The 576716-nt window shown below is 42.1% G+C and overlaps 7 protein-coding genes, 2 non-coding genes and 1 pseudogene across 14 annotated transcripts; 4 read left to right on the top strand and 6 right to left on the bottom strand.

The window, feature by feature from the left end:
• Positions 1–35593: 35593 nt before the first annotated feature.
• fzd8a (frizzled class receptor 8a) lies at positions 35594–37754 on the top strand. Its single transcript, XM_085286322.1, has one exon. The coding sequence runs from the start codon at positions 36007–36009 to the stop codon at positions 37750–37752; it is 1746 nt and encodes a 581-aa protein (XP_085142448.1). The 5' UTR covers positions 35594–36006; the 3' UTR covers positions 37753–37754.
• A 10382-nt stretch (positions 37755–48136) lies between these two features.
• On the bottom strand, positions 48137–49696 carry gjd4 (gap junction protein delta 4). Its single transcript, XM_085285899.1, has 2 exons — positions 49472–49696; positions 48137–49329 (listed from the first exon to the last, which is right to left on the bottom strand). Exons 1-2 carry the CDS (start codon positions 49533–49535, stop codon positions 48137–48139), a joined length of 1257 nt encoding a protein of 418 aa, XP_085142025.1. The 5' UTR covers positions 49536–49696.
• A 3693-nt stretch (positions 49697–53389) lies between these two features.
• Positions 53390–99335, bottom strand: ccny (cyclin Y). 4 transcript variants are annotated; one of them, XM_085286317.1, is made up of 12 exons: positions 98349–99335; positions 69814–69888; positions 68801–68821; positions 67348–67382; positions 67230–67253; positions 66548–66648; positions 66411–66446; positions 65826–65883; positions 65347–65466; positions 62113–62279; positions 57977–58139; positions 53390–57109 (listed from the first exon to the last, which is right to left on the bottom strand). In XM_085286317.1, exons 1-12 carry the CDS (start codon positions 98500–98502, stop codon positions 56993–56995), a joined length of 1071 nt encoding a protein of 356 aa, XP_085142443.1. In that variant the 5' UTR covers positions 98503–99335; the 3' UTR covers positions 53390–56992. The 4 variants fall into 4 exon arrangements, with proteins under 4 accessions (XP_085142443.1, XP_085142445.1, XP_085142444.1 ...); XM_085286319.1 differs by lacking the exon at positions 67230–67253 and having other exon boundaries at positions 98349–99334; XM_085286318.1 differs by lacking the exon at positions 68801–68821 and having other exon boundaries at positions 98349–99334.
• Positions 99336–101005: 1670 nt separating this feature from the next.
• LOC146566725 (cAMP-responsive element modulator-like) lies at positions 101006–109339 on the bottom strand. Its single transcript, XM_085286316.1, has 6 exons — positions 109196–109339; positions 107601–107717; positions 107274–107447; positions 106979–107068; positions 102768–102912; positions 101006–102016 (listed from the first exon to the last, which is right to left on the bottom strand). Exons 2-6 carry the CDS (start codon positions 107668–107670, stop codon positions 101872–101874), a joined length of 624 nt encoding a protein of 207 aa, XP_085142442.1. The 5' UTR covers positions 107671–107717; positions 109196–109339; the 3' UTR covers positions 101006–101871.
• A 43-nt stretch (positions 109340–109382) lies between these two features.
• cul2 (cullin 2) lies at positions 109383–124055 on the top strand. Of its 2 annotated transcripts, none has more exons than XM_085286315.1 (21): positions 109383–109576; positions 110946–111084; positions 111439–111541; positions 111626–111720; positions 114160–114265; positions 114494–114576; positions 116255–116351; positions 116607–116717; positions 117581–117743; positions 117891–118015; positions 119526–119633; positions 119744–119803; positions 119899–120027; positions 120192–120278; positions 120388–120540; positions 120631–120708; positions 120797–120863; positions 122487–122689; positions 122793–122894; positions 123010–123126; positions 123358–124055. In XM_085286315.1, the coding sequence occupies exons 2-21, from the start codon at positions 110966–110968 to the stop codon at positions 123487–123489; spliced, it is 2238 nt and encodes a 745-aa protein (XP_085142441.1). In that variant the 5' UTR covers positions 109383–109576; positions 110946–110965; the 3' UTR covers positions 123490–124055. The 2 variants fall into 2 exon arrangements, with proteins under 2 accessions (XP_085142441.1, XP_085142440.1); XM_085286314.1 differs by lacking the exon at positions 109383–109576 and adding an exon at positions 109834–109989.
• A 2653-nt stretch (positions 124056–126708) lies between these two features.
• trnaw-cca (transfer RNA tryptophan (anticodon CCA)) lies at positions 126709–126780 on the top strand. Its single transcript has one exon. It is a non-coding gene; the product is annotated as a tRNA-Trp (tRNA).
• A 10355-nt stretch (positions 126781–137135) lies between these two features.
• On the top strand, positions 137136–495018 carry LOC146566719 (partitioning defective 3 homolog). 2 transcript variants are annotated; one of them, XM_085286313.1, is made up of 24 exons: positions 137136–137559; positions 171809–171910; positions 242641–242815; positions 268508–268692; positions 272300–272437; positions 292807–292916; positions 293560–293643; positions 298182–298307; positions 300710–300940; positions 301526–301713; positions 306363–306502; positions 306965–307093; positions 319817–320002; positions 320594–320764; positions 335654–335801; positions 351437–351623; positions 366009–366157; positions 375512–375745; positions 379840–380047; positions 403148–403276; positions 413805–414110; positions 467936–468053; positions 479122–479249; positions 491284–495018. In XM_085286313.1, the coding sequence occupies exons 1-24, from the start codon at positions 137440–137442 to the stop codon at positions 491711–491713; spliced, it is 4122 nt and encodes a 1373-aa protein (XP_085142439.1). In that variant the 5' UTR covers positions 137136–137439; the 3' UTR covers positions 491714–495018. The 2 variants fall into 2 exon arrangements, with proteins under 2 accessions (XP_085142439.1, XP_085142438.1); XM_085286312.1 differs by having other exon boundaries at positions 467933–468053.
• Positions 144709–144780, bottom strand: trnaw-cca (transfer RNA tryptophan (anticodon CCA)). The gene has a single exon. It is a non-coding gene; the product is annotated as a tRNA-Trp (tRNA).
• On the bottom strand, positions 360834–362009 carry LOC146566721 (general transcription factor II-I repeat domain-containing protein 2A-like). The gene has a single exon (XM_085287818.1). The coding sequence runs from the start codon at positions 362007–362009 to the stop codon at positions 360834–360836; it is 1176 nt and encodes a 391-aa protein (XP_085143944.1).
• On the bottom strand, positions 404051–405500 carry LOC146566720 (general transcription factor II-I repeat domain-containing protein 2-like; annotated as a pseudogene).
• Positions 495019–576716: the final 81698 nt, after the last annotated feature.

The following is a 576716-nucleotide window of genomic DNA, read 5'->3' as shown; positions in this document are numbered from 1 at the left end:
GAAAAAAAAGCTAACCTCCCGGGGAACAGAAGGAGTGACATGTTCGTGCATGTCAACTTAAAAGCAGGTATAAGAAGCCCCTCAGCACATCCTGGCTCTCCAGTTCCTGCTGTTTGTTCCCCTGGAGTAAGAAAGAAACTGAGCTGAAACCACAGGATGCTGGAGGAAAACAGCTCACCTTGTTTTGGAGACTTTTGCAATTGCTGGGGGAACCTATGAAGTTATCTTGTCTTCTTCCCAATCCTCTGTTTCCTGTGTTTCACTGACTTTACCTTTCTCAGAGCTTACTGTATTTCCTCGTGATTACACTTGTTGAGAAAAGGGAGCGTGTCCATGTGAGACTCCCACCCTAACTGCGGCCTCTTCTTCTCTTTCTCTCACTTTGCCGCAGATCATCATTTGGAAAGGTACCCCACAATTAAGTCATTTTTCAGGAATTTGGCTCCCCAGTGGTGAAACACTATACGGAGCCGGTCTGATTGGGCCGCTCAAAGCCATAGCTGGAGTGTATTAACTCTCCTCTTTCTCCAAAAGTGTCATTTGTCATGTTCTTGGCAGAAAAATAGAGCTCTAGAGGAGACAAGTGAAGGTGTCCTCAATACAAAACAGCTATCATCGTCATCGGGGGCAGCAGCGGTGTGAAGAAATCTCACCTGTTCCATTAAACTGCAATAATCCCCCCACTCGAAGCAAGCAGCGGCGATTGGTTTACCAATAGCATCAGCCCGCACTCATCATTCTGCCTGACATTTGTAATGATAGCCGAGTTAATGCTAAAGCCTCCCCGCCTCATATCCCTCGCTCTCTTTACGCACAGATTAATTTCAGCTTCGGGCTTGACAGACAGACACATCATCAAAACCTGCCCTGCAATACGGGGTTACTGAGCCAAAGCTGGCATCAGGAATGTGTATGCACCTGCATGTGTGTTTACATGTATGTGCGCTTCTCACTGCCCGCCTTCTGCACGCTGCCTGCCAAAGCCACTTCCTTAAACATGCCAGACTTAATCCTGACATTACTGAAGGGGAAACAGTGCAAGCAAGCTGCCGAGTGAGTAGACGGAAAGATGATAAATAGTCCAGGTTATGTGCCCAGGTGTGGCTGTTTACGCCACACACCTGTACCAAAGCTGTATTTAGAAATAAGCTCAATTATCCTCTGCAATCTCTGTGTCTGCAACCATTTTTGGCACACATACAGCAGTATTTTTGAGAACACAAAGCCACAGTAGCAGAGGGTAGTGGCTGTGGGTTTGAGGTGTTCTTAGCTTCTTTTTTTCCTTTTTTTGGCAGCATTTTGCTTTAAGAGAAGAAAAAAGCCCACAAATGTCAACACGTCCTCTTTGGAAACCTACACCCTGCTCTGTTTCCTCAGCCACGTTGGTAACAACTTCAGGGCCAGGCTCAGCCATATATGCATCACAGCTGTTTATGCCATTGCAAAGCACAATGAGTCTTTACAATACTTTGCAATTACGGTGAACGTGTGACTAAAACAGGTCATGCATGAACACTAATTGCAACATATTGTGAAGACTCGTGAAGCTTTATGCTTTTTCTCCACTTTCCTGTTTTCTTTGGGGGCACATGACCTAAGAAATCAGAGTAAATGGATTGTCCTAATCTCAAACTATGGTTAGCTACAGTAGATTAACATAACATCTTATGTGAAGTATGACTAGGTCTTTTTAAATTGTGAAAATCTAAACTTCTGTTGTTTTCCAAATAAACAATTGGAAAACACATCAGATCTCAATGGGAAAAAACCCATCCAGGATATCTATACTGATGTTGACAGGATGATGTGTTAGGAACAAAAGAATCCCACCTTGTTTAATGGAAATGAAAATGATAAACCTACAGAAGACTGAATTTAAAGACATCCCGAAAATCAAAGTCACAAAAATACTGCGGTGTGCTAGTCCAGCAACTCAAAATGCTACTCAGCATTTTGTATGGCCCTTATGTGCTTAAATGCACGCCTGATAATGTTAAAGCATGCTCCTAACCTGATGGATGAACAGAAACATAATGTCCCAAAGATGTTTAGGTGGGGCGAGTGTGGGGCTAGTCAATGGTATTACCGTATTTTCCTCACTATAAGGTGCACTTAAAATCCTTAAATCTTCACAAAAATCGACAGTGCACCTTATAATCCGGTGCGCCTTATGTATGAATTCTGGTTGTGCTTACTGACCTTGAACTGATTTTATGTGGTACACGGCGCTCAGCAATCTGTCAGAAAATGTTTTAGTACGACTTTGGTAAGCTATGAAGCCGCACCGCTTGATGGATTGTCAGAGCATTATGGCTACCATAGTCAGGAGCCTCGCGGAGTAATCTGGGTCCAAAACTCCGTCCGCTTCAGGTCCCAAAGTCAAACAAACACTGAGAGTTAAAAACTGCCTAAATTCTTTAATCTTTAATAAAATAATCAGCGTTGCTGCTTTACCAGGTGTAACAATTAAGTTTAACATCCAGGCATCCATGACAACAGAATTTATTAAATATAATGGAGTTAGAAGTTAGCAGGAAGTTAGCTCGCTAGTTTCCACCTAAACATGATATAGCAGAGACCTTCCCAAAATGTGGGGCCCGCCCTTTGCAGGGGGGGGGGGGAAACCCCCCCAAAAAAACAACGCTTGGACACTGCTAGCACGGGGCGCCCACAGAAACGTGAAGCAGGAGATGAAGCATCACTGAATATGTTTCCAAACCAACTTTATTCTAAGCTAAAGACTAGAAAATATGGTGAAGCAAATCTGCTCTTTGGTTTCACCTGCACAAGTGCCAAGGTAGGACTCCCCTGCAGAATTGGGTTTCCCTTCATCAGGAGCAGCGCTGGGCTCTTCAAATCACAGACAAACAGTATCCCACATTCTTAAGTTTTAGTTCACAAACACTTGTTTTAATGACTAACTACTCCTGACATTTTGGAGATGTTAGCTCTTTATACAGTAAAGTTACAGTGGGATACAAATAATATCAGGCTGATCCTGCCATGCTTTATTCCCCCGGTTCAAATCACGGACAAACAGTGTCCCACAGCTGTTTATTATTATTATATTATTACACAGGAAAAAAACAACTACATGTAAAATTATTACACCGTGATGCCTCTGCCTTTCTAAATAGAGGGACAGTAACTGCGTGTGTGTATGTAAGCGTGTAAAACCTGCAGATAGTCAGATTAACAGTATTTCTGCAATTCATCTCATGTAAACAATAACGTGGAGCACAGCGTTACGTGAAAAAGGAACTCTGTATTTCTCGTCCACACGTAAACGCAAAGAAGGAGTTTTAAAAAATCTCAGTTTTCGGTGATTCGAAACGCCGTTTGCATGTGGACGAAACAGCTGCGTTTTCATAAATACCCGTGTAGGTGTGGACGCAGCGTAAAAGAGTCAGTAGTTTATTTTATTACTACCTGTAATTTATTGCAGATTACTTGTATTTGCTTAATTGTTTACTAAATGTTTGAGGTGTGAAAGAAATCGCAATGGAGCAAAATATGGGTGTGTGTGGTTGGAGGATGTGTTTGTGTGTGTGCGCTGACAGATTTCTGAAAAAATTAAAACGTACAGCTCTGCTATCACTTCCAACATAAATGAGGACAGAAAACTAAACAGCAGTGACGTTTGTAGGGTTACTGAAGGTGGGCTAGCTGGAATATAATGATGTGCTACGTGACCGCTAGCGACACAGCCATGTTAGTATAACATAAACACAGTGAAGCTGGAGGATGAACGCTAACTATTTTCCACTCAATAAAAGTTCACAAGAAGGTTCCTGATGGTTAGGGACAAATACAGTCGCATGGCAGGATTCTGTAAACGGACCAAACTTCAGTCAGGAGAACAACTGAGATAATCCATCCACAATACGAGGTTAGTCATTAATATACTGCAACAACATGGGAATAGAGCAGCTGCGAGAGGATTCAACATTAATGAATCGATGGTACGGAAGTGGAGGAAGCAAGAAGAATGAGTTGAGTAAAGTTTGACTTATCTGTTTTGTTTCGCTTAGTGTGCCGTATAATCCGGTGCGCCTTATGGTCCAAAAAATACGGTAATACTTTCATCCTCCAGGAACTGGCTGCATGCTCTCGCCACTTGAGGCTGGGTGTGGAACCCAAGGATTTCATCCTGATACTTAATGGCAGTCAGGGTCCTGTTGCCTTTCAGTGTGTCCCTGTATGGACATGCCTCCCCAGACCATCACTGACCCGCCACCAAACCCGTCATGCTGAACGATGTTACAGGCAGCTTAACATCCTCCACAGCTTCTTCAGACCCTTTCACGTCTATCACATGTGCTCAGGGTGAACTTACTGCCATCTGTGAAAATCACAGGGCACCAGTGGTGGAGCTGCTAATTCTGGTGTTCTATCTACGGGCAGACACTCAAGTGTCAATCGAGCTCCACGGTGCCGGGCAGTGAGCACAGGGCCCACTAGAAAACACCCGGTACTCAGGCCACACTCATGAAGCCTGTTTCTGTGTTTGGACTGACACATTCACACCAGTGTCCTGTTGGAGGTCATTTTGTAACTCTGGCAGAGATCATCCTGTTCCTCCTTGTACAAAGGAGCAGATACCAGTCCTGCTGATGGGTTAAGAAATTTTTCTGTAGCCCTGTCCAGCTCTCCTAGAGTAACAGTCTCCTGGAATCTGCTACATGTTTTTAGAGACTGTGCTGGGAGACAGAGCAAACCATCCTGGAGGAGCTGGACTACCTGTGCAACCTCTGTAGGATCCTGGTATCGACTCATGCTGCCAGTCGTGACACTGACCCTAGACAAATGTAAAACTAGTGCAAAAAACAGTTAAAAAAAGATGAGGAGGGAAAAATATCAGTGGTCTGCACCTGTGAAACCATTCCCATTTTCCTGAAAGAATCAGTTGGAACTGATTTTTATAAAAAAACCCTCTGACACTGACAGAGTTTTAATTGACCTGGTCATCTCTGTATCAGAGTCTGACCTTTCTCTTTCCCTACCTTTAATCCATCTGTCCATGTCACCTGCCCACTGGGACCAATCACAGAGAGGATTGATGTGCAATGTGGATTTTAGAAAACTGACAAAACAGACCTGCCACCTCTTGCAAAAAAGTATACATGATGAAGATAGATATAACAAACTGAGCGTACCACAATGACAGTTGTGTTGAACGCATGTTTACAGTTGGCACTGGATTTACTGGTAGCATTTAGCATAGATTAGTGTTTATTCAATGGTAGCACTGGCACCTCCAGCATTATTTTACATGTAACAACAGGCATCTCTGTTTCCTGGCAGCATCAGCATCAGTTCAAAGGTAGCATTACAATTTTATTAGCAGTTGACAGTTTTTGTCCTCAGTTAGCATATCTGTGGTACTCATTTCTCCACCTTTTCCTACATTATAGACTCTTGCTGTTTTAAAACTGTTTTTATGTTGCTACTGTTCATTTTTCATGTGCTTCTGCTTCGTGCATTAAAATAAGTTTGTCCAATATATGAACATTAGCATGAACTTAAGAAGGGTTTATGTCAAAGAACGTTCTCTAAAAACTCTAATGGATATACCCACCATCGTCTCCGGTATCTCCAAAACCGCTATGAGCCTGCAAACCTGTGCCTTGGATAGTTATTGAGCACATGGAACGCGAACATAATCCACTGGTTTTGTCTATCAGTGCCTTGCTTTCAATATGTGCACAGTAAACATATATCACTCTTCCTAGCAGTGGCACAAAGAGCCACTGAGAGAAGAGGGAAGTGGAAGAGGAAGAGATAGAAGATACTGTCCTTAAAATACAGAAGTCAGGCCTCTCCATTCCATCTGTCACCGACTCCAACCTGCCGTCTCCTCAGCCTCAGATTGTCTTGGCAGCCTTTTCCTTCCTCTGTTCATGTGAGTGAGGATTTTTTGTTTTTTTGTTGGTTTTTTTTGGGCTGACATGCATTAGCTGAATTTAAACTAAGGAGCACATAAAGTAATTCAGAGTATTCTGGGTTGTTTTTGTAGTGAGAGGCGGTACACAGGAAACTCTGAGGTGCTGTTTTACAAAGAGGGGGAAAATACAAAGCGACGCGAGACATGCAGGTTGAGCTTCTGGCATCAGTTTTACATGTTTACATGCAGGATTGTGCTCATTTACAATGATTACGCCTGAATGTCAACATCAACATGAGCCCATCATAAATCAAGGGTTTTCAAATTGTTAGGTGTGCCTCTCCCGCAGTGAGACGAGAGCGAAGCAAAGATGCTGCTTAAGGAGAAAGGGACAGATGTATGGAGGATCAAAGGTGGGAAATTATATGCCAATAAATAAATAATCCTTTAAATACAACTAATATAGGTAGTAACGTTTGATAAAAGGTAAAAAAGGATATTTATTTTTCACGTTATTTATTTACTACTTTATTACATATATGTCCTAACATTTCTATTTACTTCATAAATTGTAATTTTTGTCGTAATAAAAATAGGGGAATGGAATGAAATACATTGAAAAATAAATATCAGTTAATTAAAAACCATCTAAAAGAAATATAAAACTTACAAAATATGTCATAAATATATAAAATATAAAACAGTATAGTTTTTGTTCTCCTGCTTGACGAAGTGGAGGAAAGCCTTCCGCCTCTTCTTGCCATGCAGCTGTAGTCCAACATTAACAAAACCTAGCATATATCACCCTGCCGTGTAATTCAATCTTTCCCAGAGGTTCAAAAAGCAAACCGTATTCCTCCAACCGAGGCTTGAAGTAGCATCTGTCAATAAAGTAGAAATGAAGGGCTTGATTATACAGGTGGCTGGCCGGGAGCCATCTCCCCCAAGACAGGAGAGGAGGAAGAGTGAAAGAAAAGAGGACGAAATGTAAGAATTTGGTTGTTTTACTTCGGCCCGGGCCCTTCCTCGCCCGTCCCATGCAACAGCTGCAAATGCACCAGTCAAAACAAATCTGGGATGCCAAGGGCTGTTTTGCTTTCTGCACACACGCCTCAGACTCACCTGTACACACAAACACAAACCTGCGCTGCGCTTCTTCGCTGATTTCGTCGCTCCTGTGCGCCGGCTCGGTGAGTTCTCGCTCAATAAGCCTCTCTCTGCGTTCTTTAACGTCAAAAATAAAAATCGCTGTCTTCCCTGTGTATGAAAGTCACTTTGGGCTAACAGCACACTGTACGCCTCCTCAGTCAATAAGTTTTTGAACAAAATGGCAACAAGACATGACGCGTAAAGAAGAGCTCGCTGGGAAAAATGTGTAAAAATTCAGAAATATACACAAAGAGCTTAAGAAGGAGACGAGACAGGTATGGCTTTGTGCTGAAACGCCTCTTTTTGTCTTCTCGTGGGTGCGACTAGAGGACAGGCCAAAAGAGAAGGGCTGTGCATAAGCGCATATATGTGTGTGTGTGTGTGTGTGTGTGTGTGTGTGTGTGTGTGTGTGTGTGTGTGTGTGTGTGTGTGTGAAATATCCACAGCTCCTCGCCCAGTAGAGCCAACTGTTCAAGCTGCATGAAGAGCTCCAATATCGCACCTAGCCAAATAAACCAGACGATTGAAAAACAACACGCAGGCCCAGCTCCACTCACAGTATACACCTAAACTTTTCCAGTGCTGCTCAACCCTTTTCAACCCGTCCACCGCCTCCCAACCAAAGCCCCTTTCCTCCCTCCTCCTATCCGACTCCTTTCTTCTTTTTTCACATGCTTTTACAGTGAGGTACACTGAAAGCTCTCTTTGTTGCCACGGTCTGTGGCGTTTGAATGGTACCAAACAAGCGCCCAAGTGCACCGAGCCCCCAAGACGGCCACTGAAAAGAATTCTTCTCCTGACTTCTCTCTGGCCGAGCGACAATGAGTGGGACCACTCCTTTCTAGTCAAGCCCGCACTAATGGCTAAGACAATATTTGCAGGAATGAGGGGGATTTAATTTGCATTCAGGCTGTCTCCATTCCTTTTCAGAGGACTTGGGCCTGCTCAGTTCAACTGTGCCGCGGCCTCTGAAAGTACGCATTCTGCCGATTTTGCTTTGATTTTTTTTTCTTACCTCCCTCCACCACCGCTAAAACCCCCCAACTCTGTCTTTTTTTTTTCAAGGGAAGGGGTAGGGGGGTCTTTCAAACACCATTTGCTGTCTTGTGCTTGGATTCCCTAATTCAGAACTAGGGGGAGAAAAAAGTGGGATAAGGGGAGCTAGGGAAAGAACAGGTGTTGTCAGAAAAGGAGAGAACAGTGAGGTTTCAAGGATGTTTACTGGGATATTGTGGCTAACGTGTTTTTTTTCTTGCATATCATACTCATCCTCGCTTTGTGCTCAGTCACGCTAATTGCATTGGTTTTCAGATTATCCTCAGGTGCAATACAAATACATCAGAGCGCTCGCGATCTTGAAGGGTCCACATGAAAGTGCAACTCAAAATGTGTAGATAGAACAGCCTCCAGGATTAGCTATAAAAGCTTTTTATCTTAAACTGATATTCCAAAAGCTATTGTTACAGGTTCAAAATTAGCTCCTGGCTACGAAAATAATTCCTCGGCCGGCACCCGATTAAATAAAGTAATTAGCAGAGTCGTTTTTAAAAAGGAGGGTGCTTTAGATTACAAAAGAAAAATACAACAGGCAAAAAACAGTCCCTAATGCTGACTGACAGCAGAGAGAGTGGTGAGATGTCGTATAACACCAAACTGTGTTTTTTCCTTTAGGCTTTTTTGAAGTCCTTTAAAGCAGGTTCCACACTCATACACACACAAATTAAGCAGCTCACACAGCGCTAATTATCACGGCTACGTGGTTTTTTTTTTTGTTGGCTTTTTTTTCCCCATTTGATGCTGGAAATGAAAATGTTCCTGAGGATTGTTACCATAGAAATCGCCTCGCTAAATGCCTGTCGCATCAATTGCCGCCGTATAACTGACTTTTTTGTTTTTCTTGGCTGACGAGAGGCTCGGTGCAATGCAGTAACAAAAGGAGTGAGGCGTCAATTTGAGTATTAAAATGAGAGAACCTGGAAAGCAGCCATGAGCCGTCCATCTACGGGCAGACACTCAGTTCGTTTGCATACTTATAGATGACAGTGAAATCTATATTTGGGATGTTTTGCTCTGAAGCAGTGATCTGCTGTGTATTTACTCTGCTTACTGAGAGCAGAAGCAACACATGAGCTGGCATCTGAGCCAGGAATATTCTCACACAGTCACCTGAAAAATCATCACTTCCTGTGTAATTTGAGCTTAAATGAATACAATGCAGATTTGAGACATATATTATTATATATTTGCTTTTTCCAGCGATAGATAAGAAGATATACACCACATCTGACAGCCTCAAAAGTGATTACTTAGGCTTCAGTCACACAGGCCTAGAGACCAGTCGATGACCTCCTAACAACCTACAGTCGCTAGCAAGAAATTTGAGTGATTGGCAGCAGTTGCTTCAGGTCACCAGGTGAAATCAGTTGCAAAAACAGGTACTACACGAACTGTCTTTGTGATTCCTTTGGTGTGAAGCAGACATTCTTTTCTATTAATATTTTTAAACTTTTTCAAGATGAAAAAGAACATCGCAAACATTCACCTTCAAAATAAAAGCCGATGGCAACCTGCTAGCTGCTAAAGCAATTGCAAGGAGGTTTTTGATTTAGCACCGTGAAGCTCTCACTGACCAGTTTCACGTTAGCAGCCAGCTGGTCTCTAGTACCTCATCGGGACCTGACCTTAACATACAAATAAAGCTGATGTGGTTCTTTTGTGTCCAAATATATTTGAAGTTTCAACGTTACATACTAAACTGTATTTTTACTCAATTTGCATTGTTTTGTTTCTTGTTGGTCTTGTTTTTTCTGTCTTTTCCTGCTCTGATTTATGCCTCTAAGGTGTACTTTAGTCAACCTTTGATGTTTTAAAATGTACTTATGAATAAATTGGCTTGACTAGACAATACCTATATCAACAGTAACTTTGGCAGGAAAGCAACTAAGTTTAAAATGTCTACTTTTTCTTGTACTCTGACCTTTTTGGAGCAGCTGAATGTAGAGAGACAGATGTAGCCATTATGACCCACGATCACTCACACAGGACCCGGTGAGTAACGGCCCTTTGCATAAAATCCAGTCAATGCATAATTACTCAGGATGAATTTGAGTCATTTAGTTTTTCAAACCAAGCTTGATGTTTCTGATGTTTCAGCTCAGAATAAACAAATCTGAACAATCAGATTATTGCATATGGCAACAATTGCACTCATAGCTCAAATCAGGCACTTGTCCTGAATATGCAATGACATGAAAATCATAAAATAAATACAGTTTTACCTCAGACACACAGCTGAACACTAATCCGTCTCTGTGAAATGATTTCCTTACCTCCTCACGTGTGGTTCCAACTCTGCTAACAAGAGTTCAAAGTGCCCCACTGACATCCTGAAACATGTACAAGAGCGGCTGTGATACAGCTTCCACTCCTAGATCACACCATGAAATTCTCCCTGCTGCTGCCTTCTCGTGAGAACTGGATGATCTGTGTTTCTTTCTCGTTTGTCCGTATGTATGTAGGTTACACGGCAAGTTGGGATCCGTAAAATTCACAAATTTGTGTTGTTTTTATGCAGGGCGTCCAGTCATAAGTGGCCTACAAAACACTAGAATTTCCCTGTAGCAGAGACATCTTTTACAGGGTTTTAGCATTCAGAGACTTGTATTAAAAATGCAATTAACAGCAGTTCAATAAGGGGAGATCATTAGAAGAACTGAACATGATTTATTGATGTACAGAATTCAATATGAGGTATTTGGCGGTTAGACTCCGATGGCCATTCACAGCAGAACGTAATCCCAGCGGTGACAGGGATTAGGCAGGACCCCCCCGGAGTCTAGACGCTGGTGGTGGAGATGGAGGCGTGAGTGATGATGGGGAGGAGGTAGGTTGCACAAAGGCGTCTGCAAGGAAGAATGAGAGATGATCAGTGAGATTTGAAGGCTGATTGGCCTGAAGAAGGCCAGCAGAAAGATGATTGGGCTTGACCAGTGATGTCACAGTCAGCTTGACATCTTTGGGAAATGGAAGTGATGTAACGCCGATTAGGCACCGGTACCTTGGAAGCAGACAGATGTGTGGCTACACATCTGTATTGTTAGTATCCACTTGCAGAGATCAAACATCAGGAGGTAGACTGGGTCTTCCTCTAATCTGATGTCTGTATGTCAAAGTGGGGGAAATACTAACCCCATGTGTATCATTGTTTTCAGTGATACATGTGGGTAGGATAGGAAAAGCATATATAGTATAAAAAGTCCTAAATAAGTATGTCTTCAAGAGTAATGGGCTATTATTCAATAAGCCTCAAGAACTTAACAAATGCAGTCCATTTACAAAATGTTACAAAATCTTCAGCCATTAAACATTTAAACCCAGCTCTGCAGCTGTTTTCTACAATTTTGTTTTGAAGCACACACAGACACACACGTGCGTGCTTTATCTCACACAGCGCATGCTACGCTGACTGTAATTTGTCCTCTGAGGTTGTAACACTGACATAATACCCATCTTTAAAGCAACAGCACAGCGCTGTTGTTTTAAAGACATCTTTCAGCAGGAAAAATAGATGTAGCCTGTGTCGAGAGGTTTGTGGCTCTGGGAACACAAGATGGTAAACAGACGTTTGACAGAGCTGTTCACGCACACAAACACACACACTGCAATAAAGCGGTCTGTGTTCGCGTATTCTCTTTGAGATGTGTTTGGCGGGGATCAACGTGGGGAGCTTCGGCACCGCTTTGCTTGAAATGTGTGTTTTTAGTCATAAATATTCAGCTGACAAAATGAATAATAATAATAGTGGCAGGCACACAAAACAGGATTCTGGGATTCTGTGTGACTCAGAGGGTGACCCTTTCAAAATAAAGCCTGATGCTTTTTAATAATTGAGGAGCGCTCACCGGTAGTGAAAGGAATAAAATCACTTCTTTTGTTTCGGCCTGTTTAATTCTACGTTTTAGTGTCATTTAGCTTCGCCGATGTCACTTCAGACTCACTTGCTCCGTGTAATTTTTCGTGGAGGAGGGGTGGAGAGGGTCGGGATGGAGGGAACAGAGAGGCACATAACAACCACCAAACTCCAGTCGATAAAAGGAAACTTTCCACCAGAATCCACCTCTTTTCCAACCTTTTCCATACACTGGTCTGCAAGGTCAGCAGAGAAGGGAAACAGAGGGTGCATCTGCTGTCAAATCAAATCTGGTTGTCAAAATGTTGTGCCCCCCCCCCCCCCCCCCCCCCACACACACACACACACACACACGCGCGCACCTTCACTGCTCAATTTCACAAGAAAAATAAATAAATAAAAAAATTATGTACAACTTGCAACAAAAACAAGGAGATGTTGAGCATGAGCCAGAGAGTGGAGTTGGTGGAGAGGAAGGGAAGAGCTGAACGAAAGTAGCGGGGGCGGTGGAAGGGGGGGTGACAGGGGGCTGACTGCAAGCAAGTTTTGAAGCGTGCATTCGGTTTGTGTGAGGGCAAGAGGGGGGAGTGGGGAAGCACACTCATATTGAATGAGCACCCGTGCCAGGTCTCAGTTTGAGGGGGACCAGCTCTAACCACCCTTTTTCGCCCGCGGTCATATTGACTCCAGCCAGGCTGTTGGGTGTGATATGACCGCAGGCTATGTGTGGGCCCTGGCTGCCAAGCTGGTTTCTCCGTGTACTGGGGAAGGTGGGAGGGGGTGGGTGAGAGAAACCCTGCGAGTGTGTTTAGTTTTCCACAGGGCAAATACCCGCGCTCCCATCTACCAAATTAACGAGATGAAGTCCCGACGATAACGATTCTGACAGCTTGTCTGTCTGCTGTGTGCCTTTGCCGGAGCGAGGCGGAGGCGCTCCTCTCTATATGGCGTGGAATTCCAATGAGCCCAGTCGGCGGACTGTTTGCATTGGTAATTGCATTCCCAGAAGCAATTTTAATGAATCTAAATAGCTAAAATCTCTATTCCTGTTCCACAAATCATGACAAGCTGAAATACTAGCTGGGCACTGCTCCATTATACTCAAGCATCATAGAAGGAGAAGTTTAAAAAACGTAATAATAACTTTACCCAAAACACTGAAAAGTAAAAACAGTCGTCAGAATAGATTAGAAAAAGAAAGTCTTCACATTCCTTTTCCTTCCTATATTATTATGGAGAGCTTGTCACAGGTAAAGCCTTGCTCATGAATGACAGGTGTCCACCCTCTATGTTGTAAAATTCTGCAAGATCTCATTGCAACATGATTCATGGTTCTGCTCCAGGAATGTGCTCAACTGCTTTGCTGCTTCCTGTCAGCTAAAATTCGGAGATGAATTATGGTGACAGATCTTTAAAAAGCAAAGGCCCTGCGCCTGCTGTTCTCATCTCACACAACCGTGTTTTGTTTTGTTTTGGGGGGGGGGGGGTTCTCTTTTAAAAGAGAACGTGATTTATTTTTAAGGGCTTTTACTGTACGGGAAATACTCACATACACACTTTATCCAGGTTTCAGTGAGCAAATGTTAACTGGATGTTTAGAAATGCAAATGGTGCTTTAGGTATTTCAAAGGAAGTCTGTGATTGCTTGCATCATGTTCCAAAGCGAGCAAGTGGCCAATCAGATACGGACCAACCGCCCCCCCAGAAAATGAAGGAAGTATTAGTAATATAATTCCCTGGGTACCAGAGGCTGGCCTCATGCCTGCAGACAAACAGCTTTTATCTGTTTTTGTCCCTTCTACTGTACATATGAATCAGTTTAGGAGCCCCCTGTGTCCTCACGATCGATGACGAGTCAACGTGTCACCTCTGCTGGGGCAAAACAGACCACTTAGATATTTTTGACAATAGTTTCTTCAAATTATTTATTCTTTTTTTTCTTTGAATTTGCTTCCACTTGAAATAATATTCAATCGGCTTAGCCTGTAAGTTAATTCTTGGTGACAGTAGTTGCAAAAATAATCTTATCTCAGGGCCTATTTAGTAGCTACTCTGCTTTTGATCTTATCTCCTCCCTCGACAAACAGATTATATCTAGCTGCCATGAAATTTGGAAAATTTCAATTTTTTCGAGCAGATTAAAAGTTCTCATCATGGTTGGATTAATATTAAATGGCGGAACAAATATTTAAAGAGGACCAATTCCATTTTTCTATTCTTGGACTCTACTAAAGTAGCTCTCCGTTATTCACAGTTCAAACGGATCTTGTTTTATTCTAAGTCCTCAGACGAGCTGTTTTAGCGCCCCTCATTTATCGAAGCCAGCAGTTTTCTGATTGGCTGCTCCTTTCAAACAGACAGAGCATTTGCTGACCTCATCATTTTAATTTGGACACATTTAAATGTGCACATCCAGCACTGTAAGCACTTTACATCCACCCTAAATTAAATTATTGCTCATTATATAAAATGTAAGCTCTTTAACCAAAATGTTTTTGATGCTAAAAAATTATTATTGTCATTTTCTATTAGTATTAAAAAAATAGTGAAACACATCATTATGTTTTGATTAAGATGCCAAATTACAGAACTATTACTTGCACTCCTGAACAGGCTTTGGTTGGATTTTATGCTTGATTAAGTCCACTAAAATTTGGATATGAAAATGTGAGTTTGTTTTTTCATTTTAGTTTTAAGCAACAAAGTATTTTGACACATTTCCAAAGTATTTGTGTTTCCTTGTTTTTATGACAGGTGATCTAATAAATTTGTCATGAACTGTACATGACAGAAAAATAAGGCAACGCTTAACAGGTTTCCCTTTCAGTATGTGTAACGGTCATAAACAAACACACAAACGGTAAAAATAGCTGTAGATCTGAATGCTGTCTAATTCAACAGCAGTAAGTCATATGTGATGTTTATGTCTTTGGCATGGAACTGTGACAGACAGGACTCGATGTCATTTAGCTGCATTCACTTTAAAGGCTTTTTTTATACTACGGTTGTGTTAGACATACAGTGCAGGAAATGAGACGCTAGGGAGACACTGAAGTGTATTTTTTCTTTTTTCTGTCTTTCTTTCTTTTTGAAAAACAGCCCCAGAGCATAACTGTTACACCTTCTGTGTCTGATTGTGTGGATGTTGTTCTCTGGGTCATACTCAGCGTTTCTTTTCTTCCAAACATACCGGGTCGGGTTGATGCCAAAGAGTTTGATTTTGATTTCCTCTGATCACGGCACTTTCTCCCAAACCTTCTCTGAATCATTTCAGTGTTCACTGGCAAACCTAAGACGGGCCTGTACATGTGCCTCCTTGAGCAGGGGGACCTTGCGGGCGCTGCAGGATTTCAGGCCATTACACTGTAGTGTGTTGTTATTAATGGTGTTCTTGCTGACTGTGGTCCCAACTGGCCTTCAGATCATTAACAAGCTCCACCTGTAGCTCTCTGTAGTTTTGGGCTGAGCCACCACCTTTCTCACAATCATCCTGACTGCATGAGACAAGATCTTGCACATAGCTCCAGAGTGAGAGTGATCGATGGGCATTTTATTGTTCTTCCATTTCTGAATGAACAACACCAGCAGTTGTCACCTTCTCACCAAACGTCTTACTGATGGTCTTGCAGCTCAGTCCAACCTGTGCCCATCTACAGTCTTCTCCCTGACGTCCATTGACAGCTCTTTGCTCCCGTCCATGGTGGTGGAGAGGCTGAAATGGAAGAAAGCGATTCTGTGCATAGATGTGCTTTAGACAAATAATGAGCTGAAATCAGGAGGATCTCTAATTGATATATTGATTGTAATCTGTGCGCCACATGGACACACAGCTAACTCTGGCTTAATTGTGAGGGATCGAATCCTTATTTCAGTCAGTGACATGCAAATCATGCTTTTATGTACGGTAATATGTGGGGTTTTCCTGGCTTCTTGGTTGATATTCTGTGTCTCTCCATTAAAATGAAACCACCATAAAAATAATTTCTTTGTAAGTGAGCAAACTTAGAACGTCAGCAGGGGATCACTGTAATTATGCTGTATTTTAACAGTTGTGGCTTGTTTGGTTAGTCTTGTTTTTAATGGTGAACACATTAAGGAAGACTAAAGTTTCCAATGATGAGGTCAGAGTAGCAACAAGGTAGTTAGCGACAGCAGTACCCCTGATATACACTAGACATCTCAGGCAAACGGACCCTGTGAGCACATAAGTCCTACTACTAAATTTGTGTATATGAGACACACATATACACAAACGACACACACACCAACAGAGAATCTGAACTTGGAATCATGTAAAGCCACTCTAGTAGATTCACCCAGAGCAACAATAAAATACTAAAAGCAAAGCACACATCATTAAGATTCAGGAAGTGTGTTTATGGTAGTGGTGTTGGTGAAGTTGTTATGGTAATAGGCCAGCCTTTATAATTAACAGAATAGTGACTTTATGTTGTGCGTTTTTTGTGATGTTTTTTGTGCTATTTTAAGCCATGTGATTAACAATATTATAAATCATGTTTTTACATTTTGTAGTCTTGTAATGTGTTGACCGAGAGGTTACCAGTGTGTGAGAGTAAGTGGAGTCTTTGCTCAGGGTGGGCTAAGCCCCGAGATAACGCCTCAATAACCCTGACATTGTTAGCAGTTTTCTAAGAAGGCTTCTTTTGTAAGAATTACCCTCTCACGCAGCCCCTTCCACACCGTCAAACCACCATGAATACATCTCCATTGTTGCACCGTGTAATGCAACAATCTCATTATTACTTGATTGCAGGAGTTTGTCTCACTAACTAAATCTTGGCGAGGAGGCTGCGATGTTCACGCAGGGAGGAGAAAGACATCCAGGGGCGTGAGGATGCAGCGGTGGCCGGAGTCAGCGCAGGTTACCTCTGAAGGCTGTTCTATCAGCCTCCAATTAGATCTAATTGGATTGCCAGTCACCCCTTAAATTAGCTTGCCTAATAAGGTTTCCCGCTGTCGGATAACTGTGTGCAAAATAATGAATAAACGCTGCATTTGAGGTGTGACGCTCTGTTGTTTCACACTCGGAAAAGCTCAACAGAAATACCAATTAAGAGGAAGCCCGGGCATCAGAGTCAACAGGGGAGGAAAAAGAAGGAGGAGGAAAGAAAGGGAGGGAGGGAGGGAGGAAGCAAGAAGACAAAGTTACGACTAAAGGTAAAGGAATGTTACATTTGTTTTCCGGAGACTGAATATTTAACAGTGTGGTTAAAAAGTAACACAATACCCAGGCACTGGTATTCCTATTAATTTTTAACCAGCTGAGCAGAGAATTTAGAGGTGTGCTCTCTGTAATCCCCTTTGCATGTAGAATCAGGATCCGACATGAAAGAAAGGAATTTAGAAACTAATCATTCATACAAGTAGAAATCAACCAACATGCAACATGCATGTGTGTGTGTGTGTGTGTGTGTGTGTGTGTGTGTGGGTGGGTGGGTGGGGGTGTGTGTGTGTGTGTGTGTGTGTGCGTGCGTGTGTGTGTAACCCCAAGAGGCCAAAGAACGAGATGTTATCCTGCTGACCTCCAGTCCTCTCCAGTTGGACAGTTTGTTTTCACGTTTCGTTACGCGTACGAGTAAAATGTCGCAATAAGCTACAAAGGGACCAGCCTGCCATCGAAAAAGCAACGAAGCTTCACCTTTTTTTTCTCATTTCAAAAATTCAATCTATGTTTAATTTTGTTGGGCTTTTTCAGGGCACTTCTGCAGCCATTGTGCGAAAGTTTCTCACAATTCTATGCAGCAATAATTCAGAGAAAGAGGAAAAAATAGTCATGCATTTAACAACTATTGTGCACGGACACAGAGGCTTAATGTACGAGCTGCAGAAGCCCCCCCGGAGCCTGCCAGGACGTGCCATGCAAGCACAGCCTTTTCAATCAAATCAAATCTCCACGCGCCATAGCTGGAAACTTTGGCCTTCACCATGGAGGGAAAATGTCTTATCCTGATAATTACACTGGGATATAGAGATTGCATTGCCACAGGGTATGAAATACTCCCATTGCTAAAGCTTCTTAGCGCTGCTGCACTAGACTGGATGAGCCTAGCAATGCAGCTACGGTCCGACCGTGTTTGATCCTTGTAAAATGGGAGAAAATCAAGCACAGGCATGAAGTGCTGAAGTCCTACAAGATTTCATTGCTTAGGAGCAGGGGTGAACGTGTGTACATAGTAGTGCATTAGTGGGAGCAGCTTTGATTTTATTAAAAGAAAAGTGTAAAAACCACTCAAACTAAGGGGGAGGGGGTCCAATTGTTTTTTGCTAGAAAAATTAGAAATATGTTCAGGAATTAATTGGAAAATGTGTAAACATACATTGCAATACAGTATATAAGGTAGAAAGAGAGTTTTAGTTTGAAAATCAACATTTTAGTATGATCACCTTCATTCCTCAACACAACCTGAACTCTCGTACTTTGCCTCTCGTTTTGAGTTCTTCTCGTCAGATACCAGTGCTGATTTAGTCTCGTCTGAGTTGCAAAAACTAATGTTTTAACTATGATAATACTGGAGTAGCTACCAGCACCTTAACAGCAAGCTTTGGCAAGATTTAGCTTTGTAATGGTGTTACTGGCAGGGCGCAAAGTGACCAATGCAGTGGTATAAAGGGCCTTTAAACCTCTTCTTTGGATGTTTGTTGCCCATTGTCCTGTTCTCTGTTAAGACGATCTCACATTACATTGGTAAAGTATTGGTCCAGGCTCCGGGAGGCCAGTCCATTACTGATAGTGTTTCACTGTATTTTTTTCTATCAGGGAATGTTTTTACTGAACAGTGTGTTTACAATGATCATCATGGTGAAAATCAAGCCATTTCCTATCACACACTATCGATGGTATTGCTTGGTGGGTCCCGAACACCACTGCCTGCAATGGAGCTCCAAACCATGACAGCGCTTCCACAGTGTTTTACATTTCTGTCGTACCTCTTCTTTATATATTGAAGGTTTATTTGATCAAAAAGAAATCCACTCAGACCATTTTCAGAACAAGATTTCAGATACTGTTCATCTGCTGTAGATAGGTTTTTTCAGTCCTGTCACTTTGGTTTTCTGTCCTCTGCTTGTCCAGTTTCCTCAGATTTTGTAAGGACACACTGCACACCGTGCCAATATGTAAAGGTTTCAGCTAAATATCCCTTTAGGAGTCATCTTGTTGGTGTAAAAATACTATTTATATGCCAAGCTGTGTTATTTAAAGAAACTTAAATTAAAGCACACAGGATTTTAAATGATTAAATTCTGCATGCGGTCTTTTCTAACATAAAAATATCTGAATAGACTGGTGTAGGAGGGGTTGTGGCTCCCACTGTGAGACAACAACTTTTCACACGTTTTTAAGAATCAAGAATATTTTCCACAGACACCCTTACATGTAGCACACACCAGGATATAAGCTGCATTCACTCTAATGGACATATGGTTTAAGTAAGGGTGCAGTGGAAGCTGCAGGGAGGACCTGCTAGCTGCAAATTCACCGGAACTGGTTTTGTTTTGTTGTATTTATCTGCGACACCTTAGAGGCTGGTCCATGAAAATACTTTCGGACATAAACCAGTCCGTGGCGCAAAAAAGGTTGGGAACCGCTCCATTAAAACAAGCTTTGGATTGTTTTCTGTGGAGGGGCTAAATTCTTCATGTAGCCACTTTGTACTGGGCAGTGACATTAGCAAGTCCTCTTAATCACTTGTTTGCACAAGCATTCAAAGAGGGAGGGGTGACAAGGTGAGGGTGTGACTCTTTCCGTCTTAAATCTTAAAATCAGCTTACTTTGATCTTATTTGTTTTTGTTCTCCTACATTCACTCCCACTAGACAGTGTAATTTCAATTTCACAGTGTATAAATAGCATCTGATTTTAGTATTAAAAACTGGGAACTTAATTCCCACTTTTTTTGTTTTTATGTGTTTTTTGTGGTTTTGATCACCTGTACGTCTATCCGTGTAATGTAGCCATACATACTCATTCAGATGAGGCTGTAATATTCAATTTAAAAAAATAAAAACACTTTTCAACATGCTCTAGTTTGCTCCAGACAAAGTGATTAAGGGGTCTCCTTTCCTCATGCTGTCCACTTTCAAGGCCACCAAACCTTTTTCGCTGCCAATTATTGCTTTTGCAGGGGAAAAAAATATTATTCACTGTTTGACACAGCTGGAAAACTTAAAGTGAGACCTCACGACTTGCGGTCTGGTTTTTCATTAGGACACAGTGTAAAGGCAGCGCCTGTCTGCCACCCAGGGAAGTGTTCATGTGGGATGAGGCTGCCTAATGAGGCGTGGAGGCCACAGGTTATGGGAACCGGGGCTGCGATCACACCCTGGAACTACAGACAAACAGGAAGACAAATACAACAGGTGAGATCTGATAGTCGCTGCATGCTTCGTGTGAAAGGCCAGGAGAGAAAAAGCTGCAGAGGCATAGAAACCTGACCAAGTTTGACCCTGATGTCACTTCCTCCCTGCTTAAAAGTTCAAATTACCCTTACTTCCTATGTAAACCTTAAGTAGCCTCTGCTCTAGAATGATCAGACCCAAACCATTACAGCCTACTGTGTATCTTTTGGTTTCCTGAGAGTGGGGCTTACCCTTCCTGCCATGCCTCGCTTTCCCAAAATAAACACCCAAGAAGGAGGGAAAGAAAATATCGCAGCTTAGAAGGCGGCTAATATCGCCATTCACTTAAGCAAAAACCACATCTTCTGTCAGTTTACTCTCCGTCTGCCGCTCTGCCTGCTCCGGATCCCTGCCTCGGTGTGTCAGATTAGTCGAGAGTTGTTCATGAATATACAGCTGGTTACCCTCATTTCATAACATTAGTCCCCGTTTGGCTTAGAGCCATTACAGTAGGGGTAAATAGAGCAAATACAGACAGGCCTTGCAGATGCTAATGTACTTAGCGTTAGCGGTAAACAAAATGAGATTACCGAGGAAGGGAAGGCAAACTGTGAATTTGATTTACCCAGGCTTAGCGTAAACAGCTTGTCAAACTCCTGCTCTGCTGCTATGAAAAGGCGGCAGAATGTGTATTTGACTAACAAGCACAGTAAGTGTTTCTTGCCAATGGCGTGTCCAGCGGGGTGGCCTGGGGGGGCACAGGCCACCCCCCCAACCAGACTGGCCACCCCAGGTGCCACCCCAAAGGCAAAACAATAAAATTCAATCAAATATCAAATGTACGATTATGTTTTCACGGTGAAGCTCAGATATCCGAGTGTAAGTGAATGCAGCATCGGCTTCTGCGCTATGTGCATCACGTTAGCAAAGGTAGGAGAGCCAAGCAGAAAGACGGCACTGCAGGAAACAATTTTTCGGTGAAAGAAAATGAGGACAGAATAAATGTCCCGGTAAGTAATATTAAGTTTGTTGAGTTTAGTAAACTTCGGTGAAATTAGAATCCCAAGGAAAAAATAACACTTAAAGAATTATTGCAGCCCTCGAATATTTCTGACAGTATGCTACTGAGGGGAGCTAACATAAGAGTTATGAGTTATAAGATATAATCTAAGTCGTAACATTGCTGTATGGAGCTGCAGATTTGGTTGCAGGTTAACATAGCTGGACTGGCCATCAGGCATACCGGGCATGTGCCCGGTGACTTATTTTTTATTTTTTTTTGTAATGGCATGAACAATGAGAGGTGGTGGATTGGCCAGATGCAGGTCGATGTGTAAAAATGACTCAGTTGTTTGGTGGTGGCTATGGCGGGGCTTCCACAGAGGCCAGCAGGTGGATGAGGGAAGGGGAGGCAGGAGGAGAGCCCCGAGGCAGCCGCCAGTCCGAGTGTCAGGTGAACTGAACTTCAGGTAAGAAGTTATGAGCTGCAGTCTATCTGGGTCAGATATGAACCAAGTTTAGGTGGAGTTTATTTTCGTTGTGCTGACTTTTTACCCTCAGTTGCAATAACTCGTACTGCGTTCTAGCCAGCTTGATGGAGTTTTTAGGTGGGTGGGTGCTATGATGTTACTGATAGTGAACTTTATTTTATTCATAAGGTTAGTTAGTAGAGTTGCCAACGGCTCCTTAAAAAAATGGAATGGTCCCTCATTCAGAGAAAATATTACACGTTTCGTATTGAGCTGAGAAGAGACGCAGTTTGTCCCGAACTTTAGCTAGAATGGAAAAAGACACAAAGCTGGATTTATTCTGTGTTTACGCTGCACAGCTGCCTCTTCTTCTCTCATTCTCCCCCCTCCCTCTCCTGTTGCTACTTGAATCATGAAACTGATCAATGATCAGCTGATCGTCTCTCTTGTTTATTTATCGCCCACTTTGTGCCAGAAAGAGGAAACCAGCAGATGTCGCGCTAAACAACAGCAGCACGTTTAAGCTTGATCAGCTGTTGTTAGAATTTATTTAATATTAATTTCTAGTATCAGCTGATGTTTGCTGGAGCCACAGCTGTAAAGCTGCTGGTCATGATGTCGGTTTGGATATGTGGTGAGAGGGAAACATGAAGATGAAACCAGGAGATGTCCTTACTGAACCATCAGAGCTGTGATGGAGAAACAGGTTTACCTTTTAGGTGACATGAATGAGTTGAAGGGAAGTTATGAACTGTTTCTGAGAGACAAATAACACCAGCATCCTTTTCTAAGCAGCTGACAGCTGGTAACTGTGCAGGGGCGGATCTAGCAAAGTGTTGCCAGGGGGCAGGTAGGGCATTAACAGGGAAAGGTGGGGCACAAAGAAATACTTTTCTTTCTTATTCTCAATTTAAATATCTAGCTTTTATTAAATAATTATCTAAATCTTACAACCAAAGTTTTTATCTGACGTAAAATGTATAGAAATCATACATATACCAACAAGACTGTACATCACTGTCACAACAGCATTTGTTTTCAGTCAAAGGCTTTATGGCTTTAATACCTGGGGGGCCGGTCTGTAGTCAAAATGCCCGATTTTCTGTCCCAGTCCAGCCCTGCAGGTTAATACTGGCAGTGTCACCATGCCAGCTGACTGGATTTCATCATCAGCCAGTGTTGTTCTTTATCAATATTACCAAAGTTTACCATAAGGCAGCATAGAAAGTATTTACTTGCTTTCAGGTTTTATTCAAATGTTAGTCTTTTCAGTTGTTTCCCCACTTTTTTCCTGTTTCACAATCAAACACCAGTTTGTGAGAAGATTATCTTCTTTTTTTAACAGGCAGATAAAGTTTTGCTTTGGCTAATTTGTCAATTGTTTGTTACAAATGTTCATATTTTAATATTAAAAAATGTTTTTGCCCAAAACATATGTGTACTATATGTCAGTAAAAATACTATGCAAATATTGCTGTCCTTGAATGCTGAGTAAACACTGACAAAACACTGATTGTATCTCTTGTCCTTTAGCAACGCAGTATCTAAAAACTTTGCACCGTAGTGGTTAAAATCTCATTCTAATAAGAGTTAAAAGCGCATTCGGTTATTAGGTTTACAGGGTTATTGAATTATGGTTAATAGAATTGTTTTTAACATTATCTGCCAATTACATCTGCCACCCTTCTCCAAATCTGTGCCCCTACCTGGCCCCCCCAACAAAAATTTTCTAGACACGCCACTGTTTCTTGCTATTCATGAAATTACGAAGGCAATTGTCACTGTAATTGGAAGCGAGTGCCAAAGGAGAGCTAGTAGGCGCATCGCCCCCAAAATATTGTTTACTTTTTTTTTCTTTCTTTAACTGGTTGTGTTTTGAGTGATGGGGGATTACAGTGAAGAGGGACCAAACTGGTTGGTTAATATAAACGTGATTTACTCAACGCTAAAGGAGCAAGAGCGCCACACGGGAATGTACAGCTGCGAGAGATCACCTAACGTTAGCGCGTCCGTGTGCCTCCCCGACATTAACATAATCCACATAATCCAGAGGTGGCGGCGGCACAGGCCCCCTCGATAACGAGGCACCGCTCCTTATGGGAATAAAACTCAGCTAAATGAGATGGAAACACACTTTGCGCTCTTATTATGTGATAAATGGGATTTTCACGTGTTATATCTTTTTCTACAAAAAATATTTTTAATTGTATTTTTTTTTTTTTTTAGTTCTGATGATTACAGCAGTCATATAATTTCTCCCCTTTTGCTGGGGGGGAAAGTTTTCAGTCTCTCCTGACAAAAAAAAAAGGCAGGCTAATTGCATGTCAATAATTCAATGCTTAATTTTAATGACCAGGATAGTTCATTTATTCTCCGTCTAGCCCGCCTGACGATGTGATTAATAGGGATGAAAGATAAAGCTCGCAGAGGGGGGAGAGAGGAGAAGGAGAAAGGCGAGCAGGGAGATAATGTTGGGGATCTGCTATTCTCTTCCTTCCTCGACCCTTCCCGGATGGCAGGAAGGTCTTGCAGACTCCTGAGTCGACAGTTTGGGGGAACGCTGCTGGGCCACATACTGAAGAGGAAGAGGAGAGCAGTGAGAGCGGTCAAATTGACATATTCTCAATAAAAAAAATTTGAGCCCTTTATGTGGATCCTACGGAGCAGTTGGCCCAATGAAATTTTGAGGAAATATCGACAAGTTTTGTTTTGTTACATCCAGCAAATCCACTGTTGATCCCAAATAATCCAAAGCAGGATGCAAGTTTTTCTTATGCTCAAAAGTAGTATACTTTTTTTATGAACTGACCAGCAGAGGTTTAGAAGTGGAAGAACCCCACTGAGGATTCTTCCCCACCCGCACTGGAGGGAGATGAAGGCATCACAGACCACTCCTCACAATGAAAACACTTCCTCCAGGCCTAATGGCCTCTGAGCCACAGCTTTTGTCCCCTGATTAGCCAACCTATTCAGGGCTCAGCCCCCTAATTGCGTAGCCTGTTTAGCTACCCAGTATTACAGTAAGAATTAATGAGACACAATTACCGCACCCAGGAAATCTCCCGTCCCAGCGACCACTCCGATTTGCAGAGGAACCTCGCTGAATAAAACCTCCTTGAGCTGAGAATTCAACCTACTGTCAAAAAAGAGGGGAAAAAAAAGAAAAATGTGGAGCACAAGGATTTTTCACCCTCGCAGGAGAAGAGATACATGTATTTATTCGAAGCTATCTCATAATTAGGCCCTAGAGTGAATGAGTGAGTGAGGGAGAGCAGGGGAGGAGATGGGAGAAGGAGAGCAGAGAGGGTGTGGGGGTGGGAGAGAAAGCAGCGTTCAATAGCAAAAAGGCCCACAGATACAAAAGGCAGAAGAATGACAGGCACAAGAGTGAAACCTGCTCAGAGAAACGAGGAGGAGGAAGAGGAGGAGGGAGATGGAAAAGATGGACGAGAGGGTGAGGGGGTGGGGGGAGTCAAACGCAGATTCAAACCTACAGTTTAGCTGCAGATAGCGTTTCATCACTGTGGCTTTGTGGGAAGAAGCCCTGGGTGAGCAGCTCAGTCAAGGCTAATGGTCCATGGTGACACTTTAAAGAACCTTTGAGATGGGATGGGACAGTGGGCTCCCTTTCAGTCGGGAGCCGAATATTATTGCTCAGAGCCAGCACACGATCTGTGGGCACAAACAAACAGACAACTTTCTGCAGTCCTCTCCTTTTTTTTTTGGGAAGTTTGGGTTAAGGTTAGTGAAAATAATCAGCATACAGTAGAATCAGCATTTGCAGTGTCCTCAGTGGATGGTTTATGCCATCCATGTTTCTACTACCTGAGCTCGAGAGAATTTGACTTTCTTTGCATAAGGAGAACACGGATGAAGCGTGACTCCAAGCAGGCAGCAGTATGAAATAAAAACAAAACTTTTTGAGGTTAGAGTAAATATGAGAAATGTATGTTAAGCTAACGATAGCTACAAAGTGTTCAAACTTCAAACCAGTTGCTTTAGTTTTGTAAAAGGAATAGTTTAACATGCTGGGAAATTCTTTAGTTGCTCAAGATTGATAAATGAAGTCAACAACGAAGTGCCAAAAAAATCCATCATGTGTATTTTGACTTAAGCTAAGTTATCGTCCCTTTCAACAGAACTAGCATACACGACTAGCATATGCGACTAGCATACATGCATATCACCAAAACCTGACATTTGTGTCTATTAGGATGGAAAGAAACCAGAACAAATTCAGGGCGAGCACACTAAGTGAAGACACAAAGGCTTCTTTTTTCCATGATTGCTTTGTAACCCAAGAGCTTTTCTTGTTGTAAGACAGCATTGCTAAGTGTCTCCGCTTTTAGAGTCATCTGCTGTATCAGTGTAACTATCAGCTGTGTCTGCTGTAGCCATGAGTCCTCGAACATGAGCGGGCTAGTCAGGTAGATAAGGGTTGAAATATTCCTGCTGCAATGAACATGTACATCAGAGCCACTAATCAGCTTTCTGTCTAGAGCACTTTGCTGAAGAACTAATCAAACACAAAGCGTATTGATTCGGTGAAACGGTGCTGTTAGGGAGTGAGCGAATGTAAGGAGGGCTTTCCAAGTCCTCTTATGTGGTTTGTAAGTTCTGAATTTGCCCAAGATTAGCTTCCATGAAGAGGATTAGTACTTTTCTATGGAATATTTTCAGCACCAGCATAGTAATTTCAGGAATGTTCAGTGGGGCTTTCACAGTATTGTGTTTACTCACCTGTCAGTCTGTTTTACCCTTTCAACACACACACACACACACACACACACACACAAACACACTTAAAACAACCCTTCCTAAGTGCTCACTGAGGCTGAGAGTTCATCCACTCTAATACCCACCTTGGTAGAAAATCTGTAACTTTTAAGAGATTTTTGGAAACACTGCTCGTGCATTTCTATATATTAACACTGAACAGACAGTGCTGTGTCATTGCTTTAGGAAACAATGACACAGACACCGCCTCCGCTGGGTTATTCATATGCGTGTTTTAGACAATGAGAAGAAATTACATACATTGTCATTTAGTTGGGACTTGCTAGCTAAATGTAGTCAGAGTTGCATGCTCTAAAATGACAACACATCAGGTTGGATGTGCTCTCAGTGTTATCTGGACTGGGAGCCTGGCTGTCTCAGGCCAGCTCAGAGTAGATTACCTGAATGGCCTTTGTCTCCCCGTGACCCCCCCTCCCCTTAGAGCAGGTCGCAGCCTGAAGCCATTTCAGCCTGGCCCTCCTCAGGTTACCCCTCTCTCAGATGATAGAGGGGAAAAAAGAGAAAGGAGAAGAGCCACGGAGAAGTGTAAAGAGAGAGGTCAGAGGCTCAGGTGAGCTTAGCGTGTAGGCTGTCAATCAGACATCACACGGTATATCTCGAGGGAGGTTCTCCCTTCCACTCCGCTGCTCTCCCCTCTCCTCAACCTTTGGTGCTCGCTTCACCTTCGTGTCTCTCACGATACGTTCGAATGATTCAGATTCATCCAGAGTTTTGCTTGTTAACATTTCTATTGGGGTTGGCAGATGTTACAGCTGTTATTGTCTAGCCAGGTGGGCTACGCGGTCCAGAAGTATGCTGAGTATGACTCAAGTCGTATATCAGACATTCTCTGTGACAATTAACTTTGGCGATATCTGCATGTCAAATATACCACAATAACTGACAGTGTAGTATCTTTCCAAATGTGTTTAAAAAAATCACCACTAATTAGTTTGAATAGCTAGCAGGTTACACAAAATAAGCCACACTGTAATATGCACTAAAAGCCTGGTAAGAATGTGGTCTCAGCCCTCATGTTTATCCTGCCTGATAGCGTAATTAGTTAAACACCCCAGTAAGCACACTCACGTCGTCTGAAGATGCCAATCTCAATGGTGTCACAGGCTGATAAATACGTCCTCAGCCAGCACAAGGTGAGATAACATCAACCGACTGGAGTCGAAGCAATTATTACGCTGCGCCTTACCTGTCTGATGCAATCTGTGCAAATAAAACAAAAGTGCCCTTAACCAGGAACTCGATTCACTCCAGTAACCTAATTTCAGCAACACCATCATTTCAGTTGATCCAATTACTCGTTGCTGGAGCGGCGGCCCTCGTAACGTTAGAGGTGAAAGAGAGTGTCAGGAGGGCGCTTTAATCTGTTGCTGCTGTTGCATGTTGCACAGTGGAGATGAGCGCGACCCTTAGAGCAGTGTGGATGCTCTTCCCTGGATGAAATGTAGTCAGTCAGCGTTCCTGCTGGTGTACTTTACACCCACTGTGAAACAAAGCCAGTGACTGTGACTGTTTGAGCACAAAACTGTTTTCATTATTAATTCATATTAATTATTTAGCCAGAAATTATATGCCTGTCAGTGCTTATATCATGGGGGTGGGTAAAGCTTGTCGGGATGAGGGGGCGATCCTCTCCACAGAGAGATGGAGAGGCGGGGAGCTTGTAGCAGATAAGGTCATCAGTGTCCTACTGTCTGGCCTTGGGGAGTCTGAGTTTTCTCTCACCGACACACATTTGCACAAACACCACCCACCCGAGAGTCGGTCGTGCCCCCAGCTTGTCGCGGATGTTTATCAGAGAGCTTCAAATAGTAATATTCGTTCTGCCAGGAGCTGTCTCCCAAATAAAATCTGTCTCGCAGTATCCAATGTAAGCCCAGCACAAAGGTTAGATTACTACTGTAAATAAAGCCCACGTCTACATAAATAAACACGTCTTAATCAGACTGCTAATGAGCAGGATGGGATGCCCAGGATAGCTCGCTAAGGGGCACCGTTCGGCCTCTGATGTGCACAGCGAGAGAGATCAGGGGGGTTTGATCGGAGCTCGCCAGGACCGAGTCGCAAAACTCTGCAAGGTCATTTGTGTTTTACACATCTGCTACCTCACTGCTTCTCCGTCTCTCACCTTCTGGATACGGTTTCCCGCTTCCCTACCTTGTCGTTTTTCTGCCTCTCACTCTCTCCCTCCTTCTGTCTGGCGGTCATCCTTGCCCTCGCCATCTGTTTCTTGGTATGCCACACATGGAGACGGAGGGAGGTGGGGACGTGGTGCTACAGAGACGAAAAGTGAGGAAGGAAAATGCCGTGTGAGCATCCACGGATATTTGAAGAGCCTTTGGAGCTATGCTCTGGGACTGCTTTCACAGAAAACTGCATATTGAAGTCTAAGCTGGAAATATTAAATTATTCCAAACTAACATGTAAGTATGACAGTTTGCTCATACCAGCCACTTCAGCTGATAGCTATCTAGGCAAAAGCTTATCTGCACACGCTAAAGAGATAAATATATAATATATAAATATGCTAAGTTGTGTGTGGGCATGCCATTACCAGCAAATAAAGATTTACTTTATTTCTAAGTTTAAAGATTATTACTTTTGTCCAGGCTGGATGTTCTCTGATGGATTTTCAAGAACCCATGCACACTTTCTGCCCTAATGGGACACCAGCAGCTCTTCAGGAGGTAACAAGGAACACAAATCAGTCCTGTGCATTTTACTTTCAACTGTGCACATGTTAAAAATCCTTCAATTGATCCAAAATGCTGCAATAAGAGTACTGACAGGGACTAGAAAGAGAGAGCATATTTCTCCCACATTGGCCTCTCCTTACTGGCTCCCAGAATCTAATCTAAAATCCTTCTTTTCACATACAAGGGCCCATCTTATCTGAAAGATCTCATAGTACCATGTCACCTTAACAAAGCACTTCACTCTCAGACTGCAGGCTTATTTGTGGATGCTAGGGTATTATAAAGTAGAATGGGAGGCAGAGCCTTCAGCTTTCGGGCCCGTCTTCTGTGGAACCAGCTCCCAATTTGGATTCAAACTCTACTTTTAAAATTAGGCTTAAAATTGTCCTTTTTGATAAAGCTTTTAGTTAGGGCTGGATCAGGTAACCCTGAATCCTCCCTTAGTTTTGCTGCAATAGGCTTAGCCTGCTGGGTACTTCCCATAATGCACAGATGAGTCACGTGTTTCTTCTTCATTCAGCTCTTTTCTCTCCTTGTGTGTTTATACCCCACTACTGAATTGAATCATTACTAATTATTAAACACTGGCTCTCTTCCACAGCATGTGTTTTTTTCCTGTCTCCCTCCCCTCACCCCAAACCGGTCACAGCACATGGCTGCCTGGTTCTGCTGCAGGTTTCTTCCTGTTAAAAAGGAGTTTTTCCTTCCCACTGTTGCCAAATGCTTGCTCATAGGGGGACATCTGATTGTTGGGGTATTCTCTGTATTACTGTAGGGTCTTTACATTACAAAGCAAATACCTTGAGGTTTCTGCTGTTGTGATTTAGTGCTATACAAATAAAACTGAATTGAATTTGCTAAATTCACCTCCGATATTTGAAGTACGGCATCGTGCGCTTGTGCAAGAATCAGGCAAAATTAGCTCTGTTCAGTAATGTCAGGCTTCTGTGCCTGGTGATAGAGCTCAACATGACATCCTGAGATTGTCCACAGACAATGCTTTATTAGCTTATAGCAGCTGACATGAAGACGCACTCAAACTTTGAGCTGAGGTTAAAGGGCCGCAGGTAGAGGTATACCAGGACGTACTCAAAGACTGCATGAATATTAATGAGACAAGTTAACTAGCAGGAAGCGCTTCGTCTTCCCTCCCCGTAGAATTGAAGGCAGACACACTGTGACCCCTGCGACCCCCCCTGCAGCGCGGTCAGAATCGGCCCCGAAGCAACCGGGCCGCTGGTCTGCTGCGTGTTACTACTAGAACAACAACAGCGACAGGACACAGACCACAGAAAAATTAAATTATCACCTCCAGGAACCACATACAAGTGTTCCACCCCGCGTGCTGGAACCAGATGGCAAGTCTACCTGCTTAAGTGTCACCCATGTGTCGTCCCCGGCGCGCAGGCCTCATCTCTGGTTACACCCAGGGTTTAAAAAAAACATCCCCTCCCACTATTATATAGGCGTGTGTGTGTGTGTGTGTGTGTGTGTGTGTGTGTGTGTGTGTGTGTGTGTGTTGCCAGAGTAGGCGAATTCTCTGTGGGCTCACTTACCTTTCTGGATGGAAAGAGCAAGTCACAGGCTGTTTTACAAGAGGGGAGATAAATCTAACAGGAGTGTCAAGTATCAGGTGTGACAGCAGCCAGCAGCAGACCTCTGCTGGCTGGCCAGACTCTCGTTGCATGGGATGGCTTAGAACAGCAAACAATAACTAACACACACTCACTTGGCTGAGGGACAGAAGCCTAACAAGTTCTTTGGCTGCAGGGGAATGGTACAGAGCCATCTCACAGAGACAACGCTGGACTTTTAATTAGCTGAGGAAGGGGAGAAATCTGTTTTACCTCCGAATTTTACAGTTTTACCGATCTACGCAACAAGATTTACAACCTTGTACTCAATTTCACTTTCTGGGTCAAAGAATAGCAACTGTGTTGGATCAGACTATAGTTTAGGATGGTTACAGATGCCCCAAGCACATAACCATTTACCCATCACTGACATTTATACTACAGCAGGTTTGTGTACCATTTTTAAATATTATAGAAGGTGCAATAAATTCAACTGTTATTAGGTACTAAACTACTTTCCACTTTTTTAAAATCATAGAGATATTTTAGCCAAATAGTATTTACTAATTTTAATCTTCCGAGATGAGAAAAATCCCTTAGGTTGCTGTGTGTGATTATAATGTCGCTGTCCTGTGAGAGATATGTCACACATCAAAGACATCAAAGACTTTCTCGTGAAGGATGGAGGTAGGGGAATGCTAATGCAAGTTTTAAGATGTGGTTTGCTTTGGACATCAACCAAATGTGGTTAGGCTAAAAATAAACGCTAATGTTTTCTAATAGGCCATCGTGTCTGCAGATGTAAATGTTAATGTCTTTAATCATTTCAAAAAAAAAAAAGAGGGGGGGTTTATTTGTCCAGTCTGCTGTTTTACATGTTAAAAATGTTACTACACAATCTGGCAACCCAAAAAGCTGTAGTTATGTATTATAAAACATTTATAATGCAGTGTGTGTGCGTGTGTGTGTGTGTGTGTGTGTGTGTGTGTGTGTGTGTGTGTGTGTGTGTGTGTGTGTGTGTGTGTGTGTGTGTGTGTGTGTGTCATCATTCTGTCTGTAAACACAACAGCTCAAAAGGTTTTGTATAAATTCTGATAAAACATTTTTTTTTTTAGGGGTGTAGAGGGGGATCCATTCAAATTTGACTCACATTCAAAAAGGTCTTGAAGTCTGCAAGTGTGCTGTGTGTTGTCAACATATAGAAAGTACTGTATAAAGATTTAAATATGTCTCATTTGACCTCTATAATAACATGGGTTTCTACATAACAAAAGCCTGCACTTGTTTTTACTGCAGTACAAACCTGAAGTATGCTGCACAAACTGCACAAGCTGTCAGACTGTACAATCAAAACTGCTCCCAGCAAACATAGAGGTTTACATCAGCGCTGTAACTTGCACTATTTTATCAACCGATTCACACTATAACCAGGGTTTGCCTCTTAACTTCATTTAATATTATTTAATTTAATAACGGTACACTACTCTGTTTTTGGTAACCATTGATTATTCTATTCCAATATAAACTGAGCTGCCTTGGTGGAGATTTCCTCTCTCTGAATGCTTCTTGTTAGGAAATGAGTTTTGTTTATGGGGTTAAAAGCTTTAAACGTGCATATATACAGCAGGATCTCTTTCCACTCTACCAAAAGCTTTCACTGGAACTATTTGTCCCTGCAGAGTGCGACTCCTGCCTTTAAAGTGCGGACATCCTTTGGCTCTTTTGCGTCGTTACCTCTTGTCTTTCACCAAAATCACATCGCAGGCTGTCGGGGCGTATAAATATAATTGAACTATAGCAGGAAATGAAGTTTCAAAGTTTCCTTGTGGTGTCTTGTTAATACAAGTTGTGATTCTCTCACTTATTTGATAGTTTTCACCCTTCAGGGGCCATAGGGAAGGATTTACAGGGGCCTTCTGTCCTCCCAGCAGTAGGTTGATTAGAGGGGCCGGCTGTGTTTGTTAAGATAATGGGCCCTAGGTGAGTTAATTCACAGGGTACACGTTGCACACTCTGTCACCTCAGGAGTGCCCCGGTGGAAACTGGGGGGGGGGGGGGGTTCAGTGGCAGGGGCTAGGAGCATGGTGTCCAGCTCTCTCCAAAATCCTCCAGCTCCACCTGAAAGTGATTACCAGGCCAGCCATGAGCAAACAAGCCCCATATGGAGGGGCTAGAGTGGGGCCGGAGCTGGAGCCTGGGGAGCCCTCCTCCACCTCTTTGGAAAGAAGAGGCCTGAGCAAACACAGCTAATGAAGTCTTAACAAGCAGCCCGGGGTTAGCGCGAGCCCGCTAAATGCCACCGAGGCTCTTGGAATTGTGTCCAGCAGATTGGCTAAATCTGCTCGAAGCTTTCCTTTACAAGATAAAGTTGCATTAGCATATCTCCGTCTCACCATCTCTGAGGTAAGTCCAGGATTTGGCAAGCAGTCGCACTCGATGGGCTCCCTTTCTTCAGCGGCAGCACTTGACACTGACGGACAGAGCGAGGCTTTAAACTGCACGCATTAACTCTGGATCTTGACATGATTGTGGATTTTATTCATTGGTCACAGAGTGTTTTTTCAAGGCTTCGGTGTGGCGGCGGGGAGATTTTCTCACAGCATGCATTGCAAACAGGACACAAGTGCACTTCCTTCAGAGTAAATCATTATCTCTGTCCACAACGCCCTCTCTCACCCTCATCTATCCTCCCTCTGCTCCCTCCATCATTCTCCCACACTGTGACCAGCACCTTACCCTCACTCCCTTTTTTTTATTACGTGCCCATTTTCTTTTTTTCTTTCTCCAAAGTTTATTATTGGGAAAATATCACACCGTCCATCGTGTGCACAAACGTACACTTGCATACCTCTGCAGAGCTGCCAGCTCAACTCTTGTTTCCTAATCAAAAGCAAACAGCCATTAACAGAGCTCCTTCCTTCTTATCTCACACCGGCGACTCACTTAATCAGTCTGTGTTCTGATGCTCAGCTCACCCAGGCTTGTGTTATCCTTTCAGTGAGTCGAGTCCATGTGTGTGCATGTATATTTTTTTAAAAGTTGCCTCAAATGATAAAGACCTGGCTCCACTCCAAACACAATAAACTCCAACACCATGACCACCACACACCAGTCCCAGCACACACACACAATGCTGCATTATACTGGGATGGGAAACTGGGAAGATGATGCTTTAAGAAAAAAAAAAAAGAGTGAGACCACACATTCACTTTTTAACACTCAAACTCTTGCTGGAAGTGTGTGTGTGACAAAAATGCCAACTCAAAAGCACATCTCCCTTGTTTGTGAGATGGAGATCAAGTTTCGAGCAGATGTGCCGATCACATGTCTAGCCTTGCCTGCCTCTTTGGGGGTTTTTTCTTTTTTAACAGAAGCTGTGCGGTTTTCCATCTTCTAGACAGTCGGTTAGAATGATGCCACGGTTAAATTAAACTGCACATCAGCGGAAGTCACAGGAATGTAAAAAACAGCTTCCTAAATGTTACAGAGGTCTTTGCCTTGTGGTGCATTTGAGAGTAAAGTCATCAGATGGGGGATTCCAACATTTATCTCCTGCAAGAACATCCGGAACCTGCCCTAGCTAGCTTTAAATCCAACATATCTAACATTTAATCTTGATGCTGTCATGTTAAATGTCGATTTTTGTTCATATTTTGCAAATATATTTGGTATTTATTTGGACACAATTTCAGCGCTTGCAGGAGGTTGTGCTCTGACATGAAGGAGCTTCTTCCATTCATGCACTGATGTGTGAGGGAGCATTAAGTTTGCCTACCTTGTATACAGTTGAGCACTCTCCTCTGTGCAGTGCATTTGATTTGATGTGGAGCAAGTCTTTAGAGAAGTAACAGAAACTGTGTGCGGAGAGAGAGAAAAAAGAAAAAAAAGATTCACTACAATGAGATTAGCGTCACATTACTACAGAGACACCCCCCCCCTCCCCCCCTTCTCCAGACAGGCTCGACAATCATGTTAACACTGATATGAGGGCTCTGCCACTGTCTCAGCGTGCTCATGCCGCCCGGTCTTTGCCTCGCGCAATTACGCCTCCCGCGGAGCTCTGTGCGAGCCGTTAAACGAAACATTAGCACCTCATTTAAAAAATAAAACAGCTTTTCACAAGGACAGACAGCTCCCTGGGTAGTCTTATCATGCGCAAATTAGCCAATTTACCGAACCGGCCCCTCTCTGGCAGACACAATCATCTGCAGCCAGAGGCATCCTCCCCGCGCCTGGTGTGCGTGTTAACTGTTGTTGTGACGCTATCAAAGCTGGTGTGTTGAAAGAAAGTTACACGACAGTGAACGCTGGAGTGATTTTTGAAATGTGTGTTAACGCTCTTGTTTTGTGCTTGTTGTGGAATTCTTTTGACTTTACTGCGTAGACAGAGTTTGTTTGGAGAGCACTAGCAGCTCTGGGAAGTTCATAAAAATGATAAATACAGGACACAAGGTGCACAACTGTGTCACGCAGGTGGCTTCATTCATTTTTAAAATATGTCTGTTTGGTCTCAGTGTCCGAGGATCCGCGGCTCTCGGTAACTTCGAGCATCACTGTCCTGAACCCGGAGTCACAAAACAACTGGCGACACTTCTCTGATTATGAGCTATATAAGACTTTAGGTAAGGAAGCTTGAGTGATAGCTGGGAAGCCCCGCCCCTGTCTCTCTGTGATAGGAGCAGGGGCTCCGGGGGTGTGTTCAGCCGGGCTCTCGTATATATCGGCACCGCTTCGCCCACAAGCTGATGTTTTGTATGGGAACCAGGAGAGAGGTGGGACAAGCCGACTGAATGTGGTCGCTGTGTTTTGGAGAAAGAAAGGAGGCCCACGTTCCCCCCGCGTGCAACGATCGGACATTACTTGGGGTTTTTCTTTTCTTTTTTCCTCTTTGGATACTGACAGCAGCTTCCAGAAGAAGAAGCTGGATTCTCCTCTCAGCCATCTTGAGCTCCGCTCTCCGCCCTGTAGGCTCCTTTCTCTCCTCCTCCTGCTCCTCCTCAGCCTAAAGTAAACAAGGCTTGCACATTGCTCGCAACTCCGTGCAAGATCCCGAGAGAAGCGAGATGGGATCGCCGCGCAGCATCTAACCGGGCTGGAGGCGAAAGCAGACGCCTGAGAGGATTTATCGCCGTTTGCGCCAGAGCAGAAAGAGAAGGACGCGACGCGCCGGAGAGATGGACCTGTTTGGGATTTATCTGCTCCTCTCGCTCGTTCTCTTTCCGCGATCCAGCTGCACCACAGCCAAGGAAATCACCTGCCAGGAGATAGCCGTGCCTCTGTGCAAGGGAATCGGCTACAACTACACGTACATGCCCAACCAGTTTAACCACGACACGCAGGACGAGGCGGGACTGGAGGTGCACCAGTTCTGGCCTCTGGTTGAGATCCAGTGCTCGCCGGACCTGAAGTTCTTCCTCTGCAGCATGTACACGCCGATCTGCCTGGAGGACTACAAAAAACCTCTCCCCCCGTGCCGGAGCGTGTGTGAGAGAGCTCGGGCCGGCTGTGCGCCTCTCATGAGGCAGTACGGATTTCCCTGGCCGGACAGGATGAGGTGCGACCTGCTGCCGGTGCAGGGCAACCCAGACACGCTGTGCATGGACTACAACAGAACCGATTCAACTACAGCGTCCCCGGTACTCTCCAAACCCACCAACCACCCAGGTAAGGGTTACAATCCGCCGAAAAATAAGCCCGGCAGACCCGGCACGCCGGGGAAATACAAGCCGCCCGCCGCTCCGTGCGAGCCGGGATGCACATGTTTGGAGCCCATGGTGCCGGTGAACACGGAACGCCACCCGCTGTACAACCGGGTCAAGACGGGGCAGATCACCAACTGCGCCATGCCGTGCCACAATCCCTATTTTACGCACGACGAAAGAGCGTTCACCGCTTTTTGGATCGGACTTTGGTCAGTGCTGTGCTTTGTGTCCACCTTCGCCACCGTGGCTACTTTCCTCATCGACATGGAGCGCTTCAAGTACCCAGAGAGACCCATCATCTTCCTCTCGGCGTGTTACATGTTCGTGTCGGTCGGCTACATTGTCAGGCTAATCGCCGGGCACGAAAAAGTGGCGTGCAACCGGGAGTTCGACGTGGAGCACATCCACTACGAGACGACCGGCCCCGCGCTCTGCACCGTGGTCTTCCTCCTTATTTACTTTTTCGGCATGGCCAGCTCCATTTGGTGGGTCATCCTCTCCCTGACCTGGTTCCTGGCGGCGGGGATGAAGTGGGGCAACGAGGCGATCGCCAGCTACTCTCAGTACTTCCACCTGGCCGCTTGGCTTATCCCCAGCATGAAGTCCATCGCGGTCCTGGCGCTGAGCTCCGTGGATGGAGACTCGGTGGCTGGCATCTGTTACGTGGGGAACCAGAACCTGGACAACCTGCGGGGCTTCGTCCTCGCGCCTTTGGTGATTTATTTATTCATAGGGACGATGTTCCTGCTGGCTGGATTTGTGTCGCTGTTCAGGATCCGCAGCGTCATCAAGCAGGGCGGCACCAAAACTGACAAACTCGAGAAGCTGATGATCAGAATAGGCATCTTCACGGTGCTCTACACGGTGCCCGCCACTATCATAGTGGCCTGTTACTTTTATGAGCAGCACAACAGACAGAGCTGGGAGGTCACGCACAACTGCTTTAACTGTTTATTAGAGCGGGACCGCAGGACTCCGGACTATGCTGTTTTTATGCTGAAATACTTTATGTGCCTTCTAGTGGGCATCACGTCCGGGGTGTGGATCTGGTCTGGGAAAACTTTGGACTCTTGGAGAACTTTTTGCACCAGGTGCTGCTGGGGCAGCAAAGGCACCAGCGGCTCCATGTACAGCGACGTGAGCACCGGACTGACGTGGAGGTCGGGCACAGCCAGCTCTGTGTCTTGCCCCAAGCAGATGCCACTGTCCCAGGTTTGAATTGGAGTGGGTGGGTGGGTGGGTTCACTAAAAGCAGCTTATGGGAACTGCTAATTGTTTTGGGAGATAACCCATCACTCCAGGTGTCGAGCAATTTGCATCGTAATGAACTGAGAATTGGTTGAAACAATGTACCTGGCATTCACACAGGTTAAGCCCCACACACGCCCCCTTTCCTGTTTATATGTATTAGAGGTACAGAATGAGGCTTTTTACACAATGTGGCCATTACCTGCTGGGGGCAGAGGTTTTAGTTTCTAACCAGCTTCACACAAAGAGCATTTTTGGGGGGATTTTTATTGCTATTTTCTCTACACAGTGCTAGATAACGTTGTATAATCTCCAATCTCGTCAAAGATGGTTTAAATTAAGCCTTAACAGTGCCCAATAGTTTTGTTGTTGTTTTTTTTTAAATGGGTCGTTGATTTTGTAATTACAAATGTATTTATATAAAAGTTCTGTAAAAACAACAACGGAGAGAAAGCGTGTACATATGTGTATAAAAGAAAAGTTTATAAGATATTGTAAATTTGTATAAAGTGTAGATGTTTCTTTTGTGAAGAAAGCAAATATGACCTTTATTTTGACAATAAAACCATTTGACAAATCTCAATATCTGTGCAGTGCTTTTGAGGATTTCTGTGTGCCAGTCTGGGCAGCCTCATATCTTTTTTTATTTTATTTTTTTTGTTTTTCGTGGTTCCTTATGGTCACCATGTTGATGATGGCAGCTTTTGAGAGTCCCGGGTAAAAAGGAAGCCCTTTTAACCATCAGAGACCGGTAATTAGAGGCAGGGGTTGAGTTGGAGCATCTCCATAATTGTTAAAAGTCCTCTTCACATGCCTGCCGAAGCCTGCTTTCTTAATTTGGTAAAAGAGGGAGTGGGTGAATGGGGGGGTATAAATGCAGGGAACGGACCCTTTTCATCTGGAGAAACTTTGATCTTTCTTTCTTTTTTTTAACAGCCTAGAATAAAGGTGGTGTGTATTACGAGTGTCTGTCTGATGTGCCAAGGTTCCCCCTAAACGTCCCCATTTGGATGCTTTGATGGACGGCCTACAATTGAAAGAGCATTTTGGGACCCCCTTGCTTTTTTGGGAGGGGTTGTCAGAGCTGAAACCTGCCAGAGCCCCTGCGTCTTGTGTTTGGCTTTTTTTTTTTTTTTTTTTTTTTTGCAGAGGTTTCAATTGAAGCATCTTCTCCCTCAGCTCAAGCTGTGTCAGTGAGTGCAGGGGCCTTGACATGAATGATATTGAAATCTCAATGAAAGCCCCACAGGTGGTCTGTTCACATGATCTCACATCTTAAAGCCCCTTAATCGAGGCTTTTTTTTCTTCTTCTTCTTCTTTTTTTGCTACAAATGTATCTATCTGGTTTGGTCCCAATTAACCCAGTGCGCTGGCATAAGATGATACACTGTAACCCAGCATAGACATGCCTTTGATTTGCTGGTCAATGGTGACAGTAGGCTTTGTAGTGACTGCTTTGTTCCTGCTTTATTCCTCTACACTCACACTGTAAATGCAGCATGGACATGCATCTGCTGGCAGTGTAAGTCAGCTTTATAAATCCTGCATCACTGCCAGCCTAATGATCCCTGCTCTCAGCGAAGAACAAGATAATAAAGTTTGAAGTTGAAAGTAACTTTTTTCAAGATGGGCAGTGGTCTCTTTACATTGTGGTCATTTTCTACAAAACTGGCATAGCTCTGAGTAGTGTTGATGTTTGTGTGGAGGCATTAACTGTCACATTTGGTGGTATAGTTAAGTTTGAAAATGTTTATTTCACATGTAAACACAGCGTCCCTCCATCTCACATTTCAGTTTAATGCTCCAAATCGTTTGTTGTTTTATTTTCATGAATAATCACGGTTGCTTTCAGTCTTTCAGTCTGGTTCTCTGGTGTTTATCTTATCCAAACAGTGTTGAGCTGCAGCTCTCTCAGCCTGCCAGCATCACAGCAATGGACCGGCTCTGCAGCCCCATCTAGTGGTTAAAACAGCACGGCGCAGTTCTACATACAGCATCTGTATTTGTGGTGTCATCGTTTGCTACTCATTTTGGAATAAAGATGAGATGTTTCAACAATTAGTGCTCACAGTCAGATGAAAGAGGTTCATCTTCATCACCAGTGACAAATTTGAACATAGATCTGGGTTCCATAAATATCATTATTTCTCAGTTAAATTAATAGCTTATTCCATTTCACAGCTTTTCATGTCATTATGTCATCCAATTTCACATGTTGATCTGTTTTGTCTGGCTAACATCTTCATTTTTACTTGTAGTTCATCATTTTCAACGGTTCCAGTTATTCAAACATTATCTTGCTATTTCAGCTGTTAGCCGGTAATGTTACTTAACAGTTTGACTGCTAGGCTAGCCATACTTTTAGCATTATTTACAACCATTTAATGTAAAGTTTTTATTCTTAATTTTAGCAAATTATGGTATTTCAGCTGTCGATACATCATGTTTAGCTAACAGTTGAATTTGTCCCCACTGTAAGCTAATCATGTCAACTGTTAGCCACATTTAGCGAGTTATAACTTCTTCTTTTACTATCTTTTTGCGACTTTTTTCGCTAGTGGTCTATTTTTCATTTACTTTAATTAGCTTAGGGTTAGGGTCTGCTAAGTCTTTTTGATATTTGATAACTAATAGTTGTGTTAATCTTTCCACATACCCCTGATAGCTGGTTGTGAGTCACTGCTTAAATGTTTTCAGAGCTAATCAACATTATTAATCCGAGAACCAGACAAGGCTTATCCTAATACTCATGTAAATTACGCACTGCCAAATTATTATCTATTTATAGGGGAGACCGGGGATAGTTGTAACATTTTTGACATTTCTGTCTGTAAATTGAAGCTCTTTTAAGGTAGTGGATTCAAAATGTAATGCAAAGTATTTACATGTCTCGGCTATTAAATAGTGCAGCTATTTTCTCTGCAGCACAATTACCCATTGCATGGTGTGGTCTCAAACACAAAGAGTGAAATGTTACAATTAACCCCATAGTCTGGGTTAGTTGTAACATATCCTGGGGTGAAATGTAACACAATGAAATAAGGGTACTAACAAAACATTAACATGTAATCTTTGTTTATTCAACACATGAATGCACTTAGAGCCATTTATGTAGCTGTGTGTGTGTGTGTGACAGAATGCAGAAATCTAGCTTTTGAACATATTCCAACCCCCCAAAAAAGACAAATTATGGAATTTTCTGCAACTGAATATTTCATTAATTTTGGTTGGTCTTCCTTGAGTTTGGCCTCATTGGCTCAGTGGCCATTATAACCTACAACTCTTGCACCAATTTTGAACATAACAATGAAGCTGGAAAAATGTAGTTGTTCACCAGCATCGCAATTCCATTACTTTTTATCATGGCTTACCTTGGTGTGGTTTGCAAAGTGCTTCAGAAAGATGAGGAAATCTGTTTCTTGCACCCATCCTGATTTATTTCCACTACCAGTACTTCCTACTGGTCCATCTCTGACACAGAGGTCTGCATAATGTATGTGTGGGAACACAAACAGTGGAGGAATTGTGTTGCCAATGGCATTAACCGCATATACAAAAGTGACCAGTGAACCTCTCTCTGCTGATGTCGTTGCCCCAACTTGTTTAATATAAGTTAAAGTAATAGTGTGGTAAGTTGCAACATCTGCATTATTGTTACAACTAACCCAGACTGTTGCTGTTACAACTGACCCAGACTCCTATAGCCATGAACTAGCTAACATTACAGCCAACGGCTAAAACATTAGCACTAAAGACCTACACAGAATATATCCCCATAGACATACAAATAACACAATTTAAGTTTGATGAGTTTAACTGCAAAGTAGATAATGCTATTAGAAATTGAAATAAAGTAGAAAAACTTACTTTTTGGCATACAAATTACTTTTTTTCATGTTAAATTGTCTGTGTGTGACAAAATGTGCTGATTTTTCGCATGTGATAGCAGAGCTGAACTGGGCATGCACAAGATGAGTCACATCATTTGAAACTTAGCCCTGATTGGAGAAATTGGAAGTGTTACAACTGACCCACGTTACAACTATCCCCGGTCTCCCCTACATAGTTTTTGCAAGCCACTGCATTTTAACTGTTTATTCATCATAAGTTATAACTTAGCAGCTTTAACTGGACTTTTACCAAACAATCTAAGAATTTGGCTTCATTCAGAATGTTAGCTTATCCATTTCAACGGTTAATAATTTCAAACTTCAGCAATTTTAACTACTAGCCATACATTTTGCAAACTGGTCACAATTTGTTATTCATAATTTTAGCAAACTATAGTATTTCAGCAGTTGATACATCATGTTTAGCTAAGTTTAATTTGTCCAGCTTAGGATTTCAAACATATTTTGCAAGTTATGACAATTTAATTATTTTCATGTTTCAATTTTTTTCCACAAGTGGCGTACTTACTTTACTTTACTTTTAATGAACCTTTCTCTTGAGTTTTCATCAGGACCACATAGTTTTAACTTTAATAACTGTAATAGCTGTGCATATTTTTCCACATACACCTCAGCTTCTGTAGTCCTAATCACTCACTAGCACTTACCTGAAACGTCTAATATACAAGTTAATGTTAGACCATTTTTATTTATACCTCTCCTCTCAAACCTGGTACCATACACCATTAAACAACATCCCCACATATTTGCCTTCACAATCCAGCCATCCAGGTGCTTAAGGAAGCAGGTTTTGGCTTGGCTGTTATATACACATTGTTATTATCATGTTGTAGCCTGTTTCCTGCACAGAATGTCTTTTAGGTGCATTCATCGTATGGTAAGGTATGGAGGAGGATACAGTGCAGGTCGTGTCTGAGTTAAATGTGTATTTTCAGCTGTTCGAGGCTACCTATTTGTTCTTTTCGGGGCTCTTTATTCTCAGTGCATCCCTGAGCTCCACTGGAGCAGAATGGTAGCAAACTTAAATCTGATAAGAATCAAATCCCTCAAACGGTGAGGAAATCCAATCATTCACTCTCGCTCCCCCTGATTGAATTGTCTTGTTTCCTGATCACTCTCTGCAGCCAGGAGGAACATTCTGACTTGCTGCTTATCAAATATTAATGGCAGCATTTGATGAAAGGCAGACAGAGGAGAGCGGAGGGGTGCTGGGCAGGTCATGCTTTTTAATACCATCGATCCTGCCGGTACACTTGGGTAAAGATTTTATGTTTAATCTCAGCGCAGTGAGAGGACACGCCGCAGCTGTGGACAGCATCTTGTGATCTGTATTGGCTGTTTTCGACAGACAAATCAGCCCAGTATTATCTATTGTTAGATTTACATTAAAAATGTCTTTTCTTAAGCACTAACACATGTGATCCCACTTGGATTTTGTAAATATAAGCCCAGCAACTATTGTTTTTCCTTAAAAAAAATCCTGGTTATATTTGCCAGTGAATGTTGAACAATAGCAATTAAACTCCAGAGTTTCCTTGGGTGTATCCTTCTATGCATAAAGAATAACAGTGACCTCAGGTTTCTGGGACCCGTTAAGATTAATGTTAAAGCTGCTGACCCTCCACCCTGTCCTTCTCTCTCAAACACACTGCAGGAGCAGAACTCTGTGTTCCCCTCAGCGCTTCACATCTTTCATCCCAAGGACCGACGGTTTTTCCAGATACATTCTGGGTACGGGCACAGCAGGGGCGAACCTTCAGCCCAGCCAAAGGCACTCAGCACCAGTGATAACTGTAACAAAGATTTAGGGGACACAGTATCTGTCAGTATATATGCTGTGATCAGCAGAAATTCTAGTCATTATGTTCCATATGCTTCAATTTTGTTACTTTTTAATGTAATACCCATCTGTGTACACTTGAGGGAGCCATCAGCTAGGAGTACTCTTTTGTCCTCTTTTGTAAGTACATTTAAATAGTTTGTAAGTAATCTTAAATACTGCATAAACTTCATGTATTGTACAGGAAATAAATAAATACATTGTATGTATATTTAATCAGTGCATAAGTCATTTGAAGTGGTGCCTAAATTCTGCTATTCTGCTGTACTTTTCAAGGCACAGGCCATATTATCTTACTGCCAGGTGACTTTACAGAAAATGTGAAACTCTGTGCACTCTTTTCGAAAGTTGTGTTGAACAGTGATTGTTAAAGTTAGACTTGGCCGCATCATTTATGATGTAAGATGAGGAAATATTGCTCATGTTCACTGCAAAACTACCACAAAACTGCACACTACTTGAAATTACTTCACAGTATTTAAATTTACTTAAAGTATAAATATTTCTTATTACGCATTATTACACTTTATTATTCAAGTGTGCCCATCTTTAAGTATTTGTAGGTAAATTAATTATATTGTAATTTCAAATGAAATATGTTAAAATTCCATTTAATTACAGTTTAATTATGCTCTTGATCAGTGGCTGTATTATAAAGTGTTACCTTAATTTATCCCAAAAAACATGAATAAGTTGCCTCTTAAATTTTTAGCAATAAATTGAACATGTAGCATCCTTTGCTACAAATGTAGCAAAGGATGTAGCAAAAAAACAAATGCTACAAATTGAACAAACTGTTATTTAATTAATTTTTTTTTTTTTTTGTCCAAAGGTTCAATAAACACTCCAGCTTTAAACAAATAGTTGGGTTTTATGCGTCATCATGGTAGGGGAAATGAGAGAACATACACATTTGTTTTTCATCAATTTTTTTTCCAGTTTCTGTTTACTACAGTGCATGTAAGCCATGCTCTTTTCTGTCTTGATCCCTCTTTTCCAACAGCTGAATGTGCGTCAGACAGTTAGCGGGACAGTGAAGCTGCTTTTACTTTGTGTTTGTGTCTCACAGGGAACAGGAGAGCAGTGAGTAAGGTGTTGGGTGTAGTCTCAGCGCACAAAGTGAAGATGAGCTGACCTCCCAAAAACAGGAGCCATCATTGTCTCGCTGGAGACAGAGGGGCATATTGTTCTGATTGTGTAAAATCTCACGGCTGCCTGGGGACTGGTCTCTTTGTGCTCTGTACTCACAACAGGCGTAAGGCTTTTGTAAGTCAGAGATGCTTTATAATAACAAATATTTGGAAGTGCTACAGTGGACACGCCCAATCAAATGTTCTTAAAGACCTAAACGAAGAACAGTGGGAGGTTTCCAAGCTAAGTTTTTCTCAAGTTCAGAGTTCAGATTACCAGTGGAAAAGGAAAAGGGTCCATTTGCAGTCCTAAAGTTTTCTTTTAAACTCCAAATAACCACATTGACGAAATGATTAATAGAGTCATCATGAATACCAAATGAAACCCATCGAAGGCTTCACTGTGAAACAAAACCCACAGACTCACGGCTGTACCTGCGGCAGATTTAACACCAGCATATTTGACTCACTGCTGTGGAACAGAACATTTCATAATAAACAGTCTGCTAGCAGCGCCTACTGTAAGGAGGAGCTGCAGTACATGCACCCACAGATAGCATGCCATTGCACTTTCCCAGTGTTTCCATTGTGCACTTTATTTCTCCCAGAATCCTCTGCAGGGACTGCTTCCCCCAACCTAAAATTCCTCATCAGACAGTCTTTCCAGCCAGCACCAGTATCTGCCACTTTACATGGCTAAAGGCTTATTATTTACACGCTGGTGAAATGTTTGAAATCAAGAAATCTTTTTAGGTGATTCCTTTGATTAGCTTTTTATTTTTCGAGACAACAGCAGTAGCAAACGAAAAGAAGAAAAAGCCACTTTCACATTTCAATGTTTCATTGCAGCAGATGTTACTAAATGCTCACAGTAGCACAAAAAGGCACAAAAGGGGACATCATGATAATACACACGTTTCACAGCAAGTCTAATGGTCCAGTGTGGTGTACGGTATTTTCAGGTAGGGAGTAGTTTTAGTAGCTATTAGTTTTTTGTCTTTCAAAATAAATATATCTGTAAAACAAGCTATTTTGGGATAATCAGTGAAAACAGAAGTAATTAATTTTTTCCTTTTCTTTCAGTACAATAACGTGGTTTTATAACTGAAAATGAACAGCATGCCTACAGCTCTGGGAATTCGGGGGAAAAACATGCACATTTCACGTTTCCAGAGAGCAGCTGATTCAGTTGAAGGCAGCACTTTACATTCGGCGTCACTGGAGGGCAGCAAGACTTCAGAGTACAGTGCTGGTGCAGAGAATACAGCACAGCGGGAAGGAGGAACAATACAGTGCTGAGAAAAGTTTGCTTTCAGCGTCATCACCATTTTAATAGAAAATCAGAACTGCTAATGAACGAGTGCATAAAAATCTAAGAAAAGCTTAAAGCACAAACATGAATTTTCACTTGAAAAAAAAATCCACACTGACTGGATATTAATTCATTTGATATTATAAAGGTAAAAAAAAAAAGGCAGTAATTGCAATCAATTTTTATGTTACCGTGCATCCGGAAAGTGTTCACAGAGCTTCACTTCTTCCACATTTTGTCATGTCACCTAAAAAGTCTACACACAATTCCCCATAATGACAAAGTAAAAGAAACGTTTGCTTGAAATTCTTAAATATTTATTAAAACTAAAAGACAAAAACATGACATGTATATAAGGATTGGCAGCCTTTGCTCGATACTTTGTTGAAGCATCTTTGGAAGCAATCACAGCTCCCTTAGGTTGGAGCGGTGCACAGCTGTTCTCATAACTCTCCAGAGATGAGAGTTTGGGCTCTGTCCCGAAGCCACTCCTGTGTTGTCTTGGCTGTGTGCTTGCAGTTGCTGTCCTGTTTGAAGATTAACCTTCGCCCCAGTCTGAGGTCCAGAGCGCTCAGGAGCAGGTTATCGTCAAGGCAGCATTCATCTTTACCTGATTAGTCTCCCAGTTCCTGCTGTCAAAAAACATCCTCACAGCATGAAGCTGCCGCCACCTTGCTTCACTGTGGGGTGGCATTGATCGACTGATGTCCAGCTCTTGGTTCAGTCTTTGTTTCATCGCACCATCCTTCAGGTGCCTTTTGGCAAACTGCAGGCAGGCTGTCATGTGCCACACAAGCCTGACTGGTGGAGTGCCGCAGAAATGCTTGTCCAGAGCAATGCTCGAGTGACCATCTGGTTTTTGGACACCTCCCTGACTAAGGCCCTTTTATCCCAATCGCTCAGATGTTGGAACAAATACGGAAAAAGTGAAGCACTGTGAATACTTTCCAGACACACTATGTAAACACAACATTGTAATGTGAATTATTTGAACTGTAGGATTCAGAATGCATCATTTTACATTAAGAGTTAAGAATCCCTTTGATGTTGGTCTGATGAACCCTCCCCTCCCCGTGGTCGCAGTCAGGGTGCGGTACTCTGTAGCTAGGTGAGATATGAGGCTCGGAGCTCTTGTTGTCATCATCAAAAAAACCACAAGAGGACGAAGATCAAGAGCTATCCATTTCCACAAAGGCTGGCCCCTCAGCGACAGCGACACATAATCAAGAGCAACGCAGCTGATTTACTGTAGGAGACTCTTGACCTCCACGTGAATTCACCTGGGGAGTTGAAAAAAAAAGGGTCACATTTCATGTTATCATAATTTCTGTGATTGATATGTGTCGGAGCAGTTTGCTAGTTTCTGGCACACGTTAACCTGAGCTTTGATCAAAGGGAAACCAAAGCTGAGCGCAGATAACCTGAAGGGCAGCACACAGTCCTCCTTTGCAGGGCTCCGCTGTGCTCTATTTCTAGTGTCAGCCCATGTTAAGGTTTATATTCCTTCTAAGCTCTGCGAGGCCCTGAAATAGAATGACAAGCTGTCTCCATAAATACAGAGCCCCTATGGGAGAACATAATTGCTTTGTGATCTTATATCGGCCTTCACGGTGTCCTTCACTGCTGTGGAGGAATCCTTTTCTGTCGTCTACGTGTGGTAACAGCGACTTAGTGAGATTACTGCCTTTCATTTAGGCCCGACTCTCTTGTTCAAAAAGGTCGCCCAGAGGCTGCTCGTGTCTGCTTTGACCCCGGGGACCCTGACACAGTAAATAAAGTCAGTCAGGTGGGGTGGGGCCTGCCTTTGTTTATAAAAGGGGTAAAAGCATCATGGGGAGAAAGAAAAAAACAAACAACAGGTGGGCTGCCCTCTTTTAGATTGTTTCAGGGATTGGATTTGCTCAAAGACAGTTAGGGCTTGAGTTCACTGTCATTCCTGACTTGCTAAATTCAGAGATTTGCTGAATTCTTGTCAGTTTGCATCACCGGACCAGTGCTGCAAAGGAGATGCGGCTTGATGGTATGATTAAAAAAATCATGGCAAATAAGAGTCTAAGGTGTCCGGTGAATGTAATGCCATTATAGATTCTTCTCAGGGTGACAGGGCAGTCACGTGGTAAAATATCAACCCAAGCAGTTGTTGCTTCTAACAGTATTAAAGTCAGACCCACTCGGATCTTTTCTCCTGCCCATCGTCGCCCGTCTGCAGCTCTGTGCTGCAGCCAACCTCAACAAGTGTATACTGGCCCACCTTTCTGGTACAGATTGCTGTTGCTGTGGAAATATCTCCCACTGGGGCACATGGCCCCACAGAGGGAAAACCAAGGTCACGTCTGGGTGGGGGTGGAGGTTTGAGTCGGCCCCGTTTGCTAACACGAATAGATCTGGGCGTCCCCATGGGCTCCAAGGGACAGAGAGCCACCTCGCTGCCGGCCCTTTCTGGAGCCTCCTCCTGGGAGACCGAGTCGGCATTGTTACCGTTGGTGGTGCAGCCCATCGGGCCGAGAGAACGAGGAAGAGAGTAGCGCTCCATGGAGGGAGGTTCTTGAGCTAAATCACGTTTCCCTACTCCACAAGACCCCTTGCTGCCTCTCCTCTTCAGGAAACCCCCCTTTTGCCCGTCTTGTGCTTCCTGCTCTTGGTCGTTGCCCCTGGACGCTCCTCCCGCTGAAAGGAAGCATTGCTCCTCTTCTAGTATTTTCTCAACCATCATCTTCCTCTTGCTCTTCTGTCTCACCAAGCGCTTGACGGTGCAGATAAAATCCAGCACATTCAGGAAAAAGGACAGAGCGGCCACGCCGAGCATAAAGTTGAGCATCACAGTCTTCTCAGTGGGCCTGGAGATGTAGCAGTCCACCTGAGTAGTGCACGGAGCATGCTGGCAAAGAAACCTCCTGGGGATGTAGAAACCAAACAGATAGTAGTGAGCTGCTCCAAAGCCTGCTTCCAGCAGAGTCCTGAAAATCAGATGGAGGATGTAGGCTCCACTGAAGGACCGGGCCCACCCTCGCTGCTCTACCGCGAGAGGCAACTTGTTGGACGGCTCCTGTCGGATTCTGAACAGCTGAAAGGCTTTGGTTTGTTTCTGGGAGTTCAGCTCCACCGTGAGGGCGTTGGACACCTTATGGACCACGTAGATGACAAAGAGGATGTAAGGGATGCACACGGTGACAAGCTGCACCAGCCAGAAGCGGAAGAGTGAAACAGGAGAAAACAGATCGTAGCACACGTTGGCGCAGCCAGGCTGGATGGTGTTGCACACAAATCTCTCCTGCTCATCCTGGTAGAGAGGATAACCGGCGAAGAGGAGGATCAGGACACGGAGGAAGATCATCACGACGAGCCACACCTTTCCTGTGGGGAAGAAAAGGAAAACAAATTAATGTGATTATTCAATCAGCCTAAAAAAACTGAGATTACCCCTCATGATCTTTAGTTTAACTGCAATATCTAAAGCCATAAATAACAATTTAAAACAAAACTAGAGGCAACTCACCCATTAAAGTGATGCTGTGATTGACAGAGATAAAAAGCACCTCTGAGGCACTTGATCCCGCCATGTCTGTTATGCTCAAGGGCCTCCAAAATCGTCAGGTCCTCCAGTTTCGGACCAAAGGCTAAAATCATTAAGCCAGCACTCCACTTCCTATCCACTTCTTGTCTCTCCTCTAGCCTTTCCACAAAGGATCACGTAGGCTCCCAGGTGGGCAGCATGACACTCCAATTCTCTCACCCAGTCCCTGCGGGTAAAACTGTATCAGATTCATCTGAATCACCCAAGCTTCTGAAAGGCTGAGTGAAGTTAGCACACCACCTTACCTCTTCCTCCGTCCCCTGCAGACAACCGTCTGTCCTCAGACAACAGAAGACAGGCGTGAGCCCCATTGTCGATCTATTCTTAACCCACTCGCAAAAGCTCACCGCTGTCCTGGCATTGCAAAGATATTTTGGTGCTGTTGGTTGTCTTTACAGGAGAGGAACAAGCCTCCCGGCTTACTCATGCTAAACTACTGTATTAGGTTCTTCACCACAATGGTAGGCATGCTCGAACAGGCCGCTCCATAAAAATATAAGAAGCTACTGAGGCATTTTACAATGACAAATAAAGATAACGTGCAGATATGCAGACAGTGGATTTGCTCTCGTGAAACATAAGGAGGTTGTAAACTGCATTTTCCCACAGCTGATAGCAGTTTATGGCTGTTAAGGATTTACTGGAAGCTCGCATAATACGGCTAGGAAATACAGCCATGTTTAATCATTTGTCTTAAAGACAGCACAGGTGTATGTATGCTATATATGTATATACACACATGTATATAGACCATGAGAGAGAGAGACTGACTCTCTCCTGTACAGAGCACAGATTCCCCATGACGTTAGTTTGCTGAGGGCACACATGGGTAAAGACAGTTGGCTTGGCTCATAATTACTACAGATCAGTGATCATTAGCACGTCCACGCTTGCCCACACACACAAAAAATCCCACTCAGAAGTCTGTTATGACTGATTTTATTTTGCCCGTGATGACCTTTTCAAGACAGCATAAGAAATTTGTGCAGCTGCTCCGGTTGAGTTCAAAGCAACAGCTAACGGCACAGTTTTAGCAGTAAAAGAGCCTCAACTGCTACCCTCTCTCTCCCTCCCAGAGGAGTGGCGTGGACCACAATCTGTATTTGATTTAAAGTAGAATGTGGCATCCACTCTGATTGGTTTCTATAAAAGGGGTAACCCAGGGGTAGGCAACTCCAGGCCTCGAGTGCCGGCATCCTCACTCACGTGATATCTAAAACCTGCAGGACACCGGCACTCGAGGCCTGGAGTTGCCTACCCCTGCTTTAGAAGAAAGAATGACAGGCAAAACATTTTTAAAGTCATTTCATAGTTTGATTTAAAACAAACAAACAAAAAAAAGCTAACGCTTTTCACATCAAACTCTCAAACTCACTACATTAAAATATGAGGCCATAATGGCATAATATCCCCAGGAAAGCTTTCCATCCTCCCCATTAGACTGTGGCTTTGGTAGATGCATTTTCCATTCAAGCCAACAATCGTTTTCGTTTCAAACTTGGCTGCTCCTCACTTATCTAATTACTTGGAAAAGTTCCCACCTAAATAATTACCTGAACATCCACCTGATCCACAGCCGTCTCCCATCTCCTAGGAAATGATGCATGAGACGTTTGTGTTTCCTTCCAATGAACACGAGTGACAAACTTTCCAAAAGATTATAAAAAGGCTTGGGATATAGCATTGAATATGAACATACAGGGTGAGAAATTTCTAATTTGATAAAACACGTAATGCTTGTCCTGTGGGATCAGTGTCTTCATCTTAAAGCTGTTTTTATATTGACAAAAGATCAAATGTCACTGTGAAACGTTTAACCCTTGTATGGTGTTCGGGTCTGTGAGACCCGTGTTCAGTTTTTTTCAAAAGAAAAATTAAACAATTAATTATTTTTTCACGTGTAAATGTGTTGTGTCTTTCCACTCACTCCACTTGATTATAACTGATTTATTTATAACATTTTATATAAAAGAAAAACGAGAAGCACATTAATTCATAAATGTGATCTAACAAAGGTAAAGGGAAAAAATTAACCATGTTTGCTGTTCATATGTCTTGTAATTGGGATGAAGTAAACATCTGTTGAGTAATTTAACATAAAATTGTTTGATAGTGTTAATTTGGAAAGCCAAAACTCTAGCGGGTCCACCAGACCCATGAACACTGGCTGAGTAACAAAAATACGAACACCACACAAGGGTTAAGTAGCGATGAACCCTACTGAGAATTCTTTCAGCACCTTTAATGATATTGTCTAATGATGTCACTCCTCATTGCAGATCAGAGCAAATTTTACATCTCCATTCCGGACAAAGTTTAGCTTTTCTGACTCTTCATTCAAAGTATTTGACCAAACTTTAATCCAAATGATCTGAAATGTTTGAGCAGTTTGCAAAAAGGCAGCAGAGACACCAGGAAGAACACTGCAAGCTCCAGAAACACCCCTGCTAGGTTTGAGGTGGATCAGATGAACAGGAGTCGAGATAGCAGAGGAAAAGGCAAACAGATGGACCTACAGAGATTTCTCTAATTATTAGCAAGATCTAACTGGCTTGGGGAACATTAAAACTATTGGTAACACTGTAACAGGACTAATCTATCCTGTTGTACCAAATTTTACAGTTGCTTCAGTTCATCAACGTTTTCCGGCATTAATTTATCCCCCGCTCTCTTGTGTGTGATTCCTGTTTCAGTCAGGCTGACGACTTTGAATCTTTTCTTTTTCAGCTATTCTGTCTCGATTTAGTGCTGTGCATGGGATCGTTGTCCTGTTCCAGGAGCCAATTTGGGCCAAGCTTTACCTGTCAGATAAATGGCTCACATTTGACTCTAGAATACTTTGGTACACAGAGGAGTTTGTGGTCGACTCAATGAAGTACCCAGGTCCAAAATCATCACATCACCACGGTGTTTGACCGTTATTAGGCATTTGTCTTGATATGCCATGCTTAGTTTTCACCAAAAGTTGAGCTCTCTATTAGGAGAAAAACATCTCCAGTTCTAGGTTTGTTCAGATGTAACTTTGCAACTCAAACCTGTGTTGCCACGGTCTTTTCAGGGAGACGTTTTCTCCTTCCATACAAAATGTACTTTTTCTTTCTCTAGTTGTACAAGTGCACTAGAGTTCAACATGTTTCTCTGTGCATCACATGGTCTGGCCTTGGGGTGATTTTGTTGGAACGCCTCTCATGGGAAGGTTGAGGCATTGTGTAGATGTTTCAGACCAGCAAACTGCCAAAACTTCTGCTTGTGTACTTGAGTTTTTCACAGACTCCTGTTTTTTATAGAACTTTCTCAACTTGTAAAGTGATGTTGTTCCTATTCACTTATTACTTCAGCTTGATGGTGTTCACAACAGCGGTTCGAACAGTGCTTTTAATAAAAGCTAACAGCACTTCTTCATTGAAATGACCTGGATAGTTACCACAGCAGCAATTAAAACACAAATCTTTTGACTTTTGTTGCCATGATGCCAGGTCTCTCTTGGAAATGAGATTTTTAATCTCAATGAGATTTTTACCTGGATAAATAAAGGACTAATAAAATAATAAAATAAAAACAAATCGAGGCCAGTATGAAGGACTGAATGTGTCCCTCAGTGACTGAATGGCAGAATGTAATCTTTGTATTAGCACTTGCTGTGAGCCATTTAAATGGTACACTGTGTGAGTGCAACACACATCACTTGTACATTATAGTACATATCAAAATATTGTCTTATTGTGAAAAACACTTGAGTTAACAAGGTGAAAGAGAAGGAGGTCTAAGATCTTGGAGTGTGTTTCTTTCACTGATTATTAAATCGATTATGATGAAGCGAGACAAAGAAAAAACACACCATGAACTGCAAGGTTGGAAATTTTAATTCTTGCAAAGTTTTTTTCCTAAAATGGGAGCAGGTTTGTTTTTTTTGTTTTTAAATCATAGTTGAAAACATACAGAGAAAAGTTTGGCAACTCAGAACAGGAACAAATGAGTGACTCAATGAAGAGGAAATAATACACTGACATTTACAACAGAATACAGTACAAGTTGTTGAAATTATCCATCAACAAGAAGAACAAAAGTGTCACAGCTGCAGCAGTTTACTGCCATCATGATCAAAGCTGTATTTGTCAAATTTGAAAAATGTCATATTGGAGAGGAAGAAAAAACATTAGAGAAAAAAGTAAAACTCTATGCAGAGGTAGAGCTCAGTGCACAAGGCTATGACACACACACACACACGCACACGCACACAAACACACAAAACCGGTCTTTGCTATCAGAGGGAGGGGGTACGTTCTCCACATCAGGATTCACCACTGTCAGCCACGCGGCTTCTTTCTGCGTGCAGAGAAAACCACACTGGGCGGTATGTACACACACATACAATAAATAGGATATACAATCTTTCAATATCTCACAACAGCTACTCCAGCATCGTAACTTCCCCCAAAGATGCATTTTGCACTTTTTATTTACCAATCATTCAAAGCGCCACATGCACACACAAAAAAAGCACTTCTCTAAGATCAGACACCACATCAGAGCTTCCTTCATTTTTTCCTCCATGACTTTGGTACAGTTCTGCCGCTCTGCACGCCTGCAGGCCAGACTGATTTTCTGGTAGCTTAGAAAAGCAAAGTAACATAAATCACACTCCTGGAGGCTACCGATGAAATGCACAAGAACAAACCGATGTCACATTTGAAATCAGAACGCGTTTTCCCCCTGATCTTTTTATTTCATTAAAAAGAAATAAAAGTAAGTCCTTAGATTTTTTTTAGATTACATCAAGATTGTGTCTATTCACCGATTTAGATTTAGAGTCTGGTTGATTGTAAGGCAAACAGCCGGTCACATGAAGTTCATTTTTATCCTATCCTCATACACCCAGAACAGCAACTGAACTCAAATCTGTAGACTGGCCTTTTTTCTGTTTTTAAAGGAAAAAACTCAAGGGGAAAAAAAAGGAGGAGGAATCAGGAAGGGAGCCGTTTATGAAAATACTGTTTATGACAGTTTTACTAATGTTTCTGTGAGGCTGGCAAAATGCTGCAAAAGGTTATCAGATGACTGTTGATGTAAGCGAATAATATTGTATAAAAAAGACATTTTGAACGCCAGTGCTTAACACCACCAATCAGTCGTAAAAGAAAAACGTGCTTCCATTTATTCGTTAGATGGACAGCGTGCCCAATCAGGACCCAAAATAAACTTTTTAACTCACCAGCTACGAGTGAGAAGTGGAAAAGTCGTCAAGAGGGAATTTTCTCACAGAATCGCCAATTAGTTGGTGTAGACATGAAAAGTGTTACAACTTGGAGCTGAGCATTTGGACTGACACCAACTTCCTTTTCCCCATACACTTCTGTGCAACTGGACTCCTTTTTGCTACAAGACGAAATGCCCCCTGCTGGCTATGAGATAAAATGCAGGTTTAAGGCACAAAGTCCATCTTTTAAATACAGTCTGAATAAATCTTTTTTTGTGGGTTTAACTTTTTTAAATCTTTAAGTCCAATTTAAAAAAAACAAATTCATGTGGAAATTGATACAAATTAAATTTGAGCCAAAGACAACAGGAGGGTTAGTGATGCGTGTTAACAGAATAAGTCTGCCAAATATGAATTCTCAGTTCAGACATTATTATTATTTAACGACATACTGAGTGATATTTTTGACTCACCTGATGACCTTTTACAACATCTTGCCAATTTTACAGCATCAGAGGAAACAAACATCCTTATTTTATCAAAAACACATGAGTAGGGTAACGTTTCACAGAGAAGACTTACAAACACAAAAAAATCATAATAATAATAATAAAATGAAATTGAATTGTCATGTGTTATCTCCATACCACACACATTATGTCACATTAAAAAAATGGCATTTTCAGCATTGTGAAATTGTTGACAAGAGACCAAAAAATCTTAAGTGGTGTTTCCTATTTAAATCGTAAAACTTGACTCTCTTCTTTGCTTGATTTGTCATAGAAACACATATTTAGACATATTTGCCCCTCCCCATTTACAGTATAAACTGACCCATATAAATATTCTAACCTTATTCTTTTTGTATTTTTTTTAACATTATGACCTCAGTTTACAGATTTTTGCACACGACGGTGCTGTATTTACACTGTACAAAGACAATTTAGCAAAATGTATACAATCTATCATTTTGTAAGCAGTGTTTCAATCATCGCTCGAAGCTTTTTCATTCGTTTCAGTCTGTGACGACCCTGAAGGTTCATGCTTTTAGTTGGCATTTTAATGTCAATGTTTTCGCTTGTGCTGTTACTTTGTAAGTTGGAAGAACCGTACAAAACGCTAGAGGAAAAAAAATACTTCAGACTTATTTGTTCTTTTTTTTTCTCCAGCAGAGAGGGGAGAAGTGTTTAACTAGCTTATTACAGGCACCACAGGTCAGGGCAATGGCAGTGAATAAAGTACAACAGAAGCTCTACAGTATGTCTCGTTTCTGTCTTCCAGTAAATCTCCTCCCATGTGTGCGTGCTTTGTTATATTTAATCACAACAACAAAGCGATGCATGAATATTGCTTTATCTGAATGGTTGCTGGGTGGCCGTACTGTCAGAGATACTATTCTGCAACTGGATGCCTACAAGGTGAATAAGTGCCCTTGAGCTAAAAACGGACTTGTCTCGTTGAATGTCAGTTATCCTGATGAAAACTTCAGTCAAATGGTCCCCATCTGAGACAATGCTCAGCGGATTCTGTTTGTCAAGGAGGGCTGAGGATATGTAGTCCACGTATCAACTGTACTGCTAAGCTAACTGTGAAATGTCTTTCTTTTGTATGCGCTTGTCTCTGCGAACAGAGGGAGCTGCTGTGTGGGAATGGAAAAGAACAAAAACACCCAACAAAACACAAACTAACTGAGAAATTGAAGTAAAGTCTGAAATGTGTCTATAAGCTGTCAAACGATCATCTCATGCTTCAGCTAACGTACTGACTGAACCAGAAGATTAAAATCAAAGGAATGTACACGGCGTCCCCTCCAGCAGCTGTACAAGCACTTGAGCATTGGAGGGAATTATGAAGCGCCGCTGCCGCTGTTACGTCCTGTATTCTGCTTTTTAAGCGTGTTCCTATTTTCATTTCTGGACTTCACACAAGTCTCTCCACTTCTGTATTTCCACCTGGCTGCTTATCTTCTGAAGTTAGGTGGTCTTCATTCCAACAGCGTTCAGTTTGGTTCAGCTTAGCTCCGTTTGGTTCGGTGCAGGCAGGAAACAGGACTTCTTTTATGTACAACAACCAGTCTGGATGCAATAACATTTGTAATAGTGCCAGATTGTTGAAGGGGCGTGTGTATGTGTGAGGAGATTCCAGACTGACACTGATCCACACGACTGCTGCCCACCTGGTCTGCCTGCATACTAGGCAGAAATACAGTACAGGTCTATGATGCATTCCTCTGCAGACAGCCAGTGTTAGGAAATGATGGCCGGACACCACCGCACCACTGTTAGGTTGTCTGCGCTCACCGAGCGCTTCTTGGCTAGTTTCCTCAAGTCTTTGTACTTGTCATCACACAGCCGTGAGATGGCCTGCAAGTCAAACAAAAGAGCAAGTGAGATGGAGCCGGGGGTGCCTTCCTATGTTTTAGTTGGAGTGACTACAGAACATCTTTGCCTGTGTGTGTGTACCAAACACATAGTGTGTTATGTGTAAGTAGTGGTTACGACACCACAAGTCTGAGATGGGCTCACACACCAAACGCGCTTAGAAGCATTTCATTTAAACTGTGCTTTGTGCAGTTCAGGTGAGAAAGTGACAATAATGACCTCTCGATCACACCAGAGTTTCTCTCTTATTGTCCTGCTCAACTCAGGTGGGAATGGGAATTTTTTCAAAATCACAAAGACACGTGGGTTCACTTTTAGCAGTCTTTTAAGTAAACTGCTTTTTCTTTTGGGGGTTATTTTTGGACATTAAATAACTAGATTAATGTTGAGGAATGGTCTCATCTCCAAATAAATTAATCAACCAATTCCACTCGTCACATGGAGACGTCTCACCTTCAGCCAGCTTGATGTTTAAAACTCTAAAACTAAATGGAATGCAGCCGTTATTAACACTGGTATACCTGCTGTAAAAAGTTTGTTTTGCTCCAACAGATCAAGCAATGGCATCAATGAATGAAACACTAACAGCAGTAAGGCTGCAGGACAGGAAGGAAGAGAGCGAAGCTACCTGCACAGCAGCACGTCCCTGCATCCTGTCCTTCACCCGGCAGGAGATCAACATTTATGTTTTTGTAATGATCAGAAGCTCGTCAAAATACCAACTACCCAAATTACCTTGGTTTTTCTATTCCAGGCTGAAATAAATTGATATTTTTCCTCTTTTTTTTCTTGTTTTACCTGAGCTCCAAAAACATAAACCTATCTCTAGTACTTCAGCGCGCTTCTCACCTCTAGTTTTTGCGCCTTGTCCCTGCTGAGAGGCTCCAGGGGGAAGCTGAGGTTATTGGCCTCAGCAAGCGAGCGCAGGTCAAAGTAATACTTGGCGTAGACGCTGGACGGCACGTTGATGTTGAACTGCAGCAATTCCAGGAACTGACGCTCCAGCTCATTCCTTTTTCCATAAAAAAGAAAGAGAAAACGTGTGAGTTAGTTAATTAGTCTTATGCTATTTAAATAAAGGTTAGTTTGATTGGTAAAGCCAACATCTCACAGAGTGGCGTAGGCTGCACTGAGCCTACGCCACCAAACATAAGCCTCTTCTTTATGATAAAAGGGAATGCTATCTAAGCAAGGAACACTGAGCGTTATGTGTAAGAAAGAATTAATCCCACATGAAAGTGCTATTGTCATGCAGTGCCTGTGCTCAGCAGCTCTGTGATCCTCGGTGCAGCGTGATGACAGACGCTTTCATCTGTTACTATTCAGTTGTGACCAAATCCTTCTGCACTGTAACCACTAGCCATCTCTTCTTCCTACCCTTTGTTGCTCACACACATATTTTCACAGCCACGCAGCAACAGACGGGCTAAATTTAGGCTCTGCTGTAGCCAAACTCTGCCTAATAGTGCTGCTTTTTCCTCATCTTTCCTCATTCAGCCTGTTTTCATCTGTTTCTTTTTGTGTTGCTCTGCTCCTCAGTGTTCTCCCAAGACGTTTCTACTGTTCAGTCAGTGGGTGGAACGTGAAATTTAGCAGGCTAGGTTCCAGAACATGGCTTTGAACGGACTCAAATTGACCTTCTGAGGAAATCTCTGGTCAAATCAAGAGCCACAGTCCGGTAAATTGCCATATGGGAGCACAGCAGATGTGCATACTGTGCTGCACTCACTGGAGAGAATCCTGAACAGGTGGATTACGCTCATTGCCCTGTGAATCTGAGCTCAAGGACAAGAATAGACATCCACTGATGCAGAAAAGTGTGAAAGCAGGAGGGGTGAGAGGTGGCGTCTACAGCACCGAGTCCCTCCTCAGAATAATCCACACAAGTGGATTTGAGGTTGACGTGGTAAATAAGACTGAGTTTTCTGACCTCATGCTTCAGAGGCATCTTCCCCGTTTTGCTCCAAATGCACCACAATCTAAGATTAAGCATTAAAATGAAGCTGACATTTTTGTCCTGCAAACCCAGAAAACTGTGAATCTCTCACTGTCAACTAGTTAGAAACTAACAAACCATAATGTTTTTAAGGCTTAATGACGTGATACCATTACAGGGAGTGCAGAATTATTAGGCAAGTTGTATTTTTGAGGAATAATTTTATTATTGAACAACAACCATGTTCTCAATGAACCCAAAAAACTCATTAATATCAAAGCTGAATGTTTTTGGAAGTAGTTTTTAGTTTGATTTTAGTTTTAGCTATTTTAGGGGGATATCTGTGTGTGCAGGTGACTATTACTGTGCATAATTATTAGGCAACTTAACAAAAACAAATATATACCCATTTCAATTATTTATTTTTACCAGTGAAACCAATATAACATCTCCACATTCACAAATAAACATTTCTGACATTCAAAAACAAAACAAAAACAAATCAGCGACCAATATAGCCACCTTTCTTTGCAAGGACACTCAAAAGCCTGCCATCCATGGATTCTGTCAGTGTTTTGATCTGTTCACCATCAACATTGCGTGCAGCAGCAACCACAGCCTCCCAGACCCTGTTCAGAGAGGTGTACTGTTTTCCCTCCTTGTAAATCTCACATTTGATGATGGACCACAGGTTCTCAATGGGGTTCAGATCAGGTGAACAAGGTGGCCATGTCATTAGTTTGTCTTCTTTTATACCCTTTCTTGCCAGCCATGCTGTGGAGTACTTGGACGCGTGTGATGGAGCATTGTCCTGCATGAAAATCATGTTTTTCTTGAAGGATGCAGACTTCTTCCTGTACCACTGCTTGAAGAAGGTGGCTTCCAGAAACTGGCAGTAGGACTGGGAGTTGAGCTTGACTCCATCCTCAACCCGAAAAGGCCCCACAAGCTCATCTTTGATGATACCAGCCCAAACCAGTACTGCACCTCCACCTTGCTGGCGTCTGAGTCGGACTGGAGCTCTCTGCCCTTTACCAATCCAGCCACGGGCCCATCCATCTGGCCCATCAAGACTCACTCTCATTTCATCAGTCCATAAAACTTTAGAAAAACCAGTCTTGAGATATTTCTTGGCCCAGTCTTGACGTTTCAGCTTGTGTGTCTTGTTCAGTGGTGGTCGTCTTTCAGCCTTTCTTACCTTGGCCATGTCTCTGAGTATTGCACACCTTGTGCTTTTAGGCACTCCAGTGATGTTGCAGCTCTGAAATATGGCCAAACTGGTGGCAAGTGGCATCTTGGCAGCTGCACGCTTGACTTTTCTCAGTTCATGGGCAGTTATTTTGCGCCTTGGTTTTTCCACACGCTTCTTGCGACCCTGTTGACTATTTTGAATGAAACGCTTGATTGTTCGATGATCACGCTTCAGAAGCTTTGCAATTTTGAGACTGCTGCATCCCTCTGCAAGATATCTCACTATTTTTGACTTTTCTGAGCCTGTCAAGTCCTTCTTTTGACCCATTTTGCCAAAGGAAAGGACGTTGCCTAATAATTATGCACACCTGATATAGGGTGTTGATGTCATTAGACCACACCCCTTCTCATTACAGAGATGCACATCACCTAATATGCTTAATTGGTAGTAGGCTTTCGAGCCTATACAGCTTGGAGTAAGACAACATGCATGAAGAGGATGATGTGGACAAAATACTCATTTGCCTAATAATTCTGCACTCCCTGTATTACCATTTTATGGGGAAAGAGACAAGAGGAACTAATGTAATCTGAAGTCCCTCAGACACTCTAAGCTCAAGAACAAAATAAAATAATAATAATAATAATGTATACTTCATCGTCACAAGAAATTCTTCTCTGCATTTAACCCATTCACTCAGTGAAGCAGTGGGCAGCCACCAATCTAGCGCCTGGGGAGCAGTGTGTGGGGACGGTATCTTGCTCAGGGGTACCTCAGGGTAGCCGTTAAGTGGATTCCAACCCCTGACCTTCCAATCATGGGGCGACCACTCTACCTACTGAGCTATCCCTGCTCAGATCAAAGGCATTAGACGAAATGGTCAGAGACTCTCCCGTCAAAGACTCTTAGCAGCTCTTGAAAACAGGCTGACCACACAAAGCCCGACTATTCTCAGGACAGAAAGACAAGTGCTGCTGTATCTGCCATCACCCCACTCAGCAACCATGAGTCAAAGAGGAAGCATTTATTTACATGGCTGACACTCTGCCAGGGTCATGGCTGTGTGGCATTTTAGGAGCCAGCAAACAGCTGATGGCACCAACCTTTGAGAATTGTGGCTCTGAGGAAGAAAGATTGGGGGGAGTGCTGCGATAATAAATTTTTAGCTGCTACTTTAGTAAATTCTTGACAAATTCTGGATGATTTTTTCTGCTGATTGCTGCATTGATTAATCAGTAAAACAATCTGCAGCATTATCGGTGATAAAAATAACTGGTAGTCCTCGTTTCAGGGCCATTGTGCTCCAAAGATGTGACCTAAACCTAAACATGCGCCTGACGTACAGACTCCTGCTGGAAATGTTTCACACTGAACATTCGGAGGAATATGCTACAGTATGTTCTGAAATGCTAATGTTATTGAAATCATCATATGGTATAGTCAGTCATGTGATTCTGCACCTCCCACACAAGGACACTGGTTTCTCTTTGAGAGAAGCTGTTGTCATGGAAATAGTCCAGACATTTCCCAGTCATAAGATCACAGAGAAGAACAGCGTCCGGGGAAAACAAAAAGGACTAAATAGCTTTGATTTCAGCTGCTGCCATCAGTTAATAATGTTTTATTTCTCTTAGTAACAAATCAAGTGTTTTAGCTGATTTATTCCATGCAAATGGTTAAACAATAAACTGTTTCTATGTTCTTAAACAACCATGTAATGAAAATAAAATGCCAGGCTTTAGCTTCTATCGCCAACTCAGCTGTTTTAGTGCAGAAATAACAGCAGACGTCTTCTGCAACTGACCTGAGTCTATAGGGATATAGCTCTACGCTGCTGATGTCAATAAACTGACTCACATGTCCTCCACAGTGATATCCTTGAGAATTTGGCAGTAGTCGACGTTCCAAACCGCCTGGTCGTCCCAGACTTTGGAAGCCAGGAGGATGGCTCCCAACACGATCCGCTTCCAATTGGCCGGGCAAATGTCGATCTCTGCGTAGGTCAGGAGCCTCTCCAAATACACCTTAGACAAAGGGATTTGTCACAAGTAAGCATCTTGAAATAAAACAGTTATTTTAGCACAAAAACAAAACTGAAAAACTCTCAATTTTGCCTTTTGTTTAACAGCTGGCATCGACTAGCATTAACAGCATCAAGTCAGTTTCACACGACTAAAACATCCTACACGCAGGGTCAAAAGAGTCAGATTGCTAAACTGCTATCGCTCTGTGTTTTCCTTCACCCACGGTGTAACGCTAACATAAGGTACAAAACATAAGCAAGTAAACACCACGTTAATAATCATATCGAGCCTTTGTGTCCTCGGGGTTTCCTGTGTTTAATTACCCTCTGTTCTCCCTGCCTCTGTTTATCTGAAGGGTTAGTTTGCTGCTTTACAGTTTTGCAGTCTCCTGCCTACTCCACCTCCATGATGTCAGAGGCTGATGAAATCCAGCTTCCCCGGAGCTCCCTCGTGAAATATTCATGCCAATCGAACCCCTGCACCGTCTCCTTCTCTCTCCTTCGAAATAATTCCCACAGTCTACACGGCAGAAAGCGCACAGAACACACAGACACCTGATCCTCACAAGCCAAAGCATTTGTGCAGATGTTAAATCTTCTGATCCACTCATCATCATTTTGTTACAGTACAAGAGAGAAGGTCTTCTGTTAGATTCATGGACTGAACTGTGAAAGCTCGAACAGTTAGTGCACAAAGCCCACATTCAGCTCCCTTTTAAAAATGATGTAAAGTGAAAGATTTAAAAGTACACAAGCTTAGATTTGTCACTTCTTACTTACTTTCTTTGCATTTTAATAGCCATACCATTTTCAGGATGTATACCCTGAGGTCCATCGTAATAAATATTTCAGTTTTCAGACTAACAAGGATGGCAGGTTGTGAAATGGAAATTAATAAGTTCTTTTATGCCACTTTGCAGCCCAGTTTGTCACAGCTCAGGTGGTTAATTAGACAAGTCGTGCTCAGTGGGGCGTCCTTCCTGAAGACAATACCAGCCTGTTTCTGCTGTGGCCCAAAACTGGCAGCAGGTGACAAACATCGAGAAATGAAAGAAGACTACATCCTGGCATAGCTGCTTCAATTTCAGGAGGCTTGTCTGATAATAAAACACAGTAACTTCATCTACTACAATAAGTTTGTCTGGTTTTTCTGTCCCTCAACAGGAAATCTGATTCGTCTTCCCAGAGGATGACATGCTCACTCTCTGGGTCTCTTTCTTTTCCATCCTCTCTCTCCTCACCTGTGATGTAATAACTTGGGGAAAGCAAGACGCCCAGCTTTCATCTCAACTCCCCTGTCTAAATTTAGCTGTGTCAGCTAAGCTACACCAATAACCACCAGCCAACAGCCCCATTCAATTACTGACAGCATGGCAGAGTTTACACTGGAGAGCTGCAGGAGGCACGCCGTGTGCCAGGCTCTGTATGCAACTATCGCTCTCGTCCACCTGAACATGGACAAAGACGTAGACGCAGCACGTCACAGTGACTGCTTTCCAGTTACTCTCTGGAAAAGCAGAAACACCCACACAGTTAACACATTTGTCCATCTGTCAGGAAGCAGAGAAACCTAATACCAGGCCCCTGGGCTAGCCACATTAACAATGCACTTTGCTGGCCTCTAGAGACCCACGTGTTAGCCAGAGTGACAAAGTGTAGAAAGAAATGTTTCTGGGCAGATGAGCGGAGCAGGGAGATGGCACTAACTGTGCCATCAAATCAAACATAAGGATAAACTATTGAACTGCTTAAGGCTTTAGTACAGAGAGAGAAAAAGAGATGATGTGATATGATATGTGAGGACAGAGAAGAAACGAAAAGCACAGGTGAGCACACAGGATGTCATAAGTCACGGGGAGAGAGCCCACTGTATGCCAAAGCACCAATTATATTCTAATTATACACTTGCTACAGGCGCAGGCAGACCTCATACTGAAGTAATTCTGAGTGGAGACTAAACGGATTAAACCGCCACAAATCTGTTACTGAACTTTCAGCTCTGTCTCGTGGCTTCGTTTGTGCAACATTCTCCAGAAGGACAAACAGGCTGTTTCATATCACACAAAGAAGAAGAGTAAAAAATAAAGAGAGCCAACAATCTAAGGACAGCAGAAAACAAGACAAGCAGAAGCAATACTCCCTCCTAGTGTCAGCACTGAATTACTAGGACTCACAGTCCTAATTCTCCTAATTCCTATCTGTCTCCCACGCTCTCGCGCTCCTTGATGATGTTAACTCTGTGTGGAGTCATGCTTCGAGTTGCTGAAGGGTCTCTTAATTAGGTTGTAACCGCGAGCTCTGGACACCCTTGTCTTCCTCCAATACAAACAGGAACTTCTAATCACTTGAAAGTATATTTTTTTCCTTCCTTGCTGTTGTTTTTTTCTTTAAAGAAAACAAAAAGTTTGCATTTCATTTTGTTTATAACTGCATCAATGCAGAAATAATCACATTCACAGTGTGGCTGTACTCAGTGGTGGGAAGGCTTTTATAATCCACTTCCACTCAGGGCCAGCTGGATTGGAAAAGCTCTTAATGTGATCGTCCCTCCAAGCAAACATGTAAATGGAGTCAAAAAGCCCTTTTCCATTAGTACCTGCTCAGGTTGGCTCGGCACAGCTCAATGCAACTTTTAGCGTTTTCCCGTAGTACCTGATACCAGGTGCTCTTTTATTACCTACTCGGCCACAGTTCCAAGCGATCCAAAAATGTGACATGCATGCCACCAACTGGCTACTCAGTCTCCTTTACAAAATCAAAACCGCCATTCTTGAAACCTGGCAACAAGGGAAATGACTGCACAAAAACAACACCACGGTCCCCGAGTCTGACCGAGCAGCAGGTGTAACATCGCCCCGACGTCCTCCTTTATTGTGGCGTTTGTGTCACATCCAAATGATGTCACGGGACGTTCTGTCGCGTTGCTGTAATGACCCAACCCACATTAGGTGCTTGTAATGGAAAACGAGTCGAAGCGAGTCGTGCGTCCAGCCGATCTGAGTAAGTGCGAATAGAAAAGGGCTAAAAGTGTGCAGGGACTGCGTTTCACGGCTGAACTGTTTACTCACCAAAGTGACGATGGCACACTCGGCAGTGAGCTGCGCGGCACTGAACAGCGTCCTGACGAAGCGGTAGATCTGCTTCTGCTCAGGGTCGTGTTTGTCATAATCAGCAGGAACCTCGGACTTCTGCGACAAACACCAGAAAAGATAAGAATGAAATGAAATCAGATCGTTTCCCAAAGTGGAATCACAAACTGCTGCTCGATACATCAGCTTATTTCTGAATGCAGAGGTTTAGTGGTGTTGGACATGGGGCGTAAAACAAAGGGGTTATGTAAAATCTGAGACTGAAATTGTTGAGCAAATATTCATTTTAAAACACGTCTGAATGATCCAGATGGCTCCTGAGATTACACATCTCGCCACTGTGTGATCCATGTGTGCTTATGCGCCGTTTATCAGCTCATGCAATTAGTCTTCCTGATGAATCCTGACAGCTCTATAGTTTGTGTGTAATGGAAATTCATCTTCGGCTGCGGCCTTACTGAGAGTGGGTGAAGCTTCTCATCGAAAATATCTAACAACATTCTTCCGTCGATGTCTCTGGAATTAAAAAGAGGAAAAGAAATCAAAAATAGATGCATCATTTCATTGATAAGTCATTTATATGAATGAATCTGCACTTCAACCAGCTGCCCTATATGGGATTCTTACCACTTTCAGTTTATAGAAACACGTTTTATCCTAAAGCTTCCGTGTTTTTTTAAAAATATGAGATCTGTCAAGTCATGTCAATCCAACAAATTCTATTAACAACACAAAAATGTGTTCCAGGCTGCATCTTTGCGAGCAGAAATGTGAGTCACTTAAGCTGCTACATAAAACAGCCTGTTCTTCTCTGCTTTGTGGTTTATTTAAAAATGTCTCCATGCAAGCGTTATTTAGTGTCTCCACAGCCTTTAGTAAGAACACATCCCTTTGCAAAAGGATGTCAAGCTTAGCTGGATATCAAAGTATCTAAAGAGTAAAGAATTTAATCTAATCTTTCTGGGTCAGAATGAAGCAGGATGTTGCAGGGCTTTTGTATTTTGTGGAATTTTGATGCAAAAGAAATAAAAGGTTAATCTTACCTGTTCTTTATATGATAATATATTGCAAGGGCTACGCTGCAAGCACAAAAAGGTAAATAAAAATGAGTGTAAGAGGACAATAAGGGAAAAATCTTTCAATATTAGATAAAGCTGTGAATCGCTCAGATGGGGGTTACCATTTGATGGTGTATTTCAGGTTGGGTTGACTGACAGTGCTGTCATCGAGGAATATGGTGGAACAGGAGCTGTATTTCCGTCTCACTGGGCCTGGATAATGCTGGAGTTCAAACACGCCCGTACCAAAAAACAGAGACACACACGTCAATCTCTATTTCTGTCATACTTGGACGCGCCAAAGGCCTGGTATGAGGATGGAAAGTAGGGCACCTGTGAGCCCACAAGCTAATCTGTGGGTCTGTCAGCGTCTCACTTTGTTGCATGCAGGAATGGTATTTATGGTGGAGTGCATCTTTAGAGAAACATCAAAAACTTGATGAATAGCAAGTTCATCACCTTGAGTAATGACCTTTCTATTCATCGTCCATTCATTTCATTCAAAATTATTTTTAACTGGTGCACACTAAACAGGTTTATGACTTAAACAAGACGATGTTTTCTCATTTGGCCCTGCAGGAACTGATTAATGCAAATTTTGTTCAAACAAAAAAGCACATTTGCACATTTAGCTAGTCCTGTCTTTCAGGTCTCAGGGAGTGTGGACAAAGATGACCTGCACCATAACACCACGCTTCTTCTACATTTGTACTACATCTAAAGCTTTTTTTAAAAAAAACAAAAAACGGGAGGAACAATGGAAACGGGTTTGGGTTACTTTGAGGGTCATTCGGAGGACTTTACCTTGTTCTCCGAAATGTGTGTTAACTTGCAAAAAATACAAGACATTAAAATTACTAACTGCACAGCAATCATAACAGCAAACGTATTACACACAGTGGCTAATGATTCAGTTACTTACGTGGTTGATGTAAAGGCTCTTCCGTTTTTCTCGAACTGAAAAAAAAGACGAGAGAGCGCTTCAAGAATCTTTGTGTGAGTGTAGTACACAACCCTCACAGACAGGGAGCAGCATATAACCAGGCTTCTGAGCTGCCCTATTAATATAGACTTTCCCCCTGTGTATAATTATTATAAACCACATACAACAAAGCAAAGCAGCTTCAGCAAAAAACAGTTTTTACATTAAAAAACTGAGAAATTTCAAAGCCTGTGAGTATTTTCTCCCCTGCGATTGCACTGGCAAATGTGTGTTAATATGTGGGAATGAGTGTGACCTTATCAATTAATCCGTTCATCATTTAGACATACATGTCTTAATTCATGCTCAGTCATCCAGGTAAGGAAATCTTCAGACACTGAAGAATTCACTTGGATGAGTGATGAAACGTTTCTCCCACACTACGTCTACATGAACAGAATTAACTTCCTGTGATTGGACGTACATGAGTCCAAATTAAATCAGGCATAGTGACTGGTTTATTCAAGTGCAGCCAATCATCTGAGCTCATCTCTTTTCTTTTTCTTTCTGTTCATACAAATCTGGTATTTTGCTACCTTACTTCTGTTTAACGGATGTGATGATTTGTTGGTTCTATAAAGCAGAGCTTTATCGCAGTTACGGCACACGCAACAGTGCAGCAGCGCTGCGTGCGTGTCTGTGTGCATCAGTATATGTGCTCACTGTTGTAACAGAGCACACAAAGGGAAAAGGGCTGCTAGCAAAGCAAACTGGAGCAGATGGAGAGCGCAGAGCACACAGAGACACCTTGTACGTCTCATCCCATACTGTCTGTGTCTTACCTCTCTGGCACAAAGGTGCACACACTCACACTGCAAAGCACGCTGAGCTTTTTCCACTGAGCAAATGTGTGTGTGTGTGTGTGTGTGTGTGTGTGTGTGTGTGTGTGTGTGTGTGTGTGTGTGTATTTAGCAAAGAACAGCAGTCTTTGACACCATCAGACAGCTGCACAGCTTAGTCAAAAAAAACAGTAACAAAAAAACCACAAACTTAACCACAGTGATTTCTGAATAGTCATGAAACATGTGACACAAATCACAGCTTCATACTCGAGGCTGATTTCTAACTTTATCAACCATTTACATATGAAAATTGAAATATCCAGTAATTAGAGGTGTGTCATTTTAGTAACTAAATTGCAATTTCTTTGGCCAAGGCTGTGCAGTCCTGTTCCTACATCTCATGGACGGACATGTGCAATGGAAGAAATGCACGCACGCACACAGACGATATCAGCAGCTAAGCAGCAGAGACAAGTCACCTGCTAACAGAGTACGAGGAGACGATGCAGTTTGAGACCACACAGAGGGACTGTTCCCTTAAAGGGTCCAGCCCGAACACACAGTAAGCATAGTGTTACCTGCCTACCAAGCACAGACGTATACATGCTTACCTCTTTTGTTGGGCACAGCAACTGAAAAACAAATGTCCAAGTTGTCTCCATGTTTATGACACAGATACTCACAACAGGCATTATTATTAAGTGCGTCAGTAATTCATTTATAGCTGCTGGGAGTGATGAACACAGCAGCTCTCACATATGTTAGGACCACAATGCTGTGTATTGATATTTAATAACAGTATGAGAACAAAGGCCAGCAGACTTTCACATAAGAGCCTGACGATGCTAATACAACACTATCAGCACCTAACACCGGATCTATATAACAGCCTTCAGGCGACAGACTGCTCAGCTGAATCAAAAGCTTATCATCAAAGCAAAGAGATTATGTCTAAACTGGGAAATAATCTAAAAAGCTTCACATTTCAGTTGATAATAAGACATTCCTGTCATTCTAGAGGCACCCGACTGCTACAAGATCAATCTTTGTGCCTGCTAAGGAAGATCAAAACACCCCAGTGCGTCTTCAAAAATCTGACATGAAAGCAGACGGGACAGGGCTCCATCTAGAGCTTTTATGTTGGATAAAAGCTTGCTGGTCAGTGGTACTTGTGCTGATATCTGAAGTTCCACCTTCAATAAAAACAGCTTGCTATCTCAGAAAGTGGGCATATGCTACAGTCACCTCTTTGCTTGGTTGTCCATGATCCACCTGCAGTGGCTTTGCACCTACCACTGCACAGCTCACTGACTTTGCACAGAAACTCCAAGCATGTCCACAAGCTGCTTCCTCATTTTCAAACAAACCGGAAGAGATTATCCTTTACCCACAAATGTAACCCTGCATTATGCTATCCTGGCTTCATCCAAGTAGATCAGGTGTACACCTAATGGTGCGTCACTGATTACGAAAACACATTTATTAAATTTAGCTCTTCTTCATTGTAGATTAATAACAATCATGACACTCCAAATACTCTTTTCCCTCATTTAAAAGTCAGTGAAGAAATTTCAGAGAGATCTGAGATTATTAAAATGTGACAAAAGAAGAGAGCACAACTCACCATCAGTTTGTGACTTGCTGAGGAAAATGGTGCTGGCGCGGGGATGATCTGAGGGATTGTACTCCATGGGAAGATCTAAATACAGAGGAAGGAAAACATAAGCCTCAAAGAAAAGCAGCATTTAAACTGATTCAAATGATTTAATCCCAAATGTAGCTGAAAAATAAATGCTGTCAGGAAAAACAAATTGTTTAAGCTGTTAGAGAACTTGTGATGTTCTTTTGATAAAACTATATTCAATATCATATAATCATCAGGATGACGGGTACAACTTAAACACGCTGCCGGATACAACCTTTAATTTTGAGGTTATAAATGTGGGACTGGCTTCACGAGTTAACCACCTCTCGTCTAATGGTCTGAGCTAAATGAAAAACATATCTGTCAGCTGACAGTTTGCTGCACCAGCACTGTGTAAACGGTGGTTTGTAAATCAATGCACTAAGCAAACACAGCAGAAGGCTATAGATTTGTACTGAATCATCTTCTGTGCGCGCACACACACACACACACACACACACATACACACACACACCACCTAGAACCCAAAGATCTGAGAGGAGCTGGCAAGAAAAACTGCAATAAATGACGAGCACAATATCATTCAGCACTGTACAGCTGATAAAAATCAGCTGCTGAAACCTGCTTTGTACAACATTCATCTTTTGGGTATGACACTAAGTGCTTTGTACACTTATCCATCAGAGGGTGTCTGAATGTTTCAATGAGGCTTTTTTATACAAGGATCAAAAGAAACAGTCCTAACTCTGAAATATGCTTACTTGTTACATTTGTTTTAATGGAAAGTAGCCCAGGTATTTATTTCTGGCAACCCATTACAAATAATGTGTTTTAATAGAGGACATGATGGAAAATAATCTCAGGCTACTGGGAAATGTAAAAAAAAAAACGAAACAAAACCCAAAAGACACCGATAAACAGATGAGTAAAGTTGGCATTTAGAATACAACCTGATTTCATTTCTAATTTTTTATGTATTTGTACTTGATTTGCTTTTATGTGTTGCTGTAAATATACTGCCTTCCCTTGCCAGATGTGTCTGTTTAAATCCAGTAGCAGCTACAGAGCCTAGCATATGGCTGTTATGCACAGCTACTGAATGAATATATCAGTATCAATTTAGTGTCCTAGTTCCTTGTCCCAATTACATCCCATAGTCCCAGACATGCTGAAACGTGACATTTTACTGCTGAATTATAAACAGGAAATGTAGAATTCGGAGCCTGCAGACATAATAGTTTCTGTGGTTAGTGCAACAGAGAGCCACTGTTGTTTGAACAGCAGACTTTTATTTGATCTAAGGTTGATTTAATGGTGGAATTTTCTGGTGACCTGTAATATCCGGCACTAGCTTAGATGAAACCATTTGTTGACATGACTTCAGAATCTTTATTGTGCTCTGGTCTAGGTTAAACATTTACTCTCAAATGTTACAATAGCCTGAGGAAAAATTAATGATAATGTCACACTAACATTACATCGACACTGCCACGCATTAAACTCTGAACCAGAAAAGAAACAAAACTAAAATTCAATGCAAACTAGCAGCGTGGGGTGGTTAGCCAACGAGCGGCTTCCTGGCCTCCTGGATGATGTCAGTGCAACAGGAAGGGTCACAAAGAACCAACACCCAGACAGACAAACGCAGAGAAAGAGAAACTGATGTCAAGAGACAGGCAAAGAGTGAGAAGCTGATAATGAGAGAGGAAAGGGCAACGAGGGCAAGAGAGCAGAAAAATGAAGGGATGAAGATGACAGATTTGAAACATGATTGACAGAGAGAGAGAGAAACAGTAGTAGAGAAAATATAACGAGTGAAGGTGATGACAGGGGAAGCATTAGTGGAAAGAAAGTGAAAGGTGAGGGAGAAGAGTTTTGCTTGCAACCAGGGGTCTGTTCTTCGTACCTCGCTTACTACATCCAAGATCAAATCATCGCGCCAACTTTGAGCTCGCTATTCCGGTTCTCCGAAAACACCTGTTGTTGACGATTAGTATAGCTGGATGAAGTAATGTGAGATCACTGGGTGGCATAACAGGGGCTACGCATCGATAGTAGAAACACTGATCGGCAACCCTTTGATTGGTCGGCGAAAATGTCGAAGGAGCGCGCTCAGTATTTTTCGGCAGCAGAGCAAGAACTCTTGATTGAGGATTTCAGGAGTTTCAGAGTTTAATTAAAACGCAAGGGAACACTGCAAAGGCTGCAAAAGCAAGGAGAGAGGGCTGGCAGAAAGTTGCTGACAAATCAAACTCGTAAGTAATTTAATAATTACTTAATTTATAATGGATTGGATTTATATAGCGCTTTTCAAGGTACCCAAAGCGCTTTACAATACCACTATTCATTCACTCTCACATTCACACACTGGTGGAGGCAGCTACAGTTGTAGCCACAGCTGCCCTGGGGCAGACTGACAGAAGCCAGGCTGCCATATCGCGCCATCGGCCCCTCTGGCCAACACCAGTAGGCGGTAGGGTAAATTTATTATATTACACTATATTATATTATATTATATTATATCCTCTTTCACATTAGAGCCACAACAGGACCCACTAGAACATGGGAACAAGTAAAAGTGGAATATAAGAATATTCTACAGAATGGTAATATTTATCACTTATATTGCTTTTAGTCTCTTGGAAAGAGACCCTGAAATAATCTGTTTGTTTATAACAGCAACCAAGAAAAGGGCAGAGGAAAAAAAGACAGGTGGTGGTCCTGCACCCCCTCGTCAACAAGTTGGTTAAGTAAATAATATCCTCACGGGAAAATCGATATCTCTCTATGAGCACACTGTCGCGCTGAGCTAAAGGATCCTGTCTATCCCGCAATATACGCTGGATTCTGAGGACTCTCCTTATCAATCTTGCACCTTCCGCAATGGGTGGCTCGCGTATACGGACAGGACACGGCTGCGACAGACTTCCCAAATCCACCTTCGCATTTATAGCCGTGGTCTCTCATCTTGATTACACGAAGTAATTTACTATTACTACTCTAAAATATGAATTACATCTGAAATAATCAAATACATGAAATAGAATGATTAATAGTACATTTCCCTTTTTTTTGGGAAATGACCTGTATGTATCTGTATGAAATCAATAAAAGAATCAAGTGCTGCATTATCTTTAGTTACATTGATAATATTTATTTATGGACAAACAGTGGTAAAATATCGCTGTTGCTTTTGTATAAATGAAGCGGACATACCTGGGTGGCCGCGATCTAATCCTGTTTACATAAAGTAATCCTGCTCCCGAGCAGGTTTACGCTTACGGATCTGTTGCTATGACAGCAAGTCCCGGATGAGCTTCGGAGAACCGAACGATCCAAGATCACGCGAAATCGTCAACAATCAAATCCAGCTAACCTACTTAGCCAGGTACGAAGAACGGACCCCAGATCTCGCTGAGTCTTGTTGGTGTAAAGCTTTGGTTTAGTGTGCCATTAAAAACACCATGCAGTGATAAGTACAGCTGAGATCACAGAGGCTCTCTGCACAGCAGCTTACACATGCAAGCCGCTGCTATTGTCTACAAACTCTTTTGAACTTTGTGTTGGAGAGCCACTTAAAGAGCCTCAAAGGACACACACACACACACTTATATATACACACATTCATACATATATGTGTATATACACACACACACACACACACACACCACCATGATGTAGGAGGTAGTGACAAGCGATGCTGAATAAAAGATGGGTGTGTGGGAAGAAGCAGCACTGGAGGAGAACTTAAGGTAGGTTAATGATGATGCACAGTGTCTGAACGTTAGTGATGGAGAAAGTAAGCATGGAAATCACAGCTTAATGACACAGTATGATCGTGACAAAATGCCCAAATGCTCTAAATCTCTGTAGATTTAGATTTAATTTGTGGCGAGGGTCATACACCATTTCTTTTATAAATTATTACATAATGCAATTTATAAATATCTCCCCTGGAAACATTTTATTTGCCATCTACTTTGTGAAGGATAGCCATGCAATATATTCAGCTGCCTCATACTGCAGATAAACTCAAAGCAGCACTATCAAGTACTCCAGTGAGCATGCCCTGGAAGGGAAAACATACAGGAAGGCATAGAGCTTGCTGGTCAGCAGTGGTTGAACATTCAAACTAAGAGTGCAACACAAACTGGAAACAGAGACCATTCACCTTTAAAACAAAAGGTGTGACTATTACATGGTGTTGGTTTTAGATGTAAGGCACAAGGTTTACCCAATGAAACCCATCACTATTATTTCCTTTGGTGAACGACAGATGATAGGGGGTCACGAACCTGTCTTTAGGCCTGTGCAGCCGACAGTTGTTTGCTATTCTGCAGGTGCCTATGTAGATCGCAGATTTATTAACCTGTGATGCATCATTTGTACTCATTGATAATTGCATACCTGCTAGGCATGCAACAATTACTTGTACTTTGTACTTGCACTTTTTATATTTCTGCTGTATAGAACTTTGGTCAGGCATGTGTTGTTTAATAAGTGCTATATAAATAAATTATGGCCTCAAATTTAAAAAAAAGTTTAGTTGGAATCCACCCACTTTGTGTTGCCAGCACTTATTTAAGTTGTCTCTGTTTTAATAATGTGTCAGTTCAAGCCTTTCCTCTCTAATTAGCTGTTGTGATTCAGGGTATATGACATTTTCTGTTGTTTCTGTTTTTGTTTGTATTTTGCAGCTGTTTCCTTTGCCCTCATTCACTTGCTAAGCCTCATTACCAGGAGTCACGAAGGAGGAAATCTCATAGGTCCAGTTAGTGTATGAACATTTGGCACCATTTTTTTAAGGATGGATCACAGTGGAAGCAATATAATATCACACACTTTGATCATCTAAAACACCTCAGTTACTGAAGTTATGCGTGCTGCAGTAAGAGGTGTTGTTTTTGTTTTTTAAAAAAAGAAGGAAAAAAAAATCAGAGCCAGGGTGTGTCCCCCTCAATGTGTGGTCATTGACCCCTGGCGTGAGTCCACCCTATTTAAGTTCTCTCCCCCCATTTCTCCAACCTGGGGGAGACAAAAGCAACCCGGCTTCCTGCGTTTCAGGAAGTTGAGAGGAAATGAAGCAAGGGGGTGGCGGTTACTCATTGTTAGCAATGCAGCTGAACAAAGAATGGTGAGAAGGTCAGCGTGTGGATTTAAGCCATGCATGTATGAAGCTATACCCTTACATTGTACAGAATACTGATGGAACACAACTAACATGGAAAGATGAACACAAGAAGAAAAAGGGCACCGACAAAGTCGCGCCTACTGCCCCTCCCATTTCCCATTTGATAACTGAATACACTTCTACAAGTTAAAGTGTGGTCATATTAGTATATGACTGGCTGATTTTATGCTACATACCTACTGGATATAGTATTGACTCTGAGAAATAAAGTTTCCATAGTCTAGCACGTATAGTAAATTAAAGCTGTCTTATTATATTGTCTATCATATATTAATACCTGTATGAATTTTTATAAAAGCATCATATAATGATATCAATGATATCATGCACAACAATCAAAACTGTCTAAACATGCTGACAGTGAGAGCCACATGTCGGCCACCAAAGACAATTTAACAAGAGAGCTATTTCAATAACTTCTATAAAAGCACAAATCTTTGCAAAATATACAAGAAAACTGTTCTGCTAAAGTCAGAAACAACAAACTTGTTCACTTGAGGCAAAAAACCCAGCTTTGAGTATAACCAAGGTATTACCATACGTGAGGTGGAGATGGATGATGGAGAAACAAATGACTCAACCAAGCATCACTGGAGGACTCGCTAGTTGTACTCGACATGACAGGAAGAACAAATGATGGATAATTTGGAATTACTGATTTGGTTACATGGTGGAAAATCAGAAGCCTGACCCAAGAAAGAGCAGAGTTCCAAGATAAGTTACTTTAGTTATTACTTAGGGAAAACACTGCATAGGCTACTTTTGTGATTACAGTTGACTTATGCTGTCTAATTGGTATTCATAGTTTTCAATCGTGTGACCATTCACTGCCACTCAGCAAAACTACTAGTCTGTCAAAGCGGCTAGTAGTGGAGAGTCTTTAGTACTTCAGGAAAAAGAGGGATTTTTTTGTTTGCTTGGTTTTCCTCCCTGTCTTGAGCAAAGACTACTTTAATCATCATTTAATCTTGATGCGTAAATAACGCTGCTGTGGGAGGTGAAGAACAAGAAATTGTTCATTGTTAAAGCAAAAGTAAGTGTTACCAGTCCAGCTTAAACAAACTACCAAACGTAAATGTTATATTTTGTTTACTTGGGAGGGGGTTAATTTAAAGACCATAACACATGCGCTTTCTTTTAATAATAAAATAAATACTCACTAATTCAAGGCTGTGCTAATAAACTGATCAGGAAGGCTAGCTCTGTGGTCGGCATGAAGCTGGACACTCTGGTGACAGTGGCAGAGAAAAGGACATTAAAGAAACTGATGGACATTATGAACAATGCTGGGCATCCTCTGCACACGGCCATTAACAACCAGAAGAGTCTGTTCAGTGACAGGTTGCTTCTCCCCAAGACAAGAACTAACAGACTTAAAAACTCCTTTGTCCCACACGCCATCAAACTGTTTAACTCCTCTCTGGAGGGGAGAGGGAGGGGAAACAGGAGGACAAAGGAGGGGGGAACAACTAAGCTGTAGTGCCTCTTCACCTCACTGTACAATACCTTGTGCAATACTTTTTGTAAATAGTCAACAGTGCAATAGACTCAATACTTGAAATGTGCAATTCACTTGTATTTTTATTTTTTATTCCTATTTATTCTATTTATCCCCTTTGTATATTTTATTTATACTTGTCTCTGTATTTATATATGTGTGTGTGTGTGTGTGTGTGTGTGTGTGTGTGTGTGTGTGTGTGTGTGTGTGTGTGTGTGTGTATATATATATATATATATATAACAATTCTGTAACTGTAACTTCGGTCGTTGCTGTGCTTTTTGGAAGTCGAATTTCCCAGAGGAACCCACCCGAGGGATTAATAAAGTTCTATCTTACCTTATCTTATCTTCCTCTTAATTCGGAACCAAATTTATTGTTTTGCAGGATATTCAGAATGTTTTTATGCCGTGAGCAAGATGATCTGTATATACTGTGCACTAGTACACTATTCTCACTACATGCTCCCCAGAGTGGTCACGAGGAAGGCTCCATCCCCTTTGCTGGTTTTTGGTTGCCCAGCTCCAGATGGTGCAGCGTGGTACAGACCAGAGAAGACACAGTGTCAAAAAGAATCCAAATGATGAACTGAATGATGATGACTGCAGCATAAATAACAGTTTGTGAATTGAAGGAAACCACTTGACTCCTACTTTGTGGGGTGGCTGTAGCTCAGGAGGTAGAGCAGGTCACCCACTGATCGGAAGGTTGGAGGTTCGACCCCAGGCTCCTCCAGTCTGCATGCCAAGTATCCTTGGGCAAGATACTAACCCCAAGTTGCTCTCCAATGCATCCATCGGAGTATGAATGTGTGTGAGTGTAGTTAGAAAGTAGGGCTGCTCAATTAATCCAATTTTAATCACGATTACGATCTGGGCTTTCAACGATCATTAAAAATGACTGAGCCGATTATTAGCCCCTCCCTCGTGCTTTACTCTCGTGCTGCTCCGTGTGGCAAATCGAGCGCACCTCTCTGCATTTCGAACACGTGTCACAACAATTAAGAGCAGCGCCACGGACCGGTTTATGCCCGACAATATTTTCATGGACCGGCCTTTAAGGTGTCGCGGATAAATACAACAAAATAAAACTAGTACCGGTACCGAAAAAAAGAAAATTTATTCATAACACACCTGAAAATACCAAGGAAAACCGAGTAAACGATAAAAACGATAACAAAATAACGCTGAAAACCGATAAAAACCCTGAAAACTATACATTTCACGAGAGCCTCAACTCTCGCGGCCCGGTACCAAATGACTCACGGACCAGTACCGGTCCGAGGCCCGGGGGTTGGGGACCGCTGATTAAGAGGACCCGAGGGAAGTTCGGAAAGCTAAGCAGAAGTTATTTGGAGAGGAGAGTGACTGCCGTTGGTTGAAAAGAGAGGTAAAAAAACTTCAGTGGTGTGGAAACATTATGGGTTCGCGGAGTCAGACGTGAATCAAGTAGACACAGTGTGTAAACTTTGCTACAGTGTCGTAGCTGCACCACAGAGCAACACTGCAAAGTTCACTAAACATAGATGTTTACATTTTTCATTTATTTTTTATATTGCAAACATTTGCACTGTTATCAGTATTTGCACACTATTTTATATTATTTTTTGACAATCTTTAAAGTCATTATTCAATACATTGTTATTGTTAAATAAATATAGTCAAATAATCGAGATCTCAATTTCAGTGAAAATAATTGTGATTATCATTTTTGCCATAATCGAGCAGCCCTACTAGAAAGCACTCAGTATAGAGGTAGTGCTTGTGAGAATGGGTGTGACTGGGTGAATGTGGCGTGTTGTATACAGCACTTTGAGTACTCCGGGAGAGTAGAAAAGCGCTAGATAAGAATCAGTCCATTTACTCCTGTTTAACCTTAATTTACGTCAATTTACGTAACCTTAATTTTAAGCGATGTTTGCAAAGGCATCCGCGAGCTACCATGCCTGACTTTGCCCTGATAACAGAGAGATGGAGAAATCCACGAGGAGGACAGACTTACTCACACATTCACTGGACGCAGTTAGTGAATAACGGCTTTGACGGCACATCTTAACAACACTCCTATTTTGATAAGAAAACACTGCAGACTGCAGAGAAGACATGGACTGTACGTTGTCATGAGCTCCGTTGTGGTTTTAATCTGCACCTTTGAGAAAGCATGTTATCTGTTTTGTAACATTTGGAACCCTATCAGCCTATGATACGGCAATTGTGTACTTTTAGCTCTACACTACAGGAGATAAGCTGAACAGGTCAGAGTTACAGCTGCTTTATTTTCTTTTTCTTTTCCTTTCTTTTTAAGGGAACTATCTAACTAGTGTTATCCCATCTTGACACAGTTCAGTGTCTATCATGGTTACCATCAGGAATTCCTCCAAACAAACTACAATTTACTATTTAAACACTTGACACACACTGAAAATTGTTTGGTTTAATATGCAGTTACATTTCTGGGCATCAAATTGGCCAACTCTAATATTAAAAAATTGAGGTTAAAGGTCATGAGGGTGACTAAATGGCTGAAAATCCAAGTGAATGAATAACTAATGATGAACCCATATTTTTAATTTTACCACACACACACACGCACACACACACACGCACACACACACAGGCGCACACAAACCCTCAGCAGTGCCATCGCAGCTCTTTCTAACAGCTTAAATCACCCCTCAGCCTGTATCATCGATCCCCGACAGCTACCAACCTCTGTGCAGTGATGCAGACTCATCAAAGTAAAAAGAGCTGAGCTTTTATCAAAGAAAAGCCAACAGGGACAAGAAGATGAAGCAGGAAGAGTTGGGAAAATTGCACCAGAACACACCAGAAAACAGCTCTCATTTGCATGATTACAGAAAGAAAATCAATTAAAAAAAGGCTTGTAAACACGCGTCTACTCCAAGATGAGACATGTGTATACAATGTTACAAGCATTTAAAAGCGGTCAGCAGTAAGTCAAAGCTGCAGTGGCCTCAGGGCTCGCAAAATCGCTAGCCCGACGTCCCGGGGCTAGCGATTTTTCCAGTCGGGCTACCAAAATCTATCTCTGCCCTGCCCGTCGGGCTATTGTAGGAAGAAAAATATATGCCAATGCTTTTGCATTCTTTCAGAAATGTAGCTGGGTAATTATGTCATTGGCATCGGTGAGCCACTGTCAATATGTGACATATTGAAATCGCGTTTGAATTTGCGCTTGTTTTTTGCTTTCACTTTGCAATCCCGCGAACTGTGTATAGAGAGCGACAGCACTGATCTGTGAGTGATGATAATTTGCGCACCAATTCCTCTGACATCGTCTTATTAATCGTTAGCTTACTATGCAAACATGACAAGTGAAATCTCCCGCAGCAAGCTTAAACATATGAGAGGTTGATTGAGCAGAGAATCGCTGACCGTTATGTGTGTGTATGTAAAAGCAGCAGGATATATATTTTAGTTCTGCTGAGCCAAATAAGAGAGGTCAGGGTGAAGAAGTGACAGCCAAAGAAAAGCTTACCACAAAACGGAAAAGTTATGACAAATCAGACTATAAGGCAAAAAGAAAGTGCAGCTTTATGGTTTCATGGACAAAAGAATTTCTGTGGCTGCAATATGACGAGCTAAATAACCAGGGGTGCACATAAGTGGTCCGCAGGTGCGCATTCGCTGTCAAAATAAAAAACGCGCACAAGATATGAAGTTGCAACGCGTGTTTGCATACATAAGATTTTCTGGAGGAGGACAGACATTTGTTTAGAACTCTTAAAGATGTCGAAGAAGCTCCTTTAAGCAATTACTTTGGTGTTCCTCCACCTCCAAAGAAATGTCAGAAGGAGTCCGAACCACAAAAGAAGCGCGTATTCTCAGAAAAGTGGTTGCAGGAGTTGAGCTGGCTTCAAACAAATGATGAACGCACAGAGATGTGGTGCAGAATGTGCCGTGAAAATCCCACTCTAGCGGACAAAAACAGTGCTTTTTATATGGACGCAAACGCGCGTTGCAACTTCTTATCTGGTGCGCGTCTTTTATTTTGACAGGGAATGCGCACATGCGGACCACTTATGTGCACCCGTGTAAATAACATAATGTTCTGCCGGGTGTGTTGTTGGTTTTCTCTCGATTTCTGAGTCGACAAGCGCCTTTGTTACTGGGACCAGTCATTTTAAGAAAGGCCCCCATTAGAACCCATGAGAAATGCAAGAAATGCATTATTGCTCAGTCTGCAATATCTTTCCCAGAACAAACACCAATTGCAAATAACATACTAAAAATAAACCTGAAAAATCTGTTTAGAACAGCGTACTATGTTGCAAAGAGTGAACTACCACTGGCAAAATTTAGCAGTCTTTGCAAACTTCAAAAAGCAAATGGCCTCGATCTTGGTTCCACTTGTCTCTTACCCGTGACTTCAGCGGAAATTTCAAAGTCAGGATCTGACACAGACTGATTCATGTCCTACAGTTCTTACAAGTTCATAGAAATTTCTGTTCAATTAGAACCAAGTATTTGAGTTGATGATTGTAATTTTTATACAATGTTGTAATTTGTTTTTCAACATTTTTTTGATTAATGTTTTGTTTCCTTTACAATATTATACTTTAATGTATAATATTGTAAAGGAAACAAAACAGGAAACAAAACATCAATCAAAAAATTGCTCTCTTTTTTTATTCGGGCTACTTACATTTATTTTGGGCTACCAAAAACTGAAGAGTCCCTGCCCGAAGGGCTACCAGGGATTTTGAAATTTTGAGAGCCCTGGGCCTGATGATAAATGTAGGAAGTGTTGCCCAGCCACATGAGTGAATTACTTTGTGGAAAACAAATGGTAAGAAACAGGGTTCTTATTTCTCTTGCATGACTGTGTGAGAGTGTTAGAGAACAGTGTGTCAAGCCAGTCAAGAAGCAGTGAAAAGTATTGCTAAGCAGAATAAAAATAAACTGAGAGAAGAGAAGTGCCAAGAAAGTTGTTAAAATGATGAATTTGATGAGTTTTCACATTTAATGAGTTTAGTGCATATCTCCATTGGATTAAGAGCCCATAGCTAAACAGCAAACTGCTTTGTCAAACATAGACACAGATGTACTCTGAGCTACATGCTAATGCTATCATGCAGATGCAGTTTTACCAAGCTCGTCGTCCGAGTTGAGCTTGTTAGCATGCTGGAAGATGCAGATTAGAACTCAACGCAGGGGCAGATGAGGCTGATAGGATTGTCATTAGTTTAATAGGAACTTGTGTATGAAGCATTGGTTAAAATGATATGTAATGTACCATTGGGTTCATAGTGAATAGATTAGCAAAATGTTACAGGCTGTGGAGGAGCGGTCAAGAATGTCACCAAATACCATCACAGTCAATATTGACAATTGTCAACAAGAAATCGAAGTTAAAGCAACAATAACCGCCATGTCACAAGGACTTTATACTGAGGAGCTGGCAGGTTAAAGATCATTTAACAGCATTTAATGTTGGGGTTGTTCTCACATACGGCTCAGGCAGGTAATGCCTAATTCATGGCACTGGATTTCTAAATATGGCTATGAATACAGTGCCAGCTATACAAAAAAAAAAAAAAAACATACCTCAAGTCTGTCTACAGATCTACATCCTGCCTTGTGGCGTTAATACATCCTGGACTGACTAACAGGAGTTAAAAGACCTTGTAAGGAATTACAAAGAAACAGAGCCTTGGAGCTCCAAGTTTGAAGACTCCATTAAGGCTGAAAGTGTACCGACATACAGATGTAGAGCGCTGCCGTTGAAGAATGGTTGTAATTAGTAAAAGCTTAAATGAAACAACCCAGGGAAGGAACAAAGAAATTGAAAAAGTGTTCCTAAAAAAAGACAACAGCACTGCAAACTCTGCAGCAAAAGTCCCAGTTTCTTTGAAAATCGCTCAATAGACGCTAGAAAGCATTTTAAATATACCAAGGACTGCAGAGACAGACAGATGGAGATTGAAACAAATATCGCAGAGGCAAAGAGCGGGTGGCTACACTCCAAATTGTTATCGACATTGCATTTAGGACGGCAAGTGACTCATATTTTCCCAGACACTCAAATCTAACAATCACATTTAATGCAATGGCAAAGCAACATCAGCTGTTTTCTGCCTATGTGTTAATTAAGAACAGGAATAAAAGCTGGAGAATCTTTGATTACATCAACATTCTGTTAAAACACTGCTGCCTACGTGATGAATAAAAGCCGTTTTTGAGCAACCCAAGCTGCTAAAGCTGCTAAAATTGCATGAAATGCTGCCAGGTGTGACTCAAACTCACATGCTCTGCCCTTTAGTTAAAAATGTAATCACAGAGATGCAATCCCCATGTCGATCACTTTCCTGCGTTGTTGTTCAATAATCAGAGAAATGTAGTTATTTAATGGCATGCTGTCATATTACACATCTAATACAGAATTTACAACCACAAGCTTCACATTTTCTAAGATGACCTGGCATTTTTCCACCCAACCTCAAAGACTGTGTGGAAAGTGGGAGATTTATTTTTATTTTTCAATGTGTTTGTTCTGTGTGTATGTAAAAGGAATAACAAGTGAGATATACAAGCACATGAGGGATATTAGGGGCTGAAGGGAACAATGGGCAGGGAGGGGACTCATTTACTCTGCACCCAGCTGAGCACTATAAACCCACCCTCCCTCTTTCTTTCCCCTCCCAACCTTTGCATCCTCTGCTCGCTGTAACTAGGCAACACTAGCTTGAAACGATTCGGATGGTAGAGGCAGGCCCATCAAAGGCAAAGACAGACAGGCGGGCTTGCTGCCTTTTTCTTCCCTTCCTGTCTTTCTCTTTGCCTTTACCACCTGCTTATACTGTACTAATTGCTGCAGACCATTACACTGCTTGCTGATGCGGTAATACAGTGCAACACAGGATGAAATCCGCAGTATGAGATCCACAGCATCGTCTTTAAGTGCAATGCAAAACTTCATATGCCTGCTGCATCCACAGAAAAACAGCAATTGGATCTCATCTCAGAAGTTCAGTTTAACTAGGTGTTTTGGGGAAGTCAGGCACTGGTCTGAAGACAGTGTCTGGGTTGAAAGCAGCAGTTGATAAAACAGTAGGAAAGAAAATCAAGCGCACAGGGCTTACAGCAAAGAACTGACAAATAAGGAAATAGAAACAATAGTTGAGGATTAAAATAATCTTTATAAGCACACATAAACGCACACACACAGATCAGAGGTGTGGCTGTACTGAAGCACCATCTCTGCTGACACATAGGACAGATATGGCCAATTAGTGGTAACAGGATTGAAGCAGTCTAAATAAACAGCAGTCTGGGGGGACATAATGCAGATTTGAAAAAGCAATCCAAGCTAAAGTTTCTCTCTCGGTATAGACAAACTAGGAAAAACTATCTGAATGGACAATCCGGTAAATATGATACTGCACTGTAATGCTAGTGGGGTTCTAAGTATATATGTCAATTTAAGAACAAGGAATTAAAACAGTGGAAGGAAACTACTGAGCAGCTAGTACTTATCTTGCTCTTTTATTCTAAAAGCACAATGACGCTGATTTGAGATGTAACAATAGTGTGGATATGCTTTTGGCCTGTGTTTGCTGGACCTGTGAAAGCTGCTCAAGTGTGATGCATTAGCCCTGCCGCTCCATGCTCCTCAACTAATCCAAGCCACTCTCTCCCTCTCTCTGTGAGCTTTATCTAGTGTCAAGCTGTGGAAGGAGCCGGGGATGACAGGAAAGCCATCTGTGCCAAGCTCCATCACACTCTGCCCGTGCTGACATTTCCACAACGCGCATGCACGCTGGAACATGTTGGAATCAAAATCCACACATACCCACGTACGACATTTGTACACAAGCATGCAACCAAAACAAACACAGCAGAGTAACTATGGCTTTCCAGTGATGCACAAAGTTAGTGGTAAACACTCGCATGTGTAGCGTGACAGGGAACCATGAACTGAAGAAGCAGTTTAGAAAATGGGCGATGAAATAAATGATAGGCAAAAATGAAAATGAGCCGACGTCAAATTAGCTGAACCACCCCACTGCAATGACCCATAACTCGCATCTGAGTGGTATATTGTCGACTGTGGTGCCTGTCAGGTGTTGGCGACATGTTGGCAGCCAAGCTCGGTTTCCAAAAGCCAATCAGCAGCATGTAATTACCTCCACACCTGCTCACACCGTAACCAACAACTCCACTGGTCCCATCTGATGATGTGATGGCTGCGAGCGCAGCTTATCTGGGCAAATCAGCCCCGATGCCACGAGGGTCACCACAATCAACAACAGCTTCATTCACTACTCTACCCTCAGAATGATCCCACGTCACGTTTCCCTCATAGGGCAGCATCATCTGACTGCAATTACTCTTACTGTCAAGTCCCATGAACACCTACTTTTCATTCTCAAGAAGGTGTCTGAAAATAATATGCTACACTGACGACACTGATGTGAAAGTATGAGCTAGACAGATGATGCAAGAGAAAAATCTGCTGATAATGACAGCTCTTCCTGTTTCTCAATTTGAGTCTTGCCTCTGTGAATAATTTAGCAAATGTGTTTTCACTCGCAACTTCTAGTTTGTTCAAGTTCTCACTTTATTTAAAAAGACGGGTATTTATTTTGAGATTAATTTAAAATATGTAATACTGTACTAACCTGCAGAGGAGGTCGACCAATTTAACTTGTGAAATGAACCAAGGGAGTCGCTTTTCTTTTAATGCCTCATAAAGAACATCTAACAGCAGCAGCAGGTGTTGAAGTCAGGCAAAGTCAATTTATTTATACAGCACATTTATACACAACACAGCTGGAAGGCTGATCTAATGTGTTATGAACAAACATCTGAATTTGTGTATTTCCTCCTGCTTGGATTCCATTTCAGTCATGCGGCTGGTTAAAACTGGAAAAAAAAAAAAACAGGCTGATTTTCTTTCTAAAAATGTTTAACCACGGGTGTCAAACATAAGGCCTGGGGGCCACAATCGGCCTAACAAAGATAGAAAATCTGAGGAAGTGCATAGATTTTTTAGGTTTTACAGTTTCTTTTACAGGTAACCTTAAAATCAAAGCGAGCTATATGTGGCCCACGATGTAAAATGACTTTGACACACCTGTGTTAAACCATGTACATATGCCCGTTATCACTTTTTGTGCTACAGAAGCACTTTGGGGGGTTAAGTGCCTTGCTCAAGGACATTTAAAACAAATAAAGAGGAAGATTAAAAAAGGCTTGAGGTTAATTTTAGGTCTTTTTTTATTATAGAATATAAAGAATGATGTAAAGATTCTTGCTGTTGATGCGCTCTTTCTTTAAATCAACACAAACAGACACTGTTTTGTCTTCACAGCTTTTCTAATAATTCAAGTGGCCTGTTGACAGCTATCCCCAAAAGATCTCTTAAGCCGCCGAAACACCACATCTAATGTCGCTGCGTGGTAAAAGCAGCAGTTACACCAAGCAAGCAGACACACAGCATTATTCAAGCTGATTCCTGATTCTAACATTCAAAATAACTGGTAGGGATCTACAGAGACACCGGCCACAGGCAGTTCATCTTGTTTGGTCATCCTGCTTGCAAGAGCCACACACTCTTGACAAGCTGGACGTGTAGAATACACTCCAGAATACAGAATGAGGACCTGGATCACAAAGGTTACCGGCATTCCCACGCCTCACTACCCAGCCCTCTTCCAAAAGCCCCTGCTTAACATTTTGACAGCAAAGACGGAAAGAGACAGAAAAAAAAAAAAAAACAGCATTTAGGCCAAAATTGCAGCTTAATTGTTGAGTTTATTTTTCTCTCAATCAACACCAAGTTGGTCAGATCAAAATATTCAGGCCCAGTGGAGCATCAGGGCTGCCTTCGAGCAGACCTATTTAAAACTCTGCGCGCACATGGTTGAACCATGAGTGCTATTTTAACAGGTCTTCTGCCCACTGGCCTTTATAAATGATGATTTCACATACACATCTGGCATTTCCTTTGTCACTTTTTTTTTTCTTTCCATTAGATATAAATGATTTCACTAACCTCAGGCTCAAACAAACTACGGATAATTTTTACATTTACAAAATGTTGCTGTAAATTTAAAGAAATTCCTTACTTTTTGTTATAAAAAGTGCACTTGTGAAATTAAGCAAAGCACTTTTTTTCTTTTTCCAATATCTGGTAAAGAAGGAAAGTCCAGAGAAAACCAGAGTTAAGTAATATGACCTTTGAATCTAACAGTATTTAACCGACTAAACAAATACCTCAAATTATTTCATGTACAGCAGCACCGAAAGTCCAGCGAGATCCATGAAGAGACACGTTCTCGTATTTTAATGAGTGCTCCTTATCAGAGATCCAGAATCTTGCTCCCTTCCCTTCATCAGAAGTGGCAGAAAGCCATTACAATGTGAATCTCTCTGGGGACTGCAGTGACTAGTTCATTTGTGGACAGTAAATGTGTCTTCCCACTAGAAAGCCAAATCAAGCCAACCGGGACACCAGAATGAGATTGTCACAGACAATTGGATTTTCATTAACAATCTGTGAATCAGTTAATTTGTTTCTAAAATGGAAATTAAGTCCCTCTGAAATGATTTGTTAGTCCTTTAGGGAAATCACTGGCTTGTGCCCGCAAAAACAAGAAGTTGTCAAGCAAATGAAGAGTTTCTTGCAGGCTGTAATTGTCAGTGTCTTAAAGCAGACATGATTCAAACCATCCCCACCAACAACAGCCACTCAACAGCTGATGCAGCTTCTTTGCTTCATCAAAAGCACATTTCACGTCTGGCTCCTATCTAAAAAGCTGAGGCTGTCCTGTTAGTGCAGCAGTGTGCCTAAACACAAGTAACTAACAACAATACAGAATTCCTCCCGAGATATGGTCCAAAAACAGACACTACAACACCGATGAACACGGCCTTTAACATGCCGGTTCCCAAGTACAAAGCTGTGTGAAGTCTGACTGTGACAATTTGCACCAATGTGAGAAAACCCCAGGTAACAGAGAGATGAAATCACAGCTAGCGAGTGTTTGTTCTGTGTGCTGCCTAATGCACAGTCTGCCCAAACAGCACCATCACCTAAACAAAACAGCGAGAATGACCAAATGTAGCTGCGTGCTGCATGTTGCATTTGACTAAACCAGTTTCCTTTTGTAACTGTGCTGACTGGTGATTAGGGAAAGAGAAATCAATACTGACATTAAACAACTGGCAGAAAACGACTTTAAGAGGTAGCAAAATATTATTTACACTGCCAATTACTGACCCACTGTGGCATATATTTCATGAAAAAGGTCCTATGAAAACTTAATTTCAGAAATGAAAATGGATAATTGCTAAAACTGGATTCTAACAGTTGTGATTATTCTAAATTAAAACAGAGTGCTATAATACAGTGTGGGATCAGTTCGTTCCAGAGATTTCTGTTGGGCCTAATTACTTAAAATGTTGAATTGTACAATGAGAATGTGATTAAACGTTAGAGCTACTCATCAGAGAAGATGAGAATTACACAATATTGATGCTTGCTGTAAGGAATCAGTTCGGTAAGGAGTGGGTAATATTGATCAAGACAACATCGTTTAACACATTTTCAAGTTTCACTAGCTTTGGTCTCACTGTACATTTCAAAACAAGCCTAACTAATACCTAACTCTCCATCTAGTTGAACTCTTTTAGACACAGGCTAAGGTGCTTGGAAAGAAAGCGACTGGACTTTAAGTTTCATGAAGATGTTTCACCTCATCTGAGAGTTCCAGGTATTTAAACCACAGAGGGTCACTGATCACACCTCCTCACATGAGTCAACCTGTGAAAAGGAGTGGGTCATTATCACCAGAGACTTCCAAGTGAAACCATTATAACACCTTGCCTCACCATATCATGTGACCTATTAAGGTCACCTGTAGATGTGAGTGGAGGTTGAGGCGCCTGGGAAGGGATCTCAAAACTGCATTTTAGGGGGCAGACAGTTGGTGTCGTAACCACGCCCTCTGTTCAAAGATGGTGACAGGACGTGGTGTTTAAAAGTAAGGAAAATGCAAACCTGTCAAGTTAAAGGGAAGTTAGTAAGTCATTGTGGTGCTGGCATGAATGTTGCACTTCTTAAGTCAGTTTGTGTGTTTTTTCTGAGCTATATGTGAAGATCAAGACGATTTTGAACACTTAACTATTTAAAGGCTTCCTGTTTGGGAGTTGTTGTGTGGCTAACATGGAGCCAAAGATGACTATAAAGTCTCTTGACTTCCTAATGGAGGAAATTTCTACTATCAGGTTGCAGGAGAAAAGCATGCTTGATATTGTGGAGGAGGTAAAGCTCCTCTGCATCCAAAATGCAGAGTAAGGTTGCAGACCTGGAACAATACTCCAGCAGGAAAGAGGTAATGTAAAGTACTTAAATGACAAACTGTAAAATATTCATTAAACTAAACTGATCGCTGGAGGAAGCTAAAGTACTTCCTCCAGCAGGCCATCAAAAATATGGTGGATCTGCAGTTTATATCAGTAAGGAAGCTAAATAAATATTAACTGATAAATATTAACTTACGGTGAAGGGGTCAGATTAAATCAGCACTCCTTTTCGATACGTAACTGAATCAGAACAGATGACGTGACACTGAAATATATTTTGCTTTATTTTGTGCAGCATTTTTTCCTTTTCTTTGCCAAATGAACTTCTGTATATTCATAAACAAACAAGTCCAGTCGCTTTCTTTCCAAGCTCCTTAGACTACCGTGACCTGGATGACTAAGACCTCACACAGACATATAATTTAGACACATGGAAAATCAAAGGTTCAACTTGAACACTGATTTTCCAGCTACCACGATGGAAATGGACCGACAGACTAATCCACATTCAAAGTAGCTGTAAAACCCTCACATCTGTGACCGCATTACATCCGACCGCTCTGCATCGGACAACAATGCCCCTTAGCCGTTTCAAACTCATGCTCAACCACAGCCTCTTTCACACTCTTATGCATCCTACTCCTAAAATCAGTGCTGAACCTGCTTTCTCCACTTAAACTTTTGTTAATGTCCTACATTTACTAAAGTGCATTTTAACAACCCACCCAGTTTGCACGAGAAACCACTTTCAATATGGGTGGAGAGGGTAACAGTGACAGCCCTGATGCTACAGAATTTAAATTTGCTTAACAAAACAAGACAAAGTGAAAGTCACATACAGCCTATCGGCCATTGTCTGTTCTTCTTTTAGTTAACTAAAAGACTGCGTAGTTATTTTGTTAGTTCTTTCATCAGGTAATTTTGTTTTTTCTGTTTAATAACAAAGGAGTGGGAGAGATGTCAAAAGGCTGCTACACCATCCACCATTATGTCCTCTTTAGCTGAATGGTCAGACAGCTCAATGTGCTTTGTGAGTTATAAAAAAGAAAAAGACACAATGTTTTTCTTTAATTAAGAAGAAGATTAACATACTTTCAGAGACTGCAAATCTGGCATTTTTTTTAGTTTTTAAGCCAAAATACAAAATTTTGTAGCTTCCTACAGCAAAGGATTCAGAGGTTGTTTTATAATCAGGGTTCATACATATTTTTCAGGGTCACATTCAAGCACTTTTTACATAGAAAAATGCACCACAGACAAATACTGGAAAAGGACATTGTACACTATACGCATATTGCACCAACTCAGAAAACACATTTCTCTTAAAAATTAAGATTTGCAAATGTGAACAAATCAGCCTGTTAGAGATATTCATCTCCAAGGCCAAATTAATAAGTCTTCGCATGAGGTATGGATGCTTCTTTCCTATGCGACAAAAAAATAGGAGACAGATTTTTTTTTTTAACTAGTTAAGCACCCACGCACCCAAAAATGGGGGCAAAAGGGAGGAGATCACGTTTAATCGGTTATAACACGAAGTCAGAAATGTAAGTGCCGACATGAGTAGTGTCCACAGAAACCTCTGAATCGCAGCTAAAATCTCATATAAACCATTTCTACAGACACCAAACAAAGCAAAGACACCAAAAAGTTTAAAGAGCAAATGCATCACCATGAATTTGTGGACAGATAATATCCATATTTTGATTTATGATTTTCTGGAGTTAAATGTGAACCGAAGCATATTTTCAAAGGTGTTATATACTGTAAAATACTTTTAAACATTAGGTGAGGGTTATAAAAAGATCTAATTTTTTTTATGTTTGAGTCACAGCAACTTTGACATAGTAACATCTGCAGTAATATGTATACATCTGATGACATCTCACAAGTGTTAGCTTTATTTGATACCAAAACTGTTTACACAGAGTTTTTAATTGCAGAGAAAATTTATTTTGGTCATTTCATTTTTGAACAGAAAGCTCAGAAAACCCCTGGAGGTCTAACAGGTTGAAGTTAATTCCCAATAAAAACCAACTGTGAGATGTTTGACTACATTGCTGTCTGTATTATTGTCATAGTCATAAATGATCACCTTTAAAGTGTTTGTGCTAATAACACCATGTACAGTAAGACAGGCATGGAAAACAGCACTGACTGGAGAGGCTTTGAACAGATGACACACTCAGTTTAATTCAATATACAAGACTTTAAGAATGCACAAGCATCTACCTAAAATCTATTTATTTAGTCTATCATCTGTGATATTTTTAGGTACAATTATAATGTACCTTAAATAAACAGGCAACCTTAAAGTATGAAATATTAAAACACTTAAATTTGTATGTTGTCTCAGTGGCTGATAGTGCCACACAGGCCTCAATGTGAGTTGAAGCCATTTATAATTTATAAAAATAAACAGATTTTGAATGAAAGCACAAAAAAGTGGCTATTCTTTGTGCCCATATGGATCAGTCCCTCTTATTACCATTATTTCCTTAAGCCATAAGTTGGTTAGTTAAGTGTCAGATTAACGTTTAAAGCTTTTACTTGAGTGAAGTAACTCACATTACTGCTACTGCTAAGTAATGTTAGCTAAATTCACAGCATATTCAATAAATCCCCATGCCATAACTAAGTGCTATAATAAGGCTGCCATACTCCATCACACGCATTTCAATCATTTCTAAAGCAAGTTTAGTGCACTCATCCACTGTTTTTTTTAGACTTTGCGACTTGTGTTATTTCTCTACCTGATAAGAAAACTATTCGGTCAGATAGTTATTTGTGGTGAATGAAATACAATTTCAAGCACTTTTAAGCACCACATCTGAAATTTAAGCACTTTTCAAACCTTGAAAAGACAATATTACAATTCAAGCATTTTCAAGGTTTTCAAGCACCTGTACGAACCCTCTATAATGTAAGACTGTCCCAATTGTCTTTGAATCAAATCAATTAATATTTTCTGGTCAGATATTTGTTTTGATCATTATAATGCAAAACTCTTAGTTTCCTTATATGTTGCTTCCAAGGTGCCAGACATTCTCGTGATGTTGAGCAATAGTTCTCCAGACTTTACAGCTACTCTAAAGACTCTAAAACCCTTTCAAATTCTTTCTTTGGACATGAGCTGCTTTTTTCGCTGATTTTCAGTGCATTCTTGTACCTTTTCTGTTTGTTAAGTCAATTAAAACTGACCTGTGAATCATTCAATCATCCAACAGCTATCTAGGTCAAGGGACGAGGCAGTGTTACAAAAAAGACAAATTCTGTCTTTTTTCTTTAGGCACTCTGTTTTTAGCAGCCTGTCAAATAAACACATCACTTCTTCCCTATTTCTCAGTTGAATGCATGAAAAATGCCAAAGATAACACAATAGGTGATTCCCATAGAGACGAAAATGTGGCCCATCTCAGCATGATGTGCAGTGTGTCCTTAAAAAATTTTAAGGATACTGCACAGCAGAGGACAAAAGAAGAAGTGGCAGCTACGTGGCTGCGTTGTCACAAACTTGGGTGTCCACACCAACCATGTGCCCATCCAGCGGGGTGATGACATTACCTCTCAGCCTATTATGGCTAAGAGGTATAAATCTACAGCTAGAGCTGGGCGATAGAACGATAACGATATGTATCGCGATATAACTTTTTCTCGATAGAAAAATTCAACTATCGCGATAGACCTCGCCGCTCTTGTCCTCTTAAAAAAAAAAAAAAAAAGAACAGCCAATCCAATCCAGAGCTGAACCAATCACAGCCGCAGCGTCACGTCACGTGACTTGTTACGTACAGCACAAGTGCCAAGCCGCACATGTGTATTTGTTTGGGAAGCAGCCAGCCACCGTACCACCCGGGTAATGGAGGAAATGAGTGTGCCGACTAGAAAAATCAACCGAGCGTGACCGAAGAGAAAACAGATGATGGTTCCAATGCCGGAGAGATTGTCGAACGGAAGAGCCATAGAAGTTCCGTAGTGTGAAGGTATTTCGGCTATTTCAAGTCTGACAAAAAACAGAGTAGCGTGCACTGTAAATTGTGCCGAAAGCAAGTCTGGAAATACAATAAACTGGTGCATGCGCTACGTCCACACGTACCCCGGTATTTTTGAAAACGCAGATTTTTCTATGCGTTTGCACCTTTCATCCACACGTAAACGGCGTTTTTGGTCACTGAAAACGAAGATTTTTGAAAACTCAGTTTTTGCATTTACGTGTGGACGAGAAAAACAGAGAAAACGCAGCGTCAAAGGTGTGCGCATTTTTTGACATCACACTGTGCGCCACGTTATTGTTTCAGTGAAATGAATTTCTACAATACTGTTACTGTTAATTGTACTCTCTGCAGTGTTTAAATGCTTACATATACACACAGTTACTGTCCGTCCACACATACGACTCGGGTCTGCTTCTATGCCCCAGCTTTGTTTACTTTTTCCCACCGAGGCTTCTAGACTTCTGATTGGCCAACATTTCTGCACGGTTAGGAATCTAGCGCCACCTGCTGCTTTGGCATGTTCATAGCAGCGTTTTCCTTCATTTCTGCCTTTATGTGTGGACGGGATTATTTTTTAAAACGAAAACTGAAAATCTCCGTTTTCAAAAATACCCGTGTACGTGTGGACGTAGCCTCAGTCTCTGACTGGAAGCGCTAATTCGTCATTTGGCTTTTGTCAGACTAAAGTAACTGTTAAAACTGTTTGAAAAGCTCAGCTATACAACAAGGAGAGATTGAGAATTTCCTTTTAGTTCTCAGTTTATTTGATATTGACAAAAGTTAGTCAGTTTTGTCTGTTCTTCTGTAAAACAAGCTAAGATTTATTTTTAGAATTAATATTTTGTTTCTAAGTGGAATTGACAATTTAGTTTGTTTCGTTTGTTCTATTTTGAAACTTAAACGCTTTAGCGGCTGCCTTTTGTGTAGTTTGCAATATTTGCCTTTATTTATCTGAAAAAGTCTCATGTTCCTTAAGTACATCTACCCTGTTGAACTTATTATGGGAAATAAATATTTAAAAACAAGCTGCTGATTATTTCACATTTTACTTGTGAGCAACGGCACATTTAAATCTTACAAATATAGTTATTTGGCTTATATCGTGATAGATATCGTTATCGCCTGAAATGAAAAAAACATATCGTGATATGAAAAAATCTCATATCGCCCAGCTCTATCTACAGCACATGAACAGCATCTAAAGTCACATCCTCGAGAAACATGAAAACATCCAGCAAAGCTCTGCGACAGGTTGGCTCAAGATTTGATTTGCAACATCTTAAAGCTTTGACGTGCAGTTTTTAATTATGTCAATTTTCAAATATGAATTTCTGCAATTCTGCACTTGGCATGGTTCACATGGGTATGGGTAAAATCCCTACTTAAAGTAAATCTAACATCTATATACTTACAAAAGACATTTAACAAATCAGGTTTTTAGGAATATTTTCACCTCACACACACTCAAAATAAAATAGTATCATACACCATAGATGTAGGTCAACTTGTCTGGAAATCATAGTTAGGAGACTCCCCGGGCTCATCAACCAGGCATGAATAATCCATGTCCAGATTTCAATTAGCCTGCAAGCAAGACTCATCAGTGTGTGTGTGTGTGTGTGTGTGTGTGTGTGTGTGTGTGTGTGTGTGTGTGTGTGTGTGTGTGCATGCTCCAGAAATAACTAATTTTAACACTGATGAGATGGACAAATGCTGGGCCTGAAGCCATTGCTCATTTACAGATGTCTGTGGTAAGTAAAATCCAAACAGGGTGAGGGATCCATCTGTTTAATCACCTTTCACATTTCTTTGAATTCTAAGAGAGAGCAAGAGGTTTAGTTTTACCGTTACTTGGTGCTGCTGAGCTGCGGTTCAACATTACAAAGGTCTCTGATCAAATTAGGCTAAAAATAGATCTGCTGTTGATTTGGAGATCCCGCTCACTATTCTGTGCAGCAATGAAAGTAAAGAAGCACATAGAGGTCTAATCATTATCTCTGTTCAAATCATGTCCTCTGTTTCCCTCTCATTTTCTTCTACAGGGAGTGTTAAGAATAACTTTTAAAAATCTAGCTCTCAGCCAGTAACAGACTTTCCATTCAGAAGAGAGGAGAAACTCATGCGTTCACCTTCTTAATTCAAAATAAATAAATAATCAGAAATATTACCTGTGGAAATGTGTGTGATGACAGACAAACTCAAGGTATTTAAAAAATATATATTTATGGTGTTTAGTCATGCTAATAAACCCTTTATACACACACACCAATGCTGCATTGAAAAAGCCACCTTTTACAGATTTTTAGAAACACATCTTTACATAACTAGTCGTGAATTTTTTATATCAAATGCATTTAAAATAGAAACCATCTCGACTGTGTAATCTGCTCAGTAACCACACAGGCCACCAGTCTAACAACACCGGAGAGAAAGCGCAAGTATTTTAACAGCAATATCCTCTCATTTGGAACCAGCTGCTTAATTACATATTACGAACTTGACCCTGACAAATCTCTGCATGGGCATTGCTATACATAATCTGCAAAACAGCCATAACAGGGCAGACTGAACATAGACAGTCTATACAGTATGATTACAAAAACCCAGCAACAGAGCCTTTCATACTTCTAAGTAAGATGTGCACTGAGGTGGTTTGTTTGCACACACAAACACACAAGAGTGTGGTCATGTGTTGTCACCACTGTCAGCAGTTTTTTTTTTAATAAATCACGAGCTCTGTGTAGCCAGGGTAACGTAAATAATAATACACAATACAAAGGGGCAGAGATGCACTTTGTACAGCTAAAGTCATATTATATCGAATGTATATATGTACCCGTTTCCCTGGACAAAGCTGTGATCCTGTGCAGGATACACAGATGAGTCTTGTGCCTATGGAATGCTATTATAGTTCCAGTGAGAGGGTGAAGGGGTCACTACCTAATCACTAGTGTAAATAGCCTGGGACAAACACAAATAACCAGCATGGAGTCTGCCCTTGTGTCCTGCTTTCTATCTATTGTAAACGGCACAATGCTGAGCTTTGTTTCTGGATTTGTTGGTTTGTTGGTTACTTTGAGCTCTTGTCCAGTGACTCTGTGAAATAAAACAGTTTACTTAACTTAATAATCTATCTACTGAAGGTCTAAACAACCAAAAGCATTTATTTATCCAGGTAAAGGTTTATGGTAGCATTATATGTTTAAATGCTAGATTTGTCATACTCACTGTACTTCTTATACTTGTACTCCTGTTAGAATGCCGCGGTCACTGACTGATGAAATCAAACTGCAGGTACAAGCTGCCAAACATGTGTTTCCCTTGAAAGCTGTCTGGGCGCGTGGATAAATCTGCTCTTTATTAGGACTGACCTCACACAACTTCTTGTGAAAGTGTTATAACCATAATGAGAGGTGTGACTGCTTGATAACAGCAATTATCACTACTACTACTGATCTGACTTTACATATATCACGCATCTACTAGATTTGAATAATAAACGTGTCTGTTTAAAAGTGGACTGCACTGAGTTTACCTCAAAACCCAGTAAACACATGGAAAATAAACAAGCTGGAGCAGGACTGAGGCACAGGGCTGTGTAATCAGGAGCCGGGCTGTGACTAAAGGGTGTTTTTAACCGTGAAGCCCATCTCACAACTGGCGCTCCTCATCAGACACAGCCTCTATCACGGGAGATCTGTGGGTCCAGATGAGGCAACGGGAGGCCCAGGCAGGCCCCTCCTTGCAATGCCTTTGAATCCCCAAGAGGACCTGAAAGAACTAGGTAGAAAGGATTTCTGTGCTACTTTGCTTAGCCTGTTGGTATCCAAACCCACATCTGAAATATCAATATCAGTGGTTAGCAACTAAGAAATCCTTTGCAGCGTAAACATCCAAATACTTATTAAAAGCCACGCAGGCCAACACTCACATGACCCACTCCACGACTGATCCATTATTTAGAAAGCTGCTGAAGAAACAGTTCAGAGCTTGTATTCAAAGCACATCATGTGAGCCCCTCTTTCAGACATGCACGTTTGCATCGGTCGGCTTCATGTTCAAATGTGCACCCTTGTCACTTGTCTTGTCTGTAACACTCATGACATCAACCATAACAGGTCAGACCTTGTAAAGTTTGTGTTGCTTTACACGTTAACAGACAGGCAGGGGTACGACTGCACGTCCCTAATTACAGTGCGAGTTGTGCAGCTCACAAAAAAATGCAACCACTTTGGAGAAAGTCATAAATAGCACTGAAAGAGAAACAAAAATGAACACATTTCGGTCTTTCCACCATGTTTTAGTAAGAAAACTCGTATTGCGCAATGTCATGTTCGTAGGAAATATTAGGTACACAATGGTACACATCTCCTGCCTGGAAAAAGGCATTAGACTGAGAGCAGTACACTGTAGCTTTGGCGGTGGTGGTGGTTGGAGGGGACCAAAAAAAACAAAAAAACACTGCCACAGTTGAGAAACTGTGATAAGTCCGCTTCAGCAACCAGCATTGGGGCTGGTCCCTGCTAATGTTTCACAGTTACTGCACATCTCTTCAAGCATTACTGGTAATTTCCTTACTGCTATGGCATGCTGGTATGACTTCCTTTCCCCCCATTCACTCCCTCTCCCTCGTATTTCCTTAGAGTTTCTGCAGGGTTTCTTTGATTTTCAAGGATACACAAACAAGAACACTTAAGGCCTGGCTCGAATCAGATGAAGTCACTGACCCTAAATAAATTTGTTTCAGTCAGACTGAAATACTACTGATACTCAAATGCTACATGTCTCCAACGTCTGTGTTAATGTTTAGAGGCCAAAAGCAGTGTCACTTGACTTTTATCTGTGTGTGTGCGTGAGAGTGTGAATGTGCTGGTGTAAATGAAAGTTTAAACTGGTTACACATCTCCTACTTAAAAGGGAAGTGAGTGGACACCCTGTCCAGCACCATCACCTCCCACCAGAACAGCGACCCGCACTCAAACTGCCCTGCCTTATGCATTCTTTCACACGCAGACGCTTAACAAAAATCGTACAAGACAAAGGTCCACCCTGAAGACATCGGACTCATTCAACCTGCCCACTGTTGTTTTTCTATGGCAGTGTCATAGGAATGAAAGGTATCAGTGAAATTGTTCTTTTTTTTATCTTTTTATCTTTTTTTGAGGAAAACTATCCTCATGTTGCAGCCATCCAAGCTTGGAAACATGAAATATGGCAGATTTACAAGCTAGGAGTCCAAAGAAGATGAAGCCCACAGTTACCGCAGTTATTGGTATTATGGGAGGGTGGGTCCTTCGCACAGACATTGCAAGGTCGCATTACCTGTTTAATCGCCTATTTCTGCAGAAGCGTGAGCATATTGGAGTAATAAATCACAATATATGAAATACTAAACGATTTGCAACACTATTATAAAATAATATCAATAATATCTTGAGGAAAAAAACTTGTAGTTTCTTATTTTTATTTAAATGCCATAAAGAAGCCAGTCTGCATCTTACCATCTATATTTTCTCTGTCGCTGATGTGCTGGAGGTTGCAACCCGTGTCTTCGCGACTCAGCTCCGGCTCGGGCCGGTAGGGCTCCAGCCTGGAGTGGTTGCTTCTCCGGTGTTTGGGGCTCGACGACACGCAGCAGGAGGTTGTATTGCCCATGTTTGCGAAAGCAGCTTTCGGTTGTATTCGTCAAGCCCAACTCCACCCGGCAGGCTTTCTCCCTGCTGTTGCTGCTAGCCTTACTACAAGAGGAAAAAACGGGGCGGTAACGCGGAGACGGGACCCCGGTGCAAACGAGCTTTGCCCTGGTACAATTTGCGTTACACGCCCTTCTCTCGCGTCCACGGCACGCTTAGTTAAACAAATGGAGCCATTGGGAGCTACTAGAAAAAACAGAAAAAGAGAAAAAACGCCAAGGTTGGCTAATGAAAAAGAAAACCAGCTAAATGTCCACTTCCAAACCTCCAGGCGAGGGGAGGTGGTGCCCCTGGATAGCAGGCTTCGGTATCGCTGTCGACTCCCTCGCCCTGTAATTCCTCTCCGAGCGTGCGTTTACTCTCTGAGACACATTTTCCGAGCACTGTTACTTTATAACGATACGGATATAAGAACATGGCACTTGAGCTGGTCGGAGAGGAAGATGTTTTTGCTCTCAGCGCTACATGGTTGCCAGAGTACTGTAGACTGCTGCTGCTGCTACATCCGCTGCCGTGTTGCTTTCAGGTACTACAAGTACAGTCAGATTTTCGACAACCAAAGTTGCTTAAGCAGTTTCGAATTAGGGGCCGTTAATGGCCAGAAAAGAAAGCATTTGTGATTATAAAGAAATTGAGGGATAAAAGTAACTCCCGAGGTAGAAGTGCGCTTTGATTTTTATTTAAAGTTCCTTTAAAAAAATGTAGCTCAACATATAAATTGCAAAGACTATTACTCTTATTAAAAATTCCACGCTCCCTGCCGCTCATAAACATATCTTTAAAAAAAAAAAACACTGCGCTGTGGCTGTGATGGAAAAGGTTCCGGTTCAAGTGGGTAGTTACAACCGTGTAATAAATGCTCAATTATAATACCGTCTACAGGATACAACCAAGGAAACTAAGGAATGTAATACAACGTAATGACGCTACGTTTCGTTACCCCATTTTTTAACCGATATTTTTATGCAGTTGTTGGTGTATCTGTAAACTTAAAATAGAAAGCCGTTCATTTTGCTTGAAAAGGTGAATGAACTGTGCTGTTTCCCTGGTTATGACTTGTTATGGGCACAAACACAGACGCCTGTCCACACCCGTGTTTGTGTACAGTAAATTACTTGATCTTGACTAATGACTGGCAAACCCATACGGGGCTTTCCTTTGCATGTGAAAAAATCTTTGATTTTTGTAGTATTAACTGGATTTTTTTCTGGTTGGGGTTTGGGAATGCAAACAAAGTGAAGCCCTGAAGAATAATAGCCAGTTCAATCAGGACGTTTCTTCAAATGTACGACAATGTGTATTTGTAAACCGAGGCTGGAAAAATGAGAAAAAAAATCCTGTTTGCAGGATTGTATAGACTGAGATGACCAGGCATGATGCTGTAGTGCAGCCTGCTGGTACTGTACCTGCACTGCATTTTATGACAAGCTTATCTAAATTTTTAAAAACATGTATTTTGTAATTTGATCTTTTTTTCCATTTCTTTTCCCCCCTACCAGTTACCAAGATTACAGACTGTGCTGTGCTTTTTATTCTATGAATGCAGTGTGGAAGCATTCATGGCAGGATTTTGGATGATTAGTCACTTCAATAAAGCCCATGGTATGTTTTAATTAGGATGTAAGATGTACCTGCACAAAGCATTTGATCTGATAGCATAGGTCAGGTATGCAAATGCAGCATTTAAACTCAAAACAGCTGTATTATACTGTTCCCAAATAGTGGATTCTTTTCTCTCTGACGATGGAAGTGTTTAGAGACTGGACAGGAATAAGGTTTCACAATAGGCCCAGGTGCAAGGCTGGTCTCAGTGATACTGGATTCTTTCCTTTGTTACTAGGTCTCTGAGGCAAATTACACATAGGAGTGACACAAGCACTGCACAATCAAGATCCCTCATTGCTATCCACGAGTCCCTTTTTTCTCCTTCCATCCTGTGAGCTGGTTAAATATCAAGCACAGATTCTTAATATTTTCCTTTTTAGAGCAACAATTTCTCAATTTGCTAAGCATGAGAATAGCGCTACTAAAGAGAGCAGGAAAATATTTCCTTTCCGTTGGCACATCTGTGTTCCACTGGTTGTGGTTTAAGAAAATGTGCTTAAGAGCACTCTCTAATCTTCCATTCGTCCATTAAAAGTGCAGCTCTTCCACAAAATGTCTGTCACCTGCAAAAATGCAACAAAAGAGAGGAAATGACTGTGCTTTATTAGTGACAGTCTCAGTATCAAGGTGAGCCATCACCATCAGTGAAGAACGGAACGTCATGTTCCAAGCAGAAACCCAAGGCTGAGACTCAGAGTGGCAGCGTCTGCTTTAATGGAACTTTAGCTTATAAGGTCCGTGAGGCCTTTCGTCTTATCTCTCTAAGCCCAAACTAATAGCAAATGAACTCCCGTTGACTAGTTTTAAGTCATATGCACGTCTTTAACATTTACTGCATGTGAGAAGAAAGACACAGAGAGGCTGAACGAGAATTTTATTGAAGTGAAAACATTCCAAAAGGCCTTCACATGGGTTCTGACGATTCTTAACGTGCTGCAGAGGAGAAATGATACACCAAGAATCCAGCAGCTAATATGTCATTAAAAACAAATGAGCAACTGTCTCACGACTAGAGTGTTAAATTTAATCACAGATACAGATGCAAAGGGAACAAAAAAAGGAAACGACAAGTTAATGCAAATGTATCAAAAACAGATATTTTTTCTAAACATACACTCAACTCTGCTGCAATATCCCAAAAATATAGAACAATGTGCAGCAAAACCTGCCCGAATAAATAATAATGCCACTGGTTAGAGGCATCGGACCTTCTAAAATCAAACAAAATTTAAAAAACCCCCACAAACTTTGTGAAGCCCTGAAGATCACATGAACCCTGATATTTGAAAATTTGGCTTCTGGCAGCATTTTTCTCCCTGAACAGTCCTCCAAACAAAGCCATCACAAAGACTACCAATTAATGGAGTATTTGAACAGACCCACATCATAATATTGTAAAGCAATGCGGTTAAGGTAACGCAAAGCCATTGCTGACACGTTCAGGTTTAACCTCCGCTGTTGGACATTCTGATCCACATAGGGCCTACTTCCTCTAGAAGCCTGGCTCACAAATACTCACTGATATCTCCTGAAACAAGCTGCATATTTCAGCTGCTGCTGGTGCATGGATAATTCAGAGCCTGAAACACCGACATCATTGTGTAAACACATTTAATTAGCAACTACAAAGGGTGTGTGTTCGTTGGAGTGCGTGTATATGTACACAGAGTCCTCAAGATAGGCCACAGAAACAAACCGACACAGTCCACACAATCCCGATTCCCCATCACTCCACTTTGTGACGATAGATGTCTTTTAAGGCTCTAAGCTCTTCTATCAGAGTCTTATTTTGATTTTCCAGCACGGCCACGCGATTCTCAAGGCACCTGACATATTCCTTCTTCTTCCGCCGACACTCACGGGCAGCTTCCCTGGAAGCAGTGGACAACAGAGGACTCATTAAAGCTGTTAATCTGAGAACAACACATACAAAAAGCCTACCACGAAAGGTTAAGATGATTATCTTTTTGAAGGCGTTACCATTCAAAAACCTCCAGGCTAGGTCTTTTACATCACAGCCAACCAAAGGAGGATCTTACAAAGTAAACAACGATTCACTGATAAATAGCCGATCATAGTAAAATCACAGTGTAGGGAAGAAATGCAGGAAAAAAGACAACCAAGAAAAGCTGGCATTGGAAACAGCTGTTTACAGCAAGCACATAGTCAACGCACAATGTAGAGTACTCTGTTTGCTCACCGGCAAATCACTATTATCCACATAAACGCGTATACGTATATATGCGCACAAAATTTGACATTTTAACCTCCATGTGAGACAACTCACTCCACACACCAAACACAGGACGCAGAGAAGGTAACGTGAGGACAAATAAGAATTAGAAGATAAAGAGTGTGGATGAAGGGGAATTATGTGGTGAACTAATGACGTGCTATAAAACTTATTATTACATGGACATGTCATGTATTATCATGCAGATGATTGTATATTATACAACAGACACAGCAGGAATGAGAGAAGATATATTCCCCAAGGATATACTTTGAATCTATCCAGCTGACACTGGATTATTTAAATTGTTGTTGTTACTGTGTTGGCACGAATGCCTTATTATCTGGGTTATATTGTCCAAGAGAATGAATGTAAGCACTCCTCTATACCTGTTCTTCATCAAGCGCAGCTCCCTCTTCTGTAAGGCATCCTCTATAAGTTTCTGGGAGCTGTGAGCACTGGGCCCTGCGACACCCTGAGGGAGGCTGGAGGTGGGGTTACGCAGCTGGCAGCCAGTCAGGTCACCAGGGGTACCTAGGGAGACGCAAAACAACACATCAGACTCAGAGCTTTGGTCATACGTTTTAGGCTAATAGTTTACATCCTTAATAGACAGAATGTTTATTAATGAAACTGTATTTTGCAGTTTTTCATGTAAAATAAAAGTTCAGTATGACACTTGATTGAGTAGCTTTGCAGAACCACTTTTAGCAGCAAGAACTTTAAGTAATCATTGCCTGACTTTATCTGCCTGTTACATCATTTGATTAGCAGCAGCTTACTGCTACTTACCCTCTTAATTCCTATGGACACAGTAAGGCAACACAGTAAGGCTGTACTCATGAAAGATGACATTTACTGATGGCAGGAATCAGCTGTTATGTAATGTAAATTTTTCGCTTGCTTAAATTATTAAATCAAAAGCCGGAAGACTTTTGTTGCAGTTGGTTGAGTAGCTACAGTTGCTATCAGAGCTACTGGAGTTAGAGATCCAGTAACAAGCAACATCTTTAACTCTTTTCCCCATAAAGACAGCATTTCACGACCTGTACCCTTAGTGATGACTTTTGACACCTCAGTATATGTCAATAAAGACCAGCAGGCATTCAAAGGGGTAAAGAGTTAAAACTGGTAGTGTGAAAAGTGTTTTGTGGAACAGCCTCTTTCAAACCCAAAATCATAATCTAATTTTCACATTTTTATTCAACATCAACATGCTATCTATTTATTTTAGATCGACAAAAATAAAGCACAGCGTGAATAATCCTGGAACGCGTTGTAACTGCAAGTTCCCATTAAACAGAATTCAGATTTTAAATGGTTTTATCACACGCTCACCCAGTATGTTGCTTAACGCTATAATAAGAAACAGAAATAATTAGAGCATGAGTGACTCGGTTGTATGTATTCTGACAAAATCTTATCGAATCAAGCCAGCGTGTGATGCTGCGAGAGAAACAGACACTGAGAGACGGTGCCATTCCTGTCCACTTCTCCTTCTGTTCATTGTTTGGTCAGCACCAGTAGGACTCATTAATTCTCTGACATGTTGGAACTGCGAAAAGAGCCGTATGTAATCACAGTGTGGCCAGCAGCTGACGTCAGTGTGCATCTTATTCATTGGGTGCATGTGCATGTCGCTGCTGGGGGGCTTGTTCCAGGAAGAGCAGTGACGTCAGCCGGTGCTGCTATGTGCTCTGAGTGGGCAGAGCGCTGAAGCATTTCACAAAGAGAGAGAGAGGCAGAGAAACAGAGAGACACAGGCAGATCCTGTGAAAATGTTTCCTCCGGAGCAATCTTGATGCAGCTGACCGTGGAAAACGAGGATAATCTCTATTTCTTTCAGATCATCCGGTACTTTTCTCAGAGGACCCTACTTGTGACGTTATTTTGAGGAAGTTACTGATCTTAACTGAGCTGGTTTGGGGAAAAACTGACTGAAAACATATAAAGAAGAAAAAAGCAAGCATCACAATAATCTTTTTCTTTTCAGTCTAAAAGCTTCTAACTTATTTTAACTGTGAATTTTCCCACTCACCATAAACTCACGAATCTCACTAACTCTTAAAGAGACAGTCCAACAAAACAACAATCTGAAAACGCACTCTCACAAAGATCCGGTAATAAAAGAGACATACCTGTTTCTGTCTCATCCCCAGTCACAGCCATACTGTATACGCTCCCAGCTTTTCCAAGAGAAACTGCCCCTTTCAGAGTCTTCTCTCTCACTGAAACATTACCACGGCCAACAGTGGAGCTGTGTGTGTGCAATTTACAATTAGAGGCATTGACATCACCATGACATCACTGGCCTCCTGATGTCAACAGTATGGTTTGCTCTCTCCCGACACAGCGCTATGAGTCAGGGGCTCTGCTGTTTGTCTTTGGAGAGGAATTTTTTATCAGCTAGACTGAAGCGCCTCTTCAGCTCCGAAGCAAACAGCCAGCTGAAAGCACAAAGTATGACTGCAATACTGAAAACCTGCTTTCTCAAAGCAGAACAAAAAGTCACCAGTGTGTGATAGGAACTCTTGTTTTATGTCAAATCTTCACATTTGTACTTTTATTCAAATTAGATCTATACAGTAAATAGACAGGCTACTGATATCGATAAAGTTATTGATTGAACAAATATAAATAGCTCTCCTCCTTCTGCCACAGCACCTTCCATACCCCAAGCTAAAGGAGTTGGCTCCCCCTGCAGGCATCACAGAGGTATGATCTAAGTAATTGGAATGATGTAAAAGCTTGATGACGTCTGTACGTGTGCATTTCTCCCAAATTTCTGTTACTTTCTCAGTCATTTGAGTTGGCGGGGAGTTACTGGTGGAGGAAGCACTTAGATCCTTGACTTAAGTTGAATTTGCAACCTCACTGTAAAAACACACAGTGAGAGAAGTGAAAGCTAAAGTGTTAAGTATTCAAATGGACTTTTACACTGTCCAACTTTGGATCATTATGTGATTAACACACAGAGAGATGTACATAAACATGCTTCGGCTCGAGGTGGAGTTTGTTCTTTCTTTTTATGCTCTTTTGGAAATGCATCATATTTCAAGATCATCGCAAATTTTGCAGGGTGGTAAGTCATCAGTAGCGCGGAGAATAAAGAGTGAATAGAGAATCGGAGAAACAGGCTGAAAATTTGAATACTGTATAAGTTGGTATGGAGGCCAAATATAGACTATGAATAATGAAACCTATCTGCTGGACTTTGAATCTCATCTATCTTTCAGATGATTTAAGATAAAAACGTAAATATAAAGACACTGATCTATCTGATTTTCTCTTATTGGTGTTGTTCCTGCATCATCATAATAATGCTGGTCCAGTATCAACATGGAAACTGACCAATCGCATTGCTGTGTGATAGCTTTGGAATGCGGTGGAAAATGGAAAAAAAGCTTTTGCTTATATAAAACTCTCTTCTGAAACAAATGGTAAGGATTTCAAGTGTTTTCTTTATTGAACATAATAATAGTGCATTATCAAATTCAGTTTTCTGCTAGTCAAATTTGGTCAATTGTGTTGGTTTGCTTGTGATAGTTTTTATAGCATTAGCTAACTTCTTGGCTTATGCTAACTGAATACTCAGACAACCTGATTGGTCAGTTGATGGACTGGCGAGGTGTCTGCAGTAGTGCGGATGCTCTACCTGTGGTGAAAAGAGAGCTAAGCATGAAAGCAAAGCTGTCAATATACAGGTTGGTCTACATTCCAACCCTTGCCTATGGTGACGAGTTGTGGCTAGTGATCAAAAGAATGAGATCACAGATACAAGCAGTGGAAATTTCCTCAGGAGAGTGGCTGGGCTCAGCCTTAGCAATAGCAGCTCGGTCATTTTTGAGGAACTCAGAGTAGAGCTGCTACTCGTCCACACTGAAATAAGGCAGTTATGGTGGTTCAACATCTTACTGAGATGCTTCCTAGCCACAATCTACGTGAGGTTTTCCAGCCATCATAGTGGGACGAGTCATGGGGGCAGAGCCACAACATGCTGGGGAGATTACATTCCTCAGCTGGCTTAGGAAAGCCTTGATCTCCCCAGAAGAGCTGGAGGAGGTGGCTTGGGAGAAGGATGTCTGACTGTTGCTCTTCCTACCTGGACCTGGATAAGTGTCAGAAAGTGCATAGATGGATGGAAGATATAAAACTGAGTGAAAAAGGTAGCTTTCCTCACTCTGAAAAGTGTAGACAATGCCGGTTACAAAGGCTGGTTACAGAAAAGGTGATGGGACAACTTCCTTTGGCTTCCCCAGTAAACACTTTCCTGATGAGTTTATGCTCCCAATCCCTAGTGAGCATAGAGTATGCAAATCTACCAACAGAAAGGATACAATATTATCAGATAGTCAATTCTGATGTGTCTCATAGATGGTAACTACATACAAGGGCCTTATATTGACTATAACAAACAGTGTGTGGTTTTCCTGGAGCTTAATATTGTCCTCTGGCATTTATACAGTTCGTGTAGGAAATGCCTGTTTTTGCTTCTACAGTTCTTAGTCACCCAGTGTAGCAACTCAGCAGCAGCACAAGGGCAATCAGCTGCTACCTAGAAGTGATAGCATATCATTGAGAGCATCTCTGCTGTACTCACAGGTTTCTGGTGGAGGACTTGGTGTGCATGTGCTGGCCTTGGCAATTGATGCCAGCATCTGTGAACGGATTTGGAAGTTGACCGGAGTGCCTGTTAAAAAATAAAAGCTGAGGTTTAATGCATCACTGCTTTGTTTATCAGTTGCAGCACGAACATTCCCCCTCTTTAATATCTGTTTCTTGTTATAACAGAGATGTAAAAAAACTGCAGGAATCCAGAGGAAGCAGCACCATCCTGTCACTACTTTTGCTTTTGACACAAAAACACTCACATGAATCTGGAAATAAGGGGTTACCTGGTAAGGAATACGCAGTATAGGGGTGCAGTGCCCAATTCTGGATCCCTCCACAGCACTGAAGAGAAGTGCTTAATGGATACTGGAGTGCTTGTGTCCTAGTCATAGCCATCGATGGCAGGTTCTCTACCTTATTAGGCATTATCGTGGCAGGAACTCTTTGAAAAAGCCCATCTGGGATAGTAAAAAAGCCCATTACATATTAGCAGTTTGAGATGTCACAGGTTCAAATTATCTGCTCTAATTGTACTGAACTCATGTGATGCTAATGTTGTTTAGCTGGAGTGTGATAGTGATTTGTAAACTGTGTGATCGCGGCATGCTTACTGTTCTGTTTGCAGCTCTTTTGCTGGTCAACAGGCAGCTGATATTTCTCATCTGTCTTCATTTGATTCATTCTGAGAGGCACTGGTTCAATCGTAAATCACCTGTTTGTGCTAGTTCCTGGGGTAAACAGAAGAAGGTAACGTTACTCACATTAAGAAAATGAAATGAGAGTTGCATCTATGAGGAAACCATTGCCACATTGGCACCTCTTAGATGTACTTAGATTCTAGAGATATTGCACTTTAGTAAAATATGACGTGACGGTTTAGTCAAGCCCCCAGAAGAGATGACTCAACCAGTTCCTGGAGTTTATGAACCACTTCTCTATTTAGCCTCAGTGTTCAGCTTTGCATTATGCAAATCGGGGGTTTGAAGTATAGCGTGTGGTTTGCAGTAAGATATCCAGTACTGTGAAAATAAAGTCTTGAGCCACACCTCATTTCTTTGTATTTTTCTTGGAAAACAGGGAATGGCTGCAGTGATTTACTGAAACGTGTCTAAACATGCATGGAAATACGGTATATAAGCAAAATTAAAAAAGAAAAAAGTTATTTTCACGAACAGGCTTCTTAAAGGATATTCAAAGCTTGTCTTTTTATTTTTCTCTCTTTTTGTTCCCTTCCCTGTCAAGATGCTTCTTCCATAATGTCCAGGTCCAGCCTTTGGGGAGGCCAATCCATGACTGTTAGTGTTGCATTGTGTTTTTCAATCCAGGTATGCTTTTAATGTCACAGTCCAGTTATTATGTAATTTGGCAAACCTTTCTTATCTTAAGAATGGCTTTTTGACAGTCACCCTTCCACTTCTTCTTCTGTTTGCTATTTTGCAGTATCATTTTTTTAAAGACTGCAAGCACCATGCTGAGCTATGCTAAGCAATGCTAAATTTTCAGCTAATAGCTCTTTAGCTCTTTTCCAAAAATGCTATTTTATTCCTGTCAAGCTGTGTTATATCTGTATTTTGGATTTTGTTTTTTTCTCATAAATGGGACCAATTTACATGTTATTATACATGTTATAAATTACCGGAGTGCAAATAAAAAAGTGTCTAAATATCTAGTTTCAAATTGTTTTTTTTTTTTTGCTGTTTTCACCTCTTCATCATTCATAGGTTAAAAAAATCCTCTGAAAATTATCAGGTTAATTATCAGACTAAATTGAAAATTAATTCAAAAAGCAACCAAAGAAACACTTTGAAAGACCCTTATTGGAAGTAAAATATAAAGAAAAGAGGGATACCTAAAGACTTTTGCACTGCCCTGTAAGTAACATGTGCCAGATTTTGGTTAACAAAAATGGAACAAAAAGTGGACGACAGACACTGGCTCAGTTGAGATTTTGTTTCATATCAATAACCTTTTGCTGCGATCAGCTGCCACATATTTGGTAACCAATGTAAAAAGATGTTAAATGGTCATGTAAAAAACAATATCATGTTGGTCAAGCGTCCTGGCAACTAACTGATGTTTTAGCACATGTAAAGCATTTAGCTAGAACTAGAACTTGTTAGTAAACAAATATATTGTGCCGACATTGTACGGCCTGTATGTACACAATGCTGTATTTGTGTGAATGAGTCTTAAAAGAAACTCTTACCTTAGTAGATGATGATGATTAACTGACGGAGTTATTTTATTTATTTATTTATTTTTGGCGTGTGTGTGTATCGGTGAGCCCGTTAGGCAGTGTGTTTTTTCTCTTGCCCATTCTGATTGGTTGATTGGCTCAGTACGAACTGAAATTGTTATTATTCGAATACTGAGCTGTTAGTATCGTAAACCTATCAAGTGCAAGAGAACGCCATTTTCAAACAGTTTACAAGTTTTATTTGATTAATTTTCTTCCACAATTATCAGGTTTGTGTCGGCTTTTACTGTGAGAATTGATTGATTGATCATACTTTATTCATCTCGAGGGAAATTGGAGCTTGGCTCTTGAGCTGCCTGGTAAAGGTGCTGCATATTTGTGAGACCTAAGGTAAACAAACAAACAAACAAACAAAAAAACACGTTTTCTAATACCAAAACATTTCCGATGATAACCCAGAGAATATGAAGAATATGACATTTTTGATGGTCAATCCCTAAGCAGTCGCCGTAGTTTGGGCGATACCATTTTAAATGGGTGTTCTCGTGATGTTGATTTAAGGGGTTTATTTTTATTACAAACAGATTTGGAATAAATTATTTAAAGTATTAAACTATTATTCAATACAAGTAACCACAGGGAATGGTAACAGTATATTTTATGACTATCACCCATCTTGATAATACATCGGCATCTAACAAAATGGTATAATCCAAGAGGTAGGGAAGACCTGTAAGTGAGACAAATCAAGCCTGTGACAGCGGAGAAATCGGAGTTTTATAACAAGTAATTACTGTACAGAGGTAAGTACTATCCAGGAGTCCTCGCTCGACCTTAGTGAACTGTTTTGTTTAACAGCAGCACCGTGTTCTGCCGAGCTGTCAGTGTAAATGTGGGAAAATTGTGAAGAAGATGACAGTTTTGCTAGCGATAGCTGAGCTACTGTTAGCTTGCTGCTAGCCGACTGCTAGCTGATTCACCAAAACTGTGCGGACTTGAGCAGGAAGAAGTTAGCTTGCTAGAAGCTAGTTAGCCTTTTAGCTCGCCATCCTATTTTGGGATTGGCATTCCGCTAGCTAGTAACCTTAACTTAGCTACGTTAAGCGCGACTACGAGAGGAATGTTTATTAATAATGCTTCGTTTTGTATGTCGGACATCTGTAAATGTGAAGTGGCTGATGATGTAGTAGTGTTTTCTGTGACGTGAAATTAAGTGATATGAATGACAAGAAATAACACTGGGCCCAGTTTCACCTTCTGGTCATGTAATCTGTGATGGTACCGGCGCACACCCTAGAAGCTGGTACTAATATTGCTAGGTAACGTGCTTAAGGATGTCTGCTACGTGATGCTGACACCAGTGCGTACCAAGTTTGACCGCTAATAATGACACAGTGAACTTGTCTATTCTGTTGATTTCATCTGTTGCTGCCAAACTGATCTGAACAGGCTGATGGTGTTGCACTCATTTTTGTTTGTCTACATATAAATTTTGCCCTAAGAGTAATGCTGTTTTCGTATTTGTATTATGGTTCATGTGAAAGTAAAAATAAACAGTCGAGAGAATACACCTTGCCATGATTTCTTTTATGTTGCCATTGCTACTGAGGCTGAGTTGACTGTTACTGTCATATACACAGTACACAGTTGCATCATTAATGAAGAAACGAAAGCCAGGAACTAAGCCCCTTATTTCTTCCTTTTTAAAATCTCTTTGCACACTCCTCTTTTCATGTGCTTTTTTCTGTCGTTCTCTTAGGCTAAAAGAGAAACTGTACAATGTCCTTAAAGCCACGGATGGTAAATTTTGACGAGACATGGAACAAGTTACTGACAACAATCAAGGCTGTGGTGATGCTCGACTATGTGGAAAGAGCCACTTGGAATGATAGGTTCTCGTATCCTTTATCAAATCAAATCAATTTTATTGTCACATCACATGTGCAGGTACACTGATACAGTACATGTGAGTGAAATTCTTGTGTGCGAGCTTCACAAGCAACAGAGTTGTGCAAAATATAAGAATGGCTAAATCTGAGACTAATCTGAGACTTTACCAGCTCGCTTCATGTTTAACCAATTTAGCCTGCAACATGAGATTTTTTAAAAAAGTTTCAGCACTGGGTTTGAGTGTAAATACAGATTTGCCAAAGCATTGTTGTCATTGTAAAATACATTTGTGTTTATTCATTTTTAATAGCAAATGTGTGTATATTTACATCCCTCACATTCTTCCTGAACATTGTCACCAGTGACATCTATGCCCTGTGTGTTGCATACCCAGAGCCTTTAGGTGAAAAGTTATACACAGAGACCAAAATCTTTCTTGAGAACCATGTTCGTCAGTTGTACAAGGTAAGCAAAAGTTCTTCTGTGCTTTTTCTTTGCTTATCACATCGCATTTCCTCTAAAGCTGCCACGCTTATGTGTGTATTTCAGAAAGTTCTGGAATCAGAGGAGAAGGTTTTAGTGATGTACCACAGATACTGGGATGAGTACAGTAAAGGAGCCGACTACATGGACTGCTTGTACAGGTAACATTTCTGCTTTTTTGTGTGTCTGTAATTTCAGTGTTTCAATTTGATATCAGTGAGTCACAGAGTTGATTTACACAATTTACTCCAGCCTTTTTTTCTTTTTATCTATAAACAAAATGTTTGTATAGCCTCTGTTGTTTGAGGTTGCCTGATTCAAACCATAAGCATGTCTGTAGTCGGTGTTTCACATTCACTTTTAACTGAAGGCATGAGTTCACCCAGGCTTCTGTGTTTGTCAAGTCCACTTGTTTGTTTAGCGTTCCTTAATGCAAAGTGTACTAATTCTGTTCCTTTACAAGGCTCAGTATTCCTGCCTTTAGTTTGTCCCTTAAAATATTACTTTGAATGTCGTTGTGTGAGGTGCCAAGAGGCTTTCGGTGTGTCTTTATTCACTCTAAATCAATATTCCCTTGTAGAGCTCTTAGATCTATTTTTATGCGTGCTACCCACCAGACTCCCTGTGCATACATATGCTTTTGTAATTTATGTCGGTCCAAGCAAGAGAGAAGAAAGTAAGGCGCTTGGCTTTAGTAGTGAATTTCTTCAGTTGTTAGCATCGAAGAGAGATGCTTATTATTCTTAACACATCAATTTGTGAAATACATGTGTAGTTGCGTTCAGTTTGGACTGAATCAGAACAGACTTTGTTAACTTGTAAGTTTAGCTTGCTGGATTGAGCAGGCGACTGATGAGCTGTAAGACTGCTGCAGAGTTCTGGGTTCAAATCCACCTCAGGCCATTTGCTGTGCGTCTTCTTATCCTCTCTCTCTTTCTCAGCTTTCCTGGCAATTCTGAACTATCCTGTTATAATCAAAGGAACAAAAAATGCCCCAAAATATATATAAAAAAAGAACAACAACAGCAATAATGACTATTTTATTTCTACAGTTCTGCTCTCCAGCAGTTACTGGTACTCAACACTAGCTGGTATATTGGCAGGTTGACTTACAGTCAGAGTGAATGAGAGAAAACAGGCTGAATGTCACAGGCAGGCTGCACAGCTGTGAAATATAATATAATAGCTGTGCGCTATTTAAGGTGGACTAAATTAGCCATCATGGATTAGAGCTTGAAAGCAGTTGTCAGTTTGTCTGGAAGTTGTCCTGCTGTGCTAACTCAGTTTTTGCTTTGTTTGTCAAATACTAAGGATTCATTCATTTGTACACAACTCAGGCTACAATCCTCCTTCCTCCCATTCAGCTTCCTGACTGACTTGTGGCTTCACTAGTGCTGAAACGTTAATTAAAGTTCAGCACTTCAAGTGCTTGTGGCCAGCTAGTCAAATCATTTTGAGTAATGAAAGAGTGTTGTAGCTGCTTGTCCAGCTTATCGATTTACATCAAAATTAATAAGAAATGAACATTATGGTGAGTAATTTCCCTGAAGCAGCGTATACATATGAATCCTCCCTAATAGCAAATGCATTCAGAATTTGATTATCTGTCATATAAATTAGTTGTACTACAAACTGAGACGTCCTTGTAGCAGTGTTTGGTACTACTTGGTAAATAAATAAAACTTTTCCACTGATGTAAGTGTTAACTCTGGACTATTACTGACTCATTTACTGTTATCTTGTTCTTCTCATAGACATTACAGAACACAAGGGCAAACTCATTTTTGCTCAGTACTCAAATGTATCTGTTATAAACTGCTACCAGTAAGAGTAGATGATACAGTTGGGTATTGAAAATGTGAATAGGCACATTAAAAAGACCAACGCTTTGTTAATATTTTAACATTCCCCCAAAACAATTTTGAACAAATTGTGGAAAAATTCAAAAACTTTTGACTACACAAAGTACTATTGCTGCTTTGATTGTAGTTTAATTACTTAATCTACAGTTTTTCAGTTCTTTTCTTTGTTTGTTTTTTTGTGTTTTTCAGTCAGAGCAAATTGGCTGAACAAGTAAATGAAGCTCAGCTTCAGTTTCTGCAATGTAAAGGGCAGTGGACACTGCCAGAGGATCTGGATTTCTTAAACTTCATCACTGTGAATGTTGGTTAACAGATCCAAAGATAAACAAATCTTTCTGAGCATATCCTGTTATGTGAGACCACCAAGCATTATTAATGTGTTTGACTAGTGTTGATAACCTTTTTAAAATCATTTTCTTGTCATTATTTTCGTAAATAATAAATAATGAAAGTGCAACTAGACTAAAAAAAGCTTTTACAAAATATAATGGGAGCATTGATTACTGTCTGGATATTGTGTTTCACTCATTAATTTTGAGATAAATAACCACAGAGTGAGCAACCAAGAGGTTAACCAAACAATACCAGTAACACACAGCGTCTATGAGTGAATGAAAACAGGATGCATTTGTCAGCAGCATTTTAGTGTTTCTTCAGAAAACATGAGGCCTGTGTTTATTCCTCCTTCCAATCTTTGCGATGCTTTAAACATCTTGAATATCTCCCCACATTGTTCAGGTACCTCAACACTCAGTTCATCAAGAAGAACAAACTAACAGAAGCTGACCTGCAGTATGGCTACGGGGGAGTGGACATGAATGAGCCGCTTATGGAGATCGGAGAGGTACTAAGCATTGGCATAAAAACCTTTGCTGCACATCTATTTTTCAATGGGTGCTGGGATTATATTAGATGGAGATAAGGGGAGTGCTTATAATGGACAGATTGGCAGGATTCAGTATCAGTGTTCTGTTGCATAGGCCTACATTTCTCCTTTCACTACCCTTCTAGATGTAGGATTTGTCTGTGCTGAAGCAGAACTAATATGCTGTCTTTTTGTTTTTCTTTGCAGTTGGCATTAGATATGTGGAGGAAGCTAATGATCGAGCCTCTTCAGGCTGTCCTCATCCGGATGTTGCTAAATGAAATCAAAAAGTATGTTTATTCTAATTTCTTTTCTAAAAATTTCTTTTCTTTTCTTTTTTTGCCAAAAACAGTCTGTAAATATTTTTGCTGTCATCTATTCCATCATTTGGCCTTGAGTTCAGTTACTGTAGTGGCTGTCTTCCAGTCCCTATATAGAGTAACTGTCTTTTGGGGAAGTTTGTAAAATGTGTCAGCACAATATGCCTGAGAAGATTTAAGTGCGAATCTTTAATGACAGTCTTTTATTGAAGCATTGTAAGGCATACATGTTTACTGACTTATAAAACCAATAAGAACTGGGTGCACTAGTTTGATTTTATTTAGGATTTTCTCCAAAATATACCTGCAGGCTGAAATACACAAACCTGCACTAATATTAGGTAAATGTCCCTCAGCAAGTTGCACCTCAGCCAGATGCTTTTGGTAGCTGTCAGCAACATTACCAAGCTTCTGACGTGATTCTGGCTGGATTCTGATCACTCTCTTTGGCAGAATTCAGAGAGTTCATTTCAGCTTGTTTGTTTCCTGGCACAGTCCCGGCTTTTTATTTCATATCAGTTCAATTATATTCCTCTGGTGCCTCAGTGCCCTTTATGTTGTAAGGTAAAGATCTACAATAATACAGTGAAAACCCTCAACAGTGGGAAATGGAGAAACTCTCTTTTAACTGGAAGAAACTTAAGACAGAACCAAGCTCAGGGAGGGGCAGCCATCTGCCATGACTAGTTGGGGGTAAAGGGAGGGAGATGGGACAAAAGACAGGCAGAGTGGTGCATAAACACATGGAAAATGAAAAGATTTGAGTGAAGAAGAAATGCAGTGCATCATGGGAAGCCTCAAGCATCTAAGGGAGGGTTCAGGGTCACCTTATCCAGCCCTAACTGTAAGCATTATCAAAACAGAAAGTTTTAAGTTTAATTTTAAAAGCAAAGGGAGTGTCTGTCTCCCGAATTCAAACTGGGAGCTGGTTCCACAGAAGAGGGAAGACTCTGCCTCTCATTCTACTTTTAAATACCCGAGGAACCAAAAATAAGCCAGCAGTCTGAGAAAGAAAGAAGGAAAAACGACACGTTCTAGTCAGTTGTACTCAATCGCTAACTAGAAAGCACGGCACCATTAAATGAAAGATTTAAGTGAATGTGTGGATATTTTCCACCATGTGTGAATTAGAGAAAATCCCAAATTAATCCAAACTTGTGCAACTCTTAGTTTTGAAAGTCATTAAAGATGTACAGTCATTCCATCCTGGAAAATGAACTCTTCGAAGAAATCATTAAAAGCCCCAAATTGCCATGACATTCATGCTCATGGTGAGTGTAGGTAAACTTCTGGCCACAGCTGCATGAGTCAGTTGCTTTCACATAGTTTTGTTAGTGTTGTAATACTTGTTCCGTGTTTCATAAGTCTTTCCCCTTAAAAATACCCTCCATGTTTTAACGATTAAACAGATGACTAAAACTAACATGGACACTAAACATTTCAATAATAATATAAACTAAACTGAAATGAGCAACTCTACCTCACTAAGAAAAGAAAAAAACTCAAGTACTGGATTGGCATCCTTAGTCTGGATCCATGATCTTTATGAACTATTTACCATATGCTAAGGGAAAAAAATGAGATCTGCTAATTTTAGCTCAAGGCAATTTAGTTAAACATTTCAAAAAACCTTCCCCTTCTCTGACAGTGATCGTTGTGGTGAGAATCCCAACCAGAAAGTAATCCATGGGGTCATCAACTCCTTTGTTCATGTTGAACAGTACAAGAAGAAGTTTCCACTAAAGGTGAGGCAACAAATAACAGCTCAGCCATCCAATTCCTACAGTTTTGTTTTGGGATTTTTTTGTTTGTTTGTTTTTGTGGGGGGTTTTTTAGGATTCATATTTTCTGCGCCATACGAACAATGTAGCCAACTTTCACAGCCATGAATACCACTAGTTTTGTGTTTCATGGAGTACGAAGCAGCCTTTTACATAGACCAGTGTATACATATTAAACGATAACTCCTGTGCATGCCACGTTCTCTTCCTATGCTGCAGTTTTATCAGGAAATCTTTGAAGGGCCATTTCTGACCAAAACAGGAGAGTATTACAAACAGGAAGCCTCCAATCTACTGCAGGAATCCAACTGTTCACAGTATATGGAGAAGGTAAGCTAAGATGGACAACAGATAGTAAAAGTATGTGAACGCTGGATGTGTTCCAGGATGAACATGAGCGAACAAGCTCCTGTAGTTGAGCATCGCTTTAAACGTCTTGATATTGTTGAGCTTTCTTGTGTTTAAGAAGTCAAAATGAAGCTCAGTTGGTTTGGTTTTAGTCACTCTTGGATTTCTAATGACTATCACTGCATCTTTCTGTGAATGATTGCGTGTATGTGTGTGCACCACCATCCACAGGTTATTCATATCAACTCATCAGTTCCTGTCAGTGTGGTGACATAAGAGTTTTAATGTGAATATTAGCTATATCATTAAATCGCTAAAGCTGATAACAGGATTTCCTGGGCCATGTCTGCTACCATGACACCATTTCTCTGTCACTTAGTCACTGCAGTAATCACATTTATGCTGTACGTTTGTCCCTTGAGCCTGTAAACAGGGTCATCATCAAGGTCAAGCATTCCCATTTGATAGATCAATATATGATATGACTGCGAAAGAGCAGCAGCAGACTCTATAGTACTATAGTGTTCTTGTGCTTCCTTATCTGACCCAGTTTACAACTATGTGTAGGAAAAAGTGTTGTTTGTCCTTCTTTGTTATCGGCTACGTGTTTCCTGAAAGAGCTTTATAACGTCTTTTAAGGAGTGTTTCAGATTAAGATGTTTGTTTTGCCATTAAGTGTATAGGTGTATATTTATTTTTTTCCTGTAAAATATAACGGTGTACAGGTATAAAACCCATCTCCTTTTTTAAAGTGCTGATAATCATGGACCTACAAATGATTTCTTCTGTATTTGATTTGAAACCAAGCTACCTGCCCTTTTGATCACATCTTTCTTTTGTGGCAGGTGTTAGCACGGTTGAAAGATGAAGAAGTGAGATGTCGGAAGTACCTGCACCCCAGCTCCTACGCCAAAGTCATCCATGAATGCCAGCAGAGGATGGTGGCAGATCATCTGCAGTTCCTACACGGGGAGTGCCAGAACATCATTCGGCAGGAGAAGAAAGATGGTTCGTCCGCTTGTGGTTTTTTTGTTTGTTTTGTTTTATGGCTCGAAGACAGTGTTTATCACCAAATTAATTATATACACTCTCACAAAGTACGCACTTCTAATGTGAAAATCTGTGTAATGTGAAACGTTGTGTCATTTTGTCCAGACATGGCCAACATGTACACCCTGTTACGGGCCGTGTCTAATGGGTTGCCGCATATGATCCAGGAGTTGCAAGTCCATATCCACAATGAGGGTATCCGAGGAACCAGTAACCTCTCTCAGGAAAATGTTAGTATTACACCTGTCTACATTCGTATGCCTGTCTCTACTTGTACATACAACACACCTAAGCAATTGCCAATGACAGCAAAGAGGGAGTTGATTGACATGTAAAAAAAAAAAAATTGGAAAGTGCATCAGAGGAAAACTAGTCTGGAATACCTGGTAGTGGTCAACCATCTCTTCCTCTGTGGATGTACCTTTAGATGTTTCTTTAGGAATTACCTTAACCAATGGCAAATTACCAGATCACCAAGGACTGTTGCATTATTTATGAGGTAAAGAATCAAGTATATAAACAAAACTAAAACCCTCAAACTGAAAACTACACATGCTGAGGTTGAAGCGTGTTATGCAAATGAAAGCTGAAGCGCTGTAATTAGCTAAGACATTCCAATGAGAAACTGCATGCTTAAAAATGCTTTGGTTTAAAGTACAGTAAGCTCGTCGCCTTAAAGTTCAGTTAAATTGTATATCTGACTTGTTAGTAACCAGATTGTCACTAATATGTACGATGGCATAAGTGTTTTACAATACTAGGATTTCAATCTCCATACCAGTACCAGTTTGAACATTCTGTAAAAGTGAGCTTTGAATAAAGTGTGATCTTTGTTATGATAAAACAACGAAGAATTTTAAAGCTGGCTACAAAAACATAAGAAACACATTTTAATAAATTATTGTGAAAGTAGAAAAGTTCAAGTTTGTCATCTTGTCAGTATCTGACTGTAAGTTCTCTGTTCACACTGCTCCACCTCAGTCCACAGCTCTTTACATCCTCAGCTCTGCTCTTTAGCACTGAAACCATCCGATTTGGCTGCCCTGCTCCGGTTTCTCTCTTTATTTGCTCGGATTATTTCTCCACACTCTGGGCTCTCTGCTCAGTTCAGCTACAGTTGCCCCGCTGCTCTGCACAGCCAGCAACCCGCCTGGTTCTTAATGTGTCTGTAATCCTTTCTGTCACAGCTCAATATTCAATCTTTGACCCCTTCAACCTGCAATAATTATTTATCTTGTATCTAACTGTGGTCTATTTGTTTCTACGTTAATGATAACAAGTGGCTAACGTGACTGTCAAGTAATTAGTAATAGTTAAATGGCTAATTTTAACATGTGAGCTGGCCAAGTTAACATTTGTGCTAACTATTTAACTAACTGTTAACTAATTCAGTGTTGTCGAAACAGGAGCTTTACAGACCTCTGGAACTGTCGATCAGTGTTTTTTGAATTTTAACTACTTTAGCTGTTAGTGAGCGGAGGATCTGTGCCTGACTGTAGCAGTGCTGTGTGAAGTTGTGCTGGAAGAGGCTAAGATGGCACTGTTGGTATCAATATTATTGCAAATGATGATAATTTGATAAGTTGACATACATGATCCCACTTTTTCCCTCAAATAATTTAATTACGTTTACATTTTTAGCTGTCCATTGTTTTTAGCATTTTTTGTTTGTTTTTTCTCTATCGTTAAAAATGTCTGTTACTTATACTGCTTTGTCTTTCTCCTGCTACCCCTCCCTAGATGCCAACCCTGTTTGTGGAGTCAGTGCTAGAAGTTCACAGTAAATTTGTTCAGCTCATTAACACAGTTCTAAATGGAGATCAGCACTTCATGAGTGCCCTCGATAAGGTATCAAACTCCTCACGGTCTTATTGAATGTACAAGTGTGTGTTTATTTTAATTTCTCTCACAATTCAAGTCATTTGACAGCCAGTGTTTATTTGATGTCTCTTTCTCAGGCTTTGACGTCTGTGGTTAACTTCAGGGAGCCCAAGTCCATCTGCAAAGCCCCTGAACTCGTGAGTACGCACACAGACACACACACACAGAGCATCACGCAGTGCTGTACCCCATGCCTTGACCAGGTCATGTCCCTCCTTGTGTTTCTGTCCAGCTGGCGAAATACTGTGACAATCTACTGAAAAAGTCTGCTAAAGGAATGACAGAAAATGAAGTGGAGGACAAGCTGACCAGCTTCATCACAGTGTTCAAGTACATAGATGACAAGGACATTTTTCAAAAGGTAACAAGAAGGCGTATTAGAAAAGGAGAAAAAAACACATTTTGACATAACAACTCAGCCCTGAAGTTTGATTTTGAGCTGAAAATAGTGGTGTTCATTTTAATATCTTCAGTTGTCCCAAAATATACATTGTTTGTCTCTCTTTTTTTTTTCCTTTTCTACAGTTTTACGCTAGAATGCTAGCAAAGCGGTTAATACATGGTTTATCGTTGTCAATGGATTCAGAAGAAGCCATGATCAACAAACTTAAGGTAAATCCACAGCTGGACTTGTGATGTATGAGACACCTAAGGTTCTCTGTTTTGCTTCTCATTTACCTTCTTTACTGCACCTCTGCTCATACTACTTCTTACCCTGCAGCAAGCTTGTGGCTATGAGTTCACCAGCAAACTCCACAGAATGTACACAGACATGAGCGTGAGTGCTGACCTCAACAACAAGTTCAACAATTTCATCAAGACACAGGAGACAGTGGTGGACCTGGGAATCAGCTTCCAGATCTATGTATTACAGGTCAGTAAACACAAATGCTTCACAATGAAACTTTAGCCTGTGTCCCACATTTTAATCTGTAATGTTGTGGTGTATGCTCTCGCTTGGCAGGCTGGAGCCTGGCCTCTCACACACGTCCCCTCCTCCACATTTGCCATCCCTCAAGAACTAGAGAAGAGCGTGCAGATGGTGAGGAGCGCTGCATAATACTCAAAGAGTGATGCTGATCAAAGGAGCACATTGTTGGACTAACCTTGTTTTCACCTTCCCTTTTCAGTTTGAGTTGTTCTATAATCAGCACTTCAGTGGGAGAAAGTTGACCTGGCTGCACTATCTCTGCACAGGTAACACAAATACACAAGAATTATGCAAGATGCGAGTATAACAAGGCACCATTTTCAGCACAAACAGGAAGCGTAACAGAAACGGGAGTACTGTTATGAAGGACCGAACTATATGTTTTTGTATGTCAGAGATTTGTTTCCCTGGAAGTGGGACATGCATGTGTGAAAATGATGCATACATCATTAGGATCGTGCACGGAATCTGTAACTTTACTTTCTTTTTCAATCTATTAAAGTGATTCCGTCAAACATGAGTCACTGTTACATGAAAACATCCCTTTAACCTTTGCAGAACAAGCCACAGTTGTCACATAGCAGTGATTTGATTGTACATTAGGTGACAAATAATCCTTGAAGCCAGAGTTTAGTGAATTGGCTCCTATATTTTGACAGGTAATATAAAGTAAAGTTACATCCTGTGTACGCTCATCAGGCACAACATTATGCTCACCTGCCTAATATTGTGTCACCTTAGTCCCCTTTTTGATGCAAAAACAGCTCTAACCTATCGAGACATAGACTCTACTAGATCCCTGAAGGTGTGCTGTGGTATCTGCACCAAGATGTTAGCAACAGATCCTTTAAGTCCTGTAAGTTGTGAGGTGGGGCCTCATTGAATCTGACTTGTTTGTCCAGCACATCCCGCGAATGCTCGATTGGATTGAGATCTGGGCCAAGCCAACATCTCAAACTCGTTGTTGTGCTCCACAAACCATTCTTGAACTGATAATTTGAGCGACAGTAGCTCATCTATTGGATCGGACCACACAACCAGCCTTGGCTCACCACTTGCATCAATGAGCCTTGGCCACCCTTGATTCTGTCTCTGGTTCACTATTGTTTATTCCTTGGACCACTTGTAAAACATCAACCCTGAGGACAAAATGTTCACTTGTTTCCTAATATACCCCACCCACTAGCAGGTGCTATGATGAAGAGAAAATCAGTGTTACTCACCTCACCTATTAGTGCTCATAATGTTATGCCTGATTGCTGTATAGTCACAGGAACACACCCATACAGACATCAGTAAACAGATTTATCAGTTATTCAACAAGAGTTCACTTCAGACAGGTTCCATATGCTCTCAGACCATGACCCATTCTGGGTCAAGATGATGGATAATCATTTTAAAGTTATCACTCTCCACTTGAGAGACGTTTGTGGTATGTAATAATCTCTGAAGAACATATTAAACTTTACACATCAAATTTTACACATCAAACTTTAGCTCTTCTTAGCATTTTGAGATTAAAGTTGAATCCCATAAGTCTGGTTCTGCACTCACTGTAAGGTCGACGGACCTGTGTTTGTGCTGAGGACGTGTTTCGGTTTTGTCCAGTGTGCAGTTAAAAAGCCCGTTTAACACATGTAGACTTTATTTTCATCATTTGTGGTACCATGAGATCAGTTTGAGCAGACTAAGATGGGACCTGCAAATGGGTGTCTCATGCCAGAAGTTGCATGATTATGGTTTGGCGAAATCTTCAAAACAAACTTCTAGTGAGATAAGCAGTTGAGGATGCAGGACAAGCATGCACGGAGGTGAATGAAGGTAGTAACAAGCAGCGAGCTGGACTCATGCTAACTGACAAATGCAAATGTAATTTGTTTCCTGCACAGGTGAAGTAAAGATGAACTATCTATCCAAGCCCTACGTTGCCATGGTGACCACCTACCAGATGGCTGTGCTGCTGGCCTTCAACAACAGCCAAACAGTGACCTATAAGGAGCTGCAGGATGGCACGCAGATGAATGAGAAGGAGCTACAGAAAACAATAAAGTCCCTGCTGGACGTCAAAATGCTCAACCACGACTCACAAAAGGTGTCAGCTTTCATGTGGGATCACGTGGATCCCAAAGCTCAGCTAATATTCCATTAAGCACCAAGAGTGTTTTAAATTCAGAATCCTTTCCCTCTTCTCACAGGAGGAGATTGAAACCGAGTCGACGTTTTCACTAAATATGAGTTTCACTAGTAAAAGGACTAAGTTCAAGATCACAACGTCAATGCAGAAAGACACACCACAGGTCAGGCAAATAGATTTTGATCTGTCTCTGTGCTTTGTTATAAGATAACTGAGCAGTGTATATACATGTGTGTTTGACATTTAAAAACGTGCCCCCTGAATTGTCTCATGTTTAGGAGATGGAGCAGACGAGGAGCGCTGTCGACGAGGACCGCAAAATGTATTTACAAGCTGCTATAGTGAGAATCATGAAAGCCCGCAAGGTGCTCCGGCACAATGCCCTCATCCAGGAGGTGAGCAGAAGCTTTTGTCTCAAATAGGTTGATAGAAAGAAACGTACGTGCCAACAAGTCTTTGAGGTCAATGTCAGAGGGATTTACTTGGATTGAATGAATTGATGCTCGCAATGAAGGGCTGTTGGAAGCCCGAGGAGTAAATTTAGCATGTGCATAAGTGTTTTTAAATGGTTACCTGTTATGAGATCATCTATATTTCTGCTTACATATGAAACTTCATGTGTCCAGGTCATTAATCAGTCCAAAGCCAGGTTCAACCCCAGTATCAGCATGATCAAGAAGTGCATCGAGGTGCTCATCGACAAGCAGTACATCGAGCGAAGCCAGACCTCGGCAGATGAGTACAGCTACGTTGCATAAGCAGAAGAGTCGAGCCACAGAAACACCCGCCCCTGTGACTGACTGACTGACTGATAACAGGTTTAAAACACGAAACGGATTCCTTCATTCATTTGGTTTTGGACTGTCTGCTCCGATCCCCGTGCAGCAAAATAAAGCGAAACCGGTGCCTCCATCTTTGAAAAGAAGAAAAGTCATCGTGTCACGTCATCATCACTCATAAGGCTCTCCTCCCGAACCCTGCCCACTTTCTGATTTTTAAGCTGTTTACAACATCACCAGTGCCACGCACGTGTGCGTCAAAGAGAATGCCTGTAGCTGTTTGAGAGCGGAGAGCTGATAAACTACAACAGAAAATAAAGGAAAAAAGAAAAAATTGGAGACACTTTTAAAAGAAAATGCTTTCTTTTCTCACATTTGCCGTTGTTGTGTGTTTATTTTTTTTCTTTGTTAAATGTATTAAAGTTAGGAAAACATTGTAATAAAATGTTATACTGATTATTGTATCTACTTTCAAATATAAAGACAAACATGATCCTGCTGCTTGTCAAATAAATGAATAAAAAACACAGATGGGTTTATGTAAAGGTTTGTGTAGTGTTTCCATTTCAGTGAGGGGGATAGATATAATCATTACAGGCAATGTTTTCTTGTTGTAGTTGTGTACACACTGTAAACACACTATTCGGATCAGCTGCCAGAAATATGCAGATCATCAATATATCACAAAAACACTGGAAAGGAAGCCTGCCATGTTTCTTATCTGTGTGTCAAGCAGCTGCGAGTAGTGATTTGACATTAATATGATGAACTGATAAGGGTTGAAAGGTGGCAATCAGATGAAAAGTGAGGATAGGATCACGAGGATAGGAGCTGGAAACAGAGCTTTCCCATATGAGACAGGTGGCTTGTACAGACAGGAACAGACCTTTTCTGTGTTTATAATCACAAAAGAGATTCTTAATCTCAAGAGTTTCACTTCCTAACTAAATAAAGGGAAAAAGAAAAGAACACAAGCAAGTTATCACTTGCAGTATTAACAATAGCCCAGAAAACCACGTGTTGGCATGTAAAATGCTGGGAACCTGAAATAGATTCTTTTCATTAATCGCACCTGTGGAATTGATTGATTGATTGATTGAAACTTTATTTTGAACATGTTGAAAAAGTACAACAAAATAGAATTAAAAGAGACAAATGAACAAAGCAAAACAAAAGGAAAACGAGCAACCACAACTCCAAATAACGTTCATGTTCAAAAAGGAGCAGGAAGAAGCATAAGCTTATTTAATCCCACCCCTTTTCCACTATCTAGTATCAATAGACTACAGAAATACCTCCTTGCAATTACATTATATGTTATGTGTAATTTTTTTTATTTTTTTTTATATATATACATATATGTTTCTATCTATCCATACATACGTATATACACATACGCACATATACACATTTACAATAACCCCATTAACACCTCAAGGATACACAACCTACAAATATATATATATATATATACCCATACCAAGATACCCGTGCACGCGCACACACATGAAAATATTAGACAAGAACACCCTATCAAATCTCTACCTTTTCCCTGTACCCTGTAAAAACCATATCCTTAAACCGCTTTTTAAACTGCGCCATGCTTGGACATTGCTTCATATCTTTACTTAGTCTGTTCCACAGCGTCACTCCACACACAGAGATGCAAAAACTTTTAAATGTTGTACGGATACGAGGATGTTTTAAATTTAATTCCCCCCTCAAATTGTATCCCCGTTCCCTTTTAGAAAAATTTTTTAGAATATTGTCAGGAAGCAGGTTATTTATTGCTTTATATATAATTTGTGCTGTGAGAAAATGAACCAGATCTGTGAATTTTAGAATTTTTGATTTTAAGAATAGTGGATTTGTATGATCTCTGTAACCAGTTTTATGGATTATCCTTATGGCCCTTTTTTGTAATATAAAGATTGATGATAGCGAACATTTGTAAGTATTGCCCCAAACCTCTGCACAGTAATTCAAATACGGTGCAATCAGGGAACAATAGAGAATGTGGAGTGATTTGTGGTCCAGAATGTGTTTTACTTTACTCAAGATTGAGACACTTCTTGAAAATTTGTTATGTATATGATTTATATGAGACTTCCAGTTTAATTTATCATCTATAATCACACCAAGAAACTTATGTTCAAGTACTCTTTCAATTTCCACACCATCTACATGAATCTGCACTTGTGCATTTCTAAGGGAATTCCCAAATAAGATAATTTTAGTTTTACTTAGATTTAGCGATAGTTTGTTCCTGTTAAACCATTTTTTAATTTTGCACATTTCTGAAGTAATTGTATCCAGCAGCTCCTTTAGATTCCCCCAGAACAAAAAATATTTGTGTCATCTGCAAATAATACTAATTTTAATATATCAGATGCCTTACAAATATCATTTATATAAATAATAAATAATTTTGGACCCAGTACAGAGCCTTGTGGAACACCACAAGCAATGTCCAAGCATGATGAGGAATGGACACCCAGCTTCACAAATTGTTTCCTGTCACTTAAATAATTTTTCACCCATTGCAACCCCCCTGATCCCGTACCGTTCCAGTTTATTAATTAATATGTCATGATTGATTGTGTCGAATGCTTTCTTGAGATCCAGAAATACTCCAGCTGCATACTGTTTCTGATCTATAGCATTCGTAATCCCCTCAATTGATTCAATTAATGCCAGAATATAAAAAATGTACGGACGACGTTTCCTTGTGATGTGTTTTTATTTAAAGTGGGCATAAATTTATGTTGAAGATACAGGTACGGGTGCTTACACATGAATGAATGACTTAAAAATATACGTTGACAAAAGAATTCACCGGTCTTGTTGATCGAAATCGTTTAAATGTAACTCGCGCATGCGCGTTCATCACGCCCATATTTTTTTAACGACTACCGCACGCGAGGTGCGGTCGCTGTGGTAACAGCTGTCCATGGTGCTGACGCAGGCTTTAATGACAGAAATTGGAATTTGTCAGTAAAGCAGCAGCGGTGTCCGTAGAGGCGCCTGTAATGCGCCTGTTATTCAGCTGCCCCGCGTGTTCTGCGTGTGAGTGAAGCGTTCACACAAGTCAGGTGTTTGCGCCTATATTTCATAATATTTTAAATAAAAATGCTAGTATGATCCACACGAACATATAGGACTTTGTAGTTGGCTTTTCATAGTGGTGACAGTGTAGAAGACCTCGTGGCGCAACGGTAGCGCGTCTGACTCCAGATCAGAAGGTTGCGTGTTCAAATCACGTCGGGGTCATAGCTTTTTCAAAATCGTGACTCTCACACGTCATGAATAAATGCTAAGAAAATTCAACTACAACAGCAGCAAGGAAAGTCAAAGGGAAATCGATGTTTGGCTTGTCGGCGTTACATGTCTAACAATAACTTCATCTCGGGGCTCTCTACCCTCTGAGGTTGGTCTGCATAAGAGCAAGCAAGGCAAACAGTTTACAACAAACAGAGGTGAACATGTAAATGGGCACACGGCGTTTATAAACAGGTCAAAGTGCTTTTCAGGTAAAAACAGTCAAGAACAACAAATACGGAGTTTTTTTTAACAATAGCGGCATTTTTGTTAGCTCTTGATGTGAAGAAGCAGTCTGTTGAAGACTGGTTTAGCAGCTAGTCTACTGTACAGGGCTACTCTGCAGGAGGGTTCAATCTGGCACAACACCCTGCACTTAAAAAAGATGAAGAACTGGGTCAAAACAGTTCTTATGAGGGACATATTCAGATTTAATGAATATGACAAGTCACCCAGCCCCAGTCGTTAACTTTGTTACCATAAACTGTGTTTATCTCAGAGCAGGTCCTTCGGTGCCGAAGCATTGTCTCCCTTGACACTGTTATTCATGAGAGAGCGCTAAATCTTTGAAGAAAAAATGGTGTGTTTTACCTACAAAACAAAGCAAAAAAAACATTCCCACTCGCTACCTCCATCTTTTTGTTTGACTTGTAGGTCTTGTTTAAATGTTCCATTCAGAAACTAGGCCCTTTTGAATGATCAGCGCAACATGTGCAAATAAACACATTTGATTTCAGAGATCAAGTTACAATGTGCTCTGACAGGCTCTGGAAAATCCCATAAACAAAAATAAAAAATCCGCAAGCGAAAGGCAGCATTTATAATCCATGAAATCACACTTAGCACGCTAACACCATTCTCAGAGTTCGTAGGCCCACCCCACAAACACAGCAATTAAAGGCTCGAGGCTTAATCCAAACAAGGCTTGACGGGGAAAGATGTAATATTTCTAAGAGCCTGCAGATGGGGCTATTTCAGCTTTCAGAAACACGCAGAGCTGCAGGTTAAAGAATGCATTTCACTGTGAATCTGAAAGGCAAATTTTGTAAGAAAAAAACATGCAAAAATGTTATTTATATGTGTTGCATTTTACAAAGGACAAGAGGGCCGTGCATGGTTAGTCTGAGGTTAATTTGTTTAAATGTTTTGCTGCATTAGTCATAGATGGGGTTTCAGTGTAGCCCTGAGCTATTAATGAACTAAAGGAAAGTGTAATTAGCCCCACTACTGGAGAAATAACACATGCCTCGGCATGCAACACACTCTGAACATTAACAGGACTTGTATTAGGTGATGTTAGACAACACTGAGTGTGATATAAATATCAAAACAGCAGTTAGTTTTTAATTAGAATTGCATCAACATGCAAGTGAGGCAAAAGGCCAATGTCTAATAACTTTAAAACTGTATAGAGGAAAATTTAACTGCATAGTTTCATTGAGTAGATGCCCATATAACCCAAAAGTTCCTGAGGGGATTTGAACAACACTATTCTTCAGGCTTTACACTGCACTTTAAGTACAGACATTCTTTACTTAAGTAGAAGTACAGATACTTGGGTATCTGTACTTCACACACCCACACCTAAGCAGAAACATATTACAGTCAGGGGTTAAAGTGGGATTTGGCAGGCAGGGGAACCCTAAGATCTGTTGTAGTGGCTCAGCGTGAGAAAAAGAATCACAGCAGATTTTCTTTGTGTACAGGCTGTGATCAGCTGACCTGTGCTGCTACTCTGAGGTTTACTGCTGTTTATGGGTTTACACAACTGAATTCAACAAGATGTAAGTGGACCATTCACAAGCTAACTTCATTGATTTCGATCCGCTACACTGACAGTATACTGTTTATGCTCCCTTTGTACTAGACTGTATACAGTTAGTAAAAGGGTGGAATTGAATGATGCAACCTTTCAGCACCTTAGTTTGTTTTGAAGAATGTTTCACAATATGAAAAACTTCCCATCATATAACTTACATGTAAGTTTAGCTTTCCAGTTGATGTCACTGAGCATCCTTACCTTTAAATATAACCTCTCTTTTTCTTCTCCTGTCTTGTCTTTCATACGTCTTTTACTTTTTCTTCATCTCTGAGTGAACTTCTTTCCAAAACAGCAGCTGGACCTTTAGCTAGCAGACACACTGTGCAACAGACTTGCCACTGTAGTTTGCATGGTTCAATTCAATTTTCAATTCAATTTTATTTATATAGCGCCAAATCACAACAAAAGTCGCCTCAAGGCGCTTCATAGATACAGAGAAAAACCCAACAATCATATGACCCCCTATGAGCAAGCACTTTGGCGACAGTGGGAAGGAAAAACTCCCTTTTAACAGGAAGAAACCTCCGGCAGAACCAGGCTCAGGGAGGGGCGGGGCCATCTGCTGCGACCGGTTGGGGTGAGAGAAGGAAGACAGGATAAAGACATGCTGTGGAAGAGAGACAGAGGTTAATAACAGATATGATTCAATGCAGAGAGGTCTATTAATACATAGTGAGTGAGAAAGGTGACTGGAAAGGAAAAACTCAATGCATCATGGGAATCCCCCGGCAGCCTACATCTATTGCAGCATAACAAAGGGAGGATTCAGGGTCACCTGGTCCAGCCCTAACTATATGCTTTAGAAAAAAGGAAAGTTTTAAGCCTAATCTTAAAAGTAGAGATAGTGTCTGTCTCCCGAATCCAAACTGGAAGCTGGTTCCACAGAAGAGGGGCCTGAAAACTGAAGGCTCTCCCTCCCATTCTACTTTTAAATACTCTAGGAACAACAAGTAGGCCTGCAGAGCGAGAGCGGAGCGCTCTAATAGGGTGATATGGTACTACAAGGTCATTAAGATAAGATGGGGCCTGATTATTTAAGACCTTGTATGTGAGGAGCAGGATTTTGAATTCAATTCTGGATTTAACAGGAAGCCAATGAAGGGAAGCCAAAACAGGAGAAATATGCTCTCTCTTTCTAGTCCCTGTCAGGACTCTTGCTGCAGCATTTTGGATTAGCTGAAGGCTTTTCAGTGAGTTTTTTGGACATCCTGATAATAATGAATTACAGTAGTCCAGCCTGGAAGTAATAAATGCATGAACTAGTTTTTCAGCGTCACTCTGAGACAGGATATTTCTAATTTTAGAGATGTTGCGCAAATGGAAGAAAGCAGTCTTACATATTTGTTTAATATGTGCGTTGAAGGACATGTCCTGGTCAAAAATGACTCCAAGGTTCCTCACCGCGTTACTGGAGGCCAAGGTAATGCCATCCAGAGTAAGAATCTGATTAGATACCATATTTCGAAGATTTTCAGGGCCGAGTACAATAACCTCAGTTTTATCTGAATTAAGAAGCAGAAAGTTAGCGGCCATCCAGGTCTTTATGTCTTTAAGACATTCCTGCAGTTTAACTAATTGGTGTGTGTTATCTGGCTTCATGGACAGATAGAGCTGGGTGTCATCTGCATAGCAGTGAAAATGTATGCTATGTCTTCTAATGATACTGCCTAAGGGAAGCATGTATAATGTAAACAGAATTGGTCCTAGCACTGAACCCTGTGGAACTCCATAATTAACCTCAGTGTGTGAAGAGGACTCTCCATTTACATGCACGAATTGGAGTCTATTAGATAGATATGATACAAACCACTGCAGCGCAGTACCTGTAATACCTACAGCATGTTCTAATCGCTCTAATAGGATATTATGATCAACAGTATCGAACGCTGCACTGAGGTCTAGCAGGACAAGCACAGAGATGAGTCCACTGTCAGAGGCCATAAGAAGATCATTTGTAACCTTCACTAAAGCTGTTTCTGTGCTGTGCTGAGCTCTGAAACCTGACTGAAACTCTTCAAATAAACCATTCCTCTGCAGATGATCTGTTAGCTGTTTGACAACTACTCTTTCAAGGATTTTTGATATGAAAGGAAGGTTGGAGATTGGCCTATAATTAGCTAAGACTGCTGGGTCTAGAGATGGCTTTTTGAGTAAAGGTTTAACTACAGCCAGCTTGAAGGCCTGTGGTACATAGCCGATTATTAGAGATAGGTTGATCATATTTAAGATCGAAGAATTAATTAATGGCAGGACTTCTTTGAGCAGTTTTGTAGGAATGGGGTCTAAAAGACACGTTGATGGTTTGGAGGAAGTAATTATTGAAGTTAACTCAGAAAGATCAATTGGAGAAAGAGAGTCTAACTTAATATCAATGGTACTAAGAGTAGCTGTAGATAATATTACATCTGTGGGATGATTATTGGTAATTTTTTCTCTAATGATAAAAATTTTATTTGTGAAGAAGTTCATGAAGTCATTACTAGTTAACGTTAAAGGGATGGTTGGCTCAAAAGAGCTCTGACTTTTTGTCAGCCTGGCTACAGTGCTGAAGAGAAACCTAGGGTTGTTCTTATTTTCTTCAATCAGTGATGAATAGTAAGATGTTCTGGCTTTGCGGAGGGCTTTCTTATAAAGCAGCAAACTATTTCTCCAGGCTAAATGATGATCCTCTAGATTTGTGACACGCCATTTCCTCTCCAGATTACGAGTCATCTGCTTTAGGGTACGTGTTTCAGAATTATACCACGGAGTCAGGTACTTCTGATTTGAGGCCTTAGTTTTCACAGGAGCTACAGTATCCAGAGTCGTACGTAGTGAGGAGGTGAAATTATTAACAAGATAATCGACCTCTGTTGGGGTAGCGTTCAGATAGCTGCTTTGCTCTGTGTTGGTACAGGGCATTGGAGATGATAACAGTGGGTGGATTATATTCTTAAACTTAGTTACAGTGCTTTCAGAAAGACATCTACTTTGATAAAGTCTACTCTTCACCGCTGTGTAATCAATTATTGTAAAAGTAAATGTTATCAGGAAATGATCAGACAGGAGAGGGTTTTCAGGAAACACTGTTAAATGTTCAGGTTCGATGCCATATGTTAAAACAAGATCTAGGGTGTGATTAAAGTGGTGGGTGGGTTCTTTTACATTTTGAGAGAAACCAATTGAGTCTAATAACAGATTAAATGCCATGTTGAGGCTGTCATTTTTAGCATCTACATGGATGTTAAAATCACCCACAATAATTATTTTATCTGAGCTCAGAACTAAATTAGATATAAAGTCTGAGAAATCAGACAGAAACTCTGTGTAAGGCCCAGGTGGACGATAGATGATAACAAGTAAGACTGGTTTCTGAGTTTCACAGCTGGGGTGGACAATGTTAAGCATCAGGCTTTCAAATGAATTAAAAGTCTGTCTTGGTCTTTCATTAATTAATAGGCTGGTGTGAAAAATTGCTGCCACACCGCCCCCTCGGCCTGTGCTTCGAGATTTCTGGTAGTTAGAATGGCTCGGGGGTGTTGATTCATTTAAACTAACATAATCATCCTGCTGCAACCAGGTTTCTGTAAGGCAGAGTAAATCAATTTGTTGATCAATTATTAAGTCATGTACTAACAGAGACTTGGAGGAGAGAGACCTAATATTTAATAATCCACAATTCACTGTTTTACTCTTTGGTTCAGATGTGGATACTGTATTGTTCTTTCTTTGTGATTGTTTATGTTTAAGTTGTTTGTTGCTGGTTTTTAGTTTGTTTTTTGTCTTTTTGGAAGCTGACACAGTCTCTATGGAGATGGGTTTTTGGGGGGGTAGCAGGAGGAGAGAAGCTGCAGAGAAGCGTGTAAGACTGCAACTCTGCTTCCTGGTCCCAACTCTGGATAGTCATATTTTGGGGGGTTTAATAAATTTGTCCATATTTCTAGAAATGAGAGCTGCTCCATCCAAAGTGGGATGGATGCCGTCTCTCCTAACAAGACCAGGTTTCCTCCAGAAGGTTTGCCAATTATCTATGAAGCCCACATCGTTTCTGGGACACCACTCAGACAGCCAGCAATTTAAGGAGAACATGCGGCTAAACATGTCACTCCTGGTCTGATTGGGGAGGGGACCAGAGAAAACTACAGAGTCCGACATTGTTTTGGCAAAGTTGCACACCGATTCAATATTGATTTTAGTGACCTCCGATTGGCGTAACCGGGTGTCATTACTGCCGACGTGAATTATGATTTTACTGAATTTACGTTTACCCTTAGCCAGCAGTTTTAAATTTCCTTCAATGTCGCCTGCTCTGGCCCCTGGAAGACAATTGACTATGGTTGCCGGTGTCTCTAACTTCACATGTCTGAGAACAGAATCGCCAATTACCAGAGTTTGACCCCCGGCGGGTGTGTCGCCGAGTGGGGAAAAACGGTTAGACACATGAACGGGTTGGTGGTGTACCTGGGGCTTCTGTTTAGGACTATGCTTCCTCCTCACCGTGACCCAGCCGCCCTGATTCCCCAGCTGCTTGGGACCTGCCGGGGAACAGCTAGCGGGGCCTACGCTATTTTCGGCTGCACCAGCTACAGGGGCCTGGCTAGCTGCGGGTGAATGAAGGGTGCGAAGCCGAGTCTCCAATTCAGTAATCCTGGCCTCCAGAGCTGCAAATATGCTACATTTGTTACAGATATCATTACTGCTAAAGGAGGCCGAGGAGTAACTAAACATCTGACACAATGAGCAAGAAAGTGCAGGAGGGACAGGTGAAGTAGCCATGGTGCTAATGAGTCGGCTACGAGCTAAGCTAGGCTAGCGAGACAGTACAGAGACAGTGAGTGAATACTTTGGCTATAAATTAGGTAGTGAGTACACAGAAAGTGTGCTTCGGAGGAAGCACGTGAAGATTATACTATGAAAGAAGAATGTATTTAAAAGTTGTTAATTAAATCGCTAAGCAAATAAGCTACTCAGAAACACCACTGTGTTTGAGCAGGAACAGGAAGTGATGTTTGTTAAGCTGATAGAAATGTTTCATTTAAAATGACCTGCCACTTAAAAAAACGTTACTCCCGTTATACTCGCTCCTCTTCTGCAGCAGTAGCTTGATGGTGAAATACTGCGACTGCAACTTACGGATATCTGCAACAAAAATGCCATTCTGGAAAATTCTGGCCCACTTTAAACCTTGAACATTGCGTTATTTACTATATGTCTTGCCTCTGTGAGCCCTTTGAGTTTGATAAGCCCTGCTGATGGTTACACCAATAGGATTGATGCATGCTCAATTGTCCAAGCTTTCCCCTAACTTATAAACAGTAAATTTGCATAATGACTGAAACTAGCACCACTGATGAAAATGGGATGTGAGTTCGGTTTCTTGATCATTGATATGCAAATTGTCATGACCATTTATCAACAACCACTGATCAATGGCCATGAGTACGTTATCAAACCAGCTTTGACAAATGTCTAGCTGGGATAACCACATTTACTCACAGCCTTCTTCTTGATATGATGTTCCTCTGCTTCCCTGGCCACTGTACCTGTGGGGATGGTGTTCACTCTGTGTTGTAGCACCTGACGACACCCCGTTTGTGCTCCAGTGGATGATGAGAGTCAGACCTTAAATACAGATCCGGATGCGATGGTTTACGATACACAGCGACTTTTAAATGCTGATGGAAATCTCACCCTCTAACAAGGCTAACCTGCCACTTTTCATATCCTCCCTGGTGAACTTGATGTGCTTGTCCACAGTCTTATATGTATCATGGTTTCCTTCATTTAGGCTCCTATTGTCTGGGAAATAAAAAAGATCCCTTGCTTTAAACCTTAAGTAAGGAGCCTGTTTTGAAAATGTAAGGAGTAGAAAGTAAAGATGTTTGTGTTAAACTGTAGGGTGTAAAAGTAAAAAGTTGCCTTCTCTGTTCTCACATCGAACATTTAAAATGAATGTTCATGTGAGATCCAGGGATGAGTGATTTCCCCCTCTGAGCTTTTACTCCACTCTACAAGTTTAGCAATAACAGCGATGTTATTAATAGAGAATACATGTCATATTAGAATGTTTTGGTGAGTGTGGAGGAAGGATGTAGTAAATTCCACATGCATGAGCGAGCCTGTTTGATGTCATCTTGTGGTGGTGAGCGAATATGTCAGGACTCAGGTATGACCTCTGCTCCTGTGACCATGTCAGAGCACGCCTTGTGCCTGCTTTTATTTACGATGCCCCCTTTGTAGAAGGCAAGTCTGAAAATGTGTGAGTGAAGAATGTGGATTATCCTAGGTTCAGCAACCAATGGAAGTGTGTGGTGGTGGTGGTTTGTGTATTTGGGATAAATGGACTCAGGATTCATCAGACTGTAGATTTTGAGTATGACTAGACTTCACTGTCTTCCAAACGTTTGCTGCACCACAGAGCATTGAAGCAGCAGCATGAATCATGTTAATCACACTATTTTTAGTGCTAGAAACATATTTATGAACCCTCCGTACATATGCTTGTGTTACATTTCTTTCTGAATTGTTGTATATAATCATGTTTTCAGTTAGGCAGCTGGGAACAGCTGCTTCTGTGTGATGATTATCAGCAAGGAATATGAAACCCAGGGACAGCGCTGGGTTTTCCTGAGTGTCCTGCCCCCCTTCCCCCTGCATTCCTGATGTGCAGTGGACAAACTGCAAACCAGCCTCTGAACTTATCTTACTATGGCAGTTGAGGTAAGCAAATGAGCTTGATTAATGGGGGGAAGAACTGACATGCTCACTGATGTTCCCTGCAGCAATCTCTCATGCAGACAGTCACAGTGGATTTTATGGGCACAACTTGATCTTCTTTCATATGTAAAGAAATGCAGTTGATATTAAGCCGTATTGATTAAACAACAACAATGTGGGGCTGCAGGCACAATTACTTTGCGATTTTGTATCCATGCTGTTAAGTGAGTTCCAATTTTTGTTGCTAGCTTGCTAGCACCACTGAACTCACAAATCTGAGTCTTATCAATGCACACTTGAATAAAGAACTCAGTTTGCTTCATCAAACTGGTCCCAGTTTTATGTACTTGAATTTTTTTTTGTACACCACTCTACACCACTAGATGGAGTATTTGTAGCATTTGTTAAAACGGAGCCCAGCTTGTCAAAGTATGTTCGCTTTAAGTTTTTTTTGCATCTGTTTTGCAGTGTGTATGAACTTCACTGGAAGCTGAAGCTGTTATTGCTTCTGTTCTGGTGTCAGACAAGTTTCCATTGCTCCAAAAAGTCAGAATAGAAACAGTTAATGGATTGGTATTGCATGGATAGTGCATGTCAACATGTCTAACCCTGGATTGATGAATATAAAAAAAAAATGCATGCAGCAGTGGCGTTAGACATGTGTGGTGAGACATCAAAGGACAAACACTATTATAGTAACATATCAAAGCAGGTTTCAAACCCTGAAGTTCACTTTAGATCTTGCACCAATCACAGAATCATACAGTGTTAGGACAAAGGAGGTGGGGGGCAGATGCATCTCGTGCAGCCGTGTTCATCGTGTGCACTCATTTGGACCACATTGGACCAACAAGAGTAGGAGCTGCAGGGATAGAGAGGATCTCTGCAGAAAGGTTGCAGCTATTATCAGTGAATTGGGTCATACTTTCTATCCAGCCTTGGGCTGATTTTTCTCATCCTGCACTGCAGGTCAATAATTTATTACATTAATATATTCTTTGCAATCAGCATAGTCAAATACAAATGAGACTTTGTTCTATGCAACTCTGTCTGATAGCATTCTGCCTTTCATTTTGCATTATTTATTAAAAATGAAATTCAGCATCCATCACCACATTCATCAGATCGAAGCGCGGTGATGCACGAGCACTGCTTACTCCAATATGCCTGCCCTCCAAGCTTGAGCCCACAGGAGGCCATTGGCTTGCGGTGACTCCCACACTCGTGGATCTCAGTTCGATATTACCCACAGGAATGGCCTGTAGGATAGTCAGAACATCTGTACTTAAATATTTCTAGCATGAAAAGTGAATCCAAAATAAACCTTGGCTCATGCCTTAAACAACACAAACTTGCCTGGAAAACTACCCAAGGCCTCCAGACCCCCGCCGCCCCCCTTCATAGTTTGTATGGAGCCCACAGGTCATTTTTTTACCCTGTTACCCTCTAGTGACTTAATCCAGCCCTGCCCCCCATCGTTTCAAAGACCACAGCATTATAACTACTAATCACATGGGGGGAGGGGGGTTACCCCTTTAAGTTATATTTTAGTTATACTGATTACTCGCCACTGTGATCATAGGTCAGAAAAAATACGGGTTTTGTTGGATAAAATGTTCCATTACCCTATCAGTCCTCACCACTCTCTGCTGATAACCACCTGCCAGCGCAAGTTTTTATTTAGTTTTTCAAATTTATGTATAAAAACGCAGGGAAATGTAAAGTGAACTGAGATGGATCAGCCCGCGCTGGGAACATTCTTCGTGCCTGCTCTGACATGTGGGCGCACACGCAGTGTCGGTTGTCAGCTGTCCAGTTGTGCGCTCTCGCTGGGGAGGCTTTTTCTGCTGGGAACTTTCTGTAAGTGAGTCAACACCGCACAGGGAGGACGCCACCCAGCCCTGCCGCTGGATCTTATGCTGGGCTTCTCTCTTCTCCTTCGAGGACGCAGGGCACAAAGACGAATCCGCTTGGGTCGACAGGCTGGGGGTTTCGGTGTTTTCTGCTCCCACGCAGCGCCGGGGATGGTTATTGTCGCTTTGACGCGGCTTTTTCCTCTTTGGAATTAACGCGGCGGAGGAAAAAAAAGGAAAATGAAAGTGACGGTGTGCTTCGGGAGGACCCGGGTGGTCGTTCCGTGTGGAGATGGGAATGTAAAAGTCCAGAGTCTTATCGAACAAGCGGCCATGAGGTACAAAAAGGCGATCGCAAAGGTAAGTCCCCGGCAACACACACCTCAGCCCCGGGGTGATTTCTGTAAACGCTCCGCGGAGCAGCGTGCCGAGTCCACACTGAAGCCTCAACATGGCGCTTTTTTCGGGAAAGAGGGAAAGAGACAGCCGAGAACCCCAGGGGCCCCCGACGCATGGGGTATGGGAGTCCAGGGGTGCGCAAACGAGGGGGGGAGGGGGGCTTTTCATTGTTATCATAGGTGTGTCGCTTGTGTGTATCTGCTTTTTAGTCTCCACCAAAAAGTTGGGACACTGAAAGTGTTCAGGTTTGTGCAGTAGAGGCAGAAAAGTGTGCAAAAGTGCATGGAGTTCAAACCGGATCAGCCAGCAGTGAAGGAGGGTAACTGTCAAATGCATGTGTGCAGCCTGGTGTAAGAACACACACACACACACACACACACACACACACACACACACTCTTGTGGCTTCACTGTAATGTAAGAGTCTAGACAATATAGGATCATCCTTAATCTACTATAATGTCTTCATAATACAACATAAAGAGCAGAGCTTGTTGGCTTTATGAGAGCTCGTCCAACTACATGTTTAAAGAAAAGCCTTCATGTGTTGAATGATGGAACACATGGCCGTGTGAAGCCCCTGTGCCAAACAGGAATGAGCACACTGATTGCTTTTCCCTTTTGTGGGTTTTTGTGGGCCGAGCTTTAAAGCCCATTAAATGACTAATGAATGAATTAGAGTTTGGTACTGTTGCCATGGCTAGCAGTGACAGCACTTTCTCCTCTTTGCCAGTGGGTGCTATTACAATTGGAGTCACGTTAACACTGGAGCAGGATGGAATACCTTGGCAAAACCATGCTGTTTTTTTCCCCTTCTTCCAGTGTTCCTGTTTTCTGTTCTTGGAGAGAAGACATTACAGCCAAGATTTAGCCAGGCTTACAGTGGTGGCATGGATAGAACAATCAGCACAATCCCAGACATGCAGTGCTTCGTTTACAGCCTCTCCGATCACCTTCTTGGTGACAGATAAAACACTTTCAACCTCGCTGCTAGAATTTAGCAGCAGATTCTTCCTGCTGTAGGCAAACGTGGATGATATGGGTCAACATTTACTCACATGAAGATCACTTCCTTCTTAGACACACATCAGCAATCGTACGTACATACCCACACACACATGCGTTCACTCCTCTGTTTACCAGTGCTTGATGGTTTTCCATGGTTCAGCAGAATGGAGGCGACTGCTCCATTGATCCATGCAGCTGTGCTGTAAACGTAGAAGTGTGCATTCCCTGTGGAGATCACTTGGCTTCGGCTCAACAAAAACTACTGTGCCATGCGCCAGAAGACCTTTGGACTACAGGAAGGCATAATGACACATAGAGCAGCTGAAAGCAATGCATGAATGCCCAACCCTTGAACCATAAGTTTGTTTGGCTTGTTTGTTTTTAGTAGCTACCCTTAAGGTTTCTTGGCATGCCGACATTATAATGTCATTTTTATCCGAGTCATAAAATCTTAGTTTATTATGCATAAAATACATTTTTGACAAATTGAGCTTTTTGATAATTTGATTGAGCTTTAACAGGGAGAGCCGAGAACCTGATGTTTCAGACGCCAAATGCCTGCTCTCACGGAAACATATCGACAAAGTTTGGCAGGTGTTTAATCTGATGGCTCATAAAAGGGATCTAAAGCAGGGTAGAGGTTCCTCAGACAACTTCACCTACTTCCAGGACACATGGAGGAGAGGAGGAAGCCTGAAAAGGTCAAAAACCCAGCAACACTTGGGCCTATAAATGACGCCTAGTAACAGTTTGAGGTGTTCACTGTCATAAAATCTTCCATGCTTTCACATACTCAAAGAAGATCCAAAAGTTTTGGCATTCCGGTGTGATTTCTTAATGGTGTGCTATAGATTCATATTCGACTCTTACGCTGGGGTCCACTTGGTTCTGATTGATCAGATGGCGAGCGTGAGGCTCTGCTTGGCTGCAGATTTATTGGTTTACAGCACAGTCTCGTCATGGAGGCTCTACAATGCACCAGTTATGCATGTGCCCTTCAGGCGGACTTGACTTGAAAGAACTCTAACATGAATGACTTCGTGTCCACAGCTGTCTGTGTCTGCAGCAGAGTAGAATCTCAACCACAGGTCACTTTCACTGCTGCGACTTATTCATTTGGTTCTCACCCTTGGAAACAATTATGCACTTTTTGCCATTTAATCTTGTTGTTCACAGTGGATCAGTCAGTTATGGCAGCTGCCATCCGATGAGCCTATATTTTAAAGTTGCTCTGACTCCACTTACCTTCTGCCTGACCGTAATGTCCTTATTTAACTCTTTTATATGTGAACCATTTTCAATTCTAATGGCTTTTTTTGCAAGCAGTGCTTAACTTGCCCTGGTAATGCTGTGCTCTTTTCATCTTTGCTCTTACATTTATGTGTTTGAGGTTCGCCATTAGCTGTATTAAAGTCGCCAAGCTCAGTCAGGCAGTCAGTCAGACAACATCACATGCTGTACTGGCATACCTGATCTTCTCCAGAGACTCTTGAAGGCTTTGTCACAGGCTCAGTGGGACCTGAAAGAGCAGACTCCCACTCAAGCACCATTAACTTTAGAGTCAGTCTGGTCTACATTATGCACAGCCTTGAAGGGTTCATGCTAAATGGTATTTTGGGCTTCTTCTTCCGCTTTTCTCTTTTCAAGCTGTTATTTTTAGTACTAGTAATATTGGTGTATTCACCAAATTTTTAGTCAGCTAAGCAGGAGCAATATGAGGGTTTTATTTTGCGGCCTATCCAGTGGAACACAAAACCCTGCATGGATGTGACGGAGAGGTCTGGCGCTCAATGCTTCCCCTTGTACTCTGGTTTCACCCGTATCTGCTGCAGCATCGTACATTTAAATAAATGACTACTGGATCCACAGGTTGTGGCTCTAAATCTTTGAAGAACTGAATTATTTAATCCTACTTGTCTGTAATGCCTGCCCTAAATGTGTTGTAGAGCCTCATAAGCTCATAATGACTCTTTATTTTTCCCCAAATTACGCAAATGCAGACTTGAGGCATGTTGCAGCATAGCCAAATTGTTTAAATACACCAAAGAAGAAGATGAAGAAGAAGAAGTAGGAATGTCCTTACAGGCAAAACAACATTGCAGATTTTCATATTATGCTTTTAGCTTTAATATACATTATATCTGCAGCATAAGATGGTATCATCATATAATAACACTGTGTATTAATCTACTGTAGAAACCCTGGAACTCATACTTGCACTCAAATCAGTGATCTTGCATTGTTCAGAGAATTGTTGTGAGCTGCTGACTGTCTTGATTACCATGTGGATGCAAAATAACAGTCCTTCCCATGCCGTGATAGGGAAGAAATATTCAGGTTCTCGTGCTGACTCTGTTCTCCCCATGCTTTGAGCTGCTCTAAAATACAGGCTTTGTGAGAACAACACTAGAATTTGGCAAGGTTAAATCATCTGTTTTCAACAAAGTTCTGAAAGCTCAGCCAGAAGAAAACGGTGGTGAAAGGTCACACATTCTGCTTGACATTTTGCTTACACAGGCTTTTACGTGAGCAGCTGTCATAGGGGGAGAGGCGGGCACGCCCTAGACAGGTCGGCAGTCTATCGCAAGGCTCCTGGCTTTATAGTTGACAGTGAGAGCAGTCATCGTAGTTGTAAGAAGACACATTTGTTTATCAGAGTCTGTCAAGCAAATGTTAAAGCTACATCTTGTTTGCTACATCAGATTCACCTGGCTCTTCTGGGAATTGTTTGCTGTTAGTAAAAGTTCTGCATAGCTTTATAATCCTCATCTGCTCTCAGGTAAGGGGCTAATATTACCCTGCGCTGGGGCAGCTGTGCAGGAAGAAGCCACAGCGGGAAAGTGGGAAGTGTCTTTGAAAGGGTTGTCAGTGCCTGTTAGCTCACTTCATTCAGTGATTACGTAATAGAGAGAAGCTGCAGTCTGTGAATAGGATTATGGAAGTTAGTTGAAACTTGCTGGGGGGGGGGGCTTCATCTCGTGAGTTGAGTGGAGAAGGCCGGCCAGGATGATGGGATGCAATGTGATGGCTTGTAACTGAGTACAAGAAGTTCTATGGTTCAACTGTGGTCAGGAGGCAGCGCTTGAATTCTACCACAGCAGGGAACAGAGTAGCACACTAAAAAAAGTGTGGCCTCACTAACCTTTCATCCTCTTTTTTTTGTTTTCTCTTCTGGCTTTTCTTGAGTTTCCTTTTTGTTTTTCATCTTTTCTTAGATCCCAGTTTCTCTTTTGTCTCTTTTTCTCTCTCAAGCTGGTCAACACAGTGTCATTTTCCAGCTGACTGAGGACTGTCCCTGCTTCCATACTCAGTCTTGACAGCCACTATTAGCTGCTAGTCTTTGAGTAAAACAGTCACAATCCAAATGTTGGTTTGCTCAGTTGTCCAGAAAGTGCAGGAAGGGCGATCGTGGCTCAAGAGTTGGCAGTTCGCCTTGTAATCAGAAGGTTGCCGGTTCAAGCCCCGACTCGGACAGTCTCGGTCGTTGTGTCCTTGGGCAAGACATTTCCCCTACCGCCTACTGGTGATGGTCAGAGGAGCCGATGGTGCAATATGGCAAAGGGCAAAATCCCATGTAAAATTAGGGCAACAAACTGTATTGTCATTACTGAAAATATTTTTATGAGAAAGTTATTTTCTGGTATTGTTTTGGCGCCCCAGCTGCTGGAATATTACTGTTTTTTTTAGGATTGTTTTTTTTTTTTTTACAGTGTAACACAGCCAACATAGCACAACACAAACGTTCCCTGTGCCATGCAAAGACCAGCACTGTATTCTACACATTTATGCAGCTTTGGATATGGTTAGATTTTAAGCAGAATTTGAGACTAGTGATTCAATGACTGTCTGGCAAGTTTCCCTGCTTGTGTGGACGGCATCAAGGACAATGACACCACACTCTGGGACGTTTTATCTAACCCAAACAATGCCTCTGTTCAGGGTCAAGATAAGCAGACATTAGGGCTTTCCTGCTGAGGAGAACGCCTCTCAGGTGTACACACAGGTGCTGATATGTTATGCACATGGTAAGGGGGTGGAGTGCATGCATGCAAAGCCAACAGAGAGCAAAACATTTGTAACCGGGAAAGCTGAATTTAAAGCCATTAGCTTATGTGTTTCAGACAAAGCTGAGTGGAATTCCTGGCAATAACTGCGTAACGCAGCAATGAAAGCGGGCTATGTTTTCAAGCCACGCCAAGCCATTGGATGACTTCTTTTCCAGCTTCATATATCCTGTGTTAGCTCATTCAATGTGAAGGTCAGCTTCTGTTGTAGTTTTACAGGTTTTTTTGCTATGTTTTGCTATGTTTATTCGTTGTCCTTGGAGCTAAACAACATGAATTCTTTTTGGTTTATTGGGAGTTTTTCTCACCTCTGTTCAGATTTACATCAGTGTGACTGAGCCAAAATATTAAACACCAACTAGCTTTCCTTCCCGTAGCCGGAGCTAAAAATAAAATTGCCCAACAGGAGGAAAATGACATGCACAGTGGCCCGAGTGTTGTTTCTGGGCTGCCACGAGGAGTCAGCTTAACCAGAAAAAAACAAATAAGTTGACACCGCGGCCAGAATCCAGGCATCGGAGTTGAACCAGTCGCTGCCGTGTGAGCAGCACAGATGCACATATGGGCCTATGTACCACTCTCAGCTAGGCAGCCAATGAATTCATCTTTATCTCTACTGATAACATTAATGCAAACTGGCAAGAAAAATGGATGATCAAAAGGAAAAGGAAAAAAGAGCAAAGAGAAGAAAAACGAGAAGACTCTTGCCCACAGGGTCAGACATCAGTGAAAAACACGCTAAATCGCACACTTTCCTCTTTTTGTTTTGTGTGTCACTCCTGCAGAGGCTTGTCTAAATCAATACCTTTTTTGCACAGTGAAAGTATTAATATGAGATCTCAAACAGAGATATAATCTGATACAAAAACAAAGATTAACCCAGTTTATTCTGTTAATTGAAAAGCTGGCTTCAGCTCCATCATGAAGGTGACACACTGTGCACATTAAAAACAACTGACCGGTAACTGATGGTTTAGTGAGCTTAATAAAATCATGCATGTGACTGTGAAATTGTGCATATTGGGCACTTTCATTTTAATAAAAATGTTCTGTTTTTGTTTAAGTAGGATTTGAATATAACATTTGTACATGTTACTTGAGTTATTTAACACTGTCTTGTACGGTGGCCTGAGTATTCAAATGCACTGCATCTTAAAAAATTGCTAGCAAACAGAAGAATGCTTTAAAAGCACAGAAAAAACAATTGAAGTTGAATATAACACAATGGGACTACAACCCCCCCCCCCCCCCAACACATCTGAAGAAGGAACCCAAACCCAGAAAGCATCTAAATGTTGATCTAAATACTTGGCTGTAGGTCAGCAGGTGGGGCAGGTCGTCTGGAAGGTTGGTGGTGCGATCCCTGGTTGCTCCCATGATTGTCACATAGAACGTTTTTAGGTGAAAAACAAAATGCTTGTCTGAGTGAGTGAATGAGGCATGTTGTATAAAGTCCTTTAAGTGCTCAAGTAGAGTAGAGAAGCGCTATAGAAGAACAACCAACAACTTACACAATATGAAATCAATTCTTACTCTCGCACGGTGCCACTGTTCCATCCGGTAGAGCAGACGGCGTGTGCACAATAGCCTAAAACTTGAGCCCAGTCTGCTCTCACTGTTAGGTACGGCCCTGCTAGCTTATGATGGTGGGGAGTTACTGTTTGTTATCTTAGCCTGCTAGTTTAGATAATCCAGTTAAACATTAGCCTGAACTGTTAGAAGCAGGAAACTAGAACCATCCCACTGCATGACTCAAAAGAAAACCCTGGACCCTTCGACCCCTACAGTGAGGACATCTGGTGGTTCTGGACCTCTGAGGTTTTCATATATTTCTGTGTCTATTCAAAGAGAACCTGTGCTACAACATATTTAGCTGTCCTGGCACAGATTATGTGGTCAACTGACAGAATAGTGTAAGTCGGTGATGTTTAACAGCTGCTCTAAGTAATGGATTAAAAACTCACATTTTGTCATGGGTGTTGTTTTATCTATCTCACTAGGGGTCTTGCACACATTAAAGAGGATGCATCTTAAAACTCTGACCCCGACGTGATTTGAACACGCAACCTTCTGATCTGGAGTCAGACGCGCTACCGTTGCGCCACGAGGTCCTGAATGCACTCTGACCAACCAACATTCATGATCCTGCTCTCTCGGTCTCTCTCCCTCTCTCTGCCCTTCCATAAATGGAGCATTTTATCCAGTACTTAATGATGCCCTGACAATAGCTTACGCGTGATTAGATGCCATAATTTGATCTTTGCGATCTTTAATCAGTCGTTCTATTGCATCACATGTTTTCTGTCTCGCTCCTGCGTGTCCTGCCGCTCCTCTCTTCGTCTAGTTCCATATTCACCTGACACACTTCCATTTGTTATCGCAGATTAGTCACCAGAAGATAATAGGGCTGCTCTTTGAAAGCTTACCATTAAGCTCCTTTCATGTTGTAATTCTGCTGATCTAACTGGTAGCTAAACGGCGATGTTGGGGAGTCAAAGGAATGAGCTTCGTGGCAGACGGCTGAAACACAGTAGAACATGTGGAATTAGTAGCGGTCTTTTGTTAACCAGAACCCTCCTGTAGCTTGTGGTTTTAGCAAAGCCATCCTCTGACGTCCTCTTTCATTAACCAAGTTATTTCCTTTACCCTTTACTTCATGTTTTTTTTCTTTGTCTTCTCTTTTCTTTTTTTTTTGTTCAGTACGTGAAAATATTCTGTCTTTTACTCTGTTTTGTCAGGCAAGTCAATGCAGGAATGTTGGTAGAGTTCAACAAAATCAAATCAAGCTTTTCCAGAAACGTCAAAACACCATCACGCAGTTCTGATGTCGTGCAGGGACCCGGTATATAACAGAAAAGATTAACACATCATTCAGCTGCCGTTCTGGTCGGAGGATGGACTGCTTAACCTCTGTTTGGGCTATTTTTAAATGGAAAACTTGAGCAAGGTGACAAGCTGTTGAATTAAATGTATTTTAGGCAGAAAGGCCAGATATTATGTTTGCCAGTCCTGCTCAGATGGAAAAATCCTTTCAGCTTTCACAGAGTAGTCTTAAAGGCTGCTTTGACAGCTTCCCATTGTTTACTCTTTGCACGTCTTGACACGGAGGTTCCTTCTTTCCCCCCTTCTAAAACACACGCATGACGTTTCCATATAGGCTGCCGTGCCTCCGCTTCAGAGTCAAGAGATGCTCCTAAATCAAGCTCTCGCAGCTTTTAAAGATTCCACTTATAGTTATACAATCATTTCTTAGAGGCAGAGCTGCTCTGAAGGCAGAAATAATCTCTTTGGTTCACTTAAACTTCAGTGGGAGCAGCCAAGGAAACAGCTCTGTAGACGGGCACAATGGAACAGTTTGAAAAATGTGAATATAAAACGGATTTTGGAGGTCAGTTTGGGTAAAGACGTCTGCTTAGAGGAAAGAAGAAACAAACGGAGCAACCAGGCTGTTAAAATGTTTCCAGTCGACTCTAGTTTCAGATGTTCAGGGCAGTGATTGGTTGTTGATGTGATTTACTTGACTGAATGAGTGGCTCACCCTGCCCTGGCTGGTGGGATGAACCGAACGTAAAGCTGACCGCAGGGTCAAGTAAGTCAAGTGGTCTCAATTAGCAGCTCATTAACAGCTTTGGTGCGGAGAACCATGCTTATCCATAAAAACATTAAAAGCGTACTTTTAAGGGCAGAAAGTAAATCTGTGGATTTATTACATTCACAGTTTTGGGATTTTGGTATTTCCTTTTGTTTTGGGTACAGTAGCCATCTGAAGAATGTCTATCTTGTTTTTCTAATCAAACGTCTCCGTGAGATGACAATTCCTGCCTCAAGCTGGATTCAGCTAAGAGCAAGTTGTTGCAAAGGCCAAATATGCAGTTTGTGGTGTTTCGACATGCAGACCATGCCCGCCCTTCTTGGGTGTGATCCACTGTTTTGTCAACAACTTATGGCCATGATTGCAGTTACAGAGCTGTGTTGGAGCACACAGTCGAGAAATTAACCTCTGAAAGTGTGACAGCTGATAAATGTTTTGAGAAGTTAGATTTTTTACAAACGTACAACCTGAAAAACACCATATTCTTATTATAATGTAACATGTAGTGTGTAGAGCTATGAAATTGAGGGATTTATTACTTTTTTCTGGCTTTACTCTCAATCCTTAAAAAAAAAAGTCATTCAAGTTTAGAAGCCTTATTAAATTTAAAACCTGACTCATATTTAAATTGCACAAGAATACTCTGGTGAAGCACATTTTAAAAAGCACTTATACTGATTTATCATTGAATTATCATAGTATAACATGCTAGCAATTGTAATATGCTAGCAAACAATGTTTATTTTGTTTGTAGAAGATGAGCAAGAACATGAATGTCCCACTACACATGGCAATTTTAAGGATTTTATTAACATTTTTGCTTGCTAATTTACCTTTGGAATGAACTAATACTTGAATTTATAGAACGTTTCTGTTCTTACTGTCAAGTCAGTTTTCTGCAAGCTGTATGTAACCCTACGTTCAGTAGAGTGCTGTTTTCTAGATACAAAACTTTGTCTACTGGAGATCGCCAAATTAGAGTCACTAGTTAACCTAACATCCATGTCTTTGGACTGGAGGAGGAAGCCATGCTACCAGCCAGGCGGTACAAAAAACATGGACCTAGCTACTGTGGTGTCATCCAAATCCTGCTTTGAAGCTTCAAAATTGATTATTTCACCATCATTAGCTTGGTTTCACAAAACCAGATGAGGCCGGTCTGACTTGGAAACTACTTGCCCATTGGCTTCTGACTTATAATAATAATAATAATGGATACTTTATTGATCCCAATGGGGAAATTACTTGTTTTTCTCTGCATTTGACCCATTCACTCAGTGGGCAGCCCACTAAGCAGGCGCCCGGGGAGCAGTGTGTAGGGACGGTACCTTGCTCAGGGGTACCTCAGGGTAGCCGTTAAGTGGATTCGAACCGCCGACCTTCCGATCATGGGGTGACCACTTTACCTACTGAGCTATCCCTGCCCCCCTAGACTTGTTATTAAGTTAGTGAATCTGCATTCCACAGATAATCTTGCATGTTGAAATATAGTGTGACCAGTATTTACCAAAGAGACTTAATTATTTATTCATTATGGCCTGAAATAAGCTACTGAGGCCACAAACTAATCAGGAAGGCCTTTACAGAGGTCAAGTCCAGAAACCCATTTTCCTGTAGACTTCTACAGGACTGGAAGAGTTCATGCAATCACAGCTACAGCCACATGGAGACCTTCAGGTAAAACACAGGCTTAATTCATTTCCACATCGGCTTTATTTTTCTAACCTGGAAGCTACATCCTTGTGTTTTACTGTCTATAGAAGCAATGCAGGCACATGGACAATATGCAGACTCAACACATATAAACAAAAACACTGTTCAAACGAACATGTTGCTCGTCCCTCATTCACAAAGGTTACCTGATAATATCTCTTTTCAAGTTGCCTTCATATCGTTTGTCTCTGAGTTTTTAACGACAGGTGTTTCCTTGTTTGACATAAGTGGTTATTATGTACAATCTTTCCCTTCCTCGAGGGAAAGGACCAAAGGCAAGGGGGTCTTTCAATATTATCAGCATTTTTTTTTAAATTATTAGCTGTTTGCCAATCTCTTTATATTGGCTAATGTCGATAAATGAAAGTTAAGGAAATAAAGAATAGATGGGAGAAACACTCTTTAACATGTTACGAAAGTTAATGTCCAAACAGCTTGGTATACAAAAAGTTTCCCTTTCAAAAACAAATATAAAGTGTAAAGTGGGCAGCCTGAGTGATACTGTACATACTTGCCACATTTTTGGTTATACAAGGAGACACTCTTGAAAAGTCGGCTGTTCAATCTTTTTTTTCCCCACTAGCCAAAATTTCCCATTTAAAAACACAGATGAACCTTTCTAACCAAGTTAGCTAATAGCCATGTTAGCTGTTCACTTCAATGCCCTCGGTTGGTTGTAGTTTTACAACTTCTAAAACCAAAAACAAATGGGTACTGTCATGTTGACTGCATATATGTTCTGACCTTGAAACTATGGCCTTGTTTTTATAGAACCTATAGAACCAATGCAGGCGCATGGAGAACATGCGCCATGCGAACAAAAAAATCCATCTCAGGTTCCAAGCAAACAATCCATCAACATAATTTGTTCTTTATTAACTGTTTGTTACTCTGGATATACAAAGTGGTAGTTTTTCAATAGAAAGATCTTGAAAAATGTACAAATCATGAAGAGTACCAGGTGGGTTCCCTATGTAAACATGTTCGTATTTAATAACACGAAGCCCTGGGGATGATTGCAGAGTTTAAGACTCTCTGGCAGAATGACAGCCTTTATACACACTTTGTGTGAAAACACAGAATCAAAACTTAATTGCTAATTGATTTATATAGTTTCAATTTTTTTTAAAGCTTACACTGACTTGACTCAGCTGTGTTAGATTTTGAAAGTGATTCATATACAGCATCAAAGTTATCATGTGGCTTTGTCTGTCATTGGCTTTTAATCCCACTAAGGCACTCTGGGTCTTTCAACCCTCAAGCACTCCACAAAGTCTTCTCTTTTAGTGGATAACACAAATAAACATGGTCATGTAACGTTAGCAGCTGCACTAAGCTTTAATCAATACCGGGAGCACTCAGAGTTTTGATGATTGAGTGTTGGCTCAATGCAAACATTAAATACCTTTAGTTGGTACTTATAATGGATCTATTCCTGGTTTATAGGTTTTAAAACTTTTAGCATATTCTTAACAACTGAATCCGTCTGTGTTGCTGAAACTGAAGAGAAATCCTCACGGTTTGTGCTCCTATACCGTACTATTGCATGATCTGAGAGTGAAATAATACAATCCAATAGTACATCCTTGTATTTTAACTGGCTGGGCCTTGGTAACGCAGTGACTGTGTGGTATTATTTGGTCTTAATGCTACATTTATGTTGTACTATTCTACAAATTAGCATAATGACTGAAGCAACATCATTTATATAACTGGGTTGGGTTTGGGACTTTTAAGTATTCATCATTCATCCAGTATTCAGCATCCAAAGCTTAACTTTTCATGCTATTGACATCATCGGCCCCTAACCTGATTACTGTAGTGATACCTAAAAAGCTCTTTCAAACTACACCTTTACTAATCAACCATAACCAGAATGTGAACTTGAACTCTTTCCCAGTGATCTGGAATTAAATTCATTTGCTCAGTGTTATTACTTTTTTGGTGTCCAACGGTGCAGACACTTCCATTTCTTTTGCCAAATAAGTGAATAATCTTTTCTTCATTCAATATCAATCTTTATTTTCCATTAAACTGGATCATTCCAAAACACTTGCAAATGATTGCATATAATGGTGATGGCAATAGGATAAGGAATTACACAACACATATCATTCACCTGTGAATGCCTATGTGAAATTTTGTTTTGCACTACTCCTCATATAAATTCTGGGAGAAATACATCACGTGTCACTGCTTATACATTAAAACGACTGGCTTTTTATCTGTTTGTGTCAATTTTTCCAAGCTTCTACCCTCCAAGATTCCCTCTCAAACATCCAGGCAGAGCTGTGAAATGAAATCGGCATGCTCAGGGCTACGGGAGAAAAATAAATCCTAGATGTTAGAAGGGATTAGATGCTGGCGGGACTGTGAAATATTGCATGCATTTGCAGTGACTTATTTTGAATCAAGAATTGCCTCATGAAATGGGCGATAGGAAAAGTTGGCTGCTCTGCTAAAGTGGGTTTCTCTCTTTGTGAAGTTAATGAATGCAACGGAAAAAGGTTTTGGCAGGTTGGTGTGCTGGTGCTTAGAGTCTTATAATAAAATCAGCACTTCTCTTGTTGGGAATTCACTCTTGTCTGTTATGCAGGGATTCAAGAGGTTCTGTTGGGGAAATATAGTAGTTGGGAGTTTAGAGTGGCTTAACTCTGATGAAGACTTCAAAATAAATTATGACTCTGAACAGAGTCCCAAAAAGAAGCCTCTCTGGTGTGTTCCCATTCTGGAACATCTAAAGTGTATATACGAGGAATGTTGAGTGAATCCTCTGCTGACCATCTGCTTCTAATAAGCTGTTTTATTACAATACCACAGAGCACGTATGACCTTGTATGCCATACAGTGTGTGACCTTGTGCCTTCAATATTCGTCTCCTTTGGAGAAGGTGAACTTGCCCTTAATTGTGCGGCTGCGCCCCAAGGCGACCAAGTTCTTCATGAGAAAAACGATTCAGAGATGAGTCAGTTTTTTTATCACGTTGAATACGATGTGTTGGTTTTAATTGATAGAGAGAAGCAATAACTTGGTTGCTGGTTGTCAGACATCAAATGAAAGCCAGATTATAGTTTTATATAGGCACTATGTTTTGCTGGCACAAACAAAGACTGCAGCATGCTTTGACAGATCATAGATACAAGAGATTTTGAGTGGTTTGATTGATGTTGTTGGCTGTTACTTTTATACTCATCTATTTCGGCAGGATTGAAGCCAGAGGGGCTACAAAAACGAATACCTCTGGGTTTTCTTTTATCCCCGAGGTAAATTCCTGCATGCAATCCAATTAACTGGATTCCTTTTATCATATTAAAAAAAATTATAATTGCTGGTAGTGCTTTCACGCTCCGTGTACTGTAAATAGTCAGACAGAAACAAAGGTGTAGTTTACAAGATCATCCCAAAGCAAAAAGCTGCACTGTCATGAGTAGCCTGGTTATGGTTATGCACATTTTCAGCTCAGACACTGTGCTTCTGCAGATGAGTTGTAAATTCAGCTCGTCTGCTTTTGATGGCTGGCATGGGGTCTTTGCTCGGAGAACGTTGCTGATGAATATGTAAAGTTGCGGATTTATCTGTGCGGAGTAATTTCCTGCCCAGACATTTTTTCTGGTTACAGAACATGTTGTGGGATGATTAGTCTTGGACCATGAAATGGGGTCATTCGGTACAGGCTGAGGAAGTGCGGCTGAAAGACATGGGAACTATTTAAGAGTGAAGTCAGGGTCAGTCTTACTGTTTTCATGTGTTTGTCTTGACCTTTCGTTTGCTCACTGAACAGTGACCGATTTTCCCAGTGAAGGATGTTTCTGTAGGACGCTGACTCATCTCAACAATGAGTAGGAAAGACACTAAAGATCCTGATTGTGTTGTCGTACACTGATAACAGATGAGTTTCGGCTTGTCAGGCTAGGAGCATGCTAAGTTCCCACTGACAGGCCAACGGACTCACACCCTGTGATTAGGGATCAGTAATCATCTGAGGGAAGGAGACGGCCTACAAATAGCATCCGCTGTCTGCAAACAGATCCTCACATTCTCCAAAACGCTACAGTTTAAGAGGAATCGAGTGGGAGGACGGCTACTGCAGAGAGTTGTAGGAGTGCTGCTTCTGAATTCTAAAAACGTCTATGAGGTCAATAAGGTTTTGAATTTGTCTCTATTAAAATGGTGATGTAGTTGTGCTGTGGTAACATTTTTTCACTTTAATCAACATTCATGACTTAAATATGCAATCAAAAACTGTCAAGTATGCTTTTAGTTTCCATTTATTGATTTCTTTCGTCTCTTTCCTGGAGATCTCGTTGGCGTTTTCCCCTCCTCGTTGCTATTAAAGGCAGCGACTGTACACAACCCCAGGAGGAGGCTGAGTGGCAGTAGGTGTTGGGTATCTTAGATCACGTTACACCTGAGAGTTTGCTAAGTGGTGTATAACTGACAGAACAAGGCCTCTGGCTTGTTTGTGTTTCTAACACATTTGTGTGCTACTGAATTTGAATGCTGTTTTATAGTAAGGCTATAACCTCAGTGAAACTTTCTTACAAATTAATGTTTGTTTTTACTCCGGCATGTGTTGATGACATCCTAGAGAGAGTCGAGTGTGCGTATGTGTGTTGTTGTGTATATATTGTGAGGTTTAAGTGAATGATCTGGTTTAGCCAGTTTCTCACTGTCAACCAAACAGATTTCCCAGCAACCCACCGCTTTGTAAATGAGGATCTCTCATCTGCAGTTTTCCCAAGAAAAATTCCAACCTGCATATTCTGGTTGATACTTGTCTATTTTTTGTTTTTTGGGTGGTTTTGTTTTTGTTTGGCTAAAACTAAGAAAAATCTATGTGAGCTAAAAAGCTTTGCCTATATGTTGATGTTTATAACAGTGATGGACTTTTTTATACTACATCAGTCCTGTGCTATTGCTAGCTTATTTTAAGATTTTAAATTTGAAGTCCTTATCAGAAATCACTCAGAGAGAAAAGGGAAGATGTGGAATCAATAAAAAAATACTTTGCTGTACCTGGATCTCACCATGTGGAACAGTGTTATCTGCGCTGATTGTTCCATCTTTTTAGCCCTGCGCCCTTCACCTTTACTGCCACCAATCAGAGATGCACATGTGCTCTAAAGTCAGGCCAGAACAATGCAATTTCACCCCCACCAGTGGCTCTTCTCTAACACCAAGCCTTCAACTGTGGTGGTCCTAAGCAAGATTGATGGCGTTGTCCTCCATCACTCTGGACATTAATGAGCGCAGCTTCAGTGAAAGCACTGGGTGGAGGAGGAGGAGGAGCAAAGGAGTTGCAGTCAATCACAGACAGAGATGCAGCGCCACTTGCATCACCTTTCACATCGCAGACTGTGCCAACTATGATGTGGTTCAAAGTTGGCTGGTTGGCTGGTATGGCTGGCGTCCATCCTTACACTTGTGCTGCTTTTGCTTTCGGTTGGACTGAAGTCAGCTTGTGTTATGACATGGCATCAGAGAGACAATACGACGGAACGAGAAAAATATGAACTGACAGTTGAATAAAATGAAGGGAAACTAGCTACAGGAAAAAAAAATCATGGCCTATTTGGAAAAATTGGTGATCTTCGCGTGTGAAGTTTTGAGTTGGTTTGGGGTCATCTTTAGCTAAATGACACCCCGTTGTCATGGAAACACCAAGAGAATGAGATGTGTTTTGAGGTTAATTTGAGGTACAGTCTTGTTTCAAGCATCGGCAAGTCTTCGGATTACCTCGAGTTGATGGGCGCACTGCATTTGTGTCTACGCGTGTGAACATTTCTACATTCCCCAATGTAATTGTGTCCTCAAGTCTTTCATCGATAAACACGTAGCTCATTAGATTTAACCTTGAAGGCAAAGCCCGGAGTGCTTTCTCTCAGCATCTCCTTTGTTCCCTCTCAACTGCTTCTCCTCCCTTTCCATCCTCTTGTCTTCTTTCCTTACCACCACCACCTTTCTCTTTTCCTTTGTCCTCCTTTTACACTCTTCCTATTCCCTTTCCTTGTGTGTGCTGCCTTCTCCACGCTTTGCCTTTTTGTAGCCTCTGCTTTTTGTTTTGTTCTTGTTTGGGTTTTTTCTCTCTCTCATTTCTTTCTCATGTCTTTCATTTTTGTCGCGGTTCACGGTCAAAAAGTTTGTCTTTCAAGAGGTGGCTACTTGCACAACATCCAAGTAATCATGATGAATTACACGATGCAGTTAACGCTCCAATTCATGCTCATTATCTGATTTTAAGTTGAGAACACATCAGACATTTGAAGAGATAAAAGCAAAACAGATAATGGTGGATCGTGCTGAGACATGATAATAAAGTGGTGCAAGAACAGGGTTTGAAGAGTGCATATTTAGTCTATTAGAAGACTGAAGAAATTAGACGAGAGAGACAGACTAGGTAGTAAAAAGGAAGGAGGAGCAGTGGCGTGATAGTTGAGACATGACACACTCTCTATTGTCCAGAGCTTCATTTCTTTCTGCTTATTTATTATTTATATAATGTACTTATTATTGTCCAGCTTCTGCTCCTGTGGCACCACGATCGAACCCATGCGAGCGAGCCATTTCTGCACTGTACTGATTCCCATGCTCCCTCGTTATGCTTTGCTCTCCACAGGCACTTCATTGGTTGTGGTTGCGTGTCCTAAAAGTTAAGCATAATGTAGTTACGCTTATGTCTGGAAGATGTCTGTTGCCAGGAGAATGGTAACATGGGAAAATCAGAAAATTATAAGGTAGAGAAAAAAGGGTGGCACATTATGTTTTTAAGGTTAGGGATTTCCCTCTATTACTTCTTCTTCTTCTTCCTTTTTAAACACTTTGTTACACAGAGTTTGGGCAGAGGAAAGATTTATATCATTTCTTTGTGTTGACAGCTATTGGCTTTTGAGTAGGAAGCCAGGACCTTTGCTGACAACATATGCATGCATACTTGCTCCTACACAAAAATGTGTTTTGTGGATGTTGGACGTTTGTTGGATGTCGTGAATCTGAAGGGCAGCCTTCAGACTGCATTCTAGTGCTGAGGTACAATTACCCTGACTGCTAACAAAACAGGAAACTTAACTTAGTATTGACAACACAATAACTAGTTTTACACAACAGCACTAGGGGAGTGCTGATAGACACAACAGCACTAGGGGAGTGCTGATAGTTTCTGTGAGCCAAGTGTCTCCGTGAGCCTTTGGCTTTAAATGCTGCTCACGCTGCCAAGCTTTGAAGACAGTGAACAGAAAAACGGTTGAGCAGCCATGTTTGTTTCCTCTTAGCCTTGTTACATCAAAATACAGAAGTGGACTGCGTTCATCCGGTGTCACATGTTCACACGCCGAAAGAAAGTGAAACCGGATCGGATTTGGTATTCGTGACATGTTGGCTGTGTTGCAGATTTGTCAGGATTAGAACTTAATCGCCTCCACCAAGCAGGTTATGTTTTTGGTAGCGTCTGGGTGCGTGTAATACAGTCTGTCAACACAAACAGCTCAAAAGGTTGAGATGAATTCTGATAAAAGTTGTCGAGTGGGATCATGTTAACAATTAAAATTCGTCTTAGGCCCACCAAGGTCTTCAAGGTCAACTTATTGGTTTATTGGTTAAAAACTGACAAAAAGCCTTAGAAACTATGATGCTGTGCTGTGTATTGTCAACATATAGAAAGTACAGTATAAAGATTTAAAGTTTGTCACATTTGACCTCTGACCTCTCCTTCAGGGTCTATAGATAATAATGCTATATAGAGCTCTTTAAAATATGTTTCTCACTGTCACTTTGTATTGACAGCATATAAGGAATAATAATCCGGATGTCACGTTATTTTGAACCTCTGACCTCTTCTTCAAGGCCAAATAAGATCACTTTCATCAAATGTCTTCTGACTTTAAAACAGTGATTAAAATGTTCTGCCTTTGTTTGTATTGGCAACATGGATTTCATAATGTTTTTGTTATGCACATTACAGGAACAGGAATATATGGAAAATACAACAATATCTCTTTAAACGTAAATACGTTCTGTATAAGCTTATCTCTTTCTGTATAAAGCAGTGAAGACTGTATGGTAGGCATCATCAAAGTGACATAGATGCAAAAGTGCATGTGCCAAGTAAGCTTTTGTCTGGATGCAAATAATGAAAGATGAAAAAACACTGCTTAATGTTTACAACAGAAAGAGAAGCATTCATTATCACACCACAATGGCCAACACTGTAGCAGACGAGTGTTTCGTGGTTTTTATTCTTTAAAAAGTGAAAACAGTAAGTATTGTATCACATCAATGGACGTGCTGATAGTGTTCAGTATTAGTCAGGCAAGTCCATCGTCTTTTAAATGTATTGGATAAAAGAGAGGAGCTTAGTCATGTTAAAACCCTGGTGTGGAGCTTTGATCTCTGCAGATGCTTCTTTGCACTACCTCACCACAGTATGATCATCCCGCCTTTGAAGCTACCGCTGCAAACACATCACCGCACATTTTTCAGAACCTCTTACCTCTGTCAGTTTGACTTTGGATTGAACATCGCATCAGCTAGTTGGTGCAATTTTCTCTGCAGGGGAAGTTTAAGTGGGGTTTCACACTGTATGGGTGTGTTTGTTTTCATAAAAACTCCAAGCCATTGCTCCTAGCCAAAGAGGCAAAACTCATGATTAATGAAAGAGCCACAGCTTTCAGTCTGAAACTACAGCAGAAGCATGAAGCTCCCATGTTTCAACATAACACCCTGCACATCGGATATGTAACCCATTTTATTTCAAGGTTCATGCAGTCTACTTAACCTCTTTTCCACCTCTCGTGTGCTTTTCTGTCCATCTGAACTATTGAACGCTTCCTCTGTCCTTGATCCGTTTCCTTTCTGCCTTCTCACTTTCTCTCCTATGTCTGACTGATGTTACCTCTTTTCAGCCTCGAGTGCCTTTCCTTTGTGTTGCCTGCTTCCTGTGCCCTATCAGTGAGAGTCCCCTAACTGCAAAGTACAAATCTTCCATCACTTACTGGAGTTTGAATCTTTGAAAATCCTGAAATTCTGGATAATTTCCCCGTTTGTCTGTGATGCTTTGGCTTGATTTCATTCATTTAGAAAAATGATTTCAAAATATGTCCAGTTCAAGACATCATGACTGTCCTAATAATGTACTGCTCTGTAGACTTTACATAATGTGTTCTGCCCGTATGAAAAGAAATGAGGCTCAGGTAAAAGCAATATCTCAGTCACAGTCGATGGTTTTTGTCATTTATATTAACTGATATGAGTTAATGTCCACGGGCTCTATCTCTGTGCTTGTTTTCACCTCAGACAATCTATAAGCTTCTTTCTTTCTTCATTGCTCGCCTGCATTACCTCCTACTATAAATCGGTTTCTTTTAAAAGTTTCCGGCATGTTTTTTTTTTCTTATAGTCTTTCTTAAACTTACACTACTTACTTTCAGGCTTATAACTATGACAAACACACAAAACTTCCACCTTTCTTTGTTTGTTTTGGTCCAATCAGTCACTTTTTATGGACCACAAATGCACACTATTAAAGAGCTTTGTTTGACAACTGGCAGGACATTAATAGAATGTGCAAGAATACTTGAAGCCCTGCTCCTTACAACTCCATAAACACATCTGGATTTTCTTTTTCCTTTTTCTCTTTAGGCAGCTCTTTGGTTCTTTGTTAACTTCTTTTGGATTTTGGTGTTTTGCTATACTGTGTACTCTCTATAGCTCAGACTGTCAGATGTTAAGGTTTGTGTACTTTGGGTGTTTGCCACAGTGATCCTTTAGAAAGTGCTTTTCATGAGCTTTCTCTGTCTTTGCCCTTTTTCCTGTGTCTGAAGCTACTGTGTTACTGTTGAATAAATGCATTTTATTGTGTTAAAATACTGCAGCTTGGGCTTTGTTTATATTAACAGGATTTTTCATGCTCAGAAAGGGGCTTTTAGGGGGGGACTATACGTGTAAGCACAATGATCTGTCTTTACTGTGTGCATGTCTCTGCAGTTTCCTGTTATTTCTGACAATTCGATTAAAAAATAAATAAAAAAGCAGTTTGTGTTTGAATGAATGAAACTTCAACAAAAAAAAAGCTGGTTAAGATGTTTGTATTAAAATCTTGGGGATTTTCCACACCGTCTTTGGTAGATGCTTCATTCAAAATAATAAAGCGCTATACAAATACAAACCATTTACCATTTACCATAATATATTTTCAATGGCACTGATAGAAGATGCTGAATAAATAGTCTTTTTAGTTTAGGGGAAAACATGTCCCAAAATATCGTAGAGCCAGAGCTGTCTGTTGGTGAGCTTTTATTTTCTGAGATGATATTGGCCGACCTCAGATATATTCAAATATTGGTTTATTTTAATTTTTATGAACAAATTATGCTTGAGGAAATGTACTTCTTACTTCTAGGCTGGACTGTTGCAAGTCATTATTATCAGTTTGTTCTAAAAACTTCCTGAAAAGCCTTCGTTTGATCTGAAATGCTCCAGTTAGGATACTGAGAGGAACTACAAGCAGCGAGCATATTTCTCCCATACTGACTTCTCTTCATTGGCTCCCTGTGGATTTAAAATCCCCCTCCGCACATACAAGTTCTTGAATAATCAGGATCCATCTTTTAAACACCTCATAGTACCATATCACCCCAACCAGAGCACATCCTTCTAAGGTTGCTTGTGGTTCCTAGGGTATTTTTAAAAGTGGAATGGGAGGCAGAGCCTTCAGCTTTTGGGCCCCTCTACTGTGGAACAGCTCCCAGTCTGGATTTGAGACAGACACTCTCTCTACTTTTAACCATTAGGGTTAAAACTTTACCTTTTGAGTTTTTCCTTTCCACTGTCACTCACTGCTTGCTCATAGGGGGTTGTTGGGGTTTTGTGTCTATTATTGCAGGGTCTTTACCTAATTTAGCTAATTTTGTGCCCAGCATTTGCAGTACAGATGTGGCTTGTGTGGTGCACTGTTTCAATATGTAAGACCAAAGAGCTGCCTCTCCCTCCTGCTGGCCTTCACATGCCAGGGATTTTAATGTTTGCTCTACATATGTTGTTCTTGAACCGACTGAGATTTTGACATATTTTCTTCTCTAAAAATCATATGAAAATGCAGATTACAGTCATATTCTGCATTCAGAAACTTGATACACGTATACAATGACTATTCCCCCGTATGGGCTGCCTGCACCCTGTTAAACGCCTGTTTCCATAACTGCTGTAGGTAGCTGTGAGCCGCAGTTTGACACTATGAGTTCTGAACTCTTAAATACTACGCAATAAGTGGCATATAATGATGTTTGTTCTACATTTAGATACAAGGCACCTCCTTCTTTAGCCACATAGACACAAATCTTTGAAAACACTACTCTCTGTGCTCCACATCTGCCGGCTGTGAAAGAGCTGTGTGTGCCGTGACATCGCCGCTGCGGGTTGTCTGTTCTCGGTGATTCACCCTGTGCTCTGTGTTTCTCTTGGCGCATATAGACGTCCCATCTGGTGAGCAAAACCTCTGGTCTTAGAACATAATAAACAAAAGTGTGCCAAAATTATGCTGACTGCTGTTTCTATAAGTAGACGAAGAGTGTTCAACGAATTGTACTGAAACAGCAGACCTCGATTTGCAGGGAATGCCCTGACTCGTGTACCTTCAGAGGGATTTTTTTGGCCAGTATTAGACATTGTTTTAGTAGAAACTTGCCAGCTTTAGTCTTTACTTTGTTAGTTGAAAATGAAATTGCTTTATTTCAATTAACTTTCATGTATAAATGCATCTTTTTCTGTTGATGTCTGAACCTCGATGCATAGTCAATAATTAGTATTTCACATCTGCACCAAATGTGACTGGAACTGCTCTCAATCCAAGACTGAGCAGATGGCCTGCATGACACATCTCCCCCATGGCTCTGGTCCCCTACTGGGACCTGGAAGTGCACCATATTTCACGTTGGTACCAGGGCCCACAGTGACGTGCCCACCCAGCGCCCATATTACAGGGTCCACATGTGGCCCATAGTGCATTATCCCCACCAGCTGATATGAAATGTGGACCAGAAAATTGTTGTTTTGCAGTATATAGATAAGATGCAGTTTAACTTTAATCTTACTGATGTTTTGATTCGGTCATCTTCTCAGTGGGAAAAGACCCAGGGAAACCGTGTTAACAATAAAAACAATAAAAACAATAACACTAAAAACCAAAAAAAACCCCTGAAAACCATAAATTTCACACCTGTGCCTAAACTCGCGGCCTGGTACCAAACGACTCACGCACCGCTACAGGTCTGTGGCCCCGGGGGTTGGGGACTGCTGCTCAATGGGACCCAAAAGGCCAAATTTGTTATGGGCTCTTCATTGGCTAGCCTACATGAGCTCCACATGGGTTTTCTATGGGCAACCCACAGTGGGTTACCCACAAAACTGCTAGGTCCAATGTGCATTGGAATAGCTCACTGTGAAAACTCAAATAGGGGCCCCAAAGAATAAACCTGCTGTGGGCCCTGTGTGGGTACATGCACTTGGGGATCACATGGGGTAAGTGTGGGTTTGCCCTGACCACAAAGCCTGACATTTCATCCACAACTACCCACTGTGGACCCACATGGGCATGTTTGCTGGGTAGTGGCATTACCATTCACTTTAAAAGAGCGGGTGGTAATGCTACATCCCTACTTTAGGTTTAAAACCAGCAGGCATTATTTAACCATATTCTGTATAACAGTTTATATGCAATCAAATGTTTTAAAAGTCAAAAGATAAAATGTTCATGTTAGTGTTATGATAGATGTTAGACAGATTTTGTCTCTTGCCAAGTCATGGAGGTTTTCTGCCATGTCACACGTGTGTAAGGTACGTCCACGTGCGTTGCTAATAAGCCCTCTCTCAGATGGGCTGAAACTTGCTAGCTGCCCTATCAAGCTACCTGCCTGGCACTGCAGACAGACCGCTAATAAACATGCCAGTAAAAATGTGACGTGCTGATGCGAGCCAACATGTTAGCTTTTAAGCACACACTCGTGTATTGTCTTTCTCACCGAATAAAAGGTTGGTGTTTATGACAGCTGAGCTTTTCTTATTTATCAAATATTACATTCAAATTGCTTCCTGTTCACTAATGAAGCCCTAACCTTCCTAAGCTGCTTTTTTACAGTCATAGGACTGGTTTAAAAAAGTCCCCCAAATGAATCGAGATGTTGTGTCATTAAACCACCGTCCTGCTTCTCAAACACTGCCACAGCCCGTCTGAAAATGGACTTTTATTATTGATGATAATTGGGTACAATTATTAAGCTGCACAATTGGATCCTCACATTATGCCTTTTTTTATTTGTTGGTGAAACCTTCACAGTGGCAGTTTCAGCTCATGCTGAGCCATGAGGCAGCATGTCTGATCTGCACAGACACACACACAAACACACACACACACCCCGACCTGCTTTTTTATGCAGACCAGATGCTCAGCTTTCCACGTTGCACTTAAAAGGGGTGATGGGATGCAGTTGTAGTCTTGGAGAAACAAGGCTTAGGGATCACAAACCCCCTACTCAAGCAAATCACACAGTGAGGGAAACTGCAGAGGTTTATCCAAACAGACTAATCAGAAAGAGCAGGTGTCATTTGACTAAATAATGGCCAGGCTTTTGACTTAAAGGTGCAGTAGGATATTTTTTTCTGGTTCCTTTCTTCTCCACAACTACAATATGAGACTCTAGAGAACTGATGGTAGTAGTACATGTGCATGCATATACATGGAGGCTTTCTGTGTCACTAGGCTGCAGAGTTTGCCTCAATACTGGACAGTCTGTAATCAGCTCAATCCCTTGCTAACCTCTTGATATTAGTGCTGACAATCTTTCAGTGCAGGGCAGAAAAACTGTGTAGTCAAAGATATCAATAATGCTGTTTATGCTTTTCAGCAGATCCGGCCAAAGAACTCATGTTGAAGAGAATATTTTAAAATGAAATTTGTTCAGTTTAAATGAAAGTTGCTTAGGCAACTAGGCGTTACACTTCTAAATGCACTTCTACTCTGTGTGTAACCTGCTACGTAGTTTCATTTAAGCTTAATGTGGTCTTTTTTTTAGTGTAAAGTTGTGTTTAGAAAATTGTCAGACATGTGTAACTACTGAGCATCATCTTCTTCTCTCTTTTTTTTTGTTCTCCTGATGTTTGACTTTAACCAATGCACAACTTTAAGTGTTACTTAAACAGGCATTCAAACAAAAGCTCACCCCTCCTGTTTGTTTGTGTCTCTGTGGGTAGCCAACCCTCTCTTTCTTGCTGCATCTGGGTGGAGTGCAATAAATACTTTAGGAAACAATGTTACATAAAAGAAACTTTTATGAACGTTTTGGAATTATCATGTCTGGAACTCCCTAAAATGTATACGTGAATATCCCTTAAACCTTAATTATACATGACAGTACTTCAAGTCATTTTGTTCATTTTGAGTTCTCTGAGTCATGCTGGATACGGTGGTTTGAATAATACTTTGCAGCAGGACTCCAGACTGTTCAGGTCTCCTTGCACGTGGACATTGGGTTATCATATTTCTCTCTGCGTTGTACTCTGGAAGCCGACATCAATAATGCACAGACCTTGTAGGTGACTTTGTCTCAGAGGAATACCAGAGTAAGACTTCCATCAGAGCGCTAGTTATTTATCCGACTGGAGTCTGCTTCCGCACAGACAGGCTGTAGGTAGCAACAGTTTTAACGCTGCGATTTTCCTCTTAGAGGCAATTGTTATGTCCTGTTCGGTCTATTTTAGTAAACCAAAACAAACCTGGTGAACTAAACTGGAAAATCAACCCCCACAGGAAAGGATTTGTCTCACCCCCCCCCCCCCCCCCCCCCCCCCCCCCCCCCAAGTATAATGACAGTCAGCCAAATTAACCAGCGAGTCGATTCGAGTTGAAGAATGCTTTCGTAAACACCCAGTATTTAGCCCTGTGTGATTTAACAGTGTCAGCTCCACAGGGAAATTCTGACTGGACAACATGGACTGCAGAGCTGCCAGAAATATCTGTTAGTTTGCATATGAGGATGATTACACACCCTAATAGAAGTGACAGGAATCCACATTTATTCACTCTATCAGTAATCTTAGTATGTTTGGTGTTGATGAACCTTATGTAAGGATTGTGTTAGCTTTTCATTTGAGCACCAGCAACACACCCACTTCTCAGCCTTCATGACAGACAAGGACATGTTAATGATAAAAAGGCATTCCAGGCTATAGAATAAAGCGAAATGCACAGAAACAAAGATACTAAGCACCTCTGGAAACACCTTTTATTTCCATGCACTACATGTGACTAAGTCATGACAGTATCCCATTGCTGTTTTGTATCTTTTATTCTGCATTTGCTTTACTTTATCGTGACAGAAACAGTTAAAGTTCAGGGAAAGATAAGGAGGTGTGTGTGTGTGTGTGTGTGTGTGTGTGTGTGTGTGTGTGTGCAAGAGAAGCAGAAAGTGTGACAGTAATGTTTGTTAGTCACTGGGGAAAGCATGCTAACTATAAATCACAGCAGTTATTGTGCTACAGAGCCCAAACTGTAAGAGTTGAGAGGTTGAACCATTAGGCTCATTTAGTGATTCAAAGGGAGGTCTGTACCCCAGAGGTCAGAGGTCACTGCCTAATGCTCATAGACTATAAGCCCTTCGGTCAGAGAGTGAAAGGGTGGGGAATGTGTCGTCATCTTTTAATGAATTCCTGAGATTTTGGTGAGAAATATGTTTTTACACGATGCTCATCCCTTTAAAAAACAAAAACAAAGTGCTGTTAACTCCATTGTTCATAAATGACTTGCAGCGTGACAGAGTCAGGTTAATGTGTCTGAAATGTGTAACCACTTCCTATGATGTAATAGCCAAGGGGCCGTTGTGGCTAAAATAAGCCTGAATACAGCTAAAGATGTGTTTATCTCAAAATTTACCCCACTGAGTGCTTACGGTAACCTTCCCAGATAAACCAACCAAATGGAAACTCGACCTGCCTTCCTTCCTTTACTCGTACAAGGACTGCAGTTTTGCTTCATTCTTACAGTTTTCTTTTCACTGAAGTGTTCATCTGCCTCAGGGTCATATTTGGCCTGCATATTTTATGATTATTATTCTCTTCTTTAGATTACTGCTAGGTCAAAAACAACCATAAAACATATTACACACAAATTCCAAAGGTTTAGTAAGATTTAGGGATTTTTTTTAAGCTATAGGCTCTTTCCTTTGGACTAGTCCTATGCCAAGCACAAATTAATGGCTCAGCATGGCAGACAAACAGATTTGCATGAGCACACTTCATTAGCTGAAGTCTTATTAGTCAAATGTTGTATCCCTGCTCAATTTGTGAAGAATCAGAATTTGGCATGTGGTCTGTTTTGTTGAAGGAGTCATGCAGGCGCTATTTTTAAATGAAAGTTTCCTCCTCCACAAACAGACATGACTGGCTATGACACAACTTAGATACACGTCGACATCAGAAGACAGCGTGGTGGACAAGCAGTGAGCTACTAATATTAGGAACAAAGCATCACAATGTAAAGTTTTGTTTTTATAAGGCTAACTAATCATGTGATTACACATCTACAGGGGGAAATAATTATTTGATTCCCTGCAGAATTTATAAGTTTGCTTACTTATAAAAAACTTACAGTTTTTCCTGCTAAGGGTAAAGAATGACTTCACTGCACCGAGGGACCAATGGATGGGGCTGTATACTGTAAAACCTTGAATGAGAACCTCCTCCTCTCCTTCCATCAGCCAAAACACCGAAGACACGAAACATACTGCCAAGGCAACAAAGGATTGGCTGAAAAAGAAGCACATTAAGGTCACTGAGTAGCCTTGTCAGTCTCCAGACCTTCTGAAGCTAACCTAAAGGATTTCGACAAGAGTCAGCCAGAATCCCTCCTGAGATGTGCACAAACCTGGTGTTCATTTCTTTGGAAATGAGCTAACTTTACAAATTCAGCATTTGTAAAATTTCCCTTACTGTATCTGTTTGGAGAATCATGATTCATAGAGCAGATCTCTTATGGCCAGCCCTTCTGCACAGCTTCGTCAAAGCATTCACTACAACTGTAATTGAATCATGGACTTAATATAAAGACAAAGATCAGAGTGAATAATGTTGCTGCAGAGCGATTTGTGTTTGAACGGCACCTGCAGAACTGTGATAAGATAATGAACGCACTGTTGTTCTTTTCTGTGACTCCTCTTTTTGGCAGCTGCTTGCATACTTTCATCACATCTCACTCACTTTCTCAGTTTACACAGCAGATGCCATCTTAAGACACACGGTCACATTTCATTTGTCCCGTAAACTCTGGCTGTTTGTGGTTTGTGAAAATGCAACATCATACTTATGCCGCCTGTGAGGGATCTTCCCCAAATACTCCACATTCCCCAATGGAAAGTAATTAAAGTGTTGTTTGCATTTTTGGAGTTGTGGCATACAGAGCTATCCTACTTTCTAAGCTTATTTTGTGTGGCTAACGTGAACTGATGGTGGCTGACTTCAAAAACCTCTTACCACAATGTGATTTGAGCACTCAACCTTCTGGGCTGGAGTCAGATGTGCTATTGTTGCGCTACAAGGTCCTACTGCTGGCCAGGATATTTGAGAAGCCCATTTAGACGGTGACATTTCCCCCTGTGGGAATAGGAACACTTTCAGGAGCTAATGTAGCACTCATAAAACACACACAGGCACATGCTCCTTCTTTCCCACCCTCCCTCACCACGAGCTTCCTCCAGGGCACCAGTCTTTGTGTGGTCTTTGACAGGAACAGGCAATTCACTTCAGCACAAAGACACAGATAGAGGGGTGAAGAAAGCTATTGTCTGGACTTATGTCACAAGTGTGTGGGGGTGTGTGTGCTTGTGACACAGACAACAAACAGCCTCTGTGTTTTCTGTCTCTCACCTTTTTAGGCTGAATCTCAGAAGGAGATATCTGATCGGTGTAGGGTGGCGGCATGTCACTCATTGTGTGGGTGAATAAAGATCAAAAGTGGTTAATCAGGGCACTGGGACAGGCGCTCAATGCAATATTCATGTGTTGACATCTGATTAAAGCACAAAAATTAAGCAAATTTGTGTTTGGTTGATTATTTCTTTGCTTTAACATTTGAAAGTCTGTTTATTTCCCCTTAAATTTGGCTACGTTAGTTGAGCAGCAAAGTTGAGTGTGTGGGTTGCCAAACTGCTTTTTCTGCTTTTTGATTTGTTTTGAGCTTCTGATACCCCAGGTGCTGATAATCAGGTGCCAGATTGGGCCCTGATTATTACTGATGCTCAATTCTGCCCATGAGAATGCACAGAGAACGCTTTGCTGATTGGTGCACTAATAGGGTAACAGCTTTTGATGGAGGCAGTGTGGTGGTGTGTGGCGGTATTTCCTTCATGGGAAAAAGCAAGGCTTGTCATCACTGGAGGTGATTTCAATGCAGAAAGTTATCCTGATGAGATTCCGCAATCAGTGGCAATCCCATATTTCCGCAATCTAGGAGTGAACGCTATCCTCCTAGATGACACGGCTTACACCCACAGAGCAAGGTTCATCAATGAATTTGGGAGTGGAGAAGATGGAGTTGCCTGTCTTGACCTCAACCTCAGTGAACACTTGTGGGATCAGCTTGAGCGTGCCGTTCGTGCCTGAGTGACCAACACAACCACACTGGCTTACTCGAGCAAATGCTGGTTACAGAATGGGGTGCCATCCCCCATGACCAAGCTGGTGACCAGCATCAGGAGTGATCAGACTTCCGTTTTGGCTAGAGACAAACTTAAAACAGGAATATTTGGTGTATCATGGTAGCTTAAGGCATTCAAAACAGGAAAACAAATCAGCCTCGCCCGGATTTTACCATTTTGACAAATTCAGGTGGTTTTTGAAAGATGAGGATTACAATATAACCAACAATTACAAAATAAGTATAATGGGCCTATAAATCTTGGTCAGTAATGAGTTTTATTGCCAAGAAGCCTTGTTACAAGAAATCGATCAAAATACATTTTCTTACTATTTGTAAGTTGTTGTTTTTTTTTTACCTAAGTATAAAAAAAAGTCTTTTAAACCTTGGAGTCTCCTCCTCGACAAAACAGGGATCATGTTTAAATCCTGTTGTTCTTATGAAAGTTGATTAGCAGGTCGGGCCTATTTTTTTCGTTATTCTTACTTTGCTACATTGTATCATTAAAGTGAAACTGAAAACCCTGTGCTTTCCCCAAATGTTGGTTTTGGCAGTGCTGCCTAAAGAAAGTTCATGGTTCTCCTCATTCTGTAGTGTAACTTCCTTTTCACGGGTTCTTGACTCTAGTGACAGTAATTTAGAGACTTACTGAGGAAACATTTAAACATTAGGCGATAGTATTACTGTAATACAATAATGCCAGCAATGCCTGGTGTTAAAGTTCCCAAGTGTTTACAGTATGTTGAAATACCTGTCAGGTGTCATATTTATGAGTTTCATCTGGCATCTTGTGGTTTCAGTGTGACCTGTTGATCCCACAGACTATCAAAGTATGTGCATCATAATCCTAGTTCTATTATAAAATGATGAAGGACAGTGAAGGGCTTCAGGTTCGTTTGTTCATGACTTACGTGTACCCTTGAAGCCTTTTGTCTTCAACCTCAGACTGTGCAACACTGGAAAAAAGACGTCACACTTCCCAAGACAGTGATGTAACATGCAACCATTCAACACATGATACACAGGTTTCTACAAGTTAATAATAATCTTACCTGTTTGCATTTTTCACTGTGCTTTTTGTTGACATACATGCCTCAGATTTCACAAGGAGAACAGAGGTTGGACACAGTGGCAAAAGTGAAGTTACTGCGACTGGGCAATGAACTTGCAATCTAGTCTGCTATCAGTTTGTGATTGAATGAGGTCAAGTTGGTAATTGCATCCAATCTGTTGGAGATAATATGGTGATTAACTGTGATAAATTGGTGGAAATAACAAACATGCTGCTGTCTGTTGCAAATCTTTTACCGTCTACATACACAGATTAAAGCGAGATTCACATTGACTGCTTAGATTCAGAATCCACCCAGAACCTCATGGATGTGAAACAGGAATTCAGAAAGTCATCCACAAAAAAACTGCAGGATGGTGATTTAACTTATGACGTAGGTGCTCACCAGCCTTGTACTGATATGCAAACATAACTCGAATACAACCAGTTGAGTCAGATCACCTATTGCAAAGAGATTTGTTGCAGAAAAACTTTGCTAATTGGTGCAGACTGACTTGGGTTGATTGCAACACGTTGGTACTCTTGGCAGCCCGTCTGTGTTTCTGAATTGGGTGGCAAACCTTTGCCAATCTATCTGAGAGTGATTACAGTCAGTCTAACCCGGACCATCATTGTTTGGAAAGAGTTTGTTTCTCACCAGATGAACTGTGCAATCACCCTGTGACTGAAAGTTATAGAAAGCTTACCGCCTTACAGTCCGTAAATGTTTGGGAACCGGGAAGACCAGTTGCCTTTTGGAAGAGAAAAGTTGTCCCATTCTGATTGTATAGAAAATTTAGCTGCTTAACAGGCCTGTTTTTAAATGGGATATACATAATAAAACTGCTTTGCTCAAGTACATAGTGGATTACTAGTGGTTCGCTTACAGAAGGTCCATGATGGCATACCAGTTTACTGCATACCAGTTTACTGCATACCAGTCTTTACACTTTAAGTAACTGTTTGTTTTTCCATTAGAGGTAAAAAGAGAACACAGAAAATCTTAAGTATAAGTGATGGCGTTTAAGGGAAGGCTCACGAAAAGCTCAGTGGCATGACAGATCGTTGACACTGTCAGACATCATTAAAGGAAAAATAACAGGGTGTTTAAATCCAAATACGTCAGTACCACGCTCAAGTTGCTAATGCGGTGCTGTATATTCTCAGCTGTGGCGCAGGGCTGCAGAAGGAAAGAAGAGAAGTAATACTAAGAAGTAGGTTAAACAGGGGATTTCACCATTTAGTTGTGGGTTGTGTTTTTTTTCGTGAGCTGAACGGTTAACATGACCAGCCGTGTCTTCTTAAGAGCTCTCACTGCTTACATGTAGGTAAGCAGTGAGGCCATCTCATGGAGTTTAGCTGAGATCGAAGTATTTACACCAAACCCTTTTTAAAACACAGATTTAAGAGATGTGGCTCTGATGAACCAAAGAACAGTGATGCAAGGCTGGAGTGTATCTGTAAGTAAAATCTGAATTGCTTGTCTGACTTTTCCTCATCACTTCAGAGTATTTCTGGAATTAAGTTGTGCGGCTGAGCTTCTCTCAGAATTATGTTTCTTCCCCATAATCTTATCTGAGCAACAAGTCTGGAACAGTACAAGCAGCATGACAACATTTCAACATTTTTTCTTTATTGCTCTGTAATGCTGGCAGCCAGTTTGTGTTTTGTAATTGCTTTTATTGTTATACTATTACATAAGGATTAATTTTAAACACAGTCCATATATACATTTATATTTGCTTTCTGTAATGGCTAACTGATTTTACTGTGTTGGACATTAATAAAATAGCAACTATCTTCTGAAGCCTTCACGTATTTTTGTCTTGTCATTTGGAAGCAACTCGATGAACTCGCCATCTTTTCCCTTTTAATAACCTCAAAAGGAAGGAAAAATACCACACAGTCATTCCCCTCACGATTTGGACCATTTTCCCTGGTGTACCGCACTGGAGCTCAGTACAACAAGGATGTGCATGAAGGCATTTAACCACAGTCCTTAAGACAGCTCAGTTTGGAGGGAATGCATAAGTGGGGAAGCGGAGAGAAGGAAATGGTGAGAACAAAATCCAGACAAAAGAGTTAGAAGATTCTTTCATAACGCAGCGAAGGAGGAAGGACGATCACTGGGCTCTGTGGTTTCTCCTTACCCTCCTGACTGAATGAGCTATCATGCTCTAGTACTTGTAGGCTATGAACTGGGCAAAGCCAAAATGTGGGAGGATGACACAGATCAAAGAAGACAAATAAAGCTTTTGATTTCAAAGTAAGCTAAACCAGTACAGATAAACATGAAATCTTCCATCAGGTTGTTTGTACACAAACCCGCAGTCATGTCATGTGAAGCTGTTTTACATAGCTTGTTTCCATGTCAGCCTACACAGTGCTGTACAGACAAAATGAGGTAACTACATTTGCCAAGCTTTAAATTGCCAAAAACCATAGGAATGCATAATAATTGTTAAAACTGCTGAATCAAGGTCAAAATCAAGTAGTGCAGTAACTGAGTTCTTCTTGAGACATCTGCCTAGCTAGCTAAAGCTTGGCAGTTAAAGCTAAAACTAACATAAATCTAAGGTGCCTGCCCAACACGTGGCACCGAAACGGCTTCAGTGCACCCTGGCGTTGATTCTCCACGCGTCTGGAAGTCTCTCAGAGCAAATGCACGTTTCGCCATTCTTCCAAAAGATTTTCCCTCATTTCGTGTTTTTATGATTGTAGTTTTAGAGGATGGTGGAGCTGCCAAACACCAAATCTTCTGTATTTCTATCAATGCTCTGTGCACAGATGTTGTATTTCATTAAATTGTGGAGCATAATGAAACAGCAGTTTTTTACTAGTTGAAAAGAAAGCTGAAAGAACAAGTGTTCCTTTTCTTTTAGGTATTAGTTTTACTTCGGACTGAAAAAAACTTAAAATAGAAACATTATAAATATACAATTTTTCATCCAGCTTGAAATTTAGTCCCTGTTCTCGACTTAACTGCTTCTATAATTCTTCTGATGCAGTGAATAGTGCAGGAGAAGTGGTCTGCATTTGAAAAAGGCATAATAATATTAATAGTTAGGAATAATCTGAGTTTAGTATTGCTTTTCTCTGAATGGGGGCCACGGTTGTCCCTGCCGTGGTCTGCTTGCGGCTCTCATGCTGGAGGGCCTCTGGAGGACTGGGCCCTGAGTCTCCTCCATGCCTGCTTCAGGTCCTGGGGTGCGGGGTTGTGGCTCCACACACCCACTGTTAGACACTACTGGAGAGACCTTAGGAACACCTGTGTACCCACAGGCACACTTTCTTGTGCTACTGCTGGATGTAAAAATATCTTGTAATATTGGTTACTTTTTTAACTCTTTCTTTCTTTCCTTCCATCCTTCCTTCCTTCCTTCCTTCCTTCCTTCCTTCCTTCCTTCCTTCCTTCCTTCCTTCCCGGTGTTGTCCGTTAGGTTGTATAACCCAAAATAAAAATGCTAATGAATGCTATCTGACTGTCAAGTGCACAGTTATAGTGAATGCGGTAATGCTCCACTTTTGGGGCTTTCAGACAACAATTCTGACTCATACTCTCGGACAGGACAAAGTGAAGAAAAGGAAAAACAACAAAAAACAAACCAAAAAAGCAAGCAGGATTATATTGCTGTTTTATCGGGTTCTTTGTTTACATACTGATATCCTGCAAAAATATTTTAAAATATGCAAACAAGGGCAATGTTTTTTTTTTTAATTCATTGACTGGAAAGAGGGTGGATGATCCTTGTCAATCACATGCATTCCCTTTTCTACATCGACATGAAAAATTATGTGAGCCATATGCTTAGTTTGCAGGCCATCCAGCAGGGGATTATAATTTTTCATAACCGCTATCATGATGTCAATCCATAACTATGTCAGAGCTCCTGTGTGCCAGCTGACTGGATCATGATATGAACCACATGGCGATCAGATCAGCTGATTGCTACAGTCACAAGCTCCTAATTCATTTGGTTTGGGAATCCTATTATAATATATATGGCTTTACGTACATAATGCTACAAATCCTGATTGTATATGGTACAAATCGAGGTGATCTCTTTACACAGATTATACTTTAACTCCTTTTTTTTTCTCCTCTCCTAGGACCCCAGCTACTGGGTTCAGGTGAACAGGTTGGAACATGGCGATGGTGGTATTTTGGACCAGGATGATATGCTGTGCGATGTGGTGGATGACAAAGATAGGGTGAGTCGAAGTCGGTGTTAGATTGCGAGAAAGAATATGTTTGCATAGCTGATTGCACATTGTATTTGTTTATTTGCCACACTGTCCTGTTATTCTATCTCTTCTCATTTTCATTCAGCCTTTCCTTGTAGGCAGAAAAAAGTATTATCTGAACTCTAAAATGTTTGTGCATAAAGCCTTGGCTGTACCACAAAGGTTTCACTGACATGTGCTTATGATTACACCTGACTGTTTTTGCTGTCACCGTTGCTTAAACCTTGCAGAGCAGTAAACTGCTCACCGTGTTCTCTGCTTAATCAGTTCAGCCTGTTGGAAGTACTCTGCAGATTTCATATTTGCAGACTGTTTTACATTCAAGGCTCCACTTTGTGTGCAAGGAGGCACTGTATTTCTGTGTTTACTGATATTCAGTGCATCCAGGAAGCATTCACTTCTTCCACATTTTGTTCTGTTACAGCCTTATTCCAAAATGGGTTACATTATTTTTCACCTCAGAATACTGCACACAATACCCCATACTGACAAAGTGAAAAAAAAATTGCATGGAATTCTTGCAAAGTTATTTAAAAACCAAAACAGGAAACATGTAACATGCACAGAAGTATTAACAGCCTTTTCCATAACACTCACATTTGAGCTCAGGTGCATCCTGTGTGCACTGATCACCTATCAGATGTTTCTACAGCTTGTTCAGAGGCCACCTTTGGTAAATTCAGTTGATTGGCAGTGTTAGCTATGGAACCTAATGTATAAAGTCTCATAGTTAAGAGTGCATGTGAGAGCACAAACCAAGCCATGAAGTCCAAGGAATTGTCTATAGGCCACCAGAAGGACTCCAGGCCAGAGTAGAGAAACTACAGCCTCTGGCCTGATTAAACAAATTGAACTTTTTTTTTGGATGAATGCGAAACGTAATGTCTAGAAAGGGAACCTGCTTGATGCCATCTCTACAGTGAAGCATAGTGGTGGCAGCGTCATGCTGTGGGGATGCTATGCAGCGGCAGGATCTGGAAGACTCGTCAGTGTCAAGGGAGAGATCAATGCTGCCTTGATGATAATCTGCTCCAGAGTGCTCTAGACCTCAGACTGAAGGTTTATCTTGCAACAAGACAATGACCCAAACCACACAGCCAAGATAACGAAGGAGTGGCTTTGGGACCACTCTGTATGTTGAACCCTGTTGAACATCTCTGGAGAGATTTGAGAATGGTTGGCTATGCACTGAAACTCGGGAGGGTCTGCAAAGAAGAATGGAAGAAACTACCCAAAAACAGGTGTGCCAAGCTTGTAGCATCATGTTCAAAGGTGCTTCAACAAAGTATTGAGCAAAGGCTGTAAATGCTTATGTACTTCTTATTTTACTGTGTTTCAGTTTTAATATATTTACTAGAATTTCAAGCACAGTGAAACAAGTGAAGCCCTGTGAATTCTTACCGGATGCACTGGGAGATTGTGTGGGCAAAATCTATGAGGCTTTATGACATCACACTACCCACCCCTCCCCACCCACTAGACAAGTGTAAACGATTACCCACAGCCCCACTGCCTCCTTCCCATGGGAACAGTGCTGGCTACACCTGAGTCACTAGCTCTTTGGCTTTAATGTGTGCCATAAAAATCACCACTTTTCAGGTCATTTCAATTATTAAATGAAATCATATTGCAAGCAGGTGCAGATGGTTAGTAATTTAAAATCATTTAAAATATATTCCAATTCATCGCAAGGGCATTAGCCACCTACTGTTAGTCACTGCAGTTTATCCTGGTGTTGGCATCATGTGGATGATTGTTCACATCCGGTGTTCACACCTTTTCAGAGATGTCTTCCACTAAAGCTAACAGGGCCACCACACATTAAAAAGGCTATGAATCATCCAGGTTTCAATTGAACATGTAATCTTTAATTCCTATCTGCTCTGTTTTCTTGCTCTGTCTGATGCCCTGGAGCCAGCGTTATCACTGAAATCTGATCTTTCTCAGCAACACTGTGTTTTGTCCCCCTGTTTTATGGTAAACGGATCGCTTCCCACAGCAGATACTGTGATGTTGAGCAAGTCTGCAAAGCTAGGTGACATAGTTGTTTCTTTCTCTTTGACGTGCGCATTCTTTTTGATCTCGTGTGGACATTTGTGCGAGGATGAGACATGGTGTGTTTCAGGCAGCTATACACCTCTATACACCTGACAATGACTATGTGGTGGGTGCCATGGTTACACATCAGGTGGGATCATTGGGGAGAGCAGCTGTTTTGCACCTGCTGCCTGAAACACTGGTTTCTAATTTTTTATTTATTTTTTTTATTCTTCTCTTATTTTACAACATCGGTGGTATTTGGCTGGAAAAATGCAAAGAAAGAAGAAACAAATGTGGCAGTTCTGTATACATTTTTGACCTTTCAAGAGCCTCAGTTTGTTCTGATGCTGTGATTCCTGCTCCCCCTGGTGGTCATACGGCATAAGTACCTTCTCATTGACGGCAGAATAGAGAATTTAGGGAAAAAATGAAATTTGCTGACATAACATTTTTAGCTGCCTTGCTGATAATTTTTTTTAAATATTTTCATGTAACTGTCAGTAGTTAGTTCTAACAGGTTAGCCTGCTCTACACCTGTGGTAGACATTCGGCCTAAAAAGTAAACAGTGACTCTCTGGTCACAAGACCAACATGCTGTAGTAATACTGTGTTGATAGTTACCAAATGACAGAGTGCAGTGTCAGAAAGTCAGCTGGCAGTCGACTGGAACAGCCAACTTCAAACTGGTGGAACAGCTCTGTTTGAATGACTTTATCTCGGTGCGTGGGTGTTTGCTCCTTTGTGTGTCTGTGTGTGTGGTTGCAGCTGTAGAGGTAAATCCAGTCTGTCCAGTTCTTTCCCTAATCTACTAACCCTCCTTCTTTTACTGTCTAACCTCCTAACAAGCCCATTTTAACCTGGTAATGACAACACATTCTTGTATGTGTGAATACTTCCAGGGCAGGAAAACGCTTGTGCTGTACAAACGTTTGGTTTTCTCCTGATATATGTGAACCACAAAGCTTTGTGCTATGTTGTTTGAATGAATGTGTATGTGGAGATGGCATAGTCCTTTTGCAGCCGAGATTTGTAGTCAGACGTGCTGGCGATGTTATAAGCTTCAGCAGAAATTTTCCAGCTCCGCGTTTCTTTCCGTTTACTCTCTGACATGTCACATTGGTGCAGTTCAAACAGGACTATTAGTCAGGAATTTAGGAGATATCACAAATAACCTGCGCCCTTGATAAACATGGTCCTGTCCATTTCAGTCTGTGCATATTCTGGTTAATAGCCCACGTAGCGTGTCTACAGTGCTGTATCATTGCAGATGAACTGCAAAGTCAAAGTTCAGTGTTTAAAACTGAGTTTAAATGACATAATTTAACTGTAAAAGATGTAGCCTGTAATATTGAACACTATAAACCAACCACACCTGTAGACAATACGTCCACACAAACCTCTTGATTGGTTACCGCTGTTTGTTTTTCTCTCAAGAGGACTGATGCTGCTAGTTTTCTCCATGTTTGCTGTTTATAATTTGCTGATGTTCGTAACGATTTCTGTGACATGTAAATGCAAAAGCTGAATTTTAAAGACGTTATCTTGACACGGGAAATAAAAATAGATTGTCAGAAATAAAATACATGATTTGGAAATGCACTGCTGACAAAGGTGGATTGCCTAAAGCTATGTAGGGAGGGCGGTGCTGTAGCTCACTGCTCACCTATGTGCCCAAGGCTGCTGCAGGGTTTTCCTGTGTGTTATTCGCCTTTCCTACCAAAACATCTTAAAATAAATGTTGGGAAAGCAACCTGTAGAATATTCACCCATGATGGTGATGTCCACCCATTTCTTGAGTAACATGTTTTGGAACATTTCTGATCAGAAAAAGCACGATGATGTCTCTTTACGTAGAGTGGACAATATTAAAATGTCACAACAGCAGAGATTATGTTCCTGCTTATCTTAAATAAATCCAAGCCTTTCCCTGCTAATCAGAACGGATACAGGTATTAAGTGCATTTGGAAAGCTATGAAAGAGTTATTCATGGAGTTGGTGTGAGGGTTGATCTGTTTGATGAAGTAGGGAGTCAGATCTTTGAGCAGTGGAAGGATATGAAGGGCTGACACAGTTTGTCTTTTGAATGTGTTGGATGTTTAGACTTCTAAGCTTTACTTCTTCATCATGTTTGGTGCCTTTTTTCCTTGGTTTTCTCATTAAGGCTCATTTTTTGGTGCTTTTTAAGGAAAAAAAATCGATTAGACAGGTTGTATCATAGATATTATTCTGTTCATCTGCAAAAAATAGAACTGCGTATGTGCATGCATCTACGCGACAGGAATTTCAATGTGAATGTGTGACTAAAGCATGAATGATCTCACTCCTTTCAAGTTTCGGTGGCTCTACTGTTAGGAGCACGTCATGTCCTCCCAACAGTGCTCTGTGTGTGTGTGTGTGTGTGTGTGTGTGTGTGTGTGTGTGTGTGTGTGTGTGTGTGTGTGTGTCTGTGAGTGAGTGAGTGATATCTGGCTCAGGTTCAGCAGTCAGATTATCATGCTGTGATTCATGTGCAGTCATAGAGCTGCATGCTGCAGCCTGCCCGTGTCCGCTCCATAGATCTTCATACTGATCAACAGCTTCCATTTCACATGCATGAGGTGTACGAGTGTATTTGTACAGCTGGGGTGTTTTTGGTTTTGTGTTGCACACATGACCCTGTTGCTGATCTCGGTTTGTTTCAAGTGTGAAGCTGAACTTCATGTCTTCAATTCTTCCTTTAAAAATCATTCTGATACAATGATAGTGACGAGTTGGGGTTATATTTAGATTTTAGATGTTATTAAGATTACTCTTTGACTGAAATTTAGGCTGAAGTCAGTAGTCAGATCAGTAATCTCCTAACAATATCACTTGTATTTTTGTCTATTACTAATAATCTCTGCTATTGTACTATTATCTAGTATATTGCAGTAAAGCTAACACATTAGTGGCTCATTTAAAATTGATAGCAGCTTCCACACTGGCTTTTTGGTGCACACTGCCACCACCTGACCGAAGTGTATTATGAGCAGTAGGTTAGCAGCTACAAACCTAATTTTGATATTTCCACTGAAACAAATTAGGATCAGAAGACTGTGTCTTGAAATCACATCCAAACTGTTCATTTGCAGGTGCAAAAATGCATTTGTCTGTCTGCGCATTTATTGGCTCCCTGTGTGATTAGGGCTTTTTTGCCTTCCCCAGAAAGGGAAAAAAATATAATAAAAACTAGCAAAATGAATAGCAAAATAATAAGAATAATAAAGATCATTTTTGCCAAGTAAGTTGCTATTCTTAGCAAAAATAAGTAAAGTATCAACTTTTCTGATACCATGATGGTATGGGATCTCTGTAACACCCAATAAAAACCTATTAATGTTTTCAGATGATGAACACATGATTGAAATATAATGGAAAAATAGCGTCTATTCAGAACAACAAAAAAATTAGGTTACCCCTTTAGTATTAGTATTTATTTATCTAGTATTTATTCACAGCTTGTTTGTTATTTTATGGATTGTTAGCAAATGCTAGCTAAACTGTTGCTAGCTAAAATGTTATTGCCATAACTCATCTTATTAATTTATCTCATTAGCAGGTTTACCCTCGTTAGGATACTGAAGGATAAAACAAAAAGTGCAAATATGTTCAAATCAAAGTTTCTCATTTAGATTTTATCTGAATATGAAACACGTGAATGAAATGTGTAAATAGGGCCTTAGTTGTGCTGTTTATGTGCACTCACAGACCACTTCATTTGGTACACTGTTTGACTGCTCATAAGTTAAAATATCTAATGAGCCAATTATTTGGCAGCCATAGCATTTGGAGATTTAGACATGGTCAAGTTAAACTGCTGAAGTTCAGCACTAGCATCACAATGGGGAAGAAAGGTGATTTTAAGTGACTTTGTAGTGTGGTTGTTGGTGCCAGTTGAGTGGGAGTATTTTAGAAACTGCTAATCTACTGGGATTTTCCCACACAGCCATCTGTTTGACTTGCAGAGAAAGGTCTGGAGAAAAGAAAATATGCAGTTAGCAACAGCTCTCTGGATGAAAATGTCTTGTTTATATCAGAGATCAAAGGAGAATTGGCAGATTGCTTTGAGGTGACAGGAAAGCAACAGTAACTGGAATAACCATTTGTTACAACCAATGTATGCAGAAGAGCATGACCAAGCAACATGTCTACAACACGATGGGCTACAAGACCACATTATATCTTCTTGTGTCAGCCACGGACAATTTACACTGGAGAATAGAAGATTACAAAAACGATAGCTTGTCTTGAGTCTTGATTTGTGCTGTGACATTCAGATGGTAGGATCAGAACTTGGCTCAGCCGACATGAAACCATTGATTCTTCCTGCCTTATCAATGGTGGTGATGTAAAATTGTGGTGCAGATTTTCTTGCCACACATTTGGGGTTGAGCATTGTGTAAACACAGCCTACCTGAGTAATGTTGCTAACAACGTCCATCCCTTTATGACCACTCTGTACCAACCTCTGATAGCTGCTCCTGCCATGTCACAACGCTCAAATCAAACTGGTTTCTTCACTGAATTAGGCTCTTGGCAAATAAGTACTAAGATACAAACACAAGAAAAGTCAGTTGTAAAGAGGAGTGGGTAAACTCTGATGTAGCTCTGCCTTAGGGTAAACTGTGAAAAATTTATTCTGGTAGCCATCAAATTGCTGCTTCACAGCTAGAAATGACTGCGATGTAGGCACTTTATGCATACACCAGATGCCAGTGCGGCAATTAGAAAGGCTTCTGGTTGGAAGATGGCCTTAAGTAAGAAATTCACAATATGTGCCTGATGAAATGAGTTCATAAAAGCAGGAAATGTCTGTGATATGGCCAATTAAATGAAATTAGATTCAAGTTAAATGCTCATTACAGGGAAATGAGTCTACTACATTAGCGATTACAATGTATGGTCTGTCAAAATTGTTGTGGCACTAGACAAACGTATTGTCTGATTACCGACTACAGAGTTCTTTGAGCTAAATGGTGAATCAAATGAATTGCAGATCAGGGAACATGCAAAACATGGGCCTGTATGTGCAATGGTTATGCTGAGAGGCAAATCCAGTTTAATAGTTCACATCTCATGAGAGATATGAAGCTGCAACTGTGGCAGGAAAGAAAGATGCTTACCTGGGATACTCAAGTACAGTATGAGCTCTCTCATGTCTGTTCCTACATTCCTCTTTATTACCTTTCAGCGCTTCAGTTCTCCAGCATTATACCTTTAGACTCGATAAATGAAGATAATTCAAACGACGTTGTTCCCCTTGTCGCTTAAAGGCTGGCACTTCCTTGTGAACAGCGGTTAGACAAAGTGAGCCTGTCCCTGGGCTTAATGAGTGCAGGGGTGAAGGGTGATTCCTTAAGCCATTAACAGGAAAAAGTCATTATAGCTGAGGTACCTGAATCAGCAGTGTGGTGTTTTGTGTTTTACAGCAGGTGCATGCAGACGCAGAGCTGCAGGTATTGCAGTGACACTTGTGAACCACAAAGAGGCGCTCAAGCCTAGGTTACGGTGGTTCCCCCTATTGTCTGTATCCTGCCTGCTGCACAGAATGACGTTTTTTGTTTTGTTTGTTCCTAGGAATGGGTGCCGGCCTCAGAGTGACAGGCACATGGCATTTCCTAAAAGAAAAAGAGATGTAGCCTGACTGTCCAGACTTGACTGCTTTCTTCTTTTGTTGCTTATGTGTCCTGTTTATAATGAGCATCATATCCATGGTCTCTGTGGTTGAGCCCCTTGGACAATTGGCATTTTCTTGGCCCCTGAAGTTGGCATTGCCATGGCAACGCCAGTCGAGTGCCAAGTGGGCACCTGTGCTGGGTCGAGATCAAGCCGTGAGTGAAATTAGCCAAGGCTAAAGCAGGGTCCCAGCAGCTTCCCCTGGTACCAGGGCGCTGCCAGGGGAAATCAAAGACTAATTACTCTGTTTGTCTGTGTGTGTGTGTGTGTGTGTGCGCACGAGTGTGTGAACAAGGCCTGTTTGTTGGCATACGTTGAAGACTGTATGGTTGGACTGTCTCTGAGATTCCAGACTTGCACTAAGCTGCATTTATTCTTCTCTTTTTCTGGACATCTTGAGTTTAGCTGATGTTGTGGTTAATTTGACTTGTGCAGTACTTCATGAAAGATTTAAGAATCCACTGAGACCAATTTGATTTTTGCAACGGAGCAGGATAAAGTTTCCTCTGTCTTTGCTTTAAAAGTAGAGGTTAAATGTCCAAACGTGCCATGGCTTTGGCTCAGTTTGTAGAGCAGGTCGTCTCCCAATTTGTAGCTTGGTTTGGTGGTTCGATCCCCAGCTACTCCATGTCAAAGTGTCCTCAGGTCCAAGATGCTGAAACTGAAGTTGCCCCATCCTTGGAGTGTGTGCATGTGAATGTTAGAGGTAGCTGGGTGATGGAGGCTTGTAGTAAAACTTGCTTTGAGTGCTCAGTAACAGAAAAATACAGCTATGTAAGTACAAGTCCATCTTTTACTGTGATAATGTAATGACTCCACAGAAACCAAACTCATGCAATGATCAATCTGAGATGTAGTCACAATGTGTGCTGTATTTATGAGTTTCCTGTGGCTACACTAAGGTTTGTGATCTGCGCTGAAACCTGACTCATTTCTGACGTAGTTATGTGTCATCAATGAGTTGGAGCCCAGATGCTGCCCTCTTGTGGCTTGACAGACTATCATCTTTCTTTACGGTTTCTCTGGTTCTCTGTGAACCACCAGGACCTGTTTCTGCTTTGGAAAAACAGAAACAGATAAGCTGATACATAACTCCACAATGATGTCAAGATTGAGGCAACTAGTAGTTATATACTTTTGTTTTATCTATGTTACTGCTGCTAATGAAACTAGCATCACAGATACGTCTCCTGGCTACAGTAAAGTCCAAATGTCTTCTTAACTATAAAGACCATAAAGGAGCATTCAATACCAAGTGAGACATCGTGCTCACACAAGAACTCACACCCAGAAATAGTCACACATACCCACACACATACATCTCCACAGACACACGCCCTGCCGCAGTCAGCTGTAATTAGCCTGTAAGGACCCAAGTCAGCTCTGCGTCTTAAAAGGCTCAGCGCGCTGGCGGATTTTTATCCTCACCTCCGTTGCTCCGCTCGGAGGCTTGTGGGCGGCAGCAAGCAGTTTTTCATTTCATTTTCCTCTGGGGCTTTGGATTTATTGTCTGCTCGTGCTTGTTTATTTGCTTCCTAGTTTTTTAAATTTCACTTACTCGGGAAAGATTTGTCGAGCACCGTTGTAATTTTTCAGAAACGCCCTCCCTCTCAGTTATGCGGTCGTATTCCCTCGCTGTGATGAGATGCCCATTGCAGCCGCAGTCTTTGTGCTTATCGCGTGCAAAAAGACATCCAAAGTGAGGAAACTCTCCGTGTGCGCTGTTACACTCAGGTACATACATTAGTTACAGAAACCAGCAGGTTTACTCGTCTCTTCGGTAGCAAGAAGACTGTTTACTACATGAGGCCTTTCATGTTTTCATTGCTCATTTTGCACTGATTAAAGGGCTACGCCGTGTCCTTATTTTCTGACAAGCTCCTCTAGACGAATGATCACAAGAAACTTGAGCTTTTGGGGGGTTGTTTTTGGAAGGGCAGCTTTTGTCTGGCTGATTGTTATTTGTTCAGCGTGGCATAGGAGACAATCCAGAGCAGTTCTTTGTTTGCAGAGTAATGGAAGAAGCGTTGTTCTTATGTTTTTATAATACTGCAAGTGCCATCACTGCTGTGTATTTTGGCATCTTGTGAGCCCATGTGGGCTAAGTATCTAAAACGTGCAGATTGTTTTCTGTAAAGTAATGCTTTAAGCGGGAAATTGGTCTCACATCTGTGCAAAATCACAGTATTGCCCGGCCCAGGTTGTCCTATAAAGTGCAATGCATTTTGAATTGGTAATGCATATAATAAAATAGAGTTTTTCCTTTATGGGTTGGATTCTCCAAGTTTTGGGAATTGATTTGCAGTGACCCCTCTCTCTGAGGGGCCAAAAATGAGCCAAAATCATTGAATCCCCTACAGGATTCCATGGTTCAGGTTTTTCCTTTAATTTGTCATCAGTGTTTTTAGTAGCTTTCTAAGTTGTAGACAGAATGTCATTCCAAGGTTGCGTCTGCTGTACCGAGTCCAGTGTGCGCCAGATGAGATGAAGTCTCTCTGTCTGACGAACCATTTTCATGTATTGATGTGGAACAAAGGTCATGTTGTGGTTATGAAGCTGAGATAAGGTAATACAAGTGCATGAAAGCCCAGCGAATCTGCTGAAGCTGCTATTTTAGACGTGCTGAGCCACCAGTATGGATGGCGTTAGTCCATTCTTGTTGACAAAAACACAGCTTCAGCTGTACGGCGTATGCAGCGTGACATACACAGCCCTGTGCCTGGGGTAAGAATGTTATTGCTCCATATTGCAAAGCAGCAGGCAACTCCTCCATCTTCCACAGTGGGTTTCTTTAAAACTGGTAAAAGTGGGTCATGTCACCGAGTCTGTTTCTCAGCTCAGAGGAAATCCAGCTAGTCATGTAGGTGTCTTTGATTTCTCCTGCGTGACAGCTCCCCTACAGGAAGAGACTTTTGCCGATGCGCCAAATCGCTTCTGACGTTGCGTCTGGAAGCCCGAATACTGTCTGGAAATGCCAGGCCGTTTAACCAAAGCTCTGGATAGGCTGTGCCAAAGCAACCTCTGCTCTCGAACACGCCTGTGTAGAAAATGATCCTGAACATACACACATACACGCGCACACTCTCATCCTTGAGCTGTGTATGGTCGTGTGTCACGCAGGAGGATGTTGGTTCTGGTTGACAGCTGTCAGGGCTGCTTTGCTTTCAGTGTCTGGACACTTTGCCAAACAAGCCTATTATCTGCAGCGGCAAAGTCTTGTGGAGGGGCCCGGCATTGCCCCAGGGGGCTGATTTGGGTCAGGCGCCATGAGACAGGCCCTAAACAGAGGTGACAGATACAGACACCCCCCCTACTGGGATCCTGCAGGCCTCTCAAAACCCCCTGGAGAGATGTTCCTAGGAGCACTAACATAACAAAGGAGTCGATTTTCTCTGTTATGTGGCGAGCGCTGCGCCCGCAAGGCCCACTGGCATGAGCCAGTGTGAGGTATTGGTTTGGTTTCTTTGCTTTTTATCTTTATTGCCTCATTATGTGGCTGTTGTGAGTTCGGTACCATTTCAGAGAAAAGCATCGTCTCCCCACACGAGCCATTTCCACCTCACCTCATGGGGGCAATGGTGCATTCTTCGTGGGGCTCTATAGGCTATGATTGCCAGCTTGAAAACGACTTACACAAAGTCAGAACGAGTTCAACAGAAACCACAATCTTAAACAGAAAAGTTTAATCTACCATCAATTGCTTATTTTGAATATAGACCTATTTCCCTCTCACCCCGCTGCTTCTCAAGTCCTTGTTAAACCAAGCGCGTGTCTCCTCTGCATGACAAGTAAGCCTCTGTAGCTTTTGTCTCAAGAGTCTCCAGACCGTGAGTGGCTGTTTTCAACACTTGACTACTTCTCTTCAGAACCATATATAATTACCCTCACAGATCCAAAGTCACTCCAAGGTTGTGTCTGAAAATTGGCTTTCAAATAGACTCGGGAAGGCAAAGCGCTGTTTCTTAGACTGCATTAATTTATTACAGGGTATATGACATATACCAAGCTACTTGGGATTTTGAGCGCTGTGTGGATTTAAATATTATAGTAATTAGTATAAATGTGCGTGTGGCCTGGAGGCTAATGGAAGACGGAAGTGTTGGTAAAGCACATGTGCAAACACAGCAGCTTTTACCCCGAACCACCGGATACAGAAACTTGTATGAGCATGGTTGACGTATCTGAATAAGTAAAGAAAATATGGACAAAGTATAAAGAAGGAGAGATAAAAAATAATGAACAAATGGGACGAGAGACGAGAAAAGCATCCAGAGGAAAAGATGCTAAAAAGTGTGGAGCTGGCATCGCCACAAGCTAAGCCGAGTCTGGCGCTGGCGGTTGGCACTGCACCGAGCTGAAGTTGACACTGGCACGGAGACGGAGGGAGGCGATGCCAGGGCCGGGAAGCTAAGCCTGGTTTGGAGAGCTTTAGACAGGCATATTGTAGCAGACAGAAGACTGAATCCCCTCTAACACCATGGTTGTGTGCTCTCATTGCCTTGTCTTCTCGTGAGAAAAGGCTAAAGACCTCTTCAGATTATGTCCCGTTCTGCTAAAATACTGAAGGCTTACAGACATGCTGAAACGCTACGTGCTCGTCGCCTCCACAGCCGCTGGTCAGAGGGATTTGTCTCTTTGCTGTCCCTGTTGTCAGAGAGCTTTTAATATCATTAGTTAATAAAAGTCCATTCAAACAGCAACTGCATTGATTAAATTTGTGATATTAGCCTAATCTTTGATTTCTTTAACAGATGTATTGCCTTAATTTTGTTAAACTTGTATAATGACAATAAAGAATCTTGAATCTTTAAAAACATTCTACCAATATAAAAGAAAGCTAAAATAAGTTTATGTTCTTTGGTAAAGCATAATGATCGAATTTAGTCAGCAAGAGCTGTGAACAGGAGGACAATAAGTCACCTCAAACTAATCTGGAACGTTCACAATTAGCTCTTTTAAACTACACAGGACCATGTAAGATTCATACATTTGAACATTTTATCATCTGTTTGTCGTCATCTCCTTCTCCTCTACCCATCCTTCTTCCTCCTCACCTAGATCTTCATCTCCTGTAATAAAGTCATGGGTCTAACACAGGAAAACATACACAAAGATTCTTATTTATCCCTGATGTTGTTGCAATTATAAGCAGATCAACCCTACCGTGTCCGAACAGCCGAAAACGAGTCTGCTAAACAACAACAACCTTGGATGCACCTCAAGCTTCAATAATGCTAGCTAACAGCGGCAAAAATAGCAGCACTTACTGACTGAAAAGTTCTGGAAATCCTCAAAAACTCAGTGTTGCTGTTATTGACTTATATCAGACTCCTTTCCACAAAGCTCTACTACCTCCTCCACAACACTTAGGCTATGTCCACACAAATACGTGTTCGTTTTCTCTCCGTTTTGGCCTCCCGTCCACACTGAGACGGCGTTTTTGGTCAAGGAAAACGCAGCGTTTTGAAAACGCGCTCCAAAGCAGATACATTTGAAAACGCAGTTTTCACGTCGCAGTGTGGACAGCGAACCTGGAGCCTTTTCGTAAACGATGACACATTTTAGTCATGTGATGCAGTCATGTGACCAATTAAACTAAGATAGCGGAGGGCATTATACAGAAGTTGCTTTGTTTGCTCTCAATTTTGACAGCCCAATTAAAGATTTCAGCTTTTCTTCAAATTCTTTAATTCTCGATCACTTTTACAACTTTGTACTTTTTTGTTACTCGCAGCAATAACTCCACCTCATTGTCAGTCCATTTAAAAAACTCGGTGCTTGTCCTCAACATTTTGCCACGACGTTTCAAAGAGCCGGAAAGCAAATGAGCAGCAGACAGAAATGAGGTAGGTCCAATCATCTTGCATTTCACGCATGCGCAGGACTGGAACGTAAGCGTTTTCGGCCGTTTCGATGTGGACACACAACTCTGTGAAAACGACTGAAAACAACAGAGTGGACCCGGAGCGATTTCAGACGAAAACGCCGTTTTCAAATTTATCCGAGCTAGTGTGGATGTAGACTTAGTTGTGGACATTCCACACGGTGATCTACAGCTCAAAACAGGAGATGACCAGATCATTTGAGGTGATTCGGAGGTAAAAATTAAAAATATATCAAAGTAATTGTTACACATCAATGTTTTATTCTTGATTTATTGCTAAGTGTTGGTATCATTAAAATATGTTCAAATATAGTTTGTACAGAAGTGTTTTTATATCGTTACGGGGAAACGAGTAAATAACCTTCAGTTCTGACATAATTGAATCTGCTTTAAAATTCTGTGTCTCCAGCTTCAATTAACAACTCAAAGGGCTCTGTCTGGGTTTCGGGGGATTGGAGGTGGTTATTGTTTTATTCATGACCATCATCGTCACCATATTTGTGAAAAGGAAGCTGGCAACACTTCTATTTAAAAGTCTTTTCATGTCACCAAAACTTGTTAGACCCGGAGCCAGTTCCCACCTCCCTGGGGCCCCCAAAGCAAGCCCGCGAGCCATGAAAACCATTTGCCACGGGGCTGGCTGTGGCTCACGAGATAAAGCCAGTCATATTGGCTCCTCTAGTCTCCCCTTCTGAGCTGCTTTTTTTAATAAATGCTGTAGCCTAACTAATAGAAGTATTTCATTCTTACTTTTTGTCAGGCACAGCATTGGTAAGCAAAGCCGTGGATGAAGTTGGCAAGTGAGCACGACGCAGACAAAGAAATGCACTGCCCAGACTGGTTAACCAGAGGGACAGACTAGAGACATATGCACTGCTCCTTAACACTGATGTTAGCTTGCAGACCTTAAACTTGGATTAACCTGAAAGCTTTCTCACACGGCAGTCTTTTTTAATTTCCTCTTCTCATGAGCAGCAGGGCAGTTTGCTTCATTCGTCACTGAAGTTGTAAAACATGGGCACTTGTTTTAAAAGGGGGTTCGGGGTCCCTGCATAATTTGCAGGTCCTATGCAACTTGTGTAGTCAATGCAATGGAGTGCTTAGTTGTAAACTCGTGTTGTTACATTTCTGTTCATTTGGCTCAAAATATATCAACAAAAACATGCAGGTGCTGCAGCTAAGTCTTTTATTTCTTTTTTCATAGGTCGATACCTAATTATGGCTTGAATAAAACTCTGAGAGAAAAATATTTTAACTTTAGTAAGGCATGAGTTTCTTTTGAACCCTCTTGCATCTAAAAATGTTTCTATCGTATTGATGCATTTTTGTTTGTTTGTTTAGCTGTATGGATATAACTAAATTTTACTTCAGTAACACTTATTGGCTAAAAATATCAAATATTTGCTGGCTAGATTTACTCATTTTTCTTCAAGCTCTACAAAATGTAATCTAACAATAAAACTATTGAAGAGTTATACGATTGCATACCTATTATGTATGCAATTATACAACTATACACAACTGAATTGATACACAAGCATTGATACAGACTCTGGGAGTTAATGATGTTCGGCTTGGACTGATTGATTGAGGGGTCAATCCAGTCTATGGCCATCTTTTCTACTTGTATCCGTTTATAGTGAAAACAACACATTAAACAACGTTACAAAGCATGTTGGGAACTGGTTATTGTTTTTTCTTGATATCCAACAGGCTGCTGTTGTGTGTGTTCAGTGATCTTTATTTGATGATCTGTCTTATGCTACTTTACTCTGTGTTCTATCATTTTATTTTTCCTGTGTTACATCATCCTTTCTCTGCTCTTCCTTATTCCACCAAGGCCCTTTTATAGGGATTTAGGGAAGTCACAGAGGGGAAAGAAAAAGAAGAAACCCCTGAACTTAAACACCACAGAAACGCTGTGGGTTGACGGAGCAACTTTTGTTCAATAAAACCTTCTGGGGAAAGCGTAGATGGCACATTTCAATATTTCATCTTCTGTGTCTCCTCTACCAAATCAGCCATGAAATGCAGACGGCGAGTGTGCTGTTCCAGTCGGCATAAACGCGGCACACACACCACCTCCCAAGCCTTGTTTGAATGGATGAGACGTCATGAGTGTTAAATAACAGAGGCACACTGCCACAGTCTGATATGGTGGGGTTAATCTGCTGAAACACATATACAGACACAGTGTAGGCTGTATATTACAAACAAGCCAATGCACACCCGATGAGTGCTGTTCACACCCAAACCTATAGCCACACACACACACACACACACACACACACACACACCAAAAGAGACCACCTGTCAGTGTGAGCTGAACACCACAGGCAGCATCACCTGCTCACAGGAATAAAACTCTTTGATATTCATATCAACCTCCAGCTCCGTGCACAATCAAATACCTCTTACTTTGCTTTTTCTATCTCTTTCTGTCTCTCTCTGCCCGAAATAATAATCACACAACATAAAAGTGGCGCGCTGAAACGCAGCATCAGGAGAAGTGTTTGCGCTAAAGAAAACACAGCAGTTTTTTCTGGAGCTGAGCAAATTGCTAACTGTGGAGGGGGGTGGAGGTGTGTGTGTTCATGGACATGGACCATGTTAAAACTATATTGTCCACACATGCAAACACACACACAGATGTGAGAGGCCATAGAAGGAACACGGTGCCAGGCTACGAGGAGGGCGATAGGCCAGCCACTGTCCTGCCAAATGGCACCCCAGGCAGGCGAGGGCAGTACACTCTCATGATCCTCATCAACATCACAATTAGAAAGAAAGCAGAACCCAGCTGGTGAAACTGGAATTGCACCGATCGGGTTGACAAAACAGAGAAGAAAACTAAAAAAGAAGTAAAAATGCAGACACACTAGAATGAATGGATATGCTTAAAATGCAAAAGACCATGTTAACACGATTTTAAAGGGAAAAAAAGCTGCGTCTTAGCCTTAGATTAAGGGCTCTGCACGCTGCACGTGTCTCCACTGCAAGGAATTGTAGCAAGACAGTAACAGATTATTGAAAAAGCAACAAAAACACACATCACAACGTGGGGAAAAGTGAAATGATCTCATATGCGTCAGCGATAAAGATGCATCAATCAAAATGTGTCTTGGCGAGCCACTCTTCCCCCTGCTTTGTCCCAGCCTTGTTTAACACAGATATAGTGTAGCTTTCAGAGCGCTACAATATTGTACTTTATTGCACTTTGTGTGTCTCTGCTTTAAATCCTTCTCCTGATATGAAACGCAAGGTAAACGCTTTACTATTCACTTTGCAATTTATTCTGTCTCCCGAGTAGCGTGTGGCTGAATTGTTGCTCTGTATTCCCACTCTGCAGTAAAAGTCATTTCCACAGCCACATGACAAAATATTAACATCGTCTTCACAATGAAATGTCACTGTGAGTGCTTTGTCAAACCAAAAAAAAGGGGCTGGTTCTCCTGATGCTCCGTTAAGCGGGGAACTCCCAGTGCAGCTTGCCTGGCCTCAGGTGCCGCACCTCTCGCTGCTAACAGGACTGCTAATTGGAGCGCTGCACCATTAGAGCACACACACATGTACACACATGTACAATAAGGCTAAGCCAAGCCAGACATCCCCCTTCCCTAGAGGATTGGGGAAGCGTGCATCTGTGGAACAAGTGTTTTCACTGTAAAGGTTTTTAAAGTCTGAAATGCAAACAAAGGCCACAGCAAGGACGCTCAACAGGACTAGTTTGGCTTGACAGGAGTGTGAAGGCTTGCGTTTCTTTTCCTCTCAGTCACTCCTCATCCTTTTATTCCACTCCTTTTCTTCCTCGTAAGAAGCATGCAGGTGACACGCTGAATAAAATATTAACATTAGAACTGTTATTGATGGAGCAACCTGGTTTTTGAAGCGAGACGTAAACCCGATCCTGCCAAATACCGGCACCCACGCAGACTTTCCACAGCTATTCTGTTACAGAGTTGTGAGTCGTGCCTAAAAACGTGCGTCCTATTTGCACGCTCCCGCTGTAAAAGTACAGAATACGGTGAATCAAAATATCACGAAGCTGTTTTCTTTTGGTTGTTGTTGAAGGAGATGTGTTAGACTCCTGTTGTTCCATGGGCCATGTTTGAATACAGGCAGGTAACACGTTTGCCGACGATGCTTTCCCCACACATCATGAATTATTAGCATCCCGTCACTGTTGGCAGCACAAGTCATCATTGTTTCACTTATGAATAAAAGTAAAGTGCCAGAACTGTGTCTTCTGTCTACCAGTTGTGCCCACGCACTGTTTGTGGTGTTGAATCTTGGAGGTCTTAAAGAGCCGAAGTGGAAACATTAAACAAAGCACACTTGAATTTTTTTCCTACATGTCTACATTAGAATAAACTTCAATCAGTGATGCACAGGAGGTGAGCTATGAAATGTTGCTCAGTAACGAATTGTTGGCAAAAGAGAGTCCTGAACTTGGCCTCCTGCTTAAAGAGTAGTGAGCTCGGTCATGACACACAAAATGCTGAATTAAAAAAACATTTAAAAAGTCATAAATGCAACTAAAAACCACTTTGTATGATCATATTTTTAAGTGGCGATATTGAATCGATCGCCATCCTGAGATAACGTTAGCTTGACAAAACTACCCCTTAATTCAGAACAAGCTCTCAGTCACACGAGTAAAAATAGGAAAGCAACTTCCTTCCATCTACAAAAACTCGGTGGCTGCCTGGCGATTGTATTGAATGTTTTTTCACTTTGTGGGACTGATTGCAACTTGTGGTGAACGGTTGACCAGAACTTGAGGATGTTGTACAGTTATAAGGCAATTGCACTGGTAGGAGGCAGCCTTTCTGCAAACAGTTGCAGTTTGACTCAGACCGACTGGATTGGCTCTTTCAGAGTTTGTCGAGGCTTTGCAAATATAGACATGCTAACATGTTCCCATCAGTCTGAATGGGTTTGTGTCAATAAGCACAACTTGAGAGGCTCGACTCAACAGGCTGCCAGCTGGTTGCATTTTGAGAGGAAATGTAATGGGTAAATGTGAATTTTTCTTCACTGTTTTTAGACAGCAACAGATATGTGATCTTCAGTAATTATTCCATATGATCAAAAACAGATTGCTTGTAATTTTCAAGTTGAACCAATTCAGTTGCAAACTGACTTTGTCTTATGAGAGCACTCGTGGCAGGTTTTAGCGAGCGTGTTGGTGTGCAGAAGTGAAGTGAGAGAACTGTTTGTTCAAATAAGATAAACTTTAACTTTGAGGAGAACATTTGCATGAAAAAATGTAATAAATCTCAAGATATGTGCATTGCTCAATATAATGCAAATTGTTAAAAATCACAATATTGTGAGTGAAGTATTGTGATTATATCGTATCGTGGGGTGTATGGTGATTTCTGATAGTGTCTGCATGTGGACCGGTTTAATGTTTAGTGCACAGGAAAATAAACCACAAGCAGTCTGATCTGTGTGAGCTGCTGAGAATTAATTTCTCTAATGCGAGGCTTGAACTGACTCACTTTTACTTTAGCGGGGTTTCGTACCACCTCACCACTTCACACTTAATATAACTGTCAATTTCTGCACAGTAACAAGCTGGCGTTGGGCAGTTCTTTTTAACATGACTTCTGGTAAATGAGATAAATGATTGAGTTGGAGTTGGTTGGCCGGACCACACTTAGTTCATTTTGCTGTCCGATGATCAATACGGGATTGGAGAGTTTTTCCTACTTGTTGGAGAATAAGCAATGTGACGATGATTTGAAGAATAAGGGGAAGAGTTTTAACAGGAGCTATCAGAATTGTGTCATTACAAAGCCACTCGGAGAACAAATGCATTGAGATGGGAAGATGTACGAGAAAATGCCATTTCACATGTTCAGCTTTGGATGTTCCCTGGCTTATTAGGTATATTTTCAAAAATCATTTCCTGTTTGTGTTTAGTAATTGTTCGTGACATGTTTTTCTGCACATTTTGCCTGATCACATTTGTTCATGTGCGAAAAGTTTATCTTATTCACTTCAACAGGCTTGAATTTAATTCCAGCTGTCATAACAAAGCATCAGTGCACAAATTGCTCTTTTTTCAGCTCTCAGTTACACAGGAAGGACATACAGTGGACTGTACACACGGCTATAGAGTGGGCTGTTTGTGTGTCCTTAAAGGAGTGTCATTGGTAGGCCACACACAGTGTCAGTGAGTGAATCAGGCCTTTTTTACAGTGTAATGGCCTTGAAACAAGAAAGCCAGACAGACTTACTGACATGGAACAATACAGAGTGTCACATGAGTCCCTTCCTTGTGTAAAGACCGACATTTACTCTAATGCATGTGTACAGGACAGTGCTTCTGGCATAACAGAGCAATAATATCACAAAACCATCAGATGTGTGTGTGCTCGTGCCTGCGTGTGCGCTGATGGATGAGTGTCTTCAGAGATAAATGGGTCCCTATTATTTGTGCCTTTTATAGGAAAACTCCCCGCTGACTTCCGAATGGAAGTAGCATGCAGTCTTACTTCACATGCATGCGCGCGTGCACGCATGTGTGTGTGTGTGTGTGCGCACACACACACACACACACACACACACACAGACACACAATCCTATAACGAGCTACAATTGTGGGGCCTAAGGCTGTGGCACATCTGTTGTAGGAGAAGACATAAGGCTTTCATGCAGGGACTCTCAAGATTCTCCATACAACACCACCACAATGTGCACACACTCACATGTTATACACACCCAGGCATACTTGTGTGATGAATGAGCTTTTAAAAAAAATAAATACAAAGGAAGAAGGATTGTTGAGTGGTGAAGTGATGGGTCTTATGGCAATTTTAACTAAGAATCCCTTAAAGCCATGGCTGCACACAAAGACACTGAGACTTATTCTCCCAAATTGGCCCACTGACCTTCAGATACCCTCCATAATGAAGCCATACAGTTTTTACTATTCTTGACTTCAAGTGGTAAGACTAAAGGCAGGATAGAGACAGAGGAGGTTTGGATGAATTTTACTGTCGAACCTTTGAATAAAAGCACATCAAAAATAGGGAAAAAACACAAAGTGGAAGTGTTTTCAGGGAACAATAATGTGACAGACCAGCTATGGACGTGACAAGCTAACAGTAAGTGGCTGATAGCATATCTGTATCTGCGGCATTGCATGAATCGCACAATTAAAACACACAGTACCTGCATCTTTTGCATCCTGTGCTCATTTTAAGAGTGTCTCTCCTTTGCATGTTTTGGTTTCTGTCACTTGTGCAGCTGTTCCGTCACATTATTGCGTCCCCTAAAACACTTCTGCTGTGTGTTGTGTGATTTAGTTATTTTTTCTATTCAACTTCCATTGTGTATTGTTGGAGTTCCTTAGTGTTTTGTGTAACATTTCTCTATTTGCTGAAGTTACAGTGCATTTGACCTCTCAGGGCCACCGTAGCTTTTAGACATACCTATGATAAGCTGTATGTAAGCTTCTCAACCATTTACTGAGTCATTCTGACATTATCTTTGCCAAGTTTCTGTCTCACCAAACTTTCTGTGACACATACCCTTACTCGTACGATCGAATCATATTAAAAACTCTGACACAGTTAATATAAGTAAGTGTCATATTTGTCTCGGAGAACATATTTTCTTGGCATGAGCGGTGCATTTGCGAGCTGTCTTTATGCTCCCTCATGAGCTCTCATTACTTTGAAGGGACACCGGGGAATTCTTGAGCTATACCAAATATCTCCTTATTCCTCGCTGACTCTTTCAACTGTGGTAGGATCATGTCAGTGATTGCATGCATAAGAAGTATCTTCAGCTCTCCAGGGTATCAGAGTGATCCACTGGCTGAAATGAGAACTACTGTTGCATTAATGATTTGAGTAGCTCCCCTTTGATTGCACCTTTTTCCAGCTGCAGCAGGGGGCACTGTGATGTCACTGTTGGAGCTTGTAGAGGGTTATTACCGAACAGGGTCAGATTCCGCTGCAAGCTGGAACCCTCATACTATACACCGCCAAGTCACTCAGCATTAACTTTAAAAATCCTGCACTTTTAAAAGGGGCTTCTTCTGATTATATAATGGGTTGTATCCATTTGGCTGTGGAAATATTTAGATCGCATGCAGCGTCTTTCATCGGTTTTCCCATCACTGTTCCAAGTGCCTGTTAGCTCAGGCTGTTATCCTAAAAGGGAGTTAAATTAGGATTCAGTCAAGGACACTAGGAATATCACATTACGCTGGTGTTGAAGCACGCCTGCCTATTCAGACACACGTTGAAGACACGAGGTATTCAACAGTCTGCATCTGTAGATGTCCACAGATTCCTTTTGGAGCTGACCTCTTATCAAAGTAGTAGTAGCGCTCTACCCCTTGTCAGAAAGTTTGTCCTACAAATATACATACGACTGAAGTTGCAAAGTTAAGAACGTCTGCAATCCTACAAACTTGACTAAGCTTGTCTGGGATGCCGAGAGCAAACTCTGCACACACTGTTACTAAAGCCACGGAGTTACATGTGTAGTCCTCACGAATAGCTTAACAGGCATGAAGTAGAACCCGGACACGCTTCCTCTCTCCTGCCATCACGTTGATGTGGAAAGAGAGGGAAGACTGTCTCTCTCCTGAGGCAGATGGGGAAGGAGAACCCCATTTATTATCCTCTGTCCTCCTCCTCAAACTCAGACGGTTGCCATACACCATCCGTGAAATGGCTCCAAACGGTTTGCCTTGGTCTATTGGCAGTGCTGCTGTTATGCTTTACATTAGGCCCGGCCTCTAGGGCTCATAGAAGTTATAAAGAATGTGAGTCATCCTGCTTTCTAGCACTCACTCTGTGAAGTATCTAACAGCAGGAGGACACATGCACTCAAGCTTGATTTTAGCTGTAGTGTGTGTGCACATATGTCGCTTTTCATCCAGAAAAATCTATTCTATGGTCTAGGAAGCATATGTATGTTTGTGTGTGTTCATATATTGGTTGAACTGTCATATTTCTATCTTAAAAAGATAGCCAGGATCCTGGCTGATCAGAAAGGCCTCTGCAGACTACTTTTCTTCTAATGTGTAAATCTTGTTCATTGACTTTTAGAAGACATGGATGGGAGCACAAATCACTTTTATCGGTCGCACGGATGCTTTGCACATCAGTTCTTCAACTCATCCCTTCTACTGTAAGACCGGTTTCTCCCTCACTCCGCCAGGAAATCTCTACACAGCGTACTTTAGAAACTTTCCCCACAACTACAGTACTTTAAAGCCCTAAGCCTTCCGTCTCTCCACTCCCACCATACACATCTTTGAAGCATTGCTCATTGGCAGTACTACACAGCTCCGAGAGCTTACGCAATGAAAGCCTAATGGGCCGGCGCTGGTTAACGTTCAGGCTTATGCTCCTGTTGATGAACTCGAGCAGCCATCACCGCTGTCTCTCATGCCAGCTAAAACCTGCATCGTGCTTACGAGGTTTAGAGATGAGGAGAGCACGTTGACCATAGATAAAGGGCGCGAGAGTGAGAGAAGTTGGACTTGGGAGAAACCTGTTAGTAGCTCTTTAAATTTATGCTAGAAACTCTGGAATAATGAACTTTGGAGGGAAAAGGCGCATGGACATACACAGCAGATTTCAGAGGCAACGGATTTACCCTGTAAGGCACCTTCACGGTGTCAGTCAGGGTTACGTGTAGTCATTTAACCTCAACAGAAGCTGAGTCATGCACCTTAGCATCTTAATGCCACTCATGGTGACTGAGACTGAGTGGCATCTAGATGTAAAACATTTGTAGAACATCTCTGTGCTGACATGAAAGCAATATTTTTTTTTTTTTAAAGCTGTCCCGATTAAGGGCAGTCATATAAATCCAACTTGACTCAAAGTACAGCTTTAGTCATGCTGTACGGACATCTACTTTAGTCTGATGCCAAGTGTGACATCTGTTCAGCCATAAAGATGACTTAATCTATATCGGCGATGGGGACATGTTTTGTGACTTATCTGGGACCGTTAAACCCAATGGGGCTTAAAATTATCCTGGTGATGTAATGGTTGTAGTCTATGTAGTAACCCATTGACTCATGTGTGTGTAGCCATACTTCAATGTGAGCATCCGTATGTGCTGAAATCAGTGGTATTGACAGTTGGTTTCCAGTAGGAAACCAGGGATGCTGAATTGGACTTTATAGCATATACTAGTCAAATAAGAGCATCCAAGGAAGGCCGTGTACTCTTTAAGTCCAGATGACAGGAAGGCCTTTATCACCAATCAGCCCACTGTCATCTTTTAAACAGCTGCTTTTAGTACTTCACATGATAAAGATGCTCAGTTCTCTAGATGACTCTTTTGTCCAAAATAAGAAGTTTTTTTTTTTGTCACCCAACGAAAGAAGCCAGGACCTACATATTCTTGAAGAGAAGCAGCGGTATTTTGCCCATGGCGGCTGGGTTTTTATTGCCCTCTGTGTGAAAGGCTTATTGGAGGGCTCTTTTGTATGAGGGTGAATTTTACAGCGGACTGCGTGTATCGGCGTAATCGTAAAACTAAGTAGAGGAGACCTGTCTTTTATGGTGTCAGCGGTGGCCTGGTTTACCCTGAAATAGGATTGCTGCATGTGACTGGTACGCGCAGAAACCAGTTAAAGCTCTGTGGTGTGAGGTAATAGAGCAAGCCTCCTCTGGAAGTGACTATTCGGTGAGCCTGTTGAATAAAACATGGAGCTGCGGGGTTTGTTTTTGTCTCGCTGCAATGTGGTGTTTGAATGGCCTGTTAATTGTACATCACCACAACCATAAAGACCATTGCGCTCACCCGTGTGTCAGAACACAAGCCAGACTTTAGTTTGTGAATATTTGTTACTGACAGCATACAGGAAGGAGACTGGAGGTGAGTGGTAATGACTTCCTAAATACTTTGGAGTTTTATGCATGCAGTCCATGCATAAGCATACATGCAAGAGGATGGAGGGGATGACCGCACAGGGGCGTCAAAAAAAAAAAAAAAATTCAGGAGATGTTGTGACTGATGAAATCATATCATCAGGTCGTTGGTGAGCTACTTCATCAGACAGATATAGTCTGAACAGGCTAAACGGAATGCAGTCATTATCACCAGTATGATTTACTGGTGATGTTCCTGCTGACAAGTCAAAATGTCAGCGGTGTGCTGAATAAACTAGCTTTTACAGTAAATGTGCTCATCATGCCCCAGTGTCTTTCTTACCGTGCTGATGATAATGTGCAACGAGAGCACAATATCTAATGAAAAATCTTTGCAGATTTTTTAATGCGGGGAGAAAAAAAAAGCTTCTTGCCCTTTAAGAATGTTTGTTAGGAAGCATTGACTGTTTGTATTAAGCTCTAGTTAAGAGATACTGGCCTCAAATGTGCACTCTGATGTTACTCAGCCTTGGAAGATCACACCCGATGGTCTTCTCACTAGCCGTGGATTGCTGTCGGCTTATGAGGAACTTTCAGCTTAATGACTGTGTCTGAATTCGGATCAGAAGGTTGTGTGTTCAGTGGATTTTGGGATTTAGTCTTTTTCGTGTTATGACCATCCTTTTTTCAGTTTTGTTGTGCAATGGCTAACATAGAGTGTCTTTTTTGGGGGGTTTCCATGACAAAATAGAAATATGGTGGCACAGACAAGTATACCTCCAGGACTCTTATTTGGCAGACTTTAATTCTCAGCTGCTCTGCAGTTCAGCTCTGCATCAATGGGAAAGTATGCAAGACATGTGAAGAGAAAGTCCTGTGGGTAACTTACAGGTCACAGTCCTCCCTCTTTTTATTCATTCTCTCTTTTGTTTTCATCTGCACACCCACACACTGGAGCCTTTGGTACAAAGTGTCTGTTTCATCTTCCCATAAAATCAGTTTCTTTGTGTCTCTCAGGCAGATTATGTGCAGCAGTGTGTAGATGTCCAGAGGTCGTTGATGAGGTTATGGTCAGTGTATTAGCATGGAGCTGAATGGGGAATACTCCACACCTCATCTCTCTGCCCACACAGCCACTGATAGGAGGCTCATTATGCATCAAATGGTCGTAAATGGCCCTCAGACTGCCCGTCTTATCTGGATGAGCAGCTTCCCTCAGGCTCTGTGTAATCTGAGTGTGTGTGCGTGTGTGTTTACAGTAGTAGTATATGTGCTCAATGTATGCACTCTTCTTTGTGTCTTTCATACCTTGATTATTATTATTTTTTTGTTCTTCATGTTGTCATTGTACCTGTGTACCGTGGCCACAGTTTGTTTGCTTGCTTGCCAGCATAATTCATACATTTTTTTGTATTTACGCATGTTTGTGCACGCACAAGCAAACGCTTGTTTACCAGACAGCTTATGTACTTGCAGCCCTGCATATCTAACCTCCCCCCCCATCCCCCTTACCCACTCTGCCCTGCATTAGCTCATGCTACACTGATAGAGAGCTGTGATAACACACCCTATCACATCAAACAAGCAGAGAAGGGGGCTTGGAGGGAGAACTCCATCCTTCCTTCTACTCCTCACTCCCTCATCCTTCTTTTCCATCCATCCCCATGTTAAACCAATTAACAGTAATTACCAGGCCACCCCAAGCGCAGCTTCGTTCTGCTGGCTCCGCTGTTTTGTCCTCATCACCGCTCCCAACATGAAGGGAGGCTCCAAGATGTGTCTGGAAGCAGGTCATTACTGTTTATTAGCTAAGGGAGGCTGATTTCCCTTGATGGTCCCTGTAGGAGTGCGTTAAAGTTTGACTGTTTGGTCACACAGCTGAGTTTACACATCAGTTGAGTTTTATTCATATTGGGGTTTTATTCTCACTTAAAGCACAAGTGATTTCACAAGCTGCTGAGAACGCGCTCTCATTTGATACTGGCTGTGGAGTCTTTGCTCTTTTAGGTGGATTTTTGTTTAAAGAGTTTCTTTGGCAATGAAAACCTCATTGTGCCAAATTTGTAGAAACTGGTAGGTGCCAACAAGATGTTTTCTTAAAGGTGCAGTCTGTAATCTTTTTAGGTTCTTTACGTCTTCCAACAAATTGATCCATTCCCATAAACATATAATTAATGTATTAAAAATGCACACGAGTAGGTTTGTGGTTTGTAGAACCTGCCACGTTCCCCCACCATATTTGAATATAGTGGCCGGGAAGGATATCTATGTTCTGATGAATATGTTTGCCACACATGTAGTACACCAAAGGCAGAGAAGAAAACAAGGTTTTCACCTGCTGTGGAGGAATTTTTTAAATGTGTGACCGCACCACCTGCACACTAGTTATACAGCTAGTTATAAGCTAACATTATGCCAATTTTAGGCTCAAGTATCCTAAAAATCACGTTCCCTCCAAAGACCAGTTTGATTACATTATCATATTGTATGCAAGTTATTCATTAGTTTATTCAGAGTCCAACAATGACAAAGAAGCAACACTGGTGAAAACACAGGCTAACAGCAGCTAACACATCTGCGGAAGCTAACAGCAGCCAAAAAGCAGTGCTTACCAACAGTTTACCATATGATCAACGACTCACTTCAGCGTTGGTCGGTCAGTAGTGAGCTTCTCTGACTCACCGACCAATATCAGACACCTTTTCACAAAGTTTCACATCCTCTTTGAGAGTAAAGGAAGGTAAATGCTTCTCACGCAGTTGACTGAGGCTTCCACTCTGTATGGAGACTGCAGGTTCAGTCTAAAGGGAATGTTTTTGATCTCTCTTGGCTGACTAAAACATTGTCATACAGCAGCCACCATAGCTAGGAATATGCACTTATACTGGGAGGGGGTAACCAAACAAATCAGACGACTGGAATCTGAAATTTACTGACATCTAGCAGTGAAAAAACTTTAGACGCTGTAACTTTAAGAAAATGTTGGATTAATGGGATAATAACTGTATGAGGCAATGATATGCCCTTTTCCATCTGTGTGAAGTGACCGACAGCACTAGGCTTTAACATAATGTGTACAATGATATAAAAATGCTGAACTCAGCACAGTGAGGTAATGATAAAACAAGCCAAATGCAGACATATTTGTTGGTGTTGGATTGACTTGCACTGTACAAGTAGTTTTTCATACAGCAGAAAAATGAATGGGAATTATTGGCTTCCTCTAAAGATTGCAAAATGAGCTCTGATATCATAATCTGTGCTGAAACTCTGCAGACTCGAGATTCCTCTGGACAAAACTAGCCTGTTGTGCTGTCTATAGAGCGTGCACGATGGTAAAACTGTAAGTTGAGAGATGTAAATTCTGTAACCGTGTCATGCTCAAAGCTGCGCTTATTATGCAGAGCTGATGAGGTAGAATTTACCTGTCACAAAATTAGGAACAATTTAATGTCATTTCATAGTGACACAAGTGGTTGGTAGTTAATATTCAAATGAGCCGGTCCACGGTGTGCGACACAATCATCCGGTCACAGATCACACATTACCCCAACAATGACACTCAATCAATCATGCTTAGCAATTTGCCTAACCAGTAATCACATATATGCTGATTCCTGAAGTTTACTTGAATACATATGAGTCTCTCCCCTCCTTTTTTTTCTCCATGTGATTAATGGAAGCGGTTTCAGGTTGTGGCGGTGTTGAAATTGGAAGGCGACGAGGTTGCAGCCCTGTCACTTACACCGCTGTCACATCCTGTGATGAACTGGGGTGACTTCTTTTTATTTACTCAAATGATTATGAGCATACATATTCCCACACTACTCGCATAAACACACAGACGTGCCCCCACCCCCCTCCGGCTTCTGAGGGAGCATGATCTCATCATGTGAGAAATCCCCCACTTCCCCCGTGTGGGGTGGGCACCTCTTTCCTGAATTATTTAAGGCCCTTTTATATCGGGCGTCTTGATATTGGTGGATAATGCCCCCTTGCAATTATGTCACCTTCAATAATAGATGAGTTGGGGGTGGCGGGTGGGGGTATGGGGGGGGGGGGGGGTTGTTGGTGCCCATTCACCAATTTGGCGAGGACGGCTGGCATGGTAATACGATCCAGATGATGTTAGAGGGGAAAAGGTGCTTTTCACCTCGGCTTTATAAAGAGAATGGGGACTGTGTGTGTGTGTGTGTGTGTGTGTGTGTGTGTGTGTGTGTGTGTGTGTAGAAGTGCAGAGACAAGCATGTCCTGAGAGCCTTGAGCTTTGTAGATGTGTGTGTGCTCAAAAGATGGTAATTACAGCTTTCACCTGTCCATATAAAGAAAGCAGCACACATGCACACACACACACACAGACACATTCACCTGTCTGACCTCATGTCTGTTCATCTGTGTTGTGTGTCTGTGTGTGTGCATTCGATTGTGTAGCTCTAGATGTGTCTAGTTGGTATGCTCTTCTTTGTTTTTTTCCCAGGAAAATCCATCTGTCGACTAGTTGGTCAGCTTTTTCCTTCTACCCTTCTTTCCCCTCCCTCTTTTATGCACTCACACATGCGCACACACATGCACACACACAAACACAGTCAGTCTCAGGTTGAGCTGCAGGTGGCTCAGAGGTCTCATGGCTGCAGGGCTGGAGGGGAGCACTGACCTGTGAAAACCTTCAGCTTTAGACTGCTCACTCAAGTCTAGGGCTAATTCAATAAAGGCCATTGAGACAGAGTCTAGCAACATCTGTGTGCTCTCACGCATCATGGCGGCCTCACTCGGGAGTCACCGGGGCCACGATTTACGCTCAGTTACCGCTTCACTTACGTTTTGGGCCAGGACAGGCGGACACTTAGTGACCTGCGGTGCCGCTGAGAGACATTTCATTTAGGGGTTAGCTTTAACCGAGCGCTGCAGTATTCCCTCTTTCTTCTGTTCACAATTTGACGTTGTTAGAACTTCAAAAAGGATTTTTACTTTTTTTCATAAACCTGTCAGTTACCTCTCTGATGAAAAATTAAAAGCTGTGAGGGCCCAGTGTGATGTCTTCAAAGTGTTTGTTCTCCCCAACGGTTCAGAACACAAGCCTCCTCGATTTCAAATCAAATAAAACAGAGAAACGCGGCGAGTGAAATGATTCATCTGTCATAAAAAATCAATGGTACTTCTTAAAATATCTATTTGAGGGGGGGATAATGGGGAAATATTAAAATTAAAATGATTGTGACCCTTAAAAGGGCTCATAAACATTCAGTTTTTACACAGAGCTCCACAGGAAGTGTACCCAAAGCATGGCGTTGCTCATCATCTTGCTTCCTGTATTAATTCTGTCATCTTTCTGAAGGCAGAAGAGATGGTGGGATGTCTTTGTCTGGGGATAGCTAAGATGTGTGCGGGGTGGGTGGGTGGGTTGGAGTGGAGAAAAAGAGGATGTGTGTATGTGTGTAGGAGGTGAAAAGGGTCGGGAGGAGGTATCAAGTTACCCCCCTCCCCCTTTGCCCCTTATGCTGGCTCCGGGTTTTATCAGTCCTCGGCACCTCCAAATTAAATTTGTTCTGAGATGGGGAGACTAGCGGGGGGCGGGTGGATGTTAGATGGAGGGAGGCCAGCCTGCTTTGCTTCATCAGAGCAGCAGGGGCCCCTGAAGAGCCGAGCTGGCTGCTGATGATGACAAGCCAGATGCAATCAGGGACTGGGCCAGGTTTTGAGCAGGCCTGTGTAAGGAAGAGGGGTGGGGGCGATAGAAGCATATCACAGAGATAAACACAGTGTAGCAGCCGCGAGGCCCTCAGGCCGAGCGCACACTTCCTGTCTGCTGTCTTAGAATTGATTCATCTCTCCTGTGCAAGCTGACCCATCAACGCAAGCATGTAGCAGTGTAGTTTCCTGACTCAGTGTAAACTGCAGCAGCTGTCAAAGGAGTGGATGGGCAGATGATGAAAGCCAAAGTATTCTCGCAGCGAACGCACAGTGAATGCTCTCAAGTCACAACTGACAGGCCTCCCTCAGCAGCCTTAGAGCTCCAAAACTGCAAGGTTTAAAGTCGTGGAAGCACGGAAGTAAAAGTATAAAACTAGGTGTGATTTACCAACAATAAACTGTGATGTGAATATGTGTTTATTTTTCTCATGAATTAATGTTTGCTTGTAATGTTGTTTTTTGAGATGAAACAAACAGTTTTAAGACATTAGCTGGAGATCTGCAAAGCTGCGATTTTTAGTCTTGGAAAAAAAAGTCGACTGTGGAGTTAAATCAAAGAGGGAAGGAAAGATGAGATAGATCTACAAATTTTGCCTGAAAAATAAACTCTAAAAAATGTCTTGTGACTGATGTGAATTTATTAAAGTATCATTTATACGTATTGCAGTTATTTTCTTTTTCTTTAGAGAGGGAACTGCACTCCTACAGCGTCTGTTGACTGTTTCAAAGCTTTAGAAACACTAACCCATTACAAGGTAATCACATGTTTTTAAATCAGATCAAGTAAAGTAGTAAAACTTTCCTTTTTGATAAAGTTCATAGGTAGAGCTGAACCATTTGACCTGGAACCCTCCCTTAGTTACACTACAGAGTGTTTCTTCTTCACTCACCTCTTCTCACTCTCTCTGTATTTTATCATTTAATCATCAGTTATTATTAATCTCTGGCTCCCCTCCATATTTTTTGTCCCGTCTTCCTGTCCTCACGTCACAGCAGATACTTACCCCTCCATGAACCTGGTTCTGCTGGAGGTTTCTTCCTGTTAAAATGGTGTTTTTCCTTCCCACTGTCAGCAAAGTACTTGCTCGTAGGGGTTTGCCTGATTGCTGCTGATTTCTCTCTATTATTTTGGGTCTTTAGCTTAGAATATAAAACACCTCGATGCTATATATAGTAAAACTGAAAATTGTGTGAAGCTTAAGTACTTTCTTCAGGCTTATGAAGCAGCACGTTTATGCGCCTGTTCTCATCCGGTGGGAGGTGCTTTTTGAATTCTTAATGCATTCCTCAAGTGTTTAAAAATCATCATAAAAGGACAGACATCAGCCTACTGCTGACTTGCATCGCCACTCAGCTCAGTGTTGTCTGAGTCTGATAAACATGGTAATGCTCTTTTAGACCAGCGTGTTTGTATATCAGCCGAGGATTATTCACCATACATGCAGAGCAACATTACCTAAAACATCTACTTTTTAAAGAGGCTTCACAAGCTTCAGCGGGCTGCTGAGGAGATCTATTGTTTGTGGTCTTTTGGTAGCCGCTCGTCAGACAGTCGCTGTGCGGTTACCGTCAGCTTTGCTTGGCATTTTCTTTTGTTAGCTTTTTTTGTTTACTCGGACATCTTATTGAAAAGGTCGATTCCCCACTGGGCCCGCTGTGAAAAAATAACTCTCGCCTTTTGAACTGCGCATCTGACAGCTACAAGTGCCGTGGCTCCAATTCCTATTGTTGTACATAGTGTAAAAGCAGACAAGATGCTTTTGTGGGGTGTGAATCCTTCAGCATAAAGGTTACTCTTAATTGAGAAAGCATCTATGAGCCCTCTGACAGCTTCAAAGCAGTCTTCTGTTGAGATAAGAGGCTCTGGAAGCTGTTTTGAGATACGCACTCAGTTGGTAGAAAGGGGTATAATTAGCTGCTGTTATGCAAACACACAGGCGCACAGTACCAAACAACAACAAAAAAAAAAGGGTTTAAACTGCACACACAACAATGCAGACAGACGCTAACAAAGTGAAACACGTGCACACGTGTGAGGCCTGGCCTGGATGGCTGATAGACCCATTGATTCTCTCTCTCTCACTCTTTTTCACGCACACACACACACACGCACACACACACACGCTGTCTATCTATAATGTGACAATGATTCTTTTCAGACCTCTTAATCGGCCTGACATTGACTAATTGAATTCATTAGCCGGCCGGCCACTGGCCGTTCATTGTGCTCCCAGTTATTTACAGGACATTTAAAAAGCAACAATACAGAGGAAATGTCAGGTTATAGCTGGAATGACATTATGTGAAAGCACAGAGTCTGCATCTACGTCTGTGTGTGTGTATGTGTTCAAATTAAAGTGCTACATTTTAAATACAGACATGTAGTGCTTAATAACCATGAATGATTTAGTGTGCAGCCTAAAAGGAGTGGAGGAAAGCCCCCATTTACCCCAGTCGACTGTGTTTTATGAGCAGAAGATGAAAAAGAAAATGAATCATAACCTACTTAGTGTTTAGCGTGTGTGTGTTTAAGTGGGTGTGCATGTCAGGTAGGGTTAACTAGCCTATGGGAGGAGAATAACTCTGGGGAGGATTTTTATTCCAAACCAAATACAATCCTACATCAAGTATGGTTTCAAAAGCAGTCCCCGAGGCCTACTTAAAAAAAATATCAACGCCCAGTATTCCAGCTTGAGGGAGTTCTGGGAATGGCTTTCCCTTCTACGTTCTGTAATTCCACAGACAGACTATTTGGACATGTCATGAAATATGCTTTTCTTTTCTCTGTTGTTAGTTTGCTGTGATTTATTCAATTTATTTTTAGCAGTGTAACATTTTGAACGGGGCGTTTGGGCCTGGCTGTGTAAAACTGCAACACGTATTCATTGTTTTATAATCTCACAACTTTAGTTGTACATACAGACCAACATTAGATTTAGCCAAAAGCGTGCAAGTCAATCAAGGGGCAATGTTGCAGAAGTTTAATTACTTAGGTTTAATTACAGTGCTTTGATATTTTTATTCATTCGAATCCTGATGGGTTTATTGCTGAGCACACTTGCCCATCTGTGTATTCTGCCTGCCTCTGTCTCTCACTCCTCATAAACGCACAGTGTTCGGCAACGAGACCTGAGCGTGTCACAGCCGTGTGCTTAATTTAGACTTCCCAGCGGTGGCGCTCTGTTCGGGGCTCGTCACGCTTCTTTGACAGGGCAGTGGTAAATGGGGCCCAGGTGTGTGAATGAGCTCTATCCACACTCTAGTAATGGTTTTTACTGCCAGTTACACACACACACCCACACCCACACAGTCCTGTGCAGCAAGCTGAAACCTTAGAAGACAGATAGAAAATGAACCTTCTGTTGAGCTAATTTCTTCGTATTTCCTTACATGTGTTTTAACCAGATTTACTTTGAGCGGACCACAGGAAGTGCTTTTGTGGGTCAGAGGGTCAAATGGTTAACACGCTTGATACGATCACTGCGGGATCGGGTTGGAGAGGGTCTTGTCTGGGATCTGGGTGCTGAGGAAATGTAAGACTAACAGAGGAAAACGAGGGCTGAGAAAGAAAAGGACTCTCCTGTTTCCATTAGTTCTAGATATCCGTTTGTTTAGTATCCAATTTTTCCATTTGGAAAAGAATTATTTTATTGTAAGTGAAAGGGATGAACATAAGTCGAGGATAACAAGGCATGTCCAAAGGCGCATACATGTAGTCAGGCCTAATTAATTTGCAGGAATGTGAATGGAGCTCAGGGCTGTGAAAGCGGCCTCTGAAGGGTTCAGCAGAAGACACGTGCATACAAAAGCTTTTAGAGGTAAAGGTGTTGTAACTGAATAACCCGTCGATGTGTAGGACATTTGCCTAAAGCAGTAATTTAGATGATGGACTCGGACAGTTGTAGCCATCTGTTATTAGGATTACAGGACAGTAGACACTTCAGTGCCTGGTAGGTACGACTGTGAAAATGATTATCACACAAAAGAGCCTTGTGCCACAGACAGAAAACAGCAGAGATGGTCAGAAAAAAAAGGCAGACATCTGTTCTTTCATAGGAAATAATTTCAGTGAGCCGTGATGCTGTTGTGGTATTATACTCTGGATGGATAGATGTTAAATTTACGGGTGGATTTCAACTTCCCAACGTAAGGCTTCTCATATGTCTTCAGTGGAAACATTTTTTCCTCAGTGGGTTTTAATATTTTCTTAACTTTGATGTCTCAGTCTGAGTTTCAGTTGTTTGGTAAGAATTTTATTTGTGGTGGGCTGTCATTGAAAACTATTTTTTACAAAAGAAGTCGGCGCTGTGAAAAGAGCCGGCCTTGACGTGATTTGAAAACGTAGCCTTCTTATCCGGAGGGGGACACACTCGCATTACGTCACAAGGACTTCACAACAAGGTCTCCTTGTTGTGAATTTTAACTGAAAACTGCTCAGCATTGTTTGGATGACAAAAAAACAGAGGTTGCGGGTCTACATGGGAATGTCAGAGGGCCGGTTAAGCTTTTCATGCAATTAAAAAAAAAGTCTTAATATGTGCTTTATCAGCTGAAAACGTTATTTGTGGTGAAACTCAATATTTTTAAAGAAACACCAGCCGAAACATTGGAACTTTCAGTTATATTTTTTTTGCAAATGGATAAAAAAAGTCATAAAATTATATAATCAAGTGAAATAAATGTTATTGCCCTTGAAGGAAATATGTCTTGGGCACAGTGCTAGAGTCCATGATGAACACAGAAAGAAATATTGTAAAAACACTTTATGTAAAACCATAAATTGAAAATAAGCCCTTCTCTTCACCATAGCTAAAAAAATTCTGTTTTCACAGTGTAGCCCTAAACTTTACTAGGTATCAGGTGTGGTGGTTAACACATTCGCTTGGCAAACTAAAGGTCGCTGGGTTGATTCCAGCTGGAGACACAAATCACCTTTGGGGTTGCATCAGAAAGGGCAAAACAAACCCCTGCCAAATGAAACATGCAGCGTTACCTGCTGTGGTGACGCTTTACGGCAAGAGAGAAGTGAAAGTGAGAATGCAAATGACTTCGCGGCATTGAACAGTCTTAAATGTGTCAGCTACCTGGGACAAAGTCTGTGTGATGTCTGATTTTACCAGTATAGCACAGTTAACAGTCAGTTGCCTGACTGCCAGGTGTTGTCCTCTTTCTGCATGTTTAGTTAAGAACTGGTGTGAAAGGTGTGAACTCAATGTGCTGTAAGGTCAAAAACTCGACAGTAATACAGAGAAAGACCCAACAATCAGACGGCCTCTTGTGAGCAAGCACTTGGCAACAGTGGGAAGGAAAAATTCCCTTTTCAACAGGAAGAAACCTCCATCAGGACCAGGCTCAGGGAGGTGCATCCATCTGCCACGACTGGTAGGGGTGAGGGGAGGGAGACGGGGCACTGTGGAAGAGAGACAGAGTTGATTAATACCTGTATAAACACGTAGAAAGTGAAGAGATGCGAGTGAAGATGAAATGCTCAGTGCATCATGGGAAGTCCCCAGCAGCCTAGGGCTATTGCAGCGTAACTAACTCCAAAGAAACACCCCACTTAACCGCACAAACCCTAATTTCACCAGGCCATTCATCTTCTAAACTAATGATGAGAAAATGGATTGAGTGCATGAAGGAAAACGAGTCGGGAGAATCTGGAATTGTCTTGCTGTGAGGCAACAAGGCTAACCACTACCCCCGAGTGCTGCCCAAGTCCTGATCAAGCTGCAATAAGTCAAAGAAATCAGAATATAATGTTTCCGTCACATACAAACAAGTGCATAGCATTTTGTTTTAATATAGCCTATTTTTCAAAAAATATTTGGCAAGAGCCTCACTACTTTATGGTGCTTGGGTTTGAGTTGTTTTTGTTTTCATGCCTTTCTTTTCCTTTCCTCAGTCAGTCTCCTTCCTTCCAGTCAGACCCCCGTTTTCCATCATCCTCTAAAATTTGTTGTTCTGGGCAAGAAACTGTGAACTCTGCTTTCCCTCCTCTCTCCTTCCCCTCTCTCGTCTCATTTGTGTTTTCTTTCCATCGTTTCTCTTTTCATCTTGCATAAGTCCTACAGTGGTTTTCTCATCATCATGCTGTAGGACAGAAGAACATGTCTGTGGTCTGCTAGTCCATAAACCCTTACATTTGCAGGGCCAACTACCATTTTTGGCTGCTTCTGGATACTTGTTTTTTCTTTTTTTTGCACACGTGCACAGGACATTATGATGTGTTAGATACATTCACCAGCTGCTGAACTATTACATCCTGCTGCTGTGTGTACAAAGAGGTTAAATGAGGCCTTTGAGATTTGAGCCATGGCTATTGATGGTTATTTGATTGCCACAATAAGCTCCCGATATTGCTTGAAGGCAGAAGATGAATTGGTATTTATAAAATGAGGAATGATACAGTTTCACTTAGATGCAGGCACACAGAAGCATTCCTCGTAAACACCGTGGCCTTTCACTATGTCCTAATGCAAAATACCACATCACAGGTGAACGGTCCATTCCAGCTGTAACCTTTCCGTCTCTAACAAATAGCTGGTAGCTGGAGGAGAGCTCATATAAATACCAATTAGATGACCCAGTTGTCTTACTGCCAGCTTCGCGATGGCACCCTGGCTAAGAAAATCGAGTCCTGAGTGGCATTCATCAGCATCCATTGTCATTCTTTCTTCCGACTCTCTCAGTAGAGGTAATTGACTGGAGAATAATGCCAGACGATCAGTCCACCTATGGAGGGATGAGCTCTAGATTGATTAGCTCTATGGCAGCGCGGTGAGCCGCGGAGTAACTGAGATATTGTTATTCTCCGGTATGAAACGGCTCTAATGGAGCTGGACAAGGACTGATGATCAGAGGGGATGGAATGGAATAAGAAAAGCGCTTGAAATATTACAGCGACTCGTTTATTTAAGAGGCGCACTCTGCACAATGGAAAGGTTGAACTTCTTAGTGTTGCTCATCATATTTAGGGAGCAGGAAAGCAATAACTGGGGTTATTAGACTGACAGTCTGCCTGGGTGCATTCTTATTGCTGATGGCAGTTTGGTGAGACTATGAAGTAAATGTTAAAGCTGCACCAGACAGTTTTGCAGACACTGACCTGGCAGCTGGGAAAACAGTTTAAAACAGTTTGCTAAACTTTGTTATTCAAGTTCTGTGTGTGATTTAAAGAGCAATGAGTTTTCCTTCTTTAGACAGTAATACCCCATACCTGTTTAGACTGCCTGTCCTGTCTTCTCTGTAATATTGTAGCATCTTTACCTTACAATGTATGCAGCTGTTTTTGTGATGTGGTGCTATATAAATAAAACTGAACTGAACTGAAATCTCCAGAAAAATCTGGAGAAGCACCAAAGTCGTGCTCACTTTACTGACTGGATGAGCAGCGTTTGCAGTGCGTGACCACCCGCCCCACCTTGCCCTCTCATTTTTCAATCGGTGACACTGGCAACACCTGGGCTCAGTGTGCTCTATATAAGACCTCAGACCTCAGGTGTGGGGTGCTCTCCTATCTGAGACGCCATTCTTGCATTAGTGTCTGTGTCAAACAATATTATTTACACTTTTTCTTTTTTTCGCTCATGCACTCACCTACACCACTGATTCTACTGACTACACATGACATGGCTGCTTTTTTCTCATTTTAAATAAACAATTCCTCTTAATTGGGATTTTGTGTGTACATCTGTTTTGTCACGCCACATGTGGCCTGGTTTGTGACAACTGTTCAAAGCAGACTATGTGTACCGCATGTAAATGAAAGCTGCTGGGTATGATTGCTGTAACCAAGGGCTCAGTTTGTCCTCGTCATATGCATTGTACTTTTAAACTGCGTTGATTATACACAGATTCCTAATAGGTGCTTCATTTTTCCATCCCTAAATTTGGCTGTCATACATATTGCAGTGTGGATCCGTATGCATGCAAATGGATTGTGAGAGTCTTTTTGTCTTGTAATGTTTCACACGGCAGACATACGCTCTCAAACTGCAGGATGACACTTATTCTTGCTGCCTGTGAACAGATTTGGAGTATTGCTGGGTTGGTTTTGGACTTGTGTGCGTCCACACGAGCAAGCAGCCAAGAAGAACTAAAGAAATGTAGCTAGAGCGCTCACGCTGTATTTCAGAAATAACTCTGAAATGCATTATTTTGTTCATATGTATTACAGGGAGACGGGGACAGAGGCAAAATTCAAAGTGAGAATGCAAGTTGTTGGGTTTTTTTTTTTGTGTGGTTTGATGAAAGTGACAGTGACACTGGGCTAGTCAAACACACACAGTCGCTGCCACACGCAGCCTGACCAATAATAGAGGCCAATGAAATCTGCTCATAGGGAGCAAGCGACCCGATTGTCGACGCGGTAACTGAGCCGAAACAGTCTCATTCTGCTGCTGTCATACACAGAAAATGGGCTGACTACAGTCACAGTTAGGCCTCGCGAGGTGGCTGCCACTTCTCTGCTCCAGCTGTGGCGCCTTTGACATCATGGATGAGAATTTATGCCTCTCCGCCGCGATGCCCGAAAATATGTGACATGCAATTTCACCTGGAATGAACGCAAACTGTGTTTTTATAGAGTTGTACTTTTCCCGAGCACCCTTAAAGTCAAACCCGCGTTAGGCAGGAAAGGGGGAGGAGCCCAGATTGCGGACCTGCGTCCACCTCATCGACAGAGGATGATATTTTTCATCGTCTTCCTTTGTTTCCACCCTGTAATCAGATTGTCCTGTAATGAGGCTGCAGGGGGAAGAGGAGAACAATTATGTGTTCAAAATGAGCTCAGCTCCTCTGCGGAAAGCGTCCCCCCTCCCCCCCCCCCTTTACGTGGCTGTGGGAGATGCTGCTTGGAAATAGCTCAGATTGCTCCCCACAGGGTTTTAACACAGCTCTCTGCTGATTGCTCGGTGTGATTGCAGACTGAATCCGGACATGCACGTGACTTTGTGTCATCTTGTCAAGCAATGCTCAAAAAAATAAAAAAGCAACGGCCTGCCGAACTCAGAAACCACCTTTGTTTGGAAAGCACTGTCAGCCTTATAGATCCGGGCTTCAAGCAGGTCATCCGTCTCTCCTACTCGCATCATAATAAATATCAAACCCATTATCCTGAATGATACAGTATGCCAGAGCACCTCATTCATCCCCTTTTCACAGGGGTCTCTCATGTCATTGACTGTGGTGTTTTGAAGATGAGCTACCGTAGCCTTGTCAAATGTCATCATCCAGCTCATCGCCCAGTCAGAAGAGCCATGTTTTGTCCTTCAGTACGCGTCTAAAAGGATTTGAAAGTGGTAAATGTGAACAGTTTTGCAAATCAGATTGACAGCAGCACTGTACTTAGTGCCTCACTTATAACGTGCCATATGTCTTTCTATCGAACCGTTACTGTATGTTTACATGTGATGATGTGATGATGGGCCCACTTTATCACCTAACTGTATTTGAGATCATTGGAGAATGAATGAAGGGGAAATAAAAGTTAAACTTCATTTTACTGACTGAATTAAAAAGGCAGCCTGGTACAATGCTTCATGGTTGCTCCCCCCACCCCCAAAATCTCCTCCTGCTCCTTCTCTGCCACCTAGCTGTGTGTCTTGAGGGGTTTGGAGAGCCGGGGAAAACCCTCTTTTCTGGAACCTTATCTATCGTGCAGCTTGCCGTCATGCAGAAACACCCCACAAATGCCCCGAGACACGAAGAAATTAGCATAATTTCCAATTTTCTATGCATATATTTTTCAACTTTTCATCTTCTACTTCTACTCTATTTCCAATTTCAATCCATCTGTCTCTTTTTTTTAGTTTTCTACACCTATCTATCTTTTAATACTGTACGTTACTTGGCATGTTTAGCTAAACCCTTCATTAGACATGTGGGCTGCTTGGTTTTCTCTGCTGAACTCGAAGTCTCCCCCTCCATCAGCATCTCTCCTGCTTTTCCTCTGGTCTTGGTCCCTGTTTCTCTGGGTCTCATCTGTATTCGTAGTTCCATCACAATGCGGTTTTTACTCTTCTCCTTTCCTCTCCACTTCTCCTGTCTCCTCTTCTCTCTCTTGTCTCCTCTCTTCACCCCTCCCAGTAAGAGATGCTGGGTTGCCTGGATACTTATTTTCTCCTCTCCAGGAGTAGGGTGGGCTGAAGGGGGGGGCGATGGAGAGGGGGATGGATGGAGACTGGAAGCGAAGGAGGAGGCCAGCAACAATCACCACAGGGGCACTGAAGGGAGACGGCTGTAGGAGAAATGGGGAGAAAAAGGAAACGGAGCAGGATGGTGGCTGTCACTCCATTTTTTTTTTCGTTTGTGTTTGGTTTGTTTTAGTGCCGCCATATTTAACCCAGGAAAGAAAGGAAATGGATGTTTTCTCTCAAAACTGTATATTTAGTAGTAAATAGATAATATCATCTCTGTGTTTGTTCGAATTATTGATTCCTTTCTCTCATTATTAAGGGAATAGAACTTTATCCACAGGTGAATCTACAGTCACCACACACACACACACACACACACACACACACACACCTGTCTCGCTGCAGATCTTTGCATTGTGGCCCTGCCTCACCCGCCACCCCTCCACCCTTCATTTCTTCCTCCATAATAACCCATGCCAGCCTCTGTTTCCAAGACAACCACTCCATCAGCCTCTCATGGCTTTGCTGCCAATAGTATTGCTGATGATTTGTGTGTGTTTGTGTGTGTGTGCCTGATAAGTACTGCAGTACTGTATGTGAGCTATTGAAGATCAAGAGTCAGTCAAGATTGAAAATTGATTTCTGATGTACTGTTTCGAGGTTTGCTCTATACGCAGGTGCATCCAGGGATGTATAAACTCATTAAAACTTTCTAGGCAGATATACAGCTTAGCACTTTGCAGTGACTTAACTTGTAGCAGAGCTGGCTAAATGACATTTTTTCTTGTTATCTGATAGTAGTGGTGTATTTGGTGGGGTCGGGGAGTGTAGTCACTGTTTTGTTTACCACAAGCTCAACGAGTGAATCCTGTTTCACATGAGCTGGATTTTTTTCTTGTTTTTTGTTTGTTTTGTTTTTTGGCTAGTTGTATTGTATGCACTACACACTCAAACCTCGTATTAACCTTTCTTTGTCTCTGTCTGTTTCTCCTGTGCCGTGCCGCTGCTGCCACCTGCCATGCCTGTGTGTTTCTGATCCACCAGGTAAGTTATTTCATGCTCCTCGGTCTCACAAACTGCTCTCATCACCATGTTCAAACCAGCTGGCCCCCCCTCCCACACGCACACGCACGCACACACACACACACACACACACACACACACACACACACTGCACTCACCTTGATCAGTTTCATCCCCCATTTTCTTCTCCATCTTCTCCTTCTCTCCTCGCTGATTCTCACCCTACTGATAGCGTTTCGTACCTTTTCTCCTGGTGGGTGTCTTTTATTATTATGGGGTGTTTGTTCATCCCCCCCCCCCCCCCCCCCCACACACACACACACACACCTCCTTTTCACAATGAAGAGCCCTGTGTGGTGTTAGACGGTGGGTTTGATGAATGGGATGTTGGTGCTAGATCCAGATGAAGGCAGGGCTTGTCTAATAGCATTCCACAAAGACAGAGATCCCAGTAGGGTGATCGGAAAAGTAGCCTTCCAAAGTAAGGTGGGCTCAGTGAAGAAAGAGGGAGAGAGAGATGTGATGTGCAATAAATGTAAATGTAAAGTAGATGTGACTTAGTAGCAGTTTAATAATACAGTGATTAAAAATGACTGATCTTTAGAGTAGGCAGAAGCAGACTGATGCAGTGTGGTACTGTGTGAAGCAACAAAGCACATACAGAAACATCTCCGGATGTATTTTGTTAATATCTGAACTGTCATTCTGGGAAAAATCACAGATGCTGCTAATATTAAGTTGTCTTTATCGCAATTAAGTGTTTTATATAAAGACTGGTACCAACATACCACATGGATGTGTTTATTTCCCCATGATTAATGTTATTTTTACACCTGCACGTTTCCCCACCTGTTCAGATCAGCCTTTCCATGGTTTGTTGATTATAATCACAGCAGTTTAGTGTTACCGCTTATCAACTGCTTTGCTGAATGACAGTTCAACTTGTAAAGTATAAAGTATAGTATAGGAAATACTTTTACAATATTTGTTAACTTGTGCACCTCAGAAAGGCTCTTTTCTTTGTTTTTTTTAGTATCTATTACAGCTTTTATATGTTTTTGTGATTAAATACACAAAGATTCTTCTCAGTTGAATAATTTTCCTCTTTGAAATATTTTAGAATTATAGTCAAGCTTGTAATTTGGCTTGTGTTTAGCCTAATCTTAATAAACTCACTAAATGGTGGAGAAACCATAGATACTCAAAACAGATATTCGTGTATTTAATACGATTTTCAAAACTAAGTAAGCTATGCTTCTGTTGTGTAAAGACTGTGATGATTTTAAAGCACTGAAACCAGACTGTGACCACGTAGTAATAAAATTATTAATATGGGAAACAATCATGGGATACATGGACATTTTAGCTACATGAACAGACATATTATTCCATATGTCTTTGAAGCTAAAGAGTCAATTTGACTGCAATTTATCAAAGAAAGTTATCATTTACTCATTTTCAAACAACAATATAAGTTAAAATATTCTCTTAAATAGCTGCCTCGGTTGCTGCTGCTGTATTTGCAAACTACAACTCTGGAGTATTATTAGTTAGAATTACATTATAAGGTTTTGCACATAATAGCTCACATAACACGGTTATATAGGCTAAGATGCATGATGACAGGGACTTTCTGTTCACTTACCACCCACAGTGGAAAAAGCCTAGTTTATGACTTCTTAATTACCTGAAGAAGATGACAATGAAGCTAAAAGCTTCATCGTCATCATCACCTTCGACAGGTTTAACTTCTTGTTGTTTTTGGAAAGCCATGCTAACGTTAGCTGCTGGTCCTTCAGTGAATTTGGTGTTTAGTCTGTCAGTCAATTAACATCTAAATACGTTTCTTTTTCTAGTGAATATAGTGCACTTATTATTAATTAATTGTTAATTAATTATTTCACATGAGGAAAAAATGAGAAAAAATATTTAAGAAGAAGGTTAAAGGAGGCTAAACTAGTGTAGAAATTCTTATCTTACTTTCAGCCCAGATCAACATCTCGTTTTACAGTGGTGTTCCTTTTGTAATCTCTGTGCTGTAATTATATGAAGAACAGGATAAAACCAGTGAATAGAAAGAAGCAAAATTATTGTCGTGTGTTGAAAATATCATCAGCACATCAGGTACGTGCCATCAGGTTAGAACAGAGTGAGTTCAGTAAACAATGAGATTCTTTCTTCTTCTTTTTTTGTAACACACTTTATGAAAGCATCAGTGTCTTTGTTTCATCTTGGTTTATGTCGCAGTCCCTGTTTTCATCTTTCTATTATGCAGCTGTTTCGCCCTTGCTTATTCCCTTTCCTCGGCTTGTCAGCTGCTATATAACAAACACTGTTTTAATGCTCGGCATCTATTTAACTTTTTATAACCCTTTTTATCACATGTGCAAGTTTACTTTTTGCAGACTGTCCCAGAATTGTAGTTCACAAGAGGCCAAGAGGCTCTCAAAAACATTCCAGAAATGTCCAAAAAAGGCCTCGAAATGAACTGTTGGTTTATTTTGGGGGCTTTAAAAAGTACCTGCTGTGAGCAGTTCCTTACGAGGAAAGTCTCTTCCTACCATTTAGCCCCAATCATTGCCACTTTCTCTAAATGGATTAATGCACTTTATACTACCAAGATCATCTTTAAAAGCACCACTAGTTAATAACAATGTGAGCATGCCATTTGTAACACCGCGTAAGTCATAAAGGAGAGGAAGAATTCAAACTAGTTCTTTTGAAATAATGAAAAGGCAGCCGAGGCACACGGCTATCCTACCCTGGTTAGGATTTCTGGGGCCCCACCATGGAGCCGGACCTGAAGGGTGCTTGCTGGAGAGCACCTAGTGGCTGGGTCTTAGGCTATTGGGTCTGGCTGGGTACAATCCAAAAGCACTATGTAAGCCTGCCCTCCTGTGGACCCATCACTCACAGGAGGGGCTGTAGGTGCTCTGTGAATCGGGTAGCGGTCAGGTCAGTGGCCTTGGCAGTCCTATCCTTGCCTGATAATCTAGCTTTAGGTACGTGGAATGTGACCTCTCTGATGGGGAAGGAGCCTGACCTAGAGCAAAGGTGTCAACTGATCATCACCTGGTGGGGAGTTGGATCAGGTAAAGAATGCTAGACAGACCCGGAGTTCCCAAATATCTAATAATGGTGCGCCGGGAATGTCTTGGTTGGGGCCCTGGTCCATGCAATCTTCCACTCTCATTTCCTGCAGAAATTGGACAGCATGTTCCACGTACCATGGACCATGTTCCACACCTACATTGTTGAAACGGCTTTGCAGAGCTGTGGTGGTAACCCCCGACCCAGATGGTGTCGTCCTATTGAGTCGTATTGAGCTTGGTTGGCTTCTTAGATCAGGCAAACAGATGGCAGACCAAGTGGGTGTGGCTTTGGGAAAAACTTGGGTGTGGTACCATGGAGCAAGACGTTCAGTTGGCCCTTAGAATCTATAATTATTGGTTCATATAGACTGGTGTCATCAGGTGTGCTGGCAGCTGCAATCTCAAGTGCTACTTGCCTCACATGCCTTTGTGGCATCCATACTGTCATGTGATAGTTAGCAATCTTTTTTATTACAAATTTTATTATTTCAATTAATTAATTTTTATCCTGATCATGTTCAACACTACCAGTTGTTGGAAAGTGAGATCCAGTAACAATACATCTGTATTAAATTTAGGTAGTTCGAATCAACTAGTTTAAGGTTACACTGCTTGTGTTCACCTTTTTCGCTAGTACACACATATAGCCTCTTTGTGCACCTCTCATCCTCCAACTCATTTTCCTCTAATTGATGGATGCTACTCATCCAGCCTCTCTGGCAGCTTTTAAGAAGCTTTTAATAGGAGCTCAGAGGGCAACCAGTGCCATCTTTCTTCCCCTTTCTCCTCCTTCAAACTAGCAGCCTTCAATGGGTCTCTTGAAGACTGTTCTATGTGTGTCTATTTGAGAGAAGAAGAGCGAGAGATGACCAACTGTGAAGTGTGCTAATAGGCTCGCCCGGCCTGGTGTCGTCGTTTTATTCGGTCCCCGCTTCCATCTCCTTCTTGCCGCCCTCGTACCCAATGGGGGTTCGAAAAGCCTCCTTAAAGAAAAATAACACTCGGACAACATTAGCTGCAAAAAGAGAGAAACAACTTTGGATCAAAGTTTTTCTTCCTATTTGTTCTTTTGTTATTAATTTCAGTTTGTTTTTGCCTAGTCGACTCATATGTGAAAGCGTATCCCTGTCTGTAGCTATTATATGAACTGCTTCTTAGTACTGCTTGGTTTGAAGTAATTTTACCAGTGTGGAAAACTACTTTTTTATCACTACTTAGGTAGCACACTACAAAGGAAACAAGCACAGCACAAAGGAAGAACAGGAGTGATGGAAGCTTCTTTTTTTTTTTATACCAACACTGTTAGCTGCGCTTTGTCTGTCACCACCAGTTAATTGTGTAGAGTGTGGGATGCGCTTTGTTTGGAGAAGCCAGAGCCCTTCACTGAGCTGATCAAAAGAGGCAGAACCAATAGAGATGAAGAGCTTCAGGTGGGGAGGAAAGACGAGGGGGTATCTCTGTCTCGCTCTTTCTGGCAGTCATGACTTAATGATCAGACGTTATAGTTTTCCATTCAGCTGTGCTCCTTTCATTATCTTTATTGGCACAATGGCCAATCAGAAACCACATTACCAAGGCAATTCATTCACAACTAAAAATCTATGTAACCACATTTCCAGTTAACACTCTTTATGCTGAAATAATAGACTGTTTGGCTTTGACTCACATTCTTAAATCCCAATATATGGACAAATATCTACCAATTAATTTAAAAAAAGAAAGGTGCAGCACTCCTCCCAACATCTTTGTCTTTATTATCCTCTCTCTGTCTTTATCTACTATTCCCATGCCCCCTCTCTGACACTACCAGCCCCCACCACCACTCAATATTACAGCACTAATACTGCCACTTCATGTGCAAATATTTGAGTCTGCCGTCAAATCCCTAATCACACCGATCAATCTCCCAGATATTACCCTACAACTGAAGGCCTTTGGACAACTGCATTGATTTTTTGCCATTTTCCTCGACGCTTTCCTTCCCCACGGATATATCAAATCAAAGCTTTTTTAAAATATTTTGTAAATATTCTCTTCATCCAAGCTCGGCGTGACAAGGAAGGCTTGTCTCATAAAGCTGTCGAAATTGGATTTCTATCACAAAACAATAACTAGCAGCGTTTTCTGTTCGCTTCAAAGCGTTTTATGGATTCCTGCTTTCCCTCGATGTTGCTTTGGCCTTTTCACATGCAAATGGCATTAAAACACCAAGAATTCAGAGCACCTTCTAATTGTGCCCTTAAAGTGCACCAAAATAACAAGGTCCGAAATGTTTAAGGGTGGAAAACAAGAAAATCTCTGTAGCCTGCATATTATCTGGCTAATTAGGCAGAGCCAGACATTCGGAATGCATAGCTAATGAGCGCCTTCTCCATCTCTGCTGGGATCACCCAGCACGTCTAATGGTCACATAAATTCTCATTTATAGGTCATAATCTGTCACTTACGTACATGGGTTCCCCCAATTAGAGATATGGGCCCTTCATACTGATGCCTCTCAAGGGGATTCACAGGTCTGGTACACTGGCACTCACAGAGGCCCATTAGTGACAAACTCTGACCTGGCGTCCCAGCTGACCCCAGAGGACTGTGGAGAACCTGGCTCCTAAATGGCGCTGCTACTGGGGAATGGTTCCAGGTGCTTGTCGTGAGTATCCTGTGTGTCTCCGTTGCTATGTCTGTCGGCTGAAATGTCAAGGGACTGGCGGGAAACCTCCACTGAGTGTTTGACAGTAGACAAGGGGCCGAGAATAGCAGGAGCTTGGTTCAGCTATGTGTCTTGTGCAGCCATTTGCCATTCTTCTGTTGCCATTTTGCCGGACAATTACTATTCTATTATCAGCTGCCAAAATATTTATTTGAAGCATGTGGACCGCATTCGAATTGTAAATGGATCATGAACCTGGACTGCTTTCTGTTTCACTCTAATTAGAAGAAAAGAATGTGAATTGCCAATGAAAGAGGACATTTTACTCCATCTCAGTGGAATAACCTAAAGGCCAAACACTCACTTTCCTCTGACCCCTGCAGCGCTGTGTGAGTTTGGCCCTGTATGGAGAAATTTCAGGGATCCAGTTAAATGGTGCCATCCCAGAAAGGGGAATGAATTTCAATTAACTACTCAAAAAAAAACCACACTCTGTTAGGGAGAAAAAACCCGGGTTAAACCGAAGCTGCACAATGGCATCGCCCTTATTTGTATGCATGTTTTTGTCTTTAACACATTAGTTTTATTTATAGGAATAACTTAATATTTAAAATTAAGATAATGATGATGGTCGGAAAACCTCCATGCTAGTTAGGCTATGAATAGCTAAATTGGTGTGTTGTAGCATGCTTGTAGTGTGCGCTATTGAAGACAGCATTAAGGTGTTCTATGCATTGCATTTGATCATTAGTTATCAGTCTTTCTCTTCCACAGTTTGTAATGTGTCCTGTCTCCCTCCCCTCATTCCCAACCGGGCGCAGGTTTCTTCCTGTTGAAAGGGAGTTTTTCTTTCCCACTGTCACCAAGTGCTTGCTCATAGGGGGTATTATTGTAGGGTCTTTGCTTTTTGCAGTATACAGAGCCTTGAGTGAACCGTTGTTGTGATTTGGCGCTATATAAATAAAATTGAATTGTTTTGTGTCATATACAACAAAACCTGCACCCCGTAACTCTATATTTCATATTAGTTATATTTACAGTCACATTTGAAGTTGCCACAATTTTCTGCACAGTGTGCAATGAAATGTGAGGGGAGAAAGAAGCAGCATGTACAGTGAGTGCCAGTGTCAGATAAGTCAGGTTACTTTTAAAGAAAAAGAAGGTCAAACTAAGTTGTGAAAGTTGAACTCCCCACACTGTGACCTCCAGATGAACCTGACTGTGTAGCCTCTGTTGAACCAATTCAAAGTTAGCAGGGGGTACATCGCTGTAGTTGGTTTCCCTTTCTATTAATCTCTCTTCTTAGAAAACAATCTCAAAGAGTCCAAGCACTGTTTTATTGAAAGGGAATGCAAAAAGGGCATCACACTACTGTCATCTCTGTCAAATGGTCAGTGCATGTAGTTTACTCTGACAAGGAAGCGTGTCTGCACCACAGAAAAATAGAAAAAAAAGGTTAAAAAAAAGTAGGCCAGGCAGCTAGTTCATAACCCCTGCTTGTTATTACTGTAGACGGCAAGTTCTATTGTGCTCTAATCGCGTATTTAAAGTGAAAAAGCAACATTTTCACAGAGTGGCTCTTTAATTTTTTTTTAAAATCTTTGCTTGCAGGAGAATGCAATGTGAGTGCAACAGTCCAAGCTTTGTTGTCGGTCAGCCAGCTGTGTTGCAACCCAAGACCTCAAAGTCAATCCAGAAAGCCAGTCGGGCCAAAGTCAATATGTGGGTGTTTAGTAAATTGCTTCATGTAAAGAGCTCTCTAGAGATGCTCTTCAGGGTTTCTTTTACCACAAGAAGAGAGGAGACGCTGGTGTTTTGGTTCCCCTCTAAATCTGTGGGAAAATCTCAGAGTAGATTATTCAATACCTCCCTAAGATGCAAGGCATGTACACTGTAGCTACTTATTGGAAAGCCAAAGCTTTGAAGGCCAAGGGTCTATGTGACTAGTGCTGTCAATTTTATGAGCCTAAAAGGGCACAGTATAAAGATGGATAACACAATTGGCTCTAACAGCTTGAAAATAAAAGTGGAATAGGCAATATGAGAAGCTAGAGTTAGGGCTTTGGTTTGCAAACAGGGTAAGTAACAGCTTGCATAAATTCAATTCTTTACTGGTCCCGTGTCATTCATTGACAGATCAAACCTGGCAGTTGAATTACCTCACCTCTCTGCCACAGTTTGTTTATTCACTGAACTGAAATGGTCACCGGGGCTTTTGACGTGGCCCCGACTTTGCAATATCAGCTAAAGAATGAATGTCAACCAGAATATCATATCAGTCTTCACTGTTAGTGGTTAGCACTGAGTAATGCATGTTAAGTAACGAGCTGCCCAAATGGGTCATTGGACAGTCAGTCAATCAATTAGTTGATCAATAGCCCTCATTAGCCCATCATATAGTTAAGCTGTATATTTGGGCCTCTGTTTGGAATGAATAATTTAAAGCCTGCAAAGAGAAGTGGGAATATTCGCCCATTTCAGTGTTGCCACAGCGTTGCTGTTAGATGAAATACAGACATGTATGTAGGATTAAGGGCAGAAGTACTAACATATCAAACATATCAAACATACACAACATTCAACAAACAAAATTCATTTCAATTCAGTTCAGTTTTTGTATATAATGCCAAATCACCACAGCGGTTTGCCTCAATGTGCTTTTTATTGTAAGAACTTACAATAATACAGAGAAAACCTCGTCACTTCCTGTGAGCAAGCACTTGGTGACAGTGGGGAGGAAAAACTCCTTTTTAACAGGAAGAAACCTCCGGCAGAACTGTAGGTTAAGGACAAACCATAACTTCTAAGTTTATTGCTACATCTGTTATTGTTACCACTTTGTCACTTTGTTTCTGTTTATCAACATGTTACTAGGGTGTCACACAGTCTTTGAAAAGGAGAGTTCACTTGTAAGAGATGGTGTGACCAGCAGTTAGATTTTAAAAGTTTTGTGGCCTGTAGCACCTGTGCAAGTGCATGTAAAAATATATATAGTTGTTGCCACCTTTTCATGAGGCTAAACTGTGAACACTTGTAACCTATACATTTCTAGCATGTTTAATATAGTTGAAATTGTTTTTTGTTGGGTTTTTTTTCCAACATAAACTTTGATCTTGTCGTAACTCTTCCCAGTTAGCTGCACTGAAACCTATCAAACGTTACCCAAAAACAAAATACGAGGAATGGTCTAATATGAAACTCAACCCTTGGTCTCCTCAAAAGTTGGGTTGGGTTCTAACTTGGACTTTTTCACAGTTTGAAGAGTCCACTCCTGCATTAACTGGGGTCTGTTTTAAACATGGCACAAAAAACAGCCTACAGGATTGTTAAGTTGGAGAACTGGCAGATGGGATGATTGTAAACCCCTTTGTTTGGTGTTTGATATAATTAAAACATCTTTGATGGGTTACAAAGCTGCACTTAGAGGAATTGCACCAAAATTGCAGTCTCACATGCATCTTTTTTGTGATCGTTCTCGCCAAACTGTTTCTGGATGTGGAAAATCCCACCCATTAAGGCAACATTACCTTACAGATTGGAATATATTTGAGGTAAAAAAAAAAAAACTTCCGAGACACACAGGATTTCACCTCGACTTCAAAGTCGAAGTGGAAGTCAACGCAGCGGAGTCGTGCTGCGTTGACTTCTATATTTCCAAGGCGGCTTTTCAGATCTTGGTCGGCGGTCGCATTATAGACCAGTAGTGGTTGCTGTTTGTTTTTGTCCTAATGAGTACTGTGACATGTGCCTAACAAAACCTCGCCGAAGGGGGCATTGCTCGGAATCCGAGCCATGTTGAAACCACTGGCGCCAGCCCCACATAGCGATAATCTGGATGAGGCGGAGCCTTCGGAGATCACAGTGCAGTGCTGCTTTCGCCATCCTTTCCCATGGGAGTCTTAAAGACAACTTCAAAACAGCATGGATGACCATTATGCCTCAATTTCTTTTTTCTTTTTCTTTTTCTTTTTGGTTACTGTAATATTAATTCCTTCATCTCAAGGTTTAGGACGAAGACTTTCCGAGGCTTGAAAACGTAGACGAAATTATTATTCGCCTTATCCTTGATTTTCACTCGCAATTACCAACAATGACTTCTACCTCCCAATTATTGGGGTAACCAACATTAGTCTCAATTCCCTCCTCAGCGTCTTAAATCCCCTTCCTGCCTTAAATGTCCATGTTTCCTTCTTCTAATTGCATCCAGACATTTGGAATCAGAGCTGAATGGTTGTCTAGGTGTTAATTGGTTTGAAGGACTGCTAACAGGAGACAGACATGAGAAAGGTGAATTAGGACGGTACATGTGGTGCATAAATAACGAGGTGTGGCCTGGGTGTTGTCACGGCTTGTTTAGAGGTGTTCTGGCTTATGTTGTCCCCAAGGTGGCCCTAGAGAAAAGTGTAGCATGCAAACACACATTTTCTTGTTCTTTTTCTGTACCTTTTTAAAATTATTCACTTGGGTTATTAAAGACGGATTTTAACTACTACCTGAACTAAGCTCATAAGCCGTTGTTGAAGGCTTGTGCAGATATAAAGCTTTACTGTTTGTCAGATTTTCCAAGGACAGTTAAAATTAAACACACACAGCTCATTCTTAATGAAAGGAAACTGGTTGACAGTAACCCTCATCCACATGTGCAGAATTTATTCCTCAAGTCTTTTATAAAACTTACTTAACACCTACTGGTGGAAACATTATCACACAATTGATAAGAACATCACATTTTGCTACATAAGTGTCAAATTGCTGTGACTTTATGGAGATGTCATTTGAAGGTGCTGTTTTAGAAAATGTTTGAGCAGAAGTATATGTTGAATCTTCTAAATAACAAATCTTGGAGTATTTACTCTGCAACTGAGGTCAAAATAAAAGATTTTAGAGTCAAAACAGAAGTGAAGCGTAGTAGAGGATCAGCCCAATTCATTGCATCCTCAGTGACTCCTCAAGCAAAGGAACTAAGGAAGGTCAAGGAACTAAGAGCTTGAAATACCTGCACAGGAAAAACAACAACATGAAAGCTTATTTGGTTAGCAGCTTACTTCTATTTTTCCCCCCTAAAAGCCTTATTCTATGTGGCTATAGCAAAGTATGGACAGGTTTACATGTACTTCTTGTAGTGGGTGTCATGGGGGTGTCACAGGCTGCTGTTTCCCTGCTGAGAAACCTGCTGATACTCTGACTTGAAATCTGCAGCTTACACATCTTCTGAAGGAGTGGCTTAGGCTGTGGAGGGTTTTTTGTTGCATCTCAAGACACTGCTGCCATACCAGCTGCCAAGGCCTGTTTTCTCTGCAGATCAGCTGTCCACCTGCTAGAAGAACTTACATTTTAGCTCCTGCTGCTGTATGCTTCACTTTACTAAGGAGGCTTGGAGCAGGGCTGTGTGTGTGTGTGTGTGTGTGTGTGTGTGGGGGGGGGGGGGGTGTTACAGCTGTGGGCAGCAGAGGGGGAGATGGATCTCCAGCTGGTGTTGGCATGGTGGTGGAACTGAGCAGGCCAGAAACATTTACCTTAGGAGTATGGAGTATGAGTCAACAGTTTTCTTTTTGCCTGAAGCTTTTTCTGTCTTTATTTTTTTCTTCCTTGAGCTACTTTTGCACCAAGCCAGAATTCATGGGAGGTTATTTGCATGAAATTGGAATCAGCTATAAGAGGAGATTGGAAATGTTACAGTTCAAGTGTGGCATCATACACTCTGATGAAGTAACATTATGACCACTGACGGGTGAAGTGAGGAACACTGATTATCTCCTCATCATGGCACCTGTTAGTGGGTGGGATACATTACGGAGCAAGTGAACCCTTTGTCCTCAGAGTTGATGTGTTGGAAGCAGGAAAATGGACAAGTTTAAGGATTTGAGCTAGTTTGACAAGGACTACATTGTTAGAGGACTTGGTGAGAAGATCTCCAAAACTGCAGCTCTTGTGGGGTTTTCTGCAGTTGTCATCATCTATCAAAAGTGGCCCAAAGAAGGGACAGGTTCTTGACTTGGCTTCCAAATTCCCAGATCTCAATCCAGTCAAGCATCTGTGGGATGTATTGGATAAACAAGTCCAGTTGATGGAGGCACTCCTCACAACGGAAGGATCTGTTGCTAACATCTTGGTGCAGATACCACAGCACAGCTTCGGGGATCTAGTGGAGTCCATGCCTCGAGTGGTCAGGTCTGTTTTGGCTGCAAAAGGGGGGCCGACAAAATATTAGGCAGGTAGTCATAATGTTATGCCTGATCAGCGTATAATAACTACTATTATAATGGAGACAATGGAGAGGTAATATTTCTGGTCTTCCGCTGATTGAACCTGCATCCTTTCTTTTTAATTAAATGAATTTCTCAAATCCACCAATAAGAGAAGAATCACAAAACTTTTTCTCAAAGTTTAAAGTACAAAATAACACACACACATACACAAACATAGACTCTCAAATGGCTATAATCACTTTCTCACACCTCTAGCTGTGGTCCTTTACACCGTGTCAGGCACTGGCTGCCTGGCAATGTCAGTCTAATAGCATTTCAAATGAACTGTAAGGCTTCAGTGGAGAAGCTCATTTATCGCTCGGTATTCATACTATGAAGTTTGCAAAGACTTGCAGGTAAAAAAAACTGATGTACATCAGTTACAAAGAGAGATTTCAAGATGATGGAGTCAGTAGTAGAGTGCAGAGGAAGTGGTTAGAGACACGTTTTTACCAAGAACAAGAGAATAAACAGAAAAACAAAGGTAAAGATAATGATAGGCAGTAAAAGTGAACAAGAGGCAATATTTAAATGAAGAAAGCATGAATGTCATAGAGTTCTGACAGACTTTGAGTGCTGATGCACAATTTATGGACAGGAAAGAGGTGGGGAGCCTTTCCTCTCCACCCCTGAGAGCCAGTGTCTGACAGTGTGATCCACCGGCTCATTTACATTCATGTGCGGGCCCGCAACGAGTTCTGCCATCTTGTGAAGTGCAGATCTCGATTTTACCTCTCAATCTACCTCTCCTTATCTCCCTCTTCATCCCGTGGCTGAACATCTCTTTGGTGTTTTCTAAAACCCTCTGAGTGCTAGGGGGGCCTGAACTTGGAGAACTCAGCTCCTCTGTTATGCAGTTCTGCCAAAGTAAAGTGTTGTGTACTTGTATGAATTCTGCTTGTGGGCTGCAACACTCACAACTTTTTGCTAAGTCTCAAACTCCAAGTCCAAATGTTGACAGGTGGTATCTACAGTGACCTTTACTGTTGACCTTTACCTGTTGATATTCAGATGATTTGTGTAATTTCTTGTTGTTATGTTTTTTCTAAACTATACTGTTGACTAAGAAGTGCAGCAAAGCAGCATCATTTGTCATGACAGACTTCTACTGCCAATTACTACATCAGATATGAGCGCAGCTCAAAAGACGGCTCTACCTGACACATACAAACACAGAAACATCGACACAACACATAACGCAGACGGGAAACTCACTCTGCTCAGGCAGACGTGTAGTCATCTGTGTGTCGAGCACACTGCTTTGAGTTTGCAGTTTAAAAAAAAGAGGAGACAGCAGTAAACAGGCACTGTGGCCGGCCCTACGGCTCGAACTTGTCAACAACACTGCCAATTAAGGGTTGATTAGGAGGTGGAGCTGAATTGCCAACAGCTAAATACACACTGCCAAGACCCCAATCTCACCCCCTGCACCCTTTACCCACCCTCAGCACACCCACAGATTGCCATGGAGCTTGTGTCAATTGCCGCAACATTCCAGTGCAGCGAGATCAGTTTTTCTTTTTTTAATCAGCACATTCAAGCAGTTTTGACTGATTTTACTTAATGTTAAAAGACACATCATCGCTTCTTGTTGCAGTAGCTGTAATCATTCAAGTAAAAGATCGTTTGTGTGGGGATTGTTCTCATTTTGTAAAAGTAAGTGATACATGCATCCTAAAACCACTCCGAAGTAGATCAACATTTGTGATCAACCGTTTCATTGACCTGGCAGAATAAAACATGCTCTGACAATGCACTTGATCAGAGAAATGTAGGATTCAAAGCAAACTCTTGAGCAGACCCACTCATAATGTGTCAATTATATATTTCTAGAATTCAAAAACAAAAAAGTCCGGTTCAACATTAGTACAGGGGTGTCTTTTAAGAGATGCTTGGAACAAGAGATAATTTCTGCAAATGGGATTATACCGTCATGATAGCACCAAGGCTTTTTGACACATCTACATCATCTGCATGAATTTTTAAAATAATTTTCAAAGGTTCAATAAACACCCCAGTTTCCCAAACATTTATTGCATAGTTCAGGCTTAACCAAGAGAAGGAGTACACCAGATTCAAGTGAGAAGTGATCGACTGCAGCGCACTGTCACCTCCACTCAATCCTCTAAGCCCCTCATCCACCTCAGCCTCCTTCAATTAGCGTATGCTCCGTCAGGCTCCGGGCCTCAGATTTGGCCCCCCTCCGGTTTTCAACCTTCCAAACCCGCTCAGCCCAGATCAGAGCTGTGCTTAGCCCAGCACAGCTTCTCAAGGTTGGGGCAAGGAGAAACTGCAGAAAGGAACTCTTGCCATCTGTTTTATTTGGAACCTGACCCATGTCCGACCATGCAGCCAGGTACAGAAGAAGACAGACCTACATTTGACAAGGTTTGCAGTGGCTGTGAAGGAGACATTTTTCCTTCTTCTATTAATGTGATAACACATTCCTGCATTGTCAGCACATGACTGGTTTTCCCAGCTGATTGTGCTGGTGTGTGTGTGTGTGTGTGTGTGTGTGGGGGGGGGAGAAAAACTTGGGCACTGATGACAGATTGAGAAAGTGACTCTTAACACCCTGAGACCCTCAACACCAGTATTAATACCATAATCTCAAACGGCCTGTTATCCCTTCCATATCTGACAGCCACATACGTAAATATAGCCAAAATAAATATTGTTCCTTCTTTAGTAGGAGGCCCAGTCATGGGAACCCTCTGACCTCTAAGCAGTGTCACCCTCTTCCCAAGGTCATCAAGCTGAACTAATCACTCCCCTGGCTTCTCGCAAACTAACTATTCCATGAGCTGTGGCATCTTCATTTATCACATCCTTGATAAGGGGAATCTTTAATTACACCCCTCCTCTCCTCGCGTGGATCTCTTTTCCCTCTTCCCCCTAACAGACTCCCGTCCATCCATCCATTCTTAAAGATCCCTCCAAGGGAAGGGGCTATAGCATGTCACCGTCCCAGCGCTCGGGGACTCAGTAAGTCGATCCAACAGGAAATCAATATTGGGGCCTAATGCTGAATAATTGAGGTTACGGGAGTTCAGCAGCACTCCCCAGACATGCACCCCCACACCCCATCGCGTAACCTCCCATTATGCACAGGGAGGGGCGCACCATGCCCTCTCGTCCCTTCTCTTACACAGAGTGTTCATTTGTTTGACTTACTGACCGTTTTAACACTAAAGTGCTCTCAGAGATCACTAGTAGCGCTCCGGCTATGGGCCGATTGTTCCTTAGCGAGAAGGTTTAGTGGGGCTTGAAACACTGAGTAACTCCGACCAATGACCAGATTTATGTCCCATCTTGGGGGGAGTGAGGTATATAACTTACCTGATTTCCAGCTGTTAAACCTTGTCATCAACTTTTAAGTCACAGCATATTTCATAACAGCATTTGCCTTCCATTGCCAGTGTGTGCTGAAAAAGTGAGCAGAGGAAAGAGAGCATAATAACTTGTAAGGTTCGGAGTGTGGCATTCACTAGAGGGCACAAGCTGCCTTGCAAAGACTCTAACCTGCAGTTGGGAAGAACAGAGGGGATGAGCTTAGATCCAGAAGTCTGCTCAAAAAGGTTATTAGGAGACAAAACATTGTGAATTGGGGGGACCTGCGGAAAAGTTTCACCTTTGTGATGACGGGCTACAAAATGAAATGGTTTTACTCTTTCATATGTTTGACTCGAGGGTTTGTCTTGAAGCTTGAGCGAATAGATTTGGCGAGACAGCTGGATTGTCAGTTCGGGTTGCATGGTGCATGGGTTTTTTCCAAGCAAACATTGATGCAGTGAGTTGATTTTATTCTTAGCTGTCAGGGTTTTTATGTGGCAGTGTTTATGAAACGGCCAAAAGCTGTCAGTGTTAGTTTATTTTTGACAAATAGTGTGCTGACCTGTCTTTTGAGAGGAAGCAGATTAGACACACATACATCTTTGGCAGTGCATCTGGTAGGCTGCTTTTCTACATGTATTTTCTTTCTCTTCAATCTTCCAGTCCTCTCATCGTCTCTGCCTTCAAGATTTCTCTTTCAGACTTCTAAATAAAATTGACTGCATCGTGCCATAATATACAGGCTCGCTTTTTCCACAACCTTCCGTGAAGGTGCAGAGCTCTGTAAAGGCGATGCGCTTGGCCAGAGCCACGGAAACAGCAGGGAGTGGTAGAAGCAGCAGAAAAACAATCTCAAAATCTCAGCAGCCTGTGTCCTTGTTATTCAGTCTGAAGTTTTTGCACTGAGTTTTCTCGCTGGTCTTGAAATCTTCAGATAGCACCCTCTTACATTCTGCATTTCCTGTAGAGGGATTCTACCTTTGCAGAACTCTCGATTATTAATGCACAGCTATTCGCACAAACAAGTACAATATTAATAAATGCGTAAATGCTTCAGAATTGCATTATGTTAAGGCCATTTTTGGTGAGATAGACACACGTGGTAACCAGCCTTGTAAGCTTCACACACACACATGCAAACACACTCGCGGTGGTGTTTTGTCAGATGCAGTGGTACACAAAAAGAAAACTTGTATGTTCGCTGGTGGGCACAGAGCCATTCCTTTGTTGTCTTCCTGTTTGTCTCGGTGTGTTATTGAGAGCATGTCTCTTCTCACATTGTGTATTTAGCCCCTCCACCACCAAACAGACACACACATGCACGGACAAGCATCCTCTCTCCCTGCTTCATCTCCCTACTCTTTGCTTCCTCTCCCCTCCAGGCTAAGGCCACTCAGGCCTGCAGATGGCAGATAATGACAGTGCTGTCCCCACTGGCTAGTTGTGTGTCTAAGTGTATGTGTGTGCGGGTGTGTGCTCAATGTCTGTTCAGTTCATTGCCAATAGTGGGTTGTAAAGCTGCACTTGGATACCTCCTTGCTGGCTGCCTGGGCGATTGGGTCACTGGTTGGCTTACTGACTGGCGGGCTCACAGTTCACTGGTATATTTGTTGCTGATTTACTAGATAACACATCGACTGTTTGGTTTACCTACTTAGAGAATAGTTGGGTTTTGTTGGCTTACTAAACTGCTGAGTGGCTGATGTATTTATGGGCTGAGCTGCCATACTGACTGACAAGCTGACTAGCATAGTGTCAGGACACTGGCAGATTCTCAGCTAGGTAGGGATATCTTAACTATTGTGAAGGAGATGGTAAGTGTGTGTGTGGTATAAGGTCCTGCGGTGTTCCAGTGTCTCTTCTTGTCTGCCAGTCCTGGCTTGTATTTGTTGTTTTGATAAGGAAATAAATATGAGTCTCCACTAGGGACTGTCTGGACTCCTTTGCTGTGCTTTGTAAACTGAGCATGTGGCTAGCCTCACATTTTAGAGACACCTATTATATTACAAGTGTTTTGCTGTTGGTTAGAAGGTGATAGCTGAGGTTTTCTGAAGTTAAAACCTTCATCATATCTTAGAGTTTAGCCTGTACTTTGGGTCACGCTTGGAAAAAACTGAGGTACTACATTTTCATAATGGACAGCACAACTTGTTAGATCTTCCTGGGCTGGTGAACACACGCCAGTTAGTTACACTTGAGTTGTAAGTAACAGTCTATTTTAACGTAGCACCCTGGATATATAAGATTTAATGAGAACGTTTCAGTTTTGCTTTTCTACAAATAATGCAGTTTTACACAGTTTGTTGCACATTTAAACTTCAAAGTATCAAATTGATATCCAGTTAGCAATTTTATTGGCCCGTTACTAATTTAAACACATGATTTGTGATGACGGATTGAATGTTTGCGTTTTGTGCTTTTCTCTCTGTGTTCCTCTTTTATATCTTCCCTTTCACTGGTCAACTGGCCCTCCCTCAGCATGGTTCTCTTCCTGTTGAAGGGGAGTTTTTCCTACCCAACGTCACCAGGCATTTTCTGATTCTTGGGCTTTTGTCTCCGATGGGTCAGTTTCTTGCAGTATAAAGTGCCTTGAGGTGACCGTTGTGATTTGGTGCTTTAGAAATTAAATTTACGTTATGTATTTATTTCGTTTTTTGCTAAACAATGTCTTGCCTTTTTCCTTAAATGTCATTATTATTAAATGTGATTTGAATGAACAGCTTAAAGAAACAGAGCACATGAAATTATTTTTTGTGTATATAATGTATTCCACGTAATTTTTGCTCTCAGCAGTTAAGCACATTGAGGCATTTGGTTTGAAGTCTACTTTATGTAGGTTCAAAGTGCTTACCTTTGCATGCAAAATAGTCTGTGCACACGTACAGCCTCTGTTGTTGGTCCATGGCCTCAGGGTATTAGGCAACTCACCTGAGGCCATCCCTGGTGACTGGGTGAAGACCACCCGAGAGCGATGCAAAAACCCCAATTTAAAAACTGTATATAAATCTCAGTCTTCGGGTTATATTGAATGCTGGCTCACATAGCTGCTATACATATGTATGTTCAGATGACGACAGGATTGTTAACGTTCTCTATGAAAATTCAGTTTTTTAAGGATTTCTCAATGAGATGATGAACAGCAAATAATTTTTTATACAGCTTTTCCAAACATCCTAGTTTTTATTTTGGATGCTTATTTTACTTTGCACACAGAAACAAACCCCCCCGATGATAATAGTCACTTGTGTGTTCTGTTTGCCTGATAACAGCCTGCAGTCATTTGTTGTAGTTTTCAGGAAGTCTCACACATGTCTCCTGAGCAAGCCCAGCCTATTCTTCTTTGGTGAATCTCTCAAGCTCCTCAGGTGTACCAGGCCTTGGTCTTCAGTTCATCCCACAGATTTTCAATGGGATTTAATCAGGGTTTTGTGCAGGCTACAAGTGAAGAACATTCACTTTGGTTTTCTGAAGGCACCTCTTCACTAAGAACATTTTGAGTTGTTGCCATTTTAGAAGACAGAGGAACTACCAAGACTCATTTTTTTCTTAATGATTCCTTTCACCATGATGAAATTCCTCACCACTGTGTTTCACTGTGGGGACCATCTTCTTTCGGTTGTACACTTCTCTCCTCTCTCCCCAAACTTAAGTAGCATCTTTGTTTACAAAGAGCTCTAGTTTCATCTCATATAACCAACGGAAACACTTCCCATATGCAGAATCTTTCTATAGGTCATCCTTAGTATACTTCAGTCTTCCTTGAAGCTGTCTCTTCTGCAGAAGTGGAGGTTTTCTTGGTCTGCAGCCTCGCAGTCCATTCCCGTGCAGGGTTCTAGTCATTGTCTTCTTTGAGACTATAATTCCTGACTTGGCTAACTCATTCGCCCGCGTCTTGGAAGTTGTTCTGGTGTCTTTAGACACATCTCTTACTAGTTTTCTTTCCAGAGTCTTTGAAATCTTTTGCTTCCTACTTCTGCCAGACTTGCTTTGTACTGCGTGACTCTTTTTGAATTTCCTAATGATAGTTCTCATTCCAGTTCTTGACACTTGGAAACGCTTTGATAACTTTGTATCTCCTCCTTTGTGAGCATCAGCAATTCTTTTTCTCAAGTCTAAACTGATTTCTTTAGTTTTCGGCATGATGCTTTTTCCGGTGACAGTTCAAACCCTGATTGAAGTTATTATACTGTGTGTAAACAGAAAGTTAACCTTCTGATTTAGCTTGATTTTGCAAGCTTTGAGCATTACAAAGTTATAGCACTGTGCAATAAGAAGGTCGGTTGTACAGTGGGCTAATAATGTTGACCCTGGTAATGTTTGATTTTTCTTAAATTATTATGTTATTGTGCACAAATAGAAATATTGTATGCTTCCAAAAGTCAACTAGTATGTTTGGAAATGTGTGTCAGAAGCACCCTGTCCCATCACAACATTTCCTGTGCAGTTACAGCAAAAGCACTGCATCTCTCCAACACATGAGGAACTATTGATGTCGTGCTCTGAGAGCCAGAGATTTTAGATGTTTTCATTAATTTGCTGCGACATATAATACCTTAAGCACTTAGGACAAGCGTATACGATATGACAAACCTAAAGTGAAATATTTCTGATTAATGATTGGTTCTGGCCTCGCTAAAGGTATGACTACCTGATTTCCATCCGCCTTGACAACAGAGGATGTATGGCCTTGTCAAGGATAAGGCCCTCCCTCTCTGTCTGCTCCACTCCACTTTCTACTACTGATTCCTTCCATCTCTTTTCACCAGGGAGGCCTGAAATGTTTGAAGCTTTCCCTTTTTTCTCTTGGTCCTCTCTCTCTCTCTCTGTGCCGAGGTCCCTGGATGTAGAGTTTTTAATTACTCCCTCCTAGCTTTGTGCATAACCAATGAAAGATTGAAGGGCACTTCCCTCTGAAAGGCACTGTTAGACTATGGGTTTTTCTAATGCTTTGGGAGAAGAATACTAATATATAAACTGAGACTTTTGTGCTTTTGTGTATCTGCAGTTTGTTTGTGCCTTGGCAGGTATGTGTGCTCACATAACTCTATCTCTGTGTGTGTGTGTGTGTGTGTGTGAGTGCACCCCCTAGACAGAGTGTCTGGCTGTTGTTTTGCATGTGAATCAAGGCTGGGGAGGAAAGGCATTATTAGATTGGGAATGTGCACAGAGTGGTGGGGGTGGGCTGGATGAAGACCGTGAGAGCAGCTAGGTTCATTGCATTGATTTGATTTCTTTAAGACCAGTTCGAGGGCGTAACACCTGAAGGTGCCCTCAGCCGCTCTGTTTAGACAGCAAAATGAATACAGTAAGGCAAGAAAATCGATAGAGGATACAATAAACAAATGATTAGACTCCACAAACTATTTTGGGTACAGCATGTGCTCTCAGTGCAGCCTGCCTGAGTATCTCGTATAAAGGAACAAATGGGAGCCCAAGCAACAGAACAAGAATAGTTTTGCATTTATGAAGTTTTGGTAAAATAAAGAAAAAAAAAACGTCTCTAAAAGGCAAAGATTTCAACTTACCTAGACTGGAATAGGATAATTAATATGATAACATTTAAGAGTGTGTCTGGCTGGTGGAACGAGATTAGTTCAGCATTATTTCATGTGTCTGCACAGTGTTAATTACTGTCAGGTGATTGATGGCAATTCAACCCATAAGATGCTTATCGTGTGTCTTGCTTTCTTATGGACACCCACCCTAATTGCTTTCATGAATATGTCATCACTTTTCCTTCTGTATTGCTCTCTCCTCGCTGCTTCTCTTTTTTCCACTCCCAGAGATGTGCAGCAAAGACCTTTTTGTGTGTGTGTGTGTGTGTGTGTGTGTGTGTGTGTGTGTGTGTGTGTGTGTGTGCCCTCAGACAAGTGAAATTTATTTCCCAGACTTGAATGGTGTTGAATTGAAACATGCGACCAGAGGGTTATGAGGTATTAATATACACGGAAGAACGTATCGGGGGTGTCGTAGGAATTTTTCCCTTCAGTCAGCACTGCGTAGGTAGTTCTCACACTCACGGCGGCCCGATATGTGTGAATTCATTTTCCCCAACGCGGAGGAAAACTTCAAAGGCAGGGACGGGAATTTAGCCTTGTGGATTTGAAAAGGGATGAGTCTCTAATCTGGTTAAACTTTGCTTGCTCTGTATATTTTCTCTCTGCCTTTTCGTCCACTTCCACACCCCTCCCACCTAGTGGGGTTTTTCCCCCCTTCAAGTCATGAATACCTGTCGAGCTACTTTCCTTTAAAAAGTGAAAGAAATGATGACTTAATGTTTTTAGCCTGTACGGCGGCGTAAACCAATCTCGGGGCTTACGTCTGCTTGTTTAGGGATTATTTTTCTTTAAGCCTGTCATCTTCCTGCACACTGGCATACAAACTTGCCCTCGCCTTTCGTTCCCACCGCCCTCCTCCTCTGCCCTCACGTGTCACCACTGCGTTAAGCGAGAAAGGATGTTTGTGTTGTGCAGGTCTGCTACTGGAGCAAAATTGACTGTTCTTTTCCCGAAAGCTGATAATCTTGCGTCGTAACATGTAACTTAATGCCTATTGTAGTGAGTCTTGGTGACGCTTTAATGTTTACTGCAACTGAATAATCTTAAGCCTAACATGTATTTGCAGTTCATATTTTTATTCAAATTTCAATTGAGGGTGCAAAACATTAAACTGAAGGCGATTCATCCTTGTGCTGCACCGTCTTTACACGTTACATTCGCTTTGAGGTGTGTGTCATCATTTCAGGTCTTGCTGTAGTCAGCCTCTGGGGAGCTTCTTTCCTTTGTATCAACCCCATGTGGCAGCACCTGAAATATGCATATGTTTCTAAAGCGCTGCAGGGTGCCATTTGAGGGTTATTTGGAGTGCTAGTGATGGCAGGCCAGAGTGCTGGAGACTTATTCCCTGAATATTTGATGGTCTTAATAAGCAGGAAAACTACAGGACTAAGCACTTTGTTGGTTTGCTCTACACATGGTGTGTGTGAGAAATAATGGACGGGGGGAAAAGATTAAATATTGAAAGCTGTGTGAGAACTCTGGCATACGAGGAGGAAGGTTTGTGCAAGTACAATGCTGCCTTCAGTCAATCATTAAAAAGAAGTTACAAGTAAAGGTCACATTATGAAGGGGTCCAGATTAAAAGACGCAAATGCAGAACACAGGAGAAGTGTTAGAAGAAGACAAGCAAACCTCAAAGCAAATGCCCAAGATGGCAAACAAGGTTGGTGAGAAGACTGTAAACAAAACACACTGCTCAAAAAAGTTAACACTTGAAAACACATCAGATCTCAATGGGAAAAAGTCATGTTGGATATCTTCACTATTACGGACTGGGTAATGTTTTAGGAATAAAAGGACGCCATATCATTTGATGGGAATTTTATCAACCTGCAGTGAAATTGGGTCTGAAAATGGGTCCAAGGATTTCATTCTACCTATCTTATAGAGGTTTGCATGTCCTTCCGTGGACATGTATCGCCAGACCATCACTGACCCACCACCAAACCAGTCATGCTGAATGATGTTGCAGGCAGCATAATGTTCTCCACAGCTTCTCCAGATCCTTTCATGTCTGTCACTCAGGGTGAACCTGCTCCCGTCTGTGAAAAGCACAGGGCTCCAGTGGTGGACCTGCTAATTCTGCTATTTTATTGCAAATGCCAATCAGGCTCCATAGTGCCAAACAGTGAGCACTTGGCCCAATAGAGGATATCGGACCCTCAGGACAACCTGATGAAGTGTGTTTCTGTGTTTAGTCACGGACATCTGCCTCCAGCTGGAGGTCATTTTGTAACTCTGGCAGTGCTCATCCTCTTTCTCCACACACAAAATAGGTGTCACCTCATGCTACTAGTAGTGACACTGACTGTAGCCAAATGCAAACCTAGTAGAAAAACAGTCAGAAGACATGAGGAGGGAAAAAATGTCTGTGGCATCCAGTTATAAAACAATTTCTGTTTTGCGGGTTGCGTCATTTTTGGGAGTTTGGCACCAGTGCAGTTTTCAGTGGCTGTAGCTCAGGAGATACTACTAATTGGAAGGTTGACGGTTCGATCCCTCGCCTGCCAACCTGTTGCTTTCTGATGCATCGACTGGAGTATGAATGTGTGCGAATGTTAGCTAGGAAGCATAGAAATAAAAGTTCTTGTGATTGGTCAGGTAGAGTGGAAAAGCGCCAAATAGAAACCAGTTCATTTACCAGTCAGAAAACATTTTAAAATATTTTTCATTTTTAATTAGTAATAACTGTATTTTATAACGATATAATAACTAGGTAGCCCGTTTTCATTTATTTTGGGATAGTTTTGTTTCTGTGTTTAGTTTCTGTGTCAGTGTGTAACCTACAGTAGATTGGTGGTAAGCACCCCCCCCAGCCCCACAAGCAGAAACAAAAGTATTATGCTGCTGTGGACACTGGCAGCAGCAGACAGTAAAACGGATTTTAGCCACTAGAAATCAATAGCGTTTTAAGTGTACACTCTTTACAACAAGAAAATGAAGCCATTACCCTCCGCCAGACTCCATTAATAATTTTGCTTAACAAAACATGGGAGTTGTTCATCTAATGCTTCAGCTAATTTGTTTTATTGTGTGTCTTTGGACTTTGAATGGGTTAGCTCAGATCCAAGCCCAAAACCATGACACATGTTCTCTTAGAGGAGTGCATTAAGGCAAATGAGAAAACGAAGACACCGATTCAGCAGCGAAAGATGCGTCATTGGTGTATTAAGATCTGTGTGCATGCCAATACATGATCAAAAAGTGTACACTGTGATGGATGCATGCGGGATTCATGACTAAATGAGCATGTCAAGTGAGGTGAACGGTAGATGGACAGGTGGATGGATAGATGGTTGGCGCGTGGATGAGGGATGGTGCCTCGTAGCTATTACTCAACAAGTTTCGAGTCCTTGGAGTTTCTGGTGGAGTAAGTGGCTTTCACAGTTTCCACCACTACTGTACCCGTAATAACTTTGCGCCCCTGGTGCCCTTGCAATAAAATGATGATAAATGATAGGGAGGGGAGATGAAACCTGGTCTGTTTGTGTGGGTGTGGGGGTGTGTGGTGTTGTGCTATCAGAGGCAGTATATATGACTTACCGCAGACATTGCATAACAACGCGGCATCCATTCATTTATCATTTTGAATAATGCACTGAGCAAAGTGTTAATCTTTCCCTCATTCATCTCATAACAAATATGCGAAGTTTTCACGGAGCGACATCCACACGCACACATCCAACTGCAGGAGACAAATGTGCCTATTCTTTAAGCTGTAAGCAGTACTTGTTAGATTCACATTGAATTTTACCATTTGGATGTGATGTGAATGGAACGGGGGGGAAGTAAGACAAATGAATAAATAATCTCTCCTCTAAGGGGAGACTTTTTAGCTACAGCAATAAATATTCACAGCAGGTTGCAGGCTGGCACGACTTTGGATGTGCTCTTTAATTGAAGGTGTGGATTGAGCGGATGGGGGGGCTGCCGCCGGTTGACTCGTGTCAGGCGTCCCTTCCACTGGGCTGTAAAAAAGCTGCCGTGGCAGATATGGATTAGCGTCAGAGCATTGCAGTGCAGGTATTACATGTTTTCACTGGCACTGCGAGTGCTGCCCCGTGACTTCTAATAACCTCTGTTGTCTTGTGTCTTCGGAGCACCACTTTGTGAGCGCTTGGGACGGCTGTTTTGTACCAGTGCCACTCCTAATGCCCGGGCTTCATGACAGATCAGAGGTGCTGGGGTGCGTGGGTGGGTAGAAGGATGTATCTGGGAGTTTTGGGAGGGAGGGGGGGTTTGGTTGTCAAAACAGCTCCTCGTTCCCTCCTCAGCCGCTTCCTTTCCATCTCTTCTTCTTCTTCTTCTTCTCCACCTTGCTGCCAAAAGCTGGATAGAGATCAAAGGAGGCCAACATGAAAGGCTTCCCTGAGATTCTGTTTTTTTTTCTTTTCTCGGTGCCCTGTCTCAGTGCTCTCTGTGTTATAGAAATTCTAAATTCCAAATACATCTTCTACCCAGACTGCAGAGAATGCCCGGCTTCATCCGACTCCTCTCTTTTCTTTCCCTTCTCCTATCCTCTGCCTCGTCTCGCCCCCTTCATCATCATCTCTCGCCATCCCCTGCTCTTGCCTCTCTCCAGCAGCCCTCAGGCATCCAGGTAGATAGCGGTTGATTGGCAGCTGCTGTGACAGTCAGTGGAACCAGCTGAGAGTGGATGAGTGTCAGCCTTGCTCCGGGGGCTTAAGGTAGCGGCAGTGTTGTAGCTCCCTACTGGAGAGAGAGAGAGGCCCATGAAATAAGACTCAGTTCAGTTCTTTTCTTTCCCTCGCTTCTGTCAACTGAAGCAGGTAGGAGCTAAATAGGTTTTTCAAATCGCTCCAGAGTTTATCCTGAGACTGGAAACTGGAACATTTCTTCAACTCACATCCTGTAATGTGCTCGCCTTCTCTCGTTCCTCTCTCCCTACCCTTTTGGTTATCATATAAAAGTCTGTTTTATGATAGGTTATAGCATCTTGTTTTTCAGGGGCTTTTTAAAATTCTTCTCCAGCCTCCCTCCTTCTTCCCTCCTATCTGTTCTGAATCCTCAGCCTCAGCTGTCACGCCACTTGACAATTAGCCATGCTGTTCCCGTCTGTGCTTCATCGCTAAAAAACTTTTTCCTCTTATTTTTTAAACTTCTGAATGCAACTCCATGGCCGCTGTACGGCAGCCACAGGGGGGAAAGTGTGAGAATAAAAAAAAAAGAAAAGTGAAATCGTCTCAGTTCTAAAGTGGCTGTGACCAATTCCCAGATGGAGGGAAAGCGTTTTTGTGATGGCTTTCAGTGTGTTGCCGCTTGAGCTCTGTCCCGTCAACAGCAAGAATTGCGTCAGCTTTCCCTCTGGCCAAGTGTGTCCCATTCTCCACAGCACAGACAGAGGACACGGTGGCGCTGGAAAGGCCTCGCGCAGCGGGAGGAAGGCGAGGACTCTTTATTGGGTACTCCAAAGACACTTTGTACTGATGATAACCGTGTAAGTCAAACAAAAGCTCAGGTTAGGCCGTTTGCCAGCTCATTTTTCTACCTTTCGATTGTAGTTTTTTTTTGGGTCACAGCTCAAACAGCTGACTACAAGCAATTCTTGACCTTTCTGGAAAAGAAATGAGAGTTGCAGCCTTGCAGGTAAACACAATGCAGAAAGTACAGTTAAAAAAAACCAATCGTCTTATTGTGGTATTATGACCATCGCTGCTAAAGACTTAAATTAAACACAGATAGCTGTGCAAGCTGCATCCGTCTGAGGTCAGATAGTTGAAAAAGCCGTTTTTAAAGGAAGCTGTACTCTACTTATAGAAGAATTAATGGAACATAGTATCAGTGAATAGATCAGCTCAACAACAGACACGGCAAAAAGCAAAAGATGTGTCTGCTAGTTTGGGAATCAGCCAGTTCTTGCATTTTCTTTTTTTCTTCTTCTTGGCTTTATAAGTTGGACGACCTACAGCAGTTTGATGCTTCTGCCCTCAGCTTGTGTACGAAAAAGAACTTTACATGTCTTCTTGGGTAGAAGGGAGGAACGAGCACTTTCAAGAGCCCATAAATATTGAATGCGGGATAAATGCGGACCCATTTGATTATGAAACGGAGAGTGTGTGAATGAGTTTAGTTGTACGTGTCTGATACCAGCAGAGTGCTCTCTAGAGTGTCTGGTGAAAGACTGCGTCACTGCAAAGTGGACCTAATTAGGGGGATTTGGGGTGTATTTAAAAATGAATCATACTTCTCCACAACACCAACAACAGTATTCACCACTTCTCTCAAATGGGCAGCTGGCAGGGAGATGGCTTGCTGGATCGCTAAATGCTCCCAGAAACATATGAATGGGAGGCTTGATTGCTTTGTCGCTAATGAGTCATGCAGTCGCGCATACTGTACGCTGGGGCGGCGCAAATGCCGCTGGAGACGGCCCTTCTACTTTTGTTTGTGTTCACAGCTGCCTCTGGTCCTTCGCATAGCTGGCCTGCTCATCATTAACACTTCAAAAAAGGAGCCGGCGGAGCAGAATTTTAAACAATTCATTCAAAGAAGCCCCCCCTAAAAATAGTCTCAGATTGCAGGAATGGCACACTGATCAATATTTATCCTCGTTTTTGCCTATTAACTGTGTTTGCAGTTCAACACAAAGCAAAGCAGCTTTTCTTGCCTGCTTAATAATCACACTTCCCAGTGAGCAAACCTGCACGATATTACCTCCTCAAACTGCCTGATTTGTAATATTGAGGCCTTTTCTCTTTCTTTCCTCCCCCCCTTTCTGATTGCCTCTCTTTTGCACTAAGTAAATTTGTGATAAACCCTTACAACCTCAGAAATGTAATTTCAGCATCGAAATGGAACACGATTAGAGCGAAATGGGAGAAATCCTTTGGTGATGGAGTGTGTCTCAGGAATGGCATTGGGATGCAAGGAAACAGAGAGAGGGGAAGGGGAAAAAAATACCCTAAACAAAACAGTTTGCTTTAATTGTGTGGTGAATTACAGCAACAGTAAACCACATGGGCATACTCACCGAGAGCCATAAATTCAGACACAAACACATGCACGCTTGAGCATCATCCTCTGCATATGAATGAATTAAATCACAAAGAAGAGCAGGGGCTTCTAAACTTGTTTATATGCAGATTTTCCTGCACTTGAGGTGATGAAAAACAGCAAATACACAGAAAAACGCTTGTGCTATTTTTACCTTCAGACAAATGCGATATGGGATACACAATAGCTGTTTGCTCCCTCCACGTTCACAGCTTTCCATTACACAGACCTGGAGGAAGCACAAGACATAAAAGGGAGTCATCTTATGTCTGTAATATACATGCTATTGTTCCTGTATTGCACGATCTCTATCGCTCTGCCGCTGCCTGATTGCTCTGTCTCGATGGATTGAGAGGTTAATCTCCTTCAGAGAGGTTTATTAACAGGTTGTGCTGGCAATGAAAGCAACTTGGCATTGGTACCTTCACTCCAAGACTACAGCTTGTGCAGCATTTTGGGGATCTTTCATCTCTTTCATCTCTCTCTCCTTGTGCATCCCTCTCAGTCCACGAGTATTAAGTAAAGCTTTGACAGATGTGGTGAGTTGGCAATGGCCAGTCTGATTTTTTTTTCCAGCTGATTGTCTTTTTTACTTTAACCTAAATGAGGTCTTTTTCTTGCTCTTTGTTGGCTGTAGTAATCAGTGGTGTGTGTTAGACTCAGATAATTATGGGATGCTATGAGGAGTTCTTCCTATCTGGCCTGGGAAATGTGGCAACGTATCACCTATGTTAGAATGGAGCAGCTGCTCGCTGTGGGAGCCTAACTTGGCAACCCTGAGCACCTCATGCTCCATGACTGCAGATGTTGCAAGATTAAACTGTAGAGAAAGTGAGTGTATGCATATCTGTGAATGGGGACAAAAGTAGTAGATTAGCTGAATAAAAAGCGTGCTCACATGGTGGCAGTTTGGCAGTTTTATTTACTCTTTTAACATTTAGACATCTAGACATCTATTTATCTAGACATTGATATCTAGATAGATAGATAGATATTAGACATCTATCTATCTAGAAATCTATCTATCTGGACATGCATCTATCTATCTATCTATCTATCTATCTATCTATCTATCTATCTATCTATCTATCTATCTATCTATCTATCTATCTATCTATCTATCTATCTATCTATCTATCTATCTATCTATCTATCTATCTATCTATCTATCTATCTATCTATCTATCTATCTATCTATCTATCTATCTATCTATCTATCTATCTATCTATCTATCTATCTATCTATCTATCTATCTATCTATCTATCTATCTATCTAAACATCTAGACCTCTATCAATCTATCTAGCCATCTAGACATGATTTTAGACATCCATCTGGACATACATCTATCTCCACATCTATCCATCTATCTCTCTGTCTGTCTACACATCTACCAAGCCATTGGCACCATCTATTTGTTCGTTTTTTTTCTTCAAAGCACATGCTAACATACAAATACTTCCTTCTCCTCTCCGTCTAGCTGGTTGCAATATATGAAGAGCAGGATCCTCACAATGGAGGCGACGGTACCAGTGCCAGTTCCACAGGTACACAAAGCCCAGAACCCTTCGCCAGTGAGATGAATTCAGCATCAGCCTTCCAGCCCTACCAGGCCAGTAGTGAGATTGAAGTCACCCCATCTGCTCTGCTATCCAGTGAGTCTAGCATCAACATTTACATCACCACTAATTGTTATTGTCACCTGTCTTTATTCTTGATTCATTCATAACTGTTTAAAAAAATGCACAGTTCTCAGGTCTACTTGACCAGTGAAATGTTCTTGAGCTGTAGACTGGAATATTTGGAAGCGTGAAGTCAATTTTCTGCCTTGAAGCAAAAGGTAGTTGGCATTGTTGAGTGGTACAGTATAAAAAAGAGAAAGTAGCCTTCTGATGCAAAGAAGAGAAAAATTATCATCAGTGTGACTAGTACCTGGAGGCCTGTGCTGTGCTTTTGTAAGAACGAGCAGGAAATGTATGCCACTAGCAGACATTCAAAATGCAAAGCTTTAAAGGTCAGGCACATGAAAGCTGACGTCTGAAAGCTAAAAGTTACTTGGGAAGCCAAGCATAACAAAAGGTAATAATTTCAGACCGTGGTCTGCACTGATGCTTACATTCAGCTCCTTGGGTATCTGCTTATTTTGTGGTGTGAAATTCAGCTACTAAATTATAGCCCCCAAAAATCTGTGTTGCTTAGGTAATGCTATGCTTTGTTGTTCTGAATCACCTTGGCTGACACAGTGTTGATAAAGGTGACCACAGGTTGTCAAAACACATCCATTCAGTTCTGGATTGGAGTAATGTGAGCAATGTTATTAATTTGTTTGTAACAGGGCTGTGAGATCCTGACTCAAACAGATGTGAAAAAAGTAAACTTTTTCTAACTGACACCAATCTGACCACAGTGTGATTTACTTGACATGCTTCAGGTGTATTATTCAGAGTTGAGTGTCTGTCGAGACTTCGAAAGGTGTCCTGGGAATGTCATTGCCCTAAGTTAGACAGACAGGTAGAAACCGAGACAACGGAAGGAACTGAGACGCAGTGGGTTACTTGGTCACGCATGAGCAAAAGCACACATGCCAGAGCAAGATGGACGTGCACGCACTCACACGTGGCACACACAATCAGGAAATGGCAATGCTCAAGTCGGTGAGTCAGATGTTGCTTGTGTCCACATATTCACATCTTGTGAAGTGGAACCAGTGAGCTTGATGCGGAGCTGTCTTAAACTTCAAAGGACATCTAAGACGTTCAAAGCCAAAGTGCACATATAGGCGCCGGCTGACACAGTCGTGCACATGAATGAACAGTTGACTTTACTCTTCTGCTCTGACACAAAAGCTCGTTCCAACCTGATAGAATGTGAAGATTTATGGAAATGACGTGAGAATGGTGGCAGTCTGAAAGTGAACCAGAGGCACAGCGTGGAAAAAGCAGGTGCGTGTGATGCTGTCTGACCTGCTGTCAAAAAGCTTCACACAAACCACCACGATTTTACCCTAACTCATTTATAGCTTTAAACACTGTTTGTGTGTTGAAAGAGCGACTTAAAATTAGCACATTCAGATCAAACTGCTCAATTAAGTGTAATTTAAATCATGTGAATCCATGGCAATAAAACTAAAGTGAAACGTATCACTTGTTTACATTTTATTTAATAGAAAAAAAGACTACTGTCCTCATTCATATACATTGATTAGTGTGTAATTACATCTTTAAACAAACTAAAGCATTCCCACAACTTAAAATGAATCCATTAAAAATTAATGGGAGCAGATGTCTGTTTGTGGAAGCCTCACGTTGCACCGCTATCTTAAATACAGCGACTGAGATGGACATCGCTGTTCTGCCTAATCGTGTTTTATGTCTGACTGAGATAGTTAGAGATTATTTTTATTTAATTAACCTTGAGTATCAGTGTAATATATCAATCTTTCAGTGGAAACACTATATGAAAAGAAATGGACAAAATTTCAGGCCACCTGTATGTAATTTTAGGTCATCTAATATCTCAAATAATGATTGAAAACGCAGCGTTCAGGATGATTGAAAATGCATCGAGGCACTTACAGTTGGTAGCCTAGCCATCAAAGTTCCTGCATTTGAAAAAGTATTATCTCCTGAACATTTTTTTAAGAGAAAAATTTTAGAACTTTATTTAAACTCTCTCAGTGTTGCAGAGTGGTTGTAGATTGCTCTGTTTCTTTACAGTAGATACAAACTATAGAATTTGACTGTAACTATACTATAACGTGTAGTCATTATGCAGTGTAATTTTATTGAGTGTTCATGGTGGATGGTGGGGTGTGGACCTTATTTCTGCCCTCCAAAGCCTTGCATGTGAATTACACAGAAGACAGAGTGTTTTCTCAGTGTTGTTCTATATCTGATACGGAGCTCTTACCCTCTTTATCTCATGGAAAAACCTTTTAGATATTATTGTTGAACAGAATCATAAAGTAATGAATTAAACTGTGAAGACCTGTTTGACCTTCTGCTGATTTTTTTCATAGATACTAGCCACACTTTTTCTTATTTGGATGTCACGGTGATGAGTTTGTGAAAGCTTTCTTCGCCTACGCAAACTTTCAGTTCAATTCAATTTTATTTATATAGCGCCAAATCGCAACAACAGTCGCCTCAAGGCGCTTCATATTGTACAGTCGATACAGAGAAAAACCCAACAATCATATGACCCCCTATGAGCAAGCACTTTGACGACAGTAGGAAGGAAAAACTCCCTTTGAACAGGAAGAAACCTCCAGCAGAACCAGGCTCAGGGAGGGGCGGGGCCATCTGCTGCGACTGGTTGGGGTGAGAGAAGGAAGACAGGATAAAGACATGCTGTGGAAGAGAGACAGAGGTTAATAACAGATATGATTCAATGCAGAGAGGTCTATTAATACATACTGAGTGAGAAAGGTGACTGGAAAGGAAAAACTCAATGCATCATGGGAATCTCCCGGCAGCCTATGTCTATTGCAGCATAACTAAGGGAGGATTCAGGGTCACCTGGTCCAGCCCTAACTATATGCTTTAGCAAAAAGGAAAGTTTTAAGCCTAATCTTAAAAGTAGAGATAGTGTCTGTCTCCCGAATCCAAACTGGAAGCTGGTTCCACAGAAGAGGGGCCTGAAAACTGAAGGCTCTCCCTCCCATTCTACTTTTAAATACTCTAGGAACAACAAGTAGGCCTGCAGAGCGAGAGCGAAGTGCTCTAATAGGGTGATATGGTACTACAAGGTCACTAAGATAAGATGGGGCCTGATTATTTAAGACCTTGTATGTGAGGAGCAGGATTTTGAATTCAATTCTGGATTTAACAGGAAGCCAATGAAGAGAAACTAATACAGGAGAAATCTGCTCTCTCTTTCTAGTCCCTGTCAGGACTCTTGCTGCAGCGTTTTGGATTAACTGAAGGCAAACATGCTCTAAAGCATGTTTTTTTGCATAAATAGCTAATCTTAGATTGTGGTTAAGCAGAAAAACTGATTCCTGCACATAACGTTTCCTGTAATGAGCCTTACTTCTATGAAGAGCAGTGTTTGGAGAACATGACAAGATGATGAAGAAGGATGGTAGAAAAGAGGTCATCAGGTTGGTGAAGCAAATGACATGTATTGTTTGTTGCAGCGGTGAGGGGACGCTTCACCAAGAAACTGCAAACAGGGTTGTATTACACAGCCTATTAGTTCCTGGGAGATTGTATGTAATGCACATCAACTCTTTTTATATGTTGCTGTCTCAAAACTTGTTTTAAGCGTCAGGCTGACTGGCATCGCATGTACATGGTCAGTGAGATAAACAGACAGCTGATGGTCCCTCCAGAGATGCAGATGAGTGAATTACTGGCAGCATTATTGCAAATCAGGCATCAAAGTGTAGCAGCAGCACCCTTGGCAGCTGTGCTCTGAGGCAGAGAATAATGGCTACTTAAAATCATCATCTTTTAGAGCCATATTGATTGTTTTTTTTTCCCTCCTCCATCTCCCGCAGTCCCAAAACTCTACCTCTCGCTTCACTTTCCGTTCTCCACCCCTCCTCTTGCCACCGCCTCGGGAGCCCATTTTAGATTTCCATGCTAACATGTGCCATGCAGGTCAAACTGTTAATAATTGGATTGGAGATGAGATGTAAATTACAATAATGAATGTAATTTTCCCGTAATTATACGGATGCCGGAGCTGCCTCTGCCTCTACTTCGCACTAAATTCGAATCTTTCAGAAGTAAGAAACTGTCTGAAACTTTAAATTAACACCGGATCTTAATGGCGCTTGCTTCGAAATTGAATGCTCTGTTCTCTGTTACTCAAAGAATTTCACTCCACAGTTCAGTGATTTGAACCAGGAGCTGACTTTGTGTTGCTGGAAGTTTGTCGGCTTTAGTTTTAAACATATGTTTAAAATTATTTTTGAAAGTTTCATATGAATAAACGCACATTCCTCAGTGATGCTAGTGTTGCTACAAATTGGGAGCTAGTGTTTTAATAGCTCTTTAAGGCCAAAGATAATAAAAGTGAGCTATTTTACTAGCAGATGGGTCTTGGTTTGAAGCCAGTTCATGGAGGATGGAAGAATTGATACCATTTACTGGTCATGAGCTCGCCTGACCTAAATCCAATGGAAAACCTCTGAAACATTTCTGCTCGTCTCACGAGGTTGCAGGTCAAACCATCTCATTAGGAGCATGCCTCGATGTTGCATGCAAGCACGTAGGGGTCATTCAAACTACTCAGTATCATTTTTAGTTGTTGCAGTGATGATATCTGCCACATCAGTATTTCCCTTTGATTTTTGGGTGTCTAAATTCAGCCTTTTGTGGCTTTTTGTGGCATTAATTTGTCCCTAACACATTACCCTGTCCACATCAGTATAGATGTCCACCATGGTGTTTTTCCCCATTGAGAGCAGATGTTTTATGAGCTGTGTATCTACAGCTTTAAGGAACTCAAGGAAAACTTAAATGTGTGACTGAAACATGCATTCCTTTGCATTAATCTGACAGCAACTGAATTTTTACCTGAACAGGCAGTTTTGCTGTTTGGGCTTGAGCAACAAGGACGGATCACTTTCAACACCACATGTGTCTGCATGTTTTGTTTTGGATCATTGCAATTCCAATTTGCAATTAGATTAAGATAATTGTCTATGAAGCTGAAATCTGAACACACACACACACACGGACATCCAGTTTGTGTTTCTTCCTTGACTTGAACTTGACTTTACTGTGTTTTTTATTTTTAGGTTTTTATAGAAAGTCCACAGCACTTGTTTAGGACACACAATCAGGAAATGGGAGAAGCTCAAGTGTTATTGACAGTGGTTAAAAGTACACTGACATTGATGCGGAGTGGCTTTAAAAGGCTAACAAAAAGATCACAGTGATTGCACTGATCCATTACAAAACTGGCATTATTTTTTGTTCAGCTCAAAGTGAAAAATCTATGGATAACTTTTTCTTTTCCATTTCCATTCTGACCACTTTACAACTTTCAACCCCCCTGCCAAGTCAGACTTGCAGTGTAATGACAAATTGTCCATTCCTCGACCGACCCGCTCCTCTGCTGAATCTTTTGAATCTCTGCCCGTCTTGGTCCTCGAGGCTCTGCAGCGACAGGGTTGCCTGGATGCCATTAGAGAAATTGCTCGTGGATGGAGGTGGGGGGTTGACACCTTCAAAGAGGAGTGCTTTCATCTAATCAATTTGGCTTAGTGGCCTGCCATTGAGGAGGCTCCCTGCCACCAGCCAAGGCCATGTAAAAGTCACAGCAGAGAGGGGGACACTCCGTGACACAAAACACTGGATCTCCATCTTAGATTTAAGGCTTAAGAAGTGGCCTGCGCCCTCTGTCACGGGGGCCCTCCCAGTGGGTTTGGGTGAATTCCAAAGGCTGTGATTGCCCATTATAGATAAACTACCAGGTTTAAGTTTGGGACCCTGTGCAGCTCGGTGTGATACGAGGAACAGATACTTATCTCTGTTATCTGCCTTCTTTCTCTCCAACTCTCTCCGCACCACAGCCACCTTCAATCTCTCACCTCAGTGGTGAGCAGGTGACGCAGTGCGATCTTGGGACTTTGATATCAGAAGAATCGCAGTGTGCGTCAGCTGACTGCTCCTGTCAGGTGGTTAACCCAGCTCACGTCATCTTCGTCTGCTGATTTCAATCCTGCAGAGGAAAATGTTTGAGCTTTAGCTTACATAGAGCAAAAATAGGATCTAAACTATTTTTTAGTAGTGACTGATGACAACTTTTTAAAATATTTTAGTTTCATTGAACGTATTTTGAGATACGGGCAAAAAAAGGGAAAATGTCTTCAAGGACAGTAGTACGACATGCTAGCTCACCTACGCCTCCCAACTCAGGTCATGTTTATTTTCCTTTAACAAAACCCTTTAACTTTTAAATCAGAGTCCCTTGAAAATTATTAAACCTAACCCATTCATACTATATTTGTATGAATGAATGGATTTCTGCTTCTTTGTATGTGCCTTTGTAAATCCCTTTTGTTTTGTTTTTCACTGTAATGGGTTTAAATTGTACTCAACATCACAGAGACATGAAGGATGTGTATATAACAACTAGTTTACACTTCCAAACCAAAAGTCTGTGTTCTGTCGTCTATAGAAGTCATTTGATCCTGCATTTAAAAAAACCCATAATGCCACTGATTTTGCTAAATAAAGTATAGCATGCTACATGATGATGATGATAATAGCAGGACTTTTTAGATCATTTAAGATAGTTTCACTGTATATTCTCCCCAAGGCATATTAGAAATACTTGGAAGCTTTTGGGAGAAGAGTTCATACAGGTTGCAAATACATGGAAAACATCATTTTTCATACTTTCCCGTGGCTGTAATGTTAAATTCATTATTTGAGCTGTGTTGAAGTTGCAGCTCATATGGCATCCATAAGCATGGTTTTCATTGCAAACTCACATTATGCAATCATCTTCTTTGTCATTTCAGTCGAGCTTTGGTGACTCATGATGAGAGGCACCTTCCAACCTCAGACTGCGTGTCATATTACCAGTGCTTCTTCTATAGTCGTTTCTTATTTAGCAGGCATATAACTACTGAATAACAAAGATGGAATTAGACAGGGCAGCGAGATGAAAACTTCTGATCCTGTGGGTGTTGCAGAGAAAGATGTTTTGTGCACAGACTGTTCATATGGAGAAAAAAAATGAGTAGCTAATGATGTATGAGCTGGGCATCTGGGTAATGTAATTAGATGAGGGCTACAAGAAAATGGGCTACAAGGTGTTATAGCAACAAAAGAAAGTGCTTATATCCCTCTCCAGCACTTAGTTCTGTAGCTGGTTTCTGCTCAAAGGAAACTGTGGGGAATAATAAATGTAAGAAACACAGTCAATCCCTCACTGAATTTTATCATTACAGGCAATGAAATTGTTAAGAAACAACCCATAATTTCTCATCCGGAGAGCTCGAATTTTCTGTTTGTTTCTTTTTTTCTCTCTTTTATATATTACTCCTGGAAGAGGTGGTGAAATAGCCTTTTTTAAGGCTCTCTGTTTCTCTCTCATCCTCTGCAGTGCTATAACATGATCCATCATCTTGACATTTGTCATGACAGGCTTATCCTCTCCACTAACACTGAACAAGAACAACATTTATTCAGCTCTGATTCAACAAAACATTAATACAGCCAGAGCTATATTCTTGTTGTCCAGCCCCTGCTTTACAAATGTCTGTTTGAGGAAATCACCAGTGTTACAATCGAGTTATCTGTATTAATTCCCCAAATTCCTGCAAAGGAAAAGCATTTATTGATGGGATGTAAGATGTGGTAATATAATCATTTTTCTAAGTTCATGCTGCCAAGTAGATCTATGAAGACCAGCACTGACAAAAACACTTGATAGCAAGTCTGAGAACCCTAAATAAGAATGACAATTTTTTTTTTATTAAGTACAAAAATAAGCAAATATTTTTGGATTTTTTTCCCCGACTTCCGGGCTTTGCATGCAAATGTATGTTTGTGTCTGCATCACCTATCATAGATCTACTCAACCTTGCTTTGGCGGCGGTCCACTCCAGCTGTGCATAACACCTCTCAGCGTAGATTCCGAGCTGAGTACACACTCAGCGGAGAGGATGTTGGGATAGCAAGCTCATCATTAGCAAGCTGAAAGCACTTTTAAGCCCGTTGGTCCTTAGGAGACTCTGAACTGCCTCTCCCTACCTGCGTTAGTGGAGAGGCTATTAGTTATGTCAACTCTTAATCATACTCACGCTCGCAGTGTGGAGAGGGAGAGCGATGGAGCGCCCAAGGTGGGTCTTTAAACTGCTGAGGAGTGAGCGTTCTGTTTCACAGTCGCTGAGAATATAGTCATAAAAATGCTCATATGTTTCTAATATCATCCAGAGCTTATTATGGCTAATTATTACAACAATTATTGCAACGCTAAATGGGGAAGACAGTGTTTTGGTAATGAAGTGTGAAGTGCTCAGAGTGGTAAAAGTCTCCACTCAGCACTGCTGGGAAGGCGCTACCAGTTCGATTCCTATTATTACTTCTGCTAGGATCCCAGTAAAGCCTTAGCAAGACAGCTGAATCATGTGGAGATGTGTCTGTGTGTGAGTTTGTTGACTGCTTTATTGCTTCCTGAGCTGGGCTGAGAGATGTCCTGCAGGTCACTTGTGTCACACTTAAAGCAACAGAGACACGCAGAGGTCTTCACCGAGCAAGTCATTTACACTTTGTGACATGCAAAAATGGATAAAACAGTAAATGGCCATAACCTCATGACAGACAGCAAGAGGAGGGAGTTTGTTTGTTTGTTTGCGCTGACCTCGGGGTCATCTCAGCACCAGAAGGACATTCAGCAGTCTCGTTTCTGCCTGTTGTAGCTGAAATATGGCATCTTCGTGCAGGCTCAGTATGCAGTTTGTTTTTTTCTGTTTTTTGAACGCGGACATATTTCTGGAGTTTTAAGAAAAACCTGTGATTGATTTCACCCAAGACAAAGGCACTGTGTTCGGAACATCTGTTTTTCCCCCTTACTTTTTGACCACTGGGATGGCTTCTGTTGCCAAGTTACAATCCCATTTTTTAAATGATCAAAATAATTCAATAAACCAAACCAGAGGTTTAGGTCTTCAGTAGTTAGCCTCTGTGCCATTAATTAAAACAGATCTCTTCTTTTTGCTTCCAGATTCTTCAGCTCAGTTCTCATTCTTACTCTAAGGAGAATAACCGCGAGCATCTTACTTCAGTTTCCTGGCTCAGCTGTATATGAGAAACAGATTTTTTAACGTCTTTCAGATTCCATTGAAACACAACGAAACATGGAGCTCATTATTACACATCCTCTTCTTATATGTGGTGGTAAACTTGCAGTGTTTCTCTTTATCAGTACAAAAATGTGGAGCCTTTAAATGCGGTGGAGCGATGAGTAGCAAGAAGATCCTGGGTTTGAATCCAGTGTCTGGCCGGGTGTGCGTGGGTTCTCTGTGGGTACTCTGGCTTCCTCCCACGGTTCAAATACATGCAGTTAGTAGGGTTAGGTTAATGGATGATTTTAAATTGCAGATAAGGGTGAATGATTGCCTGTTTCTCATTGTTAGCCCTGCAATAGATTGGCCAGGGTGTACCCCACCTCTCGCCCGATGGCAGCTGGAATAGGCTCCAGCCCCCTGTGACGTGTGAAGAATATAAATGGATGGAACATTTAAACAAAGAAAGCAAATTAAAAAGAAAAAACTATATTTTTAGTCCTAATCCAAGAACATCACTGCATGGTAATTATAATGATTATACTTCAGAATAATTAGCATAATTACTTGAGCTTTCATTTCTTTTCATATTCAAAACATTTCAAAGAATTGCTTTAACTACAAATACAAAATGACACACAGGAAAAAAACTGTTTTGTTCGTTAGTCAGTGAGAACCTGTGGGCTTCATTTACATTGTGTCTGTGCTGTATGTTAAAAAAGGGTCACAGATGGCCAAGAGCAATACCTCCTGCTCCTCTGACTCACTAAGTCACTAAAGGGTTATGGGGTGTTTAGCATCCCTTTGTCTCCCGGCTCTTCGTCCCAGCGGACCTCCCCACAGCTCCTCCACCCAGCTCATTAGCCCTTTTCTAAGAGCCTCCCATCCCTTTCTGTTTCATTGTCTTCCGCAGGGAGGTCACCTGTGAAATGTGTCCGCTTCAAATCGCACACCAGGGAAGCATTTACATGCATGTGTAGCCACATGTGGGTGGAAAGAAAACATACATGTTTACACACATCTCATGCAGACAGACATTCATGAACACATGCTAATGTGTGACACGAGATCGTTGATGTGTGCTTCAGCGCGGGACGGAATAATTGTTTTGCAGGTTAACGCCACGACAAGCGAGCAGACGCACACCCACAGATATTAAACTTTGATTCTAACGAGTCACTTTGTGTCAGTTTTTAAGAGCACGTCTGTCACGGACAAATCTTTTTTCAAATACAGAGAATGTATCACTCTTGGAAAATAGGGCAAGTTAATTTCAGCTGATAGCAGCTGAAATGATCTCACCATGAGGCTGTGCTGGATAAATTGAAAGTGCAGAATTTTTTTTCTTCTTTTCTTGCCGCATACCCCGTCTCACAGAAATAGAGGCTAAATAACACACAGTGCAGTAAAACTCACTCCAGCTAGAGTGTGGCACAATAGAAAGATGTTGTGTGAAGTTTTCCGGGTCCTAGCCTGCTTGTGGGACAGGGATCCAGAGTTCAGCCGCTCAATGCTCGCTGTCCTCCCGTTTCCCAGAATACTCCTCTGCCACCTTCCCATCTCCTTGGCTCACGTTCACGACTCTGATCAAAGCAGAACATTTGTGCATACCCGTGGTTTCATTTTGAAGCCATTTAAATATTACGGTCAAGTTCATTTGAGAATGTGCAGCAGCTACCCATGGCGCAGACTCCCTGTGCGGTCCATTCAGCTGTTAAGAAACCACATGCTGATATTTCCAAAAGAATTCATGGTCGGGAATGTTTGCATACAAGAATGCAGCTGCTTCCTCTCTTATGTTATAGACTTGAACTGTGAATTATTAAAGGTACATTGTTTAAAATCTCACAACTAAGTGTCTGTACATTGCAGATTCAGTCAACTGAATTCTGTTTTCTTACTCCGCCCAATTCAAGTACATAATTCTAGCTGCGATGGTCGTTCATCTGTAGTGATTGTTACCTGACAGGCTACAGCTGGGCTGTAAAACTTTATGAAATGAGTCTTAAATGAGCTGATGAGTTAGTGAAGATCACTTCTGTCCATTGAGAGGAAATTCTGAGGTGAGTTTTTGAGGATATGCTGAACTTTTGTATTGGTAAGCGGGGCTATTTTTATTAGCTGCTGTTAGCCAGTGTAATTGAAATTTTCTTTGAAGTGGAACATTTTTGGACTCAGATACTTGGTGAATAGACTCTGATGACATTCTCACATCATATGAACCTATTTGGGGGGGCAAGTGGGATTTTTTAGGACACTCAAGCCAACATTAGATGAGTGTTTCCCAACCTTTTGAAGCCATGGTACATATTTCACATTAGAAAAGTCACACGGCACACCACCAACAAAAATCTCACAGGAAGCATATTGATCATTTTTCAACGGCACCAGGTATAGTGGAATTGACTCGGTTTGTCCCCAGTATGCCTTTTTGCTTTCTTTGACCACTACTCTTGCTAGGACCTTCATCTGAGTCAGAACTTTCTCCAGGACCCAGGTCAGATTGAATACCATTTTTTTCTTTTCAAATATTTATCTATTGCTATTATGTGCTGTGTCGTCTCACAGCATGACTATTATGTAATTTCTTCTTCTGTTTTACTAGCAGTTGGGAACCCATTTACTTAGAGCAGTTAGTTGCACTGCCCTCTAGGGGAAGAGAATGTAATTGTTCTGCCCGTTACCCACGGCGATCGCTTGGAGTACTAATCAGGTGGAGCCAGATAATCTTCCACGGCACACCTGATCATTTCACAGTGGTTGGGAAACACTGCATTAGATGACATAATGTTAGCATATAACAAGCTTTTGCTGTTCAGCCAACACACCAGCTGTACGTAGATGGAAGAATCATGTGTTCAATCTGCTGACTTTAAGTAATTGTGACTAATAATAATATTGAATTGATGGCTATACCCATGTATTTTTAATGGATTATGTTTATGATGTATTAATTTGTTTATAATTACAAACTAATCAATGTATGTTCATGAGTACAACATTCTTTTTTTTTCTATTAAATAAACCAAGTAACCTTTAAAGTCTCTTCATTTTTGCATAGGAGACAGCAGATAGTTAAAACGTATAGTTTTTTCAGCTGTGTAGGAAAAATCCTGTCTCCTTTGAAACATCTACACATGTTGAGCATAGGAAAAAAAAATCCTGGAACTCATTTGGTTTCTAGTGTCTTGTTCCAGCAGAGCATATGCAGGTTGACATGAAGGGCTTGAATTTCCTGCCCACTTCCTAAAGCCTGCCGGCCCAAATTGTTTTTGTCGTGTGCTATTTAGTCAAGTAGCGGAGATGAAACCCACAACTAGCTGACTCACAGCATGTCTGTAGTACAACCTTGGGTTAATCTCAGGGGGTGTAGCTCAGGGGCAAAGCAGTTGACTGCAGATCAAGAGGTTCCCTAGTTTCAATCTGGGCACCCTCTCTTTTCGGGACAGGGTGGTGACATGAGTCACACTTCAAATGTCAACAGAGTTACAGCTGCCATGTGGTCAAGCTTGTACCTTCTTCAGCAGTTCAGATAAATAACCTTTTCCTTGTGAGTAATAGAAGCGCCTCCATCTTGTCACCGTTTCAGATGTTTTTAAAAATGAGATACATGAAGGATGAGCGCAATCCCCACAAAACACTCACAGGTGTGGCTAGTTTTACATGTGATTTACAGTAGTTGCAGGCACAGCTGGTTCATTTCAATATCAAGCATAAAATCTAAGACATGCTTTTTTGGCATTAAATGTGAAGGCTATTATTAATATTGCATGTGTAAATGATAGTAAATCAATCTGAACACTCGATTTAAATTCTGTGCAAAAAGATATTTTGTGTCTGGACAAAAGAACTCCCAGAAATATAAATGCAACAGGGTCAGTCTGTGGTTTGCACCTAAGTTTGGGATCTTATTTCAAAAGAACTGATCTGTCCGAAGATTCACGTTTGCTGTAAATGTTACAGACATGAAGCTTGTGCGTTTTGTTTCACTTTACATATTTTCAATCTTTTTTTCATTTGCATTTAGTTTTGGAGAAATGTAATGTTGTTTTGATTCGGTTTTCTATTAACTTAATGAGAAAATGGTAATTAAGGTATCTTCCGTGCCTCTGCTGATTTGTTTTCTCCCCTTATACCCCCGGCCTGCCAGCTTTGTGCAGCTCCTAATAAGGAAACACGAGGAAAAAAAGCTCTGTTTCCAAGTGTTTGATGAGCTGAAAAAGTACTAAGAACACTTAAATTGCACAATGATGAGAGTTCACTTTAGATGTGGCACTGAGATCATAGTGGACCACGGTCCTCTTGTTGGCGGTTCAAGTTCAAAGGACAGAATCTAAATTTGTCAAGAAATGAAAAAAAGTAAGCAAACTTTCATCTTGGCGTGATGGAGTGTGCCCTCTACTTTCTTCAAAAGTTTCTCAAATGGAAATCCGTCTGCCCGGACAACTGTGAAAAAAGACACTCTGGCGAAAAAGTTCACGCTTCTCAGCGCATGATCACGACTTTAGAACTTCAAGTGCTGTTGCAATTGCTCCAATGTTACTTGCATATTTCATCATTCTGAACACCTTACTGAGGGGTCAAAATGTCCCACTGCTGCGAGCACTCTAAACTTTGGACCTATAATGATACCTCTTTCCTGAGATGTAAAGCAATATTATTTTTGCTCCGTATCAAATTTGGGCTAATTCCCTGTGAAATCCATCCCTCGGTTTGTGATGTAACAAGCTGTATAGAGTGACTTAAGCAAAGATTTATTGACATTTCAGCGCAACTCTACCTTAATGTTACAGCCACACTGTTACGTGCGTGCAATTCTTACAAAAACCTCGATATGTTTGTGCGATAATATCTTTATTTGCGTTATCAGTGAAACTAAAGGAAAGCCTGTGTAATGACTATGCCACCCGGTTGCTCAATTACATGTGTTATTTGTACTGAGTGTAAAACAGTATCTACCCAGAAGAATTTATTTTTTCTAAACAACCGCCTGCCTCGAATTTCTATGAAATCCTCATGTGCTTTTATAAACCCGTGTGACTGATCAGAGCGATGCTTTGCTAAAACATAGACTGTGCACATCACAATACCATCTGTTTCCAAGCATCTCATGTTCACTTTTTCTAAAAAAAAAAGTATTAGAAGTTCTTCCTATACTGCAGAGCACTGCTGAGTTTGTAAGAAGCTTTCCTGTTTTTTGTCTTGTTGTGCTCTGCTCTGCATTATGGAGCGAGTTTTGACTTCACTGACTTCATATATGTTGTTATATGTGTGCTTCATTAAGATTAGCACATGTGCTCGGCAGCTCCAATTAGGCAGTCTATCCATTGGACCTCATATTTACTCAGCCCCCATACCTCCTCGTCTCATGTCCCACAGCAGATAACTTTTTTGTATACCCAATAAAAGGAAAGGATCATTAAAGGATCCAGAAATAGTTGGTGAGTCTGGTGGAAGTTTGTCATCTGTTCTGCAGAGAGCAGCTGGAGTGAGGGTGGGTTTTTTTTTTTGGTTTTGTTTTTGTTCAGAGCAGAGGAAGAAGATATTCTCACTGCTGAAATGTTTGCGATATGGATTTTGTGTACGTGCTGTCTGGAAACTGCGGTGGAATGAGCTCCATGCTTTAAAGGCTGTCTGACCTGCCAGAAACTGAAATTCATTCACTCACTCATCAGCCTCCAATTTTGGCTCACACAGTGGCTGTGACAATTAAATTTGTGACAATTTAAGCTTGCTTAGAGATATGAAAGGAAAATCCTTTGTGCCATTAAAATGACACTGAAGAGACACAGTTGCTCACTGTGGAAATAAGGTGTAGAGTCTGATGTGCTATCAGTAATGGTCTTGTCTCTGCTGTTGAAAAATGTCCCAGAAGTTAGCTAATATTCATGATGAGATGCTCCGTGATTCTGCACACAGCACTGAGATGCAATAACAATGTTCCCATTGAAGCCAGCATAAGCATGCTATTCTCACCAGTAGGGATGGGTATCGTTTAGGTTTTATCCGATACCAGTACCAAACCGGTACTTTTGAAACGGTTAATGCTTAAACGGTGCTCGAACCGGTGCTTTAAGAATGAAGAACACAAACTTTGTCCAAAAACCTCTCATGTTTAGCTGTTTTTTTGTAAAAAGATAACAATGTTAGCCTTTTCTGCAGCTATAGGGGATTTATGGTATCACTCTTGGCTGGAAGCAGTGCTTAAACAATGGAAAAAACAAACTTTGTCCAAAAACCTCTCATGTTTAGCTGTTTTCTACTTTTTCTTTGGTCATTTTAGCCTTTTTGGCCAGGGTGAAGGGAGTATCTGCCATCAAACACAACGGTGTTTGCTAGTTCACCTTACGTGCATTAATTTAATAACGTGGTTAGCCTACTCAGCGTAAATTACACACGAACAACATTAAGCTACTCACGCAGAGAAGAATGGCTGCTGCTGCCATCATCATCCGTCATCATTTCTGCTACACTGGCAGGGCTAGGGGCCAGGACTCTCCTCTTCGGGTTTTTGGGGGATGTTGCTAACTCCGGGACCGATAACAGGCACCACACCCGCAGTAGATGTGCTCGGTGTGAGGTCTCGCAGCAAGCTATCAAATACGGTGCATTTCTCGGCTTTTAAAAAAACGCTATGCGTCGCCAGGTGTTTCATCAGATTCGAGGTGTTACCTCCTTTGCACAGTATCACCTTAAAGCACTTGTTGCAGGCTGCTGAGTTTGCATCTTTTGCTGTGAAGTACAGCCAGACTTTTGACCGCTTTGCCTTGGGCATTTTTAATCTGCAGCAAAATAGTAAAGTATTACACATTAATGGTTACTTTTCTTAAAAGTAATGTAGTACGTTGCTTAATTATTTGCTGAAGAAAGTGACTCGTGGCACTACTTGTTACTTTACTTTTTCCTTACTCTGTAAATAGTCCTAAAATGCAATGTAACATAATTACCAGTTAACCTTAATCGTAATCCTATAGTTCCACTCACCAACATAAATCTGTATCCAAATGAAGACATGCTTGCAATGTTTCTTTTAGTTTTTACAATATCAACACAAAACCGACAACGCGACATGGTCCAGTGTACCCATAGGTTTATCATCATTCTGGGTTCTTGGCTAGCTCTCTGTTAGCATGTTGTCTGTCTAGATGTTTTCAGATGTTGAGTTAGCAGCATAGCTTTGTTTCTGTCCTGAACACAGTTTGCATTTCAATATCCAAGCTTGTCCTTTCATGCAATAAAAGGACAAGCGTGCGCTTCTTAAAATCCTTAGACTGTTTTCCTTCTCTTGCACACTATTTGCTAATTCGCTAACTGTAGCGCTAAAGTGAAGGAAGGGATTTTTTTTCTCTTTACAGCTGTTGTTTTATAGATGACAATAAACAGAGTACCATAACAACTTTGTTTGGAATTAGCAAAGAGTGCATGTTTGCAAATGTTTAAGATCAGCCTAATATATTACTGCTATTACTTGCGCTTACAGGGAGAAAATGTTAGATTAGAAATCTTGCTGGTATGTGTTTGTGATATGAAGACAGACTCATTAAAGCTCAAAGCCAGCCAAGTTTTCTTTGCAGCTACTCGTGGTGAATGCACTGTGCTAGCCAAAAGCCTCTTGAAGTGCACGCATCCTACATCGAGGAGCAGATTAATAAGACTGTTTAGCTGTGTAGCTTTTTAAAGCAAGCTAATCAGGTAATCTCCAACACTGAATTGACATCTCATAGGCAAGAAGCGGCTTTGATTAGCAAGAAGTCTTTGTTTATTTCAGCAGCAGCTGCTTCTTTAATATTTCCTGTCAAAGTCCAAATTCGTTTGACCGACCATTCTGAATCCTAGAATCTCACGCAGGGTTGATAGCTTTGGTCATTTTGCTACTCCTGGCTCGTGACATTTTCAGAGCAGTGTTTTTAATCATGAGTGACTTAGCCACATATCAGCCTGAGTGAGATTTATGGCCCCTTCTCTTCAGGAGCCTGTTCTTGTGGACCAGCCATAATAGAGAAACACACAAAATGGTGTTTACACGGAAGGTGCTGCCGTGGTCCTGTTTCTGGGCTGTCTGAGGGCTGTTTGCTTTGTTGATTAGCAGCTCCCCAGAGGCCTCAGTGTGGAGGGGTCTCTGTGAGTCTAGTCTACACTGGGATAGAGACGAATCCCCGATCCCACTTTTTTTTTTCATGGCTTTTGCACTTTTTTTATTTTGGGAAAACAAATCCGACCTTATGAAATTAATAATCTTGTTTTCAGATTTAGTTTCGTCATAAAAATCTGTAGCGAAGCTGGCAAACTATCTCTTGTTTGGCATCAAGCTCGAGCTTGATCACCTGACCCTGAATAAAATCAACACGGCGTCATCATAAACACGACCTGTAAGTGTGTCATTTTGCGCATGCTTACCCTTCTGGAAAACAGGCATATGCAGTTGTTTTGTTGCAGTCGAGGGGTCCCATGTGTGAGTGGAGTCGACCTAAATGAGTCAGGTTTGATTTGGGGAGTGAACTCCACCCCTCCCCTCGTCTCTGAGATCTTCATTGTCTAGGGAAACGCCACTCTCTCTCTCTTTCTCTCTAACACACACACACACACACACACACACACACACACACACACACACACACACACACACACACACACACACACACACACACACACACACACACACACAGAGTCTTTGGTGTTATTGTTGTTGAAGTGTCTAGGTGTCTGCTACTGGAGGCCTCATCTCTGAGGGCTCGAGGAAGGCTGGCATCCTCTTCTCATTCTCTCTAGTAAATTGTCTGTATTGTCTTTCTGTCAGGAGAGAAGAATCAGTCTCACTCTCTCTCTATTTCTTGTTCAGAATGGAAAAACTGGATGGTTGACTCTGCAGCCCTGTAGGGAATACGGCTCTCCCCTGCCTCAGTATTCGTGCTCAGGCAGGGTGATTAGACATCGTGCCAAACTCTAAAACTAATATGATTGACATATGAAGTTTTTCACTGAGCGCAAGAGGCATTCTGAACTTTCTGGGTACGTGATAACATCCTTATTAAACAGCAAAGTAATCGACTTGATCAAATCATGGCCTGCGCTCAGTGCCAGCGCAGATAAAAAAGATGAAAATGATCACTGTAGAGTAATCGGGCACACGCTTGAACTCTTATCTTAAGATAACATGAATACACAGAAATGGCACGGCTAGAACAGTGGAATATTTTTCCTGTAAAAGCAACTCAGTCAAGTGAAATGGTATTTTAGGCTAGTTGGAAGAATGTGCCATTCAAAGAGCTTTAGAAGTAGAAAAAGAAGGACGGTGTTATAATGCTCTGCAAAGATGACCTTTTGTGCCTTAAACATTAGGTAGATGTTGAATGGTAGTAAGCTCACATTTGACCTCTGACCTTTAAGGTCAATAAGCTGATCAACTTTGAAGGTCTAACTGGTAATAATGCTTTATAGAGCTGTATAAAAGATTGCCACTGTTTGTACTGCATAAGCATATAGGGAATGTTATATGGGGATTCTAAATATCACATTATAGTCTGCATCCAACTGTCATATTTGATCTTTATCCTTCAAGTGCGTGTCCTCTACCAGAGGCCTCGGAGTTTGAGGGTCCTGTGCAGTTAGCTTAGCTGTTCCTAGGACTGCGCTCTTCTGGACAGAGATCTCAGATGTTGTTCCTGGGATCTGCTGGAGCCACTCGCCTAGCTTGGGAGTCACTGCACCTAGTGCTCTGATTACCACTGGGATCACTGTTACCTTCACCCTACACATCTCGAGTTCTTCTGTGAGCCCTTCATACTTCTCAAGCTTCTCCTGTTCCTTCTTCCTGATTTTGCTGTCACTATGGACGTCTTCCTCTGCTTGTCCACCATTACTATGTCTGACTCGTTAGCCGTCACCATTTTGTCTGTCTGGAAGTCCCACAGGATGTTAGCTTGGTCATTCTTGACCACCCTTGGGGGCGTCTCCCATTTTGACCTCGGGACCTTCCAGGCCACACTCGGCACAGATATTTCTGTATTCTATGCCAGCCACTTAGTTATGGCGCTCCATGTATACCCTGCCTGCTAGCATCTTGCACCCTGCTGTTATGTGCTGGATTGTCTCGGAGCATAAACATACTTGTGCTTAAAACTGTGTAGACTTAAAACGCAGTGTGCAGTCAACAGAGCAATTAGCATTAAAGCCAAAAAAGGGGGTTTGTTTTCATAAATGCCATTTAGCATCTAAGTATTTTTCCGCCCATCCATCTAGTGGATTACATCTTCTGCTCTTTGTAAAGGTCAGCAGTTGATGTTTATTCAGAGTTTGTCTCGTCTCACTCTCTGGCGTTACATCAGATTAGTTTGCCAAACATTTCACAGACGCGCACTTGAGTGGTACTCTCGACCTTGTCTGGCCTTGGGTCGTCCAGCGTCCTATTTAAGTCTAATGTATACTTCATCCCCTCTGCCACAGTCGTGGTTCCCACCACTCAGAACTGTCTTTCTCCTCCCCCCCAAAAAAAAGAAACCTTTTGTCCGTCTGCACATGATTCAGGTCAGGGTGTTTTCAGTGGAAATCTCCCCTCACTGCACACAGGGGACATCAATATGAAGTTGGTGGTTGCAGAGAGAGGGTGAAAATGGCTCAGTGCTATAATTTATTCAGACATTGAACTGGCCCAGGCTTGAAGTATTCAAAGTAGCCTATGAAAAAAAAAGCTTTTAGACATTTCATGAAGCCATGGTCGCTTGACATTTATATTTAAATCAGCCTGAAGTAAAAGCAAAGAGTCAAGAGTACAGCACAGCTACAGGTCCACGGGAGAAAATACCAAATTCACCCTGCACATAGTCTTCATCCCCGGTTTGCCAGAAGTGTCTGCATGCTTACAGTGGGCACACATTTCGATTTAAATAATAGTAAGGGCCTGACTTCATTTATTCTGTAACCTCTAGCCCACATCTTACTGTAAAGGAAAATGGCAACCTCCGATACAGCATCGCATTTCATCTTCTGTAATGTGTGCTACGCTGCAGAGTTTATGATGTCATTTAAAAATACTTTTTTTAAGTGCACCTGCTTTTCCTAAAACCACCTCAAATATTCAGGTTAAAGGATGAATCTGCTTCAAAGCAAATTGCTGTCACACTGGTCAACACTTGAAAACTTGTGAGTTTCAGCTCTGAACACTTGCAGTTTTGAGCCTTGTGACCGTTCCCTGCAGTGGCACAGCAACAGGAGAACACACTTCAGCTTGATGCTTTCAGGTGGCAATGAAATCACTAATATTAGATTAAATAGTCTAGACTCTCAGCACTTCCAAATATTGACTCTTTAGGGCTTTGGTGTTTAAAGGAGGAATATACTGTAACTTACTCGTCTTATGTTGGTATAAAAGTAATTTATTTAGAAGAATTTGATTCTGTTTTTTAACCCATGTTGGGTAAATGGTGATTATGAGTAACAGAACAATACAGAAACAGCCTATCCTCCTCACCGTGTCCTTTCTGTAACCTTATCAGTATGCTGAAGCTCTAGCTCCATTACCTTGAATTGGCAGCCAGTCAGGAGGGAAGGGCTTCTTCCAGCTTCCCAGGTATTGTGAGGACTCTTTACTTCATGCCATTTTGGTGATTGCAAACTTCCACAGCTAATACATTAGAGCTGACCCCCATTTCTTTTGCAACTAAGCTGGAAGTACATTTTTTTGCTGTGTTATTACAGAAGAAAAAGTACTGCTACTGGTTTATGTTGTTTATGTCCAGCATGACTGGTGACTAAGTAGAAAAGTGTGTAGCGATGTAGTGAACTGAGCTGATGAGTTTAGGGACGTTTTAAAGAGGTCATCTCTTACAAAAACATAGAAACGGTCATTCTATGGTTTGTAAGTCAAAACTCAAGGACAAAGGGGAAGACAGGACAACGCACACACCCACACACAGAGGGGTTGATGGGTGACTGGGCACAGGTGGGAGGGAAACAGGTAAAGCTAATATTGCCAATGTTGATAAAGCAGGTAGTCATGAAAGGAAGGAAATGAATGACAACCAGGAAGTAAAAACAAGACAAAGAAAGAGCTTTACTGACAAAGTAAAATAGGGCGTTAAAAAAAAGAGACATGAAAACGAACACTAAACTTGATGACAGAGACGTGGGGTCAAAGATAACAGAAGAAACTAAAAGCACAATGAAACAGCAATGACAAAACAGATACATACAGATACACACCGGGTGTGTCGAACACGGCTCACTGGATGGCTTTGAAAAATGAGGAGGAGGAGGGCGTGGATTTTGAACTTTTAAATGTATTTACAACTTGTCCTACTGACAAAGATCATAGCTATTCATACCACTCTGATGTAATATCAATAAATGACATAAATATTTGTTTTCATTATCTGCAGAAGAAATTGCTGTTTATTTCTTACAGTTTTAGCTCAAAGGCTCGTGCTGACAGATTTCTTTCATGAACTACAGCAGCTTGATGCATGCTCAATCAGTGGGCTTTGATCAGTGGTTGTTGGTCAATGGTCATGACAATTTGCATATTAATGATCAGTGAACTCCCAGCACATTGTTCCTTCAGTGGTGCTAGTGTCAGTCACTATGGAAACCTGCAGTCAGCTGAGACTGAAGAAGTCACTTGGATGAGTGACGAAACGTTTCTCCCGCTGAAAACGCTACGTCGAGATGAACAGAATCAACTTTTGGGGAACTACAGCAGCATTTCTTCATCCTGTAACAAAACTGACATGTACTGTTAAAACACTCCTGATCTACAGACTGGCTCCTCCAGTCTGTGTGCCAAACATCTTTGGGCAAGAGATTAACCCCAAGTTGCTCTCAGATGCCTCCCTCGGAGTATGAATGAGCATGAATGTTAGATAGACAGCACTTATCTCAGAAAAGCATAGAAAAGTGAGAATGGGTGTAAATGGGTGAATGAGGGAAGTTGTATTAAGCACTTTGAGTGCTCAGGTGAAGTAGAAAACCACTATATAAGAACCAGTCTATGAATTACACTTCTTTTCTAATATTAGGATATAAAATGATGTAAAGAAAGTTAGAAATCCCTGCTTTATACTAACCTGTGGCCATTATACAGTTATATTATTTATTATTTCTACAATGAACATTCTCAAATGTACTACTAACCTCAAGACTATTTTGCTGTTTTCCATTAGAGTTAGTATTTCTATCCACATAATTTATATAAATGAATATATTTCTCCTCCAAACAAGGTGAAAGGTAAATAAAGGATGATACGGCATGAGATAATTGCCCCTGGAGAGCCCTACGTCTCTATGGTAAACTGTGGTGTGTGTACATCACTATGACCCTGTGCCCTGACCATAATCCCTCACTGCAGGGGCTGGATTAGGGCCTCGTTTTATTAGCCAGGCTCACCATCCCCCCTCCCGAGTGGTTTTGTTCCCGCTTCAGTGTGGATCGATTGCTGGCTCGGTCTGAAGTGGCAGTGCTAGTTATTAAACGTGGGATAACCAAACCCTTCGGACTGCTGGGATAATCCCATCACAAATTAAGTAGAGGGAAATTGGTCAGGGAGAGCCGGGACTGGAGAGAATCTTCATATTGTGACCTTCGTAACACAAACGAGCACAAACTCCTTTATTTGTTAGAAGCTGATCCGTAAGGATTTCGACCCACGGTGGATCAACACTTTAGCAAGCTGTCGCTAAACTGAAACTAAAGTTTTGACAATCGACTGAAACTGTAAAAGAGCCAGAGTATTATTACTTAGTGTGTAAGAATCGATCCAAAAGAGAGCCATGTGTTGTGATTTTTATACCCTTAATGCTTGAATGTTGAAGTTGTCATGGTTTCTAAGGGCCTGCAAACATCCATCTATCAACTGAGCCTTGAGGTATTATGGGAAATATAACAAGGCTTTTAATCCATACCAAGTGTCTTGTGCAAGCCCCAACTACACACAAATCTATGAAAACATAGAAAAGGTTCCCTTTAAAAGAAATACAAATATTTAATATGAATACTTTGAGAATTTTAATATGCTTTCTAACCCATTCCTGTGCCCTTTCTCTGTCTTTCTTTCTTTTTTATAGTTCTGTTGTGTGCAGCTTGCGTGCTATCTCAAAGTCATCGTGTGGAATACTACTGGATGTTAATTACCCCTGCTGTCTGAAGTGAATATCATTAGAGCTTGAACTGGACATGAACCAGCCATTACTGAAAGGGGCAAAAGTTTATTAAATGCCATTAGTAGGTCTTCAACCTAATTTAAAAGCGAACACACAATGACTGGCTGGCTGCTAGATGTGATTTCCAGGCTGCTCTGACGTAGCCTCGGGCAGTGGGCAAAAAAAAAAAGAAACACATTTGAAACAAAGGAATAATAGTACAAGCTGCCGGTGAGGGATTTAATCCCTCTTATTTGGGGTGGAGGTTTTTGTTATGGTTTAGCAGTGAGTGAGAAAGTAGGTTTTATAAGTTACCTGTTTCTGCAGAAGAACTCGAGTTGCACCGATGATTTCCTCATGAGAAATGGCGCTTTATAAAGTTGAGTTACTCACCCAAAAAAAAAAAAAAAAAAAAAGCAGTTTGAAAACCCTGTCATCATCTCTACTTTCTTGCTGCTGAGAAAGTTCCTGGAAGTTTCCAGATGTCATCATAAATTTATTTGCATACGAAGCCTTTCTACCGGAGTTACCGCACTCAAAGGAGACAAAGGAGGAGGGAGAGAACTTTTGTAATGAAATCTCACCGAAAACTTGGCAACAATAAGAGTTTTTTGTAACACAAAAATGTAATTTTTTTGCAGCACTTTACGTTTACATTACCCTGAATTGACAATACACTGCTGTAATGTCACTAAGTCCTGACTATGGATTGGGAATCTGTGTCTATGTCATAATTATTCATTTCACCAAGTGTGGGAAAAACAAGACCGATCTTTGGATCGAGGACCTTATTGGGCGACAGCTAAAGATGTAATGTGTGCTTTTGTCTTCTAGGTCAGTGGTTACTAACAGCGATGACAAATAAATTATGAGGTGCTAAGAGATCTAATATTGACGTAATCCCCAGAACACTAAAAAGGACAAGCTTGTCTTTTTAGCACCTAATGGCAGCACTCAGACTAAGCAGACACTCGACTAAGCTCCACTTCTTAGACCACATCATCTCTAGAAAAGACTTAGAGAGAGAACAACAGTTCGGGGCCTCTGAGCCCTGATTATAATATTGAGACCACGGATTTATCAGGTAGGGGAGGATTAAATGAAAGCAGTTGGCGCCAAGTAAACACTAAGTAGAGGGGATGCTTTATCAGGATATTAGCACAAGTTCAAGTAAGTGAGATAGTACAAAGGATGTGAGTGAATGAAGATGAACTGGGATGCCTTGATAAGAGGTGTTTAGTTAGTGTACTAGGTGCAGAAACACATGCTTATTTCACTGTTATTTGCAGGATTCAGTCACTATTTCTGCCTCGACACAGGTGGTCACAAGAAACACTTACAGTTGTTCTTGAATCTCCTTAGTCTTGTCACGGTGTTAAATAACAGACGAGTTGGCGCACAGCGTAATCCATGATTAGAATGCGTCGCTCCCACCACTAAGACGTGTCTCGGTTGTATCAGATGGAAGCTTAACACTGGCATATGCTCAGTGCAATGATCTGTCTATGGATGACAGGTGGTTACCCAACTATTTGCATAATTATGGGTGTAACACACAGGCTGCTAGGACGTCATAAACAAATCCATATGGCCTTTTGGGAAAATCCAGATGATTTACACCACAGCTAACGGATATACTCACCGTCTTGACTTTGTAGCAGACATCGGTGGGATTTCTCACTGAATGTTTTAACCGGAGTGTGAAATATGGAGCAACTTCATCCCCTCTACTTGTTTTGGCAGCTCTAATCAAATGTGGGAACTTTATACCAAGTTTTCATGACAGATCGGTTAATGTGGCAGCTGAAACATGGGCCAGTGTTTCCTGTGTAGTTTTCTGTTAGACGTTTGATGGAAAGAATAAATGTTGGCTCTGAGACTCAATTTCAGTCCCCTGGAAACTTCCTAGAATCAACTTGAGTTGGGTAGCACAGTGTGTAAGAATGACCTTTATCGCAATAGTCAGATCATGATATATGAGCAAGTTTCCTGCAATTATTATTGTACTTGTTATTTTTAGAGTGGTTCGACCAAGCAAGGGGTTAGATAATCACATCTAATTTTTTTCTCACATGTACTTTTATATAATATATATATTTTTATCGCTGTCTGGGTAATTTCCCCAGCCAAAACTGTGTGTATAATATATCTACAGTAATGTATTTCAGCACAGATGGAATCAAGCCAAGCTAAACTTTCCATCGTGGAGTTGCGCAGTGTTGTTTTGGGCTTAACAGACCTTTCATAAAAACACGAGTACTTGTAATCACCACTTCCCATGTCTCAGCTGACATTTCATGGAGTGCTGTTAAGGAGGTATAGCAGGGGATGTAGCAGCACCTCCCAAAAATGGGCAACTTTTTGACGACCAAGGTGAAAAGCGAGCCGCTTAATAAATCGATAAAGCGGCAAGTGGTTTGATTTTGCTATAATTCCTTTTCTTTGTCTTTTGTAATCCCCTCCACAGACATGTCTCTCAATGTCCGTCGCAGTAGTGATCCCGCACTGGCTGGCTTTCCTCCAGGCGAGGCCCCGGTTGCTCCAGAAGAACCGTCCAGAAAAAATCCAACTCGCTGGTCCACAACCCCTGGTTTCCAGAAGCCCAACCATAAACGAAACCCCAGCAATGAAACAGGGAGCCTCGAACAAAAGGTAACTACACCTCCTGTGGTAATGTAGCCAATAAACTGTGCACGAATGCCTCAATGATACCTGGTATGATGCACCATTAAGTTGTTAAGATCATTTATTGGAATCTAAATGGTGTCAAAATGCAATAGATCAATAAAGTCTATTTTTTAAACTACTGTGAACTATTACATACTTATTCCAGCAGCACCTTGCCCAGAAGATAGGGCTGCTGATGTACGGGTGCTGCATCAATTATAATGCCCGAGATATGTGCTCTGAAATCTTCCCAACCTCCAGTCTCTGTTTTCAACTTACTCCTTTCTTCCCTCATTTTCATTCCTTGTCTCCTCTGCGCCCCAAATCAAAGAAATAAGTGTTAGATATGAAAGTTGTGCTGCCCTGCTTGCAGATATCCAGCAGTAGCATAGATAGTGTTTATCTGAAACTAGTTCCTTCTGATAACACCCCTTCTTGTCATCCAAAAGGATTAGCGGAGATTCTTAAACACATTCCCTTTATTACAAATTCACCTTCTTGGTGCTTTTAAGCCTCTGATTATTAGTCAGAAAAAAATAAAATGAAATAAAACACACCTCAGGTACTCCGGTGCATCCTCCCTGCTGCTTCTGAAAGTAAAAGAAAGCCAATTAACTTCTCACAATGGCTGCCGTGCTGACAGCCCTTTACTTCTCACTGAGGGAGAGGTATGTTCCCATCAAACGGGGATGTTACAAATGGGGAAATTATTGAATGTTCGAAATGTGAAACATCAGCTCTGCGTATGATTAGCGTGTCTGGGAGAAGGGGCTGATAGAGACACTTTAGTTGTCACGGCCCACAGAATGTAAAAGCAAGAGTGTGGGCTGAAATCAGAGCTCTCATTTTGTTAGTGGGAATTCTGTTCTGAACTACTGAACTGAGCAACTATGTATGTTTGTGTGCTTGTACTGAATATAAAAATGGGAAAGCAGAGGATCAGGAGTGTTGAAATATGACTTTGAATTTCATTGACTGTATATGGATTGCATGTCTTTAGCCCTTCTGTTACGTCCTACCATGCATAGAGGATTCCACATCCACAACGATGTTTGTAAGTTGTGGATCGTGGATAAATATTATTATGTTGATGTAATAAGAGGATTCCAGATTATGTACACCGCCACACACTAAACAGACGGATACGGTAGTTTAAACTAGAAGTTTCTATTAGTTTACTTTAGTCATACATAAAGCAATGGTTTAACCCTTTATAGGGCTCTCATTAAAACACGTAGACATTAAAAATTTCAACCCTGGCGTGTTATTGGGGGATATTTCAGGACTTTTTCACATGTGTGATTTTTTTAAAAAAAGTTATTTTACAGTGCAAATCAAGATTCCTTTCCTGTTTATGGTATACGTATTTACCAAAAAACAAACAAACCTGTATATAAGACCTGTAGGATAAACACAAATATGTTTATAAAGCCATGTTTTTTATGAACATTGTTTTTTTTTATTCACACTGGCAATTTTCGTAAATATAACACACATATCAAATAATTACTGAATAAATTTTAGTAATAAGTAATAAGATGTACTGTAAAAATAATCACCAGTTATATACCATTAACTGCTATACTAGAAAACTGCAATAAGGTCATGAAACAAACCAAACTACACACTCAGTTTTGATGTTATGACCACAAGTACGGTATGAGTGTAATGTAGGGGTAAAAAAAATTAAAAGCTTGAAATGCAACAGGCTGTGACTGACTGGTCAGATACAATAATATCACTATCTGTCACATAACCTGATCTTTTGTGATTGGCTGGGAGAAATTCCTCATAGTTAGTCGTGGGGAGGACAATTGTTTTGTCCACTGAAGTCACCAAATATGGCTTCTTGTCCAATAAAAGGTTAAGACGATTCCTGTAAAAAACCTTCCTGGCAAAGCAACATTTTACATGGCGAGTTCAAAGTTATTATGACCAAGCCACTATAAATCAATAATTCCCTTAATAATGTTCAGCTGCCCAACTTGTAATGTTGTGTCCCATTTAGTTCTTGACTCCCATCTGCAGCAGTTCAGATGTTATCTGAATGTAGTGCATTTTAAGACACCATCTTGCCACAGACGCTTGAAATGGCATGGTGTGAAAAGTGACGAGCTAACAGCAGGATGCTGTCATTCTTATTCAGCTGACAGAACCAGACTTTTTTCAACTACAAAGGGAGTCTTAGTCCTTGTAACCCTTAATCTATTTCTTGCACCAACTGCCATATATTCATTTCAAGTCTGTTTTTATGAAATTAACAGCATATGTTGTAAGAATGTGTTAGTCAGCATGTGTAGTATTTGTTCTTGGCACCATATTTTTGAAAAGGAACATCCTTCAGCATTGCCAAAAGCAACTTACTCATAACAAAGTCTCTTCACTGTCTAGGATCGTTTCCTTTTACAGACTAAAGCCAGCCACGTGTTCAATTCCCCAACTAGTCTGAAAACGGCTCAGTCAGACTCAGTTTTTCTGCTAAATCTCAACAATAAAAGTCAGTGAGAGTACTCAGTCATCGGCTAGCACTGTAAACTCATCACATCTGCCAATGACTTTACAATACTTGGTATTTAGGGTTATCTGCACTTAGCAAAATCACCCATAGGGATTAGACAGTCAGTTTGAGCCTCTCTGGTATCTGGCTTTCTCTACATTTTATGATCTGATGTGTTGTAAAACTCTGTGGAGGGGGGTCCTTTGTCGTGCCGTGTCTGAGGCTGCGATGGGTATCAGGGCTGTCTCTATACACAGGCCAGTTGTGCAGCTCAGTTTTATAATTCTGTTATGCCTTCATCAGGCCCCTTGCATGTCACATTCAACTGTAGCCAAACACTGCTGGCTCTCCCTCCCATTCTTTTAAGCTCCTTTGTTTTTGCGTTGTTTTGATATATTTGCTATTTTGTGATTTGTTAAGCAACTATGTGTTCTCTTTCAATTGTGATGTCTCATTAAAAATCCCCAAAATGTTTTTTTTTGCGCTCTTACTCTTTATATGCTGTTTTTGTGACTAATCAGACCATATATGGTTGCTTTTCTACTTGTTTGTCTTGGTGAATCACTTGGCTTTGATTTTAATTATTGATTTGCTTTCTCTTCTATTAAAAAAAAACTTCACTCTTGACCTTCAGCTGCTGAGATTCCTAAGCCAAGGCTAGCAAGTGTGGAATATTATCTTTTGTGCCTGGGTGTGTTTTTTTTGCTTGTGGCCAGTGTAATATTTTATGCTCAAGTATGCTGATGTATGACATTACCTTGGCAGGAGCTTTGTGAAGTTGTTTTGGGTTTTTTTGTAATGATAAATCCTAGTTGGAGCTGTCTTGTTATTAAAAAGGTCCTCAAGCAGCTCAGGTGTGGCTGTAATGAAATATCAGGAGCAAGGGTTGAGTGAGAGTTAACTGAACCACAAAGATGGTACAGTCTTCAAAAATCAGGTTCGTCCTGGATTTTAGATAATTATGTACCAAATTTCTTTCTTCTTCTTTTTTTTTAGAAAGAGTATTTATACGAGTGCATTAAAGACTTCTTCTGATAGCAGGACCACAGTGGTGTACAATTTTTAATGTCTCTGCCTTTTCCTCTTTCTTTGCAGGGCAGAGGAGCCCATGCCTACCGTAGTCTTCCTCGTGATGCGAGTGGCTGGTCCACTCAGTTCCAAAGAGAGATGACTCGATCTTCCCTTAGTGCCAACCATCCAATGGTAGATCGATGGCTCGATCGACAAGAACAGGTTTGTTGGTGGACAATTAAGGAAATTGGAGACTCTATGGTTTATTTGTGGTTTGCAGATAAACAACTTTATTGCTTGACCAGTTCATAGCAGCTTGTATTTTTCACCACAGCCACCACTGGTTGGTCTAAAATAAAACAAAACAAGTTGGTTCACTTGGTGATGTGCTGATACAAAACTGACCTGGCTTGGTACAAGAGGATCTGCAGATTCAGATATTTGGTGTATGTGCTTAGCAATCAGTGGTGTTGAGCTAAAATTTCAATATCTCTACTTGAATATTGCTTAGAGGCAATGACTTGGAAGGGTTTTTGAACTTTGGATAGTGGGCTTTCTTGCTGTAAATTGATCAATGGATACAAAATGTGTTGGTCTAGAAATTAAGCGGGCATACACTTGTTCTATATAGTACAAGCCTTCGGGTTTTTCAAAATGGAACTTGTTAAGGTTCAGTTACACTTCAGTAAAAATAAGACAGTGACCTCCTTGCAACTCAGAAAAAAACTGCGTTTGCCCTGTGATTGCAATAAATTTTTTCATATAAATATACCTATTGGGAGGCAACTGGTCTCCAAGGAGCCACGGTCCAGCTCAGTCTGACTGCAATCACCCTCGTACAAATTGTCAAAGTGTCAGGGCTCTGTGTGCAGGCGGATGAAGAGGAGGATCCAAATGCGAGACTCGGACACTGAATACAACTCAAAACCTCAGCTTTATTGCTGGCATGAAGACAAAACATGAAGTGAACACTGAATGCTGAGAACAGAAACACACAGGCATAATCTGATGGTACGACGCGACACTGAGCACAGGAAAACACAGGGCTAATATACACAGGGTGGTAATCAGGGAATGGGCAACAGGAGGGAGACACAGCTGGGAGAAATTGGACTAACGAGACAGGGAAGCAGTAGAACTGAACACACTCACATGAGACACAGACCTTCACAATAAAACAGGAAACAAGAAACCACTAAACAAAGACGCAGACAGAATATAAACACATGCAACTCAAACAATACATGAAACAACAAATCCTTAAACACGGATAAACAGAAACATGGAACTCTAATAATAATAATCATCATAGCATCAGAGAAACAAAGCAATCATTCAAAAATAAACCAAAACATAAGAACTCAAAATGCTGGGTCAAACCTGACCCAGAACCGTGACACAAACATTTACAAATAAATGCCATCTTACGTATAGACCCAAACAGGTTGGCAATGTATTGCAATCAAACTCTGAGTGAGTCTGTGCTGATGACCACAACTTCCCTGCGACGCATCCATTTGCAATAGAGGACTTGACTCAATCGGTTGCTAGCTATTCTGACTATATTTCTATTTAGAATCAAGTGTGTGTCAGAAAAGATTCTGAATTTCTGCTTTAGATCTGTGAGTTTTGTGGAACTAGACTGCAATATATCTCCAACAGAGAGCAACAAATTTGTAATTTTCACGGATTTATCACAACTAATGACTGTATTATCACCAACAGATTGCATGAAATTGCCCCGATTTAGTCACAAACTGATAGCAGACAAACTCATTTTCACTTATGTTTTATCTCTGTCTTGACTCACCAGAGTCATACCATCTTTCTTTTAGTTCTTGCGTATGAACAAAATTCTACTGTAGAAACGTATACAGATAGAAATGGAAACTCCTCACCAGTTTCTTTGAGGCTGCACTTGTTTGAAGTGCTGGCTCTGGCTGCTGGCCTGGGGTCAGCATACGCCCAGCTTTAACGTCACTGGGTTGTTGGCTAGCTTTCGGCTAACTGCCCATCATGTAGATAACTGACAAACCTTTGTAATGCCAGTAACAAAGTAGCTGTGACATAATTACTGAATTTTGTATCGTAATGTGTTACATTACTGTGTTACAGAAAAGTGTAATGTGATTACAGTAATGTGGGGATTTGTTTTGTGGAGAGGAGAAGTTGAGGCTGTGTATCTCTGTAAAAAAGTAGCGGTACTCTAGTTTTCATGTCCACATTGAAATCCCGTTGCTCTAATTATACAGCAGATTATACACTAGTTATATATCCTATTAAGTAGGAGTATTATTTAATAACACTATTTTGCTGATGCATGATTTGGCATCAACTACACAGCGTTTCTTGATCATAGTTTACTCCTGTGTTTTCACAGTATGCATGATTCGTTATCTCTGACCACAGTGTAATGTCAGTCACAGCTGCGACTGATAACAGAGTTATTACAGTGACAGCGACTGCTCACTGCCCAATCCAATTTAGAACCAGGTCAATGACTGACATCAGACTTCTGTCCAATACTTTTTCATGAAGTAACAGTGTACAATGTTAGTCCTTGCAGGCTTGTCTCCTCGCCTCACACCCTCTTCGCTCTGTCGGCACTTTGTGATTGACTCACCCTGTGACTGGTCCCTCAACTCCTCAGTCTGTCAGAGGCGAAAAAATATTCTCCCTTTAAAAGTTATTAAAAGTGACAGAGGCTCTCTGCAGGGAGGGTGGAAATGACCTTGGGAAGTGTCGAACACGCTGAGCTTGATGTGAAGAGGATTTCTCCCAGTTTGTCTGCCGGTCTGTACCTCAACTACCTGCTTTGATTCATGCAGATGGTGTTTAATCGGCCCATTAAAGAATAAAAAAAGAGCCGAGAAAGGGTGAGGAAAAAAGAATGAGATGCTCGAATGACTATAAAGTCTTCCTTCTTTCTCTGTAGTCTCATTATGGTTGTGTTTGGAATTCTTTCTCTTACTAAACATTATGAGCACCTATTGAAAGCAATGATGCTACAATCAAGCTATTGTAAAAATAGCTGAAGTTGAAAACATACTGTTTACCAAGAGGGCACGTATACATGCAAACAGCTCAAGAACAGGATTTTGTTCAAAATATGAAGCCTCCTAAATCCAAGATAAAGCTTTCAAGTTAATAGTTATCAACCAAGTATAGTGTAAATATAAAAAAAGAGATTATTATTTAAGAACATGAGCTATACTGGTGGAGTCGTGTAAATATTTCATGATTAACGGCAGGAGCGCCACGACACCCTCACCGTGGCTAATCCTCGGTGCCACCTGAGTGTTTATAATCTGACAGCCGTGCAACTAAGTTGAGTCACAAAGCGCAAATCCTCTCATTAGGGGTGACACAGTATAAGTTTCAAAGTCGCACCTTGTAGCCCAGTTGTTCCTTCCCTGCACTCGCTGTATCACAGTCTCGATCGCTGCCTTCCCTCCCACACGTGACGGTTCAATATTTTGTCTTTGTGCGACGGGCGAGCAAAACAGCAGCATTGGATCGCGAGATAAAAATACACAGCGTGGGTTAATTAAAAAGAACTGTGATCAGTGCTAAAGCGTCGGCAGCGATAATGAGTGTACACACGCACATAAAAACACACAAACACGTACAGATATGCCAAGGTTTTTTGGTAAAAACACACCAATTAGCTGTTGTTTATCGTGGATTATTTATCTGCTGTGTTTTTATCGTTCTACTTTATGAGTTAAGATAAAAGTAAAACAAAGAAACCGAAGACCGGGCGTCATCCTCATTTCTTTCTTTTGACTGGAACAAAATACACACACGCAACTACTTTGTGTATTTATATGCGCATAGGTGTTCTAGCAGCGTCATTTCTTAACTTCATACAATAGCTTCAATTTGAAGTACTTATCTTTTAGTTGCGTGGTCGATGTGTGTGAAGCAGCTTGGCATGCTCTGGATAGTGAGTTCGCTTCACCATTCATATTTAAGCAAGCCTTCCCAGCTCATGCTATAAATTAAAAATGTAAAGTCAGGCTGAATAAAATAACACATTGACTCCTGTGCTTAAAATGCCAAGGAGGTGCACGGGGGAGTTAACTGGACAATCTGTGACTCTGGTATTCTCAAGCTGGATGAGTTTGAAGTTTAGCTGCAGGGGATCAACTATGGATTCAGGGTTGAATTCTCTTGAGATTTTATTTTACATCACTTCTCCCAGGTGCTTTGGTAAAATGTTTTGATTTGTGCTCGTTTTGGTGCTTTCGTGCGCTTCTTTTGTGCAGACTTTCAGCCTACGTACTAAGACAAGGACGGCTGGCCCATAGTTACATCAGGCAATTGTCCTATGTTTATCTAACAAGTCAATAAATTCACGTCAGTATCAAACGGTTCAATCTAAGACATCAGTAGCGTCTACCCCTAAATCTCTCACCACCCACACACACACACTCTGCCAAATGCGGCGTGGAGAAAAGCACGCTTTATCAGCCCATATACACCAAGGCCTTATGAGTTATTCTTCATATAAACAGCTGACATTAATGCTGGCCTATTATCCCACTGATGAATGTTAATGGGCTTTCCTGCTTAGCATTGCACACGCACACGCTCCCCCACATACACATTTTGATCTGGTTGAGTGGTTCTCCACTGTATTATTTTGCGGCCTTGATGATGGACCAGGGGCCATTATCATGAGCTGTAGCAGAGGCAGGACTGACATCAGCTGTCGATCACTGAAGGATTTAACCCAATCAAGGCTAACATGAAGAGAAGCAGATGTGTTTGAGCTATATTGGCAAAGCTCACAATTTGGGATTTCAGAGATAGTATTAGACAGAAACATTCTAATGTATAAATGCTAAATGTAGTGTTATTTAATCTACATATAAAAACACAAACAGCAAAACAATAAGCCTAATACACAGATCAGGCACAACATAATGACCACCTGCATAATTTTGTGTTGGTTTCCCTTTTGCCGCTAAAACCCTTTTGCTGCCTCTGTCAGTGCGCCCCAGAGCAGCTGTGGCTACAATGTAGCTTGCCATCACCAGTGTGTGAATGTGTGTGTGAATGGGTGGATGACTGAATGTAGTGTAAAGCACTTTGGTGTCCATAGGGACTAAGTAAAGCGTTATACAAATACAGGCCATTTACCATTTACCATAAAACAGCCCTGACCCATCGAGGCACGGACTCCACTAGATCCCTAAAGGTGTGCTGGGGTATCTGCACCAAGATGTTAGCAACAGTCCTGCAAGTTGAGAGGTGGGGCCTCCATGGATTGGACTTGTTTGTCCTGCAGAACCCACACATTCGTAATTGGACTGAGATTTGGGGAACTTGGAGGCCAAGTCAACAGGGTGCATTATCCTGCTGAAAGAGGCCGCAGCCATCAAGCAGTACCGTTTCCATGAAAGGGTGTACATTGTCTGCACAAATGCTAGATAGCTGGCATGTGTCAAAGTAGCATCCACGTGGATGGCAGGACCCAAGGTTTCCCAGCACAACATTGCCCAAAGCATAACCCTGGCTTCGTCCATTCCGTCAGTTGCTTTCTTCCCATAGTGCATCCTGGTGCCAGGTGTTCCCCAGGTAAGGGATTCAGACATACCTGGCCATCCAACTGATGTAAAAGAAAACATGATCCATCAGACCAGGCCACCTTCTTGAATTGTGCTGTCTTCCAGTTCTGATTCTCATATGTGCATTGCTGGCAATTTCTTCAGTGTACAGGGGTCAGCATAGACACCCTGACTGGTCTGCAGCTATGCAGCTCCATACACACCTAACTGAGATGCTCTGTGTATTCTGACACCTTTCCATAAGAACCAACATTAAACATTTCTCTAATCTGAGCTACATTAGCTGTACAGTCTGTTGGATCGGACCACACAGACCAGCCTTCGGTCCCCACATGCATCACTGAGCTTTGGCCAACCATGACCTCTGGCTCACCGTTGTTCCATCCTTAAACAACTTTTAAGAGATACCGACTACTGCAGACTGGGAACACCCCACAAGAGCTGATGTTTTGGAGATACCCTGACCCAACTCTCTAGCCATCACAATGTGATTCATAATCCGTTTGCACAAATCCTCACAGTTGCCCATTTTACCTGCTACTAACATCAACATTGATGACAAAATGTTCACTTGCTCCCTAATATATCCCACCCAGTAACAGGTGCCATGATAAAGAGATAATCAGTGTTATTCACTTCACCTGTCATCGATCATAATGTTATGCCTGTTCAGTGTTATTTGAAAAGCATATTTTGATTTATTTGTTTGTGTACAGGCTCTAAAAATACTGTAAAGTCCATAACATATTGAAGTCAGACAGACAGACTCGGAGAAAGGCAACACAAAACCCCTAAAACATTACATAACAGCTTCCAAAGCATGTTTGGGTGAAAACAGTTCTGATCACACATCTTTGATCAAGCCTCCAACAGTCGGGCTCCCTCTCTTTCTCTCTGTGTTGTCTAAATGAGGCACCTTGTTTGGCGAGTTTTAAAAGAAACGCAAAGTGGCGAGGCGGCCAGCTAAATCCTCAAGCCAGCACGTTGAAAGGAGATGAGTCTGTTTAACTTCAAGGTGGAAGAAGAGAGCAAGCAGCAGCGCAAATCCTGCCTTTTTTCCCTTTAATGTTGTCACATCAAAGATCTCTCTCTGAACAAACACAGATTGGCATTTGCGACCGACCGACTCTATTGTTGTTTTTGCTCTTCTTTTCCCACTCTGTCACTAGTAGTTGTTGGCCGCTGAAAATAAGGCTCAGTGAATGCTCGTATTTGAACGAGTCTCCTGAGTAGCTTAAAAGAGATTGTCAGAGGTCTGCTTTCTGTTTTAGATTTAAAGTGTTTGAGTTGATCTCTGTTAGAGTCAAGTGCTTTACAAAGCTGCGGTAGGATTATTGTTGTTGCCCCACTCCGCATGATGCCATGATGGCAGTTAATGCGCCATTGTAAGAGACAAAACTGATATTTCCCTCTAAATACTAATTATTTGTTTAGCTTGTTGATTTTTTTCATTATACTGGAACGATACACCTTTATATAAGATCCATAATGAATCACTGATTTATTTAATCAAAGGATATTTCATTTCTTCCATTACAAATACAATAAACACAGCAGTGAAGGTTCTGAAGTGGCAGGTCTAAAATTCAGGAAAAACTCTTGGACACGTCAGTATGGAAGTTAGCATTTAATTTTTAGGGACTGCTGTTGGTGAGTGAACTTGGTAAGTTCTCCTGACTAGCTTCTTGGTAAAGCCCACACAGTCTGCAGACCCCGAGGCAAGCCACAGGCAATGTTAGAGCAGCTGAGCATGGAAAGAAAACACAGCAACAACCCCCAAACCCAGCCTGCCTAACACAGTCTTGCTGCCTGTGCCACCATCTACCTCCACTTCTATCTGGTGGCTGTAACGTGCATTCGTGCTGTGTTCATTATGTTCAGTTAATACTGCAATGATGTTTGAGATGCAGCAGGGCATGTTTTCAATGTAAAACTCTGAACAAATAAAAAAAATAAGCCACATTCCAGAACAGTGCAGGAATCCTGGAAGAGTGTGCTCCTGGATTTGCCTCTTGAAAGACCAAGGAAGATGTAGACGGAATGAACCATGGTTTGTGTGAAGTCCGTAGACATGCACTTTGGTGTATGCACACATGCAACATGAACTCAGGATGTTTTGAACTAGTTGCTGACCGGTGGGTCTGACCAGTAGGTGCAGCTGTTTGTTCAGCTTTGGCTCCTAGCTCATTGAATCCTCAGGAAAAAAGACATTTTTGTGGCTTCCTACTTCTTCCTGCGCTCGTTCTCTATAATGTTTTGTTTAATTTTTGTCCTGTATGATTTTTTTAATAAGTCATTTTGGCTGTTAGTGTAATTATGTCACCTAAATGAAATAATTATTTTAAGAAAAGACTTCATTCTGCCACTGATTACTTAAAATTCACATTATTTACATGGCGGGCTAATTTTTCTTCTCTCCTTTGGGAGTCCTGTGTAAATGGCAGCACACCAGAGATGCTTCAGTCCACCTGAGGACCTGAGTGAGAACAATGCAGAGCCTCACAAATGCCTCGCCACTCTTAATTAGCCATTGCCACTGAACCACTGTTAGAACGTCGGGTTTGTGACTTCTGCTTTGCACTGACTGGGGCTTTTTGTTAGATGTATTTGTCCTGTACACTTCTTTACGAAGTCCTTCTGTCGGTTTAATCTCTTGCTTATTGTTTTTAAATAATAATAATAAATATTCTGTATTCTGTCATCAAGTCAGTGTACATGTCAGCTCACCTTCAGACCGGAGTACGGGAGCAGGTGAAATGCCGTCAGTAGTGTTATTTAGTTCATTGGCTCCACAGCAGGGGAAATAGCTGACTAATTATGAAAATAATGCTACCTAACATCTCATTAAAAAAATCACAATGAGTCTCAATGTTGGTTTATTTACACGTGTGTGTGCACAACACTTAACTACAGGTAACCAGCTTTTTGTCCTGAAGCTATGTTACTTTCTTTGTGCTGTTTCTATATGCAGCGAAAAAAAGAGTTTATTCATCTTGTTCTTCATTATTATTTATTATTTAACTTTTTAAATATTTGTGCAATCGTCTTCTCTTATCTTGTTTGAACAGGATACAAGACTGGGCGTTGTTTTGGACGCTGGACGTTGCCAGCGCTCTTCTCTGTCAGCTGTACTGTAAATGTTTAACCTGTCTCACCGCGACACGTGTGTGAAGACGTGTGCTACTGGACAGCTGAGATTAGAGTTTCACTCATTCAAGCTTGAAATGCATAAAATTCATGCGCATATTTCTTGTGTTGAAAATTTTTTGTAATCACTTATTCCTAATGTGACCATTCCACACCATTCTTCACTTGCTGCCAACTTCATTTTTGTCAAAGTGCATTTTTTTAGGATTAGATATTTTTTGTGCACAGGCCTCTCTGAGCTACTCTGATCTTATTCTCATGCACAACCTTCAATGGGGATGCCTGGTTTTATTCAGTGGATCATTATTCAGGGACAGGCGAGAAGTCTGTTTACCTTAGTCACTATTCCATCCCTCTACCCTCCTCTTCTCTGGGTCCCTCTCATTTCTGTCCACTGTACCTCAGCTGCATCAAGGTGGCTATCCCTCTCTGCACTACTGGCTGTGAACGTGTTAATTCTTGATTAGAGTTCATGCATTCACTTTCTACAATTTGCTCCGTGGAGTGAGAAATCACTTTCTCAATGAGAATAATTGAACACGGGCAGGGGGGTGCCAGCTCATTACCCACAAATCACAGGGAGCAGGGGCACCTTAACTGAAGACAATAATGACTTTGGGGAATAAAACGAGGGCCGCCAGCGTGGAGCCAATCCACCGTGGGCAGCAGAGAACAAAGCTAGGCGAGGAAGATGTACACTGTTTCTTAAGGGGAAGTCATTTTTTTGCTGATCTGCCTACGGTACATATTCAGTAGAGTCCGAATTTATTTTTTCCCAGGGGGGTATGAGTTTAAGGCTTTGGAGCAAAGTGTCGTGTTGGAGAAGCAAAGCCCATATTTTGGCAAGGTGGCATTACACCAATGCTGACTGTGGCCCGGGCAAAAGATTGCAAGATAGAAATAATAAAGATGTGGAACAGCTTAAGTAAAATGAAAAGCTTTTTGTAGTCCTTGACACTGGGGCTCAAGGTGAACTTTGGTGACTGACATCACCCATTTTCCCACAGTGCAAAGTCACTTACTTCACTTTATTTGATTTCTCTCTCCTTCCTCAACCTTTCCCTCCTTCACACCATCTTTTTTTATATGCCACACATTTCCACTCTGCACAGAGTGCCAAATGTATCCACTCTGGCACAATGAGGTCCATTGTCACAATAGGCTTTTCTCACTGTTTTATAGGTCCCATTAGGGGGACAGAGGCTTTTAAGTTGCTGAAGGAATGCAATAACGCCCAGCCAACAGTAAACATCCACATCTCGGGTCCACAGAGGAACACGAGATGGAGCTTCTTCCCCATCTTACCCTAAGTGACTTGTTTTATTTGCATCAGGCTGAGAACAAAGTAGTCACACTTGGATAAAAATGGAGAGAAATGGGAAGGTTTCATTTTAGGACTCAGGAGATGGACACACTGAAAGCCTCTAAAACAAGAGTGTGAAGAGGGAGGAGGCAGTCTGGGGGCATTTCTGTTTCTTAGATAGAGATGTAGGTATTACTGTGCTGTTGATTGTGCATATTTTTATCCAGCATTACATGAACGTTCATTAGAGAACCTAAACTTGATGATGGACATCATGGGTTGCTTACTGCTTATGATGCGTTACCTAGTAAAACTTTGATGGCGACCTATGAACTATGTCGAACTTGATTGAGATTGTGCTGTTGGATGGATTTTCAGCCAACAATCCAACATTGTTATATTGTCAGAGATGGTAAGGTAGGTAAAAGAGTCCTGTGATGAAAAGAGTGAAACTTATGGGAACTGAGACGACCAAATAACAGGTGAACGCAATGAAGAACCAGTGAGAAATGGAAAACGGGAACAGGCTAATGGAAAGAGAAGACAACCAGGAAATTGTGCGAAACAGTGATGGCATCATAGCAGCCACAACATCAGTGAAACATGCAAAACTGCTGGCAATATTCTATGACTTTCTTAAGGTTGGATGCCTAGGATTGAATTTGAAATAGCCCGCATACCATAAATAGTGTCAGTGTAACAAGAATACCTCTGTAATGGGATACGGTTTTCCCTGCAGAGCAGTTTTCCTCTTTATGTTTTTGATATACAGGCCATGGGAGCTGTTGTGAAGAATAGCACCCCTGCCGAGCTCCATCACAGATTCTCTGATATTCCCACATGAATTCGTGATTTCAACTAGAAGCATGCCGATGCTGTTTTCCATTTAGAAAACGGTAGAGTGGAGAAATGTGTGTCGTGTTTCTCGCCGGGGTCTCCCTGTGTCGGTTGATTTGGAAGGTGAGAGTCCTGCTGAAGTCGCTCTGTGATTGGCTGCCGCAGATATCTTCATACAATATGTAAGAATGATGGTGGCCACCCTCTGTGCCGCTCAGTTCGTGTGTTGCAGATGCGTATCTACACGTGTACAATGTTTACATGCAGCAAATTAACTATCCAGGCTATGATCGGTCTTGTTTGTTGAGACACTGATGATTTCCCCGTGCTCTTATCTCATCAGCGATTGCAATCACTTGTTGTGTTTAGGAAGTTAATTATCATCCAGTCTAACTAGAACACTCCTTTGATAAATCGATACCTTGTCTAATCTTGTGCTCATTGCATTCAGAGAATAAATACACACACAAAAATTGGCATTTTTGTAGTATTCGGCACTCCGTACAGGTTATTTTCTTTGTTTTTCTTCCCTTCCCTTCATCTTTCCTCTCGCTTTGTGTATTTCTTCTTCTTCCTTCTTCTCCACCCATATCCAACCAAGCCCCCCCCCCCCCACCCCACCAGATTACTGTGGCTGTGCTGAAGTCTTTTGGGACCTCTCTTCATTACTGGCCCTCCACAGGCCCCTCATCTCCACACGGCCCCTCTTCATTTAGCCCTGGCTGAGAGCAAGGACTAAACCAAATGGCTTTCTGTCTCCCTCTTATCCAAGAATTTCAGCTTCCAATTAAAACTAAATGGAAAGCTCCCCCCTCCACCACTGCCTCCGCCTCACCCTGCGCTGTTCCCATGACGCTACAGATGAGGCCCCACTCCACCTGCTCAAATACGGCAGCAAACAATGGCTGATCTGTAGAATGGACCGTTCATCCCCTGTAATAATTCGCTGCTGTGTGTACCAAAGCTTTGCTGTCTACTAAATTATTCATTGTTCAACAGCTTTCATCCTTATTTCCTACTTCATATTTGGTATATTTAAGATTTGAGGTCACTCTAGGTTATATAAATAGTGTGGACAATGGATATGAGTCTCTCACTCTCTATCTCTCGATATAGAGATATATAGATGTATATTATTTCTTCAGTGATAAAACATTGGTGCCACTGTAACTGCTGGATTAATTGGTTGTGATGGCAGTTTAGCGGAGCAGCAAGTGTAATTTATTGGCAGCTACTGTGCAACTCAATAACTAACTGTAGTTCTGACTTAACACCAACTAAGTGTAATTTAAAAACAAAACAAAAAAATTACAGTCCAAACTATGGGTGCTCCCATTGAAATTCAAGCAGCTGATATTATTTCAATGAGGGCAACATTCACTCACTGACCTTCACAGTTTGAGAGATGGATTAAATGTTCTGAGCAGCGGAAAGCAGACTGTCCTCCCACTTAATAAGCTCAAAACGATGATTAATCTGTGAAAAGCACCACAGTTCCCCTTTTAATGCATGTATAAAGGCCCGGGATCCAGCTGGGACCGTCCGCTCAGCAGGGCTGCGCACTCAGCCCCGAGGATTATCTGTTCAGAATCACCTCCTTTCACCTAAGCCAGGTGTCTAGCAAGTCATCATATACTTTTTGAACCGTTGTTTTTAATGCATCGGAAATCCCAGATATGCTTTAACCACATCTTTGAAGTTTGGTGTAAAATGTTGTGCATTCCAACTCTTTGAAATCCTCATTCTGTATACAAAAACTTTTTTTTTTTTTTTGCCGAGCTTAAGAGTAAGAAGCGCTCTGGACAATAACCGATGACGATAACTTAATTTGCAGTAATTCCTACCCGGTTTGAACCTCCGGCTCTCCGGCACAGGACAGATCTACTCCCGTTGCAGCTGTTATTGATGAGGCTTGGAAAAAGTCTTGGGCCTCTCCGTCCGCTTTGGGCCTTGGTTATTGACCTGGTGATTGATTTAGGTCCTCATAATTAGCAGGCCTAATTTAATTAAAGTGCAATTTAACGATACAGTAGGCAAAGGCAGTCTGTGTCATTGATAGATCAGCTCAGGCCTAATATCAAACAGGGCCTGGCAAAATAATGTATTCCACCCAGCAGGGTTCCCAGTGACAGAAGAAGGCGTAAGCGAAGAGACAAAGAGGGAGAATAAGAAGAGTAAAAAGATAGACAGGCCTTTGTTTTTCAAATGTCAGCCTACAAACTGCACTGCCTCACCTCTTCCCCTCCGCATCTCGCCGCTCCATTCTGATATGGACAAATGCACACTCACATCTCTGATCTAATTTGCTAAACAGCATTAGGAAACTGTCTGTCCCTTTCATTTGCTTCGAGTAAATTGACATCAGAGCCCTTTTATGAGCTAGAAGCCATGTCTTTCTAAAGCAAAACCAAAAGAGACAGATTTTGTTAATTAAAAAGAAGTGTAGGCTTTTCGGAAGTTATATTAAACTTGGCCAGCTGGGGATAAAACGTACTGCCCATTTAATTGCTAAGAAAATATATAATGAGGAAAATTTAAATTCATATTCTAATTTTCAGCGCTTGTTATATCCCTTGTTTAAAGGTACGGTAAGTACAAAATAATGTTGTACTCATAAATGTAGGTTTATTAGAGTGTAATTATGTCCTCTGACAAAGTGATAGATACTCATAAACTCATAAATCAATTAAAAATGGATAGGAGCAGGTTTGTGGAAGCCACCATTGTTTTGAACATTGATGGCCATCGCCAATGACTAGAGACTGTCCACATATATAGTATGCATTATCACTTTCAGTGAAAAAAGTCTTTCAGACTATATTTGACCATTTGCACATGTATGTTTTCATCATTTCTCTCTGATCTCTCTCTCTGTTTTCTCTCTCTCCTCTCACCTCATTTCCACCGAAACCTCTTCCTCCTCATCCTCAGCTTCTTCTCCTAAACTGAAGTCAGGGCTCTAACACACAGACATGTGCATAAACATGCTAATTTATTCTTGATATTGTTGAAATTACTCATTGTCACCGCATTAGACATGCGACCCTCCTTTTTCCACACTGCTGACAAGAGCAGGGTTGACAACAATAGCTGGTTGTGAGCTAACATTATGCCAGCTAATTTTAGGTTTGTGGCGTAATAATCAAACTTTCACTGTGATAAGCAGTTTAATTACAGTCATATGAAAGTATATTCGTTAAGTGTCCGAGTTCAACAATGTTAGAGCCACTACAATGAGAGTTTCACTAATGCCAGCTAACGGAAGCTAATGCCAGCTAACGGAAGCTAATGCCAGTTAACAGAGGCTAACGGGCAAAAACAGCAGCACTTACTGACAGAAAAGTTTAGGCTCTCCTCATTAGTCAGCAGTGAGCTTCTTTGACCATCTTGTGTTGAACTCCTTTCACAAAGTTTTATAGTATCCCCCCAGAGTAAATAACAGAGGACTGGCAGATAAATTGCGAATGAACAATGGCCAGAGTCTGTCGTACAGTGGTCATCATAGCTACGATTATGCACTTGAATTTAGAGGGGTAAGAAAACAATCTGCAAATTACTGACACCTAGTGGTGAGTTTTATACTTTGTACCTTTAAGGAAAACTATTTTGAAAGCATAAACAAGCATGTCTTACATATTATGCAATATTTTGTGCTTTTTTTAAGGTAAGGTGAAAAAAACACTAAACAATTAGATTTTATTTTTGTCTTGACATCTAAAAGATTTTTTTTTTACTAATCTATACAGTAAAGTACTAAAATACACTGATAATGAGGTCTTATTGGTTTTGAAGATACTAAAAAAAATTTATTCATAAACTGAGAAACTATGTTTTTATTTCCTCCTGTGTTTTTCATTGCATGAATAATGACAGTGTGGGGCAGGTTCCCTAGCCCACTCCCCACTGTATTTTCCTAGCACAACAACAACGCAACTCTCCGTCTTCATTATCAAAAGGAATAGTACATCTAATCTGGAATGCGAGTCCTCTGCTTTGAACAAGGCTGTGCTCATGGGTGCAGGGCGTGAAATATGAAAGAAAACACATGTCCTCATCAGAGGACGGGCGCCGCCTTGGCTTCTACCCTTGGCACACAAACACAGGACTGAAGATTCATAACCTTCCTCTATATTTCTTCTCTAACAGTCACATAAAAAGCGAGAGATGGCAGACATGAGGATCACACTGCTTTGATTTTCTTCCAGATCTGAACTTTCCAGTCCTGCAGGGAAGCTAATAGTTTTCTAAACAAAGGAAACAGTCAGAGAAATAAAAAAGAATCAACACAGTGGTGTGGGTTTAAATTCTTTTTATACTTTATTTCTGAACACTTAAATCACTATTAGCTTCCATCATCTTTCTTAAGGTCACAATCATAGAAATAATCTAAGAAAATATGCAGAAATCTTTCCTCTCTGCTGACAGACATTAAGTGCTATTTGCGGACCTTGTGGGTAAGATGATTGGGAGGGGGGGTCATTATGACCCTTTCATCATCCCCCTAACCAGTTTAACTCCTCACCCAGCCTTTTATAATGCTCCTGTATCCTCAACATAAATATAAATAAGTGTCTCACAACCTCAGTCAGTGTGATGAATTGGTTGTTTTAATGGTGACGGCGCCTGATGGACCGATGAGGAATAAATGGTTAAGGATGGAGGGAGGACTAGGGCTGGATCATAATGTCCAAAGGATTAAGAGAGCAGAACATTTTTTGCTAATAAAGGATTTTTTAATGTTTTTTTTATTTATGTGGACAGTAAATCCTCACACAGCAGCGACCAGGTCGTCCTACATGCTAGTAGCTGCTACACGCTATTACTCTGTTTATAAACGTACAACCGTTGCGATCATCTCATGTTCAGATTGAGGTGAGCAATCACTGTATCCAGCACCATAAAGTTTCTTTTTAAGTGCTGGTTGAAAACAGCAAGATTCTTCGAGTTATTACGGAAAAGTATTGGTAATTGCTTCTCAAGGTCATAGAACCTTTAATAGCACTATTAGGAGTTATTAACAGCAGCCTGTCTTTCTATGTCAGTGCCATTGTGCGATGCAGCGGTACTGTGAAGTCCTATTTGGTCTTGTGTGCTGTACAGTGTTTAGCTGAACTGCATTAACTGGAGGTAATGAGGGTACAATTATGGCTCCTTAACCTTTTTGCGAGGAAAAGGAAAAGCCTCCGCCCTTGCTGCCCCCACCATACATCGACTCGCTGAGAGCCAGGTCTTTTCACATGTTGCCATGGTATGTTACCTTTGGCTAGTTTAATGTTTCCATAAGGGGCATATGTCACCTTGCGCAATTACCGTTTCATATTTTTAGCTGGTCAAAATCAGGAGGGAGGATCAGCCTTTGTAAATATTTCAACAGGCCTTTATTTTTCTTTTTTCTAAACACTCCAGCTAAATTGCTTGTTTCCTTTTCTCTTAATACACTGAACACAACACATTCTTCATTTGGAAACTGCTTTTATATCCTGTTCCCTGGCACCATTGTTCTCCTGAGCACAGACGGCTCATTGTAAGGGGGTGTGTGTGACAATGTCTGGGAAGGGGGGGGGCTTGTTCCACACATGAAGCTGTCACACAGATGTGAAGCTCAGCCCCCTAAAGGAGGGGCGGTGGCCAGAAACACACCATTTGCTGTGACCTTTGAACCTGTCCTTGTTAAACCCTCGATGCCAGAGATGGACTCAGGAGGGAGCCCCCCCCCCACCCTTTTCTGTAACAGCTACATCTTGTACTTCCCCATGGCTAACAGCATGACACACACACACACTTACAGTAGGTCTGCTTTAGCACACCAGTTGATGGAGGATGACAGCTCCTCAACATGCCGCCTTTTGCCCTAACCCTCAAGGAGTAATGTGTGTGAGTATGCATGTTTGTGTGTTTGCGTGTGGGTAGACTTCCCCCTCCTGATCAAACAGCTGCTACCTCCATCCTTCCCAGTCTGCTTTCCCTTCGGACCTCCAACCACTGTCCAAGCAGCACGTCTATTTGATGGTAACAAGGCTTTGCACTTTGCATGCGTGTCCCTTCCACCTCGCTGTCTTCTTCTTTCTCCTCCTCTTATACGATTTTCAATAATCTAATGCTGCAGCTGTCCGATGGCCAAGCCTGTAACCTTAGTTTTTCTCCCTTTATTGTCAGAGGCTGGCAGACTTTTTTGGCCACACATCAGGGCTCTTAGCCATCCCTATTACATGTGAGGAAGGGAGAGAAATGGGGGGAGGAGGGAGAAAAAAAGGAGAGAGGGCAAGCTAGAGAGTTGAAAAGCCTTGTTGCATCCCCACTCTACTGGTTACCAAGGGATCAACAGGGTGCTAAAAGCACTCGGGGGGGAGAAATGGATGTTTTTCAGAGAAAGGGAAAAAGGAGAGAGAAAAAGAATAGAGATGGAGAATGGTGGGGTCAGGAAGCTGCGGATGTATATTTAGGTTGTGTCTCTCCTCTGCTGTCACTCAGTGCTCATCTTTACAGCTGACACAAGGACAGACAGTGAACGAGCTGGCAGCGAATATAAAGAGAAATGGCTTCTGCATCTGCCTCCGGTCACTAGGAAACTGGCCCCTGTGATGCCGGCTTAACCACACGCTCCGTTGGAAAGTGTGGAGCTATACTTGAGCACTTGACTGCATAAAAGTCACTTTTAACAAGCCATTATTTGTGATGTTCAGTCTCAGAAATCAGTCTTTCTAAAACTTTGATTTTGTCTGGGAAGATAATGAAGAGGCTTTGCTGTTGTTGGCTAAAAAAACTGACTTAACTTTGAAACATGTGGTATCTTCAAATGCACGGGAAACACTTTTTATCACTTAAAAACACTAGTGCCGGCTGTTGCTGTGGTTTGTGGTTATTTGGTGCTGATGAATGCAACATCTAGTGTGCAGGATGGTCAGAGCTGTGTGGGGATTTACTATACATGTGTATAGGAAACTCATTACGACCAGATTATACCACAAACATGTCCTCTTTGATTACTAACCAATGTGACACGCCCACAGCATGGTGGCACACTGGTTAGCACCGCAAGAAGGTCTTTGGTTCACATCCACCGTCTTGTCAAGGCCTTTCTTTGTGGAGTTAGGATGTCCACAGTCCAAAGACATGCAGTTAGTGGGGTTAGAATAGAATTAGAATAGAATTCAACTTTATTGTCATTGCACATGCACAGGTACAGGGCAACGAAATGCAGTTTGCATCCATCCAGAAGTGCTTTAGTGATATAGATATATTACAATATATATTAGCAATAATATAGATATGTGAGTAGGTTAGTTAGGTTAGTTGGTGATTCTGACAGGCCCATAGGTGTGGATGTGGTTGTCTTTCTCTCTGTGTTAGCCCTGTGTCAGGCTGGGTATACCCTGCCTCTTGCCCTATGGTAGCTGGGATAGACTCCAGCCCCCCTGTGACCCTGCGAAGGATAAGCAGAAGAGGATGGATGGACAAAATTCAAATAGTTTTGGAAAGAAGAGAAGACGAGCTTTACGGAGATATTCTGTATTATCACAGTAGAGGAAAAGTTACTGCTGTTTCAACACAGATTAACCATGTGTGCTTCATATTACTGTAAGAAGTCCAAGCAGCCTGTATGATACTTGGGTGATAAAGGGTTAACCTCTTTCTTTGTCTTACCTTTTTCGCTCCTACATCCCTCACTTAGGGCTTTGCTCAATCTTGTGATTCTTGTACATTTTATTTTATCACGAGTTCCTTTTTTAGTGTCAATTTCACAGCTTCACAGCTGAATAGACATATCACCTTGCTCTGGCACTGCTCTCATATCTACCTGTGCCATTTTATGGTAATTTTGACTTGTCACATTCGCACACCGCACTTGATTGCACTGCGATTTTTGGCCAGGTGGAAGTGAAGAAGCCCTTTGCCTTTCTCCCCTGAAGGGAACGATCACAGATCCAGTGTCGTCTTTCTCTTTCTTTGTTCACTCCCTAATTCAAAAGATCTCTCTAGTCTTTCCTTTACATCGTCTTACGTAGTCTCACCATAAGGGTTTGCAACTTATAAGATCAAACGAACAGGCAGGGGATTGTTGCTAACAGCTTTTTTAAATGCAAATTAATTACGTGTTAGCGATGATACACTTGCGACTTCGGTTAACAACGCAAACTTGTTGAGCACTGTCACCTTTCACAGTCATCTGCTCACCGAGTGTGAAAACGGTCTTTTTCTGAAAGGCCACACGTTTCTTTGCCTCTCCATCAGTCTTGCCTTGTAGCAGAGATCTAAACCTGTATTTATTCTTGTCCAATTTCAGCCGCCCGCTCTACCCCATGGCCTCCCATCTTTATTTATAGTTTGCCACAGGTGGTCAGGTCCTTTGTGCAGAGTATACGTCAAAGAGAAAAAAAAATCTAGCCGTCCACCTGGGGAAGGACGGGTGGGGGGTGGGCTTGAGTTCATAAAAAAGCTTTATGAATAAAAGGCCCCGTGAGACACCCGGCACCTCGGCTGACGTGTAATTAAAGGCGTGGAGGGTGGTGGTGGTGGGGGGTGATTTATTCATTTTCATAGAAAAGGGGGAAATAGACAGGTAGGGTGCGACAAGGTCTTTAAAGGTGGGCTGCTGATGAAATTTTCATGCCCCTATCCCACCTTAACCCTCCCCCAGAGTCTAACAAATAAATAGGCGATGGGGCCTCTGTATAGCAGAGTGAGTGCCACCAAAGATATCCCTGCCCCTGAAAAGGGTTGAATCAATTTCCATAAAGAAACCAAGAATGCGCAAGACCTATTTGGATGTGCTTGACATTTTAGTAAAAAAGAGAGAAAGAGGAAGGTGAAGGGTGAGGGTGGGGAAAAAGCAGTGGCTAACAAAGCATTTCGGCAGATCCTCCCAAGGAGCCGATGCGCTGTCTTGATGCTGACAAGCTCACGCACGCGCACATGCACGAGGACCAGCCATTAATAACAGGACTGAAAAAGAAAGTCCCGTTATTTAAAACAACCAAACAAAAGACTTCACTGTGCTCAACACTTGATGACGAGCCCTCCAACTAATCTTGGGTTGACAATTACATGAAAATCAACACTGTGTTATTAGATATGTCTCCCTCCTGTTCTACATGCGGGATGTAATCACTGTGTGTAAGTGGCCCGCTGAATTTGTACCATCCACATAAAGAGAGCCAAATGAAGATTTTATCCTCCATTAAGGAGAGCATGAAGCTGCTGCCTCTTTCCCAGAGCTTAGTTAAGTCCTCGGATGTCTGCTTTCCCGTTAAAGGCACTGCCTCTCCTGCTCCGCTGCCTAACAGCACTGAAGGAAGATGAGCAAATGAAACGAGGAGAGTGAAAGACGCAGATGGAGCTCAGACAGGAGCATCCCTGTTTCTTTAGCTCTAAACCTTGATCCCATCACCTCACGGGCCCACCTCATCGGTCAGGCAAACCGATGGAGTCGCTGCATTTAATCACGGCACCACTGAACATTTTTTTGGCTAGAGAGGGATGGTTTCTGCAGCAGCATCAGGGGCACGGTCCCTCCTGTGCTCAAGAGTCTTTGATTTAAAACAGGCCGATACATTTTTTTTTCTTCAGGTAATTAAATTAAAAGCTGGAGAAGAGAGATATAAGCAAGAGAGGGCGAGATGCAAGCACAGCGAAAGCAATAATGACAGAATTTGAGGGGTTTTTCTTTTTTGCTGTTGAAGCACTCATCCAATTCATCCTGTCTTTTTTTTCTTTGTCTCTCTTTCTATTAGGAGGAGGATGAGGAAGAAGAGCAAAGGAGACACGAGAGGAGAATCGAGCGGACGGAGCCAGTAGGAAGGGCCGATTCCTCACTGGAACATTCACCAGTGTTTCATATAGAGTGAGTGGCGTACCGCTAACACCACAACCCCACCCATACGCCATGTTAAGAGTGAAATTGTACAATTACAGTTAATCACGATTATTGTAATGGCTGCATACCAATTTCTTGTTTCGCCGCCCACTTTACGACCATGTGCCAGTAACAACCCAAACATCGAGACCAAGGCCTCAGTCTGTAAACATCGTCACGCGTATCTGGGTCGTGTTGATTTGTCTTCACGTCCTTATCGGAACAAATGAGCCTTCCTCCCTTCCCTTCCCTCCCCCGCCCCCGTTCTCTTATATGTTTTCAATTAATTAGTTCTTTTAGCGCAACAGCAGTCTGATCTTAATCACTTAATTGGAGCCTCCATTTGGATCCTTAATCGACCCTGAGGTCCACCAGTTGCGCTTTGTAACGGATGACTTAGCACAGGCAACTCAGCGAGGCCTCCCACCAATAAGGACCCCACTCCCTCACGCCCCCACTCCTGCGCATCCCACTGACCTCATGTCGTGTTTGACTGTGCCGTCTGTTTACATTCTGCATTTCTACATGTTGTTTTCACTTCTGTTATTTTTTAATTATCATTATTATTCATACACTTCTCTCCTACTCCCTTCTCCTCTTCTTTCTGGCTTCATCCATCACCATCCCGCAGAAGCATGCTCAAGCCCGTCGAGGTGTCCAATGAAGGTGGGCCCCTGGGGATCCACGTAGTGCCTTTCAGTTCACATGATATCAGGTAAAAAAACAAAACAGACACAAGCTGAAATTCAGTGCATCTCAGTTTCACCATCCAGTGTTGCTTTCTTTTTGCTCTCACTCATTATTTCACTCATTTTTCTTACTCTCTCTGTCCTTTGTTCTGTCTTACATATCTCTTTTTATGTGTTGCTCAAGGCTGTTCTTCTTCTTCTTTTTTTTTAACTGCCTCTGATTCTTGCAGTCATCTTTTTTTATTATTGTGAGCCTCGCTGTTGAAACGCCACACCCAAACTCAGCACCGCTCACATCCCACAGCTTTGAAGCTCCCAGTGGTGAGGCGAATGGATGAAAGTAGTTTTTGCTCTCGACTGCACAGTTTTCTCCAGGTCTTGCAAATACTTTTTCTAACTGGGTTGTCGGTCATCGTTGTGCACGTGTTGTCTTGAAACTTGCTTTGGACTACTTCCTCTCGCCTTTTTTTTTTCTGTCTTTTTAACTGATAGGAGTGTCGATGACAAGGGAACGAGAGGCGTCTGAGTTTCAAAAAAAAGAAAGGAAAAAAGGGGGGACAGAGGAAGCGGTTAGATGTAATCAAACTAAAAGCTTGTGTATAACACAGATCCCTCCTGCATGCCAGAAGGAACTGGCTCGCCACCAAGGTGAATGTGACTACTCAGCACTGGAGAAGGAAAGTCAGGGATGAGGTGGAAAGACGGAATGAGGAGATCAAACGGAATGACATTTGAAGGGGGAGAGGAGGAGAAAGGGGAGTGGTGTCATTGAAGGTGGCTCAGACACTAATCTCATTGCTGTTTATAAGCAAGTGTCAGGAAACTATATTTAGCTCTGACCTCGCACTAACTCCATCTTGACACCTTGAGTCAGAGCTGCAAAATAGTGATTCAGGATGAGGTGAGCCTAACGGAGGGAACGATTTCTAAAGGAACTTAAGCAGTTCAGCTCTCATTAGATGCACTGCTGTCCTTAAGCTCCCCTGTATTGCCCCTAAATCAGACAGCATCTTGGAGGAAACAACATTAACGCTGCGCCGGCAGTAAATTTCTTCCCCATCAGCTAAGGTCGGCACTAATAGCTATCACAGCCTTCAATTAACTTCAGCCATGATAAAACTTATTGTCTGGTCAGTGGGATGATGCTAATGGCCTGTCCGAGCTTTTTCTGCGCGTCGTGCACTGGGACAGGAGGCATTAGGCTCAGCGGGCTGTCATTAGTGTCTAGACCAGGGCCAGAGGGGTCAGACTGCCAGCAAAACCAGACAGCAAACAAGGAACTGCAGGCACTCCAGCATCAGGCTGCCCCCGTATTCTGCTCCACTGCACTGACATCAAGTCAGATCCAAGCAGGAGGGGGAGACAACTGTAGGAGAGAGCTTAGATACTCTGCCACTCTAGCAGGAAGAATCTTTCCCTGCCACACACACACACTGAAATGCACAGATACTTACCTGAAAATGAGCTCACACTAATGCAGTTTGTGAGCAGTTCGGACCGACCTTGAGAAGTGTGTTCCCTCTCAGACTCCTTTTACAAGCAAAAACAGTTCTCAGTGCATCGTCACTTACCTACCTTGAGAGCAACGTGCACACACAAATATCCCGTACATCTACGCACGCACGCACGCCCCCTTCCAGATGCGTTCCTAGTTTAATGAACTTCTCATTCCATGACCGTCTTCAATTGTAAACAAACTGCGGACATAATTGCCATGCATAAATGGATCCTGATTGGATTATTATTTGATTAAAGGCAGTAGATGAGAGCAGGTGGCCTCCTCCAAATCAGCACTGCTACCCAGCCACAAGATGGAGTAAAGCCATATGGTGCGGTAAGATGCTGATTCCTTTTTTCGAGGAGAAGCGAGACTTAAAGAGTCTTTCTTCCCCCCCCCCCCCCCAGAGGCTGCAGAGAATCCACAAACTACAAATCCCTTTTTGCTTACATCTGCCACCTAATGAATTGCAGCCTTTGAGAGTGACTTTTAGATTTTTTTTTAGTTCTTTACAAGTAACTGACAAGTATCTCTAAAAAAAACAGAAGCGAACCTCCATCAGTTTGAGAGGATGGGATTATAGCCAACACAATAATAGTGCTTTTCACGAAATCATCATCTTCTTTAAATCTCTAAACGATGCCGCTTTATCCCCAGTCCGCTCTGCCGCGGCTTGAATACTGATCAGGGATCAACCAAAAACTCCTTTATCTACTGTACCGTCTCCAGTCTGCTAGCAAATCAGAAGTCATTAGCGTGTGTCCGTGATGTAATCTCCGTGCGCAATACTTTGTTTTCAAGCTGCCAACACTTATGGAGATAAAGCACAATCATGTCTGCTTCCACGCCGGCCGCAATTACTCTCTGCTCAACACATTTAACCTGACCTGGCAACTCAGACACCAAGAAAGAGGGAAGGGCCTTTTGTGATCTTTAATTTCAACTTAATGCCGACCCATTTACCCCCGCTGAGTGGCTGAGATGAGTCTTCGGCGCGAGCGTGAATGTCCACATTATGCAGCCAATTAAAGCAATGTTCTGAGAGTGGCCCTGTTTGGCTGAAATGCTAAAGAGCTGCGCGAGCCTGCCCTTGACGTCTGCAGTAAACAGGGTCACAACAGTTTTGAATGTGCTGCTGTTTATGCGTCCAGGAAAAGAGACAGGAAGGGAGAATTATGAGAAGCATGACACTTATGTCCTTGACACCAATAAGGTGTCAAAATAAGCCTCCAAACTTTTTTGTCAGTTTATGCAAGGACACCACACATTTAAAGTCAGTTTACCTGCTATCTCAGAGGCATCTTGCAGCTTGTAGCCAGAGTTTGTAGCTCTGCTGTGTGAGCATCCATCAGATATCTTTGCATGTGGTTATCCTCGAGGCCTAACTAAAGCCCTCAAGGAGCTCACTGATGTAGTTATTTAGAGGGGGAAGAAGGGCGGAGGGATATTTGAAGGTAAAGGTTGGCGTTTTTTTTAAGGATTACTGAGATGGCACAGCCGTGGAACTTCTTGGGTTTTTTTTCTTTCTCAAACACCGCAGCCGGCTCTAGTCTTAAGCTCCAATGAAGGCGACTGTAGCACTTCCCTGGAAGCCATAAGATGATCTCTTAGCTGTTGGTCTGGATTATTTCAACCCACCCTGTCATTCTTTCAGACCTGCCCACAGGAAGAAAAAGAGGAAAGGAGGACAGAAGGACAGACGGAGGCTTAAAATGAGTGCAGGGAAATTCAGGACTCTATCCAAGCCTAGTCTGCAAAGTTAACTTTTGTTGACGGAGTGCATTACAATGGGCTAAACTCATTTTGTAATCTTATTTACTTCCCCAACTCTGTTGGAGACTTGAATATTTTAGGCACTCTGTTGATGCAAAAGTTATAAATCTTCAGGCCATAAAATGGCAACCAATGTCAATGCTGCACTACAAAAAGCTTCACTTCATACAGATGAGGACAGACTCGTTAGCCCCTCCTCTATGAAAATCTCTTTTCTCAAGTGCTTCAAAACAGAGCAAGAGATTTTCGCACAGCTTTTCTAAAACATCCTAGTTTTAGGATAATGGAAGTTTGATGGATAACAGCCTGCAGTCATTTGTTGTAGTCTTTAGGAAGTCTCACACATGTCTCCCAAGCAATCCTAGCCCATTCTTCTTTGGAAAAATTGGCCAGATTTGATGGTCTTCTGGCATGTACATAGGTCTTCAGTTCACCCCACAGATTTTCAATGGGATTCAAGTCAGGGTTTAATGCAGGCGAGTCATCAGCAGTCACTTGGGTCTTCTGGAGGTAGCTCTTCAGCAGGAGTGAGGCATTATTTGGGATGTTGTCATGTTGGAAGATAAAGGGGTGGCTGTAGCTCAAGCGGTAGAGCAGGTCACCGACTGATCGGGTTGGTGGTTCGATCCCCGGCTCCTCCAGTTTGCATGCCAAGTATCCTTGGGAAAGATACTAACCCCAAGTTGCTCTCCGATGCATCCATCGGAGTGTGAACGTGTGTGAATGTTGTTAGAAAAGCATTCAGTTTTGGGTCAGTGCTTGTGAGAATGGGTGTGATTGGCATGTTGTATAGAGCGCTTTGAGTACTCGGGGAGAGTAGAAAAGCGCTATATAAGAATCAGTCCATTTACCATTTTAATGCTGACTGCTTGAGGTTTTCTTTCAAGGTCTTCACGTCCTTCTCTTTTCATGACTTTGTTCATCGTGACAAGATTCACAGTTCCAGACACACTGAAGCATCTCCACAGCATAATACTCCCACCACCAAGCTTCACTGTGTGGATGATGTTCTTTGGGTTCTACACCTTTCATTTCTTTTTCTAAACATAGCAATAACATTTGTTTTTAGCATGATGCTTTCTCAAGTGATACCTCAAACCCTAAATGTGTCTTTGTCTGTACCTTCTTCTACACTCTCTTCTTGTCTCCGCTCCATCCATTCTGATTAGGTTTCTTGATTACGTTTCTTTCTCTACCTTTTCATTAACTTTTAAAAGTACACGTGCAATTTCATTGTGACAGTAGTTGCCTAAGTCTTGTGTTATGACTTACCTGTTGCATGAACCTTTGCAGGACACAGGGCTTGCTAGTGAAGCGTTTGGAGCCCGGAGGCAAAGCAGAGCAGGAGCGTCTCTTCCAGGAGAACGACTGCATCGTCAGAATTAATCAGGGAGACATTCGCAACCTGCGCTTTGAACAGTAAGCTTTCCATAGTGACGCTTGGAACATTTTTTTTGCATGCAGTATTATTCTGAACACAGCTATTTTTGTCAGCTGACATTTTCTCCTTCTGGTAACCTCTCTTCTTGTCACTGGATGCCATGCTGATTTTAATTTATTTTCCTTTTCCTCCGATAGTAGGGAAGCACTGTCTGCCGAGTGATGCAGTTCACACCGAAAGCACTGTGTTGGACATTAAGCGCAGCGACAGTAAATAGCGTTGCTGTTGATAAGCGGAATCCAAACTGCGGGGAGACGTGACACCCACACAGCCGCACAATAAAACAGAAATATGACCGACTTGTTGGCCTTCCTGTAATAGGTCTCAGTGACCTGCAGTCCTTCACAGCTGTGCTGCTTTCTGATCCCAAACTATCCACACTCTTCTCTCCATTCATTTCTGCCAACGCGTCATAACCTTTGTCTCTTTAAACACTCGTAAATATAAGCGTGAATGTGTGGCATCTCACGCAGCACGGACACGGACACATATATGCGGTGATACTGACATACAAAGGCATTTCTGCACTTGTGTATGTGTGTGCGTGCACCAGTATTAAATGGATTTCTTCTCCTCGAGGCTGAAAAATCGAGGCACTGTATAAAGTGGTCTGTTCAGCTCTCCACAGAAAGAAATAGCCCAGATTTTTGCTACCAAAGGCCCAGACAACAGTCGCACCGGGCCTGCACATCTAAAAACAGTGGGCTTTGAACCACAATGCTGCAAAAATGACAGAAAGTTTAGCCTTCAAAAGTGAAGTCAGTAGCTATGAATTATCTCTGAACAACTGTATCACTGTAGGAATGTTTCTTAAGAAAGGTGTGATAGCAAAAGCTCTCCAGCATCTTGTTAAATGGAAGCAGTTGGAGACACTGTGCTAATCTGTTTATCACCCTGCATACAAACCCACTAAGGTTTCAGAATCCTTTAAAACGAACCTATTGTCATTAGTAAACATCGCAGTTTCTTTCACAGCTTTTTTTTCTTTTCTGCTGTGAAAGAAGCTTACCCACCAAATCCACAAGGGAGTGATGTTTTGTAGCCTCTCCTTCCAAACACACCCTCCTCACCGGCATCTGCACGCTTATGATGTTTGTGATGTTTTGTTTTTTTTTTGGGGGGGGGGGGGCGTTTGCATAAAAATGAGGCAAAGGAACAAAACTTTAACCCCACCCCCACCCATCGTTGATTGTGTGCCACAGAGAGTGACAATTTAAAGTGATAGTCTAATCTTCTTGGATTGTTTTGCATGGGTAAATATTTTGAAGCGCTTAATCTAACTGAATGTAATGATGCATTGATGGGGGTAATTTATTATTCAATCAGGCTCGCGCAGAGGCTGATTGCTGGAGTGATGGCAGCGCGTATGTGCACGGGAACATTTGCGTACAAAGCACGCATGCACGCACACAAACTTCGCCCCAGCCTGTCATCACCCTGCAGTGCGCATATGCGAGTGATTCTCGCAAATTACCATAAGAATGAAAACAGGAGAGAGCAAATCTCGCAGAAGTAGCTCGGTGCGCGTTCGCCTCTGCGACGCGGCTTGCGTGGAGTGCTGTCTGTTTGCGGCGGAAGCGGCTTAGCGGCTGTCATTGGGACAGAATCAGCATGGTATTGCTGGTAATGGGGAGGGGGCTGGAAAAAGAACATGGGATTGCTGGAATCCAGACATCCACTGTGCCTCTGGCCCCCTTATGCTGCAGTGTGCCTCACTCCTGGCCAGCCTATCTATATGCTAAGTGCTGCTGGCAAACCAGACTAAACAATTCTTGTGTCTGGGAATGATGGCGAGCTCTTGTCTCGGCATATTTGGCCTCCCCCAAACTCATACGAGACTCGGTGTGTTTGTGTGTTCCCGCCCCATTTTGTGTTTAAGGAATGAATTCTGTGTGTGTGTCTGCTTACTTGGGAACTCATCGTCTGTAAAGCTTCCCTGGTGCATGATTCATCACCTCTGTTCTGATTGTTGAGTCAACTCATAACCATTTATCTCCAACCATGAACAGACTCACACAAACACACAAATGACCGCATAGTATAGAGATTTAACCTATATCACACGCAGTAATATTTTATGACTGATGCACCACTTACTGTCCTTATCTCTTACCCGTCTTGATGCTTGTAATTATAGATAATGTAATTTCTGCCCCATAATGCATTGCAGGAAGTAGTCCTGCGATTAGCCGCGCAGGTCTCAACTCTCTGTATCTCCTTTCAACATACAGTGCATCATGGCTTTCCTTATCCTTCTGTATCTGCCAAGCTTTGGTGCTACATCATTGTACATGTATCTCTTATCATGTTTAAAGTTAATTCATTTCTGTCTGTGTGACCTTACCGCTCTCTCCCTCGCTCTATGTTGTTTCACCTTCAGAGCACAGAACATTTTCAAGCAGGCGATGCGTTCCCAGGTTATCCTTTTCCACGTGGTCCCTGCAGCCATGAAGAAGCAATATGAGCTGCTGTCAGCACAGAAGGAGCTGAGCAGCCCACCTCAGCTGAACAGGGTTCGTTTCAGCCAGGAGTCTCAACAGCCAGCAGACAGGTCCAGTCTGACCGGGCCGCTGACGTCCAGATCAGGACAACCACCGGGCCTCAATCACAAGTGGGTTTCACCTCCCTTTTCTTTTATTGAATGGTTACTAAATAGTTTATTTTTTCTACCCAACATACCTTCACACTGTTCTCATACATGAAACAAAGAAAAATCAATAAATCAAAGAAAAAAAGAAAAATTAAAAAGCTGCCACAGATTTGATGTGTGTGAAAGGGAGTGCTGTTGTAATTGCAGCAGTCAGAGACTTTCACTGGAAATCCGTCAGAGTTTAAAAGCTACGCAAAAAAAAAAGACAAGAGAGCAGCCTAATTGTAATTTGTACCTTAGACCTCTGAGTCTGCATCGGTGATCATCTTGTCAAAAGCCTGTTTTATCTGCCTGTGGTTTCTGTTAATTGTTGTAAAAACTCTGGCCTAGTTCCAGAAAGACAAAGATGTGGGTTTGTGTTTGTGGTCATAATGTCAGTTATACAGAACGATCAATCCTCCGTCTGTGCCAGTGAAAAGGTTCTTGCTACAAATACAGTTATTATTTAATGGTGAAAAGTCATTACTGTGCGTTATACATTACATTACAGGAGCCTGACGATGAATCTATATTTCATGTAACGACTCTGAACCCTTGTCTCTGTAGCCACCATGGCTCACTGGCAGAGAGCACCCCAGACTCGAGTAGACGCTTTGCCACTCCACCCCACATTTTGATCTCCAGGACCCCGTCAGCCCCTTCGCCCTCCCTGCAGCGCAGGATAAGCACAAACGCCCCCAGAACCATCGACCTAAAGAACAAAGGTCGCAGGTTCAACGTCCAACTGAAGAAAGGTGAGAGTAGCAAAACGAGGTCAGTGCTGTAGGAGTGAAAACCAGCAGAATCATGTTTGCAATTTATGTGTGCTGACATCATATGGTGACATGAGCCCGCCATGTTTGATCTGCTTTTTAGACATTTTTGTGTTATTAAGTGAGATATGTGTGATAATCGTATGTTTCAAAGCAAGTAGTGGGAAAATTCTTGGGGAAGGCTTAACAGTGGGTTGACCTTGCTTCTAACCATGGGAAAATTTTAAAAAGTGGCTTTTTTTTTAGTTCAGAATTGCTTCTGCCAAAATTTCTGTCAGCCTGTCCACTGGCAGATTACATCGGCCTCCTCTCTTTATCAGCAGAAAGCCGGGGAAGAGCCCTGTATATCTGATAAAACTCCAGCATCAAAGAGTATATTCTTCACAAGACAGGCTTCTGCATTTAAACATTTAAATGCACTGAAAGTTTGCAGTTAGACACGAAAGATGCTGATCCTAAAGCAGCTCATGTGACAGCGTTAAAGTGTTTCATTAATTTGACCAATAATCTCTTTGTTTGCTTCTATGTCTATCAACCCCGTTACTAAGTGCGATAAAGGCGATATCTTGTCAACTTCTAGCATTTAAAAACTCCAGAGTAAACAAAAGGTCAAAGAGCTCTTAATGCAACCGAAATCCTTCTGGAAATAAAAAAAATCTCCTCTTGCCTTTGCGCTTTGTTTAACCGAGAAGGCCGAAAGCAAACACAGATCAGCCCCGTCTTGAAAACAGGTTGTGGTTTCATCTGTTCATGCTACAGTACATCACCGCGGTCTTGTGGTTAAGCTTCGGCAATCCATCTGCTTCCAGCTGAGCTGGGTTTATTTGTGGACTTGGACAGACCTTTGATACCGGAGCAGTTGTATTTCTTTGTGGTGGCTTCGCTGCCAAGCCGTGTCATTTCCACCAGTTAGCCATCTTCATGTGAATTAGCGAACAGTAGGAAGCAGAGTGAAGTAGTTCTAAGGCGATGTCCTGACTCCGTCGATTTCTTTTTTGCTCCTTTTTTTTTTCGGTTGCCGGAGCAGATGTTTACTTGAAAGCTGGCACCGAGGCCTTAGCGATGAGCTTCAGGGAAGGGTGCGGGAAAAAGTGAGGGCTGCGGCACGGGGTAAACGTGACCCACTCTGGGGACATGCAGTCACAAGCTGCTCTAACATGTTTGGCAAAGTTTCCCAGCGCTGCCGGCAGAGTTCTTTGACACTGTGGAGCTGAAGTGTAACTTATATTTATGTGTTTATAACGTGATAAAGTTTCCCCACACGACTCTAATTTCCGGAAAGATGTTGGTAGAACTCGAGCACCAGGCTGACGCCTTCAGTTTTGCTTATATCCACCAGCTGCATGGCTTCATGGTCACTATGAAATATTTCAGTATTGCCCAAGTAACAGAAATGGTTTCAAAGCCTGTGATTTCAGTGAGAGTTTACCGGCACATAACTTCGAAGCCGTTTGTGAACTCCAGATGGAGATGTCCAAATGTTGTTAAACTGGGAATTTAACGGAGCATTAGGAAAAGGCTGAGTTGAGGGAAACGCGCCTCTGAAATCCATTTTGACGGTTCCGTTTGATTGCCATCACGCTAATGCACTTCTAGAAGGGCTTCGGCGGTTTTGTTGTCTGCTCGTTGTAATTGTTGTGATTCAGCCTAAGTGGCTCAGAGTTCCAAGTGGCAGGAGCAGATCCTGAATGGCAAATTAACAAGAGTGCCTTAATCAAATACTGCTGTTGAAAAGGACATACGCACCCCATTAAGTCATTCTAATGTGCCTCAGCCTCTCTTCATGTTTGCTGCTTAATTGGCTTATTGGAGCCAGGATTTCAGCTAATCCAGAAAGGGACACAATTACTTTCACCCCGGCCTGGTCTGGTACCTAAAATAAATACATCAGTGGTTAATTAGCACAGGAATATTTAGAGATTGTATTCTCCTAATTGGCTGATTGTAGACTTTGAACAGCGGGATCTTATAATGGGCCTGAGTTGGGTTTGGGATGCGTGTTGGGCGGCAGTTTGTGAAAAGGGTCAGAGGGGAAGGGGAATCCCAACTGCCATGGCGAGGATTTGAAAAAAGGCAGGATATAATCAAAAGCTGTGATACATCTGTGTTAAATGCCATCTGCATTTGTTTACCCCTCTTATTTTCAGTCGTTTGAGGACAGACTAGCATCTGCACTAAGTGGAGAACCTCCCACGGCAACTGTGGGATCTGGTATTTAAAAGTTTGGCAGTCAAACTGCGCATTTAATATTCAACATAAACGATGACAGCTATTTTTGTCTGCTCACTTCTCGCTCAGCAGTGATGGACAGATCATAGAACGTCGTTATCCTCAGCAGCTCAACTTTCTGGCTTCAAAGTGATCTCTTCATCACCTTTCTGCAAGTTTATTTGTGCGTGGAAGCCAGGAGAAAGTTGCCAGCCGCGCTCCTCAATCTTAATGCCCCTTGTTCATCAGCGGCATCACTGTCAGGGAGACGACAGACTGCTAAATAGACATACAGGGAAAAGTAGGTCATGATGAACCATCAGAGGTGCTGACAGCTCTGTGAAATGAGCAGCTACTTTGACACGAATGCTAATCACTGCTGTTAGCGTCAGAAAAGCCTCGGCTAAAACCGCAGAACACGACTTTCCAACTTGGAAATGCCTACAGCTAGGTTATGCATGGTGGAATCTTAACCGCCGCTCTGAAAGACGTTCTTAATGACTCTTCTAGTTTAATCTGACACGCAGCATTTGCACGGTTTATCACATGTAGCTGACATTTGAACTACGTCATGCTTTTATCTGAAAAATACAGCTCTGGTCAGCAGAAAAGGTTAGAGCGGAGAGATCTTCTTATTTACCTGTTATTGTATTTGCCTGATTCCTCTTAGACTATCAATTCATATTCGTTTGAGCAACCTTAAAGGTCAACCCTTAAACTTAAAGCAAATGGCTTTGCAAAGCTGATGCCCGAAGTGTTTTTATCACATGTGGTTGTTGAATTTCACTGCACTTGGAAGAGACAGAGGATTTTCCTTTAAATATACAAAGCTAAGAAACAAATTTGAGTGCACACACAGTGATCACTGCTTTCTCCATTAGGCTAACCTCAGGCTCCCTATATATCATCCAAGACTGCTTTGACCCAGACATGATTTTTACACAGCCTTTGTGGCCTGCCTTTGCACCAAAACTCTGGAGGGGGTTTTTTGGGTTTAAAATCTGGCACACGGTGCAGTGTGGGAACATTCAGAAATAAGCACTTTAACTATTTAGGTGTCCTGCACTTTAGTTTAAGAGGATATTGAACAGAGTTTTAATGCATTTCCCAATCCATAATCATTCATTTGTCTCTGCTTATTCTTAACTGGTCTTTAATCTGACCGCGACTTCCACGATTGGCTTTAAAGTCCGTTCACATTCATTTAAAACACTCAATTTTGGTTCATAGCACTGATACTATGTTTAGAGTTCAAGACACACCCAATCATGGAAATATGAAAAAATGGCAGCATGGAAGCAGGAATGTCTGTATTACCTCGTGGAGGTTCAGGACATGGTGGAAGGCCATCATTTGATTCCTGCTTAGTGGATTAAAAGTTACTTTTTTTAATAATGGGGGGAAAAGTTGTATGCCCTTAGCAGTATTTATACACAGAATACACTTTTTATGTTTCTGTACTTTTAAAATGAAACCCAGAAATAGAAAATGTCGCTGTCATAAATAAATTGCTCCTTAGTGACATTTAAACCCCCAACCCCCGGGCCACGCACCGGTACCGGTCCATGAGTTGTTTGGTACCAGGGTGCAGTTGAGGCTCGGGTGTGAAATTTATGGTTTTCAGGGTTTTTGTTGTTATTTTTTTAATCGTTTTTATCGTTAACTTGGTTTCCCTGAATCTTTTCCCGTGTGTTATGAATAAATCCCATTTTTGGTACCTGTACTGGTTTTATTTTGTTGTATCTATCCGCAACACCTTAAAGGCCGGTTCGTGAAAAATCGGTCCGTGGCGCTAAAAAGGTTGGAGACCACTGGTCTTGACCATTTTACTGAAATTTGATCGTAGCAATTCAAGATGGTACTCAGTAGTTTGTGTGGCCCCCGTGTTCTTACATATATGCCTGACAATGCTGACGTGACCAAAAATTCTGGCAATGGCACACATTGATGTGCCATCCTGGAGAAGTTAGACTACCTGTGCAACCTCCACAGGGTCCAGCTATCACGTCATGCTGCCAGTAGTGACACTGACTCTAGCCAAATGCAAAACTAATGAGGAGGGAAACATGTGAGTGGCCTCCACCTGCAAACCATTCTTGTTTTGGGGGCTGTCTCATTGCCCCGCCTCTGCTACTTAACTGATCAAATCAATATCCCTCAAGTTTAACTGACTTGGTGCTTTGCTCGGATTAGAAAGGGTTCCTTTAAATTTTATTGAGCAGTCTGTTTTAAGGATAATAGAAAATGACAACAGACAAACAGTTTTTCAGTTTACTGCCGATCATGAGCACACTGCTGGCAAGCTTACCAAATGACAACATCACAGCATGGCATGTTTGCACCAGGAAAGAAAAGAACAAGTGATGAGCTGTGCTTTGTAAAATGTCACAATACCTTTCTAAGTGTCTTCAATTGTTAACTAGGTCCAGAGGGTCTCGGATTCAGCATCACATCCAGAGATGTCCCGATTGGCGGCAGTGCTCCAATTTACGTTAAAAACATCCTTCCTCAAGGCGCCGCCATCCAAGACGGTCGACTTAAAGCTGGAGACCGGCTGCTGGAGGTGAGGCAGGACATCAAACATCCTCTAACCATGACACAGTGTTCAGCGAGTGTGTTCTGTGAGATTGCGTGTTATTTCAGAGACAAATTACTCGTTTCCTGATGTGACTTTGTTCCTAAATTCAGTCTTACTGAGCCTTTGTTGGAGCGAGTCGAATAAGCTGCGTTCCCTTTGTTTTGAATTTCTAAGAAAATGTGGTTAGATGGAACAATATTTTGATTATACTTCAGTCAGACTGACATGGAAATCAGCGAGTGCTCCCTTTAGGGGGAAATAACCCATATTTAATTCCAGTTCCAACTGGCTCACAGGGTAATCTGCATAAAGGTTATGTGGAGGCCATAGTCCCCCCTCTTAAGAGTGAGTTTAGTTTCGCCTCCGACTGTGTATCTGTTGTACATTTATTTTTGTAAGTCTTCTTTTACGCTTCGTGACTCCGTGTATGTGTATATGTACGTGCAGGTTAGTGGGGTGGACCTAAATGGTAAAAGCCAGGAAGAGGTGGTAGCCCTGCTCCGAGCTACACCCATGGGTGGAACCGTGAACCTGTTGGTGATTCGCCCAGAGGACTCCCTGCTGCCCCGAGAAGTGGTCAGTGCCCAGCCAGCACCTCATAAGAGTTTTCTAGATTTCAGCTGTTTGGTAAATGTTGATATTTATAGAGAGTTTGAGAGGACTTGCACAGGAAAAGCTGTGATTTTCTCAGCCTATTTGCAATTATAGTTTTATAGCTGTAATAAAAAATACGAATTTGACACATGAATGGGAGGACAAGAAACTAGTTGAGACAGTGTAGGATTTCTCTTACTTGTTGCCATTATTACTTCTCAGTGGATATTAGCCAAACTCCCATTGTCAGTTTGATAAAGCATATCCTACTTGATTCAATGAAGTCTCTCAAGGAATCTGGTAAATGTCACTAAATGTCTAACATCCTGTACAGAGTATGGATTTGTCATGGTGCCTGCACTAATATTCCCTTAACTGCTCCTCCAATCCATCAGCTTCTCCATCTTTCTGTCATTTTTTAAAATTATGTTGTCTGCACTGATTTTAATTTAACATTTGTTTATTGTGTCACTCTGTCAGTGCTCTCATTATTAATGCTAGTGGATGGCTGCTGTCCACTTAAGGATTTCTTCTCTCTAAAATATGAGCCTCTGAGCTCTGAGTTGACTCCGAGTCGCCGGTTTAGGACAAATATTCGACTTTCCATGTACAGATCCCTCCTTTAATTGTGGCTTATGCTTTTTTTTTTCTCTCCTCACACAGATGGTCATTTTAGCACATACAGACATGCAGACACACAGACCCATTATATGCACACAGGCACTCTGAAATGATGTGCCTAAGTGTGTCTAAGTGCACACAAATACAGCTTTGGACATATTCAAACACACACCCTCCCAGTGAGCCACACAGTCTACATACAGGGTGACTTTGGCTGTCGCGCAACAGATGGCGAGGCTACTGCCCCCGTCCAGCCTGCGCTCTGTGTCTGTGACAGCAGGCTTAGTCGTCACAGCACCTTGGCAGGCCAGGGGCTGCTGATGCCAGCCTCACTCCTTACCACAGCACTCAGCCCGGCACCCTGGCTGTTAACCCCGCAATAGGAGCTGTTCAACCTGTGGAATAATGGCCCTTTGAAGCAGTAGCCTGCTCTTTTAATATGCTATTTCTCCATCCACGCACCAGCTATACTTTCATTTTTTTTTAGGAAGTTGGCACAAGAGCACGTGTTAAAGTTCTCTTGGTATTAAGGAAGTCCCCAAAAAGTCATGTACTGCCTTAAAATGCCTCACACATGTTTATAAAATATGCTGCACTTTTGATGCTGCCTCATGGCTCAGGTACGGTGGCCCTGAGAGGTCAAACTAAATAACTCAATAATGTGACAATGACAAGATGCTTAAAGAACTGGAGGATTGATCGATGTTGTGAGGGACAAAAAGATGTGGTTTCCTCCATTTTTTGAAAAAACTTTTTTCGTGATTGACGTAATACTGTAGATACATGTTTGCTGTTAGCCGCTTACTGTTAGCTCATCACTGTTGTTCCCTCACTCTCCTCTTGTTTTCTCAGGGTTCCTTTTTTGTGAGCTTTTGCAGAATTTTTTCTCTTTCTGTTGTGTTTTGTTTGTTTTTCTAGTTGCTGGTGTTTTTTTAAAGTTGCAGTGCGTTTCACCTCTCTGGATCACCTAGGAGCCACTGCTAGCATCAAACCTGTAACCTTGATGTCATTCAACTGGACTCTTTAAAAACACACACACACACACACACACACACACACACACACACACACACACACACACACACACACACACACACACAAAATAAACTAAATACTTAAAACTAACTGGAGGTAGATGCCAAACTGATCCACGCAGCCTTGACAGCAGCTGAGTGACGCTGTGAGGGCTTTTTAAAAAATGCACGCCTGCCCGTGGTTCGTGTTGTGGAATGAGAGGTTGACGGCTACGCACTCTCAGCTCCTCAGGCGTGATGTGATTAGAAAAAAAAATCCATCGTGCGAAACCTGTCTAATAATCTCCTTTTTCTTTTTTGTTTTTGATTTCTCCATCTCTTGACCAACACGCTGTGCGCGACTGCTGGTTAATATTTCATCACTTTCCATAGCAGATTAACTCTCTCGCTTACTTTTCCTTTTTTTAAAAATTCTCTCTCTCTCTCACACACACACAGTTTCACATTTCCCAGCAGTGCTTTCACAAATCTCAATAATCCCTACAAGTATGTTCATAAAAATCAGATAAGGAGGCCAAGGCTCTGCCGGTGACAGTTATTGCAAATAAAGCATGGTAGAAAATTGTGGCTGGTAATTGCCTTCTCTGTCACACACTGTGGATAGGTGGGTGATGGGTGCGTGCATATATTTCTGCTACACACTCCACTGGTAGGGCACACATAACGGCGCACCTATAGACGAGTGTTTGTGGGCTGTCATTCCTGTCTTTCTTTGAATGATTTTTTTTAAATTTCAGCATGAGTGACACACACACACACACACACACACACACACACAGCCATATAAATCAAAACGAAACAAAACAACAAAAAAAACCCTGACCTTTTTGTCTAGTTGATATTTGCCTGCTGACGTTTAATGTCAGCATTGGAAATCCCTTCGTGCCTCCTTTTGTTTAGATGTTTGCTCGTGTGCTACCCGTGCTGCTTGCACCCCCAGAGGAATTAATTTACTCTCCCAGCATGTTCGCATTGCATCTTTAATTACCACGGTCAGGGTGTGTTTTGACATGCTTTCAGTAGCAGTAGCGGGAGCTCTCAATAGCTTTCAATAAATATGTAATTGCAGGAAGGAGAAAAGGTTAAATGGTAATAGAGGAAAAATGGGGCAATGCGGCTACGACTGCTGCTTATTTCCACCCATCTCCTCCTGCCCCTCCTCCTCTCCAGGGATGTCAATAACTATATTCAGACAGAGACAATATATTTTATCAAAGAAGGTGCTTCAACCTTGACTAAACTCTGGGCTCATTGATAACAAGTTTGTTTGTAGACACCAAGTTCTTCTCTACAAAGCCTCCTTCATCCTTGAGCATGTCTTAGAGGATAGTGGATCTGTTCGCATTTTGTTTTGTTGTCATGTTTTTTTACCTCTTTGCTTTTGAACCTCGTGGCCTTTAAGTGTAGAGGAAAGAAATGCTGAAACAGAGAGAAAAGTTCACCACAAACTCCAGACGCAGTAGCAGGCTCTGATCAGTGACTAGGTGCAGGTAGAAGAAAAAAAAGCCTTGACAGCTCTGGGAGTTTGAGTCAGTGATTTCAAGGCAAGAGATTAAAGGCTGGAAGTCAGATGAATTAGTGCCCCCTATGCGGCTGGAGGTAGAAAGGCTTTATGAATTATTTGTGAGCGCTTGTGTCTTCACAACTTTTTCTGATTGTTTCGTATTAGAGGTGAAAGGAAGTGGAGAAAGTTTGTGTCTTCGATAAAGAAACTAAGAAATGGAGTAAGAGAATGAGATGCGAAGAAGAGTTTAAAGGTTAAGAGGTCGATTGCACATTTTAAAAAACCTAAAGCGGCAGTGTTAAATGCATTTTGAAGACACATCTACACTACACGCAGCCCACACATAGCACAGTAGATGTTATTTATTGTAGCCATTTATCTCCCGGCGTGCGGCCCCGTTTGTGCTTATAGCTGCGAGCAGTGCTTTGCCTTCATAGTGGATATTGTAATCCTGGCTTCTGCTTTGTATTTATTCATTTATTTTGTCCTATAACAACGAGCTAAATGTCATGCTTCATTGTGCAACAAGCAACGGCAGCAGTCTAAAAACGAGGCACTGCCTAAAGACGTCCGTCCACGCCCTGTCACCTGTGGCGGAGCTCGTTCATGTGTCGCCTGTGTGTCGTTTCGAGCAAACACGGCAAAGTAAAAGCAGAGGAGTATAATCTGCAACATTTTATTATTAAATAAGGAGTTGGGAGGACCTTTAGCATGGGCCGTCTGTGTTTAGTGACAAATCACTGGTTTGAAACCAGCCTGCCTCTAGTTAAGTGAATTAGCCTGTTGCTATTGCTGCCGGAAAGTGATCCATGCACTAAATATATGTTAACTCTTTCCTGCATAAAGACATTTGACAACCTTTTTTGTGCCCTTGATGACGAGTATATCAATAAAAACACGAAGACCAATAGAGTAGTTCCTGGGCTTTTCCAAGAGTTTCCGAACTCACCGACTTCTGATGCAAACCTGCTCATTTTGTCCTATAAGCCTGAAATATATGACAGAAACCTCTCAGTTCAGAAAAGAGCTTCAAAGGTAACTCTTAGTACGCTTTCAAGGGGTAAAGTGTTAAACAATGCCACAAACTTCTGAGTCACACACAGTGCGTTCAAGCACCATAATAATGGTGCTCGTTCCTGCTCTTACATCGTTGCGTGACCCTTCAACAGCAGCACATTTTTCCTTCCAAGATAGCAGCGCGGACTGCGGTGAACAAATGGGCTTGTGTAGCCTCTGTTGTAACACTGTCGACCACATAAGAGCAATTAAACAGTGCATTAAAAACCCCTCTTTATGATCATATCGCACTTGTCACTGATCCATTAGTGGCTATATCTGCCAAGCAATGAGAATCTTAATTGCACGATTAATTCTGGCCTCAGATTGATGTGACAGCCGAATTTATGGCTCATGTGAATACTGAGGACGCGCAGACAAATGTGTGACACTGCTGCTTACATTTATAGCAGACTAATGGCCCACCCCGGCGGCCTGGTTTCATATTCTGCCTGCTATGTTTTTGACCACTGTGCTGTAATCGAGGCAGACAGAACTACTCCATTTAAACATTGTGTTATATTAAACACAGGTCTCTGAAAACGATCGCATACATGAAGTGACAAAAGCACGGTTGCATTAAAATAGATGGATACGAGGTTCCGAATTGTTGTTTTTCTCTAAAAATCAAGCGGTCATCATCAATACTCGTTCACAGTTGGCTTTTGTTGCAGTGCCTGCAGTACAGTAAGGTTACCACTCATGATTTGCCTGTGTTAAAGTTGGAAGGCAAGAACAGACGTATGAAGCTGTATTGATTTCCCTGCTGCAGAGATCCATTTACCGAGTCGGTAGAGGGAGAAATGAATTGATATCAGGCAAACAAAACACAACCCCCTGTCTTTGGAGGCAACTAAATTATACACAGATCTGCTCTGTCAGAGCCAAGCTCAATCCCTCCTCATTTATTTATACACTCCTCAACACAGAACGAACCTTTGTCATTTTTAACAGGTTACACGGGATGTTAAAGTGCGAGAACAGAACAGGAATCCTTCTGTCTTTGGCCACGGATGCATCTAAAATGTAATGGCGAATCAGCTGCTTGCATTTGGCAGAGATGGTCAGGATGAAATTGTTTTGATATTGTATGAAAAATGTTTCAACCGTCATCTCTGGCTCATGTCTTTCAGCACTTTAACAGAGCAGCTTTTAGATAAACCATTTGGCACATTCCACTGAAGCAGTGATAAACAGCTCTGTGCTTATCTTAAGCTATGTGCTACCCACAGCCATGCCAAAACATGACAAACATCTTTGGAGCTAATATAATTAGATGTCTCTTAAAGTAATGTGTGTGTGTGTGTGTTTGTTTTTTTTAAATTTCGAGTGACTGTAAGGGTGAAGTAATTCACTGAAACTTTTGATAATAAAGTGCCAGAGACAGAATCGTTCTTGCGCGTCTCTTCAGCAGCTTATTTATATCACAGCGGGTGACAGAGCAAGAGCTATTTTACCTAAGTGAAACTTGGCGAAGGACTCGAGATCATTAATCATTTCTTAGTGGACTTTGTAATTTAAGGTGTTGCAACCTTTTTTGCCAGTATTCACAATTTTGTAATGAATTCCCGGTCTCCCTTTATGATATGACTTCAAAACAGTCCCAGCTGCTAGAAGGTAAATGGACGTAATCCTGCAGATTGTGCTAATAATACCAATGTGTGGATCTCGGGTGAAGTCCGATTACAGGAACTGCTCAAAAGACCTTTGGATGGAGCATTTGGAATGCCACGGTTTGGGAGTGTGCAGTCAGAGTTCTTCAGAACAGTTTGGCAGCATCAGTTGCATCTCGGAGGTTGCTTTGGCTTTCACTTTCTGCATAAAAATGTCTCTGACATGACAGACCACAGTGATTTTGGTGGATAAGGCCTCCAGCGTGTGTACCATGGCACTACAAACCTCATCAGGACACTTTCTCCGACTTTTCCCTCACTCTCTGATGTTTATCACATCACACTTTCCTCCTCTTCCTTCTTATTCTTCTTCTCTTCTTCCCTTGTGTTTCTCTCATTAATCACCAACACCATCTCCCAGCGTAGTCCTTTGCCGTATTAATTTGCCTCCTATAGAAACGCTTTCCGATCAAAGTGCACAGTTTTGGAAGCATGCGCTGTCATAAATAAGGCTAATAATGCCAAGCATGGTTGAAGACAATGCCAGCCCGGTTAACAGTCTCTGAGTCGAGTCTCGTCGAAGCCACCTGTTTTCGTTTAACACTTTTGAGCAGCTGTTCCCATAATTATGCTTGCTGTCAGTGCAGAGAAGAGGGAGGGTGCACCACCGCATTGTGCTACGCCGATAAACAAGGTAGTTAAAGGCCACTTATGGCGACACAGTTACTCTCCCGAAGGGGATTCAGCGTCTGTTTCCAGAACGCATAATGAACTGAAGTGTGTGTGTGTGCAGTTGGACATAGCGAAGCGCTTTTTATCCACCATTAGCTTAAAATGAGAGACATCTGCTTCGTGATGTGCGTCTGCGCTTTGGTTCAACCGAAACGCCTTTGCAAACATTCCCGGCTGCCAGCTACACTTAGAAAGTAGCCTTTTATTTTTAATGTTCCATCTGATGAGATGAAATCGCTTCCCGAATCGCCTGCAGAAACACCTCCCGTCAAGTCAGGCCCTGCATGTGAGTCTGTTTTTTCTCCCCCCTGTCTTTGGGTTGCTCACAGTGAGAGTCAGTCAGCACCCCTCACTGAGAGCCACTTGCCGTAATGCATTTGCCATGATGTAGATAGATCTGGCCTCAGATGCCCTCATGGAAACAGACTTTGTTAAGTCTGTTAATGAGCTTTCTCATTAGAAAACTCCCTAAAGGGGAATAGTCCCAGTGCGTCAGCTCTGGGTCAAAATGTGCTGGATCGCTGAGTGAAGAACATATAACATCAGTTCGCAGACACTTACAACCTGTCACTGCCGGCTGTGCAGCTTCGTGCCTTTTGGTGTTGTGTAATAGCTCGCCTCTCCGCCCCTCGCCCAGCCTCCTCATTGTACCTGAATTTGTTTCCTCGACTTTGAGATATTTAATATTCAGCCTCTTTGTCTGTAAATGTTGCAAGGAGAAACAGCGCCAGAAGAAATTTGTGTTACAATACTTATCACTCGTGCACCACTTTTGCAATTACACCCATGGCTGATTTCTTTTAGCCCTTTTAAATTCATTTCCATTGACCTTTATGTCACCAAATTGGGCCAAGTGTGGAAAGAAGTTTCCAGGAGTGTTAATTGTTTTAGGCAGTGATGTGCAGAGAATCAGAGTTATGTGTGAACAGAAGTGATTGTAATTCATTTGCTCTCTGCCTTTTGCATCTCTCTCTGGTTTCTCTGCCACGCACTTGCACGCAACCGACAAATGCTCCTTGTTAGCATGTGACAAGTTAAGCAAGGTAGAAACAAAACAAAAAGGCCTAATAGGCAGGCTGGAGCTCCTTTGCTAGCAAATGCTTTCCTTTCTGTGCCCACTTTTATTCACCTATTTGTGAACTTGGTGAAAAGTTGCCTCTAAAGCACTTCCCTGCTGGTAATGAACTGCTGCTAGCTCATCAAAGTGTTAATTAATAAAGGATTTAATGGTATAATAGGCTGTCGCTCCATGGCTGAGTCAGAGGGGACCTTACAAAAAAACAAAAAAATCTGCATGGGCTCCTTTTGTGATGAATTGGTCAAGTGGCTGGTCACTTGAGCTGTTGAGCTAAGGGGATAATGATAACAATTTTATTACAGCCACTCCTCTTTGCATATTTTCTGCTAGGCTTGCATGATTACAGCCAAAATGATTATCACTGGAATTAATTGGTTCCGTACTGAGGTCACAATTATTTTTCCCGCGTATTCTCTGATTTTTAGTGATGAAAACATTTCAAGTGCACTTTCATATGAACACGACACTGCAAATCTTTGCATCAAAATAAAATTGGTAGTGCTTGTTCACTTAAATGTAGTCCATCTCTTAGAAGGGAAAAGAAAGTATTGTAGCAAAACCCAACAAAAAACTAAATCAACTTTGCACTACTTTCACTTTTACCTTGTGCTAATTAATCTTTATAAATGAATCTTTGCAGACTAATAATATAAAGTCTCTCACTCTATTCATTCTCCCTGCATGATGGATGTTAATAAAATTCATAGCAGAGTACCTGACAGCTCTGAGATCCATCTCTGCTTCCCCTGTTGTGTTTTGCATACAGTGCAGTTACTGCCAGTTTAGTAAAATATAATATTTGTTCAGTAAGCTGAACATTTTCCTGGAATATTTGCTAAACAGTTTTAAGTGGTCAAATGGAATGTGATTGGTTGGTGATTTCAGTGAGCACCTGTTGCATAGATTCATTGCAGAAGCTAAATCAGCTGTTACTGGTTCAGACTAATCCAGGAAACGTCAAGCTGTGTAGTGCAGGAAACAGCTGTGATTGGCACATACAGGTTCTGAATTGGGGAGCACTCGAGTTACTTTTGCTTTGAGGTGTAAAGGTAGATAAACAGCCAAGTGACAGTCTATACTCACGTACTTGAATTGGAAGCAGTAAAAAACACCCAGTAAATTCAGTCTGGAACATAGTGACATCTAGTGGTGAGATTTTCCACGCTGCACCTTTAAATACTGGAGCATGCGTTTTCATTTGATTATGCTCGTTTAATTGTGGAAGCCAAAAATCGAGTTAGAGATAAAAATCTGATTAATTGCGCTGTCCTATTTTCTGCCTATTTAGAAACTGAAGAGATGAGAGCAACACAGTAAGAGCCGCCTCTGCACCTAAGAGACTATATCCATCTCTAGGCAACTGATCAAACGCATGTGAAAGGCAAAGATTAATGCATGACATATGACAGATTCATCACTTTTATGTATGTAACATTGTTCTGATTAAATGCGCTGGCACATATACTATACACTCCAGGCTGTGCTAAATTGCATCACATGTATACAGTTAACAGTAAATCTTCAAGTTCAGTCATTTAAGCCCAATCAGTGGTCCAACCACACCGGACTCCTGGGATAGCCACGGTGTGTTTGTAGTTGCTAAAATATCAGTAATATCTTAAACGAACCTTTATTTGACACATGTACTGTATATTAAGCAAGTGAAACTGTTTCCACATATTCCTGCATGTTAGGAGGCTGGGGTCAGAGGATTGGGGTCAGCCATGGAGCAGATATGCTGGAATGGACAGGATTAAGGGCTCAGCTTGACTGTGCCACAATTCCCCATCTTTTGCTCAGTAACCCAGAATCTTGACTGTTGAGGCGCAACTTCCCCACAGAGTTAAGAGTACACTGTAGCACATTTGTTTGGGTTTTACTTTTCAAATTGAACAAATATGAAGGTGATCTTATTGCTCAAAGAACAGAAAACTAACAGGAAACAACAGTAACCCCAAAAAGGTGGTGTTGGTTGTGGCATGCTCAAGGCCATACATCTTTACACTGGAGAATAGTTTGTTGCCGGTGATTTATTTTCTTTTTGTTGTTCAGAAGAGAGCATAATTTTTTACCTTTTATAGAGGAAAAAAAAAACAACGATGGGAGAAAACAGATGTGTTATGCATATAACTTTTTTCCTGGTGCTTTTTTAAGTTTAGTTAAGCACGTAACCTTTTCCCTGTCTTTACATCATTTCACTGATTGTCAGTACCTTTGTGCTCTCTGTCCCAGGTGCATCCACGGGGCTGTGCTTGGAACAATGAACTGACTTTCTTTTTTCTCTTGTTCGGAGATAGCTGAATCCAGCTCTGCCTGAGTTGAATCGGTGCAACAAGGCCTGTCAAGCAGCCTGACAAACTCATTCTTAGCTAGCGGCGCTTGTTCCTGTCTGATGAAAATGTTACACTGCTCTCTCATTCTCTGCCTCGGCCCTCTATTCCCGGAACACAGCTCTGAGTGGGTGGTTATTCTGTCATCATTTTGGAAGACGGGCGTGCACACACACACACACGCGCACGCACTCACGTACAAAGACTCGGAGACTGTCCATCCAAATTTTTTCAACCAGTATATTGCCATCGTCAGTCGCTGGGCTTAAAAGCCTCAGAGAGGATATAACTCAAAGCCACAAGATGTTTTATCAATTTATTTTGATAAAACATTGTGATTAGAGTAAAAGTTAAACCACGGCAGTGACGCACAAGACCACACATTCACAAATGTTCTTTTCAGAGTGTATTCAGAATGGGGGCAGGGATAGCTCAGTAGGTAGAGTGGTGGCCCCATGATTGGAAGGTTGGGGGTTCAAATCCACTGAACGGTTACCCTGAGGTACCCCTGAGCAAGGTACCGTCCCTCCACACTGCTCCCCGGGTCCAGTGGCTGCCCACTGCTTCACTGAGTGAATGGGTTACATGCAGAGAAGAATTTCCCCACAGGGATCAATAAAGTATACATTATTATTACTGTTGTATGTCTGTGCCGTATTTTGCAAACCAACTGATCTCAGCTCACACACTGAGGTAAAGCAACTCCACTACAGCAGCTGTCAAAGTTTATAGAAATTCCAAAATGATGTCGTTGCAAGCTCTATACAAGAATGGTTGTTTAAACAGCGTCGATGGCTTATATTTACCCCTGCCCTGGATAACAAATTGTTTTTCAACGGCACACTTTTTCTTTTCCTTTCCCCTATCCGCTTCATTCAGCAGTCTGAGGGAAAGCAAAAGGTCATTTCCTGGCAGCAACCGGTGATTTCTGTAATAGAACCTGCATTTGAAAACCAGGTGTTGAAACGTGGCGCGATTAAATGGATTCCAGTGGTCTGAATTTACCAAGGGTCCAGTCAGAGACAAAGCCCAGTTGGTGAATTGTACAGACAGGTGTACTGCCGTTTTAAAAGTTGGAAAAGAGAGAGAAAAAACAAAAGCTCAGAGAAAGAAAAGGAGGCAGATAGGAGGGCCGTCTGGAGAATAGGGGCCCCGTCAGATTGTGTTGAAAAGAGCTTTCACCTGAACGCACCGCTGCATCCTAATAACTCTTCAGCCGCTGGAAAAAAAACACCTTGTGCTCTACCTTTCCCCTCTTTCCTCTGTTTCACTCTTTTATCCGAGCAGCTGTGAAGGGCACCTGGCTGCTATCCATCTGGCTGTTTGTGTGCACGGTTGATGTGAGTCTATGCAAAGAGAGGTCTTGCGGTTGGTCTTCGGGGTTGATTGCTCTAGTCTTGTTAATGTAGATTTGGGTGCTGTGGCAATAACAGCCCATGCACAGTTGAATCTGAGCAATGGCAGCATCACAGTGTGCTCTCGAGTTTCTCGTGGAACAGTTTCATCATGCTTGATTCTTGCTAACGCTTAATCTGCTGTGTTTACAGTAATGTGAGGAGAAGGTGAACTGCTGTTAATGTAACCAGGTGACAAGAGTCTAACACTTGCGAGCGACTATGGTCCGAAACCTCAGGCGTCAGCATGCGAGGTTAGCTACAGGATGCTGGCTACAGCTATAGAATAAGTGGCAGGGCCTGAGCAACTAAATGGACATTATTTTAGCCTGTCCTTAAATCTTTATCAGATTTTCCACAAGTTAAAAGCGAGAATCTTTCAGCTTCTTGATGCCTTTGTTTTCTCCACGCAATTAGCTTTCCATCCCCCCATTTGTTTCCCTGAAAGTGAAAAATAAAATACACTAATGCTATCCCTTTCATTATTATTTATTTCTTTTACAGATGCTCTTTGTTAGACATCAATGATGCCAGAAAGCTGTCAGAAAATCGACCAGAGTGGCTGGTTGAAGGTTGATGGACTATTTTCCGGGTGAATTGATTTTGCTGGCTGATAGAAACTTATCACTACCCTCTCACACCTTTCCTGCAGTTGAAATGAACCATTTCTCATTAACCATGCATGAAGAGTATTGCAGTACTGGACCTGCAATAAAACTCTTGCTTCTGTAATTTTGAAAAAAGAAGAAAAAAAGGGCCCAGGAGGATCAGGTCCTTAACGTGTGACAAATTATCTTTCAATGAGATGTTGTTCAAAGGAAGCCGCTGTTGTTTGAGCATCAAATTGCTACCTGGCGCTTTCAAAGTTCTCTGCTGTCCCCTACACGGAGCTCATGGCGGTGGAAAGGCATTGGCAGCACTCATCTAGACAGTACAGGCAATTGACGATGACAGCACTGAGATATGTGACATGCTTACCATCCATTCACTTTCTTCTGCTCCGCTCATCTTACCCCCTTTATCTTGTCTAGTCCCTGCTTTCCATTTTCCTGTCATTCATGAACCTGGTTCTTTTTTTTCTTTTGCTATTCCCTTTTATCCTTTTTAAAAAAAAAAAAACCTATTTGGATAGCTGATAGTGACACTGCAGTGAGTCGCAACAACAGTTTACCAACTTTAGAAAATAAGTTGAGTCATCACAACCCAAAGAGATTTATTGCTTACTGTGCCAGTGACAGAGCCACGACAAATATTCAGGTTTTTTTAACTCTTTCCTGCTGAATGCTGACAGAAGTCAAAGAAATCTCACCCTCTGTCTTCAATCTTTTCTTTTTTAACATTAGCAAGAGAAAGATGACATCGTGTTAACCCCTGACGGTACACAAGAGTTCATGACCTTTGAGATCCCTCTGAATGACTCGGGTTCAGCAGGCTTGGGGGTCAGCGTCAAAGGAAACCGGTCCAAGGAGAACCACGAAGACTTGGGCATCTTCGTCAAATCCATTATTAATGGAGGTGCTGCTAGCAAGGCAAGTAACGACTCCCTCACTCGGGCATTTCCTTGATGGATTTCATTCATGGGTTTTCATGGGTTGCAACATACAGGTGTGTGCAAAGACAGTGTGACCTTCAAGTTGTAGCAGAAGGTGCGAGTGGCATAAAATTCTTTTCTCGGGGGAGAAATACTTGGCAATATTTTGTTATTTGTTTGAAAAATGAGAAATTAATTAGTGTTTATTAGCACTAGTGCCATGCAGTGGTTTTACTTTTTCCCTGTCTCCCTCCCTGAGCCTGGTTTTTGCTGGAGGTTTCTTCCTGTTAAAAGGGAGTTTTTCCACCGTCGCCAGGTGCTTGCTCATATAAAAGTCATATAATTCTTGGGGTTTTCCCTGTATTTGTATTGTACTGTATTTTGTTGTAAATAAAACTGAATTGGAATTTGCATTGTTTACAAATCAAAATATGACAAAATGAATTCTGAAAAAATCTTCTTACACATGTATTTTTGGGGGGATATGTGAAAAGGGTACATGCTAACCATGGAAACGCCGCCTCAGGAGCAGCTTCTGTTTTACTTTATGAACCACATTGCACTTTCTTATGATGGTTCTTGTCTGCAGGATGGCCGTCTGCATGTTAACGACCAGCTTATTGCAGTCAATGGGGAGTCGCTGCTTGAGAAGACAAATCAGGAGGCCATGGAAACACTGCGCAAATCAATGTCTGTAGAGGGTAACAAGCGAGGGATGATCCAGCTCATCGTGGCCCGGCGGGTAGCCATGAGCAGTGAGGTAACCCAGCAGTCAGGGAAGAGTCACGCTGATGTGACTAATTGGCACCACAAGGAGTCCGATTTAATTGGTCTCCCTTTGTTATGTTTTTTTAAATCAGGTATCATTATTAGTGCTCTAATCATGACCTACCATAACATTAAGATGGACTGTATAACACGATGTAATTTTTTCTACAATCATATCCCTGTTTTGAGTCGGTAAGGTGGAATAAGACACTGGAATGAAGATGAGGGATAGCTACATATCAACTTGGCTGATAGATGATATTGATTTTCCTCTACCTTTCCAGTGCTGCTAATCTAAGCCCCGTAGATTTTGGGAAATTTGAGATAGCTAGAGAAGGACCTTTATGACGCGACCACACCACCATGCAAATCTTCAAACATTCCCATTTCCTGTGTGAGATATAGTGATAGCGTCTCCCATTTTCCCCATTCTCTGCGTGATTTTTTTCTTTGCTCACGGTGGGCCTTGATATGATATCTAAGAAGTACTTCACCGAGTTGTGATTGACAGCTCTGCAGAATAACACTGTAGGATTGGGAGATAAAGGAATATGGATATTTGTCACGAAGCAACAGTCAAGAATATTAAAGTGCTGGGATTTCACCTTCGTGAAACGTCCATTGTGATGCAAAACTTAACCTGGCCTACCTTTTTTTTTTTTTTTTTTTCATCAACAAAACTGTCATTCACATAGTGTGGTGAAAGGGGGGAAATGCAATGCGTGGTGTGACTGTATCCCAGCGTAGTGGAATGATGTGTGAATGCATTCGCAGCCTCGTGCACGCTCACTCGCCCTGCAGCCAGAGGTTGTATATCAGGTTTGATTAGTGTTGCTGTGACTCTAATTGGAGCCTCTGTCCTGTGGCTGTGTGTCAGTTTGGAGTCTCACGCTGAGGCTCCCCTCCCCTTCCCCTGTCCTTCACCCTCTCTGGTAACCCCTCATCCGCTAAGCATTCTCTAGCAGCCCCTCCTACCTCGTGCAGTTGTTTTCCTTTCGTTTCCATGTTCAGTTTTCGCCTCCCTTGCTCCCGCCTGTGGTTCTCCATAGTCTTAACAGGTGGAAATTTTTAGACATTTCAGGGAAAACTGCAGCTGAATTTATCTGAATGACGCCGCATTTGTTTTACTGCAGCGTTACAGTTCATGCCACTGTCCAATATACACAACCTGCTCTTTGCCTGGCTTTATTTCTCCTCACCACCACACCCCCCATTTGCCGCCCCTCCTTCTCCCCGCTCTTTCTCCACCCTGCCTTCTGACCGAGACAGAGAGAGGACACATGTCCCTCCTGGGAAACCTCAGCCCCAAGGTTCAGTGAGTTCTATCGCTTCGGTCCAGTCACTCTCCTGTCGTCTTTAATCTCTCACCAGCAGGCAGACAGGTAGATAGACTGACAGTAAGCAGACAGCTGGGCTACTGTCATTAGAAATGGCTATATATGTGTGTGTGTGTGTGTGTGTATGTGTGTGTTTACACTTTTTATTATTAAACTAGCACTCTGTAGGCAGAAAGATGAAAAATGCTATTTGTACATTAATCTATTTAGAGAGAAGTTACGTTTGTATATCACTCGGTATTTATTTCAAACATCAGTTGCTATGAGACAACACGGTGACAGCATTGCAAAGAAGCAAAGAGTGTCTGAAAACTAAACCAGAAGGAGATATAATGGTACATTTTAGATTCCATCTATCAAAGTCCCATTACTGGCAACCATACGCTGCAGTGTTTTCTGGGAGCTTCATGGTTTGAATAGATGCCTTAAAGCCACTGGAGGGTTATTTTAATGTACTCTGAGTGGAGAAAAGATAAGCTTGTAAAGTGTAAGAATTTCAACCTCAAGTGAGAGAAGCGCAAGTTAAATGTTGACTCAGGCTCCCAGCTGCAGCCTGTTCCCCCCCCCCCCCCCCTATGTTCAGCCGTATCGGCCCAGCAGATATGCCACTGTCACCCAGCCCGAATGGGAGTGAGCACTGGAGGCCACCGTTGAAATGAATCAGATCCATCACTGTCTGCAGGGGAGAGGAGCTGAACAGCGCAGCCTAATGCATCAGAGTGGTGGTTGAGGCAGCGGGGGGCTTCAGTGGGTGCACTATATCCAGGCCACCCCAGTCTGTGAAAATTGCATTGATTTCATCACCACCTTGCTTTGTCCACTGGCCTGAAGTGAGGGAAGTTTTTGGTAAAACACAGCAGTGGCTTAAGCTTGTTTGGATTGCTGCTTGGGGGGCCAAAAAAACTACACCAGACACATTTTCCTTCATGTAATGTAGCCAAAAATCTTTTAACTGATGAGGACCCAAACATGAAGCACCTTAATGGAAATATGAAACACAGTGTGGCAGTTGCAGATCTAAAACATGCACACAATTAAATTGCCCAAGGTCTTCCTGAAATCCTTTTTTTCTTGTGGCAGGGCTTGGAGCTTGTTCCATGTAGAAAAAGATTCTTTCAAAGACAAAGACGAGTGTTTCAGCAGGCGGGTTCATGCTGCTGATGGCCCATGATTAATCCCATGTCTGAGGAGAACCTGGTCTATTCTTACCGCCATTAAAGCAGCAGCGATGAGTAGCCTGTGCCTTGGGTTAAATTAGATCCCCCCCCCCCCAACCTTGGAATAGAGGAAAAAAAACCTTCAGCGTGATTAAGGTCATATTCATGTCTAACAAAGCAGGGGGCTGCTCTGTGTGGGTGCTATTTTTAATGTAGCACAAACCCGGAAGGTCTCCATTTGCCTGATTCAAAATATGACAAGTGTCGACACTTTACTGCAACCATCCAAGTTTTAAAGCACCAATCTCAATTTGCCCGGGAACACTCAGTCAGCCAGGTCACAGAACAGCAGTGACTCAACAAAGCAGGGAGTCGGACGTAAAAAGGTCGACGTTAGAAGAGTTGATGAAAGTTTTCAGAATGGCGTGTCTTGGAAGTGAATCCTAATGCCAGCAGATAATGAATTTAACAAGCGACCAGACAGAAGAGACAGGTTGGAAGAAAGTGTGTTATTTATAATATAGTCACTGCAGTACACACACAAACACATGCGCCTCCAAACACACAGACACGCAGACACTATGCACCGCCACTCTGAACCAGAACAATTAATCCTTCTGTTCTGGCTTCACAGATAGCCTCTGTTTGAAAAACCACCATTCTGCCCCAGATAGTCAAGCAGTAAGATTGGTCACAGCCAATATGTTTGAAACATTGTAATTGCATCTCTGCTTCAGACTGTTTAATTTCTCTTTCTATATCTGAGTTCTGTTAATATATCGTCACATGTGTTTAAGCAATTAAATTTTCGAAAAGTCATTTCAGTTCCATTATTTTTATTCAGCCACTCTTGCCGAGTGTTCTCTGTCTTTAAGCGCGCAGACTGATGCCCGAGTGGCAAACCTCAGTCTCGTGCGCTAATTTCTTTTCCCGCGATCACTGTTTGCTCTCTTTCTTTGACTGAGCGATTTCAACTTTCTGTCAGTCTGATTCAAACCCTGTCCCGTTGTCTCATTACGACCCGCCATCGCCACGTTTGTCTGACGCACAATCAAGCGTGCGCTTTTTAAATTAGTTGTTCACCATAGAAAAGTTAATGATATCACAATTATAGACTAGATAGGAGAAACCTGCAATTACAGTTTTCTATTTGCATGGAGGTTATTTCCCTGACGAAAATGAGGAAAGCCGAGCGTTGTTCAGCACGAATGTAGAAATTTGGAGTAGACTTAGTTGAGAAGTGTGCCTCATACATAGAACAAATGGAAATAGAAATAAATGGAGTATGAAAAGTCCCATATGTAGCTATCACACAGCTAACATACAGACCTACCATAGTTGGTTTGTGTGTGATATTGAATGTCATGTTAAGTTCCTCAGTTTATCAGTGGGGCGATCGTGGCTCAAGAGTTGGGCGTTCGCCTTGTAATCGGAAGGTTGCCGGTTCGAGCCCCGGCTCGGACAGTCTCGGTCGTTGTGTCCTTGGGCAAGACACTTCACCCGTTGCCTACTGGTGGTGGTCAGAGGGTCCGGCAGTGTCCGGCAGCCTCGCCTCTGTCAGTGCGCCCCAGGGTGGCTGTGGCTACAATGTAGCTGCCATCACCAGTGTGTGACTGGGTGGATGACTGGATATGTAAAGCGCTTTGGGGTCCTTAGGGACTAGTAAAGCGCTATATAAATACAGGCCATTTACCATCAGCTGCCCTCCTCTTGAAAGAAACTGATTAATATGGGAGCAGGCAAAAAAGACCTCTGTTTGTTATTAAACGCAGTCAGAATTCCTTTACATAAAAAGGTTTATTAGAAAAGTCCAATCTTAACTAATGTGTGGAGACTTCATGTAATGCCAGTGAATCAATCAGGCCCCATCTTATCTTAAAGACCTCATAGTACCATATCACCGCAGTAGAGCTCTTATCCCTCAGACTGCTGGTTTACTTGGGGTTGCTATGATATTAAAAGTAGAATGGGAGGCAGAGCCTTCAGCTTTCAGGCTCCTCTTCTGTGGAACCAGCTCCCATATTGGATTCAGGAGACAGACATCCTCTCTGCTTGTAAGATTAGACTTAAAACTTTTATTTTTAATAAAGCTTAGAGTTAGGGCTGGATCAGGAATCCTCCCTTAGTTACGCTGCAAAAGATCTAAGGTGCTGGGGACTTCCCATGATGCAATGAATGCTTCTTCTTCACTTAAGTCTTGACAGTACACTCTGTGTTTATAGGCCACTCTGCATTTAATCATTAGTTATTGTTAACCTCTGGCTCTCTTCCATAGTGTGTCTTCTGTCCTTTCTCCCTGACTGAGCCTGGTTCTGCCAGAGGCTTCTTCCTGTTAAAAGGGGTTTTTTCCTTCCCACTGTCCCCAAGGTGGTTGCTCATAGGTTCTTGTCTGATGGTTGGGGTTTTCTATGTATATGTTGTTTTTTTACTTTAAAGTGCCTTGAGGTGACTGTTGTTGTAGTTTAGTGCTATATAATGTCCAACATGCACAAACTCAAATATTGTGTTTAAGAAAGTTAACTTAGAGGTAAATGTCTGTTTCTGTGTGTTCCAACAGCCTTTGCACATCATGATATTTCTAAGATATTTATCACACAGGTGTCTAAAAGCTGACAGGCTGATGATAAGCATGCATGCGGTTTGGTTTAGTTTCACTGATTTGTAATTCATCACATGACATATTATGCCTCTCTGTGCATTTGTGATGTTATTTATGACTGAGATCTCCTGCAGACATGGGCTTTTTTTTTTTTTTTTGACAGACTGGCAGTCGCGTTGTTTTGTTTTTTTCCACCAATCCTTCGTGACAGGTTTATGACAATTTGCTGGTAAAGCGCTGCATTAAACAAAAACATTCTTCTACAAGATACTTCACCACAAAATCATTTGTGCCTTTGTTTTCTATGTTTGTCGGGTAAGACTTTGCTCATTCTTTGCATCTGCAGGCTGAGTTGAAAATCAGAATGTGCTATTTTTACATTGTGGAGCTCGATCACAGAATTCAGGAGACATAATAAAAATATTTCTAGCTGTCTTTAGTGCCTTTCTGTCAACACTGCATAGATATAAATATAAAGGTTTATGTAAAGCATTCCCTATATTTTGACCTCTTCATACACTTTACAGTCTTGCACCTCTGGTTGCGTATATACCGTGTGGGACAATTGCTGCAGTGTCTGGCCGAGTGCATTTAGGTTCCTGAGAAATGCTTTTCTGGTTTCCCGTGTTCCCCGTTTCTTGAGCCATTAACATTTCACCTCGTATACAGCAACATTCTGTTTTTTGCTGTTCCTCGACAAATGAACCATGAGTAATCCCAACATTTACTACACTGACATCCTGACATGCATGACAGCTAATCAACATCAGCGCTTAAATGGAAGAAATGTGGCAGGCTTTATAGCAGAATGATGCGTAATGATGAAAGGGCAATGCGAGTAGTGTGGGGAGGGGTGGGAGGGTGGGTGGGGGTTTTCCACCAGACGTGATTAATACAAAACTGGCAACCACCATATTAAACGTGCTATATTAAACAGAGCAGGCATGTGGGTTTTTTTTTCCAGATATTCTATTATGTTTAGAAATGTAATAAAATGGAAATGGCATGGGTGAAATGGGAACGTTGTTGTAGAAACGGAGCTGAGGCGTGACTAAAACACTAAAATTTGGCTTCGTCAGTCCAAACAACATTCTCCCGGGTGCACTGTGACTTGTCAACATTCATTTAGACAAACTTCTCTTGGGTTTTTTCTTTATGTTTCTTTTTTACATCATGAGTGCTCATCATGAGTTGTCCTCTGTTGGCATACTTGCATATTATGCAACCATTGCATACTAATCTTGGATGTCAGATTGTGTTTGTGCTCTATTGATCAGCACTTCTGTTCAAATAGGGCCCAGGTTTAGCCTTGCAGCTACACCTACAGAGGTCGCTTAGATTCTTTGACCTCTAACATGCTAATAATGTTGGTAGTTTAAGGGCACGTTATTAGGCTGCTTGTATTCTTGTAAGAGATCTTTATTATTTGCACGAATTTGGATCTTTTCACAACTTCTTTTATTCAGTTGTATCCAAAGAAGGGAAGCACGCATGGCAAATACACAAAAGAGGCAGTATATTCAGCCATTGTCTGTTTTACGCACATTGGTTTGAATCCAATTAATGCAATTTTCTCATGAAAGGGTTCTGCTGAGCAACAGCAAGAATGACCTCACCTCTTCATAAATTGGTTTGTTTGCTATGACTCTTGTCTTTATTTGGAGAATGTGGCCAGAGACAGTAATGGGCTAGCTAAAAACACTGTTTTATTATTGATAAGAGATAGAAGACGGCACAGAAGTGAGATGAATGTGGCGCAGACTTTACTTCATGCTTTCACCTTAACATTGTTGCGTCATAAGGACTCATAGCCATAGTAACTCAATTAAATCTGTGAAGAGACTACATATAACAGCTGATTCTGTAAGTGAAAGAGCACCAAAACAATGTCCTCAGCATGCCAATAGGCCTGTTTGTAATCCATTCCAATAGTATTGCTGTTAGTCACTAAGAGACGGTTTATGCAAAGAGACAAGGGGGAAGGAAGTGGCTGGTCCTAACAAAAGACGCTCAGTCGGATGAGAGAAGGGCTGATCGATAGAGCCTTGAGAGAGCTATCAATCAGAGCCCCAGCCTAGTAAATTATGGTTTTATTAGTATTGAGCTGACCACTGCTGGGAGAGACCTTAAGACAATGAGATTCTGGCCCCGCAAAAGAGGCAGGAAAGGGAGGGAAATTTGTGTTGACCAACCCTCTGGCCACTCGTATGGACTGATTGAATTCAAGTTAGATAGTGACATGTAGGAACTAGAGCTCACCTGTTGTCATAGCAAATGGGAGTGATTCATGGGAAGGGATAAAGTGAGGGCACAGAGCAGTGCACTCTGGGAGATGGAGTTTGCAATGACACAGTGACTAAATTGAGAAAAGCGGATCACAGAGCAGCAGAAATGCAATTCCAGCGCTGCCGGGCCCTCATTCCCGGCCTGCTCTCTACGGACTAACTCATTTAGGAGCGGCAGGGGAAACTCAATAGGACCAATTGAGAGAATAATATATTGAATCTAGCGGTTGAGTGGGCTGCTTGGGCATGGCTGAGGACTGTGGAGGTGAAGTGTGTGCTTAGTTTCTGAAAACTCAAGTATTGTTGAGCAACATATGTAACTGTATGCAAATACAAATACACAGATGTACGCCTTTCACTTCACAGCATAGTGCTCGGGTATGAGTTATGTATGAGATTCTTGAACTGTTATTGAACTTGACAAATGTGCAGACCGGTTGTGACCCGCAATTATAAATCCTGTTGAATAAAAGAAAAGTCAATGGAAGCCTATTTGCTTGGTATGAGTAATCATGTGGTTTTCAGCGTAGAGCTACAAAAAAGTTATTAATGTGCGTGAGGAGAATGTTAAGTGTAAATACAGTATGTAAAAGCTTTGATCATTTTAAAAAACAACGAATGTTTTGTCATTTCTGTTGGAGTGCTAGTGAGCTAGATATCTTTAGTTTCATCTAACCCTACCTTTTTCTTGTGACAGATGAGTTGACAGCACCTGCCTAATATTCCCCTTTTGCTGTCGAAACAGCCCTGGCCCATCGAGGCATGGACTGGTTTCTTCACCAAGATGTTAGCAGCAGATGATTTAAGTTGTGGGGTGGGCCCTCCGTAGACTAGTTTGTCATGGAGAATTGGCGAATTTATAGGCCAGGTCAACACCTTAAACTCGTTGTCAAATGCTTTTTGTTTTGTGACAACGTACAATATCCTGCTGAAAGAGGCCACAGCCGTTAGGGAATATTGTTTGCATGAAAAGGTGTACACAGTCTGCATAGGTAAGTGGTACGTGTCAAAGTAACATCCAAATAAATAGTAGGACCTAAGGTTTCCCAGAAGAATATTGCCCAAAACATCACAGAACATCACATTGCCTCCACTGGCTTTCCAAGTAAGCATCACACACACCTGAGTTTGCACGTGATATAAAAGAAAGCACGATTGCTCTATTGTTCCATGATCCAGATCTTGTGACCTTTGTTGGCACTTTCAGCGGTCGACAGGGCCCAGCATGGGCACCCATACGGAACAAATTGCAATGCATTGTGTATTCTGACACCTTTCAATCAGAAAAATTGTGTTCAGGCTAATTGTTAAATTTAAGTCTCTGAACACTTGTTGCCTGTACTTTAAGTAGTATAAACACAATGCTAAAAACCTCCATGTACCAACCTGCAATTTATATTTTCATCACCAGAAACACTGACAGCTTATTATGACACAATTTTATTTATTTTATTGCTAATTTGCTGGTTCACTGAAGGACCATTCTGACACGTCCTAACACGGTAAACATTAATGTAAACAATCCAGTTAATTAACGCTGTTTTATTTATTGTTTCCTAACCATTCCAGTGAGCCATCACAGCACCAGGGCCTTGGCCTCTGCCGATCTAATTAATGTTAATAATTACACCTGTGTTTACCCTCCAATGACTGCATGACAAAACAGCTAATGTGAAAAGGGCCTATTTGTTTTTCAAGTACAAAACTACTTTGTTTTACTATGAAACTTTTGCTGTAACTGCTTTCATACAGCATTAAAAGTGGACAGCACTCGCAGGCACTGCACAACTTCCATACATGCTTGAAATATATGTAACAGAAAACCACGACATGTATTCTCCTGTATTCTTGCTGCATCCAGTGTGAGAGGAAAGAGCTTTAAAGTCTCACAGTATTTGAGTGCAGCCTGTAGATACAGTGGGGCAAAAAAGTATTTAGTCAGCCACCGATTGTGCAAGTTCCCCCACTTAAAATGATGACAGAGGTCAGTAATTTGCACCAGAGGTACACTTCAACTGTGAGAGACAGAATGTGAAAAAAAATCCATGAATTCACATGGTAGGATTTGTAAAGAATTTATCCGTAAATTGGGGTGGAAAATAAGTATTTGGTCACCTCAAACAAGGAAAATCTCTGGCTCTCACAGACCTGTAACGTCTTCTGTAAGAAGCTTTTCTGTCCCCCACTCGTTACCTGTTTGAACTCATCATCTGTATAAAAGACACCTGTCCACAGCCTCAAACAGTCAGACTCCAAACTCCGCCATGGCCAAGACCAAAGAGCTTTCGAAGGACACCAGGAAAAGTATTGTAGACCTGCACCAGACTGGGAAGAGTGAATCTACAATAGGCAAGCAGCTTGGTGTGAAAAAATCAACTGTGGGAGCAATCATCAGAAAATGGAAGACATACAAGACCACTGATAATCTCCCTCGATCTGGGGCTCCACGCAAGATCTCATCCCGTGGGGTCAAAATGATCATGAGAACGGTGAGCAAAGATCCCAGAACCACACGGGGGGACCTGGTGAATGACCTGCAGAGAGCTGGGACCAAAGTAACAAAGGTCACCATCAGTAACACACTACAACGGCAGGGAATCAAATCCCGCAGTGCCAGACGTGTTCCGCTGCTGAAGCCAGTGCATGTCCAGGCCCGTCTGAAGTTTGCCAGAGAGCACATGGATGATACAGCAGAGGATTGGGAGAATGTCATGTGGTCAGATGAAACCAAAGTAGAACTTTTTGGTATAAACTCAACTCGTCGTGTTTGGAGGAAGAAGAATACTGAGTTGCATCCCAAGAACACCATACCTACTGTGAAGCATGGGGGTGGAAACATCATGCTATGGGGCTGTTTTTCTGCCAAGGGGACAGGACGACTGATCCGTGTTAAGGACAGAATGAATGGGGCCATGTATCGTGAGATCTTGAGCCAAAACCTCCTTCCATCAGTGAGAACTTTGAAGATGAAACGAGGCTGGGTCTTCCAACATGACAATGATCCAAAACACACCGCCCGGGCAACAAAGGAGTGGCTCCGTAAGAAGCATTTGAAAGTCCTGGAGTGGCCTAGCCAGTCTCCAGACCTCAACCCCATAGAAAATCTGTGGCGGGAGTTGAAAGTCCGTGTTGCTCGGCGACAGCCCCAAAACATCACTGCTCTCGAGAAGATCTGCATGGAGGAATGGGCCAAAATACCAGCTACTGTGTGTGCAAACCTGGTAAAGACCTATAGTAAACGTTTGACCTCTGTTATTGCCAACAAAGGTTATGTTACAAAGTATTGAGTTGTATTTTTGTTATTGACCAAATACTTATTTTCCACCCTGATTTATGAATAAATTCTTTACAAATCCTACCATGTGGATTCATTGATTTTTTTTTCCACATTCTGTCTCTCACAGTTGAAGTGTACCTCTGGTGCAAATTACTGACCTCTGTCATCATTTTAGGTGGGGGAACTTGCACAATCGATGGCTGACTAAATACTTTTTTGCCCCACTGTAGATGGTTCGCTAGGCAACAAGACAAGACCTTTATTATGTTGCAGTTGGAGACAGAGCAGTGGCTTAACAGTTAAACCTGAGCAGGTGTTATTCTCACATACCTCACTGCTGTGCTGGTTTTCTATCTGTGTCATACTTTGGTGAAATTGAAGTTTTGCTAAGAAGTCCTAAAAGACTTGCGAGTCCACTTTGGGAGGCACAGGCATTAGGTTAAGGCTCTAGGTGGATGTGAGAAGCTAATGAAAGTGGGGTATATCTAGCCAGCAGAGAGGTGAGTTGTGCCGGGGGCAGGATGCAGCAGCTTAAGAATTGTAATTACAGCATTATGGTGGAGGTTGACTGGATTAGGGCCCCGGCAACAGGCTGAGACCAGGATAGAAGGCCAGGAAATGGCCATGGACTAGACATTATTAGCCTTGGTTGACAGCTTAAGACCATGCCTGTCAACACACTGCTTCTTCTCCCTTACTGAGTACTCAAGGTCAGGGAGATGCTGATGTGCAGGCAAAAAAAACAACATTTGTGCACAAGTCTGCACTTCCCACAGATGTATTTAGAACACACAGACACACACACACACGCAGATATGCAAGTGCACTGCACATTAAAGCATTGCCTTGAACACACAAACGCACATGCATGTTTAGCGAGTCCAGCGGGAGGGGAGCAGCTCCCGATCTCAGTGTAAGTCGCAGAGCTCTGCCCTCTCCCTCTGTCAACACGATAATCCACTCTGAAAATGACTAGATTAAAACACATTAAAAACGTGATAATATGATGAGACCCGGTGGTAAGAAAGGGCTAAACATCACTGAAAGACTTAAAGGAGCAAGCACACCTTTAGAAAAAACAAACCCCCCCAAAAATTAAAATAAAGAAATCTGCGTCTTCGCCAAGTTGCCCAATTGATGTTAGAATAAATGGGCTTGCTGTTATATCACAAAGCAGTTTTCTTTCTCCATTTCATTATCAGAATGTTTCCAGAATTGCCCATCACAACAGGATATCTTGACAACTGAATATTAGTTGGTGGCAAACTGTGCATGAACGTGTCACAGGTTTTCGTAGAAACCTGCACCGCTAAATATTCACAAGTGTGTTAGCAGAGGCAGCCGGGGCTAAAGCATTAGCATGCACAGAAGCGGATTTAATTAATACTGAATACACAAAGATTAAATTGCTGCAATTTTGACTTTGTGTTATGTTTATTCCAATGTCTGTTTGCCATAGAAGCCAGTAAATACATTTCACATAAACCTGTCCGACTCTTAGAGATAGAGGGGACTTGGTATTCCTTCTGAGATCTATTCCACTCAGTGCCTTCTGTACATAGTTTTCATATCACTTTGGTCCTTAGCTGCTCTCTCTGTTCCAATCTTTCCACATATTTCCACCTACCTCTTACCCAAAACCTTCCATCTTAATTCTGTCAAGCTCATGACAAGTCTCTGGCTGATCTGAGACAGATTAAAAAGTGCAGAGTGCAGGCTGAATAAAGGAGAGAAAAGCGAGTTAAATAAATCTTCATTTCAACAATTTGAACCTTATTGAGTCTGAATCATCTAGGGACGTGCTTTTTATTAAAAGGCTGGCAGTGGCCGCGGCTCTGATTGTAATTGCGTTGACCCAGCCCCCCCACCCCTGTTTCACGCGCACTCGTGCACGCTTCACTCCGACATCTTCTCTTATCAACACGCTGTCCCGATAAAGTCTTGTGCTTTCAACCTCATTAAACCTCTCATTTATATTAAACAGCCGATAAGTCCTTCTACCCCGGTATGCATCTCCCAGGACGCACAGCTCCCGCAAGGATGTGATTTTTACTGCACCCACAATTCACCAGGGCCGCAGCTCCCACACCCAATAATTCTCCCCTTTTTTTTTTTTTTTTGTAAAACCTGTCATTTGTTCACAAAAGCCTCAGCAGCACATCCTCTTCTTTTCTCTCCCCCTCGTCTCCATCCTGCTCCTCTGTCTCCCTGCTGCTCTTGTTGTTACATTTTTACTCCCCTTTTTCTTGGCCGGGAGCCAGCAGAGTGTTGTGAGACATCAATATTAGCTGGGGCCTCTTGGTTTAAAGCGTGCTTTAGAGTATAGAGTTGAGCCACGCTGGACTGTCTAGCTGCAAGGGAGCTATCTGTAATAGGTCCTGTACAGAGAGTTCTTTTCCAGTGGATTCCCCTGGCTGCCCACAAGCTGCTATAAAGAACTGTGAGAAATTAGGTTAATACCCAGGTTTTATTTTCTTCTATCTGCTTTTTATTTTTCCCTATCTACTCCCAAACTCTTGGTTTGGTTGTTTCTATCCAAAATACCACGTTTGACAGGCTGTTGGCTCTTGAATACTCAAGAATATCTGTGTACACTGGTCCCAGACGAGCCACTAACCATGTTCAGCTGTCAAGACTGACATACACTGACTGTGAGTGGGCTCAATAACCACCAGTGCAGCACATTGACCATGTGGCAAATGTCACTGGTCCATTTACTAGGGCTCATTGTTAGAGAGAGCTATCTATTGGCCTATAGGAAATCCATTGAGCTTTATCCAGCTCTGACTACTGCACGACCCGTTTCACACTGCTGAAGCAGAAAATACCGAGATGTAACCTGAGATTGATACTGAAGCACCGGTTCTATGTTTTTGGTGTATTGGTGGCACAGCACTGGGATCCATTCTACTGACCCATTTTTATGTGAACACCATGTGTGTATCACCTTGTAATCCTATATTCACAAACTGAAATAGAATAATACTGGTGGAGTATTATCTCACATGCATTGCAAGGCACTATGCCCACTTTGGCTGCTGATACTGTAGCAATAATTATATTGGATTTGGTCGTAAACAGCAGCACTGCACTGGCTTCAGACACAATTTAAACATTGCAACAATGGAAATCTTTTTCAGTTTACTTTACATTCTTCTATAGTTAAAAAAATGACCTATAGCTTTATTAAAATGTATTGTTTAAAAGTACAAGTTGTTCCTTCTGTTTTTATGTAATGAAATATCTTTCTATGATAAATGTGAGTGGTGAGCTTAGCATCAATATCAAATAAAAATTTTTAGTGCTTATCAGAGTTTGCTAATGACAAAATACCTGCAGAAGTATTACATAGCTACATAGCACTTTGTGTTTCGTGCAATAGGTGTAGACTAGTTAGCTAGTTAGCGAACACTGATATGCTAAAACCAATGTTGGGGTCATTGCTCAAAAGTAATATTTTACACATTATCTGTTGCTTTTCTTAAATGTTATTCAGTAGAGTATTTATTTACTTGATGGAAAAAGTACTTTGTTAAATCACTTGTTGCATTACTTTAGCGTTACTCTGTAAAACGACTTGAAACATGTTGTCATGTAACATAAACCATATGCTATAGTTCCACGTGCAAACACAAAATTCCGGATTCTGGGCTAGCTTAGCGTTAGCATGCTGTCTGTGCAGATGATCGCAAAGTGCTGAAGTTGTGTTAACTGATTGTAGCATAAGTGCGCAGGAAGAAAAAAAAAATTTTCTTTCTATTTGTGGTGTACAGATAACCGAAGAACCTTTGTAACTCAAGTAATGACATAATTGTAACTACTATGATGAATTTAATTACTCAGTTTAGTACAGTAACATGTTACATTACAGTTAAGAGTTACTTTGAATGTGTTACACCCAAAACTGGTTAAAACTAAGATGGTGATTGGTAGCTCCTTCTTTGTCACATCTTAGCATTGCAGCATTTGATTGTTCACGCTTGTTAGCATGTTGCCCTGTATTTGATGAGAAAAAGCAACAACAACAAAAAAAAATACTAATTTGACTCAGTTTCCTTTTTCAGTTTACGAATACTGTAAATACAATACATGATCCAAAAAAGTCACAGATTTGGAATGTATTTGAAACCTAAATCTGCACATTACTATATAGTTTAGATTAGGCAGTGTGATTGTTTGTCTGTCTGATGAGTTGTAAGCAAGTCTTTTCTCCCCGGTCCATGTAGGAAGTCCCTGGCAGCCCTTCATTTTTGGAGCACCCTCTTAACTCTATTCTGGAGAGCCATGAACGACGGATCTCCAACTCTCTCTATGAAACCACAGAGGGCCCAGACAGCGTCTCCACTCCACGAGCTAATACGATCGGACGCATTGGTGAGTGTAACATGTCAACACGTTTATTTCATTTTCCCTTTCTTCACCTTTATGTCTCTTTCACCTTCTGCTAGATAGAAATTACTCCACAAATTGGATTTATTTTTTGGCCAAGCTCTCCTGATATACCCTGATGGGAACTCAGGTTGAGTTGTTAACCTCATGTACACTGAATGTATTTTCTGACATGCCCAGATCAATTTTAACATTAGCCAAAGCACCTCTGAAATGCATCGCCTTCACACCCTCACCCCCCACATCACATTCCAAGGTGTGCTGTTTCACTCTTTAAACCTCCCAGGGATTAATGTCAGACTCAATCCTCCCCACCTTCACTTCGCTCCTGACTGGTTTCACTTGGGTCAATTTCCATTCTGCCCAGATGACATCACCAGGCTGAGATCTCGGCTCTTCAGATGTATTAGAATTGGCAATTCAATCCTCGAGTAATCACTGCTGTCATCTCAGTATCAGCAGACCTTTCTCATATGCGTGTGTGCAGAAGCTGAAGGTGACTGCATCAGTGTGGGGAGGGCGTTATTCTGGGAAATGATGAAGTTTAGGCAAATGTATCTACAGCATTTTTCATCCTTCATTCCTTTTTACACCTCTTTTTCACTCTCACCTTCCTTAACTCGCTTTTCCCTCACATTATCTTCTTTATCCATATTATGCTTCTTGCCCTTTTGTCTCCTCCTTGCCCAATCAACTGTCTCCTCATGATCTCTTTGTCTTTAGTCTTTCTCCTTTGTCACCTATCACCCCGTCATCCTTCTGTACACTCTGCAAAGTGAATTTGTAATCTATCACTGATCTACTCTTTCTTCCTTTCTGCCCTTCTCTCAGTCATTCTCCTGTTTCTTTTCTATAACCTCCCCACCATCCCCACCCCAAGAGTGGTGCCACACTGCCACTGATCATAGAAGATCAGAGACTGTGTCAGAAGCATCTGATGGTTAATTAAGCTTTCAGATCAATAGGGCTTGCCCCTGACACTCTCGCTCCCTCTGTCTCCTCTTCTTTCTTTTTTTCCACTCTTTCATCATGCTTTTCTCCTCCAGCCCCAATCAGATGTTTTCAAATTGGTTGGGTTTTTCTCTTACTTTGACTTATTTATTCCACTGGCTTTTCCAGTGCAGGTTTTTCAGAACACTGCTCTGATCATGAGAAGCAAAACTGTGGGGGCACTGATGGAAATGTTTTTTTTTTTTTTGGGCGATTGAAACCTCAAGGGTGTGTAGCTCTCATCTCATTCTGAAGAGTGGGAGTCAAATGAGCCAAGTGGAAAAGTTTTCGAGGTGGGGGCGGAGTAGGTGCTAAAGCAGTAAGTTATCACAGCTAAAGCTCAGCTGAGTCTCAGATCTTTGACTCGGCTTGTCTCGCTGCAAGAATATGCCATTTCCTTTTCTTCTGTGTCTTCGGGCTGCCTCTGAGTCACGTCCTCGTTAACCCATGTCTACTTTCTCTGACATGTCTTCATCTTTTAAACTGACAAAATTCTGTTATTTAAGTCTACTGCGCAGTAACATTTATTCCTATTTATTTTTGCAACACAACACAGCTGCTGTGAAAAGACATGTAGCTCCGAAGAAGTGCTACAATAAATATGGTACTCCATCATAGAGTTCAATTCAAATCAATTTAATTTTATTTATACAGCGCCAAATCACAACAACAGTCGCCTCAAGGCGCTTTATATTGTAAGGTAGAGCCTACAATAATACATACAGAAAAAAACCCAACAATCATATGACCCCCTATGAGCAAGCACTTTGGTAACAGTGGGAAGGAAAAACTCCCTTTTAACAGGAAGAAACCTCTGGTAGAACCAGACTCAGGGAGGGGCGGGGCCATCTGCTACGACTGGATGGGGTGAGATAAGGAAAACAGGATAAAAGACATGCTGTGGAAGAGAGCCAGAGATAATAACAAGTGTGATTGAACGCAGAGAGGTCTATTAACACACATGAAAAGGAAAAACTCAATGCATCATGGGAATCCCCCAGCAGTCTACACCTATTGCAGCATAACTAAGGGAGGATTCAGGGTCATCTGGTCCAGCCCTAACTATATGCTTTAGCAAAAAGGAAAGTTTTAAGCCTAATCTTAAAAGTAGAGATAGTGTCTGTCTCCCGAATCCAAACTGGAAGGTGTTTCCACAGAAGAGGGGCCTGAAAACTGAAGGCTCTGCCTCCCATTCTACTTTTAAATACTCTAGGAACAACAAGTAGGCCTGCAGAGCGAGAGCGAAGTGCTCTAATAGAGTGATATGGTACTACAAGGTCATTAAGATAAGATGGGGCCTGATTATTTAAGACCTTGTATGTGAGGAGCAGGATTTTGAATTCAATTCTGAATTTAACAGGAAGCCAATGAAGAGAAACTAATACAGGAGAAATCTGCTCTCTCTTTCTAGTCCCTGTCAGGACTCTTGCTGCAGCATTTTGGATTAACTGAAGGCTTTTCAGCGAGTTTTTTGAACATCCTGATAATAATGAATCACAGTCACACATTGTCCTTGAACGACACCCCATATTGTATGTTGCACCATATTGGATACTTAAAACCTACAGCATACACCATATGGACAAAAGTATTAGGCCACGCCTCTTTGAATTCAGCTGTTTTCTGTTCCATTGCTACAGCTTTATAAAATCAGATATTCCCCAATCACCCTGTAACTGCCACAAATTTGCAGACCTGGTAATGTTAGAGAGCGGGGTCACTGAGTGCTCAAGTTCATAGTGCATAAAAGTTGCCAGTTACAAACCTCCTCTGGCCTTATCATCAGCACAAAAGTGTGCTAGGAGCTTCGAGGTATGTGTTTCCATGGTAGAGCAGCTTCTGTAGGTGTAATGTGCTTTTGTCCATATAATGCATCTTCTTAGATTATTTATTTTATTAATATTAATAATAATAAAAAAATACAATACAAGTGGAAAATATCTGTCCAGCCAAAATCCTTTCATACGCAAGCTGAAAATGTTTGTTTTTTTTCTGAGCATTTCTTCTTGGACAAGTCTCCTGTCTTTACACTTGGGAAATCCGAATTCCCTCTTGATTTTGAAACTTGTTGTTATGTTGAAGACATGTTGATAGATGATGCATTTATCTTCTTCTTTTTTTTCATTTGCCCCGACAGCCCCATGAATATTATTTTAGAGTTGTGAGTGGGCGTCGTAATTGGAAACTGTTCCTGATTGCTCACTCTGTCGCTGAGGAACTGAGTGCAGTGGTTCATGTTTAAACGTCTGTCAGTCTGTGACCACTTTTGTCAAAACACTAACGTCAGAACTGTGAACTATAGTGTTGAGTGCTCATGTAAGCATGTAGAAATGACTGCTCTGTACTGATGACTTAGAAGATCAACTTGTTAACAGTCATCACAGCTGATGGTTCCCAGTGCAAAACCGTGTCTAGTTTTCTCCCTTGTACATGCTGATTTCGTGGGGGGTTAACGCCTGAAGTGTAGTGAGGTAGTCAGATCCTGGATGGCAAAAAACAGGATAAGACTGACGTCACACTCTAATCACAATCCATAATAATGGGTGAGCATCTGTAAGAATACAAAAAGCCAGGGTAGAGATTTCATGTCATTTTAATTCTGTAAAAAGAAGTGATGCTTCACTGTCCTCTCTGATTTGTCCATAAATAAGTGCCGATGGCTTACTGTTATCCACGGCCCTTCATGACCTTGGACATGATTTAATGTCAGCAGTGTCGTTATTTACTTTGGAGGCAAATAGCATAAATATTCCTGACATAATCTTACACACGTAAATTCATCTGCCATGCAGACAACAGCTACCTACTTTAATTTAAATGAAGGCAACGCATAGTGTTGTGAAAACACGTGTGAAGCTGTCACAGTGAAGTGCATTCATCGGTGTTGATGGTAAATGTCTGCGGGTTAGACAGAGAATTTTTGCTCCATCTTCTTCTGCTTGTTATTTCATATGGGGCTCAGACATATTGCCTGGTGCGTGAGATGTGACAGTTGTGGTTCGGGGACAGATATCGAGATTGGCTTAGCAAGGTCAGCAAGCATACAGCCGCCAGGGCTTGACTGACAACTTGATTTTGAGTGCATCTAACCTGCTAAATTTCTGAATCATGAAGGCCAGAGGTGTGGAGTTTGGGATATGGTGCGGCGCACTTAGTGCATTACCTACAAACTAAAAAGAACTACACGCTCGCGCAGAACCTCTGCAGCTGCTTCTACCCACTGATGTGAGCTGTGCATTCCCCTTTGGAGCAAACGGTGATTACAGACAAAACTCTGAGGCATTCCATCTCTTAAAAGACAAACAAAGGAACTCTCTAACCAAATCAAGCACTCTCCTCTGATGCTCCATTGCATTACGCTGCCTGCGCCTCTATAAATGAATCGAGACACAGAGGTAAATGGGATGGAATGGTTTTGCTGCTCAAGAATTAAGATCTGACTGTGATTGCGAGTTATTGCAGATGGCAGCAAGTCAATTCAGTGAAAATGTAAACTCCATATTTCTGCCAAGCCATGATTGTTGTTGTCGTGCTCTCTGTGTACTGTTAAAAAAAAAAGAGCAAATAGCTGCAATGCTCCTCAGATGCCTTATCTCACCTTACCTTAAGTATTGATCAGAAACCTGGCTCTCTAGTCTACACCCAATATTCACAGGCTGCCTTTCTTCTGAAACACGAGGAAAAGGCCTTGAGTCTCTGGGGTAAAAAGGACATTAAAGAAACTGATGGACATTATGGACAATGCTGGGCATCCTCTGCACACGGCCATAAACAACCAGAAGAGTCTGTTCAGTGACAGGTTGCTTCTCCCCAAGACAAGAACTAACAGACTTAAAAACTCCTTTGTCCCACACGCCATCAGACTGTTTAACTCCTCTCTGGAGGGGAGAGGGAGGGGAAACAGGAGGACAAAGGAGGGGGGAACAACTAAGCTGTAGTGCCTCTGCACCTCACTGTACAATACCTTGTGCAATACTTTTTGTAAATAGTCAACAGTGCAATAGACTCAATACTTGAAATGTGCAATTCACTTGTATTTTTATTTTTATTCCTATTTATTCTATTTATCCCCTTTGTATATTTTATTTATATTTGTCTCTGTATTTATATATGTGTGTGTGTGTGTGTGTGTGTGTGTGTGTGTGTGTGTATATATATATAACAGTTCTGTAACTGTAACTTTGGTCGTTGCTGTGCTTTTTTTGGAAGTCGAATTTCCCAGAGGAACCCACCCGAGGGATTAATAAAGTTCTATCTTATCTTATCTCTTATCTTATCTAATTGGTGCAATTGAATGAAATTATAGGAATCATAATCATGGCAACAGCAGAGACATGCTCACACAGGAGACAGGTGCTATTAAGCTAGTATAGTGCCATTACATTGATCATGTGGACACTTTTGCTGTGATCTTGCCTGTAGTATTTTGGGCTGTCATTCAGGACTGTCTGCTTGGTGTGCAATTCAGCTGATCAATAGTTCCAGGTAGTCCCATTCTTGGATTGTTTCAGTAAGCCATGCAGCTCTGTGATGCTGTCAGCGTTAGCTTCACACGTGCATGAACACATCATGGCCAAAAAGCTGTATCTGCAGTCAGCAGGTGGTGAACATAAAGCACTCTGCTTGACTCCATGCTCAAAGTAGATGAGTTCTTCACTCTACTTTTTGCTTTTTTTTCATGCTATCCTTCCATCCATGCCCGTGTTTTGCCCTCTAAAGGTGAAGGGATAGAGATCTACCAAGTAAAGTAGCCGTCTCATTTACACAAAAAAGTAGGAAAGAAAGAAGGAAAGAGGAAATATGCAAGAAGGAAATATGGAGCCAAGTAAAATCTCCTGCATGTGCATACTGTGACAGCGACAGTCAGGGTTTTGCCACAAAGGTCGTTAGCATCACACCCAGCTTTTGCCTTTCCGTTCTGTCTAATTGAAAAGTGCCACCGGGTGTGGGATCCACACGCTGGGGTGAAAATTAAGGCTCGTGCACAAATGCTTTCTGTGCATGTGGCTTTTTGACCCAAACTGAGTGCATGCCTAGCAGCGAGGGACAGGTAGTGGAGTTAGACTGGAGGTGGGAACCAGGCGAGCAGAGTCCTGCTGTTGTCACACAGGAAAGAAGGTGTTTGCAGGATGTAATGTGTGCGATGCAGGCAAGGGTGTAAAATCCTGCAGGCACATTGACCCAAATTAAAAAAACAAACAAAAAAAGGTACTTGTAGAAGTTTATTTTACCCTTTAGTGATTAAAAATCCTATAAAAAAGTCATCCTTTCTTTATGCTCACCTGTCAGAAGAATAGCGAGCTCTTTTTAAAATCAGTGTGTGTATATAGTGTTACCCTGAAATTTGACCCTTTTCTCTGCTTTTCTGTGCTTATTCTTTTGAAGTGGCGTGAGCGTAAGTTTAGCAGCAATCTTTTTAATGTATTCTGTAAAAAATAAAATAAATAAATAAAAGGCAGCAGTATTTGCAAGATGCACTTTCAAGATGTTTTTCCAAAGAAAGTTTTGCGTGACATATCACCTTTAAGTTATGAAAAAACATGAGCGTGGTAATTGGCGACAATTATGGGGGTGAAGGAAGTTTTACTTTTAGAAACACTTGTGCATATCAGCAGTGTTGTATTTAAAGTATAATTTGTGTGATATTGTGGGAAAGGGAGACTCTAATCATAAAAAGTACCACACAGTAACTCTAATTTGTGTATAAAGTACAAACTAATGTTATAAACCAACCCGTTACAATGAATCAAGTGAAAGTACTTTTTTTTTCTTTAACATACTGTTTCTGGATATTGAGCTACTCTGGCTGCTGTTTGTGTGGAAAAAATATTGATGTGATTTTGATGCTGTTCCCTGAAATGCCATCTGCAGGCTAAATAAAAGCCTTGGATGTGAGTGCTGTTCTTCATTCAACACCATCGATGGCTTGACCTCTAGAAAAGAAAAACCTTTTAGTTGCTTCGTGGTAATACGTCGCAGAGTGGTGGTCAGACGATGTATTGAAGACAGTCTTTGCCGTAGCAATGACTTCCATAAATTGATGTTTTAGCATTAAGCTGTCATCACCTTAGTTTTCCAAGCATACGTGTATAATAGACACACATTTGCCAGTATGTGGTAATAGGGACCTTCAGCCAGGATTCTAAATATATAAGAAATTGACTGGATGTTAAAGGTTCTGTTCTTGTGTCCATGGGAAGCATTGATCATCTCCACGTGTCTCTATAAGTCTCACACTTTAGTAGCTGCTCTTCATATACCAGACGTCTTGATGCCATGTTTCCCTACAAGGAAGAGATTGTCATAAAGCCAATCTACTAAATGCGCTGATCAATAGCATTAATGAAGGAATCCCTTGTGGAACACTGCTGAAAAACGGCACCGATGTCCCTTGGTGTACATAAAGGCTTTCGGCTTCTGCTGGTATGTACTTAGGGTGATTACCCGCTGCTATCCGTGTATGGGTCTGATAGCTGTGACAGCATGGATCAACTAATGACCTCTCCTCCATCCACATCAATAGGCCAAAGTTTCACAGAAGGAGGAAAAGGAGGAGGGAGAACATAGAGGAAAAGAAAGTGTGAGAGTGCGTGATGGGACAGAGATGGAGGAAATCGAGCAGGAGAGGGAAGATGGAGTGAGGCTATTAGTGTGACCTTTCACCTCACAGCTCAATGTTTCAACAGGTAATGCTTGGTCAGAGGGCAGAAAGAAGAGAAGAGCGATACTCTGATCTATTTGGATGGATGCAGCCAGGTGGCCTCTGGAGCCAGAGAGCTCATCCGTCTTCGTCCGCACGCTCTGTTAGAGGGAGCAAGAACATCTTTGCTTCAGTATTGTGGCATCGGTATCAACTCATAGGAATTTCAGAAACATGTGCAGAGACATTGGCGTGGCTTTAGCAATGTAAAAGTGAATATGCAAACTGTTTAATTACCTTTCACCTTGGAGGTTATGTTTTTGGTAGCGTGTGCATGCATCTCAACTTTCTGTCTGTAAACAAGATAGCTCGGCAGGGGTGTAGAGTGGGGTCATGTTTAATAATGCTTTAAATTTTGGCTTACGTCCACCAAGGCCTGCAAGGTCAGCTTAATTATTTATTGGTCAAAAATTGACAAAAATCCTTAAAACTATGATTTTTGCAAGTGTGGTGTATATTGTAAACATGCAGAAGGTAGTGTATAAAGACTTAAAAAGTGATAATAATGTTATATAGAGCTGTTTACTGCTAATGTTTGTTTTGACAACATACAGGGAATGATACATCAGGATTTTAAATGTCACATTACTTCGGACCTCTGACATTTTCTTCAAGGTTAAATAAGGTCAAACTTTCATAAAATGTATTTTATCTTTAAAACTTGGTTAAAATTCTGCTGACTTAGTTTGTATTACTAACATTTAGTAAATGATACTGGATACTGACCACATCTGACATCTGACCTCTGACCTAACCTTTACGTTTCTCTGCCTTTCTTTCCGGTTGACCCCAAAATGTGTTATATCTTCATAAAAAGAATGAGAATGAGCTGCCTAGTTCATTAGAAATCTACAGTCATAATAATAGACAATGAACTCAAGTTATTCATATCCAATTATTTCCAAATCAGTGGCTATTATCCATGACCCACTCCTACATAATGTTGCATAATAAAAGTAAACATCTGTCATGCTGCCCTTTTCTGATTTTACATTTAAAATTGAATTTATACAAAATACAACACCGTTCCCTTAAAAACTACCAGAATGTGAGCTGCCTTGGCTGAGGCAACACTGAAAAGTCATTTTCTAACATTACAATTAACAGCCAGGGTGATCATGTTGGACTTCAATAGGTGTCAGCGATCCTGTTAATCCTTCACAATGCACTATTATTGCTAGATGGCAAACCACACCAAACAAGCTGATTTATTTTTAGCAGAACAGAAGATGTAATGAGAGGGGTCCCAGGGTGTTGTCTTCTGTGAGCCTGCTTCTGTCAGTGTGACTCACATGAGGCTATCTTTAATCACAGTGTGAGAAAGGTCATGATGACATCATCAGATTGCCACAGGTCTCTTTCCTTAACCCCAAAGATGGTAAGCATCTATGTAACAATTACCTAATAGCCCCTTTGTAAAACATTAGCCTGCTGTGAACAATTACTCATTATCAGAGTAAAAATAGTCCCTTCACGACTCAGCATATGTATTTCTCAGATAAGTGAGTTGAAGTCCAGATAACTGCATGAAAAATTCCATAGTTTCTGTCGTTTTTTTTCTTTTTTACGTCATCACCTCAGGGTGCTTTATAATGTAAGGTAGAGACCATACAATAATGCAGAGAAAACCCCAACAATCAAACAACCGCCTGTGAGCAAGCACTTGGCGACAGTAGGAGGGAAAAACTCCTTTTTATCAGGAAGAAATGTCCAGTAGAACAAAATTTCAGAAGAGGGGCAGCCTTATGCTGCGACTGGTTGGGTGTGATGGGAGTAAAACGACGCTCAACAATTACAAAAGAAGGCCTTAAGAATATTCTTGCTCATTATTTCATCAGCACTTTGCATTAAGAATCACTTCTCCATAACAAACAGAAGTGACTTTCAAAATGCCTCCATCACTAGTTATTCCGAGTTCCAACACACATGACTGTTCACCGTGTCGATCTGGCTGGCTCGTCAGCTACTGTGAGGAGCTGATAAAAGACAATGGTGTTAAAGCAGTGAGTGAGCTGCTCCATCTGAGCCTCGCTGTTCCAAGTTGCTGAAAAGCGTCTGCCTCTATTCCCACTCCGCCCTTTGCTCAGCCAAGTTTTATGAACCACAGTGTGATTTAACTCGTATCAACATATTGTTCCCTGTGAGCCATTTTCTCTTTGTCTTCTCCAGCCAACCTTAGTCTCGTCTGTTTCATTGTCCCGGTTAGTCATGTTCAGAGTCAAGTATCATGAGTAGGCGGGCTGTGATTTCCCTCTATGCTGATTATGCTGACAGCTGCAGAAAAGCATTCGCTGCAGTTTCTAATTATATTTTCACCTTTGAAAGCATCGGCACGGCCCCGGTTTTTCCTGCGCACTCTTCATACAGTGCTGTAGTGCATGTGCACATAGGCACGGAAGTGGTAACTGTAACGACTTTTCTTCTGCAGTGGTGGTCACTTGTGTCAAGGGGTCCTGACTGGAAATATTTCATGAAGCTGGGAGAAAAGCCTGCAGACTTTCTAATTAAAGCAGTGTCCTCTAGCAAAGTGGACCGTGACACAAGTGTATGTAAGGTGATTATAGATGGTGTGTCGTCTTAAAGAGAGCATATTGTAAGTTTGAGCAAATGTTCTGTCCGTGTGTGGTGTAAGTGAACATGCACTAAAAGTTTTAAAGTTTTATTTTGGGTGGGGTTTTTTTGTTTTTTTTTTAGAAAGACATAGTTAATACTCTGTGTCTGTTCAGGGTTGCTGCTGCAGTCAAAGTCTCTGTTGCTGATGCAACCGAGAAGCAATTCCATCTACTTACTAAGGGAATGTAAATGCAGGTATAAGAAAAGCCCCCGTGGAAACACAACCGCAGGGCATCTTTTACTGACACTGTCGCACTTTTGCTAAACTGACTGTAAAGCATGACATTTGAAATTTTGAAGGGAAAATGACTAAGTAGTGCTGTCATGACAGAAAAGGCTCAGAAAATAAGGTCAGATATATCCTTAGAATTCTACACGTATATTACTTATACAGATTTACAGAAGTAAAACCATATCTATTTATTCTCACTTTAATAGACTGTGCAGATTTTACTTACCTTCATTTCCCTTGATCCTAGACATTATTGAAAGAAACTATCATAATAACTTGAGAAATTACTTCAACCACTTTTATTAATAATCAAAATTCAACTATAAAATAACTGAATTTTCTTGGTCTGTCTACTGTGAGAATGATACATTTAGCTTAGCCTAATTGACTTCCTGGACTTATCACTGCCATTACTCCAATACTCCTGATTTACAGTACAGGGGGAATTCAATCACCTGCGGTTCTCTGTCAAGCTGTCTGAGTGAGAAATGGCCTTCATTTCACCTGTACAGTGTTGGTAGCCATCTTAACTGCTTTAGATTAGCAATCTAAAGACAAAAGGACTAGGCTCTCAGTAGAACCGGTTAACAGATGCAAAAGTATGGTCATGTGAAAAAGAAGGTTTCACATGACTTTGCAGTCACGGGTGTAGTTAGTAAAAAACTAAGTACCTCTATAAAAGCAGCCTTTGTAAGGAGCATTCAGTTTGCTGGTATGGTGCACTCAGATGTGTGTTAACACAATGCCACAATCTTCCCAGGAGTGTACATCCATGTAAATCCCCCCCAAGGTTTGACTGTGACTCTGCAGGTCTCAGTTAGAATGTTAAATATTAAAGTTTAAGTTGGTAGATTAGAAAATGACTGAACAAGTATGGCTTGTTTGGAAGTGTTCCCCCTTATCTTTTAAGAACAGCAGCACGGCTGTTCAATTGCATCTGAATGAATCAAATAGTGGAGTTGTTTGTTATGTAGTGTTACAACACAGCACAGCGCAAACACTTCATACCACCTCTGAAGGACAGTGATGGAGGGGGTCATGATTTGGGATTGTCTTGGAGCTACAGGACCTGGCCGTCTTGCTGTCTTCAAGTTGACCGTGAGGTCCTCTGAGACAAATGTTAGGCCAGCTGTTGGCTAAAGTTTGGCTGAAAATAGTTCATGCAACAGAACAAACACAGCAGCAAATCTACATCAGAATAGCTAAAGATGAATCAAAGTTGCAACAGGCCAGAGTCCTGACCTGAAACTGACTGAGATGCTGTGGCCAGACCTTAAAAGAGCCCATTTAAGACTTCCCACAAACCCCAATGAAATGAAACAACACTTTTTTAAAGAGCACTCCATGATTCCTCTGCAACGACACAAGACACTGAAAGCTGTACAGAAAACAATTACTCCAACACACGTGGAAACCGGCAACTCGACCACTGTTACACCTCTTTCCGGGATGCGTACAAAGCCCTCCCCCGCGCCCCATTCGGCCAATCAGATCACTGCTCCATCCTGCTCCTGCCCGCCTACAGGCAGAAGCTGAAACAGGAAGCTCCAACCCGGAGGGCGGTGCACTGTTGGACGGACCAATCGGAGTCTGCGCTGCGGGACTGTTTTGATCACGCGGACTGGGAAATGTTTCACGTGGCCGCCAGAGACATTGATGAATACACAGACTCAGTCTGTGGATTTATCAGGAAATGCGTGGAAGATGTCGTCCCATCCAGAACAGTTAAATCTTTCCCAAATCAAAAACCCTGGATTAACGGAGATGTTCGCGCGGCACTGGCGGCACGGAACACCGCCTTTGCCTCCGCGAACACATCGGACTACAAACACGCACATTACCAACTCCGGAAGACGATCAAAGCAGCCAAACGTGAGTACAGGGACAGGGTGGAGCAACAGTTTGACAACCCTCGGAGTATGTGGCAGGGACTAAACACGATCACAGACTTTAGAGGGAAAACCAGCACACCGCAGACCACGGCCTCTCTGTGTGAGGATCTAAACGTATTCTACGCTAGATTCGACACAGCGAACACCATGAGACCGGACAGTGTGCGCACCGCGGATGACGTCAGTGCGCACACTGTGTCTGAGGAGGATGTGCGGAAGTGCTTCAGGAAGGTGAACGCACGCAAAGCTACTGGTCCGGACGGGATTCCCGGCCGCGTCCTCAGGTCATGCGCGGCTCAGCTGGCTGGAGTGTTCACACACATCTTCAACCTTTCCCTCTCTCTGTCTGTAGTCCCAGCCTGCTTCAAAATGGCCACCATCGTCCCTGTACCCAAATCCTCCACCATCTCCTCATTGAACGACTGGCGACCTGTAGCCCTGACCCCCATCGTAAGCAAATGCTTCGAGAAGCTGGTCAGGGACTTCATCTGCTCTGCACTACCCGACTCACTGGACCCTCTACAGTTTGCATACCGCCACAACAGGTCCACTGATGATGCCATAGCCCTGACACTACACACTGCCCTGTCACACCTGGAGAAGAGAGACACGTATGTGAGGATGCTGTTTGTAGATTACAGCTCAGCATTCAATACCATCGTTCCCTCGAAGCTGGACAGGAAACTGCAGGATCTAGGACTGAGCAGCTCCCTCTGAAGCTGGATCCTTAGCTTCCTGTCTGACAGACGCCAGGTGGTCAGACTGGGCAGCATCACCTCATCCCCCATCACACTGAACACTGGTGCTCCACAGGGGTGTGTACTGAGCCCTCTCCTGTACTCACTCTACACCTACGACTGCACAGCCACTAACAGCTCCAACATCATTGTGAAGTTTGCGGACGACACTACAGTGGTGGGTCTTATCACCAACGGTGATGAGACGGCTTACAGGGAGGAGGTCAGCGCCCTGACCCACTGGTGTCAAGACAACCATCTCACCCTCAACGTCGCAAAGACAAAGGAGTTGATAGTGGACTTCCGGGGGTGCAGAGAAGTACACACCCCCATCACCATCAACGGCGCTGCTGTGGAGAGAGTGAGCAGCTTCCGGTTCCTTGGAGTACATCTGGCTGAGGATCTTACGTGGTCAGTACACACAAACAAAACAGTGAAGAAGGCGCAGCAGCGCCTCTTCTTTCTCAGGAGACTGAAAAGATTCGGCATGAGCCCCCGCATCCTCAGGACCTTCTATCACTGTGCCATTGAGAGCATCCTCACTGGATGCATCACCACCTGGTATGGCAACAGCACCGCCTACAACTGCAAAGCTCTCCAGCGAGTAGTGCGGTGCTCTGAACGGATAATTGGAGGTGAGCTTCCCTCCCTCCAAGACATCTACAGGAAGCGGTGCCTGAGGAAAGCGGGGAGGATCATCAAGGACTCCAGTCACCCCAGCCATCAACTGTTCAGACTGCTTCCATCAGGAAGGAGGTTCTGCAGCATCCGGTCCCGTACCAGCAGACTGAGAGACAGCTTCTTCCATCAGGCCATCAGACTGCTGAACACTTCATAGACACCTCAGCTTCACTACTGGAACTTCAACATTATGCACTCCACACTGTATATAAATGCCACTTGTTTTGCACATATTCAACTCTGTATATTTTATATATTTTATTATTATTATTATTATTTTTTTTTTTTTATTTTTATTTTTTTTTACTATTTAATTTGTAAAAATGTGTATACACACACACACACACACACACACACACACACACACACACACACACACACACACACACACGTAGGAAAATATTTAGTATACACATCCAGAAATGCATACACTATTATATATTGTACATATATTTATTAGTTTCAGGTTGGCCATTCTTGTACTTTGCTCGTTTGTGTTGTTGTGTTTGCACATCTCTGTTGCTTGTGGGGCTCGCACACAAGAATTTCACTCGCATGTGCTGTGCCAGTGTGCCTGCACATGTGATGTGACAATAAAAGTGATTTGATTTGATTTGATTTGAAAAACGCACCTTTCCACATTGAATTGGCGCTGTGAGTGCTGGATAAGCGCGCCTTTATTTCTGTCCTCTCCCACGCAGCTCTGTTTTGATTCTTTGTTTTTTTTTCTTCCCTTTTTTTTAATCTCCAAGTACCGAAACTAAACTATACCGCTCGCTGCTGCATTGATTGGTGCTGAGATTTACTTCCACAATGTGCATTTATCATTCGTCGGGCCCCAGTGAAATTAAATGACTCTCAGATTCACGTTGGGATCCTGCCAGAGTAAATATTGTTGTCTGCTGCTAGTGATTACACACAATTGTTCCTAAGCTATTAAATTTGCAAAATACCTCTGTGATAATGGAAACAAAAGCAACGACCACAGGAAGTCCAGAATCTCTGAAAGACTTTGTCTAATGGCAAGCAGGTGTGTGGCTGAATTCACGTCTCATCACTTGTCTCGCGTTCGGATCGGCCACGAAGAAGTCGTGCGCAGATCGGCTTTCAGAATGAAGCTTCCGCCTCTTCATTGTAATGCCACTTCTCATGCTGTTGAACAACCCTTCTGTTGCCCTTGGCGCTGAGTGCCAGCACATTCCCCATTGACTTTGACTCCTGAGGAGCAGCAAAAGAGCGATTCAAAGAAGTCCTCAGCGGGGAGGGTCAGGCGGGACAGAATACAGATCAGGGAGAGGCCTTTTTCTGCTTGTATTTGTCCTTGGAGGAGAGTGAAGGAGAATAGCTAAAACTACCCGGGTCCAGAACTTTTGCCTGTGACATTAAGAGACTGGATAGACATTAGAGCACTTTGTGTTTGTCTTATGAGTCCTCATGGCCACTTAGACTTTCCATGAATGAACTGTGCTATCATTTAGAAGATGTTTGTTATTTCCTTTCAGTACTGCTACTCCAGATAAGAGCAGAAATCCACTAGTTTTGCAAAATAACGTCCTCAGCATTATCTGTTTGCAGTGTCATGCTGTTAATTAGGAACGCAAGATAAAATTATATTTACACAAATATGTCTGCACATGGGGTGTGTGCGTTTAAAAAAAAAAGTTTAATAAATGGGTCTTGACACAGTTTTGTATTTTATAATTGAAATGAAGCTCAAATATACACGGTCACACTCCATTTGCTAATCAGTCTCTCCTTGTCCTGGTTTTTCTCAGGTCGCTCCCAGCTCTCTCCGACTGTGAACATGCCACAGGACGACATAGTAATGATCGAAGACGACAGGCCACCCCTGCTCCCTTCCCACCTGTCTGACCAGTCGTCGTCCAGCTCCCATGATGACATGGGTTTTGTGGGAGAAAACCCAGTTCCCTGGATTCATGAGCTGCCCGGACAGAATGAATGGTAAGCTGCAGGTTGTTCTCACTTTGTGGGAGAGTCGGCTGAATTATTTATGGCTTGATGGACTTCAGACGGCCCCCTTTGTGGGAGAGAGTAGGACAGAGTTTATATGATGTGTAGGCTGGCTAGTTTGTTAGCACAGCCAAAGTCTCCACCGCTGAGGTGGGAGATTATGTTTACCCAGAACTGGTCCAGGAAAGAAGAGCATCACAGTTTTTGGATTGAAGATTTTGCAGAATGTCATACCAGTTAATTATGATTATTTATTTATTTTTTGACCGAATGTGCATGCATTTTCAGCAACTATTTCCCACATTTATTAGATATTGTAATGGTTTTTCCTTGGTAGAAATTGGTAAACGGGACAGTCTTACTGCCGTAACGAACCAGGAAATAAAGTTTTCATATCGTACACCAAGTTCACTGTAGGACAGTAATGACATTCTGCTTTAGGGCTCTGGTTGGAATCCTAAAATATGAGTCTGGGTATAGGTGTGTGTGTGTGTGTGTCTGTGTGTGTGTGTCTGTGTGTGTGTCTGTGTGAGAGAGAGACTGTAATGGAATCAGCAGCAGTAGTCACACAGCAACACTCTTGGGGACCCATATTCTTCTTCCAGCACTCCAACCCTCACCACCTGTGGGATTTTGGCACCCCACTCAGTCTGCAGCCCGACTGGTGCCACCCTCCTGACATATTTCGGCATGTAAATGAGACTTGGATTCTTCAACATTTTCAGAACAACAAGCTCTTAAAGAGTTTAGCTAGATAAGAAGAGGAACCAGTAGACACAAAGGAAAGAAAAGGGGTGAGGGTGTAGAAAAAGGAAAGGCATTTCAACCCTTATATCTGCTTTAAAATAGCCAGTAGTTACTCTAAAATTTCCTGACATTTCCTGAATTGATTGCATTGTTCAGTTACCGGAAATGTATTTCCAAGACATCCAATCATCTTGTAATTCTTGTCGGAATGACAGAGACAAAAGAAATCAGCACCTGCATTTCCACTCACCACTCATTGTTTCTAATTCTTGCATTCTTTCTTTGTTGTTGCTGGTGGTTTTTTTTTTTTTTTTTGTGATGATTGGCTGTTTGAGGCCACATGGATGGATGCAGCAAGTGGCTTGAAGATGATGTTTTTGGCTGCCACAGATAGAGATGCTCTGTCTGTTTCTCTCCTTTTTATTATTATTATTTTTATATCGTTTTCCCTGGAGACTCTCTACCCTCTCACTCTTCTTTTTCTCTCTCTCTGTCTCATTCATTATAAATGACTGGATTTGCTCAGCATGCCTGTTGTGCACGTGATGTCAGAGGTTTGTCATAGTGGATTAGGTCCACAGCGCATGGCTGAAATGCACTCAGGTTTCCTCACACGCTCCCTGTCTATAAACTCACACAAATGCACAACCGCACGCACATATGCACACGCACATGCATGATGTAAGCCCATAAGGCAGGAGTGCGCTATATAGCACTGCCTAGGGTTATTCTGAATAATTCATGTCTCTCTCTCACACACACACAAACACACATCATGCACACATTTTTTTTATGCAAATGCTTACAGCTGCTTAAACGCATCAAGTGTGTATCATCATTCTGACTGACTTACACCCTTTCTCATTTCCCTTTTCAAGTGCCCCCAATATCCCACCAAACACACACGCACACACTTATACACAGAGTTAACAGGCATATTGAGCCAGCAGGGGATGTGGGTCAGCCAGACTCCAATGTACCGGAACTGTTACTTTTTAATTAAGCTCTGCACCAGTGCTGCCAGGGGTCTATATGCACTGAATATGTATTGTACAGAACTGTGAAAGTCTCACCTTTGGCTTCCAGTATTATTCAGCCTTCCATCGTCTTGGGAGATGCCTTGCCAAGGCCATACACCTACAGTGAATGCACAAAGTGCAAAAAAGGCTGGTTGGCTGATAAAATCATTGTAATTCATGACCTTTCTGTTATTGGTCTTCACTTTTTTCACTTACTGGAATTGAACAAATTCACATTTGGTGTTTTCTGCTATTTAATTCCCTTTATTCATTTGTTGTTGTTGTTTTTAATCGCTTTCACTCTATGTGACTCTGTTCACACACACTAATACATACCAGCTGCTTTGTGACATTCATTCAAGCTTAGTTTGTCTATCAGTCGTTTCTGTTGCTGATTTCAGCCTCTAGGATTTTATAAAAGTACATTCTCAGCTTTCAGTTCAATTCCATTCAGCTCAGTTCAATTCAGTTGTATACATGTTGTCTACATAGCACCCCGACAATCAGACGGCCCCCTTATAAACAAGCATTTGGCGACCATGGGAAGGCAGAACTCCGGCGTAACCAGAGGCAGGGCTGTGGCCCTCAAGATAAATGGTTGGTCATTAAGGAAGATACCCCATCTCATATATATTGTGATGAAATATTAGAACAACCTGTTATTTATTTTATTCTTAAAATCACTTGGTACTATTTCCCCATGGTGCATGTTTTGAGTATGTGTGCTTGTCTTTGTTCATATTTTACCGAGTGAAAACGTAAGCCTGTGTTTCCCTCCCTTCATACTTAGTGCTCCCTCAGCGTTTCATCACTTTTACAGGCCTGAAATGAACATAAAATGAGTTGTAAATATTACAACTCTGCGTTTGTAGATCTTAAAATGGTAATGCACAAAGAGCCAAGCTTTTATGTGTTGTTGCTATATTACAGACCGTTTTATTGCTATGGTTGTTACTACTGGCAGTGACGTGTTGCGCTTAGTCAAACTAGATTGGGACTTGAAGTCAGTCACTAGATAAAGTCTGCCCTAAAGTCTAGATAATCTACTGTAAAAGTTCCTTAGAGATGCACTTGACTGAAGCTGCAGCCAGCTGTAGAAATTGGTGTTTGCATTGCTTAAGTCCAAGATGTCAGTGAGCAGGGTTAAAGAGTGTGTGAGCATGATTCAAAGAGTTGATGGAAGCCAGCACGTCTGTCAGGTTCCACTGGGTAAACAAGTGGTTGTAAATTATTACTTTGAATATCTGTGGTCCTGACCTGAAGCAATAACTCCCTAAGCTGTGCCTCCTCCTTCCTTCATTGGTTTGAATCCAAAGCCAAACAGGAAAGGCCATGTCCAAATGATTTACAGCACAACAGATACAAAGAGAGGTTTGATATTACAGCTTTGCACAATAATTTGGATCAGTGCAAAGATGAAAGGTTTTTTTTCTTCCAAACATGGAACAGTGTCAGAGAAATTTAAAAAAAGAAAGTGTATTTTAACGTCAGGCTCTTTTAAAGATGCAAATGAATGTTTCTAGTTTCCACCTGGTTTTCATCCCACAAGTTGACAAAGTGCAGTTGCAGGGTGTGTCTGTAAAAAACGGTCCACTTCTAGTTGTTTTTAAGGGCGCCTTTATACTCCAAATAATGAGCTTGTTGTTGTATAATCTCAAGAACTCTGAAATAAGACATCCAAATTTGCAAAAAAATCACATTTTAAGATGTTTACTTTCAGTCAGTTTCAAAACTAACTGCTTTCTAAAGTGTCCCTGAAAGGTCAAAGGTCACTGCAGCAAAGCCCCAGCAAATAGAAGAAATGCTGCAAAAGCTCACAAAAAAAACCCAAAGGTGAAAAACCTTCCAGAGAGACAATAATGTGACGGAACAGCTAACAGTAGGGGACAAGCTAACAGCTAAACGGCTAATAGCAACATGTATCTACAGTATTACATGACCCATGTGATTAAAACACACATTGCCTGCATCTTTTTCTCCCTCACAGCACAGAAGAATCCTCTGCTTCTTTTAAGTCTTAGTGCAATCCTTCGCATGTTTTGGTTTCTATCTCTTCGGAAGCTGTTCCCTAAAAACACTTCCATTGTGGGGTTTTTTTGCAAGATTTTTTGTTTTACTTCCTTTGTGTTTCATTCAGTTTCTGTTGTGTTTTATGTGCTTTTGCAGTGTTTTTCTTTGTTGCTGGTGTTTTCTTATGTTGCATTGTATTTGACCTCTTAGGGCCACCGTAGCTTAGAGACAATCACAAAGTTTTACTTTTACCTTTGATTCTGTCTGCTCAGCACCATGGGCTACATCTGTGTAAATCTGTATGAATACTGCTCCTTCACAGTAATCCTTCCCTTCGGTCCTTCGTGAAATCCTCACTGAGGATGCATTCAGCTGCGTCCTTCAGAAGCAAAAGTACCAGTTCTTAAAAGTACTCACATGTTCATATTGCAGTGTAGCATGGGAAGAAATCAAAATAAAAGACTGTGCTTGGGAGAAGACAAGTGCTCAAATCATCTTCTTGAAGATGAGTCTCTGTGAGAGAATGCAAATTTCTCTCCTCCTAACAATAAAAGCTTCCTGTTTCCACAGTGATTTGGTTTTTAGTTATTTAGCTCCTCATTAACCCACCTCTATTTCTCACACTAAATGTAACTGACTCTAATAATAAATCAAAGTTTAATAAAGTATTCATGACAAGTATTCAACTTGAAATGAAATGTAACAGGTGGCAAAAGTAATGCTTGTAACAGCTTATCAACACCTTTGCCTTTAATTACAAGATATTATAGTATATACTGCATTTTATGTTTAAAATTTAACTTTTCCCCATAAAGGCCGTTGTGTGTTAAATGCCCAACTTTGAAAGATAACCATTTTTACACGGTAGTGCAGTGTTTTGGTCTCTGTGGCTAGTTCCACTTGGATACCCTGTAACTGTTCTGCTACTTTAAACTGTTGAACTGTAACCCTTGACAGTGTTTACAGTTTAAGAGCTGTTATAATATTATAATTGCCTGGGAAAAATATGACCAACTATGTTTGTCATAGTTTGTCCAAGAAGTTCATTCAGCAGTTTTTACCACTCAACCTCAAAGGCTTGGGGTGTTGTCATCACCCCGGCGGGTGGGTGGCTAGGTGGGCGATGTGGACACCAAAATTCATGAATATGATAACTTGAGAACCTAAGTGATGTATGATTTTCAAAGTGACACCACAATTGCATCTCCTTGCATCTTTTTTATTTGAATACCGGTGATATTAGACATTATAAGGTCAGAGGTCAGATTTTCTGAACATCTTGCGAACACGTTAACTCAAGAAGGTCACCAGTACAAGTCACGTAGGATTTTCAAATTTATAGGTGTACTTACTAAGAGCTACTAAGTGGTGGCACTGGCAGCCAACAGTTTTTGGCAATTGAAATCTTAGCATTTAAATTTGTGTGTTACTAATAATCTGATATCTCAGTCTCTTCATTGCCCCCGTTAAACCTTCTTATCTAAATAACATAATTTTGTCTCATTTCTGTGCCCAGATGCCAGTAAAGATTCAAAATAAAGCTACTGGAGTTCAAAAACTAATGACTGGTGTTACAGTGCCTACGTCCATTTTCTATATACAACTTGGAATTAAATATTAAACCCTGGGTTTCATGGAACACCAAGTTGCGGGGTTACCTGCCAATACAAGTTATTTTAAAATAATATAAGTATCACAGATGCAGACTTATTCAAAATTACCCATCATTTTCTCACTTGGACCGTTAGGGGCACTGTCACAACACTAATCTACACAAGACTACCGTGTCTGCCCTCATCCTGCTTTGGACCTCAGCCTGGGTAAGGCTGACAGAGTGGAAGATGGGTGTCAATTCTCATTAAGCGGAGAGAGAAGAGAAACGGACAGCAAGAGCGACGGAGAGGAAGCATGAGAGCGAGAGAGAGACAACTAGACTGTGTCCTTCTCTGTCTTTGTGAGATGTCACAGGTGGAAACATCATTTCCCAGGCAGCTCCGAAACACTCTGTCAAGCAGCAAGGATGGAGAAGGACTCCAGACAAGCGTACCCACACATCCATTTTTCACACCCGCAAATACACACAGCCGTGCCGGTGCTCTCAGTCTCACGAGTGTTTAGATACACATTGGCTGGTAAACAATTTCGCAAATTAACATATAAAGTGGAAACGGTTCGCGCGGACACGAACAAACAAACTTTGCAGGCGGACTGCCTACTTCGGTTGACTCCCTAATAGTCTCTGTCATCAGCAGTGTAACTAAGGATCACAAGTGCTCTGTTAAGCACATGTTTTTCCCATCAAACTATCAGCATAACTACATATAAATGCAAACAGCCCTGCAGCACAGGCGTGGATGCATTCACACACAATTTCACTAATCTCAAATTTCCATTTAAGTTGGTAGTGACTTAAAGGCCAGATGGCTCACACACTCACACAGCTTCACAGCATATTTGGACCTTTTTTTCTTTAAATGCTATCATTCCCTTCTAGATTTATGAATACGGTGAATATGTCTCATTTCTGTGCCCTCCCTTCACCGACTTCCTGCATCGCACACTCTGTGTCTATGTGCAACCTGCTCTGTGTCACTGTGACAGGAGTTAAGCTAACCTAGCCTGCGCACGCACCAAAATATATCTTTGCCCGGTCCTTGTCAGTCGTCGTCGTGTACGAGCAGACCGGAGCAGTCCATCTAGCCAAACTCAATTAAAAGCTTCGTAAACCAGGCAGGGAAAGAATGAGAGGGTCGGCACAGGAGGGAGCAGACGGACAAAGAGGTCTTAATTGATCTTGTTCTCTCTCTCTCTGCCTCTCTCAGCAACTTCATCACAATTAAAAGGGAATTACGGCAAATCGCAGGTGCAGCTGCTCCGCTGTGTGGCACTGATCGAACCGCGCTGTCTTACAGTTTTTATATCCGTGTTTAAAGTCTGATGATTTATGTGTGCAATTAAGCGAGTGAAGCAAAAGCAGCTATATGAGACATCCCTTGTTAAAATCCACTTGCGTTTAAGAAATAAACAAAATAAAAGTAATCTCGTATTTCACCTTTCTTTTCTACTAGCCAGTATTTGGACTGTCTGGTGTCCACTGGTGCACATGCTAGGAAAACAAACCTCTGCACCAACTTCTCATGCAGGACTTCATACAGTGATTGAAGGCAGCTCCAAGCTCCCCGACTCAGCTATGCATCCAAGCAGTCAACTGAATCGCCCTCCTCAAACCTCAGAATAACCATTTCAGAAGCACCTTGCTGGGCATTGCTCTCCACCTCTTGCCCCCTCTCCAAGGCGCTGAAACTAATACAAAGAACCCCACTCGGTCAGACTTAGCTGCACTAAGAAGTAGTAGAGACTTAACTCTTTGGGGTCAGTTTGAAACACAAGTGAAAAAGGTTTGAGTAAAAGAAAGAGAGGAAGTTTGAAAAGAAACAGTGTCACCAGGGTAATTGTGAGCGCAGAGGGCTTTTAACACACGCCGCTTAGCAACGAGGCCAATGTGCAGTTTGACACGTTCAACTTCCTGCGAGGAAGTAAGGAGTGATGTAAAATGTAAGTTAAAGCTGTGGATTTGCCTGTGAGCAATCCTCAGCGCTGTTTAATTTTAGATGATGGGAGCACTTTGAATGGGAGGAAAGCAGTAAGTAATGTTCTTACTATAGTGATCATAGCATGTGTATGCATATAATTCTGTATGTACCCTATTTCCCCCATTAACGGATGGACCAAATGAAATGAACATCGACAGGCAAAAAAAACATTCATTATGGATCCCATTATAATTTTTTTGAATTCTGTGACTGGAATTTTGTTTGAGTCACTGCTAAATACAAAATAAAGAATCTGAAAAACCACTAATGTATCATGTAACATCTGTCTAAATACAGTCCAGAGACGTGGACTGGCTCGATGGTCTGAAGAAGGAAGTGTGCCATTCTTTAGACGACCGAATTCATCTTCTAATTGGCCACGCTGTATTTTTCACTTTCAAATCCTGTTTAATATTGAATATCTAAGGTAGCTTTTCCAGTGGGAATGCTGTATGGGTCTCAGCTTCACAGGCTCAACCAGTCAGAGCTGACTAAACTAGAGTTTTGAGCTTAAGAAGCATCTTAAACAAGGACATAGTTTTTGAAAGCCACATCTCATTGATGACCACTCTGTAATTCATACATGTACAGATGAGGACTGATTAGCCTCCCTATGAAAGCCTTATTCTTAAAACCATTTCCAAACTGCTCTTAACCAAAACAAGGAGTCTGAAACACAGCTTTGGTTCTTCACCAGGTGCGCCGTATGACTTAGATCGTTATCGGTTGGAAGACAAAACGATGACCTAGACCCAGTTTTACTGCTGACTACTTTGATTTCTTTCAAAATCTTCACATATCCATCTTTCATCATAATCCTTCTACCTTGATGAGATTCCCAGTTCCAGTCACACTGAAGCGTTCCCCCAGCATAATCCTCCCACCGCCATGTTTCGCTATGGGGACGATGTCAGGCCAGTTTTTCTGGGTTGATAATAATATTGACACTTGCCATTTTTGCTAATAATTTTGTCCCCATCTTTATACTTTCATTAGCAGCTGTAAACCTTTGTGTTAGTTTACAGTGAAAAAAAACAAAACATGTTCTGGCGAGAATGACGCGTGAGGTTTTAGATGCTTTAATTGGCTCTGAATAGAGTATATATAAAAAGATGTGAAGTCTACACGTGCCTTCAGCCCAAGATAGTTTAAACCTGTGATGAAGATTCAAACTCAGGAACTGCTTGGCTGCTGGTCATCGCCACCTCTTTAAATAGTTATGGCTTCTGAGACCTGAGGTGCAGGTTCCAACAGCAGGTACCCTTAGCTTAAAAAGCAGTTCAGAGCAGCACAGTTGCCGCTTCTCTTCAGGTTACCCTAGACCAGGGGTGGGCAAACTTTTTGATTCGTGGGCCACATTGAGTTCTAACATTTGACAAAGGGGCCAGAACAGGAGTAGATAGATGGCATGCTTTGAAAACATCACCTCATTGGGGGAAAAATACACATCTTGAGATATGGAGAAAACATGTGCTTTAATTTCCAATGAAAATGAAGAAAAGCATTACAATAAAATCTCTGACTTCGAAATGAGCCTTTAAAGACTGAAAATCTAATAAATGAACATTTTATTTTAAAGCACTGAAAGTTCTGTTATCCTTCAGGATATCACATCACTCTCCTCCTAACTCTTTTTTTTTTCTTCCAAAAACGGTAGGAGATGCAGATGTACTTGTCCTGTTCCTTCTATTCAATTTGTTTCCCCGGTGCCAAAAGTCAACAACGACCAGTGCAAGAACGAAACAGTTGCAGCAAGTCAGTCTGTGAAGCGTTATATTTGATCTGCGCGCACTGTTCATTTTAACAACGTGCGTATCACGGAGACACACATTTTAATGGGAGCAGTGTTGTTGGTCTCCTTTTTTAGCCAGCGCATCAAAGTCTGGAGTTAGTTTTGTTGTGGCGATTCTCAGGATTGATCTGAGGTGTAGGTCTGTTAACTTGGATCTGTGGCTGGCTTTGTTGATGTTCATGACGCTGAATGTCTGTTCACACACGAAGGTAGAGCCGAACAAAGCCAACATCATCTGCGCTTTTCGTCTTAGATTTGGAAACGCGGCATCATTGAGTGAAGCATAGAAGTCATTTAGTTTCAGAGAGCTGAATTTCTCTTTTAAGGCAGGGTCGGACTGAAGGTCGATGAGTTCGAGCTGAAGCTCCTCTGGAGCTGTTTCGGGGTCTTGTGACAGAGGAAAGGCCACCAATTGAAGTGACTTGTCAATTTTATCGAAATCCAAAAATCGACGGCAGAATTCTCCGTGCAGTGCATCCAGTGACTCACTGTATTTCTTTACTTTTGCTCCGGCCTCTTTCAGCGTGGCTAGTGTAGGAAAATGAGTGAATGACTTGTTCAAAATCTGCCTGGAGAATAAAGCCAGCTTGGATTTGAAGGCTTTCACGTTTGTGTACATGTCATGCACAAACTGCTCCTTCCCCTGCAGTTTCACATTGAGCTCATTCAAGTGTGAAAATACGTCCGTAGCAAACGCGAAGTCACACATCCAGCTCTTGTTGCTCAGCTCAGGAAATTCCTCAGTCTTGCCCTGTCGCTCCAAAAACACGCCAATCTCCTCTTTGAGCTCCCACACTCGTTGAAACACTTTGCCCAAACTCAACCAGCGGACACGGGAGTGATAAAGCAGGTCCTGGTGATCCGCATCAGTTTCCTCCAGGAACGCAATGAACTGACGGTGCTGAAGTCCCCGTGCGCGTATGAAGTTGACGAGTTTCACCACAGGATTCACAACATGATTCAGCTGTAACACCGATTTACATAGAGATTCCTGGTGGATGATGCAGTGGAGGAAAATGACATCCTGGTCAGGGTTTTCATCTTTCACTTTATTCTGGATTCTCCTCAGCAGGCCAACGTTTTTTCCCGTTAAATTTGGAGATCCATCTGTGGTGACGTTAACAAGCTTACTCCAGGGAAGCTTCATATTTTCGATGGCTGCAGACACCCGTTCAAACAAGTCCTCTCCTCGTGTTTGTCCTTTCAGAGACTCCATTGTCAAAAACTCCTCCGTTATTTCAAAGGTTTCGTTGATTCCTCGGATAAAAATGAGGAGCTGAGCAGTGTCTTTGACATCGTTGCTTTCATCCAGTGCTACAGAATAAAAAGTGAATGACTTCGCCTTTTTGTTTAATATGCTGGTGATATCTTCATCTATTAGTTCTACACGGCGAGTCACTGTCCGCCGTGATAAACTGATTTTCTCAAATTTGTCTTTGGTCTCTGGGCACAAAATACCTCCTGTCTCTACCATACATTCTTTTAAAAACTCACCCTCAGACAGTGGTTTGCTGGCCTTTGCTATTTTGAATGAAAGCATAAAACTGGCCTTGGTACTTGACTCTTGAATGGCAGTTTGACGGTGAAAAAAACTTTGCTGAGCCTTCAAATTAGCTGCCAACTTCTCAGCAGCAGCTTCCCGTTCTTTTGTTGAGAGCTTGCTAGCATAATTAGCGTGCTTTGTGGCAAAGTGACGGCTAATATTATACTCTTTAAAATCCGCCACAGTTTCTTGGCATATCAGGCAAACAGCAGATGATCGGTGTTCAGTGAAAAAATATTTAGTTGTCCACTCCTTTTTGAACACTCGACATTCTCTGTCCACTTTCCTTTTCTTGGGTCCGCTCATCTTCATAGATGGTAGGTCACAGGGTAAAGTGCAAACGTGGAGTAATAAGCCTATGCCGCTTCACCTCAACAAAGCCAATATATCTAGAGTGCGCCATCTAGTGAGGAAACATCAGAATTGCAGGGGAAATAAAACATTAACAAGGTTAATTTATTACATTTTTTTCAAGTTTGGCGGGCCGGATCAAAACGTTTAACGGGCCGCACGTGGCCCCCGGGCCGTAGTTCGCCCATGCCTGCCCTAGACCCACATGCTAGGCATTTAGTCACTGCTCTGTATGTGCCAAAGTAAATCAGAGATGGTGCTAAAATGGGCAGCAGCTTAAACCAACAGCTTTGGCCTCCAGCTAAGTGAATTTACACCACCCGCTCAGCTGCTCCCTCTTAACTTCGCTCTTTCTTCGCGCAGATTTCTCACTATTTTTGCTCCAAAAAAGCTGCGTGCCCTTTTTGTCCCAGCTGCTAGTTTCTTTAATTGCTCTCACAAATCTTAGTGTGGTCGTCAGTTCTCTGTACCTGAGTGACAGCCCCTGTGTGATTCCCACCTGCTGGTTTCTCACTTTCACCTATGTTGCCTCCATTTGCAACTCAGCTCCATAACCCAATACCAGTGAGAGTAAATGAAATCTAAATTCAGGCTGAAAATGCATCCTTTCCCATCTGCACAGCCTCAGTCATGCTCCGACACATGACATTTGCAGAGACAGAAAAATACAGGCCATGCTCGCCCTTTTTTTTTCTTCTTTTTTTTGCGGGGCTCAGAATGATGAGAGGAGGAAAAAGCGAGGGATGATGTATAAATGAATAATACATCTGTGCTGTCATTCTTCTGTTCCTGCTCCACCTCCCTCTCTTCCTGTGTCATCTGGAGATGGTCCTGCGAGACAGTCTGATCTTAGTTGGGATTGTCAGGTATGGTTGACGGTAAAGCAACACATTGACGCCAGCCCCCTCTGCGACACATTGAAGCAGCTCTCTTGTTAAGTGGGGTTGACGACCTAAATAAGAATTGTTTACATGGAAACGAGTGCAGGCACGCCTGCAGTTAGCTGATATTCCAAATACCGAGGACTGCTTGAAGTAGCATCTGCTCCAAGAGGATACGTTTACAAATATCTACTTCCTCACTACTCCTGAAGTTACATAGTTGCAGTTACGGCTTTCGATTTTGCATAAAAGCTCCACAAATCCAAAGAAATGTGATTATTTGATGAAAATTCTGCTGTTATTTAAACGTTCGTGTACGAGCACCATGTGAACAAAAGAAATGGCTGCATGTAGCATTTATTAGATTAGATTTATTAGATTGGGCAGCACGGTGGCACGGTGGTTAGCACTGTTGCCGCACAGCAAGAAGGTCCTGAGTTCAATTCCAACATCAGGCCGGGGTCTTTCTGTGTGGAGTTTGCATGTTCTCCCCGTGTCTGCGTGGGTTCTCTCCGGGTACTCCGGCTTCCTCCCACCGTCCAAAGACATGCAGTTTGTGGGGATAGGTTAATTGGATAATCCAAATTGCCACTAGGTGTGAATGTGCGAGTGAATGTGAGTATGAATGGTTGTCTGTCCTTGTGTGTTAGCCCTGTGACAGACTGGCGACCTGTCCAGGGTGTACCCCGCCTCTCGCCCTATGACAGCTGGGATTGGCACCAGCACCCCCCGCGACCCTGAAAAGGATAAGCGGTAGCGAATGGATGGATGGATGGATGATGCTGCATCCCTACCTTCCATCTGCCCTGAAATTGCAAAGCGCTTCTCACCTAATTGTAAATGCACGTCCCTGCATGCAAATGCCAGTGTCCGCCTCTCTCGACCTCCTTTCCCTGCTCCCATCCGATTTTCAATTAAGATCCAGACAAAGATAGAGGATCTCAAACGGAGTGTGCTGCAGTGGGATGGGCCTTGCTTCTGCTCCAGACGTCCTGGAGGAGGGCGTTATTTGAGTGGCCGTGACCCCAGAGAACCCTCACCTTACCTGGGGTATTATACGCATCTAGGCCAAGGCCCTGCCTCCCACTTGTGGTGTGTCCTGAACCCACTAAGCATACGTGTAGGTGTCCTTGATGAGGAAAGGCTTTGAAATGAAAGGTGTGTGTGTGTGCATATTGAATGTCGATGGTCATTATCTGATAGCAAAGGGGTATTTTAGGCTGAGGTCTGGGGTTGTGTGAATATTAATAGGACGATTTTATTTCTCAGTCTTATCATCAGGATGTCTCTTGGCCATGTACCGTATTTCCCGGACTACAAAGCGCACCTGAATATTAGCCGCACAAGCTAAAATCAGGGGAAAATCCTGTTTTGTACATACATTAGCCGCACCTGACCAAAAGCCGCAGGTGTTTCAATGTTGACTTATCATATGTAAGAGAATATGCACAAAGCGAATTGTCAGGAAAGAGATGGCTGTTTGGAGACACACCCCTTTTATTAATATTTTGAAAAACAAGTTATGGGTACATATTTGCACATGTGCTGTGCTTCATAAATGAGTAACAAATGTAGTACATAACAGTAACCTACAGCACACCAGAAAAATAGATTCGGACTACCTTTTAGGCTCAGGTGCAGTGACACGGCTTTAACAAGAAGAAAAGTCAGTCATTCACCACCATCTTCCTGCGCACTAAAACCACCAAAGTCCTCTTCTCCAGTGTCGGAAACGAACAGGCTCAGGATGGCTTCGTCATCCACTCTCAGCTTCTTTCCTTTGTTGTCACTTTCAAAACCAAAGAAATCCTCATTGTCATTGTCAGTGTCAGAGTCGAACACCCTCTGAAGGGCCGTGGCGGTGTCCTCCTCTTCATCATGCAGCAGTCCAGCCCTTCGAAATCCGTTGGTGATCGTGGATGTTTTCGCACTTTTCCACGCTGTCAGAATCCACTGGTGGTGTTGAGCATAACTTGCTTTTCGCAAGTTTATCGCCGCTGGTCATCCACGACTCCCGCTGAACGCGTAGCGCTACTTTGAAGTTTGTTTTTCGCGCTACTTGTACGGCACTGTGTTGCCTGGCGGATGGACATGTGACCAACATACCACTCTTGAACCCCGATCCTTCCGCCAGGCAACGTAGTGCCGTACAACAGCAGAACAAACAAAACAAATCGTCTTACGATATCACAAAAATCATGGACAATCCATAGAAAAGCCGCACCTGACTAAAAGCCGCAGGGTTCAAAGCTTGTGCAAAAAGTAGCGGCTTATAGCCCGACAATTACGGTAAGTGCAACTTAATGAACTGTGTAGATGACTGAAAAAATATGTCTTCAATAGAATTATCTCCAGATGAAAAGAGTGACTCTACACTTGCCAGTATCTAATACTTCTACCTCTTTTTGTCCCTCTGTCTTTTTTTCCTATCAAACTGTAGTTCGCTCAGTCCGGACGCAGACCCTGGCACTTCATTCCAGAGGGAGGGGTATGGTCGCCAGAGTATGTCGGAAAAGCGCACGAAGCAGTACGAGAATCCTGCACATCTGGAGATCATCAAGTCTCGCAAGTCCAAGAGCATGGATTTAGGCAAGTGCTAAGCCTGAACCATCACACAAACACACATCTACAGGGAAAAGTTTGACAACTTGGGGAATGGACTACACTTACTGTATTTCCTGCCTTCTTGTCTTAGCAGTTTCCCTTTTTGCACATCTTCTCTCTCTTACACACACACCAGGGCCACCAGAGCTGACTTGGATCATGTTTCAAATTTATTGTCTTGCCCATGGACTCTTTGGCAAAAGGACAGGAGAAAGCAGGACTGCTGTGTTCATGTACAAAGGGCCGATTTGTCCATCACCAGAAACCTGTATTTTCCTGAGCCTGTGGCGGTTACCTGTCAGTGTCCTGCTAAATGACAAAATATTATTTTCCTTTCTTTTGCATGATTTAGTCCAACAGCATGCATGTCAGTATATGCTAGAAAATACTGGTAGCTTAATAGTTAGTGTGCAGATATGATCATATGTTCAATCTTGTCTCTGCAACAAGTTAATGGATTTTTTTCTAAGCTTAATTTCAGGCAGATTACTGATATTACACAAAAGTAAATTCACCTCATGTACTACTTTTTTCTTTTGAGCAAGAAGTGTTTTTCTGGTTTGGCATCCTAAGCTTGGCCGTACAAAGAAAACAATCCTCTACCTTGTGATGACTGCGTGTCTCCTTTCAATTTTTTTCCCACTCAGCACGGCTAATCTGGAGGTTTGTTTGCAGTAAACAAACCTCCAGATTGTTCATTGTCACTCAGTGCTCCTTTCACCTGCTGGACACCTCAAACGCATCTTGAACTTGTGACTCCTCAAACACTTGCTGCTCACTTTATCCTGCTTACCTCAGTAAATGCACTTTCAAAAACAGTAATACACACACAGTCACTTCAGTCCTGTCCAGCCACCACCTCTCCTCTTTTGGCCTCCATTTCCCATGGCCCTTTGTCCAGTGGACCATGGATAAAAACACAAGCGCAAGTGCACAATGCTTAGTGATGGGAGAGCCAGTCAGATGCAGGCCTACACAAACACGCACTGGGCAAGCACACTCTCAAACAGACAAACTGTATCCAGGGAAGACGATGGTGTGAACTCCAAGCTTCTCCCGCTGAGACTGAAGCAGACGCTGCCTTCTCTCGGATCACTGACTAATCACAACAGATAACAGCCAACTCTTTTCCACATGGAGCCCAGAGACCTGTAGAAATCTTTGACTCGCCCACAGACTGGTGCAGGTCTGGGCCACTGCACCGAGCTCTGTGGGGTCTAGATCCTTTGTAATACCTTCTGTCCACCATTGAAACTTTTCTACAAACACAAAGTTCGGGAGAAGAAAACCTTCAGCCATCGGATGGGTTTTGTTCAGCAGTTAGTTGGCCTGAAATGGTTTCCATTAAGTTCTCAGTGTTTAAAATATAATTGGATATTACTGAGGACAGGAAGCGAGTAGAACGGAAGGGATGCTAAGATAAGGCTTTGATGGTGTTCTCATCATTGCAAATGCACATGTTATCAATGAGTTTAATCAAAAAAGCTTCTTAATTGTTTCAAAGTGGAGTCTTTGCGTGTTTGTTTGTGCATTGGATTAGCTGCAAACTACAGCTTTTCTTTCTTTCTTTTTTTTTTAACAAAGATCCTGATTAATGTACTCATAAGACGGCGCCTCACACATTCGAGATAACCAGTGTAATTGATCGTTTACAAATCTCTGTTACTGCTGCATTATTTCTTTATCAAGATCCCTCTGTGTCTGTGCGCGGGCGTGCCTGTGGTTTTTATTACATGAAATTCAAAAAAACTACCCCCCCCCCCCCCCCCCCCCCCCAAAAAAAAAAAAAAATCACCCCCTTCCCCTTTCACTGGGCCCAATTGAGTTTGTGAAATATCCAGCTGACAGAAATCCTTGCCAATACAAAATCATAATCCATCGATGAGAATATCACAGTGTTCAGATGGTTCAGGGAAATAACAAACTTATTCCAGTCATAATAACTCTTGTAGCTGACGTGGTTTCCCCACAAGAAAAATTCAGTCCTCTTTCAGTCAATAGATGAAACACAAGCGCTAGACTTAACGTTTGAAATGAAATACACATGGTTTGTGATTTGGCACGTGCCCAGTCACCGCACTTCCATTTATCTCAGAGGAAGACGCTGCTATGCTATCATGCTTATTCTTTTTCTGAAATAATTACATGAAAGCTGCCCAATGCAAAAACGACCTCGGGGTATTGTGCGAGTAGATCTGAAAATGAAGTGAGCCAAAGAAAGTAGTGCCAGCGCTCTCCCTTAAGCCGTGCCTTCGCCACACAGCTGGACATTAGAACTTAGCTCAGCTAGCAGGTGTAAGAATACCGCTCTGCTTTCCCAATAGCGCACTAATAAAGCCGCTCTCTGCTTTCAAATTACTCAGAGGAATAAAAAAAGTAGTTAACACGCTCAAGAACGCTATTCCCTACTGACTTACATTTTATTCCGTCACTAGGTATTTTTCCCACCTTTTAATCATGTTCCAGCTGCTCCTAAATCTCATCAGCAGATGGATTTCATGACTTTGAAACCCATCATTGTTGAAATATGCTAAACGGGTCGGACACCCTGCAGTTCAATCCCATTTAAATGGGGAATAAAATTGAGTGAGAGAAGAAAAGGGAAGAAAGCGACGTGAGGTGTCGGCGCTGGCAGTGAGACGTTAGCACATGCCGGACACTTTACCTCGTGATGGACGGCTCCTTCATGAAGTGTAAGACCTGCTCCTCTTGCTTTGTGTCTGCGCTTCACTTTCTTATTTCTTTGTGTGCGTTTCATGACGTTGTGCAGACTGCACTAATGTTTGTTTGGTCCTTTTAAGAGTAGCACAGTGCGACAAGAACTTGAGCAGAAATAAGCTCTGAGCCCTGCCGCCGCTAATGAGGTCAACCGATATGATGTTCGGTTCCATCCACGGGTCAGTAATAGAGATCGGAAGAGCAGTCCCACTCTTATTCCATAACTAGCTCATAACCAGCCATTATTGGATTTGTGATCTCAGCCCCCTTCAGATGCATATAACCGAGGGTGCTGTTTGAGCTAATTTCAGCGTGATCAAAAGGGTTTTTTTCTGGTGCTGAAAGGGAGTTGAATGGCAGAGAATAGAGGCTTGGTAACTAATTTGGGAACCTGTGCCATTGTGCTCGTTCTGAAGTGCAAATGACTGAAGAAAACACTCATTACTCCATGTGAAGGGCTGCATGGAGCCTGGCAATGCAGTAGCATTTGCAATAGAAAGATGTTCATTTGCAGGTTGGCCTCTTCAGCTTCTGCAATTGATCCATCACAGCCAGGTTGGTTTGAATGAGGCTGAATAAAACAGAGTGCAGTCACTCCATTAAACTGACATAGGATGAAATGACTGAATCTTGACCACTAATTAACATAGTTGTTGTTTTTAGGGAGTATTTGAACAAAACAAGAATCTAATGTGTGCCTAAACTGGGTATTTCAGTGTATTTCAAATTAAATTAAATTCAGTAATTCAGTTTTATTTTTATGCATTAGCACAAATCACAACAATAATTACTTCAATGTTTATAGTTAGGGCTGGATCAGGTGAGCCTGATCCAGCCCTAACTATAAACTTTATCAGAAAGGAAACACTTTAAATCTTTAAAGGAGAGAAAGTGTCTGTCTGTCTCCTGAATCCTAATTTGGAGCTTTCATAGAGGAGCCTGAAAGCTGAAGGTCTCTGCCTCCCATTCTACTTTTAAATACCAGAGGAACCACAAGTAAACTAGCAGTCTGAGGTCAAAGCGCTCTCGATAAGCCACATCTCATAGACTACCAAACACATGAGTGGAGACTTTCCTTGTAGAAAGCTGGCAGCCGATCCAGTCGCAGATAGGCCAGTGGTAGTAAATGACAACCTGGTAGATGTTTTTATGCTTACTGTAATTGTGAATATATGTTCCAGCCAAGTCTACCACTAATCCAGTGAATTTCCAGTCTTGCCAGTAGAGTTGTCAGCTTCTTTAAATGTAGGAAAAGTACTCTACACTGAACGATGATAAACAAACCCCCCAAAAAATTCACTGGATTTCTTTGAAGCCTGAAAAGTGCACATCAAAATATCCAGCATCCTTAATTGAGATGTTAACCAAGTCCGGCTCATAATGATTTCCTGTGACATATGCTGAGCGTGTGGAGGACGTCCTCTGTCGGGCTAATGGTCCACAACTGGCAGAGACATAATAGCGCAGCTGACCCAGCGACGCCTCACTTCCACTGGGATACCTGGACGTGGCCTTCCTCTGACCATCTTGGAGGTTATTTTTAACATAATTACCCTTTTACCACCCTCCTTAAAGCCCCGACACTCTGAATAAATTATGTGTAATGGAGCCCCTGTCTGTACACAGATCTTTACATGCAAGGGTCCGTGGTGAATAATGGCTGCAAAGCATAGTTTTTAGCTGCTCTAATTATACCATGGGCTTCTGTCCCTGTAATAACCACCACTGATTTATTCATGAAGTTTGCCACACTGCCCCTTTAACGTTTAATGGCAATGGATCTTCTCCAATTAACTGTCCTTGCCCTTAATCTGGCTAAAGTACGCAGCACGCGGGCCAGGTTTGTTTGCAACCAGGTGCACTTTCACCCCATTTAGTCTGATTGTCTTTCTCTTTGTGTATTTCATTTTGATGATTTTCATTTCTCCTCCAGACGTGCAGAGAGTGGCAAACTCGTGTCTGTATGCAGTTGGGGAAATATGTATTTTCATTCCTCTGAATAAGAAGGAGATGAGGAGCAGAGCACCGAGGTTTCTGTTGTGTGATAGGAATCACATAATAGATTGGCACACAGAGAGCTGTCCGTCAAACCCTCCCAGGAGAGAGCCGGGGCTGCTTCTGATGAAAACAAAGGCAGGTTTGAGGCAGTTGGGTCGGTGGGCAAAAACCGTCTCTTTGCCTCGCTCTCCCGTTCTCTTTGTCTCCGCGCCTTTCTCAGTTAACCGCCGCGCCGACGAGAAACAATGTCGAGCAGGACTGCGGCGCGGAATACCAAGCAGGAGGATAATTCCCTGTTTCCGAGTACAGCAGATGTCATTTTTGTTCCCTTGAACTGTTGCATCCCGTGCAGGTCTAACTTGCAATCGCATTGTGTCAGCCATGCACCCTGGCATCTGTGTGTCCGTCGTTGGCAGGCTTTAATGCTTAAGCCTCAAAAAAAGAAAAAAAATCCAACTTTACATGGCATTTGTACTGGATTGATTGAGTTTTATCCTCAAAGGATGAAACATTCCATCATTTTTCTGTCATGCTGTTTCTGTGCCTATGCTTTCTTATAATGAATTTTTTACTTCAGGCCGTCCTCTCTTGTCCTTTGCAGGATGAAATTGCTTCTTCAAACGAATTAGATGATTTTTTTTTTTTTACTTGCATTCAGTTGGTCTTGTAAGTCTGTTTATGCTTTCCTGGCATTGATATTTGTCATGCTAATAAAATGGACCCACCTCCACTGAGAAACTAAAAAGTAAAATGAATCTTTGGCTGCTGCTACCAGAGAACTTTTGACCTCCTAGACATTTGTAGCGCGCAGTAAAGTTTCATTTTACTGTCCTATGCAGCATAAAAGACAGGCATATGAGATCTCCTCACTAAGTAGGATGCAAAATTATATGATTGATGCTTGAGTGAGTGTAGGCTCTCATGGGACTGAGCACTTTCATTAAATTTGGCAAGGAGAGAGGAGAAATGGTATGGTCACTGGTTTGGAAGCCACCATTGGCAAACAGATGAGCTTTTAGCCTGTGTGTCTTGTCTGACTTTAGATCTATAGCTGCTACGGATGAGGGGGAAGCACTCATACTCTCACTAAGGGTTCATTGGTAGCAAATGCAGCAGAAACAGGGATGACTCTTAGACCCAAAAGATACTACATGTAACATAACTTACTCCTTTTAAAACAAGTCCCATGCAACTAGTACGCTATACTAACAAAAGTATTCACTTGTCTGCCTTCGCATGGATATGAACTTCAGTGACCTCCCATTATTAATCCATAGGGTTTAATGTAATGTTGACCCACCCTTTACAGCTATAACAGCCTCAAGTCTTCTGGGAACAACCTCCAAAAGGTTTTGGAGTGTTTATAGGAATTTTTGACCACTCTTCCAGAAGAGCATTTTTGAGGTCTGTAATAATGTTGGATTCAAAGGCCTGGCTCAGAGTCTCCGCTCAAATGCTTCTCAAAGGTGTTCTATCTTGTTGAGATCAGGAGTCTGTGCAGCCCAGTCAAGTTCTTCCACACCAGGCTCGCTCATCCATGTCTTTATGGAACTTTCTTTGTGCACTGGTGCACAGTCATGCTGGAGCATGAAGGGGCCATCCCCAAACTGTTCCCCCAAAATTGTGACCATGAAATTGTCCAAAAAGTCTTGGTATGCTGAAGCATTAATAGTTCCTTTCACCTTTAAACAGCCGAGCCCAACTCCTGAAACAACCCCACACTTAACTTCACACTGTTCTCATGGCAACCTCCAAACCCAGACTCATCCATCGGATTGCCAGGCAGAGAAGCGTGATTCTTCACTGCAGAGAATACGTCTCCACTCTTCCCCACTGGACTCCAGGAGTCCAGTGGGGAAGAGTGCATCCAACACTTTGCATTGCACTTGGTGATATAAGGCTTGGATGCAGCTGCATGGCCATGGAAACCCATTCCATGAAGCTCTCTACACACTGTTGTCTGTCTTGAGCAAAGCTGAGTTGTTGTCATTCCCAGTTGCTTCCACTTTATGATATGATACCACTAACAGACCATTTAGTAGTGAGGAAATTTCACAACTGGACTTGCTGCACAAGTCGCATCCTATCACAGTACCGTACTGGAATTCACTGAACACCCGAGAGCGACTTATTCTTTCCTGAATGTTTGTAGAAGCAGTCTGCATGCGTAGGTGCTTGTTTTTATATACCTGTGCCAGTGGAAGTGACAATGATACAATGATTTGGATGGGTGAGTGAATTCTTTTGGCAATATCTTCTTTAGTTGTGTAGCTTAAATGGTATGTACTAGTAAAAGTAGTTGATAGTCATTGTAGGTTTGTAATATGATTGGTACAATGATTGTAAGTAGCTGCAGGGTGTGCATTTTTGCACTGCAGGGAAAGTGTTCCCTTTTTCCTGAGCTCTTATTTGTTCTTCTGCAACTTTTGTGCATTAACACACTCATCCTGTCTGGAGGTTGCATGGGGGGAAGTGTTAGAGGGATTTATTTTCTTTGCCTAAAGATCCACTGGGATCACCCAGCAGCAGTGGGATATGCCTCATTTAGGCCACTTTAAACACGTCGAAAATCCTTGATTGTATAGACGTGCGAGTTGGTGAATTTTGTTTCTGTGCTTGTTAGGGAGTCCCTGCGTGGGACCCACACATGCAAATAAACTCAGGGTGTTCTGTTCAGTGGGGCTGACGACAGAACAACATGTGCTGTTGAAAACCAACAGGAAGAGCTGCAGAAGACATTTATTTACACCACCTGAAGCCACAGAGGAAACACTATTTGTGACATGTGTGGTCCAGGGGGAGTCATAAAGACACAATGCCACTCTGTCCCCGAGTCCACAGACATTTGCTACACCCTCAGAGAGCCTTTGGGGCTAATAAAATAATTGAATTAACAGCTTAATCCTTATTACTGATTGCTTCCTCTGCATAGCCTCACAACAAGGCTTCACTGGCACATAGTCAGAAATCCATCTTGTTAAGTTTGACAGCGTCTTACTGTATTCTGAATCAAAGCACAACAAAGGGGACGGGAAAAGTCAACCGGGTTGCTTGTTTAACAACTGGTGGGTGAGGTAAGAGCTCCAGGGACCTGATGGACGCTCCCCAGCAAAATGAAATACCAATACCTGAGTCGCGCTCCACTTACATACCCTAAACAAACCCCCGGCAAGCATTGGAAAAATAATTACAGATGTGTGGGCCTGGCTCAAATATCAGAGAGGGTGGCTGTTTAACATTTGCTCTGCTTACCACGCAGTATCAATCAGCTCCACGCCCTTTTAAGGAGATATTTTGCCTTAGGTTTGATACCATTTACATTAGCATCTCTGATAATTTTGAAACTCTAGCTAATGTCCCAGCGTTTGTATCATGTGTTGCAGTAAAAACTGCATTTCTTGCTGTATAGTTTGTAAATAATATATAGGGAATGATATATGGGGATTCTAAATATTACATTATAGTTTGCATTCAAATATTATGTTACATTTGACCTCTGACCTCACTTTTACGTCTCACATCTGCCAAAGAGAGTATCGTGGAGATACGTGCCTGGTTATTTAGAAACATACTGTTATTCATGTCAAGTTATTTACAAATCAACACCTATTATACATGACCTCCTGCTACATAATGTTTGTCTGATCAAACCAAACATCCATCATACTGCTCTTATCTGATTTTGTTGATGATGTCACAGTTAGACATTAACAGTATAGTTAAAGGTATTTAAGTGCTTGGGCAGCTACTGCCCATACCTACAGTGACAGTCTTTCCATTGTCACCAGTTGGGCTTTTGTGAACTGCGCTATATACTTCTTAAAATAAAATTTCAAGAGAAGAAGAGTAAATGAATGTATAGAAAATCCAGTACTATCCTTTTAAAAGTAAATAACCGCCAAGAGAGTGAGCTCCCTTGGCGGAGGTCTGCGCTCTCTGAGTGTCTCTTGTTAAACGTATGTACCCTTTATGATATTACTCTCCGTCACTGCACAGAAAGCCTTAGAAATGAAGCCAAGTACTACAGTTGTGCGATGTTGTTTGTGCTTCTGAACACTGCAATACGACCTGCACTGAAGATTAATGGATGTAAAATCTGTTCAGCCTACATGTCCTCGTCTTTTTCCCCTCACCTTGTTTTATCTAATCTCTCTTGGAGAAATTGAGTTAAAAAAGAAAATTAAGTGAGAACCGCTGATGGAAATTTTTTTCTTTTTTTTCAGAGATACAGTTCATCTCAGCAATTTGTGAATATGCTGTATTAGAAATTTCTTATATTTTAACATTATAATCACTCCGCTGCTGTGCTACATTTGTGTCTTTGATAGCGGGCCCATTTATATGCATTATGTTTCAGCCTCTTAATTTAACTGTGCAGACACAAAGACAAAGGTTGAATTATAATTCCCAACAGGAAAATGTCTCGCTGGAGATGTAATACTCTGTTCTCATTTCACACACTTCATTGGCCGGGCAATGGCATCATTTGTTTTTCATGTTAATTGCTAGACTCGCACCTTCTCGTAACTCACCATAATGACAGCTTTTAGCTTTTTTTTTTCTTTTTCAGAGGAGTTCTAATCATATGCCAGGTCTAAGTGACTTTATTTAATCTTTCCATAGGTTCTGCAGAACAGCAGGTCGGGCCTTCCCTGGGCCTGAAAAAATCCAGCTCCTTGGAAAGCCTCCAGACGGCTGTTGCTGGGACAGTGCAGAATGGCGAGATCAATGTTCGCAGGTCGCGCTCGAGGATCGTCAGGAGCCGAGGCTGCAATGAGAGTTTCCGCGCTGCGATTGACAAATCGTACGAGAAGCCTGCTGTTACTGCGCCAGAAGAGGAGAACAGCGTGGACACATGTGAGTGTTTGAAACGCCGTTTAGGTAGAGTTTCAGTGTTGATGCAGAATACTGTGCCCAAGTTTGTGGTGCTAAAATAATGAACAATATAAGATATCAGTAGGTTATTACAAAGCAGTTCAGAATCACACATAAATGTAGGCCAGTTTAGTGATACTTTCACAGATCCACTGCACAAAGCACATCAGCAATAGGTGTCTAGGTTATGGACTTATGATTATTCACATAGTGTGGAATTGCTTTGGACTGTTCCAACATGTTAATGTTGGTTCTGATAGAAAGGTGTCAGGATAGACAGTGCATCACAGTTTATTGCGTATGGGGCTGCATAGGTGCAGACCAGTGAGGGTGCCCATGCTGATACCTGTCTGCCAACGAAAGTGCCAACAACAGGGACATATGCATATCAGAATATATCAGATCTGGACCACGTAGAAATAGAAGAGCGTGCCCTGGTCTGATGAGTCAAACTTTCTTTTACATCAGATAGCTGTGTGTGTGTGCATCGCTTATCATGCACTGTGCGAAGAAACAGTATGATTCTTTGGGCAATGTTCTGCTGGGAAACCTTGGGTCCTGCCATCTATGTTACTTTGACACGTACCACCTACCTAAACATTGTTGCAGGCCATGTAACCCTTTCATGGAAATACAGTTTGGAAATACAGGATAATGCACTCTGCCTCAAAGCATAAAAGATTCAGGAATGGTTTGAGGAGCGCAACAATGAGTTTGAGGTGTTGACTTGGCCTCCAAATTCTCCAGATCTCAATCCAATCAAGCATCTGTGGGATGTGCTGGACAAACAAGTCCAAACCATGGAGGCCCCACCTCACAACTCACAGCTAACATCTTGGTGCAGATACCACAGCACACCTTTAGGGGTCTAGTGGAGTCTATGCCTCGATGGGTCATGGCTGTATTAACAGCAAAAGGGGGACCAACAACAATATTAGGCAGGTGGTCATAATGTTATATGCAGGGGTGCACATAAGTGGTCCGCAGGTGCGCATTCGCTGTCAAAATTAAAGACGCCCACCAGATAAGAAGTTGCAACGCACGTTCATGTACATATAAAGGCACTGTTTTTGTCCTCTAGAGTGGGATTTTCACGGCATATTCTGCACCACATCTCTGTGCGTTCATCATTTGTTTGAAGCCAGCTCACCTCCTGCAACCACTTTTCTGAGAATACGCGCTTCTTTTGCGGTTCGGACTACGCCTGACATTTCTTTGGAGGTGGAGGAACACCAAAGTCATTGCTTAAAGGAGCTTTCTTCTTCGAAATCTTCAAGAGTTCTAAACAAATGTCTGTCCTCCTCCAGAAAATCTTATGTACGCAAACGTTGTAACTTCTTATCTGGTGCACGTCTTTTATTTTGACAGCGAATGCGCACCTGTGGACCACTTATGTGCACCCCTGGTTATATGTATGTGTTTGCTCCTCTTGGTTTTGGCACATATACGACAGAACTTTGTCCGGTATTTCTTCCATCTGTTTGTTTACTTGTGTACCTGACAGGGCCTAAAAACCACAATTACTTTAATTCATTTAAAATATGAAGAGAGAAAAAGAATAACTAGAAAGACACCCTACCTTCTCTTTCAAGGCATGTATCCTTCACTACTTAGTGTTTGATAACAAAAAGACATGCAGCGCATACGGAGAGACAGCCGTCTTACGTTTTCCGACAGGTAATAACACCACAACACCACAAGAGTAATCACTCGATATAAATTTCCATTCACCATTAAAGGATTCCATTAAACGAGCTGGGGGGACATTTGAAAAAAGAAGGAATTATTTGCCTGAAATGCTTTGTTCTCATAAGCTCTGTCGGCAAGCCACTAAATACAGTCTTATCTCGGCAAAGAAAAATGGGGAAAGCAACCGATTTCCCCTGCCGCTGTATATTGCATTCTCCCCATGATATTCAAATAACTCTGTTTTTCAATTTAGATAAAAGCAGCCAGTCTGTGCTCGTCACCGAGGTTAATAGTCAAAGTTGACAGATAAGCCTCTGCCTTCCCCTGCTCCCAGACTTTTATTTACATAAAATAAGAATGTGGCATCACCTAAAGAAAATGTGTCCCCACAAGATATCCCGCTGGGCAAAAATGCACTTTCCCTTGTGCTACTTTGTGTTGCGTGGTTCGAGCAAAGAAAAAAAAAAGAAAACGGAAAAAAAAATCGTCTGTTCTGTGCAAAAATCCCTTCTTTCATTTTTTTTTTCCCAGAATAAGACTGGCAATTTTACTTACGTCTGTCATAACCTTTGCTGACAGACCGGCTTAGACGTCCTTGATTATTAAAGCAAGAAAGTTCACTTGTAGACTTTCATGAAGGTGACGAAATGTTTCTTGCTCGTCTGTCTCTGTGAAATGATCTTTCGCTGTCCCGACGCTTTCATCAGAACCTCTGACGTCAGCCTTTTGCTTCTGAGCTCCATTAAATTGCTGCAGACGGCCTCACCTTTTGATAACCGGTATTAAAGGCTTTTGTGTATTTTTCGCTTCTTTCTCTCAACTTTGTAATATTTAAAATTGATTGCCTTTTTTTCTTTTTAAATCAGCCTTCACTTTCCCTTTAAATGAGTCTTCCTGCTAAGTCAATAAGACAAATTAACCTTGGTGCAAAAGCATGCAGATATATCTACATTCACACATGGATGCATTTGCACACATGCGTAAGCACTCATGGCTGTAACTGCTCTCTGGGAGGCTCTGGATTACATTGTTTTGGGTGTTATCTGCAGCTTGGCATCACTAAGCAGTAGCAGCATTAGCACCACTGCTAATCTCTGTCATTTAAATAGCCAGATACAGCTCACAGCTGCTATTCACTCTTAAGTGGATGATAAGCGGGCCACCAGATTGAGCGATAGAATCGGCGCCCATCCAGAGCCCGCGACCGAATTTGGGGAGGTGGGGAGGGGAGGGAGGGGCTCCGTGCAGAGATGAGTTGTAAGAGTGTGCAGGTTTAATCTGCCCCGCTTCGTTCTCTTGTTTCGGCTATACACAGTGGCTCGCGCTCAGATTCCATTTCAGTAATTTCCTCCGAGATGACAGCGGAAAGAAATAGCTGATAGCTCCTCAGATCACAAGAGAAAACAAACCCCACTGTTCATCCTTGAAATGTGAATCCAGCCGCTCCTCCTTCTCCTCAGTCTGCCTCATCCCGTATTCCAAAAATCCATCACGCACCCCCCCTCCACCCCCTTCCCCTTCTCTCCCTGCGATAAGCGCTTTTCGCTCCTCCATCAAAGGAAGAAGTTGGACAACGACGCGCAAGACTGTAATAAGTTGTAATCTGAAGGACATCTACCTCATGTCTCCGCGCCAGAGATGGAGCGCTGACAGGAGCGACGCCGACCGCGGAGCACACCGTATTTGCAATTAAGATCCCCGGGAGCCTTTTTCGAGATGATTTAAATGTATAATTACTGACAGATTAATTACATTTTTGCACATCGGCTCTGATTAGGTGTGATGGAAACTTTGAGTTTAATCAACCTTGCATCACCTAAGGAGTGTGGTTTCAGTTTGATGTCTGGGCTGAAATGAGTTCAAATGTAATTAAGAAGCAGATTCATGAGACATCGCAGCGCGCTCTGTTTTCACAAGTGTTTTTTTTTTTTTTTTTTTGTGGGGGTTGGCAAAATGAAGTTCTCTTGTGATCTTTGAGAAATGTACACAGACGAAATAACTTGAGGCTTTCAGCTAAAGTAAAAATGTGTTCAGCCCCAACACTAGTCCCAACTAGTCTACAATGTAAATATATTCTGCTCTAATGAGGCAAATGTATTCAGTGTGTTTTATTCAAAGCTGTTATACCTTGTGGGACACAGTTTTAGTTTTTTTATAGTTCCTCTGATGTTACTAAGAGGAAAAAAACCCAAAGTGATGCTTTTTCACAATAAAAGAAAAAGCAGTGTTGTTGAGTACTCATTTCAATTATGACACCGGTGATCTGTGGGGAATCAAGTCAAAGTTTAATAACTTTTTCTTTTTCTTTGTCTTTCTCTTTCTGTGTTTGCATGAATGTTTCCGGCATTTAACTCCCACTCCTTGTTGCTTTTATCTTTTCACTCCAGTGGATGATGACACAAGCTCCCGATCGGGTCAAGAGTCCATGTCCACCAGCGGTGACCTGACTTCGGGCCCCTGGCTGAATGGCAGAGACGACAGACAGAAAGATCAGGAGAAGTCTGGGGTGAAGGAGAAGAAGAAGCCAGAAAGGGAGAAAGAAAAAGACAAGGACAAGAATAAATCCAAGAAAGGCGTGCTGAAGGGCTTGTTCAGGTAGGAACCAGACGGAGCTCAGCTCAAACCCCTAAACAGCTCCACCGTCCACTGCCACGAGCATTAATCACTATCTGCTTTATTTAATTCCACTCACCACATCCGCCACTGGATCATACGGAATTTGAATGCATTCTGTGGATGTTGCCGGCGCTAATCAGGGACCCCTCTCCTTGAACCCTGCAAGGGGAGGAGAGTTATCGACCTCAAGGGCCTCTGGCACTTTTGAGCCAGATTATTTTTAATAAGGGCGCCATGTTTTATTCATAATCCCGTGCACGTGTGCCTACTATCCAAACACACTCATCATTTGTGAACCAGAGGAAAATGTTCTGTGCTCATGCCGGAGCTAACGTGGGGGGGGGGGGTTGGCTTTGAGAATAAAAGACGATAAAATCGACTGCAGGTCGAACTTAGAGGCTGGGAGATGTTGTGGGCTGTGAGGTTCCTCTCCCAGTCTGGGAAATAGTTTCCCTGGCAGAGTTCTTCATCCTGAGAAGACAGTCACTTTGAACTGTGGACAATGCAGTTGGACAGTGTGAGGAGAAACACGCAAAGGGAAGTTGATGGAAAATAAACATCCCGTGGTGTCTGCCACAAGCAAAATTAGGAGTCACGTTAATTATTTCAACTCCACGCACATTTAAATATGGCATAAATTAACGGCGGAGGCGGTGCGGGCCGTTATCGTGCCGTGAGTCGTTTTCATGTGGATTGCTTTAATGGGATTAGTTAGCATATCACGGCGCACGCCTCAGTAATGAACAATAAAGATGACAAGTGTGCTTTGAGGTGATGATTGAGGAATGTAGGAAGCTGTCTTATCTCCCATTATTTTTACTTTTCTGATTTATTTACTTACCCGCCTCTTATTGCGTAATGTAGTGTGAAAAGCTCGTGCGTCCCAGTGTCGTGGACGCGTAAGTCTTCGTGGGAGGACAGAGAAAAAAGCGAACTGCAATCCAAATTGACAGGTGAAATTTGAGCCACGGGTTTGACACCATGACATGCAATCAGCACCGTTGGCAAACCGTTATGAGTGGCTGTGTGCTGGGCTTCATAGGTGTCTTCTGGGTGATTTTTTATTTTTTTTTGAAGTGCATGTTGGCCCTTGGCATGCCCTCCTTGGCCTCATCATCGTTCTTCATTATCTTTGAGTGCCACAGCCACTTAAGAGTTGGCACGCGACAGGCCTCGCTGACACTCCCCCCATGCTCTGTGCATTTAACGCCAGCCCCCGTGCCTCCTGAATATTAAAACCGCGACTCCATGACTCCGAAACCTTGTCGTCTATTTGCTACTTCTCTACCTCGAACTGCATTTTCTATTTAAAGCTCTCAGACCTGCACATCAACAATGTCCTCTTCTATCCCCTCCCTGTTCTTCCTCGTTCGAAAACATCATCGTTTCAGAAAGTTAGAAATGGCAAAGAGTTGAGGTGAGAATGAACGAGTCCCACTGGATACAACAGCAAACTCTTTCTATAAAGAACAGTCTGGAGTGATGTGAAATGCCTAGCAGTCAAAAGGGAGGAGAGGGAAAGAAAGCGAAAAAGATCTAACTATTGTGTGTCTCACTTTTAGCAGTTCCAAAAGTTTTCCCTGATTTCAGAGTGAAAAGTTTAACTTTGCATGACAAAAAGGTTTGGCTGACAGTTACTCGAACACCCGGGCTTGCGTGCCACAGAATTTATATTAGCGAGCTTCACGTGCGAGTGTCTCGCCATTAAATCGCTGCATCGTGGAGACATCCTCGTTGGGTTAATCCTTTGTGCTGCTTGTCTCGGCGGGTTTCATCTGCATAAAATGGATTGCCAGGCAGCCACTTTTTCCTGCATTTCTCACAGATGCATGTTATAGCACTCCCTCTAAGGAGATTTCAAGGAGTTTGCAGTGCGATGCAATTTGAGCTCATTTGCATGCAGGACTTTGGACGGCCTGATGAACGTGTAGCGCACGTCCACTTAATGGACAGCCTGATTGGAAGTGCATTAACATTGGAGCCAGGGGGAAGGAAGATGGCCTAATATAGGGTGGGAGAGGAGGGGGAAGAGTGGGAGATAAATACAGCGAGTGCAAGAATGGCTGAACGTGTGCAAGAGGGTGATGGAAAGAAAATTGACTGCCTAAAGCTCAAAGTAGGAAAAAAACCCCACTGCAGTGCACAGCCTTGGCTTCCAAGCCCTTCATACTGTACAGACTGTAGGCTGGGAGGCTTCCTGGTATACAGTCCTGTAACATCCAGTAATGGATAGCCCATAATCTCATGAATGGATAGCAGTACGCATCTATGCATGCTTCCACAGAACAAAAAACAAGCCCCAGGCAGTTTGACATCGCTGTTATTTCTTGAATGTCTGCTGGACGCATGCATAGCTTGTCCACTGATGCATCATATAGGGAAGAGCACAGGGGAACGCATCATCCACCCCCCAAAACCATTGTATGTGATTATTCATGTCCTTTCTAGTGGATAACATGTGATCATTACTTTCCACTCCTATCAGTTTTGTTTAGATGTTGGAAGCGTTGCCCACGGCTCTGTTAGCATGCTAGCAGACAATGATGTCTGGGCCAGCCTGGGAGATTCCCCTCGATGTACCTAATGAGGTGCTGTTTATCTGCCGTGTGACTGACTGACCGCCTCCATCAAAGCCCCATCTCCATTACTGTGGTGGAAAGGAGGAAAAAAAATTGTTTTTTTTACATTGTATATGTATATATATTAATTTAGACAGTAGGCATTATTAGTGTGGGTGTGCCTGTGAAAATGTATTTCTGTGTATTCAACCCTCTCTTATTGCAATTCAGTTAACAGTTTTTTGTTGTTTTGAAATGCAACAGACTATTTAAAAACGTAGGCTAGCATTATCACTGGGGTGAGGGTTGCAAAAAAAAAAAAAAAAAAAAGCTGGGATGGGAAATGGGGAGCAGAGAAAGGTGGGGGTGGGGTGGGTTAGGGTGGAACGAGAGAAGGAGCGTGTGCACTGGAGTGAACTGGGGCACCAAAGAAGAGTGGGAAAGACGGATGAAAAGGAAACGGGAGAGGCAGAATGAGGGAAGAAGGGAGCACTTCAGAGCGACAGTCACGGCATCATACTACTGTCCGCCTGGGGGGGGGGAGACCGGGGATCTTTGGCGATGCGTGCCTGCGCTCGTGCATGTGCGCACGCGTGCATGCTCAAGCTTCTTCAAGGTGCATGTAAGATTTGCACGTTTGCATGTGTGTAATGTGCGTTTGCCTTGTGCACGTTAGATGAAAAGACTCTGTTAATGGGATGTGGCACCCTTCCTCCCCAGAGCTCCCTCAGCCATGCACACTTACTCCTTTTTTTTTTCTTTCTTTTCCCTCCACCCATCCTCCCCACTGATCCACCAATCTGTGTCTCGCTAAGCCATCCCACACTGGAGCTCAGTATGACAGCCATGCACCCTCCACCCCTTTCCATTCTCACCCCAGGGAGCTCATCTGCCTGCTCCGCCCCATAAATGCAATCCCACTCGAGGCTACACAGACAGAGATGAGGGAGAACCGGGAGCTGGAACGGAGGGTTGCTTTCCATCCCTCAATCTTTATTATTCTTAGGTAGCACGGGAGCGCACTCTCGGCACGTGGGGGCGGTGCCCGTGTGTTTGCATTTGTGAATATGCCGAGAATATGGATGCCATGCTGTATGACCATGATTGCCTTCTGTGAGGCATGAGAGTGGGTAGTCTGTGTTGCCATGCAGTTTTGTGTCTTTATGCCGTGTGATCCTTTCAGCTCATGTGGGTGTGAACGGCTGATGGCGGGTGAGCCAGTTTGATCATTAGTACGCTGACATGATATACACATGAACTTTTTTTTTTCTTCTTTTTTCTTTTTTTTTTACACACACACACACACACATGCACACACAGAGCTAATGGAGCAACACAGACAAGAACACACACTTTCTCAAGCTAACACACCCCTCAGCACCTTCATTTTCCCCACACAGACACACACACATGCTCGCATATGCTTGTAGTATTATGCCACAGTTGATTTGGAGACAGCAATTAGCCGCCTCCACATGTGGGCCTTGACATCTGCTGAATGTAATCTGAGAGAAAATGATAATTGTTCTTCCTTTGCTCTGCCTAACTCATCATAATGTCGATGCTGAGCCGCTAAAGGGAAGGATGGGGTGCAGCGTTAAGCACGAGAACGGCGACATCTGAAGCTACGTGACAAATATTAACGCGGGAAAAACTAATTGTGTTAAAAGCAACTTATCTTGGATTGTGAATAGTGATGAGTGGCCAGTGTTTTGTCTTTTTGGGGGTTTTTTTCTTTCCGGATATTACCTCGGAGTGGAAGGGAAGGATAGGGAAGGAACTACAAATTTCTCCTGTCATGGATAAATATTTCAGAGGGGACTTAATGCTGAACTTGTCAGCTTTGCCAAGTGCAAAGTCATGCCTCAATATCACCTTCAAATGGTTGCTCGGCTAAAAGAAATATCATGTCACTGAGGGCGCTACAGAGAGAGCAGGTCGGCCTTTTCAACTTCTCAGGGGGAGAACACCTTTTTACAAAACTCCCTCCCTTCACAAGTCAGTACGTGATGCCCTAACTTTAAAGGTGTGTATATATATATATATATATATATAGATAGATAGATAGATAGATAGATAGATAGATAGATATAATATGCACTCTGAGTGTGACATCCCATTACTCTCCTGCCAGTCATGTTACCAAAGAGGCCCAGCAGGAGACCAAACAGCTACCAACAGTCTCCCACTGAACATTAGCACCACTGTCACAGAATGCACTGACACGAGAAGGAAAGGGTGAAAAAACAAAACTCTTGTGCCTGACAGTTCAAAACCCTTGTGTTGTCCTCGAGATTCCCATACACTTGTTTCCCATACACCTAGGGGTCATTTTTGACTCGAGGACAACACAAGGGTTACGGGTGAACGTTGCTTTGCATCTTGTATCAAACCCTGAATGCCTCTGTTTTTTTCTGGAGGGTTGAAACATTTAGAAATGTGGAGGATGGGAATAAGGATGGAGGGAGGAGTGGTGAACTTTAATAACCGGCGGGGGTGGGAGTGGTGGGGGGGACAGCGGTTGTCCGGTTGCACTTCCTCTGCTATTGGCCACTCGATGCAAATGTGATTGGGCAGCGCTAGACCTCCATCAGACAGCCCTGAAGTAATTAGGTTTAGAATGATCATGCAGTGCTGCAAGATAGACCTTGAAGAATGGGGAGTAGTGGTGAGGCTAGTCTGTGTGTGTGTGTGTGTGTGTGTGTGTGTGTGTGTGTGGGAGGTGGTGTTGCATGATGGAGTTAATTGAATCTGAAATCTTGTCGGCCTGAAATGAGATCCACCGATGTCTCTCACACTGTGTCTCCTGCAGAGGGCTGCAAACATGACTGAATTCATAAAGTGTGTTATTAAAGAGCTCAAATTAAGTGTAGCAGCGCACCCCTCCATATTCTACCAGGCCTATGACTACTAATGATCCAACCCCAGCGGAATCTCAACCAGATGCATCAATGGACATGCGAGACTCTTCTTCTCTTCTCTTCTCTTCTCTTCTCTTCTCTTCTCTTCTCTTCTCTTCTCTTCTCTTCTCTTCTCTTCTCTTCTCTTCTCTTCTCTTCTCTTCTCTTCTCTTCTCCTGTCCTCTTCCCTTCTCTCCCCTCCTCTCCTACCTACCGCTCAGCTCTCTGATGTTCTCAAAGAACCCGCTTCATGTTTCTTAACTTCCTCCCTCTCTCTCTCTCTGCCTCTCACACTTGATTTTCTTGTTTTTCACACTTTGAGACACTTTGATGTTATTTTTTTCTCCTCCTTTGATCAATCAGAGAAAGGCTGTTCAATGCAACTGGAATCTCAGAGGACAGGCAGATTTAAAAATAATGAGAAAGCGTTAAGAACATGAATGTGGATCTGAGAAAGGCACAATCCCATTTTGTGTTTTTCTAAATAGTACAAATGAATCGCTAATGTCTCCTTTAATAAACCATATTAATATATGTCTCTGGTCTATAGGAGAAGGGAAAAAGATAACGCATACGTTGAATTAGAAATGCAAGGCATGCTTGATATTATGGAGACAGAGGTCTCCCCCCCCCCGTGTCCTATGCAAATTAAGTGGGCTGCCTGCTACAGTTGCATTCATTGCTAGTCTCCTCACCCATCCACCAGGCTTAGCATGTAATGAAACTGAGGCCTTCGGCTGAAATGACCTTTCCCATTCACTGAGTTTCCACCTGCTGATTTGCGCTCACACCTTAACATATGAGTGAGAAGATGGGTAGTGGGGACAGGTCGATCACAGTGAAGACAACGGAGAAAAAAATAGAAGAGCTGGGAAAATAGCTTTTGAATTACAAAGGTAAAATCAATCGATGCTGGATTACACTTCTGATTTCCATCAAAGGCAGCCAGGTAAAGCCAGGAACCATATTCCTCTTGTTCTGGCAGCGTCTCTACATGCGTTCAGCATGTCGAGTGAAATTGTCTGTTATTTTTTTCTCTTTTTCTCTGATCATTTTTTAAAAAAATTCTTCACTAAGCGTGTCAGGGAGATGCAGATTCCTTTCATAGCTGGATTGATTGATTTCATTCCTCCCTGTGTTTTTCATGAAGGAATCTTAATTGGACTCTCACTGCCATACAAACATATGTGAGCGCCCCATCAACCCGCCACACACACAACAACCATTGCTTTGTGAGTGGGGGAGGTGGAGAGTGCAAAGCTATGAATGTGAGTTGGAGAGAGAGAGGGAGGATGTGGAGAGTATGTGATGATGGATGAAACGATCCACAGCAGCAGATAAAGGCCAGGTAATATTTTCACCTGCAGATCCACATCGTGTCAGGTTCAAGGCCCTTCAGAGCTAATTGAGTACAAGCAACGTTATATCTGTGGCTGAATAAGACGTTTTTCCAAAGTCTAAAGTTCGGCTACATCTACATTTTCCCAGGCAAGCGTGAGCGAGAGGACACATGGTCTCATGCCTTTATTTTTTAGGGCTGTGTCCACTTAATACTACACTATATAACTGAATAACACTTATTATTAATAAAAAGCATAGCATTATTGAGGCACTGCAAATTATTTAATCCCAACAATGTCATTTCTAAAGCTTTTAATTGGTCATACTTGTTGCCAGTGATGTAATTAACCATTATAAGTCCAGAGTGCACAGCCAGTCAGGAATGGGGCAGCAATAAACAGATGTAATGTGAGAGGCAGCGGAGGAGACCTGCATAGAGTCCTGTGTAATTCCATGTAACCGCAGACCATATGAAACGTAGAAAAAACAAAGAGTCTGAGAGTGCATTTGTCATACTGTTTACTCATGAAAGCTGCGTGCTCTGAACAATGTGCACTCGCCTTTTCTTGATGTACTGTGTAAGGAATGTTCAGTAGCATTTTATAAACTGGTTGTAAGCACAGGTAAAACGTCTGGTTTTGCCCGACTACACTGAAGTTTTGTGAATGTAGTTTGAAAACTGGATTAGAGTTTTGGCAAACTTTGACAACTTAAAACACATACAGTACGTGGGCAGTAGAGGCATATCTGATCCTATTAAGCATGTCTAATTTGTTTGTTTTCATAACGATTTCTCACTTAAAAAATGCTACATGCAGCTTTTTTGTAAGGGTCACGGTTCTGTCCTTCGCAGTGTTTTTACCATCAGCCTCATTCAGCTGTAGAAGAGGAGTGTCCAGGGTTAATTATCTAACCTTGCTTGTGATGTGCAGTCACTATCCCTGAGATTCCTCAGGATTCCTCGCTTGCTTATCCTCACTTTATTTACCATTACTGTCACTCCCTCACTCTTTATTTTCAAAAAAAAATTCTGTGTATCCTCACACATCCCTCCCTTCTTCCCTCCTCCTTCAATCTGCCCTGGAGATTCATTGTGGCATTGACAGAAAGACCTCTCCCGTCTCCCTCTGAATGCTGGGAGCGATGTATATCACGGATCAGCGGTTTTTGCTGTCTCCTTCCCCCAACTGGCTGAAAATGCAGCGCTTGAGCCGCCGTGCATCCATGCATGCATTTCAAAGTCTAACGTTTACAAGGCAGACAACCTGTCTCACTTCTCTCCTTTGCCCGTCCTTCAGGCGAGGGTCTCGCAAATCAGACATTTGAGCGTCACCGTATACATCTGTCTGCAGACTCATCGGCATGTAAATGAGTTGGCAAACAATTGCGAGAAGCGGGGATAATCAAAGCAGGGAAGACAAAAGGCCTGATGAATACAATTAATTTGAGATAATCTTCTATCATGACAATAATCATAAGCTGTTTTTCCCCCCGTCACCTACACGTTCTAATCGGTGTAAGTCATAGGAGGTGAAAGCAGCTGTAACTCCAGTCGCCAAACCAACAATCAGCAGAAATCTCCAGTTCTCATTAGTTTGTGCACATCTCCGGTAGTTTGCAGCGCTATTCCAAAAAATTCAGTCTTGACATCTGTGGTTGAAGTTTCCGTCATTAAAAGAGCTGAGCAGACTTTGGGTGTTGTGTTTGCCTAATGTCGAGGGTTTGTGTTGGAGGCATGCAGCAGAAGCCTGGCTGAGGACGCAGACAGTGGCAGTGATCAAAATGGCCCATTAGGAATGCAGCAGGCTGTACTGTATCTAGGTCACAGCCTGAGCCACCTACTGTAGCTCCTCTGCTGATAAAACCCTCTCCTCCATCACTGTATCCCTGGGTGAGGGTGTATGGACAGCATACTGCGGTCAGGCACAGCATTATGAGCACTGTGAGGGGAAGCAAATAGCACAGATTATCTGTTCATCAGGGCACCTGTTAGTGGGTGGGATATTTTAGGGAGCAAGTGAACATTTTTTTCCTCAAAGCCACCTGAGCTACAGGGGTGGCTGTAGCTACAGGTGGTAGAGCACGTCAGCTACTAACCGGAAGGTTGGTGGTTCGATCCCAGGCTCCTCCAGTCTGCATGCCAAATATCCTTGGGCAATATACTAACCCCATCGGAGTGTGAATGTGTATGAATGTTAGTTAGTAAGCACTTAACAACTTAGAAAAAACGTGCTCGTGTGAATGTGATTGTGTGAATGAATTAGTTGTATAAAGTGCTTTGAGTGCTCAGAGTAGAAAAGTGCTATATAAGAACCATTTGCCATTTACACTGTGATGGCTAGAGGTTTGGGTCAGGGTGCACGTGTGTCGCTTACCTGGGGAGCACCTGGCCTCAGGATGCACTATGGGAAGAAAGCAAGCCGATGGAGGCAGTGTGCTGTTTTGGTTAAGGTCCTGCTGGGAAAACCTGGGTCCTACCATCCATGTAGATGTTACTTTGCCACATACCAACCTGCTTCAAAGCAAAAATGGTTCAGGAATGGTTTGAGGAGCACAACAAAGAGTTTGAGGTGTTGGCTCTGCCTCCAAATTCCCCAGATCTCAATCTAATCACGCATCTGTCCGACATGCCGGACAAACAAGTCTGATCAAAGGAGGCCCCACCTCACAGCTCACAGAACCACTTACATACCACAGCACACCCTCAGGGGTCAGGTGGGCTACACATTGAAAATCAAATGTGATTGTATGTGAACTTTTTGTCTCTCATCTACAATTTATGGCTCTTAGTAATTATATGTTTCTTTTTTTGTGCACCACAAGAGAAAGAAACTCTGCAAGATGAGCAATGAAAATAATAAATCAAACAGAACATCATCACAGGGAAATATGATCAGAAGCTACACACAACTACACGCATTCAAAGCCTCAATTCAATACCTGAACTTCCCTCCAAGCTGCTCAAGTGCCTCTGTGTAAATTGTCCTTCAGAAACTCCCTCCTCGGTGCGCTCATACACTTTAACAAATGGATGTATGAATGTGTTTAGACTGTTTATTTGTGTTGTAATGAGAGGCTTTAATCAGGGGTGTCATGGGTTTGAATTGTTCCTCCCAGTGTGCACGGAAACTCCCCTCCCCTCCAAACATACACGCACGCACAACTCAGTGATTTATGCGAAACATTAAAGGCAATCATGTTGGGCTGGGCCTTGTCCTTTGTATTGCACAGGCTGCTTGAAATATGGAAAAGCCAAGCTGTTCCCTGATATACAGGCACACGCATAAACATAAAGACCATAAACACACACACATGCACGGGTGTTTGTGTGTATCCTGTTCTTCTTAAATATGAATAATTAGTGCAGAATAAATGAATAGATTGTGGGTTTTGTTTTCTTTTTTTCTTTCTTGTAAATATACAAAACACACAGGGAAACTTTTTGATTGTAAATAGATATGCAGACTCTCCCACACAGACATGCACGTGTGTTTAGTTCAACAGTTGCTTTAAATCTCATAGTTGGTAGTTTGGAGGCAGAGAAACAAGCCTCAGCCATTCACTGAGATGTACAGCCTCAATAAAAACATGTATAAAAAATATGTAAATAAAAACCGAACGCAACAATCCCAAAAAATCTCATAAACCCAGATTTTCTTCACAATAAAACACAAAAAACATCAAGTGTTGTAAATGGAAACATTTTACTGTTCCGTGAAGAATATTAGCTCATTTTGGATTTGATGATGGCAACATTGGGTCAATAAGAGGCTAAAAAAAGTAAGTGCTGCTAAAAGGGAACAGCTGGAGGAACATTTTACGACTAATTAGGTTCATTGGCAGCACATCGCTAACATGACTGGGTATACAAAGAGCATCTTAGAGAGGCAGAGGTTCACCAATCTGCAAAAGAACTGCATCTACAAATTATGGAGAAGTTTCAGAATGATAATTTACCGTGCAAGACTTTTAATGTGTAATCTACAACATAGAATATCATAGATCATAATATCAAAAGGGTCAGAGAATGGTCTTTGGATAGTCAATCTTTTGGCTTCAATGTATTAAAAACGATTCTGTGATGGAAATCGCTGCACAGGATTCAGATCACTGTACCATCCACAAATGCAGATCCAAGCTCTTTCAAGTGGAAACGGCTGTGCGATCAGATGGATTTAAATTTGAAATTCTTATTGGGAAACATGAACGCCTCATCTCCCGGACTAAATAGACGAGGGAGCATCGTATCCGTGTGTTTTCTATGGTCTCTGCGACCAAAAAGAACATTTCTCAGTTAAAATCAGATTCTCACATGCTGGAATTTGAAAATCTAAAAGAAAAACTGAGTTAAGGATGTTGGATAAAGTCTGTAAAACAATAGTGAAGAGAGGGGGAAAAAACAGGAAGCTTGACTGACAGAGAACAGGAAATACTGTCTGAGATGGCAGGAAAAAGGGTGCATTTTAAGGCCAAAACCAATTTTCTACAGGTTGGTATGGCACCAATTTCAATGCACCTGTCAGGGAATTCATTTCCATTCAATAAGCTCTTTATGGTAAATGTGTCGAGACAGTGATATTGGTTGAGAAATAGAACGTTTAAGCAAAATGATCCCAGATTGCGTATGGTTGTAAAATATTTTTCTTTGTCATTATTTTAGTGTGGGGAGAAAAAAACAGCTAAAAATACACAAAGCATTACTGAAACTGATCTATCCTCGACGTGACAGCTGTCTTTGCTGTTCAGCTGAAAGACCTAAGAGGTGTAAAACTTTCTGGAGAAAATATTATTTTTCCTGTGGCATTGTCCCCCTACTGGGGTGTGGTGCACTGATGTCATGAATAAATGCATGTCATGCCTCCACGGTGCAGAACCCATCACTGTCTCGCCTGGGATGAACCATTCTGACTCCCATCCTCCCTCCTCCTACGCCCCCGCTCCTGCTTTTTTCACACCATCACTGGAAGAATTAGGCCCGACTTCCCTCCAGAGCTGCAGCCAATCAACAACAGCTGTCCACAGCTTCTCTGAAGGAAATTGATTGGTTTAGTGTACACATGGGCTTATCCAATGAGGCGAAAGCTGTGACCTGTGGGAAGCAGTCTCTATAAAAGGCAAGAGGATGTGCAGAAGTATTAAAGGCTGTGTTATTCTGAAGGTGCATGCTATACCACCACCAAACCCAAGACACTATGAACTCAAAGATCTGACACACGGAGGGTTGCAGTCTTGCTCCTTAAGATATTAAGGAAAATGCTTTCCTGAGGAATTCCACATTCTACACATTCTAGTTCAAGAGGTCTGTTTGAGCAGGGAAGGAACTGACTGACATTACAGGTTGCAGATAATGAGTTCCACGGGGAGGGAGATAATCAGCCAGTGGCTGTTGGAGGCATCATCCCATACCACTGTGGGGTTGGTGTCCCAGGAAACCAGCGGTGGCAGCGTTACTCTGAGGCCACTCTACGATAACGAATGCGCCTTTAATGCCCGTTAACGATCGCTGGGTCACAGCGTGATTCCCAGGGAAGAGAAAAAAGTTCCTACTTTGTTTTTTCTATCTTATTGTTTTTATGAGACAGCTATGTGTCTCACCTCAGGTGGAGAGTGTTTACTCACCAAAGCCAAATATGACGATAATCACAAGTCTTGATTTTTCTCTGAGAGAAAAGAGTATTTTAATGGTGCTTTATAGATTATCACCATGAAATGCAGGGGTGGAGGCATAAAAATTAATTTTCTTCCTGACTGCCACAAATACAGTCGGAGGCGATGGGGGGGGGGCTCAGACACCACATCAGATGTCTGCCGGGGACTTCGCCCTGGGAGATTTGGATTAACTTTCAGGTTGGCTGAGCAGAAACCATAATGATTCTCTCTGTCTGCCCTTGAAATTATCTTCTCATCACTTACTCAAATTGATAGATGCAGTCATTTTTATTTTTCCCCCCTCCTTTCTCGCTCACCTAGTTCCATTTGCAGGTTTGAATAATGCCAGAAGATGTAACACCTCATATGATGAGCGCATCATCTGCAGGGTAAGCCGTGTGGTCCGTCATACCCTCGGGTTCACTTTTAAAAATCCCACAAATTTTCAAAGGAGGAATAGACAGCCATTTTTTCCCCTGTCTTTTCTTCCTAAGTCAGCAACAAACTGCGAAATTCCCCACAGAAGATGTCAAAACAGATTAGCTCCCTTCTAATCCACTCCCCAGATTAAATGATTGTAACAATCAAACTGGCTTCAAGGCTTTGCATAATTTACTCTTTCCCCCCTCATATCTTTTGAAATTCTGTCTTTGACTTTTTACTCCTCTGTTGCATCGCAGCCTTGAAGAATTATCACCCTGTAAATCGATGAAGATGATGTATGAGGCATCCACAGCCAGTGGTATAAACCCTTCTGCTTTCTGTGATGTATGATGATGTATCACGCTGAATGGAGTACCTATTTACTGACTCCTTTTCTAATGGAAGCAGACAAATCCAGGGAAGGCTGCTACTCAGTAATACGCCTAATGTGTGACAGCATTTTGAAAACATTTTATTTGATCAGTTGCTGTCTGCAGATGTCAAAGTCAGGACACGTGGATTGAATGCTTCAATTTTGCTTTCTACGTTTAATCAAATCTGCGGCCATTATAACATTAATAAAGCAGATTTTACTGATGCATGTCAGATTACGCATCATCCAAATGAGCTTTGATAGCCAATCAGTCATTATCAGGACTAAAAAGTGATAAATAGCCCAGAGTAGCTCAGGCTTTGAATGAATGAGTTGTGAATATTTTCTGAATTTGTCTAGATTCTGTTTGCATGCGACTACAGTGCTGATCGCATCTACGGAACGTCTCTGCACACATGATAGTTGTGCAATCTGCGTCTCATCTCGCAGTCTTCCTCTGTGTGTATTTGTGTATGCATCACTCTTACCTGCTGCTCGCCACAGTGAGGTAGGTGGCTGACAGTGGATCATTAAACACTGCTTCGGTCTGGTGGACTGATACTGGGTAGAAAAAAAACACATCATCGCTTTATGATGATGTAAGTTGCAACATTTCTGTGGCGGGGGCGTGGCCCCGGGCGCAGCTGCCGGGGAGGAGTGGAGCAGAAGGCTCAACAGGGCGGCGCTGCGAGGCCGGTAAGAACAGCTGATGGTGTTTATGTACTGATGATGGTCTCCCTCCGCTGTGTTTATAGTGAGACGGGGAGGAGCGGCGAGAGGAGATCAGCTGGGCTCGTGAGCTGTCAGGCTGTGCGACTGAGTCAGCTGTCAAACAAACAAACCAATAAATGTGGAAATTGGCAGTACATACCTGCGTGTGCGTGTATTTGTGCCTGGTGTATTCCACAAGTGGTGCCTAAACCCAGGAGAGTGCCGGTGGGGATATGTCCGACCCACAGGCCGCGCCACCCGCCCAGCCCCTGCAATACTTGGCGCAGATGCTGGCGGAGATGGCGGCGATGAGCCGGGATCAGGCGGCCGACCAGCGTGCCCACCTGGCCGCGCTGCGGGAGCAAACGGACCGACAGACACTAGTTCTGGAGCGGCTGGTCGGGGCCGCTGCCACGCCGAAGCCCTCGCCACTGTTGGTGACGGTGCCCCGGATGGGGGACGGGGACGACCCACAGATGGAGACCTTCCGTGCCACGGCGGAGGCTTGCCAATGGCCGCGGGAGGAGTGGGCTCCGCGGCTGCTCCCCCTGCTGTCTGGGGAGGCACAAACAGCGGCCCTGAGTCTGCCTCCGGCGTCAAGGAGCAGCTTCCCGGATGTGAGCCGGGCGGTGGTGGACAGGCTGGGGCTCACCGCCGAAGACCATCGCCGGCGGTTCCGGGCCTGTCGGCTGGCTACAACGGACCGACCATTCGCCTGGGCCCGACAGCTGCGCGACGCGGCGGTGCGCTGGCTGCAGCCGGGAACATCGGTGGGCGAGACGAAGCTGGTGGACAAGGTGGTGCTGGAGCAGTTCACGGAAGGATTACCAGCGGAGACGGCGAGATGGGTCCGGTGCCACCGGCCCGCAAGCTTGGAGGTAGCGGTGACGCTGGCGGAGGACCACCTTGCCGGTGGAGCAGGGGAATCCGGGGACGCCGGACGGAGGCCGGCCAAACAGGCCCCAGTGCCGGCCCCGAGGCGCCGTGTGCCGGCACCAGGGGACGCCGGCCCCGGAAGTGTCCCCCATGGGTGATTTCCCACTGGAGCAGTCTCGTGACGGCACCCTACGCTCAGCCTTTGACCAAGTGATGGCTATTGATGGTCACGTGGTGCGCCCTGAGGCCGCGCAGACCTACCCGCGTTTCGTCTTATTAAAGGACCGATTATATCGAGTGAGTCGTGACACTCAGACTGAGGAAACACACACCCAGTTGTTGGTGCCGCAGGGCCGCCGGGAAACGCTTTTCCAGGCGGCCCACTATAACCCCATGGCAGGGCATATGGGCTACGAGAAAACTCTGGAGCGAATAACGGCCCGATTTTATTGGCCTGGCATCCGAGCGGATGTGCGCCGCTGGTGCGCGTCCTGCCCGGACTGCCAACTTGTTAACCAGCCAGCCATACCGAGAGCGCCTCTGCGCCCTCTCCCCCTCATTGAGGTCCCGTTTGAGCGCATCGGCATGGACCTCATCGGGCCGTTTCACCGGAGTGCACGCGGTTACCGCTTTGTGTTAGTCCTGGTGGATTACGCAACGCGGTACCCGGAAGCAGTTCTGCTGCGCACCATCTCGGCTAAAAGTGTGGCGCAGGCACTGTTTCAGGTCATCTCCCGAGTCGGAATCCCGAAAGAGATACTGACTGACCAGGGCACGTCGTTTATGTCTCGTACACTGCGGGAACTGTACGAATTACTGGGCATTAAATCTATTCGGACCAGCGTCTACCACCCTCAGACTGACGGGCTGGTGGAGCGGCTGAATAAGACCTTAAAATCCATGATTCGGAAGTTCATTAACGAGGATGAACGCAATTGGGATCACTGGCTAGACCCTCTGTTATTCGCAGTGCGGGAGGTGCCCCAGGCCTCCATGGGACTTTCTCCCTTTGAACTGCTGCTCGGCAGGAGGCCACGTGGGGTGCTCGACCTGATTAAAGAAAGCTGGGAGGACGGTCCGAGCCCCGCCAAAAATGAGATTCAGTACGTGTTGGACCTGAGAGCAAAACTCCACACTTTGGGGAGGTTGTCACGGGAGAATTTGCTCCAGGCTCAGCAGCGTCAGCAACGCCTGTATAACAGAGGGGCTAGACTCAGGCAATTTTCACCGGGGGATAAAGTGCTTGTGTTACTCCCTTCTTCCTGCTCGAAGTTGCTCGCCAAGTGGCAAGGTCCCTTTGTGGTCACACGGCGTGTCGGGGACGTGGACTATGAGGTCGCTCGGTCGGACAGGGGAGGATCCACGCAGATTTATCACCTCAATCTCCTCAAACAGTGGAGAGAGGCTGAAACCGCTTCTCTGGTGAGCCTGGTGAAGGAGAGAGATGAGTTGGGGCCTGAGGTGCCAAATTCTATCATTTCCACCTCCCTCCCTTGTGATGACCATCTCACACAGGCCCAGAGAGCGGACGTTGTCGCGTTGCAACAGCGCTTTGCGGACGTGTTCTCCCCCCTGCCCGGCCGGACGTCCCTCATCGAGCACCATTTCGTGACGCAGCCCGGCGTGACGGTGCGTTCACGGCCCTACAGGCTCCCGGAGCATAAGCGAAAAATCGTGCAGAGGGAATTGGCGGAAATGCTGAGGATGGGAGTAATAGATGAGTCGCACAGCGCCTGGTGTAGCCCCATCGTTCTGGTGGCGAAGAAGGATGGGTCTATACGGTTCTGTGTCGACTATCGCAGGGTGAACGAAGTGTCACGCTTTGATGCCTACCCCATGCCTCGGGTCGACAAGCTCCTGGACCGGTTAGGCACGGCCCGCTTTTTCACGACGCTGGACTTAACCAAGGGCTATTGGCAGATTCCCTTGTCTGCCGAGGCCAGGGAGAAAACGGCCTTCTCCACTCCGTACGGTTTGTACCAGTTCGTGACACTCCCGTTCGGCCTGTTCCGGGCCCCGGCCACTTTCCAGCGTCTCATGGACCGGGTACTGCGTCCGCACGCGGCGTATGCTGCCGCCTACCTGGATGACGTGATCATCCACAGCGACACCTGGGCGGAGCATGTGCTGCGGGTGGCCGCGGTCCTGGAGTCCCTGAGGGGGGTGGGGCTCACGGCCAATCCGAAGAAGTGCGCGGTTGGACGGAGGGAGGTGCAGTATCTGGGGTACCACCTGGGGGGCGGGCAGGTGTGGCCACAGGTGGAGAAGACGGCGGCTATCGCATCCTGCCCGCGCCCCAGGACGAAAAAGGAGGTGAGACGGTTCTTGGGGTTGGCGGGTTACTATCGTTGCTTTGTGCCGGGGTTTGCGCAGCTAACCAGCCCCCTGACCGATCTCACTCGAAAGGGTGCCCCGGATCTGGTCCAGTGGACGGGGCCGTGCCAGGCGGCGTTTGTGCGAGTGAAAAACGCTCTCTGTGGGGAGCCGCTGCTTCACGCTCCTAACTTTTCCCTCCCGTTTGTTCTGCAGACTGACGCCTCGGACAGAGGGCTGGGAGCCGTTTTGTCTCAGCAGGTGAGGGGAGCTGACCGCCCTGTCCTGTACATCAGCCGGAAGCTAGCGGAGCGCAAGCGCCGGTACAGCACCGTGGAGAAGGAGTGCCTGGCCATCCGGTGGGCGGTCGGCTCCCTGCGCTATTACCTCCTGGGACGCTCATTCACCCTCTGTTTGGACCACGCCCCGCTGCAGTGGCTCCACCGCATGAAAGATGCCAACGCCCGGATCACCCGATGGTATCTGGCATTGCAGCCCTTTAAGTTCAAGGTGATCCTTAGGCCGGGGGCACAGATGGCGGTGGCCGATTTCCTCTCTCGCTCGCGAGGGGGGGAGTTGGCTCGGCCGGACGGCTCCCCGGCCTCGAACGGGCGGTGGGGGTGTGTGGCGGGGGCGTGGCCCCGGGCGCAGCTGCCGGGGAGGAGTGGAGCAGAAGGCTCAACAGGGCGGCGCTGCGAGGCCGGTAAGAACAGCTGATGGTGTTTATGTACTGATGATGGTCTCCCTCCGCTGTGTTTATAGTGAGACGGGGAGGAGCGGCGAGGGGAGATCAGCTGGGCTCGTGAGCTGTCAGGCTGTGCGACTGAGTCAGCTGTCAAACAAACAAACCAATAAATGTGGAAATTGGCAGTACATACCTGCGTGTGCGTGTATTTGTGCCTGGTGTATTCCACAATTTGTCGCGGTCCGCTGTGACAGACCGTGCGGTGGTGTGAGTGGTGGACCCAGGTGCGAACACAAGTGAGCAGACGGGAGTGAACTTTAAACAAAAGCGAGCCTTTTATTGTGGCTGGTAACGCAAGAGAAACAAACAAGAATAAGGGCAGCACGAAAGCAATAACTAAACAGAAACCTAAACTGGGAATGAACTAAGGTAAGGCTATGACTTAGAATGCAACAGACCGGGCATGGAAACATGGAGGGTGGGAACACAGACGACGCGACACAGACTGTAAAAAACACAGAGACTAAATACACATGAGGGATGATCAGGGGAAGTGGAAACACATGGGAACGCAGCTGACACACATGAACTTAACGACAGGACAGGAGGAGTGAGCTGAATACACAGACAGTGAATGCAGGCCTTCAAAGTAAAACAGGAAACATGAGACATGAACCGGGGAGACGTAGTACAGGGGGAGGTGACATAACTGACAGCATGAACTTGACAGTACAAGACACACAGACATAACCACACGAAGGGCAAGGGAGACGTAATGCAAGGGTAACATAATTACAAAAAGGACTGGACTACCTTAAAGAACCTAAGCAAACAATAAACATCAAAATAGGTTAAGCATAACACACTGGGTCACACGACCCAGGACCATGACACAATTTCCTTTTTAGAATCATAGTTTTTAAGTTCTAGGCCTTTTTGTCAATTTTCAACCAATAAATCATTAAGTCGACCTTGAAGGTCTTGGTGTATGTGAGAAAAATTTTAATGGATTGTTAACATGACTCCACTCTACACCCCTACAAGGTTTTATCAGAATACATGTGCCAGTGCTGCCAAAAACAACCTCCTCGGCAGAGGTAATAAAATGAAGGTTGGAGTTGATGTTGAAGGATACGCTGGCATCATACCCCTACAAATATTACAGTTCTCTTTGATCAATAGTTGTTCTCTTCTGTGCACTGCAGCATAGTGATGTTAGGCTCATGACAGCATAGCCTTTTCCTAATCTGCACTGTTCAGGCAACACAGAGAACTGATCCAGAATCCGTAAAGGAATCAGAAGTTGGATCTGTAAGCATCAAGTATCAAGAATTCCTATCCTCCAGTTCAAAAGTTTCTGCTCTTAAAATCTTATGGCAGTTTCCAGATTCCGAATACACCGTAGTGCAGTCCAGTCTTTAGGAAGCTGGCCAGAGCTTTAGGGTAAAATCAGTTCTATGTATGCTACAGTTACACCATCGTCATTCTACTCCCGACTTGCAGCTGCCAGTCAATATCTTATTATCAAGCCTCATTGGCCTCGCTGTCAATATGACTGCTCTGCTGCCTGTGCCGATTAATGCCAAGGTGCCAATACCAGTTTGAGAGTTTTACGGAGAAATTCTCGAGTTTCCCCGTGCCAGCTGATGCTGATTAACTCCAAATCGTTACTGTTTTTTGTTAGATTCCTTTCAGGTCTCACATGTGACACTTATCTTTCAGAGACAGGTATGAAAGTCAATATGTTTTGCCATTACACAGTACACACAACTGCTGATGCCAAGGAGCTTCATATTTTCCTTTGGGGAAAATAGCTAGTGTTAAATATAATACTGGCATTAGTGTAGTCCTCTGCTCTCCTGTGGTTCCCACTGGAGGGACCCAGACTGTTCATATAAAGAACAGAGCCACGCTGTAAGCCAGCAAGTGTCCCAGTAGCCTTCTAATAGCTCAGGCAGTGCAGAACCTTTACTTCACCTGTGCTTCACCTCTGCATCCTTCCTCCTCTGGCCACCAGCGATGGGAAAATAATTTCTCATGTGGGAGTTGCTGCGTGTTCAGAGTCCTGCTTGGCTTAATCTGCACTATGTCATACTGTAAGACTCTGCTCACTGTACAGATGTCGATCCAGATGAAGGGAAAAAAAGTTGAGGGCCAAGGTTTGTCTCCCTTAAGGTTACTTTATGTTTTTAGTGGATGACTGGAAGAGATTGAGCAAAAACAAAAGGAGAGAGAGATAAACAGTTCGCTCTTCATAAACGCTACAAGTTGACTTAAACTAGTTCACTTTCATAGGTCACATTTTAGAATTAAAAGAGGTATTTTTTTATATACACTATGGGTAATAGTATTTTACTACAGCTTAAGTAGTGCACAGGTATATTTGTCAATGTTCATACTGGGAATAACAACGTAACAATTGCACTCTACACATGAGTTACTGATCTGAACAGATCCAACTACAAAGATAAAATGGAGAAAAAAGGATTCAGTCAGTAGCTCTCTTGTGAATAATTTTGGATATTTCACTGCTGTTGTCTGAGTCATTGATGGCAGCATTCAGCATTTTAAAACTACAGCTCATGTGACCGTAGTGTGAGCACAGTCTATTACTGGATTCTGAAAAGTAGCTAAAAAGTGAAGCATGCTCTTCTTTACCAGAAGTGAACAAACAAATCATTGAAGACGACTAAGCTGCTTCTTACTCCCCAGGAAAGCTCAGCCGAGCACAGTTTTCCACACAAGTATCACCTTACTGTGCCACTTTAAATTATACGTGAGCAGCAGGGAAAAAAAATCACCAGCATATTACTGACGCAAATGTCTACATGACTCTTAACTTTAGCCAAGTCAGAATGGAGTGTAGTAAGCATCCCAGTTACCTGGTGCATAGGCTGAAGCTCAGGAAAAGTTTGAGCTCTGGGCGTCCAACCAACCAATCAGCCAGCTTGATGAGACACGAGGTTAACTTTGGTTGGCACACAGCTCCACCACAGTGTTGAGAAGCCCACTAATCATGCAAATAACTGCACTTTACTGATGCTGCAGAAAATTTGTCGATGTGATCTCAAACAGATGTGGACACACCTGCAGCGTGACTTGTTCTCTCCAGCTGCGCACCCCGTTATCCACTTATAAACTAATAAAGATTGATGGTGGATCAGGGATCGACCTCTAAAACTTTGTAGCCCCAATGGAAAGTTTGGGCACTCCTGCACACAAATCACCTTCTTTTAGTTGCAGACAAATACATTTGGGTCACTGTTCACAGACAACACAAGCTTTTTTCCAGTGATCGTGCTTTTTAGCATATTTATGTGTTGAAAACAGAAAGGTCAACTTCTTTCAGGAAGTTAATGAAAGTCCTTGAAGGGAAGCCAGGGAAGCTGTCACCTGCCCTGATGATAGATAGCAGGTTCATTATTATTATCATTCCCAGCTCTAGCACAGAGTTTTATGCCTTCACTAGAGCCATTTGTTGATTAATTAATCAGGTAATGTATGCTATCTGTGCTACAAAAGAGCCCACATATCACTCCCTTTGCCTCTGGGCTCTTTACGAAGCCACAAACTCGGGTCTCCTGTAGCACATTCGAAAGATTGCAATTCCAAAACAGGTGCTACCAAAAGAGAAGCCATTTGCACAAAGGTCCAGGCTGCTTTTAATGTAAAGTAGAATAATAAACATCCTTGAGGGAACCAGTCTCCCATTTCATGAATATATTTCCTTTCACTGGCCCTAAGTGAACCACGTCTGATGTAATCTTTTTTCAGCTTTTAGAGAAAGTTCTCAAACTGTCAAATAAAGAACAGCCATGGAAAAAAAAAAGTATAATAAACTTGGCACCATACCATCCCCAGCATCGTGGGGCTTGGAGCGCACAGAGCTTGATGTCTTCTCTGTCTGAAGTTAGAGGGGAGTGGTCAAAAAAACAAAAGCCCAGAGGGGACATCAGAAGCGATGTTGGTGTTTGTAATGCAAGAACGCAGAGTTTTGTTCCAATGGATCAATAAATTCCAGTCCTGTTTTTGTTAAATTTCTTCTCACGTCACACTTTTAAACTCCACTGAGCTTTGTGAAAGATGATTGACTGATGATTGGATTCATTTGTTTTATAGCTATTGTAAAAGTCTATACTGAGAAAACTATGACAAAAAAAACTGGCCAAATCACCAGCACAGCAACATGATGTCATGCCAGAGCAGACAGTGTGCCATGCATAGAGCTGCTGTGTGGTGTACAGATGTGCACTCCCTTGGTACCTTTCATCCTTCCATTGTGTACATGTTTTTCACTTCCTCCACGGCTTGCTGCACCACGGAGCAGGATATGACATCGTGCTCCCATAAAAACTGCATTTGCTGTTCCAGTCTCATCGTGAAGTTGCTCTTTTATCGTGTAATCCTGCGCAGTGATGAAGTCAGACGATGGAATCAGATATCAAAGCCATTTGAGACTGTGTGGTCCTGTAGATGTCCCCGTACTCCCCCGTCAGCTGTAAGCCTGCGATCTGTATCCTCTCCTCATCATTTTCTCACGCTCTGTCTTCAGACACTCTCCACTCATTTGACTTGCCAAGTGCATAGCATATCTGACGAGAATCATGCTCTCAGCTTGTCCCTCACCTTGCCTCATATATGTCCAGACCAGTGTCTCACTCCTGTCATTAAATTGTAAAAGTTTGCATTGGCCAGAGTGTTAGAGATATCAGCCAGCTTTCCAGTTGTCCTGGTTGCACAGCTTTCAAACATCTAAACCACAGGTGTCAAACAGAAGGCTCTAAATATGTAGTTGAAGTTCTTTACACTGAGTGAAAGGGGAGCTTTCACTGGTCTGGCACACTTTTGATCACAGTGGGCCATATGTGTAATGTAATCAACTACAGAGGAAGAAAGTGGAAGCAGAGTTACTTTTTATACCATAGCTGAATCTTTTCTGCTGTGTTGTGTGGACAGTTGGTAGGGTGGGAATTGGTAAATGGTAAATGGCCTGCATTTGTATAGCGCTTTTCTAGTCCATAGGACCCCAAAGCGCTTTACACTACATTCAGTCATCCACCCATTCACACACACATTCACACACTGGCGATAGCTTGCTATCGCCAGTGTGTCGTCTTATCATTTGATATGTCTTGATGCACTCTGATTACATTCACATTATTCTTATTCTTCCAATAATGGATGGCTTCCCAAGGACGCTCCCTTTGAGCTGCTTCCCAAATATAAATCCAAACCTTTTCTCTTTTCCAGGTTTGGAAAGAACCGGAAGGACGAGCGGCTGGACGACAAGATGGAGAGGAGGAGCTCCACTAAATCCAAAGCAGAGGACATGCAGGCATCAGAAGAGGAGACCCAGCAGATGAGACTGGAACAAGAGAGGTGAGTACTCAAAGAGAGCTTCAGCACTGTAATGATTTCAGTCTAAACTGAACAAAGTGGGGAAGAAACACCCCCCCCCCCCCCCCCCCCCCTCCCCACTGTGATTACTGGAAAATTAGCAAACTACCTAATTAACAAAATGGCAGAGGCACAGTTGGGAAATTCTGGGAAAGCACTCTGATGTCAATTTGTGAAATGCCCTCCTTTCTTTTATATCAGTACATTAAATAGATCATTTATAGATTGTTGTTGCCTGTGCCATTCGGAGGCGCTGACCTCCTAATGGTGCTCTTAGGCCCCTGTGGATTTAGCATGATTGAATAGTGCTCATTGTAATAGCGAAATCGATGTAGCGCACCATTTGTCTTCCCCTGCAGCACGCCCAGGTTGTTAATCGCTCAAGAATACACTGTTCCTTTTCATCCTCCTCTTTTGGCCCTCTGTCCTCTTGTCCTCTGGCACCGTGGACGCCGGGATGTCCAAACGAACCGAGGCGAGGCGTCGGTTTTGCTTGCGTGCGCCTCATCCCTCACAGACAAGCCCCGTTTCATTCTCTTCTGGGGCTAGACCAGGGGTGGGCAAACTTTTTGATTCGTGGGCCACATTGAGTTCTAACATTTGACAAAGGGGCTGGAACCGGAGCAGATAGATGGCATGCTTTGAAAACATCACCTCATTGGGGGAAAAATACACATCTTGGGATATGGAGAAAACATGTGCTTTAATTTCCAATGAAAATGAAGAAAAGCATTACAATAAAATCTCTGACTTCGAAATGAGTCTTTAAAGACTGAAAATCAAATAAATGAACATTTTATTTTAAAGCACTGAAAGTTCTGTTATCCTTCAGGATATCACATCACTCTCCTCCTGACTCTTTTTTTTTTTTTTCCCCCAAAAACGGTAGGAGATGCAGATGTACTTGTCCTGTTCCTTTTATTCAATTTGTTTACCCGGTGCCAAAAGTCAACAACGACCAGTGCAAGAACAAAACAGTTGCAGCAAGTCAGTCTGTGAAGCGTTATATTTGATCTGCGCTCACTGTTCATTTTAACAACGTGCGTATCACGGAGACACACACATTTTAATGGGAGCAGTGTTGTTGGTCTCCTTTTTTAGCCAGCGCATCAAAGTCTGGAGTTAGTTTTGTTGTGGCGATTCTCAGGATGGATCTGAGGTGTAGGTCTGTTAACTTGGATCTGTGGCTGGCTTTGTTGATGTTCATGACGCTGAATGTAAAGCCAACATCATCTGCGCTTTTCGCCTTAGATTTGGAAACGCGGCATCATTGAGTGAAGCATAGAAGTCATTTAGTTTCAGAGAGCTGAACTTCTCTTTTAAGGCAGGGTCGGACTGAAGGTCGATGAGTTCGAGCTGAAGCTCCTCTGGAGCTGTTTCGGGGTCTTGTAACAGAGGAAAGGCCAGTGACTTGTCAATTTTATCGAAATCCAAAAACCGACGGCAGAATTCTCCGTGCAGTGCATCCAGTGACTCACTGTATTTCTTTACTTTTGCTCCGGCCTCTTTCAGCGTGGCTAGTGTAGGAAAATGAGTGAATGACTTGTTCAAAATCTGCCTGGAGAATAAAGCCAGCTTGGATTTGAAGGCTTTCACGTTTGTGTGCATGTCATGCACAAACTGCTCCTTCCCCTGCAGTTTCACGTTGAGCTCATTCAAGTGTGAAAATACGTCCGTAGCAAACGCAAAGTCACACATCCAGCTCTTGTTGCTCAGCTCAGGAAATTCCTCAGTCTTCCCCTGCTGCTCCAAAAACCACGCCAATCTCCTCTTTGAGCTCCCACATTCGTTGAAACACTTTGCCCAAACTCAACCAGCGGACACGGGAGTGATAAAGCAGGTCCTGGTGATCCGCATCAGTTTCCTCCAGGAATGCAATGAACTGACGGTGCTGAAGTCCCCGTGCGCGTATGAAGTTGACAAGTTTCACCACAGGATTCACAACATGATTCAGCTGTAACACCGATTTACATAGAGATTCCTGGTGGAGGATGCAGTGGAGGAAAATGACATCCTGGTCAGGGTTTTCATCTTTCACTTTATTCTGGATTCTCCTCAGCAGGCCAACGTTTTTTCCCGTTAAATTCGGAGATCCATCTGTGGTGACGTTAACAAGCTTACTCCAGGGAAGCTTCATATTTTCGATGGCTGCAGACACCCGTTCAAACAAGTCCTCTCCCCGTGTTTGTCCTTTCAGAGACTCCATTGTCAAAAACTCCTCCGTTATTTCAAAGGTTTCGTTGATTCCTCGGATAAAAATAAGGAGCTGAGTAGTGTCTTTGACATCGTTGCTTTCATCCAGTGCTAAAGAATAAAAAGTGAATGACTTTTTGTTTAATATGCTGGTGATATCTTCATCTATTAGTTTGGCGAGTCACTGTCCACCGTGATAAACTGATTTTCTCAAATTTGTCTTTGGTCTCTGGGCACAAAATACCTGCTGTCTCTACCATACATTCTTTTAAAAACTCGCCCTCTGACAGTGGTTTGCTGGCCTTTGCTATTTTGAATGAAAGCATAAAACTGGCCTTGGTACTTGACTCTTGAATGGCAGTTTGACTTTGCTGAGCCTTCAAATTAGCTGCCAACTTCTCAGCAGCAGCTTCCCGTTCTTTTGTTGAGAGCTTGCTAGCATAATTAGCGTGCTTTGTGGCAAAGTGACGGCTAATATTATACTCTTTAAAAACCGCCACAGTTTCTTGGCATATCAAGCAAACAGCAGATGATCGATATTCAGTGAAAAAATATTTAGCTGTCCACTCCTTTTTGAACACTCGACATTCTCTGTCCACTTTCATTTTCTTGGGTCCGCTCATCTTCATAGAGGGGCGGTGGGTCACAGGGTAAAGTGCAAACGTGGAGTAATAGGCCTACGCTTCACCTCAAAAAAGGCAATATATCTAGAGTGCGCCATCTAGTGAGGAAACATCAGAATTGCAGGGGAAATAAAACATTAACAAGGTTAATTTATAAATTTTTTTTCAAGTTTGGCGGGCCGGATCAAAATGTTTAACGGGCCGCATGTGGCCCCCGGGCCGTAGTTTGCCCATGCCTGGGCTAGACAGTATTGGTGAAGAAAAAGACAGCTTGCTGCCTCCATTGTTCCCCGCCAGCCAAATGAACTCAATAATCAAACTGCCGTTGGTAATGGCAGCTAATTGAATAGAAACAATAGGACTTGATAGCGCTCGCTGTTGCAGCGAAGGAAGAGAAGGACGGATGGCTGTCGAAAACACAAACAACTGCAAGCACACACACATGCACACACACACAAACACATACAAATGTCACAAAGGGCCCTCTTCTCAGCTGAAAGGAACATCTGGAGGCCTTGCTCAAAAAGCTGTAATGCATTTCTTGCTGGTATTCACCTATAAGTTGCAACGAAGGTCCTCTCTCCATTGAGGGTATGACCCCCCTCTGGCTGGTGGCCCAACACATTTCCATCAGCGTGCCCTGGAGACTGGTGGCTCTGGTGGTCCATCCAGATCTTTCTTCTTTGAGCAGCTCCCAGAGAGCTGTCATGCTAAGCAGCAGAATCGACACAGACACAGTGGGCACGAGATATGTGGAGCACATGCACTCCCGCACCTCCATCCAAACGCGTCCACGTTATTTAAATCTCGTCTTTCACAGCTGACGTTCTTTCTCCGCCGCTTTGTCTCGCCGTACATCCTCATTCCCCATCTTGTTTGTGTCCGTTCTGCATGTGTGCGCTCCCAGCCCTGCTTCCTCTGCAGGAGAGCAGCCTAATTCTTTCCTTTTGTACCTGTTCCCAAATCCCATCACTCAGCCAGACCAGGATTGTCCCTCAGTTAATGGAAAGGGGATCCTGAGGGAAATTGTGGTGGGCAATAATAAACCAACCTGCCACGGAGCCAAGTCGATATTCAAAGCACCGGGGTTCAGCAGGGTGACGGCTCAGAAATCCATTACTTCTTGTATTTTCTGGTAGCGCTACTGTATTACACTCCTGAGGTGCTACATTTGATTGTCGTAGCTCTAACGTGTACAGCTCGTGCTGTGATTGATTGCTCTGCTGACACAGAGACCCGGCGTTCCAGAGGGCTTTTATGAAATTATGGATCAGAACTCACCGGGCTTCCCAAGCTGGCAATCGTCAACCGGCACAGCACGTCACCGCGACCCGGGATGGGCCGCGGCCAGACTCCCAGCTCAGCTGACATTCGCTGTCATTAATTGGAGCAGACAGTTGTGACAGGGGCTTTTAGTGATTCAAAATAGGAGTCATTGAAGAGGTGAAACAGATTAATTCATAAAGCCTGTCCCCTTTTTACCCTGCAATAAGGTAGCCATGGTCATATATTTAAAACTCTGACCTTGATGTGATTCATGCAGTGTATTCTTGGCCCGTGCTTCCTCGCTGATACAATCCATTTATTTTGCATAAAGCCGTTCTCCTCCATTGATATCTTGTCAGCCACTTATAGACTGAAAATGATGGAGAAGAGAGTACATAAAATTTAGACTCCATTACATCCACAGTGCGCCGGACCCACTTGATGAAGAGCAGGATTTGTTTTGCAAAAAAAAATCTGGCAGATTGGATACAGCTCGTGTGATTGGCTGCTTCATGTCCCATCATTATAACCTGTGGTCCGGCTGATATAAATCCATGTTCAGCTCAGCAGAGGCGGCCATTATTCTTTTTTGCTTTGTTTTTTTGAGCCACTGGACAGCGCCTAAGACAGCTCTATCTGATTGGCTCCTATGGAGAGGACCGTGAAAATACCCAGCACTCTGATTGGATCCCGGGCGTCTGTGGTTCTCATTCATGGAGACAGCTGTGGGGGAGCGAGGCGTGACAGAGAAAGAAGCATGGTTGTGGTGGTGCTGATGGAGCTTCTATCAGTCTCTGTGTTATCGCTGCACGTGTTCGCCCCGAAACTATGTTTCCTTGGCCAAAGTGTGGGAAGTGCACAAAGCCAACCTGACAATGGTCTTCCTTCATTTTTCTCTTGGACTCAACTCCATTGTCGTCTGTCTTTCTCTGCAGCTGCTGATTATGATGTCCATTCTCTCTTATCTGCTTGGCTCCGCATGGCTTCTAATCAGCAGCCAGCACTCCAGCGCCACTCTCCTTGTTCCCGCTCCCCACAACACAGCAGAAACTATCTCTCTTTTTTCTTTCCTCTTCTTTTTTTCTTTCCTGGACAATGACCTGCTTCCTGTTGTTTGTTGTTACACTTCCTGCTGAGTCTCACCAAACAAAAACCTGACCCGCGCTTCTGAAATAGTCAGCACAATTCACTTCTGACAGCAAACGGCAAATCCAAGTCTTTTATTTAACAAATGAAACGTCTTTTTATAATTTTGCTCAGCTTAAAGATACTTTGTCCCACTGAATGAAGATCCTAGACTTTAAAGTTCTTCTTTTCCTTCCCAGTGATCACAGTACCAGTGATATTGTTCCATTTTGTCGAACCACCTAATTATTTCAGTATCCTATTCGAGTCTCATTTGCATAGCGAGTTCAAAGGAAGCTCCAACCGGGTTGATTGGGATGGGTGATTACTTTTGTAATTATATTGATACCTACAGCAAGTTAATCCGATTATTAGCGCTGCGAATCAGGAACTCGAACAATTATCTCTGTGATTGCGCTACTATGTCGCGGGCCAAGTGTCAACAGAAAAGCTGCGCTATCAGAGCTTTGCGCTTCTGCGCAGGCAGCTGCGAGCAGAGTCACTTACCGCGCTTTGATTAGATTCAGATGTATGCTGCACTCCGTCTGCACTTTCAGAATAATAGAACACGTTTTTGATGAGGGAGTATTGAAAAAAAAATCTATTCAAGGCGGCTGGATGCGAAAGTAAGATGGCAAATACATTCTGTTTCATCCGCCGTGGTAACAATGCATATTGAAGAGGCATGGTTTCGAAACTTCCAAGCGTGCTGACTTCAAAATGAATGTAGGAGAGTAAAGACGCCCCCCACCACCAGCACCGCCGCCGCCGCCTCTTCCCATCTCCTCCTTGTGTCCTTTGGGGTAGATTAAAGATTGACAAACATATGGAGAAGGAGTCTTCTCGCTTTGTTGGTCCAAACAACAGCAAGTGCAGGATTAACAATGAGATTCACTCAGCTCGGAAGAGAAAGGACTCGAGCTGACATGTTGCCACCAGTTCACACCAGGACTCTCCTCCAGCGACACGAAGAGTTCAAGTAATTGCTTCACGCGGCCCTCTTTTCTCGCTGTTCAGCTAATAGTAACGGCGTCATTACAAATCCAGCTTTAGTTGGCGCGAGCATGCGGTTTGACAAGGAGAATAACAGAGAGAAAGCTGAAATGTTAAAGGGAGAGCGGCGTCATCTGGCTGACACATAATTTTGCTGAAGACACGGTCAGTCAGTGGATTAGGGGCTGAACTTTAACTGCCCTGAAAGCCTCCCCGCATTAGACTGTCTAGACTGTCTGTTCACCAGCAGGAAATGCCTTTCCACTCCACCGTTATGAAGTAAGCAGGCATCGCATTTAATTTAAGAGGTACAAAAATACAGAGGCACTCCTGGGATGGGCAAATTGTCGCTTCTTCTTTAGTTTCAACAGTATGCTTGGAATAAAAATCCAGCCGGAGAAGTAGAGCTTGAATCGTGTCCTTGGCGTGCCAACTATAAAAATGTAGTATGTGGAAAGAGGAGACGAGAGGAGATGGCCTGGTAATTGGGGCTGTAATAATGTGATAGTAATAATGTGTTTAGTGTGGGCAGCACTTTCCTCAGTGTTAACATGCCGGGCCATTAATTGGCTAATGGAGTATATACGGTGCAGTGCAGGGGTGGCCTCTGAGGAGAAGGCAGGGGGAATGAGAGGACCTGGAAGTGGAGCAGCAGTCACAGGTTGCCCACAAAGAATGCAGTTAGCAGGTGTGTGAGGTTTCGGGGCTAATGAGCATATTAGAGAGCAGAAAAACGGCTTCTAAATTCCAACACAGTTTCCTGTGGTTGTGGTTATATCAAGACTTGTTCAGCTTTCGACTTGCACCACGATGGCTCCCTGATCTTTATGTGACCTTTATGTGACCTTTATTGCAGTTATTTTTTGAATTGCTCAGCTATACTCTGAGCAAATAGTCTCTATGTCATGAGTTACAAAAAGCCAGCTTTTGTACTTCTGCAGTCGGCAGACGTTTACCGCAACTAAGCGTAGATTAGCGCAATTTCATGAACACAGCAGCTCAGAGTTGTTCACACTTGTTCAGGTTTGACACCAACAATAGATGGAAGCAATCTGAGAAACACAGGAGAGAAGAGAACAATCTAGAAGAGTATTTATAGATGCCATTTGAGCAGCTGCAGTATTGTACACCACGTTCTTGTACATGGAATGATAATTCACGAGAAGAGTTTACAGATAACAACTACAGCACAGGAGTTGTGTTCTTCGTTCTTGTTTCTACTCCATATTTTGGAGTTTTTGTAGAAATGAAACTTTTTCACGTACTGTGTGACGAATGCTCATTTTTATACTAATGGGTCGAATTATTTGAGACTTGTTCGGTTTTGAGTACCAATGGAAGTCCTCTGATGCGTCTGTGATGGTTTTGCCTGGAAAGTTAAAGGTTTTTGCGACTGTAGATTGAGAATTGTGTTTTCAGCCATTTTGCATGAAATATAAATAAACACAGGTGTTCCTCATTGCAGGAGGTTCTGTTTTGTTTAGTACAGAGCCTCAATTAGTGTGATTAGTAACAGCTGTGTATTTCTAATATATCATGTCAAAATGGCTCCGCTGTAATAGCGTTGGGGAAAATATTGTATTTTGCATGGTGATATTTTATCGATACACGGATATCGATAAAATATCACCATGCATCTATTGATACAGACGCAATATATGGATACTTTACTAAATACATTAAAATAATAATATCCGGGAATGTTACAAACAAAAGGGCTCATCTCATCCACCACCACCCGAGAAAATGTTCGCTGACAAACATCCAAATCAGAAAATCCTAAAAGAGGACATGCTCTTCCACACATACACACATGCATACATACATCCCAACATATATACAAGCACCGGCTGTCAGCTGATTGTTTTTAGTGATATTCCTATAGAACTGGAAATGTGCTTGACAATCTCATTTTGTAGCAAAAAAATAAAACTGAAGTGAGATAATTTTCTTTTATTAGATCAAACACATACTGACAAAGTTTAATCTCGAGGACATAATTTGCTGTTGGGGAAAAAAGCAATAAATCACAATATATGTTAGCACAATACTCAGCATATCACAAAATGTCGCTGTAATGTCACATCGTGGGTGAAGTATTGTGATAATATTATGTTGTGGGATGTCTCTATGGTAAAAGAGGTTTGCGTAAGACATTTCACTCGAAGCTTCAAATTTCAAACACACGCATGCGCGCGCACACACACACACACACACACACACACACGCCTGTCAGTGTCTCGTTCCGGTTCATTCTCCTGGTTTTGCATATATTTCCCAACATTTTTTGATGTTATTCCATCAAGTAGTTGTTGAAGTATTTGAGTGTTTTTGCAGTGCTGGATGACACTGCAGCAGCAGAAACTGGAGACACATCAGTGTGTTTAAAGTTCATAATTCAAAATGTATATTAACGCACATTTTACATCTGCTACATTTCCAGTAGTCACGTTTCAAATCTCAGCTTGGCACAGAGAAAAGCCGCTGCCACCTGGCCACAGATGAAAACTCAACACCGCGTCACAACCCAGCCTTTTTCTGTCTGACATCCAAAAGATAAGTCTTGCTTTGACAGCAGAGCAACAGGTTTGGATTGCTGATATGTTTTCTCCTAAAACACGCAAACAAATCTTTTCTACAACCAGACGAGCCGTGGCTTTGCTCATGAAAAATTAAGCATTAGATATGCTGAAATGAAAGCCTTTTTTTTTTTTGAACACATTTTTATTACATAAAAGCAACAAAGTTACAACACAGAATGCAGATGTAATAAAGCCAGTGGCGGAAGCAGCATGACTCATAATTTTGCAGTTTTTTGCTTGTTAAGATCGTCTTATTGAAATGCACCTATTAGCCTTATCCATGCCGGACTCCTGAGGCCTGGAGGAGAAGTCTCTCTCTTTTAGCTTGATGTCGCCAGTCTAGCCCCGGCCATTATCTCATCCCAAATGTCAATATTGCCGTTTTCATGAATCTGATTAGTCCATAAAATGCCAGAGGGTCTTGAGATCCCAGTGGACTTCCGTGAACCTGTGGTAACATCATTGTCTGGTCCTTCCTGGCAGAGATCTGACATCACTTTAGCCAGATGGCAGGTGAAAAGGCTTCTGGGATTTAGTGTCTTTTTTTTCTTTTCCCCCCTTGTTGGACTTTCTGACAACTACACACAGCTAAGCCGATCATTTCCATTGTTTACCTCGTACAGAGCCATGCAAAAATACACCAAACTAGCTTCGGGGCTTTATAGATGACTGCACATCATGCAACATTGCATCAGGACTCCATCAAAATCTCATTCTGCAGATAATGCTGAGAAAATGGGATTTTGGACAGCTAAAAATAAACAAGGCGGTCTACGGGTTGGAAGAGGGAATTGGGTTAATTCAGCACTGAAAAATGGTGATTGTTTGAAATGTGATTACTGTTATTAAAATACACACACATGAGATGGAGACTTCTGTGGGGGGTGTGGGGGTTCTAGTTCCTTTCAAAACCTGCCAATCATCTGCGAGGAGCCGCAGTTGGGGATCAGAGGTCGGTTATGACCTGAGGTAAGAGGGAGATGTAGCACGGGTGGGAGGTAGCGTGCTTGTGTCCGTGCGTGTGTGGATGAGTGAGTTACCCTGCAGCACATACAACATCTGGAACCAGTGAGCAGTGCAGAGACTGCTGCCAGGGTCACCACAGTGGGAGGTGCCCCCCCTCCTTCCTCCTCCTCCTGCTGTCCTCACCCCTTTTCCTCTCTTCGCCTCACTGTACATCCCTCTTCTCCCACAAAGCAAGCTCTCCTCCCTCCCGTGCAGCACCCTGACTGAGCCTTGTTAGTTGCAGACAGACGGGCATTCACATGGAACCCCTCTCTGACACAGGAAAGCCCCGTGAAAGGGGCTGCTCTGTGGAAGTGATCCTGCGGAGAGCAGCCGCATGGAGGGGAAGGAAGGGGCAGGAAGGACGTAGATGAGGCCTAACTGTTTCCCTCCTACCTTATTTTGTTAGAGGGCCGAGAGAAGAAAGCCACGTTAGAGGTTTACCTCTGAGAATCTCCTCCTTATATATGATCAATATGTGAAAGTTTGCTGTAAGCTGCGTTGCTTTATCTCATTACTTCCTTATTATATATGTATGATACATTTCAGCTTCAGAAGCAGAATTAATTATTATTTGCATATCTCGAAATAACCTTTTTAGATAACTCAAAACTACTAAATCCTTAAAATATTATACCATTAATCTGGCTTTTTTTTGTTGTGTTTGTGCACACTAATTCAGAACTCCTGCCTGACATTTCCCCTTCATTGTGTTCCTGACAGAATACAGGCCAAGACGCGGGAACTCCGTGAGAAGCAGGCAAAAGAGAGAGAGTACGCAGAGATCCAAGATGTCGTCAGCCGCACCTTCAGCTCAGACGAGGACCACACTTACGCCGGCATTGGATCGCTGTGCTCATCAATAGACAGCAGCACCATAGATCCCTACAGCCACCCCTACCATCTCCCCCAGAGTCCTCTGAACCCGCATCCTCCTTCCCTGAACCTTCAAGACAACGGTCCTCCCCTGGAGGCGCTGTACGCCCAGGTCAACAAGCCTCGCAATGGACGCCCCGCAGCTCCAGACAGGTAAAGGATGCCCCAAAAAGCAGTGCTTTTTTAAACTCTATACCTTTCTTGTTCATTCAAACGACACTAACTAGCATTGCGCCTTTGCATCAGTGTAGTTGCTTTACACCTCATCTATAATTTATACACAGTAATGTGATTGTATTTGTTCGCTTCTACTTGTCGTGGGTGACTCGTACTTTGCAGAAAAACAATGGATTTCACACGAGGTTTCACTGCACGCTCCGTCCCACAAGACATTCCTCCCGTGCAAGCACCTAGGTGAAAGAATAACAGCAGATTATCAGTAATTCTCCATGTGTTACAATTCCACATCAAGCAGTTGCACTTTTTTTTCTTTCCATTACTCTTGGATCACAGGTAATACTCCATGACTTCTCACATCCCTTTCCAGACAGGCACATTATACCGGCTTTCTAGACAAAGGAGGGAAGTCTGCTTTAATATAAATATTTGATGTGAAGACAATGCCATGTTTGATATTACTCTTTTAATAGGTGCCAAAAATCCAGTGTGAAGCCAGTGTTGCCCTCCCATCGTGTGTGTGTGTTTTAATTTGTTGCTGTGATTCAAAAGTAGAGTGCTTTTCTTTCTTTCTTTTCTGTTTATTTTTTAAATTTAAAGAAGAGAAGGCCTTGTGGGACAAAGCACGCAGTAAACCCCCCTGTGAAATTCATTGTAAATAAAAGTGGTTAAATATAGTTTGCCAGCTCAAAAAAATGCTCGTTTTTCAGCTCAGTTGTACTGTGTTTTTAGCAATCGAGAATTCTCACTAGTCAGTGTGGTCACATTAGGAGCCTGCTATTCTCATGGTCTCCCATAACCTTAGGGCGCTGGATAATTCCCACATCCTGTGATTGACAGCTGTCACTTGGGGGCACGTGACCTTTCACTTCTAGGCACGTATGTGTTAACAGGGGACGTATGTGTTAACTGGGGATCCAACGTAATCACAAATCACTATGGCATATCATGGAAATGTAACTAGACGTAGCCTTAACACATCCTGCAACTACTGTGAGTATGTTACATTCCTCCTGTGTGTTTCAGGCTACTTTTGCACTGCGTTTTTTTGAATGGATCAATGGGATCAATTATTAGAGAGAATTGTCGTAGCTCACAAGTGGATAGTTTCAGAATAGATGTGAAGGAATGTACACAGAAGTAAAAAAAACTGCAACAAAGGGTGGCATCTCGGGAGGGGAAAAAACCCAGAAATCCCAGCATTTTATTTGATCCTCTGGTGGCTAGCACTGCATATAAAACACTGGGACACGACCACAAGGTAGTTAACAAGAAAGCACAAAGCACAAGCATCGTTGCTCGCCTAGGTTACGTCATAGGCTCAACCAAGAGTTGCAGCTAAATCAGCTTTTAGTGTTGGAGGAGGCTGAACCAACTCCCTGTGTGTGTCTATGTGTTTAAGGAGGAAGATCCTCTGTCAGTAGAGATGATGAAGTTGTCTGTTTCCTGTGATCGCTGAATTAATCCATTTACCAAAACATCCATAGGTATGGATAAAAGCCACTGATTCATATTTTTAAAGTCAAGGTCATGTCTGCACGTTTCTACAGGTAGTGTTTTTGTAGTCATAGCAACTGCAAACTTCTTATGGAGGAACTGATGGTGAATAAAGAATGTTTGATTGGTTTTCAGCAGCTGTGTGTAGTCAGATCACAACATGCTGGTCAGTGATGCACTCCAGACGCTCTGTGCAGGGATACAGTGTGAAAGCCTTAGTGTGAGAGAACCATGTGAACGACTTAACTGCCAGAAAAGGACATTTAACCATCAATCTGCTTATTGATCATCTCGGAGAAAGCAACAGTTTCCCTGTATGATGGGTCTGATTGTCAACTCTTCTGTCTTTTCTTCTTCCTTTCTCTTGTTATAGCTGTGTTTCGGACACATCTTTACATGTTTCTCTCAGCATCTAATGCCTACATAGTGGTGCATGTTAATCATAAATCCAAGCTTACAGTAAGTTTGGGGTCTGAGCCTTGAGTACTGATAGCACAGTATGGATTTTCTTCTATGTAGGGATGGGATTAGGCGTCGCAAATGTTGTGAATTGATTGGAAATGTGCACTCCATGTTCAACAGCGCGTTTGTGTTTTGCACCTCTTGCTGCTTTGCATATCTTGTGTATTCCAGCCAAAGCTTGAATGCATGTAATATTTGCCTTTCTGCCTTTGAGAATAATAATATTCTCTGGTTCTTATTTCGCTCAGAGGCTTTCTATTTGCAATTTGAAAGAAAAAAAAGAGCTAGCAACACATCTGCATTTCAAGACTCCTGTCACTTGTCTATCATAACAAACATAAACAGTAATTTGCATTTCTAAATTAAACTTAATGGAACTTTCATTGTCAAGAATAGGGCGCAGACACAACAGAATTTACAATCATTTCTGACTAATCCATGTATCGAGGCAGCGAGATTGGAGTGAGAACTTTTGATTTACCTTGCAGTTATATGACTTACACTTTCTTTCTTCACTTTTTAATCCTGACACTTGCTTCTTATTTTGGAGCATCGGCAGCGATGACATGAAGTTCGTGTATGAGGTGAAGAAAAAAAAAGGAAAGAAAAGTTGAATATTGTTCATTGAGCTCGGCTCATTCGCGGATGTCAGTTTTCAGTATGAAAGAGAAGAATGAGCAGCATTTAACCCTGACCTGGATACTGTTACTTCCTTCTGAGGAGGCCCAGGAGAAACACTGTGATCAAAGCGACAGATTAAGGATCCTGTTTTACTCGGTTGTTTGAGTGATACTCTGACAGAGTTGAGGTCTGCGGTTAGAACTGCTATATAAAAAAACGTGTCATTGCCTTTTAACCTGATCAATTTCTACCACATGACCCTGTGCACTTCATAACAAAAAGCATCTGTAGTGTGCAACAGTATACACTGTCTAAAAAGTAAACACATTTATTGCATGTCATGCCAAAAATGCATGTTGCATAAGAACATTTTAAAACAAGCAGTTTATTTGTGACCAGTAAATAATATTATATGTGATTAATACGATGTCAGAACTCCTGATTTTCATGTGATCACTAGAAGCAAGGCACGGTTGCATAAATCTTGTCAGGAACCAAGAAAAGAGAATTAGGTTAATATTAGCTAAGACCATATGTGCCAATCAAAATAAAGCCTACAAAACAAAACATATTAAATACTCAACAGAGACAGAGAACTTGTATATGAACCTGCCTTAGCCGATTAGTTTTCTTTCTTCCTTCACTCATTTGCGTAGCTTTGAAACAATCCTCATGCGTCCAGCAGTCGAAGTTCCCACTTGTCTGTTTAACATCATCTCAGAACTTTCGTTAATCAAATTCAGTTCCATTCAGTTTTATTCATATAGCACACAATCAAAACAACAGGCCTCAAGGCTCTTGCAATGTAAAGACCCTACAGTAATACAGAGAAAACCCCAACAATCTGAGAGCACATGCCCAAGAGCAAGCACTCGGTGACAAAGGGAATGAAGAACTCCCTATTAACAGGAAGAAACCTTCAGCATAACCAGGTTCAGGGAGGGGTGGCTATCCACTGCAATCTGTTGGAGGTGAGCGGAGGGAGACGAGAAAAAGTGGTGTATAAATACACAAAGATTCAAAAGAGGTGAATGGAGAAGAAACACTCATTACAGCAAAATACGTTTAATTAGATGGAAAATCTTTCTTTAGCTTCAGTAAACTAAGCAGAGCTGCTTAGTGGCCCTTTGGTTTGGTTTTGGGCGGTGGTCCTTTTCAGAGGAGGTGGGGTCCAGCTGCTTGCAGATCAGATCCTGTTTTCTGTAGATTTTGGTTTTGCATCTGTGACTCACTTTTACTTCTTGTTTTTACATACAAGTGCTTTCATTTAATGCCTTAATTCACCCGTGACTCTGGGCAGCTAACAAAGCTGCATACTTGTTTATCTACTACAGTTCATAAGACGAGGCCACAGCTGGAAAAATAGCCTGGGTATGCTCCCCTCTCTCTAATAGACCTTTGGTAATGGAGCTCTAATAGGAAGGTCACTGTGACTGTAAAGCTGGAATGAGTCAGACCTGAGCCTATAAAACCCTTAGAGATACGAGGACCCCTGGTCGGTGTGGGCGTCCAGAGATCCCGCCCGTGCTGTCGTATCAAGTTTTACTGTTCCTCCGTGAGATCACCGTACAACAAGAGCTCATTTGACAATTTATTACTTACCTCCATGTTATTAGAACTGGCAGCTCCAGTGCTGTTTTGACAATGCTGTCAGACTCAGTAAAACTGAAGGGCACCAATAGACAGCTGGGATTTAATTATGTTCAGTTTTGTTAACGCCTTATATAAAGTAAAGGTAAATATCATTTGTCACACTGCACACAGAGTAAATTGCACTTGCTCTGTTACGGAGCTTACATGAGAGTGAGGCAGACGTAAACACCCGAACAGCGTTTCCTTTTAAGTTTGTTTCGTTTCACCTTATTAAAAAAAAAAAAAGGTAAGACCTAGCAAAATGGAGTGACCTCATTTCTTGACAGGCGGTTGACAAGTCAACCCTTCCATCTGCCAAGGGACCGGGTGGTTTGGGTGACTGGGACTGGATGCCGCGTTTCAGAACGACAACCTGACAGGTGCCAGGCTCCACGGGGTTTTTGGGAAGCGGGCGTCAAACAAAGCATCACCTTTGAGAGTGCAATTTGATTGACTGCTGCTCCGATTACCCAGTTGACTTTCTAAAGCCTCTTAGAGCACGGGCAAGACAGAGTCAGGGAGACACAGAAGAAGAGGTGGTGGTGGTGGCGGTGGCGGTGGCAGCGACGGCGGGTGGAGAAACGATACGGAGCTCACGGCGCTCAGCTGTGCAAAGCCCTTGAAGTCCTCTGCAACTCAGCAGCTCTGCAGAGTTTGGCAAGCAAGCAGCGAAGAGAGGAAAACAACCCAAAGAAACACTCAGCGCCGTGTTTTTCTCCTCGCTCTCGCCGCACTGAAACTCAGTCAAATCCTCCACTTTGCATGGTCGTGAAATTGAATTATGAGGCTGCTAATGCATTTTCTGCTGCTGATAAAAAGGTCAGGCTTTTCATCTCAAAGGAACATTTTCTGAGCATCCCCCCATCATCGCCTCGTGATTCTGCCCAAAGATGTTGACTTTTAAGGTGGGAAACGTTGAGACCCCCCCCCCCCCCCCGCCAAGTTGGTTCATAACCACAGGGCAGTGGAGCTGTTATCCTCCCAATCGTTCCTTATTACCCCTGTCATTGTCTTCAGATGAGGAACCACAACAGTCACATTCCAACACAGATGCACAATCTTCAGTTGTGTTACGTGCTGTAATGTCTGAATGGACCGCTGGATGACTCTATTACAGTAATGCAGATGAAGAGTAAGTTCTCATTGAACGGCAAAGCCCCCCCACCCCACAATGATCGCTGAATCAGTCTGAAGTAATCACTTTTTTATTGTTTGCTCTCTTATTTTGGCGACTGTAATTAACTCTACAATCTGCAATCAGTCTCTGTGATTTTTATAGTCTATATTTTCATTTGGACGCAATCAAAGCGAGATTAACAACACTTTCTGACTGCAACATCTGTAGCTTTGATTAAATCCTACTTCTCAATAATTCATTGGTAAACAAATGAATCTTTTACGACCCTTGTAACAGCGTTAAGGCTTTAATAACGGCTCGTGAGCCGCTAATAACATTTTCTTCATGTCCCCGAGGGAGTCGGATTGATATGTCTAGCATCAAGGAACAGTTTTGCTTTAATGAGACACATACATTAGCTGTAACGAATTACGCTTTACTGACTTGCTGTTAAAGCAGTTAGTCACATAACTGTGTTTGGTTTCTTTTTGTCAGTCCAGTTTGAGTCCCAGAGCCTTGGAAGCATTTAGTCTCTGAGAAAAAATCCTTGTGAGTTTTCCATTCTTTTCCCTGAGTGTCTGTGTGTAGCTTTGATATTAGTTCCTCAGTAATTGTAAGGCGTATTCCCTGTTCCTTAATCTGGAATGTTAGGTATTGTTAAGAGCACTGAGGATGAAATGGATGAGTCCTCGGGTGAATCCTCAAGGCGCTCAGCTAGCTGTACCCACAGGACAATCTGTGCACACAGCTTTTTAGACGTTTCAGTCCCTGTATGGCTTTGGAAAAGCCCCACGTAATATCTGTAGATAGGTTACAAATGAGGGGACAGCTCCAACACAAAGACACACATTTGCGCACAGACTTTTGCCCTTTTCTCCCAGCCCGCTCTGTGCAGCGGCGATAGTGCAGGAGGCCTAATGCACCAAATGCACATCAGCCTTATCGCAGGGGTTTCCACACAGATAGCAATGAGTATCTCCCAGGCAAGGCAAGTGAATTATTTTCCTGGTCTGCTTTCATTCTTTTTTTTTTCTTCTTCTTCTTTTTTTTCTCTCTTTTGTTTTTAACCTACCACTTTGGAAAGGGCCCTGTGGGATGGATGTGATGAGATGGAGCGCACAGAAAGGCAATTTATCCTCCGTTTGTACCATTACATTCATTTAAGAAAGCAAACAGCCTGAAAGCATATCGAGAGAGAGAGAAAGAAGGAAGACGCGAGCGTGAGAGAGATATAGACCCACCTCACTTCAGCTCTACATCAAGTGGATCAAACTGATTAAGGTTGCGCATGCAGTGTTTTATCAACGTCCTTTGAAGCCTGGAAGACATGCGTACAGTACCTAATGAATTTTCACAAGAAGATGAAAGGAAAAGAGGGGAGTGTGAGGCATACAGGGCAGACATACCCCAGCAGAGAATATGGAAAGGAAAGACTTAGGGGGGGCTTGTATATGGCCGGAGGATGCTGAAGCCTTGTTTGTTGATCAGTTCTAGAGGACCTTCCATTTCTGGCAATCACCAGCTCTAAATAGAGATTTAATCCACTGCTCCAAACTCCCTTGAAGACATCTAATTCCCGACACTGCAACCGACTGTACGGCACAGAGGAGATATTCACAAACTAACAAACTAGACGGGCATTTGTCAGGCCTGGCAAGTTTCCCTCTACAGTTTGGTATGAAGGTGATGATTTGTTTTGAAAATGTCACAGCGACTAATTGGGAGAAAGCTCTGAGAGAACACGCTGTTAGCAAACGTGGAATATATTTCTCCTGGAATTCAATCACTTAGAAATCCATGTTGATTAAATAACACACGTCGCTGTGTGTGCCTGTTATGGAGATCTCCGTGAGAAATTCTGCTTTTCATGTGATAGATAACACAATTTTGCAAACTGATTGTGGGTCCTCTCCACTAACATGCACTCCAGAGCACTCCAGAAATAGATCAGGTGAGGAATGTGACGGAGAGGCAAGTGACTGCCGAGCGGGTTTGCACTGTGGACCGTGTCAGCAAGCAGGTGGCTCCCATGCCTCTTCATCCTCCTTCAGCCTTATTTCGATCTCTGCCTGTCACTACAAGAATAGCATTCAAATAGATGCACACAGAAGTGACCCCAGTGTCAGCCACGGCAAGACATTGAAGTTGTTCCAGGTTGCTTAAGGCTTGAACTCTTACTGTAAATATAACTCGTGAAAGAAAGGGAAGCAAAACTGCCAGGTTGTGGAAACGAGTAGTTAATAGCTTTCTTTTACTGCTGTGTATTCATCAAAATCCATTCGAATAACAGCTGCAACTTAAATACTGACTAATAAGTGTGGTGTGTATTGTTAACATGTTGGTAATCTACAAGATTAAATCCATAGTACCAACACTGTGTCCTCTGTAAAATCTTTATATCAAAGCTTACCTTTACCTTGTCGTCTCTTTGTAATGTGTGACATTATAAAGAGACCACTACATGAACATGAGAAAAAACATACGTTTAGTTGTCTCCTACATCAAAAGCCAGACTGTGACCTACATGCTGTTTTCCAAGTGATTCCGGTGTTGCAGCTGTGCCAAGAAGTCAGTCCGTTCTAATCAAAAGCCGGTCAGTGTGTACAGGGGCACGTAATTAAATTTACCTTACCACATCTGAGCCAGTGAGCAAGTGCTCTCAGCACAGAGCAGCATAAGTTCCCTCTATTTTAAGAGCAGTATCCATATTCCTTTATCATACTACGGCATTGTCATTCCAATCCCCGTGCCTTGAACAAGCTTCCAGTGGCAAATCGGATCTCAGCAAAACCCTTTGTAATTACAGGGAGCTGAATGGGTGAGTACGTCCCAAATCCACAAGACCAGCCAGCGACACATTCCATCTGTCTTAAGCCTTCTTCCAATATTTGAGATTGACTCATGAGGAGGTACTGAAATAGTGCGCAGGACCATTCTTCTTCTTCTTTTTAATGTCTGTATGAACATTCGGTTAAGTTCTGCGAAAGTTTTGGACAGAATTTGTGATCACAGTGTGGGCCTTCACATTCAGTCTTTATAACTAATTGTGAATGGTGCATCATTTTAATTAAGAGTGTTTGTGTGTTTAAGTAATAATATGAAAATGTTGGACAGACAACTTAAGTGTAGTTTTATTTACTTATGAAATCAATTATTTGCTTTGTTTTGATAACACTTGTTGGGTAGCTTACACCATCTTTTCTAACGTAGGTATCAGGTTTTCGTATGTGTTAGCAGAGTGTATATCCTGTGGTTATCGAGTGAACATGGGACTCATTTCCTGACTGTTACTCTGTGGTCCCATATGTGCAGAATTTAAAAAAAATAAATTTACTAGGGAAAGCCTGGAGGCTTCCCTGTATATGTTACAGGGCACTGATAGGGCCCAGACTGGACTTTAGGGCCCCTTTAGCAAAAAGGGACAAATGCTTCATTACCTGAGCTGGACATGTTTGAGCTCACTGTGGGACCCGATAAAGCCCTGTGGAGGCCACCACACATTTCTAATGCCATCAGCGTGCCTGTAAAAATGCTCTTAGTCCCATTCAACAGAGTAATGGCAGCACACAGCTTTGTCGGACCACGGTAATGGGCTCATGATGTCATTGCGGATCATCGCAGACCTAAAGGTCTTAGAGCCCGGCTTGTTTTCAAAGAAAAGCGGGCTGTTTCAAGGGAATCGCATTAGCATCCCTCCGTTTCCACTGTACCAACTGTGGTGGGGTGGGGTTTGTTTGTGCCAAAAGAGATTACTTGGGAAGTTAATAAGCAAAGGCATTTTAACCTAGTCAGACTTATTGAATTGGTTCACTGATTGGACCAAATGCCATGTCGGTCCTAAGCAATAAGCTCTGTTATTCCTCTCCATTGTCCTCTTGTCTGGAACAGTAAAAGTAAGAGTAAAAATACAAGGAGACTTTGATTTCACTCATTAAGTACCACTTACATCTAGCTTTTTAGGAAACAAACAAATATTTTTGCTTTAAAATTTCAATTTTGTCACAATGGGCATTTTCGCTCTCCCGTCTCTGTCTTAGAGTTTGATATCGTGGTGTTATTGTTGGCCATTACCACTTAGAAACATGTGCAGCTGTGGCCTCTCATCGCTCCACTATCTTTTAGCTTTACAGCTTTTATGGCTGATGGTCTGTAAGCGTCCCAGTGAGATGTCATCCTAGAAACACTTGTCTTCTCTGCCATGGTTAAACATAAAGAATAATCCCCATCCTGCAGTTATACGGCTATCATTAAAGGCTCACCGCCAGGCCGACCTGCAGTTAGTTTCACCACGGATAATGGCCGTGTTTTAGTGGTAGTCAGGGACGTCAATTAAAATCCACAGCTTTTCTTTATGACCTTTTGTAGGAAGTTGTGATTTATCTCTTGCATCTCAGCGAAGGTTGACTACCTAACTACTTTATAGTTTTCTGTAATGTTTCTATATAATGTTACTCTCATAATCATTGCTATAAACAGATGTCTGTGTATTAATATTTAGATTTATTATTTCTGTCTGCTCTGTACCAGGACTTTCCTTTTTCATTTGTAGATTGCTTGTAGTGTGAGAAGTCCAAACCAATAATGCTTGAGCAGACAAACAATCCTTGATTCTAGTGGAAGGGCAAGCTGACACATCACATGTAGAAAGGAGGGACTTGTTTTGAAAGGAACTAATTTCCTGGTCAATAAAATACCTTGAGTTGCTGTATAAAACTTTAAAATTAGTGACAATTTCTTGGATTGAGACAGAAAAACTTTGTTTGCTGGAAATGTAGTGTGTAAGTGATTTATAAAAAACAAACATTATTCAGCCTCTACACTATGGGTGTCAAACATAAGGCACAGGGGCCAGAATTGGCCCGCCACTGGTTGGCTTTGGCAAATGTGAAGGAAGGCACAAATTTTAACCTTGTTTCTGTATTTTCAGTCCTACGGTATGAGTAAGTAATAGATAGACAATAAAATTAGAGAACGTTGCTATATTTTCACTGTCTACTATAGAAATGTATATATTGGACTGTCTGCTCAATGAGCTAACAGAACTTTTTCTGTCATTTTACACATTTATTTCTTGTAGTTTAAGACCAAAGCAGCATTTCTTCATGTTGAAAATACTGAAAAACTGAGACGTGTTGCTGAAATTTCAGTTGTTTCCTTTATGTTAAAATATCTCCGGTATTAGACGTGCAGTTAAACTTCTTTACACCAACAAAAAGATCCTCTGATCCGGCCCACTTTGGATCAAAGCTAGTTGTTTGCGGCCCACAGTGTAAAATGCGTTTGCATACAGGGTTTTAAAAGTCTTTATGGCAATAATTTCACAGTTTTGCTATTTTGAGGGAAATTTTACATTCATGCGATGAATAAAAAACAGTTCCTAAATTATGCTATTCAGAGGTGCACAAACAGGCCAGATAAACAATTTAAAAAACCTGCATCTGTTGTAGGATCACATTTACACTATGGTTATGTTATTTGTCTCACTGTGTATCTACATAATCACATTATATCTCAGCTGACATCTGTTTCACAGCAGAATCGTGTTAACCTGTCATCTGAACCATGGAATCATCCTGGCATCCACTGAGATCATAAAGTGTGAGACAAAGAGGTTAGACGTGTGTCATCGGTCATGGTCGAGTATTTCTAGCTCTTTTACATTACTATCAGGAGACAGATTCAGGTTAGTCAGGAGTTTTTTCATCTCTTTTGCAAGTTTTCTTTGTAAAGAATAAAAAAAACTTTCTACATGACATTTTCAGAACGAATAAGAATCTATAGTGTTGCTATTATCAGCAATACCTTTGAATGTTATCTGTAATTTTCATTTTGTAGAGGACTCGGTGCATTTCCACAAGGAGATGGAGCAACATAAATTGATAGCGAAATGTCCAACCCTGAAGCTCAAGTGGTTTATTTAAGTGATTTAAAGCAAGCGAATGTCTCTTGTCTCTTGAAAATAACATTTCGTACATGGAGCAAGACAAAGATGTTCTAAATATGATGGTGATTTTTTTTTTTTTAAGTGTGGCGAAAGGGAAAAAGGCAGAAAATTTGAATTGAACAAATTTTCCTTCCCCTTCATTTCACCTGCGCTCCATCATTGCAGAATCCTTTCTGCTTCGTTAATGTTCCTTTTTTCCAACCTTCATTCATTCTTATTCTTTTTCTCCCACTTTCCTGATGTACGCTTCCACTCCCTACACTACAGTCGGGGGGGACTGTAGTGTAGGGAGGGGCCCTCCCCACACACACACTACGTCTGTCTTTATCTGTCTTTCGCCCCCATTTTAAACCAATGCCAGGGATAGTGCACAAGCCCCAGCTATCAAGCTGTAATGAGCATGTTCACTAAAGCACTGATTCATCAGAACAAAGAGAAGCAGAGAGAGCGAAGGAGGAGGATGGATGACAAGGGGGAGAGAGAGACTCTGGAGTGTATCCTTGAATGGCTTTGGACTGTAAACCCCTACTGCTTCCTCCTCCTCCTCTGGCTCTATTTTTCCTAATAGCCTCTTGGGCTATTTCTGGGCCCCTTTTTAAATGGGAGGTGGGAGGGAGTGAATACAGTAAAGCAAGGGTGTAGGGGAGCATTTGTGCAAGTGTGTGTGTGTGGGGAGGGGGTGCTTGGCCCTGCTGAGGCACTGAATAAGCACTCTGACTCGCAGCAGGATCAGTGGTAGCGGTGGTTGGGTTGTGTGTGTGTTTGTGTGTGTAGGGGCTCTCTGTTTCCACTGGAGACGAGAGAAGAGACGTATATGCACGCTCGCACGCACACTCACTCACACACAAACCCCGCAATGTGGAACCTCCAAAGCTGATTAGTCAAACTTGTGATTTCCAATTTCAAACCCGCGACACAAATCCCGCACTTAATATTCATGCAGAAAGTGGTTAGGGCTCCTTGCCGTCCCACGCTGCCGTTGGGCTGTGGGTTAGGTGGCAGCTGGGTGGGTGGGTGAGTGTGTGTGTGTGGAGGGGTGGGGGGCGGTGTTTGAGTAAATAGAGAGAGGGAGTTGCCTTTTAATCAGCTTAGTTAAAAGGAAGGAGATGATGAAAAAAGAGGATGACAGGAGAAGAGAAAGTAATGGTTTTTTGTGGCTTGATTAGGTAGGTGGGCCATTGGTGAAAGCAAGCAGCCCACACACACACAGACAGGGTGGACCATGTTATCAGGGGGTGCAGAGTGACAGAATGAAACCCCTGTCTAAACAACCACCCATGTCTCGTTTTGTTTATTGTTTATTGTTTTTTAATCTTTTTGACCAATGCAGACAGCCGGCACAATTTCATCTTTATTGGGGCGCTTTACAGCACGTCTTTCTCATCTTTTCCTGTGCGTGCGTGTGTGTACGTGCAGTTTCTTTGTCAGGGTACACATTCAAACATTAACACGATTACAGCCGACGTCTGACAGATGCCATTTCTATTTTAGCGAGGATGATTTCAGTGGTGCAACTGTTTGTTCGACTCCCCTGCCTGTGTCTTTTAACCTTGTAATCAGAATGGCGTGCTGCGTCATCGTTGCTCCCAAAACACAGGCATTGGTGGCTAGAAAGAAGGCGAAGTGTAGAAAGAAAGAGTGAGAGTGGTTCAATTGTGAGCACGGGATGCTGAAGTGGAAAGTAACTAATGATCCCTTATGATTTGATTTCTGCTGTTTCTTGAAATCGAATTTTAACCTTTGTTGGAGAAAGAGTAACTGGTTACATCACCGGGTGGTGGAAAAAAGCAAAGACAAAGAGAGGTAGAAGACAAAATTCAAAGGCAGATACAGTGGGGCAAAAAAGTATTTAGTCAGCCACCGATTGTGCAAGTTCCCCCACCTAAAATGATGACAGAGGTCAGTAATTTGCACCAGAGGTACACTTCAACTGTGAGAGACAGAATGTGAAAAAAAAATCCATGAATCCACATGGTAGGATTTGTAAAGAATTTATTCGTAAATCAGGGTGGAAAATAAGTATTTGGTCAATAACAAAAATACAACTCAATACTTTGTAACATAACCTTTGTTGGCAATAACAGAGGTCAAACGTTTACTATAGGTCTTTACCAGGTTTGCACACACAGTAGCTGGTATTTTGGCCCATTCCTCCATGCAGATCTTCTCGAGAGCAGTGATGTTTTGGGGCTGTCGCCGAGCAACACGGACTTTCAACTCCCGCCACAGATTTTCTATGGGGTTGAGGTCTGGAGACTGGCTAGGCCACTCCAGGACTTTCAAATGCTTCTTACGGAGCCACTCCTTTGTTGCCCGGGCGGTGTGTTTTGGATCATTGTCATGTTGGAAGACCCAGCCTCGTTTCATCTTCAAAGTTCTCACTGATGGAAGGAGGTTTTGGCTCAAGATCTCACGATACATGGCCCCATTCATTCTGTCCTTAACACGGATCAGTCGTCCTGTCCCCTTGGCAGAAAAACAGCCCCATAGCATGATGTTTCCACCCCCATGCTTCACAGTAGGTATGGTGTTCTTGGGATGCAACTCAGTATTCGTCTTCCTCCAAACACGACGAGTTGAGTTTATACCAAAAAGTTCTACTTTGGTTTCATCTGACCACATGACATTCTCCCAATCCTCTGCTGTATCATCCATGTGCTCTCTGGCAAACTTCAGACGGGCCTGGACATGCACTGGCTTCAGCAGCGGAACACGTCTGGCACTGCGGGATTTGATTCCCTGCCGTTGTAGTGTGTTACTGATGGTGACCTTTGTTACTTTGGTCCCAGCTCTCTGCAGGTCATTCACCAGGTCCCCCCGTGTGGTTCTGGGATCTTTGCTCACCGTTCTCATGATCATTTTGACCCCACGGGATGAGATCTTGCGTGGAGCCCCAGATCGAGGGAGATTATCAGTGGTCTTGTACGTCTTCCATTTTCTGATGATTGCTCCCACAGTTGATTTTTTCACACCAAGCTGCTTGCCTATTGTAGATTCACTCTTCCCAGTCTGGTGCAGGGCTACAATACTTTTCCTGGTGTCCTTCAAAAGCTCTTTGGTCTTGGCCATGGCGGAGTTTGGAGTCTGACAGTTTGAGGCTGTGGACAGGTGTCTTTTATACAGATGATGAGTTCAAACAGGTGCCATTCATACAGGTAACGAGTGGGGGACAGAAAAGCTTCTTACAGAAGACGTTACAGGTCTGTGAGAGCCAGAGATTTTCCTTGTTTGAGGTGACCAAATACTTATTTTCCACCCTGATTTACGAATAAATTCTTTACAAATCCTACCATGTGGATTCATGGATTTTTTTTTCACATTCTGTCTCTCACAGTTGAAGTGTACCTCTGGTGCAAATTACTGACCTCTGTCATCATTTTAAGTGGGGGAACTTGCACAATCGGTGGCTGACTAAATACTTTTTTGCCCCACTGTAGATCACCAGTGAGTCCCAGCTCCTGGAGAGAGAAAAAGATTGTGGTATAGAAGAGCGTTTTGACCTCCCACGCCTCGCCGTCGAGGCCGCAGTTGTAGATTTCCATCCCATCATTTATCCGCCCATCGTGGAGAGGTGCAAGCTGTATCCAGTCCCCACCACACTCCATAACTCAACCGCTTTTCTCCAGAGAGGTGTTCGCTAAACACCGCCTCCCTCCAAGTCTCCTCCTCCCCAGCTCTCATCGCACCCATCGGTCTGTCTTTAAAACAACCGTTAGAGACATAAAAGGCAAGCAGTCCGCAACCCTCTGCTGTAACTCTCCACATATCTGCGAGCCTCCTCCTCCTCCTCGTCTTCCGCGCTGGCCTTGGGGAGAAGAATGCAGCCGACGAGGATGCTCCTCGGGGAGGCTTTAGGAAAAATGGCAGCGATAGAGTCTACAGGGGCTATAATTCACCAGGCAGGCTCCATGATGCTGTGACACGGTTATTAGCCATATAAATTGGAGCTGTCAGTGTGTCATTATTGCTCACATTCATGTGAGACCATCCCTCTTTTTTTGTCTACTTATTTGTTTTTAACCAGCTTTGGCCTCAGATGCTGAGAATACTTCCTTTTTTTTTCTTTTTTGTATCATGGCAGAGCGATTGATGCCTCTGGCCAAAATACTTTCCTTTTGTTGTTAGTTTGCTTTGTTTCCCCCACTATCGGAATGAGAATAAAACACACACACATTGGCACAGTTACAGGACATAGATGTTAATTAGGTGGCTGTGCGCCTGCAGTGTGTTGACAGCAAGTAAACACAATGGCAAAGCCTTCATGTGTCAACGTTGTTTTCTGGAGGTTTACTGGAACAGCGTTTCCAGCGTTACATCACTGGCTGATAAACAGATAATTAGCATTTGTGTTATTAGTTTTTATAGATAAGCATCTTATTATACCTGTTAACACGCCTGAGGAGCGAAGGTTAATGAATTTGCCTTTGTTAGATTCCAAATGACATTTTTAAAACATTCAAAACATATATTTTTAATAGAATTGTTTCTTTTTTTCCCCCAATATCTTTACTGAGAAGAGAGAAAACGCCACACTTGCTTGTTTATTTGGCTTGCTGGTGATTCTTAAACAACACAAAAAGGACTAACAGAAACAGAGGAAATGATGTAATAACAGATAAGACTTTTTTAAAGGGGCTCTCAATTGAATTTTAATTGGCTGATGAGTCAGGAAGAATACAGTTTGACTCTTCCTATATTTGCCACATTACGGGTTTAGGACATTTACCTGACAGAGATACAGGTGCAAAATTACAAGAGTAGAAACATTTGTCCTCATTTACAAATGCCCGTGTGGAAATTTAAATAGTAGTGTCGAGGGGGAAGACAGTAAAAGGGGCATCTTTCCATAGTGTTTTCCACGTGCTTCCATGTTTCACACCTACTAGCTGAAGAAGATGACAACACTCCATGAGCATTTTGCAGCACAAATGAACCAGCTGCTCGATGAGAGGCTAACTTAAGGCTGGACAGTCCTGATCCCCAAGGATTCCCAGAATCCCATCCAACTGCCGTCTAATAACCTGGCCACAAGTGACCATGTGGTTAGTGCCTCAGGCAGCAGAAACTCTTGAAGCGAAGATGGCCATAGGGATAGCAACATCAGAAAGAAGGGCCATATGAAACTTCAAGCACCGAGGACTCAGAGAAGAGCTTGAGAAGATGTGAATGTAACAGTGGTCCCAGTTGTAACCGGAGAACTCAGTGCGGTGACCCCAAAGTTATGGGAGTGGCTCTAGGAAAACCCAGGAACAAGATCTGAGATCTCTGTCCAGAAGAGCGCAGTCCTAGAACACAGCAAAGACAGCACAGGTCCTTCAGGCTCCCACGGCTCTGGTCGAGGACCCGAGCTTGAAGGATAAAGACCTCTGGGGCGACAAAGGAATTTATTTATCTAAGAGAAAGAGAGAAACATATCTAAATTGATACGTAAGTGGCACACAGGCTAAAATTAAGGGGATATTGAATATCGATTCCCCTAAGAGTTTTTTTTTTGTTGTTTTTTTTTAAAAAAGCTTTTTGAGTCAAAGTTGATAAAGACTAGCAGGCTATGAGAAAAAGAAGAGAGCTGGTGGAGGATAGGGAACAGCTGATCCTTCAGCCCCAGATAAACAAAAAGAGAAAGAGAAAAATCCAGATTCTACTAAGTCTGCTAGCTGATCTCAAAAATAATGGCAATATTGCATCTACGCTACATCATACAACATGTATGTTGTTGTATCTTGTACATTACCTTTACATTCTTGTTTGTTCATACATTTTGCTAAACAGTCATTGTCATGCAAATCTGTAAATAAGCATTCATAAAACAGTGACACTGTTGATTCTGTTCTCTTATACAACAAACATGTAGCTACATTGAATATGTGCAATTTGCACACAGATTAACACACTGTAGGTAAATGAGGGCCATTCTTCATGATTTAACAAAAGTAACACAGCACTTAATTGCTCCCATTTACACACGGAGCACAGTTCTCACTTCAGTAAAATATCAGCTCAGATACTGCGCCTTAAACAATTAATGCTAATGTTTCCTTCACTTGTGTGAAAATGTTTGCTTGATGATGACGGGTTTTGTATTGTGACTCTTCTGGATAATTGTAACAATGCTGACGACATTGCAGTGCAGTTATAATTCTGTCACTTTTGATTCCTATCAACAGGAATTTTGGTTAGGACTTCAGAATCAAGGCTGAGAGTCTGTCTTTAGAATTACCAATTATCCAAAGTCAGTCAATAAACAAGTTGGATGTGCAGGTGTCTGAGCTGTCAGCAGTTCTTTCTTCTGTTGCAGTGCCAGTCTTTGTACCAGACAGGATTATTATTTTTAGCTCAGAATCTTTCTTGTTCTATTCAGTGTCCTGTGTCGTGACAGTATCTAAGCACTACACATCAGGTACACGTCCCCCCCCTCTGGGTTTGGGAGTCTGTTTTATGAGCTGGGAAGCAGTGAGGTCAGGGTCTCTCTGGATTGTGAGATAAATAGACTGTTAGTCAGTGTTTACACCTGGGTCGGAGTGATATATCTCCTCCTGTTTAAGACGGACATAAAAATCTCATTCCCCTATCTTTGTCTGGCAGTCAAACGCCACAGCCCAACAGACCACAGACATGATGAGAGTTATGGGCTGCAGGTCTGATCGGTACAGTGTGCACAAGAAGAGAGACGATTTATTGGCAGGCTAACTTAAGGCTGTAACTTAAACTGACTGCATAAAATAAACTTGGTTCATATGCATCGTGTTTCAACAAGACGAGTAAAGCTGAAGTTCTTAGAGCACACTGTAACATAATGAAGCCAAATCCATTGAGTCGATACCTAAAGGCTTTGCTAATAACACATATCTGAAAAAAATCATTAGTCACAGGTTTGTCGTCCAAAGACCAGAATATAAAGGTAAAACAATATACTATACCCAAATAGATATTCTAGAATTCTAATTTATTTATTTGTTTATTTTTAAAATCACCTTATGTCATGTCCCAAAAAAAAAGAACTGAAAAACAATTAAATCCCATAATCTATTTTTTCCTGGTCGAAAACAGCAAAGTTTTGTAACTTTTTTATTAGCTCTTAAGGGGGAATAGGAAGCCCATTCCACCTTAACTTCATTAAATGATAGCTCTTCCATAAATTGTGGGGGGGGGGGGGGGAAAGTCAGCTGCATCTTCAAATACTGCTGTTTTGTCAGATGCTGATGGCATCGCTGGGATATGCAAAGGTGCCCTTTAGCACTGGCGCTTTGGTGCATCGCACAAAGGAAGCATAGCAAGAGCGATGAAGTCCATATTTAGAAGATGGAGGGGGTGGTGGCAGGACAAACCAGAAGTTGTTTGCTGTTAAGGTGTGCTTTAAACTTTGTTTTGCTTCATTTTCGGTCGCTTCCTTTTTAATTTTGCTTCCACTTGCCTGCTTGGTTAGCTTTAAGCACTAAAATAAATGGTTAGGTTTAGGAAGAGAAAGTATGATTCTTTACAGCATTAACCCTGCACAGTGAAAAATGTACCTATTCCTTTCAAATGTCACGCTGAGCAGCCCATTACAAGCATCCATGTGTATATATCTGTGAGACACTGAACCAGCTCTGTGTCCTGGGAATGAGAACGTGCTGGGGAGTCATGTCTATATGTAAACTGAAGAGTTTTTGATACAATATAACAAACAAATGATCGAGAACAAGGGGGATGTGCAGAGCTGTAATAACTACAAAAGCACAAAGCTGATGAACCGTGCCAAGAAGCTTTATGCGAAAGAGTTCTTTAAGATAGAAGAAGTTGGCTTCTTGCTGAGAAAGAACACTACAGATGGGAGGAGAGTGTTCATGGAGAAGTATAGAGAAGGTTGGAAGTTGGAGTTGCATTGTGGATCTAGAGAAAACATATGGCAGAGTGCCAGAAGAGGAGCCGTTGTACCGCATGAGGGAGTCAGCAGTAACAGAGAAGTTTGTCAGGGTGGAACAGGACACGTGAAGTGTGCATTAGGTGTGGCAGGTGATGGGTTCAAGGTGGATTTAGAATTACTTTGGGCATTGGCTGTGAACCGCTTGTTCTTTGCGATGGTGATGGACAGGCTAACAGAAGAGGTCAGGTAGGAGTCTCCATAGACTATGATGCAGGTGGAAGAGAATCTGGAGAGGTGGAGTTATGCCCTGGAGAGAAGAGGAATGAAAGTCAGTCAAAGCAAGACTGAATATGTGTGTGAATAAGAAGGAGATAGGTGTAACAGTGAGTAGAGATAGTGGAGGTGGACAGATTTAAATATCTGTGGTCAACCATCCAAAGTAATGGGCATGAGAAGTGAAGAAAAGAGTGGAGACAGGGTGGAGTGGGGGGATATGAGTGTCAAGGGGGATTTGTGATAGACGACATGCAGAGGGCTGGTATATAGAGGAGGCTGCTATGGATAGGGAGACAGAGATAACCTGCAAAGATGACCCCTAAAGGGAGCAGCTGGAAGAAGAATTACTAAATTATATCATTCGCTTGACTTCAAGGGTGTGAAATTCTGTGACTGACCTTAATCTAAAGTTCAAAAAAACAAAAACAAATTATGAGTAAAAAGTGTTTCAAAGTACTGAATAGATGGAACACAGATTAAAATTTAAATAAGCAAAAAAAAAATCATTTTTGCTTATTCATTTCTTAATAACCTTCACCCGTCCTTCTGGGAACACAACCCCTAGAAATTTCTGAGCACACAAACGCACTCGAGCATTTTCAGAGGACGGCTATCAACAAGCAGGCAGAGCATATTTAATGTCCAATAATGTAGTGAGACAGCTCAACACATGAACAGCAACACAAGTGTGCACACATGAACACACGCACATATGCCTCAGTGCCCGCACCAATATCGAATTATCCTGTCTGGTAAACACTTTCTTTCCAGACCACTTTGTCGTTTGAACCTAAAATTCTAATTTGGTTCTGCATTAAATTACCCACAATTACCTTTTCAGGGCTGCTTTAGTACTTTTTTCCTCTTCGTCGCTGTCAGCCCCTTGCCACATCATCCACTCTCTCTCTTTCACTCCACCTCGCTGTCTCTTTCCTTCTCCGTAAGGCGGACTCCTCCTTCACATGCGAACACGCGCACATGCCGGGCAGCTTAGGCGCCCTGAGGAGTAGCTGTCAATCACCTGTCAGGCTCCCAGGTCAATTTGCCTGACTGCCAAATGTGTCGTATCAGTGTGCTCCCCGGTGTCAAGAGCCCTCATTATGGGCCAAAGGCTAAACCAAGGAAGTGAATGAGGCTTTCCTCTTCATTATTTTCAGTCCCTCGTGACCTCCTAACCTTCTTGCACTCTCTACAACTAAAAACTTCAACCCCCCAGTCCCCAACCCCACCCACCCATACCTGGCTGTAACAATACTCAAACAACCCATACTGTTATAACCATGTTTACTTGTTGCAGTCCTTTTTCTTAGTGGCATGCTTCTAGCACCTTTCTTTCTTTGCTTGTTTTATTCCCTGTCTTAGAACATTCAGTTTCCCCTCAGAAGATCCCTGAAGGGCTAGGCACAAGAAAAATGTTTCACAAGTGGCCTTGGAGATGTGTTTTCCCATAATGCACTCCAAATGGTGCCCACTGCTTCCTCCCTTTAATTGTCAGATTAAAAAAAAGAGACTGGCTTGATGCTTTTTAGATATCAAAAGCTCAGCCAACAAGCAACTGGGCATTCTTTCTTCCAACGGATGCCAATTGGGAAACTTTATCTTTATGCTCACTTGGGGTGAGGATAGTCATGAGAAAGATGGTAGATCAGCCAAAGACTACACAGAAGGAGCTTGCTAATGATCTAAAGGCACCTGGGACCACAGTCACCATGTATACCATTGGTAACACAGAAACCTTACAATGCCTGCACGTGTGCCTGCTAAAGAAGGCACACGTACAGATCCGCCTTAAGCTTGCCAGTGAATATCTAAATGATTCAGTGAAGACTTGGAAGAAAGTGTTTTGATCAGCTGAAACCAAAATTGAGCTCTTTGACATCAAGTCAAGAGAAATGCTGAGTAAGACCCACATAACACCATCTCCGTAAGCGAGCAAACTTGACAAAGTAATAATATATTAAATTGTAAGATAAAGTGTCTCATCTTTTGAACGGGTTTGTTTTTGAGGGGATCAATCTGATCAGTAGAACCACCCCGAAGCGTGTGGAGTGTCTCATCGTTGGCAAGCTACCGTGACAGTGGAGTCGCATTGGCAGCGAAATTATTTCACTCCTGGTTATTAATTCACGAATCAATTAACTGTCATTGCAGCATCTGTCTGATGAATCGCATGTAATTAGCCCGTAGGTGTAACAGAGCCATCTTCTGTTATCTGTCTCCCCGCCTGCTTGCTGGTCAGGCTGGCTGATGTGAGCAGAGATGGGCTTTCCTGTGCATTAGCCTAACACAATTAAACTAATTATTGATTTTTGTTTCACCTCCACGCTATTCACGGCCCAGATAGCACTGTGTAAAATGGAAAAGGCCCTGATTTCTGGATAGATTAGATGAGTAACCAGAATGAGCGAATGAGTAAAAGCGTTTACTGAAGGACGTCGGTAACTTTAGAGTACTGTTTAGTTTCAGTTCTGAGCTCCACACGACTATAAGGGCAGCAGTTTCCTATTATATGGGACATACATACAGAGCAGTAAACAAGGTTATCTGGAGAACTTGATGGCTTCACCTCACTAACACAAAGGCTTCTGTGTTTGTTTACCAGTCGATCTTATCAGAAAGTCAATGAATCACAAACAGCATCTGTGCATGTATTAAATATCATCCTTGGTGCAGGTCTACTCGCAAAATATACATAACCTGTAGCAAACACAGATTTTTTTCCTGCTTAATACAGAAAAAGCACTGACTTGCTTCACATTTACGTACCAGACAAGCAAGCCAGCTTTCTAACGCTAATTGCACAAAGACAGCTAATTGTAACACAAAGCGATAATAATGTATGTTCTAACTTATCTGAGCTATCAAAAGTGTTTATAAATATAATATATTGATCTTAACCTTAATGATCTCCTGTGTATAGCTATTTTATGACATTAGAAAATGTCAGAAATAAGCATACAAGTCATGATGTTATTTCCTTGCATGAAAAGTAGGCTTATTTGGCCACACTACGGCTGAGCATGCCACTGTTGGCACCGTTGCAAGCAGTGGGGTTAGATTGACTGTGTACCATTTGGCCTGCCGTGTGTGAGAATGTCAAGTGGCTTAACCAAAGTCTCATTCATCTTTGCCCCCTCCTCAGTTCATGCCAGCATCGAGCTAAACAGCGCTGCATGTAAAGTCTGCCCCTCGTGGATAAGCCTCATTCAGTCTGGGAGGAGAACAAAACAGGAAGTGTGGCAGGAGAGACTCGGAAAAGTAGGGAGCATTCTTAAACCGGTTAGGAGGTAGGATAATCCTTCCTCCCCTACCAGGTGCTGAGAGAGGAGATAACTTGGGAGACAATAGCAACAACTAGGTCTCTCCATATAGTCCTAAGTGTGAGTGCGTGTGAAAGCTGCTAAGCAGCAGAGAGGTGGGCAGGCTGAGTGACTGGCTCAGTGGGTGTAGGGGGAGAGGGACTGGCATAGAGAAGGATAACAAGAGTGAATGGGAGGGAGTGAGAGGTCTTTGTTTTTGCAGGCTCAAACAGAGATTAGCGGCTTGCTGATGTTTTCTGTCAGTAGCCACACTGTGACGGCTGCTTTGAGGGGCCACAGCTCAATGAAAGTGAACGTGATGAGATGGCCCCCTCAGCTTAAAGCCTTGATGACTGATCTGTTTCTGAGAGCTACTGGATTGACCCTTTGGGCTGCTGAAAACACTTAGATAGTGCACACACAGTGCTTCACTGATAAGGATACAATTAGTCAATTGTAGTTTTACAGGGACATAAAGGGACAAATTCCTTAATGTGAATACATTTTGCTTTTTATTTTCACTTACTGGGATATGAACACATCTTCACTAGCCTAACCACCTTTACATCAATGATTTTAAACACCAGTTTACAAACCTGCTTCTGCATCACTATCTTGCTAGTTAGCTTGCTAACATGCTAGCTAGAGGCATAAGTTATTACAATGTGCTACTCAAATTATTTAAACCACAACTTAGACCCCTCACACCCAACTGGTTGCAAGAGATGGCTGCCCCTCCCTGAGCCTGGTTTCTTCCTGGTAAAAGGGAGTTTTTCCTTCCCACTTTTACTGAAGGCTTGCTCATAGGGGGATTTTCTCTATTGTTGTAGGGTCTTTACCTTGCAATATAGTTCTTTGAGGTGACTGCTGTTGTGATTTAATGCTATATAAATAAAAGTGAGTTGAGCATAGTGTGGTATATTGTAGTACAGGATCATTGTCCTGTTAGGTGACATTAATTCAGCCAAGCTTTACAAATGGCCAAACATTTGACTCTAGAATACTTTGATATACAGAGGAGTTCATAGTCAACTTAATGGCTACAAGGTCACCAGGTCCCCCGGCTGCAAAGCAGTTCATTACCTCTCAGTTTCCTTCAATTTTAAACCAGCATACACACATTTCACTTGGTGGTTAGTAAAATATTAAAGCGCTTAGAAAAAAATTTACACTGCTGTAGGTACTGCTTTGCTTGTTATGTTAAAATAACTAACTGTTCGAGAAAAAGAGCCAAAATGACCCCCTCTGTCACCCCAGGTCCCTTTGTATAGCCCCAGCCAGAAAAAAAAGGAAAGCTGGCTTATTGTGTCTTTGTAGGGTCCTGTCACATTTGATTGATTATAAAACCCTGATAAAAGTGCAGTACAGCAAGTTTCCCCAGTTACCTCACCGCCCACTCAGAGGCATTCTCATATCTGGCAGCCCCCATCGTGAATTCTGCGTTTCATGCTTCCACTGTTTGAAAAACTTTACGTCTGCAGAACTCTGTGCTCTACCTTTTATAAAAGCAAAAGTCTGCCAGACTGAGACCAAAGAGAATGAGGCCTCTTTGTTTCTTTTTGATTTTTATATTCATACCTGTATTGCCATCAGTAGTGTCAGATTACAGGCAAAATCACTTTTAGCTTTGACCTACATTTTTATATATTGCTTTTTTCTTTTCTCTCTTTGCCTTACCTGAAAATTCATCAGTCAGTTGACGGTCGACAACTTTTGCAGTAGGAAAGTTTTTTGCATAGATATGTATATATATTACACATGAAAAAAAAAATGTGTGTGTGTGGGTGTATTATTTTTTATTCATTCAACATCTCTGTGACTCTGTGTGCTCAAAAGCGGGACATGCATGGGCATTTGAAAAGAAAATTGCAGGTGTTGTTTACCACACACTTTCCTCAGTCTGAGAGGGAGAGAGGGAGGTGATACGCTGATAAAATGCCATGCCGAGCGAGATAGGACATGACACAAAGTTGGCTGCCCCTTGACAGCCTTTCCACTTTTCACCCTCGCGCTGTGTGAATGTGTTTTTGTTTTTTCTTTTGGAGATATGCTCCATTCTCCACTGAGACTTTTTTTGCAACAGCAGAACCTGAATCAAGACCAAGTGATAAGATCAGGAATGTAAGACTCCCTGATAGTGCTCCCGCTTCTCACGTAACGTCTTCTCTTTTCCATACATCAACAAATGATGTTCCAGCGTTATCTCCTAATGGGAGAGGTTACTGTGTGCACGATGCACTTTATGTAGTCAGACGAACAGAATCCGCAGTGTTTCACAACTGACTGCTACACAAAGATTAGCTGTCTTAGCCATGCTTTGGTAAATTCTCTTTATTATATTTGTTTAATTGCAAACCACAAAAGCTGCCTCTGTGCTCGAGACCTTACTAAACATCTGACTGTGCCCGACATGTGAAACATCAGCGTATGCCATCCTGTTTTTTTTACTCTTTTTCTAATCAAGGGTAGCTTTGTTAGGCCAACTCAAAGAAGGAAGGCCATCAAATGCCAAGGTCTGGTTTTGGTGGTTATATATTTCCTCGGGCCTGTCCTCAGCACACAGTGAAGATAATCTCACAATGACCACCTTGTCTGGACATTGTGGGAAGAGGCGGGATTTTAAAAAAAAAGTGTAGCCAGCGGTTTGAGCTCCAGATGCCCCGAGGTGTGTACCGGGCTTGTTTTTACAAAAAGCCACAAATAGGAGCTAAAAAACGCTGCAGAGCAAACTAGTTTATGAGATGCTGGTGCTTTATAAAACTAGATGCAGCTGATGTTCATGTTCGGCACAGAAATGTTTCGTAATGAGACGTGTTTACTTGTAGAAAAGAGGAGGAAAAAACACTGACGCAAACGGGTGAAAGGAGCTACGAAACCCTTAGCAACTGCCTCGTGCTGATGGGGCTGGTTTCAAAGCCAAAGCGCTTTTTTATTATTGTTTCCAGTTTAATTGTCAGCGAATTCACATTCATTCAGCATCTGATTCTTCCCCGCCGTATATTGCATCGCTGACAGTTTGAATGGTTTTGCTTTCATTACAGAGCGCATTATCTCTTCCCTTCATGGAAGACGCTGCCGTTTTATTGTAAATGGTTGTAGCTTTTCTTTTAAGACCTTCAGCCTATTTTTTTTTAACCACAGTCTCCTTGTTAACATTCCAAGGAAATGCCCTTCATAAATATTGATGTGCATTAAAACGCATCGTCACCTTTTGGAGAACACTCAACACACAAGTATCTAAATCCAGACTGGCTGCCTATGCTGCAGATAGCAAGATGTTCCCTCTCTGCTCCTATAAAGGGAAAAAAGTATCTTTTCCAGCTCCCAGTTCCTCTAGCCTAGCGCTCCTTCTTGCTTTTTTTTTAATCTTAGGTGACAAGTGAGGGCTTTTGCAGACAGGAGAAGAAGCAGGCAGCGTGGTGCACCCAGAAAAGTGGCTTTGATAGTTGAAATTAATGAGGCTGGATATGTTTGGCTCCGCTCATTATGCCTACACATAGACCCCCAAACCCTCGGGGGCCCTGGAGTTCTGTTTTTCGTCTTTGTGCCATGATCTCTCTGTCTCCTGATTTAGCACATCCTCTACTCTTTTTTCCTCTTTCTTCCCTTCGTTGCTTTTTCTGTCTCCATCCCCCCCTCACACCGCCCCTCTTTTCCACCCACATCTCACCTCCATCTCTCAAACTCTGTCTACTTGTGTGGTATGTGGAAGAAAGAGATAATATAATCAGCTGTGCATGGTGAGAACAATAAGTGTGTCGTGTCTGTGCTGACAAGAAGCAGACGCCTCTTCAAAGCCACCTTAACATTCCACTTCAGCCCTAACTGCATGCGGCTGGAGGAAGGCAAAGGGGTTGGGCGGCTGAAAAGGTTTCCTCTCTCTCAGTGCCGAAGGAAGCTGCCAGGACCTGTAAATGTTCGTGTTATTCAGCTCCGTTGTCATGGACGTGTGTGCATGCATTTCCCATGAATTAGGGTTTGTTAATAAAAGTAAAAAGTACTTCTGTCTGAGTTGCAATCCAGAATGAGACCCTAACAAAGACGGACAGTCTCACAATATAAGTGTTTTTGTTTCAGGGATTGTGCATGTGTGTGTGTGTGCGTGTGTGTGCGTGTGTGTGTTAAGGGGTTGATGGGCTTGAGGTTGGTCCTGAGATAAGGGGAACATCTGTTAGTCTGTCTTTATCTCTGGCAGAGCTCCTGGCACATCGTAGTAAGAAGCCCCATCTAATCAGTGCAGACAGAGTCGGGAGGGGCGGTGGGGGGTTAGCATGTCTGCCAGCTCTGGGGTCCTTACTGCCTCAGCCCTGGCACCAGGATGCACACAGAGACACGCAAACCCACACTCATCTGCGAAGAGATCTTTTTTTCTTTTCCGTCTTCACACTTTGTCATTTTAGCATCACCCTACCATCGCACACAGCTCGCATCAGTCATTCTATCGGCCAACATTTTCAAAATTTTGGATTGAATGAATTTTGCCCAACGAAACCAGTTTCAGCTTTTTATTCGTTGGTGCTTTATAATTTTGTTTTGTTTTGTTTTTCCATCGAACTGCAGCAGTCCTCACCGCATCAGCTGCAGCCAACTTCCAGAAGCCAAACACAATACCTGTTCGACATGGACTGTCTGATATTGACTGCTTGGTGAACTCGCCGTGCATCAAGATCGATTTAGGTCTTCTTCCATGTTTTCCCCCAACCTGGAGAATTTTCTTTGTTGCAGTTATTGTGTGCGTGCATGCGTCTGTGCGCGTGTGCGGGTGTTTATGCATGTGTCAGAGTAACCAGCAGTGACACCAGCCTGCAGTGGAGCTGGTCCTGAGGAGCTCTAATAAATTTAGGTGGGCCTTGTCACCAAGCATGTCTGTGCGTCTCTTTGCCGATCATGAAAGCCGACAGGTTTATGCAGCTGTGGTTGGATCCCTGGGGAACGCAGAAGAAGCAAGCACCCCGGGGGCCTTCACACACACACACACACACACACACACACACGTCGGGTATTCATAACTTGTGAGGACATCTAATTGACTTAATGCTTTCCCTAACCCTAACCACAACCTAACTTTAACCCTGACACTAAAACCAAAGTTTGAGTCTCCAGTCTCCAGTATTTTGGTCCCTATAAGGACTGTTGGTCCCCACAAATATAGTAAACTTCCAATTTTTGGTCCCCACAAAGACATGGATGCATGCTCATACACACACACACACTTTTACCTTTTGGCCATAACTCTTGTACATGTACAGGTTTTGGACAAAGGGGCATTAATCACACTCTTCTTGCCATAGCAAAATCCCTTCAAGCTACAGGGCAGCCAGAATACTCTGTAGTAGTTCACTACATCAGAAAGTTAAAACGAAGCAGACTTCCAGCAAAGAACAATCTGCGATCAACTCACTCATGTCAGAAAGAGATTCCAGTTGCTATTTTTTCCTTATTGTTGTGTCTAATGGGGCCTTTTTGAAGACAAATGCTTTTTAGCAGCACAAACGCACTCTGCAGTAAATACTTCTGTTTTTATATTCACAAGCACTCGGGCTTTAATTTTCATTTTAATAACTGTGAAGAAAAACACAGGCACCGGGAGATACCATCTTTCATTTGCTCTAACTGGGAGTCAAAGATTATTATTTCCCACCTCATCTGTGCAATGAAAATTTATTTCAACTAGAGGAGGGCTGCTCGTATTTATGGGAATTAATTCACATGTGCACGGGTGACTGTGACGGAAACACTAGCTGACATCTGAGTTAAGTATTTCGCATGGACGGATGAGGGGAGATTGCGAATCAGGTACCTTACGACAGGAGAGAAAGTTTCTTGAATTTATGTTTGTTTCTGTTTGCCTTGACTTTTCAATCCAAGTTGCATTTTGTTGTAAGCTTGGGTTTGGCTTCAGTCCTTCCTGGAAAAATGACTCCCTTTCATTCTGCATTTGATCCCAGAAAATGACAAAAACCATTTGAACTAGCTGAATGACTCCCACCTGTAGCATACTTCTCTCCTGAGAATCTTACACATGGACATTTCCAAATATGGGCCCCTGATTCACCCCCTCCCTTTATAAAAGTCAAAAGTCACACACCAAACACCCTATAATGACTTAATAAATGCAATTTTCTTCTTCTTCTTCTTCTTCTTTTTTTTTAATCCTTACCATGACAACTCTCAGAGGGGGAGACCTTTGACTTGTCACCCACCCCCGAAGCTCTGCTGCCTTTTGTTATGCTGAGTCTTAACATGTGTCACTTTCACTGCTGCACTTTTCCACTGCCTGTTCAAGATAAATACCAATTGGGAGCCCAGCTTGTCAGGAGAAATTATGGCATCACGTCTCATGTTGGAGAAAAGACAGAAATCTTTTTGTTTACACACATGCCATTTAAAGCTGGACTTTAAAAGACAGACCCTCTTTCTCCTGAGCAAACACTCAGGGGTTTAAGAGATTGAGGGAGAACTGAAACCTCTCCAGCGACTCAAGGGGAGGGAAGTGAAGGGAAAGGTTATGGCAGCTCTGGTTTGTATCCATGTGACTGTCTGGGTTGCTCTACATTTAATCAACGCGTCTCTCAGTGTGTTCGTGAATTTTTTAGTTCCTGTCTGTAACTGAATGTTTACATTTCTGCACTTGTAATGAATGGTTTGAGGATCTGCTTTTCTCTTCCTTTTATTTGGAAAATTGTTGAAGAATTGTGCGATACAGGTTAGGAGCTGTCAAACGTCAGGATTTCAGTTTGTCGTGCATCAAGCGTGTCCTTTTGCTGTGATTTTAGCCCTCAGATTTAAATGAAATGGGACCACTCTTGGACTCGGGGCTCTCGACTACAATGCTGCACATGCACATTTTTCTGTCCGATAAACAAACGAACCCTTTTACAGACTTGCTTTAAAGTCTCTGACACATCTAGGTTCAGACAAACCCTGTGCCATGGCCTTGCCTTACAGGTCTATTCAAAGCACAGTGATGTAGCATCAAGAGCCAAACCCTGTCACTTTAAAACCTTCCAAGCTCCTACCTCTGGAGGTAGTCAGGCATGGAGGAGATAAGGCTAAGCCCACACCTTTCTTTTTTCTCTCTCTCCCTCTCTCTTCCTTTTTCTCGATTGCTCTCTGGGTTTTTTTTCTCCACATTTTCCTTTACAGCAAGCCGAGGCATGGAGGGTGTTGCGATATCCACAGTTCAGATGTTCTATTGTAAGTCCACGTTGTGTCACCTCATAAAGAAAGAGTAGGGTGATCTATCAGTCACAGCACTATGTGATGTGGCTCTAATAACCTTGAAGCAGTTATGGGTCTTATAGAATTGTAGAAGATAGCTGTGACTATTGAACCTGTTCTGAATGGTTTAATGACAGTATCTTATAATACTCCATAAATGTTTTAACATGTTATAAAGATTCAATCACTGTTAGACAGAAATAGACAGAAATATCTCACAGAATGAGAGGGAAAAGAACATGTTTACTTTAAAAATGCAAGCTGTTGTATTCACCTCTACCACGTTGTTTCTACGGAAACCTAGTGCTAGCTAACTGATCGAGGTATTTTTGTCTTCTAAGCGAAGTAATGGCCTCTGGTAGGGACAAGCGGGTGTTATATTGCATCCATCAGCTACATAGCTGTTGGATGTTAAATTGGTTCCTTAAAACGATTTTTTCCAGGTTTCTTCCTGTTAAAAAGGAGTTTTTCCTTCCTACTGTCGCCAATTGCTCATAAGTGGTTGTCTCATTCTGGCACCAAATAAATCAAGTAGAATTGAAAGTTTGCATTACACATGGAGAGTCCTCTGGTAGTTCTGTTCAGCTGAACCCAGCTGTGATTCTTGCAGCCCGTATGTGTCAGCTCTATGTAGCGCTAAGCATAATAGTGGGAAGGCAACCAAACAGCATGCTCCAACCCCTAAGAGCTTCCCTCCAGCTTACCACCAGAGTGTCAGGCTCCTGACTCGGGGTGAAGTAGCAGGAGGGATGGCCTTTGCACAGGAGCTTCTCCCTGCTGTGGAATACTTAGCAGATCATCATAGGAGCTACATCGACTTTCACCAGGGTAGTTCTCAGCAACATGGAATACTAAGGGAATGGTGGCATTGCCCTGTAAAATATCTGTAACATTTGTGCCCCCTAACATTTTAGGAATTTTTCAAACGTTTGCTAAATGTGCTCACTGTTCCCAGTACACCTGCAGTATGCATGTTCAAAAGGAGATACTCCACATCAGTAAAACTAATTTAGCTCTAATTTTCAAAAAAAAAGAAGAAAACCATAAGATTTGTCATGTGTTGCAGTTGCACATCCAAGTAAAAGTAATTTCAGTAGATGCAAACTGTTGAATTTGCAGAGACTTCTGCATTTTAGTGCCCAGTAGGGTGCATACATTCTATAACTGATTGCTGCCGTTACACTGCAAGCATAAACATTTCATCATACATCCATTGACCTGACTGGAAGCATATTACACAGCATGTATACAAACTATATTTGATGGAATTATTAGAGGCAGGTGTGTTGTGCTTACTGTCATTACCTCTACCATCCGGCAAGGAGATAAACAAAAACTAGCATTTATGCATCACGCACGTCTGTTTGACATGTTTGTACACATACAATTTGCGCTTCACTGGGTTATATATTGCCACACAAATTGCACAACCCTCGCCTCTGCAACGTCGTCGGGCATCTATACAGTTTTTATCCAGACAATTTCCACTTCCTTGCACACAAGCAACAATGCACATTTGCCAGGGATGCACTAGATAAACACGCATTCACACACCTGACACATCAAGGAGTAGGCGCGCGCTCTTTCACCGTCCGGAGTGGCTTCATAGCCTGTAATTTAATGGTCATTTTGTCGGCTGCAATAGCATCCTTCCCCATCCCCTGGTGCCCACTGGTAAAATAACAGGCTCTGGGCTCATCCACAAAACCCACAGGACTACACTTGAATCATTGCTACAATTTGAGCTATCAAATCATAATGGGAGGATGAGATTGCCTTTCTTTCCTTGGTGCACAAGTGTGTGTATGTGTGCTTGAATGTGTATATGGTGAGTAGCTAAGCAGGTTTGTATTCTCCGGGCCTGTAGCCTTGGGTTAAAGTGTTGTTACAGCTCATATTTGTTCTCCTATTATCTTACTGCGAAGATGCCAGGTCTCCTTTGTTGTTTTACTGTTTTTTTAATTTTTATTTCAAAGCTCCTTGTTTTAATTATTAAAAGTGAGAAACGGCTCAATAGTTAGCTGTTGGTTTTTCTCTGAATGCATCTCTAGGTTAGGTTTTGTCTGTAATTGTGTTGTCTTGTACTACAGCCTTAGATTTTGCTCACACTGCTATGTTCTCAGACTGATACCTGGACATTTTTTGTCTGTCTAGTTGTTGTGCAGTCCATTTGTCTGGTCCGTGTAATGGGAAATGTAAGACACATATCAAACAGGGGTGAGGTCATCTTTTTTGCCTGCAAAGAAGCCTGAGCGGATATTTAAAGTGAATATATTTCTTATGACATCACACGGTGCAGACCATTAACAGTATCCTTTGCATCTGGCTGCTGTGGCTCTGATTCCTGATTTCTCTCTAATTCTTGCCTTGACATTGCAACCTTTATGCCCACTCGCTTTACGTCACCTCATTCTTATGTGTGTTCGTAGTTAGCGCTTAATATTATGGCATCTTCAACGCCTTCCCTTTTAGTTGACATCACACCGTGAGTGACAAGATATCAGTGGCACAGAAAACGCAGACAAAAGAGAAAAGGGCAGAAAGCGATGGATGATTGCCCTCAGCCCAGAGACACTGTTATTACATAGCAGTCTGTGCCACCACAAGAGCAGTGAGGTCAATTTTTCCTCTGTGAATGGAATGTAATTTACCGTCAGCTTTGTAAAGGCAAGTCTTGGTCATGGTGGAGGGAGCTCTCTCTTCTGCTCTGGGCTAATGATCGCCTTTGACAGAGGAATGGCCGCCGTGCTTTTCACCGCAATCCTTATTCCACTCGCATTGATCCCCCCTGCCTATTTTCACACAGTAATGGATGGCATTGTCCCTCCCTCGCCACTGTTAGTACAAATAATTACGAATCAATATGCACTCAAGGCCCCGCATCAGAATATCATTTTAACACATGATTTATTCCCGCTAATGCCGCGCAGTCCTTCCCATGTGTAGGAGTCAATGGTGGGCTGTACTGCGTCCAGATCCCTAACCCCCCTGTGAGATCAATCAAAGCAATCAGCTAAATATTCTCAAACAGAGCTGGTGCATGAAAGAAGAAGTGCTTTTTCTTTCATTCTTTTCACCTATGTGGGTATCCCTGTATGGAATGACAGGTGGATTTAGTTTTGGTGTTTTGTCTTGGTGAACACATAGAAATTGGCTTTTTTAAATTATGTTGAAATATGCCCTTGACTCATGCGAAGCCATCCAAACTTGATATGACTGCACACTTCAATGTTGGCTCTGCAGACCCTCAAACAGCTGCAGTAAGGTCTAATGTTGCTCTCTTAAGCCATCAAACTAACATTCTAAATATGACTTGGCAAGGAAATCATATCAGAATCATCTGTTTGCCCAGGCTTGGTGCTTTAAGGCTAGCACACTAATCTCTTCGCTCTCCAGCCCTGTCAAGACCGGTGAAATGTCATGCAGTGTTTGTGCTCTGATGATGTGTGTGTATGCATTTGTGTGTTAGGGCTTGTCATTTGACATTTTTGGCAGACAGCAGAGCCAGATTGCTTTGAATCGTAGTTCAAGTATTCCACCTAACCGAGCCCTTCAAATTCTAGCTCATCCACTGCCATAACTGTCACACAGAAATGGAAAAGGTCACACAAACCATGCCTCTGCTCTCAGCAGCCTATAGGTCTTGGTATAAATGACCCAAAATGATTCGAATGATTAGTGAGTGGTTTGAGTAGCACCACACACAAATGCTATCTAAAGCCTTTTGATTGATAATTGAGATATTTATATATAAACTCATGCTGGATATCTACACTGAGATAGAGTGGGATATCTGTTAGGAACAAAAGGGTGCCACATCTTTTTCGAATGAAAATGACCAGGTTGTACAGGGCTCAATTCAAAGACACCTTGAAAATCAAAGTGAAAAAAAATGATGTCGCAGGTTTGTCCATTGTGCTGAAATTCCATTGCAGCAACTCAAAGTGGTGATTCGGGCATGCTTCTAATGAGATGACAGAAGGTGTCTTGGGGATCTCACTGTGCAACCTGGTGGCATTAGATGGACAGAAACATAATGGGGGACCAGAGTGTGGCGGCCGGTCAATGTATCAATTCCTTCATCCTCCAGGCTGCATACTCTCGCCCCATGAGGCCAGAGATTGTCATACCCCAGGAGGACATCTGGGCTCACTGCACCAGCGTAGCATCTGACAGTGGGTCCAAAAACTTGGTCCTGGCAGTCAGGGTGCCGTTGCCTATCCTGCAGAGGTCTGTGCATCCCTCCATGGATATGCCTCCCCAGACCATCACTGACCCACCACCAAACCTACCTCTCTACAGCTCCTCTAGACATGACACGTCTGTCACATGTGCTCAGGGCGAACCTGCTCCCATCTGTGAAAAGCACAAGGCGCCATTGGTGGAGCTGCTAATTCTGGTATTCTATGGCAAAAGCCAATCCGGCTCCACAGTGCCCGGGAGTGAGAACAGGACTCACTAGAGGACATCGGACCCTCAGGCCACCCTCATGAAGTCTGTTTCTGATTGCCGGGTCATTTTGTAGTTCTGGCAGAGCTCATCCTGTTCCTCTCCACATTCCTGCTAAGGACCTTCTGCAGCCCCAACCAGCTCTCCTAGAGTAACTGTCTCCTGGACTCTCCTCCCTGCTTTTGAGATTGTGCTGGGAGACACAGCAAACCTTCCGATTGTTGCCGTTCTAGTGCACCTATTCTTCATTTCATTGTAACACCAAAGCAGCTGAAACTGATTAGCAACCCCCTCTGCTACTTGACCAGATCAATATTCCAGAAGTTTGACTGACTTGATGCTAAACTCTCAGTTTTATGATTGAAATTAGCTTTTATTTATTTTATTTATTTATTTGATATGAGGGGGTGAGGTGATCTCTGAGCTCTTTGTTATTGCATAAGCGCTCTGTTAATGTAGCTAAAATCTCAGTATAGTTCACATTCACATATCTTTATTATTTTTCTGATAAAAATAGAGGTTAATAACAGCAGCTGTGCCATGGGATTGGCTATATTACCACTTAAAATCAGACTTTTATTCCTGATGTCCACATGCACTGGCTTGAGTCATTGTCAGGATCATACTATGTTGTCCGAATCTGCTATAACTCTACAAACACCACTTCTGTCTCTACTTCATAGCTGTTCAGCCAATGCCTTTGAAGGTTTTTGTGGTGAGATCAAAATGTACTGATGTGCGCTGCCTCTCCGGGGTAGACAATCTGGTAGACACAATCAGGAAGATAGGGTCATACGAGCTCCATCTCAACTATATTCGTGCCCTAAAGGCAGATCCTTGGCATACAGATACTGGGCATACACTCAGAGCAGAGTATTCATGTACTGTAGACAGACTGGGGCACTGTCTGTGGAGAATTCTATCAGAGATACAAAGACAAGAATGACTTAATATTCTTGTGTATGAGCAGACAGAAAGTAGGACAGCCAGCTGGCAGGGTCAAGTCAGGTCATGGATGTTCTTCTTGTGTCAAAAACACACCCACTCTCTCTCACACAGACAGAAATTCATCTTTGCACATTTCCTCTTGCAAGACGGAGTGCGACGATGCCTATTTCGGGCAAAAATAACAGTATTTGATTCTTAGCAGTTGAAACGAAAACAAATATGGCAGCAGCAACTCCCGACAGATGGAGGTCGGAATCTTGGGAAGTAATTTTTGTGCCACGGCTTTTAGAATGAACGCGGCCTGTGCAGACCCACGTCTACACGTATATCCACACACCATCGCCGAGTGTTAGCGCGCGTCAGCGCGCGTCAGCGCGCCGTCTCGTCAGCAAAGGGAGATGAGTGGTTTTGGGATTCTCTTTGATGGCTCTGCCTCCCCTGCTGAGACACCAAGTCATCTTCTTTTGCTGTCCATTCTTCCCAGATATAGTGATGCAGTGCAATTGCACATGTGGCTATCTTTGAACGCAGGAGACATTTTCAATCTTTTGTGGGGGTTGTAATGGCAAAGGGAAGGTCAGTGTTCCCATCATCTCCTGCACCAATGCTAGTCTGTCTTTCACTGGCACCAACACAAACATGCAGACACACACAGACAGGGAAAAAATGACAGTCCTGGCTAAGCAAGAGAGATGTAAGAAAACCTCAGTGAACACTCACCAAGGGTGGAAGTACACGGATATCAACAGGCCTCGTAGGAAATAGTTAGCAAATACGCTTTTTGTGTGCGTCTCGTTATTCCTCTAAAATTTGAACGCGGTATACTAGTTCAATTTAACTTCTTTTGTTCAGTCTGACCTTGAACCATAGTTATCACAAATCCTCTCCACCTTGCACCGCTTCATTAGAGTGACCTCGTACAGACATGTCATTAATTAAAAGTGGACCCTGTCAGCTTTCCCAGCTGGAAAGGATCACCCGCTTCAACTCCTCATCTGCCAACACAGGACAATCCTGTTCATCGCCGCTTGTTCCTATGCCATTACCCGAGCAACGTTAAGCTAATGAACACTGCCGAGTAGCGGGGAGGCACTTCATTTATCTGCTCCTTTTCTTTTTTCTTTCTCTCTACCTTTTTATTCACTCTATTGGAATAAGTGATGATGCGCCTTCCCAGCGGTGCCTTTGTACCTTGACGAAGGGGGCAGATTTAAATAACTCAAAGCTCCTTCGCTCAGACCTAATCCCCAACTCCACTCTAATCAACCCCACTGTTCCCTTCTTTGTCTCTCCACATTTTCTATGCGATGGAGGAAAGCAAGGCCAGATAGAGGCATTTAAATGTGAGCGGGCTAATCTCTTCAATTCCACCCTCCGCCGCTTTTATTAAGGTGCGCGTTGTTTTCTTTTCATTCAGGTCATTCTGTTTATGTAACAAGTCAAAGTGTTTTTCTCTTTTCTTCATGAAAGGCTGCCGTTTTATGGAATGTGACTTTCCTTTATGCTTCAAACACAAGGCTTCCTCTGCCGGGACAAAGTCGATAAAGACGCGGTATTTTCACCGGTTCTGATCGATACAATAATCTGCCCTCACTTTTCCTGCAATCACAGAGGTTTTCTTCATTATTTATTTATATATGACCATTAGTAAGTAATACATTCACTCTGTTTATGACGTTTTGGGTTGTTTTTGCAAATATGATTTATATTTTTCCAACATGCATTGAGCACAGATGATGATTCGTCTTCACAAATGAAAAAGATCCTGCTTTGATGATGAAGACTTTTCCGCCTTACTCTCCGTCTTGGAGGAGCTTCCACTTGTGGTGCAAACGCGTCTCTCTGATGGGGCTTTTTCCACATGCAGTAAAGCCATCCATTAACTCTTCCTTGTCTTCCCACTTGAAGTTTTTTGTTGTGTTGTCTCGCCATCCATCTTTCACTGTGTCATGAAACGCTGGAACATCTGTGGGACGTTCCTGTTCAAATCCAGCTGTCCCAAGCTCCACTGCACATCAGGAACTAATTAGAGGAAGGTGGAAAGGTGAAAGTTTCAGCTCTTAACGGCTGGTGCTAACTTTATGAAACCTGTGTCACCATAGCAATTTTGGGATTTCCCTTTGAACAGTGTTTTTTTTTTTTTTAATTTAATTTAATTTATGGACATCCCCTTTCTTTCACAGTTTCACTTGGTTCACTCAAATGTTGTGCAACTAAAATGAATTATTATGTAAAGGAGTGGAAAATAAAGCAAAACACATGGAACTTCAGTAACCTTTGAGCCTAACGTCCTCCTCTCTGGTGCTCCAGGTGCAAATGAGCAGTTATGAGCAGATTCTTTGTTTTATTTGTATTCAGACAGCGGTATCTGTTAGCGCTGGTTATTCACAAGTAAACTCTTTGGCATAAAATTGGACACAATGTTTAATTATGTCATTTTAGGTTAAGGTTTCCTGTTGCAAAATTAGAAAGAACTAAGTGATGTGAAACACCGCCTCGGTCCATTTTAAATGCACTTTGGCCCGGGGAAGAACCTGCATTTGTGGATGGCACGCTGAGCTGCGCTCCCTGAAACATTCCTGAGCCCGCGCAGTGATTTCCATGACAGACTCCCGCGCCTGTTTTTAATGCAGTGTTGGCTGAAGGCCTGAAGATCACATGCATCCAGTATCGATTTTTATCCCGGTCCCTTGCGTACAGATTGTGTACAGAGATTTCTCCAGATTCTCTGAACTTTGATGTTATGTACTGTTCTTGACAATTTTTACACCGGGAATCATGATGGTGAAAATGTTTCAGAGTTTGCAGACAGTGACAGTTTTTTTTTTCAGATGAATGAACATTATCTTGATTTTTGAGAAAGTCTTCTTCTCTAAGCTGCTCTTTTAACACCCTGTCATGTCACTGACCTGTTGCCAATGAACCGGACTTGGGGCAAAAAGTTTTTAGTATTACAGCCTTTTGTTGACCTCATCCCAAAGGTTTTTGAGATGTGCTGCTGTCATCAGATGCCATCAAAGTGACCTAGTATTTTTCATGACATAAAAAACTGTCTAAACAACAAGTTTAAACACATTAAGTTCTATTGTGAATAAAATATGAGTTTGTAAATATTGCCAAACATTGCAATGTGTTTTCATTTACATCTTACACAGCAACTTTTTTGGGATTGGGACAACTGTATGAGACAGTTAGAAAAAACAAAACATGGGATTCTGTTCTCCATGTCCATGTTTTGCTAGCAGTGGCTCTTTATTGCATCCACTTCAACAATTTTGAGAGCAAAGCCTGCCTTTGCCTTCCAGTTAGACATTCCTATAATAATGTGATGTCACAAGAAAGCCATGCGAGACTAGGAAGTCGTTTTTTATCATCCAGATCCGTAGTCTGAGCTGTGCTGTGTGCTGCGCAGGTCCTACCGACTAAATTTGTGATTTTGTTCTCAAAAGTGCTCAAATTTGTACTTTTACTGTGTTTTAATAATGTGCTCATAATGAAATCGCAAAAGTGTAAACCATCTGAGCACTTTATTGAAAAATGTGTTTAATCATTGTTTAGTGAGTCATTTAAGACCGAATAATGGAGTAGAATTACCCGATTGAAGATTTTATACCTTTTAAAATATTTAATTATGTCATTTAAATGCAAATTTATTGAGTCATCATTATCAAGTGGGGTTTTTTGTATCCATCTTTAAAATGTGTTATGATGAACTTCTTAAAAAGTACAGTGTAATTCAAGCAGAATTATGTAATGATGGGTTTGAAATGTTTAATGTTTGAACCCACATCGTCTGAATAAATGTGCTTTACGTTTGTGTTCCGACGTGGCATTAAGCACCACACTCTTGTAAGTCAGTAACAAAATATGGACTCATCACAAATGATTAATGAGACATCTATCAGCTCCTTACGCAAACAGACAAGCTAATATACAGTATTTGAGGCAGCGTGAGGCCGACCACTGACGTGTTCTTTTGTGTGAGATCTCCCACCGCAGCATCTCCCCTAGCACTTCATAGGACCCTCCCACCCCCTCTCAATTCACCCTCACTGCACAAAGAGGAGACAGAGTTGGCCTGGGTAATTTGGATAATAATTATTTCTGCATTTAGTGCCAGCTGGGTGCCTGAGAAGGTCAGGGAACAGCATGAGGACAGGCTTATCTCCGTGTTGGTGCTGGCTTCCATATGGCAGCAGACAATAGGAAAATGGCCTTGGCCCTGGACACAGCAGCATGGCACAGGACAGCTCCCACAGACAAAACAGAACAACACACTGATGCAGCAGCAGCTACGGCGGCTCTCGGAAGTGCCACGCAAGGCTGGGTGGGCTGAACGTCTCACTGCACTGATGGTAGAGGAAAGAAGAAGGAGAAGAGAGAACAACCACTAAGAAATAATAAAGCTCGAGTAAGAAAAGAACCATTTCAGCTAAGTTAAAATCATGAACTTGTCATCATTAAATCCGTGTTCTATTCAGGGCGCAAACAGTTGTGCCCCTGTCCTGGAAACTGTGAGAAAGGCTTTTTGTAATTTATGAAGAGGACTTTGACCCCCTCTATTGAAACTCAAGCTTCATGCGTTAGTCTGGTAAAGGTTCAGGGTTATAAGAAAAGATGTGAACATTGAGAGGTTAAAAGTTTCCTTTTCTTTCCTCGCCATTCTGCTGCTCTTTATTCAACCGCCCCTTCGACCTTACTGTTCATTGGGTTACCATGGCACCAAAGACCCTGTAGCAACTCAGCCTGAGCTTCATAAATCAGATTTTTACTGTGTAGCACTCCTTTTAATCTCCATCCACTGACGGCTTTATTTGATTCCTCCTCTTTGGAGGGCTTTCAGTGGTCAGTCCATCCTGAAAAGAATGCCTCTGTGTGTGTGTGTGTGTGTGTGTGTGTGTGTATTGGTTTGCATGCATGGGTCTGTATGCATGTGCACAGGCATGAGAAAAGGGCTATAGAAAAGCAATGTCCTCCGAGGCTCCTTTGAACAACCCCTCCCGCATGCTTTTCTTTCACTTTGAGTTCCCAAGTATCCCCTTCCCCTGTGTGGTGACTTTAAGATGGAGTCTGAGTGAGAATCGTCATTTTTAATGTTGAGCTGTTAATCCCCTACTGGAGTGCAATTGTAGCTCACTTTTATGTCTCACTGAGGAGGGTGGGGTCTTTCTTTTTTTTCTTTTTTTTAACACTCTGTAAAAGAAGAAAGTGACTTAATTGAATTAAATTGGCAGAAAGATTCATTACTTTTTTATAAAGCAACTTTGTTTCTGGCTCTCTGGTACTGGCCACGGTCTCACCCGTCTCACAAACAAACAGCTAAGGTGAGAGAGGATAGCCTCTGGTATGACAAAGACCAGCTCAGGTGAGCAAGAGAGGAGTGCATGGCAGGCCTATTTCAGCAACTGTCCCATTGATCTCTAAGTAAATCGATGAGATGACATTGTAATAGCAGGGACAGCTGCTGTCCATCTCAGCTATTATAGGCCGTGATCAATGAGGTGACCATGTGAAATCAGATGCTGGTAGCTCTCAGGTAGCTGTGAGTCTGCCTTGGAGTGTAAAATGTGTGTTTTTGTTCTGCGGTGGGTGAGCATTTCTCAGTGTTTCAAAGTAGCATAGATAATAGTTTCAAGGAGCCAGCTAGAGTGTTGTTGTGAATGCTGTTGTGCACAATGTCATTAACATTGTTAATGTTAAATATTCAGATGACTCACTGGAGGTTTACGTGGTTTCAAGTGTCCTTATTTGGAGACCGTGTGGTTTTGTGGGCTTGTCAAAAATGCTTTTTTGTTTGTTTTTAATTAAATCTTTGCAGATGTGAAGTGAGCGTGTTACGGAGATATGAGAGCCAGCGTGACTATGTGTAATGATAATTCTGTTGATGGGCTTGCCGCTCTCTCCCTCCCTCCCTCCCTCTTTCGCCCTGTCTGGGCTGCTGAGGAGCAACGTAAAGGTCTAGAGTTCATTATCAGAGATTTTCCTCTTGAAGGGGCACAGCGACCAAAGAACATGCCGATCTCTCATTACTCTCACCGCCGTCGCATAATCTTTGCCCACTTACATCACAGACGCAGGGACCTGACTTGTCTAGAGTGGGCCTTGCCGTGTGTATCTATTCCCTTTCAACACAGGAAATTAATCCAAAAGTGCCTGTAGAGAAATCACCATTTCAAGCCATTAGCACTTGTCGTGCAAAGCTGCCATTACTGAAATAACCCGGGTGACGGAGAATATTGGACTTACTGGAGCAACAGCCAATTCATGCTACATAAGTTTGGAAATCGCCCATTTGGGGAATATTGTAATGGCCTTGTGCAAATGTGGATTTATGCAGGGAAAGCTACCATAAGCCACCACTAGTGAAAGCACAAGGTTTGAGTTCTTAAACAGCCTGAAGAAAAATAAAATAAGCATAGCAGTCATAGAAGTATGGAAAAACTTCATCAGTCTCTCATAAGACAAATTCATGGTGGGCCACACACACCGATAAGTACATCAACATGCACATACTGAACCTGCAAAAGAGGAATGAAGCAAATCCATGCAGCGGTTTTTATGGTTTCTTTTTATTGGATGTGATTGGATTTTGAAGGATTTTCCAGTTGATTCCTTGACTTTTGACCATTTCACAGCACACATCTTCCAGTGACGTGTGCCTGTCGTTTTATTTAATTGGGCTTTCTATACTCAAAGGTAAAGCCAGTGAATTCCTAGACATGGAGCTGCCAGTTCTTTCTGTTCCTGTAAAATCTTCTAATTTGAGATCTGAAAGTAGAAGACTTTGCCCAGTCCACCTTGTCAATCAATGTTTTTTTTTTTTATTCCCTCTCTTGTTCCATTTTTGGCACTACCACCACTCCCTGTTTTGGAGATTGGCGTTCTGTGAACAGCAGCCAATTGGCAGCCACTATTTACTGCCACCAGCTGCTTTTGCTCATTGAAGTTTCTGCCTCCCGTTTACACACCAATATCTCGCTCTCCTTTTTCTCCCCTCTCATTAATCTTTGCAAGATCCCAGAGTTATGGCACAAGTTAAGCTTTGCTATATTAGCTGGCCTTTGAGGCCTGTTAAAGCTATTTTTGGGAATGCCTTGGTTTTAATCAACCACACAAAGGCACAGATAGCACTTGTTGAGTTAATTCCATTTTTTTTTAAGTCCTAGCGATGGTTGGTGAAGCTGAATTTGGGTGTGGAGATGGCCGATGGGGATGTTGGGTGGTGTTGGTGAAATATGGGCAGGGTCGGGCTTTGTCTCTTTTCTTTTTGAGGATGTTGGATTTTAAAGTTGTCTTTCCCATTTGACCCATTCACGTCCTTCAGAACCTGTCGTGCTGTCAGAACTTTCAAAAGCTGTCTTGTTCTTTTCCCCGTCTTTGTCGGGAGATCACCTTGCCATTGCTTTGTTGGAAAACGGGGAGTGCGTGGGACTATTTAAAAACGATAATGGTCTTTAATGTGCACCGATGATGATTTATCTGTCCCTTCCTGGCCTCCCTTCGCTTATCATGGACTTTAAAACATGAAAAGGAAGTTATTAGGAGGGAGACGGCCAAGGATTTGTCTGTTTTCCTTCCTTTGCAGAGGCAACAGAGCGCCAATCCAATTTGCCAGGCATGTGGAGTTATCCTTAAGCCTGTCAAATGCGCCGACTGGGAAAGCTGTCACTTTTCTTACGGTCATATGGTCACAATCGCCGCTCGAGTTATTTATAGGTCTCATACGTCACACATTCACTACTACAAGCACCCAGATATAATGAGACACCTCAACACACTGAGGGAATCATATGTGAGCCAGTTTATTTAAAGTATTTCATCTTTATCATCCTTCAGCCCTCTAACTGCATTTTACTACAGAGCTTACAGCTGGTTGCAATTCTGCTTTAGCAGAGCTTCTTTTTGTGAGGTGGTTTTGATCTTAAACAACTTATAGAAACTCACTCGGAGACACATGAAAGAGACAAAAAGACGCACAATCAACTAACTGTTGATCTTGATTGTTTTCAGCAGTCGCATCAAAAATATCAAAAATAAGTTGGCAAGGTGCAGCTTTAAACAGGAAATAATGCCAAATAATGAGAAATTAGCTTTTGCTTTGCGTGGAGGAGAAATCTAATTAAGTGTGCTTTAAATCTCCTTCCACCAGTCGAGCTGTTCTCGGCAACCAGCTCTGCACTTACTGCCTCATGTCCGTGACATGACCGCTGACTTTCTGCCTGTGTGTGTGTGTGTGTGATGTCATACCTTGAGGATATGTGTTAACTCAGCAGGTTGAGTATTATCAGAGCCCTCCATTGTTCTCAGCACCATTGAGAGTTCTCCAAACACTGGCCTGTAATTAAAGGGCTCACTCCTGCTTAATGCTTTTTTGTTCCCATGCCCCCTCACCCTCCACCCCCACACTGGGGGTTAAGGATAATGAGCATTTTATGTGGATGTGGATGCACATATGTGTGCATGCTTGTGTGTGTGTGAACAGGCAGATGTAGTGACAGTATCTTAATTTAGTTTTGATTCACTGGTGCATTCATTCACACATCAGCTACCACGTTTGCCATCTGTGGGCGAGCCCATGACCGCTTGGTCTTTTCTGTCAGCACTTGGGCTAAATCCCCCGTGGCTTGTCCTGAACTGCGGGTCTACCATCTCCCGTGTGTTCCCTGACACCCATTCCTTTAACCACCTGAAGGTGACAGTGTTTTGTCATCAGTGTCTCCTGGCTCCCTCTTAAAACGCAGTCTAAATCCCTGCCACCGAAGTGAGCCCTCACCCCTCCTAACCAGGCCTGAATAATTCTTTCGGACACCACTTTCGGAGTTTGGCTGAGTACTTTGCTGTGTCACATTTAAAATGTGGCCACTTATAGAGGGTTTTTTTGTCCCTGAACACAGCCTTGCCAAAAATAGGGATGCTGTTAGGAGAAGTTTTCTCAACAAGCTGCAGTTTCCTATCATGACTGTTGTATTGGCAGACAGGGACTCGCTCAGTGGAAGAAGTTAAATAGATACATTTCCATTATTGAGGACACAAACTCTGCTTCTGTATAGTTTTTTTTCTGCTGCACTTCTTCTGTCTGTCTCTCTCATCACAGCTCTGTATTTCTTTTTTTCCTTTTCTGACTCAGAAGTGTGTTAGTGTGGGGATTAGAAAGCAAAGATTACTCTGTGAATACACCTGCAGAGAAAAAGAAACGGAAACAGACAAAACTCCCAACACATTTGTGTGAAATGCTAACACTCTCGCCACATGACAGAATGTGATCCTTATTAGCTTTCTGTTGAAAGTCTTGGACAAACATTATCAGATATCTGTGTGCTCACTGAAGTCTAAAGCCCGTCTTAAGTTACACTGGTTGAAATCCCCATGGCTGAGAAGAAACAACAGGGCGGCAGTGATGTTAGCTTAAAAAAATAACCTGTGAGACCCGCTTCAGGTATGCTCGGTCCCACTCAGCAGGGGAAAAGCTTTCATGCACAGGAATGTTTGCAGTCTTGCGACGATGCCACAACTGCTGTCTTGTAGACTCGTAACAGCTAATTCAAGATTCTCTCTTGCATGGAACACGGACCCTTTAAGACACCTTAAGGTCACCTTTGATTTCCTCATGGTGTGAGCAGGTGCGCGTGTGGAATACTGGGTTGGTCCTTAAAAGAGACATGAAGTCGCTTCCTGTTTATTGCTCTGAGTTGACTTTGCTTTTCCCCAAACCATGTCATTTTGTAATAGGGTTCCAAGATTATTAATTTAAACCAATGGACTTTAAGTGATACAATTAAACTTGACCAAATCTTCACCCGGTGCCCTTTTCCATGGCTTGATTATTGACTGCCAGTGCTTCTTATTAGCATGTCGGTCACAGGAGAAGCGGCGGCCCGCGGTCATGACGATAATTGAGATCGTAATCACAACCAGTGAGTTTGTGTGTGTTTGCGCATACGTGTGTGTGTGTGTGTGTGGTGTGGTGGGGGTTAGGTTCGGGGGTCCCAGCTGTCACATGGGCTTTGATTGATGGATGGCTGATGCATGATGATGGATGCACACTCACATTAAGCCGATAGACGGTCGTACCCAGGTTCGTCGCGGCTTCGGTAGTTTAAGGCAGTGTTACAGCTTCATTAAGGCAGAGAGCCACTGTGGCCATAGATCATGGCGGTGACAGGCCAACATTATGTCTGGCTGGGTTGATAATGATGCCATGAATATGAGGGTCACAGGTTGAAGGGGCATTAACATATGTAAGGCTCCCGCAGGTTGATGTGAGATAGCAGTAATGGCAGGATTTCTTCACTGCTTTGAGTGTGTTTTTTTTGTTTTTGTTTTTTGGAGTCCTACAAATACCTTTCTAGCGCATTTCAGTTTTGTCAAGTTTTTTCTTCTATTTTTGTCCCTCTGGCAGGTGGCAAAATCATCAGCAAATGTTTGATATTCCAACACCGATTGGCCTTTTTTTTCTTTCATCTTCAGTTCTCTCATTTTCCTTCTTTCTTCTTTTTCTCATCTGCCCGTCTGTCATTATCTGCCAACCTCTTGACCTTCACATTGATCATTACACAATATTGATAGCCTAAATTGAAATTATCCTGCCAGTCTTGTTTTTCTCTTTCTTTCTTTGCTCATCTGTCTGCCTAACCATTGCTAAAGGTTATGACCCCTGACCTCCTCCGGCTTCCCTCTTTCCGAGACTTCGAGACTTAATCCAGTAATGGACGCAGCAGCAAAGGAGTTAGTACAGGACACCAGGGGCTGACAAGGAGGGGGAGGGTAAAAGGGCACATGTGCCTCCCTCCTCCTTTTTTAGTTTGTACTTCTATCCATTCCCAAGAAGCCCCCCTGCAAACCCCTTTCCCTCTCCTCACCACTTAAAGCTGGGAGCAGCTGCGCCAGGAGCACAAAAAAATCTTTAGAATCCATCTTTTTAATTCCGCTTTATTACACCCACTATCAATATTGTTATTGTTTAAAGTGGCCCTGGCTCTGACTGACGGGCATCCCACCGTGCCTCTCTCGTTAATTATGTATAGAGGAAGTAGTGGCGGCACAGGGGGTCGTAGCAGAAAAGACTTAGGTGGTGGTGGGGGGGATGCTGGTTGTGTATGGGATGGCGAGGAAAGCTACACCGGTCTGCTGTGAATTATTTACCACTGGCTCGTGGTGCACCTGCTGAGCGTCAGGCACTGACATTTGCAAAGGGAGCGATTGTCTGCATTCAGCACAGTGTGGCGTCTTGCTGAAGTAAATGAGATTCTTTACAGGTGTAATGCTTCTCGAATTAACCCGGGAGACCTAATAAAAGACAGGATATCGGCTCTGCTTGTTAGTCAGTTAAAAAAAAGGGGATTTTAAAAGTGGGTGTACGTGTAAAGAGAAATGCAACAGTGGTGAAGTAAACCCTCCAAACCAACCAGGTCCCTCTGAAAATGATGCACCAGATGTCAAATGATACACTTCTGAATGCATATGTAATATATGGCTGGTGCACCAGTGCTGCTGCTTGGGCCCATTTGAAATCTAATATTAGCCTTTCATTATAGGTAGCCAGTGAGAGCGTGTCACTTTGGCAACGTGCTAGAATAGCAAACGAGTTAGAGGGGTTCAGCTGCATGTGAATATCTGCTTCTGGAGTGGAATCATCTGCTCCTTCACATGGTGATAGGTTTGCATATATTTGTATTAAAGGACCGTGGCTGTCTTTTAATCCAACTGATTCTTTTCGGCACACGAGCGACTATATTTCAAAGTACGCAGCGATGTTGCTGCTGTCATGTTTACAGAGACCCTGTGGTAAAAATGCGCTTGATTTTAAAGGTGTTTTTGTGGATAGCCCTGTCATTCTTTCATAATAAAGTCCTTAATGATTTCTCTGTAATTTAAAGTGTCTCCAAGCAATTTCACAATAAGTCAACACCAAAGTTTCCCAAGTACAAAATGCAAAACGTTATTGTGTTAAAGTTTTGGCTATTCTCGGGAAGGGATGTGAATCTATCCGAAGTAAAAGCTCACTGAAAACCAATTTAACATCAAAGGAAATTTGAGACATTTTAAAAAAAGGTACACTGAATAGCATTCGATATTTGAAGTGACATTCCCAAATATCTCATTTGATTATTCTTCAATCCCCTCCTCTTTTTAAAACTCACTGAAATCTGTTTTTTTAATTGCCTCCCTCCGCTGTCTGTTTTCATACAGTGGATTGGAAAACTTGGGCCTCTCTAATAAGCTGCCCGTGTGCATTCCAGCATACGATAGCATCTGAAGGATGAGGCAGTTTGAGAATGCAAGTGGGAAAGGCAGAGCTTGGCACTGGGTTTTGGGTTCACACAGCTCTGTGAAGAGCGCAGTTGGACCTGGCCTAGCAGGTCAGCAATCTTTGTAAGAATGTTTCCGGGGAGTATAGCTGTGTCAAAACAGTGGAGAACAAAAGCATCCCCCTCCCCTTTTTTGTTTTTCCTGGTCCACTGTTCCAAAACTTGTTGTTTAAAACTTTCATGAAATAACTTTAATTTTGCAGCTTGTTCAACATCAGATGTTATTTTATACAAAGAACTTCTGACTGACTAAATTTGTCTCAAGATCAACTCGGCTCCTTCTTGTCTAAGTGCTGACGATCGTCTAGTCAGTGCTTCTGCCAAGCTCTGCAGCTCCCACTCAGTTTTAGAGTGGCCCTCCACAGAGAAACCTGCAAAGGTGACTTGTTGCTACAATGCACCAGTCTCCCTGGGAATTTATATTTGAGGTCCCCTAATGCAAAATACAGCAACACATTTCATATTCCATGGCGCCAACCTATACTTAGACAAAATATTATAGCGTCATAGTCGGGATACTGGAAGCCAAAGTCATATAGCTTCTCCACTGGCCTCTTAGTGTCAAGCAAGCTCATATCTCATAAGAGTTGTCTATAAAGATCCGATAGGCTCGTAAAAGCTGACTTAACCTGTTTAGATGGATACTGTAGCCCATGGCCTTCACACCTTATTTAAGGCTAATAAGGCTGACACTTCATTCTTCTTACCCTAAAGAGGAATTTTGTTTATGTGCAACATAAACAGCTGCAACACTGTACATATGTTTCAACTCTATATATATGCTGCTTTGAAAATAAAAGATTTACTGCATGTAGCATGATGCAGCCAAGTCATTTCTTGTGCAGTTACAAGTTTCGATCATGTGATGAGTTTTAAATCATTAGCATGCAACACATCTTTGTCTCATTACACAATGGCACGTTCATGTATGCACATAAGAGTAAGAGTGTATTTATTAGATTGTGCAGTCCTGACCATGCTCCCTCTCTCTCAGAGTGAGCACCCTTCGCTGAATCAATAGATTTGGATTATGGGCCTTAACTTCAAAGTTAATCTCTTTGGAGAATGCAGCCGTGCTTTGTTCTTCCTAGAAAACAATTTAAAGAGAAGTTGCCAGAAATGAGGACAAGTAAAGCTTTCAGGGAGCCTATCATCCATACAAATCTTAGCTTAGTTCCTGTACCTTCATAATATACAGCACATCATGCAGAAATAAAGGTTTCTTTGACTAGTTCCATTATAATGTTTAAGCAACCAAAGCTTTAAAAGTTGCTAGTAGAAAGATAGGATAGAAAGCAGAAAGGGGAAATTCATCACTTTGATCTGTTTAGAAATCATGCCAACTGAACAGAGAAGACAGAAAAATGGTAATGACTAGAAGAGTTGATGTCTGTACAATAAAAAAAAAAAAATTTAAGGGTGCTTTTAAAGTACACAGGACTACAGGTATTTAAAAGGAACAAAGAAAAAGCCAAAGATCATTGCCTTTTCTTCTTTTCTTTGGAGTCGTGCTTTTCGTAGAGGAGAGCCTTCTGCCGCTTCTTTCGTACCGGACAGCCTGTTGGAGGGTTAATCAGAGCTCCGTGCTCCCGAGTCACGCCACTACCACATCCCAGGCAGGGATCCCACACGATGGCCTCCTTAGGACCCCTAAGGACCATATATGTGGTGCTTTTGAGTCTGAAAGGAACCATGGATACAGATTCATGCGCACACAGTCACAGCACCACATTAGGGTGGGGATTTTAGCTGGCAAGGCGCCACTGTCGGTGCATCAGTCACAAGAGGACATGGGTGAAGTCAGAGCCTGACAAATCCAGGGTATTATCAGGCCTTTGTCCAGCCTGCAGCTGTCACTTACCAGGCTAGTGGGGAGAGGACGAGGGGGACAGAAGGGAATTCATGACCTATCCCTCTAGCCACAGAGGAGCACTGAGGCATTCAGAAGTAAAACATATGGGAAGAAGAAGAAGAAAGAAATGAAGAAGAGATGAGGCGAGAGAAAACTGGAAGAACTTTTTTATGAACATGGAAAAGAAAGTGGAAAGTGATATATGCTTCAAATGCTTCCATTTGATTGCTGGCAAAAATCATAGCAGAAGGGCCGATATATGCTGATTTCCTTCTGAAGACGCTAAAAAAAATGTTTTATCTTTGTCCCTCTCCCCTTCAAAAATGACCAGCAGTAATGCAGATCTAATCTCTTTCTATCATCGTGGTAGGTCCCAAAGGCTGTCCATTTCCCCCCAAATGCCTCATCTTTCTGTCTTTGAAATAAATGAAAGTCCACAGGGCGGTGGAATAAAGATGAGCTAAGCCTTTGACTTGATGCAAGATTGCCAAAGGGCCCAAACTTAAGAAGTCTGCCCCCCCCCTCATCTGCTGCACAGAGATACTGCGGCCAGTAAGAAACCAGATAATCTGATAGAATTTCAATCAACAGCGATCAGATAAGAAATAACAGAATGTATGATTTTAAAGTCGCACGGAAGCTCCGGCAGTTCAACCCTTTTCCGCTTTTAGTTGGAAATGAACATTTCTGTAGCAACAGCCTGAACTCCAGTCAAACTTCATCTCTGAAATCTTATTCCGAGGATTATAACACTCTGCTGCTCTCATTCGAATACCCCTGAACTTAGGTATGCTCATATGACCCGTATTACACTCTTGGTGATTGGATTACTCATTTATTGGCCGGTGGCGGTGTTTACGGGGCATGTAGAGACTCAGCGCAGCTTTGATCCACCAACAGAAGCAAATATGAGGGCTGCTGCATAGTTTACATCCTGGGCCTAAGCCTTGTGGTGTGCGAGGCATCTGCTAAATCCTCCCGGATCAAAGGATGACTATTACACAGACAGGCATCCACATACCCCAAATGCAACTTTAGAGTGTTCATGACCCCTGTCAACATGTCCATGTGAAAGCACAGGTGTGGATGGGTGTGGGGGTACACACAGACACATGCACACTACCGGTGTCTCAAAGTTTGCTGCTAAAGAGTGGCAAAGCTGTTTCTGTATAGGCTGATGTTTTGTAATGTGATTGGCTCATTGCTAGTTCTTCACAAGTTCGAGGAGCTCTAGGTTCTTTCTGAATTGTTGTTGTGATCCGACTTTGCAGGCCAGGAATTCGTATGTTCACTACTCTTGATAAGTCCTCAGAAAAAAGCTTTTACTCAGTAAATTCAGCATCGGTGTGTCTTTATTGGATACAGGCGTCCGTAATAGTCGAGAGAGGGGGGGAAAAGACATGTTGGCTCTTTTGTCTCTTCCTCCATCTTTGTGTTGCCGACTGTGTCGCGCGGTGATGTTTGCATGCATCTGGGAGAGACACAGCCAACCCAGGAGGCCAAGTGCTGACATTTCAGCCCGCAAAGTCACAGATGAATTTGGAGCAAATCTCATTATACCGGACAGAATAAAGATGCTGCCTGTGAAAATGCTGTGGCATATGGACACTTTATCTCCCCCCATGTTTTTTAATAACTTTACACACACTATCTCGTTTCCCACTGATGCATATTTTAGCTGCAATCCTGCGCGGCGGTGATGCGGACAGCTCGCTTGCACCCCTGAGGACACTTATGCCACCTGTGACCTTTTCCCTTTTATGCACAAACACACTGCTTACAGCAAACTGATGAGCAGTGCTCATTCGTACCATATTCCGTTGGCCTGGTCTTTCCTTATGGCGCATGTTCTACAGGCCAATTACAGACATTGATGTATTTGGAGGTGCATTTATAAGTGGTGACCTGATGCAGCGGCAACAATCATGCTGACTAATTACCCACCAAGGTGCCTGAGCGATGTGGGGCTCTTAGCAAAGGCAACTGAATCCATCTTCTTTATGCATGCAGACAGGCCTGCTGCTGGCTGTTACACTGACAGGGGACAGTTTCGGCTGGCTGTTTGGGCTTGATTCGTGCTCTCCCCCGATTTTGAGCTCCGTTTATTAACATATGAATATATTTACAGACCCTGAAAGTACTCCCAAGAATCCCATCACGGTGAAAGACAAAAAAAGATAAGGCCCTCCAGATCTAATCTAGATATGGCAAATGCCTCCTTTGAACACCTACGACAAATTTACCCCTTGGTAAATCAAGCCGTCATTCCCGGCCCACACTCGATGCAATTTCCATTTGTTGTAGTGCTTTAAAAAAGTGTATTAAAGAACTGCTAGTTCTTTAAATTGCCGGAGACCTTGTCTTCGCTCATGTTTTCCTACTCCACACCCCACAGCATCGTCTACCACACAGTGGAGCAGATCTTCACTGTCACATTGATACTTTCGTGAGTGAGAGAAGGGCAGAGGGGCTTTTTATGCAGTGAGTGCACATGGACTCTAGTTGTCTTGTTTATAACCTGTGCTTTCTGGATCACCAGTTGGTTCCTCTCGCCCAGTGGTACATGTTCAAGATACTCATGGTAGCACTGACCCTCCATGGAAGGTCGCACAGAAAAAAAATTATGAGCCTTTTATTTGGAGTTTGCTCACTCTTCTCTTTGAGCGGCAATTAAGCTCATTTGGAGTTCACAGATCTGTTACAGTGTTGTGAAACCTTTTTTTCTCAACAAGCAGGGATGATGAAGAACATAAACCCACAGTTGCAAATGTGTTTTTTTTTTAAATTTACACTTTTGCTCAAAATATCTATCTGCAAATGTAGTCAAACGATTGCACTGGTAATCACATGGAAGCACACAATTCTGAAGTTGAAGCCTCGATGCTTCTGTAGTTAAAGTAATGAAAACTTGTATGATAACAGGAAGAACATTTAGAGGAGTGCACATGTGCGGTTCTATTGACTAGAATTAAGTAATTTAATTTATTTAAAATTGCATTTGCTATTTAAGCAACCTCAAGTAAATAGAGAGGGAACATTGATTTTGTAATGAACAGTAATAAAGGGACTTCACCATTACTCCACACCCTAAAAGCATAAGCTACCTCACACCCCAGTGAGCCACTTAATTGCCCACATCCACATAAAAAGGCCTAATGTACGCTCCCTGCGCTCCCACACATATAAAGCTATAGGAATCAAATGGAGTATAACTAATACAATTGATTTTGATCGGGAAGTACGAATAACACGATAACTGTGTCTTGCCAAGTGCTACTAAGGGGCACGCTCCGAGAGCCGTGCATCCTTTATGAGCCGCTATTTATTGTGCTTTTAATGAAGCTTGATTGGCAGCATGTCCTAGTGCCCATTATCATCAGAAGGATGTGCTCATTCTAATCTGCAATTATCACCATAATTGTGCTCAGAATCCTCTGGGTCCAAATAAGCAATCACTTCCACTGCTGCTGTGCCACCTGTAAGTGCTGCTCAGGAGGACACCCTGACAGGCTGACAGGTCTTCATATCAAGGGTCCTTTTTTTTTTTTGTCTTTGGCTTTTTGTCTCCCTCTGCTCCTTATTTCTTGCGCCATGCTTCCCTGCTTTAAGTTTCACTGGAAATTTTGTCTGGGGTTTGTTTCTTTGTTTCTTTTCCTTTTCTCACATGCTCTTGATTAACCTTTCCCTTTTTTCCCACACGGCGCCATCCCCACACTCGTCCTCCTTCCTTTATCTCCCTCTCCTTTCCTCGCCCCATCCATCCCACTCCTCTCGCATCCCCTCCCAGCTCAAATTCCTAACCTTTGGTCACTTTCATCCCCGCGGTATGCATAAATGCAGGCCTATTATCAAGCCGGTTGTCTCATCATAATTATGCATTTTGTCATGTGCTGCCTCTGTAGCTGGTGATAAAAGGAGAGCCTGATTAAGCTGAAGGAAAGCTATTGATTCCTATTGACAGGCTCCTCAAAGGCCTTTAATGAAGGAGATGTAAATGAGGGTTTTCCACAGCGTTTAATGACTGCGTACCATAAAAGGCCAACATTCTTCTGCAGTCTGAAAGAGACATGCATCACTGACAATGGTGCACGAGGGACACTTTCAGTTATAGTGATGTTCACAGGCAATAAAAGGATGAGAGTAAAAACACAAGAGTGTTGGAACACAAATCGCAACTGTTGGATTTAAAAGTCCTCTGCACCATTTATGTGGAGAGGTAAATTGCTGAAACGCAGAATTACCTGTAACAGCATGCTAGCAAAACCAATGTGTACCAAAGCATTAATGAGTCTAAATATCTAATTTCCTTTCTTTTTTTTTCTTTCCTAGCAGTCAGATGGCGCCTAGTAACCATGACCGGATACAGAGACTAAGGAATGAGTTCCAGCAGGCCAAGCAGGAGGACGACGTAGAGGACCATCAGCACACCTACAGCTTCAACCAGTCCTGGGTGAGTATCGAGTAGGAGCTGTATTCCAGGAGAGTGTACATACCTAAAAAATTCTTCGGGATCAATCCAGAGTTACTAGCTGAATGGATTCTTAGGCCTACACATATTTTTTTATTGCTTACTAACACTTCTATTCTGTTAACTTGAATGTATTTATAGAGCGTCAAATTAAGGCACTTTATATATAAGGTAAACTCCCTTTTAACAAGTAGAAACCTCTGACAGAACCAGGTTCAGGGAGGGGCGGCCATCTGCAGGGACTGATTGGGCGTGAGAGGAGGGAGGCAGGACAAAAGAAACCAGGAGCCAGAGTTTAAAATGAATTTCTAATGATTAAAACCTACAGTGCTTTATAAACACGTGGAAAGCAAAAATGAGGTCTTGAACGCATTGTAGTAATATGAGTGTTTCTGCCACTCACTAATAAATCTTTGTTTTTCAGTCATTTTTACAAACAACCTCATTTTTTCACACTTTTTGTGCCTTAATCACAAGTCTGTATTTATTCTGTATTTAGTGGCGAGTCGAGCAAAATATCGTTATCGATATATCGTTGCTGAGGCAACGTGCATTGAACACGACACATGAATCAAACACAACTGGAGAATGTAGCATCGGGTTCACGTGGGGATGATGAAATGAACATATTATTATATAGGAAAATCCAAAAAAGTGGGTTTAATAATCATTAAAAAAAAAGACACATAGATGTTAATAATTGCTGAATGTGTAATGATTGGTCCACATGTTAAGGAAAAGATGGTCATTTAATTAAAATAGATTAAAAATATTAAAGTAATTTTTATTAATTCCAAATGATGTGGCATGAAGCAAAGAGCAAAAACAACAATATTACTAGTTTGTTATAACACAGCATGAAACTGTCACTGGTGCTGTCGTGTGATGCCATCAACCTTTTAGACAGCGAAACTGCCAAACTGCAAAAACATTAGTTTTCTCTATTACCTAAAGCTACATTTCGTAGACTAATTCTTAATTTCTGGATCCAACCTTTGACCTAGACATAATTTCTTATCTGCAGTCACTGCATTTGCCTTTTCAGTCTTGGAAATATGACACACTTATGGAAGGAAGGCGATGTTAGGGGACAGAAACTAAAGACACCTACCCGCACTGTTCATTCTAATTTTCATTAGACTTGATTAAAGGGATTTTTAAATTAAAACAAATTTAAATTAAAATTTGAGAATAGTTGCTTTAAGCCGTTCTACTCTCCAACGCTTGATCTGTAACAACAATGGGATTTATTCTTCATAATTGGAAAAATGTAATCAAGTTAATTCCTTTGTTAATTCATTCACACTTGATCTCATATCCATCCCTGCTGTGCATTAAAAGTTCAGGAACTTTAAGTAAGGAATCATATCCTTTTCCAAACTCCCTGTCAGGTCACCGATAATCTAAACTGTTGTCCCGCTTTTTACTTAACTGGTGTTTTAGAGGCGTGTAACTCATTAAAAACCATAACAAAAAAACACAGATAACCAAGTCGCGGGACATGTGGGATGTCAAATACCTCCATGTTATTTATCAATAATAACTTACAGTGACTTCAGTTTTTTGGTTTCTTTTTTTACTCAGTAACTTTTTGACCTCGGAGAAAAGAATGCGGCTAATTGTTGCTCCTAGCAGAGCTATTTAGAAAATGACGGGCCAGAAAGTCAGACCTTGAAAGTTAAAACATTTTGCATGCAATTTTCTAGAGAATTATCAGTGTTGGTTTGTCAGTTAAATTGGTTTGGAGTGGCCAGCATCTTCTACTGTTATTTCCGCTGTCCAATTGAGTTTGGGTAAAACACAGCAGCATGCTTCCCACCGTGTTCCTACACAGATGAAGGCAGGCTGTATTTGCTCTGGATTTTCTTCGGTATTTGTCAAACTGATGTTTGAAAAAAAAAAACACAGAGTGGACGTCTATCTCTGTTTTCTTAATCTCTCTTTTCCCATCCGCCATTAGATGTGAACTGTTTGCTCACCACCAAGAGGTCTCAGTCTTTCTCTCTGAGCCGCTGAGCTCTTAATTGCGTCTGATCGTCGACACTATCGGGCACACCACTGCTCCACTGGTAATAAGATATAGGGCCAGCCCTTGAGTATTGAAGTCTGTTTTATTAGTCCTCTTTCATGTTATTTCAGTCATGTGAACAAGAATTCACAGTGGCAGAGCTTATTAGGAAAGGCAGACTTGCACCCGTGTTATGCGCTGACACTGATTAGCAGAACTCGAGGGAAATCCCGTCTTAGCGTCGTCTAGAAGCAGAATTGATATGGCTCTATTTAAAGTGAACAGGGTAAGGATTTTGCTTTGAAAACCAAAGATATTACAGAAAGATGAGACAAGTACAAAAATGTGAAGTGACATACTGACATTGACTATGCTGACAGGAATGGATAGTTAGCATCTTTACTGTATATTTACCTCTGCAAGGAGGTTAGGTTTTGGCATAGTGTGCGTCCATGACATTCTTTCTTTCTGTAAACACAATACCTCAAAAAATTTGGATGAATTTTGATCAAATTGGTCGGGTTGTAGAGGTCCATTATGCCAACCTTGAAAGACCAAATCCATCAAAAAAATAGCCAGAAAATTCAGATTTATGGGGGGAACTGAGATGTTTATTAACCCTTATAACAAAATCCACAATTTGTTTGCTATATCAAGTTGTGTATAATATATTTTTATTATATATTTATTACATATTTTTTGTATCGCATTTGATACATTGGACATTTTTGGCAACTTTTTGTTAACAACAATGTTAATTTTAGACAAAAAAATTTTTTTTCTCCATAACATTTTGATACTTATGTATCAAATATGATACAGGGCATTATAGGGTTAACAGTCCGTTAAAACTTTCCTTACATCCCCCAAGATCTTCAAGGTCAACTTAGTGACTTACAGGTAAAAAATTGACAAAAAGCCTTATGACTTAGAAAACTATGTATAGGGAATGATATATGGGAATTCTAGATATAACGTTACTTTGGACTAGAGATGGCACGATACCACTTTTTTATGTCCGATACCGATACCAATATCATAAATTTGGATATCGGCCGATACCGATATGAATCCGATATAGTGTGTTTTTTAATAAATAAAACTGTTTTTTTAATATCTTGCTGCTTTTTGTATAAGTTCAAACTCAAGTTTTAAAAAAATAAAACACTAAAGCTATTCTGTTATACCTGTATGCAAAAAATACACTGCAGCCAAAATATTTCATAGTTCAGCAATACTGATCAATCTAATAAACTTAAACCTAGTCTATCCTCCCTATTCTGGTATATTAAAGAGTAAGCAACCTAACTAATAGGATTCCAAACTCCCAGCAAAAAAAGTAAAAAAAATAGGGAACCACCCTCCACCTCATGATGCTTAATTGACGTAATCAACTTTAATTTGATGCAGTGTGAAAAAAATGCACAGAAATCAATTATTTTTCAAGAATAATTAAAGAGATTCAACATCTTTCTTCAACAGAATTGCAGACTGCACAGATGGTACCTTCCCAAAGGAAAAAGTACTATAGCTTACTAGGGTATATTAGACTTAGTAGTTACTATATACAGTCATGGACTTCTATACATTTTACATCAGGTTAGAACTTTGGGTGTAAGATTCAGATAATTAATTATTAAAAGCTAGACATTTTAAATGAGAATAAGAAAGAAAAGGATGTCTTTGTGCCCCCTTTCCCTGTTAATGCCCTATCGGCCCCCCTGGCTAAACTTTGCTAGATCCGCCCCTGCACACTTACCAGCCGTCAGCTACGTAGAAAAAGATCGTGGTGTAGAAAGTAATATTAAATAAATTCTAACAACAGATTATCAAGCTTAAACGTGCTGCTGTTGTTCAGCCGCTCGTTTCCTCTTTCTGGCGCAAAGTGGGCAATAAACAAACAAGAGAGACGGACTCGAGACAGAAAAGCCGATCAGCTGATCATTAATCAGTTTCACGATTAAAGTAGCAGCAGGAGAGGGAGGGAGAGAGGCAGTCGCTCCATATATCGGTTGTTAAGCTTAACGCTAGAATGCTTTACAAACATTCAGAGATGAACTTACACACTTGCTTTACTTCTCTCTGGGATAACTTTCTCGGTAAATGCTGGTTTGGTAGCGAGGCTACAAATACACACAGCTGCTCTATCACGTGATGCATACTGCTCTGACATGCTACGGTTATGAGCTGAGTTACGCCATGTCGCAAGTTTTGTGAGGTGCTTTTTTCATATTTAATGGATCGGATTACATTTTTTATTTCTCTTCAATATCCGATCCAGTATTTTAGGTCAGTATCAGACCGATACCGATACGTAATATCGGATCGGTCCATTTCTACTTTGGACCTCTGACCTCTTCTTCAAGGTCAAATAAGGTTAAACCTTCGTAAAATCTAAAATTCTACTGTGTTTGTTTATATTGAAAACATTTAGGGAATGATACTTTTGTATGGGGAATTGAAATATTATCCCACATTGGACCTCTGACCTCACTTTTAAATTTCACATCTGCCTTTCTTTGAAGCCAACCCCAAAATGTGTTACATAATATCATACTGTAGTATGACATTATATAATAAGGTGAGGTTATTCATGTCCTGTTATTTACAAATCAGTAGCTATTATCCACTACCTGCTCCTACGTAATGTTACATACAAAATATAAAAGCAAATACTGCTCAGAGGGAACTGCCTCGGCGGAGGAAGATTTGTCACAACTTTCAGAAAGTGAACTTCTGGTGTGGGTTTAAAAACTGTGGGTGGAGGTAGTGATGACAAAAAACATTTATTTATTTATTTTCAGTGTTTTGACCCACACTGAAAAATGTAAAGTCATAGCTGAGTTCTGTTCAAAGCTATCGGAGCTATTTTTTTCTGCACTGAAACTGATATGTCCTTTTTTAACAGCATGTTTCACTCAGTTTCATTGCTGAAGATTGTTCACAATGATGAAAGTGAAACCTTTCTGACCTCTACTTTTATAAATCAAATCGTTCAGGGAATGTAACCATGAAAAGCAAGATGCTCCGGCAGGCAGTTAAATGCCTACCACATCAAAGTCTGCAGAACTGCACTTTGATGCCTGTTTCCCCTGAGCATGCGAGGCTCCTTTGTGATAGCCTCCACGCAAATATACTGTACACAAACAGGAACTGCTAGCATCTCAAAGTGTTACTCAAGAACAGCAGCAGTTCAGATTTCTGCAATCATTTATCCAGATTTAAGGATTTTAGGTTATTTTAGGGTGCAGTTCTGGGTCACAGCACATGATCTTCATCAGTGGTTTCACCACATGTGATGGATAAACAGACCCGTGAGGACTTAAGACCCTGCTCTTCCATGTTGGCTTAATGGTTTAGCTTTAAAATTCATTTTTAATTTGGAAAAAGCTGTTTATGAAACATTCTCACGTTAAGGCCTGTTAAGTAGCTGCTCTCAATTTTATAGCCTGATCGTCATTAGCAGATGTATTCTGCATGACTTACATTTGATCTGTAATCCATTCAAACTGTGACTATAATCTACACTACAAAACACAAAATATTCTCTGCTAAAACGAAAGCCAATGTAAATGTTTTGCTTTCGGAACTTTAGAAAAATGTGTAAAATGATAATAATAGGGTTCGGCTAAGATAAGGGTACATGCATCAGTATTAGGTGTGGGACCTGGTCTCCATGGGTTTAACCTCAGCTTTTCACTCAGGTCTGCCTGCTGCTAACAGCTGTAATGATCAGGTCCATCGCTGAACCTAAGCTCCAACATAATGGAATAATGATCAAGATACAAAAACCTCATCTATCAGTCAATCCACTTAGCCCAGCACACGCAATTAGAGCTGGTATGTTTTTTCTCCTGCTCGCCCTGCTTGTCTATAAGAGGGAATTTCCAGATGTTCATCATAAAGAACTGTTAAGCAATGTTTTTCCTAGAGCCCACCCCCCAGCCTCACATACACACACTCTTTCTCAATAAAAACAATTTGTGCTGTTAGGCTAGAGCACCAGTAAGCATGACCACACAGAGGAAAGCACCACGCTGGTAACTTGGATCACACACATCAACAGCAACTTTTAAAGCCCACATTTATGTGAATTCTTTTGATTTTATTATTACTTTGAATTCTGCTACCAGGGTTCATGTGTGTGCACATATTAGCTCTGCTTATGCAACTACTAGTTTCCTTAAATATTGTACTTTCATGTTGATTAGTGTTGTGTGCCTCACAGTTAACTCTATTACTATGTGATTACTTGAAGAGTAAGCCCTGTTTAACTAGTCACTTGACTTCCTCAGAGCTAAACAGCCAGGGATTGAACCACCAGCCTTCTGATTAATAGATGAGTAACCCAGAAAACAAGCTTCCTGGATATGTCACGCAGGTTTGCGGTCTAACGTTTCACCCGAGCTCTGGCAGTCGTGTTTGTGTGTCCGAGACTCGGCAGTTGGCACACTAACACCCTTGCTATCTCTCTGGCCCTACACAACCCCCCTATTTAGAATTTAAGATAGCCCAGAACAATCTCACACCCAGCGAGGAGTTAACACGTTACAGGAAGGCCATATCATGCTGTGAAAAAATAAGGGAAAGCCTAAAACCAGCATTGCAAACCCGTGCTGAGATGTGTTTCTTTCAACCAGATCTCTGACATTGATTGATTGTCGCCTTTTAGGGCTTCTTAGTCATGCTACTGCATGACTTTGTAGGGATTAGTGCTGTGTAATGTTGTGCAAGTAGTGAAGCAAGGTTTAGTGGCAACATGGTTAAAGTAAATACCATAAGCAATGGGATTTGCCATTGTATTTGAACAATACCAACCTTAAAGTTATGTGGCTTGGTTGTTAATGTGGAATAGATTGATGCGTGATCTGATATTGTCACATTGGTGTTGTTCCCATATCACAGTAATATAGGTCCAAGATCAACGTCGCACTGACCAAAGATGTTATCTGAGCATTCAGTTAGCATTAGCCAAGAAGCTAGCTAATACTAATACATTAGTAGCATAAATTTAGCTAACAGCAAACCTAAATAGACAATATTTTTTATTATATTCCATGAATTAATAAAGAAAACACTTGAAAGCTGCTACCGGTTACAGAAGAGTTTGATATAAATAAAGGCATGTTTTTCTTTTCTTCCCACATTGCAAAACAACGTGATTGGTCAGTTTCACTTAAAGATACAGAAAAGAAAAATGACTTTTGTGCTGCCTTATGTGCATGCTACAAAGTCTCTAAATGATATAGCGATAGCCACACCAACCTCCTATTCACTGTGGTTCCTTGGACCAGAGGCCGGGAAATGGCAGACCACACTGCTTGATCCAGATGGTTACACCGCCCGGAGCTACACACCCTGGTAACCGCAAATGGACTGAGCTTGCTTATAATAAATTGGCGGAATTGGGTCGGTGCAGTGGCTTTATGAGAGACTGATTATCCAACTGGGCTTTTGTCAGGATGTGGTGTTTCACTACCATTCTCTCACTTTCTTCTTGTTGTATTTGCCCATTAGCAATCTTAATGTCTTCCACATGTCTGTTTGTGTACAGCTCGACTGTTCTCTTAAAACGGTTCCCTATGTGGTGGCCTCCAAGCATACTATCAAGAGAAGCATGGGCGGTAAAGCCATATGTTAGTGCTGGCCCATCATCGCAACCTGCTTTGATATCTCAAAGGTTTGTGACCAGCTCTGAACCAAGAAATATTACACCTCGGCTGTCTTGCTCGACTCCCACCCAGCTGCTTTCCTTGTCCTAGTTTTTTTTTTTTTTTTTTGATAGCTGCAAATAATTTTCATAATTACATCCCGCCGGCTCTCATGTTTTAACAGGTGGAGAATTTTTGTTTCCTCCTGCTTTGTCTGTGACACCACCAAGGAAGCAGGGGAAAGATAAAAACGTGCCATATTGACATCATTTTTCACATTATTGGATAAAAACAAACACGGACATCTCTTTGATTTGATTTCAACAAATGTCATGTTTTATATGGCATTATATTCCAGGTCTAACATGAAATAATCTGATTCCCCTTCCCTGGATAATGGCATTAGGCTGACTGATTTTCTCTCCTGGCTATTTCTCATGCATTTCTCTTGGCATGGCGTCATCCACGTCAACCCTTCGGTTTGAGACTGAAGAGTGTAGCACCGCAGGATTCCTCCTCACTTCCTTTCAAATCACATTAATAACTTTCAGAGTGCGTGACTAATTATTTTCTCACTACCACATTCGACTCCAGTAAAATTATTTTTCTTTTCCACCTCTCAGTTCATCTGATATTGGTTTATGTGCTCTACAGTGTCTGAGCCCGGGAAACATGTTGTTGCAGCGAAACCTGAAACATATGAGTCCAATTCACTTCGCCCACGTGGAATACTATTATGTTTTTAAGACTCGGAGGGCTTGAGAAAAAGACTTGCTGTTGACGCTGAGTGAAATGTAATTGCGCTGTTATTGCAGCTGTCCAAGTGAGGAGAAAAGCAGTCATTTCAGGAACAGAAGACGTTTCCAAGAAGACGTTTTTGCTGACAGCTTTTCATTCCACCAGCGCACCTTTACCCCATCGATTAATTCCAGAATTGTTCTCGTCGGTCAGATATTGCTGTATTATCAGAAGTGTTTGGCTTCACAGAGATACACTCGCAGCGTCTATTGATACCCCCCCAAAGGGCACCTTAATACCCCATATTTAGCATGTTTAGACACTTGCTTGTTACTGTAATGTACATATTTATAATACCCATATATCATTCTCTATATGTCTACATGCTGTCAATACAAATAAAGGCAGTAAGAAGAGCTGATTATACTACTATTAACACTTTGACCTTCAGATACCTCGAACTTGAAATAGAGGTCAAAGGTTATATGTGATATGATATTTTAAACCTTTATACAGTACTTAATATATGTTGATATTATGTTTGATAGTTTCAAGGTTTTGGTGATCTTTTGATCAATAAATCCTTCAGTTCACCTGGAAGACCTTGGTTAATGTAAGCCAAATTTTAATGGATTGTTAACATGACCGCACTCTACACCCTGACCAAGTTTGATCAGAAATCATTTGAGACTTTTTGTGACTGAATTGCAAGCACGCACGCAAATGCTACCAAAAACATAACCTCCTTGATGGAGATAACAATGGGAAGGTATCATTTTGTGGCAAATAGGGCTAATGTTGTAAATTGGGGAATTTTAAACTCAAACCCACAATCGTTTCTTCAGCCTAACCACACAGCGAAAAGTACGTAAAACGCAAGTGCAAACAAAATTAATCAGTGAATAGTTTTAATAATGAAAAATCCCAAATGGGAGCCTTGCCGCAGTGTTCTGGCTGACAAATGTCACTACATCTTAGAGGTGGCTGTAGCTCAGGTCATCTGTTGGAAGGTTGGTTCAATTCCTGGCTTCCCCTAGTCTGCATGCCAAATATCCTTGGGCAAGATATTAACCCCAAATTGCTCTCCGATGCATCCATCGGAGTGTGAATGTGTGTGAATGTTACTTAGAAAGCACTTAGAACAATGTGCTTGTGCAAATGGGTGTGAATGGGTGAATGCACAAGTTGTGTAAAGCACTTTGAGTGCTCAGAAGAGTAGAAAAGCGCTATATAAGAACCAGTCCATTTACATCCACATCTGGCTGTCTGCATCCACAGACACCCTTTCAACCATTAAATGCAGATTTCACATTAAATGCACATTACTGTAGCTGGTGTGTCAAAAGCATGGACACCAAAAGACACCTTGTACTGTATGTACCTTTGCAACACCACCATCTGATTGAATGGCAGTATTTGACATCCTGTGTTTACTGCAAATCAGAGGACAAAGTGCATTAAACTGTGAGTTTAGCTACGTTCTGCCAGCTCCACAAATCCAAAGACTGTGAAGAAGCTGCTCAGGTTTAGAAATCAAATTTGGGTAAATTGTGAGTTATTAAGTGGTTAATTTATTCACACAAGCCATCCACCACTACCTGCCTTCCACAATAAAGCCTGAGCCTTATGAATGCTGACAAGTGGTCAAGCCACGCCTGCAACACCTCTTCAGCTTGCTTCTGTGTAATTGGCGTGTCTCGTTCTTTCATAAGCCAGCTCGTTAGCAGCATGCTGGTGCTGAGGGAGATGATATCTCCATGTCAACCTCACAGATGATCAGACGGCAAACACACATGCACACTGGTACAGGTTAGCAGTGTGTTGTCATATGCATATGAGCGGAATGAAGCCATAGCTGGAAATGCTCGTCTATAATTTATCTCTTCAGCACACTAGTGGTGGGCTAAACTGATCCAAACTGTAGCTATCAAGACCTGCAGCTCACACAAATAAGCTCCATCGCAAAATGTTTAATGCATACTAAAGAGAAAAGTCATATCAACCATGTGGCCAGTGCAGTTTGTTTGAAAAGTTAAGAGAACAGGATTCTTTGTTTGTTTGTTTTAATCACAGCATTCTTTAAAAGCAGTTCTCCTTTCTTAATGTGTGGTTGATATGGACCACGGTTCATTTAGTACTTTATTATCTGTGTACCAGGCAACACAGATCCCTTAAACAAGCCATTCAAAAGGTACCTAGGGTTAAATGGACTAGCTAAACACACTTAGGGCTCTACTACCTTTAAGACTACAATATAAAATAAATCACTAGCCAAGAATCGCTGAAGCTGCAAACAACCAGCATGTGCCACTTTCCCACGAATAAGAACTCGTGTGAACAATTTAAGTTCAATTCATCTTTTATCAAAACAATAATTTTCTTTTCTCTTATATGGACTGGTTCTTATAATGCGCTTTTCTACTCTATCCTGAGCACTCAAAGTGCTTTACACAACACTTTTTTTCAACTGTTTCTGAGTGCTTCCTAACTAACATCCACACACTGTATGCATGCTATAGTCCGATGGATGCATTGGAGAGCAACATGGGGTTAGTACAACATGCACTGAAAGGCTTAAATGCTTGCCTTTGGTCCTCTCTTTGTTACTGTGTATTCACTGTGTCTGTGCTAACTGTATTTGTGGGTTTAACAGGCCAGCAATGGGACGGAGACATCAAGTGGACGCCATTCTGTAACGGTTGAGACTCAGGTCCAGAAACAGCAGCAAGAGGACAGAGATGATTTCCCACAAGCACAGAGACAGTACAATTCCCTGCCACGGTGAGACATCCTTCCTTCCTTTTCTTTCTTTCTTCAAACTGTCCATGCATCCATGCGGCTGCGTTCACCCCTTTGACTTATCACGTCCTCCCTGCCCTTTCTCAACCCCTTCATTTGACTTTTTTTGATTTCCATCAATTTCTTTTCCTCACATGTTTGCCTTCCCCCCCACCTCCCCCCTCCCTCACTTATCTCTTTGGCTTCCCTCAAAGTCAATCACCACAAAGCCACTTTCAACTAATCTCCAGACATTTGAACGATTCTTAGCAAACTCTTTGAATGAAATCATTTAATGTGATCGCTTAGAATTATTTGACTGATATTCAACTTCATTAAGTCAATGCTGACCTGAAGAAAGCGGTGACTTTGTCCCAAGCCCCCCTCTCCAATAACAGCTCCAATATCACATTATTTTTTCTAAAGGCTATTTTTTCCCCCTACAATCTCTTGCCTCGCACAGTTTGCCATTAGGAGCTACAAGCACTGCTCTTCATCTTCTCCATCTTCTTGTTTCGATTCTTTTTTGCATATTTGTCAAAGAGATGCCAATAAAGCTTACCATATCTTACATCTTGAGCCTTTTTTGTGGGAGGGGGTGGTTTAGTATCAATATTTGCCATTTCTGCCAGCAATCCGTTAAATGTCTTTACTGAAGTTTTTAATCTCATGGCAGTAGGTGCAAATTACAAAGTTAACCACTGCTGCTAGGGGAAAGAAAGTCGCATATGAAGCTTAATATCCTGGAAGAAAAGCTCCCCAAGGCAATAATTCTGTCATTTGACTGACTGACACATTATTGTTGAATATTTTCACACTGAAAACAATCCATTGTGAGGGTTTTTTTGCATTGTGAAATGTATTATATGTTCAAAAATGCTAAGAGCAAAGTCAAGATTTATTTCACTTGTGCAGCTTGCCAATTTAAACAAAGACGGAGCCCTTAATATGTGTGTGTGTGTGTGTGTGTGTGTGTGTGTGTGTGTGTGTGTGTGTGTGTGTGTGTGTGTGTGTGTGTGTGTGTGTGTGCGTGCGTGGTCTTTTCATTTTCTTTGCCAGTTCTCGTCTATGCTGTAACGCACAAGCACCAATCACTTCTTCATATTCATCCCCTTTTGTGTTATGTTGCCTCAAAACACAGTTGGGTCGATGAAAACGTGTTCGTGTCTGTGGATATGGATTTGTGGTCCACACGGACACATAATCAATTTGGTCTGTATAAGGCAGACTGATCTATGCATTCCCCTCATATGTGTTATCTTCTTGCATCTCATGTGGTGTGACAGTTGAGCTGGGACCTTCTCTCCCAGTGAGTTGCTTCTCTTGGGAAAGTTCATGTCTCCGGCCAAGCAGCCAAGCGAGGATGGCCTTTGATATGCATTCCTTTCATAATCTCATAGTGGCTTCGGGCTAAGAGCCACATGAGCTCAGGCTTGATGCTTGACCCTGGCTGAGGCTTTTCGGGGCTTGGTGTGTCGGCATGGCTTCTCATTAAAGAGCTAGTCTTACATCCCCAGATTAATAATCACAATGCCTTCTAATGTCAGCCACCTCTCTTATTGGAACCTCTTCATCTTTTCCTCTTCCAAAGCAGGAAGTCTGAGCAGTCAGCCATTCAGCAGAAAAGGGAACATTCCCTCACCAAAAAACACCCCAGAAGCTTCCAGAGGAAACCATGGTAGCTGGTTATCTGATGACGGCCAGGCTTAGCTCGCTGTCTGGGATGTGAGGATTGGAAGAACACTAATGAAGGCTTGTTGTTGGAGCAGGATTAGCAGTGACAGGCAACGGAGGTCGAGAGTGACTGGGAGAGGAACGAGTGTTTTAGTAGGAAGGAGAGACCACTGATTAGCCCGAAAGAGATGTACACACACACACAAGCACACGCATGAATGCAGTGAATGTCGAGATAAGGTTCTTAACTGCGGGCTGAGTGAACTGCCAGTAGCTCTTTCATCTAGCCGTGCAACTATCGCATTCCCAGCCAAAAGAATATTGTTCCAAGTTAGAAAGAAAACATTATTCCAGGTTTGTAGACAATTTATTTATACAATATAGAAAATGATTGTTGCATTACACATTAGATGCTTTTGGGTGCATGTGTGCGTGCGTGCATGTGTGGAAGCTTTCTCCTACTTCTCATAAACTCTGATTCTTCCCAGCTGTTTTAAAGAAACACACAGCGGCCACAAATGTTCCTGCGAGCCAACTTCCTGGGTTTGTTTGTTATTTTCTGTCATTCTAAATTTACCCCACTCTTTGGCATGATGTATTTTCCCATCCCCTCCCGCTGTACATGTAACTAATCTACTTTGTGATATATTTTGGCAAAGGAGTAGAGGTGATAAGAGAAGTAGATCCCTTGACGCATCAATCACTATTACATTCCTGTGGAGCAACGCAATCTCTCTGCTCTCATCTCTCCGCTTCTGACTTCCCCCTAAAACTTCTGTGCTTTTAAAACCTAAAAGGTCATTCTGGAAACGCAGGTTGCTTCCTCGTGCAACAGGCGTTCCTGTGCTTCTAAACAAGCAACTCCCTCATGAGCGGTGCTGGCTGCTCTGTGAGCCAAGCCAGGGTGTAAGTGCGTGGCGGCTCGCCCAGACGGTGAGGTCCATGTATGGAGCATGTGGTGAGGCTCTCTGCAGTCTGTCCCTACATCTGCCCCTGTACTTGTGCATACTAGCAACCAAATGGCGGAACAAGAGGATGTGTTTGTGTTGCACATGTTCGTAACAGAAATGCATGCACAAAAAAACTCACAAGCTCACAAGAGCCCACATACCCCACGTTTACAGGGCCGTGTGCTTTAGCCCTTCCCCTCCCTTTAGTCATTGTGAACCGCAAGGGCTTTCATTAGAAATGCTGAAATTCTGGGATTCTCATAACAGTTTCACTATGATGATGATAGAAAGAAAATATTTCTAGCAATGGAAAGTTATCAAGAAAGAGGCACTGTGTTTTGTAGCATTTGCTTTAAATCTGTGTGCCCATGATGGCAGCCCTGGCATAGGAACAAACTGTATAGTGTTTCTACTTGCAGTGGAATTCCCTTATTGAAATCCCCACTTCAACACTTATTTTTAAAATGTTTATTATGAAACAGAATGGTATTTCAATAAAAGAAAGAAGAAATAGAAAAAAAAACACAACAGAAGGTCAAAAAACCCACAAAGGAAGTTGAATAAAATAGAACAGAAGTAGAAAAAAACAACTCTCACAAACACAACTGTAGTGTTTCTGGTGAGACATTAATGCACAAGTGACAAAAATATGTGAAGGATTGCACCGAGACATGTTTAAAAGGATTCATCAGTGCTATCAGAGAAAAAAATATCACATGATTCATGTAATACGTTTACTGTTAGCTTGTCAGTTCTGTAGCTGTTCTATCACGTTAATATCTCACCAAAAACACTTTCGTTGTGTTTTCTGTGTGTGTTTTGGTTTGGTTTTTTTTGGGGGGGGGGGTTTTGCTGAAGTTTTCCTTTGTATTTTATTTTACTTCCTTTGTAGTTTTTTTTTTTTATTGCTGTCACCCCTTGAGTCGGCACCCAAGCCGGTGAATGCATTAACCCAAGAAGGAAGTCACCTAGGATCAAATTGATACCATAGCTACATCGACTAAACCTCTCTGACAATTTTGAATTTTGAAAAGGAAAAACACAGCGTTTTGAAAACGCTCCCAAAAACGCATACATTTCAAAACAGAGCTGCCCCGTCGCAGTGTGGACACTCGAAAATGCAGACTTTCTAATAGCGGAGGGCATTATACAGCAGTTGTTTAGATTGCTCTCAATTTTGACAGCCCTAAAAATGATTAATATCAGTTTGTACATGCTCCAGATAGCTTTTCTTCAAATTCTTTAATTCTCACTCGCTTTTGCGCATGCGCAGGACTGTAACATTTTGGGTTGTTTCAATATGGACGCGCAACTCTGTGAAAACAACTGAAAACGCTAGTGTGGACACCGTTTTCTTTTTTTTTTCTTTTTTTTCCTTTAAGCGAAGGACAGTGCGTTTATTTACAGTGAACACATACACCAAGTGGCTATATACAACGTGCAGGGGAAACGGATCCGGGTCGCCTGGGTCCGTGGGAAACAGGGTTGGGAGAAGGGTGTTCCACACTTTCTGTACAAAAACGTTCCCCCTCAATCACTCCTCTCCGCATCGGGTTCCAAAAACGATACTGATAGCTCAACGATCCAGCGAAGACTAGTGCAGACTCGCCATCTAAGTAGTGCAGTAATCAGCTGGGATCAGCGGCCGGTGTGGTGATGAGCAGGTGTGTGGGCCAGCAGCGGGAGCCCGCAGTGAGCATCGCCGTGGCGAGAGAGAGAGAGAGAGTGAGAGAGAGAGAGAGCGAGAGAGAGAGAGCAAACAAACCACAAACATATTGCCCAATAGAGGATTGACCAGCGGGGCACAGGGACCATGACAGAATGTGTATTTTTTTTTATTTTACCGCAAGCAAAAAGTACTCCACCACAGATTTTCAAATTCTTATCCTGCCTTATACTTTTCTTTGCAAATATTTCATTCATTAAACTGCAGTCATGCTTTGGGACCCTATCTGCGATGTTTAAGGGAGCTCTGAAGAAATGTTATGGTTGCAGCTTTTAGGCTTTTTGCATTTGATACATAGGGGCACAACAGTCCTATGTGAAAAGGTCAGTCCATCACAAACCATCATGTTCCCTGATGTTGTCTCCAAGACTTGAAAATATGCTGCCTGTTATTTATTTATTTATTTTTGTCCTGTGGCATTTTGGGATGATTTAAATATTAAGTACAAAAGTTGTCTAAATGGTGCTTAAAATAACATTTCACCATTTGATTTTTGTTTGATTGCAAGAGGAAAGAACAGACAGAGACTGCACAAGTAAATGCTATTTTAAATAAAGATATTAAAATACATACATACATATATATTTATAAATTCACCTGTTATGTTTATCATCCAAACTTGTTTATATTAAGTGTTTAATTACCCTTTTAAAGTCACACTGACAGCAGCAATCTAACATGATCCTAAACATTTTTCATTTAAAATTAAAATAACAAAATGCCATCAACAATCTTTTTTCTTAAATTGCTCCCTGATTTTTGTTATATGCAACTGTACCCAAGTCAGCATCTGACTACAATAAATGCTTAATTGAAAAGGGAATGCCACTATAATATATACACTCAACAAAAATATAAATGCAACACCTTTGTTACTGCTCCCATTCCCCATGGGATGGACGTAGAGACCTAAAATTCATTCCAGATACACAATATAACCATCCCCCCCAAACAGTGGTCACAAATCAGTCCAAATGTGTGGTAGTGGGCACATCTGCTATATTGAGATAATCCATCCCACCTCACAGGTGTGCCACATCAGGATGCTGATCTGACATCATGAGTAGTGCACAGGTGTACCTCAGACTGCCCACAACAAAAGGCCACCCTGGAATGTGCAGTTTTGTCTCACAGCAAAATGCCACAGATGCCACAAGCAATGAGGGAGCGTGCAATTGGCATGCTGACAGCAGGAATGTCAACCAGATCTGTCGCCCGTGCATTGAATGTTCATTTCTCAACCATAAGCCGTCTCCACAGGCGTTTCAGAGAATATGGCAGCACATCCAACCGGCCTCACAACCGCAGACCTCGTGTAACCACACCAGCCCAGGACCTCCACATCCAGCAGGTTCACCTCCAAGATCGTCTGAGACCAGCCACCCAGACAGCTGCTGGAACAATTGGTTTGCACAACCAAACAATTTCTGCACAAACTGTCAGAAACCGTCTCAGGGACGCTCAACTGCATGCCCGTCGTCCTCATCGGGGTCTTGACCTGACTCCAGCTCGTCGCCGTAACAGACTTGTGTGGGCAAATGCTCACATTCGATGGCGTCTGGCACGTTGGAGAGGTGTGCGCTTCACGGATGAATCATGGTTCACATTGTTCAGGGCAGATGGCAGCTGAGAATGTCCCAGTTCTTGCATGGCCAGCATACTCACCGGACATGTCACCCATTGAGCATGTTCGGGATGTGCTTGACCAGCGTATACGACAGCGTGTACCAGTTCCCACGAATATCCAACAACCTCGCACAGCCATTGAAGTGGAGTGGACCAACATTCCACAGGCCACAATTGACAATCTGATAGACTCCATGTGACCATGTGTTGCACTGCATGAGGCAAATGGTGGTCACACCAGATACTGACCAGTTCTGGGTCCCCAGACCCCCAATAGCACAAAAAACTGCACATTCCAGGGTGGCCTTTTGTTGTGGGCAGTCTGAGGTACACCTGTGCACTACTGATGATGTCAGATCAGCATCCTGATGTGGCACACCTGTGAGGTGGGATGGATTATCTCAATATAGCAGATGTGCCCACTACCACACATTTGGACTGATTTGTGACCACTGTTTGGGAGGGATGGTTATATTGTGTATCTGGAATGAATTTTAGGTCTCTACGTCCATCCCATGGGGAATGGGAGCAGTAACAAAGGTGTTGCGTTTATATTTTTGTTGAGTGTATATATATATATATATATATATATATATATATATATATAAAAACACCCAGCACGCCCCTGCGGGCGGTTTATCCTTCAAGCTCGGGTCCTCTACCAGAGGCCTGGGAGCTTGAGGGTCCTGCGCAGTATCTTAGCTGTTCCCAGGACTGTGCTCTTCTGGACAGAGATCTCCGATGTTATTCCCGGGATCTGCTGGAGCCACTCGCCTAGCTTGGGAGTCACCGCACCTAGTGCTCCGATTACCACGGGGACCACCATTACCTTCACCCTCCACATCCTCTCGAGCTCTTCTCTGAGCCCTTGGTATTTCTCCAGCTTCTCGTGTTCCTTCTTCCTGATATTGCTGTCATTCGGAACCGCTACATCGATCACTACGGCCGTCTTCTTCTGTTTGTCTACCACCACTATGTCCGGTTGGTTAGCCACCACCATTTTGTCCGTCTGTATCTGGAAGTCCCACAGGATCTTAGCTCGGTCATTCTCCACCACCCTTGGGGGCATCTCCCATTTTGACCTCGGGACTTCCAGGTTATACTCGGCACAGATGTTCCTGTACACTATGCCGGCCACTTGGTTATGGCGTTCCATGTATGCCAAGTGGCCGGCATAGTGTACAGGAACATCTGTGTATATATATATATATATAAAAAAAAAAAAAAAACACCCAGCACGCCCCTGCGGGCGGTTTATCCTTCAAGCTCGGGTCCTCTACCAGAGGCCTGGGAGCTTGAGGGTCCTGCGCAGTATCTTAGCTGTTCCCAGGACTGCGCTCTTCTGGACAGAGATCTCCGATGTTTTTCCCGGGATCTGCTGGAGCCACTCGCCTAGCTTGGGAGTCACCGCACCTAGTGCTCCGATTACCACGGGGACCACCGTTACCTTCACCCTCCACATCCTCTCGAGCTCTTCTCTGAGCCCTTGGTATTTCTCCAGCTTCTCGTGTTCCTTCTTCCTGATATTGCTGTCATTGGGAACCGCTACATCGATCACTACGGCCGTCTTCTTCTGTTTGTCTACCACCACTATGTCCGGTTGGTTAGCCACCACCATTTTGTCCGTCTGTATCTGGAAGTCCCACAGGATCTTAGCTCGGTCATTCTCCACCACCCTTGGGGGCATCTCCCATTTTGACCTCGGGACTTCTAGGTTATACTCGGCACAGATGTTCCTGTACACTATGCCGGCCACTTGGTTATGGCGTTCCATGTATGCCTTGCCTGCTAGCATCTTGCACCCTGCTGTTATGTGCTGGATAGTCTCTGGGGCATCTTTACACAGCCTGCACCTGGGGTCTTGCCTGGTGTGATAGACCCCAGCCTCTATGGATCTTGTACTCAGAGCTTGTTCTTGTGCTGCCATGATTAGTGCCTCTGTGCTGTCTTTCAGTCCAGCTTTGTCCAGCCACTGGTAGGATTTCTGGATATCAGCCACCTCCTCTATCTGCCGGTGGTACATACCGTGCAGGGGCCTGTCCTTCCATGATGGTTCCTCGTCTCCCTCCTCTTTCTTGGGTTTCTGCTGCCTGAGGTATTCACTGAGCACTCGGTCAGTTGGGGCCATCTTCCCAATGTGTTCTTGGATGTTCCTTGTCTCATCCTGGACTGTGGTGCTGACACTCACCAGTCCCCGGCCCCCTTCCTTCCGCTTAGCGTACAGCCTCAGGGTGCTGGACTTGGGGTGAAACCCTCCATGCATGGTCAGGAGCTTTCTTGTCTTTATGTCAGTGGCTTCTATCTCCTCCTTTGGCCAGCTTATTACCCCAGCAGGGTACCTGATCACGGGCAGGGCGTATGTGTTGATGGCCCGGATCTTGTTCTTACCATTCAGCTGACTCCTCAGGACTTGCCTGACCCTCTGCAGGTACTTGGTGGTTGCAGCCTTTCTAGCGGCCTCTTCATGGTTCCCATTTGCCTGCGGGATCCCCAGGTACTTGTAACTGTCCTCTATGTCTGCAATGTTGCCTTCTGGTAGTTCAATCCCCTCAGTTCTGACTACCTTCCCTCTCTTTGTTACCATCCGACTACACTTCTCCAGTCCGAACGACATTCCAATGTCATTGCTGTATAGCCTGGTAGTGTGGATCAGTGAATCGATGTCTCGTTCACTCTTGGCATACAGCTTGATGTCATCCATGTACAGGAGGTGGCTGACAACTGCTCCGTTCCGTAGTCGGTATCCGTAGCCAGTCTTGTTAATGATCTCACTGAGGGGGTTCAGGCCTATGCAGAACAGCAGTGGGGACAGAGCATCTCCTTGGTAGATCCCGCACTTGATGGTAACTTGTGCTATGGGCTTGGAGTTGGCCTCTAGTGTTGTACGCCACATCCCCATTGAGTTCCTGATGAAGGCTCTTAGGGTCCCATTGATCTTGTACAATTCTAGGCATTCCAGTATCCAGCTGTGGGGCATTGAGTCATAGGCCTTCTTGTAATCAATCCAGGCAGTGCACAGGTTGGTCAGTCTGGTCTTGCAGTCTCGGCTGATTGTTCTGTCTACCAGTAGCTGGTGTTTTGCGCCTCTGGTATTCTTGCCAATTCCTTTCTGTGTCCCGCTCATGTATTGACCCATGTGCCTGTTCATCTTAGCCGATATGATGCCTGACAGGAGCTTCCATGTAGTACTGAGGCAGGTTATTGGTCGGTAGTTGGAGGGGACCGGTCCCTTCTTGGGGTCCTTGGGGATCAGGACCGTCCGGCCTTCAGTTAGCCATTCCGGGTGTCTTTCGTTAACTAGCAGCTGGTTCATTTGTGCTGCCAGACGCTCGTGGAGTGCAGTCAGCTTCTTCAGCCAGTAGGCGTGAACCATGTCGGGCCCTGGTGCTGTCCAACTCTTCATACTGGAGACCCTTTCTTGGATATCTGCCACTGTGATGGTTACTGGACCCTGTTCAGGGAGGTCGCTGTGGTCTGCCCTCAGATCCTCTAGCCACTGAGCATTGCCGTTATGGGTTGCATCCTTCTCCCATATGCTCTTCCAGTATTGCTCCGTCTCCAGCCTTGGTGGTGCTGTTCTCTTATTGTTCCCTTGCCACTGAGAGTACACCTTTGCTGGTTCTGTGGAGAACAGCTGGTTTATTCTCCTGCCTTCTATCTCTCTGGTGTACCTCCTCAAGCGGCTGGCCAAGGCTGTGAGTCTTTGCTTGGCAGTTTCCAAGGCCTCAGGTATGGACAACTTGCTGTATTTCTTAGGCACCTTATTTGTCGCACCTTTCTGCAACTCCGTTAGTTGGCTAACCTCCCTCCGTGCTACTTTGATCTTGGCCTCTAGCCTCCTTCTCCATGGAGGGTACTGCCCCTTGTGGCTGTTCAACTTGTAGCCAAGCATCTCACTGATCGTATTGTAGATCAGCTTGTTAGTGTCGGTAATCGTGGTTGTAGGTATTGCCCGTAGTGCTGCATTAACATCATCTAGCAGACCTTCTGAGGGTACTTCACGTAATCTTGGTAACCGGCTACGGGGGATCCAGGTTTCAAGCTTGGCCATGATCCTATTTTTCAGGTCAGTTCCTCTCGCACTCAACGATCCTTCTCCTATCGCACTTGAGGCTATGTACCCAATCTCGGGTGGGGGTGATGATATCTCCCCCCTGACCTGGCGTCCTGACTCCTCCTTGCCGTAGCATTTGTGTTGTACCTCGTCAATCTCTAGCTGTGAGAGCAGTCCCTTCTTTCGAATGTTGGAACACTGAGCTACTAGTTGTTTCGCCGTCATTGTGGATGTTGGGTATCGAAGAATCCATAGGTCCCTCATCCTATTCATGTAGCCCCTTCCGCCGGGGTTACTTGCGTAGTAGCATTCCAACAACGCCCTGTTTTCGTCCCTTGCCCACCGATGCCTTCTTGTTCCAGTAGCCCACTTTTCATCAGGGTGCCCTGGTTCCTCAACACCTGACGCGGACCTTGTTGATCCGGGCGACGTCCGAGCCGGCATGCCTTCATATTTATCTGTCTCGCTCATGTCTGCGGTAGGCTTGCTTAGCATAGGGGGTCTAGCCTTAGGACCCTTACTGGATACAGACGCCCCAGGCAGGAATCGAACTTGCGATCCTCTGTTCCAAAGGCGTGTAGTTTAACCACTACGCTATCCAGCTGCTATATATATATATATATATATTTATTTTTATTTTTATTTTATTTATTTATTTTTTTGGTGTCCCGTTTGGATTTTTAGCCATCAGAATTGTTGTCTTAAGGCCAAGAAAGATGCCTGGACACCGTTTTCAAATCTATCCGGGCTAGTGTGGACGTAGCCTCAGTTGCTCTGCGTTTGAACACTCAGGGCCATCGTACATATTCCACTGCCAATATATCTGCCTATATATATTTACCATGCTTATATTCAAAAGTGCTTTCTTACCAAATGCTGGACTGACTTGGCTGGACATGTGTCACCACTTCCATCAAAACTTTAAATGGGCATATTTTTGAATGGAGTAAAATTCATCAGTTTCATCTAGTTGATTGTGCAATTAAAAACCATGGTTGTTGGGTTTTGTTTTGTTTTTTCAGTTTGTACAAATTGAGAAATGAGTCCCACTTCCCTCAATTGTAAAACCACACAGTTGTGTCTTCTGCCTGTTCCTCACAGCCTCCCTGGAATGCAGGTGTTCTGGCCTAAAAGCATACCGGGCCCCTGTCTCCCTCTGCAGTCTTGTGCCTTGTACTCAAAAGCCTTTTAAGCACACAATGGGTCAGTGAGGTGTGAATGGGATCTCTCTTAGCACCCCTGATGCAAAAGACACTGTCACAGATATTCCATCCCACGTCTGCTCTAATGGATTCTAATAGCCAAAGACCCTGCAGATTTCAATGACAGCTGTCCAGGTGAAAGGGGAGCACGTGTGGTGGGAAGCATGCATGGATGATAGCTCTTTTGTTTAAATTTTGTTTCTAACAAAAAATACGTCCATAAATCTTTGGCCGGCCTGTCAGTGCATGGGCTGACAGGCAAGTCGAAGATGAGTAGAAGCCAGATAACTCTCTGAGGCCTACCATTATTCTGTCTGGTCTGTAAGTGCACCCATCTGCATCCCCAATACCAAGTTAAATGGATGAAAGCCGGCATTTTCTCAGCGAGGTTTTAACATTTATGTTTGTTTACAATGTGGAAATAATAGTCCTGCACGCGTTTCATGCTTCCGATATTTATTTCCTGCCTCTTTCATGTCTCGTTTCTTTTTTCTTTTATGTTACTGGATTCAGTCTAATCATGCAGGAGCCTAAAACAGACCCCTCTGCACCATTGATGTTGCTTTCAGTATTTTAAGTGAATGCCACGTCCTGCTTTTAGCTCTCACACAAATGTGAAAATGATCCCGTTCTCCGCTGAAGTGCAGTTCCTTTTGAATTCCCCTTGAATACTGCTGACCCAGGGGGCTTTTTTTTTAAACAGAATCAAATAAAATCCACCTCTGTTCGCTTTAGATTTAATTGCTGCTTAAGGTGACTGAGAAAACAGTGCAATTGACCCTCCTACCTGTTTCTGTGTGTTTAGGCAACCTCGCAAGAACAACAGTGCGGCGTCCCAGGACTCGTGGGATAAGATGTACGTGCCAGCAGAGGGATTTCAGCCATCCAAGGAAAATCCTCGCTACTCCGGGGGCCAGGGGTCACGTAACGGCTACCTGGGAACACCCAGTATTAACGCCCGCGTCTTCCTCGAGACCCAGGAGTTGCTGAGGCAGGAGGAAAGGCGTCGAGAGCAGGAGGCCAGCAAAACCAGGCCGCCTCCTGCACAGGAAACCCCCAGCGGCATCACCTTTGACCAGAACAGAGACAGCACTCAAGCCACTGGCTCTGCCATAGCTCGGGCCCTCTCAAAACCCAAGGGGCCCTACAGACAGGACGTGCCCCCATCACCGTCCCAAATCGCCAAGCTCAGCAGGCATCAGAGTTCAGTGAAGGGCAGGCTGTTTTATTCCTGAGAGGGTGAAAAGGAAGAATATGGATGTCTTTAAGGAGATGAGGACTGATCCTAACAAGCATTTACAGGGAAAAAAAAACAAAAACAAGATTTGTGGGATTTTTTTAAAATAAAAATATGAAATATAAAGATTTTTATAGGACTGCTGTAAAAAATGTTTATATTTAAAGAAAGATTTTTTTTTTTAATTAAGAACCGTGATCCTTTTTAAGCTGTTTTATAGTCCAGCATTGTGATCATTCATACCTTGTATGTTTATCCTTTAAGTGCCTTTAACGTCATTTGATTGTTTGGTGTTTTTGACTCGTGATCTGCTGTTTTGACCCATCTAACACACCCGGAAAAAGCTGCCATCACAACAGAGCACTGTTTGAGGGGATCTCAGCAGCGCTGCACCTAAACAGTCGTAACCTAATGGGCAAGTCTCAGTCCAGACATGCTTTTTCTACCACGCATCTGCTAGACCTCAGTCGATACCACGCTTGTGTGAATGAGGCTTATTTTTGATGTTCATGGCGACTTTAACTGTGTGTGTGTGTGTGTGTGTGTGTGTGTGTGTGTGTATTTGAGAGAGAGAAGGTGACAGAGTGCTGGCAGGAGCTGACATGTAGTGGGAGAGTGTGGAGGTTAAAAAGCTTGTGTGAACTGTGGAGTCAGAGCTTGGGTTTTGGGCATGAGCACCCATCCCCCTCACTTCAGGGAAATGTCCCTTTTGGTTTCAGATACAGGACTTACTCAAAGTCTGTATCCTCTTTCCAACCCCCTCTTGTATTCAGTATGATAATCCTAAATTCTCTCTTCCCTTCTGCTGGCTGCTTTATCAGTCCCCCCTCCCCCCCTCTCTCACATTGTCGCCATCAATATACAGCACTCTCAGTGGAGGAAAACGGCTTTAGATCTTCTTTATTTCTGCTCTGCTCCACCCACTCAGGGAATCCAGCAGTACAAATGGGGTCAGGTCTGGGTTATTAATTAATGTACGTCATTAAAAATAAATGCACACCTTCGTTTGTGTTTGTTCTCACGTACGGTGAGGAGATAAAAAATGGCAACCTTGGCGGCGTGCCGCTTGGCCCCTGGCCTCGCCTGGAGTGATTTGGCCGTAACCGAAGCCTGCTGGCCTTTAGGTGTCTGAGCTGTTCTTCGCTGAATATTTCATCAGGGCAGTTACATGGGAAACTGCATCAGCTCTGCTGTGGGTGGCCTTGGTGTAGTGCTGCATATCCATGGGGCAGATACAATGGAGCTGATTTTGTTTACCTTCATGATTATTTCCATTATTTCCAAACAAGAATTCACTCTTCTGGAGTTGAGGACCTGATTTGCTATGTGAGGCCAATTTTTTTTTCTTAAGGAGAAAAGTGCAGATTACATTTGAGTTACAGTTTAGATTTAGATCAGGTTCGGAAAAATGACTTGGATATATGTTTATATGCACTAAAAAAAACAGGTTATGCTTTCAACTTGAAACTGAGGTGTAAATGTGATCAGGCTGGTGATCAGACTTCTCCTTTGCTACATTACACAACGGTCTTTTGTAACTGTTGTGGTATTACAATATGCTGTTTCATGGTGAATGTGCTCAACAAGCAGATCTCCAGCATTGTCATATGACACATGTAGACCTCTGGTGGTTTCTTTGTGTCAACTTCAGTCACGCTTGGATGGATTTATTTTGAACACCAAGGATGTATCTAACAAGTGAACTCCTTGATTCTCAACTCTGAGATCAGGCACATGTAATAAGAAACCCAGCGAGACATCTGCATGACCAAGAAGTCTGTTAAAAGCTAGCTTGACAAATCAGGTCTCTCTAATTCCATGTTCCAGCCATAGACAAATCAGCCTACCACAGACAGCAGGCCGAAGCTTTGTTGCTTAAAAAAAAATGCATTCGATATAATACACTGACTGGAGTTCTCACAGAATGAATTGCACTTTTCTCTTTTGTCCCCTTTGTGATCATTCAAATGAATTTGCTTCGCTAAACCTCTGTTATTTCCTGAGCCCCGGGTTAAGCGCCGAGTCTGGGATTATACTTCTTTGGGAACACACACACGGACAGCTGCGGCCACCACCGAGGCCTTGTTCTTCCTATAACGCTGCTTTCTGGTCCGTACAGAGTTCTCTCGGAGGACACTGCAGTGCGCTGGCAGCACATACAGCAGATCTCTCCACCCTGGCCTACTTAAGTACGCTGAAAATATAACAGCATAAGACTAGAATTAGGATTAAGATAAAACTCCAGGCTACAGTTTCACAGTCGCTGGTGAGATTATCGATTACGGTCCTCACAAGCAGCAAAAAAAAAAGTATCCTCACACATGCAAGGATATTGAAAGGAGAGCATGAGTAAGCTTGTTTTGCTACCAATTTTTGCATCGTGCTTGTATGTAGGTGGCCATGTGGTTAAGTGTCTGTGAATGCTGCCAGTAAATAGATTCTCCAATATGTCTCTGAATATGTCTTGGCAGCCATATGAACCACTCTGCTGCCGAGTGGGAGAAGAGCAGAGGAGTAGGAGGGAGAGAAGATGGGAGGCCTGACCTTGCAGATGATTCAGTCAATGGAGTAATCACAACTATTCCTCTGAGTCCGCACTACAAACGAGAGGTTACTGACGAGGCGGCGCTCACTTTTGCTGTCTCTTCTTCTTATTCTCCACATTTATCTCCTCCTTCTGTCTGTCAGTTTGCATCTTTTTTTCTTTTTTTTTTGCCTGGGCAGAATTGTTGGATCTGGTTGTGTAGATGAAAGTGGTGGTTGCTGTTGTTGTTGGTGGTGGTGTGTGTGTGTTTGCATGGGCGTGCATGTGTTTATGTAAAGGAACTTTGACACAGCAGCTGTTTTAACCAACGTGTCCGTGTTTCATGTCTCATGAACTGTAGAGGCGCCCGTGATATCTAATGATTTTATTCCCCATCTCTCCTATGCAAATTAGATGATATCCCATAATGCACATTTATTATTTGTGTTGTGTAATTAATGTTTGTTCTCCATCTCTGTGACATATGGATATTTTTTTCCCCCATAAAGCTATTATTTCGGGAGATTTTTTTAAAGTCCTGGGATAAATGAGAAAGATATTGCCATATTTTCATTGTGTTTTTACAGCCTTCCTTTATTGTGTTTTATTATCCACAACATGGTACTATGGTAGTGAAAAAAAAGAAAAAAAAATATTAATATGTAAGCACTGTGCAATTTTCCTTTATACAACAGTGTGTCATTAAGAAATGTTTCTGCTGTTCTCTGTACATATGATATGAACCATTTTTTCAGCGAATAAATTGAGGGTAGTTTCAGTCCTTGTAACAGTAATTTCCCTTGATTGCTTTGCTTTAACATTCACAAATTGTTCCTCTCCTTGATAACGCCAGCTAAGGGAAGTAATGAATAACTTATTCTTGCTGCTGCCATACCGGATATGTATTCAGGATTCAAGAATTCAAAATGAAACATTGTTGAACTTATGATAATTATCGGTTATGAAAGTAAAATTGGCTGTTCTCTTTCAGAGGTACGCACATGCATTTGAACTAGGAACGTTCACTTTACTCGTCATCTGGTTGCCATATCATTTCTCACTCTTTCAACATGAAGGCAAGAGAGACCTGAGTAAAGGCTGAACTTTCTAAACAGTTGCTCTTATCACTTTTTGACTGCTGAAACAAGTGGAACGTTTATGGTCTAACTGCAGCTATAAACTGGCGCTAGCTGAAAATGTGGTTCCCACATTTGTTAAAGTGGCAACAAATCCAAAGGTACAAAAAAAGCCCCACACTCGCACATTCTCTTTGTTTTTCATCTCTTTACACTCCAGCCTAGAGCCGGCTTTCCTTCTAACAACATCCTGTGATGACGCTGACGGTGATAAAGACAATAGTTAAGTTTATGATGTTGAACTCCGGGGAAAAGGAAGGTTTTAGAAAGTGCAGGTTCTGGCCCTGCATTACAGAACTCCTGCCAAATCTGCCTCATCCTGAGGAAGGGAAAGGCTTTTGATAGAATCCGTCTGCTCAGAGAGGAAACATAGTATAGAGCACATGCACCAGGGGTAGAGACATCCACTACTCCGTATAGCGCCTTGGGGTGCAGCAGTAAAATTAAGGTGAAGAGTGAGTGGAGTAAATTTGTCCAGCCTGTGAGAGGACAGAGGGTGACTTTAACCCTGAATAATACCTCGAGGGGAAATTTAAAAGCACCTCTGAAGTAACTCTTCTCTGAACATCCCTGCTGAGCCACAGTCCGTTGCTTTTTATATTGCCTTTGATTGAGGGTCAATAGAGCAAATGGGGAGGAAAGAGACTGCATTTGGTCATGTTCCAGCTCTGTTTCAGCTTTCACCTTTCCCAAAATTCAAAGAGCTTTAATAGAAATACATATCAATGCTTTTGTAGAGTATCACAAGACAAGTTTTTTTTTCTTTAACATTTTTTTGTGGCCAGTCTAAAACATTTCCTTCACATCTGAGTACAGCTGAGTACAGCTTTAAAAGTCTAGTTTAAGATAATGTAAAGTCTAACTTTGTTGATATTCAGTTTTTTTAGTAGTGATGTGTTTACAGTGCTATCCTAAATCTTGAGCCACATCTCATTTTTTAAATATTTCATGTCCAAGGAGCCTTTTTCTTTAGACATGAGGTTTTTTTCACTCATTTTCAGTCCTGACCTTTTACTTGACCATTTTCAGACTGTTTTGTTTGAGCTGCACACTTTAAAAAATCTGAGGAAACTCAACAAGTGAAGGAGTGGCAGGACTAAAAAGTATCCACAGCAGGTGAACATTATCTGTTCATTCATCATTCTTTTGTTTTTAATTCATTTATTATTTTTAAATATGAGGAAAGATCTGAAACAGGACCTGAGAGATGACTTCATTCAGTTGATCCATCTACTGAACAAATGAGCCTAAGCAGCATCAGAAATGGTCTTAATGGGAGTTGTTAAGAAGTCATTCTTAAGAAAGGGAAACGGGGAGAAAAGGCAAATTACACAAGACCTGGTCTAAAACTCAGTGGCAACAGTCTTATGACATCTTTTGGATTTTTGGTTTAATATGTGCAGAGAAGACCATGAAAGAAGTGCGTGTCTAAAGCCATCTGTAAAACACAATGGAAGCTCTGTCGTGATTTAGAGCTGTATTTCAGCCAGTGCTGTTGGGGATCTTGTCAAAATTGATGGAATTATGAACGCTGAAAAGTACCAACAGATTTTGATTCACCATGAAATACCATCTGGAAAGCATCTGATTGGCAAAAGCTTTGTTTTTAGCATGACAATAATACCAAACACTGCCAATGAAGTAAAAGCATACCCAGATTTTAAAAAAACATGCATTGGAAAACTATTGGTCATGCATTGGCCTCCCCAGAGCCTGGACATGAACATTATTAAAGCAGTGTGTGATCATTTTGAAGAATTTTGAGAATGAAACAAAAGGTAGAAATCGCCAAAGAAGAGCTTTGGATGTTCTTCAAGATGCCTGAAGAAATATTCCTAAAAATCATATACGTGCTCTATTTTTGTCCAACAATCAAATGTTTCTGTGTGTGTGCAAGCACTTGAGGACAGTATGGCAGACAAAAACTTCATCGCTACAACATTTCAGACATAAATCCAGTTGACACATCCATAAAGGTAATCTAAAGCCATCAAAAGACAATCCGTTTCATCCCAGTGTGATACAAAACGCAGCATATAACCTACTTTGCTGTATCAGCTTGCACCCTTAACACTTTGAAGCCTGGGGGAACAGTAAAGCTGTCCTTGGCTCTCGTCTGCCTGATCATTACTCACGCTGAAAAAGCTCGGCTGAGACTTTAATATCACCCCTTTTGCATCTCCCCCATCAGATTACTTCATAATGAAAACCTTCAGCGATTTCCAATGATCAACAGCAGACGCTGTCATTCGGCCAGTTTGATTTCATTACTCCACTTTGTCCTCGTGACCCCTGCAGGCCAGACCAGTAGACCCCTGTGCTGGCAAGTGCGAGCATGTTGATATGAGAAGCAGATGGGGTTTGTGTGAACTGCCAGTAGATAAAAATGCTTGTGTCAAGTGACTGGAAGGGTAGGGGTCTTTTCAGCCTGGTGATAGTGGAGTCAGAGTCACCTGTTTTGGGTTGAAGAACCTGCTTCTCCATTCGAGCCATGATCTGCTGCACCGCTGGGATTTCAAAAGCGGAAGTCCACTCTGTAGCAGGAAAACTCACGGCCATAAATCTCAGCAGATGCACAAGAAAAAGCAGTTGTGGGGGGTTGACACAAATGCACACATGCACACACCTACCAAGAGGTTCTTCCCTAAAGGTTTGGGCAACATCTGGCGATTGCATGTTTCTGATGAGCAGATTGTATCTGTAATGGAGGCAGAGGAGGGAGGAATGCTAACGTTTGTTCGTATGTGTGTGTGTGTGCGGCCGAGACAGAGGAAGACTCAACCTAAGAGCAGGCTTACTGAAAAGATGACCAAATGAAGAACAGAGAAACAGAACAGATATCGTGTTTACCAGAACAGGCCTTGCCTCCCGCTTGGTGGGAGAAATTATGGTCTCAACCGGAATCCATGCACTTTGTGCTGCCAGATATTATGTGAAACTGGTGGAGAATCTTTGAGGCCTGCAGGCTCAATTTGTAGAATTTTAAAAGCAGCTAACACGGATGCTGTTGAACTCCTAACATAGATCTGAAAGGCTTTAAACAAGATGCGGTTGTCCTTCTGCCAATCTTTCACACATCTTAATAATACTTAAGACCTTCTTTTCTTAATAGACAGTCATCAGACTACTTTAGAGGATTAACTCATGTATTAAGAACAATTATGTCAGAATTACTTCTTATTTTTCAAATTCGATCCACGGTTCTGTGACAGAGAAACCTGTCTTGGCTTGTGTTGAGATAGTTTTAGTTTAATGGGTTATATGAATATGTACAGATAGGTGAATTTAAAATATTAAACTGATGCTACATCATTGCATTATAAACTAGAAATGACACTAATACACCAGAAGAAAAAAGAAAGTTGTTTTTTCTTTCTTTTTTCAAGAAAATTGCTTCAGTACAGGAAATGTTCCTTATACCTCTTATGTAATGTTTTCTGATGTTGATATTAAATGATCACAAATGCAACAACAACTGACTGATCATAAAAAAATTGGCCCGTTATGAGTTTGCTTTTTTTAAAAAAAAAAAAAAAAAAAAAAAAAATATATATATATATATATATATATATATATATATATATATATATATATTAGGGGTGCAACGATATTCGTATCGATATTGAACCGTTCGATACAGTGCTTTCGGTTCGGTACGCATATGTATCGAACAATACAACATTTGTAATTTATTTTATCAATTTTCCTTCCGACGATGCTGTCTGTGTTGAGCACTCAGTGAATCTGCGTTCGACTACTCCGCCTAGGCTGCACTGTCGAGCGCAGATCCACTGAGCGCTCAACACAGACAGCATAGTCAGAAGGAAGAGCGCAGGGCAAGCTAGCAAGACACATGGACCTCCCCCACCCTCATTCAGATCTGGCGTTTGGAATTATTTTGGTTTTCATGTGACGTATGACCCTGAAGGTAAGCGAGTCATGGACTAAAGTAAAACAGTATGTTGGATGTGCCATGCAATGCTCAATTACATGGGTGGGAACTAGTGTGTTAGCGCAGTTAGCTCGTTAACGTGTTGGCCGTGTTGTGGCGTTAAGGTCATTTCAACGAGATGAACCTGAAAGCACTAGTGGGAACACAACGAATATGACTGCACATTTACGCCGACATCATCCTAGTGCAAAGACAAAAACAACAAGCATATATATATATATATATATATATATATATATATACACAAGCTAAATTTGTTTGTTTTCCGGAACCCACAGCAAAGCCTGTAAATTATGTAGACCTCATCTTGTAAAATACAAAACGTTTAATACATCTCTGTTAATTTGGACAGTTACAGCTAACTCAAAAGAAATAATTAAGTAATTTTTTTCTTAAATTTCTATTGGAGTGTAAGAGAAAACCCAAGCATCACAGAAGGTCTATTTACCTTCTGTGATGTAATGGTGTGAATATTGAATATTGTAATTCCTTATTTTGAATAAATTCAGAGTTATTATATAAATTTTTTATGTTTGTTTGTTGTTTTTTGATTTTCAGACGAGGTTTTAAGTAGTTATTATATTTTTTTGTGTACCCTGTCTTTAATTTTAGTTTTAACACCAGCAACTCTGCAGATTAACAGCCCACCCAAGAGAAAAGATCATTGGCCAGCACATATTCATCAACAAATGGAAGGTCATAGCTTAACCAACACACTATCAATTATCCCTGTGCACTCCATAAAATTAGGTCTCCCTGGGCCAAAACAGGGCCCAACCAGACAACAGTAGTCCCCTGACAGTTCCCCCTTTTTCTTTGCCAATTTAACCTGAGGCCCTTTCCCATCCCATACCACCCACTGAGCGTGACACGCCGCCTGTAAACAGCTACAGCCCTACAGGCGACGGGAGAAGAGGACTTCCCCACAAAAGAGGAGAAACAATCAAAAATAACAAGTCTACACTTGCGTGTGAGTCAGCACCCTGCGAAAGCTTGAGCTTGATGTTTTGCTTGAAGGTTTTTATTTGCGCTGTAGTGGGATCTGAGGTCACCGTGGAACCTGCAGCAAAGTACTCGAAACACTCTTTGGCTTAGCTTACGATCCGACTTGATTACACAGACTAATGTTTTATTTAACTGCGACTCTTCTGAAGCCTCAGAACTGCTCACGTGATAGCTGCCTCACTCCGGTGTGACTTTAGCCTGTAAAACTGCTGCTGCTGTTTGTTCCTGCTTGTATGACACACTGTTGGTTTGCTGCAAAGAGACAGACAGGCTGTCAGGAGCTCCTGGGTAACTGTGGGCTATTCCCTGATGGGCTCCGTGGAAGGTAATGGGCCTGCCATATTTCACTCACTCACTCTCACACACACACTGAACAGAACATTCAGGACCCTTTGCTTTTAAAGCTGGATTGGAAACAGAAGGTGTTCTGTGAGGCTGTTTGATTGGCGACATGTGTTGGGAATGGCACAAGTTTCTTTTTCTAGCATGGGGAGCCTTTGATTCTTCACAAAGTGTCTTTGAGGCATCTGTCCTTCGTGAGGCATCTTCTCATGCAGCAACACCGTTTACCCCAGATTGCTTTATGGAAGCCATGAGAGAGTCAGCGGGAGTTCAACGCCGAGCTAAGCTGGGAAAACAAATGTGAGAATAAATAAAATCGACAAATGTAATTTCATCTTGTTTTCATGCGTGGACAAGGAAATACACGTACTTGACCGGCTTTGAAATGGTAATGCATTGTTTGAAGTGTTCTGGTAAACAAAGCAGCACAACATATGCAAATATGTGGTCGCCGGGTTTGATAATAATCTCTCCTCCCAAATTCGGGTTGTTTCAGTGTTTTCAACATCAAATAAGTGAATTATTCTACGGAGCATCTACTTGTGCAATAGCATTTATAATTAGTGTTTCCATCCCTCCTGCTGCCTTCTGCTTCGCCCCACCTTTAACTGCAGCGGTGATTACAGTTCTGAGAAGCGGCGTGTGCCCTCTGACACCGAACAAAAGGTTTGCTTTCCAGCTGCAAAACATCGAGTGAGCTGTTGTGCATCCCGTACAGCGAACCTATGCTGCGTTGTCATTTTTGACACACGCGCACTTGATCTATGTGTACTCGCTCTGCCTTCACTATCCTGGGTAGTAAAAGACACGACGCTCCGGTATTGCTCAATATTTATGGATTTATGGATTTATACAGAGCATCCCAGGCTGCACGTTCTGCTGGGTGGATGGAGGAGGTGAGGTGGCACCAGCAAAGCGTCTCAGTTGAAAATCTACATGGGAATAAATCCTATAATCTCTCCCCAGTTTGCACACTAGACTGGCTGAGAGCAATTACTCCGACAAAGAAAACATTTTTTCCCCCTTCTTCTTCTTTTTCTTCTTTCTCCTCCTTGCCTTCTATCATCCTCTCGGCCTTGTGTCAAATTAATCCTCTGAACTTTCCTAAAGATCTTCGTCTATTTCCGTTTTTCTTCTAAGAATGCAGGCAGTCTGTCTTTTTTTTCCTTCTTCTCCCCTATCTTTTTCAAATATGGCACCCGGGAGAGGAGATTGCCTTCCAAATGAAACAGCTGTCAAGAATTCCCAATGTCTCAGTGCGCTTTCTCCCCCTTTGTTCTACCTGACCCCCTCCCATCTCCCAACCCCTCTTGCGGAGAGAAAGCGAGACGGAGGTGAACGAAGGCCTTATCTCCTCTCTCCTCTCGGTGGGATCCTCACAGGTGCTGAGTGATGGGAGAACGGGAAGGTGGGGGTCCTCGAGAGGAAGTGGGAGGCGAGGAAAGAAAGAATGGTGGATTAAACAGAGGAAAGCTTCCCTCTTTTTGACAGGCAGCAGAAGGGAGAGGAGAGGTGGGACCACGGATTATTTAATGATGGAGGAAAGGGGGTGGTGGTGGGAGCCTGACACCTGTGGGGGAGTATTTAAGGAGGGGAGCCCTGCAAGAAAGAAGGTGACCATCTGTTGCAGTCACAGGCGATGGAGACGGGAGAGCCTTCAACCCGGTCCAAAAATGTTAATGGGTGCGCCGTGTATGCATATCAAACGCACATCTGCACGAGAAGCAGCATTCGCCTTCTGACTGCACATACATGGCCGGATGTTTGCTGTACGTCACTGATTAGCATCATCACTCAAGGCAGTTTCGGTCTCCCCTCCATGTAATGCCAAAGCTTCATTGTTGTTTCATTATTGTATTATTGATCCTACCTTTAATTGACCCGGTAGCATGAATGCCCCCAAACCAAACAATCCATACTCTAAGTGACTCTAATTTGATTTTTGTTTTGTTTCTGTTTTAAACATTAATCTGAATTTGATTGTGGATGCATCGGAGCGAGGATGATGAATTGTTTGTTTCATAATAGCTGCCATACGACAAGGTTACAGAACTTAACTTTTGAAGAGAACAAGCTAGTCCCGCATGCTGTACAGAGACATGTTGTTAGTTAGGAGTAGGGTTTGTGCAATGGTTTTACATTGACTCCAGAAAAAAAAGATCAAAGCATTAAAAGCATTGCTCATATGGAGATAATTATATAGTAATGATTAAGAGAAGCAGGAGGGGGGACATAAATATATCATACCTGCAATTTTGTATTCTCTAATATGGATAAAAAATAGATGTTTAAGCTCTCAGAGCAGAACTTTGATGGCATCACTGATGGCTGGAGGAAGGCAGTCGTTTGTAATAGTGGAAGAAACCATTTCGTCTCCTAATACTTTTCAGTATTTAGCCAAGGGCACCATCGCTCCATGTTCATGTGAAAAAGCCTGTGCTCTGTGCGAGTGGTGATGGGGGCAAATCATTGGTGTTCGCAGCTCACAAAGGAGACTCCTAATAAAATGTTTTTTTTTGTCATACACCAATAAACCACATGATATGAACCACTGCTGTTCATATCACACCAATACATGTTCTGCTGAGAAAATCATAGGTCCTGCCCTTTATGTGTACGCTTCTTAAACAGCATCAGCACAAACGCTGTTGCTGACCTAGCACACACTTGCACAATGCTTGCTGCCACAAAAACAAAGAAGGCCAGGAACAGCTCCATGAACAATGCAAAGAGCCCAAACCTTGCCCTGAAGGACCCATAGGATCCACTGCCAACATCCTGATGGCAGAGATCACAACCTCAGGGTCTACATCTATGACCGGATGAGGGGATTGGTTTGTCAGATGGTTTTATTGTCATAGTTTATGGGTTTGTTTATTACGAGTTGTAGATGTAAACATAATTTCTAGCCTAGCAGGGGTAAATGTTTTCAGACATTGCCGTTTAGAACATATATCCTTCAGATGTGGCCGGCGTGCACTGCCCTGTACATTTCTACAGCGCATGTGGACATCGCAGTGACGACCTGTGCCTGGTTTCTTCTGCACTGACAGTGAGTATCTTTAATGGTGACGGTGTTTTGTTTTTCCTGTCTCTGGGGAGAGATAATTGGGGAGGGGGGGGGGGGCGCTCCCCCTCTGAGGTGAACGGGCCAGAAGAGGCTCTGTAAACATGGGGGAATGAAGATTAATCACACACTAGAGATGGTGTTCCCACTTTAATAATCAGTATTGATTACTGTCACCTTACATCTGCGCCAACAGCTGCTGCGAGGGGGGCCTGTCGCCCAAGGCTGGTCCACCTCACACTTCCCCTATTAAATCATTGTGTATTCACTGGAGAATAGTAGGATAAGCGTGGAATGCAAACCAATAGATATTCCTTATTGTCCATCAAACAATAATACTGCACAATACTACTTTAGCTTTGTTGCCTCACAGTGCAGACCAACCTTAATTTCAGGGATGTCAGTTTGTTTCACAGGTACAGGTTAAATCTGACTTCCTTCTTTTACATAAATATACTGCATTTGGCATTTTTCGACCACACTTTGTTACCCTCACCTCTGTGAACATGCAAATAGTAAAAGAACTTGAACTATAATTGAGTCGCGATATTAAAACAACCTATTAGATGCTGGTTGAGTCTTGTTTGTGTTCCCATTGGTTACTTCCTGCTTTATTCTGGTTATTGCCTTTCATTGTGCAGCTTTATTATTTGCTTCCTGTCCTTGTTCTCTTCCCACCTTTGTGATTCCTCAGTTGATTTCACCTCTTCCTTGTTATCCTGCTTTTCTTTGGGCATCTTGAGTTCAAAATCCGGGTCAACCTCATGAGTTCTTTGTCCTTGAGTCCACCTCCTTGCAGGGCACAATATCCTGCTAAGGGCCTATGGCGAAGGTGAGGGGGCTGTATATTCTGGAAAAATATTTAAGTACATCTCAAAGACACATCCCCAGAGATGCCTGGACAAAAGGTTTTCCAGCAGATACTGTTGGCTAATTGTTCGCCCAGTTCTTACTGGTCCCTTTAGACCTGAGTAATTGTAAAATCAATGTAACATTATCGAAATGTTGATTATTTACATGTGGCAAACCTGCACCGCCAGCACTAAGTTATCAAGTTTCTACTTGTGAAAAAGTTCAGTGGATTGCTGTTAACCGCGCCAAGTTTCCTTGATCCTTTGAATGTTAGTAGCAAGTGCAGGTGTCATAATCATGGTTGAATTCGGTGTCTTTGCACATCCCACACATGCTCGATTGGATTGAGATATTGGGAATTTGGAGGCCAAGTCAACACCTCAAACTTGTTGTTGTGCTCCTTAAACCATTCATGAACCATTTTTGCTTTGAAACAGGGTGCATTATCCTGCAGTAATAGTAATAGTAATAGGTTGTATGTCTCAAAGTAACATCCACATTGAATGCAGGGCCCAAGGTTTCAAATTCAAATTCAAATTCAAATTTTATTTGTCACGTACACAGTCATACACAGTACGATATGCAGTGAAATGCTTAGACAACTGCTCGTGACCTAAAGAAAACAAAAGAAAAAAAAAGGCTATGAATAAGATAGGAAATAAATATGAAAAATTAAAAAGGGTAAATTTAACTAGGAGGGAATAAAATATAAATTAAGGTTAAAAATGAAATAACTGTACAACACAAATTAGAATGAAGGGTACATTTAACTGGGAAAGAATAAGATAAAATATATAAATTAAAGTTGAAAATAAAATAACTGTACAACAAAATACACAATACACAGTATAGAACTATATAAGAATGTATGAAGAAATATAAATAAATAAATAAATATATATATACTAAATAACAGCAGCTGTACAAGTATTAACTGGAAATGAAGAATATAGTGACCAGTGTTGTGCAATCCACATTATGTCTTGTGCAGTGCAAATATGCTTAAAGTGATTTAAGTGATGAAGTGAAAACAATGTCCAGAATGTCCAGTGTGTGTGTAAGAACCATATGTGTGGGTCAGTATTATGTGGTGATGTGATTGAGAGACCGTATCGCCTGCGGGAAGAAGCTCCTCCTCAGTCTCTCTGTGTTGGTCTTCAGGGAGCGGAATCGCTTTCCTGACCTCAGCAGAGAGAACAGTCTGTTGTTGGGATGGCTGAGGTCCTTCACGATCTTCCTGGCCTTGGTCCAGCACCGCCTGCTGTAGATTGAGTGCAGGTCAGGGAGCTCGGAGCGGATGGTGCGCTCAGCTGACCGCACAACCCTCTGTAGAGCTCGTCTGTCCTGCATGGTGCTGTTCCCGAACCAGGTTAAGATGTTTCCCGTCATGTTTCCCATTGCCCAAAGCATCACATTGCTCTCTGCTCTCTTGATTTCTTCCCATAGTGCATCCAGTTGCCAGTGACGAACATCCACCAGGTAATCCACATGATGTAAAAGAAAACATGATTCATCAGACCAGGACACCTTCTTCCATCTGTGGTCCAATTTTGATGCTAACATGCCCATAGGCAGTGGACAGGGGTGGGGCCATCATGGACATCCTGACTGGTCACAGGTATGCTGCCCCACATGCAACAAACTATTACAAATTTGACCACTTTTGATAGATACTGACCAATGCAGATTGGGAACAGACAACCTTAGGTTTAGAGATGCTCTGACCCAGTTGTCTAGCAACGACATTTTGATCTTTGTCAAAAGAACTCAAGTCCTTATGCTTTACCATTTTTCCTGCTTCTAACTCATGAACTCAGAGGACAGAATGTTCACTCACTCCCAAATATGTCCCACCCACTAACAGGTGCCATGATGAAGAGATAATCAGTGTTATTCACTTTGCCTGTCAGTGCTCATAATCTTACACCTGATCAGTGCATACAGTCCCGACTTTGCCTTTGTTAGAGCTCTATGTAGTTTTTCTTCTAATCTTTTTAATGCTTGTTTTGTTTGGCCCTATTTGGACTTTTTGATATTCTTCTTAGTACTTGTTTCTGCCATTAAAGAATTGTTCTTGTTTATTTTGTCTCTCTCCAGTGTCACTCTGGGTTTGCCACCACAATACACAATTTTTCATTCATTGTCACTGACCAGAATCCTGCGTAGCAGATGAATACTGCGAAAGAGAATTGCCATCCTCTTTCTTTTAATCATTTACATCATGGGTTGTACACCATGAGCTACTGCGCTGAAGTTAGAATGCTGAGGAAGACTACTCAGCACTTCCAGAGGAGATGACTGAACTGTAACACATGCTGCTGTGCTATTGCATCCTGGCACATAGTGTGCTGAAAATTCATCAGGCTTTCAACCACACAAACACAGTTATCATTTACCACCTGCCCTGTTTGCCAGATTTACCTTCCTACAGCTTCATCCACTTCTCTAAAATGACACTCAAATTTAAGGATGACCATTTTGGCACAGAGAGTAATACATAAATAGCAGCCACAACAAAAAGTGATGCATAGGTGTACAGAAAGAAATCGTAAAGGGCTAATGTGCCAGGATGAAATAGTATAGGCATAAACAAGACTGCACTACTAAATTAACCAAATACAGCACTTCAGATTCATCTCCTTAGGAGACAGACTCTTCCTTATCAGTAGCAAAACATATAAACAGTGATGCAAACACGGACTGTAAAGTGTTGCATAAATGTCATAATTCTGTCCCAGATTTCTAATGTGAAAGAAAATAAAAAAGGAGCAAGGAAAAAGCCCCGTTCTTCATAAATACAAGCTTTTATTTCCATCACTGGAATATGGGAGGAACTATTTAACTTTCCTGCAGATGTTAAGGAGGACCGAAGGCCTGACAAAAGGCTATTCATTCCCTCTCTGTGCTTGTTGCTATTAATCCCTCCTACTGCACAAATTTCGGTTTCCTGAATAAATAATACTTTTGTTTCAGGCAGTCACACAGGCAGTAACTGTTTGGTTAACAGTCTCCAGTTTCATACAAGATGTTCCATCAAATCCAAAATGCATGATCTCCTGAAGGTTTTTCCTGGAGCATCTCCCCACTGCCCCCCCAACTAAACCCCACTTCAACTCGCCCCTCCAAACTGCATTTTTCACAGTCACAGAGACAGAGAGTGTTGAAGATTGATAAATAAATAAAAACAACTTCAATAATTCCTGACCTCTGACCCGGAGCTGAGGCATGCTGTTGTAAAGGGGCTTTGCGCAGACATGGGGCTCGTGGGTAATGAGAACGGAACAGCAGTGGGGCTTCTCTGAATGAGAACATGGGGTGCCGTGACCCCAGGACGGCCTTCCTCCATCTCCAGAGCCTGGGGCAGGAAGGCTGGGAGATTGAAAGCCAGTAGGGACCGTTTGATTGGCATCTACACTGTGTTGTTCTGAGCAACTGAGAAAAAGCCTAATTCAGGACTTTTAAACAATGTTACACTGTAGATAAAAACAGACGAGTGACTGGAAATGTGTTTGAGAATGTCGCACCTTGGCAACCGCGCGAGCCGGGTTTTGCGTCCAATTTATTTTACTGGAATAATTACACAGCCATGTTGTCATGTGTACATACGAGCCTGCCCACTTGGCCAAGGTCCATTAAAACTATTGAAACAGATTCCCCTCTCAGATAATTATGTGGCAAAACAACAGATCAATGAAAGCATTTATTCGGAATAGCTTTTAAAGTGGAGTTCATTCATGCATTTCTGTAAACATCAGGGGACAGAGAGCAAGGTGGAAGATGTGATGATTGTTACTTTGTGCGAACCGTAATAATGATGAACTCTCAGTCTATTCCTTCTGCACTTATTGAACAGGGCCGTTATTCAAGTAGACGGGGTGCATTGCAGATGCATGTAAGTCAGAAAAATTTCAAAGTGTCGTCTGAATAGATGTGAATTAAACTTCCGAATGAGAGCACTGATTAATCTATTAAAAGTTAACTTGAATTATTTTAAGTATTTCTCAAAAGCACAAGGGTGTGAAAGCAATGATAATAATAATAAAAAAAAACACAGGCATCTTGCAGTTTTCCACTGTAATGCTTCAGACTGACTGATTGATGACACTTGAGGGTGAATAGGTTCCTCTGAGAACAACAAAGCACAGAAACTGAGCTTTCACATCCTGTGTTTACCGAATGGCAGAGAATCACGAAGAATGATAGAGATAACTGAAAACTCAATAACATCTGTAATTTTCCTTCTGTTAGTTGTTTTCTTTGCCTCCCAAAAGACAATTTTTTTTGCTCTAAGGTAGTCAATAGTGACTGCCTTTTAGATCCCACTGTTTGATGAATTAGAAGTAAACAAACTGAGCTGCTGCCATGATTACAAGTGCTGCTCCCTTCTTATATTTACTGGGCGAGGGTACAAATAATGATGGGTTATGTTGCCTGACTAAGACTGCTATTATTCATATCGGAAATGTATCTCTGATTTTAGGTCAGCTCTCCTGACAGCGCTGGCTTGTCTGCTTGGTTTTCGAGGTGTGAAATGCTAGATGATTGCCATCAAAGAAGCGATGCGAGAGGAGGGGTTTTGGGGGAGGACATAATTGTGTGTCTTTTCACTCTGCTTATCTCTGTTAATAATCATCCCTGTGTGGATGTATGAAAATGTGCTCCTCAAGTGTCAGGAACATCTATCAGCATGTCTAATGGAGGTCCCGGTCAATAAAAAATGCATCAACTGATTCAGATGTGAGGGGGCAAAACACAAGCCTTAGAATTATTTATGGCGGGAGCGAATCGGCCATTGTAACTCATTTTTTGCATTTTAAATGATTCGTGTCAGCTGTGTGACAGAGAAATGTGACTCCTCAATTCTAATGACCGGTAACTCAGCTAATTGCTCCACATACGAGCGATCACTTCAGTTATGGCAATGTGGAAAAAATTTAGATATGGTTGAAAATATTCCTAGGAGGGTTAGGACCCCAACGGAAAACACTGAGACCGATCTGACATTTCTTCTCTGGGAGTAAGTTAGGTCTACCTCACTTCAGGTAGAATCAAAGTTACAACTTACTGAAAGCATTTTGCATTTGTAGGGATCAGATTCTGCGTAGCAAATGGCAAGGGACTAAGTCACCCCCCTCCCTAATAACAGAAAGGTAGGCAAGGCATTCTTTGTATTCTAGGCAGCTTCTAGAATACTCAACTTAATGCCAATCTTCTTCTTTTGGGTATTTCCCTTAGAGTCACACCGACCCTCATGCCTGGCATCTGCATCTTCAACATCTTTCATCCAGCATATCCGCTATCCCTCCTCCTTATGTGTTCAAACTATCTCAACCCTAACTCTTTAACTTTATCTCCAAGCTGCTCAACCTGAGCTCGTTTCTAATCCCGCCCGTCCTGCTCACTCCCAACCTTCACACCTCCAGCTCTGCCTCCTGTTTTTGTTGGTGGCACCATCTCCAAACCACACATCAATAGCAGATCTCGCTATCATTTTGTAAACCTTCCCTTGCTCTCTTCCTGCTATCCTTCTGTCGCAAATCACTCCTGATACTCATTTCCACATGCTTTCTTGTAGAAAGTCCATTGCTTTGGTAGTAGGAACTTAAGCGCAGAGCGGTTAGACGTCTCCAAAAACAGTTTATTTACAGCACTAGTGCACGATATATACAGTGAAGGGAAATCCAAACTCCAGGGAATCACGGGGGAGCTCTCTCACACTCGCTCACGTCTTCTTGCCCAAACTCACACACGTTCACACGGCAGGGAGGTCACAGGTCCGGGGAGGAAAGTCTCTGTAGCAGAAGAAAGGGAAGTCACTCACAAATCACAGGTTCACAGGAGCTGGGAGAATCACTAACGTCTGTAGTACAATCATCCAGCGACGAGAGGATCTGTGTTCCAGCCTCAAATAGTGCTCCTAGGTGATCACAGCTGATTGTTGTCAGGTGTGTGGGCCACACACACCTGACCGCCCAGGCAGAGAGGGAGAGAGAGAGAGAGAAAACCAAACAACACATGTAGCCTTGTGGGGCCGGCCGGGCAGGCACGGTGACCATGACACTTTGGATGGTTGATCCAACGTATTTCATCCATCTTCAGTACTTCTACCTCTTGTATCTTCAATGCTATACTTGCCTGTCTTTGTATCACACTGATTTTCTTTGTTGCCTACACCACCTATCATATCTAGTTCCTCCAAAATATACCTTCAAGTCAAATGTATATCTACTAAATGAAACATAGTCCTGCATCATATCTTGTTTAGATGACCTGCCTGACTGAGCTAACAACTGTTCTTACACTTTAGTAACTGTTTGGTTAACCTTTGACACAAGCATCCAAACGCTGGAAGGAGGCAAACAGCTCACTAAAATCAATGTTAAACAACAATCTGACTGTATATCTAAAAATGCTTATATAACCTGGCCTTTCTGCTTCGGTGTGTACTGTGGTACACGCTCAAATAAACTATTGAAAGAGGGAAGGTTGTCTTACTCAACTAGCATCTAAAAATATAAGCAGATTGTCCTTATGGCTGTGGGCAGACAGTAGTGAGTCAGTTTTTAATGAAATACTTACATAATTTAAAGCAGGAGAAATGTTTTAACCAATGTCAACATGATTAAAAGCTCAATTGTCCTCTCTAGCCACTTCAAGACCAAGGCTAGCCATAATGGCTAAAACCCTTTAAAGAAGAAGGACAATTAGCATTTTTCTCCTTCTGTACACTGACTATCTCCTCCTATTGCTCATCACAACCAACGTGCCTTATGCTACCAAAAGGACCCAAGATGGAATAAACCAGAATTATCCTTTAATTGAAAGTCGGAAGGTTTCATTAGTAAATGATCTTAAAATAAAGGCAGACCCTAATCATGGCTGTGGGCAAGGCATTAGTAAGTTAGTCACTCCTGATGAGATACTTAAATAAATTAAATGTACAAGTTATCTTAAGGCTAGAATTATTAGAATAATTATACATTTACAGTACAGTGATTAAAAAGTTCCAGTGTCCTGCTGCTGCTTTCAGTGCAAGCTCTGAGCCATTAAAGCAAGATGAGGATGGGCATCTGTCCCCATCTTTTCTCAGAGTAATCCAGTCACATGGAAGGGAGATCAGATTGTATCACTTTTGGCAGAGTAATCCACTTCATATGTTCCTTGTAATAATTTTAAACAGGTAATCAGCCATTTGCAATGGATTATCCTTTGGGAGCAACCCTGCAGACCCTGTTAATCTATTATGATTCACCCTGATGTAATTTCATATTAAACTGGGTGACAATTCATTAAGTGGGTGCAGCAGCGCTCAAGTGCACAAACCACTGCAATTACAGCCCATAGTGAAGGGCCCTGACCCTGGAATGGCCCTGCAGTCACAACGACCAGTAATGTTAATGGAAGCAGAGGAGTGAGGGGGAAAGATGACTGTCATGCTTTCAGCAAAGGTCCTGACCGTTCTTACAGGTGAAGATGGGCTTCTCGTAATTATTCAGCGAGGACACGGACTGGAACATTAGGAATGACCAGAGGAAATGGAGATGAGATGGATAGTGAAATAGAAACAGAAGCAATGAGGATGAGTGCTTGCTGTGGAAATGTGGTTTAGAGGGTACAGCTTTTGTAAGAGAGCTTTTTAATTGCTCGTCTTTTTATTTTATTTTTTATTTTCTTCGGTTGGTTCTGAGCAGTGTTTAGAAAAAGAAAGATATTTGAAATGACTTTCTGGGTAGTTGTCAAATCACTTGAAAGCCAAGAGTAATGAGGCCAATCCAAGTTTTGTAGCCCCAGATGAGTAAGACATTTACCGCCTTACATGTGATAATTTAGTTTTAAGTATAGCAATATTCCATGAAACCTACATGTCAAGGTTATTTTATGAGAATAGCTGCCTTTAATTTCAGCAGCTGAATCTCTCTGTTTTCACAGCTGCGTGGCCACACACTATGTCGCTCCAGCAAATTAAATGAGATCAGTGTTTGGAATACAGAATCCAAGTCTTCAGACATTACTGCATACTTGCTTTTAAGGAAGGGAGGGTTTTATAATTGATAACCAAAGGGATATTAATTTAGAAGATTAGAACTGTCATACTACGAGAGGCTCGGCCAGATCTTTCTGGTTCGCTGTTTTCACACAGGACTTATGGTTAAAATAAATCCTCTGAGAATGTTTATGCATCCGTAGACACATATTCCCAGACATGTTGCTCAAGATCGAGCCTGGCTGGGCTGCTGCATAAGCGCAGCAGTGAATGTAGGCGCAAAAGAGCCTGCAGAGTGTTTTGAATTGTGTCTTGTGAAGAGAATGCAGATGACATCCTTGGAATCTCTCCAATGACATAACTCAGGCAGACATAAGGAACCCCACTGAGGTGGAAGGAAATGGCTGCATGCATGCTCTGTGTCTCGCATTGCTTTGATCTGAGTGTTTTTTCTCTATATGGAAGTCAGAATGATCCGGTGTCTTTCTGTTCCTTCCCTCACCCTCAGTCAGTCACAGCAGATGGCTGTCCCTCCCCAAGCCTGGTTCTACCGGAGGTTTCGTCCTGTTAAAAGGGAGTTTTTCCTTCCCACTGTCGCCAAGTGCTTGCTCATAAGGGGTCATGTGATTGGTGGGGCCTTCTCTGTATTATTGTAGGGTCTTATGCTCACAATAAAAAAGCACACTGAGACAAGTGCCATTTAAATAAAATTGAATTGAACTGAATAAATTAGCTTAATCTTTTCTATGAATAACCACATAACAGTTAATTGGTCTCGCAAGCATAGGCAAAAAGTGAAAGCGATGTGTTGCATCAGAAATAACAGACATAAGAATAAAAAAAAAGTTAACAGAAATTTGATTACAGTTACTGAAAAAGTCTAAAAAAATTTGTTCATTTTGCACATTATTAAAAAGAAGCTTTGTGTGCAGAGAAAGTGCAGCTTGAGCAGCGCGTTAAGAGCTGCAATCGCACCTTCAGCTCTCCATCTGGGCCTGCTCAGGAGGTGCTCAGGCACAGTGTAGAAGCTGAAAAGTTGTAGGTTTACAAACCCTTAGGGCCAGTACACAATCCCTGTAGTTATATGCATAAAAGATTGGTAAATCACACTTAAAAATGCTCATGCAAACACACACACATATTCCACAGGTATCGCTAAAGGCAAATTATTTTACCTGTGTCTATAGCTGGACAGATTCAAATTTAAATAGTTTTTATTCCATGTCAGACAAACAACTGTTAACCCACTAACAATAATATTCAGTTCATATGCACTCAATTTTGTGCAAAATCAAATTAATTTCAGTTGCAACATTTCTCTCATCAGTGACACAAATATCTTTTTATCCACTTAAAATGAATTCTGATACTTTTTCTGCAGCATTATGAAATTCCTTTTATGTTTTTATGAAAAGCACTATAGGGTCCTGCTATAGTTTATAAGTTCTGTAGCCAAGTAAAAACAAAACAAAAGACAACAAAATCTAAGAAAATGTTATGCCCCAATGTTAAGAGAGTAACAAAAGAACAGAAGAGCTGACTTCAGTCACATCGCTGATGGCAGCAGTTACTGACACAAGTTTAGTTTTTTTTTCCACCAAAGTTTAATTATACTCAAGCAGGCACCCATTGGGAGAGACGTGTCACACCACCTCAGGGGGTGTCGAATCTCGCAGGTTAAACATAGAGCGAGAAGCGTGGGCCGCAAATCCACCTGCTATTCTCCATTACAGTCTGCTGAATGCATCAGAGAGAGAGAGATGGACAGACACAGACAAGCAAGTGTGTGTACTGTATACAGAAACATTTACATAGACATATGAAGGCGAGGATTTGTATGGAAACAGGTGGGAGGCTGCTTTCATTTCGCTCTAGGATTTTGAGTTTAGCATACAGCGATAGAAAGGACGGGAAGTAATTGTTTTCCCTGAAGATACCGCAGACTCCTCAGGCTGTCATGACTGCGAGATTTACTGCGGTATAAGAGCAGAGAGAAAGAAGGTGGGAGAGAAACACAATGTGACAGTGACACAGATAAGACACAGCACAGCCATATTTCCATCTGCTGTCAAACAGATGCTACGTCGCAGAAAAACACATCCAAGCAAAAAAATGTAAAGTCTCCAGAACTCATTGTGATATCGCTGTCACTATTTATCACAGCCAGCGTGCTGGCCATACTTTATGTTTTTGTTTTTATCCAAGCACAGATTAACTGTGCCTGAATTGTGATTCCTGCTGCAGATAATGAGATTATACTAGGAAAAAACAAACGCACACATCAACACAAGGTTAGAGTTTTGGGTGAGTAAACAAATATTTGTGTCAGGGGCACAGTTTATGTCAGAGAACCGGTAAGGACACAGAGTAGTCAACGGGTGTTTAATATGTATGCTATATACAGTATTAATTAAATAAGAGGCCTATAGAATCAACTGCAAGATATCCCTATTACAGCTGATTTACTGTGTGCTGTCAGATTTTTTTTAGCTTCTCAAGTCACACAATCCAGGTTTTGACAGCGGGGTGTAACCTGCAGGAGCTAAAACAGGATAAGTATGTGGCAACTGCCTTGTCTTGTAATGTTCATGAGTGAGCCAAGACAGAAATCCCACAAATGTAAGACTTTAAACCTCAAGCCTTAATGAGAAAAACAGTTTCCATGTAATTGTTATACAACTTCTAGATCAAGAATGTTAGGAGAAAGCACACTTAGAATAACAAGAGAAATAGACATGCTAGTCAGCTAGTTAGCGTGAAGCTGTGTAGTGATGCAATGCTAATGTCAGAATTCCAGCGTCCACTAAACAATAATCCAAACACTGAACAGAAACTCACTAACATATTGTTTTGCCTTTAACAGAAAGAGGTCCAAGTGACCAATGCTGAGGTTGTTACTCAAAGAAAGTAATGTATTACACATTACTCACTACTTTTCTTAAAAGTAATGCTGTTGGTTACTTAATTATTACATTACTATCCTGTTGCTCTGCAAATGACCTAAAACACATTGTCTCACAATTACCATTTAACAATATAAACCTGAGGCTCTCCTAAAAAGGACTCATGATCTACAATCTTTCTTTTAGAGTTTATGTATGTACATAAAGCCGACAACCCAAAGCAAAGATGAAAACCACCCCCAAAGAAACCTTAAAGTGATCGGCACAGACTGTAGAAACATGAACAGGTAGAAATGAAGGCTGCAATGCTGAAAGTCTGAATGCTCATCACTGCTTTTGTTACGTGCTTGAGATCTGGCTCTGGCTGCTTGGCTGGGCTCAGCATATACTCAGCTTTAACATCACTTTAGGTTCTTGGCTTGCTTTGTGTTAGCATGTCGTACAGATGCTTGCAAAGAGCTGAAGTTGTGCTAGCTGTATAATACAGTTTTTTCTGTCCTGGAGGTAGCTTTCATTTCACCATTGCACCCTTGTCCTTTGATGCAATAACAATAAAAGTAATGTCCTTATCTCTACTGTGCACCGTGCCACCATTTTTCACCTTCTGCACACAAACTGAAAGCTAATAGTAGTGTAAGCATGCAGGAAGAAAAAAAATGAAATGTTTTTGATGCAAGCTATTCAAAAAGATGAATCAATTCACGACTCTAACTTTCTGCCTCACAATTTCACAACAATAGTTCTTGAGATATTTTAGTCTGGAAATGATTGTCAGGTAGACAGTGTTATTCCCAGGCTCGGTGTGCTAGTGTGGCTAATAAAACATACGTATGCTTATTCCAAGGAAGAGCTGGCAATAGTTTTACCTACTAAAAAGGCTAATATGCATTTATCATTTTAGTCACTAAAAATGATTTTAGTTGTCCCATTGGCTTGCCAGGACAGCTATTGAATGTGTAGCACCTCCAGCAAAAAAACAGTGACATCACACTCAGGAAATTATGGGAGACAGCAGGAAGGAGCTGGCATAATTGGGTATACTTACACCTTTGGACACAGTTCGGTTGGCTGTGTCGACTCTATTACAGGTCAGTGATGGAATACCAGCTGGTGGGACAGATAGAAGGGAAAGGAAAATTTCCAGGAAGTGTATAACTATGTGTCTGGGGCAGTTTAACTGTCAAACTTTAACTCCTCCACTTGAGTTTGTATGCACAGGTGACACTCGGATGGCAGCCAATAAGTGCATCAGCACTGGTTAAATGCCAAATAGGTCTGTCGTGTAGTTGCCAATGGAATGAAATAACCCTAAAACAAGGTTTTATTAGTTAAGAAGACATCTGTGCGCTAGCAGATACTGGGTTACATGGAAATCCTACTCAAGCAAAAGGGAAAGTAACAGAGGTGTCTTTACTGATGTTTAGTTTCAGCTATTTCTGCAGAAAATGTAAATTAAAGCAAGAATGCAGCTCAGTCCATCATACTTATAATCCTGTGAGCATGAGACTGGCTGAGGCTGATCGTGGGAGACACCAGAGCTGATGAAACTCCTCCACAAGTGATGCTGCACACCACTTCGTCCAGACTAGGAGTCATGTGGAGAGCTTAAGGCTAGTTGCGCTGCTGCTGTTGCTAAGCTTCCACCGCTGTTGAACTGTGTAAGAGCAAAAAGACAGCTGCACAGAAAAAAAGAGAGTGGAGTGGGAGACAGAGAGGTGGCAGCAATGGGGAGCGAGGCAGGATTAGGAGGATGGATTTGGATGCTGGCTGAGAGTAGCCAAATGGTGAAAATTAAGGGAAAACAGTGAGCAGTAAGGCTTATCGAGGCAACTGAGATTTAGCAATGCCTGAAAGCTGTCTTCCACTGGATAGTGGGCAGCAAAACCCGAGTGCTGCTCCAGCTGATGCCCAGTATGCCTCAGTGAGAAAGATCCAGAAGTAACCTCCCACTATGCACAATATGCCTTAATATTTTTAAATCATGTCAAAGCCTCTACTTGTTAAATTAGCAATAGAAGATATGTCATTGTTATTTTAATAAGTATTTGAAAAGATGCTGAATAATGCACATTGTATTGTAAAGTTGACAATACTTACTTACTTTACCCCAAGTTCCTCTACAAGCAAGTTTTGCCACTCTCCAGCTATTTAGGTAATATTTATGGACATTAATTTGGGCAGTTATGTCGAAGCCCTATTCAAACAAATGAGGAGAGGGCCATAACTCTAATTTCCGTGACCACCTGGACATAGAGATTGCAGGTATATCATCATCGATCATCTGTTCATCCATTTTCAGCTGCTTGGTTCGGGTCATGGGGGCAACTGAGTACTGACACAATCAGTCTCTGCTCAGTTCGACAGTGCACTCTAACCAATGGCATGCTAATCCATGTCATAGGTACAAAAAGAAAAAAAGCAATTAGTGTCATTCCCTGCAGTTTTACTACAATAACAGCATGCAATATAACTAAAATTACCATTAATTTTAGTGTCATGTCCCCTTTTCTCCTATGCTCCTGGTTTAAATCACTATTAAAATCACTAAGCTAGAGGAGGCGTGTTATTTCCTTAGACTTTAATTGTACTTAAAAAAAACTGCTGATATCTTCTGAATTAATGTCTTGCAAAGAGACTGCAGTGTCTTTCAGTTTCATTTGTGATTCTATTAAAGTCTGCATCAAGAGCATGCAGCTCTCATTCATTTGAGCTCCATCTCATGTGGAGCGTTTATGATTACTGCGAAGAGAAAATAATTGAACCTGTGATTATATCATCATATCTGCTTACTGAGCACATTCTGGGTTGATTTCTCATATAAACAAACCAGAATTAAGGGAATATGTTTCTGAATGCACTTGCATGCATAGAGCTTATACAAAAAGCGAAAAAAAACAACAACTCCAGAAACTAAACAAAACTGGTACACTTTTATCTTTACATCTCGCTTCAAACTCACAGCCCTCTCGGACTTAACAAAAGATTTGCCTATTTCCCAGACACAGCTGTCAACCTTTGGGTATTAGTGTCAGGGCAGCACGATGCGGAACACTGACCCATTCTTTCGTCTGGCATAGCAAATGGCGATGAGGGCTCTTCAAACATGCAGGATTTGATTCATTTTAATATTAAGCACATGCCCTGCTTCCTCAGTGGCTGCTGTCAAAACAAATGTTTTCCATAATTCAATCAAGTGTAGCTAACAAATGATCCATGACCATGTTTTTTTTGTTGTTGTTTGTTTATGAATCACCCTAGAAAGTGGATGATTTTTCAAAGTCCAAACAAAGCCTGCAACAAAGACTGCTTCCTCAGCTGCAGCCCGTTTAGCGAACATCTCCTCTCGTCCTCGTTACATTTGAGGCACCCCTTGCGAGCGAGCTCTGAATGCAGCGTGCCTGTTGTCTGTCAGAAAGTTCAGGAAATCTGAAGACATTTGAATATCAAAGGTTAGCAACCAACTTGAGCTGTCAGACGCAACATTCTTTTCACGCAAACTAGCTTGTCTTGCTAAAAGAACTTTAATTTTCACCTCGCCTCTTCACTAAATCAAGAGTGTTAGCTAATACCTAGAGGCATGCAGTAGAATAATTTACACTAGTGAGATGAAAAGGGTGTCAGGGAATTAATTACAGCATTAAAGGTGCAGATAGCAACGGTTTCAATGCCTATGAGAGTGAGAGAGAGGGGAAAAACAGGCAGAGAAGAAGAAAGAGGGAAATAAAAGAGAGATCGGTGTGTCGAAAGTTATCTCTACCCTGCAGCATAATGGGAGTGTTAAACACAGCTAAACACTTCAAAGTGCGATTCGGTACAGGGAGAGGCGCTCAGTGGAACGACCTCTACTTTAAGTCTGGATGTGAGCAGGGTTACAGATCACCTCTGCTCTCTCCCCGTCTTTATTTCTTTTAGCTCCAACTTAGTGACTGTTGCAGAGTTTGAATTCTTTTTTTCCCCATTTTTTCCAGACTGACGCGCAAGTAAACAGGAAGCCATCGCTCTTTCATCTCCAGCTGATTGCTGGGACGTTATTGCTTTGACTGAGGGTGACAGTAGCTGTCACGGCTGTCAAACGGCTCAGCCTGCAGCATATCAAACTGCAGGTTATACTGCGACTGGTGACATGCTCAATCAGCCATTAAAGAGTAATCACTGTCAGCCGTACATGGCCGCTGACAATCAGTCATCACGGGGACGGCGCTCATAGGGCCCGAATGGACTCAAGGTGATTCCAAAGAAAGGTTATGGTTTGAGGTTAGACCAACATATGAGTTTTCTGTTCATTAAATAAAGGATATTAGCCAATCGTTCGGACCAGTGCCAAGGTCTGGAGTGTGACAGCCTTCACTCTCTTCAAATAAGTATGCTTGAGCTGTCTCTCTCTGAAAGATGTATAAAGGCTTATACAGAGCAGTTTAGGGTATCAGTGCCAGTACGTGACACAGTGTTTGCTTGCGCAATATTATATGACTGTCGACAGAGCGTGAACAGAATAAGGAAAAAAAAAAGGTTTTAAATATGATCCCCCTGTTTCCTTTAAGAATCTACAGTTAGAATATTCCTATCATTTTGAAGCAGTTGACCTCTGGCATCAACAGGGCATTTTCACCCAGGGAATCACCGCTCACAGGATAGTTTTTTATTTTTCGACCATTCTCTGTTAACTGCAGAGATGGGCGTGTGGGGAAAAATCCCAGTAGATCAGCAGCTTCTACCTGTCTGGCTCCAAAAACCAGTCACTTTTCTTGCACATTTGATCCTCTTTGAACTTCAGCAGGTTGTTCTGACCACGCCCACATGCCTAAATATACTGAAGTGATGCCGTGTGATTGGCTGATTAGATATTTGGGTTATTAAACAATTGTACCCCAGGAAAGTAAGCGTGAAGAAATATGAAAACTTTAATAACATTTAAACAAGTAATATTTTGATAAACGTGTTTTTTCTTCTGCATTTGACTTAGAAAACATGACGAGGTACAATTGAATTACTTACATCATTTAACCTAAAAAGTTTAATGTGCCACAATTTTAGATAACAAACAAACACCCCCCCCCCACAAAAAGCATGTAAAGTGAAAGTCATACATTTAAAATTTAGCTTAGTGTCTTGTTAACATGACCAGCATGGCTATTATTTAAATAATATTGATTGGTTTATTCTTTATAATTTTTTTTAATAGTTTTTAAATCTAAGTATTCAGTGTGATACTTCCTCTCTTCCTTCCTCATCAGTGGTTTCTTATGCTTCCTCCCTGTAACAAGAACAGCAGAAGTTGTTGATTTTTGTTTATTTGTTGAGGTCAGAGACGGATGGAAACTAAAATTTGGATCAATTTATGTCGTAAAGGTTTTGTCACTTTGTCCACCAACTTTTTGATAGCCATCATTACAGCTAACCCCCTTGGGATTCTTAACTGCAATGAGGACATAAAAATTTATGTAAAAATGTCAGCCGATCACATTGAACACCTCAAATAAGATCAAATACTAAATTCCTGTATCGACATCAAATCTGCATTCAATCCTGTGCTTGTCCACTCTTGTTGTGGGAATAATAAACAAACCAGTAAACTTTTCCATAATCACTCCATAAAACTTTTGCATTGGAGAACAAATGAAGGATTTGGGGTTGCATAAATTCCAACCAGTGTGCATGAGACTGAGGTAAGCGAGTGAAACGTTACCCAAGAGAAATACCTTCAAATGCCAGGAGATGCAGTCCTGGCCTGTCTACAGTGAAACAGTACAGGTTTGCTGTACTGTAACTGCACGCAAGGGCCTTGCTTCTCGTAAAACATAAGTTGAAGCTTTCCGAATCACCCAAGGCTTACCCAATAGGTCAAATATAAACTAGCAGAGATGGGCCTTTGAAACCGTGGGGCTGGTGTTTCAAACTTAAGCTTTAAATCAGGGAAAGGGGTTTTGGATGGAAAAGGTCGACAGGCTGTCACGTTCTGAAGCGTTGCCAATATTCAGTGTAACACGAAGGTCGAGAAGTAACGGAAGAACAACACCATGGTAGTCATAATGACAAAGAAAGCTGGAGTTCTAACTGAAGGCCAAAAATACAAGGCATCAATAAAATCTATTGCAGGGTCCATAAAAGCTCATTCCAGAGGTCAACATGTGGCTGGAGACGGAGCAACGATGAAGTAAGGTGGGGATGAGGCGCTGATGGAGCAGAGGAAAAAACCAACTAACCTTTAATCCCTTAAACTTTTTCCTGAAGGAAGCACTTTTTTAATTCCCGACTCATCTTTCCCTGGGGAGGGACTGTTATCAGCTGATTCTTTTCCCCCTCCTGCCCCCGTTTTCCTTTACCTCCTCCCTCTCTGCGATGCATCTGCCAGGTGTGATAAGGCTGACAAACGTTACCTTTACAGGGCTATTAAAACCATTTCGCCCCGCAGTTTTGAAATGATTATCGCCTTAGGCCCATGGTTACAGGTTAGCTGATAGCTCACCTCCATCTGCCCATATCTGGGTGACTCTTTGAGGCTTAGGGCTGGCTGGGTGGTTGAAGATTATATGCGTTGCTCAAACCGCTTGAATACCGGGGGATAGCGGCAAAGGTGGGAGGGAAGAGAGAGGAAGAAAGGGGTGGAAGAAATGAAAAGAGCAGGAGTCCTGACACCCACAATGCTGCAGCGGATGATAAGGGATACACTGACAGCTCTTCCTCCTTCTGTCTGGGTCTTGGAATGACTTTTGTGTGACACACTGTAAGGCAAAGGGCAATTGCAGTCACTCTTAAAGGAAGGCAGCTTACTTGTTTTGGCTTTTTTAAATACTGCTACAAAAGCAACTTGAGCAGCAGTTGCTAGGTAGAAGAGCAGATTCTGAGAATACAAAAATCAAAAGAAATTCCCCAAAAGACCAAAGCTGTTTCACTTACAAACACTTAAAAATTGCTTACAGTAGACATCTGTTAGCAGCTGAGGCAGCTACAGTATGTGCCCTGCAGTGTGGAGGCTTCCTTCCAGCTAGCACCGTCTCCCAAATCCTCTCAAGCATCATGTCTGCTCCATAGAGATATCACCACCAACGCCAGCCACTGCTGGCTTCCTCCCATTACCTGCTCCTTACTTATCTGTCTGTGGCTGACTGATGGTCTTCTTTAGTTCTCCCGGTTTCCTGCTTCCCATTAGGACATATCACTTATTGGCTCTCAATCTAGGTCAAATTTGATCTTTTTTCTTTCTTCCTCTTTCTGTTAACAAAAATGGAAACAGAGCAGAAAAAGACAATGCTTGTTGATGTTAGAAATAAAGTGTTTTTCTTTTGAGCAATTAAGAGGAAATGCTAAGTGACTGAATGTGCTGCAGTGTTCATTAGCTCCGTAAAGGTGAAAACAGCTCGTCTGTGGCCACTCTCAACCCTTCCTAACAGAATAATCTGACAGCTGAGGCACTTAATTGAGGTAGCAACGAATATGTATTAACATTAATTTAATTGCGCTGAGAGCATTTCCTCTCTAATTGACCTTGGCCCCTTTACAGCATAATAACTAACACTGTCACTTTTGCTCACCACAGCCAGACACATCCTGTAAGGTCACTGACCTTGCAATCTGCATAAGGAATTAAACAGGCGATAAAGCAGGGCTTACAACAGCCTAATGACGAATTATCAGCAAGTATAACCTGCAAATTCATTTTTAATGTAAACCCTGATAAGTCATGTGGGAACCAGTAAAGTATGTGGTTAATAAGACCAACTGGGAGGCATAAAGGTTACTGAAATAAAAACCAGCTGTCTTTTTGTCTTGGTACTGGAGCTCACACACAGGAACTACCTAGAGCTAAGGCTGACATTTTTATAGTTGATGGCGAATGCCAAAATTACTTGTTATTCTAGCAATAAAGAACAAAATAATCACTCCTTTGGGACAGCTAGATTGTATATTTTCAGGTATTTAACATGTATAAGATGTGGCTATGATCAAGTCTCCAAGTGTGAAAACAATGGTAAATGGACTGATTCTTAAAAAGTGCTTTTCTACTCTACTTGAGCAGTCGAAGCAGTTTATACAGCATGTTTGTGCTGTGACATTCTGCAAATCCTGGTGTCAGTCTGATACCAAGTAAACGCAGTGATACCATTACTGATACTTTTAAACTCTAAAGGCAGCTTAAGTAGGGAAGTATATTATAATTTATGAGATGAATCATCATCAGTTCGTATCAATATGAATACATTTTAATGAATTTGGGTCTGTTGTTAAACTCTGCTATAGGCTATGAATAAAATAGACGTGACAGTCAACACAAAAAGCTTCAGACCTTCTTCATAGTCCATGTTTGAGATAAATTTTTGTCATTTCCAGAAAACAATATTTAATTGAATACAGTTATTTGGACTACGTACTGAACTTAGATGATAGAAACTAAGTATTGATCCTATCATGCTGGTATCAATTTAATATCACTACCAGCATCAATATTGATACTATCGATATTTGGATCGATCTGCCCAGCTTTACAAAATATCTGATCCACCCATTCATACACATATTCATTTTCTATCTAAATGGTTTCCATCTAGCATTCACACTCTGATAAACATTGGGAAACATATTGGGGAAAAAAATCGGGTTTATTATCGGAGTGGAGCAGACAGAGAGTGAACCACCAACCTTTCTGTCAGTAGATGACCTGCTCTACCTCACTGTGCCACAGCAAAACAAAGGAAAAGAAAACCAGTCTGCTGCATTCACATCAAGACAAAAATTCCATTCTTCAATCCATCAAAAGAGTGATTTGCCACTAGACATGTCCACAGCTGTTCCACAGAGCTTCCATACAATAACAAAACAAAGCACCTTTGACTTGAGTAGTTCCCTTAACCACGGCTTCTACCCAGCGGTTCACCAGAGTTGATTGGCATTGCTCAGCCATGCGTTCGAGAGCCTGCCGAGAGCTTTTCACCCCAGTGTTTAATGAGCTATGTTCAGGTCCACTCCACATTCATCCCAGTCCATTATTGGCTCCAAAAAGCTTTTAAAATGTCTTTTGAGCACTCATTCTACTTAACCAATAGCTTATTCATGAGCATGCCAATGGTCCCTCTCAAAAAAGGAGCCATTTAAATTGTGAATTCAGATTAAATTATATAAGAAAAAACAATAACGGCATGTTAATTCACAAGGGCTTCTGTGCTGAAATCTTGAACAATAGTATCAATGTGCTCACCTCAAAAACAAAAAAAATGCTTCTAGACGTGTAGCACATTGTTATGCCTGATCTGATGTGTAATAACTAGAAGAGTGTGGCTGTAAATCCAGCGTCCATTGTCTTTCACAGTGACGCACTTTTAACATGAAGAACTTTTTATAGCGAGACCGAGAACTGAATCAGTACCACGCTCTCAGGATTAATTCGAAGGCCTCCTAGTTGTTTTAAAACATCCGTTCTCGGGTGTCTGAGCCCCCAGGAGGGTTGTTTTCTCTGCAACGGTGTTATGAGGAAAATTCTAGTAATGAAAAAAAACAACAACAACCGCAGTGTGAACCTAGCCTGCAGTGTTGTGCTGGCACCCCAGGGAGATGAGAACATCTTATGAGTGAGGCCTTTCAATAATGGAGTTCACTATTAATCATCTCTCTCACATGTCCACTGTGTCTCCTTTCTATTTCAGTGAGGCGCCGTTCTTCTCAACCAGAAAAAAAAGAACCCCAACCCTCTGCTACTACCATTCTAGTAATTCTCCTTCCTCCATCCTCGTAATAAGGGATTATTGGCAAATGTATCTTTGCCCTGACGGTGAATGCCTTGAATACACCGAGTCCATCATCAATTAAGCACCAACATGGCACAAAATGGCTCTGTGGCCAAGCTCTGATGCTCGCCTTGATATAATTATTTCATTTTGAAGAACAGACGCAATTAGATTTGGATGAGGGTTTTTCATGAAAATGGGAGAAATCAATGGTCTGGCCAAATGTTGGCACTGAATCAGCTTGTTTCACTGAGTCCAATTATGTACATCTTCATAGGCATGTTATTACACCGTGCGCTTTAAAGCAAACCAGAAGAATTAGTGGTGAATGTGAAGTCGGGCTTTACACAAATCACTAAAACATTTACATAAAAAAAGGGGGGAGGCTGAGACACACTAATAATGACACTGCCTAATTGGTTAAAGAGGTTTTAGCTAGAGCTATTTGTGCCTTCTTCCAAATGTGAACATGTGGAGTCATCGGGATTAAATGTACTGATTTACTGTGCATCCAGTCTAATCAAATTTAGACTGGCATTGTAGATGTGAGCAATCATAATGTGTCGAGGCAGATCTATAGATCAGACATGACATCAGATCCCAACCGACCAGTGCCTCTACGAATGATGTCCTATTAGACAAGAACCCACAGTTTCCTTAACCCCGAAACCAACCACAGTCAGCACGCGCATATGTAGCAGTGATACGGATGACTAGAGTATGTGCTGAACATAAAAACAAAACCCTGCCATTGGAAAATGGTCAGCGCGTTTGCAAAAGTGTGAGAGAATGGGTTGGTTTAAGCCATTAAATGCAAGATATTTAATCAGATACTTTTCTTATTAATCTGTGTTATTTAGCAAAGCACAATCTGGCGGCACTTGAGTGGCAGCTTCATAATTGGCAAGCATCCAGCCTTGCTGTATAAACGAACCCAGAGGAAATATATCAACTCGTTCTCCGGAATATGATTGGAAAATGAAACATATTGGATACACATATCCAGCACGAGAAATTACTTCCATGAGCACTACAGTCATGTTGAACATGGGCTCTGGTTAATATTTGCACATTTTCAACTTGTTTGGAAAAGCTTCAGTGATAAATGTCCAAATATTTTGAGCTGAAATTGGCTTTAAAGTGTTAAGCTCTATAAAAAGTAAGACAGCCCACTACTGTCTGTATGCTGATCCAAAAAGAGCCCATTTCTCCCATTTTTGCTTCTCTTCACTGGCTCCCTGTTAAATCCAGAATCAAATTTAAAATTCTTCTCCTCACATACAAGGCCCCATCTTATCTTAAAGACCTCATAAAACCATATCACCCCAATTGAGCACTTCACTCTCAGACTGTTGGATCACATGTGGTTCCTAGGATATGTAAAAGTAGAATGAGAAGTTTTTTTGACCTGGCCTGGACCAGGAGACCCTGAGTCCTCCTTTAGTTGCGATCGGTCTGGGCTTCTCGAACTTCACATGATGCAAGTTTCTTCTGCGATCACCTCATTGTGTGTTTTACACCACTGTGATTTAATTATTGCTTATTATTAATTTCTGGCTCTCTTCCACAGTGTGTCTTCTGTCCTGTCTCCCTCCCATCACCTCCATCAGATTGCTGCCGTCCTGATCCTATCCTGATTCTGTTTTGTCCTGTTAAAAGGGAGTTTTTCCTTCCCACTTTCACCAAGTGCTTGCTCTTATAGGGGGCTGTCTGATTGATGGTGTTTTCTCTCTATTATTGTAGTGTATTTACTTTACAATTAAAAGCGCTTTGAGGAAACTGTTGTTGTGATTTGAAGATCGATAAATAAAATGGACTTGAATTGAACTGAATTGTCGGTCCACACACACATACACAATGATAGAGCCATTAATTCTGTGGAGGCTATCCCAGCTGACACAGGCTGAGAGGCAGGATACAAAGTGGACAGGTTGGCAGTCCCTTTCAATGTCCTTTATATTCTTAAACAAACAAAATAAGGTCATCAAAGTAACTGTTGTGTTGGCAAGAAATGTCTAAATCACAGCATTTGTTATCAGGCAACTCTAAAATGCTAACATTCACTAAAGGAGAAGAGAGCACTGTTGCAAGTTGTGTTAGTGTGTGCCAACAAGTCCTAGTCATCATGACTTATTTACATTGTTTACTCTGGCTGTTCCCCAAAGAGGCCAGAGGGGCACCATTGCAGGAAGGAGGGGTGGCTGAATGTTTCAGAGACCAAGAGCTGAACAAGAGCTCTGGAACATGCCAGGGATTTTACATATTTATAGAGTCAGAGGTGTTGCCGAGCTGTTTGCGCTGCCCCAGAGGTCAGGTTACAGTAACATCACTGCATCTTGTGTCACCTTGTGTGTGTGCTTTGTTACTCTGTACAAGCGCTGAGAAGCAGAACCATATTAGCAGCTTGTTGTTTTAATCATACAAAAAAGGTACTATCAGCATGCGCATGGATAACATTTAAATTATTTAAGGGGGTTGGTTTGGGCAATGACAGTGGAAAGTCATAATTATAACCATTGGTTGGGGAGACAGATTCTAAAATGGATCTACATGAGCTCAAACCATATTTGTGTTGCCAAAATCTGAAAGTATAGTGCTATCACATTTAGTGATACAGCCGGTTCACATATGCTCTTTATGTGTACAGTGCGTGCCCGCAGTTAATCGGCCCATTTCCTGTAATTCCATGACTGATGCCCAATGCAAATATCCTCAGCTTCACTGATGAAGAGCACATTTTCAGAAAGATTGATCTTAGGAAGAGCAGTCAAGATCAAAAGGCTTTCGTAATATATTAGGAAGGAGGGGATATATATATATATATATATGTATATATATATATATATATATCTTCTCAGCATCCAAAAAACTGGATTTGATCAGAGATCATTTTGCCAGAGCTGCTTGGTTCAGCCCTTCTCAATAGCTTCCCTCATAAGTGGAGTCAGTGCTGATTGTCTCTGCATTCTTTTGCAGGCTTGGAAATGAAAACAAGAGAAGCCACAACTGAAGCTGGTTTCTTAAATTAGATAACTTCATTTGCTCCTTGACAAGATGTATCGTCTTGATGCTGGTTATGTGTTGTGGAAAAAGTCATTTTAATGTCATGTGTTTTTTTTTTACTGCGTTTTTATTGTAAACCATGTCTGTGAGGCATTTTCTGTACGGGAAAATAAATTTTGAATCAAATTGACTTGAAATGTTTCGTTTCAGAGGCCTGTCAATGTCGGAAGCTAAATGTTTATTACTCGATTTGTACAATGAGGAGGCGAGTTGAACAGACCTTTCCAGGCAAGGTCTATTCAGATCATATTTCCTAATTATCCTGACATACTTCAGACTACTTGGTGCTAATCAGAAGTCGAGAGTGTTCGGGGGCATGAAAGAGGAGGGAAAAGAAGCATGCTGGATAATGCTCACCTCCTTAACCAAAGGTTTATTCTCAGCCGTGGTTGCCTTGGTGAGCAGGACCCGTGCTGCGAGCAAAAGCGCGCAGCATTATCAGTTCACCAGGCTTTGAGAAGCTGCAGCATCACACAGAGCTCAATGGGCTCCCCTCTCAGTGTACAGATGGCTGTGACGGGGCCCTGGTGGAAATAACACTAAATAACATTCTCTGAAAATTCTCTCTTAGGATGTGACAAAAGAAAGTGGGGCTACCTTGCCACCTGCAACGTCTGGCACCTCTCTCTCTTCTCTGCCAATTAAAAGGCTGAAAAAAAAAATAGCCAAGCCTCCAGGCTTAGTTTTGCATAATAACATTTGCATAAAATGAGACCATCTGTTTTGAAACCTTTAATTTTTTGACTGTGACTTTAATGTGTTAATGCTGTAAGCTCTGATTTGCTACGCCGCTGATTTCCTTGTGGGCAAGGCTACTGACAAAATACGAAAGAGGTCTAGATCCCTATTAAATACAACACAGCCAAAGCCATGACTCAGTATGCAACAGTGTGTCAGTTTGGCATATAATCCTAATAAGACACTGCCCTGATTACGTATATGCAAATTCTGTTAGTCAATATTGGCTTACAGAGCTGACATGCAAGTCAAGGTACGAGTTTTTTTTATCTACAGCATCTTTAAATTACACTTTTCTTAGCGTTGGCTGCAGTTTCTGTGGCATCAGATGAAACCATTCTGAACTAAGATCTTTGACAGTGTAATCCAAGCCCAGTGGAAACATGAAACAGTCGGATCAACCAGAATGTATTTATAATTCAAAGTCAAAATAAGATTGCGTGGTTACAGCAGGGGAGAAAAAAAATGTATTACTGAAACTCTCTGCCTTTTACTTACTTTTACTAATGTTCCCCTTCTGTCGTTTTATGATCAGTAATTCTAAAATTCACTAAATAAACAATAATTCAACATAAATTACTCATGGGGAAATTGTTCTTTGATGCAGTACTTCAAAATGTTTCAGTGGTATTGTTTGGAACCCCAGCAAACAAGTAAAAAGCTTACTGGTAAAAAGCCATAGTCTGACTGTTATACCCATCTACACATGCAATATGGATGTAACCTCTGCATAACTTTTTTGATTTTAGCCCCAATTTTAGCTAATCGAACTTACCATCTCATTTACACGGTGAATTAGCTTATTTAAGTCCCTAGGACTACTTTATGATCTAAACATGACTACTTCTGTTTTAAAAATAAATCAAGATGCAAAACTTGAGACTTGTAGTCCATAAATGAATGAGTTATGTAATGGTGGCTTAAGTCCCTCTTTTATGTACAGTCAATGTACACAAACTTTCAAGCACATTTTAACACAAAACACCCTGAATTTAGAATTTACAAAAGTTTCCCATGATATAGAAAAATTCTGGAAAATGTGAGTCATGTTGCGTGAATAACTGGTTTGCAGCATCTGGGGAGTACGGCATAAAGAAGGTCAAAACCAAAACCAACAATTTTAAACTGATAGCTTATTTTTTACACACATTACACTCAGTTATTTACTTATTAGTTTATTAGTTTATTTTAGACAAATATATAAACTTTGAACGTTTTACAGCATGTAAAGTTTTTTTTTTTTTTAAAGGAAAAGGGCCTGAAGTAATGTAAGTGTCACAGCTTACTGATACTTCCAGCAGCAAACGATTGTTTTTCTTTTCCCTTCCTCTTTCAACAAAAGTTCTTTCAGAGTTTGGGGCCTTCCTGCTTGCACTGCTGTGAGATTTATTCACTGATTCCCCCCCCCCCCCCCCCCCATCAGTTTAGATTCAGACTCTAAGGGCCAAATCGAAACCTTCAATTTTTGCCCTTTGAGGCACAATACTGTGATTTTGAAGTGTTTGTAGAATCATAGTCTGGATGGTGTAGTAGCAGTAGTCTCTTTTTTCTTCCTCAGCTTTTCACCAATGCTGGGTGTCAGGCTACTGTACTCTTATTAGAAAACATCTGAAGCTGGATCAGAAAAATTCTGTTGACGATTCTGTGAGGGTCAGATTTGTCCAGATGTCACTGTAGAGCAGTGGAGCACTACTTCATAGTCTGCAAATCTTCCTGAAGGTCGATTTGCACTAAAACAGGAGTTATGATTAGCCTTTCCAACAAAAGTGTCTGCCTGTGGCGCTGCTCCAAAGAAAAAGAAGACCTTAAGACACTGCTATCATCTTACAGGCTTTATCCAGCTTCATGGACATCATTAGTTCTGTTCTCAGACTCTAACACAGAGGATCAACACTCGTGTTTCAAAATTCTGAGATTGGACATTTGTATCCATTCTCCTCCCTGTGACTGTAACTAAGCCATAGCTAAGCCATAACTCTAATAATCTAACTAAGAGACACTGGTTTAAATTGCTCACTGAGGCTAATCTAGGTGTTCCCAGTGCACGGTAGATTTTTAATGTTTGTATGCCAGTGTGAAGTGTTGCTGTGTCATTGTAGTCGTGTTGGCACATGCACAAACCTCAACAGTGCAAAGCAGTTACTAGCAGGACTTGAAATACAGTTTCAATGTGTCAGCAACAGTATTAGGTCAGCTTCCACACTGCGAATCATTTGCAGCGTTTGTTGTTATTGATAAGAAGTGCATCCCTACATCCACAGTGTGCCACACAGTCTGCTTCAGAGAGCGCGCCTCCTGTCTCCTCGCCTCGTCAGAGCTGCATTTAAGATGGGCCAGCATGCTGCCGATGCAGAAGGGACGATGAGAAATTACGAAAACGCCAGAGCACGAGCGCTTCCAGAGGGGCTCAATAGGAGCCGATGACCACTCAGCAGAGGCTCGCTGCCATGCATGTATCTGGAACTGTCATGTGGTATCTAAATGAGCCTTATAGGGATCCAACAGATGGTGGACATGTGGGACAAGTGTGGCTCAGAATATGCTCTGGTTTGCAGAACAACAACGCTTGCACAAATGCACAAATCGCTTTTTATAAGTGATGACTCCCTGTTGTCATGAGTTCAGTGGTTATTAAATGAAAGAGGGCTGTAACTCCCATTGTGTAAAACATAGGCGAGACTCATCTAATTAAGAGGAAAAAATAAAATGACCATCTTCTTCTTCTTCAGAGGGATCAGGCCAGCCGCCTTCTTGGTGACTCCCTGTCTACAAAGCCTGCTTTCAGATTTAAGTTTGCATTTTTTTTTTCATCACCACAAAAGCTTAACTTAAGCTCTTTACTCAAGAAGAGGCGTGACTCTAAATAACTGGCCGTTGTCTTCGCCATATTTCCAAATCAATCAGTTTGCTTTTATCTTTTATAAGACTGCATACCCCTTATAGGATTATAGCCCCATATATTTGAACAGTAAACAGTCAGTCAGGATATGTTTAATCTAATCCCCCCTTCACACCGACACCTCCTGTTACCAGCCCCAACAATGAGCCTGGAAGTGTGTGCCTGTGTGTCTGTCTGTGTGTGTGTGTTTTTCCATATTTGGACAGGAGTGATCAAGAGGTTTAAGACCCCAAAGTCTGATCTATATACTGTGTGTATTTCTTATGAGACTTGACTTTTTTCCTCTTCTTGTACACATCCTGTTCGCTTTCTATGCAACTGCTATTTTTAGATGCTTTTATCATTTTGCAAAAGTGTAAAATTTTGCAGCCAACTGGCAATCAGTGGCTGAGTCCATGTGGCCAAAAAACTCATTTTCAATGCCATGTGTGCCAGCATGGACAAGTCAGGTTTCCATTGAACATTCTTATTCAGCTGCCTCTGGATGCTACAACAGAGCTCCGCATTAACAGCCTCACACCGGGGTACAAATTCACGGTGCACATCTCGATGATTGTTGACCTTGAATGTGAAAACAACAAAATTAAAATGGAGCATTTTGTAAAAATTTTGTTGTGTACAATCATAAAAGAGACAGTCCAGGACAGGCATGAAGATGAGTGTTTTCTAACCCTTCCAACCCTGCCAATTCTTGGCAAAGGGTGCTAGGAATTTACTTCAACTTATGTACTGCCAAATCACAACAACAGTCGACTCAAGGCAATTTGTAAGGAAAAAACCCGACAGTAATAGGTCAGGGTTTTCAATTAGATGACCCCCTGATGAGTAAGAACTTGGTGACAGTGGGAAGAAAAAGCTCCCTTTCAACAGGAAGAGAACTGTGGCAGAACCAGGCTCAAGGAGGCGCAGTCATCTCCTACGACTGAGTGGAGGTGAGGGGAGGAAAACAAGATAAAAGACACCATGCGGAAGAGAGCCAGAGATGAATAACTAACATAACATCTTTGCCACATTTATTCAAATGTCCAAGAATCCCCATATGACTTTCCTTTATCTGTATTTACCTGCTGCTTTTGGGTTGTTTTTAACTTGCAACTGCCTGTGTGTCACTTTTCCATGACTTTATTGTGATTAACATTACTTTTAGACACTTTTTTTGTATAACTGGTGGCATGCGATGTAATAATTAGGAAATCAAGTGAATTTAAACACTAGACTTCACAGTTCGTAATCAGTTCCACTCTGTAGATAAAGGCTCTATTAGTAAGCCTATTTACTACTGAGTTGTTTGAAAGTTAAATTCAGTGGTCTTAAACCAGATACCCTGCATTCCTCGCAGTCCTCTGCAAAACAATTGCTACTATACGGGTAATTGTAATACTGGCTTGGTTAAAGTGTACAGAAAGTGTACAGAAAATAAGGATGGGGGCCATACGGGGAGAATTCATCAAAAATTCTGAATATTAGATTGACTTATCAGGTGGGCTGTTGGGTGCAATTCAATTATCTCTTTGTTTTGCTGCAGGGAATGAGGGGAGTAGATGGAAATGCAACACACAGTGAAATAGCAGGAGACTGCTGGTACAGATAAAAGGTCAATAAAAGCAACAGCGTGAAAGAGAAAAGTGATTAGCAGTAAAACTAATAGATTGTGGAAAATTGTACTAAGGGAGGCATTTTAGTTGTTTTGTTTGAGTTTGAAATGGGAGTTTTTAGGGTATTTCTTTACGAGTGTCTTTTAGAAACCAACGTATCAATTTCTTAATGCAGAAGTGCGATTTCCCTGCACATCACATGCCTGCACTGTACGTTTCCCCTTCTTTCTTTGAGTTCTGCATTGAAAAATGATCCTCAAATTGCGTTGCCTGTGTTGCTTCTTTTCCATAATGGGAACAAACCTCACATTTTCTGCCATGTCAGAAGGAAGCTGGATGAAGAGTAGAAGTTGTTTTTTTTCTTTTTGTCTTTACACTTCCCAGAACCCAGGTCGTCTTCTAAGAACCTCTGATGTTATCACTCTCCAAATGCAGATCTCATTCAATCACCCTGCGATCGTCTCCTTCCTCTTTATCTCCCAAAGCTTTTCTCTTAGAAAGCCCACAGGAGCCCATTCTGCACTGCTCGCAGTGATAACAGGGGATCGAAAGAGACGAGGTGAATTTAAGGGAGCTGCATTTAGCCGCTGTGAGATCATTCCAGTTCATGCTTTGTCGGCGACTGGAAAAGGCGGGCATATGGGACGTACTCCTCTGCAATGCAATATTCAAAGAGATCTTACATAATTCATCTTTTTTCTCCTCTGTTTCTGGAGAGCCATCCTCAAAGTGTCACTGGCAGACCCTTTTAATTTGACAAGCCTGTGAAGCTGGAGTGCAAAATCTTGACTGCCTGGCTTTGCAACTTCTCACGGGACGGGTTGATATTGGGATGATAATGAGGCACTCTTTTCAAAAGAATGGATGAATTAATAACCAGTCGTTCGGTCTGGGAGGAATAGTTCAAAGGCCGTCATAAACCAGTGACTGCTTCCAAACGAGAGGAACCATGATTTATTTAGGTCATGGACAGTGAAAAAAAATGATATTTTTGACGTCTGGAAACAAACAGAAAACAATGTAATTGAGATTAAGTTCAGATGGGAGTCAGCATACAGTGGCAACTCAATAGCAAAATATTTATGACCTCCGTGGGGAATCTGTACATTCATGATTGTTTCTGTGTACAACATACACATACACATAGTTTTTGTGGCGTGGGCATAATCAGACGTGTTTGGGCAGGTGATGAAAAGGCAAAAACAATAAGAAAAAGAATGTGACTAGTCATAGGAGCTTTGAAAAAGAAGGCAGCTGAACTTGTTTAAGTCCAGACTATCATGACCTGGATGACTGAGAACCCACACATGCATTACGACTCAATTTTGTTTCTCCTCTTTTGAGTCAAGATCATCTGCTCGTACTCAATTGTTCTTTCTTTCTCTCTTCTCCATCTTCTTTTTTTTTTTAGAATATTAACATGACACCAAACATACAACAGGATGAAACATGGAGACAAAGCAATGACAGAAACTGACAGAAACAGAAAAGTAAAAAAAACAAACAAAAAAAACATACATATTAGCATATTTCATCACATTAAAAACGTTGATGTGTAAGGCTCTATTTAGTACAGAAAGTGATCTTATTTAGAGGAGATATAGATAAATACACAGACAGACAGATGACAGTAACAATCCTAATAATAATACCACCAATATAAATAATAATTGGATTAAGGAGAAATAGGAGGAATAAGAGAAAGAGATGAATTAGTTTATTCATAATTATAGAATAGAATGTATACAGTGAGAATAATGAAGTGGGGTGTTACATCTGTACTACATCTGTGGCGACCTTTGACATGAGGAGTGGTTCAGGATGATCTTCAGATACTCACCGTGATTTGGTGATTCAATTTATTCCCGTAGCAGTTTGGTGGTTGGAGGCAATGAGGAAGGCTGCAAGTAATATGTTGCTCTGTACTGATACAAACCAAATAAGACCAAATAAGAACTGTTTCTTGCTACATAGCAGTAAGACAAAGCAGATGCTTTAATTCTCTGCTGTCACTGTGCCAAGTGGGTTTTATCATGCTGTGGTCTTTCACTGTAGATCACTGAATGTCAGTGTCAAGCCAGTCCAGGCTTTTTTCATTGCTCTGATTCTGTTAATGATGGCTGCAGATTACTTTTTCATTCAACACAAATATATCATTTTCATTTTCATTCCCGTCATCCACATGCTTCCTCCTTTCCTCCTTCCAGATATATAATATCTAGGTCACATTCTGTTGAATCACTTATAACTGGAGTAAATATATCTTCACCTCACCCCAACTTTTCAATCACGCAGCTGCGTGATGGAGCAACCTCGGCACACTGGAAATACATCGCATGTTTGTTAGCCAACGCCCAGCTGGATCCCGCTCCTTCCCAAGCGGTCCGAAATTAATTTGTTGTGGACAAATAGTGTTCAAGGGAAAAATGTGAGCTGTTGTCTAGATGCCGTGTTCCCCATGTGAGCCACCTCTATTTGTCTCAGCAACCCCAGACATCTGCAGCCCTCACAGCTGGGAGAGAGAGGTCGTTACCAGGCAATTTCACCCCTGCGATCCCTCACGTCTTTCTTCCATTTAGCCAGCATCTTTCTACCCTTCATGCTTTCTTGATAGACTGTTTTTATTTTATTTTTTTACTTCTAAATCCACTTTTTGCATACCAGTGCATGGAGGCTAAAGACATGGAGGATCCCAGGTGTGGAGAGCTTTGAGCTGTTTGTTTTTCAGGTCAAGTGGTCCATTGCAAAGAAAAAGGGAGGTGATTAATACTGGGTGTGTGTAAAGGGATTTAGTCCATAATCCATTGACTCACTTGGAATTACTTCAGCTGTATGAAGACATACTGTGGGACTGTTTTTGAAGCTCGGAGAAGAATGGCTTCTTGCTTATTAGACCACTTTAACAATTTACTGGCTTGGCAGCAAACAATAAGCCAAAAATAAACAACCCAATAGGGAAGAGCGAGCGCACTAAGCCGTCATTCAGTCCATCATAATTGAATATCTGCAATATCAAGCGCATTCATCCCACTTTCTCATTGTTTGCTTATTGTGAAGCTCAGTGAATAAATATTGTTGATACTGCTGAATTTTAATTCGGGGCCGCGATCACACATAGCTTGTGGAGAAAATGAAAACGGACACAGGTTTGTGAGTTTTAAAGTTTGGCTCGAGGCTTAATGGTAATCACTGGGCCTCTCCTGGTTAATCATTTCCTTGGGTGTGAGGCAGGGTAGTAGGCAACGTGAATGGCTAACGGGGAGATAAGCTGGAAACGCAGTTCCTCTGCCACTGTGTACAATAATCTGAGCGCTGCATCGATCATGTCTGCTATTGAAATGAACAGATGGACTTGCACATATGAAGCACAGAGGGAATAGATAAAGCATTTCTCTACGTGCTGTGGCAGTCATTTATTGACTGTTGGGCAGACAGGAAGTGCTTTGTACAAACATGCAATAACTCTGCGTATTGTTTTAAATCAGAATCAGAATCAGAATACTTTATTGATTCCTATGGGAAATTATTTAATATGTTATAAAACATGGTTAAGTATTATGTTAACTGTGTCATTTTGGGCTGTATATTTTCTTTGTAATCACAATCAGATTATAAATGTACAGCTGCATGAAATACATGAATAATAATTAATTATATCAAGTTCATAATTCTCATTTTAAAAAAATATTTTAATTTAAAATCCCCCAAATAATCAGTTTATTGTTAATTTGTTACAGTTTTCTTTGTAAAATCGACTTTTTCTTTTAAAGTATACCCCGACTTCTGCCAGCTCTCCACCCCCATGCTGCTTCTCAAACAAAATGAATCATCGTGTAGTAAAAGTTAATACACTAATCTGTATCAGTATGTTCATAAAACTCATCCTGTGTTCAATTCAGTAACAACAAGTTGCTGTATGTTGTCAGGTAACGATCTTACAATAACTGTGTTCATATGTGCAGTATTGTCCCCAGCAGAACCTCTAATAGCTACAGTCTGTGAAACATCATTAGTACCCATGCTAACAAGCTGTGTCATTGTTTAGTGTGCATCACATTCACAGAACACATTCACTCTTGTGAGAAAAAGTGTTGCTCGCCTCACGTTCTTCAGTAACAAACTCATTTAATTCATGTCCGTGTGCAACACTGCAGCTGTTTCTATGGTATGCTCTAAAACCTTTATCCTCCTCGCTCTGTTTATTCAAAGCATGAGTGTTATTTTACCACATTCACTCATCTCTTTCTATATAGAACGTCTTATTAGTAAGAGCACTAAAAACCAAGGGCCGACAGCCACTCAGCTTTTAGATTTTTATCACTTTTATTAATATGTTTTGTAAATAAAAGACTCTATTGCTTTCACTCACACCTGGAAAAGTGGAAGTGAAAGAGCAATGCATTTTGGCCTGCTCAAGTCTGAAATGGTAAAAGTAATGAGTAACATCTCCTTGCCATTTCAGTACCTGCTCCAGTGAGTGAAGGTTCCTTTCACAGCTGTGCTTTTACAGGTGATATGATATCACAGCGTGAAAGGCATCTTGCTAAATGTAGTTCCCCTCCAGGTAGGCATTTCAATGGATAGAGTAAGCAACCTTTAACCACTGTGCCACTTTATGCCACTCTGTATAGATCTCTTGAGAAAATTCACATGCATTAGGTGCTATTATTGGAATACATCTCATTTAATGTTAGGACTGTGAGCTCTTGCAGTATGCTGTGTAGAGAGAGGCAATCTTTTTCTTATAATAACAAATGGGCATAATCTGTTTAAAAGAAGCTGAAATTACAAAGAGATAGATTTCACACTTTAAGGTGTTTGACAGAAAGATACAAGAATTCTAGTCCTCACCTTAATCATAATATTAAAAAAACCACATATAGTGATAACTTAAGGCATTGTTTTTATACATTCATAATGCTCACAAAACCAAAGGCTCTTATTTTCTGGTGATTAACAACATATGCACACAGTAAAACCTAAAGTAATAATGTTTTCGCTCAGAGGACGAACCTGTTCACTGCAGCCCAATCCACTGGGTAAAACACTTTGTTTGTTTCCCCTATTCCTGTTAGGAGCAATATGACACTGACACTAACTCAGACTTACACTAACAATGCTGCCACACTGGTAACCTTTGTAAATGCTTGACAAGCACAAATGTTCAGTGCTACCTACATATTCTCAAAGTTTGTAAATTCATCCTATTTATCCATTTTCCTCTGCTTATCCAACACAGGTGGGTCTGGAGCCCATCCCAGCTGCCGTGGGGAAGGCACCCTGCACAGGTTGCGTGGTTAACACAGAGAAAGAGACAACAATTTTCCTTTACATTACCATCTATAGTAAGAATCACCAGTTAACCTAAACCCACTAACTGCATGTCTTTGGGCTGTGGGATAACCACCAAGAGAACATCCAAGTCTCCACACAGGATGGCGCCAACCTAGATGGTGGATTCAAACCCATAACCTTCTTGCTGTGAGGCAACAGTGCTAACCACCATGCTTCTGATGCAAAATCATTACCACAGCTTATTCAATTCTGGACTTGAGGTCGATTGAGTCCAGAAGTCTTTTCTTCCAGCTCCTATTAACCATAATGTGATTAACTTTGACATAACTCCACTGAAATTGAACCTGTTTCTTCTCTCTGTGAGCCAAGTTATAAAAGATAGACTGTTTTTGAAATTGTCAGTGTACAGAGATTACATCAAAATGCTATTACTGTAGTAGATAAACTGTGACGTTAAAAAAACACATTTGACTGGGATTCAAAGCTTTGCTGATGCTGTGATGTGACAGCAGGAAGATCCTGCACTGAAAATAATTTGTCATAGATTTCATTAATTAAGTTTCAGCATTTGCACACCACCTGACCCTGTAGTAAGGTCATGTGTCAGTGTTGCTTCCTTTTTCTTAAAAGTATCCCTCCAAAGTGCTACCCATGCTTAAAATTAAGGGTCTCTCAGTCTGTGTCGCAGTATGTTTTTTATGTTTAGATCAAGAAAAAGAACTGTTTTTTAGAGATGAAAGTGAATGAAAGAAGTATGTGAATGGCTGCTTGTTGTCCCCTATCAGCTTTTAGATTATAGCTAGCAGTTTGGTATCAAACATTTTGCCACAGCCTATTAGCGTAATTAGCTCGTGTGTTGAGGGAGATAGGTCTGCAAGATAGGTCTTCAATGGAGCCATTGACCTAGAATAATGGGAATCTGCTGCAACATAATGAAGCTGAAAAACACATTCAAAGACTTCCAACGCAGTGAATTTAAAGTAGGATGTTTTTGCTTTTTTTCTCTGCATATAGCAGAAAGAGAGAAAAAAGATAACATCATGTTTTTATTTTATGCAATTTTCTTTCTTTCTCTCTTGGTCCACATTCACGAGTTTAATAATCACACTCAATAGGTCATTGAAACAAAGTTATTATGGAAACGTTTTTGTATGATGTTGGCAACAAGATGTCATTGATCACACAGTGAGATATATTTCCTTTTCTGAATAAACAAGACTTGGAAGCAGACACTCCACTGAAATAGCACAAGTCCTCACTTCCCTCTGGAGGAAACACATGCCTTATAATCAGCAACCAGAACACAATCCAGACATATGGGGCTTTCATTGCTCTGCTCTTGTGTCAGCAGTCATGCGATTGCTGATTTCATTGTTGCATTTGTCTTTTTTCCCCCTTCTTCTCTTTGCAAGGGAGTGTGGCTTATAACACGAATAATTAGTGGCTGTGATAAACTGCAGCGAGTCTCATCCCAAGAGGCCAAACTAGAAGTCTTACTCAAAGAAGACAGCCTTCTACTGTCTTTAAATGAGCTATTTTTACTCTACTAGTCAACAGGCAGTTGGGGGATTTCACTGTGTTCTGCTTAGTCTTTGGAAAATACTGTATAATTACTTTGTGGTACATCTGTGTGCAAATTAAGATATCATGTCTAATTAAACCTCTCAAAAGGCAGATGTAACAGTACAAGGGTTGGCAGTATGGCTCCATACTGCATAAATGTACATTCTCTCCTCTAATATTTCTGCTTCTTCTCCGTATTCACACTGTACCCACTCCATGATTTATTCATTCTCTAAACGAGCTACTCTTGACTTAATGTACATAAGTGATGCAACAGATCAACAGACACTGAACACTAATGGGGAGTGCAAGGTTACAGATGATCACGATGGAATGCAGAAATCTGAAAATGGGGCTCAAAGGCTCCAAGTTCCTGTTGAGTCTGCCTGTTTTTTTCTTTATGTAGCTCATAAATGTATCTCAGTTGTGAGGAAAGTGTACCTTGAGCCAAGTGCTCGATGAAGATGAATGATACTGAAATATACAAGCTGAAAGTCAACGCATTTGGCTTCCAGTTAATTTCAGCAACAATGCCGCCTTCTTTTTAGGGGTGGGTTGTGATTCAGCAGTCACATTGATACATTGATATAAGACTTTATCCCATGACCAATTACAAATCATCCGGACAATGCTGACCTTTAAAGGAATGGAAAGAAACCCACAGACCAAAACAAAACATGCAGTTGTGGAACTGCCCAAAGTCATTTCTTTCACTGAGAAACAGCTGCTCACAGCAATTTCTTAACTACTTTCTTTTTTTCTTTTTTAACTAAACTGTTTGGATAGATTCTAAGGAAATGCATTTTTTTTTATTTTTTAAAGACATTTGGAAGATATTAAGCAATCTCCTTTCTGGACTAAACAACTGGACCAAGACGTCTTAAAAAAAGCCTTGGGACAGATTCCAAGTGTACACTGGTGTGGTTTTGTTGTGGTATGAAAGAAGAAAAAACAGACAGGCGAGGTTTTATCATGAATTATAAAAAATAAACTCTTAAATTAAATTTGTACTCTAATGCCAAGGGGGTTAGAGAATATTTCACGATTCCCAGCTAGCCGGACTATTCCCTGGACTTCATATTTCCTGTTTTACTAAATGTCTAAACATCCCCAAAAAGTAATCTTTCAAAAATATGCCTTTTGATTCTAAGCTATCCATGAAATAAATATTTATAAGAACCTTGCAGTGATGGTTAAAAGAAAGTGCAATCTTTTTTAGTTTAAAGCCAACTGAATGACACCGTCTACAAAAAGTAGAGACGAAATCCTGATGCCACTGAACCATGCAACCGCCACACCATCACTGCCCCTAGAAATTCTGTCTATAAAAATTATTAACCAAATCGGTGACAGAGAGCAGCCCTCACTGAGTCCAGTGCTCACTGAGAACGTGTTTGACTTATTATTGAGCTCTGGCAATGACTGTTCAGGGACCAGAAGAATCGCAACAAAAATCCAAATACCTTGTACTCCCAAAGCACCCCTTCAGGACAACAGGATGTCTTGAAGAACTCATTTGAATGGCTTTGTCAGATCCACAAAGCACATGTACATAGGTTAGTTGGGCAAACTCCCGCTCACCCTTTAGTATCTTTGAGAGGATGAAGAGTTAGTCCAGTGCTCCGCAATCATGACAAAAACTGCATTGTTCCTCCAGAATCTGAGGTTCAAATAATAGATGCATTCTCCTCTCCAGTACTCTGGCATAGGGAGGCTGAGAAATGTGATCCCCCTAGAACGTGTTGCCTGAAGATAGAACACACATACATATATATCAAGACGTAATAAAAATCATCTGGTCCTTAGCAGGTTCTACAATTGGGTAAACATCTCATATGAACAACAAAACAGGACATATTCAACAAAAACTAAACTGTGTGGAAATGAAAGTAGGCTTACATCCTTACTGCTTCCATAGGAACTAAGAGTGATCACCAGCAAGTTTTAAACAGGAGAAGGGCTTGCCAGATAATTTTGTTTTACTGGGCAACAAACAAAAAACAACAGGCCTACTGCATCCATATTAAAAGTTGCACATTCAAGAGTGATTGAACTGTAACAATCTGACAGCAGCATCACATTAAAGTGTTTCTGTGTATATCCATTTTGCCACAAACCAACTTCATGACCCGGAGTTTTTGCACCAGTCTCACTGCATCGTGATTTCGTGAGAGTGGGAGAATTCATTTGGCCAGACTGCTTCGCTTAATGTCATATCCAAACACTGTGCTGCCCCGTCTGCTCTCTACTGTGTAATGTGTTCCTTATACAGTATTTCACGTTTAGCATGCACGATTCATTTCTTTTTTAAAAAAGCCCAAAAGTTACTCAACGATTCACTGTCTCAGTGAATGTTACTCCTAAGGATGATCAGCTACAAATGTCAGATGGACCACCTAATTCTGTTAATTCCTTCTTTGAAGTACTCTGAGTGAAACTCCAAGGTTGCTCATCAGAAAGCCAAGGCCTTTTAATTAGCTCAGCCCTTGATGGCCGAACCCCCCGAGTGAAAAACAGAGGGTAGGGAGGGGGGTAGGGGTGGCGAAGTGCACTATGTAAAAAATATTTGTGAGAACTTGTTTTGACTTAACATTTGATGTGGACAGCGGAATTAGTCGACCTGTTGCTGATCTGAGGTTACGCAAGGTTTAGTTTTGCTGTAATGGCAGGGCGGAGGCCGGATCAGATGTTTTCTAACCTTGCTCCTCTGTGTCTAAGCCTGCACATTTGGGGGGATTTAGTGTAATTACAGGTGTGTTGCACCGATTTAGATGTGACAGATAAAAACCAAAAGAGCGAACACAAACCTCACCGTGGCATGGGCATGCGAAGACCTGACTCTGTTGCCATTAATCGCTTTGGCCCTCAAACAAAGGAAACAAAGCAACAACAAGGTTTATGCATGTGTTAGAGAGAGAGAAACGTCAAGCTAATGTGTCAGTGGCTTCGGGCTTTGTTTTGATTACTGCAATTATTTTTTATCCTTTTGTAATTTACCATGGTCCCCCCCCCCCCCCCACACACACACATTAGTCGATTACAGGCCAAGATTTCCTGGGTGACTTATTAATCATGTAAGTATTTACAGACTGAGTATTATATTTGCTGCAGCATGTCTGCAAATTTAATTCAGAACATAATTGTATGCTAACAACATATTAATCAGTGTGTGTGTGTGTTTTCTGTATTACCTGACTTCATTTTGTTATCACTACAATTCACTGATAAGCTGCACATAAGAGATAAATCAGCCCAATCTCATTCACACCTGGGAACAGCGAGAAAGAAGAATAGGAGGCAGAAAAAGAGCCCAGCTAGTGCCACCTGACTGATGAATATGCTCATGCATGTGGACACTTGGCTGGCGCGCAGAGAATAACAGGGAGGGGATCTGGCACTTCATCAAGTAGACCTACTACTGGGAAATCGCTGCGCGAGAGCGATGAGGATGATGCGTTTATCTAGCTTCCTTTGTGATGCATAACTGACTCTGCTGGCCTCACTCTCGCAGCGCACCGTATGCTTTCAAACCAGAAGCTCAACAACACCAAACATTAGATACTTTATTCACTTGACATGCTGCAGGAGTTTTTTTTATGTTTAGTTTAAGCAAACGACTTCGACTCTTTTCTTTATTCATCTTCAGGACGGATATGTTTTTTTGCACATGTGTTATAAGCGTCCCCCTCACTTAATAAATGCTGTCAGCATAAGCCGCCTCAGGTGTAGTGTGACAGCTCCCTACAATCACAGTCAGATCTGTGTTTGTGAAATGCTGTGGAAATGAGAGGGCGGACCATTAGAAGATGCGCAGAAATGAGGCTCGTACATTGCAATCTGTAATGAGATTACAGCTCAGGGCGCATTGCAAGACCATTTGTGCGTGTGTGAGTTAATTGGCAGCCAAAGAGCCTAAGAGGGAATGTTCTGTGAGCCCAGCAAACAGTAACTCAGACCCAGGGCAACACTAATTATTCCAGGCTGCCCGCCAAATTTACAATATTACAGCTTCACAAAGCCATCTTAGTGCATGTGCTCTCTCTATTAGATGGTGTGGCACACAATCTGTTTTCAGGCTCAAATGTCCAATAGGAAAGTCTGCCCCGAGTTCCAGGTGTACAAATACAGATGTTCGGATGCATTTGTTGTGTTAATTTTTTTGTTTTTCTTGCAATTGCTTTTAGATATTTTTCTTGCTAAGTCTGCATGGGACAATGTCCATGTGAGCACAAAGATTACTCAGAGATGTACGTTCAGACCAGCTGCCTTCTGTCTTGTAAAACTAAAAGTTGGATGGAACAGAATTCCAAAGCACATGAGCTAAAATATTGAAACCTAAAATGTGACTCCATTTTGATGTTTAGCACATGACATCAACTTAATGTTTGACACAATTATATAAGACTTTGCTGCTTTTGATTGATGACAAATGGTGAGAAATCTCGATCGCCCCCACTCACTTACTACAGCATAAAGCCATCTGAGTGTAGAGACAATCATTTCGGAAAGAAATCATAAAAAGTGGCATGAATATGGAAGTTGGGGGGCAGGGGGTGAAAATAAAGTGAGAAAAATTGAAAACCCCATTTCTGCTGATGGCTGTCAGAGCAACTGACGCTACGGCAGCAACCTCTGGGTGTGTGTCATTTATTTGTGTGGTGTACTCACATGCTTCGGTTTGTGTGTGGCAGTGACTAATTATTACAAAAAAGGAACAGAGGCCAGGGTGGGGCATGGGTGTGTGGGGGGAGGTATCTGTTTTTCAGGTATCTGAGTAAGAAGGGAAGGACTGGGACACCAAACCGATGTCCCACCATCGCCGCCCCGCACGCAATGCACCTCAGTTTGACATGCCTGCCTTGCTAATAGAACGGCAGTGGTGCATGCTTGAAAAAGGGGTGTTGGGGGGGCTGCTTAGAAAGCTTTTGATCAGCAGTCCCCTGTGACATCAATTAACTATTAATGTGCAGCCCTAGAGCTGGATGATGGAGAGCTGTCCAGGGTCACCTCCATTCTAAAGCCACGCGGCCTGATAATGACAGCTATTTAACCTAACTGGCCTTAAAATATGTGTGTGAGGGATATTAAATATGCTTTTTTTATATTTGATGTGCTGATATTTGATACACTTTTGTGATATTTTAAAATGACTGCATGTGAGGAAAGAAGAAAATAATGTTAATCTGTTCGCCGTCACCCACAACAGGCTCTATCCTGCAGCTCTTTGTTGCTCAACGACTGGAGCTGTGTTCTGCAGCTAGCACGCTGTCAGGGAACAATCATGACATTTTCTGTGTCACCGCTTGCTAAACCACTGATGCATGTTCTGCTTTTGCCCTCATCATTTTGCCTCAGTCTGCAGCACCAACCGCGACTGCACATGTGAGAGACATTAAAATGCGAGTGTTCCATGATGTGACCAAACTCACATGTCGAGAACTTTGTTTTTCTTTTTTCCCCTGTGATTCATGTTTACATCCCCAGCACTCCTCCCCCATCAGACTAATGAGCATTTCTTTTTCTTTGTTTCTAATTACCCTCCTTTCTGTCATCCGTCTTACTCCTTTACCATTGCTGTGTGACATCTGCCGCTGGCCAGACATTCCCAAGTCAATGACCAATGTCCTCCCGTAACAAGGATATATGGCTCCATTAGCCTGCAGCTGATTATTTAATCATTTTTTAGATGGCTTTAATTGAAATGATGTGATGAATGGTGCTGAGGTTCATTCCCTACAGAGAGGTCTAATTGTGACTCTGTCCTCAGCACCCCACCTTGGATCTGCCACATGCTGGCCACCTCTCTCTCAGGAAGCAGGTAGTGTAGTATGTGGCTGCTGCAGAGCAAACAGGGTTTTTTTTTGACTTACCCTAAGAAAAGCAAGAGGAACCTTCACTTAGTTGGATACTTTGGATGCATGTTGTTGCATTCGTGTGGATCATGACATTACATAAATACATATTTGCTTTCTGCCAGTTGGCCTTTCAGAGGTCTATGTAATTAATGTTAGACATAACTTGTGCTAGAATGTTTCTCTCTTGAGAAGACAAAGTTAGGGAGTGATTGTCCAATCAGGTACAGTGTATTTTGCAATATTTAGCAAAGCTGTTGTCACCGTTTATCTTTTTAAAATTAAACTGACTTCACAGCCTTTTCTTTCCTAATTGTAACCAAAAACACAAGCATAGTGTATACATAGTGTAAACTTTGCAGTGTGTACTAGTCTGAGTGTGGTATACTGAGGTAACAGCATCCATCATGCTAATCTTGACACTCTTCTGAACCACTTATTAGACAGGCAGCGGAACACCATCTTTAACAGACTGATTCAGCTCAGATGCTGCAAGGACCGATATATGTAGTCTTTCATACCACATATACTGAAATTACATAAATGTCTGGCAAAGAATCGTCTGCAGATATTCATCCATCTTCTTCCACTTCCTCTAGCTTGTCTGGGGAAACATCAAGGCGTTCCTTCCTTTTTCACAAATTGTAGATTTCTAAATTGGATTTCCTTCATGACACAACCAAAATATCTTCTCTTTTCTCCCAGAAGGAGAGACGAATATCATTGTCATTCCTGGTAATCTCTCCAGCATGTCCTGGGTCTGCCCCAGGGCCTCTTCCTGGTCGGACATGCCTGGGACACCTTTCTCAAGAGGCACCCAGCTACCAAAGCTTGTGTCCATTGGTGAGGGTAGGGACATAGACTGACCAGTAAATTGAGAGCTTCGTGGGTCTGATGGGACTCCACTCTTTTCCGGCTGAGGACTATGGCCTCAGATTTGGAGGTGCTGATTCTCATTACCACTGCACTCGGCTGTGAAACATTCCTGTGCAACCTGAAGGCCGTCACCTGATGAAGCCAACAGAGCCCCATCATCTGCGAAAGGAGAGATGAGATTCTGCCTTCCTCTACTTGCCTACACCTAGAAATTCTGTCCATAAAAATTACAAACAGAATTGGTGACAAAGGGCAGTCTGACTTATTGCTGGCTATGCCAACCAAGCTCTTGCAACGGTTGTATAAAGATTGAGTGGCCTGTAGCAATGGGCCAGACACCGCATACTCCTGAAGCACCTCCCACAGGACACTCCTAGGGACACAGTTGATTGCCTTCTGTCCACAAAGTACATGTAGACTGGTTGGGCAAACTCCCATGCACCCTCAAGTATCTTTGAGAGGATAAAGACCTCTCAGTCCAGTGTTCCACGACCAGGAGGTCTGCAGATACGGTTTATTTATTTATTTATGAATTTAAATTTGCTATGACAAATTATATTATATTATATATATTATTAAGTGTTTGTCATGATCTCATCTGAAATTAGTAATATTTGTTTTTAGCCATCCATTCTCATTCACTTTTCCAATTCAGGGTCGTGGGGGGTGGAGCCTATCCCAGCTGCAATAAGGTGAGAGCTGGGGTACACCCTGGACATTTCACCACTCTGTCGCAGGCCTAACACAGAGACAGAGACAACGATTCGCACTCACATTTACGCCTATGGACAATTTAAAACCACCAAGTAACCTAATCCATTAACTGCATGTTTGTAGACTGTGACTCATGGTGGGTTTGGACCCAGGATCTTCTTGTTGTGAGGGTGGCTTTTTTTTTTACAAGGAAAAAATGTAACTAGTTATAAGTTATTTAAAAAAATGTTGCTGTTACATACATATTGCGTGACTAATATATATTGCATGACTGTTTTGATAGTCTTTTTTATTAAAATGTGTCCGAAACTAAAAACTGTACCCTGACTAGTGAAGTTTATTATAGCTACACATTTTAAAAAGACACCCAGCAAGACGTCAAAATTAGGACAAAGGTATAAAAGGCAATGAGAAAAAAGTACACATGCAACGTGCCCACGTCATCACTCTGTCCCAGTGTGGTAACAAAGCACACAGAAAACAAAAGACGCTCTTACTTGTACTCACTAGTTCATGACCCATATTAGAGGGAAGAATAATTACAGTTTCAGGGCAGAGAGGAGTGATGGCGCACCATATGTTACTGATATGACTGTCATTTTGCCTTATGAGAGCTGCTATCTAGCTCCCTAAGATTAGTTGGAGCTCTAATCTATTGATCCCATGGGAACATTTCTCCATAAGTCTCTCAATGGCTTCCTACTTAAACCCTCATCAAAGGCTGAGGCAATGCGCCCGGCGAGCTGTTTATGTCAATACAGTTAATGTGATGCACTTCACGGCTCCCCTCTCAGACACCAATGCCGGCACAAATGAAGATATAAATATTCAGCCAGAGACCCAAATAAAAGTGAAATAAATAGAAAATAAATTCTTCCCTGTGAGGATGATAAGGCGGAGCGCTCGGGGACAGCGCCAGGGAAATGTAAGACAAATCCCAGCACTGAGCTTCAATTCTCTTGCTATCATTTCATGATCCCCCCCCCTTCTCCTCTCCGTAGACACATTGCAATCTCACCATTCAGACTGCCTCGTCTTTGTTGTCTGTCGTCTCTGTGTCTTCCATTAACAGTATGGGCAACCTATCATGGCATTGTGCACGTATGATCCTAACTGACAGTAAAAAGGATAAACGTCATGAATAAGCACTCCTCTGAGCGTCAGCCATGACCTTTGACACAAAAGAGTTGATATGCATCAGTAAAGGCAAACCATCATCAAACACATATATCACGAGGTCCATCAGAGATGGAAGCATGAAAATGAGACAAAAGTCGAACTCCAGGCCTCAAGGGCCGGTGTCCTGCAGGTTTTAGATATATCACCCTGTTTCAACACACCTGAATCAAATGATTAGTTCATTACCAGGCTTCTGGAGAACTTCAAGACATGTTGAGGAGGCAATTTAGCCATTTAAATCAGCTGTGATGGATCAAGGACACATCTAAAACCTGCAGGCCCTCGAGGCCTGGAGTTCGACACCTGTGCTGTAGATGCTTGTGAATATGATCTTAATGGAGGACAGAAAGTTGACACTACGTCTATTGCTATTGAAAGTATATTTCTATTGAAAGTAAACATTACATTACTGCTAAATCTGCAGTAATGTAATGTTTATTACATTACTGCAGATTTAGCTAAACAAATAGTCTCCAACATAAATTAGCACATTGCAATATTGAAGGTAATTGTTTGATTTAAAGAACAACCACAGAGCCAGTTCAGGCTTTTTCTTTTCTTTTTTTCTTTTTTCTTTTTTTTGCCTGTCCTGATTGGTTCTTTTGCCATCAGAATTATTGTCTAAAGGCAAAGAAAGATGCCCAATGGATTTACCTTACCAAATGGACCATCCCAGCCTTGCCGTATTGGTCTATTTGATTCAACTTTGCTTTTATTGTGTATTTTATTTTATTTTCACTTGCTACACGCAGGACAGACATGACTGGGGGAAAGAAAAGGGAGAAAGAAAGAGGGAAAGAAAAACAGCGGGGATGAGGAACGGTGATAAAGGGCAAAAAACAAAAACCAACAAAACAAACAGACACAAAATACATATATCGATCACCTGTTGAGAAAGAAAAAAGAGAAAAAGCAAAATAGAGAGCAATATAATAAACAACATCATCATGATGATCTATGTGAATATAACAGTAAATACTAAATATTGAATATTATTGTGCAGCATGTAGGATCAACAGCGCACAGTGTGCTTTGAGGTAGGAGCCAAAAAGGGTGTAATTTGTGTGTGAGCACCCGTGTGTACACCTGTGAGCGTGAGCGCGCTTGTATTTAAAAGGTTCCTTCATGTAATGATCTGCTAGAGGGTGTGGGGGAGCCACAGCCCCGTCCTCCAGGGCATGAAGCAGGTATGGAGGAGATCCAGGCTCCAGACATCCAGAGGCCCTCAGAGCACAAGAGACCAAGGAAGACCAACAGAGGGGCAGCTGTGCCACTCTCCCGGAAAGAGCTGAGAATCCCAGGCTTTTGCTTTTCACTGTATGGTTAGTAATAGGTGCCCTTCACTACTTAGACTGGGGCAAATTATTATTTGATCCCCTGCTGAATTTTTAATTACTGTATACTCACCAACAGGCAACAACTGTTGCTACGATTAACTGGAAATGGGAGAAATGATCATAAATCGCCCTTGGTCTGGAGCTCCATGCAAGATCTTTCCTCATGGGATGAGGATGATCATGAGATCGATGGCCGATCAGCCCAAAACTACATGTGAGGTGCTTGATATGAAGGCAGCTGGGACCATGGTCACCAAAAACACCACTGTAATCACACGACGCTATAATGCCCTCCTCCAGGTCTGTCTTAAGGTTGCCAGTGAACATTTATGCAATTCAAAGAAGGTTTGGGAGAAACCAAAGTCAAGCTCTTTGGATTCAACGCAACCTGCTGTGTTTGGAGGAAGAGAAATGCTGAATATGACCCAAACAATGCCATCCCCACCATCAAGCACAGAGGTGGAAACATTATGCTTTGGGGCAAGTTTTCTGGGGAATGAATGGGCTGTACACTGTAAAATCTTAGATGAGAACCTCCTTCACTCAGTAAGAAGACTGAAAATGGCTCATGGATGGATCATCCAGCATTACAATGATCCAAACCACATCACAAGACAACAAAGGTGTGGATAAAGAAGAATTACAATAAGATCACGCAGTGGCCTCGCCAGTCTCAAGACATCAGTACTATATGAAATCTGTTGAGTAAGCTGAAGCAAACTAAAGGGTTTAAAGTTCCTGTAAAGAAGAGTGGGCAAAAATCCCTCCTGAGATGTGTGCAAACCTGGTGACCAGCTCCAAGAAACATCTTACCAAGGGCGTAGATTTGGCATGGACGGAAGGGACACGTCCCACCAATATCCACCTAGCACTGCAGAAAGAGTTAAATTACGTTCTCTACTGGAGTCCTACCTCATGTGACAAATATGGCCAATGTGATTGGCTGTGCCTTTCAGGGAGCTCTGTTTAGTTTTAGCAGGGGCAAGCTCCTCTCCTCCTTGCAGGACCTGCAAGGAGGAGAGGAGGATGGCAGCAAAGAGGAAGAACCTGGATATAAGAAAGTATTTTTCAAAGAAACCTGTAAGTCACTTAAAGCCAAGTTAACTCATAAAATGTGTCCGTCATAATAATGTTACAGGCTATGCTAGGCTTTGGCCCACATCAGCCTAAAATAGTATGTAACCATGAATAACGTGTTTTGGAAACTAACTGCACAACAGGCAGCACTATCAATTATCTCAGTCTCCCAGAGTAGCATTTCTAATTTTGATTGAAACTGTCAGAGAAAACGGCAGCCTCGAGTAAGCCAGAATATTAGTTTACAGAGGCTGTTAAAATTAATCCGTCCCCATTAATGCCAATACCAAATCAACGCCCTTGCACCTTACTGCTGTTCTTGCCAACAATGGTTTTTCCACCAAGTACTAAGTCACCTTTTGTGTGGCATAACAATTTATAACTTTCATGTAAAGTGATTTTCTGGATTTTTTTGTTTTATTTATTTATTAGTTTCATCCTGTCTCTCCCCATGAAAATTAAACTAACATAAAAATAGAAATTGTTAATTTCCTTCGAAATGAGTAAACTGACAAATTCAGCAGGGCATCAAAGAATTACTTCTCCTGCTGTAATTAGGTCTTAAAAAGTCTTAGGAGCCAGTCTAAATGTTTCATTGTCATGGCTCATGGCACTGATACCAAAGGGTACCTTGTGCATATTTCTGAAATGCCAGCAGGTTTTATGAAACAGACGTATTAGATGGGAATAAGAACAGGTTTGATTTCTTTCCCTGACTTTAAGTTTGTCTGCAGTTTGTGTATCAAATGTTTGCCACATGTGTTTATTTCTTAACAGTTTTTGTTATTTTGTCATTTTTACTTAATTTCTATCGAAACAATATTTGTACTTCTAAGCTTCTTGTTCAGTATGAACTACCAGCTATCATGCATTATATTCTACCCAGTGTTTTAATGGAATACTGAGTAGAGCTGTAGCTCTATGTTTGAGTGATATGGGTCAGAGACTGACTGCAGGGGGTTCTTGCACCAGGGGGGCAGTGTTGCAAGAAGTTATTATTCTCAGTGGTTACAGGAGGCCAGAGTTTAGAAATGAGAACCACTAGGGAACGTAGCAAGTGATAGAGAGAAATATAATGCATATTGGACAAAGCAGTACAGTGTATTTTATTGTGACACTTGTACCACATAATATGTGATGAGAACAGTGGGCTCTCTGATGCCTTGTGAAAAATCTACTTAAAGCCATTGAACCATGAGCTCCAGTGTCAGAATGTCTCACAGGTAGGAGGAACAACAGATTTCGATTTAAAGGACAATCCTAACAAGTTAAATGAAAAAATGGGGATGGGGGTGGGCACTGGAAAAAAAGCATCCTTTTTGAAATGCATTTATTCTTTTGCTTTTCAGTGATATACTTAAGATTTTTAGCCCTAACAAAATCATGCTTTATTGTCAGGGACACAACCATTTGTCTTGATCTTGTCATGCTGACAGAGAGAAAACAGATAAGAGAAGATGATTGGAGAGACAGGACTGAGTAAATTGCCTGACTTGCCTGAATCAAGTGTGAAGGTTTGGACAATTTCAAATGTTTGGTCAAGTGGAAAATCGAAGGTTAGACGTAACCCAGACATTTATATCTTTGTGAATTTAGCTGTGCCTTTTTTTTTTACTTAACAGTGTATTTACTTGTAAGACATTTCCCCCATTCTTTGTCTACTAACCTAAAACACGCTAAAAAAAACCCTGTACTTGTCCTAACACTAGTTCTTGGTGCTGCAGTACTATTGATATTTATGTTTCTTTGTTCACTAAATGGTTGTTCACAGAATTTACTGCTCACTCGAATCCCCCCCCCCCCCCCCAAAACACTCAAATCACAATATAGCAACAATAAGGAGTTTGTGTAAGTCTTTAAACTGTTCAGCATTATACTGAGCAAAAAACTCTCACACTGTTATCAAGTTGGAGGGTGTTGTCTGTTTTATCACAGGAATTATGAATGCTTAAACCAAGCTGTAACCTTAGAGGCGGAAAAATTGAGACTGGCTCCTAAAGCAAGCCTCAAGCATTTTAAAAATGACTAATGTGCAACTTCTCAATTTGATATTGTTGTTTTGGTGTTGCTCCTGTATCAACACAACTAATGTTGGTTCAGGTTCAACACTGCAAGTGACCAGTAACATTATAGTGATGTCATATTTTTGCAATGTAGAAATTCTGTTACACACACACCAAACCTTATCCTTAACCCTACCTGTATGCCCATAACCGTAACCCTAACCATGATCACATTCTAAATCCGAACTCCAATTTTGGATCGCAAAGCTATAACATCATACCAGTGTAATTTGGCCAGATGCAATGTTGATCCTGGACAAGCATTATTATGTTGATCCAGGAACAATACCAACACGAGGATATCAGATAGAGCTATGCAACTTTAGAGTAGACTGTACCAGGAAAAAATAAAAGACAGCTCTGTGGGTGATAAACTTTTATGGAGCTCATCTAAAATTTGCTTTACTTTGAGCATGGTTGCTTTCAGTGAAGGACAGATGGTGGAACTAGCATCTGTAGCTCTTTGCTAGCCATCGGCTCAGCTAATCAAGAGAAGATGAAGTGGATTTTTCAACTGTGTTTATTTTGTTGTTGCTTTTTGAACATTTTTGAAAATAACTGTGTGGGATTTCTTGAAAGGTGATTGCCTTTTACTTGTATGTTACAACTGATTAGCAGACACCTCTATCTATGCAATGCACCCATGCAGGTTATGGATGCAGCTTGCTAACAAAGCTTCCAAGTGTTAATTTAACACACATTCCTTTCCAAAAATGGCCACAGTGACAAGGGGAAAATGGTAAAAAGTCAAGCTTCAAATTACGAATCCCTAAACAATGGCTATATCCAAGATTCAAAACATTTTCACTTCACAAATAACATTTATGTTTACTTTCCAGAGTAAGTGTAAATTTTGAACGGTCACTGGCACAGTTGTATCCTGTTAGCTGGCAGTGTTTTAAGTTGTTTTCTTTTATAGCTCCTGAGCAGTTTAAATTGGAATTTTAAAATCAGATAATTATACTCATCAACAATACCTCATGTTAATATCCTGCTTCTTGTGGCCTCTTGCCGTCATTACTAGGTGCTTATGCTACCTACAAGACTTGAAATCTACAAATTCTAACACTCTTTTAACCAAACCGAATTAATCAGAAATGTCCAAAGCAACAGGCCTCTCCAAGTAACATATAACTAGAAAGCAAAGTTAGATTGTGTATATGGAATCACAAATACCAGGTCCAGTTCACAGCACACAGGAGCACTAGCACCGTTCCATTAGTTTGAGTGGATAAGAAACACACTTAAGACATTAAATGTCAAGTCAAAGCTAAATAATAATCATTATACTGTGTACGCAGCGCTGACCTACATTGTAATCTTTGCGCAAACACAATAATGATTACTTTGTGATAAGCATCCGAGTGGACACATTAAGCAGCGTTGTTATTTTGCAGAAAGGAGTTTACGGCCCATTTATCAGAATGTTTGGTTTCTCCAGGTTATCTCAGATGGAGAAAATGGTTCAATGGAGCCAGAAAACGATATCATTAATTGGGTTTGTTGTTCTTGCGAGTTAGATAATCAAAAGAGTGAGTGCTAGGGTTTTGCTTGCATTGTGAAGCCTCACCATCAAATTTAAGCTTTCTTATTCTGAATGTTTTTCAGGAGACGATTTCTGTTTTTATATCCATGCGGGTGTCTGAAAGCTATCGTATAATTAATCAGGCTAATCACGGGCTGATGCCTGAGGCTGTTGTGAAGGGTCAGCTATTGTCTTTCTAAGGATTGCCATTTTCTCTGCCTTTCTGTGCATATAGGCATGTGTAATATAGCATATAGCATGTTGTGCTGCAAGTGTTTGGGAGCAAAGGCAAGTGGAGCAGAAAGCCTGCTGAAATTCAAAAATGTAAAAGTCATCTTTCAAAAAAATAAATAAAAATCACACTTTATCTTCAGTCCTCAACAGGAATTGGTATCAAAGGTATTTCTGAGCTCTGGGATGAAAGTTGCCATGTATCAAAGTTATTACCATGGAAACACTCGATTACTCTTGCCTTGCATAAATGAGTCAGGATAAATTAGAAATCCAATTTGTATTGTTTGCCATGCTCAGAATAGATTACAAATGTATCAGCCAGCTGATGCTAATTCGTTTGGCAGCCTGTGTTGTTCTGATGAGAAACGAGAGGAGCGAGGAGGCGGTATTGGTAGTATGTGCAGTGTTGTTTGTCACCAGCTTTATTTACCTTGCAGCCGCTCCACAGGCTGCAGGCATATGGCTTATGATAATGAAAGTCCACATTAGGTCTCTCTCTCTCACACACACTGACTCATTCCCACATCATCTGCGATCCACTGCTCCTCTTTATTCACTCCACTTTCAGCATGCATGCACTTCCAAATCTGATACTAGTTAGATCATTTAAATTAGCATATAGCCCAAAGGTGAAAAAATTCTCTCTTTTTTTCCCTCTGCTTGCTCTTATTTTTCCAACTCCGCAGAGAAGCTGCCTATGGAGGGGTGTTGTAGAGGCAATGTTTGTAATGTTAATTTTATATCCCAGTGGAAACAGATACAACACTTTGATTGTTATTCGTACATCGAGGACTGACAGCAAGAGCGCTGATGTAAAGCAAAAACCTGCTATACATTGCATGGTCTTCAGGGCAACACGTGCATACCTTCTACCTAACACTCTGCGAATTATACATAGACATGGAAGGAATAGTGTGATTACAAGTAAGCAACCTTCATTGTAAAAAAAGGAAAAAGAAAAAAATATCCTTTAATGACTGCACAACAATTTCAGAAATTTGTGTGTGGATATTGGTTATTTGACCATATTTATAACCATAGTTATTTGAACACAAAGTGTGTAGCTGCCGTCATAGGCAACTCTCGCATTTAAGTTCATTTTATTAGATATGTAAGGTTGAAACAATTAGTAGTTGAAATATTAAGAAATAAATCAATAGTAATTCATGTTTTGTTCATTGGATTTATATGTTTAAATGTGTTATTTTTACTAATTGTGCAATTAGATAGGAACCTTTTCTATAGTGCCGTCTGTTGTTGCTAAGAGGGTATTTTTGGCTGGCACACTCAGCAAGCTAATTGAGACGAGCCACGAGGTTTGCACGTCCACAGTAAGATAGTAAATAGTAAGATAAATAAAAGAGTGCCTTTTTTGGACCTCCCCACGATGTAAGGATTAAAGTTTTATTCCCTTTGAGTGAGGCCAATGAGGTAAATGTTTTCTTTTGTTTATTTTCGTTGTATGTAAATATGCTAGTGTTGCGTGATATTCTAGTGCAATTACCGCAGTGTGAGGTGTAATGTGTATTTTATTGATTGTTTTGTTGGAATGTTTCGCCATATATAATGCTTAGGGGCTTTATTAAGAATATTCATTTAAGTTTGTATTTCTTTTTAGTTCTGACGGCATTGTATCGGCTGTGGTTGGACATCATTACAAGTTAAGGCATGTCGAAGAATCCTCCTGTCCGAAATAAATGTCAGTTAAAACACAAGGAACAAGTTGAGCTTTATTACGACTCGAGGGGAGTAACAGTCAGAACTCAGCCTGCTTCGTGCTGGAGGAGAGAGAAGGAGAAAGAGGTCTGCCGCAGCGGAGCCGAGCGGGAGCGGAGCTGAGCCGACAGCGCGCCGGGTCACGTGATTAAGCTCGCGTCTCTCTCACGCATCAAAGACGCTCAAACACACACACAGACATCTCATAAAGCAACCAGAGTCCAGCGGTGCAGCTTGGTTAAGCTACAAAGAAGTAACACGTTTATACAAGTTAAATGTGGAGAGTAGATTTCTTTAGCTCATCTTAAAGGGACTCTGTCAAGCAATGAAAGTGGAAGTGTGGTGGTTTGGAGTAAAAGTTTAAGCTCATGTTATTGTTGTTTATGCTAAGTAACTGTAATTAAGGTACGTTTAAGTTGATTATAAGGGTTTGCTTATTTTAAGACTGCATTAGATATTTAAAGGTCACATTATAGTATTTTGTTTGACATTGAAGGTTATTTTCTGTTTTACTACAAGTGAAGAGCAATTTACTATTTTGGTTTAAGAGTTTGTGACATATGTTTAAGTTGACTCTTTAAAGTAAAGCAATTTAAGGTCCTAGGTGCTTCATAAGGTGACTATTCACGTATTTAAGTTGACCTAGGTGACTTGAGTGTAGTACAATACCTTTGACTGTCTGTGACATGGAGCAAGAAGGCTGTGACACTGAAGCTGTGGAGCAGCAAGAAGCTTTTGAAGAGCAAGAAAGTTTGCCAGAACCATGCACAAGTAAAGCTACTAAAGAAGGAAGTTTGAGGAAAAGTCAAAGAGTTAAGAAGTTCACTGAAAGGGGCCAAGCACTACATGATGAAAAGGTGAACAAGCTTCAAGCTCGCTTCAAAGTCAGTTATGAAATGTGGAAAGTTGTTGCAAAACAAGGCAAAAAGGCACTTGAAGAACCTGTTAGTGCAAAACTTAAAGAGCTTATCGGCCGAGTTGAACATACCTCGGCAGAAGTGAAACAAGTTTATGATGAACTGCGCAATCATGAAACTCCTGATGCAGACACTCGCCGCAGAGTGGACACCTGTGATGCGGTTTCTCAAAAGATGATAAAGCTAGCTCAAGAAAAATTAGCAGCAGAAGAAGACGAAGAACTTTCTGAGAGATTGGTTCACTGGAGTGATATAGGATCAGCATTCAATTCTGCCGCCTCTCAAAGATCCAAAGGTTCGAATAGCAGGCAATCAAGAAGCTCAAGTAAGTTGTCTGTAAAGAGGCAAGAAGCAGCTGCAGAGCTTGCGGCTACTGAAGCAACTCTGAAGATTATGGAGGAATTGGAAAGTGAAAGAAAGGCACTTGAAATCCTTGAAGCAGAGAATGCTGAGAAACAGAAGGCCTTAGAGCAAAAGCGAAGAGAGCTTGAAAGGCTAGAAACAGTAAAGAGAATGAATGCTGCTAAAGCACGTTTGAAAGTGTACAATGACGAAGGAAGCTCAGATGAAGAAATATCAGACCTTCTGCACGAAAGGAGCAAACGGAGAAATGTCACAGCTAAACCGATGAATCAGTTTGCACATTCGCAACTTAATGCAAATGCAGAGCCGTTTGATATGCCACAAGCCAACTTAAGGTCACAACCAAGAGAAAGCAAACAGGAAGATAGTACCACAACATTGGCCCAAGCTCTAGCTGAGTCCATTCACATAAGTCGCCTACCAGTACCAGAACCTACAGTCTTCAACGGAGATCCTCTCAAGTACAAGGATTGGAAAATGTCGTTTCAAATGCTGATAGACAGAAAGAACATCCCAGTGAATGAAAAGATTTACTATCTTCACAAGTATGTTGGAGGACCGGCGAGAAAGGCTGTTGAGAGTTATTTTCTGTTGGGAACAGAGCGTGCTTATTACTCAGCATGGAACATTTTGGAGGAAAGATATGGAAGTTCATTTGTAATCACCAAAGCTTTCAGAGATAAGTTGACATCATGGCCAAGGATTGGGAACAAGGATAGCGTTGAACTTCGAGAATTTTCAGATTTTCTCAGAGGATGTGAAGCGGCCATGCTTCAGGTTAAAGGTCTTGAAGTTTTGAATGACTGCAATGAGAATCAGAGAATGCTAAGCAAGCTACCTGATTGGTTGTCAGCAAGATGGAATCGAAAGGTCATTGAAATTGAAGAACAAGATGGTTCTTTTCCAACATTTAGCCACTTTGTTGACTTCATTGCGAGAGAAGCCAAGATTGCGTGCAATCCAGTAACATCGCTTCATGCACTCAAAGCAGGTGACTCAGAGAAAATGAAATCTTTCAAGACAAGAAGTGTTGGAGCAAAGGTGCTAGTGAGTGCTGCAGAAGAGACGTCCAACACAAAAAAATGTGTGTTTTGTGAAAACTCAAATCATAGCATTCACACATGTAGGAAGTTTATGAACAAGGTCTTGAGTGAAAGAGTCAAATTTGTGCAAACTAAGGGACTGTGCTTTGGATGTCTAGGCTTTGGACACCAATCAAAGAAATGTGAAAGGAGAAAGATGTGTGACACATGTAAAGGGAAACACCCGACATGTTTGCATGAGGAACGAGACAAAACCTCAAAGAAAAGGAAAGAAAAGGAAAGTGACAAGGAACCACAAATGAAAGAGATGGAAGGCAATAAAGAGAGTAGAGAAACCAAACCCAAGGAAGCACCAAGTGAAGCAATATCAAACCGTGTGATTCAAAGTGACAGAAGTAATCTCACATCTACAATCATTCCAGTTTGGTTATCCACAACAAGCAATCCTGAACATGAGATTCTTCTCTATGCTCTTCTTGATAGCCAAAGTGACACGACATTCGTCTTGAAGGAAAAGGCAGATGCTCTGGATGCAGAGAAGGAATGTGTGCAGTTAAAGCTCTCGACAATGTCTTCTAAAGACACTTTAGTACCAAGTCAAAGGCTGTCTGGGTTACAGGTCAGAGGTTTCTCTTCTTCAAGGAGAATTCCTCTTCCTGTGACATACACAAGAGAGTTTATTCCTGCGAATTTGAGTCATATTCCCACACAAAGGACAGCAAGAGCGTGGCCACACTTAGAGCACCTGGCTGAAGAAATCGCTCCACTGATTGAATGTGACGTAGGCCTGCTCATTGGTTACAATTGTTCACAAGTGTTGGTACCCAGAGAAGTTGTGGCGGGAAAAGATAATGAACCTTTTGCCCAAAGAACAGACCTTGGCTGGACAATAGTTGGAGGAGCTAATCCATGTGTTGACTATGGGGATGCCATAGGATGTAGCCACAAGATCATTGTCAAGGAAGTGACACCCAATCAGTCAGCTGAGCAGTTGGTCAAAGAAGTGCAATACGTCTGTCGCACACAAGTCAAAGAGGTGGTCACATCTGCAGATGTAATTAAAGTGCTCGAGTCCGACTTCAATGAAAGAAAGGTGGAAGATTCACACTTCTCACAAGAAGATTTAAGGTTCATCTCCATAATGGAAGAAGGAGTGAAGATGAAAGCAGATGGACACTGTGAGTTACCTTTGCCATTTAAGGAAGACAGACCAAGTCTGGCAAACAACCGGAGCTGTGCAGAACACAGACTCAAAAATTTGAAGAGAAGATTTGAGAAGGACAAGCAATACCACAAAGACTACACAGAGTTCATGAGAGAGACTATAGAGCGTGGTGATGCAGAAAGAGTTCCCTCTGTAGACCTGGACAAAGGCCCTGCCTGGTACATTCCACACCATGGAGTGTATCATCCTCAAAGCCTGGCAAAATAAGAGTGGTGTTTGATTGTTCAGCAAAGTACGGAGGGGTGTCCTTGAACGACTACCTGCTTACAGGGCCAGAGTTAACCAACTCTCTAGTGGGGGTCCTGTGCCGATTTCGGAAAGGTCCAGTTGCAGTGATGTGCGACATTGAGCGCATGTTTCATCAATTCAGAGTCAGAGAAGAAGATCAAAATTACTTTCGCTTCTTGTGGTGGGACAATGGAGACTTCAACTCTACTCCATCTGTCTATCGCATGCGCGTACACTTGTTTGGAGCTGCTTCTTCCCCTGCCTGTGCGAACTTTGGTCTCAAGTATATTGCTGCACAAGGTCAAGGCAAGTTCAGTGAAGCTACCATAAGATTCATTGAGCGAAATTTTTATGTGGACGATGGTCTTATCAGTTTCCACTCAGAAGAAGAGGCAATTTGTTTGGTGAAGGAAGCAAAGGAACTTTGCAGCACAGGAGGCTTGCGACTTCACAAGTTTGTTTCAAACAGTAAGCAAGTGCTTAATTCGCTACCGGAAGAAGATTGTGCAGAAACAGTAAGAAAGGACTTGTCACTGGGCGAGCAACAAATTGAAAGAGCCCTAGGTGTCAAATGGTGCATCGACTCGGATTATTTCCAGTTTCGAGTAGTTATGAACGAGCAGCCACTTTCCAGAAGAGGAGTGTTGTCCACAGTAGCCTCTATTTACGATCCACTTGGCTTTGTGGCACCTTTTGTTCTACTTGGGAAGCAGATACTACAGCAAATGTGTCGAGAGAAAGCAGATTGGGACGAACCACTCACAAGCGATCTGAAGTCACGGTGGGAGTCCTGGTTGTTGGATCTAAAAAATCTAGCAGATGTCGAAATTGACAGATGTTACGTGCCAAAAGATTTTCAAACAGTTCAGAAGTACGAGCTTCACCATTTCTCAGACGCAAGTGTTTCAGGGTATGGTGTTTGTACGTACCTGAGAGCTGTCAGTGAAGCAGGACAAGTCCACTGCGCTCTTGTCTTTGCCAAGTCCAGAGTAGCACCCACGAAGGTTACTACGGTGCCACGATTGGAGCTGTCTGCAGCAGTTGTAGCAGTGCGGATTAGTGACATGCTCAAAGCAGAGTTGGAGCTAGAAGATGCTCAAGAATTCTTCTGGACAGATTCTCAAGTTGTCTTGGGATATATCAACAACGATGCGAGACGTTTCCATGTTTTCGTTGCAAATCGCATTCAGCGTATTAAGGAAAGCACTCACCCGATGCAATGGAAGTTTGTGGTATCAGATCTCAATCCAGCAGATCATGCCTCGCGCGGACTGAAGGCCAAAGACCTCATTACCTCCAACTGGTTTAGTGGTCCAAGTTTTCTTTGGCAAGAGAAACTTCCCCACGAAGAAGTCACGGTGGGGAAACTTGATGCAGAGGATCCAGAAGTACGCAAAGTTGTTGTACTCCATACAACTACAGAAACAAATTCTTTGGCAGAACGTTTTCTGAAATTCTCCAGTTGGTCAAGGTTGGTCAAAGCTATGGCAAGACTTCTCAGATTTGTGAAAGAGTTTAAGGGCTTGGAAAGGAGAAGCAATAAAGCCACTAACCTTGAAGAAAGGAAAGAAGCCGAGCTTAAAGTCATATCCATTGTACAAAGATCAATCTTCTGCAAGGAAATCAAGGCACTTCAAACGCGAAAGGATCTACCCAAGGACAGAACAAATAGACTCTATCGACTCGATCCCTTCCTGGATGAGAAGAGTGTTCTTAGAGTGGGAGGTAGATTAGAGCGTTCTACATTGCAGCCACACGTCAAGCACCCGGTCATCTTACCAAAGACTTGCCATATCGCAAAGTTACTGATTGATCACTATCATCAGCGGGTGAAACATCAAGGACGGGGCATGACGATAAATGAGCTGAGATCGAACGGAATATGGATACTAGGATGCAGTCAAGCAGTATCATCCTTTATCTACAACTGTATTAAGTGCAGGAAATTCAGACGTCGAGGAGAAGAGCAAAAGATGGCAAACCTACCAAGTGAGAGAATGGAGACCACCCCTCCCTTCACGTATTGTGGGATGGATTGTTTCGGCCCATTCTACATTAAAGAAGGAAGAAAAGAACTGAAGCGTTACGGGCTTCTGTTTACCTGTCTATGCTCTCGTGCGGTGCACATAGAGCTACTTGATGATATGTCAACCGACGCTTTTCTAAACTCACTGCGTTCTTTCATCGCTTTGCGTGGGAATGTACGTCAGTTGCAATCAGATCAAGGCACCAATTTTGTTGGAGCCAGACGTGAGTTTCTGGAAGCAGTAAAGGAAATGGATCAGGAAAGTTTGAAACAGCTAGGCTGTGAGTTTGTGATGAATCCTCCCTCTGCCAGTCATATGGGTGGAGCCTGGGAAAGGCAAATTCGTACGATCCGAAGTGTATTGACAACCATTCTGGATCAGTCATCCAGATCATTGGACAGTTCATCTCTAAGAACCTATCTTTATGAAGTGATGGCGATAGTTAACAGCAGACCTATCACCCCACATTTACTCAACGATCCTACTGGACCTCAGCCACTTACACCTAATCTTCTGTTGACCATGAAGTCGTCAGTAATACTGCCACCACCAGGAGACTTTGTAAAGGAGGATTTGTATCTTCGCAAAAGATGGCGTAGAGTCCAGTACTTGGCCAATGAATTTTGGCACAGATGGAAGAAAGAGTACTTATTGAGCCTACAACAAAGACAAAAGTGGCACAAAACAAACAGAAATGCAAAGATCAATGACATAGTGATCGTACAAGATGACCAAGCATCAAGAAACGACTGGAAGTTGGCCAAAGTTGTTGCCATACACCCGAGTGAAGATGGATGTATACGCAAAGTACAACTGTTAATGAGTGACTCATTGTTAGATGACCATGGAAAGAGACTGAGTAAACCAGTTCTACTTGACAGACCTATACACAAGACTGTGACACTATTAGAAGCAGATTAGTTTACATTTCATAAGTTCATAGGTGGAAATCACAAGTGATTTGGTGGGAGTGTAGCTGCCGTCATAGGCAACTCTCGCATTTAAGTTCATTTTATTAGATATGTAAGGTTGAAATAATTAGTAGTTGAAATATTAAGAAATAAATCAATAGTAATTCATGTTTTGTTCATTGGATTTATATGTTTAAATGTGTTATTTTTACTAATTGTGCAATTAGATAGGAACCTTTTCTATAGTGCCGTCTGTTGTTGCTAAGAGGGTATTTTTGGCTGGCACACTCAGCAAGCTAATTGAGACGAGCCACGAGGTTTGCACGTCCACAGTAAGATAGTAAATAGTAAGATAAATAAAAGAGTGCCTTTTTTGGACCTCCCCACGATGTAAGGATTAAAGTTTTATTCCCTTTGAGTGAGGCCAATGAGGTAAATGTTTTCTTTTGTTTATTTTCGTTGTATGTAAATATGCTAGTGTTGCGTGATATTCTAGTGCAATTACCGCAGTGTGAGGTGTAATGTGTATTTTATTGATTGTTTTGTTGGAATGTTTCGCCATATATAATGCTTAGGGGCTTTATTAAGAATATTCATTTAAGTTTGTATTTCTTTTTAGTTCTGACGGCATTGTATCGGCTGTGGTTGGACATCATTACAAGTTAAGGCATGTCGAAGAATCCTCCTGTCCGAAATAAATGTCAGTTAAAACACAAGGAACAAGTTGAGCTTTATTACGACTCGAGGGGAGTAACAAAGTGCATCAGAAAATAAGTTTTGTTTTTTGTTGTAGATAACAAATCCTTATGCATCACATATAACAACCTTTTTCTATGTTAATGGTCTATACTTGTCTATCACTGTCACATTTAACATTTTACATTATACTTAGGCTATAATTCAAAATCCTGCTGCTTACCTTCCGAATTATTAACAATATAGCGCCAAGCTACCTCATTGAGCTACTTAGATCATACACCCCTACTAGAGCATTAAGATCATCTTCCCAGTCACTCTTGGTACTGCCAAGATCTAGGCTGAAGACTAGAGGTGACCGCGCGTTTGCCTTGGCTGCACCCGATTTATGGAATAACCTCCCCATCGCTATACGTGAGTCTGATTCCATCCATTCCTTCAAATCGCGGTTAAAAACCCACTTATTTAGCCTCGCCTTTTCTACAAGTTAATGCTTGCTTGATAGTTAGCTTAATGCTTATTCTTATCTTCGGCTTTTAATTCATTATTTATTTATTTATTTATTTATTTTTTGGACTCTTTTATCCTCTACACTTAGCCTTCTTTTATGCTTTTATATGCAATTCTTTTGCCTTCGTGTGTTTTAATGCCATTCAACCTGCTAGCAAGTTTTGGTACCTTGCCATAGCCCTCATCCTTCCCTGTTATTTCATCTTACCCTCTTGCATGTTAAGCACTTTGGTACACTACTGGTTTTTAAATGTGTTATATAAATAAAGTTTGTTGTTGTTGTTGTGGTTGTTGAAGATGCCAAAGCCACATCCGACACTTAAAAAGTAGCCTAAACATTTTACTATTATATTTTCATTCTCTGCCTTTGGTAGTAATAGTAACAGCTGTTTTAAGAAATTATTTAGTCATGTCACAGACATGCTGGGCTACAGTGAATAGCTAGTTAGCAAAAAAGGATGCAAGGCAAATACAGGAAGGCTAACTTTGTTGAATTCTAACAATACCTGCCTTCCAGCTATGACATTTAGCATATTTGCAAGTGATAAGTTTACACCAAAATAAAATAAACTGTCAAGTTTTGTGTGTTTGTGCTTTTTTACACCACCAGCCTATCTTATAACCCATGGACAGTAAACAGGTTTGCAGTAAAAAGCACCACAGAGGCCAACGACAATGTTGCTAGTTTCGCTTCAATATGTTAAGGTTCACCGCTAACTGAACAATACCCGACCTCTGCTTGAACAGAGATAAATGGAATTTAACAAAGACGTTTGTATTTTTGTGGCCTCTCCCAGTGAAGATGAAAGCCAGATGTTGGTGGGTGTTAGCTGATTTTTTTTCTCCACTGAAAAAGTGGATTTGTTTACATGTGTTGCATGAACTGTTGCATGCTTGTTTTGCAAGAAATTCATACTAAAGGTTGTTTTCTCTACACTGCTACTTTAACTATTATTCTCTTTATGGCCAGAGAAGTGTCCCTTGATTGCTATCATTTAACCACTGAGCAGCAGCATCAGAATTTCATGAATCACTCTTTGCACTGCAGGTACACATCTGCACTGTATAGTGACAAAATTATTCAGTAAATGATTCCTGGATGGTGTTAATAAAAGTATAAGAACAACTTCATTATTTGCACAGCCTGCTATGTACTGTGCAACTGCCAGCACTTGTTTAGAGTTTTATTTATTCTTTCTTTTCACAGTTGTAAACCTGCAGACCATAAAACTTAATCCTTAAATTGCAAGGTTTGAGAGAAAACTAGAGACATGTTGTCCCGAGGCCAAAACTCCTTCGGTGTATCAAACAACAGGTCCTCTCTCAGTGGGTTCCTGGTGGTGCTGTAAAATTACTGTGATGTTAGGAGCAGCTATCAGAGCAACATTTGCCCTGTGGAAGCTGTAGAGAAGGCTCTGGAATGATGCCTGACAGAAGCAAGAGACAGAATTTTCCTATCCTATCTTAACCTATCAACCTTGGAGGTTTTCACTTCTTTTTTGCTGAAATGTTCTTGTTAGACTCTTGGTCTATCACCTTGCCATTTCCCCCCTCTTCTGTCTGTGTAACTATGGCCTGTATGATTTAGTGTTTCTGCAGCAGACATCAAAAAGGTGTCACACTAACAGAAGCATCCAGGGGTGTCACAAAGCGTGTTTTTATAGAGTTAACACACGGTTACATGTACAATTGTTGTTTTTCGACGAGACACGACTTACCACATGAATTGGCAAATGAGTCTGGCTAGGACTGAATTAGGATTTGAGTTGTACGCTAATTAGAAATTACAAACCCAAGCACAAGCGCTGGCTCCGGAAGCCTGTCTGAGCATGTGTTGCTCTGCTCGAGTGGGATTTCGGAATCCTGTATGAAGTGAGCAGCCAAGCACTCTCACAATGGACTAGAATTTAAAGAGCCACGTCTAAAAACAATATGAGCCACAAAAGCATAAAGTTATGAAAATGACATGGAATTGCACTCTGGTGACATTTGCTGAATAAAAGCGTTTCCTGTCTTTAGTCCACTAGAGTTCTCTTTGGTTGATCCGCATAGATCGAGATCTTAATATGACTTGACAAACATAAAATTTTCATTTATTCAGAGCAGCTGCACAAATGCCAAGCTGAACTGTCTGGACCAAAACTGAAGTTAGTAATAAAAAACCTTGTATTATATTTTCTTCCTTGCAGCAGCTTAGGTATGGCTTCTACTGCTGGCTTTGCTGTAGTGGGCTGTACAGTAAATTCTGGTCCTGCTTGTCTTGGTGTATATTACCTTAGTGAGAGTCATCATTGCATATAGCTGTGCTATTTTGGGAAGAGAAGAAAATATTTCAGAGAATTCACAGATGCTTCAGGTTCAACCTGTATGGTCTGACTTATGAAGAAAGTGCCTACATTCCAAAAACAATTTAAAGTCTGAATGATTTATACATGTTTTTATTCAAGCGCTTCAGAGTTTTTGCTCCTGCATCACTCTGTTTTCCTCCCTCACCCCTGTGACATTTTCTTAGGAAGCTAAAAAAAAGTCCAGTGTTAATCTCTGCGCCATATGGGTGGACTGATAGATGCTGCAATGCTAAGTGGCTCGCTCAAACCATGCCGGCACAAAATAATTATAATTTATGAGGCCAAACCTTCCGATTCATCACAGACCCAGCCTTTTTGGGCAGCCATGACACATCATTATGGGGGTATCGCCTTTCCCATTCATTGGCTACCTAATCCAATAGAGCAGTGGTTTTAGCCAAAGATACCCCTACACATGCAGTTGTCTTTGGTGATGCTGTTTAGTAATTGCTTTAACTTGCCAATCACAGCCGCTAGGATGCAGACTGAGGAATTAGTAAGGGAGGCTGATTTGACATAAACATGTGATTAGGACACTCTTATGGCACCACTGCTACAGATGACTTCCTGCAGCTTAAAGACAAGCATACATGTGACCAGGTATCATATGATCATCTCACAGTGCCATAGTGGTATACTGGCTAATCGCGTCATTACGCTGCACTTTTCAGGTTGATCCATCTCTGACTTTCAAGCCGTAGATGGCTCGAAAATAGAATTAGTTCCCATTTTCATGCCGCTTTGTTTTTCCAAAAAATCCAATTTGCAGCCGAATCAGTTTCAATTTCAAAAGCAGCCATTAGTACTAACGCCATAAAATTAAATGGACAATATTTCATCCTGCACTCTTAGCATCTCAACAAAGCGTAGAGGTGGTTCTGTGTCTGATGACAATAAGAAAGTGACACTGCCAGTAACAAAGACAGGAGTCTCATTTCATCTGAAACTTTGCTTTTGTGATCAGTTATTGATCATTCATCACAAAGAAATGGAGGCATTTTGGGGAAACTATCATTATTTTAAACAACTTTAAAAGAAAAGAATAAAACTAAAAGCTGTCTTCGTTATAAAAGTGAATCCAATGCTAGATTAGTGCAGACTGTGACACAAACTCTGCTAAACACAGGAATAAGAGCACTGATTTCTTTTTCTAAAGCAGAGCTTTGGCTCTAAAGTCAGCATCAAAAGCCAGAAATGTATTTATTAAGTAACTGGCAATCATCAACTACTCTGTCAATCTATGCCAATACAGCTTATTATGTTTGTTTTTAAAGTTAAAAGTTTAAGTCTTAGTTACTCACACACTTAACAAAATCTCAGTCTTATATAAATCACATTTGAAATGCTAAAGGCTCTGCAGTGACACACAGGCGATCAGCTGAATATAGCAGGACAAGCAGAGGGCACGTCAACACCATCAAAAGTCACTGTAGCATTCCAGTTGTCACCTATGAAGAGTGCAGATGCTCTGAAGGGTTGGAGGACAGAGTTTGCACTTGTTTGCCTCTCAAACCCAATTCCAAGCAGGTGCCCGGACAGAAATAGCATCAGTTGGCAGGATATGTGTGTCATGTACCAACCTGCTAACCTCCTAACCCAGCAGGGTGATGCCAGGGGAGTTCCGGAGACTTCTTTCACTCCACCTCTGTGTGACCTCTATCTGCAGCCAATCGGTCCAAATGCATTCAAAGTTTCGAGAAGCTGGAGTTTATTCACAGAGAAGAGCGGACGGTTCGTTACTTTCTTTTGTTCCTTGTGGCACGACTGAGCCGCTGTAGAGCACGAATACAACATGCTGGAGTCCAAATTCAAAGGTCGTTACAGCGTTGTTGTAACTGTGCTTCACACGGCACAGTTAACGCACACATGGTCTCATTCAAATTTTACAAAAGTTCTCTCTGAATTGTTTTGTTCGTTGAGCAGCACTTGACTTACATTAGCCATAGAGCATGCATGCCTTTGTCTGCCATTGGGTTGAAACCTTATTATTTCAACACCCAGTCATGTGTAATATGTGCGATGCATGTAGGTGAAGTAGTAAAGTGCAGAACTGAAACATCGGAAATGGAAAAAAAAAATCCACTGCGTTTCAGTCATTATAGTGTGTCCAATTTGGGGTCCCCTCTGAGCTTTATTATGTGCATAAATCCACTTTCATGTGGGGTGGGTGCCGGGGCACAGGGTCGGAGGGGAGCTGTCACTGACTCAGTGCGTTTTTTTAAAAAGGGCAACTGCATCACTTTGATTGAAGAGCCGTTAAGTGCGTTGAAGGCTTCGGCATTCAGCGCGCAGGCCACCTTTACGCATCAGTACTTCCTCTGTTGCTTCACAACTGTGTTTTTAGCGCTGATTACATGTTCCCCCTAAACGTCGGAGAAAGGATGAGTCCAGACGTCCACAGACAGGCCACTCTCCATTTTAGCTCAGAGTTGATGTGCTCAGCTAATCTTCTTGAAGGACAGAGGGGTCAGCAGAGATGAACCGTGAATCGCCTCCACCCCATCGCACAGCACCCGCATAAAATAGGGCCTCTCCTTTTAGCATGGCAGTTATATATCCATGTTAGGGAGCACCTGTCTCCATGGTGTATTTATGAGGCACTGCACAGCTGTTTGAGGGGTTCCAACACACGTTTTCTATATGATTCATGCCTGCCCACCCCACCCCCAGTCACATGCTCCTCTTATTAGCTGCTCTGTTCCTTTAGACAACATTGCTACTTTTTCATTTAAAAGGGGAATTAAACATGAAGTGACCTTCAGTTTTACTAGTAAACCCACATATGGAGGTCACTCTTTTTTTCCGACCCAGTAGAAGGTTTTGGCCAATACGCTGAACCGGGAGTAGCTGACTGAACAGAGTCGTGTTCACATGGAGTACAAGGGTGGAATGCTGGTTAGTGCGGACATAGAAAATAGGGGAGATGCTGATAATTAGCTCTTGAAGTAGGTCACATTTTAATCTCTTTCAACAAGAAAGCTCCTTGTTATCAAGGCAGGCAAAGCAGAACATTTTTAAACTAAGATGTGCCACAGAGTGGTCAATCAACGCAGTGTTTTGACTTGTTAGTGAAACACGATGCTATTATCCAGCCAACTTAGCAATCCATATGTGTCTTTTTAGGAAAAGCTCTCAAGCTTTCAGTCTGTTTTTGTGTTTTTGCAGTTATTTTACAATAAATGTTCACATTTCTTTGATCGCAGGACTACAAAATACAATAGTCATGATCATGTACACTATCAGACCTTACAAAGGTTTCTTATGGTGTGTAAAACGTTTATTTTTTCACCTCTGAGAAGGTGCTCGGCTCTGTTACTAAGCTTCGGCTGTAATTTCGCAATGAACAATAACCTACAGTACCTTCACCCCTCCCTTCCTCCTCATCCCCAGCTGCCCCGGTGTGCCCTCTCTCAGCCGTTTGACGCTAATAGAAATTAGTTACCTTGGAAATGCACGGCCCATCCTGCTTCAGTACAGGCAGAGCAAATGAAGACTGATCACCTTTATGGAGAAACCACTCACGACCCTGAAGCAACACTGGTTATAATTTTAACTCTTTATTTTCATTATATCATCTGGTCCCTGTTTACTTACTTCATCATTTGTCATCTACTTGTAGGTATCTTTTCAGGGTTACACTAATGGGGTTTTGTTGTTATAGCTGCATGGTTTGCTCGGTCTCATTTTGAAAATAGGGCTCATCAGAGATTTGATGAGAACATACTAATAGCACAGATGTTCGGAGGGAAAATCAATAGAGCTTAGCTATTGGGGGTAGAGGGATAAAAGGACACTCAGTGCCTGAAATAGCAAGAGTGCACGGAACTAGGCAACTCTTGAGTATGATTAGCTGCCCACTGTTCTCAAGAACATTTTTCCCAAACCACATTATTTTGATATTTTTTCCTCTGTGCTTTTGTGCTAGTAGCTAACCTCCTGCAACAGTGTTCATCTTTTTGATCCGTCTTTAATGCTCCGTGACTCTAAAAAGCATTCGTTACAGAAGTTATGGGTTTTTTTGTATTTCAATATGGAAACATATTTCTCTATGTACATCACAGGGACCTATAATTTGAAGTAACATTACTTTATTGATAAGAAAGAAAAAGAAACATTTCCAAAGACTACATTTTCATTTTTGCCTTGAGTATCAGCCTCTTTGTGAGTTTGCAGGTAAAATAAAAGGCCAAATCAGACAGCGTGTGAATCAACAAGTGCCTTTGCTAGATTCATAACAGCATAGAAAATGTTAATGGATACTTCTGTCATGTTCATTCACAGCTACATGTTTTTTTTTTCTAGTAGCTTCACATGATTCATAGTTCAAAAGGAATACTTACTTCACTTATACGGGATCTTGGTGCAAGCCATTCAATTTATCCAGAGGTGGAACCCCCCCCGCCCCATCCCTTTATGCCTGCTTTCTTCTAATTGGATGCCTCATCCCTCAGACAGAAGGTTTGAACTGCAGGTGGGTAAGGCTGCTGTGCTCAAATCCATGGCTGTGTATGTGAGGTCTCCTCTCATTGACCCCATAAAAAACCAAGCAACCAAGTGTTTGCCTCACAGAGTGTTTGCCTCACGGGGATTACTTGTACCAGTGACCCCATTCTTTGATCTCTTGTCCTTGTTTAATAAGAGCATCCACAAGTAACAGTATATGGCAGAAAATAATGAAAGTGTGATAGGCTGCCTGTTTGGGTTTAACAAAAGCTAATCTTTAGGGACCAGATTTACTCACTAATGGAAATCGTGCAAAAGTAAGACAGGAAGGAGAGAAAGGAAACTCATGAGAGCAAGTGACTTTACTTTCTCTTGAGAAGGCCAATATAACATTTAGCTTTCGCTGCCAGATACCAATGAAAAAATAAATAGATACCCGAAAGATTAGCTAGAGAAGATTTGGAGGGTGAAGTCAACAGTGGTCCTGGTGGTAATCGGAGCACTCGGGGCAAGACGCTCCATGTCTGTTTGGATGTGTGGAGCTTGCTACAGCACTGCATGACCTGACCAAACCTTTCACCACACAAAATCCACCATCACAAGCTTTTACATCTTTCATTTCAGCTTTTATAACCCCAAAGGCTATAGATTGCCTCTCTTTTCTGTAACAGAGTGGACTCCTCACATCAGAACAAGTCAGATCAGATCAAGTCCACATCAGAACAAAAGAAAAAAGCTTACGCTTTACTCAGGGGGAGCTGCATTTTAGGAAATGGATTTAAATGAACCCGAATGTATTGAGTATGACGTCTAATTCTCCAGATTTGGTTGCTAATGGTGATTGGAGTTAGCTCTTTAAGGTCACTTGTGGAGCGGAGAGAGCAGTTTCTATGCTGTGTTGAAGTGTACCTTTTGATTAGAAGCCCAAGAGCAAGTGCAATTTCACAGTCCTCGCTGCAAATTTGAACAGAATTCCATTTTGCTAAAATTATGGTAAAAATGAATAGAACACTCAAGTCATTTCCTCCCTTTCTTTCTTCGCTTAGAGGGTTTTTTTTTCTTCACTTTGAAATTCTTAAAATTATGCACAGAACTGAAAATATAGTTTCAGAGAACCACAGAAAACTTTTTGTCTCACTTGTGCCTTTTCTTTTTCAACGAGTCATTTGTTTGTTTCTTTTTTAAAATGTCCAGGGTGTTTTCACACCTGCAGTGTTTAGTCCATTTAAATTGAACTCTGGTTTGTTTTCCTGTTCAGTGTGGTTCACTTGGAACTGGAACAAAAGAACCACACCAAGACTGTTTGGAGTACTATAGATGCACAAACGTCTGCATGGCCTTGCAACTACCTGTGAAATAAACATAAACTCTCCATTTCCTTCCAAAGTCCATAACACAGCATCTTCTTCTGTACTCACTTTTGTTGTTTATGCCCCAGACACATCTGGCCAATGAGCAGACTGAACATTGTCATGTGGTTTTTAGTGACATGTTTTGGTTCTCTTGAAGTTTAATGAACTTATCAACTGATTCGGGCCAGAGGAAACAAACTATACAAATGACTGTGCTCTATCAAGGTATACTAACATGTTGATCTCAAGGTTAAACGTTATAGATGTGCAGCTATCGCTAAGGTATCATGAACATTTCATTTTTTTGCTTCCAAATATGGTCTGCTTTTGATGAGTAGAATATACACTGATATAACGTGTAAAATACATGAAAGGCATTGATTGAAAGCCCATAACTGCATTGTTATCTCTGCTGCAGAGAGTAGGCCCGCACTCACTCTTCTTTCTCTTTTCTTGTCACATCATATTATTTCCCTTTGTTCAGCACTATCTCTCACATCCTGACTGTACATGGATCTGAGATATCCACTCACCTTTTAGAAACCAACCCAACCCCCAAAACCCTTTGATAATATCAGCTTGAGCTTAGTAACATCTCGCTAACATAGCTGGCCATTAACATTTTCTGTTCATTGAGCCTATCACCACCCATTAGAATTGTGTCAGAAGACTTGAGTTCACTGGGGGAAGGTACCTGGTGTCTGGTGTCAGACCTGTCAACTCAAACCTACCCCCCCAATCTGCTTCCAAACTTAATAGATGCAGACAGCCTGAGCTTCAAGTACCCAAATCAATGGTGCATGGCAAGGTCAATGTGCAGACAGCTATTTCCAGTTACAAACTGGTGGAAGTATGAAAAACTGGGTGAGGGGAGAGGGTGCTAACAGCCTCCAATTCACCTTTAACCACCTTAATGTACAGTACAGGGTCATAATACTTTAATATGCTGTGATTGGTCAGGAGTTACATTATTCAAACAGTGGTAATCCAAGGTTGCTATCACTTCAAAAATAAAACATGGCTGTAGGCCTTGAAGTCAATTTGTCCATAATAGAAAGACACACATACCCCCCCACCCACCCACCCACACACACACACACACACACACACACACACACACACACACACACACACACACACACACACATATATATTTTTATATATTTATATATATTTGCATTTATGACCTTTAACTTTATCATATTTGCTACATTGGTCATTTTTGCGCCATGTAATTCTCACAGTCTTTTTATCTTAAACAAAAACATACAAGGGGGTTAGGGTAAAAAGAAAGTCACAATGATGATGCAGGGGTCTTAACAAACGAATGTATTAGATGTGATTTGTGTGTTTTTTAGACCCTGCGTCACGGGGTTAAGACATGACAAACAACTGATTGGCAACATTTTTGCAGTTTACATTTATGTGACTTGGTTAATTAAGGATTGGTAATACATTGATGCAATGAATTTGGCTAACCTGTTTTCTCTCTCCCATGCTCTTTCTTTTTAAATATATTTTAAAAAGAAGGTGGATGGATGGGAATTTGCAACATACACTGGCATGAAATTGCACAGAGGTGTAAGAAAGGGAAAGTACATCAGTGTGTAGACAGGTAACCGCACCAAGACCGTAGGCACATCTGATACCCTGTCTTTTTTTTCTTTTCTTCAGTCATCCCTGTCTCCATGGCGTTTTCTATGGGCAACGTCTCAAAGTGTCATTTACTGGGAGAGGTGGTGAAAGGCCGCTGGCCGTTCCTTTGGTTTCAGCCTCTTTGTCTCCACAGTTAAAGCTGCTGAATGGTTTGGGATGTGCAGCGTGATACTGCAGAGCACACTGCCCCAAGGCAGGAGCATCATCATTCATTCTTGCATCAGCGTGCATTTCTGGAATATGTAAAAAGAGAAATTGCAGTGCTTAGAGATCGTCCTCTCGCAGCGACCAAGGCCGGCGCAGTCATTTGTCTGCTACATATGAAAACTTGATGGAAAAACATACAATGGCACGTTGGAACATCTAATCATTTCAGCTGTGCCCGTGCAAAAAGCACCACAATGCAGGCGTCATTGTGCGCCTCGACAAAAGATGAAAGGCATTTCTTTGCGCTCAGAGGAGACTCGCAAGGCAGCGGTATCAATGGCTGAGTATAAAAGGCACTGCTTTATTTCCTAACTGTTTAGACACCTCGAGTCACTCATGCAAATTGCCAATCGCCACAGTTAATGTTTTCACACATGCAGTGGGGGGGTGCACCTGTTTAGCTGTGTGGGTTTATTTGTCAGACACAACGTTATATTTTTCAAAGGGAATCAAACAGGAAGGGCCTGTGAAATGTTTGCGTGCAGGCTGATTTAACATGAAATGGCTTTCCTCAGATAGCCAGTGGGATTTGCTTTGATGCCTGACATGTTATTGTGCTGCGTGTTATTGTATGTAGGTTACAAAAAAGAGGCTCATTCCCATCCAGGGTTTCAATCCTCCAAGTGTGAATGCATCACTCATATGGTGTTCCTGGGTGTAGCGTGTTGCCACACACACACACACACACACACACACACACACACACACACACACACACACACGCGCACCGTGACACTCATGACAGGGATGATGTTTATAAATTAACAGTAGAATTGAAATTATTTATCAATATAAAGACATTTCTAAAAAAAGAAGTAGGACTTTGCGTCCCACGACTGTGGCTGTCAGCCCGGCATTTTAATATGGATGGCATCTCATGAACTCATCTGGTGTCAGAACTGTTGTTTGAATTCAAGCCTTTTCTACTTTTGTTTATTTGGGGCTTGCAATCTGTGCAAATGAAAATGAGGGAGGAGGGAGCGTGTGTGTGGTGGTGGTGGGGTGTTGGGGAGGAAAAATAACGAATGAGAGCAAGCGAGACGGCTACAGATAAAGACTGAGGGGCAGAAAGATGGTAAACATGCAGATTGTCTTTGTGGCCGACTGCGAGATGACCGTGGGAATGGCAGCTGTGGCAACAGAATAAATTTGAATGCTCATCTTGGTTAATAAATAACTTTGTGAACCAGAGCACCTGGCCCAGTCTCCAGTGCAATCCGGTACCATGGTGGGCCTGCGTTGACTATTCACTATAACCTTCCCGTCAGATGAATAGGTCTCCACACCACATCCACGCCTTTCCTCTTTGCTCGTCTGTTGCGGAGTGAAACAGAACACAGTGCCACTAGCGGCGGGGAAATAGATGGAAGTATTCATATGCTTTACACAAACAGACCGTGGCTAATTGAAAGATCTCATTCTAACGGAGTTTACAGCAGCAATCCTTGTGGGACACAGAGTGGCCTCGGACTGAAATGAAATGCGGTAGATAATGAGAGAGCAGGAGTTGAAAGAGAGAAGAAAAGAAAGTATAAAGAAACTAAATGAGATTCAGAACTAGGAGAAACCATCAAGGCACATTGTACTGCCCTGATTCAGATGATATTAGCACAGTCTCCTCATCAACCTGCCTAGGAATAACGTACGATCCTCGCATAAAGTAGTGCTTTCAAAATCCGGGTTAGGCATTAACTGTGTAAATAACCCCCACCCCAAGATCACAGTTACACACGCCCCTCTTGTATCCTACCCTCTTAACTCCAACCTAATTTCTGTTACGTTTCTCTTTCTTCATTCCTCCCACTAATGCTCCGTCACTTTCCTCAGGCCATTACTTTTGCTCTCAGGGTATGCCGTTTCCCCCT

This window comes from Mchenga conophoros, linkage group LG9, assembly GCF_057382185.1.
Source record: "Mchenga conophoros isolate Kocher_MC1m ecotype Shallow Benthic linkage group LG9, M_conophoros_male_GT1.1, whole genome shotgun sequence".
In the NCBI taxonomy this organism is placed as follows: Eukaryota; Metazoa; Chordata; class Actinopteri; order Cichliformes; family Cichlidae; genus Mchenga; species Mchenga conophoros.
The sequence above is the reverse complement of the archived record's forward strand: the minus strand, read 5'-3'. Positions and strand labels throughout refer to the sequence as shown.

Coding starts and splice junctions, on each gene's coding strand:
- cul2 (XM_085286315.1), top strand. CDS start 110,966: ATGTCCTTAAAGCCACGGATGGTAAATTTTGACGAGACATGGAACAAG. Junction 114,577..116,254: donor TTGCTAAATGAAATCAAAAA/GTATGTTTATTC, acceptor CTTCTCTGACAG/TGATCGTTGTGGTGAGAATC. Junction 116,718..117,580: donor GTTCACAGTATATGGAGAAG/GTAAGCTAAGAT, acceptor CTTTTGTGGCAG/GTGTTAGCACGGTTGAAAGA.
- ccny (XM_085286317.1), bottom strand. CDS start 98,502: ATGGGCAATACAACCTCCTGCTGCGTGTCGTCGAGCCCCAAACACCGG. Junction 68,822..69,813: donor CAGCAAGTCACAAACTGATG/GTGAGTTGTGCT, acceptor TTTGTTTTTCAG/TTGCTGTGCCCAACAAAAGA. Junction 62,280..65,346: donor AGTGTGCCATCGTCACTTTG/GTGAGTAAACAG, acceptor CCTTTGTCTAAG/GTGTATTTGGAGAGGCTCCT.
- gjd4 (XM_085285899.1), bottom strand. CDS start 49,535: ATGGCGGGATCAAGTGCCTCAGAGGTGCTTTTTATCTCTGTCAATCAC. Junction 49,330..49,471: donor TCACAGCATCACTTTAATGG/GTGAGTTGCCTC, acceptor TCTTCCCCACAG/GAAAGGTGTGGCTCGTCGTG.
- fzd8a (XM_085286322.1), top strand. CDS start 36,007: ATGGACCTGTTTGGGATTTATCTGCTCCTCTCGCTCGTTCTCTTTCCG.
- LOC146566721 (XM_085287818.1), bottom strand. CDS start 362,009: ATGGAGTCTCTGAAAGGACAAACACGAGGAGAGGACTTGTTTGAACGG.
- LOC146566719 (XM_085286312.1), top strand. CDS start 137,440: ATGAAAGTGACGGTGTGCTTCGGGAGGACCCGGGTGGTCGTTCCGTGT. Junction 301,714..306,362: donor CAACGTCCAACTGAAGAAAG/GTGAGAGTAGCA, acceptor ATTGTTAACTAG/GTCCAGAGGGTCTCGGATTC. Junction 306,503..306,964: donor CTGGAGACCGGCTGCTGGAG/GTGAGGCAGGAC, acceptor ATGTACGTGCAG/GTTAGTGGGGTGGACCTAAA.
- LOC146566725 (XM_085286316.1), bottom strand. CDS start 107,670: ATGAATCAAATGAAGACAGATGAGAAATATCAGCTGCCTGTTGACCAG. Junction 107,069..107,273: donor TACTGCGTATTCCTTACCAG/GTAACCCCTTAT, acceptor ATTTTTTAACAG/GCACTCCGGTCAACTTCCAA. Junction 102,017..102,767: donor CTGCGCTTGATGAAGAACAG/GTATAGAGGAGT, acceptor CACTGCTTCCAG/GGAAGCTGCCCGTGAGTGTC.